General features: G+C 39.2%; 23 protein-coding genes and 8 long non-coding RNA genes across 48 annotated transcripts; 18 read left to right on the top strand and 13 right to left on the bottom strand.

The window, feature by feature from the left end:
* Positions 1-2,021: 2,021 nt before the first annotated feature.
* Positions 2,022-14,689, bottom strand: LOC144202040 (BTB/POZ domain-containing protein KCTD1). Of its 2 annotated transcripts, none has more exons than XM_077724972.1 (5): positions 14,322-14,689; positions 8,084-8,262; positions 5,519-5,663; positions 4,493-4,798; positions 2,022-2,457 (listed from the first exon to the last, which is right to left on the bottom strand). In XM_077724972.1, the coding sequence occupies exons 2-5, from the start codon at positions 8,245-8,247 to the stop codon at positions 2,293-2,295; spliced, it is 780 nt and encodes a 259-aa protein (XP_077581098.1). In that variant the 5' UTR covers positions 8,248-8,262; positions 14,322-14,689; the 3' UTR covers positions 2,022-2,292. The 2 variants fall into 2 exon arrangements, with proteins under 2 accessions (XP_077581098.1, XP_077581097.1); XM_077724971.1 differs by lacking the exon at positions 14,322-14,689 and adding an exon at positions 9,331-9,894 and having other exon boundaries at positions 2,023-2,457.
* LOC144202043 (uncharacterized) lies at positions 9,180-11,111 on the top strand. The gene is made up of 3 exons (XR_013327449.1): positions 9,180-9,490; positions 9,663-9,806; positions 9,957-11,111. It is a non-coding gene; the product is annotated as an uncharacterized LOC144202043 (long non-coding RNA).
* Positions 11,784-15,298, top strand: LOC144202044 (uncharacterized). The gene is made up of 3 exons (XR_013327450.1): positions 11,784-11,829; positions 11,946-12,046; positions 13,920-15,298. It is a non-coding gene; the product is annotated as an uncharacterized LOC144202044 (long non-coding RNA).
* Positions 15,299-18,563: 3,265 nt separating this feature from the next.
* Positions 18,564-22,665, bottom strand: aqp4 (aquaporin 4). 2 transcript variants are annotated; one of them, XM_077724973.1, is made up of 6 exons: positions 22,505-22,665; positions 21,550-21,669; positions 20,488-20,884; positions 20,239-20,403; positions 19,507-19,587; positions 18,564-19,408 (listed from the first exon to the last, which is right to left on the bottom strand). In XM_077724973.1, exons 2-6 carry the CDS (start codon positions 21,645-21,647, stop codon positions 19,199-19,201), a joined length of 951 nt encoding a protein of 316 aa, XP_077581099.1. In that variant the 5' UTR covers positions 21,648-21,669; positions 22,505-22,665; the 3' UTR covers positions 18,564-19,198. The 2 variants fall into 2 exon arrangements, with proteins under 2 accessions (XP_077581099.1, XP_077581100.1); XM_077724974.1 differs by having other exon boundaries at positions 22,521-22,606.
* LOC144202045 (uncharacterized) lies at positions 22,481-104,484 on the top strand. 2 transcript variants are annotated; one of them, XR_013327453.1, is made up of 3 exons: positions 22,481-22,719; positions 23,167-23,246; positions 104,349-104,484. It is a non-coding gene; the product is annotated as an uncharacterized LOC144202045 (long non-coding RNA). The 2 variants fall into 2 exon arrangements; XR_013327452.1 differs by lacking the exon at positions 104,349-104,484 and adding an exon at positions 40,177-40,307.
* On the bottom strand, positions 70,408-116,378 carry cdh2 (cadherin 2, type 1, N-cadherin (neuronal)). Its single transcript, XM_077724970.1, has 16 exons — positions 115,944-116,378; positions 114,187-114,295; positions 87,700-87,908; positions 85,144-85,311; positions 84,231-84,386; positions 83,672-83,816; positions 83,397-83,569; positions 81,589-81,726; positions 81,038-81,223; positions 80,195-80,448; positions 79,719-79,861; positions 78,746-78,979; positions 77,972-78,205; positions 77,619-77,758; positions 74,915-75,079; positions 70,408-71,868 (listed from the first exon to the last, which is right to left on the bottom strand). Exons 1-16 carry the CDS (start codon positions 116,004-116,006, stop codon positions 71,662-71,664), a joined length of 2,724 nt encoding a protein of 907 aa, XP_077581096.1. The 5' UTR covers positions 116,007-116,378; the 3' UTR covers positions 70,408-71,661.
* LOC144202046 (uncharacterized) lies at positions 115,971-158,375 on the top strand. The gene is made up of 3 exons (XR_013327454.1): positions 115,971-116,361; positions 151,940-152,056; positions 158,305-158,375. It is a non-coding gene; the product is annotated as an uncharacterized LOC144202046 (long non-coding RNA).
* A 2,050-nt stretch (positions 158,376-160,425) lies between these two features.
* LOC144201590 (uncharacterized) lies at positions 160,426-197,505 on the top strand. The gene is made up of 6 exons (XR_013327365.1): positions 160,426-160,626; positions 161,466-161,681; positions 168,246-168,369; positions 171,066-171,192; positions 194,570-194,681; positions 197,409-197,505. It is a non-coding gene; the product is annotated as an uncharacterized LOC144201590 (long non-coding RNA).
* Positions 185,753-194,333, bottom strand: dsc2l (desmocollin 2 like). The gene is made up of 16 exons (XM_077724324.1): positions 194,039-194,333; positions 193,851-193,941; positions 193,582-193,778; positions 193,155-193,253; positions 191,564-191,719; positions 191,026-191,170; positions 190,781-190,935; positions 190,569-190,703; positions 190,130-190,315; positions 189,808-190,055; positions 189,597-189,739; positions 188,997-189,221; positions 188,700-188,921; positions 188,261-188,376; positions 187,583-187,813; positions 185,753-187,012 (listed from the first exon to the last, which is right to left on the bottom strand). The coding sequence occupies exons 1-16, from the start codon at positions 194,075-194,077 to the stop codon at positions 186,815-186,817; spliced, it is 2,586 nt and encodes an 861-aa protein (XP_077580450.1). The 5' UTR covers positions 194,078-194,333; the 3' UTR covers positions 185,753-186,814.
* Positions 197,506-197,616: 111 nt separating the features above from the next.
* On the top strand, positions 197,617-204,886 carry dsg2l (desmoglein 2 like). Its single transcript, XM_077724323.1, has 14 exons — positions 197,617-197,783; positions 198,773-198,886; positions 199,220-199,375; positions 199,445-199,586; positions 199,659-199,822; positions 200,273-200,407; positions 200,475-200,660; positions 200,772-201,049; positions 201,122-201,264; positions 201,407-201,628; positions 201,725-201,955; positions 202,139-202,260; positions 202,350-202,670; positions 202,837-204,886. Exons 1-14 carry the CDS (start codon positions 197,733-197,735, stop codon positions 203,956-203,958), a joined length of 3,387 nt encoding a protein of 1,128 aa, XP_077580449.1. The 5' UTR covers positions 197,617-197,732; the 3' UTR covers positions 203,959-204,886.
* A 322-nt stretch (positions 204,887-205,208) lies between these two features.
* On the top strand, positions 205,209-206,751 carry LOC144201750 (uncharacterized). Of its 2 annotated transcripts, none has more exons than XR_013327387.1 (3): positions 205,209-205,347; positions 206,530-206,594; positions 206,661-206,751. It is a non-coding gene; the product is annotated as an uncharacterized LOC144201750 (long non-coding RNA). The 2 variants fall into 2 exon arrangements; XR_013327386.1 differs by having other exon boundaries at positions 206,523-206,594.
* A 5,572-nt stretch (positions 206,752-212,323) lies between these two features.
* On the bottom strand, positions 212,324-216,529 carry LOC144201219 (tubulin beta-2 chain). Its single transcript, XM_077723673.1, has 4 exons — positions 216,386-216,529; positions 215,372-215,480; positions 214,355-214,465; positions 212,324-213,570 (listed from the first exon to the last, which is right to left on the bottom strand). Exons 1-4 carry the CDS (start codon positions 216,440-216,442, stop codon positions 212,498-212,500), a joined length of 1,350 nt encoding a protein of 449 aa, XP_077579799.1. The 5' UTR covers positions 216,443-216,529; the 3' UTR covers positions 212,324-212,497.
* A 3,974-nt stretch (positions 216,530-220,503) lies between these two features.
* Positions 220,504-243,428, bottom strand: LOC144201218 (solute carrier family 22 member 23-like). The gene is made up of 10 exons (XM_077723672.1): positions 242,488-243,428; positions 236,972-237,075; positions 236,717-236,871; positions 229,098-229,266; positions 227,723-227,850; positions 226,578-226,680; positions 224,807-225,042; positions 224,393-224,425; positions 223,601-223,724; positions 220,504-222,833 (listed from the first exon to the last, which is right to left on the bottom strand). Exons 1-10 carry the CDS (start codon positions 242,938-242,940, stop codon positions 221,759-221,761), a joined length of 2,580 nt encoding a protein of 859 aa, XP_077579798.1. The 5' UTR covers positions 242,941-243,428; the 3' UTR covers positions 220,504-221,758.
* A 5,394-nt stretch (positions 243,429-248,822) lies between these two features.
* Positions 248,823-297,727, bottom strand: LOC144202177 (uncharacterized). Of its 3 annotated transcripts, XR_013327478.1 has the most exons (7): positions 297,339-297,727; positions 294,808-294,882; positions 286,505-286,635; positions 275,971-276,134; positions 274,410-274,509; positions 253,330-253,459; positions 248,823-249,213 (listed from the first exon to the last, which is right to left on the bottom strand). It is a non-coding gene; the product is annotated as an uncharacterized LOC144202177 (long non-coding RNA). The 3 variants fall into 3 exon arrangements; XR_013327477.1 differs by lacking the exon at positions 286,505-286,635 and having other exon boundaries at positions 297,339-297,723; XR_013327479.1 differs by lacking the exons at positions 253,330-253,459; positions 286,505-286,635 and having other exon boundaries at positions 297,339-297,719.
* On the top strand, positions 248,853-263,866 carry dspa (desmoplakin a). Of its 2 annotated transcripts, none has more exons than XM_077725211.1 (24): positions 248,853-249,277; positions 250,323-250,407; positions 250,918-251,036; positions 251,125-251,272; positions 252,982-253,107; positions 253,212-253,271; positions 253,347-253,514; positions 253,579-253,683; positions 253,825-253,920; positions 254,008-254,133; positions 254,615-254,773; positions 254,976-255,130; positions 255,209-255,335; positions 255,407-255,593; positions 255,687-255,865; positions 255,940-256,121; positions 256,193-256,331; positions 256,669-256,862; positions 256,961-257,123; positions 257,213-257,296; positions 257,394-257,501; positions 257,716-257,814; positions 257,892-259,706; positions 260,204-263,866. In XM_077725211.1, exons 1-24 carry the CDS (start codon positions 249,009-249,011, stop codon positions 263,402-263,404), a joined length of 8,094 nt encoding a protein of 2,697 aa, XP_077581337.1. In that variant the 5' UTR covers positions 248,853-249,008; the 3' UTR covers positions 263,405-263,866. The 2 variants fall into 2 exon arrangements, with proteins under 2 accessions (XP_077581337.1, XP_077581338.1); XM_077725212.1 differs by having other exon boundaries at positions 248,854-249,277; positions 257,892-258,389.
* On the top strand, positions 264,945-290,878 carry tns3 (tensin 3). The gene is made up of 27 exons (XM_077725213.1): positions 264,945-265,273; positions 271,755-271,926; positions 272,127-272,177; positions 272,381-272,503; positions 272,828-272,892; positions 273,869-273,952; positions 274,354-274,466; positions 275,223-275,283; positions 275,630-275,705; positions 275,796-275,925; positions 276,084-276,149; positions 277,020-277,121; positions 280,552-281,670; positions 283,613-283,764; positions 283,854-283,983; positions 284,213-284,296; positions 285,315-285,411; positions 285,504-286,018; positions 286,104-286,190; positions 286,523-286,654; positions 288,133-288,228; positions 288,547-288,624; positions 288,712-288,789; positions 288,890-289,058; positions 289,180-289,248; positions 289,559-289,588; positions 289,666-290,878. Exons 2-27 carry the CDS (start codon positions 271,777-271,779, stop codon positions 289,808-289,810), a joined length of 4,002 nt encoding a protein of 1,333 aa, XP_077581339.1. The 5' UTR covers positions 264,945-265,273; positions 271,755-271,776; the 3' UTR covers positions 289,811-290,878.
* A 985-nt stretch (positions 297,728-298,712) lies between the features above and the next one.
* On the top strand, positions 298,713-304,725 carry igfbp3 (insulin-like growth factor binding protein 3). 2 transcript variants are annotated; one of them, XM_077723712.1, is made up of 4 exons: positions 298,713-299,149; positions 300,720-300,970; positions 301,787-301,906; positions 303,435-304,725. In XM_077723712.1, the coding sequence occupies exons 1-4, from the start codon at positions 298,774-298,776 to the stop codon at positions 303,558-303,560; spliced, it is 873 nt and encodes a 290-aa protein (XP_077579838.1). In that variant the 5' UTR covers positions 298,713-298,773; the 3' UTR covers positions 303,561-304,725. The 2 variants fall into 2 exon arrangements, with proteins under 2 accessions (XP_077579838.1, XP_077579837.1); XM_077723711.1 differs by having other exon boundaries at positions 300,717-300,970.
* A 131-nt stretch (positions 304,726-304,856) lies between these two features.
* igfbp1b (insulin-like growth factor binding protein 1b) lies at positions 304,857-307,430 on the bottom strand. Its single transcript, XM_077723713.1, has 4 exons — positions 306,435-307,430; positions 306,230-306,360; positions 305,636-305,764; positions 304,857-305,555 (listed from the first exon to the last, which is right to left on the bottom strand). Exons 1-4 carry the CDS (start codon positions 306,775-306,777, stop codon positions 305,430-305,432), a joined length of 729 nt encoding a protein of 242 aa, XP_077579839.1. The 5' UTR covers positions 306,778-307,430; the 3' UTR covers positions 304,857-305,429.
* Positions 307,431-307,655: 225 nt separating this feature from the next.
* LOC144201230 (adenylate cyclase type 1-like) lies at positions 307,656-335,941 on the bottom strand. 2 transcript variants are annotated; one of them, XM_077723710.1, is made up of 25 exons: positions 335,114-335,941; positions 331,844-331,993; positions 331,275-331,393; positions 327,507-327,618; positions 320,798-320,925; positions 320,371-320,529; positions 320,129-320,270; positions 319,149-319,304; positions 318,071-318,268; positions 317,271-317,368; positions 317,107-317,191; positions 316,854-316,943; positions 316,350-316,612; positions 315,690-315,816; positions 314,851-314,967; positions 314,595-314,741; positions 314,174-314,272; positions 313,917-314,031; positions 313,711-313,835; positions 313,037-313,455; positions 312,864-312,914; positions 309,277-309,360; positions 309,004-309,127; positions 308,483-308,809; positions 307,656-307,825 (listed from the first exon to the last, which is right to left on the bottom strand). In XM_077723710.1, the coding sequence occupies exons 1-20, from the start codon at positions 335,717-335,719 to the stop codon at positions 313,066-313,068; spliced, it is 3,426 nt and encodes a 1,141-aa protein (XP_077579836.1). In that variant the 5' UTR covers positions 335,720-335,941; the 3' UTR covers positions 307,656-307,825; positions 308,483-308,809; positions 309,004-309,127; positions 309,277-309,360; positions 312,864-312,914; positions 313,037-313,065. The 2 variants fall into 2 exon arrangements, with proteins under 2 accessions (XP_077579836.1, XP_077579835.1); XM_077723709.1 differs by adding an exon at positions 309,518-309,548 and having other exon boundaries at positions 309,640-313,455; positions 335,114-335,940.
* A 1,771-nt stretch (positions 335,942-337,712) lies between these two features.
* Positions 337,713-339,339, bottom strand: LOC144201743 (uncharacterized). Its single transcript, XR_013327385.1, has 3 exons — positions 339,179-339,339; positions 338,982-339,112; positions 337,713-338,385 (listed from the first exon to the last, which is right to left on the bottom strand). It is a non-coding gene; the product is annotated as an uncharacterized LOC144201743 (long non-coding RNA).
* A 2,506-nt stretch (positions 339,340-341,845) lies between these two features.
* LOC144202192 (NAD-dependent protein deacylase sirtuin-5, mitochondrial-like) lies at positions 341,846-346,272 on the bottom strand. Of its 2 annotated transcripts, none has more exons than XM_077725252.1 (9): positions 346,031-346,272; positions 344,987-345,091; positions 344,613-344,746; positions 344,131-344,356; positions 343,946-344,033; positions 343,794-343,847; positions 343,158-343,281; positions 342,621-342,736; positions 341,846-342,513 (listed from the first exon to the last, which is right to left on the bottom strand). In XM_077725252.1, the coding sequence occupies exons 2-9, from the start codon at positions 345,084-345,086 to the stop codon at positions 342,441-342,443; spliced, it is 915 nt and encodes a 304-aa protein (XP_077581378.1). In that variant the 5' UTR covers positions 345,087-345,091; positions 346,031-346,272; the 3' UTR covers positions 341,846-342,440. The 2 variants fall into 2 exon arrangements, with proteins under 2 accessions (XP_077581378.1, XP_077581376.1); XM_077725250.1 differs by having other exon boundaries at positions 346,035-346,271.
* LOC144202191 (phosphatase and actin regulator 1-like) lies at positions 346,230-374,059 on the top strand. Of its 3 annotated transcripts, XM_077725249.1 has the most exons (13): positions 346,230-346,245; positions 346,975-347,167; positions 356,210-356,374; positions 361,919-361,999; positions 362,951-363,154; positions 363,781-364,120; positions 365,338-365,540; positions 366,877-367,033; positions 368,861-368,916; positions 369,714-369,775; positions 370,492-370,632; positions 372,250-372,326; positions 372,501-374,059. In XM_077725249.1, the coding sequence occupies exons 2-13, from the start codon at positions 347,059-347,061 to the stop codon at positions 372,514-372,516; spliced, it is 1,611 nt and encodes a 536-aa protein (XP_077581375.1). In that variant the 5' UTR covers positions 346,230-346,245; positions 346,975-347,058; the 3' UTR covers positions 372,517-374,059. The 3 variants fall into 3 exon arrangements, with proteins under 3 accessions (XP_077581375.1, XP_077581374.1, XP_077581373.1); XM_077725248.1 differs by lacking the exon at positions 346,230-346,245 and having other exon boundaries at positions 346,885-347,167; XM_077725247.1 differs by lacking the exons at positions 346,230-346,245; positions 346,975-347,167 and adding an exon at positions 352,968-353,489.
* A 191-nt stretch (positions 374,060-374,250) lies between these two features.
* On the top strand, positions 374,251-408,987 carry phlpp1 (PH domain and leucine rich repeat protein phosphatase 1). 5 transcript variants are annotated; one of them, XM_077725243.1, is made up of 19 exons: positions 374,678-374,962; positions 375,031-376,263; positions 376,336-376,518; positions 394,865-395,061; positions 395,911-396,036; positions 397,190-397,338; positions 399,857-400,003; positions 402,035-402,262; positions 402,818-403,020; positions 403,167-403,227; positions 403,492-403,587; positions 403,831-403,986; positions 404,273-404,473; positions 404,579-404,741; positions 404,882-405,012; positions 405,154-405,267; positions 405,536-405,730; positions 406,176-406,404; positions 406,578-408,987. In XM_077725243.1, the coding sequence occupies exons 1-19, from the start codon at positions 374,881-374,883 to the stop codon at positions 407,850-407,852; spliced, it is 5,169 nt and encodes a 1,722-aa protein (XP_077581369.1). In that variant the 5' UTR covers positions 374,678-374,880; the 3' UTR covers positions 407,853-408,987. The 5 variants fall into 5 exon arrangements, with proteins under 5 accessions (XP_077581371.1, XP_077581369.1, XP_077581370.1 ...); XM_077725245.1 differs by lacking the exon at positions 374,678-374,962 and adding an exon at positions 374,251-374,435 and having other exon boundaries at positions 375,031-376,518; XM_077725244.1 differs by having other exon boundaries at positions 374,678-374,936; positions 375,031-376,518.
* A 48-nt stretch (positions 408,988-409,035) lies between these two features.
* On the bottom strand, positions 409,036-414,101 carry mep1bb (meprin A subunit beta b). Its single transcript, XM_077725246.1, has 14 exons — positions 414,008-414,101; positions 413,838-413,856; positions 413,712-413,762; positions 413,578-413,621; positions 413,422-413,500; positions 413,163-413,280; positions 412,794-412,972; positions 411,599-411,817; positions 411,350-411,499; positions 411,030-411,245; positions 410,401-410,856; positions 409,970-410,146; positions 409,735-409,888; positions 409,036-409,375 (listed from the first exon to the last, which is right to left on the bottom strand). The coding sequence occupies exons 1-14, from the start codon at positions 414,071-414,073 to the stop codon at positions 409,162-409,164; spliced, it is 2,142 nt and encodes a 713-aa protein (XP_077581372.1). The 5' UTR covers positions 414,074-414,101; the 3' UTR covers positions 409,036-409,161.
* Positions 414,102-416,509: 2,408 nt separating this feature from the next.
* LOC144201523 (opsin-5-like) lies at positions 416,510-421,105 on the top strand. The gene is made up of 6 exons (XM_077724231.1): positions 416,510-416,690; positions 417,207-417,294; positions 417,764-417,926; positions 418,236-418,363; positions 419,728-420,062; positions 420,518-421,105. Exons 2-6 carry the CDS (start codon positions 417,207-417,209, stop codon positions 421,073-421,075), a joined length of 1,272 nt encoding a protein of 423 aa, XP_077580357.1. The 5' UTR covers positions 416,510-416,690; the 3' UTR covers positions 421,076-421,105.
* A 511-nt stretch (positions 421,106-421,616) lies between these two features.
* ripk1l (receptor (TNFRSF)-interacting serine-threonine kinase 1, like) lies at positions 421,617-426,890 on the bottom strand. The gene is made up of 10 exons (XM_077724230.1): positions 426,427-426,890; positions 425,355-425,511; positions 425,139-425,276; positions 424,513-424,744; positions 424,191-424,340; positions 424,005-424,081; positions 423,699-423,774; positions 423,064-423,624; positions 422,829-422,978; positions 421,617-422,512 (listed from the first exon to the last, which is right to left on the bottom strand). Exons 1-10 carry the CDS (start codon positions 426,585-426,587, stop codon positions 422,217-422,219), a joined length of 1,998 nt encoding a protein of 665 aa, XP_077580356.1. The 5' UTR covers positions 426,588-426,890; the 3' UTR covers positions 421,617-422,216.
* A 54-nt stretch (positions 426,891-426,944) lies between these two features.
* On the top strand, positions 426,945-430,157 carry dusp22b (dual specificity phosphatase 22b). 2 transcript variants are annotated; one of them, XM_077724234.1, is made up of 8 exons: positions 426,945-427,110; positions 427,549-427,653; positions 427,901-427,934; positions 428,013-428,095; positions 428,432-428,481; positions 429,147-429,221; positions 429,429-429,600; positions 429,856-430,157. In XM_077724234.1, exons 2-8 carry the CDS (start codon positions 427,633-427,635, stop codon positions 429,991-429,993), a joined length of 573 nt encoding a protein of 190 aa, XP_077580360.1. In that variant the 5' UTR covers positions 426,945-427,110; positions 427,549-427,632; the 3' UTR covers positions 429,994-430,157. The 2 variants fall into 2 exon arrangements, with proteins under 2 accessions (XP_077580360.1, XP_077580358.1); XM_077724232.1 differs by lacking the exon at positions 426,945-427,110 and having other exon boundaries at positions 427,453-427,653.
* Positions 430,158-430,464: 307 nt separating this feature from the next.
* irf4a (interferon regulatory factor 4a) lies at positions 430,465-436,213 on the top strand. The gene is made up of 9 exons (XM_077724235.1): positions 430,465-430,611; positions 431,194-431,393; positions 431,474-431,660; positions 432,188-432,279; positions 432,337-432,511; positions 432,600-432,686; positions 432,764-433,150; positions 433,709-433,821; positions 434,380-436,213. The coding sequence occupies exons 2-9, from the start codon at positions 431,196-431,198 to the stop codon at positions 434,524-434,526; spliced, it is 1,386 nt and encodes a 461-aa protein (XP_077580361.1). The 5' UTR covers positions 430,465-430,611; positions 431,194-431,195; the 3' UTR covers positions 434,527-436,213.
* Positions 436,214-454,407: 18,194 nt separating this feature from the next.
* foxq1a (forkhead box Q1a) lies at positions 454,408-455,870 on the top strand. The gene has a single exon (XM_077725274.1). It carries the CDS (start codon positions 454,507-454,509, stop codon positions 455,260-455,262), a length of 756 nt encoding a protein of 251 aa, XP_077581400.1. The 5' UTR covers positions 454,408-454,506; the 3' UTR covers positions 455,263-455,870.
* Positions 455,871-456,770: 900 nt separating this feature from the next.
* On the top strand, positions 456,771-459,408 carry foxf2a (forkhead box F2a). The gene is made up of 2 exons (XM_077724364.1): positions 456,771-457,875; positions 458,547-459,408. Exons 1-2 carry the CDS (start codon positions 456,984-456,986, stop codon positions 458,735-458,737), a joined length of 1,083 nt encoding a protein of 360 aa, XP_077580490.1. The 5' UTR covers positions 456,771-456,983; the 3' UTR covers positions 458,738-459,408.
* A 4,222-nt stretch (positions 459,409-463,630) lies between these two features.
* foxc1a (forkhead box C1a) lies at positions 463,631-465,795 on the top strand. Its single transcript, XM_077724281.1, has one exon. It carries the CDS (start codon positions 463,796-463,798, stop codon positions 465,293-465,295), a length of 1,500 nt encoding a protein of 499 aa, XP_077580407.1. The 5' UTR covers positions 463,631-463,795; the 3' UTR covers positions 465,296-465,795.
* The last annotated feature ends 4,769 nt before the right edge of the window (positions 465,796-470,564 follow it).

The raw sequence follows: 470,564 nt of genomic DNA, 5'->3' as shown, positions 1-470,564 counted from the left end.
GTAGGCTAAACAAAAGATCAACACCAAGGAAGAAAGATAGTTCAAATGACTTTGTGTAACATAATGGCAAGCTGACTGAATTCATTCATTGACCCAGCACCACACGAGTCACTTTCTCCAGGCGCTAGTCTGCCTTTTGATAACTTCAAATAATCACTACAAAAAGATACTACCATAGAAACGCCATAAAAAAGTTATGAAGCCTTACCTTATGTCAGGGCATCTTTCTCTTGGCATTATTAAAATACATCACTACTTTTTGGCCTGACATCAGAAAAGTCTGGTAGCATTGGAGCTGGTGGTGTTTGATTTGGAATGGTTTTGATGTCCTCTACCTCATTACTTTTAACCTTCACTGTAGTCCCCATTGTTGTCCTCTAGTTTAACTGTCTGGGAACTTCTGGATCATCCCATCCTGATCTGTCCACAACAGACTGGACCAGTAACCTTGATCGAGTCAGTAAGCTCAGAAAAAACGAACTCTATTAAATTTTGGCAGATGCCACTCCACACAGCCTCCATACAGGAGAAACAGGTCAAGAACCATCCCAGTAACCCGGAGCAACCCCTGCCGACACAGCTGAGGCCCCAAGGTACGCAGGAGGGGTCATAGCTGACCCACACAATGCCACCCTTTCTACCAACCCTAATATTTTTTGGGTAGAGAATGAGTTTGTGGGATCAAGGTACTATCAGTGAGTTGGGAAATAAAGTGACGTTGTGGAGCACAAACTAGTGCACCTGCAGCCTAGGAGAGTGAGACTGCTAAAAAAAAATGAAATAAAAAAGGGGAAACTGGGGCACAAGAGGCCTGAAAGGGAAACATAGCATAGCATCAAGCGGCAGATAGCCACAAAAAGTAGCGATTCTGCCATAAGGGATGTAGACAAGATGACAGGCCTCTGTGTGAGATTTCACTTTGGATTTTTTTTCGGGGAACCCGCAGGGATTGTGTGGAAGCGCAGCTGACAGGACTCGCGTGGAGAAGTCGGCTCGGTTCATTCCAACTAAGTAAAGAAGGCCTCAGTGCAGGCACTGGTGCACCAGCTTGAATCCTCTTAAGTAGCAATGTTTGTTATGGGTTTTTGGTTTTAGATAATGACATTGCGGCACACCAAAATCATATGATGCATATTGATTGTTGGAAGATTATGACACACTTGTGGCATTTGATAGTCCTTGACGTGATGGAAAGTTAAGTTAAGAGTGTTAAAAAGTACATTCAAGCCACCTGGTGGTGCAGTGGTTCTTCCACCTGACGTTGGTACGGGCAGTCTGGGCTCAATTCCAACTTGGTGGGAGTGTGGGCGGTTGTTGTCTGTCTTTCTGTGTACCCTATGGCCGACTGATGATCAGTCCATTTCAACTGGGCTGGTAGTGATCATTGATTGCCAACAATCTTACTTCAAATGACATCATCCCTCCGAATGGCACTGATATATTATCTTTTATTACCTGCCTCCCCAGTTTATAGGGTTAGGAGCTCTATGTATTGCCATCAGTAGAAGTGATTGATTTGAAAACAAACAAACGTAAACAAACAGATTGACAGTCGGGTTACGACCGGAATTTGTCTTTTAAATGATGAACCTGGTCTTTTGAATGTATCAGTGTACAATTGAAATACTAGGAAGGTACAAAAACACTTCATTGGTATTAGAATATTCAGTGTGAAAACTAATGTGTCTGTGAAGTTAAGTGTTCATGACAATTGAGACATTCTGTACCTTTAGTAACGGACAATTGACCAATGTACAGCGAGCAATAAACACACCCACACTTAACTAATGCACCAGCGAGTGATGACATTAAGTCACCAGTGACAAACTGTTGGGAGTGCAATCAAATTAGTCCCTGTAGCACGACTCAATATAATCCACCAATTTGTTCCTGTTTTGATTATAGGTCATAGGTCAGCTGATGCCTATCTGAATTTGACATCACAAAAAAGGGCCTGATCAGAGATTCAAACCCAGAATTTATTGAGCTGCCGATTTAAAATCATATTCAACCTAATGTAGGCTCAAAGTTTTAAAACAAACTTTATTTTGGGATACAACATATATAAATCTTTCTCAAATGTGTGTTATTGGGTGAGACAATCACAAATGTCCGCAATCTCTAACTCAAACGTTGTAAATTTTTCCATACCAGATGCACCTATTTCTTTTCCCTAGATGTTTTTTTCCTTAATTAAATGAAAACATTGACAACAGCAAAAAAAATAAAAAATAAACAGATGAAGAAAAAGTGAACAGTTCAACTGAAACACTGAAAAGTCCAGAAGAGTCTCTAGTCTAACTGCTCTTGCTTTATCCGATTCGAATTGAGTGCCCCTCGCTGTGTTGTCCTCCTCAGTTCCCGCCTCAGAATGTACTCGCTGAACTGGGACGAGTCCACGCCTCCCCCACAGGATCCAGCGATCTCGAAGCCTCGCTGCTGCAGGCGCTCCAAAACCTGAAAAGGTGGTGGGGGTAGAAATTAATGGAGAGAGACAGAAAAAGCGTGGGCATTGTTTTATTTGCATGATATGCAATGTCAGTTTGAAATCTAGGAGTGCACAGTAACAGATAAGAAGGAGTGTGTACGGCGGCATGGTGGTGAGTGGTTAGCATGTCCGCCTCACAATGTTGAGATCATAGGTTAAATCTCGTATTTGGGCCTTCTTGTGTGCTTGTTTGGTATTTCTCTCGGTACTTAGCTTTCCTGCCACATTCTAAAAAACTTGCATGGGAGGATGATTGAACACTCCAAATTGTCCCGATCTATGCGTGTGAGAGTGAATGGTTGCTCATCTCATTGTGCCTGCGATTGGCTGGCAACCAATTTTGAATTTACATCACCCTATAGGTAACTGGGATAGACTGCAACAAGCACATGACCCTAATGAGGATAAGTGGTACAGAAGATTATATAATGAATAATAATAAAATGTCCATATTAACTTTGGAATGGGTCAATTTGACTTGTGATGTAAAAGCTTAAGGAGCTTTATCTTCTGATACCAGATGTTCTTAAATGCAATAAGCTAAACATTTCAATCATTAGTGGCCATTTCTAGTGAAAGACTTCCAATCCATTTTAACTAGAGAGTTGGAACTAATATTGCTGTCAGTCTATAGTGGTCAAGAGAAAACATGGCTCATCTTTGGTAACCTAAAATTGGATCCTATTTTAACAAAATGTATTTCCAGACAATAGATAGAGAAACTTGATTATTTTACCTTACCACAAGGATTTTCTGTCAGCACCAAGTTGTTTAACAAAACATTCTACTGCCATTAATAACTGACTGTAAATCCCAAATAATGCCACCGTTTATCCATGGATTTGCAATCATGGCCTGTGTTGTTTTTGAAGGAAAGATCAGCAATATTCCAGCAACAAAACAACTGACTAGAATTTAAAACACACTTTCATATGCCCCTTGTTGTCTTGCGTGTATTGGTTGTGTGTACATGTTTGCTAGCAAGTCGCCTTGCAGACATCCACAGACGTGTCCTGGGGGCTTGTAGGATCACATTCCATCGAAGAGCCCCGAGGGAGCAGTGTGGCTTTCTCTTCAGCACTTGGCTCAGTGTGGGCTGCTCACCCCCCTTCCCCCATCCCATTTTACCCATTTCTCCTCCTTGCCCCAGGCCCAAGCCTCTACTGAAACTACAAAGGTCTCCCATACTGCTGGCAGCCCCCCCACCTTCTCTCAAACCCCCTTCCCATCTCTCCCTGCCTCCATTAGCTGCAGATACAGCATCCACCGCCGGCGTGCTTTAATAACCAAACAGGATTATGGGCCCACCCTGAGGACAAGCTGCTAGGGAGCGCGCTCAGTTTCTCTCTTGCACTCACTTCTGAGACATTTTTGTGTGTGTTTGTTTTCAGACTGTCCAGATCAATGCCAAATCTATTCAAATAAGCCTCCAGTGCTTCAATAATGTATAAGACGAGAACTGAGAATTTAAACATCTGAGAAGTCTTCCTTTTAACGGACTGACTGCTCAGTGTCATGCAGATCTCCACCAAATTTCCGTCCATCCATCTATTGTCATTTGGGTCACGGATATGATATAAAGCCTATTCTATCTGATTTTGAGCAAACCCTAGAGTGGTCACAATCCACCCAACTCAGGTTACTTAAACTTTAAAGAAAACAATGACTGGTATGAACAATTTATAATGTTCATTGTAGGGGTTTTCAATGTTGTTGTATTTAGCCTCTCTACCTCACAGTTTTTGTGTTAAATATGCCTTGTAAGTCAAAATTAATAAGTTTTCCATCAGAAAAGAAGATCTGAAAACATGGGTTTGGTAGAGTTTCTGTTACCATGGAAATTTTTGTGAAATCATTAATGTGCTGTGATTACCGTACACACACAAAATCCACTCGGGCCCTGAATATAACCCAAAATGAACGGATAAATGAATTATTAAGAGTGCTATCTTTAAATCAACAAATTTCTCATTTTCATTTGAATTAATTTCATGCCATTCTTACCTGAACAGAGTTGAGGAGGCAGTACCCGTTGAGCGGGAAGCGGATGACGTGCGTGGAATCGTGGTTCCATCCAGCGTTGACCGAGTTGCACATGACGTCTCCGATTTCAGGAAAAACGTCCTCAATCAATGCTTTGTCGCCACTCAGCGTGATCCTCTCACCAAGGTCTGGTGCTACGCGCACCACCACGCACTCGCAGGGTCGCGACACTCGGCCCAACTCCTGATCCTGACGCCAATGCTCCAACTCAGTCAACATGGGCTGAAGCTGAAAATATCTGGCCTCCTCATACAACAGGCTATAATCCTGAAAGACAAGCATGCCAGGCAAATCGGGACACCCAAACAAGTAAGTATTTGTTAATACCTGTCATTAACCATCAAATCTCTTTGACATCAATACAAAGAACTATAGTGAACAAGCTTATCAGTGCAACTGAAAACTCAAAAATGACAGAAGACAAGTTCTGGGAGTGATACATAACGCATGTAAAAAATAAAAATGATGCATAATGACACCATAACTGGTAATATTAACAGGGTTGTATAAGGACAACAGAACTGTTTGCCTAATCTCAAAGGCATCACAATGAAGTTCTCTTCACAGCTTGAAATAGGCCTGTCTTTTGTCTTTGCTTATTTTAGCTGGCATACTTTCCACTAATAGAGCCACGGTGTGGATAATCTATCAGATGATGTGCGTCTTTGCTTTCTCCCAGGGGGCAAGTCGCGTAATTACTGACTAAATGGTACACAAGAGTTAAATGGTGGGAATACTAATGGGTCACATGTAGTGTAATTCACCCTTGTCACATAGACTATTTATTCATGTTTCACAATGAAAGTTTGTATGTTTGGCCCCTTTTACTATCTTGCATCTTTTAGCCAATGGAACCCTTCCTTGGAAAACCCAAATGTTGACTTCATTTCAAACATGGCTTCTTAACCCAAAGCTGCAATGTATTGTGAGTGTGTGCAGCGACTTGGAGAAGCGCTGACTTGCCAATAAGATTTTCTGTTGGCTTACTTTGAAGTCATCCGGGATGAGCAGCTTGGACGTCCTGAGGAAGTTGAGGATGTAGCGGAACATGTGTCCGTCTCTGTCAATAAAGTAGTGCTGCTTCAGGCTGTCCAACACTATGGGCTCAGTGCCATCAAAGAGGCGGCCGATTCTGTATGGTGACAGGAGACATGTTAAAAGTGGAGAGAGATGTTCGGCATCTCCACAGTAACATCCGCTTTGGTTTTACTACAATGACTAGTATTTGAATAGAGTGAAAAAGCGCTATTTGGGGGACAACGAAAACCAAACATCCATAAATAATTGATAACCATGAAAATCCAAGAAACATGTTTTGTGTGTGTGTGTGTATGTGTGTGTCTGTGTGTGTGATTTTCTACTTATTTAAACCCAAATAATTACTGAGTACTATCTAAGCAGCAGCAGGCAATCAGTCTAATAAGTGCAGGTTTTTAGTCCAAACAAACAGCAACTACACCTTTTGACCAATCCAGTATTTTGTGTAGTCAATTGATTGCTGTCACGTGCTGTTTGTTTTAGCAGAAAACTCATTGGTTATTCTGTTTTGTGTTGGTTTGGACGGAACAAAAAACAACACCTATAGCAGCCCTTTTCGGAACAAATGTGCCCCCTCCAATCTAAAGCATTGTTAATTATTTTTTAAAAGATTAATTGCGGAAATCAAAATTAAGCATGGAAATAAATAGAGAAAAACCTTCTGGCATTCTGTTATTTTTTTCTACATCTGTTTTTATATCCTGTGATGTCATATTATTAGGTGTACGAGAAAATGTGTGTCGTAAATGCCCACAGGGTCCTTTTTCAAGGTGTTTTTAGTTGGTCCTTTTTTTGCCTGCCTCTGCAAACAGCCAGATTCTCATGTGGTTGACTGTATCGAATTCAAAATTTAATGTTTAAATTTAAACCTTTGCTCTGATTGGCCGTTGGCGAGTGGATGTATCGGTGGCGTGGTGTTTAGATGAAAAACTTGCGGGGCCTTTGGCGAGTGGGTGTTTAGGAAACACAAAATGGGCAGGTACTTGCATTATAAGGGATGACACAGAGCATCACCAATTTAAGGCCAGCTTTTTTGCAGAGTTGTTTGAGGTACAAAAACGATTACAGTCAAATCAGACACCACACAGTCATAGATGACATACTCAATACAGGTCACACTAGTTATTTTGACCTATCTTATATATGAATCAGTTCTTTGTGGGTCACCAAAATAATTGTATTTGTCCGTTTTATTATTCACTCATTCAATTTCTGAACCGCTTATCCTCACAAGGGCTGTGGGGGAGGAGGCTGCCCGGAGCCTATTTCAGCTGACTTTAGGCATGAGCCGGGCGACATCGTAAATTGGTGGCCAGCCAATTGCATGGCACAGGGAGACGGACAACTATTCACGCTCACACTCATACCTAGGGGCAATTTAGAGTGTTCATCTAGGGTAGCATGCATGTTTTTGGAGTGTGGGAGGAAATTGTGGTACCTTGAGAAAACCCAAGCAATCCCAGTGAGTAAAGTCCACCCAGGAGGATCGACTTGTATTCGAACCCCAGACCCCTGAACTGTGGGCCGCCCACATTTGAATTTTTTACGCAAAATTTTCCTGTAAAATCACTTTCTTATGCTTTATCGTGGGATTTAATAAATACGGACATTTGATAATTATTTTTTTTAATTCTCAATTATACTGCAACTTTCTAATCCTTGCTGAGGCCTCATTATCTGCCGTACACCCACACAAAAAGCAATGGTTCAATGTAGCTCACTTGTATGAGATGTAAAAAAAGCTCTGAGCAAAGATGTTTAATCTAATAAAATAGTTTAAAATGCGTATACTAAATCTTGATATATATATATATACATCTGCTATAATGCATAACGTCCCCGATACTGTGCAGAGGCAATAAGTAGTAGTAGCAGTGGAATAACAATGCAAAAGAAAGCTGTTCAGAGAGGTCACGGCCAGCTGGTCGTGCTCTGCCCGAGGCAGGGTGCTATTCGCCCTTGGGCATGTCGCCTCCAGCAACTTCACAGCCTCCAGATGGCCCAGTGCCCTTTAGCCTTTTTTTACTGCTGCTATGGCATCTGCCCAAATCCGCACATTGCCTTTGTCTGTGACCTGCAGTCTGCACTTACCATCTTAGATCAAATTAGTTTCAAACTGCAGGTCCAAATTGAAAATCCTAATTAGTGATGTCCCGATATCTGCATCCGATTTTTTGGAGTATCGGACAATATTGGATTTGATCACAAGATCGGATCCGATCCAATAGTTTTTTTTCAGTATTGTCGTGTTTTTGCGCTGGCGTAAATCAATCAAGATTGTCTAATGAAAATTGTAATCATGACAGAATAAGTATGTTTATGCTGTTTAACAAACTGGAGACAGTCGTTTGACCAAATATCCAGACAAATATTACATGAAAAATATTTTATGTTTAAAGAATGTGAGGAATTGTTTTTTTTTTCTGAGAGGTTTTTCAACAGCACCTCAGCTGGTTGCAGCAAGTAGTGCGTGTAATATTTCTGCCTCCAAACAAACAATACACTTAAACTTACCGGGATTCAGGGTATTTGGTGAGAGTGGCCAGACTGCTGGTATACATGTGTCCACCCACGTCGATGTGAACTGGTGCATTGGATTTGGTGAGCTGCGCTGGTGTGGGTATTCCTTGGTTGCTCAAGGGGGACACCGGCGAGCGTGTGATCATGGGCCGAGACATACTGGAGCGATTATCCTGTTGGGACAAGTTCATTAGTCTATCCGCCCGTTTTCAGTTGTTGTGTAGAAATTGTTCTCATTTGGCTCGTGAGTGAGCTAAAGCCTATCTTACGGGTGTATACCAAATATTGTTTGGACCAGGTAGCCACATATACAGATATCCACAAATAACTGCTCACATTCACAATCATACTTATGCACAACTAGGACTTTCGATAGCCCTAAAATGCATGTTTTGGAAAATCCATGTGATGAGAAACAACTAGGGAGTCGTGCTAACCACTACAGTGCTTCTTTTGTTAACTTTTTGCTGTGAGGTACATGTGCCAGTTACAGTTAACTACATGCTAACTTCCCTGCTGACAGGTAAAAGTAAGACTGAAAAAAAACCTAACATAAACTACTTTTATGATACAAAATGGGGTTTTTTTATTTTCATATGTAGTATTGAATACTATAACGATTTATTCTTGTAAATTACACACAGGAAGGCCTGAACCAAGATAAAACTGAACCCAAAACTGAACAAATGCGAGTTGAATTTACATAAACTTGCTTCCTGGAAAACTTATGTCCATCAGTCTTTACTACATAAAATACTATTGTCTCTCCTTACCGTCCACATTGCTTTATGTTAGTAATTATTAATTCATGCAAAGTCCTAAGCAAATAATAGAACCCAACACCTCATTAATTTGAGGTGGGTAAACCACTACCACCAACTCCCTCTCATTCATTAATGTGCAAAATAACAAGACGGAATTCCTCGCGCGACCTTGACCTAAATGTTGCCAATATCCACAAGTACTGAAGCCCTGCAGGCCAGAAAGCAAATTAATGTTTTTTTTCTTTTTTTCTTTATAGGGGGTGGTTCTGTGGAGGCGGCTGCAGTGAGCGTGTGTGTCTAATGGTCCTAACCCAAAAACACCATTAACAGCCCACTAGAGAGAAAAAAAGTTGGATAATAAATCGGATGGGCAATAAAGCATTGACAGATCTTTATAGAATAAGGGGGACCCTACACGTTCTATTATACAGTAATCCAGTTGACTGAATGACTAGCAGCAAAAAAAGCAGTATTTACCTGCGCCGGCATTACGCTGTTGGGCGAGGAGGTCAGCGAGTGGTCATTCTGCTTGAGCGAAGCGGCGGGCACCGGCTCTCCGCGCACCGCGTACATGAGCGACGTCTCCCGCATCGGTGTTCGTTTGAGGGGCGCGTGTACCGCCGCCTCCTCCGCGGAGGTGATTGGACGCGGTCGCTTCCTTGCCTTCTGATGCGTCAGGTCCATGATATCAGTCTCATCCATTTCTTTTTCTCAACCCCCTTCTTCTTCTTCTTCTATTTTTTTTGTTATCGTCACGAGATTTGATGTGTTATCTTCTGTCCTCCTTTGTGGTCTTTGTGGTCGGGTAGGATGCGAGAAGGACGCGTAGGGAGAGCGTGGCTGTCAGGCAGAGCAGCTCGCTCGCAATGGCTGGGAGAAGTCAAAGCCCCCGACAACATTAGCATCGCAGCGCCCGCGGCTCTTCGAGGCTGTCGCTCTTCCAGTGGCAGCAGGTACGAATGTCGCATTTTCACGGGCAAACCAATCCTGTTTCTATACTCACTTTTCGCCCCTTCTTTTTTTACAAATACGGATCTGTACCCACCCACCCACTTCTTGTATGGCTGACCTATGCCCCCCTATTCTTCGGCCCCTCCTCATAGTGATGATGAACCGCATCACCCACACACAGTAATCTAGGGATGGGGAACCTTTCTCCAAATAAATCAATATATAATAAGTATAATGCAAAATATTGAATATGTTTGCATGGGTTTAGAACATATAGAGATACGCTGAATGAAAGTAGGAATGCTTGTTATTAAACTATTGAAGATAATTGGACAAAGTGGTGGTGAAATTGATGATGGAAATCTTCAATCCTGCACATACATTATGAAAGGTTTATTTTAAATATATATTTGTGTCCTTGGATTTGACCTTAGGAATTTACCTACACGAAACACTGACAGAGAAATTGAAGTTAAGGAGATTCAGAGAATTAGATTTGGGAAAAAAGGGAATTTAATAAACAGCACTTGCAACTCCTAGTGGCCATTTTTCTGCACTACCGTTTTTATTTTCTAGTATAGTAGTTACTATCGTCCACCACCTCAAGCTTTTTCCAACTGTCTATGTTGTACAATAAAAGTTGTTTTTGCTACAATTACAAGTTTATTTTGAACAAAAAATGTTTTAGGTACTACTGCAATTTGAACTTGAATATGAACTCTAGAATAAGAATGAAATATGAAGTGTTCCTCAGCTACAATCAAATGTTTAAAGGTCATATGGATTTTTAAGAAGCATGTAAAGTCACAAAAAAGTAGTGATGACCTAATGAAGCTTTTCTTGAAGCAATGAAGCTTTGCAGCCAATTTATTTGCACGTTTCAAAGCGTTATAGTGGTTCATTGGCTCCACGGCGCCATCAAGTGGTCTTAAAGCCCAATAAGTCAGCATCATTGATAATTGTATGGCAATTTGTTTGAGAAAATCATAAGAACTTGCTCTTATGTGTTTTACTTTAATTAAATGCAACAAGTACTATGAGAATACTTTGTTTTATTCAGAAATAATACCTCATACTAGTTCAGACATCCATTCTGTCTTCAATAAATCCAAAGCTTTCTGAATGTGGGTGGAAACAGGAGTCCATTTATCAAAATTCTTCGGAAACCTGAATAGCTTGCTCATCACAAACACAGAAAGAGTCCTTAAATCAATATTTTGATCACTGTCACCTTAACTGAAGCTAAATAGGGACAACAGACCACAAGATGTTTAAATGGTTATGTCTCCTCGTCTGTGTAACTGAAAATGTGAAAAACTGGCGAGGTAAGAGTGGGATAGATGGGGGAGGTGGGTATACCAATTTTATTAACACTCCGATTGAAATTAATTAGTTCAAGCAGTGGCCTTAAAACATGCACACTGGCTCGTCTTGCTGGCAGTGTGAGTTTCACACCTAAGACTACCCAATTAGCAATGAAGCTTGCCTTTGAGTGCGGGCCCGCAATGTGCTGTATGATCCCGTTCTGATTTGCATGCCATTTGTGCACGCGCTGATAAGCAGGCAAGCGGCAGCCATGCATAGTTTTAAAATTCAACTCCAGGATCCCTCGCAGAAGGCAGAGGGGAGCTGCAGGGCAAATGAGAACGAGCTGGAGAGAGAAATCACATGGCTGCTCTTCAAAAGGCGACCTGTGTAAGGCAGCCGGCAAAGTGCGTGGGATCACACTCAGAATGCAGGTAATTTGTTCCCTGACTAATTTGTGGGGATGATGCTGCATGTATGTGTGTGTCTGTGTGTGTGTGAGTTGGAGACCAAGGAGTGTGCCCGTGGAGAGTTAAAGTTCTGAAAACAGCACACTGGAATTGGATTTCCTCAAAGCCTTGTCATCGCAAAGGTGGATTGAGTGTAAAATCTGTTAGGCATTATGGAAAATAGCAGGAAAGGCAAGCTGAAAGGGAAGTGGATGTTGGGTGGGTGGGAGCAAGTAGAAATGTAGTGCAATGTGGTGTTGAGTCGCTGGAGGTACACGTAACCGTACATGTGTTACATGCACTGATGTCCAAAACACATTCAAGTATGTTAAAAAAATCCATGTTTCTTCTAATGGAGGCATTCTTTATTCTTCTTTGTATTTTAAGACGGATAGGATGCCCTGTGGCGCTCTACTCCATCCCGCAGGCTAACTTGGAAGTACAAAAGACATCTGGATAGGGAGGAGGAGACTCACAGTACATTTCAGGTCAGTGGAGATTTGAAGTTAGACCTAAGCAGGCATTTTCTCTCAAAGTGAAATCTTGATGAATTTTTTTTGGAGTTACAGGAGTCCATTCCGTCTATCTATAAATCTCCAAGGAGCAGTGTGACTTAAAGTGCAATTTTCCAATAATTAGACCAAAGCCATGCTCTTCCCACTAAACTCTCTGAGCTTAGTGAATGAAACATTCTTTCTACACTAACAAATTCCAGAAATTGTTTAAAAACACATTTGGAAGAATTTGCAAATTTTTGGAATGTGGGGAATCACTTTGTTTCATAGTGAAGACTGTGACATATTCTAACCATATAATCTAATGAAGACTATGACATATTTTACTCATATTTTATTACAATAGCTTCATTTTTATATATCACTTTAGTACGATTCAATTCATTTAGGACCCGGCGAATGTGCTATGCGGGTTAATCACCAAAGGTACAGTGAAATAATCTTAAAAGTAATCAAAGAATGTTTCAATCAATGACATAACCTTTAATCCGTGTCACGGCCATGTCATAGAGACCTTCCATCCACATCACAACCATCGGTGTCAAAACCATGCATCTTTGTAATAGGGTATGTCCTATATACCCTTTAACATCATCAGTGTCACCGGTCAAATGTACTTAGAAGGTTAAACAGTACTTAAATATTAAACTCTTTCTCTCTTAGATATGAAACTCTCTTTCTTAGATATGAAACTGTCATGAATATCATTTTGAGAGCTGGCTTCAACAGTAAAGTCTCTTGTCACCATTTGACCGGCGACGAAAAGGGACCAAAAGACCCGCGACCAAAAGACCCGCGACCAAAAGACCCGCGACCAAATGTCCGAGCACCCGGAGCTAAAGATGCTAAAACTTTATGTATAACAATAGTTAATGAAACGGATCAGAAAATATAAGCAGGACATTAAAATGACCACTCCTGGTCTCCTGTTAAATATATCTATGTTGTCTTTACGATCACATAATACGAGATTAACATCATGCAGTTTGTACATGATCAATTAGCATTTCAGGTCAGAGCATTAAGATTCAGTAGAAACTAAGGCAGACTGGTATTTACATAATCTGGATGGGTTGTCTCTGTTTTGTTGCCCCATGGCTATTTTTTTTCTTTTCTTGTGGTCTCAAATGTTCCCCCAGCGCACACAGTTTCGCTTAAGTTAAAAAAAACACCATTGAATATGGTACTGGTTACTGTTCAGCTGCTGAACCTTCACATCAAAGTTTTGTGTAATGTGGTGAAGAATGTGCCCAACATCCTTCTGAGACATATTTGACACATTTTCTACAAATAACGTAGCCAAAATGTATGACGCAGAACCTCAATGTGATGCAAAGCAGTACTTCACCAATGCCAACCATAATAATCAGCCGCATTGTTACATCAGTTATACAGAATAACATTGAGGACACCCCAGGTAACCTTGAGCCGCAGGCAGGGACCACCCTGAATCAGTGGCTAGCCAATCGTAGGGCACGAGGGGATGAGAACCATTCACAATCATTCCTAAAGGCAATTTAGAGTGTCCTACCTGCCTAATATGCATGTTTTCAGAATGTGGGAGGAAATCAGAGTACCATGAGAACATGCAAACTCCACACAGGAATATTGTTATGGGATTCGAACTCAGGTCCCCAGAACTGCAAGGCGAACGCACTAACCACTCATCCGACCAGTTGCCTGCTTTAAACTCAAACTCCAGTAAATTTGACAATCTAGTTTTGCACAAATTTGCATGGGTCACATGACACCAATAGCAGAGCGCCGTAAAAAGAGAACATGAATACAAGTTTTAGTTTTTTTTCTTTTCCTGAAATGATTCACTTGATTTTGTGTTATTAAAAAGGTACATCATGTCTTCGGAGAGAAGGGGCGGGTTGCCCGAGGGGTACTGACTCTACAATGGCGTCTTTCAAGTAGAAGCTGTGGGCCAGCCAGCAAGTATGATTACTTTCTCGATGCAAGACATAACATTTTGAAATTGTCCCCAGGAAGCTTTCGAGTGAGTTGAGTGCAAGTTGAGTTGGCAACGTTGACGATGCCTTCTCAAGGAGTTAATCAATGTGCGGGAGGTTGCATTTTCCGTTATGACACTAGCGGCGTCGAGATCGCTCAGTTCTCTCGGGTTGTTTTTAAAGAGTGGAAGTGTTTAAATATGGCTCGCAAATGGGTAAGCTGTAAGCTGCTGCACCACCCTCTACAATGCCCCGATCCAAAAAAAAAAAAAAAGAAAGAAATCTGTGCTTACCTTGTGGAAGAAAGTAGCTTTTTCTATATTGAGGAACAATTTCTTTCGTGATGATCCTCTTCTCTTGCCACCGCCAGCAAGAAATGCAATAGATTGCCAAACTAGACTGAAGATAATCGAGACAATACTTGCTTCGGGGCCTCCGAAGCCCTCCAGGCGAAGATCTGGATGCAATTGACTCAAGGCTCAATGATTCCCAGTGTTAAAAATAATATAGTAATAAAAGAAAAAAAGACTTGGAAAAACACTTCTCTCTCTATTCCTTGTAATGTTATACACAATCAAAATGATAAATCAATTTCTTTTCCGTGAATTTTAAAGAGCACGGCGTTTCACTGCTGCTGATGCTAATCGTTATGATTAGTTTTGATGTAGCGTCGCCTGAAGCCAGTGGATGAAGTGTTTCTTTTTGCCAAGCAGAAGAAGGGGGGGACTAACACTTGACGATAATTATATAGATTGCTGCTGCTTTGATTCTCCCGTTTTTTTAACAATATTAAATGTAACTGTTCCACAAAATCACTTGTTGAATGGTTCCTACTCTGAACAGAATGTCTCGCTATTGTTTTTTTTTTCTTCCTAACTCTTTTCCCCTGCAATCAAGTCTGATTCAATGCCTGAAGCAAGTGTGTGTGCTCGTGTGGGTGTGTGGAAGAGAGTTCATTTCGAATGTTCAGCCATCCATGCTCTCAGTAGCAAAATGGCTGCAAAGTGAATTACTTTTTAATAAGTCATTTCGTTCTTTATAAAAAGGGCTTTTATGTGAATTTCTATACAGTATACCATTGATAACATTCGACCAGCATGGTGTGTAAAGGGACATTTGAGTGCACAGAGGTCATGACCTCAGTATTTTCCTCCTTTTTGAAAAAAAAAGACAATAGCCGTAGATATATGGCCAATTACATTGTTGACAATGAGATGGAAACCGATATATAAAGGCTTTAGTTGGCATAATTGGCCTGGTATCACCAAATGTGCACCAATAAAAAAATACAAGATATTTGTGTTTCAATTTCTATACTTGTATGTGTAGTCAAGAGGCGAATATATAAGATAGTTACTTTTCAGTGTCAAGCCACGTTGTGGTTATTTCTCCCTTCTGCCGGATCCTTACTTGCCATTATGTTATTGTTTACTTTACAACTATGGATAGTGAAGATTGATCATTGAGTACAATTTGACAAGATTTCATCATTTAGTGGGTAAAAACTCATGGTAGTGGGATTTAAAGTAAACATATTTGCACCACCACACAACTCTTACTTTAGTACAAGATTCAAATAAGTTCACCAGACCTTCATGTCCCACATTTGGAACATAACGGAGCCTGTAAAGTGTTATTCAAAAGATATTTGACTCCATGCTTAATTGCTGGCATCTAATTCAGCAGCGGCTAAAATGTGGACATTTTTTTGTTATTAGTATAACAAACCATCATGTATCCAGATTGCCTGCAGGCCTGCCACGAACCCATACGTTAGCCATTTTCCAATCAAACTGTGCTCATTCATAATCGAGGTGCTGGCACGACAGTGTTGAAAACATACATTGGAGGTAGATTAGGATTTCCTGGCAGCTTTACGCCCCAAATCACCAAAAATCAACACTATAATGTTGCTGTGGAACAAGAGGCTTCTTCTTGTAGAGCACCAGCTGTGTACTTTGTTGAACACATTTTCTGGATTGCTTGCAGATGTGAGTTGCTTACAAACAAAGAAAAGGATATCATTTGGCTATAAAAACAAGCACATGAGAAAGAAGCAAACACTGGAAAACTGATGTTTTTGTTTACAGCAAAGAAGGTTGAAAATAGAACTTTTCCTAGTTGACCAACAGATCAATAGTCCCATCTGAATGCCATTATAATAAATGGTGACATTTCCTTGTAGTATACACTTGAGACTATAAATGAGGACACTATAGAACAGCGATCAGGAACCTTTTTGACAGAGAGAGCATCAACAATTCATATTTTCAATTGTTATTCATTGAGAACCATACTCAGAATTTACTAGAAGTAAAAATACACAAAAACGGGTGCATTTCTAGTCATTTCACTGCCTTTAAAGTAGAAAAAGTCTCAGAATTATGTTGACAAAATTTTTACCCTGATGCCAATCAATGGGATGCATGCATGAAGGTTGAATTAAAAACGGTAAGATTAACTCTCGACGCAGTGTCCAGATTTTAGCTCACAGTTTAGCGGAGAGCCACAAGCACCCATCAAAAGAGCCACATGTGGCTCCCGAGCTATAGGTTCCCTACACCTGCTATAGAAAATGGATGGATATAGGTTTGTACCCTACCCATTCATCCCAACAGTGGACTGAGGAGTCAATGACAGTGAGGGAAAGAGAGACAGTAGGAGGGGGCTGCTTGCTGGGAGGCTCCAATATAATGTAATCCTGTTACACAGTCCCCACTTGAGGGCAGCAACAATAATAAAGATTTCCCTAATAACACAGACCGGAAACCCAAATGGAACACGGCTCCTGCGGTCAAGTAGCACACATGTACATACATCCTCTCATTAGTGTCGTTGCTTTTGGGCCGGGTGAGAGGCCTCGACGATGCGGGCAGAACAAGAGTTAAGTCAAACAAATGTGTTTCATCACACCACACTTTGCGATGCTCTGCATAAAGGAATTGCAGGAGGAAGAAATGGAAGGCGTGTTGGGATATGAGAGGGTGGCATGTTTGGTAGCCCGGAGGATCCCAATCAGGACTTCCAAATTCCCTCCCTGAGTAAAAAAACAACAGGGTCTCAGGTGTGTGCTACCAGGTCTCATTGCTGGTGTACCAATCAGTCACTAGTTCACATCTTAGTTCATACTTATGCTTTTCAAACAGTGTTGAATCTTCCAAAAAGGACCTAGATCAACAAAAAGGATAATGAGTTCAATTATCTATGCTTAAAAAAAAACACCATGCTTTCCACTGCAGGACCATATTGACAAACATACCACCATATATGAAGTGATAGTTTAATGGATGGCTTATTATTCCACTGCCATGTATTCTGGAATGTGTTCCCTCAAATATTCATCACGCGTGACAGAATGAGTGAGAATATCAATCATATTTTCAAAACTGAGTGAATTATTAAGAGGGCCATTGTAACAAAGGCTGGCAATGTTATTTATCTGTGGCCATGTATGTGTGTGTGTGTGTGTGACAGCATCGGTACCAAGTGTCACCCGCCTTCCTGTTCCTTGCACCTCCCAGTGAGCCCAGAGCATCACACTCAGGGCACTTTGCAGAATCAAACAATTTCACGCCGCTACTGGAGGAGGAAATGAACTAGGCCGCAAGCAGTAATAAAATTATACAAATGTTATTACAGACTTGCCTGCTACTGTCCTACTTTAATTCAAATGTGGGCACTTCAGGCAGTGCTAGTAGCCAAAATCTTCCTGCATAAATCAACATTAGCTTACGTCTAAATTATTAAGGAAGTGAGAGACTTTCTTGTTTATAGTATGAATTATTGAACGAGTGTTTAACACGTTTTTTTCCAACACGAATCCCCAAATATTAATTGCTAATGATCTTTAAGGTGTGTGTTTTATCTTTTGCCTTTACTGCACTGTGCTGGCAATTGCATTTGCAAATGTGAATTTCCATTTTAGTACTTGTATGACTTCATATTGGTGGGAAGACCTCTAGTGGTGTCTTTAAAACAATAATTTTAAGCCATTTCAAGAATTCTTACTAGTGTTGTGTGAAGAAATGAGGCAGTTTTGGCCTTAAGGGAAGAATGGAGGTTATGATATAAGTGTTGGCCTCACAGCTATGGGGTCCTGGGTTCAAATCCAGGTCATGTCCACCTATGTGTAGTTTGCATGTTCTCCCGGGCCTGTGTGGGTTTCCTCTGGGTACTCTGGTTTTCCTCCCACATTCATACATGCTTGGTAGGCCGATTACACACTCTAAGTTACCCCTAGTTATGGATACGAGTGTGTATGGTTGTTTGACTCCTTGACTTCCAGCACCTCTCAGCAACCCTAATGAGGATAAAGTGGTTTATATATTTACAGACATTTTATATAGTGCTACAATTTTTGAAGGGGAGCAAGGAAGGATGTAGTAATACAAAGCTCTTGGCTGCCCTCCCCTGGAGACATTTGATGCAAGAAAACTTTATGGACTGCAAATTAATTCATCAAAGATCACAGTACTGTTCTAACCAAAGGGAAGTTCAAAGTAATATCCTTAAATTAAATCATTAAAGATCTATAGTTCATATTTTTGGAATAAACTTTATTAACATATTTTACATAAAATACATGGTACAAATTCTAGTACAATTGACATTAGATGAGGCCAAATAAAAAGCTAAATAATCAATTCAGCCATCTTTTATGACTAAAACTAGTAGTAGATGGACTTTAAAATAATCATTTTTTCTACATTATGGAGTATAGTTATTTCACAGAGAACTTGTACAAAATAAGAACATTTAAAAATAGTGCATTTTCCGTTAGAGTGCTTTTGCACTAAAAAATAGAGAGCAGTCCTTCACTTTTCATTCGTGTCGTATTAGGCTGACATGCACTTTGCATGCACTAAGTGTGACACTAATCCCAAAATAACAAGGCCACATTTTCTTGCTCACTCGTACAACAATAATATCACCGCGTGATGATGATGATCCTGGGTGGACTTTACACACTTATTGTACCAGAGATTGTATTTCTGCTTCTATTCAAGCTATTATATGGTAACACATCAACATTGTTCAGTGCACAAAGCCTCTTGGACTGAAAACACATTCAAAGATGAACTATTTCAAGGCATGGCAAGCATCGGGGAGGGGAATCAATAAAGCCAAACACATCCTTTCATTCATTCTGATTTACAGAAATTCATGCTCGTCATACAGTTGACAGAACATCTCTTGTTGGCAACGCGTCTTTTCTCTCTGTCCTTTTCTTCCTCCTGGCCAACTCCATATCCCTGTAGCCCCCCATTTGGTCCTTAGGAATCACCTGTCCTGGACCTGGTTTGCCCGAGTCCGGGCAGAATAGGTAGTCATACAGGAGTCCGGCAATAACGCCACCTAGGACAGGCCCCACCCAGTATACCTGCAGTACAGATATGTATTTTTAAGATCGTAACCATTTTAGTTTAAAAAAAAAGTGAGCAAATGAGGAAATTAGCATTATCAAGACCTCTTTCTTACCCATTGCTGGTTGAAGTTGTTCATAACCACAGCTGGGCCAAAAGAACGAGCAGGGTTCATGCTGGCTCCTGTGTAAGGAATCTGCAAGATGTGCAAAAGTCACGTAAATCACAAAATATTTCATTTTGGTGGACTTTTCATGTGTTTTCATTCTCTCTAGCATTTAGGCATACTCACAGTGAGAGTTGCCACACTATGACACACACCAGCTTTTAATAAACAAGCAGTGAAATACATTGGAGAGTTCTTATTTTGGTATAAATAAAATAAATGATAATGTTCCTAATAATATTTAGCTCCTTGCCATGGTAATTTTTGATTAGAGCTCTAATAGTCTGTTGTCAATTTCTATTCGGACAAATGAAACTCAACGATGCAGTCAATTAATGTCCTGATTTGTTATTCATGGAAACAAATAAAATAAAATGTATATTTTTGCATACTATATCACTATCTAGACGAGCCATAAATGGCCTTATTAATTCATAGGGTTGACAACTGTGCCCCTTTTCATTCATTCATCTTCCATACATCATTGTAAGGGTTAAGGGGGTCTCCTGAGTCTATCCCAGCTGCTTTTGGGTGAAAGGCAGACTACACCCTAGAATGGTCACCCATATGGCACACTGACAAAAACGGCCATTCGCACTTGGGGGGGAAATCAAACCCATATATAAGTAAAATGCATTCTAATACTACTAAAACAGCAAGCATTTTATGATGAATACTCACCCCAAATAAATGACCAATGGTTACAGACAGACCAATGGATAAGGAAGCAGATCCAAAGAGGTCCGTGCGTTTTGAGTCGCAGGTGGCAAAAATAGTGAAGACCAACTGAGCTGTTAAGAGCAGCTCCACAAGTACCCCTTGTCCCACATTGATCTTCTCATGCAGCTAAAAAAAACACACAACTTCTATTTAAAAAATACTCATTTTAAAGGGAAAATAAATCATGTATTTTAAATCCTGAGTCCTCACCGCACAGACGCCCAACGACCCCCTACGGTCAGAGGGTGTCACACTGAACACCAACCCGGAACCTCCGATAGCACCCACCATTTGGGCCACAATGTAAAACACCCCTTTTACTACGCTCACTTTCCTGGTGGCGAGCATAGACGCTGTGACCGCTGGGTTAATGTGTCCGCCACTGATGTGGCCAAAGCATTGCACCATGGTTCCAATGGTGAGGCCGAAGCACAGTGAAATTATGATTCTGTGAGCGGGTATAGGAGGTCCCGCTACTGCCGGGTCGTGCCAACCCATGGTGGATCCCAGACCAAGAAAGACGAATAAAAGTGTGGCTAGGAATTCCGAAGCCACAGCCCGCCAGAATTCTTTGCCCGCAATCTTGTCGGTTCCCATCAATATGCTCCTATAGAGAAAAAAAAATTCAATATGTGTGTAAATTTAGATTTACACTTTCCACAAATGTATTAAATGTTGTCACCAAAAGTGAAATGTTTTTTCTTAGTCTTTTAGTTTTGTTATTCATACTGAGCTGTTGCTTCCTTAGAGAATATACAAACAACCTGTCCAAAACAAATGATTATTGTAATGCCTGGAAAATATTTTCAGTTAATATGGCTCTTTATCCTTTATATATAATAATGGCCATGAGCCAGCACAAAAGAAAACTGTTTTTTCACCCAAAAAAGTATTCTTCAAATAATCTTTATTTTAGGAGGCTGCAATTTTGTCCAACACTGCCCTCTGTTGGCGACAAAAATTGATGCACAGTCACTTTATTATGGTACTGCATCGGAGAGAATTACTACATTATAATTTGGGGAAAACAGCAAACAACTGGTAAATAAACGTTTTTGAAGCAAATGGCCATGTTTCTCCTCATTTTATTTTAAATTTATTAGGAAGATTCTTATGGGAAAACTCGAAAATGCAAAGTTTAGTGAAGTTCTATCCCAAAGTCAGCCTATCATAATAAGATCATCCTTCAAAATTATTGTGAATAGCAAATTTCTTTCATTCCAAAGCAGATGATGTTGAAAGGCAAGTCATAGGGAATAGTGCGGTACTTACATGGAGCGAGGGGCAGAAGGCCGAGAAGAGGACCCCATGGCCGCTCTGACATTCGAACGTGTTCCGCTAATGGTGCCCCGGGATTGCTCGTCTGGCATTACCTCTTAGGAGTTTTATAGCCTGTTGGGAGGAGTCAGAGATTTTTGCTCTCTGTGCAAACTGTGTGACCGCAAACAGAATCAAAGAGGATCATTATGTATGTCAAAAGATTGAAACATGTCTACTTTAAACATTGTATAAACATTGTGAGTGTGTACAGTAGTACTTAACAGTTGCCAATTGCTACCATGTAGAATATACATGGTGAGATGAACATTTGCTGTAGTAATTATTGCTTAAAAAATGAATACAACAAATGACTTTTGATGGATCACCAATGCAGTGACCACCTGGGATCAGAGCTCCAAGAGTCACAGTGATAGGATATTGGGATTTAACCTTTAGAGATTAAAGCAATAAATACAATTCTGCATTTTGACATTCATTTGTTTGCTATCACATCCATCATTCATATTTTTTTGTGGCTTTAAGCATTCTGGTGACATTTGGGTTTACATTGTGAGCCACTAGAATTTAGAAATAAACCATACACTTTAGAAAATAGGATAATTTCACAATTTTCGCAACATATTTCGTGATAAAATGAATAATATTTTTGAACTTCCTAAAAGCTATTTTAAAGGTTATTCATCATTTGTGAATGAAAAGCGAAATCCTCGTGGTGCGTTCCATTGCAGTAAAATAGTTGGAACTTCTAAAACTATCAAAAAGCGCAACTAAAAGGCCTGCATAAATTATGAACTTCAGGAAGCAATACGATGGCCTTTATATGTGTCTACGAAATATTGCGACAATCATTACATGCCATGTATCGAGCATTTATTGTGTAGTAAATTATGTGCTGTTGTGAGTTTATTTTTTAATTACAGTGTGTATACGAATCAGTCATACTCACAGCACTTTCAACCTACAGGTGTGGTCGATGCTCTATTTTTTGGGGGTATTTGCCTCACTAAGGTATTTGTCAAGGCAACAATTTTATTTTACAAGCCAGAAGTGCTAAGGGGGGTATGTTTGGTTACGTTAGCTAGTGAAATCATCTTTTTGTCGTCATCACGACTTCCAGATCGTTATTTTTGTGGCCCCTTAAACGCTCTGATTCGTAATCAGGTGAGCTCATACAAACATTCGCCGATCCTTGACACCAATGCACGTTTTTATTTAATCTTAAGGATCGGGTTTTCACACGAGCATGGATGTGTTAACATGCGTCAGAAATGCAATACGTCTCCAAGTCATCAGTAGAAGTTAAAATTAAAATGATCGGGTACGGTATTGTCGGCTTGTTTAGTGTGTTGACAAGAAATATGTTCCATCCACTGTGAACACGTGATTCATACAAATGTTTGGTCTGGGAATCCCGCAATATTATCGTAAACTAACAAAACAACATCAACAAAAATGAACAAGTTAATCGCGATCATTGACGATGCAATGATGTAATTGTATCAACTCCAAAGACAATTGATTTATTTTACGATTTAACCTGCATATATGAAAAATCGGTGTGCTTTCATTGAATCATGAAATCATAACATTTTATTCTGTATTTTTAAGGTGAATCATCGCAGGTTTGGTCTTGCCTTAGGACCTTCTATTGAATAGAATCTATTCAATTACCACTGCACAAGCAAAAGGTAATGAAACTTGCCAATTACATTTTTAAAGTCGTGATCGTGAGTTGATGTATTGCAATAGGAATGTATTGCCACTGCTTAGGTGTTTACTGTGCAAGCAACAGATAATGAAACAATTACCAAATAAATGACATGTGTCAAAGTGGCGGCTCGGGGGCCAAATCTGGCCCGCCGCATCATTATGTGTGGCCCAGTAAAGTAAACCATGAGTGCCAACTTTCTGTTTTAGGATCAGATTAAAATGAAGAGTATAGATGTATATTACATTTCCCGATTGTCGCCCTTTTAGATCAATAATTGTAATTTTTTAATCATTTTTTCAGTTTTAGTTAAAAAATATTTTGTAAAATATAAAAATATATATAAAAAAGCTAAAATAACATAGTTTTAGATCTATAAAAAACTGAATATGCAGGGCATGTAATCCAGTTATTCTAAACCATTTATAAAAGAAAAAAAAATCCACATGAAATCAAGCTGACGTTAAAGCCGCCCGCGAACCAACCCGAGTCTGACACCCTTGAATTAAATGTTTAAAGTCGTAAGTTGATGTATTGCAAAATGAATGTATTTCTTGCTTTCCCAATGATGGTATGGTATTATGCAAATGATCTGTTTTGTTGTAAGGTAAGTTTTGCCAGTATCCTTTCAAGCCCCTGGTTTAGTTTACTTGAATATTTACCCTCCATTTAGCCGCGGCTCCTTTGTTTCACTGCCACAAATAACAAAAACCAGTAGAGCTGGTTGAAGTAATCAGGTAAGTTACTAAATACACTATCATTGTTCAGAGTGGTAATGGGTGTATTGTGTGATAAAATTAATACAGGATAATACATAGATGCCTGTCTTCCATCACAATGAGAAATTGCTGTATTTTTTTATTAGAAATATCGGTGTTTATACTCTTTTGCAAGTACGTGTTTTTTTAAAAGGGTATTTCTAGGCAGCTGCAGGACAGTTGCATTATATTCTTCATGACAAGAGAATATTTTTGCTTTGTTTTGACTATATATTGGGAATATTACAACAGTAAACAATAGATAAGTAATATCAACAAGCACTTTTTTCCTAATTATGTTTGACCTAATTCTTCTTTAACTTGTCCCATTCCACAATTAAGCTTGAAATTATGGCCACCGGGTATATGGTGCCTTTTTTTTTAAATATGTAAATTGACGCACGTAAACATTAACAAACCACATAAATCATTATGAAGGCAGTCTTGCTGTGAAAAGCTGCAAGGCATCAAACATCAGGGGAGGTCCTTCTCTACTAATTATTAATATTTAGCCGCAATTCTTTCAATTTGCATACGTTTCAAATGCAGTTTAGTTGCTTAATGTTTGTTGATACAGTCTACTTGTATTTAATTAAGAGAAACCCAGCATGGTGTTTACTTTCAAGTGAGGTCGTCATTTGGTTTGTAAAGACTCCACTTATTTTGGACATTTTGTCTAAATATTTATGATGCAGTTTTATGCTAATTTACCACCATTTTCATCATCCCCTTTTTCCATCTTGTTTATTAATCTAGTCAAGATTGGACCAAAAACTTGACCATATTCTCCTTATCTAACATTACTTTCATTAAGTTGTGAAGAAACTCACTGTTCTACTGGTTACCAGCAAATATGTAGTAGTATTGTTGTACTACTAGTAGTAGTTTTGTACAAGTATAGTCATGTTTTGTTGTCACTGAAATGACGAGATAAAAATTTGGGTTCTAAAATGACCTGTTTTGTCATAAAAAATTTACTCAAGTCCGCTCGATCTATACACTCGCATTGACCAGATCAATTATGCATCAGTTTTTAGATGAAATTAGGGGAAGCCTGGTTCTAGTTTTTCCTCTGTTCTGCTTTGACGCATGTCTGTTGTGCCAATTTTGAGCTATCACATCAACTGAACCATACAGGGTAAAAACCGCCATAATAGTGACCTGATTCCAGCTCGCCAATATCATCACCTGCTTCGGATTTTGTTCTAAAGGCTCTGATTTATCTCCTGTGATTTATCTTGATCTCTATTAGATTTGACAGCCTGACAGCAAGTTTCCATAACAAGCAAAAATGACCAAATGTTACTTCTCAGTTCTTGGATAGAATCAGGCACAGGATTCTTGATACAATGTACACAAGAATAGCAATATATAATTAAAATAACAGAATAAAAATGGTTAAAATCAGTTGGATCTAATAGGTTCTCAAACATATTTAATTAAAAGGACTGCTAAATCTTGAAAGTCCAAACTTATTTCATGATAGATTTAACTGAATTCCCTGATGTCAGGGATAAATATGTCTAAGTTTAGTCTGGAAAAGGTTGCAATTGGCCTCTCATTGTGTAAAGATCATAAATATCTTTGTTTCACAGCATCCAAGCAACTTGAAGTGATTCGTTCATGACATTCCACTCAAGGTGAAAACAAATTGTTTTATGAGCTGCTAGGAGAAAATAAAATACACTAATGGGGACATTCTGAGAAACTATTCAAATTACTGTCTCATAATGTGATCATTGATAAGTAATGAAGAATGTAAAATTGAGATATAGTGTTGAGTACACAAATCAGTGAATATTGTAGCCTTTTCTCTTGCTGGTTTCTCCTTTGTCGTGTTTAGAATTCATTTTATGATTTGAGAACTTTTTCTCCCATATTTGATATATAGCATGATATTTTTGGCAAATTCTCACGACATGCCCGCCACAGGGAAATCTAACGATATAAATGATAAATAATCGTGCAAAGATGACATTTTATTTCACTATATCAGATTGCTCTTTATCTACATTTTGTGACTATTTGATACTGATATTCTCCAGTGTAAAGCAACTCATAACTAGTAAAATTACAAAATCCTTTCATATAACTTCCTAGTATTTTGACCAAACCCAGAGAAGTGATAACAGCTGAGATATTTATAGGTTTTTGTATGTGTCGTTGCATCAATGGGGAACTGCTCCAAGATAAAATGTGCATGCATGATGGGAAGTTACAGCAGATAAAAGCGCTGACATATGACTTATTTTTCTCATGAAAGACAGTACAGACCCCCAGTCAACTGTATGCTTGTTCAATTCCTTGTTAAAACATGGAATGTAACTTTTTTCTAGACCCCATACTAGCTTCTAAATGCTCAAATAGGTGTCTGGATTTTGTTGCTTTTGTTGTTTGCTATCGGCTTCAAACCCAAAAAACATTGTGTGTGAGCTCCCAAAAACAACAGCATCTGACACATGTCGACAGAATGAACACAGCCTTTCTCATTACCAAGCCTTGGTGGAGACAAGCTGTCAAGCTACAACCCACAGGAGCCTAGTACAGATGCTGCAAAGCATCAGCCTCAGATCCCACAGTGAAAGGAAAAGAGGATGTCAGCGAGAATAAGCATTACCAAATATTTTTGGGGAAGAAAAATCTATTTGTCCGCTGAGTCCATGTTGCGTTTATAGTGTGATGGGATGTCAGAATATATTCAATAGTAACATTAGCACCATGAAAGGAAGAACACAGGGTACACCTTAACACCACTGATTTCTATTTTTGAAGAATGACTTATGATATAAACAGCACTAATGATAGCTTGCCTATTTGTGAATCATGCCTCCTATTTAGTCATTTTATTTCACTTCAGAGTCATGAATCAATGGCAGGTTGTCCATCCCCAACTGTTTTTCGATAAATCGTGGGAGGACAATGACTAGGAACTGAATCATTTGTCACAATTTTCTCTCTAGAAAAAAAAGTTGATTAGCCAATGTTTCCATTAATCATTTGCACAATCAGATTATTTTGCAAGGCTTTAATGCAAATGTATATATTTTTGCCAATTAGTGTCTGATATTATGGTTTATTCATTGGTCAACAAGAGTATTAGATAATCAACACTTTAAAAAATGGTTGTGCTACTAGTTTGTTCCATACCTTGAGTTTTTCACTTAGTTTTTGGTCTTGTCTTGGTCTCAGATGCTCTTGGGAGTGTCTCTATAGGATGCAGCCTCGTTGAAATAGACAGGGAGAACACATTCGTTGTATTTGACTTATCACACTGATGTTTTGTTGAGTTCACATTAGTGAACAGAATTTTACATGGATTTGGAATGGATGTACTCTACTTGTTTCATCTCATAGGGCAAATTAGTAAAAAAAACAAAACAAAATATGTCTACATAACAACTGAAAGTTTCAAATATAGAATCTTGAATCAGGCCTTTGTGGCGTTTGTAGAGTGTATAACTTCCATCACCTTGAGATCACTAAATGTTTATGGCACTACACTAAGAAACAGTTGCGTGGGCAGAACAAATATGCATGATCTCAAATGGCCTCAGGTAAAATGATACTCTATAAAATGTCCCATTTTGACACAGGGCAATTTTTCACAGCTTGTGGAATATTGCCAGAGAGGAAATGAGAAGAGGCTAGAGGACAATCAAACCATTTGTATATGTTATGTGTCTATTATGCAGTGCTGGATCACAACAGACCATTTCTCCAGGTCCTAAAATGATTGCAGTTTCCACCAGATACCCCATGGTGGCGCCAATGTGCTTTGCAAGCATTCAACCCGAAAAATGCAAACCCACGCATGGTGCTGCAGCTCCCATCATGCTTCTTGAATTTAATTCCATGGAATGAAATTTCCTGGCAGCTTTCCTAAACTGAGCATATTTCAATCAGCCTTATCTCTCCATTCACAGAATAGTGGTTTATAGAAGAGGCACTTACAAGCCTCACAGGTGTGCCCAAAACCTCAGAGAAGTACAGAAACAATGCTTTGATGAATAGGATGGTTTGGGATAGAAGCCCAGAATGTTATAATCAGCCTTGTTTTGATTGTGTTTGGAAAAATATGAAGCTGCACTTTTACCAAAAGAGCATTTCCTCTTGTGTGAATGTGAATGCTAAAGGACTTGTCATTCACTGCCTTGCTACTGATGCAAGAAAGAAAATAAAAAGGAGTGAAAATGCTCTGCATTCAGTTTGGATGTACTATTGTTTTTCTGTAATGCTGAAGATCAGAGGCGATAACTACTTTTTTAAGCTACGTTGGCATTGGCTTTACTTAGGGGACATTTAATATTCGAAACCGCATACGTCAATATATGAATAAAGCCATTAACAATCCATTTGATTTGCCTGTCTGAACATGTAGTTGTTCATGCTTTTTTTTCGCTGTATAGAAGACCAACGAAGGTAATGTGAGGTTGCCATAGCAATGATAGATGCTAATCTTAATTGCACGGAAAGTACAGCATCAATGTGAATTTGTAGTTGTTATTGTCAAATGACAATATATTACATTAAATCCTGTAAGCTGTCTGACTCAGACACCTCCCCCTCTCACTTTTGAGTTCAAGCTGCATAATTGATAGCCTACAGTAAGTGTTTTGGAGCGTGTACATTGGAGGACTGTTCCCTATTGGTGACATGTTGTTGACGCAGAACATAAATGACATTTTCTCTCCCCCGTCCCACCCGCACATGGCTCAATTGTCACAACCCTCGCACTGCTGAGACAGCACTTGCAGGACAGACAATGACACAAAACGGTCCCCCAGTATGAAAACGTGCTACTTTGTGATGCTTTGTTTGCACGCGTAAATGCATATGGTCAACATGCCTTGCAGGGCTTCTATCAGTCGTGTTATTTTTTTTAAATGCCGTCAAAGCTCACTCCCTGATGGGCTTCAAAGAGCTATGATGTCTGGTATGGGTCTTTAGGCTTAGTTGATGTGATTTTTAAAAAAAATTATAGAGAGAGGACATAGGAATATGAAACATCGCCAGAATGTGGCCCGCTCTCTGGTAAAGCAGGGCAACGTTGTGATTGAAGAAAACGGGGCCAGAGAAATGGCTCCCCCGTGTAAGTGGATGCGACAGCTCCTCACCCAGGAGAGCACTTCTACTGAGCACACTGGAGGCCAGAAGGGCCACCTGTCACACAGATCTGTGACTAAACAGCTCTATTAGCACACACAAATGCACATGTATCTTATTTAGATATGAGTCATAAAATTAGAATGCTGCCTTCGTGCTCACTGATATTTAAAAATGTAAGACCCAACTCATGCACGGTTACTTTGTATGTAATGTTTTAATTCATACATAAATGAATACAAAAAGAATGATCTTTTAAGATGTGTAAGATTTGAGTATGCAATGTTTTTTTCATTTTTAAGAGAAAAAGTTTGTGACTGGCCTTTCCTATCCAAAGATGATTATAATGATGCACTACTGAGGGGAAGAGTATTATTGCGTCCATGCTATGAAGCCTAACCTTTGTCTTTTTGGTGCCCTTTGAATTTTTCTCTCAAACAATGAACTATTGTAATTGCACGAGCTCATTGTCCATTCTGACCCCCTCCATGTGAGGTTGCGATTAAATGAGACACATTGTGACACCAAGTCAGGCTTAATGGCAAATTACCTGGAGACACGGTTAGACGAAAACATTCAAGACCACAGGTCATATAGGATCAATTTTATAGATTTCTTTGCTGTTAAAACAGCCATATTGGCTCCCTTGGATCTTTATTGTTCATATTGCTGGGTTTGTTTGTTTTCTTTAGCAGTATGAAAGTGTCTTCAGCAAATTTTGTCTCGCTTTCTAAGTTTTCTGCAAACCTAATTTCAAAAAAAATATGATGGATGTTGGGCTAATAGGGTTGACCCATCATTGTCATTCGTTTTGACTTTCCATGTTGGTCTATGTATAGACATGCGAGTGTGGACATTATGCGTTGCCATGTGGGAAGAGTCATAAAGCTGTGGGCAAAGAGCCGAGGCAGTCAAATTCCGACGCCCGTCCGCCCTTCACATGCACCCATGGCACGCTCGTCATGCTTGAGGTGCTTTTTCCACCGTTGACTTTCATTGCAAATGACTGTTTCGAACCACAAAAGGAAGGAACTTTTATTAAAAAAAAGTAATTAAAGTAGTGATGTATATGTTCATCATTCTCTTACTAGTGAGATAGGTTGTGGCCTATATATTTGACTCTGTACAGTAGCTCGTGCCCATGGTGCATGAAGAGTAGGGATTTATTCCTTCAGGAATGGGCCTTTGGCAGCCTCGCTAATGGGATATGGTCCGCAGCTCTACCTTTTCCAATGAATTTCTCCCCTTTGGAACAGTGAGACCAAGTCATGTGACGTGGCGGTAATGGGGGAGGTGATGATTTGAGGGAGAGTGATCAGCTGTGGTTTCATTTTTTTTTCATGGCGAGTAAAACGTGGCCTAGAGAGAAGGCAAGGGAAAATGGCAGAGGGCTTTTAGGACCACAGTAAAAAAAGCTAAAGGGCAATTTTGCACTTGAATGCCACATTTCCACTTGGTGGTATTTTGCTTCAGGACATTGCCATCGCAGCTTGGATAGTGACAGCGTATAACTTGCCCACAAATTTAATAAAGAAAAAAAATGAGGGACATGGGAATCATGTCAAAGGATTAACTCATTAGCAGCGGTGAGCTTTTCCTTTTGTCCTTTAGTGCCTTTTTTATGCTATTACATGCAACAAAACTTGAACCATCATGCAAAATGTCAGCTGTGATTGTGTGATTAAACTCAAGGCAAAGTGTTTTTCTGCTTTTAGATTTTGGTGGTTAAAGGTTCTCAGAGGTCCCACTTGTATTGCAGCAAAACAAATTTGGAAAGCTCCCACCTAACCTTTTGGTTAATGATACTTTGATAACTTACAGTTAAAAAAGAACTGATTAAGGACTTAAAAAGTTAATTAAGGTCAGCTTTTAGCACATCATGGACAGAGTAAATCGTCCTGTCATATTAACAAGGGATTGGTGCAATGTTTTCTGTTACGGTTGCAATTCTCTTACTCTGCATTCTTTATGACTGAAACTGATGCTTCTAGCTTATAAGACCTTCCAAGATCCATACTCGGTATGTAAAAACAAAAAAGTGATGAAACAATCTTTGACCCTAATTGCTCCAAGCAAAAGCATGAAAATTAAACATTCATTGTTTGCTATAGTACGACTTTTTAGATCTGCTAGGTTAGTGCTGCCTAGCAACGATTTTAGTGAATAGTGTTTGATCTGAATGCAATGTGAAATACGTGCACAAAGATGTAGAGCAGTTGGAGAAGAGATTTAAAGTGCTAAAACTATCTTGAGAACAATTCTATTGAAGCTCTTGAATGCTGAAATTGTCTGAAATTTTTAGCTTTTTTCTTCATTTTGTGCTTTATGATGGTTTGCTTTGAAAAACTTATGAACGAAGATTTAAGGTATTTGCTATTTCACATTTAATAGCTGTTTCTATGGATGGCATCTAGTTAAGTAAGAAGTTTATTGAAAAGAAAGCTAGTATTAACATGTTTTTGTTTTACGTGGTTAAACAGATTTGGGGGTAATAATGAGATAAACACCCTTTCTAAAACCTTCCACCTGTGTGAGCAGACTGACTTATTTTTATTCTATGAAATGAAACTCAAATGAGGAGAACATGAGTAGAACAGGTTAAGGAGCAATGACAAACAATAAAAAGAAAGATTACTGGTTGCCCGTCTCATCACCGCTGCTTTAAAGGTTGCTGTAAAGTCTTTTTGATGATTTTCCTTTCAATACCTGAATTTAGTTTGAAGAGAAATGCTGAGAACAAGTGAGTGCTGATTCTCTGAGTTATAGGCAGCGTCGTTTGAACCAAATTTTGTTTTAGGCGTGTTTATTGGGCATTGTTGTCATCACGAGCGAGCTCAAAGCATGAATTGCACCGACAACAGCTTACTTTTGACACATTCCACAATTTAATCTATTTTTTTCTTTGAGTTTATAGCCGCTTTTTGTAGATTAAGTAAGCCCGTCAGTTTTAGTAAAAAATGTCAAGGTTGGGTTTCTATTTGCGTCATTGTAACACATTACTTCACAACATGGACACTTTGTACATCCATTTATTAACAAATAGAACATTTGCTTTTCTGGCTATTAATCGTGAATGTCAGCATTAAAATAAAAACAAAAAAAAATCCCATCTCATTCGTCTTGACCTTTGGTTAGAATACTCCCTGCGAGCCTGTCCTTTTACACCAAAATCAATACGGACATCATGATGCTCTTTGCTCCTCCCGCCTAAACAACAGTTTTATCATTTACAAATACCATTCACTCATTGACATTTGGCGACAACCAGGTAGTAACACGTTTAACACCACTTATATTAACCCATTCCTTATGTTTCTTTGCATCCGTCATGCATGGCGTTTTAAACCTAAACTGAACATGACAAATGTGTCAGTGCACAGAAACAAAGGCAACTCATTTGCGGATCAAAGCATTTGTGTTGCACGAGATGCACAACAAACGCCTGACAGACTGAACATTGGTTTCATCTATTTTTGAGTTAACACACTTTTAGAAAACCCACTGGGGCAACTCGTGAAGTGACTGTACATGAAAAAAAGCTTTGGTCATGACAGGGGTCTATGCTAAATGTATCCAATCTGCCATCTGGGTAGGAGGAAAATGAAAGGTTATTTGTGTAATTTGAGGATAAAATGCTCATATATTGAGAAAAGAGAAAAATCCAATCGTTCCATTAGCCTTTTATACTTAGGTTTTCCCTTTTCTGCAGCGGGCTCCTGACTTTAGAAGAAATATCTATGTCAGAATTGTGAATTACATCTGAAGAAACTGCTCTTTCCACTGAGGGAATATAAAATTGGAAAAAGTAAGGCTAAAATCAAATTTCCAGCATATTGTAGGTATGTACATGAGGAAAACTTATTTCGATAGACATTATCGATTTAGAAAATCTCCACTGTAATTTATTTCCTTATCAGTAAGATACAACATCCCAGCTGATGCCAGTCTCTGAAATCTCAATACTGCAGCTTGACGTCTGCTAAATAATGCTTTTAATGTCCCAACCTTTTGGTAGATTGAATGTTCCCTTAAATACTGCGGATGTCAGTCAGAGTGACTGTGATGTGCAGCACATCAGGTGGCGTTAAGTGGGTGGGTGTGATTTAAGCTCTAAGATGGACTGGCTATGCTTATTGGCAATGGCAGGTAAAGTTCCCTTTAATTTTAGCTAGTGCTTTGTCAAGACGTTGTGGGAATTTTGAGCAGATTCATTTTCTCTTATGTTTTGACCTGTCAATATGGAGGATAATTTATTCGGGGCTTTTCAGGAAATCAGGTTGTCAACAGATGACTAACAAGATATATTCATAACAAAGATTGATGACTGGCTTGTGTATCAAAGTAACAATGAGGTCTCGTTCATAACACACTAGTCATTGTATTCATCAAGAATAATAACAAAAAGTCTCTGATGAGTGATAACTAAGAGATTGTTGATCCAGAATACCCAGAGCTAGTGATCAGCTTCAGTTGAGAGAGAGAGGGAAAAAAAATTGCGCCTTTCAAATTGAATTGTCTAATGTCAAAAGGCATGATGGAGCTTTCAGGTACCTTCAGGGTGATTACTAATTAAAATGGAATAGTTCAACCAGCCATATTAACATGATGGTTTGAACAGTTTTGGGTTAAGACAATCATTTAATCAACCCAAAACTGAAAGAAAAGTTGTTGGACATTTAAATAAAGACCAAAATATTATGTCTTTTTTTGACAAAGTTGAATACAAACAGCTATTTTTACTTCAATTGTCGATTTTAAATTAGCCCAATGGTGGTCCTGTAACATTCAAAAATGAAATTTGATTGCCTGCTCCAATTGGCTTAACATGTAGGAAAACAAGAGTGACTCCTTGATGGTTTCCTCATTGTCGGGCCATATATGCCCTACAACATTTCCCCACTCACCCGTCTACTGTCCCTCAGCCTGAAATGCTGACGTCAAAACAAACAAGACAGAAAATAAGCTGTGGCATCACATCAACAAACAGCTGTCAAGTGTCCCCGCTCGGCATGATGAGCCCTGCCATGGCAAAAGGAGCCTGGCATAAATAGAAAAGGAAGTGCACATGTTGGGGTGTAAGCCCTGGGAAAGGTGTCGTCGGATAGACAGCCTTTAAGAAGAAAAACGTTGACATTTTTAGATGTCTCTGGATATAAAAGATCAGTTCAGTTGTCTTGTGATAAAAGCAATGCTTTGAAAACACTAGATTGAGATGACTGTTAAATAAATAAATAAACTAAACACTTTCACAGTTCTTCATCCTTAGGATTGTGGCTTCATGACTTAAAATCCCACTATCACCCATGGGATACTTTAGTGAATTTGATAGATTGGCCTGCATTGAGGTACAACCCTTGCTACATTTCAATGTAAAATAAACCACAATAGGATGAAACTGTTTTAATCCCAATTTGCTGTTGGCTAGGAAGCCAGAGTCACTTACCACAAGTGATGAAAGTGATTGCAGGCTATTTTCTCATGTTCTAATACATGTAGATTCATTGCTTTGTTGGCCAGCACTTTGATTTTTATGGCATTATTTCAACAATTTTTGATCTGTTGATTCTTAATTTATGTTTGAATACTCTTTGTCACAATTCCATTTAATTAGTCTGTGAAAACTTGATAGTGGAACTTTGAATGGATAGCAGGCACGTTTAGCCACTGAAGCCACGGAATAAAGAAATTGGTTTCCCAATGAATAGAAGATAATCACCCAAAATTGCACCTGTAAGGCTGTCACGAAGCACCGCGCACCCACTGTCTCTTGACAATGTTGCCACCGTGATTGCTTCTTATCATCATAATGATATCACTGCATATGCAATCTTCTCGATGGGCTCTCCTTTTGTCTTATTCATCACATTTGCTGACTCCAATATTGTGCTGCTATAGTTTCAACAAAAAAAATTCTGTATTGATTACCCAGCAAGATAGAAATAGCGAGTACTGGTGATATCAAACTCCTGAGCAAAACTATTATGTTGGCACTGTGGTCATTGAGTTTGAATGGCACACAAAGATGAAGATTTCCTCATTTTTTAAATATATCAATATGAATTCCAGATACATGTCCTGGCTCTGTGTGGGTTCCCATCTTTTTGAACTGGACCACAGCAAGTGGTGTGGTCCAGTTCATTGCCATTGTCTAATGGTTTGAAAAGCCAATAGTAGAACAGTAACAGAGAATCCACATGGTCAAACATTATATGCTTTATTATATCTTTTTGATCGCGTTAGGGTTGGACCCTAACGCGTCTGGATTGATACATGGTGAATGCTAATGTTTTATCTTGCGATAACACATTCAATCTCTTGTCTCTCTCTGTCTTGTTATTCTATTTCTTTGCAAAATAATTCAGGTGTAAAGGTTATTGCTTAAGTAATGTATTTGAGGTCGAATGTCATGTGAGAAGAACGTTAGACATAGAAGAACACTGAATTTAAAAAGCCGGTGGAAAATGATACAGTGCATTTTTTTAGATAAAACAAAAGGTCATAGTGGGTATGTTGATAACCATTTATATACTCTATACTGACTATAACCATGTATGTAATTTAGGGACACATAGCAATTGATATGATCAAATAACAATGTGGTGCTCTAGTCACACATCTTTCCATACATGAAAGATTGTCTAAAAAATCTGTCAAACTGTCTGTCTAAAAATTGGGTATTTGCACTGACTGATTTTGCGATCAAATGCTTCGGGAAGGCCTCATTAATGAGCACAAGTGTGATACAGTGCAATTCAGGCTGAATCTGTGATGAAGAGTGCACATGCACTCTACTGGCTAACCACCAGGCAACACAGATAATTATAATTCCCCATTTAATGAATCAGCTCTTATACAAAACAGATATCAAATCTTAGTTCCAAAGATCAATAAATACCGGCTCCTGCGAAACAATGTAGTAGCTACAGCTTTATTCAAATGTCCCCTTCATTACTTACACTATAAAGGGATGTCACTCCATAACATCTTGCCTGATTTCTTTGCCTTTTCTCTTGATGAATATATTGTATTAGAAAACAACCACTCCTATTTGTCAGTTGATGAGACCATGTAGAAAGCAAGGGAAATTAATTGATACAAAAAACTGGAACTTGAAACGTATTCATCCCATCCATCATGATTGCTAAACTTGGACTAGACTGGATTCATACATACTGCTGTTTATAGCCCCCCAAGCCTCTCCACATCAATGTCTCACATTTATATTGCGACACTCTGCAGCACAAATTAATACGCCACTTTTGCCGGCACAGAGCTGCTGTTGATGTTTCCTTTCTTTGTCAGTGACCACACAAGTGAGACATATTTTTGCTTATGAAAGTTTGGCAGACACAGTTGACGGCTTTGATCCCTTGAGTTTAATTTGCCTCATATTAAAGCCTGCGATTTCCACAATGATAAGGGAACAATAATATGGTATATTCTTGTTATACACAGTAATGTTTGGCAATGTTTTCTTTTTGTATTGAAAGTATTTTTTATATGGACCTAACTGAAACTGCATTTGAGTTGCCTGGAGACAGTGGCACAGAAAGCATAAATGGAGGATATCAAGTTCTGCCAAGCACAGGAAAAAAATAAACAAGTGGGAAAAATAAGACTAAGTGGGTGGTGGTGATGTGGAGGCTTTGGGCAAACAGAGGATAAAAGATGGACCTTTTAATAACAAGTAAGCGTTTCCAATCAATATGGGTGGCGCAATCGACGATCACCCAGGCACTGACATTTTGATGAAGCCCTTTTAATGCTGTAGGTGGATCCCAATTGTTAGCAAACAGTCCCCAGTATGATACTGTTGACTGGCTGGAGGCTTGCACATGACATTTTAAAGTGTCAACCATTTTCTTAATTACAGAGAAAATCATTGATTTGGCTTCAAATTTGTAGTGTCAATCAGAGTTAAAGGTTTTCTTTTAGTAACTAATCTGTTTCCTCAGTTTCTGTTCTGTGTCCTCATTGGGCTTGCCTTCCCCAAAACTAAAATGTTAAGTTGTGGTGGTGCGATTTGTGGGATTCTCTACTGCCCCGCAGGTACAATTTTCCATAACGTGGCAAACTCACTATCTGTTTATGCCTGACGATAACGTGCTCGGCTACAAAGTCAAATCCTCCTTTGCTTCTTTTTAAATCTAACTTATTTGCAGTTTGCACAGGGTTAGCATGAAGAAGGAAACCAATATTTCATACTCTCTATTGAATCACTTTGAATGGAGATGCAAAGTCATTGTCTGAAACATTTACCATTGTTTCAGTTGAAGAAACAAGGTGGGTTGGTGGTTGGTGATCGTCAGGTTTGTAGGGAAAGTGATGAAGTAATATATCCAAAGTGTCTGACAGGGAGCATGAAAATCTGGTCTGAGAAAAAGAAGCGAAAAGTCATGAGGCGTGGGGATCAGGAACACAGAGCGAGATACAACTGACGTGGGTAACAGATGAGTTGATCAGGCGACAGATGGTGTGTCCGTTTGGCTTTCAAAGCTGGCTGATGAAGATTCCTTCACCTGTGACCAGTCAATCCATCTGACCTGTAATTAGACAACTTGTTTCAACTTCCACTGTAAAGCTGTTATCAGGAGGGAGGGGCAGAGGACCTAAAAAAGATTGTCTTTGACCTCCTTGACAGGTAGATACACTTCCAATGCTGTTTGAGTAATGTTTTTTCTTTTAAACTACCGTTTTAACATGATTAATCCTTGGAAATTACATTTTGACTCGTGAAATTCACGGACTTGAGAAAAAGATAACTGATATATTATTGTGATATTTTCTTCATCTAATACTTATCACGACTGTCGATAATATTAGGGAGGACAAAGTTTAAGCAGTTTTTATACACCCCTCTAATTTTGGGATTCGACTTCCAAGACAACTTGGCCTTAGATCTAAGGAATGTATATTCAATTCATAAAGAGGGAAAACACGATGTAAAGTCTGTTTGCAGCAAGTTGCTGAACATAATGTTCTGCAGTAGAAAATATTTGAAAATGGCAAAATCCTATTTGAGCTTACAGTCATTCTTGTGCAGCCATCTAAATACCAACCTGTCTTTGTGTAATCGCTCTGTTCGGCTCGTTGATCTTTGCAATTTCCACTCGACGAGCACCGACTGCAGAATATCAATCAATCACACCAGAGCATGCTCCATCTTGTTTTAACCTCTTCTATCCCTGAGGCAATCAACTGATTGTGCTTCATCCTTTTGCATACTACACAGACCAGCATGGAAATGTCATGCAATAATAATACCTGTTAGCATTGCCTAGATACCTAAAAAAATTAGCGAGACCATATGATCTGCAGAAAAAAATAGAAATTATTGTGCTGTGGGGAAACTATCAAGTAAATTGGTCACATTGATTAAAATTAAATTTATGAGATGAAAAAGTAGGCCAGTACAATTGGTCCTTTCTCACAATGACGCTTGAAACTGCCATTGGACACTGTGCTGTGATTTTTCTCATTCCATAAAACTAAATTACCCGTGGGCATTCATTGTTCTCTCCCATAAAGTATGGTTCAATCTGTTGGATGCTCCAGACAAACATTAGTTTATAACGCTGTGGTTCCTAACCATGACAGCTGTTCTGCATAAAGATAACAGCTGCTTTCAGATCTTTTGTTCAATCTGAACTATGTTTTGCGCTGCTTAACACTTGTAATATAATTTCACGCACCTCACTGTGTTACTTTGTACCTCTAAGTAAACCCTGTATTTCTGGATGGATTCTTCCACTAGAGTAAACGGCAGCATGCACACGATTTTACTCACTTTTTTTAATTGAAAGAGATACAAGAACATTCACGGGATGGAGATCAATGCATGTGAATATTTACCACACTGTGGATTCTCCTAGATAAAATGTGAGTCAGGTGTAGGACAAGCTTATGCCCAATTAATGGCGCATTATTTAAGGTGTTTGTCATCGTTATTCTGGCCACTAGAAAAACAGCCATTAGTTTAGAATTGTCTTTTGTTGATGGCATGCCTTATCAACAGCGCTATCAGAAGATGAATAGTTACAAACAGAGGACTTGTAAAGAGCTACAATATTTAAGTCTTCTAACATTCTTGTTTTTCATGATTCCACAATTAGATAAGTTGTCATATCACTGTTGCTTCTCTTCAAGTTATTGGCTGTGTGATGGAAAGGATTGTTGTTCATTGAAGAAATAAGAACATATGTCAGCTGAAGTCTTAAAAAAATCACTGGCACCTGCAAGATCTCTGATTGTACAAGTATGCTGAGATTTCTGAATGCTTGAAAAAGGGATGCTGTTCCAAATTCTCAACTAGTCAAAGTACTACTGCACTTGTATCACATGCTCACGCTACCGTATTGACATGCAGATTACAGAAAGTTCACAAATTTCTGACACTCATTCACTGCTTAGTCCAATGATGAGGCTTTGCAAGTGGAAACTCAAAAGCAAAAAGCAAATCACAAAAAGTTCCATAATTGCCATCTTTCTTAAATAAATCTACCCCTTCAGTACGCACACTCATTCAACCGTGTTCATACTATTGCATTTCATGCCCCAATGGGAATAGGATGTAATACTTAACAATGCTTATAGAGAGTGATAAAGAATACCAAACTCTATGATCACACAGCTTGGGGCTCTGCTGCAGTTTGTTGGCTGGTTGTATAATATGATGCAACAGAACAGCCTTGGAGAGGTCTTCTAACAGTAACTCCTGCATTATTAATGAAATTGAAAATATCTTCAGGCTAATTTGATGAGTTCTTTCCTAACGGTAGTGCTCCATCCCATTCACCGAGTTTCAGATCCTGCTGATGGACTCTTTATAGAAGGCATTAACATTTGTATAACACAATAAGTTTAACGCTGAATACTTTTCATTACTTTCTTCATTGAATGGCCATAATAGAAGGCCATGGGTTAAACACGAATAAAAGCTCTGATGTGAAAAAATACAATATTTACGTTAATAAGCCGCCTAAGCAGGACAGAAATTTATTATAGTCACTCACCCTTCATGAATTTTAAAATACCTTTCACAATTTTCAGACACCAGACCTTTTGACTTCAAAAAGAAAGAAGAAAGTTTTTACTTTTCTGAAGTGGTCATTATGTCCTCCCGGAGAGTTTTTTTCACCCTTCAGACTATTAGCATGTGTCATAAGTAATGCAACAAAGCAGGAATATTCTGTCCTGACTCTGGAGATCTGATGTGCTGAAAGAGTGATACCAGAATGTCCCTAAGTGGTTACTGTTCAAGTGTCTAATCTGTAATCAGCACACAATGATCTAATGAATTTAAAACTTCAATATATGGTTTTTAATCACTTCAGTTATTCGACCACTGACCACTGACCAAATTTCATATCATTTACCATTTTATATTAGGAACATCCTGCAAATTTAATAATAACACCTTTGGAGTAGTTTTACTTATCAGCTGTCACAGCTAGTCTAGATTTTCAATTTTTTTTCATTTCAACCAAAAATCCATGGTAGTTGTCCGTGTTAGTGTTTCTATTTTTTAAACATATAGTTTTGTCAAACTTGGTTGCACCACTTCTTTGAGTTCTTTTGAGTTGAATTCATTAAATGACATGAACATCTTTAAGTTACTTTTTAAATGCTTTTAGCAATCAACTAGAGATAAAAGTTAGTGTTAAGTTTGAAAGATGTAGTGGACACTGCAAGGAAATGGTCTGGCCATGTGTTAAACAATCAATGATGGATGTGTTCTATCAAAAGCATCAGTGAATCAGATCGTATACAAAATTTTGAAGGCAAATTACACTTCAAAGCCGCACTATGGTTGACATCAAATGAGGAAACATACATTAAATATTGAGTAGATTTTAACCTTCCATATCTCCACAAGGGATGGAGATGAATCCATTTTCCTCTCTGTGAACTTCATCAAGATTGAGATAAGACTTCTTTTAAGTGTTGAGCTTTGCTGGATGTTAAGTAACACAAGGTCAAAGTCGGTGTTCATGTCAGATTATGGAAATGTCTGTCCTTTTTTTTCTTTTCCCCAGCCATGCAGTGAAGAAGGTTGTCAGACATGAAGTAGTGGTTAAGTATACTGTACACAGATGGATGTGTTGATTGTATGAGCAGGACTCATTTCCAGCATATCCGAGCTCATTTGTAGCTTCACTCTCAGACAGGTTATAATTTCTGTGTAATTGCCTCCATTAGCATGGATGGCTCTTGTGAAGCTGGAGTATGTTTTGACATATTGTGAGTAGAGATAGTGGGGCACGGCCTTTGCATGCTCTTCTGTCCTGGCTTTTTTTCCCACTCTCTTCAAAAGGCAAAAGTATTATTGACTTCATCTGTCAGCATCCACTTATATGTTATGTCATTTTACATAGTTCAGAGAAAGTTATATTTCAATTCTTTAGAATAGCCTCTTTTTCGCTGCTTATATGATGGAGAATAGTGAAGATCAAAGTTAAGTGGCTAGCACTGCTTCACCAATAAAATGCACGATTCAGTCAGTGCAACTGGATCTGCAGGCAGAATGGTTTTTGACAGTTGTATTTTTTTTCCAAGCGAAATACTTTGGCAAGTGTTCAGTGTCTTCTCTGGGAATTATATTTTTGTCAAACGCAGCCTTCTTCTTATTGAAGTATAGACCTGATCTAGTTTTTAACTTGCCCTGCCAATGTCCTTGACTTGGTTCAGGATATCGTGTTTGTTCTGGGTGTCTCTTTTCATTTTGTATTTTCAGTATATTTGTTGGTGATCAATAATAGATAGAAACTTCAATAAATGTTTCTAGTCAAGTTTGTATGACAGGCAATGGGTGCAAAATAAAACATTTGATTTGCTCATATTTTCAGAAACCTCTATTATTTTACTGCTCTTCACATTCTATTATCCATTAATTTTCAGACAAAACAACAACAGCAGGTAGATGAGCTGCAAATACTGTTGCCACAGAATATTCCATATTGAATTAATGTAATAAATAAAACACCACAGTTTGCTTTTGTCTGAAAATTAGTTCTGAAAAGGTCATGAGCAGTGGACACCTTTTGATAGTTGCATCCTGTTATGTTATCAGTAGTTCCACTATACAAAAAGAGATCTGACTTATAAAACAAAAAGCCTTTTTTAAAAATGGAAATGCAATGCCGTGCATTTAAGGGAAAGCTCTTCATTTGTCATTCTCCTAATGTAAAAAAATAAAGATAAAAAACAAGATCGAAACCAGTTATTTGCTGAGAAAAAAGCCTTTGTTTGCCTAGAATGCATTCATATCCTCTGCTGTAATATATGTCCTTCTAGACCGTGCTGATAGTGACTTATCTGCTTCCATCCCTCCCAGAACTCCCCCATATTATTGCATTCCTTCTGAATGACAATCCAACTCTGTTCTCTATGGATCAATGGTTCATATCAAGTATAAACCAATTTCCTTTACAAACTGTTCACTGGGAAATAAACAGGCTCAGTCCCATGGTAGCCTGCTGAATCACTGTTCAAATAAATTCTTTTGAACTTTGGGAGATATGAAACTCGAGATGCTGTTAAATATTGTCACTGTCCAACAAAAATCTCTAAAGTCTAATGCATATTTTATTTATCGGCAACCCCAACTGTACTGATAAATTGTTTTATTTAGAGAAAACCATGGAATAACTCTAGAGAGACGTTGCGTGATAAAAAATGTTTTGCATGACAGGCTTTGTAAACACACTGAGGGGAATTCATGTCTATTCCATTTGTAGATGGTTACATTATTTCATGATTTTTAATTAACTGTGGCATTTTGTCATAGCGTCTTGAAATGATTTGGTTGACTTCATTTCATCAGACATTTCTATTTAGTAAGTGATCTCTTGAATAAGTCAGTACGTAGTCATGTTTTTGTGTTTTCAATTAAAATGAACTCTGTTCCCCCTAAAAATGGGATTAGCCACAATTAATTCATGATTTACCAAGCAGAGCAGTTACCTCCCACATAGGGCCAAGCATTTTTGAATATCTTTCTAATGAACATTTAAAAAACTGCATCTTACTTTTACTTAATCATAGAGAAAGGGAATACACAAAGAGAATGTCACTTTTTGAGTTTAATTTGACAGCAATTTTTAATTTAGATTGACAGCAGCTTTAGGCCTTTTTTTTAAAGGATTATTCCATCTGCCAAACTGCTAATGGTTGTGAAGTGAGTTGAATTATGTGTTTTCTAATCTCCAATATTTTTTGCAAGTCAAAGTAAAAGTACAAATGATAGCTTACATTTCAAAAAACGTTTATTTGGGTAACCAGTATCTCATGAGTTTAGCATCCATTTTTACAATTTATACCTTAAGGTTAAGACTGGGGTTGTGGCTCACCAGATAAATCTTGTACAGCACTGCAACTTATGAACCCTTTTTGAAGAGTCATGGTTCTGATACCCCTATTCTCAAACACAAATCTCCCAGGGAGGTCAGCGCTTTACTCTTTCGTTAGGCAATTTATTTCTGGAGTGAGCAAGTGCAGAGTGACTCACCTAAAATAACAGCATGGCATTGAGGACGGAATAAAAAATTCAATGAAACTCCTGCTCTTGATGGCACATTATGAGAGCACAGCCAGGTTAAAAGATGCATTAGCAAGATGCTGCCAGAGACGCATGGGGAAGTTAATTCCTACTGAACATTGAAAAGGTTTGATCTCCCGCAAGAAGCGTTTTCCTCTGAACCTCCCACTTAATGTTTTGACACTGTTGTACATGTAAATGCACAGCACGGCTCTCATGAATACTGAGAGCTCTCCTTCGCACATGAATTGTCAGAGTGGTTGGCGATCATTGACTATAATTCTTTGGAGATGGTGATTAACACATGCATTCGTTTCAGACTGTGCACCGCTTTGATGCTAGTTGAGGGAGAAACGCCACAAGAGGGAATGAGGAGGAGGATCGCACATTGCCACACACCATTACTGTGATGTGTGGCAATGCACAAGAAAAAAATAGCCTCCGTCAAAAGAAAAAAAAGCACTTCAAAACATTGTTCCACACAAACTAGTAATTATGTTACCGTTTTTCCTGTATCAACATTGGCCCATATTGACGTTTCTATGCAAGCCATTGTATATAGGTATTCAAAGGCTATAATTTACATCATACCCCGGTATCCCATCACTCAACTACCATCCATTATTATTAACAAATAGTTTATGTGCACATTATAAATGAAATATAGAACATCTCCCATTCGTGACGTTTTATCAGTCTCCAGAAGCCACTTACTGTAATGGTGAATTTTATAGACATTTTGTAAAAAAAACACCTTGGAAATGTTTTGAATTAGAAGGAAATGCATATTAAAAACCTAGACTAAGGCAAGGCATCCAATGATATCAGTAGATGTGCAATCCATTTTAATTGGGTTCACTGCCAACCCTCTCTGGTGAAATGGAATGGACTTTTATTGCGACCAATGGGTGACCATGATCATTTGCCTATCCTTTCTGGTTAATTTGTGTTTTTAAAGGCCCAAACAATGATTGAGAAGCTGATGCTAAGGGGCATCTGGACCTGAACCAAAGCAAGATGTTTTCATTAATAAAGTGCACAATCCATTGGTACATATTTTAACTCTGAGCATACGACCATTTTCAACTCAGAAACTTTACTTTTTTTAGATGAATCTCAGTCCATCAAAGTTCCTGAAAGCTGTACTTTGTTCCCTCTCTTTCAGAGGCTCTTCTGATGCATAATATATAAGATAGTTACTTAGCTATGCTTGAATGTGGAAGATGCTTGACGTTTGACAGTGTTTGAACAGCAAGGCCCTGAGTAAGGGGACTTCTAGCATTTGGGGATTATAAAGTCATCTCCTTATCACCTAAATACTCCTGACACTGTAGTATCTCCAGAGTGACTGGTGAAGCAATTTAATCATGTTGTGGTCTCCTAGCTTTCTATTCTAAATCACTGCTTTCATCTGCACCTATCTTGAGGTTTCTGGTCACATCAGACAGCCATTTGCCTATGTTCAAGTTGGTGAGGGGTTTTGTCTGTTGTAGTGTTTCCTTCATGTGTCTTTTTAGTTCTCAGTCAGCCAATCATATTGCAGGCCACAGATGGTCGACTTTAAAAATACTTTGTAACTGGTGTAATGAGTTTCAGCACTATCTAATATTTATGTCTGTATGTATCTGATATCTGGACATTTTTAGTAAACTATCGCCAAAAGTAATCTTATCATAGCCGGCATCGATGCAAGACTTTGTCACTGATGTGCAAGTATGAGTCTGCAAGAGGTGTCTGTCCCTCAAGGTGAGCCACAGATTGGCATGGAAAATTGGGAGACGTGGTGTGTCGACTGTTGCTGCAGTAGAGGAACCGAGTTGTGAGACTTCACAAGAATCGATTTGCCCCCTTTACCTCCAATTTGAGGCATTACCTCTCCGTACATTCACTGCGGTTGGCATATTTTGCAGATTAGACTTTACCCAGTATCCAGCATCTTAAATCCATGGAGGTACAGTGTAAGCGACATCATGGCTGACCTGTCATTACATGTAAACAAACTGTGTGGGGATGATGGGGGACGTTGGAGACGATTAGTCGGTCAGAGTAGTAGTAATACACTCCCAGGGGTGCAGTAAATCAGGCCGCTCAATGCTGCGACCAGGTTCACAGAGAAATTAAGCCAGCAGAGAGAGTCAAAGTGGCTAAGCCTGATGCTGGGCAGCTCTGCACCACCGTTGAGAGCAGAGGGTCACTTTCAATCCCTATCAGTCTACCTGCATGTCTTAATGCAGCCATCCGCACTGGCTCTGTGAGATGAAAACACAGCTAAAGGGACAAGTGGGGGCTACTGCAGTAGTACATGGGAGCACTTATTCTTCTCCCTGTTCTATAATTGCACCTGACACATTCGTTGCCATAGTTCTCACATTACCAGCAATACATATTTGCTTTTATACCTTTTTTTTTTTACCCTTTTTTCTGTTGTTATTGTTGTTGTAACAGTTTTCTCAATGCTTATGTAGTGCTTAGAAAAGTATAGTCAAATACAAGTTGAGGATATAAACAACGGAATACATTTTTGGGAAGTGAAAGTTTATTTGTAAATCATTAATACATTAATTTCAGCTTCTGTTTTCACTAACACGGCTTACAGTTAGTGTTCTTTCACTGATACTATGCTAAACAATTGAGCTTAATGTTCGTAAAGCTGTGTCCTATACTGAACAGATTAATTTCTTTGTCATTATTCCATTATGTGCCAGTATTTGACCTCCATACTTATAAAAGTGCAAAGATAATCATCAAATCGCCATTGTAGATACTTCCTATTTTACAGAGTGTCATATAAAATTACCCATGTCTGCCAGGCAATCAGAAAATCCAATAAAAACCTCAATGCACTGGAAGCATTTCAACAGTAAGGCCCTTGGACAATTCTCAATCCTCAAAAGGTGTATTTTTGATTTACTTTTTTTCCTCGCCGTCCGCTCCCAGACTGCTAGACAAGCAAGATTACAAGAAAGAAGGCGCCAATGCCTCAAGGGGGAACAATTTTCAACGCACTTGCAGCACATTCACAAGCTCTCTCTCACCTTGAGGCTCCGCTGAGAAATCTGCGCTCCAATTTACAGCTTCCCCAAGAATCCTTGTGAACCTCCCTATCCTAAAATTAGTTCTTTGTTACATATCCACCATTTGAGAAGAAAAAGCGTCCACTTAATAGAAATCCCATGGCAAAAAAAACATTGGCAGATTTATTTCAGCATATACAGTTTAGGTTATTGACCCTGCAATATTAATTACATGAATGAATCTGAAGCTTTTCAATAGATTCCATGCACATTAAGTTAGATTGTTCCAACCTTAAATAAGCAGTTGGTTTAGTGATTGGTGGGTGTATTCAGTTTATTAATAAATCCTCAAAAAGATGGTCAATTAAATTACATTTATATCAATTAATCATTCCCCCCATATGCCAATCATCAGCCTATTCCATTGCACAAACTGCTGCTTTGATGCTGAGATAATGACCATTCATCATGTGCTGTGCTCTTAAAGGTAACCTCATGCCTGTGACATAGTGATTTAAACACTTTCGCCATCGAACACTTGCAGGCGCCACTTGCCACCCTTGCAGGAAATTGGCTGCGGTCTTCCTGGCAGCAGTGGAAAAACTCAATGTCGGCATTTCTAGTGAATTATCGATATTCTTTGAACTTTAACACATGGGTCTTGGCACGCCTCAATAGTTTTTAAAGTATTGAATGGAAAGTTTTACATTTTGTTTTTTCTCAACTCAGTGAACCACTGCAAGTATTTTTTTTAAAGTGTGGATTAAAGGCAACATACGACAGGGTTATATTATTACCCTAGGTGGTCAAAATTAAGAATTGTAACAGACTTTAAGTCAAAAGAGAATGTTAGGGTGTGATTCAGTCATCTCCATTTATTTCTTGTCAGTATCATCATCATCATCATCATCATCATCATCATCATCAATTGAGATAAAAGCAAATGCTATTTTCCATATTTGAAAAATCAGGGTTAATCCCAAACTGGATTATCACAATTTGTCCATGAAGGTCAAGGGGACTGTTTGTGAAGGTCTATGTAGTTGATGAGCTGTCCGACCTACAAATCACAAGTGCTTTAAGCATGTCATCTTTATTTAAAGAACAATGCCTCTAGGCTGTGTGTCTGTCCCAATACTGTTGACAACAAAATGATCAATGATGGGAGATCAGCCCCATGGGAAGCATGTGATACATATCCCATGATTAATGGCTTTGCCAGCTGTCATGAACTGTAGTGGACCAGCCTAGTGAAGGCTTCATAAATCATAAGCGTTCTGACACGTGAAGTTTGGTCCATTTGAGAAACGCTAACGTCGAGCGTGTTCAACTTCTATGCCTTTTGATATATCACGGAAAATTTAAAGATCAATGTTTGCCTCCAATTTGAGTGGTTTATCTTTGCTCTTTTCTCACGACATTATTTCTATTAAAGTGCCTGGAGTCTAATGATAAATTAAACATGAAATGCAAGAGTATAAGATATCCCGCAGGAAAGTCTGTCATGGACTAATGAACGTCTCTTCAACCTGTAAGTGGTTCTCTCTGAAAAGAATAAATACTTCAAATCAAAGGAGCCCTGATCGTCTGCCAGCGGCTTAGTAAGTATTAGAGAGAGATGGACTGTTTACACACCTAGTTGACATATGGCAACCAGGCTGTTCTCTTGGCATTTTCTTTTACTCAATACCTACTGAATGCATTCAAATGACCTCACTTCTTAAATTGAATTTATATTTGTTTACATCGAAAAGAACAAAGAGACAATTCCATTTTTTCCTGGCTCCCCCTGCAGTAGTTTTTTTAAATTATGACAACTGATATTGGCTTTGGCGTCAGTTTAAATGTTATATTGTCATTGTTTTTGGATTCTGCATTTTTGTCTGTTAGCCAGTCTCCTTGGTGACCTGGTGTCTAGGCAGAGCCTCCGGCAATACACATTATCATATTGGAACCAGACACTTTGGTCTTACAATTAAATATCTAAATTTTACCCGATATTATAATTCCAAAATATCCAATCAGTTTAGATGTGGCATAAGACTAAAATGTTTTTTTTTTTACGTTTAAATTTTACCGAATTCAAGGGTTGGGTTTGCATTGTAAAAACATTAGCATAACTTTAGGACTGAAAACTTCCTATGGAAGTTTCTGAGGTTACAGTGTATTCCTCCCAAATAAATAGAATGCTCATGTTGGCTCCACAGGGCGTTATATATCATTTTGTCTCTGCGAGATCTATCATAACTATTTCAGCACTGCAAGAGTGCAATTCAGCACTCCATTTCTTCACTCCATTGTCTTGGCAGTAGTTCTATTTTTTAATCTTAGTGGGTTTCGTATTATGTGACCTTTTATTTGGCAGAACTACTAATTTTGGTGTCTATGAATTTGTGCATCTTTGATTCTTTGTGTTTGTATCCTTCAGTCATCCTAGATCCGGTCCATCACTTTATTTTTATGGCTGTATTCCACAATAGTTCATTTTTGCAACTCAGGTTTTACATGCTTCATTGGATCAGAAAATTTATTTTTATTGTTAATTGTGTTGAGTTTGATTTGTGTGGTTGTAGGATTGAATCAATCGCTAGCCTGTTAGTTTACTCCTCTATAAAACTTTGTGTGAAGGGTTTGAGGGAAGTCGGGGTTTGGGCTGTAACATTTACTACCTGGATGCTAGGATTGTACCAATTATCTTCCTTTTTTAGTGTTTGTGTTTGGAAAAACATAGTGGGGAACAGTCATTAGTTTATCAAGATGAAAATAACTTTTTTTACATCCCAGTGTAGCATCAAAATGACTTTGAATAGTCCATTCACAGATTATTAGTTCTGTTGCATGACTTGCAATGTTTGTTAAGATGAAATAAGACAGAAAATATCAGCACAAACTTGCGACGATGCCGAGATGCATTTAATTTTGAGTTTTTGGCATTGAATCATAATGGTGGATTTTTAAAGGAATAGAAATAACGATTTCTTACTGCAGCAGTGTTGCCACAGTTACCTTGAACATATAACTGACTTATTTTATTGAGTACTTGCTTTCACCCTTTGAATGGCACTCATGTATGTACACTGCTAACCCTTGCAGTCAAAATGGATTGGATACCTCACTTCATCGATGACCATGAAAGGGCATTCACAGCTAGTCCTCTCAGTTTAGTTTGAATGATTTCAACTTCTTTTATTGTATAGTTTAAAACGGATAGTTCAACATAAATTATCGACTTTCAAGTGTTTTTGGAGTCCATAAGTAGTGTCCCATTCATTGGCTTATTCCTTAATTTTCCATACTGCTTATTCTCATAAGGATCTCGGGGGTGCTGGAGCCCCATTGTGGAGAATTCCTTATGTAGTATCATGAAATTGTATTTCTTCTAACATGCCAGAATTTCTTTCCAAGCATTCTTGTTTGGCAGCCAGTTTGACCCCGCCCCCCTTTACTGACCTTGCCTGGTTTTATACTATTTTGATACTGTGTAGTTTTGTCCTGGATGTACGTAGTGCTTACTAGTCACCCTGTTTGTTTGTAACTCTTCCAGTTTCCTCAGTTACAACTCCTCGTTCCCCACACATGTCTCTGCATCCAAGGTCACACTGTGTGTTAACATTGCTCTGCTTCAACCCTCTGAAATTGAATTTCAGTCGGAACGAGCGCTATAATCTCTTGGCTCAGATGGAAATAATTGTTACAACTCATTAAAAAACAACTATCATCAAGCGAGAATGATCAATTTCATACCATGCGTATATTCTGGGAGTAAATTGAATCCTTCTGACACTATCAGAAACGCAATGTAAAAATGAGAGATAAACTCCTTTTAGTTATATATTCGTGAGTAGAGAATAGCTCCTATCCCAGCAGACATAAGGTGAGAAACATACTACGGCCTGTGCAGATTGCCAGTCAATCACATATCTGATCAAGACAGATGTGGCCTCTCAAGTGAAGGAGACAGATGATCTTTGCAAATTCACTTCAAGTTTACTGATCTGATGAGGTCCTTATTAGCCCCAATGTCAAGTCATTTAGAAAAGTCGACTGTCGACCAAGCACAACAGATGGCGGAAGCCCTGCGAGGATGTGGTCAGGTAATTTGCGTCCGCAGAGAGCCATTCTTGTGAACTAAAGTAGGAAAGCTGTTCCAGCTTGATTGAGAAAAATTGAAATGAGAATGGTCTTCTGAAAGCAGATGAACAAAATGAAATCAAGCTGGTGGAAAAGGTGTTAAAGCATAATGCTTTGACTCGTTAACACCGTGGCTTTCCAGCCCACATGTGGCTACCATTAGAAGAGACCTTGTGGTTTTGTAACTCTGTGACCCCCAACTGCTGCTATGAATCAGGGAGGAGGAAATCCTCCCCAAATGTTTATTTTGTCTTTGCTCTGCTGCCTGCAATAAAATGTCTTAATATGGTCTCTGGGTTCCTGTGAGGGCCAGACCATGTTTTGGTGCGTATATTAGTGTACAACATCTGGAACCATTGAGATCCATTTTATAGTGTTGTTTTACTAATCTTATTTGATTTAAATTTGGAACGTGTCTCTGTTTGAAAATACCACAGACAGTAGAAGTATATATGTATATGGTAATCAACCTTTATAAATAAGTGGATGCATACGAGGAAATCACTATCTTTTCTTCTTTGATGATTCCTCCAAATGGCAAGATTCCCCTAGGTATGCTTGAGGACCAAATGTACCACTTAAGACAGAGTGTTTATCTCTGACATTTAAAATTCCTGAAGCACTTGTTTCATTCTATGCAGAAAAAGTCTAATGGTCCTTTAAATGCAAAGCGCATAGCTTACCTAGAGCAAATCAGCTAGATATTGTGGAATGAAAAAAAATAGTTTTATTAAAAAGGAAAGACTTTTTTTCCTCTCTAATATTGCTTCAAGATGTTGTTTTGCAGCAATTAGTTCTCCAAATTTATAACCAGCATTTAGTGCTATCCCTGAAATCAACTTGGATGCATTTGGCCGTGGTTTTGTTTGATGCTGATTCAAATTGTGGTTGTCAAGACAAGCTAGAAATTTACATAGTTTGTTCTCATTTGAATTTCAACAGTTTTTTTCTCGCACAGCTGCTTTTTGCAACTGTGCCCTCTATTGTTGGAACACATGAGGGCGGTCTTGGTTTTATGGCAGCATATTAAATACGTATCTTAAGGCTAAACTTGACTGCTTGAGGAACAGAAAATATGCAAGCGTTATCATTAATGTGCTTTTAATGTTCTCAGGTTTGGCTTGTTGACTTGCTTCATGATTCCAAAAGACTTGATCATGAGTTCTTTTGTCTCTGTGAGTTCTGATCTTGACCATGGTGCGGTGCCTGTTTATGGGTAAAATCCAGTGAATGGTCTCGGGTCAAGGTTTTGAGACACTTTCTCATCTTAGTGATTGACAACAAACTTTCCAGACAGGTGTAGAACAGAAGCTACCGCTACCAACACTAAGCTTGATATTGCTAACATGACACCATCGCAGAGTACACTTCTCAAGCTGCATGCAGTTTACTTCAGCAAAGCTCAATTTCTGGCATCTAGCAATGCCAAGAAGGGCTCACCTGAGACGCACACACTGGCAGCAACACATGGCTCATTGTGGTGTGTCTTCTGTTATTTTTTTCTACTTTATATATGGTTCACATAAGTTTTTTGTTAACAATCATCAGTGCCAAATTAGCAAGACAGCCCTGACCTTTTAATTGGGAAACAAAGATTGTGAAACTGTCCCAGTTGTAGATTTAGAGCATCTAGTGAGGTGACACAGGAAGAACCTGCTGTCATCAGATATGCTATGTGAGCAATCACAGCCCACTGAGTCACATGCAGTGCTGTGGAAAATGTCTGATAAACATCACAATGGGAATAAGCTTCCTCTACTGTCTGGCAGTCTAAGTGGGTTGAGAACAGCACCAGAGATAGAGCTGTTTATTTTAAGTGACAAGTGAAGTGTCTAGAGGTCAAATGAAATATACAAGGTTAGAAGAGACAAACACGGTACTGAGTAGGTCAGATGACTGTGGTACGGAGTGACTTTTTGTTCCATTTCAAACGCTAGACCTTGTGTTGTTCTGCCAACATCACTGCTGTCATACTGTATTATGTACAAGGGGAAAATCAAGGCTGATACACAAGAACTGAAACTCGAGCTGGGTGCTTACAGAGTTGTACTGCTGAAATACTGCATTAGAACCAAAGTGGGACTGTTCTCAATCATTCAATTCACACCCTCACACGAACGTTCACAAAGGCTTGTCGTAATTTCCTCCGAGACCCCAGCAAACACAGTTAGGAGCAGCTCTCGCTCCAGGAAGGTATTCTAAATCACACTAGTGCAGCTCTTATATTTCATTTGTACTCAACGTTTCGCAAGTCATCGACCGGAGGGAGAAAGTAGCCTCTGTAACATCTCATGCTGTGTAGGACGTATTCTACTGGCCTTTGTGTTTGACTTTGTCTCACTATCATATATTTTCACGCACTAAATAAATATAATCTTTTTTAAAAATTATCAATCAAGATTCACACAGATCCACAACTATTGAAATTTTACAATCTAATAATTGATGCTCATCAGTATTCTTTAAAAAAAAATCAATGACAGAACAAGAGTACAAGACATGAAATTTGAAATTGAATGTGGGTCAGAGGCAAACGTATAAGTCCCAAATAAGATAGGATTTTACCATACAAATGTGACTCAGACAAAAAGAGACACACTCTGATGTATTCATATAAGCTTTTTTGAATGTGTATATATTATTTGCGACCCTCTAGTTTGCAAGCAAACCTGGCACTTGAAAATCAAATTCTTTGAAATTAAAACCCGGATTGGTACTTTTTTTTTTTACTGGTGCAATTTTAGCAACGCTGGCCGTGGCAACAATGTCACTGAATCTGCAGTGTTTTGTTTCCCATGCCATTGACTAGGGAATATACATCAAAAATACCCATCTAACACCGGTTTATTTTATGGCAGTTTAGTCCCAAAAAAAAAAAAAACAGCCCAGCTCAATGGCCACATGACATTTGTCACTTGCTTAAAGCAGTCTTCAGGAAAAAGGTTCAGATTAAAACAACAGATTAGGCTATTTACCAGATTCTCCACTTCCTTTTATGTGCTCAATTCACCCGGTTCATCGCTCGGTCTGATGAAAAAAAATAGTGGCTTGGTTGGGCAGTATTCTTGTTAGTCCAATTCCCTTCACAACACGTATTAACCAGTTTCCAATAAAACTATTGAATTTCTTGGAAAAAATAAATAAAACGCTGGCCGCCACAGTAATGGATCTAAATGGAAGCAAAGTAGGGCACAAAGACACTCTCTGCCAGTGACTCGAAAATGCATTAACACTGTTTTTTATGCTTTTTTTGGTTTACTTTACAAAGAGAAATACTACGGGTTGTAGCTCATTTAAGTCCAATCTATCAAAATCAGTTAAGTACCAGCTGATGTTGACTTTAAGGCTGTACTGTTACACCGTCTTTACTAATCGATGTTGTTATGGCTATGGAAACGAATGAAGACAGTGAGTGTTGAGAAGTGAGTGCTGTCAGGTCATAACGGATCCACAATTCAGACGTTTGTTGGCCGTGGCACTAAAGAGTGCTGTTTAATTAGCCCTGCTGTGGTGCTCCTCTTTATTTCCCCGGTGGCACTGAGTGGCCAAGGAGAAAAAGACAGAGAGCGAGCACGTCAAGACACTCATCATGCATACATTCACTTTTACAATACCTAGACATGTACCTAATTCACATTCGACCCAAAGCACAGAGCAGCAACACCAGCTATCTATCCATATAAGACCAGACTTTGGAATTTTCATTCACTGTGAAATGTCATCTCCTGGGTCTTTTCCCTGACTTTGAATTTTTGGTGCAAATTTTTTTACCAACTTTTTTATACTAACTCAAAAATCTTAAAAAAAATGTAAGCGAGACTAACTTATTTAGGTATATTCAATTAATCACATATACTGCATAATGTAGAGTCCTTGGTGGCAGATTTGCAATAAGTCCCACTGAAAACTTGCACTATTAAATCTTAAGATGTGTTGTGAACATTATGCTTTGTCCCAGTAAAATTGTTCATTGTGTGTAATCACAATAGAAACTGTTATTGAATTGATTTAAAAAAAATTCTAATATACATGTCAATTTAAAAACAATATTCACTCATAATGTGTCAGCCTTTGCTGGGTGGCTAGGAACTCCATGTCAGTCTCAAGTCCCTGCTAGATGGCTTAGAATGCTGTGCCAATCTCCCAATACTGCCGGGTGGCTAGGAACGTCGTAGCAATCTCTGATTTCTGCTGGCCCTTTTCAGAGGCCGCACTACTCTCTGCTTTCTATGAATGCTATGCCAAACTCACGTCTCTGTAGGGTGGCTAGGAGTATTATGCCAGTTTTCTGCCACTCTTGAGAGTCTAGGAAAGTTGTCAGATGTCCTCAGGTCTCACATCTGCTGGGTGCCTAGGAACGCTACAACATTCACCTTTGTTGGACTGCAGGTAGTGCAATGCCTGTCTCCTGACGGTGCGGTGACGCAAGTCTAGTGGCCGCGCTCCAGTGGTCCTCCGGCAAAACAAATCTAATGGGCAAACCCTGCGATGCTTCCAGTTGAGCAGATGCCCAACATTCCTCTGTCGCTACAACTGGACTCTCGACCGCTTCACTGGTTCCTGCCAGTGCACCAGTCATCAGTGCAACGACTAATAACAAATTAGCTTTTATTCTCACATCTTCAATGTTGCTTATTATGAAGACAACATCTGTTCACCTCCTACTGGCGATTTTGACAGCGGGACGCCGGTTAAACAGCAGTGCAAATGAGTACCAAGAATGGGAAGCATATTTTAATTGGAATTCAGATGTAACTACATGCATATGCTAAATATATTCGACACAGTGTTAGAATACATAACAAAAGTACAAAAAGGGGACATCGTCTTGCTTAAAGAAATTCTTTCAGAGAGGAACGAGTGGCCTTTGGCTATCATCAAGATTCGATTGGCAATGGTAGTTATGTCAATAGGGTTGCTGTAATGGATTTTAATTTAATGTTTGCCATTGACAGTTAAAGAATATCAGATGATGTCAGTGGCACTGAATGACTTAATTTAAGTAATTATCATTTGGAACAAAAATGTTATATTTCATTTTAAACATCATCAATTAATTTTCTCTACTTCATACACATGCAGAAAACTGCATGGTGTTGTGCAAACCCACACAAAAAATATTACTGTGGAGATAGAAAAGAGAAAATGGAACAGAAATGAGAACAAATAAAAAAACCCATAGCAATATGTCATAGGAGAGCTTGCATATGCCGCTCTGGTGCCATAATTTCTTTTCTTTCCTAGACTATTGCTGATTACACGGTGTTCTTTTTCACTATTTTAAGATGCATCCTATTAGGATGGGGTGCAATAAAAAAACAAAAACACTGACAGAAGAGGGCAGGATGAGGAAAGTGAGGCAGCTGGTGGGCAGTGCTGGCTGGCTATGTAGTTCTTTAATGCTGTTCCAACGATATACCTTCATTACAATAAGATTTGACTTGGACTTTTTTTTCCAGAAGTGTTTTTGCGGATGCCCTGGTTTAAGTCTTGGGGCAACGGAAGAGGGGTTGCTTTCCTAGTGGCTCTAGGCATTTTTGTGTTTCATCTTATATTTTTTTGGATTGGCTGGTATATTATTTAGATCAGTAATTCCCAGTCATTTTGGCAGGGCACATTGGCATCTCATAGAAATTATTTGCATAAATTTTTTTTTTTATTTCATATTTATCTTTGCTAACAAATATTTATAGAGTAAATACTACATGTAACTTACTTTCCAAACCAAAACCTCTTCAGGAGTTCTTTTAGACTTTTGAATTTCCTAGCGTCCTTGAGTGTATTGAGTCCTTTTAAACATTAGCTATTTGATTTAAGTGAGGCTTCAGTGAACTGAAAGAGAATTACTGTTGGTCGCCGCAAGCTTTCTGTGTGGTGGCAAGAAGCTTGAAATCAACCAAATGGAGCGATGCAAGAAGATGGATAAACCCTAGGACATGGTTTGTAGACATTATTCTACATTGTCCAAGTTGCTATTGGTTTACAAATAGATGGCCAGTGTGATCAGACTTGGCCCAGGAGGTGCACTGGACTCACTTTCCAGCAAACCTTAAATATTTGAGCACTGACTAGTTAGGGACTGGTAAAATGTGTCCCTGTTAAAAGCCTATGTTAGTGAGTATTCATCCAGGTCAATGCCAATGATCAGTTTTTTTTGCATCCTAAATTATTTTATTCATACCTTTAAAATATTATTTATTGAGACATCGATGAGCCCTCATGATTAAGCAATTTACTAGTTTTATAATTTTGAAGGATCATGGATCTTTACACTGACTGAGAAGTGTATTGTATACTTAGCATTCAGATTGTTGTGTAAGTACATGATATAACAGGTGTTAAACGATTTCCCTGTCTTGGAACAAGACTCTTTTGTGCATGTTTCTGCTTCTTTACTGTGTCTGACGACAGTTGTCCTTGAGCAAAGCAACTTTTTTTTCTCTACCGCTGCTTTAACTTTCAGCAAGTTAAATTTGGAACACATGGTGCGTTTGAATTCAGTCTGACTACTCTGGCACCTTCCAAACTGTGAAAGTCGGACTGGCAGCAGAGCAAGCGTATGTCCTGTTTCAGCTCTTTCCTGTTGGACAACCACAATGGCTATGACCACTATTTGTGATACATATGATAAGAACAGAACCTTATCTTATGTTCAGGGATTTACTCTAAAGGGTACATGTGTGTTGAACATTTTTGGTAGGAAATCATTATTCTCAGACGAAAAGAAGTTGAAGAATTCTTTTGGGGTGTAGATTGTGAAGGGGACTGCTGAATGAGACCTCTTCTTTCAATCAACTCTGAGTCTTCAGACTCACAAATCAGGGCACCAATAAGGGAATTGCTCCAGTGACTCAGAGCAGTTGCAATGAGATGCATACTGGAATCTTCATTAATGTTATGAGTTTTTCAGACAACCTCATTTTAGTGACTTGAACTGGAATATTTGGAGTAGGATTTCGGAAAATTACTGCCCAAGGGATACTTGACCTATTCAGAAAGGGGACATTACCTATCACCTGGGACAGATGTAATCTGTGAATACATTTATGATCATTAGAAAATTCAACAATCCAGCACTTGAAAATGAAATTTAAGTAAAAGCCCTTACTTTATTCCCTTGTTTAAATCCCTAGCCTTTGAACACCTCATTTTCCTCCTCTTTTTTTTACTCCACCCAAAAACGTGAGGTTAAAACATACCAAAGCATTTCATTTAGCAGATTATTTTATTGATTAGCAACAGTCTCTTAAATTTGTATTGTGATTTCTGTGCAATTACATCAACAACACTCACTGCTTCACCAACTAAATTTCACTTCTGGCAAACAAAGCTCATTGTTTATTTCCGCTTTCTTTTTGCCGCCTTGTTGTCAAAGTGCAGGACAACCCTGTTGGCAGGGGATATGAGACAAGTGTGCGCAAACAATCTCAGCATGATCAAAGCTGCTCAGTGGAAGAGAACATGGTGTACATTGTGGAGCCAGGCAAAAGGTGAAGTTCTCCCACACTGCGGTTCACTAGATGAAATGCCGTTTTACCGTATTCTGGTGGCATTATTTGATGAATTGGGACAGTGGTAAATGTATTTCATCTGACCATAGTTTTCGTGGGGTGACTTTGCGATCACCTGAAGTGTGAGACAAATACACGAAACATAATGTCAAAATAAGATGGGTTAATGACCTGCATACACTGTCATATTAAATAACTGCCAACTTGTGCATGGGATAGCACATCTTTTCTCAGCAACTAGCATTGCCAGTGGAGGCAGAGAGACGTGTGACCACACTCGGCACTGTCATTAAATGCTGCAGGGGGTCCTAAGTTCAACAAATGTCGTCCATGTCAGTCTAATGGCTGCATGTTGGGATGAGGAGCACAAGATGCATAATTGTGCTGGTTAGATTAAATAAGGCCAGTTACCGCTCTGGGGACAATTTCCATTGGGTAGATTTTCACTCCATGCTCTGCGTGCTATTATTACTTGATCTGACTTCATCTGCGCAGTCGCAAACATTATTATACCACAATTTAATCTCCTAATACAACTACTATCATTTGCATTTATAAAAACCCTCGATACTGTGTCAAAATGACCTAATCTGAATTAAAATTGGTAGAAATATGAACAATTTGGTAGTAAATTGTAAATGTTTCTCATGGGTTGCGGATAAAGGAACTTGTTGACCAGTTTAGGGTGGAGTCTCAGTCTAGGATGGAATATCGTACCTCATAGCGGTGTTGAAAATTGATGGATGGACTTGTTGACTCCTTACATTATAGATTCAACTGTAAACAATGGCATGTACAAACTTGAGGTTAAAGTAACCCCTTCATTATATGCTCACAAACTTTCTTCCTCACTTGAGTGTTCTACGTCGTAGCAATGCAGCCTTGGCACCCTCTAATGTTGGCTATTAACTTGACAATTAGACCTAAAAATACCCACTACAGATGTTATAAAATGAGTATGCACATGCGGGAATTCAAGCTTTTACATGGTTCAAATGCACACACACCCATAATGTCTGTAGGAGTCTTTGGCAAGATGTTGTTCCCTCAGTATGCAATTAAAATCACACTCAGGAATACTGCACTGTGTCCCCATTACCTGTTTTTTTTCATCCATGACTGCCAACAGTTGCACTCTACCACGGCCCTTCCCTGTGTGCTTTGAGTGCTTGAAAATACATGTTTCTCATTTCTGTAGTCCAGTGCGCTTTTCTTAAGACGCCATCGTTGCAGGCTCGTTTTGTACGTTCATTACCCTGTATCCATAAAGGTATTAGACAATGGGCTCGCTTATAGAGGGCCACTTGTGCGTGGGCCCCCACAGTCGTAAATCCGGTACAGTCTGAAGCCGAACCCTCTTTGTACTTGGCTAATGGTGCGCTAATCGTCACTCCACTGGTTGGATGGCGGGTGGGGGTTGGTGGCTTTCCAAGGAGCTCTATTAAAATAGCATTTCTATCTGAGCTCCAGCTGATCAGCCAACGTTTTTGTCTTGCAAATGCCCTAGCGGTTTCAGAAACACTTCCTTTGCGGAGATACTCATATTAATCATTGTCTTAAAGCACACTCTGGCACTACGGTAATAACCCCAATGAATAAAATATAGACTTCCCGTAAGGGATCTCTTTCATTTGGAGGTATCTCGTTGCACCTTGTTACCTAAATGGGTCAGCAGTGTCTCACCTCTCGGGTCACCTGTAAGAATAAAAAAGCAACAGGGACCGTGGGGGAAGGATTGGAAGGTTGGGGTGCGACCTCCATAAAGCAGCATAGCTCACAACCATTCCTATTATATGCGCTTGGTAATCATGTCCCAGGTGGCTTTAGTAACTAGCCTGGAACATTATGATGACATCATGAATGTGAAGAATAACACACATTAATGTTTACAATGTCTGCAATTTTAGAATATGTCAAACATAATAGCAATTCATATTTCATTGCATCTGTTAGTTCTGAATTGGTGAGTCAAAAAGCAATATGGAATCATTTGCCTTTAACTCATATTCATACAAATTGTATGTTGTCAAATTTTTACTTGGATCATTCATCTATTTTATCTGTATGTCTTTATACTACTCCTCTTTCTGCTATAATGTGACAGAATGCAGTTTGTTTTGCTGAATGGAAACAGATTACACACTGCAAAACTTGGGTGGGGAGAAAAAGCAGCGATTATTTTCATTCTACATAATTTTTTATACACATCCCGGGTTGCTTTCTGTTAAAAAGCCTGGATTATTGTCAAGCCTCTCTAAAGCCACTTTACTTCATGCCTGATTGTCCTAGGTGGCAATGACACCAATGTACTGATGTGAGCACTGATGTCTGCTGGCTTATATTCCATTCTGCACTAGTGCCTCCAAAACCCACCACAAAATCTGCTGTCAACCTTTCCTATTTAACCTACACCAACAACAAACAGCATTTATGTCTGGACATGTTTTAAAACAGCCACTTCTCTAGTCCCACGTTCTTATACCATATGACTACTAATAAAAAGCTAGTACCTCTTACAGAACCCGCTGTCCGTATCACCTAATATGATTAGATTCCCTATACAAATGCCAGTGGAAACTCAAGGGCTCACTCATTTACCTGGGACTGCCAGCTTTTTATAAGGATTGGACATCTATTGCTGTTAATGATGGTCAATGAGTTAAGTGCTCATGCAACAAATATGGTAGTATTGTTGCCTTTTAATAGAAGGAAGGCTTTGTTTGGATGTTTTTGGTTTCACGCAGGCACATTTAGTGTCAAAATCAGTTTCATATAAAAAATAATAAAAGTAAAATCTTAAGGTTTTCCTATCAAGTGCTTGCCTTTTTACTGCGTTTCAGCCTCTCCATCCAGTTATTGAGAAAAGCAAAGTAGGATAAGTGCATACTGCAGTCTGTTCTTTTTTGGATTGAGCAAATTATTTCTATCTTTCCTGTCATCCTTTCCCCACCTCGGCTTTGTAGGCGGCTCTGTCAGAACGTCTCCCACCGGGGCCGGTGGGAGTCCTCTCAAGTCAGAGGGAGCTTTCATTGGTTTCGCTCCTTTATCCAGCCCACACATTCCAAAGACTGCTTTTGTCTCAGCCAATCAGTTCCCCAGCAAGCTTTGGCAATGATCACATCGTTTCAAACACAAAAGAAAGCAGTCCACCTTAAAGTTGTCTTTGGGAGATGTAAGCGCCACGTTTGGCAAATAGAAAAAAGTGCCAGTGCTTGAGGGTCCCCTCCCACCCCTTGGCTTCAAACTTCCCCACTCAGTCCCCCTCTCACACTACATGATGGAGCCTCAGAGGAAGAATTAAGTCAAGAGCCTGATGGGATTTTTTTTCTCTTTAGCTGCCAAATTCTGCAAGCTTGCTGATGGAATGTAGCCCATAATTGCGCACCAATTACACCATTTGGCTGTGCCCGGTGCTCGATGCCCAGTTGTTTGCTTATAGAGCTCCACTTGCTGGGTTTAGGCAAATTTGCAGTAACCTTATTTCTTTGCTTGTATTTTGAGAGATGCCATGATTGCTTTGAAGCCAGTATCTACACAGTATGTGGGTGTTTCCATATGATTAAACACACAGTATGCACATGTGATTGCGTTATCCAGCCCTCCACCGCACATATTTTTATTTACATGCAAATCACAGATGCGAGGATTTGTGAATCTGTGTCCTTAATAAGATGCGTTCTCTGAAGCAATCTTTTTGTGGACACACATAATTACCCCCGTGGCTTACGTTGTAATACACCAGAAGGCGTTGTGTCAGATATTCAGCCAAAGTAATTTCCAGTGTGTAAACACAAATGTCATCCTTGATAAGGTTGTGCCCATTAGTCCAGAAATGATGATCGATGGCCGCCAATGCAACCAACAATCCTCCAAACGTGCTCATCAGCCCAAAGACAGGAAATTACCAATTGAAACACACTGCTCTCATCTGACCAAATTAAGACGCGGTGTAAAATGTTACATTGATATGCAAACAAACTCGCTCTGGGATGTTGTTTAGTATTATGTGCACTCACGTGTATAATGTGCTTTGTTCAAGAGATTCCAGCCCAGTGCTTGAATAGACTGTTAATGCAGAAACACACTGGCAGTTACCACTATGCTATGCTGAAATAATTTTTATAGGAAGTATTCTAACAATACAAACCAGACCATAGTCAACTGATGTGTACCTGACTGCGTGGTGAAAAATTCGCTCAGAAAATTGCAAGGAAAAATTGATATTAATCTTTGTCATATTCTCTGTAGTGTTTCCTATTATTCTGCTTCCTGGGCCCTTCGCACAGGCGTAGAGCTTTAAGTGAGAAGGCCACTGCTAGAATCAGTTAACAGAATTTGCAATGCTTTGCACGGCAGCACCAGTGGCCAGAAAGCTTATGTTGGTAGATAGGAAGCTGTGACTTACAAGCCAAAAGTCTGGTCAAGTCAAGGCATACTAGACTCGGTATGGCTGCACAGTGCACATATGGAAAGAATATAGCAAACGTGAGTCCTATCCGATTTGTAGCCAAAATTGGATGAAACCTGATTTCAATCTGAAGATTTTGTAGACCCACCTCCCAATATGCCACCTCATGTATTCCAATGATCCCATTTTAGAGTAAAACATCAACATTGTTTTAAGGACGTGTTCGGAACTACACTAGACTTGAAGTGAGGATTTGCTACACCGCTCTTCTCCAAATTCCTGTGCAGAACTGAAAATGTCTTCAAAGCACTGCATCACAGCTCGTTTGTAACACGCCTTCAAAATATGTAACAATGAAAGCAGGCAGAATCACCAGGGAACAGAATGAGAAAATCCGCTCAAGACAAGCTCGTTTCCCATCTTCCCTCCATTATAAAATGTGATTGATCACTGTATTACGCCTTTAATGGTGTCCCAGCTCACATTGAGACTGCAGGACAGCAAGGTCGGACTCCCACCTTTTTTGTGCCGAAAGGAAGGCAGATCCCTCCCCATTCTTTTCAAGCTTTTCAATCAAAACCACTTCACTCACAAATGCAGATTCTTCAAGCGCGGCGCATTGTCAGAATTATTCGGAGAGCCTGTTTTGCACATAACTGCTTAATGACTTGCTCCCAGCCAACGATAACTGAGGAATTATTGGCTTTGCATAGTCCCTTCTTTACTAATGTGTCTTAATGGCATCTGCATGGTTCCTATTTAAGACGCTAATTGGCAGTAATGCATGTCAAACTGTAGTGTGTCTTATTAAATTAACTATTGATCTTGGCCCCATACGTAAATATTGTCTGAGTTCACGGACACCTTGTTATTGATGTTGATGCGGTGGTTTGTAAAAGCATGTGTCCAACCTGAGCATTTCTTGACTGGACACTGTTACAAATAATGTATATGTACGTTAATGGGGAAAGTTAGAATGATTATGATTAATTAATTCTTGATTTTGAGTGCATTGGTGTCATCAATGGAAATAGTAATCCATGCCTTATGTTTGGGTTTATAAGTCTAAGTCTTAATGCCTTTTCGACTTTGTCTTCCAATGACTTCACTCGAAACTTTATATTATTTTCTATGAAGAACTGCAAGTAAATACAAGACCATTTCTTTCTTTCCTGCCATTTCCTGATAGCTTGAATCTAGCAGATCATGAAAAAGTACCCCGATCTTTTTAAATTCTAGTTCGTATAATAATAAAAATAATAATAAAAATAATAATAGATGGAACAGTCTATATATACCACAATTGCTATACTGAGAATACTACCATTGTATAGACAACTAACTTACTTATGTTATCTTATGTATCTCTGTATGCCTGATGTTTACATTTGTTTCTTTATAGGCCCTAAAGTATTAAAACAAAAATGAACTATGCTTTGAGAAGGAGTATATACTTATACACTATAAGCAACACAATAAATGTGATAAACTAGTAATGCAGCCCTAAAAAGTCATTTTGCTTCATAATGGTGGCTTGTATGGCGATATAAATCATCCTCTCCTAAGATTTCATCCTCAGTCGCAATAAACTAGAAATCTTGTTTTTTATCTTCCCCATCCACAAGAGAAATGCAAATGAGCCACGCAGTGTAGGTTAGTGATAACGCTCTATGCATTTCCTCTGAATTCTCCCCTGAGTAAAAATCTGGTCTCAAGACTGTTCCCTGCTCGAAAATGTTTCCGCCACACAGAGCGAGCATCATCGAGACTCTTCACTCTGAATTAAGGGGCAGCAGTCAAATTGGGAGAAGAAGCCATTTGTGGGAAAGAAAGATGACTCAGCATGGGGTGAAAGCCATTCGACATCATTCACTTACAATCTAAATGTGTTTTACACCTCCAGTGTTAGCTGGGGCCCCCGTCCCCCATTAGCATGAAAAAGCAATTTATCATAATGCGAGAATTCCATCACTTGCAAGCAAAAGGGATTAGAGACATCTTATAATCGCTGTGTTTATCACTTCTCAACAGTTGAATACGTTGGAGCTGACTAATGACTTTTTTTAGATGCATTATCCGGTGTGGAAGACAAATGAATGGTGTGTATGGAATCAAATCTTCTTTGAGAAAGTGCAAATCCATTTTGGCGCTCTTGAAGACGACCACATTAATTTGTTCCTTCTCGGTGATGGCTTGTCACTCTTTGCCCGGGGTTTGCTTAGCCTTGCGTGAATACAATAGACTCAGTAGACAGGAAAGACCGGCCTACCCATTGGCCTGGTTTCCCCTCCATGTGGACAATACAATAACCGCCTCATTGTAGTAACAGCAGAACATTGATCTCGGCGCCACTCGCCTTAAGCGCTTTTATCAACTACAGATCATAAAGACATTGGGTGGATCTCCGGGACATGACCAACATAGTTCTTGGTTTTTATTGAAAGAAATCATCCATCCAATCATTGTTTAAAATGTGACCCGAGGGGTATAATCCTGTAACATATTCCCTGCCATCTCTCTCAGTCACAATGGATTTGACAATGAGATGAAGGAAAAGACGAGAACTAGTAAATGAGTCTTGAGAAATGTGATTGCTCAAAGAATCTTAAATATGCAAATCACACATTTCCTAACTATTATAATAGAGAATATATCTGTAGGCACAAAAAAGTCAGTGAGACAGGCAGGAATAAAACGCAATTCATGAATTCAGCACCCTTTCCTTCTCCTTAGTTTGAGTACTGAATTTGATATTTTTTCATAATATTTTCCTCATTTCATCTCAGAATTTGATTTGCTCGCTCTTGATATACCTCACAATGTATCCCTACCCCACCATTTGAGTAAAGGACACAGTGAGCATCAAATAGAAACATCCACCGACTGCAATTCTTGATTTAACTCACACTATATCTATTCGAACTGTCGTGAAGGGATTTCTGGTATCCCTCAGGGCTCTTACCCAGACCCATTACTTTTTTTTTTTTTTTCCGCCCGCACCAAATTGCTTCTCTTGTCACTCTTATGTTATGTCACATTGCTACACGCAGAGGCTTTAGTGCTCGGGTGCCGTATGCTACACATTGTCAAACTCAATCTTGGAAGATGGAGTTTTGTTTCCCTGTGGGGACCGATCGGCCTCTCGCTGACCTCACTGTCGCCACTGACGACACATCGGTTCTATTCTCTTGAGTCAGGCAACAACCAGCTGTCCTTGTCCATCCATGTTACTCCTGAAAGTCATCACTTGACTGTTCCTTTGAAGGTTCTACCTGCTTCCCTTTACATTGTATGCTAATAAGAGGAATGCAGGGCAGATAACAGGGCAATATTGTTACTAAAAAGATAGAGGTAATCATTGAGCTGCTGTTAAGCAAAGAATGGCACATAGTGTGTCTTCCTATTTACTATTGACCCATATTGCAACTTTCAGTCACTGCTTGCTAGTGATGGCCATGCACCACATTAAATAATGACTGCCATCTCTCTCAGATCAAATAGATTGGCTGCCAATGCCAGCAAATGAGAAAAGGCAGCAATTTCTAACTACATATAATCATCTTCCTTTCTATTTATCCTCACAAGAGTATCATTGATTCTGGAGCCTGTGCCAGCTAACAATCAGCAATAGACTGGGTTAACCTGAATTGGTTTCAGGCCAATTGTCGTATAAATACATTTCTCAATTTATTGGTATAGTTATTGCATGTTGTTTGTTGGGCACATGAGCAATTCATGCACAAGGACCTTCCTGACAATGGAAATTGCCCGATGCAGCCCTGAGGGACATGGAATGAGCTGAAAATATGCCACCCGGCCTGGAAACTCCCCATACAAAGGGAGCATCGTTGTCCCCTGGGGTGCACAATCCGACCCCCATTTTTTGCTCACATCGTCATACTGCGGTCACAGTGTCACATCTGTGTGGACTCGGGTGTTTGGAGGCAATGGGTATTTGTACACTTTTATTTCAATAGTAAACAAACCGCTGTTTTAAATGCTTGTCTACTACTAGCATCTGTCCCTTCTAGTCTAAAGAAACATGTGTGTTGCGAAGGTGCCAGTCACATTGGTTGGACAACCAGTTGTCGTCCTTGGTTGAAAAATGACTTTTCAATCAACTTTTGTGCACTATACAGTAGTTGCTGTCAGACGGGGCAGGGCCTTCTGTGCTGGTCTAAAACAGCATCATAGTTGTGGATGGACATACATTTTTTCAAAGATTCATCTTTTGAATTACATTGTAACCTCCCCAAGAAAGAGATACGCATCATTCATCCCTTATTAAATAAATAAATAAAACCCCACTAATCCCAGCTAACTTTGGGTGAAAGACAGCGTATACCCTAAACTTGGCACCAGTCATTTGCAGGGCACACACACAAACAGACAACCAATCACACAGGCATTTACATAATAGGCATAAAATAGGCACAATAAGCCATAAACACAGTGACACATACAAGGGATGACAGGAAAGGGAAACTTTTGGGTTGCCATCAGCTTTCGCTTCAGTGTCCTAATTCTTTTAGAGAAAGGGGGAAAACAAGATCGGATGACCAGGAAAAAATAAAACAATTCCCAAACGATATAGAGAGAGGAAAAAAAAAACTAAAGCACATATGCAACAGAATACAGCTGGTGTGTGGTAATTATTAAACCAAACTATTAAACCTGAGATGATGATGGTCAAGATATCGAATGGCAAAATTTACAGTGAAAATAAAAAAAATATTATATGTAGAAGGAAACCAAGTACGTTGTTCATCTCAGACTGACCAAGTCTAAACGCCAATAAATTAAAGACTTGCTGCGCCCAGTGTGCCGGCCGGCTTTCTGTCATCTAGCCTACTTATTTATTCATTCAATGGCAGCCCACAGGGAGCCTAGAAGAAAGACCACCATCGATATCGGCCAGCATCCGTCTTCCTAAGGTCATTGGCGGCATAACTTGCGGAAGGTTTCTTATTTTTTTTCATCTTCGTGTCGCATTCGGGTATGGAAGCCCGTGTTCACTGACATGGTGTTCCCCTGTTGGCTCTGTAAAACTTGCGATGCAAACATACATGAACAAAAACACACACATACACACATACCACTGGACTCCACTGACTTGTCTTTCTGCAATGTGGAGGAATCCATGTTCGCACTCAATGAACAGGACCCATGGGTGTTTGTTGGAACACCAATCTGCAGGCTCCTTTCACAGAGGTCTCAAGAGGACTCTTGTGTTAGAAAGGGACAAGGTGATTGTCTTCTTAAATTCCACTCTTTTAGTTTCAGTAAAAAGGAGGAGAGTCAGGCGTGGCAATTTTTAGATTGCAAAAAATCATCAAGATCGATGATGAGCCCTGTCATACTTAATCGACTATATATGCAGATGCAAACTGACAAGGTTGTGGAGATTTTAAGTCCCTCAAAAATGGCCAAAATGTTGATCATTTTAAAGCAGATTATTACACAAGGGTAAAATAAACATTTAACCTTAGCATACATTTTAAAAAAGGACAATTCCACATATTGTGCACTAAAATACAAAATACATTTTACTCGAATAAAACATTCTAGTTTTCCATAATAAAACATGGATTTTTTTTAGATGGCACATAAATCAAAAGCCCTTCCATTTGTTTCACGATGTGATTTAACAATACATTCATAATCAACACAGTTATGACCTATCAATTCAAATCTATGGCTCAACTTCTTCAGTGAATCAGTGAGCCAAACAACTAAGTCATATTTCTAGCCAACCAATGGCACATTCATTATTTATTAATTTTTTATGGCCGAGGTTTGTTTGTGTTTTTTGTCTAAATGTGCATTTTGTAAATCAAAGACGTCCGCATAAATTGGCAGATGAAAACGATGTGATTCCCTTCCCACTTAATTAGCTTTTCAAATTATTTATTATGCATCACTATTTTTATCCGTTTGTCAGTAGAAAGATGGCCATGTGCAAATGAGCAATTATTTCTACCGTGCATTGCCAAATAAGTCAATGCGACACTGTGGTGGCGTCTGTCAATGTCAGCGATAATCCTCCTTTGTCCTTTTAATCTCTAATAGAATATACTCTGTCGGCATTCTCTTCACTTGTTTGGTGTTAGAAAATGATGCAAAGCACAATGTGCTGTTGCAAAACAATGCCAAAAGAACCCTGGGTGCTCACAGTACTGAGAATTTGGGCTCAGGTTACAAACAACAGAACTCACAACCTGGCGCTTGATGAGATGTGAATGGTTAGTTTTGTAATTTTAATATATTTGCAGGTTTTTGTCACATGCAAGAAGAGCATATAGTTGACCAAAACAATTCTTATTACTTTTTTTCTATAATTCTTACATCATATATTGATAATAGAGGACAGCAGTCATGTTTTTATATCTCATTATTTTTTTCATGTATTTGTGTATATGTATGAATGTGTACATACGTACGTGTAGGTGTATATAGGATATGTAGATGTGCATTTTTAAATAGGCGCCTTTTTGCTATGCACAGTCTTCCCAAGTCACTCATGAACACAAATAGCATTTTATTAGTATTTGTTCATCATCCGGTATTAATTCACTACTATATTCTTACGTCTACATTTGGATAATCTTTATTCTTCAATTTTAGCAATTTCTTATGTAATCCTTTGTTGGTTTTGAGGTTTGCTTTGTGCCCATGTTCCTTCTATTCTAGAAGTCATAGTATACAGTGTACCCCACTGTGCATCCTCTTCAATTTCTCAATGTGACCAAGTGTGTATGATGGTGGATTTGGATGTTGTGTGCTTTTATGTTCTCGCTTCTTCTTTCTCTCTCCTCCCTCACTACTTCCTCCTTGGGGGGATAATCCGTGCTGTGAAATTGAAGTGCAGTAGTCGGATGCAAGTTATTTTCCTCACCTGCGACGCTTTGTAAGAGGCAAACACTCGGTGTGGCTGACCTTCTTACAGCAATCACGAGAACCATATGATGAGAGGGCCACACGTGGGATATTTATATCTTAAAATATCTGCTCTAAAATGTGATGGAGGTACAGTAACTTGTATTATAGAAGATTAAAAAAAGCACTAACCTGGAAACCTAGTCTTGAGTAACTGTTATTTTTAGATTATCATGATTGCGCTTACACAGTTTGAGTTTGAGTAAATTCTTTGCGCTGCCATTCCCACATGTGTGTCGTTCCGTTCCAGTCACAATCTTAGGGTGGGGACATGTACACATCCTGGAATTTTTTTAAGCCTCGTTCTGTATTTCTTTATATGAAGTCAAGTACAGTCTGACCTTTTGTTCTTTTCGGGGTACTTTTGTCCGGTCAAACAGCTTTTACCCTGACTCACTGTCAGCTGATAGAACATTGTTTTGATTCTGTGCTGGGGAAATCTAAAAAGGAATGAGGATTTTTTTTTTCTAGATGCAATAAAGGAAAGATAAGGAGGAACTACCTATCCAATGTGACTCTCAGCGTATTCCCTCAGCGGTCGCTACTAACTACTACCAGAACTGGTAATTAAAACACCTCATAGCCAGTGGTGTGTTGCGGAAAAATGTGTAAAAACTATAATTGCTGCTGGAAAACCTTTTTTTCCATTTATTTAAGAACAATTTTAGGTCACATTTCCCCCATTGGAGCATGAAAATTGAAGCCCTCTGCGTATAGGTTAAAACCAAATGAATCCACAGGACATTTTTGAGCTCCAAAACTGGACTTTTATTTGGATAGTTTGGGTAAGACAGAGATAATTAGTTGAGCAGAACAAAATGCTTTTCCACACAGCTCAAGTCCAAAATGTTTTTCACTATTAAAGCTCAGCTTTAATAATCAGTGCCTTGCATTTCACACCCCCTCACCCACACTTTTTTGGTACAAATTCAACAGTTGTGCTGACAAGACGACAGTTTTCAAATTGTTTCATTTTTTCGTTTCTTTCAAATTATAGTGTTATACAAAATCATTCTTAACTTCTACACAAAGACTGTCACCCAGATTAAATTTTTTTTCTCCATCTTGTAAATGAACTTGGGGAACGAACAATATTTTATCCCCTGTTTTGTCATCATGAAAAGATAAAAACATGCAAAAATGTAACCGTTTTGGATGTCCAAATAAAACATTTACAAGTTTTGGAACTTTCTGCACTTGTTCATATACTACACCCAAAGAAAAGATAAAAAGAAAAACAAACATTATGTACACACATCTTTTTACAGTGAATTAAGTCCAAAATATCCAATGCTAAGGCAAACGAAGTGGACGTTGATCAGACCATTTTTTTTTTGTTTGTCTAATACTGTTCTACATCACTCAAGAAAAAAAAGAAAAGAAAATAATCTGCTACAAAATTGTGATTTCTAACTCTTTTTAGCTGCAACCAGCTGCATAACTGTCAGATTATAGCAGGACAGATAGGTCTAGTGCTGCTCTTTGTTTTTTTTTTCTTTCCATCACAGTCAACAAATGATCCTTCATTAAATAAACCTTCACGAACAAAAGAAAGAAATAAAAAAAACAAATGGGGTGATCGAAGCGTACCAGAGTGTCACTACTTGGAAATCACTCCAAACAAAAGTCAGTACCATTAAAGCCTTGAACAAAAAAATGAATCATTTCCATTCAAAAGAAATGTACAAAAAGGCACATTATATCCCAGTGCTTCTGTACTGTGAAGTTCAAGTTTAACTGAGCGCATTCAATACCTCACAAGTCTTGAATGGTGTGAGCCGTCCACCGGTGCCGCCGACAAGCATTATGTACGCGGAGACTACAACAATAAGCCGAGTTGTTTTTTCTTTTTGTGGTTTTTTAAAACTTTTTTTCGTGAAAAAAATCTCTTCATCCTTTTGTCTTTCTTTGCTCTCAGTTTCATCACAATATGTCCATCCTCAAGGAATATCTCCTTCATTTCGCCGTCGTCGTCATCTTCGTAATCTTTCTCGCATCCTAATCGTCGCTTCCGCCGTACATATCTGCCAGTTTTCTGAAGCGAGGCCCCCAGTCGTTGAGGTAATCGTAGTCTTGGTCTCCACCGCTGCTGGACGAGTTGAGCGAGCTCAAGGAACCGGCGGTGGAGCCGCTGCCCTCATAGTCGAACACCAGGAGAGAATCGTAGGGGGGTGCAGTGGGGTCATTGTCGGCTGCCTTCAGGCCCTAGGCACAAGGGATAGTAAACAATAGGTCAGGCCGATGCTGATTACAATTGCAAATTTTTGTGAACTTGTAAAGTTGGATACATTCCTTGAGAATGAATGGGAATACAACAGAAATTGACCAGATCCAAGTTTGAAACTACTGTGAAGACCAGTTGCAAAAGCCAGCAGCTCACTACATATGTAAAATCTCTATTAGAAACATAAAGTAGGTTGTAGTCATGCTAACATAGTCACTGTGGGTGAAGTCTTCTAGTTTGTGTGCCCAGCTAAAAGTTTGTTGCCTTCATTCATACCAAGTCAAAAATGCATTAATAGTAATTGAAAATCTATCTTTAATATAACCGAGAATCATCTTTTCTTCTTGCTTGTTAAGTACTTGTCACACTGAAGTCATCATATGACTTAATTCTGTATCATGGACGAGATTCTGGGTCCTAGAATAAACCACTATTAGAAGGCTGAACATTAACATTAGTGTATCCCCGATTTAGCTATATATTTTCCACTTGTGAGGAAGAAGATGATCTTGAAGTCACACTCAACTACTCATTAATGGTTGGGATTATTGTATTAGTTGCTTGAGGTTGTTGCCTGCTGCTGTCAATCCCTGTGCAGAGGTATAAACTTTTCTTTTATCTAACTATCACTGGTTTTTCGTTTGCTTACTATATGGGGGATCAGGTTCTAGGTGATAGAAAAAGGAACTGAGAACTAATGGGACATTTGGTTTTGGTCCAATTCTTGTAAAAGGTTGAGGTCTGGAAGACTTGGAATGTCGTCCTTGTAAACTGCCCACACATCCTTGCTCTTCACAGGATTCGAGAGCGTGTGGCAGATACGCCTTGTCATCTTTAATCTAGATAGCAATCCGAGGCTCATGAATAAATAGTTGTGGAGAGCACTGAGCACATCTGTGGCTCGGGGAAAAAGGAGAATGTGTTTGTCACGCATGTGTGCCGTTATCTCACGGCCTGCATGGAAAGATGGTCCTCGGTACTCCCAGAAATCTTCATTGTGCCATGAGAGCTCCTGACTATTGATTTTAAAAGACTTGATGGCTCGGTAATGTAGGCGTCGTCGTGTGCTTTGGCCACTGACCGCTGTCCTTTCCAACCCCCAATAATAAATAGATTACAGCGTAAAATCAAATGGATACAGAGAGAACAGGGTGACGGGGAATCATTGTCAAGAGTTTTTCCAGAAAAAGAGACGGATTGATTTAAAGTATCTAGACAATAAGCAATTACTTCCCAATTGTTAGCTGTTGTCAAGTGTTTGCTGTGGGGTTGATAATCTCGAGGGGAATATTACAATGGATCATTCATTACAATTACGAGCGTAATTGCTCTGCTAGTTATAACCCACCGCCCCGTCTGCAGCCAAGACGCCACGGGCAGCTTCATAAGGTTAGACAATCACCCCATATAATTTAATTCTGACATAGTCATCCACTTGCAGGTCTGACTCACAGACCAGCCTGCTTTCAGGTGTGCACCTTTTACTGAGACTCCAGTTCACCAGCTTCAGTGAATTTAAACGATTGTCTTCAATAGACAGGAATACAATTGGGTGTCTCTTGCTGTCATTGCACTGCACCATAATTATTCACTGCTAGTAATCCCTGATCAATTAGATCATCATAGGTATTTATTCAGAGTCATAGTGTCCAGTCCTTTTGATTATCTGTTGTTTTACTACCTCCAAAACCGGAGAGGTCAAACATAAATCATATATCAACTAGATTAACACTTAAGATTCCGAATTACTGGGGTGCTGTTGTGGTTGTCAGTTACTTTCAAAGTATACTCTGTGAGACGGATATTTGATGTTGTGTTGTGGTTTACTGAAAGTGGAAACTAGAGCAAAAAACGGCAAGATTCTCTGGCACCAATCTTTTCTGGGTCACCATGTGCTGTGACTGCGAGGTCTTGTGAGGATCCAACAACATGAGAAATCTGCCTCCCAAAAAGTAGAAAAAATGTCCTCCAGGTACAAGGTGCATTGGTTTAAGTGAGTGGGTCTAAACGATGGATGCAAGTCAAGGGGCATTTGATGGATGGATAGTTTGGACGGTAGCGTGTTCGAACATCTTTAAGCAGGTTTGCCATCTAGAACATCCAGAATGAGAACTCTGTTTACGATGCTGTGAATGTCACGTCTTTTGGTGCTGGTGAAAAATACATGACTGCTCTTTTCATTTGACACTCCATCTTCAAGTTGGAGTCAATGATGGCCTCAGGCACTCTCAACATGTATTTTATTCTCTATTCTGACACATCTGCCTCTGTAGGGGGAAAAATAATCATTGCATCCAAGTGTGTTAGCATCATGTACTGTTCTCTCCCCTACATGTATGTTTGAACAGCAAAACTTTATTCTCTTTCTTCCTTGAGAACATTTGGAATAATATTCATTGATTCTGTTTGACGTCCATTTTCTACTTAGTAAGCATCACGCAGGGCCTTTTTAAAACAAATTGTTTGAGATGAGAAAAAAAACTGCATTTATTTAATACATTATGCACCGTGAGATTTGTTTTGCTGCTACTGCAAAAAAGCAAAATGTTTCAATAACTTTTTGGTTTATTGCTTATTTATATAAATTCACTTGGATCTAGTTTTACCCATCAGAGGTTCCTTTTCAAATAACCTAGCATAGTTAGAACGGGTAGAAACTTTCTAATATCTGTGATTTTTTTCATATCTTTAGAATGGCTTAGGGTAGGCAATCTTTAGTGCTCAAAATGATGTGTCAAAATGGGTAGAGAAGCATGTTTGATGGTTTTTATTTTATGTAGTAATGATGTAAATGAAGGATATTATTTTGTTAAATTAAAAACATGGTTTTAACTGGACTCTAAAGACTTGTAAATGCTTGTTGGGCTAGATTAAAAAAAATGGACTACATGTCACACTTTGCCAACGCCTGCTTTTCTTCACAGGTTAGAAAATTGCCTCTAGAGTAACTTTGCACTCCTGTTCCATTAGTGTGTATGGCTTTTACAGATAATGCCAGTTTTTACAGCCAGTGTATTTTTTTTTTACCTCATTGATGAAGTCTCCGATGTCTCCAGGGTGAGGGGCGGCAGACCTCATGGGGTACTGAGGCTCAGGGTGAAGGGGTCTCTCATCGAGACGTCGGATCCCCACGGGCTTGATGGCGTCGGGCTCTAACGTGTCCGGTTGCTGGAGTTGACTCAGGTCATAATCCTAGAGAGACAGTGAGAGAGGTTTGTGAGTGAGGGGCGGCAGGCAGTGGGAAGGTCAATGAGGTGTGTGATAAGACCACCCACCGGAGGGTGCTGAATGTGCATTCAGTGTAACAGAGTTCTTAAACTGTTACTGTAAAGCTGCGAGAACACAAAACACATTGTACCAATGTGCCACAGCAAGCACACACTCTAATAAATGGCCAGACGCTGCATGGTGGCTATGCATAAGCCAGGGCTAATCCTATTAACATTACCAAGGCAACCCTAAATCATGGCTGGGAGAGGCAGTGAATGGCCGGATGGTATCAGTGCAGCAGAAGATAGAGTGTGCCTAATAAGCGTGCGTGATGGATGTTCTCTAATCCGTCCATCTCTAATATTCCCTTTCAGTTCAGGTGTCTGTGCTTCAATACTCCACACGTACTTACAGCTTCTTTCCCACCACGGGATGTATAAATGAAAAGTACACCTACTCTACTCCACACACATCAGTATCATCTCCTGTCGGACTGGATTACTCATGTGTACGCTCATGCCAGTAAGCCCTGAGGGATCGTTGGATCAGAAGTGTGGTCATCACACAAGAATGTCATCCATCTTTGTTACAGTTTTTTTTGTTATATACCCATGTGCAGTGGAATTGAAACACTGCCAGATTCTAAAATATTCTCATAATTTGCCTTTCCTTTTTTTAACATGCTAAAACCAGAATCCGTCTTGGATTTGAATTAAAAAGGCACCATTTTGAGATAGTCTTTTTGGTTTACAACAAAGTCCCATTCATGTAACCTGAATTTGGACATTCACAAGTGTTCTTATTTGTCAATAGTGTGACCTTGTTTTGTCATTTACTTGCATACAATGATATACCACATTTTAACAAGTCACCATTTTTTAGTTTATAGTATATATAATATAGTATATAATCAGACTTTTTAAGCTCAACTTGATCAACTGCTTGCCTGTGATAGTGACTGCCTCAAAGTGCCGGGCAGCAGCTAAAATCATACACTGGAGAGCACCAAATGGACTGACACTTCAATTTCCTCCCTGGTGGGAGATAGGGAGAACTGAGGTGGGGTATTATACAGACCACAGCGCTGGAAGAGTCGGGTCCATTTTTTTTCTCTCTTTTTAACCAATACAGACTCTCTGGACAAGGCCATTTTATTCTGTCGCCCTTTGCGCCATTTAGAATGGAAGCTTGTTGGCTCTCAATAAATAGCAGCTGCACTTAATTTGCTTTTGAGCGGAATTACTTCCCGTTTCGACACGTCCTTCCTCTACAAAGTTTTTGCTTTTTATGTGTGGACATAAATACAGAGGACGAAGCGCTTTCTCTTTCATTGTGGCTTGCAGATGTTTTGATGGTGTTGCAGTTATATAGTCACCTTACATAGGGATTCATTATTGGGACACAGCAGATGCCTGTCTCCAAATGACATCAGCGCCCCAATTACAAGTCTCCGAGGCTAATTTGATGCTGCGTCGGGTCAGAACTGGGTCTCCTGCTTATTTGTGCAATATACGAGTGACTGTCGTACTTCAGCCAGCAAGAGAATACCCTATGTGGGATAAAGCTTCCTTTTTCTCCCAGCATGAACTTATTCCGTTCTGCTAACAAGGGGTCATTAGGACAATTGAATTTGTGTCGCTACATGCCTGATCAGCATAGAGAGATGCAGAGATGTGACTTTGCGCCTCTAGCGTTTGTTCAGGGTGGGGGTGAAAGTGATTGGGTTAGAATGTGAAAATCAGTTGAATTAGAGAAGACATCCAATATTTCCAGAACCAACTGGACCGCAGTGCTTTTGTTATTGATTCTTCTGTTCCGCTCATAAGCAGAAATTTCACAGTTGAAAATTCCATTTAGTAGCAGACGGAGATGTAAATCCATACACACAGTTTTTGCAGCTAAATACTATAGCTAAAGCTTCTGAAATCTAAATAGGTGGGTTTTGTATTGACCCTGATCTAAAAAAAAAGCAATATTTTCTGATCCTGGCTGATTTTATTCAACATTTTCAGTAAAAGAAAATTAAAATATGCCATTATTCCTGGTAGAAAAAAAAGTGCATATTGTTTATTTGAATTGCCTGATAGCCGGAAAATATTTAGCACAGTATTATAATTAGAACTGCAATAACAAATTCACAAATTCTCTAAATAAGGTTTTATCACTTTATGGATGAGTTGTTTTTCTCATGATTATAATACCAGTTAATTCCTGTTGAATATAACTTGGGCGTGCCTCTTTGGAGCAGTGTGGTGCACTTAAATTGATAGTGAACCAAATCTAATCACAATTGAGTTTCATTTGTGGAACTTATTTTTACAGTTGGAAAAATATATGTCCGAGTATTGTTCATCAGTTTTAATGTTCCTACCATAGGTTGACTGTAATTGTTTTAGAAACTACATTATACCTTACAATGGTTTGGATACATGTTTCACGCAGTAGTTTTTATCATCCTTTGCAGTGAAATAATCCACAGTGTTATTAGAGGTTTTACAGTGTGCGTTGCATGCATGCATACCTGATCCTCTTCGCCACCGCCTTCTTCATCATACTTGAGAATGTTGTCTCGCACATCATCCTCAGGATCGATGAGAAGCTGCTTAGCTTGGCGTTCTTTATCCCGCCGCTTCATCCAAACCACAAAGAGTAGCACCAGAACTGCGACACACGCGCGCAAATGCGATGTGTCGTATTACAAAACAGAACTCTGCTCATATTTTCATTCGCGTGTAATCGGATCCTGTGTCTTAGCATTTCAGGCCGGATGTGGACTATATATTTGTTAGATAATCCCGTGCTAATCTAATCATCATTACGATCATGTTTAGCTTCTGTTTTAATCTGCAATGGCAGTGTTTAGGAGATACTCACTCAGGAGGATGATGATACACAGCAGAATGGAGATGATGGCACCCGTGCCCAGGCCGGCGGCCATGATATGCTGCTGGTCAGTGCAGTCACCATTAATGTCACATTGGCACACTTTGACCCTTAGGTGGGAGGTGTTAAACTGAGGCAAGTTCCCAGAGTCGGTGATGATGATGGGCAATTCGTAAATGCCACCCTCGAGGAAACCAATTTTCAGGCGCAACTGAGCGTAGTCGCCTGTAGTGAAAGAAGGGGAAGTGAGATTTATTTAATTTTAACTAATTTACAGACATTTGATGACAATAGACATTGAATTCCTTGGGACTGAAGAGGCTGGCAGTGAATGATCGATCAAATTTTGCTGCAATTGATGGTGGTGGACATTTAAAACATTTGACTCACAGTCAAAATGTATAAGATGTCTATGGCCATTAATGGCGCAATGAGTTTCCCTAAAAATGTCATGTATGGTATGTGTCATATTTCCCAACTGGCATGAGCATGTGAAATCCAAAACGAGGCTTTTCTATGTAAAGCTCACAAATCTACTGAATGATATTGGATAATTCTCCTTAAGCATAAAACTCCTTGCTGCGATTATCCAAATGGTATTATCAAATCAAAACATATTGTGTATAACCCTAGATTTCTCTACAGTAACCTATCCTAACTTTTTTTTAATGTAGTTGATGTGCATAACAATTAAATATTTGTAAACATGAGCGGACACTTGTAAGATGGTTAAGGCATGCATCTGCACATGATCATTATTGTTACCACTGATTCGGGTGATGGTCCAGTTCCTCTTCACATCGAAGGGCATGTCGGCCAGCTCAAATGCAAAGGGCCCAGCATTGGGCATCAAGTCTCCGTCGATCGCTGTAATGTTGATGGCATTGGGTTCAGGCTTCTCACAAATTTCCACTTCCTGGGGGAATACCCTTGGGGCATTGTCGTTGATGTCCAGCAGATAGATTTGCAAAGTGCCTGTGCCACTTGCTGAAGGGTTGCCTGCATTGGCCGTGAAAGAAACATACATAAATATTTAGTTATGGTAATAACACATGGAAATCTTGATCGTGGAATTCATGCAGCGAAAGGTGTTTGTTGTGTCTCCAGCCAGCTATGTACTGCCGTGGGATTGGGTGCATCCAGACTGCATACTGATCTAAGAAACTAATCTCAAGTGAGGCAGCAGACAGAAACAGGTAGGTATTAGAACATTTGGATACTGTGAGTGTGCGTGTGAGAGAGGAACGTCTTCCTGACCAAGGACATCGGATGGGAATACTAAAGCAGCAAAACAGAGGCCACTGTCGTTTCTCTCAGGCTCCTCTATGTATTCACTGTGGTAAAAGGCTTCTTTACTATTCAGGCCACGCTCAAAGGAGCTAGTCATCCAGTCCTGACCCATTAATACTGAGAAACCTCTTTACTGGCAAAGTTTTAAGCCTATTGGCCTATGCCATGCTCTACAGAACAGAGTAAACCCGAACAGGGGAAAATCCTCTTCAGGGGAAAGGTGGTGTGGATCAGTGGTAAAATAGTCGTTCCCCAACCCAGAGGTTGGTGATTCGATTCCTTGCCTGGTGACCCTTATCTAAGCGTCCTTGAGTAAAATCCTGAAGCCCATATTGCTCCTGATAGTGTATCATCAGTAGTTGCCATTAATGGTCCTCGACCACTCGACTATTTGAAGCAGTACATTTAAAGGAGTTTAAAAATATAGTGCTCATGCATGGTTACGTACCGTTGTCAGTGGCCAAGAATGTGGCATTGTACAAGTTGTTCTTCACAAAAGGTGACTCTCTATCCAAAATCGCAGTTGTTGTGATTCTACCGTTGTTAGGGTCAATTCTCAGCCAGCTGGCCGGATCAGACAGTTTAGTGTAACTGATGAAAGACAAATATAAACATTCAAAATTACATCATTGAACTTTAAAACTTGCAACGTTATGTACACTTTGAAATCTTTCATTTCTGCAAACAATATAGGCATGTGAGGGGACCCAGCATGTACAGATAGAAGATTGCTCAAATGAACAAGATAAAATGATGATGGAAAACCCTTCCATGCTAACTCATCATATTCTATCAATTTCACACATGGAGTCATAAGCATTCACTGATGGGAACCATTAGTGTCATCAGTTTTGCTGTTCCTCATTAGTCATGTGTGATTTAAACATAGTGAGGCGAATGTGTGCTCAGATATTAATCTCCTACCGTATACTTTGCTGCATGTAGCGATCAGGGTCTTGTGCCGTGTAGGTGGTCAGCATGGACTCTGGCATCTTTCCCTCTTCCAGTTTAATGAGTTTAGGGTTGGGATCAAAGTAGGGGCTTTCATTGACGTCCAGCACTCGTATGGAGACAGTAGCGGTAGACTGACGGGGAGCATGGATGCCTCTAGCTAGGGGCACCTCATTCCTTGCCTCCACTGTCAGCACGTACGCCCTGCTCATTTCAAAGTCGATAGGCTGGAAAAACACAGGGGACACAGATGGTGAGGCATACATCATTGCATGAAATATGTTGAGAAGGGAAGGAGGAATTCACATTAAATGGTCTAAAGTGGTATGTGAGTAACAAGGCAGAAAATTAAAGCGCTTCCATTTCCCCGGACCCAAAAACCCTTCCTGAGATCCCACAATAGAAATGTCTTTTCTGTGTCTTAGCAAAATAATAGAGAGCAATAACCCCACCCGCTTCCTATTAATTACGTTCTTCCGTTTGAAATACAAATGAGAAGACAACTGATTTTAATCTGGCTGATAAACAACTATCTGTTAGACTTCCTCCAAAATGCCAATGAATGTTTGTATTGTTAATTGCAGCATTCATGACATGAAACCTGTTGTACATAATAAGACATTCCTGTATCTTTTTAAAGCTGCGATTCTAACTGGTGGGCTATAGAAACCATGACTAAACTATAACCGCTAATTATACATCTGGTTTTAATGGGTCGTAGATGGGAATGTGCCTGTTTAGTTGGGTTGACCACACATTAAAGTTTATAAGTTTTCCTTGTGAATGTAGTTGGCAAGTATTGCAAGGTTACCTTACCTTGACAACCGTCACGAGACCCTCGTTATTGGTGGGATCAGTGGGCACGGAAAACCTGCCCGTGGGGTCGCCCCCGATGATTTTGTAAACGGCGTTCCAGGCCTGAGTGTTGGGTTGGTCCTTGTCAGTCACCGTCAGGTTGGCCACAATCACGTTCACACGATTTTCGTGCACCTCTCCAAAAAACTGCATGAATAAAGCATGAAACGTAGTGGAGTGGACTTACAGTTAGCGCTGCTGCCACCAGTGTTGGGTAAACAGACACAGAATGCATTTTATCATGCCATTATAGTCATCTTTGCTGTTTTTTTTTCATATAACAACAGAACAGTACAATCACATCTCACTCTAAGTGCTTTTCCATTCTTGCTCACATCCCTCTTTTTGCTGTGTGAAGCGAAAAACTACACCAGGCTGACTACTTGTGCAGTTGAACTTAGAACTAAATACAAAAGAAATCGCTGCTGAAGTCCATACATAGTGTAAACATGTTCACACCACACTGCACTGACAAACTGTCAACAGATCTTGTATGGTTGTTGTTTGCTTACCGTCTCAGCTGTGAACTCTGGTGGGTTGTCATTGACATCAGTGACTCTGATGACAGCGGTGGCTGTGTTGGAGAGGCCATACATTGGGTTACCCTCTGTGTCAGTGGCCTGGATGATTAACGTGTACTGAGGCACTTTCTGCAATGGAATAGGTACTCGCTTTAATGACATTAAAACAATTGTGTGGCTAATCCTCATTCACAGTTAGTACCAAACAACTTTAACCACCCAAATCTTTTATAACAGTAAAGTCGGTTATTCATAGAATCAATTATTCTATTGATTATTACATAAATTGCCATCATTTCCGGAGAGTAGGGCCAGCTGGACTATAAGCCGTACTTACCAAATTCGTATTTCTTTACTTATCAGTGTGAGGGTGAAAAAGTAGCAGCTTCTAATCAGAAAATATGCAATTGAATAAAGGGTTGAAAATATTTCTCATCTCATTTTCTGATCTGCTTTATCCTTTTTACGGTCACGGGGGTGCTGGAGCCTATCCCACTTAGCTTTGGGCCAGAGGAAGGGGACACCCGAATCAGTGGCCAGTCGATTGCAGGCACAAGGAGACTGAAACCCATTCACTCTCACACCTATACCTAAGGACAATTTACGTTTCTTCCAGGTTCTAGATCATGCAAACTATTGATATCTGTGAACAGTGAAGCCGTTTGTTATCCATTAACAACTATATTGTAACAAAGTTGAAATGGCTTGCTCATTCCAATGATGAATATTGGTGTATTCCCTAAAGATGTTGAGGGAGTTAAGCCACTGCAACACTTTACTGTACACGAGCATGACGTTGACAAATGACTACTTTCACCTTAACAGTTATCCAGGTGATGGACTAGTCACTCGGTAATGAGAATAGGGCAAATTACTACTTTCACGGTGGTGACTGTCGCACATGAAACTGCGGCCCCCAGGCGGAAGTGATTGAGCTGCAAGAAAGCTAGATTGCCCTCACTAGGATTACATCAATTGCCATGTGCTTTATATTTTATTTATTCATTTCTTCCAACAGCTTTGTGAGCCAATTAGGGTAGGGGAAAAGGTGGTTGTTTACAGCACAATGGGAGCATACGTTAAAAAAAAAGGGCTTTGGAAATGAAGGCAGAGAGTGCGAAGGAGGGGATTATTAAAATGATCAGCGATGCGTGCAACATTCTTGTCAGATTAAAATGTGTGGAAAAAGCCACATTTTAGTTGGCAATCAGCATATCGACTTTGACTCATTGGCTCTATTAACAAACATACCCAAGTTGTGATTGTCATGATATTTAATTTTGTGTTTATATGAAAAAACAATGTAAAATTATAATGAAATATTGAAGAATCTAAAGTGATTATAATAAGTACAATCACATTTTCATTTATTTAGTAATGCTATGCTGTAACTGTAGTGGCAACAGTGAGGTGAATCACAACAAGCTCATCATAGCTTAACAAATAGTCACAGTCTTATAAACAGCCTTTTAAACAGAATCGAGAAACCAATGAGTGTTCTCACTCAGACATTGTGAAAATCCATTACACACAGGTGCCCATCCCGTTCTATTGTATCACCCCTTTCGCTGCAAAAAGGGCCTAAAGTAATCCAATGTCCGAGTGTCGTGTGGTACTCAGGTTTTCATTTCAGTGTAAAATGTATGTGAGCCTTTGATTTGCAAGGTTAAAAGAAAACTGGCTATTGAGAATGTGTGCGCTAATGATACTATTTTGTTAGATCATTAAAAAAAAATAGTCTGTTATTTGCGTGCAAAAAAAGAATAAACTGCATGAAAGTAAACATAATTGCTACCCACCTCTCTGTCCAAGCCTGCTGCCACAGTAATGATGCCCCCAGTTTTATTATTGATGGTGAACATGTTGGAGGTTGGACTGTCTGGGTTCTGAGACAAAATCTTGTAGCGTATCATCCCATTAGCAGTTTTGGGATCATCTTTGTCGACGGCAGTTACAGTCATGACAAAAGTGCCTTTTGGATAAAATCATAACATAGTATTAAAACGTGAAACGGGGTTGAGGTGTATATTGCGACACTATGTTTGGCTGATATGCGATATAATGCAAATGTTACCTGGCTTGGAGCCCTCGGGGACAGTGCCATTCCAGATTGGGTGGTTGAATTCGGGCCTGTTGTCATTCATGTCGATCACATTAATCACAATGTCAATAGGGTTTTCTACCTGATTGCCATTCAGGTCCACTGCATGAGCTCTCAACTAAAGGAAGAAAAATTCATGCTTGAGCAAACAAGTATCATTGGGTTTGCAAACTCTAATTTTAAATTGATTGTCCACAGATCTTCAAGGTTCTTGCACGAACATAATTGCTTCATGTACACGAGCAATAGGCTATTTTAAAAGTTAATGTCATCGCATAGTCACTGCAGTAGAGAGAACTTGTTGAGCGAGTAGAGAGAACAGAGGCGCAAAATCCTTTAAATTCTCAGACGGATAAGGCTTGTGCTGTGGGAGCACCACATCACACCTTTTGTCTTTATTGAGTCTGAGCAGACTGTTTAGGCTACACATGCTCGACCCTGGAGCACATACCAACCAAAGGGAAAGTACAATTGTGCCACAGAGCAACAACAAACAGGCGGTTTATGAGGAAATCATTAGGGCTTGACTTACATGAAAGTTGGGAATATGCTCTCGATCCAGCGGCTTGTTAACCGAGAGCTCCCCAGAGATCGCATCGATTAGGAAGATGCCAGTGGGAGGTTGGTCAGCACCAGGGCCTGTCACGCTGTATCTCAAAGATCGGTTCTTGTCGTGGTCCGAACGGATCTGCGGGTGGAAGGTTTTGTTACACGCAGGCTAAAAAATTGACTAAGAATGTAACTGATATTGTACAGCAGATGCAGAACATATTATAGAGTTTCGAGGACAAGCAGTATAGTTGCTCGAATGTGTGCAATAAATGTGAACTTTCCATGAAGTATTTGTATTTTGACATAGCTGTTGCTGTAAGTTGAGACGCAAATTCTCCACACTGAGCATCTCATTTCTTCCTGACAATATTATCTACTAAGCCCCGAAATATCCTTTTATGTTTCTTGCAATAAATGTAATACGTTAAGATTGAGAGGAGAGAACTCTCTAAGATATTAATCTTAATGTACTGGGAAGGATCTTCATCTTAACTGTCCTAAGGAGTGCTTGTCCTTTGTCAGTTGCCCACATTGAGCCTCAACCACAAGCCTGTTGTCAATAAAAGACAGTTCAACGTGTCCTTGAGCCATGATAAAAGCACTATCATATCTGAGGAATGACTGCCTTGTTGAGCACTTCAGCTTTCTGTCTACCATCGAATAATGGCAGGTTGTACTGCATGGCCCTTAAAACAAAATAACGTAGGGGCTGGGGGTTGGTGCTGACCTTCAGCAAAGAGCTGTAAATAAGAAACATTTTTGTCAAGTCTCATGGCTGTGACCTTCTCAGTGGAAGCTCTGGGCTACGGCCAAGCTACAAGGTTGTCATATCAAAAAGGGCCTTTTCATTCAAGTTGTGATTGGAGTGTGATGGTGTGTGTGCTGCGGATTACCCGGACGAGCTCTTGTGGGAATGGACCTCGTGAGTTCTCAGGGACATTGATTGGGGGAATGACCCAGTCTCTCTTCATGCGTTTGAGCTGGCTGTCCAAATTCCGTGAAGGAAATGATATTTCCTTCAAATCCTTGGACATGGCTGTATCAGAAGCGGCTTCCATGACCTGGAAAATAAATTATATGATTTTGTGCATAAGCTCATACAAGATCATTGTTAGGTATGGCAACATATGACACATTTAGCAGTTTAGGATTTTTTTTCCCAATCCAAGGAGTCCCTGGACACCAGGCTGTGTTTCTATCATGGATGATACAAACCAAATTTTATTTTTAGGTGAGGAAGCACAGTAGTCTTTCACTATTCAACACTAACATAGCGTTTAATCTTCCTCTGTGTGCCCTACTCTGACTAGAAAAATATCTCCAAGCATAAAATATGGCATACTTTTTAGCTTCTTATGGGCATGCTGATATTTTTGTATTCATGTTTGACTGCCTGTGGCATTCAGTGATCAGCTAAAAGTACATAGTTGACAGTGAGTCTTCTCTTTTATCACGCCAGTCGAGAACAGGCATATTTGAATGAAGCTTACAGCTTGAATGAAGAATTCTAGCTCACAACACCATAGTTGACATTATCGTACACAATGCAACAATATTCAGAATATTAGAGATTAAAAAAATCATTACATTTCATTAAAATGTGATCAGTTGTTCTCCCTTAACTCAACAATCAACATTACAGTGATTCTTCTTGACAATGCTGCAGTTAGCAGTACACCAGCAGCTCCACTTGGCTTTAAATGGCAAACTTCATCTCATGTCCTGATAAAATGCACCCACACAGAAACAACCAGCTCCCATAATGGATCTGCCATCCTCCCTCAGCTGTAATGAATGAGATTTGAAACAAAGGAGGATGGTACCTGCAAGCCAGATACTAAACACACAGATGGCTCAAATTGCCTATGCTGCTCCGGAGACATGAAGGGGGAACTGAAGTGGTGCCATGGAAAGTTACAATAACCTTCAACATAGGGCGGGAAACAACAACAACAAAAGCAGTTTGTTAAATCAGTCATTGTTGATGTTGGACTTGTTCTCAGAAGTTTTACTGGAATACAAACTAAAGGAACCTGGCATTTTGCATTTTGGTAAACTGTCATTTTTGGAATTCTAGTAGTGTAACTATAAGGGAACTTACACATATTTCTTAAATTTGTAAACAATAATAGTAATGATAATAATTAAAGGGGATATTTTAAAATAACCTGGCTGTGCTTCACACTACTTGCTTTGAATGTCCAAAGAGTGCACAATGTAACCACAGAACTTAATTCACTTTAAAAACCTTTTAACAACCGTTATGCAGAATCGGGAAGGACAGTCAGTTTACCTATTTGGAAAAACAAAAACAGTAATGACTAATAGTGCCATTAAAATCCTATACCTGCTGTTGCATTTGTATGTGGCTAATTATAGTACCCACCAAAGCTGTGAAGTCATTACTGGCTAAAACTTTAATTTAGTTCTTGGCAAAAGAAATGCGCCCACTGGCCTGAAGAACAAAACAGCAATTGGTATTTATCTGTGTGCACAGAAAAACCCATTCCCTTTTCCTTTTATGAAATTTAGTGATAGGTTAGGTGACTTGACAACGTTAAAAAATGCAAGTTAAAGAGGAGTAGAGTTTGAATAAATAATTGCAAACTGTATCAAAATGATTCTTTACAGAATCAATAGCATTGTATTGGAAATAATATCTTGAAATCCAAACAATGACTTTAGTGGTTCCACTTTTAACACTAGAACCCTGGCTATGGTCTAGCAAGATAAATTGATAAATCACATCTCTATATAGTGTTGTTGAGCGGACTCGCATTATTCCCTGATACTGAAGTTTTTTTCAATTTTCTGACTGAATGATTGTCCAATAAGGCCTATGGACATCTTCAATGTGAACCTTTTATCATCGTCAGCCAAAGACATTGGTGACATATGTGCAATCGGACATTGTAATTAAACGCAGATGACTGCTTGTCTTGTTCAGGAGAGCTCAAACAGATGCTTACCATCTTGTGGAGATGGTGCTGAAGCAATAAGCTTGCAATCGCAGGACATGCTTCCTGAAACCTATTTTATGATTAGTCGTTGTGCATCTGGTCTGACCGTGTTAAGTATATGTTTGTCTGCCAACTAAATTAACACATTAACTTTTGATTAGCGAGTATCTATCTTCGCTCAAAGAACACCTGCTACAGTTTGGGTATCTAGTCGTCGCCGACTGTTTAAAGCTGCCCATCTTTGAAGCTTTCTGTTGGGCTAAAATATAACAATGGACTTAAATTCTAGGTATTTCTTAAGTACAGGGAAATTATTGATTTATGAATTATGACCATTAACAATTCCTCTCTATTAGCGAATCTTATTCCACAACATTTTGGAGATGTCTTTATCTATTATTATTATGCAGTGTGGCTAATTGGTTCCAGCCAATTGAAGCAAGGACAGAATATTACAAATTTCCTACTTTAGCTTTGTTGCCTTCTCACCTGCTCGTTGGAGGGTGTGAATCTGACAAGGCTTATCCATTGCTGATTAGTGTCATCAATGGCCTTGATCTGCAGCGCTGACGTTTGGGCTCCAGAAAGCTGCAGATTTTTAGTAGCGTAGACCACTCCATCGGTGTCTATCCGGAAGTCCTCCGGGTTGCTGCATTCGAACCCGACCAAACCCCCTCGGCCACAGTCGACAAACTTCACTGTAGAGAAGAGATAAAGTTAAGAATGGTGGTGAAAAAAATCCTTAAAAAGGACAAAGACAAAGGAATTGAAAGACAGACAGCTCAACAAACACACAGCAACGCAAGGTCCACAAAGATTTTGTGATTCCCTCAGTCATGTTCATAAATAATTCACTCCAAGCTGTGCCCTGAAGGTATCACTCAAAATAGGTGCAGTGGAATATCGGTTTTAAAGAGAAGGCAACTGAAATTGAACTTTAAGAGCGATTATGGGGCAGTTGGGACTGGGCGTGGTGCGAAGCAGCATCTAGAATTCTATGTGCAAATTTAAGCGTTCAATGTTTGTATTGTATAATCGAGCAGGGATCTTCACATACTCAATATTCAGCAATTTCTAGGACGGAGAAATCCTGCACAATATAAAGAAGGGAGGGACTTGTGATATTTATTTCAGCCAGAACATACAAGTGCACACATGCACTGAAACACCAAAGAGAGGTGTCTCAAAGGAGTTCCAGTCTAAGCAGGACTCTCTGTGACAATGTCACAATGCTAGATTTTATTGTGTCTGACTTTTTAGCATAGTGAAAATTGATGGACAGACTGTCTTTAGTTTATCCTAAAATGTAACACTTGTCTTGGCTAGTTTCCCAGGCTAGCAAAACTCAGTTTACAGTGCACCAAGTTGCACAAAGGCTAAGATGAAAAAGGGGAAGAAAGAAAACATTCTCCAACTATATGGTTTGCGTGGAAGGTATACTGTTGCAGCTTTGAATTATTCACGCAGATATGGGCATTATTTAACAAAAGGCTGCAAGGGTGCACCTCATCTTTCTTTCTGCTACTACCTTGGGGACCTAAGACCCCGATGTCTTCGGAAAATCATTTGCACTTGGATGAAGTTCCTCTGGGCTCGAGAGAAAGATGCCGTAGATCAACTTGAGATCATAACTATAACCTCTAGGCCTAATTGAATAGCCAGAATATCCCACACCCTGTTCAAAATAAAACAGTGATGACAGAGATGAATGTTTACTTTATTACCCTCTCTGCAAGAGCAGAACAGCCTATCAGATACATATTTCCCTTGGCTGAAGTAATTCTGCCAATGTGGCGTATCAGTGCCATAACTTTAAATCTGTAGAAATTCCTGCAACTGTGCAACTGCAGAGCGACATAAGATTCAGCTTAAAAAAATGAGATATTACCACTACTGTATAGTACAAAGTCACAACTTGTCATCTGTACAGTGACCGTTGCTTTGAACAAGATAGGGTAGTATTGGAAATCAAATTATAAACCTGAACCCTACACCCAATCCTGGAAAAGCTGGCTATCTACTATAATGCCAAGAGGACAAAAGTATTTTCTATGTCAGTGCTGTACATACAGAACATCCATTTCAGGAAATATCTAAATCTGTTTCTGTCCTCTTAAATCGTATTTGGTAATTATGATAAGGAGTAACATCACAACTCCTGTGAGTGCCTGAAGTAAGTTCAAATTCGTTGTTTTTCTCTTGAGTTTTAAGACGATAAGCCAAAGAGTCTTCACGATCCACATTTACAAAAAAATTGACCATAGTAAAACCACCTTGCAATGATATTGAGGATGTCCCTTGTGTATTAATCATTTAGCAAAGTGGGGAAAACCCCAATGTCTTAGCAATTTACATCATATCTAGATATTGAAGAAACCCTGTAATATAGGGCGAAATCACTTTTTGTCTGCCACGCCCGATCAGACATGTCGTCATGGGTACAACGATAAAGGCTTTGGTGAGGAAAGAAATGCCGATGCAGCATGGAGAGGGTCTGGGGGTTAAAAAAGGAGGGGGTTGGGTGGGACAAACAGACCCGTCAGCAGAATGGCCTGTCCAACTAATGCCCTGCACCGGGGCCCAGAATTACCTCCAACTCAATGATCCTATTCAAAGTTTGCATGCACCCCCTGTCACAGAAAAGCAATACAAAAACCCTGGCTAACCCCAAGTGCTATAGTGCCTCTCTATTGTTGGCTCCGTCACATGAAAACAGCTAGAGTGCAATAGCTTGTGATGGATATTTTGTAGAATGGCATGTGTACTCTGTGACTGCACATCAGAATATGAGAGCATTTCACAATCTCCAATGTTATAGGTTTAGGCTTAGGTTTCAGGTGAGAAAACACTGACAGACCCTCTAATATACTGTAAATATGACAAACTGGACACATCTCATGGGATAGCATCTCAACATGCACCATCATTCACCTACTCAAATTGAGGTCACAGAGAATTACTCATCACAGACACATATATATAGCAACCATACCTCAAACACATTATTACATCGTCACAATAACTACCACCTTTGCAAATACTGTACAGCTACTTTAACTGAACTCAGAACTTAAACCTTAGCCATTTAGAGCTATTTTTCCCAGACTACAATCTTTAAAGGTGTTCTTGTCATGCAATTCAAAAACATCTTACCCACATTTATACATAGTCTGAGAATACACAGTTTTACATAGAATAATTATTATTTTAAACATTTGTTCTATTGAAATGTAACACTTTAACAATTTAGAACATGCCAAAGGAAAATTCAACAAATACCTCAGATGTTGGATTTTCATGGCTCAGGCACATTCTGAGTTATTTGCCAATGATAAATCTGAGGACTCCAGCTAAAAATCTATTATGAAAATGTCCCAATACCAAAAAGAATCCTGATGGAGATTTTCTTATCACACTCATCCACATTGCAATGCATACTGATAAGCACCATGGCAGGGTGAGGGCTAACATAGATTTGGATTCTCCACTGATTCAAAGAGAACAACCCTGTGGATAGAAATTTACTTGCTTAATGCGAGTAAGACTCTTTGTTAGTTACATTTGCAAGGCACATTCTATTCACATTCTCATATCTTTTTACAATTTTAACTAAACTAAGTACTGCATACCATATGGGATGTGTGCTTTGAATAGGAGAATACCATTTGGTATACTTCATCGGTAGTTTAATCCCACATAAAGTACTAAGTACTCAAGCTAAGCAAAGATAGCTTAAAGAAACCATCCGTTGTGAGCTTCTTATATAGTGACATTTAGTGATAGCCTCTTATTCCCCAGGCAAATCCAGTTTATCTGGGAAAAAAAGAGAATTCAAGTTGACAGTTTTATTTGAAACATGTTCAAACTAGAAAACATCTGTGGGTTAGCCGCAAAGTAAAAAATCTGTGGGGGGTTATTTACAAAGGTATACTATGTAAATAAAATGATGCTATAATACAATTACAATCCTAGCCCAGCATTGTGTGGATTAGTCAGTGGAGCCGGAAGCCGATAAGGTTAAATTTTACATTCAGCCTCTAACCTTGTAGTCTCAGTCCTGTAGTTACTGGTAATACACATTTTGAAATACCATGATTGTATTATATTAAAAGTTTTGTCCTTAATTGACTGAGCAGAAACATAAGTGGGCCAATGATTTCCCAACAGGCATAATCAGCGTGCAGGTTTTTTTTTGTTGGTGGTGGGGGAAAAAAGGTTAGGTGACTTGAGCAATGATGTCAATGTTCTGCTATTCAGCACGTGGGAAACATGCTCTTACCATGTTCTCTGTACCCGAAGTAAATATCATCTGTCATGTGATGCTTTCAACGCAGTGGCTATGAAGTCTCGTTGTCTTAAATAAGAAATGAGACCTTGACAAATCAAATAAATGTTCTATGCTGCGGGATTCTTGTTTAAGCACTTATTCGGTTTAGGATGTAAATCACTGCGGTCAAAGAATTCGGCCCAGTTTGTCTGCACGAAGGACTGGAGACATATTGTTTCCATTAAATTCCTGACAGATTGCAAATTTGTCATCTGGGCAGTGAGTGAGTTATAACCAAGCCACATTCTTGTATACATATGGCATGAGAAGAAAGGTTCTAGAAGTTGGTTTGCAAGTTGTGTTTGACAATATAAAAAAACACTTTACTTTTATTTATTTATTTACAGGCTATGAACACAGAGAAGCAACGATTGGTTATGTGGTGTTCATTCAGTGATAAATTAGGTTGGGGCTTTAGACAGACAACAAAACGCACAGTTTATTACATCTTTGATTTCCACTGAGCAAAGCTTGCACAAATACATGGGCAGAAAGACCAAGCCATTATCCCCAGACTGACCGCCGAGGAAACAGCATGTTCTAAATTTTGATGAAACTGACGCTTCTCACATTAGGATTTGATTCAATTCTGACAAACCGTCAACCCACCTGTGTGATCATTGCACTTTCATTCACTTAGTTGTGTAAAATGCAGACCAGTGACGATTATCATTACTACAATGATCATCATGCATGAAAAGGAGTCTTCAATTATGATATCCTACACGAGCAATAGCACAGGGATAATGCTAATCCTCATGTCTGCAGATGCCATGTGATAGCCATATATGTTCCTCATTTGCTCATGCATATTGTAAATGAGTTGGCATGTCTTTAGGATACTCTATATAGACTGTTGGTTGGACGATTGCTCGGGGAAAACAGTATCGTGCTTGATAGAATCTGAGACACTACAGCTGAGGCACGATATTTATGGCACTTTTTTTTCCAATCATTTGCACACCCAAAAGTATAAACTAGCTGTTATATATCTATGTAACTATCATTAATTTAGGCCTTTTACTGAGTAAACGCACCTTATGGAGAAGCACTACCAATTTCGTCACGGGCAGTTTCTGGGTGTGATGACAACAGGGGCGACTATTATTATTATTATGAAGAAGAAATTATTATTATTATTATTAAGAAGAAAATAAAATGCATTTTAAAATTTTAAACGGAGAGCGTCACACTATAAGTTGCTGGGAGTTCGAATTGTTTCTCTTCAAATGAAACAAAGCCAATGAGTCAATGGTGGGTTGGAGTCACAGCTACCCACCATTATTCCCCTTTTTCTTTTCCTTTAGTCTTTCTTTTTTTTTAAATTTGTATAACCTGTGCCACACTTCTCAAAAAGCAGGGAGCCCTTCTCTAAAAGCCCTTCATGATATCAACACAAACTACCCCGAGGCTACACTGCACTGCCTCTGGTGAAAGGGTTGTAGGGAAACGGAGGGGGGGTATCTAAAAACAATGTGAGCAAGGAAAAAAAACTCTCTTCAAAGCGAAGGATTAAGGCAGCAGTCAATACACATGGTGTGTGTGTGTGCATTTGCCATGGCACGTTTGAATCAATACGTGTCAAATTTCGCTTGAAATACAATTAGCCTGCACTTGACAAAGAAAGAAAAGCGGAAAAACAGTTGACAACACCAAAGTTGCATTTAAAAGCTTTCAGGGTTTTCCACTCTGACAGCTTGTTGCATGCTGTATTTGTGGAAGCATCTCCCAACATTTGAGATCGCGTAACAACCCTGCTGTACATTCACAACATTTTGATTGTCGAGTAATCAAAAGAGTTTGAGGGAAATCGAGAAATAAGGGTATCATTATTTTAAATCGGCGGCACAATGTTTGTCGGGACACAAATAAAACCATTTAAAAGCTTTTGTAAAAGCTTTGAGTTGAGTTGAACTGGAGGCCCCGGTTGCTGCCATGACAATCAAATACAGTGCAGTCAAAATGCTGCCAGGCCAAAAAAATAAGTAATGGTAATTCCCTTATCATTCTGTTTTACCATTTGCATTCATGTTTCCAACTTTCAACTATTGTATTTATGGACCATATTATAATAAATATGTTCTTTCTAGTTTTGAGATGTGAACTATCTAATTGGATATGATTTATACACAATGGGCAAAGTTAGAAACCAATTTGACTGCATCAGTTTTTAACACAACAGTACTTTCTCACTCTGTAGTTGACAAGAAAATTGCACGAATGAATGTATTTGATTGACATTATGAATGTCGAGGAGGGCGTGTCTCCATTGTCTTCAGTAGCCAAGCCCACATCATATTACAGATAAAAGCTGTGTGCTAATTTTTATGATTTTGGAGACTGACTTAGTGGTTTGTTATTAGTGCTGGCCTTTCGTGGAGAAGTTTTCTGTATGTGCCATTCTGTTTTAAGACGAAGAAAGCTTTTATACAATTAAGAATTTGTTTCACTAAAAATACTATCTCCATTCCTTCAAAAATAAAACTGTCATTCTGCTGTAAGTACACTAGCACAAATGCGATGTCAGGTGTCAGTGATTAGTACTACCATGAGACCAACAGTGGAAAGCATCCTCTCTAACATGTATTATCTGTGTTAAGGGAAGGGATCATCATTCTGTGACTGGACTCTTACTGCAATGTAATCAGCTCAACCAAGTAGGTTCAGAGAGGGATGTGTGCAGCTGTGCTTTATTACAGACACAATGAGTCCCAGATTAGAGGAAGTGGAAGGAGGGCGGAAGAAAATGGAGAATAAAGAGGGGGGGTGTAAGAAGTGGAGAATGATTGGGGGATGGGGTGGAAATGATTCCAAACACATCTGTCTTTAGTTTGTCTGAAACTATAATATAACAACAAACCACAAGCATGACCATGTACAAATGTCTTCACTTGGAAAAGACCAAATGTGGAAATGTTTCCAGACCTTGAGGTTTTTAATGTGAGGATTGACATGACATTGTATCACCTCACAGTCCTAGCCACATTCATCAGGTTCACAACAGCTGTGGCATAAAGTATAAGGCGGCACAGTCTCTGGTTAAACATAGAAAATAATCCTCATGTCCCTTAGTTTAACTCTACAGACTTAATAGTACTGCTGTATAACTGAGTGAGCTGCTCAAGTAAGCACCCTTGAAAGTACAATTTTTTAAAAAAGGATAGTATTTGTCAAAATGATTCAAAAAATTCAAGATAGTAAAAATATTATTATGTAATAATTTCAGGCAGGAAAGCTGCAGTGTGATAGAAATCCAATAAACTCATGATGCGTTGCAGTGTCACCCTAATCAAGCCACCGAGTGTACAGCAAGAGATGAGAGGCAGAGGAGAAATGGGGTTCTGTGCTGGGTCAGTCCGGTCCTATCATTCTGCTTCAGTGGAGGCTCTCAGGGAAACACGCATTTGTGTGAGTTCACGGTGTGTTACTTCAATAGAAGCGAGACTCACCAGAAGGACATTGCGCTTCCATTAGAGCTTACTGGAAAGCCATTCTATCTCCTTTTTACACGCCTTATGCACAAAGAGTGATTAAACATCAAACTGTCTCTGCATAATCCTCCACCAATTCCTGCAACACTTCGTTGTTAGTCTTACTTTCTTTCTTCCACTATGAAGCAAACTCATTCTTGACTACTCTGAATTAATCCCAGACTAAGACATTTGATGGCAGATGGGGAAAGATGATTTTTGTTGCAGATGCTGCTGACAAAACAGGAAATGGTGGAATTATTTTCATGGAGTGAAAATACTTTTTTAGCTTTGATGAATATGAAGATTCTGTCTAATTGCACATTTATTGTTGGCGAGCATATTAAACAGGCAATATTTTCTTGTTGGATCCCGGTTGGCCATATAAATTGTTCCAGGTGTTAGGATTTGTGTTTCCAAGTTTTTGTTAGAAAAATGTGAGCTTCTCCCATGTTAGCCTTGCGGCTTATAGTACAGAGGGACTGTTTTATGATTTATTTTCTTTTAATGGCTTTAACCTGACAAATTAATATATTTTTCTTGTGAAGTTTGATTCTGTCATCTTATATTCAGATACAGTTTATTGTCCAGAAATTACGTAAATTTTATTTCAAAATCTAATTGTAGACTCTTCTCTTTCGATAAATATATCAAATCAGACTTGGGCACTCCTGTCCTCAAGGGCCGCTGTGTGTGTCGTTTTTTGTTCCAACCGATCCAACACAGATAGTTTAACTAATTCGATTTTTGCTGTAACAAGTACCACCTGACTGCAATCCACTGACTGTACTGCTAAGATACCAGATCAGTGGAAAGGTTTCCTCTTATGGGTTGGAACAAAAACCTGCACCCAGTGCGGCCCTTAGTGGAATTAATTTCCCAGGTCTGCCTTAAATCATGTGCTTGGTAGCGTGATACAGGTATGTGCATATTTGATGTTTGGCTGGATATTATTCAAATCAGCAGACAAGGCATTGAATATAATTGGGAAACAAAATTAGTTTTAAAGGTTCCAGGAAAATTGAAAGTTCAGTCCCGATTTTCAAGTTTTCTAAAGACTCATTGTCCATGACTTTAGAAAATGCTAACACCGTAACGATAAAACTAATTTCGGCAAACATTTCATTTTCCTTGCTGTAGTACCTTGAGGAGTCGGCATGACATATCTGCTTATTAGCCAAAGTGATCATCTTGGAACCACCACCCAGATGGCACAAAATAGACTCTAAAGATGTATAGCCTTAATAACTCATATGAATTCAATAATCCACTTCCCTGCATGGTTGCTGGTGGAGAGCAGTAAAACAAACTTTAATATCGCAGTGTGTTGGAAGTACTAATGATTAGTGCTGAAGGCTGGGTGGGTGGGTTTTGTTGCGGGCACGATAGTCTTGATTTTCACTCTGCACGGCCAGCTCATTGCAAGTGTGGTCTGCAATTCTGCCACGTCAATATGTGAGTATGCGACCATAAATGACTGACGTACAGTGTGAGCACTGAACCCACACCCACTTCATTCTGCATTCTTAGGCAAGCCTGACCCGCCACTGTTAAAGAACAATTACCAGCCCATCATTGGAGGGCAAATAATTAGTGGGGAGAGGTCATGCTTTGGTGCGATTGACAAGATCAGAAAAAAGGCAGTGTACAGGCCTTGAGATCACAAGACTGTCAACCAGCTGTGTCTGTTGATGCTGCACAACCTTCTCAACCTTCCACAACATGTGGTTTGAATTACATACAGCTAATTTATACATTCTTACTCTTTGAAAAGGAAAGGTCCTGTATTCATTAAAACATCTGCCTTACACGGAATGAAATACAAATGCATAACTCGAATCTGTTGTTTTAAATTTGATTGTAAATCTACTTAATCCTTGGAAATAACTCTTTGGCAATTGATGTGACACTAACAATTTGTTCTGTAAAAGTCATCATTGCTAATTTCAATCCACAGGAGAGGCAAATCACTGTATTGTTGACACAAAGGCAAAATAACGGCAAGCCTTTGCCACCTGCTGCAAAAGTAGAAACTTAAAAACACATCAGAATCCTGCCAACGTCCTTCTGCATGCTGGACTTGACTTGGAGTGCCAATTGTTTTTATAACCTCAAAACACTAAGGGATTGATCTGTCTTTAGTCCCAATACATGGGGGAAAGCAGTGAACAAATTCACAGAGAATTTGCCCTTTGGGTGAAAATGACACATGCAGCTTCCATCCTAAAGCCTACAACAAAATATTCACAAGTAGCAGCCGGTCTTGCCGATTCAGTTCTTTGGAATGAGATATGATGTTAAACTCCTTCCTGAAATGGTTAACTGATACGTGCTGATCCAGTATGGGAAAGGGCGTTGTCCATGAACCTCATCGTGTTGCTCTGTCTTATATTACACATCCCCCATCCTTTGTGCACAGGGACAATAACATTGCTTAGAAAGGGAGGGGAGAGATCTGGTTACCTTACCAACCACTGCCATAACAACATATGGAAGGAAGCTCCATTTTTTGACAAGTTTGTCTTCATTGTTTTTTTTTTTTTACCAGTGCTATCAAAATGGTTTACAATGCTTCTAAAGCGCGAGTTGTAGATAAATCATGTTGGATGACTTTCATGACAGATTTCACACATTTAGAAAAAGTAAACTTAATGCTTTCCTGAAGAAACAATTGTATCATCATCTTGTGTTTTTGCACACATTTACATAATGTAGGCGTTGAAGGGTCAAAGTGCATCAAGATCACAAATCCTTTTGAGCGAAGTCTCATATCAGGCATGAGCTGGCTGCTTTTAGCCTAGCAGCAATGGGGCGAGAGTCTCCTCCCTTGATGCTTGTTTTCCCACAATGCCTGTAGCCACAGCTCTACTATCAGCATTGAATTTGAAAGCAAGAGTCCTACTACTTGAAGCAACTGAACGCCTCTGAGTTTTCACACCAGAGACAGGGGAGTTGCAAAAGAAGGAAAAGAAAAAAAACTCAGTAGAGTTGGGGGGGGGGGGGGGGTCCAGGAGTTCTGCAAGTATTTTTTCTTTATTTTAGACCATAAGAGGAACACGGGGGAGAAAGTGCCGGGGGTGGAGAGGTGTGTGTCTGGGCTGCCTTGTTTTAGCCATGAAATGAAAAGAATCCATCTATCAGAAACCGGGTGCCAGTGTGGTGTCTGAAAATTGGCAAAAAAGGGAAACTTCACCACTGTGCTGGCCAACACCGTACAAGCCAGGAAGTGTAAATAAGATTTGCATTGGAGCTCAGTATGACCGGCATACAAACGAGGTTTCAGCATTACGCTGAGAAGAGTGAATTAAATTAAGCACACTGGAGATGTAGAAGACAATGTACACTTATGGTACTACCCAAGTTCATGAGCATGGTCACAGTACAATCCACAATGGGCGCCAGTATATATCTAACAAATTTCGCTGCTCATTTTCAGCTTTTTTGGAGGGGTGAAAATGTCACTGTTCTGGAAAGCGGAAATAATACAGTTATGTTGAAAAACAAGTCAGGCCCACATGCTAACCACTCAGTCACGGGGCTGCGTTGTAATATTATATTTATTATATTATATTTATTTTTTAAGCTTGATAATCATATAAAGTATGATGGATTCATTGAAAATATTAAACATATATGTTCAACAAGCAACTCTTAGATGCCATTCTGAGCTCAAAAGGGCTTAGGCACAGATAGAATAACATGACAGCTGCAGCAACCTAGGAAACCGGGAAGACCTGCAAGCACAAACATTTGTCTTTCTGGCTCGCTGGAATCTACATTAAGGGGTCATTAGCATTGCAGAATCCTCAAGAGATGCTCCCATAGCAGCTGTACATCAAGTTTTACTGCCCAAACACAAAGACAAGATGGGGTATCCTGTGAGTGTTGGTGCTGCCATGCATGTACACGGAGACACACTGTACAGGAACTGAGTGTGTGCTTTAGTAAATTCTGGGATAAATTTACCAAGTAGTTTGGACTAAGGATAACAAATGTAGCAGTAGAATTGTGTCATGGCAAATATAATGCCGACATTGATCAGTGAAAATACCATTGCCAAATTCATTTGATCTTTTATGAAATAGAAATGTTTTATGCTCTCTTTGCATGTTCTAATCCAGAAAGAGGAGTGGTGGGAGATATACTATTAGGGTCATTTTAGGCAACAAAAATGGAGTGACACCCAGGGGTTACATTTAAACATGATCAGACAGCTGGTGCCACGAGCTTGACAACAGATCATTCTTATGGAATTCAATTCCGTTTTTACAGCTATGGAGCTGTGGGCAAATTGTGGCGTTCTTCTGTTAAGAACATTAAATTGTTGTTTTATGGGTCTACTCTTGTGGCAAGGAGGTCATTTTAATGAGAGACAGAGTCCAGCTCATGCCCCCCCTCACTTAAAAAGCCAATGCTGGACCGTCAACCACATTAGGGACATCGGGCCCCTTCATCAACAGAGATGGCCCGTCATGGCCCATTACAGAATACAGGTCCTGGGGATGCGCTTAAATTTATAGTATGAATAAATCCAAATCCAGAATCCTGTCTATCATGCCCACATTAGGTTATTTGAGACTGGAGACCCATCAGATGTAATAAGCCTGATCGTTTTGAAAGAATGGCTGTTCAAGCCCCCGCTACAATAGCAGTGAAGCCCAGTGAATTAAACAAATGAACTCCATCTTTGCTATTTAAATGAAACTGTAGAATAACAGGAAACTGTGAACCTCATTAATGTTAGATTCCAAGTGGAGCACCAGGGGAAAAAAAACATATATCACTTACAAATGAAAGCATGGTATAGTATTTGAGCCAAATAAGTCTCACTCACTCATACTCCTCTATAAGCTAGCTCCAGAGGCTTCTAATGGGGAGGGTAAGGTAGTTGCCCCTGACAACCCAGCAGCTTTTGAAAACCTGAGCCCCCATTCATTTAAGTCTTCTTTATTTCACTCTCTCCCACTTTCTTTCATTTGTGGATCTCTGGTTTTTATTACATCCTTTCCCTCCTCACGCCTTAAATCCCAACTGCGTTATCCATGTCAAATCCGTTGGAGACAGCCTGAGGAAGTCAATATGGAGCCAATAGATTCTCTACTGGGACTATGTTGAGCTCACAAGGCATGCAAGGAAAAGCAAACTATGACGAATGACTCAGAAACATCAGTAAAATAAACGTTTGGATGGTTTGTTGCAATCAAAATGGATATTTAATGTGCAGACATGTAGAGCAATTGACTTGTGTTACTTTGCTGCAATAGACATGACATTCCATCAACAACAAGGCTCCTAATTGCAAAATATTATTATTATTAATTTAAACTATCCCAGAATAGTGTAACCCATGGGAGGGTTGGAGATGCCACAACAACATTGAGCATCATTCGCTGTTTTACAATTGCAATTAACACCTGCCAACATCCTGTCATGAGCCGCAGGTGTAAGAAGAGCAATGTGTGACCTGATGAAAGACACGCCGCCAGTTCAGTGTCAAGTAGTCATTTCCTCTTACTGGAAGTCCATTCTTTATTTAGCACAGACTAAGAAGGTTAAAACTACTGCACACCCACACTGGAGACAAAACTACAATGTAACTACTAGTGAAGTTCACTAGCCACATATTACCCACATTGTTTTTTTATAGCATAGTGGTTCTCAACAATTGTAACACACATGACGGACATCACAGGTGAAAGTATAAATCGCCAACTGTACATGTCCCAGTCCTACTGCCCACCCAGTGACAGGAAGTCTAGATGACACTGTGAATACTAACAATGCGGCCGAGTGTCTCCCGGGCCCTCGTCTGTGCAGCAGGCGCAGCGTGGAATCTTAAATGAGCAACTTTGACAGAAAACACAGGCTTATCGGAAGGGGAAAAAAATGGAGTGAAGGATGGACCAGGAGAGGAGGCAATGAATTTAGTAGTTGAGGGAGAGGGTGCTAGTTATCTTGTGTCAACAACGAGCCCTTCACTAACAAAGGGTCTTTCATATTTCCTGTGAACAGAGACAGAGGCTGCCATTAATCCCGGAGGGAGGATTTTCCTTTGCACATAATTTACTCCTCTTATGCCTGTCCTCCCATTACTGTTTAGAACATCAATGTAGTGGATGTCTTTGAATAGGTTTGGTCACTCGTAAGAACAGTCATGCCAGTGCTAACTCTTGATTTTTGCATGGTTCTGAATGGATTATCCTCGGAGAATATCCTTCAGTGTAGGTTGAGGAGTACTTTTTAATGTCTTATATGCTCAGTGGTGTTAGGCATTTTCAAAGTAACAATGAAGACAAATTCGCATACTCAGGCCTCTTAGTGCTATGGGAGAAGACATGACGAGAAAGCAAAGGAATCAACCACTAAACTGTGGCTTCCAAGCAGTGGTGAAACGTGAAGTGTTCAAAGATGAAAAGCACAAAAAGAGCTCTCACTTAAGCATGTGTGTGGCGTCTGGACCTCCTTTATTTCAAACAGACACAAATCAATGCTGGAAAGATTGCATTCTCCAACCACACTGCAGACAGACCAATAAACAATTGGCTAGATCAGAGGTTAGGCAAGAGGCTTTGGTGGTCCTAGCTAAGTTTTCATTGGAAAACTCTTTCGAGACATCTTACATGCATCCACGCCCTATAATGTGTTCAACAGCTTTGCAGCATGATCTGCTTGATGATTTAGCACTATTAAAGGCAACATTATCATGGTTAAAAAATGTCTGTGAGTCATGTCTGCAGTAAAGTGGGACATGGAACATGACATGAAAAGACAAATACTTGCCATATGAATTTTAAAACGGTTGAGAGCACAGTCCTCCAGTGTACAGTAAAATATGGCATAGACAGAATATGATGCAGTATATTGTATTGATACTACCCAGTAAATAATCAGTTTTCCAATCTCAGATACTGATTTTTTGTTGTTACAAATTACTTTTAACGCATGCAACCCTAAGCAGCAAAGAAAATGAAACCGTCCTATCAGATAAAATTGTATTTAGTTATCTTATACTTATTTATATGTATGCTGTTGCTGTTTGTGTTGTTTTTATAATAATAGGAATATGTTCATGATGAAACTACAATATATATTCTTCTGACATCAATATGATGTTTGCTGGTAATACAACGTCTCCCATAATTCAATTCAATGTGTTTTGTTTCATGCAATAGAATCAAATTACGTTGCACCCAATTCTGATGATATTCCCAATCTTAATGCTGAAAGGCATGTGAATGAAAGACAACAAAACAGCTCATCTAAAAAGATGAAAATATTGATTGATATTTTGTTTTGATCCATTTGACTGTATTGTTGTTACACCCCTAATTATTCCTGTGAAATATACCAAGTATTATTTTATTTTTAGTTTGAGGAATATGCCACTGCGTGACAACATTCTGTCACTATTTTGCTGAGCATATTTATATTTCTTTAGAGTATCATTACAAAAAGACAAACATTAATTGATGTTACACCAGCATATGATAGCTCACATTTTATGACTAAAAATTAGTTTAATGAGGCAACAGCTCAAATGTGCATATACGCTATAGAGGTCATATATGACACCAAATATTGTTTATCCCTTAAATGCCAATGATATTTTTTACATGCCATGAATATGAAATGGTCTGGATGTATTTTGACAAAATTTACAAAAGTACTTTCACTTGACTGTACCGTACTGAATAATAATACCAGATTTGAGCTCGCTAGTGGAAATCTTTCATTCTATCATGCCAAACTATAAATCTTTCAACAGCTCTATAATGGGATAATATGTGCTGGTGTTGCCTGTTACAATCTTTCGATACGCAGTAACCCTGACAAGTGCAGAACAAAGCCTTGTTTGTGTCTTTTGACTTCATCTCCATTGGCACACACATTTTTGGTGAGGGCATTGTAATGGGTTTGTCACTGTTGTTTTTCCACTATTTAGTTCACAAGATCTCATTTAGACAATGTCTATGTTGTTGAGCGCAATGCAGGGGGCCTTCTCTAGGAAAATAGTCATTACAAGCTAACAATTAACAACTATTTCTAAAGGAGTTTAACAGGTTAAAGGTTAGGTAGGTTTGACTGTTTTGAACTTTTTTTTCCTATACATACTAGAACTGAATTACTTATTATTGATTACTTAACTTTCTTCTTTTGCCTTTGGTTGACACCCATATTTGGTATTAGTTAGAGGATGCCTTAAGTGTATGTGCAGTTAATCAACTGGCACCCACTTCACATACAGTCTCCACTCACTACGTCTATCCAACATGAGGGAGGTTTTGTGGTCCGAAAATAGCCCCCACACTCCCCATGACCCAGTTACTTTTAGACACATTCCTCCTTTTTACATGTTCTGTATAATTTGATAAGTAACAGATTTGCTGATAGTTCTGCAAAACAATTCACTTACAGAGACAAACTCCCAATCTCCTTGTGCATTAATGCGTTTTTTTTTTATACAAACAAACACTCCATCAACTCCCTCTAAATTTAAATGGATGAAGCAGCATACATGGTTTGTGTAAATGTGTGTGTGTGCATGCATGTTTTTGTTCACTAATTGAGGTTATGGCAACATCCAAAGCACAGCATGAACAAAGCAAATGTACAATTTTAAAAATATGCTTTTAGTTTTGACCCCACTGTGGATGTCCAATAAAAGCCAAAACACATTCAGAGAGCAAATTATCTCTATTTATTTAACCAGTTATTTATATATTTAATTTTGGATTTGTGTCTTATTTCCACTGGGGTAGTGGCACCCTCACAAAAAAATGCATCAAACAAATACATGCTACTCAAAAGTCAATAAATTTGGTCAGTCAAACTACATGAGGGACTGCTTACCATTAACGCAAGTGGTGGTCCTGGAGAACAAAAAAAAGACATCAAGACATGTTGATCCAATATAAATGCATGCCTTCCTAACCCCCCACCAGTATTTTACAAGCGGGGAGCTCAAAGGGTGGACAAGGCTGCAATAACATCAGCTCAATCATCTTGACCCAAAGCTCTTTTCTGCCGTCTACACAACATTCTTTTCATGTTTCCCTTTTTATTTAAATGCTTGTGTCTGAGAAGATGCCATCTGTTGCATTTCAAAATACAACTGAGTAAAACAGCAAAAGGGATCTAATGTGGAAATGTTGAAACATAAAGCAACTGAATGATGATCAGGTAAAAGAAAGGGTGTAAAGACTCTACCACGATGTTTTATGAAGTGCATCTTCCATGCAGTTCATTCTTAAGTATTTTTTTTATCTGTCCAAATGCATGTACATTAGGGGGATAACAGTAGACTAAAGCTAATTCTGATTTTTTTTTTGTGCTCCCTTCAGGTTCCCCGGCGGATGAGTGGTTGGCACGTCGGCTTCACAGTTCTGGTGTCCTGGGTTCGATACTAGTCTGGTCTTCCTGTGTGGAGTTTGCATCGTGGATTTTCTCCGGGTGCTCTGGTTTCCTCCCACATTTCCAAAGTATGCAAGGTAGGCTAGTTTAAATCTCTAAATTTGTATGAGTGTGAGCATGAATGGTGGTCCGTTTCCTTGTGCTTTGCCATTGGCTGGCCACTAGTTCAAGGTGTCCCCTGCCAGGTGCTTGAAGTCAGTCTTTATTATTATACTTATACTCTAGAAAAAAAATAGCATTATAAATTGCAATGCGTGTATAGAATAAATAATAAATGTATTATTTATTCTGTAAACTCATTGCAATTTATCACTATATTTATATTATCCAAAAACTGTTAGATGTTTTTTTCTTTTTGTCTGGCTGAAAAATGAGGGTGTATTTTCTGCAAACTAAGCTTAGGTTCTATAATATACCAAATTCAGTGTCTTTTTATGTTGAGCTCCCTGTGTCTATCATGACAGGCCCAGAAGGTCAACAGCATTGGCACACAGTCCTCCAATGTTTAAGCAATGCCATGAATTAATGGCGAGGCTGTTATTACAAAATTCCTCTGCTTATCTTCTACAAAGGTCACAATGCTGACAATGTTTAGTGTGAGGGAGCCAGGCTGAAATCCAGCATTGAAGACATGCCTTAAATTGATGGGATGTTGTTTTTTTTAGTGTTGAGGATGGTAGGTAGCAGTGGGGCAAGATTTCATAGTGCAACAATTGTAAATTATGTTAAAGCAAAGAGGATATAGAACTGTTGTAATAATAGAAAATAAAATAAATAAACAACTAAACGAATAAGTAAATAAACAAACATTTGTGACACTGAAAGTGTTACTTTTTTGCTGCTAGACTTTTATGGACCCCTAAAACACAATGAAGTTGCCTTTTGTGTTACTTTCAAGTGCAATTCATATTTTCACTGCTGTGAGATATATGATCTATAAATGACAGTTTCTATACAGCTAGGTAAACACGACTTAAAACAACTACTGACTGACTGGCTAGGTGGTTTTAATATTTTGTGTGTGTTCCAAAAGAAATCTATTTAAACATTGTTAATTTTCATCATTTTTGATTGATTAGTTCTAAAACCCATGCAACGAATCAGGATAACATCTAAAATACAAGGAGAAAATGCAATTCAATTTATTGTATTGCACCTTATACATATTTTTCGATCCCACACAGGGTTTTTATGCAAGACACAACATATGTATAAAAATGTTCAATGTTCATACTGTGACTATATTACACCCTTCAGTAAGAATATACCCCCCTTCAGCCTCATTCCTGCTGAGCCGGCAATGCTACAGCAAATGAAGAGGCGACATGCCACACGCTCTTTAATGCCTCAATAAATATCGACAGTGGAAGTGATAGTATAAACTCAGACAACGTGAGCTACCAAGCGATGTGTTGCTTACTGCCAGAGTGTGCACTCAAATCGAGATTAAAAATTGTTTTTGGTCAATCATAATATCAAGCATTAGTCAGGCAGGCACTGGTGTCAGCAATGTCTAGCCATAGTATGCAGATCATTTGAGACCTGCAATATGGAGTGTAGAATAGCTCAGCTAATGAGAATGAAACTGCAGTCTTTTAGAGGTAGATCATGTTCACGATCACTTATCCACTGAAGAGCTAGCAAAATTGTGCATACATGTACAAAGGTATATGTTGTTTGTGGTTAAAGAAGTAGGCATCAAAGGTCACCTGGAAACATGAAGTGACTACGCAGCATAAAAGAATTCCATCCTTCATGATATGAGAATTGGGGGCTCCTTCATTTGAGAATGCTTGGGCAAGGCAAGAAGGATGAAAGGCTGATGCATGCTCAATGTCACAAGATACAACCTAGTGAGTCATCAAGAGGCTAGTGTCTAACGAAGCGCTGGTGTGTTGAAATTGAAGCCTCTTCCGAGAACACAATAGTTGGCGTGGCCGCAGGAGGTCGCCTCCCCTTTGTGAATATGGTTACTGTATCTGGGTCAATCAATGTGCTTCAGCTTCAAATTTCTCTTTTATTGTCATAGACATGATGGTGAGCCAATTTGTGTCACCTCGTGATGTGCCATTGTGAGGTGTTGAAGTAGGACTTTAGATTGTAGTGTAGATGGGAAAAGCTAAACATGGATGCTGCCTGGTTTCAAAATGCACTGTATAATTCAGGCATTACTTATGGTATATTTGTCTTTATAAGATATAGAAAATATCATCGCAAGAATGCACAGAATTAATTGATTGCCTGTTCCAATGCCAAAATCTATCTAAGACTGCATAGTTGGCAATGTTGTGTTTCCTACATGCTGAGTCTTAAGCACATGGTATAAATCAGAAAAACAATCAAAATGCTTTCCGAATGTGTGCAGTTAACCATTTCTACATATGCCTCAACAAAATATGCATGAACACTTAAGATAATTTCCGCATGTGATCAATCCAAGCACACTATTAGACCACTAAGTTTGCTTTAACTATACGAAAGCTGACATGATGACTATGCCTGAAGAGTAAGGAGATTTGCAAGCAGCAACAGCACTATTGTATAAAAACAACTCAAGTGAGCCTGAATTTATTGCCTACTGCACCAAAGATTTAATGAGACAGAACATAATGAGTATGGGAGTGGCACCTTCAAATGCCTGCTGATGAAAAACATTAAGATCTTTTAGGCCCCGTTTGTTCTGTAAAAAAAATCAACTGCAGTAAAAAAAAAAATCTACAATTTGAATATATAAATTACACTGATTAGTTCTCTCCAGGGCAAGAGATGTTATTTTTTTGGAAGGTGGATGAAAAATCTGTTTTAACCAGCATAAAATAAGATGCCTATTTAAATGGAGGCATATGTAGAAGAAAAGTCACGTCAATAGTTGTTTATACATGACCTCAATGCATTGTGTAGTAAATGTAATACGTTTCACCAAGTTTCTTAATATTCAGTAGAAAAAAAAAACGCAAAAGTAGGTAAAGTTCAGTCATGTAGCATGTAAGGCTTTGTATTGACTGCAAATTTATTATAGTTCAAGCAGTAATGATTTTCTTTGATTGAGGTTGCTTGGGTCAAATAGCCTTTACTAACCCTCGGCTACAAATGCGTTGCTGTTTGTGTTTTTAAATTCAACAAGCTAATTAGATGTGAAGGACAGACCCCACATACAACTACCCAATGTCAGACACTGTTAGGTGCCAATAATGGAGGGCAGGGCCTGTAGCTGATAACTATGATATGAACAAAGGTGATGAGGGAAAGTTATTGGCGTCATGCTGGCCCTCTAGATAGTACACGTAATGGTCTTAAAACACTGTGTGCCTGCGCATAGCAAAAGATTATTTTCAGACAGCCTCGTGTTTAGCTAAGAACTTACAGCCTAAAAAGGTCAGACATAAATAAATTATGCCTTAACCCACCATGCCACCCAGCAGGCTCAGGAATGCACCAGGCAATTAGTGACAGATTGTCACTGTAGCTTTAATATGCTAAGATTATTTTTATTATTTCCCTATTAAAATAGTGCCCAAGGACTGCTATGAAACTTGTGCAATAAAATGTATAGAAAAAAATGTGGTGGCTATGGTACTGTACTAATTCCTCTAACGCTTGCTTATTCGTCCTTATATTGAAGACAAACTGCATCAAAGGTTATTTTACACAGATATATTCTGCTAGGATTCAATCTACTGTCACAATTTGTGTTGAATATCTAGGCCATGGTGCTCCCAGGAAGAACAGAAAATATTCTGTAAGGAAAGATGAAAATAAATTTATGCTGGGTGAAAACAATAAAAGGAATAAAATCTATTCAACTCCAACCGCCAGTGATGCTTTAGCTGGAAATTGGCGCACTGCTTTCATTACATATATATTGATCACAGCAAACAAAGACCTGCATGTATTGATTTACTTCCAGGAAAAAATAAGGGTATGAAGTCAATGGAGTGATGATATGAACACTAGTTTAATGAAAGGGAACGTGAGACTTTGTTGGAGATGTAGGAGATGTAGGATGAATGGCCATGGGGGTTGGTTACTCTTCGTGTTCTACAATGACACAGAATTGTAGATACACAGCAGAGACCAGACTAATAAGAAAATGCAAGAAACTCCTCAGTGGTTCATGTTGTACTTAATTTGGGTAATCTCTGAGCAAAAAATGGAACGTAAAAAAAGTACGCAAACATCTAAAATGTTGTATGAGCCAGAAGACTTGAGGTATTTAGTTTGAAATGTGCAAATTCTAAAACAACTTGATTTGAAGGGTCGTGTTACCCGGCGGCGGCAGTGATGTGACGCAATACCCCAACCCATGTGATCGGCTGCAGACGGCTGTGCACAATTAATTAAAAAAATGCATGTATGTTTCCCGGTTATGCGAGATGAGTCTCAAAAAGATCTACACACTTATAAGTGTGTATTTCAAATGCAAAGCGCATTAGACATGCATGTAAGACAATTCACACACACATTTGATGAAACTGAGTGTGTTTTGCGTCAGATGTGTTTACAAATCCCAAAATGTGGGCTATGTCAGATGTGTGTTCTTGAGACACTATGTGGTAGACTTGAGAAAGCTGGCTGAATCACTGCAGTCTGAATTTTAGTTTCAGACATATGTTTATTCTACTTCCCTTTCATTAGTTACTTAGTTACAGTGGGGAGCACAATAAACCAAGTGGTTTACACATCTGCCTCACAGATGAGAGGTTCTGGGTTTGAGTCTCGGTTTAGTCACTTCTGTGGGCACATTGCATTTTCTATTGGTACTATTGGCTTCCCCTCACAATTCAAATAGTGTGCATGGGTCCATTGGAGAGATTTTAATTCTCCTTATGCTTGAATGTCTGTGTGAATGGTGATTTATCTCTTAAGTATGTGCTCCGTTTGATTGGATAGTCACGTCCTCACATATTATAAACTCAGTCTACAGTTTAGCATGAAAATTGGTATCCATATATAAAATAAATTACATAATTCTGTTGTGCAATAAATTTAGAGGCACATTGGCTTTTTTCCAAAAAGCTGGTATATTTGTGGATCACCTGGTGTTATCACATACATTCTCAACATAGCTCTCAAAATTTTCTCACCTTGAAGCTTGGATGCCAGTGGTGGAGATGCAAATATGTATCTGTCACAGTGGTCTGACATGTAGCAAGCCATGCCCACCCATGTGTCTGACCTTGTTTGCCTGTCCATCCGTTCACCCGGACCTGATCACGATTGCTCGTCTAATGTGACGAGCAGTCTCCGAGTAGGAAAACGGCTTGAGTAGCTTAATAAGTACTTGGTCCAGTTTACTGGAGAGGGTCGAGCGGGGTCACGTCTCACCAAACAAGTCCCCCCCGCAAATATATCTAAGTGGCCGCAGCTGTATTAACAGGACATTGGGTAGTGAAACAACGCAGTCTATGCAAAGTGTAGAACTTCACAAGAAAACATTTTAGTTTATTTTAATGGTTTGTTGTGTCAACAATGCAAACGCAACATTTTAACTGATGGTAGTTTAACAGAACATGTGTGGGATTATTAAGACAAGCACTAACTAGGACTGTCTGTATTTCTGACATGAAGTCCAAGGGCAGCAAAGGCTAAAGATACCCAATCCTCTTTTTTTGCCTTTATCTGGCTCGGGCGTGACTCTTTTCTAGACTGCCTGGATGAAATAAGTGGCATGGAAGAAAATTTCAGATCCGATCTAGGCTGCTTTCGTATGTGGTTTTTAATCTGATCTGGGTCACAATTTTCAGAATCAGTCTGAACTCTTAATTCTTTCAAATCGGAATTCCTGCAATAATTGCAACAGAGTGAAAGAATAGAGTATGGAAGGCTGGCAGAGATGATGGTGTGCAGTAAAATTGTGTGGTAGGAATAAAAAAAAAGACTACGGTATACGTCATTTTTGTCCCTTCTTTTTATACATACTCACACACTTTTATATGCCAAGTTCATACAAAAAAAGCTCTATTTACTACTACTATAAGAATAAACAACTCCAGTGTCCTTGGATACATGTGCAGTTACATCAGGATGCTCCCAAGTTACATTACTATAAATCATATATAAAATAATATTATAGATTCTTGAATAATTTAATACAACAGAGATGAGACTATTTTGTCATTTTGTAGTCCTGTTTAATGCAAAGTAGTAATTCTCACCGCCAGGCTGCATTTTCCTACTCCCCGCCAGAAATGTTAAAAAAGAAAAATGTTGGTTATATTGACAGGTCACCTGAGTTTAGGATGTTTTCAAGGGAGTGTGTGTATCGGCTGTGCCTTTATAAAACTGCACTGCTTCCTACTATATGCCATAAGTACTATATATTTTTCAAGCGCAAATCTGGCATTGTTCAAACAGAGAGAGTTGTCTTATGTACACTAAACTGTAATAGGTCACTATGTTTATTGGGTTTGAGCATCAGAAAGTAAAGTGCCCCTGTATCAAGCCTAATATTGCAGTTGTTTAAGTTAAGATGGAAAGTGCAATACCCCTCCTCCAACTTCTGACACCCCTATAAGGAAAGGCTTTACTGAGATGCAAAGGCAGACAATAAACATTCTGCTTTTCCACCACAAAAGCTTGCCTTGGGATAGAAAGCAAGAGTGTATGAATGGATGCAAGAAAGTCGTTTGGCCTTTTCATTAACCCAGTTTTTAGGGAGGGAAACCTCTGCTGAATAATGTTTTAAGAGCCCGTAACTGGCACAATTTCTCTAGTTTTCAGACCCTCTCTGGATAAAAACAGCACAATGCATATCAGTTCTCACAAGACACTAGAATTCCATCGAGGGGGCGAACGACCCAGTACCATGACCTACCTGAAATTGAATGGCATTTGTTAAACACGTTGATTAATCAGAGAACTACAATATAGCTTATCTTTGTCCCTATAATACTATTAATAAATAACTATTTTAGTTTGAGTTTATTTCTTTATCAGGCCAGACCAAACATACTATCCTATAAAAGTAAACGTCATAGAGGCAGAGAGATTGTCATGGATTGTTGGGTAACAATGGGCAATAGCTCCTCTCACCAGACTATGGAGAATAGTTTTTAAAACAAAAAAAATCCCGAGTAAGTATTTCCTGGCTTTTATTCATATCGCCCTGCCATCTTACTTTAAAATGTATTTGTATTGAAAATCAATACAGTGTCACTTGGCCTGCTGATGGTTAAAGTCTAGAGGACACCCCCAAGGAACATGATTAAATCTTGGAATCAACTGTGCTGGCTAGCCACCCACCCCTTGCCAACATCAAATCCACAGGAAGTCTTCAATTTAGTGCATACAATGTGAGTTGTTTACAAGTGAAGTACCACCATTTCCACCTTTTGACACACCTCAGGCTGTATATTCCCTCAATCAACTCAAAAGGAAAGACAACAATTACACGAGGCAGCAATGTTTAACAGTTTACCTTTGCTTTGTAGTTTGAACATGTTATGGAAGCCACCATTAGGAACAGAACAACCTTACTGAAATTTAACACAGACAATCCCATTTCAAACTAGTTTCAATAGCCAAAGAAAAGTAGCAAAAAACAGCAAAGCCCATGTGCTCTTATTTGTCCTGACTGAAGAGGTATGCCTAGCACAAATGACTCTTAACACTTTCTATTTATCAATGAAGACATCTCAATGGAAAATTGGCCAACTTAGTGATGTGAGAGTAACTTGCTTTGCGTTGCTCAAAAAACAATATCCAAAACAGCATGGGGAAGCCAAAATTGAAAAACTTGGCAAAACTCTTAACCGTGGGGGCTTTTTGTCTCTCCCAAGACATGGCAGGAGCCTTCCACTGGAGAATGCACTTTCATTAACATCATCCCACGCTGCTGAGATGCTAGGCCGCATTACAATGACACAGGAGTGCCCCTCTCTGTCAAGGAAATCTCTAGTACAACAAGCCGCTTTGGGGGATGGGACGGCAAAGCAACTATAAAAGAGGTAGTGTGTGTGCGGATGGCGAGGGGGGTACAAAATAAAGAGAACTTGATTACCCACGGTCACGGCTCATCCACAAGCCGGCAGAGGCAAATCCATCACTTGCAGGATCAAACAGAAACATGTTCTTTGGGTAAAGCTGAGTGAAAGCAGCAGCCACCCATCTCAGAACTTTTCCTCATGTCTTGTCATTTCTATCTCCCTTCCTCCACCAGCTGAATCACACCAGCAGTGGCATGCAACTTTTAGGCACATACTGTGAAATCCAACACAGGCGAGAATTTTTTTTTGGCCTAAATGACCTCAAGGCTGTAACCTTCCTAATGGCACACTGGTGTTATATTCCACTTTTATGACTGTCTGTAAGACCAATGTGTGGCTTCACAGTAGTTGCATCCTCGTTAAGCCAGTAAAAGTCGTGCTGTTCATGTCTTTTTTTGCAGTTCAATCGATAACTGAAGATAATGATGGAAATATTTTTTAAACAACTTAATGTGAAATTCTACAGAAACTGATATATTATAAACACCAGCCTTATTCTTATGCTATAATTAGGAAGTGTTGGGGCTGAACAAGAAAGAACAAAATACAAAAATGCACTTTTTAGAAAGTAAAACCCACACAATTAGATGAGGAAAAGTTGTCTATTTTATATTAGGGATAAAAGCCACAATGAGTCATGACATTTTTTTTCACGCAGCAAAAAAAGCTTTAATAAGACCAAGTTGCTCATAATGACTGACATTGAGTGTTTTAGTATTTGTTACTAAATTGTAACTTGAACTGTAACTTTAAAAACAGTTTATATATGTATATATATACTCCTGTAATTTCCTGTAAAATCATATTTACTCGCATATAAAAATTATTACTGAATCAAGGGTACGGCTTATATGCGCATAAAAACACGACGTGCAGTATTTGTCCTGCAATTTTAGATTCAAGAGGGTTTATTGCTCACTGTGAAGGGAAATGACAACTGCTACCATCATCTCTCGAGAACATCGGGGTATAATGTTAGCAACATTTGCATCTTATCTTAAAAACATCAGAGGAAATCATAGAACAGTATTTTCTTGTTGAAAATACAAGTATTGGCAGTTTCCAAGAAACAATTGCCCACACAATCTGCGCCCCCATATTGCAACACACACAAGCACCCACTTACATTTTATACATTAGGATAATGAAAGAGTATTTCTACAAGTGTAGTGACATTATTGTAATAATAGAAATATAAAGTAACTGTTTTTAAGGCCCCTAAAGGAAAATAATAATTTAAGTGTATGTTATTTTAGTAAATCTTCATTGTCGCACAATAAGGCATGTATTCTTAAAATGTTAAAACACGGTTTTAGCTTTTTTTCGTGATAATCCAACTTTATTCTCTGAACAAAAATGACTTATTTGCACTGAGGTTCTAGTGCTGTGCACATAATGTCGAAACATTAATTGCATCATTAAAGTTGCAAAGGAATCAAAATGCGTAAAATGGATTTTCATTATCTGCCCAACATGATCTCTCCGTTAAAGATGCAAATTGCAGAGGGTGTTAGCCACAATGTATACGTTCCCTTTTTACGAACAAGCGGCACCCTGCACATAGGCTTCTGCTGACAATGAAATCTATAGGAACATGTAAGCAAATGGTGTAGGATAAATGTGAACCATATGTGTGCTGGTTTATGAGGCAAACAACATCCAAAGTAGCTACTCGGTGGGTAATTTTAACATTTGGGGGGTATGTTCTACACGGGAATACCATAGAACACAACATGGGTGCATAGTGATACATACACATTGAATGGGGGAGTTCAACACTTACCAGTGAAAAGGGGCTGTCCCATCTCTATGATATCTGGCAAGCTGACCTTGTATATATCTTCAGAGAAACCAGGCCTGCATGGTGGAATGACCCCGCATTCTGCTGCAATCTGTGGTGGAAGGAGAAGGTGAAGCGGTGCTACAATTAGTCATAAATCAATCCCCAAAAATTCCCCTCTACGTCATCCCTGAAACCTCTTGCTCACGTTTTGGATCCCCCACCCTCTGCCACTTCCCTCAGTTGTACAAAAGCATCTGTTGTTTTTATAGCAGGCACTGCAATTAGGATAATGAGGCCAAAAGGGTTAAGCATTAGCCAAAAAGCATGGCTGGGCAAGAACAAGCTCCATTTGTCCCAGCGGAGGGGCCTAGGCACAGGCTGGTGTTACTGCCAAGCCTCAGTGTCGGCTTTTCTGATCAACACTAGCTGTATACTTTTCAAGAACAGGAACACGGCTATGGAACATACCCAGTCGACAATCCCCTATTGTTACCTTATATTAGTCAATCAGAAAAAAACTAAAAAGAAAATAAAGCCAAAGAAAATCCAGATTTAACGCTGACCAATTGTGGATTATACTGGAATTTAAGTACACCCCCACACTTGAAATGACTCATCCCGATTAAACAGAAGATATCAAGGATTTATCTTCCCGAATTTTGAGGAGTACTGAAGCAATTTTCAAACATAATCTACCACTCCCTAAACATAACCTCAGCTTTGATTCATCTCATCTGCTAAATGTGACCCCGTTTTTCATAGCATGAACTCTGTGAAGAATACAAAAGAAAATAGGGGACCCCTGTGTGGAAAAGAAGAAAAAAAACACTGACTATTAGTGCCACTGCTTAATCAGAGGAATTTAGATTGGAGGGAGGGGGTAGACTAGCTGGGATACTATAGGAAAAGCATAGGTTTTCTTATCAGGGGGCATGTTTATTGCATTTTATGAGCCTCTTAAACATTTAGAATTTCACTGCAGACTATGTCGAATGCATTTTCTCAATCCAATGTATGGCGCACAAGCTCAAGGTTTCTTTACTATGTAATAAACACACACCAAAAAAGTGGAAAAATAGCATTTGACCAGTATTCCATCTTAAAATATTGCAATATTATTCCTTTGTGCTTAATATCGTACCCCTGCTGTGTGCGCACTCATTTTGCCTTTAAGACCCCCCCCCCCCCCCCCCCCCCCCCCCATAAGCCTCAACCCTGTTGCGTGTAGTGGGGCAAGGCAACATAGACCACGGTTCAATGTCTTTTTTATGTTTGATTGTTTATTTGTTTATTTTGGCATTAAGATACAATTTGGATCACATGCATTTTAAGATCTAAACTACTTATTACATAAGAAAATACGTTATTAACACTGTATTAATGATGCAATCAACTTCCCATCCGAGCCTTTATAATAAACTTGGGAGCTTTCGATCTTGGTTAAAACCGCGTTCAACTTCCACACGCGTATTCAACGCTAAACATTCAGTGTTTGATGAATGTCGTTGTATTTTACATGTTTGATGTTTTGTCGTAGTTCAAATAAACGAGAGCTCCAAATGTAATGCTAGCAGCAAAGGCACGCGCCACTGAAAATCCGTTTATTGTGTCCGTTTTTCAGCGTTGATTGTTCAGATCAGAGACAAAAAGAAAGCAAAAGAGCTTAGTTCGCGTGAAACTAAGTAACTGCATCCCGATTTTAACAGTAAGGTGCACAAAATAGGACTAAAGTGTCCCACTTGGTGCTTAGAAATTACCTGCAGTACTGCCAGGAGCGCCAGCAGGAGCAGCCCGTCGCTGCCCTCCCGTCGTGGGTGCATTTTTTTTCTCGCGTAAAATCCTCTTGGAAAATGACAACCTAAATCCCAATCGCTGGGCCAAAATAAGGGGATAACCCGATCTCTCTTTTTTTGGTTTGTTTCTTTAGACGAATGGCTGACGCGTCTTCGGCCGTTGCAGCAGCCTCCGCCGTGGAGCGTATCCGGGAGAAGCACTGGCTGGTACTGAAGCTGCTGCAACTCTCCTCCTCTCCCTTCCTTCCACTCCCGCAACACAAAAGGCGAGCCTTGGTCCAATCCCGGAGAACACACTTCTCTCACTGTCTCTCCCTACTGGTCACACGTCGCTTAACTGGTTGGAAAGAAGTCTGTCACACAACACACCAAGCAAAAAAAGGTAAACATCGGTCCGGTTTGGGGGGAAAACTGGGAAAAAAATGTATTTTTTTAAAAATTTTAAGTCTTTAATGATCAAAGATCTCAAAGAGATCAAGATGTTTTCAAAGAGAAAGACAGAGGTGACGTCAAAGCCCCTCTGGATTGTCCAATGAGATTGCAACGGCCTCATTCTGCTCTTATCCAATTGGTTGGCTGGGTGTTTGAGGGATTTAGAGTAGGGGGTGGGGTTTTAGAGAGGGGGGGCACTGTTCTTTGAAAACTATTTAAAAAGTAGAAAAAAATGTTTTCACTTAAATACAAAAAAAGGATGAACACAATTGGTTTATTACACAAATCTAGATTGAAAAAAAATCTCTCCAGGGGACATTTAAAACAACAGACTTTTTATTTGTTTGGAAACACAACAGCACTTTTGAAAAGCACAGTTTCAGTCATTCGTCATTATTTGTTCAAAACTAATTAAATGTTTTCAATTAAAGACAAATAAAAATAGACAAGCCAAACAAACACCATTTTTAGCTTACAACACATTAATATAATGTTTCTATGTTTTATGGGATAACATACTTTAAAAATATCATTAAATGAATAATCTATTCATTAAAATGATTACCTATAATCCACAGGGTAGGAGTTTACTGTAGTCATTTGCATCCAACAATATTTCTTACTATCTTTTTACTGAAGTTCAATTTTCAAATCTTGGTTCTGTGCATATTTGTAAGCTATTAGGACATATTTGTAACGTTGTGTCTTTTTGATAGTTAGCTAGAGATTTTGAATAACTGGGTTGTGTGGGCAAGCAGCTTGCCAAATAGATCAGCTATACAAATACAGTGACATCATAGTAGTGCGTCATTGTGTTACCAGCCAACGACTTCAACAAAAAAGAGGAATGTGGAACAGTATACGATAGACAACAATGGAGAATATTTGGTGTTCTTTTCATCTTTCCTCTAACACGTTGCTGTATTTGGATATGCAAGGATTTTTACTTTGTTAAATCAAAGGAACATTACCGATTAATGTGATTTTATGTCAGTTAATTTTAGACAAAAAATATAATGTTCCAGAATCATAGCATCGGAGAATTATCATAGGTTGTCCGAATAGCTAAGTCAAAGTTCTACTTATTCGTAGTTACATTGATACTTGCTTTTACTACCTTTTTACTGGTTTCCATTCTTAGTTTGACCTGAGTGCACAATCATTGAATTAAGATGTTAACTAAAAACACTTAACTGGTTATTATATTTGTCATGCAAAAGAGTATCACATGTCTTGAATATGTTATCTCCCATTATAAATAGTCTTATATAGTTAATCCCTATGGGAAACAAACTTAGACACTTCTGTATATTGCAACACCGCAGTTTTAAATGCTGATACCCATTCGGCATTGCCCTTGAAGACGTACAAGTTGCCCATGCCACACACACTCATGCCACCCGCTACCATCACAGATGCTGGCTTTTGAACTGAGGCCCATTAAGAGCATGGCTTCTTTTTGTCCTCTTCGGTCTGGATGGCATGGCATCCCGGTTTTCCATGAAGAATTTCAAATACTGCTCCTAGAGCCCGTTGTAGAAAAGACACATTTTTGCAGTATAGAATTGCATCTGGCAACCGCATTTGGCGCTGTGGATGGTTTCTGTTTTCTGAATGGTTTCTGAAAGTACTACTGAACCCATTCTGTGATATCCTTTTCAGTAGTGTTCCTGTTTATGCTGAAGTTCCGTTTTAGGGGCCAAGCCTCTCAAGCATCCGTTTTGGTGGGTTGCAACCAATTCAGGGTCTACCCTACTAACTGCTTATATATTCAGCATGATGGCAACCCTCATGAGGAAAAGCTGTGTGAAAATGATATATATAGTATATACTTTAAAAATAAGATTAACTAATCATTGAATGGAGTATCAAGACTCCGCCTAGGGACAAGTGTTCAACAAATATTATTACTTATTTGCGTATGGCCAAGTATATTCAGTGATAGTAAAATTAAAAGGATGACATCATATCATATTGCACCATCGATATATATCTATATATATTTTTAAATGTGTACCCTACGTAAAACAGTTCTTCAATTAATGGCTTCACAAATTAACATTTTTGATAGTGGTGTTAAATGCTGAAGTTGATGAAAATATGAATTGGCTTTTGTGCTCATTACTGTCCCATTCTATTCATTCCTGTAAACGGCCTTTATTCATGCACTACTAAAATATGCAATGAATAATTCTCCTTACATTATGTGCCAATGCTCTATTAATAAAAGTTGAAATACCTTAGCTTTGCTGCTGATACCTAATTAACTCCTGAGATGTGGAGTGTATAGTTTTTGACAGAAATATGTCTCACTTCTTTAAAATTTTCTGATTTTTAAATCATCTCTGAGAAACAACAGCGGCTGAATTTTCCAAAACTTTTATTCAGAATCTTCATTGTCCTTTCAGGGGAGAAAGAATAGGGTGCAATGCTGATCACCTGCTGCTCCTCCTCCTCCTCACAAATCAAACTATCCGCCCCAGAGGCTAAATTGTAATTGTAAGCAAACAGCAAGTGTTATTGCATCCCACTTTCAGTCTTCATATACAGGAAGAACATTGCTCACTGCTGGTAACAAGTGATTTGTGCTTCCTTGCACTCATGTCATTGATTATCACGCCTGGTAGTACATGTTTTGAAATAATTAGAGGCACTATTTAATGCAAATGAAGCTAGTGCGAGAAGCAAAAGAAAACTCTCTACTAGATATCAACACAACAAAAAACACTTGCTTGGATTGATTACATTACAAAGGAACCTTGCTATCTCTATTTAAACATAAAGAAACTGTCAATTTCAAATCAATCACCATACTGAAGTGGGATAGTTTCTATAGTTAAAACAATTAGTAAGTATGACAAGGTAGTGTTTCTTGTCAAAGGCATTCATATTCACTGCAGCTAGAGGCGAGGAAGAGATCAAATCGGATGACCTGTTGAGAATTGGTATCACATTTTAAACAAATTCTTCAATCTATTTAATCTAATCTAATTGAGAGTGGATCAAACCGCTTCATCTCTTTGATTAATGCTGAAAGAGGCTATCTTTCATCCATGCCTTCGAGGACGAACAGCCGTCCGGCGATCTAATTTGGCGTAAGCACGGTTCAATTGGCGCATAGGCACGTTCCGGGTTTCATCAAAACAATTTGGTGTAAAATGCACAGTCAAAGGAGACGCCAAGGTTGTTGTGCAGTTTATGGGTTATATATTCTCGCGCCCCCGCCTAGACAAGATAGCGTCAATGGAGGTGGCCGTGTGATTCATGTCCACTGCCTTGCTGACACTGCGCTTGACTCTCATAAGTGAGAATGTCCAAGGGTCCCCGAGGGGGCTGGTGGCTGAGCCCTTGAGGCACCCCACTTTGTACTGTAGCTTGTGGCGCTGTAGCGCAGTTGATGACAGTGGAAGAAAACACAACAAGGTCAGCAACGCTTTCACGTTCACTTCTTCATGCTGACATTGTGTTGAAGCAGGTCACACTTGGTGCGAGGCAAAGCAAAAGCCAAATATAGATGAACTTCTCTAACAGTATATGCACACATCCCTTTTTGTTATGCTGATTTCATGAGAAATTATTTTGGTGGACTCAAAGCATTGCGTCATTCATGGGAAGACAAAGCAGAGCTGCCAATGTCAGATGTTTTGAAATTTGAGAAACAAGGACTTTCTGTGGGAAATTTATCAAGTGTCGTACAAATCCTGACCCTCAACTGTCACAATACACATTTAGTGTACTTCATTTTAGCCAGCACCAAAGGATAATTATTCCTTGTGTGTTATACTTTTTCCTTTGACTTTTAGTAACATATGGTGGTCATTTTTGGCACCACTAAATGTTAAAATGTTACTTAAAACATCATCAGTAGTTAAATCATTCATTCATGGTTACTGATGACTCTAGAACAGGGGTCGGGAACCTTTTGGACAGGGGGAGCTATAAACAATTCATATTTTCATATTGCTTGAGAGACATACTTAGAATTTAAAATTTACCTGTCAAAATATCATGTTTGACTGTTTTCATATGAATTTCATTCATTTTCCATACCGCTTATCCTCACATTGGTCACAGAGGGGCCAGGGCCTATCCCTTAGATTACCCATGACTAGAGTTTCAAAAATATTTAACCTTTTTTTTCTATTTGAAATCCCAACCTTTTGGGAATAATAAGTCATTGGCACCCATTGACAGCGATAAATGTGTAAATCACCAAGACCAGTATTCCCAGTAAATATGGATTGGAAGGTATACAGTTGTCAATAAATGCCAAATATGAACAATATATTCATATATATTCAATATCAACAATATACACATTTTTACCTATAAAATATACTACCTTAGTGTCGTAAATTTACAGTTACAATTTCTTCGTGTCATTTTTTATTTCCTTTGTGGCTCTAATATGTCTCTGCTTTTCATTTTGTATAAACACAGATATTTTGACCCCACTCAACATTTGCCTAATTACCTTGTCATTGCCAAACCCACACACGTCAAAAGGTTGCTTTGGAACAAATTAGTGCGAGGGAAGCCACGGCCTGTTCTTCAGAGCCGTTATCAATTGAAGAGTCATTGTTTTGCATTCAATACGGTGTCTCAGAGGACTAAAGGCATACCTGATTATTCTGCTCTTGTGCCAAATCGGCCCATTCAATCTCATCTGTTGTTGGAACAATGGAGCCAAATAGCATTCACGATGTACGGAGAAATGTGAGTAATTCATCCAAGCAAAGTTTGAGTGCAGGACATGAAAAATGCTGTTTTTCAATGAAAAGATGAAGCCTACTTTAAAGCAGTTTAGTACCACTCCTCTGACCAAAAATTAGGGTTGCGTTGTAAGATCAAGCGGCGTTGCTGGCAACATTCAGTGTGTTCTTCTACTTCTTGTCTACACCAATTTAACAGTTTGATTTTGTAGCCTTTGCAAGGAGGAATGTCAGAGCACACGTCTGGCTGCTGCATTCCGTTACGCCTCCTGCAGATCAAATAACGATTGATTGCCTTATTAGGGGAAAATCGCGTTGAACTGCGAAAGAGCTCAATGCGAGAGCAAATAATTATTGGGATGTCTTTGAATTAAAAATGTATGTTGATTAGAAATGGCACATCAAAGTGGTAGGCTTCACTTTCATTTGTCATTTATTTTTCATTGTGATCTGCCCACAATAGGTTGATTTTGTTTTTGTGTTTTTACAATTTTAGTAGAAACAAACCCAGTGCAAGTTGATTGCTTGAGTGTGTATTTCCATCATTGGCCTCGAATGAGTTAATTCATCTTGTTAAAATTAAATTTTTTTATGGGTTGATAGGTCTATCTTATTACCACTATTGCCTCTCAAATGCTAGCAAAAAAAGTCAACTATTGAATAGTCCATTCAACAATATTCCTGGATAATGAGCAATGTTCTCATTCACCCTATCAAGTTGAAAAGACAGCACATGTAAATAGCTATTAGATTTTGTCTCTGCAGAGCTGTGATATTTGAAGCTGTGTGGTGAATTTCACTATTGATTTGCAAAAAAAGGACAACGTGTTGGTCAACTCTGACTGTGTGCCTGGCCTTTTCTAACTTCATTTGCACTTGTCTAGACAATGGGTCCTTGATAAATTTGTTGGTGAATTAGGTGATCTATTCTCATCCTCCCCTCAGATTCATGCACTCAGCGTGGCTTTTGTGTTAATGGAAAGGCAGTTGGGCCAATACACAGATGCCATTTTTATCATAAAAAAACTGGCATTTTTATTAATAATCTTAATGGTAGGGATAATTAACAGTTGTAATAGCAATTTTTATGCAAGCAGCACTGGCGCTTGTTAACAATGTGTGAATAATGAGTTCTATCCTAAGCTTGTTTGCGCTCCAGGTTTGAACAACTGTGAAGATGTGCAGTGTTCTCATTAACAGGATTAAAATTGGTATGCCTATAGTAAATTAAAAGCAAGAATATGTTAAGTTATTTCGAGTATCAGAGAGTACAAAGACCCATTTTAAATTTCTATGAGTATTTTTACTCTTTTGATTTGTATTTCCTGGGGCTTAATATGACTAGGAAAACACCAAATCTTCCAAGCATGTGTGCTTGTGAAAAATTACCCCAACAACACTCAGTTGTGAGGTTTTTTTTTTAAATCTTCTTCTTTTTATTATATATATATATATATATATATATATATATATATATATATATATATATATATATATATATATATATATATATATATATATATATATATATATATATATATATATATATATATATATATATATATATATATATATATATATATATATATATATATATATATATATATATATATATATATATATATATATATATATATATATATATCAATACATACCACAGTGGATTTTACTTTAAATAATAAAGTACTAGTTAATACTAATACAAAATAGGAATACTTGAAAATACCTTGATTATAAAGTGGCGATATATTTCATGAGTGATAATTCATCTTCATTTAATTATTTAATGACCTACTTTTTTTTAAATCATATCATCAATCTATTCTTCTATTTTCTCATTATACTATTAGTCATTTGGTTGTTGTTGACCACTGGACCACACAGTATGTGTAGTATATGACTTTTAAAAAGGCTTTTTACGCAAGCAGAGCAGATGTTCAGGGCAGGTTGCTAATTTGGCTCACTCAGGAGGTGATCATGAGACATATTGCATTTTATTCCCACCCTTCACCACATACACAAATGCACGCACACACTCTTCACTATCCTTCCACATGATTGTCATCTCAAAAAGTCGATCTTGAGCAGTTTTGTACACTCACTGAGGCTAAATTTACCCTGCATGGTTCAAGTGACAATCCGTATACTTTTCTTTTTAGTAATGGGATATGTGCAGCGGTAATGGTTAGGGCGCAGCATGGAATTTCATTTTCATTTGTTGAAATTGTATACCGTATACATTCACTCTTAAATATCTTTTATAGAGGGCTATTCATTGTTCAAAATGAGAATAATGCCACATTTTATCACCAGCTAACAAAAATGGCTGTCAAAAGTATGCCGGTTACATGAAAATAACAGATCATTTTAGAAATAAAAATCAAAATAAGGCATTTATACATGTAGTGTAAATCCTGCTTTATTTGCAGTACTACTTTTCTTGACTCATGTCTGACTTGTAACATCCCATTCAGAACTTGTTTCAGATCATTTGCTTCATTGGTTGAATAGGGATTGCGAAGAACGATTTTTTTTCTTGTTGCCTCTTTAGTGGCATTTTTTCTTGGATCGTACTATATATTTTGTTGTTGTTTTTTTATTCCTCTCTTTTATAGTGCAGGGCTTCATTCCTCTAACCTTTTTTTTGATAGTGTTTAATTGGCTTCCATTGATTCGCTCGATCACTGCAATGGCTTGGCTGCATTCTCTGCTGACCCTGCAAAATTGAGACAGAAAAAAATAAGCCAGTCTGTCTAACAGGCATTGGCCCTGTGGCGCATGCACACACAATTCCCAATACAAGCAGTGAATGATTGTGTCAGTGAGTTGGAAGTGAGTCAACCTGCCCCTCATAGTTAGTGTAGCACAAAAAACAACAAAGGCCTTGCTGTTGCAGCGGAGGGGAGGAGGGACACGGAATGATGGAGCGGGTGGCATGGGGGTGACGAGGCGGCCAAATGGTGGCTCATCAAGTCGGGTGGGGGGGACATGGCAAGTCAGCCACGTGTCACCTTGAGCTCTCTGGAGGAAGTGTCCGGAAAAAAACCTGCTGGGAAGAAAGGGTGTGAAGGATGAAGTGGCAGGGGAAGTTGAACCAGGTGTCCACTTGTCCGTATGTGACAACAACTGCGACTGTCACTGAGGACTCTAGGATAGTCTGGACGTTTTTTTAATGTTTGTGTGCATCTCATTTATCGCTGAGGCACTGAGACGTGTAATAATCCACTGCCAGTGATACAACACATTCACGTGCTTAAAGCAACGTATGGTCCATTCAAATTTGAATATTTCTCTAATTATATTATTATTCCCACGATTTGCTGCCCACTTGTAATAGTACAGTTGACACCAATAACAATATGATTCAGTTCTGATAACATTTTGATACATTTTACTACACATGTTTCATCGATTCTGACTATTCACACAATTATATTTTAAAATTAACTCCAGTTAATTGATATGATTTATTCAATCTGTGAAACAATTCAATAGAATGTTGCGATAATATAATTTGTTGCAATTAAAAGTCAATAATACCCTACAGTTGTTAAAATTAAACTATTTACTTCAATTACAACAACCTACATATCACATATGATTGCATTTACTTCAATGATATGAGGCAAAGCAGTCCCATCTAAATGAGGGTAATGTAATTTAATACCTCATTTCAAAATGGACATTTGTGTGGGCAACACAACAATACTTGTAGACATCTGTTCTGTATTGGCATATTCCATCTTAATATGGTTAACGCAGATTTCCTGTGCCAAAATAGGATCAGTGTTATGGGAATGGTCCGATAAATACTAAAAGGTTTAGGAAAGCTGTAGCTTCTGGGGTACAGTTGCTGTTTCCTCAGTCAGAAAATTGCAGTTTGGGTGTCAGGTTTCCCCAAATCTCTCCTCGGCTGCGTGGTTAACCATTCACATTGTGGTTACATGGCTTCCCGTTGTGGTTTCCTCATAAACAATCATGGTGGTATTAGTAATAAGTACGTACCTGTAAAATGTCTTGTTCTTCTGTATTTTTAAGTAGGCAGGAAATTTAGCATGGTGTTGATGTTAAACCAAGAGTGGTCACAGAAATGTATACTCTCTCCCCTGTGAAACAGAGATGAGGATTTATTTAGTTAAAGGACTGCTCTGCTGTGTCTGGCACAGTTTCAAGATGTATCTGTTTAGGTTAAGATGGAATCTACAGACTTTCCCCGGATTTTAGAAGAGAATGTGTAGTCGCTTGTGTCAGAAAAGTTAGTCTTAGTTGCAGGTAGATAAGAAAATGTACTATAACATAAGGACACTCAGAAAAACCCAGGCAATTAGAAAGTAAATTTAAAAAATCTTTTGAAATGTGTTTGCTAGTTTAATTCGATCAAAATTTCTTCCATATTGTACAACCTGCCTAGACACACAAACATTAGAATGCAACACACCTCCAAGTTAAGAAGAGTTTTGCTCCCAGCTGCTGTGTCAGCAAGGCTAAGGCCATTTTACGTGAATCAGCCACACACACACACACAAGTATTTTATGGAACGCCGATATTTTATTATGATTGAAAGGATTTCATATTTGGGGTTTGCTTTCATATTTCAGTGGACATAATGTATATCTTGGGTTTATTAAGACCAATAACTGTACAAGGCTGGATAGCAATAACCTTTTTATAGCCAAGTAGCAATAAGACAAAAGGCTTTACTGGAGGGTAGCTCTAATGCCCATATTCATTTATAAGGTTTATCTACCATGGTGCTAATTATTGGTGCTTGGACGTTTGGTTGCCGGTCTTTTGGTAGAGTTTACTGTTGAAACCAGCTCTCAAAATTATATTCATGAAAGAGGGTTTAATATCTAAAAGAGTTTAATATCTAAAAGAGTTTAATATCTAAGTGCTGTTTAATATCCAAGTACATTTGATCGGCGAACAGAAGACCGGCTGCCAAACGTCCGGCGACCAAACGTCCAGTCACGTATCTATTTCATGCAGACCTCTACTAACAATTCACAATATGGTACTTATGTATTATGGCATACATGGCATGTGCAACATCTGTTCTTAGATTGATGAGATTTAATGGTGCAGACATATTAGTCATTCTGTTCTCAAGGGAATTTAAATCCGTGAAATTAAGTGAACTCACTGGTTATTTTCTGTAGGGTATATTTTCACATTTCCTAATATTTCAGTGGTTTTCAATATAAGAAGTGAAGACGGGAAGTTCCTTAATTGTTATGTGTTGTGTCTCTCGTGACTGATTCATTCAAGAAAGTTTTTGTTTCTGTTCCATTTTTTTAATTGTGCCAGTGGGTCATTTTCAGTCAGAAAAAGGGCTGTATTCAATTTTCTTTATTCGGTCGAATGACAATTAAACTTAAATCTCATTTACACTTTTCACTTCAACTAAGTAAGACTGCCTTATTTTGAACTAAAAACAAGGCAGAAGAAATTTTTGATAAATAGCTTTCTTAACATGCGTAGGCACTCATCTTTAACAAATTGCTTGGTTTGCTCATAGTATACCGGCCATATCCATCTAAAAATTCAGCAAATAATGGATTTTGTTTTGCAAATAATCTGTATTGTAATGTATTTTTTAAATATTTCCATAGATCATTCATAGTCAATCTTTTGTGGAGTAAAATATTGAAGACGAGGATAATGTGTTTCCAACACATATTCACTGGCAACACCAAGGCCGTAGCTGGCTGAGTAAGACACTTTAGGGGGAGGACAGTTGAAAGTGTTCCAGGAAAACAATACCTCTTCAAAACCAGAAATTAAATTAAATGTTCTTAATACTTTGTGGGAAATATGTGAGACAAAGCTGTATTTATGATAATTTACTCACCACAGAGCTCCAGCTTCACAGTTGGACACATCATGTGTAATTATAACCATGCAGGAAATTATCTTTTTTTATTTTTTTTATTATTGAGATAAAAATAGTAACGGATTGATGCTGCTCTAATCATATAATTGTATCCTTGTCACTATGGCTGGATTTAAACTGCAATTGCAAGTGACCAATATAATACCTTTATATCTAGTCATTTCAACTGCCGTGTTTGTTCCATATTCATTTTAAATGACACATTTCACATGTGGTTGAGTTTACGCCAGCGGAACACTTAAAACAACCCTCAGTTGCAAGTGGACCATTAATAACTATATGCTGCTATCACATGAAAGTATTTAATAATACATGAATAACACATAAACAAAATTATGTGGTGTATTGTTTTTGTCATCTGACTCTTTTTCGATTAATATTAAGAGTAATTCAATTGATTTTTCAACAACTCTCACGACACAATAATCTAAATGTACGAACAAGAAAACAATATGCTTGTTTTTTGAGCATGTTTTCCTTAAATAATGTATTCATTATAACTTATTTAGATTTCATTGTTGGTGACCTATAGGTTTTATTTTATTTTTTAAAAATTCCAATGCAAAGTTGGCGCTACAAAGTATTGCTTGGAGTTGACTTGAGCATTTCTTCCCACTTGGCCTTGACATTCTTTAACCCGAGCTCACGGCTCAGCTCACTAATGCGCTCCAGCCTGTGCTTTGCTGTACCATGTAAATGCAACCGTGATGCTGACAGAGTGTTTCTTTTGGCAGGGCTTTTTACGAATCTCTAATAAAATAAATAAATAAAAATAAAATAATAATAATAAACAAACTCTGAAGTCCTCTAAAAATAGAAAGCATGATCAGTCGTTTTTATAAAAAAAAACTATTTTAATCAATGCTTTGGTTATTGCAACTGTGCCCCACAAGTATATTTAAACTGATTTAACGCGACAAGGTTAATTTGGTGCTGCCCGGCGTACAGTAAGACTGATTGCTGACCTTTCGACACAAGAAATCATGGTCCAGTTTTAATTAGGTTGCCTCTCTCACTTTACCGCTTTGCTTTCCTAATCCAAAATTCACATGTATGTATATTAGATGTGATGCAGCCCGAGTCGGTTAAGTAAGCGTTGCGCCCCCGCCGCGACATTACTGCTGATTGGCCTCACGTAAGAAAAGGTTACGTCCACCTTCAATTAAATTTCTCTTGCTATTTGTTAATGCCAATGTTGGAATCATGGTGGTTGGGGCAAAAGGCAAAGTATTAATGCCCTGGTGCCTAATTTACTTTGTATGCTGAAGGTTCAGAAATGACTTCTCATAAACGCATCATTACGCCTTTACTTCACTGCTGCCTGTGGGACAAATTACACAGACGTCACCTTGATTGCTGCTCGCTGTTGCAGCTCCATAGGTCATTAATGCTTTTGCCACCAAAGTGCTTTTAAGTTATATGTGTTGGCGTATATAAATGGTGCTGATATCCACTGATTAAAAATAAATTTCACTAGAAGGGCTTGCAATGTGTGACTACTTAAATGTGTTCCCTTGGGAATGAATGGAAATTCACAGCTCTTGGATCAAATTTTGGCTCCATTATGTCTCTATTTAATGTTAGGTAATGTTTTCAATAACGTGTAAACAACATAAACTCATTGACTGCCATTGCCCGCCAGTTAAAATGGACTGGATGTCTATTGCCATCAATGCCAAAGATTTTGTCATTGGAACTGTTGCACAAGGTTCTACAAGTCTTTCAATATGGCATAGAGTAAAGATTTTCTCCCAAAAAAAAAGGCATGAGGAGTCAATGAATGAAAAATAATTTGTGCTATTGTTCTCCACTGTTTAAATCAACTTAGACAAGGGAAAAAACTCTTTCACGACTCAAAGATTTAGTTTTTACTGTTCACCCTAGAGACATTCTGATTCAGTTTGTTTGATCATGTGAGAGCAGCAGAGTCTAAAAGCCATGAAATCATGCCAAAATCGATCCTGACAGTTCATCGCTTATGACTGTCACCGGCTCTCAAATGTGATGACAAGTCATGTGGTGGCGAGAGTTTAGAATTGTGCGGAGAAAGTGTTCTTTTGCATCACTGTGCGTGACACTGGCAGATCAGGCTAAATGGGATGGCAGTTTAATGGCAAAGCAAGAGACTGTTGGAGGACTAGTGAGCACATTAATGGTAAAAATTCACCGATTTATATTTATGAGTAGGGTGTGTTGCCTAGAGACTTTTAGTGTTTCTTTACTCATGATTTCTTTATCCAGCCTCTCTGCCCATGACTTGATTTCCATGCAGATGGCCATTGAACATTTTTTCTGTCAATAATTGAGAAGGGCTGCCAACTAATATTGAGATTTCTCTCGTGCCACCATCACTGTTGCCTGAAGGTCCTATTAAGCCAGAACGTTCTAAATACTACATCAGCAATAGTGACTAGTTTTTGTAATAAATATTTGAACAGTAGTTATGGCCTTGTAAAAGTCCTTTCTGTTGAGACTGTTGTAGGAAGGTCACTTTCAAATGCAAATAAAAGATAGATGAGAGTTTTGCATTGGAATGCTCTATCTCAATTCACCCGTGCCTTGTTTTGATATGGAATAGAGTGCAATTAGATTTGAATACTAATATCTAAGATCGAGCAAGATCAGTGTTTTGTTACTTTTAATTTTCATCATTATCATTCATCATAAATCATGCACAATATATTCATTCTGGAGCTTTACGGGGTTGTACAAATGGTTCTTTGTGTGTCATTTTTATCCCCTATGTCAAGACATGTCATATGAGTCTCAAAGAAAGAACATTCACAAAAGAATGGTGGGATCACTGTAAATGCCACGTGCCAATTGAGCCATCATCTTTCTGCCAAAACTATTATCCGCAAATCTGGGTACACGTCATTGTCCTCATTCAAACCCGATTTGCAATCTCCAAATGAAGCCAAAAAGTGTGGCCAACAGTCGGTAAAATCTTTGTTGTTTTGCATTGGCATCATTTCACATCTTCCGCTTCTTAGACATATCAGACGTGGCAGATGCGCTCAGTTTGGCGCATGAACTTTAAAGAAGAATTAAGTTTAAATATGGTTCAAACAGCACGCTACCCCGGCCTCACCCTCACAACAAACAAACATATTATGATGTTAATTTAATTTGTATTAACCACATTGCGGCTCTAGAGGACATTCCGCAGAACCATTGCTCTGCATGCAAAGCAGGGGCAAAATGCGTTATCTTATAATGGCTAATGCGATTTTCTATATGTGCATATGGACATGCTAAACAGAATTCTCTTAGCAATGTCCTTGAAGGGCCTTGTGATGATCATTAATCTTGCCAACAAAGAGAAAAACAGCTTGCTTTTGGCTCTTGAAGTTTTTGCTGGAATCCAAAACCATTTGTTTGTCTTGTCACAAGCATTGCTGTTAATCGTTTGTCCTAAAGCTGTGCATACTTGCTTGTTTTTTGCCCATCTGTAAACAAAGCTATTTATTACACGCATTTCCATATTTCCATGAATTTTACCCTATTATACAAATTGTTCTGTGGTTCCATTAGGTTGCTTCACACCATGTGTTATAAGTATCACAATTGGATTGTGCGTGGGCGAAATGCAAATGGTCAATGCAAGTGACAGATACGATAGTCCAGGTCAATGCAAGTTTGAGGTAATCAAAATATACACGGCATGTTTCATTGGTATAGCAAAAGTAGTTCTTTGAACTTATTTTTTGCATTATCATATATAATATATATTCCTTAATTTCTCTCTCTCTCTACTATAGTATATAGTCTGATTGCGCGCCAGTCATAGTTGTGCCGTTTTTTTTTTTATTAAATAGGCCATATAAATGCAGACGGCCCTTCTCCTATAATATGAATGTTTTCAATTAGGTTGCACTTGGAATTCTTCCACAATGCTGTGTAAGTTCCCATTTATGTGTCCTCTATGCGACATAACAGGACTCTTTCATCTGCAATTGCAGAGTGTTTAAAAAAAACGTTGTTTTTGTTAAAATAAAGACATTTCCACCACCTGCAGTTTAGTAAATAATACTTTGCTATTAGCATATAGAGAGGATGTTAGGCAATATCCAGTGTAAAAAATTATGTCCGGACTTATCAACTTTGATCAGTAGCTCTCCAATCAGGAGGTTGATTGCAATTAAGAGGGTAATTGTTTATTCAATTATTCACCGTCAATAGAATGTTAAACATGAACTTGGTGTGTAATGGCTGCTGCCCCTTTAAATACCAATGCTCTAATCTCCATTAAAAGGAATTTCATTAAAAGATAAAACTTCTCTCTGCACCGTGACTGTGCCACATCAAAGTGGCAAGTGATAAAAAGACAAAACAAATTAGTTGCCAACATTATTGATTGGTCAACATCTCTGGCTTCTAACACGTCATCAAACACTGGACATCCACATCACAATAATACAAAGGTTCCATCTCCACTGTTATAAACAATGTATCCTTGTTAGAAGGAATGTGCTTGGTATGCTATTAATGTCCCGCTGATTTGTTGATGATCTCGTCCAGTGGGAGTCCAGTTTGGTTGTGTTTTGTTGTGCAACCCCCCGTGGCTGTAGTAAACAGGATATCACTAATGATGCCACCAACGTTTGATGCTTTGGATCTAGCAATAAACCGTCAGGCCTTTTTTTCTTTGCATCTTACTTCCTCACTTGAGGTTGAGCACCGAAGGGATTTTGAGAAATACAACTGACAGGGAGGGAAGAGGGGGATTTGTGTGCGTGATTGGCTCGGAACTCAAGAGATGTATTTGAGCCATTTCCCATTAGAGGAAAAAAAATCAGGCGTCCCATTAAATGGGCTCACACTTTCCAGGTCAATTAGAAATCAAATTGTATGAGCCTTGCACAAAGCACAATCCGTTGAAGATTGTTCAATTGGAAAGTTAAAATGATAACAAAGCAAAATGGATGGAAATGACTTAATTTTAGTTTTTGGGGGATAAAATTATATTTGAATTTCAAAAGGAAATATTCAATTCTCTCACAAATGGGCTTTATGCATCTTCATTGTATTAATTATAACCAAAGGGGGTGGCAAAGAATAACCAACAATTATAAAAATAATAATAATTATCTGTTAGACGCCATGCATTGTAGTGTTCCAGTTTTGAAAAAAATAATTTGGTATTGACCGAATGGATTCTTTGGTAGTACATTGAGGTCCCACAATGATTTTAAATAATAATGAAAATGATATATAGTAATCAGCCTCTTAGAGAAATAACATGCTACACATTTTAGTGAGTGTGGATCTCATTATTTTTGTTTTAAATTTAACATACACAGTAAATGGTCTCTGTATATCATTAGTTACCCAGGTTATCCTAAATACTGAATCAAGGCAACTTAATTTCCGTGTTTGCCGAAGACATTTTAACTTCAATCTGAAGTACTGAAAGCTCAATTGCCTTCTTCTTGATACATTTCAGCCAGAAGCTCCCCTCCTTCCTCCCGAACCTCCACTCATTTGTCACAAGGCCATTAAATAGTGGGCAATGATTCTCAAAACTGGGCAATGATTCCCAAAACAACACACCCTTTTTGTGCTGTATATACGCCGTGTTAACCTTTCATGATAACCATAACAAAGTAGACTTTAATTGTTGTGGTAATTTATAGTAATTGTGGGACAGAATGCTAAAACTTCCCCTTTTAAGTACTTCATTTAAGGGTTTTCATAGGCAGCTAGTGTAATTCTCGCGACGACCAAATCACAACAATAAGAGGCCATTGCAAAGCTAATTAACCGCACTGTGATCTTTGGTTTTAATTGTTTTGCTGCAATGTGGTTTGGACTTTCCGAAGATAAATCTTATGATTAAATAGAGCCTTCATGGAGAAATATCATTAAGTAAAATGCACTTTGACCACCCCTTGAGACCTTATTGCAGTTTTAATGACAATGCATTTTGATTCAAAAGCAACAGCAGTAAAGAGTTTTGCAGCCTAAATTTAGTTTAATGCGTTTTTCATCAAAGCCGATATAAACAGAAGCAGAGTTGGGTAAAATGTCTTTGATTAGGAAACAAAGAATCTCTTGGTGTTCAACTGTCAGCTGGTATCTCTGATGAAGAACATTGTCAAATATACATATTTAGGCATTAAACAATGACAAGTTGGGCTGTTATGGAATTGCATAAAGAGTCAATTAAATTAATCATTTTCAGAAATAGAAGGTATGTTTCTAGGACACAAAAATCCCCAAATGGCTCTTACTAATGCTGAACAAAAAGTCAGTGCTTGGAGCGTGCAGGTGTTTTAACATTTGGCAGATAGCAAAAGGGGAAAAGATATATCAGAGCACATTAATTGGTATGCATTAATGTGCTACGAGTTAAACGCTAGTGTGATGGCATGAAGTCTTCTGAGGGCTGTATTGTACTATGAAATTAAAAAATCAATTTTTACTCTTTAATATCATTGGAAGCTTGCCTGTTTGCCTGGCTTTTTTTGATAACAGCTCTATGTGGGTTTTACTTGTTTCTAGGTAGGTTATATTCCCCATCCTTCGGTCCAAGGAACGTTGACTCCTCTGTTTTCCCCAGTTATTTTTCTCTTTTCCCCTTGAGATTCATGGCCAATCACACAGTCAGCGGTTTGTTTACAACAGCCACCTGCATAGCATTCCGTCTTGCTAGATAGAGACGTGTGTCGCATACTATGACGCAATTCTTTGTTGACAGAAATGTTGAAATTGAATATGGATTCTATATGTTCTTCCAGCATTGGAGGTGTCAAGGGTTCAATCACAGATCGCTCCTCACTGTGTGGAGTTTGCGTGTTCTCCCCCGGGCTTGCGTGGGATTTTTACGCGTAGTCCGGTTTCCTCCCACATCCCAAAAACATGCAGGAAAGGCAAGTCAAGCACTCTAAATTGCCCCTAGGTTTAAGTGTGAGAGTGAGTGGTTGTCTGTCTCCTAGTGCTCTGCGATTGGCTGGCCAATTTAGGGTGTCTGAAGTTAGGTGGGATAGGCACCCTTTGCAACCTTTGTGAGGATAAGCGGTTCAGAAAATGAATGAAAAAAAATTAAAGTGGTCCGATAAATGGCCCTTTGCTGACCATAGTTAAGAAAGGGGACGTGGCCCCTTAATTGGTCAGAACTGGGGATACAGTTAGTATAGTGAAATACATTTTTGATCTCACATGAGGAAGATTTAGAATCTTATGTAAACCTAATTAGCATGTTTTTCAAGAGGAGTGAGAAAAGTCTCAGCAAGTACAAATATAGCAAAAAGATTCAATGGAGAATTCTGTGGGGAGGGGGAGAGAGAAATATTCTGAGTGTGAGGCAGATGTACTAAACCACAAAATGTTTGAACACAATGATTTCCTGGGGTTAGTCATGCAGATCAATGCTAAGCACCCTTGGCAAAGATGCTTAACAATCAATCGCTTTCAACATGTGCTTGCATGTTTCTGTGATCCCACGTCCTGTTCTTTTTCTTATTATTGTTCCCTCGCGAAGGACATACTCTTTGTCCGTTTTATTTGTTTGACTCCATCATTTGCTTCAAATCACCAAAGCGAGTCAATAAGGCCTTTTGTTTATCGCTTCCTCCAAATTCAAACATTTGCTGAGCGTTAAGTGAGCTTGAGAAAGTATTTGGTGTTTGAGAGCCTTGTGCGCTTACATTTAATCCTATACTAAATCAAGTCATTAAAAAAGTCCTCAGATGCGTGAGTATGAATTTGTATTGAATAAAAGGTTCAATGGTTAAATCTAACTGTGGAAAAATAGCCTTCAGAATATGTGCCCTTCAATTTTGTCATATCTATTTCCCAAATATGTGATGGTAATGTAGTCACTTAATACAAGTAGCTGTTGGTGTTTCAATAAGTGTTTTACAACCTTGACTTTGCATTAAATATCTTTCCAAATCTGAAATCATTTGTAAATGTATTCTTAAAACTGAAGGACAAAAACAACACAAAGTTTTCATAGACATGATGGTTGCTTATCTTGTATGTGACAATTCAAGTTTGTTTCTGATATTTCTGACATATCTTGAATTTTTAGGCATTATGAATGGAGAATAGCATTGATGGGTTTATGGTACCTTGGTCAGTTGGTTACATACATGGTTAATTTAATTCAACTTTAATTGGTGGCAATAGACATCCAATCAATTTGAAGTGATGAATATCTGGTTGTTAGACTGATGGTGAAGTAGTTGAATTCCTAGGGTTCATGTTAGTTGGGGCAATGGTTCACTGAATTATAAAATAACTGTATATTATAATGACTAGATTCCTGTTGTTTGGAAGAATAATTAGTTGAATTGGAGTCTTGTTGGATTGCTGTTGAATCGAATGGTTGTATGGTTTATTGCTTGAAAGACATGATTGACTATCACCAAAAATTCAGTAATAAAAATGAATGTAGCTGATTTATTGGGGATTTTCTCTTATATTCTTTTTCTCTTAGCAACTCGCCGCATTCACACTTGATGCAGTGTGACAGTCTTAAGCTATTTATATCACCTCTCTGTCACGTTAAGAAATTTCAAGTGATTTATATACGCCGTCGAAAATGTCTTGCATTGTCGCGCAGACGACGAGCCAAATTTGATATCGCTCATAATGCCGTCTGAGCTTGTGTATTGAGTTTTTGCTCCTCTGTGACCTGTACATCACAGTAATGGACTATTGAAGTGTATGCACTCCAAAATGTGCAAGAGTCCTCAACTAGCTGCCGCTTTAATGCTTTTGCCTGCTTTTTTAATTATAGAAGCATTTTCTCCCTTGAGTGACTCCTCTTATTTGCAAGTATGTCTGATTGGCATCTTCGTTGTGATCAATACAATTGTGAGTGGATTGCATATGTGAGCAGCTGCAAATCAAATGTATGTATTCAGACTGTTGGCATTTTAATATATGCTCTTAATATGCAGTATGAAAGTTCCAGTAAAATGTGTTTATAAAAGTTTGTTTGCCTAGTATAGCACAAGAAATTGATTGGATTGTTCAAATTCTTCCAACATTCCATTTTCTATACCATTTATACTCATTAGGGTCACAGTTACGTTGGACTGACTTAAGGCTAGAGGTGAAATATGCCTGGACTGGTCCAACATAAACAGACCTAAATTAACATAAGCTAAAATTTAAGTGAATTTGTTAATTAAATAAATACTACATTGCAGGCGTACTGAAAAAATAAAGTGTTTAACGTGTCCGTCCACATTAAACAAACTCTGAAGGGCTGTGCTTGTTCTGCCATTCTGGGCATCTAAAACCAATGCACTGATAACGCTCCACTGGTTTTATGTTTCAGCAAGTTCAGCTGGTCAGCCGTGTCATCCATTTTATTTTGGTCGGCTCTGACATTGCTCGTGCTCAAGTCGAAATGCTATTGTTTGTTACGAATGATGTCAGCAGCAGTGGAGCAGAAAAAAGGAGATAGGCTCTTAACATTTATGTAGTGTAATACATACAGTAAAATGTTACTCGTTTAATTTTTGCAGCCATTGGTGACAAACAAAGACTGATGAAAAGCTCAATAGACTGGAAACACTGAAAATTCCACCTGATGTTGTAAAATTTGTCAAGTCAACCATCATTTTTGAGATTTGAAACATGTAGTCATACGAGACAATATTTTGTATGACTGCATGTTGGATGTTTGCAAATCTTGTTAAAAGGATGTACATCCAAAATCAAATTTTTAATTCCGTTATTTTGCTTTTACAACATTTTTTTGGAAAAAAACAATACCAATTTCTTGTAACTATATTATTTAGGAAATTGTACTTAGAAAAATAGCTTTCAAATTGAAGTTGTTTTTTAGAACGGCAAAGTGGTTTTTAGAACCTTTCCATGTTTTTACTTTCCTGCAGCCAGCAGTTCAAATCGAGTTTGTGGCTTCTAATCTCCTTCCTCCTTTTACTTTGGATTTGTCTCTGGATCCCACCCCCCCCCCCCCCCCCCCCTCCCCAGAATTCTTCTTGCGGCCCAATGGGTTAGCTTGTACCCAAGACCTCAAATTCAATACAAATGTCCTTGAGGCCTTCAGTAAGCCTCACTCTGAACGAGATGATCAAGATAAAATTTAGAATAAGAGTGCAATGGCTGTGTGTATGCTTGTACCACATACCTGCTTACTGTTTTATGGGGAAAAATCACCAAGTCAGAGCCAACAAATGCCTTTGCATGTTTTTCTTGGAGCTCTTTCAAACTCAAGCCGAAAATGTGCTTAAACATTCCCTTTGAATCTCATCTTTCTGTTTTGACAAAGTATAAAACATTCTCACTGCGGAGGAGGCAGAGAAGAAAAAGAAGAAAAAGAGACAAGACAGCACTAATAATTATGACAAGTTGAGCGAGATGGCCCGTCATTGTTAATTTCCATTACGCCAAAGCTTTTGGAAAGTGGCCATGGTGCTTTCGGGAGTTTAGTGGCGTCTTCGATGAATTTTAGCTGGGGCTTATAAATTGACCAGAACAATCATTCCTGAAACTCAATAAGTAGCATAATATAACTAGTGCAGACAGACCGTACATGGCCTTGGAGGCAACAAAGGCCGGTGTGAGATTGTAAGTCTAAACACTATTTGATTAAACTGAGGTGAAAGCTGCTAAACAGGCCAGGGAAACATTGCCTAAACACGATTGCTGCTTTTCTTTTCTTTTTTTTCCTTCATTGCATTACCATTCTTCTGCATGGTATCAATTATCCACGTCCAAAATAACATGGAAAAATAGTAATACTTTGGCGGCGATGTCCCCCACATCTAAATAGTATAAAAAGTGCAATAACTATTGTAAAACTATTGTCTTATACATCCAAATATACAACACTGGTCAACGGTTTTGAGGCCCTTGACCATTCAAGTGTGGGAGTGTGTTGGTAACAATGGCCCAAAGTCATGAGATTTTGCTTTTCTAAACATTTTGAGATACATTTGTACATTTGGGGAAAAGTTGGAGTTTTTAAGAAATGAAGTGAAGTATATATGTTAAAATTTTGGCGAATTGCGCTGATCTTGGACTCCCCAAATAATATTTTAAATTTTGTGTTTTAATATAGCTTAGGTCTCTACATAGTACTTTGATGGTTGTGGTAATTTGGACCTGATACTCCTTCATAAAAGTGTCTTCTTATAATTCTATTATAACTGATCTATTCAAGCTGGGTCGTCTAGTATTCATGTTGTTCTCATATTATCTTATTTGTTATTGTCTGCATTTACCTGTCCTGTTTATCTCAATGAAATATTGTGTATGCAGGCGTTCCACTACTTTCAATTTCAGGCGGTAATTAGCATTTTGTTTATCCAGACACTCGGACTAACTTTGGTTTCCAATTAAGTTTGTACTTTGCACGGATATGCGCCTTTCCAGCTTTCAATGTCATCTTTAAAAGATTGGCCGGGTTTCGGTAATTAGCAGTAAATGGTGATTATTGCACTCTGATAAGTGTTCATTAGTTATTTTGTCTTCCATTGTTGTTGTTTCATTCCTGGTCCTAATCAAACGTTTGCTGAATTAACAACGGCTACATTCTTCTAAATTGCTTGTATTACAATGGCATTTGAATTTGGGAAAGTAAAAGTGCAAATGGAAAAAAAAGATTATATCTGCCCCATTTTGGGTATTGCTGGTACCTTTCTTTCAACGGAGAATCATTACCATTTTTTTCCCTCTGACTAAAATGTTTCTTTATTTTCTTTTAAGTCAATTTCTTTCTACTAAGCTCGTCCCCTGTGGAAGGCATGGATCAGTGTGATTTATTTTAAAGGGCTTTTAGGTTGACAGGTGGTCAGGCGTGTTTTTCTTGGGCCTCGACAAATGTGTTGTGTTAGCGGTGTCTGGGGCCGGTCGTATTCAAATACACTTCCACACAAATTGCACAGAGCTCACGTTAACACTAGTCTTTGGCCTTGAAGGAAAAACACTTCTTGTCAAAGACATACTTTAAGTGAAAAAAACCCAAACTCTTTTCAACAATACCGATATACATTAGTCATTCCGTTGAAAAAATTCTCTGCATGTTCTAAACTTCATTCTTTTACTGTTGCAACCTTTAGATTTCTAAAATTCTGATTAATGCCCTGAATACTTTTGTTGTTAAAATTGAACAGTAGTAACACAAGTCATTCTCACATTATGAAGAATAGGTTGTATTCAAACAGAAACGACTGTTTTTGTGTTAGAAATTCTGTGGATCCGCCACCAATCATCTTTTCTGTTTTCTATTTTTTTTCTTTCTTTTTTTATGGTTGAGACGCTTGTGAATGATGGTCCTTGGCATTACTGAGAGCCGACACGGCCATTTCATTTGGAGAGCTAAATGATTTTTCAGGATGAGCGAATAGCATGCTTCTGTTTGCCCCATTTATTACCTACCACCTTCCCAAAGCAGTGGGGCGCTTCTCACCAAACAATAGTGCGTCCCCTCCTTCACATTTCTCACATTGAAATTGTACGTAGGCCACTTATAACCCTATTAATGAGGACTTATCATGCAAAACAGACTTTTTAACTAATCAGTGGCCTTTGTTAGGTGTCTAATCCATTTGAACGGGGATGTCACACAGTCGCAGTAATGATGGATTAGACGTCTATAACTATTAACAGCATTAAAAGATAATCATTCATACATCCCCCCCACACCCAAGTTCAAATGGGACTGACTTCTAATGTCGTCAATGGGAGTAAATGAGTTTCTGTGCTGAAAAGAGAATGAACCCAAACTAATAAGCTTGTCATCTAATTAGACTTGTGTGCTGCCACATTGGGTGGTTCAATAATCTCCACATCTGTCAAAATCAGGGGTGACCAAAGTATTCCACTAAGTGCCGCACTGGGTGCAGGTTTTTGTTCCAACTGATCCAGCATGGACAATTTAAGCAATGAGGTTTATTTTAAAACAAGCAGCATCAGAATACAATCAACTGATTATACTTTTAAGACACCACACTGGTGGAAATGTAGCCTCATTTGGTGGTTTTTAAGTTCCTTTATTAACTCAATGGCTGCCATTGATTGTGCAGTTTTGACGGCAGGCTGCGAAAGAACAAATGTGACTGTGGATAGGAACTCGAACAAAGTGGAATAGTGCATGCACTCAATCTTACAATTCATAAAATTTTAGCAGTTGATCTTAAAGGTAAAGTTTGAATGAGTGAAAGGTCGAGGCAATTCTATATTGCGGAGATGGAATTGTGCAGACTGTATGATGATGTTTATGGCATATGAGCTTGAAATGATTGGATTCTGTAGAGGTTGATTTAAAAAAAAAAAAAAAAAAAAAAATATATATATATATATATATATATATATATATATATATATATATATATATATATATATATATATATATATATATATATATATATATATATATATATATATATATATATATATATATATATATATATATATATATATATATATACATCATGTGGTAACATCATTCCATATTTTTACATTTTTACATGATGAATCTACGATGCTAATTGCAATCAGTGCAAATGTCGTGCTACGTATTTACTTGATTACCTTCATGTGTTGAGTACTTTGTAGGCCCCTTTGGAAATATATTTCTATTCAGGATTTCTTGTATGTATAGTGTCTCATAAAACATTTTTTTCATAAAATTATCACTACACAATTCTAACTAAAATCATGCTGTCAGGTGAAAATAGAACATTTGCTTATAAATTTCTGACGTTTTCATAAAGTGGTGGCTTCATTTTAATGTATAATGTTTTAGTTTCCTTCCCATAAACTAACTTTATTCTTGCAATAATGTTCACATTTGCTTTTCAAAAGCAGTAAAGTGGAGTAACACATTACCTCGGCACAGAAAAATCTAGACTGTGCTGTTTCTTTTCATGTATCAAAGTCTATACGCTAATGGAATACTAATGCACAATGTTGGCCATTATGCGCAAATTTCAGCCTAAGCTGGCGTGAAAGCCCCATCATAGCATATCCTCCAGAATTCTTTATTGTGCCGGAAATCGCCAATTAATTCCCGGCACTTAATTGTACACTGCACTGCAGATGACCTCACTGCTTTCTTGCCATTTCTTATCGGCCCAAAGCAAAGTCTGCCATGATACGCTTGGACTGCCTCGGAAGCACCTGGGCGATCTTATTTGATTAACGCCTCACCAAAAATAAAGGCCGCGTCCGTCGACGCCTGTGAGCGCAAAACACTCTCATGTCACCGGCAGCACTAGAATTATGACTCGACCGTGGCGCAATCCATCATACGTGTTTCAACCTGTGGCGAGCATTTAGCAATCATTCATGCTCATAAATCACATTGTCCAGTGAAACAATGCGCCATAATGAAAGCCCTGAAAGAAATGAGACGGTCAGCTTGCAGCTTGAAAGGCACCAAAGAGCTGCCGCCTGTCACGAGTCATGATCGTTACATGGGTGGTCCGCCAATTTTAGCCATTAAGTCAATATGAACTCCAGCCCAAAAAGCCACTGATTGTGACTAATCGCTCTAATGAAAATTTTCAACCCAGTGCCATTGAGGAATTCCTCTTCAGGTGTTCTCTAAATACTTTTAATATCTGTTCACCTAAATTTGTGTTTGATCATGCAAGTAAAATTGTCCTGAACTCCATCCTGAATTATAGAACATTTTTAGGCTTAGCCATTTTAGCACAAAACAAAACTATCAGCAACTTCGCTGAGAATCATTTCTTTGTATTTCGGTGTTTTTTTTCAATGGGTTATTTTGTTACTGCACCTGCATGCATGAATTACTCAAAATTCCTAGTCCAGTTAATTTGTGTGACCCTAATGGTTATTAGATACTTGGAAGAAGCAGGAGCTGGTCATGTGTTTGTATAGATATTTTCCTACGACTGACTGTCAACCAAGCTAGGGTTTAGTTTGCTTTTCGCCTGAAGTAAGTTGGGATAGGCTATTGAGCATTGTAACTGAAAGCATGGCTTTTCTGTTTATGATGCTACAGGTTATGGTCCAATATACTTATACGTCCCTGCGTGGGCACACTGTAGTCTTTGGCATTAACATGAGTAGTAAGAGTTGCAAATTCTGTATAGAAAAAAAGATAGCGGTGTTGTCGATCCTCTCTGACTGAATTATTCATTGATTACTGAATTATTCAAAAAACAAGTCTCGCCTCTGGTAACATTAAAAAAATGTTTTACGTTTTATCCCTTCAACTTAATACACACAAGGATTTTACTTATATGCTTGCTCTTGTGCCAGGACTGGAAAACAATGATCTTGTTTCAGTGCTTTTGAAAGCAATATATCATTTGAACTAGGAGGGCAGGCATTAATCATTCGCTCATAGTTAAAATAGATTTACATCTAGCGTTGTCTAAGGCTTGGAAAGAGTTAACTTTAGTTGGGAGCTGAGTGTATTTCTTTCTTTCTTTTTCTCGCTCTTTCTTTAGCAGTTACGAGCTGTGCATTTGTTCTTTTCACCATGACGGGAAGAGAACTACCTTGACAACGTATCAGCACGCAGGCGAATAATAGTATTTAATCTGGTAATGCATTGATAGCATCCAAAATGGCGGTTGTATTCTTCCATGCATTTAATTTATGGACAAACATATGTGCAGAAAGAAAAGACGCTATCTTTTCCCTGGTGAATGCAACCAGACACTGCACTTGGCACAGGCATCGTTCATATTCCAAATGTCATATTACCATACAGGAATGTAATATTGGGGGGAAACTCAAAAGTACATCACCTTGTTGAGGCAGAACTTAAATCTATGTCTTGAGCAGACTTCTGCCTAAGAAGCCAAATTCAAAGCAGCACCTTATTTGGTATGGTGTACACTTTTTGTATGAAAACTAGCCACCCAATATACAGACATTTTTAGATGCCTTTTGACCTCATGTCCCCCAATCCCATCAGTGTTAGTGTGATTGTGAGTATGGAGGGTTATCTGTGCCTGTCTGTCTTACAGCAGACTGGTAACATAGAAGTTGTTTTCTTAAGTACAAATGTACTACTGAGATAAATGCACCTTTTTATCATTTCTATTTTTTTTAGAGGTTTAAGTCTCTTCAGTAATTGGTATATATATGTGTGTATATATTTATATATACACATCCATACGCATATATTAATAAACACACAGACACAAAGAGACAAAAAGCAAGCAAGGATGGTAAAATTTCTGATCTAATATTCGGTGTGAAATCCGTGAAGTCATTTTCTCGCTCCTGCGAGCATTAAATGCAGTGACATGCGGGACAACTCCCAGATGTGTTAGTGCTCAGGGTTAATTAAAAATGCAATGGTCAAGCCTGTATTTCTAATGGGTCTGACAGGGCCTCATCATTAATTCAGATTGATTCAATATCACACTGCAGCCTTGAGATAAGCAGAAATGCAGCAAATGTCCATAAATCACCAATGAATGTGCCATAAGTGCGTTGTTTGTTAAGTGCATGACATTCTAAGAATTCTTTTGGAGTGGCTCAGTCTTGTTCAATGATCGATTTTTCAATTGCCTCATTTTTCATATTTACACCAAATTGTCCTCATTTGATTTTAATCCTTGCTATAGTTGCTTTACTCATTCTCTGCCATTGACAGCTAGATAGATGTCAGATCCATTTGAAATAAGAAGACTGTCAGTGAAGGATTATGGCAAAGGTTGCATGTGGATTCATAAAAATCAGTATCTACAAAGTCTTTACCCGTCACCATGGCGACAACTTCACCAAGCAATCAAGTAACAGCCTCTTAGCAGAAACTAATGCTATTAATAAACATTAGTAATTGGACTGACTTCAAGTTAAAAACCTGAGTGACACACTGATAGAGGCTGTTAATTTAATTTTCCCAATTTTACTGTCGCAATTATCTTAATTATAAGGATTCATTCAAGTCTCCACTACTCATGACTTGCCACTAGTGTGCCCAATTTACTTTAAAAGATGATAGACATCTTCATCAAAGTGCATCTTAAATTGGATGATTTTCATGGTATTCACAGGGTAAAACTAATGACACTTTTCAGTCATCTGAAGTGAGAACTTTTAATGTGCATGGTAGCCTTCTAACTCCTTAGTTGAACGTGATGTTATAATATTAATTTTATTTTAACACAGATTTAAAAACAAAAAAAAGATGACAGGGTAATGAAAGCCTGCTAGAGAATGTTCCTTTGTTTTATGCAAGTAATAACTTGTCACTTTATTAGAGAATGGAATAAAAACACAAGAGTGTTATTTTGTGCCTGTAGGAGAAGACAAGTGGCACATTAATCACGGCGACCTGTCCGTCCGGCTGAGTCAAAGCAGCAAATCACATTTGTTTCACTCCCACTAGGGAAGGCAACGCTTTCACACTCGTATGCTGACAATAATAAGGGAAATATTAGTGCCAGCGATTTGCTTTCATGACTGATCGCAGACAGTGTGTGTGTGTGTGTGGTCTTATTTTCTGCAAAACACAAGTTAAACAAGTATAGCTTAATAATTGAGAGTTCTAATTGGGTTTGTTTTTTTTCAACTGCAAATGGGGTGACATCTTACATATATCTAAATTTTAAAAATTATTTCTTTTAAATTGTCAGCTGCCAACTAAGGTAAAATATATCCAATCTATTTTGAATTATTATGTTGTATGTTTATGAGCATGTGTATATATGTTTTTTGAGCTGCTAAACATTAGCCCCCTTTTCCCTCCCTCACCCACCACGACTTCTCTTAACTACGCCCCTCACTCAATAGAAAATATTTTAATGGATTAATAATTTATTTTCTTCTTTTTTTGTCTTACATATTTATCCAAATTGGGGAAGTTTTATATATTTTTTAAAAGTTTCAAGGTCCTTGCAACTAATCTGTTTCAATAACATTTTTATAATTCTAAAAGAAGAGTTCATATAATATATTTGAAATTAAAAAAACTATTTAAACCTAAATAAATGTCTTAAATATGGTTTGTATTATACTAGGTTAGACATTTTATTTTAAAACAAATTGAAAAAGTATGCATAATTTAATTTAATTGACACTCATCAAACAGGAATAAAATAGTTGTCGTCTTTGATAATAAGACGGAACGTCAGTCAAGGTTTTGCTTTTTGCTTCAAAGTTTTGGCAACGACTAGCAATCATAATTTCTTCCTGCAGATTCATAGTAATTGATGAAACGACTATTTTTCGACTGCATTTTATAACAAAAAGAAAAGAGCATAGAAAAACATCAACTGTAATTCATGAACCTTAAGAAAAACAGTTGCAAAAGCCAATATAAAAGGCCAAAATGTATGTTATAACTATTTATTAAAATCATATTTTTCTTCATTTTAAGAGTTTCACCCATACGGTCATCCTCATAAATGTGTAATGAGAGCAAGAGTAGTTATTAGGGAATATTTTACACACTCTTTTGTGTGCTGCTCAGCGGTATAGTCACACAATTAGTGGAATATTTTAAAAGACATGGAAATTATGCATAGCCTCCAGCCACGCAAAAGGGCTTTAATATCTCCCTTTTCCCCTTCTCCAGTTTCAACGATATATGTTTTCATATTCAGCCTGCCAAGATAATTGCTATAATTACCTAAAAAATTCACACATTACGAGTGCTATTTGTGTGGTTTGTACTCTACGAAAATGGCCCACATCCCCGTAATCAAGGGAAGAACATCTTTTCTTTTTGTCTGCGCATAAAAAGAAAACTATCCGTTCAAAAATGTGTCTCATTTGTTAGTGCGGCCATCTCATTTCCAATTTCCCTCTGGCGGTAATAAGTTTGACATTTACCCTGCTGAGTTAGGCAACACCTTCCATATTTTCTTCATATAAACGTCGGTTCCACCTGACCGACAAATGACTGTGTTCATCAAGCAAACGGCAAGCCACCACTGTCAGAAAATGGCAATCTATATTTTAACGTATCTGACAAATGCGATGATAAGACCAGCCTGCTATTAGCTTGCACACTTTAGCAGAGATTTCTGCATACTTTATTGCCTGGTGAGATTTTAGTTGGCTGCAATTCTAGAGAGAGGTACTTGGTCTACTTGATGGCAGAAGGTTTTAAGTTGTTGATGTCCTGCCAAAAGCAAAGTCAAAGACATATGAGGCCATCTTAATGTTCAATTCAGCAGAACCTACATGTCACTTTCACTGTGTGCACGCTTTATACACTGTTTATCAATCTGTTCCAAGCAAGCGGAAAAGATATCCGTCGCTGTCCTTTGCAAGTTCTGCCCAGAATATCAAAGGCTGTATTTTTCCTTTAGTATCTAATTTGCATTTAATGCCAATATCCATATTCGTTTAAAGTCAGATGTTTCATGTGGCTGTGATTACACTGACAGAACCTAATCTGCGACTGACACCATAAAACCTTTCACTCTAAATACCTTAAATGTCCTGAGATTTCATTACACTGTTCCCTATATTTAAGATACACAATACCAGATGTTGTAAAAAAAAAATAAAAATAAAAAGGCCCAGAACATAACAAATTTTCAACCCTGCTTCACAGTGGGGACATCGGATGTTTCTTTAACCACTGTGAGTTCAACAAATGAATAGTCATACTTTTGAGCGTTCATATTTCTTTCCCTGTGATCACAATGCATTTTTCTTTTATTAATTCTTTGACTGCCTTTGATGCCTGTAGACACATGATTCATTTTGAGCGATTATATTCACTGCCAACATCTCCCAGGCAAAATGTCTGGGATATCTGTCACAGTTTAAAGCACCAGAGCATGATAATTTACTACCACAACACATACTCAGTGAATACTGTCTTTGTAAATTATACCTGGGATGGTAGTGATAGGATGACTCCTCCTTCCACTGATTTAAATGACATTAACCACCAGAGAATTTGACCCATTACGCTTGCATGGAGAAGTATAAGTAGTGCGGTATTTCTAACATTGATGATTTCATGGTGATCATCCTAACTATTGGCACATGCAGAAATCTCCTTATGAGGATTTTTGGATCCTAAGCATTTAGACGAGAAAATGAGCCGAGTCAATGCCAGTCTGGTTGAATTAAAAGGGATGCTTTGGAAGCTAAAAAAAAAAAATCGACAACAACATTTCACCTAATCCAACAATTTATTCATTATAATTTGACTTTGGAGGACCTTTAAGTTAGCTTTGCTTGCTCGCCCTTGGCAAGCTCTATTCTGGAGTTGTAAACCTGCATTGCACAGTAGGCCTAGCAGTAGGAACTCATTACTGACCACCCGTTCCCACGCTTCTCTCTGTCTGTGTAATATATGAAAACACACTGTGGGAGGTTTATTAATCACTTAAGCTTTTGGAATCGCGGGATAGCAAATCCTCTCTTGCTTTTGTACTCAGCCCACCTCACTGTTTTTCATAGGAGCCAATCCTTGAAAAGACATTTCTGTGTCTAAATGATGTGTTGACCACCAAAAGTGACCCACATATTGTGCAAATTCCTTAGAAAACCGATGTGGGAGCTGGGATGTGTCATAGTTGCTCACTTCTGCGAAGACACAAAAGCGACTCCTCTTTCTTCCAGCCCACCGTTACACATCCTATCTACTGGAAGTACAACCCACCCCCCCACCTATAACATTCCCTCTCTCGCCCAAGTCCAAATATGGTCACTTGCATTCCCACGTTGATCTCTTTCGAGTTAAGAGCGCCTGTGTTTGGTTGCTGTACAAAACGCTCGCAGCTGTGAAAGCTGTGCTAAAAATAACTCTTCTGTTTCTCCTCCTTCTCCTCATCTGTTTTGTCAAGTGGGACCTGTCCTTTTCTTCTTGGATTTCAACTTTTGACGCTTGCTCAACTTGATCAACCTCTTTCATGCTCACTGCTTTGCCAATTTTCCCAACAATTGAAGTGGAATGCATGCGGAAGCTGAAGCCGTCTCTGTCCTTTTAACTGGCTTTGCTCACCTTTTAGACATCGCCTCCCTTAACCTTACTCTGACCAGAAAAGAGGCTTTATCACGTGTGATAAAAGTCTTCGGGTCTGGAAGGAAGTAGTCCTTTCATGCTTGTTGCGTGAGGTCATTGCGTGCTAATGGAGAACCTCCTTCAGACTAAGTCATTGCAACATAGACAAAAAAAGCCTCCTCTTCTCTTTTTCTCACCTGTTAAAACACACCCACATTCATACGCACCTCCCCACACTAATTCCAAGAACTTTGCTAGAGTCTAGCAGCAATAATCAAAGTCAGTTACAAAATACTTTTTCAATAGACTCGAGCTTTTGTACTTGCATTCAAAGAAAAGCAGCAAGTAAAGTGATTTAATGCATGGACGTCATCAGCTCAAAGAAAAATTCAATGTTAAGATATTGAAAAATATTCTGTAATGCCAATATCCACCTTGTACATGGCTACGTGCTACAATAACATGCAACCAATACTTAAGTTAGTGTCATATTTCCTTTTTTTTTAGGAATTAGGATTCATATACTCTTACAGGCATGCACATACAGGGTTGTACATCAATTAGCACATTCCTTTTTGCACAGAGAACTTGATGTCACAGGTTGAATCATTTGGATATTCTGCTGATAGTCACATACTCGTAACTTTCTACTTGCCTTCTTGTAAATTTCACTATCCCAGAAATTCCTGCTACAAAAAAAGACAGAATATTTAATTCTTTCTTTACATTGTTGAAGTCACAAGTTGTTGTTTATTTTGTCACTGCAAGATCATGATTCCTTGCCGCATTGCAAAACTGAAGGGAAATTATTCTTACTTTTACTTGTTTACTAACACTTATAAGCAAGTATAGCAGTTACACATAGAGAGAAGTACAGGAGTATGCATGTGCTTAAGAGCTGCAAATATTCCTGCTGGTCTGACTGTGGTAACCATGGTTACACTCTCAGCAAACACACCAGAATTACAATTGTCTCTTCACTGGGCGTATCACCGGGTGGGACCTTCAGTTTCAAAGTTCATGTTGACCCCCCGCAAAAGACAAGCTGGCAGCAGTCCATCGGTAACCTTGGCTGGTGTAACGTCAACACCACAGTTGCACAACTAATGAGAGGTGCAGGCTGCGTGCATCAGAAATTGCAGCACCTTTCCATGCTGTGGCAAACAGGCCGTATATGGAGGATTATTACGAAAGGACGACAAGGTCTTGCACAGATGTCAGGGATGAGTCTTTTACATATTTGTGGCCATTGACGAAAGAGATGAGCACTCTTATTGCTGTGACTGTGTGCAAATGAGACAATCCTCCAAATATATCCCAAAATTAATTTCTTCATTTTATACTCAATGATTTTATATTGTGTTTTATTTTAGTCTATGTGCTGGTGCTGTAAATCTCTTCCGCTAATGACAAGTATGTTCAATACAACTGGAACAGTGGAAGTGACACTTTTCAAGCAGTGTTTTCATTACCCTGCATCAAAATAAGACCCTTAAACCATTCTTGTGTGCTTGCCAGCAGATTCCTTCATTTCATTTCCCCTACCTTTACTATGCATCTATTCCAATTCTGTCTTTATTTGCTTTTCTTGGTGAGTAACAAGCTTTTTCTGCCAGCTCTCAATCTGTTACCTGAATGTGAAACACACAACATAGGAAGCAATAGGGATATGTGTCTGTGTATGTACATGTATATACATATACATCAATTTGGTTCCTTCTTTCTATTATCTTAATCAACTGCGACTGAATATTTCCCTTCTTTCTGTGAAACTGTTGATGTTTTTTCCACGAGTTACAATTTGCTTTCTAAGAAGATTGCCTACGTGCTGCTACATAGGCAAAAAAATCATGTACACGTGCAGAAAAAGTAACACACAGCTGCAGGGCCTCAGCGACAACTGCACAGACTCTAATCAGGATGCCTTTTAAAAGTGTTGTCACTTATCACGAACAGACAAAAGTGCAAAAAGAGGGTTCAGGTGGCAGCTGAAACACTTTTTTTTCTTGTAGTGTTACAGAGAAATAAAACTCGAAGAAAAACAGATCAAAGCAGGACAAGTAAGGGGTCCATGCTGTCTCTTTTATGTATTAGATACATTTTCACCAGCATCTGAGGGAAAGCTAAATGTTTCCAAGCAGAGTCCATTTACAGTATCCTTTATTTTGTTGTACTGATTCTCCTGGAATATGTCAACAATTACATGTGACAACGGCAACAGTCACAACAAACACATTTCAGACCATTTGCATCATGTCAACAGGTTTGGAACAAATCTGTGTGTTTCCTGTCTGAACTGATACATGGCCTTTTTTTTCGTTTAGATGGGATTCTACAAAGATTTAAATAGCTTTGATAAGGACATTATGGAAAATTGACTTTAAAGTGCTTGTAAACAAATTGTTGAGTCTCTGGGGTGCCGCCCACCCTTCTAGTGTGAAATTAAGTTCTGCCTATTTCGGAAAATGCATCTGTGCCAGATGGTTCTTTTAGCTCTTAGTATCTACTGACATCCACAGATAGTTTGGAGATTGGTGGTTGAAATCCAGGCAAATTGTCAAGATGACTCCAAAATTCCAATATACTCACATGTTCTGAAATTCTCATTAAAATAGGTTTATTTTTGTATTTGTTTTATGTTTGCTTGATTTTGTGATACCTGTAGTTACCATGGAAACAGCAAGGCCATATAACGCCGTTTGGTAGCAGAGAGAGAAAGAGAAAGTGATTTCGACATATTATTATGCATCAGAACAAAATACATATTTTTGAAGGTGACATACAAAACATTCAAATATTTAAATACAATGATTATTTGTCCATAAGGTGTGAAACCAAATATCAGAGTGTCTCTTTAATTTACTACTGTTAGATGGAGGTGAGCAAATATTCATCACCTGCAATAATATCACCACTCGCACGGCTGTTTGCATTCGTTCATTCATGCATTTTCCGTTTCACTTATCCTCGTAATATAACTGCTTCCATTTTTTTAGATTAGATTAGATTAGATAACATTTAACTGAAATATAGATAACTAGTGGTAAAAATTCTTGCAAACTCATACTGGAGCCGATTTTGTGTTCAATGCAGGAGCTGAGCTATCTTACAGCAATATAACATCAGCTATAACTCAAACCCAGCCGAGACTGCAGCAGATGATTCCAGTTTATGATCACATGTGTCCTTTTCTGTGAATCCCACATGTGTGCAAAAGGCATTTAAATCCACTATGGGAATGTCAGACTAAGTGAAAGTGTGATGGGAACTGGTATTAACTGGGATTTAAAGTAATTTCTTTAATCCTGTTTGCATGGCTTTAACATTAAATGAACATTCATATATATATGTATATATAGATATAGATACTCCCTATTTAACTACTTACTTTGCATATTACAAAGGCAAACCTGACTGTAAATCATGTTCAACTATAAGCTTTTAAATTATTGTACAGTAAACTAAACTGAGGAACATGACGTAAATATATACCTCTGAAGTATTTGTCCAGGGTTGTGCCAGCGGTTTTCTTTCCTCGCAGTACTCTACGTGGAAAAAAAATTAAGGGTGCACTACCTTAAACCATATGCGCCCCGCTTCAAAAGCAGCCGTTGAAATTTTTATATTCCCTCAGAATAACATCAAGTAACCCAAGTTCCCCACAAAATATATTAATGCCCATCATCAAAAAGTAAAACGCACAAGAAGATATAAGTAGAGGTTTTGGCACATTATTTTTTTTCATTAGACTGAGTTAATCAAAATATGTGGTATGATACTGTATGCAATGTCTCATGTCGATAATTTATATACATTTATGTATGAGCATACTATTGGCATACAAGAAATTAAATTACATTTTACATAACATGCATTTTAAATGTTTTAAACTGTCTTTGGTGTTTGTCCAATCAATTTCTTATTTCATTGTTTCGGTTGATTATTATGCCTTATTCCAAATTCAAATGGTGATAGCAAAAAAAATATTCAGTTTATACTGTCTTTTAAAAATTAACTTTGTCTTTTTACAATCTGCAGGTGTTCCCTATCCTGTGTCTGGCATGAGAGCCTTTGTCCGGTTTCCCAGATGACCAAAAAGAAAATGGCATAGAATAACCATTAGAAGTTGCCAGCAATTGGAGCCAGTTTAAACAGGTAAAAATAACAGCAACTCTGGGAGACATGCCGAAATGTGTATGTTCGCTTGCTTGCCAAAGCCGATGACTTAATGGAGGCCATGTTTATAGGCTCCTGCCTCCAAGTTTGGCTTTCTACATTGCGAACAAGGAGCCCGAAGGACAGAGCAGTGAACTTTATATGCCTTCAAATCCCAGCAAGATCTCAGGCAAATTAAAGTGTGTTCAAATTTAGCCTTGAGGGAAAGAAAGCTGACTTTGCTTGGTGCTCCTTGGTGCAAAACAGCAACAAACTTTCAGTAAAGTCTATAAATATGTTTTTCTGAGCCAGGAGATGAAAGAGCGATTTGCGAACATCTGGCGAGCAGACGCTGGCAGGTTAAGGTAAACAGAGTGTCCTTTTATGGTCGTGCTAATACCCGCGGCCCGAGTGGAGGTATGATGTGGAACACCTTCAAAGAAACAAGAGTCTACCACATCTTGTTCAAATTTATCCCTACGCAGGCAGACGTGCACTTTGGCCAAGGAATACTCCCATCAAGATTGTGCCATGTCCGCCAGAGTCCCAGACACAAAAAAACCCTTATTTTTTCAGCATACATTTTATTTCCTATTTTAACTATGTTTAATGGATTGCTTCTTGTAGAATTTAATATATTTATAAAATCGTACTAGAAACTAAAGAGAATCAGTCTAAGGTGTGACCCACAATAGAGGAATGTTTAGTTTGCCATTTTAAAGTAACACTTATGTTAGTTCACATATTGAGCAATTGGTATTTTTTTTTGTTACTTTAACCTAAAAACAACCACCATTCCTAAGTCTGGCATTTAATTCAGTTATAGCTGGCAGTTAAACCTTTTTTCCAGGGCTGAGGTTTGTGTCTCGTCCAGAGGGAAAACTGTGGCCAGAGGTTTCCAAATCTGCCTCGAATTCTTAAGTTTCCGGGTTTTTGATGTTGTCTCCCAAAATGTTGTTGGACATAGCAACAGAAAACTAAGGCAGGTGCAGCTTTTGGCGAAAAAGCTCAATGACCTACTGCAAATCAAGTTGTATTGCTTGGTGGAATTGAGGTTAAAGGGATAGAGTCTGACAGGCAAAATTCCTAAAGCGAGAAAGACTGTTTTTTTTTTCTTCATGGAACGACTGTGATGTCGGTATGACAGCGACATGGTTGTGTTTTCATCCAGTTCATTAGAGCTTCAGGAGAGCTTGGAACACTTCACGCTTTGTGACATTTCAGCAAGTGGCTTCAAAGGCGACAGCGGGGAGGCGGGCAGGGAGGAGGCAGCTGGAGGTGTGGTGACGTCTCGCTCAGAATGTGGATGAACGACCATTAACGAGCATTTGATGCCTTTTCTCTGGCGGCAAACCCACAAATGAGAAGTACAGCGGGAGTGGACTCCTGGTTGAAAGCCTTGTATGTGTCACCCAAGCCCAGTCACAGAGAAAATATTAGTTTTAGACATCAGTTTGATCAGGTTGACAGTTGAGTGCGTAGGCCGTGCTTGGCAGAGGTGGCGGTTTGATGTATGGCACCAGATGCCTGCTGCCAGATGTTGTCAAAGCTGGCATGAAGGTCTGGCATGAAGCTGACTGGGAAATAATTAACCTACACTGTCTTTGCAAGGAAGGTCACCAATGTTGGCAGTGAGGCTTATACAGGAGTGGCCATGCATTTTGCAAGTGCAGTGCTAAACATGTCGGATTTTCTTAAAAATCATTAAATTTACATTGCTTAGCTCTCTAAACATATAACTTACACAACCCACTTGGCTATTGACCAATTCTTTTTGTGATTAACCCACTTCAAAGCGTCATGAAAAGATATATTATGGACAAAACCTAAAAAAAATCTGCAATTTTATTGATTTATTTCAAAGTTTAAAACAAGCAGGTGGAGGAATCTAGTTTATTTTCAAAGTTACCACCCTTGAAACCTCACAACATGTCGATGCTGTATATTTTTTTTCCCAGAGCCAAAGCCAATGCACTTTCATTTATATGGGTGCTGCAGTTTAACTCTTGTTTGGGTTTTTTCCATTACTCTTGTTCTAGGAATCGAACACTATACCAAGGTTAATTTCACGAACTGTTACCGGCCTGGGGGCCACTGGGTACCAGGCAGCGAAAGAAATAATCATTTCCATATTAACCCCATTCTTTGTCTATGTGGAAGTAGCCATTCCATAACACTTGAAAAGTGTCTGTTACAATTCCAAGGAAGCTTTCAGTGCTATGCATAAACATAGTAGTATACAAATTCAAAGTTTATATAAAGATCTGCATGTGTGGTGAATTCAATGACTAGCTTTGTCTGACTCTCTTTTTCCGTGAAGTAATTCTTACCTTCACTGCCTGTGTGCATTGTGCCAGACGGAGTCTAATTGAATGATTTTGCCAAGGATCAGGGAGATTAGGGATTGTGTTTTTTTCCCTCTGTCGCTCTGGATTAGTGCTTCTTCAATATCTGGCTTTTGTATAGAATAAACAAACACCAAAATACACAAAGTTCAAAGACCTACATGCTTTGTGATAGATACAGTTCCAAGTACCGAGTTTGCCTGTGAGCTGTACGTTTTTATTATTGAAGAGGTGGTGCACCTAAACCGTACTAGTTCTCAATGTATTTTTTTCCCTGTGAGCTTCATTCCAAAATTGGGTTAAGGCCGAGACGTTCACAAAGTAGGAGAAAGCCTGCAGCTTTTTGCCTTGCGGCTGATCCGTGGGTAAAAGAGTATTTGCTGTTATTAACCTTGCAATGAATCCTGTCCTTCTCAATCCACTGGTAATCCTAATAATCCCAACCCCATCTCTGTAATAAATGCCAGATGCTGATGGAGCAGATAAACACCAAGCTTGTGTTTTTATACAAGAATAATAAAGAAGGAGAAGGCCCTGTGGAATCCACATGCAGTGATGAAAGAATGGGAAAACAGTGGCACACCTACACTAGGGATAACTCTCACCGTGTTCTCAGTATCCCTATACTGGAAAAACTCTGACATTTTGCAGTTTACTTTTAGTTTATTAGGGAGTAAATTTATTTAGGATGGGTTAAGCGTTTTTAACCAATAATTAGTCTCAATTTGATTACTTGCATCTATAACCAATTGGAGGACACGACTTGGTTGCAATCAACCCGAATCCATTTTAATATAATTCATGCACAATCAATCAAGTTTCTTTTGACATTGTGCTCATTGTATTCAGCCTCATGGAAAATTGGGATGCCATTATGGTGGGCAGCTGTTGCGGTTCCTGTACACTATATTACTGATAGGATAGTTTCCCCATTTTGACAGCTGCCTAAGGGTCTTTAGCAAAGCCATTATTGAGGATCATCTTTGCTCTCACCTGACAAATAAGCATAATCCTCTATATTTTACATGGATTTTCAAGTGTCCTGACCCCTCCAATGCATGCCAGTAATTGTGGGTTGCTAAGCATTGAACCCCTTCCCTTTCGCTATAATGATGCCTCGTTGACTGTGAAACCGTAACAGACCTCTTAAATGACTTATTGCTGTCAAACTTGATTCGCCAACCGCTGAACTTGGTGACGATAATGAAGAGCAACGGACTTTTGACCTTCCCAAACCAGCTCGTGCGTCAACAATTACTACATTTTGGGGAGTTGAACAAAAAGTTTGGCTGGTGTGTACCAAAGAGTTTTTGCCAAGTAGCTGTCCTCCACTGATAATGCCTCTTAGCAGCAAACACACATTTGTTTATCACCTGCAATACAATCGACATCTCTCCTTGGATTCCAAAGAACAAGAGCAGCAATACCACCATGGAATCAATCACGGTAATGGTTTCCCCCATGGAGTGGGAAGACAGGTGATATATCCCAGCCCATCATATGTGGCGCACCACTCCATCACGTCTGTCTGCAGACTTCTCCTTCTTCTGCTTCTGCTTCACTTTTACTTGCGCAGCCAATCGGTCTGTGTTCTCAGTCCATTTTAATCCCGCATCTTGGCGCTGACCAGTCAGTGTCCTTTTGACCTTTTCATTATCCCGAATCCTTTCAGTAATTGCCTTTGTTTTCACGTGGGACGTCAGAGCATTTAGCCACAGGAATGTGGACTTCAGACTTTATGCAGACAGCACCAGGCGCCTATCTGAGCAAGATCTGTGGCTTTTTACATCAGGGAAAGAAATCTGTAGTTAGGACTTTATGCTCAGAGATCCCATTATTTTTGCATCCAATTTATTAACCATTCCATTGTGCTACTTTTTTAGTGATTGTGGGTGATTTGGCAGAACAAAGCTGTGGCTGTACTTATAATCCAGAAAAGTCTGGGAGTCAGTCCTTAAATGATCATGTTAACTCCACTGCTTTTTTTTAAATTCAACTTAGCAGTTGAAATTTAAATTGGCCTCCCTTTGAAGGGATTTACTCCACGTTTTATTTCAACTGACAGTCCACACATTCAGACCAAACTGTTAGAGAAGGAAGCTCAACTCATCAATTGCTGTGCTTTGTCACTTAATATGCATTGGATTATATTTATATTACTTTGGCACCAGGAAGTGCACAAAACATTATGATGGAAACATGCAATGTTTGGCCTGATCTCTATTTTCACTTAAAATTAGTAATAACCATTCATGCTCACACTCATACTTGGGGGCAATTTAGAGTGTCCAATCAGCCTACCATGCATGTCTATGGAATGTGTGAGGAAACCAGAGTACCCAGAGAAAACCCACGCTGGCCCAGGGAGATCATTCAAACTCCACACAGTGAGAGCGACCTGGATTTGAACCCAGGTCCTCCACTGTGAGGCCTAACCCTAACCACTCAGTGTATCTTTTCGTGAAAATACAAAGTAAATGCTAACATATAACCTTTTTAGGTCCACGTTTGTGGAAAATGCTTTCTCATCAGTGTTGCGCTTCACATTGCATGTATTTAATGTTTAATTGGAAGTCCCCCTTGATTTTCGCACATGCACAGCGCCTTTCACTGGCGCTAACGAGCTGAAATGAAAACTTAATTAGAAATGATAAGCGGCAGCACTCGCCAGTCAAGTCAAATACACAGAATCCAATCTGATAAGAAAATGAGAATTCGTCTTAGATTTTACACCTCTTGGCTTTATAAGATGTTCAACTTGATCATTTTAAGTCAAGTAATTAAACAGAAAAATACAATGAGAGATAAGACCAGTGAAATTCCCCCCCCCCAAAAAAACTAAATTGCCATTCAGTTGTTCTCAGAGCAATTTGAATGTTAAGAAAAAGCAAATGAGAAGAAAAAAGTCATCACATTTAAACCCCTGCAGTGCACATTTTGATATTACCAGATAGCTTGTAAGGTTTTATGATGAAACAAAACACCGTCGAACATTTGATCCCTTGTTTGAAGCACGCCAATGGGAGTGACTCATTGTCAGGGTATCTCAAATACCGTCACTGGTCTTGCTGTCTCATCCTTCTTTTTCTTTTGGATAATGGTGGCCCCCAGTAGGCCGGGAAATGTAACTGCATGAGTCATTCCGAGTGAAGTCTTGAGTGTCTTTGTGGGCTTAGCAAGCACTCAAGCAGGTCAGAAGCAGTGACGCACACCCAGTCAAAGCCACCTTTTTATTAATTCCCATCATGTGTCACCATAATCGCTGTGTCCATGTTCTAATTTCATGCCCTCTTCTTATTTATTGATTGTCCTGCCGTATTATTTATCCATTTGTCCTCAGTCCATTACGCCATCTTTACCCATGAATGCTTTTTGGAATACTAAATCATGCAAGAAACATTCTGTGCTCCTCTTTTACAACGAGGCATATATTCAATTTATCGATTAGATTTCATTGATATATGAACACAATTAAGATCACTGTTGTTGGTAATTGAGCAAATAACAAGTTGACTTCGAGGTGCTTTTTAAGCAGGTTGTTTAGAGGAAATGAGAAAAGAAGAAGTATTTGAAAGCTTTATTGGTGTATTATGGTACTGGTGATGTTGAATGAATTGGGGGATTAAAAAATACATAATGTAACATTAATGTCATACATTTGTTTTAAGCTTGTTACAATGATAATACTGATATTTAATTTAGGGAATGACATTATTTGTAACATAAGGGAAGTAAAAGAAGAAAAATATTCTAAATGCATAGTAGTTCAACCCAGTAATACTTCTAACTGCAGTAGTAATGTTAATGAAATGGACTCTTTAAACTCTGGGATTTCACTTCATGTAAAAATATATTTACATACTCTTTTCGTTTTCTTATTTCTGCTTTCTTTCTGTTTCCCAGTGCTGCTCAATTATGTTCGTCGAATTTCCTGCTGAGTTTGAGACTATTTGAAGATTGATGCAAAAGCAAATTAGGTAAGTACAGATATATTTGTTGATGTGTATCAGTGTGCATATCGTCAACCAATTTCAACACGATTTTAAACAATCATGGATTTTCCAGCTGATTTAAACTCAATGGTGATCGTCTGTGTATGTTCTGTGGCACACATTTATGTGCAGCAAAGCTTTATTATTGCATCAGATTGAAATTGCAAGTACGCTTTCTGGCAAAAAAAAGAGAAAATGAAAGCTATGGGCCATTTGGGTTGCAAAATTTGCTGCGTCCAGTGACAATGCCCGTTTATGAAATAATTTTAAATTGATGGACAAGAAAAATCATGTCAATCTGACCCTGACACAATTTTTCTTTTTATTATTATTTTTTTGCTGCGTATGTTGGTGATGTTTATGTTGTAAACTTTTTATTTATTCTTCTGTTGTGTGTATGTGTTATGAGTATCATATTATGTTATCTTTTATAGTGTCTCACCACGGCCTTCAGCGTGTAATAGCACACTAGTGCTTGTTGAATCACATACTAAACTGGTATAGATATATTGTACTTAAATAACTGAATAAATAACATCCTTCTCAAGAGAAGGGTTCTTCAAAAGCAGTCCAAAGAAAAGGGTTTCACACAGGAATCAAGTTTTAGTGCTCCTGCCTTCTATATACTTGGTATACATAGCTGTAAGTTTCAAGTGCAAAGAGTTTACTGTACACGGTGTTGGAAAAATCCAAAGTACCTTAGAACAATGAATTGTGACCTCTATATTTATCTGAAAGGAAGGGATAAAAATACAAAATTTAAATATTTATAAAAATGCCGATTTCAAACTTTTGAGCCAAGACATGAATAAAAATGTCACTTTGTCAATGAGGTGTTATTAATTGACATCCAAAATTTTAGACTTGTTTTTTAATATGGAAGTCTGATTCAAACTGACATCCACATTACTACACCTGCATATTTCATACTATCATCCTGAATGATTAAATCCATAATTCCTCATGGAATTTCAAGAAGCATTGTTTCCCCCTCACCGTTTCTGTCACCAATACTCAGGATGCCACCACATTCCTCTAATGGTGCCAAGGAGGGCTTGTTTGACTCCAAAGTCACGCAGACCTCCAGTGAACCAAAGAAAAATCTGCTGTTGCATATGAATTATTAATTTGTTGCTCACTTGTGTGCTGTTTTGTAGAGAGGCATAATTAAAATCTCAGGAGTTCTCTCCCCAACCGTTCTGGGGATTTGTCTTCCTGTGGCATGTCTCCATCTGCAGTCATCCTACTCTGCATTAGCCCCCAGCTGTGCAAGCGCTTGTCGCAGCAGAGGGGCTCAGTCGAGAGAAGAAAGCTGCAAATCTTCATATTCCACATCACCTTTATTTTTCAAGAGCTTTTTTGATCTCCTCTCAGGAGGGCCACTTCAGTCTGTTGACACTAATTTCTTTTGCTTTTAAGAAAGGTGTGTGCGGGTGCTTCTGTTGGACTTTTTTTTAGGACTATTTGGAGATTGGAAATGTTCTCCTTCACTCAATGTGACTCTTGAGACCAGTTAAAGCTGATCACTTTTGAAAAACCATCCCTCCAATGCCTCGAATAGACGAACTCACAGTTACCAACAATGTAGTGATTCTTGGGGCCTGCGATTGATTTTCTGGCAAACAATTCAAGGTGTCACCTGCCTTCTACCCATAGTTTGCTGGGATTGGCTCCAGCAACCCCGGAGCCCTTATGCGGATAAGCGGTATGGAAAATGAATGAATGAAGCGAGGCCTTTCTGTCAACCCTTCACTGTGAAAGTCAAGCTCGGAAGCGATTTAACTGCCACTGAGACGTCAGTAGGTGTCAGTTTTGCGCCTATATAGAGTTCGCCCATTTAATGAATTATGATTTTTTTTCCTTGACTATTTGTAACTTTTTTTGCTATGACAATGCAAATGAGTACTTTAATTGAAATCCAATTTCTAAGTAGAGGATTACAATTATCATTTTTTTTTTGTGGAAATCACTAATACTCACTATGTTTTAACACAGGAGTAAGACTTCTGGAAGAGTCTGGAAATCTTGAGAATGAAACCTGCCAACTAAACGTTCCAGTATCTGGCTGCTACGTCGCCCAAGCAATTACGCAGGCCCTGCCTGGTCTCCGAGCATGCAAGATATGGTTGATCCAATTGCGGCTATGCTTAATCAACCTAATTCTTGTGGGGACGCGGAGACTCTCAACTGCAGTGCGTGCAAGAATGGATTGGCCAACAAAGCAGCTTTAAAGGTCAGCATTTTACTGCCTGCATGCCTTTCTTTGCCATCCGTATGTACTATAGCAGTAGAAGGCCCTTTCAAATGTGCTGGATATAAATTTGTCTCAAACTACAGGCTCAAAGTAGAGCAACTTGGATGAGGCAGCAAATGGTATTATGTCGTGACAAACATCTTCACATGACTTTTCCACTAATGAGGACAACCTGGAACTCGTTTCTTATTTCTCACTTGAACAGAAACGTGCATGCACGCCCACCATGTTTGTTTTGCTCTGCTCTTTTCTTTTCTTTTTTAAACTTTGTTTGAATATCTCGCTTCTGCTGTGTAACAAGGCTTATATGGTATCGTCAGGGGACTTTCACATGACACCACATGGAGATGATAATGGTAGAAAGAAATGAGGTTCCCTTACGCAACTGTGTCCTTGTATTTGTTAATGTCTTCTTTGGGGATTTTTATTATTCGCTTAGGTTTTAGTTTCTAAAGACATTGTTATGATGGGGAGATTCCTACTTTCTTTAAAAATGTACAAACACAAAGACTCTCTTCCACTACAAGATTTTGTACAAAAAAAATTGGATTTGAACCCAGTACCCCAGAGCTTTGAGGCCGACACGCTAAGCACTCGATGTAACTCAAGGGGGAAAAAGGTAGTCAACAAATTTACATTGTCACAAATGTCCCCAAAGTCAAAATACCTTGTTAAACATTTTTTGATGATTAGATTGTATTTTTTGGGGTGAATTATTATATAACTCACTAATACAGGGGTTATCTACTGTGGTCCTCAAGGACACCTAGCCAGTCTTTCTCATTTTATCTCTTTTTCTGAATGCAAACTCCACACAGGTGGACGTGACCCGGATTTGAACCCGGAACCCCAGACGCTGTTTCTTTTTCTCCCTCCTCCAAGATACCAGAGTCAAATAATCAGGCTCTTTATCATGCTTCTGGATTGCTGATGAGTTGATAATTTGATTCAAGTGTTTGAAGGAGACATGGATAATAGACTTGATAGGAACCTTCGAGGATCGAGGATTGGTGACCTTTGCTTTAAGTGTTGAGGTAAGCATTCTTTTCAGACATTTTTTACAGTTTTAGAATCAGAATCAAGTAGTTTGTGAGCAAGCGAGTCACCCATGTGACTACTTACACTTTTGCATTAAAACTTGTCTCATTAGCAATATTGAATTTATCTATCCTTTGGTATTTAACTGAAAATATGAGATCTTGCAGAGTTGGTTTTAGATTGAGAACTCAATATGTATGCAGCTGATCATACCAGAACAGTTTACATGCCTTCAAGGTTGACAAAGCACTTATGTTTTTATCTTTTTATTTTCTGCTTCAAGTGTGCAAACAATTAGTTTGAAAGGTTGCTGAGGAAGCAATTGAGTTGTAAATTGCAGTAACCTATTTGACAATAAGTGGTGGAATGAAAAACAAACAAACTTGAATGCAATCTCATTCTGTCCTGACCACATCAACATGTATATGTCTGTGTGTGTATATGTCTGTGTGTATATACATACACACACATAGACATATACACACATAGACATATACATATATATATATACATATGTATGTATGTGTATATTTATGTGTATATGGCAAACTTTTACAGAGGTGTTTGTTGTGCAGCGTGCCAACGATCACTAGATGTCGGGGGGCTCGAATTAATGAGCTCTCCCACCAACTAACAGATGTGGTGAACCAGCACTCTGTGAAGTCAACATCTGCACAAAATTGGACGGCGTTGCTTTTGTCGAGAAAACATGTTGCCATCCTCTGTTCACGCGTGCAGAATCGTTATCAGCGTTAATGTTATTAGCTGTGCCGTAGCTCACCCCATGTGTTCTTAGAAAGACGGGGCTGACTCAGATCACTTTGACACTGGGTCAGGGTGAGACACGATGGATTTGTAGTTGTTGATGAAGCCCCATTCTGTGCTGGGAACCTGCTAGAAATTTCTGAGAACTCCCACAGTGAGAGAAAAAAGTATAGCAACCCACTGATAATTTTTACATTTTGGCATAAGTTGATCATAAAATCTATCAAATGTTTTTTTTTCAATTCTGATCTATTGACGGTCCCTCAGAACAAAAAGACTACAAAATTTTGTATATAATTTGTCATAATAATGTCGCAATTCCAGGCAGGCAACCAGACTGAAGGACACTTTGACATTTCTGAGTCACACACTGTTGACATTAATGCCATTTTCTGCGGTCATATCCGCGCATATGGTTTGTTTAATGACTATAGAGGCACACCACTGTGATTCATTAAGTCCAATGAACTTGTTTATCCATCCACAAATAACTGATATTGATTGAAGTATGTTTTGGAATCAGCCGCATGTAATTAGGTGCTTTCGTCTCATGTTGACAATAGATGGAAAATATTTATAACGGCATTGCGGGCATTAGAATCAAGAGCAGGTACACGACGCCATTGAAAGAAATTGGAAATCTCTTAGTTTTTAGTTGCTTTCTGTGGAGCCCAATTATTGAGAAAACTTTCACATAAAGTACACTTGAATCAACTTTAATAACAATAGCCAGGCAATTTGTTTGTTTTATGGGCACAAAGTGGACGATATTGTTCAGACAGCAATCAGAGGCCCTGGCCTTGGTAATTGCTATGAATGGAATAACAGGGCGTTTGATATTATTGTCCAAAGGTGTAATTATGTAGCTCAATGGAAGATTACTTATTTTCATATTTGACAATATAACCACAACCAGCCTCTGTAAACAGCAGAATTTATGCCACCATTTAAAACACAGCTGCAATGCAACATAATAGTAGTTGCCTAATATATAGCCAATATTTGATACGTGACTTTTAATAAATGGAATAGTTTTCCCCTGATTTAAACTGGCATATCATATAGTAGTATTAATGATAACATAAATTATCGCTAGGTGTGTTCTACTTCTGCATACTTCCCCAGATTTTAGTTGATTTTTTTCTTTCCCTTCACATAGTAATACAACAAATTATTTTCCCTGAGCTTTTGCTGTGCTCTGCACTATTTAAAAGACATTCTACGACAGGCTTTCATCAAAAAACAGAAAGTTTGGAGTGTAAAAAGGACAACCTAAAGCCACAATTTCACAACTACTGTAGTGATACTAAAAGGTTTACCTAATTGTTTGAGGCACCCCAGAAACTATTCAGACATTGAAAGATACAAACCCTCTCTATACTACTTAGAAAATCTTTCATGCATATCAGGTTTTACATACTACTTCCAATTAAATAAACTGCATCCGCAAGGTGGTTTGTCTGCAATATAATGGTAGCCTGCATGACTCTCACTTTCAAGTTAATTCCATGCTGAATGATCATTGAGAACACCACAGGCATCACCGTTTGTCCTTGCGACAAATTCCAACCAAAGCAAGATGCATGGAGAAATATTGCAGAGAGCCACTAAATCCATTCAGGTCAATAGCAATGACAAATGCTTTGTTTGGCCGTGGACTCATTTATCAAAATTAAGTCAAATAAATAAGAGATAGAGGCAGGTAGTGGAGGGTTGCAGTGAGCGTGCGTGGGTTATTTAGCATGTGTGCGTATACAAACAACAAACACCTCATGGAGAATAACTTGAAAATCTCATCACGATTTGTCGTTTCCGACTTCCCGTTGCATTCAATTCCAGTCATCTATAACAATGTTGTAGAGGCAAGAAAACCTCTGAATAATGTGTCAGCACTTTAACTATAGCTAAAATTCATGTTTTAGTAACTTGTCAAGGGTCACGGGTGGTGCTGGAGCCTATCCCAGCTGACTTTGGGCATGAAACACCCTGAATTGATGGCCAGCCCATCGCAGGGCACAAGAAGACGGGCAACAATTCATGGTCACACTCTTTCCTAGGGGCAATTTAGAGTGTTTGACCAACCTACATTTTGGAATGTGGAATGAAACCGGAGCACCCGGAGAAAACCCACATAAGCTTGGGGAGAATATGCTAACTTTGCAGAGGACCAAACCCAGGACCCTAAAACTGTGAGGCCGACACACTAACCACTCAGACACTGGGTTGGCTTTGCTTATAGCCTCATTAGTGTAATCACACTGCATTTAATCAAAACATGTGATTTAATTAAAACAATCAGAAAATGCAGAGCTGATTCATTGTTTATCTAACAAAGATTTATTGCCCACATCCTTTTTTCCCTGCACATTAATAATTAGATGCACACACACACACAAACACACACACACACACACACACACACACACAAGTCAAAGCTTCATGAATTGTTGCAGACATGGCTGCGGGTGAACATAATTTAGTCATCTTATCAATAACGGAAGGATGTAACAAAGGTTCCATTTAGTTGTTTTTTTTTACACCATTTAACATTATTTTTGTCTTGCAAATATATACATCCGATTTAATGAGGACCCCATATTATTATTACATTTTTACTGTCCTGAAAAGCATTATATCATTTCAATATGTTCGTAATATGACGAGGCTGGTGTTGCTATTTGACTGAATATATGAAACATTTAGTTTGTGTCTGGCTTTTTCTGTAATTGGTTCCCTGTTTCTAGTTCTTGTGTACTGATTATGTTTCATTTGCTAGTTATTCTCCCCAGCCTTTTCTCTTTTGTTCTCACCTTCCCTCAGCCATTTTTTGCCTTTTACAGGAGTTCATTTGTATTCATAGTTCCCTGCTTTTGTTCTTTCTTGCTGGTTCATTGTTGTTTTTAATGTCACGTTATACTTTTACTTATTTGGGTAATACCAATGTGTTTTTTGTTTTGTTTAAATTATCTTTCATTCTTGCCTTATGCCTTATTTCGTTTATAGTATACTTTTAGGAAACTATAGTTTAAATTTACAATCATCCCCTTGATTACTATCATTTGGGTTTATTCTTCATTACTCGATCACACCATCTCAGCATAACATCTTAAGTGATTTTAATAAATTCAAAATGGTGTAAAGCCATGAGAAGGGTTGAAGTATATATTAGTTTTTTTCTTTTTTATATGGCGGTTCTCTTTGTTTTGAATTTTCACCCATTGCAGGTACAATTCATTTGCCATGAAGATGACTTCAATGCATATAAACTGGGTGGGTGTTTTATGTGACATGGATTAATTGCTCTTTACAAGCATCTAAGACACATTAAATTGATCCTTTTTTTAGACCAACTGCTGTACAGGCTCAGGAATAGATAACAGATGATAATTGTGCAATAAAAGCCATCGGACCTTGACTAACCACTCTCAGAAAAACATATAAGAGCAGTGATAAACTAAAGTGGTCATCTTTTGACCTTGCATTAGTCATGTCCGGCACAGGCTGGCAATAAATCATGCCGACCTGGTATTTTCACACGGTCAAGACAGCTGCTGAAGTATTCCAGACGAGCTAGGTAGGACTGTCCAGGGAACGTCTGGTTCAAAAGTCAACGCCTCGTTGAGGTGTAGGTCAACACGCCCGATCAGGTAAAGAGCAGAGAGTTATACTGATACATTTGTAGGTCTTGTCATCGGCTGTTGTAGTGATAATTGTCTAAAAGGGGAACATGATGGACGTGTTCTTGTACTATACAAAAACAGGAGCACCGTTACTTTTAAGCACCCAAATTTAGATGTTTTTTTTTTTGAGTTATGAGGCATGGCTTGATGTATTTTCTTGCAAAGCCAAAACGTGTATAGTTGTGAATCATTAAAACAACACAACAGTTCTAATTGCTTCACCATGGAGACTCCATTCTTTAAAGCAATGCCGCTTATGTAAATGAACAATTACTCTCCTGAGAACCTTTGCACAACATTGCAACGCTTACCATAATAATAACATTTGCTGAACAAGTGTGTGCATATTTGCCTTCGGATGTGATGCAAACGCTTCACTCGTCTTGCAAACACTCACTTCTTCCAAAAAAAGGGTTTCAAATAGTGTGAAATAAAGCTGACCTTTCTTTTTTAATATAAAAATGATACCATAGCTGCATCAGAGCTCTGTGAGCTACGGCAGGGGGAGCTGCAAGATGTCAATTGAAGTGAAAGGGAGATAATTTTTTGAAAAATCTTGTTCTGCTGCTGTTACATGGAAAATAAATCAAAGATCAATCAGCATCACAATGGGACCCCATCCTCTAAGTATTACGGCCTTTGCCGCAGTTTTTCAGTGCGAAAGGACGGCAACCGGCAGCAGTGGATATTTTCTCCCATCCAAAGCCCCTCTGCTACCTGGAGCCCTCATGTTGCCAGCCTGTTAAGAGTTTAATCATAGCGACCTGAGCAGACAAGCCCTTATTGGAGCACATTGCCTCCTTGGCTGGCCATCCCGCAACATGGGATAGTGGTGTTAAAGCCGCAGACTGTCTCTTTTGGGCTGATGGCGGGGGGTGGTAATTTTAACGGTGCAGCAAGCCCAGCAAGCGCTCCCAAAGCCGTGAGCGTATTTGATGGATGTCCTTATCGCTCGGTACACTCGGTCCAGGTTCCTGCACAGTGGGGAGTGGACACGGGGTAGATAGTGTATAGCGCTTCTGTTTTATGCCCTACTAGCTTCCTATTGCTGGCAGCTGAAAAAAGGGGGATCCTGCTCGGTTGTCGGGGAGGGGGTTCTAGTGAGCACAACAACTTTGGCTGAGCTTCTAACAAAATGGAGAAGTAATGTATCTCTTTTATTTTGGAAGTCTTTTAAAAAATTCCACCAATATTCACTTTTTTCCGCAAAACCTCTCATTCAATAATTTTCCATACCGCTTATATTGTAAATAATACACTCATTCATTTTTACTTTTATTGTTTAAAGTTAACAAGAGCAACTTGCATTGACTTCTGTTCTGTTCAAACCATGATAGCTCAGCTTGTCTGTAGAATATGTCTGAAAATGATGCAATTTGTGTTGTCTGTTTCTTCAAATCAAACTTCCATCCTTCTTTTTCTAAAGAGGGGTAGGCAAAGTTTTTGCAACTAGCTTTTCTTTGTTTACAGTCTCCTTGTTAGTCTGATCATTGTACGTTAGAGTTTTTCTTAGTTTAAATCGATCTATAGCCTTGCCTGAAGAAAAACGATTTCATACTTTACTCTATGCTGTTTTTCTTTTATGAACTAATTTTATTTTGTTATTTACTTTGACCCTGGGTGACAAAAGCACACAGAAAAAGATCTGGAAGCATAAAGCCATGTATTGCGGGTTGTCTTTTGTGTCCTGTGAACGTGCCTCACGTTAGGTATATAAATGTAGTGCTTTTATTCTGGACTCTTTCGAAAGGGTGCACATGTAGCGAATAGGACACATTGTTCTTGTACAATAATGGCAAAACTGTTGGACTTTAGGTTTTAGCAACGAATGTGCTTTCATTTTGAAAGTGTCTGAGTGAACTTGCAAAGGAATGGAGTTCTTTGTCTCACAAGGTTCTTCTTTTGTTTCCATTGCCTTTGAATAGCTGCTAGTATATTGTTGTTATTATCGTCTCAAAGTATGTTTGACCAGATTCATTCCACAACATACTTTCCTGTGATCTAAAAAAAAAAATAATACTCACAAGCTTCTAAACCATTAGCTGACTTACCTAATCCACGCCTCTGTTTAATTTTACTAGACCACTGTTGTATTCATGTTTGGTTCTCTTCCAGTTTCTCATGTGGCCCCTTTGGAAAATTAATTGCCACCTCTGCGCTTTGCTTTGAAACATATCAGATTGGCCGGTTCATTGAAGGTCCCGCTAATTACAACAACTACATTTACAATCCTACAGTGGTGAGTTGTACTTTTAATAATTTCTTTTTGTTTCCATATTGCTCCATTAAACTATGTGTTCAATTGAAACTGCTTCCTGGCCAAGAAAATAGTTTGAGTCTGCTGTATTCTATTTAAAAAAAGACTATTCACAACCTAATTAGTTTAATGATTTTCATCACATTATAGTAGATAACAGTAAATATGAATGGGTATTGAATCATGTTTTTTATGTATAGTGTACATTGTATGTGCTAACAGGAATTAAAATATGGTACTTTCCTCCAAATTTGCATTAACCTATCACTTAATATCAATGTCTCGCCAGCCTTGTAGTATCATACCGCACTTCATTGGTTTGAAGATAATGCAGAGAAATTCTCTGAAGTGTTGCATGTAGTAGGATCAGCTCACTGAACGATATGTCAGGCTGTTTGTTGAGTTTAGGAGGACTTACGTTGCACTCCTGTGGTCCTAGAGAAAGCTCAAGGTGAGGTTTTCAGATCTTCAAAGCGATTCTCTGTATCAGACACTCAATTTCTTTGTTTAGGGATCATAGTTTGTGCTCTATTTATCACTGAAGCTCATGCATTCATACCTCTCTTGCAAATTCTATCATATATAAAAGAGATAAATTACATAGGCAGAATTCTGCTACATGAATATCCTGTAATACTTGGTACTAATTTTTACAACTCCATGTATTTTAACATGACTACTTGTTTCAACAGGACATGCCCAAGAAAATCAAATAACCGGTGTTGGGGAGTTCATTTTCTTTATGAATTATTTCAAAATTCATGTATTTATTATTCATTTTTAAATGAACTAACCAAGTTATTACATTCATGAAATCTCTCGAGAGTAATGACAAATCCTGATGGGAAGCAGATAGAATAGACAGTCAAGTAATGCTGTTTTCTGAATTTGAAAGACCTGAATGGGAAGTTTGGCCATCCTTGTGAGGATTTGCCATGAAAAAGGTGGCCCATTCATTGTTGTTTGGGATTCTTATTAAGACTTACAAATTCGCAATTGAAATAGACAAGAACAGGCAACCCAGGACAACTATTAATATCACGTACCTGCTAATTAGTTGAAGCACAACTTCTACACAAGATCCAAAAGACTATGATATTTCCCTAACCTTCTCTGATTAAAATGAAATGCTCTTAATATTTAAAAAAAAAGATTTCTTCTAACTAGAGCGCACTACTTTTAGTATAAAATCTAATAAATTGTCATGACAACTGCTTGGTTCGCTTGCTAAAGGCTTCCTGCCTTGAAGTGCGCTGCCCTACTGAGTTGCCCTCATTTAAGACTTCATACTGTTAGCAATTCAAGTTTAAGCTTTTAGAGAAAAACAACTTGCACCTCGCGTTGATTTCTGAGCAATCCCTTTTTTCACACAGCTCTGTCTTCTCTGATAAGAACCCTGACTGAACGAGGCAAGACTGCATGGTTCTGAGGTGGTTTGCGCTTCTTTCTGTCCGTTTAGACTGAGTCACTGAACATGATCAAGCTCGCACCTCATACAGATTAAAGCACAATCATTCCGATGGGGTTTGGCTGCAAAGAACAGAAACGGCTTCACCGCTGCTCACTTTGGTCGGCGCCCTGTCGAGGTGGGACGTTTACCCGGTGAGTCAGTTTTATAATAGGCTTTGCAAGTGAATAAGCAGCAGGTGAGAGAAAGCCATTAGTGAGGGACTTGACTCCAATAAACGTATAATGGCACTTAAAATGTTCATTTTTCTCCATCTGTCTAGGATATTCCATCAGCTGGGGAAGATTTTGTCAATCCAATGAAGGATTACTTTTTGTAACTTGCTTTAAATACTAATATAACAGTCTTACATTGTCCTTAGCATTCAGTCTTCGGAATCTAATTGACAAATTTACACATCTTTGCCACTGAATTAATTCACTTCAACACCAAAAACCCCCCTTGAATACATTCATTCACCTTTAACTCAATTTGATCCATGTCCAAGTCCTGTCCTGAACCTCTTCTTCACTCATCTACTCGCCGTTTCTGTTCTTTGCATCCAAGCCCCATCGGAATCATTGTGCTTTAATCTGTAAGAGCTACAAGTAACTGAACTTACAGTTGAAGAACACTTGATTGATTAACAACACATCTCTGAAATTTCCAAAACAGATTCATGACATTTTAAATTTACCAAATCCTGTACACCAGATGAACCAAGATTGGAAAATATTAAGCTTTTAGTGTGAGAAAGTCCTTCAAAATAAGTAAGCACTGTTGGGGTTTTAAATGGACTTTCTCATCTTAAGAACATTACAGTTTTCTCTGCAGATTTACTCATTAATTCGAATGAGTCATTACTTGAAATCTCCATCGCTAAATAACAAATCATTCTGCTGCTCCATGCCTTCACCTTTTTTCTCAAATTCCGGCGCCTTACACACGTATGCTTGCGTTTCCCGAGCCTGTTTTTAGCAGCTAATTACTTTACATAGGGCGGGGGGATTTCCTTAGGGGCACAAATTTCATCCAATATCTGTCAAGCAGAAATTACATCTCTAATGGAATGGAAGAGTGGTGTAAATTAAAGAAATGACACTTTTTTTTCTCTCCTTGACGTCACCATAGAATTAGATTTTAATTTTCGCCCACACATGCTCAAAATGGAGTAAAGTGAGCTCTTTTTGGCAACTTTCCTGATGGCCTCTTGCTTTTCTTCCACCTGCAGGCTCCTGCTGTATCCATTATCAGCTCCAGTGAACCATCTTTTTGTGGTGGAGCAGTAATGTGATAGCAAAAGTGGTAAATGCCAACCCAACTCTAAGGATAGAACGACATGCTGCTCTTCTGAACTGGTATGTCATATTATCACTCAAACTTTTGGAAATCTACAGTACATTGAAAGTTGCTGAAAATCTGGGGGTGTCCAAACTAGACAGTTTTTATTTGCCTGCAGAAAGATGATAAAAATATCAGTGAAGACAGTTACATTTTTATCAGTGCACCAGCTTTCACAGGTTTTGTGTTGATCATATTTTGGTCAAACAAATTCAAAAGTACAACATAATAATAATAACTATGTACTTAAAACTATACAGCAATACTAATTTACAATTTGACAGCTATGATATATCAAAATTTTGCCTCATCACAGTAAAAGGTCACTCTAAAAAGAGCAGTTTATGTAAAATAAATACATTTATTAGAGGCTCATTATATATCTTCTCTTGTGACATTTTTAGTTCATAGGGACCTTTTTAGCATTTGACATAAATGTCATTTCTACAAGTTACTGGGGTAATTGTTTCTTTGCCCACCTTTTAAAATACCCAACTTTTTTTCTTCAAGTTTTTTCCTCTCACTTCAAATGATCATTTCAGGCTTTTCCCTGTGACAGAAACTTACTAAAGCTTGCTTAAAAGATGGAGAAAAAGAAAAAAAGACTCAACCTTTAGATGTGGTCATGCAGACTTTTTTTGCTCAGAGCATTCAACAGCCTGCACAGAACAGGCTTCAACCCCTTCTCTGCAAGAAGCAAACAGTAGTTGCATAAGACTTTTTTAAGAGAAGCCCCCAAGCTTGTAGAGATCATCCAAATGGAGTTTACATTTACATTGACACGCTGCTCTACCATCAACACGTCTCTCCAAATATTGTCAACACTGCTATGTTGAGCGTACGCTACTACCTCAGCTAAGCTTAGTGTTTAACAGCACCGCTTATGTGATACACCCGCTTTTAGAATCTATTCCACCTGAGCGGGCTTACTGAAATCCTTTCACTGTAAATAAGTGAGAGCGCCCAAAGAACTTGTTGTGTGGAATGTTTGCCTTCTCTCTCTCTTATCTTATCTGTCAGATTTGCCCATAGACGAGAGCAAAAGAAAGGACAAGGTGCAGCCGCTGGAGTTAAAAATAAATAGAAGCGGTGCCCATGGGAGGAGAGTTGCCAAGAGCTTTAGAGTGTACTTCAAGAGGCCAAAACTAATGGCCCCACAGGTCAGGCTTGTGTTTATGCTAGCAGAAGAAGCTGGAGATGTCAAATAAATATATTTTTTAAGGCCGACTCAAAACAAATAGACTTATATAATTTATTATATTTAATGTTTATCCTGTGCTGCAATGCTGGTATTCATCACAATGTAGGAATTGGAATGATACTATTCCTCATCATAATATATAATATGAAAGTAAAAAATCAAGCATTAGTTTAACTAAAATGCTCAGATTTTTAGACCCTCACATTGACCAGAAATGAAAAAAAATTAACATTTGAACACATTTGACCGTGTTACTGACCTAAACAGCAACACCAAAAGCGTGTAAGATCTTTAACATTGAATGATTTGTAAGAAATGAAAATCTTCAAAAGATTAACGTTTTTTTTCATATCTTTCTTTACTTTCAGTTGATATTTGAAACCTTTGGGACTAATTAGATTGTTCAAAATTATTCATCCCTTTCTTGGGCAGACCTTTGAGATGTTTCATGTCTCCATTTTAAATTGTATGACCCCTTTACAAAGATAATGAACTGTGCAAGTTACTTTCTCTCCAAGAATTTTATTCATCTATTAACCATCACAGTCTTGGGCTTTGTGAAGACCTAGTCTAATACGATGATTGGTGTTTTCCAGTTGACGGTCATATGGTTCTTGAGTGTGTTCATTATTGTTCCTCTTCTATTCTTACCATTTCAGTTAGTAGAAAGTAAATGTCATATTGGATGGGTGCCTATGAGGCATACTCAAAATGGGAATCAATGGTCCGATACATCTGCTCCATACATTGCAATGCCAAATAGTACTGTTATCTGCAACATACATTTAGCTCTAACATTTCAGCACACAATCCATGTTCAGCATTTTAGTCAATGTTGATTATTCTGGGCATGCTTATACTGGCATCCACATTTCCTCTACAAGACCATTTGGTAAGGTGTCCACTCATTTTTTTTTTTTTCAGCCTTACATTCGCTAACTGAAGCCAAACTAGTGAGTTTTATTCAACTGGGATCTCAACCAAACTGACAAAACTTGTGATCTTAGTTCAACTGGCATTTCAACCAAGCTGTTGGTGCAATACTTTTTAGTGTTTCTATCTCAAATATACCCTCTTGAATATAAATTAGAATACTAAATTACACAAATCTGGTAAATCTTAAGAAAAACAACTGATCGAATCCCAACATAACCACTTCTTTAGGAGAAGTACTACTTTGTGTGAGACTATAAATACAAAGCGTCAACCACAAAAATCATAAACCATTCACTGAGAATTTATCCTGTAATAGGGTATTAAACTGCAGTTTACCATACGGAATCTTTTTTTTTCTCTCAAGTCGTGAACTGCACAGGCAGTTTTCTGAATAGTGGAATTACTGTGATACACGTAGTTACCCGCTCATTGTGCATGTCTGTCAGAGACTCAAACACAAATACCTTTAGAGTTCCATTTTTCTCTGACAAACCATTAAAACTAAATAGATTTGAAACCTTCTCATAAAATGTCAATTCAATATTTCAAGAGTGGATGCTGAGACACAACCTGGATATTATAATTCGAAACTACCAGCATACTACCCTAACCGGCAAACGCACACCTTAATTTGATTGAGTATTTTTTTAATGAAGGCCTCGTTCCACTGTTCTCAGAACAAAGACAAAGTTTTGCCTTTAAGCAGATTTTTTCCTGATAAATCACGGTCTCTGGTGACAATTAGAGTTTGCACTCGCACCCTAAATTCTGATTAGCTATTCGTGTTGATAGTAACGAATGGCGTTCAAATTGAATTAAATGCTTGCATCTTGCACATTTCCTGGGGGGGAAAAATCAATCCAACATAGTTAAAAAGGGGCATATGTTGCAGTCATGGGACAAAGGGGCCAGGTGCAGGTGGTTGGTAGATATAGTTTAATACATGAACACTATATTTTATCCCTTAACTCTGTTTTAGAATCCTCCCTCACCCAAATATGCCCCTTTTCATCCAAACCACGCAGTATAGAGGCACGTTGTACTCTTGTGTTCTCGCCAGGTTCACTTTCTTCGCCAAATACCCCAAAAAAAATTAGTTTGTGTTTTGTTTTCTTGCTTCATTATTTTGTTTGGATGGATATTTTTGATTTAGTAATTTTTGTGGTGGGCCCATTGATCAAGTGGTTAGCGTATTGGCCTCACAGTCCTGAAGTCGAGGGTTGGATCCCAGGCCGTTCCTCACTGTGTTGAGTTTGCGTGTTCTCTTTGGGCTTGCGTTAGTTTTCTCCAGCGACTCCGATTTCCTCCCAAATCTCCAAAACATGCATGGTAGGCAGGTTGAACACTAAATTTCCCTTAGGTGTGAGTATGTATATATTAAGAAAGCTTCAAAAGTGTATACAGAATTGTGAAGTACGTGTCATTGGACATCTTTTGCTCAAATCACTGAATGATTTGGATTTTCGGCTGTATTTCAATTTTTAATGAGACATGTTAGGCAGTCACCATTACAGGATTAATATCTGAACTGAAACATGTTTATTCATCATCATCCAACAATTAGTACATTTAACCTCTTTGATATCTACAAAAGTCATCCGCAGTCACAGCAATGCAATGTCGAGCAGAATAAATTCTGATGCTTTCGTGACAAAAGGAGCGTTGCCGTTCCATTGCACAGATAGAGCGTCCAATTTGTTGCACTGAGAATTACCTGCCGTAAACGAAAGCTTTTGCAAGGTTGGAGGAGATAAGGTGTGAGTGGGTGAAAATATAGGAATGCACCCACCGCCTGCCGTTTTGTTATGCGAAATAACTGTCCATTATCTAGGCGGGCCAGCATGTTTTAGCATTGAAAGGAATTGTAGGGCATGCGTGATTGGTTGTGCATGCACTTGTACGTGTGTGTGTGTATACACACGTAATTAAAAGTCTTTTTTTTTTTATACTGTTGGTTCATTAAGCGTGTTCTGCTGTTATGCATTCAATATTCCAGTATATCGACCACCTGGACATACCGGCTCACCAGAGTTCTGACACACTACATCCATCATGCCACCCACCTACACCATATTTATAGAATTCTAATTAGCTCTAAGTGCAAACCATCGTCATTAGAATTTTTTTTTCTCTCCCACCTTCCACCTGCATGGACATAACAGTGCTCTCAGTTAAAAGCGACTGGTATTTAGACCAAGGACGGTGCAAAAGAAACACAGAGCATAAGAGTAAAGGTTGACAGTTTAAAATGACAATGAAAAATGGAAGCTGCAGATCGGGCGGGAGGAAAAGGGGGGGGGGGGTGGTCACAGTATAACGTTGGAATGCAGGCAATAATGTCACCTTGGAATAATACTAGTGCGATTAAATGAGCAGCCAAGCCATTTCTCTGTGATGACAGTATCTGGAAACAGTCAATAAAACGGAATTCCAAGTACATGCCAGCACACTCATAGATGCTTCACATAGTATCCAGTACACAAAAGTGGAGAATGTTTTCGAGGTCAGTGGAAATGCAGGGTTTAAAGGAGACATACATTAATCTGCTATTTTTCACACTTTGAAACAAAGAAGGGTCTTCCTAAAGTTTTTTTTACATTCAATGAATGCATATTTGGGTTTCAAAATGATTGAAAAATTAATCTTCTGACTTTCTACTACATTTTCATCAAAGATGGGTATTAAACTTTGAAAGACGTAGATTAAATATCAATGGTATAATTATTATTCCGTGATGTAATTGGGGTTTTTGATAGTTGGTGTGAGTAGAAGTTGACTGGGTTGCACATTATCTTACTATTGGTACTTTAGGGGAATGCTGTAATCAGTGTAATTGTGTTTTTGCACCATATTTTGACATTTAATCTAACAATACAGGCATTGAAGATGGTTGGATATCAGTTCAAAGTGGCACTGAACCCTTTCATAGCCAAGATGCAAGTCAGGTAGGGGTTCAGAAAACTTAATTGTGACATTACTATTGGGCAAAATAAAGTTTTTTACAAGGAAGATAATTTGACCATACAACAGATTCATCTTATTCCTGTGATTTCCTATGGGAAATGAATCAAAAGTCTCCTAGCATCCCAAAACAGATTGTTTTAGCCCTTGGAGGTTGTTCAGGAAAAAACAAAAAGAGGAAAAGAGCCAAAACGGATTGTACAAAGCTCCAGCTTGTTACACCAGCTCGCCTCAGCTTGTCAACTTCTATCTGGGTGAACGCAACACACTCACTCATGCTTTATGCAGGAGAAAGATGAACGTTGTAATAATGATGATGATGAAGATGTTCAGGCTCCATTATTAGAAACAATCTGGCACTCTTTGTCATGCCTGTCAAAACAATATCAACCTGCATCATTCCTCATGATTCAAGTAAATATGGCTATAAAAGCCTTTTCCATTGACCATGAGAACATTTTTTCATCTCTTTTCTTTTTAACGCCATACTGTATGTTCTCATTAATGCACTATCACACAACACTTACTTGAAGGTGATCTAATTAAGCCTAGTGGTAGATGTAATTACATGCAACCTTCATCTGCCCTTTTTTCTTTTCTTCTTGCTGCTTATGGTCAAGGCCCTTGAATACATTGGCTTAGAAATAAACATAATTTATATTAATAAAGACTTAGTACAGTACAGTACAGCTCAAAGCCTTTGTTAACTTCTCATCATATACCGCATGTATGGGTATCCCATTAGGGTCCTGTCACTTAGCCTGATAATGGAATGTTATGAAATAATTATTCACATGAATAATGAACATTCTCCTTGTGTATTTTAAATGAGCAAAAATTATAAGTGGAATTTTCTATTCACTGGCTATAGATGGTTTCTTATTGAAGCTGGAGATTGCTCTTCAGGTGGAAATAGCTTTTTAAAACCACTCTGCTATGTTCTACAGTGGCAAAAAAAACAAATTATTGTTTCAAGGTTTTCAGCCACTTTCCAACAACCTTGCTCTTGTTTTCAGGTTATCCACAGAAAATGCTAGGTGACTGAAAAATACATCCTAAAGCAGAGACTTTACCCACCCAAGCCCATATTTATTGAAATATATGAGTTATATTTGAGGATGATCTCATTATGTTCTTTACATGTTATCAATGGAAGGGAAATTGATCGATTTTTTTCATAGAACTGCAACACAGCAAATCATGTGACATTTTACTTGTCCTCTCACTGTATACGTAGGAGTAAATCGTCCAATGAGTACATACAATATGCAAAATATACACCCAAGCTCCAAACTTTAAAAAATTACATGGATTATTAGCAATATGTATGTGCATTGTGATGAGTCTAAATACTCTTATTGGTGGCTAAAACCTTTGTGAGTGTGAAATCATAACCCTAAGTGGTATTAAAAAAAAGAATAAACGGATTAAAGGGTGGCAGTCATGTAAATGATACAGTACAGTTATTTGGCCAACCCAGTGTGGTTTCACAATCACTAGCATTCACAAATACTAAATCACAACCAATTAATGTTAAAATGTCATATTTGTTGACTTATGAGTGCCCTAATTTGAGAGTTTTCTCAAGTTATATTAGAATTATACAGTATACACAGTACATGACATTTCAAAATGTGCTATTGATTACATAATACAAGTATAGCGATCAAATTTAACTCCTAAATGGCAAAATTCCCGCTAGTGGCAGTATGATTGGGAGTGCGGATAGTCGTTTGTTTCTCTGTGTGTCTTACGAATGACTGGCGACCAGTCTAGGGTCTAGTCTGGCTTTCGCCTGAAGACAGCTGGGTTAGGCTCCAGCAACCCTTACAAGGATGGACGGTATGGAAGATGAATGACTAGTCCACCCCAAGCCTGCCTAGTCAAACTAATGACTATGTTATTGTAAATTAATAATGTTGTTTACAAACTCGTCATACCGAGAGAGCATAGTCGGATCAATAGAACAGACTGCACAGATAAGAGTTACTCACATAGATTATAACTACAGTACACCGACATTGAGTAAACTTACAACAGTTTGTTTTCAAATACCTACTGGATGTGATCGTGATCTATCTTGCTAGCAACATTTCATGTTATAAAAGTAATGTGATCTAATGTGAAGGTGAAATGACTATTTTTATTAATTTCGCCTTTTTTTTAATCAGAGAATTAATCATAGCTTGACTTAAAACTTCCTGGAGAGAAGCTTTAAATCAAGACCGTGTAAGTTATGGAAAGGTCTAGTGATGGAGGTCACTGATAAGAAATGTTATCACACAAGCTGTCACCCATGGCAGCCATTTGCTGTTCGTAATTAATCATCGGCAGCGGCTAATACATTCATTCCATCTAAAAGGGATTCATCGTCTTGGACCCTTTAAAGGTCAAATTCCAAAAGCGATTTTGACTTGTGGAGACCTCCGTTTGTTACATGTCAATAGGAGTTCATCAATATGCATATATCAACTACTTTAAGCCATTAATGATTTGCTTAAAATGCTTTGAACTAGTGCAGGGACTCAAGTGAAAATTCCCTAAGAGTTTTGATGTAATAATTGCCATTAGATTGATACAAAAACCCTACAGGAATATTTTCAATGCAAATACAATTCGGCAAATGAGTGCAGACAGCCATAATGGACAAGATTAAAAAAAACCTCCTCCTTTAAATATAACTTGGTATGGTTAGCATGCTTATAATGGCTCAACATTTAATACAGTAGAAAGTGCTAGGCTCAAACAAACAGTTTCATTCCTTGCTGTGAGAATTGCAAATGACATGGCTTTGATTTGACCTCTCTGAGGCAAGGATTAAAGGTCAGAGGAGAGGAAAGAATGCGGAATGTTCAAGCATCGATTTACCATCCTCCATCACTCCTTTATCTGTCACTCAAAGATGGATGGAGAGGGGATTTGGTGACTGGGACGTAATGTGTCCGTCAGTAGGGGAAAAAAAGCACAAAAAGAGAGAATTGAAATGGGTGAAAATGGCGAAAAAAAAGATTCATTCTTCCTGATACGTATTTAGGTGGACCATGATGTTGAAAAGGCAATGTTGGATGACTTATATATTTATATTTATTTATCTTATATACTGACACTTTGGTTCTGCAATATAGCATCAAAGGATGAAGCAGTAGTACATTTTGCCTATACAGTACTTCATTTAAACTCAAATTGTACTTGATTGTGCAAAACGGAGCTGCAACTAATGCAGTAACACTAACAGAGGTGCCTGGATTTAGTATTGACAATTATAAAAAAATGACAGTGCATTATCAAAGAAGAGGTTTGCTATTACAGTCTTAACAAATACATCCCCATAAAAGCAAGGTAGGCTGGTCGAACACTCTAAATCGTACCTAGGTATGAGTGTGAATGGTTGTCAGTCTCCTCGTGGCTTGCGATTGGCTGGCCATCGACTAATATTTCGTCGTCATTGTCAATGAACGAGTTAAGAGCAAAGAATGGAAATCATTTTATTTCAACCATGCATTGAAATACCACCTTTTGTCTCAATATTGGGTATAAACTCTCAACCATGTGTTCTCAAGCTCAAGTTGATGAAATCGACTGGACAATAAAGACGAGAACAATTGACTTTCTTGAAGAAGACAATTGACTTTCTTGGAGGAGATTGAGGCAGTACCTGCAAGCCCCAAAAATAGCTTTAACTTAAGCAATGATTTTCATCAGTTTTACCTTTAAAAACATTACCCGAAAAGATTTTTTTCACCCTCCATAACCTCTCTCTTTAATCAATAAACACAATTTCTATAGTTTCCACACTTCTACAATGCTTTGTTTTAGTTTTCCTGTGAATCAGTTCCTTGAGACGGTGACACAGAATTGAAGTTAAAGATTGCTTCACGGGTAGAATCAGCATTTCAACAGAGGCAGGGACCGTGATTTTGAGAGAAGGAACATCAAAAAGCCGTCCCAGAAAGCAATTGTTTCTGTCTGTCAGGTTTTGCATACGTCGCACCAGAACAGACACATCTATTAGTCTATTTGTGGCAATGTCTCGCCATCCTGTCGAATGACAAAAGCGAATAAATGCTTTAAACGTGCACTAAATTGCCGAGGCAGACGTTTTACCTGAGATAAACAAATATGTTCCATCACACAAGACATTTAACTCTTCTCTCGGGTCGTTTTGTCATTTACTTTTTCACTTGGCAATTGGGCTGTACTGTTGTGGATGAGAGTCCTTGTCCAATCCCCTTCCGAGTTATTTTAAGTCCCTACCCTTTTTTCCCTTTTTATCAGCTCCCTCCCAGATGGATTTATAAAGCAACTAAACACCCCCTCCCCCTATCTGACAAACCAACCATCTGGCGCATCACATTAGTGAGTCTTGCTCTTTTTGTCCACAATTTTACACATTTTTGTTTTAGCGGACAAGGCCAACATCCTCTACTTCCACCTCTGGCAACCCGTATTTCTGCCCCGACTGAGCGGAAAAACCTTGAAATTAAAAGTGCAAGCAGCCAATTATATTCCACGCAAATTCCGTGCGGTTATCCGGCCTCAACCTTCGTGTTAGAAGACATGTTGTCGTCTCTCAGCCTCACAGCGCTGCCAGAATATGAAAAGCAGCCAGTCGCACAGAAGGTGGTCTACAGATCCTCACGGCAGGGAGAACACGCTGAGGGCCGTTGACTTAAGCCTTACATCAAACTGTGGAAGCAGCTCTCGGGCCCACATGCTGCTTTTTCTTCCCCTCCTTGTTTAGTGTGTGAGAAACCTGTCATTCATAGGAATATGATACAGTAATACCTTGAGATTTGAGTTTAATGCGTTCCAGGAACAAGCTCGTATGTCAATGTACTCGAGTCTCAAATCAATTTTTCTCATTTAAAATAACTCATTACAAATTAATTTGTTCCCACTCTCTTAAAAGAAAACACCAAAAAATAGGACATTACAATGGAAATACATATTTTTAATTTTTCTAATCCACCAACTATGCTCACAAAGTAAGAAATACATATCTAGTGGTAATGATCTGCAATAAAATATGACATTATTGTTCTTAAGAAAATAAAAGCAGAAAATCAACCCCCAAAAAATATTTTTTTATTTTATTATGTACGGTGCCTGGCATCCAATCCACCTTAAAAAGTATTTTAATGCATTTTTTTTTTTTTTAGAATTAGAAAATGAATTCATTCCATTGCTGTCCTTGGTGCTGAAACAGTGAATATCCACTGCCAGCCATGGCACATGTTTATCACTGTCAATGGGTTTTTAATAGAACAAGTGTTTTTCCTACCATTGTTTTGTTTGCGTATTATACACTCAAAATTTAAATATTGAACATGTTATACATGTAGCTATATTGGTCCTATTTTGGGCATTAAAATATTGTAATCAGCTTTTCAACGCGGTTATAAATGTCTTTGTTAATTTTATTATAGATGAATATTTTTAGTAGTTTTCCACTATTTGTGTATTTTTTATCCAACATTAATTTATATTTTTTGTTGTGTTGTTTTATTTAGTGTTTTGCTTTTCCCCAATGTAATGTTTTTTGTATGTATATTGTAAAACATTGAACATGTATTGTGATTTGTGCTTCCTCACAAGGACTACTTAGATCATATGTTAAATTTGTCTCGTACCTCAGGGCAAAAATGTGTTTCGGTATTTTCCTCGTATCTAAAAATATTTCGTTTTTTTGAGTCACTTGTATGTCAAGGTACTACTGTACAACTATTTTGTCTGCTGTTCTGATGCTGTCAAGGCACAAACCAGTTGAGTGCATGCCCTTTTTCTTGACTTCTTTTATCACTGGCTCTGAAATAGCTGAACTTTTACATTTGAAGTTGATTTTATAATCCATTTAGTGCTCTTTTCAAGAAAATACTTGGTTTGTACACAAAGGATCAGTACTGATGTTGCCTTTGCCTTTCTCAACCTGTTCTATGATGTTGCTTTTGGACTTTCTCAACCTGTTCTATTTGGGCTGCGTAGGTTTTTCTCCAGGTACTTTAGTTTTCACCTGCAGTTAAAAAATACACACATTAGATGAAAGCAAGATTTACTGTATCAAAAGAATCATTTCCAATAATCATCCAGGTACATGCATGTGAGAGTGTACATACATACCTAGTATAGTGTACAAGGAGCTTGCAAAGTGACTTATAATATTGATATTGGGTATCTTTAGTGTGTCTTATGTTTCATGATATTCTATATTGTACTATTGTATATGAGTTTCACTTTTTGAATTGGAAAATCTTAAGTAAATAGTCATTTAGATTAAAAAAAGGACAGGGAGAAATGGAAAAAGTTGATTGATCGCTTATGGTGGAAGTGTAGTAGTGGTAAATACATAGTCATCACAATGTGTTAAATCAAGTTAAGCATATTTACTTTATTTGTATCTACCTGTCCTTATATGTTGTTGTACAGAGTTCTAATTAAGTTGCTTGGTTTGCAGCCAGCAACAGCGATAGATGTTAAATCCTTCAGAACTCGGTTTAAGGCATTGAACAACGTATTTGACGTCAATGGCGACCATTGATTTAAATTCTACAAATACACACAGTTGTGGAAAAGTGAATAATTTAGAAAATACTTTTTTATGTAAATATATATTTCGCTTTTCCAGTAAAGTAGCTGACCGAAGTAGTTGGTACATCGCCTATACAATCTTTCTCACATTAAAATAGCGCTGTTTCCAGTCATGTGGTGCGAGATTTTAATTTGTTTTCTTCTCCAACGACGGTATAGGGGAAGAGTGTAATGACCAGAAAATGCGCCATATTGCGCTCTTTTTGCTGCATAGAAACAAACATGTCTTGGTGTGAGTGTACAGCCTGATAGCCACAGGATACCAGGCCATTACAGCTAATCATAATGAATCTGCTCCATTCACTTTGCTGTACTGTAAATTCCATAGTGACACTTGTGTGACACATAGATCCGTGTTAGTTTCTGGTAAGAAGGAAATGAAAGTTCTGCTTTCCTCTACCATTTTGTTGTCTCCTCTCAAATATTTTGTCATTTGCCATTATGGAGTGAATTTGGGTCAATAGGCTACTATGAAACTCTTTTTTTTCTGTTCAGTTTCTCATTTTTTACTTCTTTGGCATATGTTCATACAGCAAACGCCCACTCTCTAACTTTTCTGGCCATCTCTGGAAATTCTTTCCATTTGACCTGAAAAATCTGGCAGTGAAAAAATCAACCACAAAACCCTCCCTTCCCATTTTAAATGGGTGTGCATAGATGTCAATGTCAACCCATTGATTAATACTTTTGAAATATTTCTAATGAAAAGTTGAATACATTTAGTGTTTTTTTTTATCTATTCATTTAACAAATTGCTTATCCTCACAATGCTCATGGAGTACCTAGAAAAAAATCTACACAGGCCTAGGGTGAACCTGCTGGGCATCAAACCCTCAACCCCAGAGCTGTGAGCGTAATTCTTTAACCACTCCTCTACCAGTCTGCTAGTTTAATCTAAAGTACATGATATTATACTTCAAGAGGACTCTCTCAAGGTTTCCTTTTTCAATGCCATCAGGAGGGTGCGACTAAGTATCTTTTAAGTGTATAGTTGTGTGAGGAATAGCAATCTCCGCTGACTTTTAATGAGGCAGCAGCTGTGAGTGTAGGAAAGACCTAAGATGTTTGTTGTCAGGCAAGATGAAGTTTATGTCTAATTGTTCTGTTGGGTGTTAGTTTGCCTCACTTTTTTGTTATCATAGTTGTTTTGGTAAATGCTGCCATCCTGTGTACATGATGGGAATACACCCAATAGGCCTCAGCTGAACCAAATTTGTTGGGAAAATCAATGACTTGCCTTTTTATTGATGTGGTTGGTTTGGGGGGGGGGGGGGGGGGGGGTCGAGGGGGTTGTTGGGTATACCTAACTGGTGAAATTGTTTTCCCACCGAACTGCAATCTCATTAACAAGCAATAAATTAATTTCACGCTACTGCTTTGGAATTAATTGCATCTCATCAGAAGTGGATGTGATAAGGATGGACTCGACACCAAGGATTAAATGGGGCGCTTTTATCAGACAGTCCTTGACTTTATCTATTTGATCATCTTTCAGACAAATATCTATTTTTGTTATTCTATTCTTTTCCTTTTTTTCTCTTTTTTTTAAGTCATTGAGTCTAGCAGGTTAAATAGAGGTTAGCAGTCGGTTCCCGTCTTTAGAATTCAGATGAAATGAAATTTAATTTATTTGGGAAATGTGTATATAACAGAGAGTATATTAATGCTCTTACAGAATTCATTAAATATTTAGGTTAACTGCTTATTTCTATTATTCTGACTGTTCAAGATTCTCTTAATTGGTTCCGCTGGGATTTACATTTGATGTTTTACATCTCGACTGCATGCTGACAGTGTTTCTGTAATCCCTACAGATCATATTGTTATATTTCAAACAACATGCCTTTGTTTTAATGTTTCATTCTGATACAAGATCAGCATACTCTCCAGAAAAAAAATGTCTGTGGATTGTTTACTATATGCATACACAAAATCATTTATTAATCATTCCTTTGTCCTCATTTAAGGCACCTTTCCTTTTGGTTCATAATGCATATTTTATAGTGTAACACTTGAGTACAATATCATGGTCGGTATATAATGTAAATAAGCTTGTTATCTACAGAATCCGTCCCATTTTGAATGTGTTGAATAATTAATTCAAAGGCATGTTGATTGCATGGCTACAGTGCTTTTTCTTTTTCATTTTTTTTTTCTAAATAAGGCCTGACGAATACCGCTTTGTCCAAAGAAATGTGTGCACTGCAATGGTCAGGATTAATTTCGTTAAAACAATACAAAAATACCTATTCTTTAAAATAGGACTCAACAATGATGCGATTTGTGTCCATTATAAGGTGAAGTAAAGCTAAATTTAAGTCATTGACTATCTCTTGGATGGAATGGATTAAACGTCTTTTTATTCCTTGAGAGCCATACTCCGAATTTAAAAGTAAAAATACATTAAAATGTGAGCGTTTATTATTCATTTCACCACTTTGAAAGTACAAAAAAAAGTCAGAATTCTTTTAAGAACATAATTTCACTGTTGCTAATCAATGAGTATCAATGATAGAATGCATGCAGAAGAGTCTAATGAGGAAAATTATGATTTTAAAAAGGCAGAGAGCCATATACACCCATCAAAAGAGCCACATATGGCTCCCAAGCCATGTGTTCCCTACCCCTGTTATATATATTCAGCAATATTTTTAAGATACCAAATCCTAGTTTAAATATAATACTGTGCTGGTTTCCAACAAGTAAAATCAAGATTGCGTTACGTCCCTTGGTGTCGAGATTTAGTTAACAACAAACAAGTGGGCTTGGCAACTAAAACTTTCCCTTCTAGATCTAGAATCTATGCAACAGCATGGTGTCCCAGCATGTGCTTTGGAGTTACACAATTCCAGGTTGCCACACCCCATCCAGTAAATCATTCACAATGAGTCACATTCCTCTTGCTAGAGAAAACAGTCACACTCCTACAAGACTTTTATTGTTCCACAGTTGCACACAATACAAATGTTACATTAAAGACATTTTAGCCAGTTAAGTCAAATGTTCAATAAATTAAGTGTGCACATTCAAGTGAGATGTTTAGAATGTTATGTTTATAGACAAGAAATAGGTTGTATATCATAGAAATGACAAATTTCCTGTCAGCTAGCTCTTTTCCCACCTTGTCAGTCGTATGCTGAGTTAACGCCCTTGTGCAGACTTTCACTTATTTAGCAGAATGTTCAATAACTGCCACTGAATGCAATTGCTGCCACACCCATTCAACACTTGACAATCGCAACCGCTGCTGGAATCTCATGAGCAAGCATAGTAGTCCAAAAAGGAATCACTTAAAGTAGGGTTTAACATTTGACTCCACTCAATCTTTAATTCTTGTTTCAATATTTGATTTCCATGAGAAAACATTGCATGGAAAATGGGTATCTAATTTAAATTTATAATAGCTGACATCATGTTGCAGTTCTTTGGACCGCAACTAATATACAATCGAATTGTTATCATTTTTTTTTTTTTGTTAATGCCCTTCCCTACGTCAACATTCGCGCACTCTTAGGCCACTGTATAGTTATTTTAGTTTGTATTATTTCATCATATAAAAATATCTTAACATTTTTTTAAAAAAGGCTTGGGAAACATTTAAACAAATGTTACACCCCCATTTAGTAGAACCCAAAAAAAAACCTTAAGGTGTTACTAATTATTACAAAAAAATACCCAAAAGCAGAGTCTTATCTACTAGCAACCTGCAAAACCAAGAATGCAAAAAAAAAAGACAACAAAGCGCAACGTAACACATATGTACAGCATGGTTTTCAGTGCTTAGGACTAAGGAAAAGGCAGCAGGCATTAAAAAAAAAACAAAAAAAAACTTACATCAAAATTGACAGGTGACTGCCTCTTTCTTTCCTTTCATTCTTTGTTTTCAGGCGCCAAATTGTAAGGGTCCTGAATCCTGTGCACCAAAAAGGCAAAACATTATCTTCCAGTATGGCTGTTCATGTCTTTTTGGAGACATTGGCAAGATTTTTGAACTTGGGTCCGAGTGTATTTAAGAAGTCGAGGTTGTCATTGTTGCCGTCGTCACTGCAGCACCCGACCGACCCGGCTGCCGAGCCCACCCCTTCGTAGCCGTATTGGTGGATAATGTCATCCGCATACTGTCCGTCTTCTTCTCCGACGAGATAGGTTAGTTTCTGATAGAAAGATGAACAACATTGTGATGAATAATCATAAAAGTAAAACACAAAACATGATAATCTTTCCATTTTTTTTAGTATAGTTTGCTTTATATACATTATCCACGGGTCAAATTGCAATTTAATGACCTGCATAACTATGGGTTGGTAGCATTCTTGCTCGGATAAAAAAGAAAATAATATTATTTATCAACCTTTCATGACATCAACCAATATTTATGCTTTGTAGTTGAAGATGAATTGGTAACGTAACAACGATTCAGGGAGGAGAGTGCTATAAAATGATTAATTTATGGAGCAATGAACTTAATTACAATTTTCCCAAATATCAAATAAACTATAAACTGTACTACTTCCTTTTAAAATTGGCGATTAAAGCTTCAAGAAGCTTTTTAAAAATAAATACTAAGTTTCCCTAGAGTGTCAATTGTACTTAATATGTCTAACTAAAAATAATGCCTTCATAATAGTGTATATGTATTATTATTAACTGCTGTATTCTCTTGGTCAACCTAACAAATTAACTAACATTTGTCACTGAACTGGTATAAGGTAATGCAACTTTACCTGGTGCAAATATCTTCCATTTGTTTGCCATGTGCTGTGAAAATTTGCGTCGTAGTTCACCCCTCCATTGAACGATGGCATCCCATAATTTCCAGTAATGAACTCAGATTTCATTCCACTAAAGCCGCCCTTGATGTCTTTTTGTCCAATGGTGGAGCCCTTAATTTGCCAGTCATTATTCACTTCTGAGCCATTTGTGTCAAACAATGGGACTTTAATAAGACTGGGATCCTGTAAAGCAAAAACAAAAATAATTTCTTTGGATAACCAACCCAATATTTTATATATAAATAATGGGTGAGACTCAATTTAAAAAAAAAGTACTAATTCATTTGAGGCTTTGATATGAATTGATCTTGATTAATCTCATTAAAACCTCAGACTAATGTTTGACTTTTTCTTAAATTGGAAGGATTTTAATAAAGGAAATGAAATGGTCTATTCTGAAATATGGAATTAATTATAATTATGCACAGCAATAATATTATTATTTTCATTTCTAAACTGGAAAAAACTATTCATAAAAATATTTTTTAACTGGAGTACATTTTGTGTAATTGATTAAATGTAATTAATTAATCACTTAATATCCATTGTAGATAGACAGACAGACATATTGAACTCCTTTTTTTGCAATAATTTCTGGCATTGAGGGAAACAACTCTTTTAGTTCCATACCACTTCTTCCCCTGGAGCTTCTGTGTTTGACTTGATCAGGATTCCGCCGGAGTCTGTCGTATCCTCCAAGATCTGTAGCTCAGGCTTTGTAGTACAGAAACAGGCTAGCAACAATACTGCAAAAGCAAAATGAAGTGCATTAGATGCCATTTTTCTAAAAACACATTTCTAACATGTCGACAAGTAAATCACAATTCAGACAGAAATCTCAGCAAAAACCTATTGGCTTTGTTGGTTTAAGTGAATGATCGTGTTTCACTGCCATTAATTGTAGTTGATGTCTAATCTATTTGAACTGTTCAAATGGATTGTCTGTTCAGCATCATTGTTAGATTTGTATTCTACATTAGATTCTTATATAAAGCTACTACTGTATATTTTAAGTCCACTGCACTACTTAAACATTTGGGGTGTGCAAGTACGTAAGAGAGGAACTGACGTAGAAGTAGGAGGAGGAGCAGAGGCAGTAGGAATGCCAGCCAACCCAGAGGGCCGAGCGAGGCCGACCAGGGTTTGGTCAGGCAGGCCCCGTTCCTGCACTGGCAGAGCCTGACATTCACTGTCTGGATTTTTCCATTGCCTTGCAGATCCTTGACCTCAACAGGGACTTTGTGCAACCTCAAGGGAAGGTCTTTCAGCTGGTTCAATGTAGCAGCAGTGTCTAAAAGGCAACAACACAATGTATTAAGCCATAACGAACCAGTTATCATAGATTAATTGATTAGACGGATATTACCGTTGAATCTTGTCAAAGACCATTTGCCATCCGCATTATCTGGCAGACTAAATGTGAAGGGACCTTTGAATGGTGCCTGGTCGGCATCTTCAGCCACAAGCAGTGTAGAGCCATGTTCTCCTTCCTTCTCACACACCACCCTCTCAGCAGGGGGGATAATAATCGGTATGTTGTCATTCACATCTTCCACCTGGATCATGACAGTTCCCGTACCAGTTTTGGCAGCTGAAATATATAAAATCGATTATGCTGACAACTGTCCATGCTCTTGTGAATTCATTGAACATATTTGGTCATGGAGTCAAGATTTTCTGTGTGTCACAATCACTCCGGTCCCACAAAGCTAAGGCGTAGTGTAGCATATACAGATAATGTTAAGGAGAGGGCGGAGTTGGCACTCCTTATAACCTCAGATACAAACAAAAACACCGAAAGCAACGGATAGTTCAATTGTTATCTGCATTGCAATGACATAAAGGATAACAAAGCTGTCCGTCTGATTGGTTGTTTGCACGCAAGGCAAACAAACAGACATGTCAAGTGATATGAGGTACTTTAACAAAATTGCATCTAATATCCCTAACATTTTGTAAAACATACTTGCGTCGACGGCTCTCATGGTGATGTTGTAGATGTCATTTTTGACGAAATGCGACTCTCTGTCAATGGTGTTTGCCACTCTCAGTTCTCCTGTGTTCCGATCCACACTTATCCAGGCAGCAGGATCCAGGACCTTGTAATACCTGGAAGATGTTTTAAAAAGACTTTGTCAGCCTGACAGTCCCTTAAATGACTGGGTCAAAGTGCTTACATAATGCCGTCGCTGCTCTTGGTTTCCGGGTCAATAGCTTTGTAAATTCCAATTGCCGTGCCATTTGGCGTGTTCTCCTTCACTTTGAAGCGAATGGTTGGTGCCGTGAATTCAGGGCCCTCATCAACATCGCCGATGGTCAAGTCCACTGGGACCATCTCCCACTTGGCCGTGGTGCCGGTCAGCTCAACTTCGTTGCGTGCCATAATTTCCAGCCTAATTTTTTGGGCTTTCTCAAAATTTAATGGCTGGAGACACAAAAGAACTCGTAAGATTACCTTACTCTTCACGTCGTTACCCCCTCAAGTGAAAGTTGGCTCACCTTTGAGACGTATAGAAGCCCCTCATTTGTTTTAGGGTCCGTCTGCATTCGGAAGTTTGCATTTTCATTTCCTTTTGTGATAAAATAGGTAGCTCTCCAGTTGGGTGTATCTTTTAAGTCCTTGTCTTCAACAGGAATTCGGAGAACAAGTTTGTTGATTTCATTCTCATTGGCACTGGCTTGATACTGCAGGGAGAAAAGATGCTTTATTGAACATACGATAAAACTAATCATAGTCTCAACAGCTAAGAAATTATTTAAGACACTGGCAGTAGGCATCCAATCTGATTTTACTGGGTGGGATGGGAGTGATCATTCGTCGCTCGTCCTCCCTTTCTAACACCTTGTTTAAAAGTCTTCTTGCTGACCTCAATATTTTCTGCCATTTTCTCCATATGATAGACAACTAAAATGCTGTTCAAATTGGGCATTCAATTACCAATTTCTTTGTGAAGGTCGGTGGGTTGTCGTTGATGTCACTCAAGGTGATGGTTGCTGTGCCAGTGGTGAACAAACCATTGGCTGCGCCATTCATATCTTTGATTTGCACAATCACGTTATATTTGTCTTTAACCTGATGAGGGAAGATTTTACACATTTTAAACAAGGTAAAGTTGAATCAAATAACACGATGGCTACACTAATTATCACCTCTCTATCTAATGTATCAGTAGATGTGACAATGACGCCTGTTGTTGGGTTAATGGAAAATCGGTCCGATTCGGATAACAGAGAATATCGGATCTTCACATGATCGGTGCCCTGTTGGTCTCTGTCAGTGGCGTTCACTTTTCCCAATATGGTTCCTGTGGTGTAAAATGTAAAAACAGTTGTCAGAATGTTGTCAGTGCAATGCAATCAACAATCCCGGATGGTAGGTTTGGCATTTTACACACCGGCTTTGCTCTTTTCTGGCACAGAAAATTGCATCTGCCCTTGAAACTGTGGTGCATTGTCATTCTGATCGTCCACATTCACAAAAACACGTAAAGGGTCATCGGTTTGCTGGCGTGTCGCTATGTCAAAGACACTGGCCGTTAACTGTAAAAAAAAAAAAAGGGGGTGCAGTGAAATAATTGTTTGGTATAGTTCTCCGAACATACTCCATTTAATGTCTCCCATTAACAAAGATATACACATCCAATCTATTCTAAACTTGGATGAATAATCTCTCTCAGTTAGACATCCATAGGCCAATGGCAGGAATAAGTTAAGGTTGTTGATGGATAAGCAGATGAAAAGATGTGATAGATTTATTCTTATAGGAAGGCAAAAGATGCTTAATGTTTTTGACATTTTCATTTAAAAAAGAATCCTGAAGCCTTTTAGTCCTCTTTCAAGGCATGTTACTGGTTGTGAACATACATATATGCAACAATATGCAAATAGCTAAACTTAAGTGAAAAATCTAAACAAAGAAAACTGCCAACTCACAGCAAACTGCGGGTACTCCTCACGATCGACGGCCTTAAGCACTGTCAACATTCCACTGTCACTGTCAAACCTAAATACACCCACTGGGTGCATGTCGTAACCGGGCCCCGTGAGAGTGTAGTAAACATTATGCACTGCTTCAGTGTCTGAAACAAGCTGCAAACCAAATCAAAGGCATTAATACATCAAGCACCAAGTCAATGTCTTATACATCTATGTGGCCATTTATTACTGAAATGAAGAGTTTTAATATAATGAGCAATTGCAAATGGTTTCATGGCAGCAATTTAGTAATCAATTATTTAACTTACCTTGTCAAGTCAGTCAAACAGGGGGAATCCAAACAAACAACTCAAGTTTTACTAGTAAAATCTGAATAGACGATCAGAGTAATACAATTCATATTACTTTGAAAGACATATAAGACGAGAAATAATTGTAGGCTAAAATTTTCTAATGGGGGCTATTTTGAGAAAATACAAATGATTTTAAGCTGCTTGAATTGTTGTATTAGTCTTGCACTTGGCAACTCATTGTAGATATGAACACCCATTTTGATAACATTTGGACTATAGCATAGTGTTTATAGCATATTGTTCATCATCTTATGTAATTCTTTGGGTTGTATGTTTTGAATCCAATTTATGAAAGCACTTCCCTTCTTATCTTGAGGTTGTTAAGACAGTCTATTTTTTTAAGAGTCATGGCCAATTAGATGCACGTGAGAATACACGTGCATGTATGTGTACTGTAAACGTGAGTCACTTACTACAATGTTAAAGTACCAACTGTCCCGAGAGGCTATGATGGATGAGAAACAGTTTTATGGCACCTAATTCACTGAATAACACATGTAGTTGTAATAAAATAATAACAATATCAGTGCTTACTAAGGTAAGATTGTTAAGTTTCGATTGACAATTTCACTCAGATTATGGTTATAGCTTTGCAGTAGTCTTGGAATACAGAAATGCAATTTCTAATTATTTTGGAAGTCATGTAGGCAACTTGTTCGAGTATGTATCCAAAAAGAAGTTGAAGTAGAAAGATGTGTTAAAGTGCTGTAGTACACCAAATGTTACAATACTACCCGTCAAACTATAATTTATAAAAGTACAAATTTTTTGAATGCTTTACTATGTTGTTTTGCATTTGCTATAGCAATATAAGTATCAATAATCATATGTATTTGTTTTTGGTAACATTTCAACATTATAATCATTTCAGGCCAGGGATTCTCAGAAGGTTTTCCTATAGTTTTCAATGAATGGGTGCTGGTTTACTATTGCTCTAAACAAACTAACGTCAAAGCACATGCCAAACAGGATTTTATGACAACAAACAAACCTGCTTTGTGATCCCGTGTATGGCCAATTAACATTAACTTCAAAAATAGGCAGTCTCATAAAAAAATTTAAAAAAAATACACCCATTTTGGATTCTAAACTGTGATTGGTATAGTCTGGTTTAGTCAGTATTTGCGTGTGATGTTCCTGTTTTTACGTCTGATGAAATATTCGAGACAACGCTGTGTATTGATTGACGTGTGGTAAAATGATTCATGTGTCTAATGTGAGTTTAATTCCATTACCCTTTCAATGTCTCTTGGATAGGGACCGGGGTCATTCTCTAGTATATTGAAGGGTGGAGGACTCCAGCGTCTCTTGAACCGTTGCAGAACTTCATTAGGCTGCACATATTTAAAATACAGAGAATTATTTTTACAACAACAAAAAAACAAGTGCAGTATTACTATGCTTAAATTCGTGTTTTCTTCAAAAAACAGAATCAGAAAATAGCTATCATATGTAATTGAGATATATTTTTTATATCCCTATTGCAAAATTAAATACAAAACTCATTTTGTCCACTTGGGAGCGCTTTAACTCATCTGTTGCCATTGACGGCGGTAGACGCCCAAAGCATTTTTGGATGAGAGAGCCTCAAAAATGACTATAGGTGCCAAATGGAGACATTTTTTTAATTAAATAATGTACTTTTGGGTGTTGTTTGTGTACCTGTCTGCTCATGAGAGGGTTGGCGAGGAGTTCGACGCTCATTTGCATCTGCTGTCCGTTTTTGCGCAGAACGATTACAGTGAATGTTCTTCCATTGGCCAACACCTCCACGTTCATTTTGGCCGTCACCGAACCATTAGACCAAACTTTGAAACTACTGTCATTGGAAGTGACTCTCTCACAGCTCGCCACATTAACTAAAACACACAAAAGGCATTACTTTTAACCAAATAATGAAAAGATCAGTTTAGTAATTATAAAAGAAATACCTCTTGTTATCTCGTATCCGGCCGGAATTATTTGCGGCACTGGGACGTAGATCAAGCTCGGGACATAGCACAACTCGACCCCGGCCAGGATCTAAAGTTACACGAAGCGAGTATCAAATATCACAATTCACTTGAAAGTTATTTATTTACACTTTGTATGTTCCCTAAACAAAACTGTTTGGACTTACCAGCGCCATGCAACCGCAGATAATGACAGCATTGGCCATTTTTAACACAAATATGCACCTTGCCCCAAGGAAAAAGTGCAGTAGTCCTCCCACCGATGCAAAACGAAAAGAAATAACTTGCAAGCGTTCCCGTAGTGGTTGAAGAGCCCAAAAAAACGAAGAGAAAAGGAATCCTGATGCTTCTCTTAAACATCCATGGCACCTTTTGCGCTCGCGTCTCTGTCGCTCCTGGCCGTGTGTCAATATTCCAGACACACCTTGAACACACCCAAAGGCTGAGTCTCCCCAGCAGCGCAACCCAGACTGAAAATACGAGCTATTATATCCTCCAGCAGGAGGAGCTGTTTCTACTATAGTTTTCATTATTTATTTAGAACTATTTTTTATATTTATAATATACATAAGATGTATGTCTGTAGTTAGTGATGCATTTCCATAGTTGTATATGAAATACGTGCCTCTGAGGAAGATTATGAAAGCTTTTTTTTCATCTTGCTTAGCCACAATTGTCCTGTCTACTTGTTTTTCTAGTGTATCCGGTCTGGGGTAACTCTCCCAAGTCTGCACAGATGAACGACCTCTACACGCCCCTCCTCCACATCTCCTCAGATAGTGCTGCAGGAATGTGAACTAAATGAGCCTGGTAAGAAGTAGCTGTCTTCCCACTCATTATTTCTTAAAACTGTTTGCAAAGAAGGGTTTAAAGGGAGGGAGGTCAAATAGGGGGTCAACAACACTAAAGACCTCAGTTGACAAGTGTGAACTTTGCAGAGAGAGACAAAAATTACAAGGAATTGAAAGCGTGTGTGGGGGAAACTAAACTTTTGCACATATAGGAACAGTGAGAAAAAAATGTCAGGAAGATTGCTTTGAGTAATGGGTGTGGAAGCAACACAAGGAAACCGCCCTCGGCTGGGAGCCTAACAGTGAACGCAAAACAGACTCAGCAAATAGTTTTGTCACTCCCAGAAAAAAAATGACTTATGAGCTACATTCAAGCTGCGACGTGTGCATGGGCGGGAAGATTATTAACTCCCCTCCACCAATCTTGATCTCTCTTCACTCTTAGTGAGAAAGTAAAAATGAGTCACTTTCACTAGAAATTTCACTGTTTTGGGAAAGCTCTCAGGAATGTGAGGCACTTTGGAGTTTTTCCTGGGTATTTTTTCTTCCTTGCCAGTCCAAAAACATGTATACGTAGTCGCCTAATTAATCAATCACATTTATTCCATGGGTATGAATGCGATTGGGAATGTTTTCATTTCTGTAGTATTTGTACTGTATGATTTACAACTTCATTGCCAGACCAGTTCACAGACTATGTTGTTGTGTTGTAAAAACACCCATTGACAAGAAAAGACATCCGATTTTGTTTTGACTGGGAGAGTACAATCAAGTAATGACTGCCAATATCCTCAAGCAAAATGGATTGGACGTCTAATGCTGTCAATGGTCGCCATTGAGTTAAATGGCGAACAGTCCAGACTCGGGATCAAAGTCAACTGGGATCGGCTATAGATACGGAGGGATCTAATTGCAAAGATTACTTTAATGTCACAAGGTTGTACACGTGTGCTTGGAAACCCTGTCAACCTATGAGGCTTTGAGTGCCCCCTTATGTAACTGGTCCTATTGGGCGTTTGCTGGGCAAAGTGGCGACTCCAGCGGGCACGACACGTGTATGTTGGTTGTGACTCAATTATCGGCAAACACACCCTCTTATTGGTGTGTCATTTGTACAGGTGTTTGTAATAGTATCGCCATGAACGTTTGGTTGAACCTCGTGCAACCACTCCAGGAAATCTTATCCTACTTTTATTCATAGTTGAGTGTATACAGCGTGCATAAACTTTGTCATGGACAAACTTATGTAGTTGTTTTAAATTGGCATGTCATGAGAGCAGCAATGTTTATTCGATAAATAACCTTCAAGTAATGATTTGATGGAAACTTTGGATGGAATCTCCAAAACAACTCAACTTTTAACACCCAGTTGACAAGGTGACACTATAATTCATAAATTAGACCTATTTTTTAACAATGCTGGACAGTCCTTCTGATTGATATGTTGTCACTTGAGTGTAAAATTTACCCAATGCCTGTGAAATTCCTTGCGGAGCACTCCTTTGCCATAGTGTTGCATTCCCTGCATGTGTGTGTGTGTGTGTGTTTGTTTTACAGTCCGGGAAGAGAAATGGGAGGGAAAAGATAAGAAAAGGCCTCACATTGGCTAACACTGTTGTCCCCATGCAAAGTGCAAAAAGCATGCCAAAGAGCAAGTTTTCTGGCATAATTATACAGTACTGAATGGGAAAATGTTGAATGTCTGTCTTACAGTAAGAGTGATGCAAAGTGCGGAAGATGGTTTGGGTAAAATAAAAAAATAAAAAAAATAAAAAACTCCTATTACGATTACATGCTAAAAAATCCTCCCATTGCGTGAAAGATGCGGATTCATAGCATTGCAAGATACTTTTTACTGCACTTGAAGATGAGTCACTCCGTCTTATGGTTTCTTGACGGTATTAATTCGTCAGCATGTCTGTCCAATTCGGCAAGTATGTAGACAATTGTTTCTGAACTTCCTCTTTGGCATGCCTTTTGCATTTTGCATAGAAACAACAGTGTTAGCAAATGCCAGCCCTTTTCTGTAGACTATTGTCTCCATACATGACACACATCCATGGTATTATGTTTCAGAATAGTATTTACAAGCATTCACTACGTGTGATAATAATAGATGTTTAATCCCTTTTGCATTGAATGATGATGTCCCAGTGACATTTATCACCACAGACTTAAAATTAATTTGAAACGGTTTGCTAGAAGTAAAAGTCAAAGCCAGGCCATGCATTTCAAATACTATGTTGGACATCTAACACTATGAGTGAAAGCCATTTTTGGTGTTTTTTTTCAGATTATTCCCTGATTAAATTCAAAAACCATACATGAGCACTGAAACTGGCATTCAGGTTCACAAGGTTCACGGGGGGTGCTGGAGCCTATCCCAGCTGACTTCTGGTTAGAGGCGATGAACACCCTGAATCGGTGGCCGAGCGATCGCAATATTATTATTTTTTAGTAATGATTATTATTAATAATATTATTAATATGATGATGCGTATTATTAATATTATTAGTATTATCAGTATTAATATTATTACTACTATTATTAATATTATTATTTCTACTTTTTTGTCAACATTTCCCTAAATAATTTGTTATTTTGTATAAGTTATTGAACTAAAAAAGCAAACAGAAGGGAGAAATTTGTGAACAATCTTCTCACTGATTTTGTAGGGAAAGCATCCCATCAACTGTTTATTAATAACATCAGTAGTTTCCCATCTGTTAAACCCTGTGCGTCCAGAGCAAAGTATTCTGCACTGGTGTTCAACTCTCCCACAAAGGCAAAATGGCAGCTATTCACAAGTGGATGACCAGCAGTGTACGCACGCACCTCCTCTACTCCCAGCCCGTTATCAGCAGCAGTTTGCCGGAGGAGGGAGGGAGGGAGGGAGGGAGTGAGGTGGAGAGAGAGAGAAGGAGAGACCATCCCATCCCGTCCACCCGCCCGTCCCTCTACTTGTTCTTCCTCTTCGCCCCACCAAGGGTCAAAGTTTCCCAGCAACAATAGATCGGAAAATAGCGTCGAAAATTGAGGATTATCCAGTGGACATTTAGCTGCAAAACAATGGCTCCGTTGTGGAGAAGCACTATTTTGGCTCTACTTTGCTCTTTTACGGTGAGTATCAAGTGTAAGTGAAAGTCGATCTAGTGCTGGATAACGGACCGTGTTCAGGTGTGGTTGCGTGTCAGGACAGGGAAATGCTTAAATGACTGCTTTATCTGCCGAAAAGTCCGAGTAGGAGAAGAAAACATGTTTTTAATGGTATGGTTTCACTTTTTTTCTTTTCGTTTGGTCTCCCGTGGAAAGCAAAAAGAGAACTTTGAGCCAGAAAGGCGCATTCATTGGTAAATAGGTCAGTTGAATGAGGTGTAACTCAAAATATGGGTTTAAAGATATAACTTTGAGAAAGATTGCATCAAGTTAAACATTAATTGCATGAATGCCCTTATAATCCTATGGTTTGTGGAATTAATAAACCATAATTTATTAACTGAGGGAAAATTAGTTTTATATTATACGTTTTGAATACAAACTACTTTGGAATACGCTATTTATTTATATATATTAATCTATTTAAGAAACAAAATGAAGCTATTGTTAGTTTTTATGACTATATAATATGACCGTTTTATTTAATGATCTGATTTCTTGACATTGGCACATTAATGACATCAGAATATCATTTATGGATCCAAATGTTATGAAATACCAAATGTGTATACTTTTTTTTTATTGTTCTAATCACCTTAAAATTATTGATCAATTAATCATTGAATGCATAAAGAAAGAAAGAAAGAAATGTCAATAAGTAAATATTTATGACAACAGTTATTCATCATAAAAAAGAATAGAACATCTTCATTCAGTCAAAATTGTAATCTATAATAAATTATTAAAAATCTAAATCACATTTTAAAATATTCATGATATCATCATTCCTTAGTTGATTATTGAAGTTTGAAAATAATGAACAATATTAATGTTTATCATTTGAAGACACCTGAAGACACAACTTTGACACACTTTTGATAAGATCTGTGTTTTTTTTTTTTTTTTTTTTTTTGTTTTTGCCACCCTCATCCCTTCCTTGTGCTTACCTTCAGCTTGTTCCTGTGCGGGCAGAAGGAAATGGACTACACAGGCAGAAAAGAGATTGGATTCGTCATCCTAGGCAGTTGAAGGAGAACCATGACTATTCCGGCATAAACATTGGCAGAGTGAGTGCTTTTTACCATTTGCGAATCTATAAATATGTCTTTAACTAATTTGTAAAGATAGCATCCCACTTATTTGACTTAGGAGAGGCTGGCAAATGCTTTGAATGCCTTCAGTGTCATTGGCAGATAATGAATAAAGAATATTGTAAGCGAGAAACAACTTTTTCTGTGAACTGATATTATGATGTTTATTCAGACAGGTCACATGTTACATTATTTTGAGGTACTATGCTGACTAGATTGATAGAAATCAACAGATCGATTTTTAAAAATAATTTATTGTATAAGAAAATGTGTCATTGTTTTGTGTTTGTCATTTCATGTTTCTTACAGATTCGTTCAGATAAAGAGAACTTCACGAGGATACTGTATTCGCTGAAGGGGCCTGGTGCCGATGAACCCCCTATTCGAGTGTTCGGAGTGGACACAATAACTGGCTATTTAAAAGCATATAAAGTTTTGGACCGCGAACAAATCGCCTTTTACGATGTAAGATCACTCACGCCACTTTAAAGCTAAGTCCTACACATAGTTAACCCAGAAGTTTTCTGTCTGTAGTTAAAAGGAGTGGCAAAATATGAAGATGGAACTCGTGCCGAGAAAGATGTGGATATTAGAATAACTGTGCTGGATGAAAATGACAATGCTCCTGTAATTAAAGCCAACCAAGTGGGATCTGTCAACGAATCATGTGCTGCAGGTATTGGTCGTCGTCTCCTTGTTTACAGTTGCGGTGAACTGTTTTTGAGACTGTCTATTGTTGGGTTCGCAGGCACAGTTGTGATGAAAGTGATAGCCACCGACGCAGATCAAGAGAACACCATGGCTTCCCAACTCTATTACACCATTGTCGAGACAAGCAGCTCTGCCGGAATGTTCTTCATCCACTCTCAGACCGGAGAGGTCACGGTTCTACGAAACACACTCGACAGAGAGGTGAAGACCTTTCATGGGAAATGGGCATCGATTTCTGGTTGAGTTACCACAATATATAATGAATAACCTCATCTAAATTAGTATTGTCTGTCTACAATGAATTGGAATTTTCATAGATGTTCACAAATCGTACATGGGAGAATGATTTTTTTTTAATCATTAACTAAACATTATTATTTTTTTAAATGCTATCACAAAAGAAATATTTTCTCTAGCTGCCATAACTTAGCAGTCTGCAATGCCCTTTAATCACAAGACTGACTGCACTATATGTTGATTGATCACTTTTTATGCATTATGTGTTCAAGTTTCCAATTAATACATTTTGTGCAGCTGGCAGCAATAGACGTGCAATCCATTCAAAATGGATTAGATGTAGTATATTATCGTCAATGGCACTGATATATGATCATTGTGTGCTTAATAGTCTGTAAATATGTATTCTTACAGACAAAGGATACATACAAGGTAGTGGTCAAAGCTTCTGATTTGAATGGACAAAGTGGAGGAAACACCGGAATGGGAGAAATTGTGATTAAACTCTTGGACATCAATGATAATGTGCCCACTCTGGAAAAAGAATCGGTAAGTCAAGAGAACACTTGGATAGTTTTTAACCAATCCTTTGAGCCATGTCAACTGTTGTGTACAGTATGAGGGGAGTGTGGAGGAGAACACCATCAACGTGGAAGTGCTGAGGATCCAAGCCATTGACTTGGACCTGCAATACTCGGACAACTGGCTGGCGGTTTTTGAAATCATATCAGGGAATGAAGGAGGCTATTTTCACATTACAACTGATGCAAAAACCAACCAGGGAATTATCATCATTCAAAAGGTAAGCAAGTATGATTTGAAAGATTATTAAATATAAAAGAAATGAGTTCTTGATAGCATAGAGTGGAGTTTTGTCATAAAAACACTTTAAAAATGTTCATTTCCCACCTAGGAGTTGGATTACGAGGAGATGCAGTCACTGAATTTGGGGGTGGTCGTGGCCAACAAGGCTCAGTATAATTTCGGGAGCTCCTCGTCCTCCACTTCCGTTGTCTCTAAGTCCTACTCGGTGAAGATCAATGTGATTAATCAAAAGGAAGGGCCCCGTTTTCAACCCTCAGTCAAAGTTGTCACTCTATCTGAGGACCAGACATCCATCTCCATAAACACAGTCATCACTACTTACACTGCCATTGACAGCGACACGCAGTTGATTGCCACCAACGTGAGGTAAAAAACTTTTTCGCTGCAGGCACATTACATGCAATGGATGACTGAATGTAAGACTTGCCAAACTTCCAGGTATGCTAAATTGCGTGATGATGACAACTGGTTGATCATTGATGAAAGAACTGCTGAAATTAGGCTGAATAAACTGCCGGATCGAGAATCCAAGTTCTTGATTAATGGAACGTACTATGCCCAAATCATATGCATCAGTGATGGTGAGTTCTCTATAAACATGTTGATTTCTTTAGCAATAACAAATGAGTTGCCCAGCTCCCCACTTATCCTAATGTATCAAATCCTACAGAAAATGGATGGTTGTTTAGTGTTGTGTTGAATGTATGTTTTCTCACATTCTAGAAATTAAGTCAAAGACTGCCACAGGAACCATTGCTATTCAGGTGGAAGACTTCAATGATCATTGTCCTAAAGTCACCACCACCAGTCACATCATGTGCCTCGGCGAAAACGTCATCTTTGTCACGGCCGTTGACAAAGACGAATTCCCTAATTCAGCTCCGTTTGAGTTCACTGCAATTTCATCAAGCAGCAATGGAAAATGGTCAGTGGAGCATCTCAATGGTAAGAAAATGCACAATTAACCTATGGTCTTCACTTGATCGCTTGTAATAAGGGAATTTATGTAATGATGGATTTTTTATGCTTCTTTAATTCCAGCGACAACGGCTATATTGCGGGATCAAGAGAACTTGTGGCCAGGGATGTACAAAGTGGCCGTTGAGATCAAGGACCAACAAGGAAAATCGTGCGCTGGCGTACAAATGCTTGACCTGGTTGTGTGCACGTGTGAAGAAAACACTAAAACTTGTGTGTCACGAGACAAAAGAAGTGCAGAATTTGGTGTGGCAGGAATTCTATTTCTGCTCTTGGGGCTACTCCTGCTACTTTGTGAGTTTGTTTACCCATTTTCGTTTATCTTAGAAGTGGATGCTAAAGCTTTGTTTCCCAGTTGCAACAGACAACCTTTATTACCTGTGTAATCAAACCTAGAACCACTGACTGACTAACAATTGCATCCTTTATCATTTTCAAAGTGAAGCAATGACCTGACAGCATGTTGTGTCATCTTAGTGGTGCCTCTTCTCCTGCTCTTTTGCCTGTGTGGAGGAACCGGAGGAGATTTCAAAGCCATTCCATTTGAAACAAAACAGCAGCTAATCTCCTACCATACCGAATGCCAAGGAGAAGACCGGGTACTTGGATTTTTCTGATTAGTCAATCAAAACAAAACAAGGTCTCACATCTGATGCTTTCTTTGGCTTGTCATCTTCCTCTCACATAGGAAGTCCCCCTCCTCCACACACCAGATGCTGGGCAGGTTACTTTTACCAGGGACATCAACACGTTAGGAGGAAATGCCTACATCGAGGGACTAACTGAAAGGGGTGGAGCTGTCATCAGTGGCAATGAAAATGCTGTCTTAACAACAGACAACGTGCACATGTACAATGAATACAACCAATTCTCTGGCCAAGGAAGGATGAACGTCATTAATGGCGGGATGATGACTGGACAAAGTCAATTCTCCCAGTACAGAAACGGCGGCGGCGCCTGGGACGACTTGGCGCTTTCTGATCACTTCCTAGAGGAATACTATTCCAGTGTAAGTATCAGACAACCCGGGCATATTTTTTGTAATGTACCAGATCTTAGTACTGCAATTTTGCACTGCTATCCTCTGTGGTTTGTTTTTTAAGTGACCTGATGCCCACTGCTAAACTACAACATCTTCGAGCTTTTGAGTGAACATTTTTTTGTTTCTTTTGCAGAAGTCCAGCCATGCTGCTCAACAATCTCAAGAGAAGGACGCTTTACTCGTGTATGACTATGAGGGCAGGGAGTCTCTTTCAGGATCTGTGGGTTGCTGCAGCCTCCACGAAAACGACAACGACCTCTCATTCCTCGATGACCTGGACCCTAAATTCAAAACCCTGGCTGAGATTTGCACAGGTTCTGTTCAAGTTGATGCGGGCAGGTGTGTCCATCCCCCAGCCAGACCGGCTTCTCCGACCAGGCCCTCCATTCAGAAGAACATCAACATTCACACTGAAACTTTTAGAGACAGGGATCATGTTCACATTAACACCCTCAACAACTCCAAGGTAAAATCTGGAACATCCACCCTTGTCCAAGAGGGATCATCCACTCTCTCGGCGGTGAACGTACAAGAAAATGTTGTGATTCCCGGCCAAACAGTGCTCATGCAACAGCCAACGTTGTATTACGCCGCTGCTCCCATGTATGTCGTCGAGCCCCAGTCCCAGATGTTGCTTGTTGGTGCCCAGCAGGGTGTAGGTCAGGTCGGAATGACGCAAGGTTTAGTTCAAGTTAGCCAGCAGGGAGCTGGGCAGGTTGGGCTGGCACAAGGTTTAGTTCAAGTCAGCCAGCAGGTAGCCGGCCAGGTTGGGCTGGCGCAAGGTCTGGTTCAAATTGGTGGCCTCCAAGGATCTCAAGGTATGGTGCTTGTGGATGGGCAAGTTGGGCATGTGACACAAGGAACCTTGCCAAGACAAGTGCTGGTGGTGGAGAATGGGGCTACTGGTGGGGGACATAGTGCATCGGTGGCCCTAGTGCAGAGTGGACAGAGATCTGGCGAGCAAGCAACATTGTCCAAAAAAGTTTTGGTAGTGGAGAAGGGGGCTTCAGCTGGAGGTGCACAGGTAGCCTTTCTCCAGACTGGTCAGGGAACAAATGAGCAAAGATTGGACCTCAGGGCTCAACGTGGGCAGGCTAAGAGTTTCTCCTTAGCTTCTCAAGATTCCACTGTGTCCAAGGAAGACTTTACCCTAAAAGCCACACCCAAGACACAAGTAGGCCAGAGAGTTGCGGTGCACCAACACAAGAAGGTGACTGTCACAGAGAGGAGTATGGAATCTACTTCTAGAGCTTAAAGTTAATATTACTGTAGGTCTCAGCACTGGAAAAGCATCCACATCACTGGAAGCTTGGCTATACATGGATATTTTGCGGCCTAATGTTCAAATACTATATGTTGTGTGTGGTTGTTGAACCAAGTTTTTACAGGCTGCCACTATCAGATCTGCTCATGTTGATTTTGTGTAATGTTTTACAAGCGTATTTCATTTCCTGGAGAGACACAAACAAAGCCAATGCTTTGGTGAGAATAGTAATGTATCATTAACGGGCTATCTTGACCAGCACGATACAACAACTCAAAACGACAGTTGCTATATTGCAAGAAACCATCTGTAGTAGTACCTTTTTGTAATGAATTAGAAACACCATAAGCCAAATCAAAAAAGAAATGATCTTTCTCTTGTATTACTACTGTAAAGCCAGCATACAAATAGCATTTATAATTAACAATTCCCCTTAAATAGACACCTTTCTGATTGAGGGGTTCATATTTTTGTTAATTGTTAACCGCAAAATAATAACACTTTTTACCTTGTGTTTTTATTGATGGTGCTTTTGGTGTTATTCTGAAAAATAACAAGTTAGAAGTTTAACAATAGGCATGCAGCTGCTGACCTTTGTTGGTTTTCATATTTATTGTAAATTAACACGGACTTCTGGGTTCTCGGTGTGAATTAGATCTATTGGCTTAACACATTATCGTTTTAATCCTGCAAGTAAACCACAATGCTGTCATTTTCTATTGCACTTATTTTGGTTTTACATCATGGTGTACAAAGTTATTGATGTTTGTTTTGATTCAGAGTATGAGGGGCTAAGAGAGAAATTTGCCTCTCCTCGAGATGTTAAATATTGTTTTTTGTCATATGCTTTCTAACATTATGAATGTAAAGGTCATGTATTTGCATTCGGATTGAATAGTCAGTCATAATAAAAGGTAAACAAAAAGCAAGTTGTTGTCTTGACCTGGTGAGGATAAAGCGGTTCAGAAAATAAGATGAGACAATGAGGCATTGTTTGTGTTTTAAATGTAAAAATGTGAATGGACTAAGATGGCCTGGAATAAAGGTGAGTTGATGTAAAATACTAAGTAAAAATGTTAATCAATATGAATTAGTGTATTGACGCATTCTGTTTTATAGCATCAGTGTTTTATAGCATCAAGACCACACAACTTATGACTATTCTTCGTCATCTTCTAAACATAGACGGGTTGGGAGGACAAACTATCTCTTAGGAGCGCGGTGAGCAACTCAACATCTTTTCCACTTTCAATGTGACGTGACAATATGGGCGTGGTTACGCCTATCGTCGCCGCAGCGGAGATAATTGCGTGCATGCGCAGTAACTTCCTTCCGGACGCTTTTCCCACGCTGATGATGGCGGACGACCACGCCAAGGAGGTAAGCAATTCACTGGACTAAATGCGTTTTTATCACGCGATCGGGAGATTTTTCGGCAATTACTTGAGCCCAATACGCCAACAAATCTCTTGGTTTAATGCTAGGTTTAACACACCGTCGATAATTTAAGTATGGGCTTCTTTTCTCGATCGGCTTTGTGCCACATCATGTCCGGCTTTGTGCCACATCATGTTATACTAGTCAGCATTAGTGTTAGCTTCACGATTTGACTTAAAAAAGCATGTTCTCCGTTTTCTCTCTATTATTGAGTCGTGTAGCAAGACTTAAAATTTAATCAAACAACGCAAGACATCAACCGATAGTTTCCTGGGTAAGTGTTCACTCTAGAATGACATCCAGGGGCACGACTTAGTTCCTGTTGTTTTGTATGTAATCGTTTTCATTCTGAGTGCTTAACACCGGTTCCCGATTTGTAATTGTTCGGTTTTTCCAAAAAAATCACGTATACAAAATTTAAGCCAACTTCCTCCTAGCTCACTGGTGTCAAAGTCGCGGCCCGCGGGCCAAATCTGGCCCACCTTGTCATTTTTTGTGCGGCCAGTGAAAGTGAGTGCTGACTTTCTTTTAGGATCAAATTTAAATGAAGATTATACATGTATATTATATTACCTCTTCTTCCCCATTTTTAAATCAATAATTGTATTTTTTAATCCATTTTTTTTACTTTTTGTGTTTTTAAGTTAAAAATATATTTTGTTTCCTTTTGAAATGAAAAACTAATTACTACAAGAGATGTTCCCTCATGAAGAAAAAAAAGCTCAAACATTTTTTTTAGATCTATCAAAAAACTGAATATTTAGGGCTTTCGGTGCAGTTTTTTTTAATCCAATTTAAATAGAAGAAATATCTAAATATTTCAAATAGTACAGCTCACCTGAAATCAAGTTCTCAGTCTGTATATTTAATCGCCTTGTCTGGAAAACTTATTTTCATTCTTTATCTTGATGGTTTATTAAAATTCTTGTAAGATTTTTCTATGCTGTAATTGGTTGGCAACACTCAAATGCCTTGGTTAAATCAAATTTTCACTGTTTAGCATCAAGATAAAACTACTTCCCATTAAAAAGAAAAAAAAAACTAAGCCTACCTGTTGAATCTCCAGGCTGTATATATGCTAACTTGTGCTATATTGTGTGCAATTTTTCTCTGTTTACCACCAAGATGCAGCTTTCTGTGTGCCTAGATCACTCTTGAGGTTACAGAAGGGGAGACTGGGACTGATCAAGGTAAAACTACAAAAAGTTTAATCTCCAGTCTCTATATATTGTAACTTTTGCTATTTTTCCTTGCAGGTTGCCCACTTGAAGATGTCTCTCTTGCATCATATGGTGTCTCTGTATTTCTGAATCTCCAAATTCAATAAAAACCTTAATCACGATGACATTTCACTGGCCATTCATTTCCACAGCTTTTTGACTAGATCTTGAAGGTAAGAAGGTTGTCATTTAATTTTAGAGCAAGAACTCTTAAGTTTTTTTTTAATTCTAATTATATTAGTGTTAATCGCCCCCCAGTTTCTTTTCTTCTAAATGTTATTTTCCAGGTGTTTATCCCCACCCAGTTTTCTCAAAGATTTATCTTCTAAGTATTTATCCCCCTTTTTAAAGATTTATTTTCTAAGTTCATCCCCCTGCTTTTTTCAAAGGTGTAATTATCCCCCCTTTTTCAAATTTTATCTTCATCTTCTAGGTGTCCCCCCCGCTTTTTTCAAATTTAATCTTTTAAGTGTTTATCCCCCCTGCTTTTTGTCAAAAAAAAAAATTCTAAGTGTTTATCCCCCTCCTTTTTTGAAATTTTATTTACTAAGTGTTTTTCCAAATTTTTTTTACTAAGTGTTTATCCCCCTCCTTTTTGTCCTAAGTGTTTTTCCCCCCTGCTTTTTGTCAAAAAAAAATTCTAAGCGTTTATCCCCCCCTACTTTTTTGATTTTTTTTTTACCAAGTGTTTATCCCCCCTGCTTTTTGTCCAATTTTTTTTCTAAGTGTTTATCCCCCCTGCTTTTTAGATTTTTTTTTACTAAGTGTTTATCCCCCCTGCTTTTTGTCAATTTTTTTTTACTAAGTGTTTATCCCCCCTACTTTTTTGATTTTTTTTTTACTAAGTGTTTATCCCCCCTGCTTTTTTGATTTTTTTTTACTAAGTGTTTATCCCCCCTGCTTTTTAGATTTTTTTTTACTAAGTGTTTATCCCCCCTGCTTTTTAGATTTTTTTTACTAAGTGTTTATCCCCCCTGCTTTTTGTCAATTTTTTTTTACTAAGTGTTTATCCCCCCTACTTTTTTGATTTTTTTTTACTAAGTGTTTATCCCCCCTGCTTTTTTGATTTTTTTTTACTAAGTGTTTATCCCCCCTACTTTTTTGATTTTTTTTTCTAAGTGTTTATCCCCCCTCCTTTTTTGAAATTGTATTTTCTAAGTTTAAGATGTTTACTTGTAAATAAATTTTTTTAACTCTGATTGTGACTTGCATTTTTTGTTAAAGACAAAACACATGCATACATTTAAAAGCTTTTATTTTGAAAAACACAAGTAAAATGAAGTAATTCCTCTAGTCACCAGCAGGAAATCTGGAAAAACAGGAAATCAGCTTTATTTTGAAAAAGTTTGTAGATTGGTTCCCGTTGGTGGTCCAGCATCGTAAAAAATCGAATCTTCTCCACCCTCTGGTGGAGAAGATTCGAAAATTGAAAAAGGGGGGTTAGTACAGTTAGTTCAAAAAACAATGAGGACGGCTCACCTTTTATTTTGAAAAAATGAAGTGGTTCCTCCTGTCACCAGCAGGAAATCCAGAAAATAAAAGCTCCAGCTTTTATTTTGAAAAAGTTTGTAGATTGGTTCCCGTTGGTGGTCCAGCATCGTAAAAAATCGAATCTTCTCCACCCTCTGGTGGAGAAGATTCGAAAATTGAAAAAGGGGGGGGTTAGTACACAGTTAGTTCAAAAAACAATGAGAAGGGCTCACCTTTTATTTTGAAAAACTTCATAGATTGGTTCCCGTTGGTGCTCCAGCATCGTAAAAAATCGAATCTTCTCCACCCCCTGGTGGAATTCTGGAAAACAAAAAAAGGGGGGGGGGCAGTACACAGAGTTAAATAAAAAAGAAATGAGAAGGCTCACCTTTTATTTTGAAAAACTTCATAAGCTGGTTCCCATTGGTGCTCCAGCATCGTAAAAAAATGAAGGCCCCTGAGCCTATCTGTTCATAGGCAGAAACCAGGTCCCCTTGTGGAATTCTGGAAAACAGAAAAAGTGGGTCAGTACACAGAGTTCAATGAGAAAGGCTTACCTTTTATTTTGAAAAACTTGAATAAGATGAAGAAATTCCTCTTGTCACCAGGTGGAAATCTGGAAAATAAAAGCTTCAGCTTTTATTTTGAAAAGGTTCTCCTGAGGCTCTGTTCATAAGCAGAAACCTGGTCCCCCTTGGGTGGAATTCTGAAAAATAAACATTCACAAAGTCTTACCTTTTATTTTGAAAAAAACTCATAAATATGCTCAGGCAGAGCAAATCTACAAGTTTTTTTTCAAAATAAAAGGTAAGACCTTGGAAATGTTTTTCAGTATTCCTGCCTATGTCAAGATAGGCTCAGGCAGGAAACCTGGACCCCCTTGGGTGGAATTCTGAAAAATAAAAAACATTCATAAAGTCTTACCTTTTATTTTGAAAAAAACTCAGATATGCTCAGGCAGAACAAATCTACAAGTTTTTTTTATTTAACTCTATGTATTGACCCCCTTTTTTGTTTTTCAGGTTTCCTGCCTATGTCAAGATGGCGGAACCAATCTCGACATAGGCAGGAAACCAGCTCCCCCTTGGGTGGATTTTGGAAAACAAAAAAGGGGGTCAATACACAAAGTTAAAGGGAAAAAAAAACTTATTGGTTCTGCCCTGTCCCTGAGCAAATTCGTACATAGGCAGGAAAACAATAGATTAAAAGTACAAACTAGCGCCAAAAGTCAAAATTTGACTAAACTACCTCCTACATTTAGCTTTTTTCTTTAAAACAGTCTGCTGTAGAGACTGAAAATATATCAGGATCTTGATCATGTGGTGGGAAATTTGAAAACACTGGACAGGGGCCTACAAAGGTAAAATAAATCCTACTTCTTTCTTAAGTTTTCAGTCAATTATTTCAAATCCATTCCTTCTTAAAAGAAATGATATACAAAGAGCTTCTGTTTTTCTCATTATGTTTAAATGAGTCAAAAATGACACCTGCACTATTGTTAAATAAATCTGTTTTGAAATGAAAAAGTTTGGGCTAAAATTTTATCATTTATTTATGTTCAGTTCCACTACATGGCAGATTTGGTTTTTTGTAAGTTCAGAATAAAGTGAAAAGCCACAGAAACTCACAAGCGGGAGCTACTCCTTCACTTGCCACTACAGTATTTTTTTTTATTTTCTTAAATAGGGATGAGCCTACTTTACAGTTTATCATTTATCACAGCCATGTCTGGTCTACATTAACCGCGATAATCGAGGGATTACTGTTTATTCCCTACACATCCACTAATGACATTTGTGTGGGTGACTTATCCACAGTATTGTTATTTAAAAACAATTTGAATGTATCATGATGAAAATCGAGCCAATTGCGCAAAACCCTGAACACTGAACGCCGGCGTTTAAATTCGTATTACATGAAGAGAGAGAAAATCGCAACTAGTTAAAAATGACTCACTTTGTTATGGCGTCGACGAACTGCTCCTTTCTGGTCGTTTTGGCCACATTCTTGATGTTTCCCAGCAGTATGTGCTCGTCGAGGATCTGAAAAACACAATAGAATGATTTCTTTTTAAACAAGGAGCGATCGGTAACGAAATGTAGCCAATGTGTTTGCAAACATTTTGCTGTCTGCATACACATGGGGCTACATCGCGTCAATAATCACTCTTGAGACGAGAGCTGGGGCTTCGAAATCCCCAAATGACAACGTACCAAATGTGCAGCATCGTTCAGTGAGAAGTTTGGCAGGATTTCGTCGGCAAATCGTCACTTTTGAGCTGCTCTGCAGTGCACGCACGCACGCCTGTCCTTCTTCCGGACGTATCGCCATTTTGGCGTCTGACGTCGGCTATTTGAACTCCGGCATCGGCCACGCCTATTAAAAAAGGACACATAAAAAATATATTTCTTTTTCATAATAACGTGCATTAGTCAGTATATGTTTATGTGGAGGGGCTGTAAATGCTTTTTGGTTGGACTTTAATACTTAAAAGCAAAATACATTGTTTTCATAATAACATGCATTGGTCAACGGTGCGGCGAGGGCGGGGCTGAAAATACGTGTTGACTGGGCTTTCATACTTAAAAAAATACATTGTATTCGTAACGTCTGTGGGGGAAGCCGTAAATACTTTTTGGTCGGGCTTTAATCCATTAAAATACAGTAGTATTGCACATTATGAACATCGTGATGACATGCACTTTGGTGTTTGTTTATTTACTTCTAGACATTTAAATGATACTCTATTGGCATTGTCGCAAAGGTGGAAACGATAAGAAGGACTCTGTGGAGGAAGTGGGAGAGCGCATGATGCTGACCATGATGATGACCATCAAGGACAGCACCTCCCACCCCCTGCATTAGTCTGTGGAGTCGCTGCGAAGCTCTTTCAGCAATAGACTGCTGCACCCTGATTGCAGGAAGGAGCGCTTCCGCAGACCCTTCCTCCCATTAGCTGTCAGGCTCTTTAACAAAAAAATGGCTGTGTGTTAAGACCTACGTATGCATGCATGTACATCTATATGTGTGTACATCTATGTGTTTTTATATATGTATGTATGTGTATATATACATATATATATGTGCTTATATAGTATGTATCATCAGGGATCCCCAAACCGGTACTCGTGGGCCACTGTGGGTATATGTCTTTGTTCAAACTGATTCGGTACAAACACTTTGACCAATGAGACTTCTGCAGGAAACAAGAAGCACCTGTCTGCAGTCCATTGATTGCACTTACAGGAACCAGATTGGTGAATATTGGTGTCCTCTGTCTTGGTTGGAGTGAAACCCCACACCCACTGCGGCCTTTTGTGGAATAGTTTGGAGAACACTGCTATACATGGCCTTGTAAAAAAAAAAAAAAAAGGTGGTATACTGATATTATTTTTCTATCATAAGACTTGAAACATTTGTGTGTATTTACCCTGGAGCCTCTCTACTTAGATAGATGTTGTAACGTGTGTGTGTGACTCAGGTTTTCAGTCATGTTTTTTCAGATTTTTTTAAAGTGAGGCATTCCTGGCTGACAGCCAGCTGTCTGTCATTGGGTGTGGTCACATTTCAAGTGTCTGTAGAGAGGGTCATTCCCTTCTTGTCAGTGATTCATTTTTTCCATGTCTGGCTTCTGTACCTAAATGTTTGATAAAAAAAAAAAAAAAAACATGTCGCTTAATACATAAATATCTTATTCAGCTTTACCCACATTAAAATAAAAGCATTGAACTATAATTTCAACTTGTTTTTAAATGTTTTATATTCAGCACAAGTTAAAAAATACAACCTTTGAATGATACACCTTTCTGACATTGATCTTCAAACTGATTTTTAATAGACCGGTTTGATAAAAAGTAGCTTAAATTAACAAATTAACAAAAAAACTTTTCTAAGATACTGCATTCATATTTAAAATAAATCAACTACAATTTTAGTACTTACCAAATGTCCAAATTTTAAAAGAAATAGCATGTTTGTGTCTATCAGAAAATAATACCCGAGAACATAGATTTTGTTATTTTAGTTCTGACAGCTGTTTTCAACACTTTTCTGTCCAGAATCCAAAACTATGTTACATTAATACACACTCCTTGTTAAAATAAAGTCAGCCATGTGTGACCTATGACTCGTGTATTGTTAATTTGATCAGATATTACATTCTTTTCAATGAAAGAAATATTGTCTTTTTGTCTCTGTGTTTACTCATGCAATGAAAAAGGAGACCAATGTTGGACTGCAAGTTTAACCTTTATTTGGAGTTTGTTGACACTAAACATTTTATTTGTTTTGACCAGTAAAACAGCATAGTCAGCATCTACTACTACTGATGGTCTCTACATTGACATTACTTCATGTCCTCATACATTACACAGCAGAGGTAGTTTTTTTCTGGTAGCACCTCCTCAATGACGACCATCGTCATCCTCCTCCATTTCATCTTCCTCGTACTCGCCCATCTCGTCGGCGGTGGCGTCCTGGTACTGCTGGTACTCTGACACCAGGTCATTCATGTTACTCTCGGCCTCAGTGAATTCCATCTCGTCCATTCCCTCGCCGGTATACCAGTGAAGGAAGGCCTTCCTGCGGAACATGGCGGTGAACTGCTCTGAGATCCTACGGAAGAGCTCCTGGATAGCCGTGCTATTGCCGATGAAGGTGGCTGACATCTTTAAACCACGTGGAGGGATGTCGCAAACGGCTGTCTTGACATTGTTGGGGATCCACTCCACGAAGTAGCTGCTGTTCTTATTCTGCACGCTCAGCATCTGCTCATCCACCTCCTTCATGGACATGCGTCCACGGAAGATGGCCGCCACGGTTAAGTAGCGGCCGTGGCGTGGGTCGCACGCCGCCATCATGTTCTTAGCGTCGAACATTTGCTGCGTGAGCTCGGGAACAGAAAGGGCCCGGTATTGTTGGCTCCCCCTGCTTGTGAGGGGGGCGAAACCCGGCATGAAGAAGTGTAAGCGAGGGAAGGGCACCATGTTGACGGCTAGTTTGCGAAGATCAGCGTTGAGCTGGCCAGGGAAGCGCAGGCATGTGGTGACCCCGCTCATGGTGGCCGACACCAAGTGGTTGAGGTCGCCGTAAGTGGGTGTGGTCAGCTTTAGCGTACGGAAGCAGATGTCGTAGAGTGCTTCATTGTCGATGCAGAAGCTCTCGTCTGTGTTCTCCACCAGTTGGTGAACAGACAGCGTGGCGTTGTAAGGCTCCACCACCGTGTCAGACACTTTAGGCGACGGCATGACGCTGAATGTGTTCATGATGCGGTCGGGATATTCTTCACGGATTTTGCTGATGAGCAGTGTGCCCATCCCAGAGCCGGTGCCACCACCAAGAGAATGGGTCAGCTGGAAGCCTTGCAGACAGTCGCAGTTTTCAGACTCTTTCCTCACTACGTCTAGAACTGCATCCACCAGCTCGGCTCCTTCTGTGTAGTGACCCTTAGCCCAGTTGTTTCCAGCTCCACTTTGACCTGTGAGATGAAATGTTCCATCACCAAATACAAGAAAGTTTGCTTCAAATTAGGCAAATCCTAACCACTCACAATTAAAATTACACGTAAAGGATAATGTGTTGTCAGAATGACATTCCAAATATATTCGAAATTGATGTTGTTTCACACTTGATGAACTGAGAAATGATTGAACTGAGAAAACCCAGCATAATCATTTAAGCATATTTTAAAAATTAAAGCTACCAGTATTATTAACTGCACCTCTCTAAAAAAGTGATGAAATACCTTAATCTGTTTTGAGGCCCTGGGGAATATACCAAACACCACTTTCAGGAAACATTTAACTACTATCGACTGCTAAATGCTTAAAATATTCAAATTTATCTTCTATAAATCTACATTGGACTCTAAATGATTTATTCTGTCCAGATTGACCAAGCCTATCTCATCTAAATTGCACATCTAAATGTAGCCATTAGTATGTGGCAAGTGATCTCGCACTAGCCTTCTAATTCCACCCCATGTAGCATTACACCACTACTCTTCTCGTTGTTTGTTTCAGTCTTGTTAAGGGCAAAGAAGTCATGCCAATGACTTGGAGCCCTCAGTTATCTTCACCCCCCGCCCTTTGGACCACCGGGGGTGCTGACAGAGCGTCACATAGCGCCATGCCAACAAAGCTTCACTCCCCTCGCACAATGCCGTGAAGGGTTGCAAGCCGTGGAATGAGTCAGGTGCTCTCAGGGCAATTTTACAGTGCACTTTCTGTGTGTATGCACGTGTTTATCATAATTGCACTAACCAAAGACAAAGTTGTCAGGCCTGAAGAGCTGGCCAAATGGGCCTGAGCGGACTGAGTCCATGGTCCCGGGTTCCAGGTCCACCAGAATGGCCCTTGGAACATATTTGCTGCCTGTGGGATGAAAAAGAAGAGAGAATTGGAATTGAATGAATTCATTGTTTTTTTTCACTTAAAGTCTGAATGTCTCTTCATTTGTCTTTGACATTTGAGATGTTCTTTCTCTTTTTTTTTCTCCCTGATACGCCCTTTCAGCTGGGAGCTGCGACATACTACACAGCTTCTTCCAGACCACTTGGCCCCTTAAAGTGCTGAGTCTGTTCAAGCAAAGACCTTTCCAAAATGTGTCCTCCTTCCAGGCCTTGTCTTCACTCTAACAATCAGCCACAGTGCTCCATTTGTTCGCTTTTCAAGTCTTTCTTTTGACTGCTACAGTGGAGCCAACTGCAGTTTGTCTCTTTGCAGCTTTACGACATTTTTTCACAGAAAAGTAATTGTCCTGCACCCTTTTTTGAAAAAAAACAAAGCCGTTTTTTTTTAAAGAACAGGAAAAAAAGATATAGGCCATTTCTTTCATCCATATTTTTTTCTGGTGATATTTACTTTTATATTATATATTGTAACCTTTGTCTAAAAATATGACATTTTGTCTGCCCTCATAATATTACCTCTTTATAGTTTTAATCTCAATATGTCTTAATATAATACAACAATTTGTTTAATCTTCTTGAGAGAAGTATTCTAGGAAGTGTAATGCATATGAATTGGAATATTAGACAGATGAATATGATAGACATTAAAAGCTTAATGTGCTGTGACCCAAAGTAACCGGACTGCAGCAAATGAGATGGGATGAGTGTGCAAATACCTGTGCTCCCTTAGGACACAAATGGGTGGGGCGGATGGGATGGTGGTGACAAAAAAAAAAAAAAGAAGAAAAGACATTTTAGGTTCAAGTTGGCTGTCCTCTGCTTCCTGACATGAAGGATCCCACTTTTAGAGTTATGCTTTCTTGTTTACCAGAAGCCTCATTGTAGTATACGTCAACCCTCTCCAGTTGCAGCTCGCTGTCGCCTTGGTAACTGCCTGTCGGGTCGATGCCGTGCTCGTCGCTTATCACCTCCCAGAACTGCGGGACAAGATGCACACAGACGCACCCTTCATTTTGCATCGCAGGGTTTGTTTGCTTGAGTAATTGACTGCCATTGACAATGATATAAGTCTGATCCACTTAAAATGGGAGGGTTTGCAAAGGAATGATCATCAGGGCCATTTACGGTATCAATGGTAGCCAATGTGATATCAAGATTTTTGTCTGTAATAAAGATGAGAAGCCTGTTTTTCATGAATTTAACTTCATCTTTAAAGAACCAAAAACATGTTTGTTTCAAGCATTATTTTAACAGTTCATTCATTTCTAAACTTAGAAAAAGGACTACTATCTTACTAGGTTTTAGATAAATGCTTGTTAAGATGTTTTGTCTGAAGCTGACGTGTACTTTTCTTCAATTTGCTTAATATATAGGACATGTAGTTTAGGGTATATTATATCCAAAGCAATATAAATGTTTTTGACTCAAGTGACAAACAGTTTTTGTTTCATCTTATCTTTCATTATCCTAACATACGACATTTCTTTGTATGCAACTCGCCAAAAATGCATGTTTTGAGGAGAAAAGCTGAAGCCAGCATGAAGAAAATATGCGGTTAACGTGCAATCTCCATTGAGAAAGGACAGCGCCCATCTTTAAACTGCAAGAGAAAGAATGGAGCTGCCTCCATGAATTTTGTACTGCAACTAACATGAAAATTTGGTGCCAGATGGCATGAAGGCATGCCTAAACACAGCCCCCCAATAACAGAAGCCACGCCCTCACTGAGGCCTCTGCTCCATAATCTGCTCACAGAGAAAAAAAAGGTAGGACAATTTAGTCCTTGAACCCCTTAAGATGAAGGAACTTTAACGCTAATGTTGATTAGGAATGAGTCAACTTTCAGGATTTAGAGTTTGTATGAGTATATAATGAGTACTACCTTGGCTCCGATCTGATTGCCACATTGGCCGGCCTGGATGTGCACGATCTCCCTCATGGTGTGCCGACAGATGATCGCCTGGTGTCGTTTGATGGGTGCGTTGCTTCCTGGCGCCCTCGCCGGCGTGCGCTCTTCAGGGTTGTGGTGCTGCGGCGGCTGAGAGTCAAAGCTAACTCACATCAGAGGATGACGATGCAGTATCCTCAGCATCCCTGACAGCCAATAGCAAGGCTCTGCTGTGATGCGGCGTCAAATGTGCTGCATCATCAGCAGCACACCTCACCAGCAGAATCAGGATGATGATGATGATGTTGTTTCTATGTTATGCCGGTGGAACTTGAGCGCTGTAGGTTCGAAGATACACACATTATTCTCAATATTATATTTCAAATCACTCTTTTGTTGTAGGTGATAATAATAAGTACCTAACCAGTAAGAGTTCATTCATTTTCTTAACTGCTTATCCAACATATATAGTACTACTATATGTTATTTATGTATTTGTTTAAACCATGTATAGCACAGCCTAAAATAAAGGCCATGCTGTATATAATAAGCCTATTTTTGTTGAAAAAAGACAGATGTATAGTAAGCTTACATTTGTCAAAAAAAAAAAAATAAAGACCAGGTATAGTAAGGCTTTTTTTTCTTAAAAAAAATAAAGACCAGGTATAGTAGGGCTTTTTTGCTTACTCCAAATTAACATGTTTAGTAAGGCTTTTTTTTCTTAAAAAAAATAAAGACCAGGTATAGTAGGGCTTTTTTGCTTACTCCAAATTAACATGTTTAGTAAGGCTTTTTTTTCCTTTAAAAGTTCCATCCAACAATCATGTATATATAGTAGATATAGTTAAAAGTTAACTGATATGAACATGTTTTGTTACACTCATACTTCAAGTCATAGTTCTCCTTTTGTCCAACATCCTGTTTGGCTCAGAATTAAACGGCATACTTCAAAAAGCATGTTCAGGTCATGCTTTCTTTCCCACACACACACACACACACACACACAGGCATTGCTGTGCTACTTTTTGACTGTACGGCAAGCTATTCATTAACTTGCCCTTTGTCCTCCACGGCCAATTTGAGCGACTTTTTGGCAGGGATCTAAATCCTGTTGTTGCATTTTTGGGGGAAGACTTTTTTTGTATGTTTGTGCAAGTGTTTGGCTTTAAAGAGGATGGATAGCACTTGCTGAAATATACATAAAGCTGCAGTCAATAGGTGGCTACCACAGTGGAAAGCACAAAGAGAGGACATGACCACAGTAGGGCCATTCTTCCTGTACAGTTGACATGTTGCCAAGCAACGTCGTTGTGTTCCTCACAAGGAAATTGTCCAGGCAGGATTTAGGGGTTTTGTAGCAGGATTTTGTTACATGGACAGACACAGAAGCATTCATTCTTGTGTGCCATGAAGCTCAAGCAAGGCACACAGCTTGAAGATAGAAATAAAAAGCACACGTGATAGGAGTGAAATGCATTTGTAGGCCTTTTTTTATGGAATCTGTTGATAGTATGGAGTGTGAAATAAACAAATAACTAAAAAAAACATCACTAGTTCATGATTAATAGATTTAATTACAATGATAACTGTAGGAATTTTTTACTTAATAATATATTTGTGTGATTTTGGTTTAATAACTTATCCATCCAATATCAGATAAGTATAAAAATGGATCATCAAAAAGGATGTGACTATTATTTTTAACTGTCATTTAGTCTAAGTGTGCAAACTTATCTCACCACTGCTAAAATGTCAGCTTTCTGTTAATGATAATGTCTAAGTTTTCTAAATTGTCACTTATACTACTCAAAGTACACATCTTTAAGAGTATGTACACCCTTACAGAAATCACCAGTCACAATGAAACTGGAAAAAATACTAGATGAACGGCATTTCAATAAATAATGGTTTATTTTAACAACAGGTATGGCTTATTTACAATGAGAAGTTAAAACAGTGAAATCAAATATCCTGAAATCATAAAAGGTACAATCTATGTTTTCCTCATATTACATTCATTCAAAATTCCTCTTCAAGAGAAGAAGAAAGCAGAACCTGAACACTTGTTCACACGTTCATCCTTAATCCTTCATGGTTACATTCACTGTTCTAGTGGTACTGTATTTCCCCTAACGTACACCAAGATGTTCTCTCACTGCTTCCAAGTGAGATTTGTTGTTTTGCGGTGATGTTTCAGTCAAAACCGCGCCAAAGTTTAATGAGAGGTGACAAGAGTCTCTTGTTTTTTTTTTAATTTGGCCGCTGACACCAAAACACACATGCACACAACAAACATAATAAACGGAAGGAAGCTGAGTTAAAGTGAAATCTCTGCAGCAGATGTCACCCTTTCCGCTGTTAAAGCCGGTAAGGTCATTTGTTAAAATAAAAGCTCCTTTTTCCCTTTTCTATTGTATTTTTTTTCTCTCCATTCTATTAGGGCAGGGGTCGGGAACCTTTTTGACGAAGAGAGCCATAAACAATTCATATTTTCAAATATTATTCCTTGAGAGCCATACTCAGAATTTAAAAGTAAAAATACATGAAAATGTGAGCATTTATTCTTCATTTCACCACTTTGAAAGTAAAAAAAAATCTGAATTCTTTTGAGAATATTATTTTACTGTTGCTAATCAATGAGTATCAATGATAATATGAATGCAAAATAGTCTAATGAAGAAAAATTATGATTTAAAAAGGCAGAGAGCCATACACACCCATTAAAAGAGCCACATATGGCTCCCGAGCCATAGGTTCTCTACCCCTGTATTAGGGGAAAGCTTCATTGAACCAAAATGATAAGAGGGCCACACTAAAAATAAAAAAAAAAGGTCACGATCTTTAAGCATGCTAACTCATTAACTGACTCTGACAGCAATAAACGTCCAAACTATTTCAATTGGGAGAGACTGCAGTAACATATCATTGCCCAATCTCCTAGTTCTAATGAATTAGATGTTACTCGAAATAGATTAAAAACTAAAAAGTTACTGTTTCTAGTAAAAATTTTGCAACTAGGAGAAAAGTCAAATCATAGGTAGGCATAGTAGATGATTGGATGGGGAAAAAAAGGCTGAATATTAAGGTGTAGGGGTTTATATATATGTTAGCAAATGGTCATTTGTTGATCGTGTTGTATTGTTTAATTCAAAGAAGAAAAATACTTCAAAAACAGACAATCATATTATGAGAATGCTTACAGGAATAAATGCATGATATTTTCTCCAAACAAAGACACATTTAAAGTCAATAGAATAACCTTTAAATGTGTAATAATAATGGCCATAACATTATTGTGACAACTTTTGACAATTTTATGCTATCGGTACCAGTCCTTAAGAAAAAAAAGGCCTTAAATCCAACGACATTTAGTTTTATGATGAAATAGAATGTAATAAATTGATATTTTAGATCAGACCTGGGCAATCCAGTCCAGGGGGCTACTGTGGGTGCAGGTTTTAGTTCCAATCGATCCAGCAAAGTTTGAGAATTGAGATTTTTGCTGAAACAAGAAGCACCTGACTGCAATCCACTGATTGCACTTCCTAGATACTTGATTGGTGGAAAGGTTTCCTCTATATGGGTTGGAACAAAAACCTGCACCCACTGCAGTCCTTTATGTAATTAATGACCCACCCCATTCACTTGAAAAGGACTTTTTTTAATAATAAAATTGGGCATGAATGTAGAACCTTAAGATTTTAATTGAATGAGTTGGAATAAAGTTTTATATTATTCCTTTTTATATTGCAACTCAATCTTTTTATACTTTAAAAAAAAAATCTAATCTTACTGATAAATACTATATTGTTAATTCCAGTGTGGCCCAAATACTATTTGGCTTCAATGCAACTTCACATGATTGTAGGGATTTTGTGCTTGGAGTGGTCTAGCAGCATTAGACACTGGCAAAAATGTTTCATGTGTAATCATCTACCAAAACCTGCCAAAAAAAAAAAAAAACACACAATTGTACAATGGTTCAAGCTGCATTACATCATCATTCATGGGAAGCAAGGAGAAAACCAGCACAATCTTAAAGTCAGTGCATATAGAGGAAGATCATTAATGCAAAGTACCTGTGATTTTTGCTGGGGTGTTTTTTTCATGACCGTACCACAACATAGTGGGACAAGTCTGGTATTTGACTTAAAAAAGAACAAAAGAAAAGAGTCTGCCTTTGAGATTTACGGTCATTATTTGTAAACATCTCTGCAAGACTATAAGTGTCAAGTATAGACGGAAGAGTCAAGTCTCTTAAAACGCAGTTTAGATGTGCGTGAATGTAAAAAATAAAGATTGTTGTCATCAACGCACTAGAAAAAAAATGGCCGTATTGTGTGTGCTCATTGAGGCGTGACCCATATTGCAAGAAGGTTAAGCTTTGTACATAAATTTGGGTCAATCACATTTTTTAAATTTGCTAGACACACACACACACACACGCACACAGACATTTATGCATTTGTTGACAATATCAAGAGAGTATTATGACAGTCTGTTTTAACCCCTTGTCTTAGGGGTGCGGGGTTACATATTTGTATGTGGTTTAATCCTTGGAAACATTCCGATAGTCATCCAATTCACTTCATCCACCTTCAGTCTATGACAAGAAAACATGCAGTACTCCTTTTTTGGCACTTTTCATTTGTTTTATAGGAGTGGGGGGTTTTGTACTGTTTCTTGTGATTGTTTGCTCCAGTTACAGGGTAAGAATTAATGATTTTTTTTCTTCCTGCTGTGCAGAACAACAGTATCAGACCAGTTTATGATGCCCAAAATAAGTAGCATTGAAAAATAGGTAAGGACAACAATGTGTACTAGTTATTATTTGCCTCCCTGACAAAAAATATGTTTATTTCACCCACCTTATTTTTTGGTGAAGTTAGTTTAATTTTCTCATCCCTGCTTACAACAGTTAATACAGGGTTACAATTAAATGAATAGTACTTGACGAGCATTTTGCATCAAGCAAACATTTTCTTAATGGGCACCAATTATTTACAGAATTTCGCTCTTTATTTAAAGTCTTGGTTTTCCATTCCCAATTAAAGTTGTTGAAAACCGGTCTAATGATTCGTTCAATGCGACATTTTCTTTTGGACTTTTCACCATTTCATTGTCACTTTTGAATCAACTCGCAAAGTTTTTTTGTCCATGGATACACTTAAAGGCTGGTGATTTTTTTTCTTCCTGTTGACTGACAAAAAAAACCCAACAAACAAACAATACAAGAAAACAGTCTCTTGGAAGGGGAACAGGAAAGAGAACATGTACTTTCCCCCAAACTCCAAGCTGGGACGGTCTTCTTTTTAAGTGCGAGAGGATGTATTTGCAGCGGGACTTAGGCTGTCATTGTCATCATCATCATGACGACGCCACGCCATTGATGGCGTTGCTTTCTGTGCTGACGCTGACTGACAGCCCGCCAGAGTCTATGGGAGAAGAAACTGTACAGACCACTAGAGAGGGAAGGGTTTCTCCTGAAGAATTAGAGTCAAGAGAAACCCTTAAAGGAGGATCAGTTAAAGAGGTTGCCTCCATGATGGGGGGAGTGGCAGGTAAGAGAGGTGGGGGAGGGCATTCGGGTGGGGTCGTGTGGCTTGACACAGGTAATACAGAGTCTGGAGTAGGTGAGGGAGAGGGGGGAGAATGGTCGCCGCTGGGAGTCACCGGCAGTGTTGATTCGTCTTCTATTTCTATTTCTAAGTGGATGTCTGGCAGATGGGTGGCGGAATCGTCGCCATCCGCCGCGGGGTGCGGTATCGTCGGTGACGGTGGCTCAGCTAAAGAGTCTTTTGATGACAGTGGATCAGGCTGCTCGGACGTAAGGTCCGCGTCCACCTGGTCGGGGGGGTCCGCAAGCGTTTCCTGCGTTGGGGGCGGATTCAGATCGTCATCGGTTTGAGGGACGACGGGATGGGCAAGGGGCTCGATAGAAGCCAGGACCACTTCCGAAGGTTTCTCGTCATCGGAAGACATGTTTTGTGATGGCGTGGAAGACAGGAGGCGTTCTTTGCTGGCGTGGACGATGTCATCTTTCGCCAGGGCCGTGTCGTCAACGTTGACGCCAGTTTCTTCGGCGGCGGCGGCGCCGTCCATGGTGGAGATGGCGGTGGCGGCTGCCTCGTGCAGCGGCGTGTCGTGCACGCGTGTATAATCCCGGGTGCTATCGGAGGTTGACAGTAGGAAGTGCTGCTCCCCCGGTTTGCGTGGCGGCAGGAGCGGTTGGCGTGTGTAGCTCTCGCCGTCGGAAAGTGTCTCGGGTAGCGGGCGGTAACGCGTCTCGGGCAGCAGCAGGATGCAAATGATGCAGATGAGTGTGCAGCAGGCGAAGATGATGTGGTGCAAGAAGTAGCCCTTCTGGTTGTGGAGCTCCATGATGGGCGCCGTCAGCATGCCAAAGCCAGCACTTGCCAGGACCAGACCCAGACCGCCGCCCCTGAGCAAACATCCATCACAAAACATTATTTGTTTGCTGTAATGCACCAAAAAAGCCAACAATCATCGCTGAAAAGTGGTCACATCCAGACTTCTGCTTAGTGATGCTCAACTACAGGCATTTGCCATGATCAAAATGAGTTTGAAATGCAGTTACAATCCCAAAAATCATCAACCTAAACATTAAGATCGAGCATTTTAGGGAACATTGGGGCATATAGTGAAATATCACATATCAAAACAACCAATAATTAACCAATACAAATTAAAGCCTTTTCACTAGAGTGTAATAACTTACAAAACCAGCATGGCACTTATTTCTACTGTGACATTATTTAGTTTTAAAAAAAAAAGCTTCTTCTGGACAACAGGGAGCGCTGCAGCTCCACTTTTTATTTTCTTGCAAACAACCCATAATCCATAAGGTGGCGCCAGTCAGGGCAACAGTATTAAAAAGCAGGCATTACATAAGACCACATAGGGTGAAATCAAGTAGTGCTAAAATAAGATCTGCAAATTCTGTGGGCACCATGTGACAATGATGACGACTAGGAAGGAGCCTCTGGCACTTGTTCATGTGTTCAGATCGATAAGTGGAGAAATACAATGTTGCTCAACAAAACATTTTTAACCCATTGATTCCTATTGAAAGCTAAACATTTTTTAACCTATTTTAAGTGGGAGTCCTGGCAGGGAATATTGATTCAGCACTAAAAAAATACATTGGAACATACATTTCCTAGGTCACAAAGTAGTCTTGGGTTTTACCTGATGACAGTAGGTGTGATCTCAGCACAGAAGAAGATGCTTAGGTTGCTGACAGCATGAGACGAAAACATGCCGATGATGGAGAAGGCAATTGAGAAATTCTTTTTCAGTGTACTTGAACTATCTACAATCAGAAACAAAAGATGATGTTACATTTTAATGTAGTTTCTGATACAACAACAATGATGGATACATTTGGAAACCTTAAAAAAAAACAATAAAATGCTGGGGGGCAAAGGCTTTATTATTAGTAGTTCTATTAATCAGATGTTGAGCTATTTTTTTAAAGTGTTAATTATGAGTTGGTCTTAAAACATTTACAGTATATGGATTGTTATACTATTAAATGGTAGTAATATCCCATGGAATTTTCTACCACATCTTCATTGTGTGTGTTTTAAATTTTGATGTATCCATATTTTATTACTCTTGACTGAAATCCAAATAGTAATCAATTATAATAATATTTGAAGTAGTAACAATATGAGCTGTAATCAATACACTACTTTTCGGCCAATATTTGAATTTCTTTCTCCCAATTTCTTTAAAGATACCCTTAAACATTTTTTAACAATAGAAAAGCTCCCCCAAAGCTGGGAAACAAATGCTTGAATTTCTGAACATGCATAAAATGCAGCCTGTAGGGGAGCTCTAGTAGCACACATAGATTTGTGGCTCCTTTCTCTGCAATGTGCCAAAGTCCACTTGGCTGTTACTTAGTGTTTAGGCACACAGATACAAAAAAAAACTTAAAAATAAATAAAATAACAAGGAAAATTTAAAGACTCTTACCTATATTGAGATGAGTGCTGTATTTTCCTAGCACTGGAAATCAGGAGAAGAAAAAAAGAAGAGTGTGTCAGTAGTGAGAAAGAAAAATATGTACAACTCTCACGAGTATCAATGCAATCCTTGATCAAACATGCTCAACAAAGCGCGATACGAGCGTGACACCTTAATGTGTTGACACAAGTTGAATATTAAGTTAGTTACTTGTAGGTGTACAAACGGAATCATGCCTTGCTGCTACACATTGACCACTATAGCAGTTCGCAATCCATGTCCAACTACTCCATTATCAACTCTTAACAAGAGCACAGGGCAGGCCTGCATGAACCTAACTGGATGCTTCATTAGGTACACCGGAAAAATCAACATTTAACCTCAGTTATGTGTCGTCTGTGGTAATCACAAGTGAGGACTCACAGTTGGGCAGGCCCAGTTGAAGCAACGACGCCAAGGCAGTGATGATCATGAACGTGAGTAGGCCGCCGCGCCGGCCCATCAGGCCCACCGCGGGGCAGAGCGCTAAGCAGGACGCCACTGCGATGCCAGCCATGGTGTAATAGTCGGCGTAGAAGTTGTGAAACATGGTAGTCTCCTGGGCCTCTGGGTCCATCATACTACGGGCGAAGCAGTGGTGAATCCCATAGCCTGTTAGCCTGCAGAGATGGCAAAGGAAAAGAAAGATTTTAAATGATAATGTGGAAAATGAGTACTTAAATACCGTATTTTCACGACTATAAGGCGCACTTAAGTCTTAAATTTTCTCCAAAATAGACAGTGCGCCTTATAATCCAGTGCACCTTCTATATGGAAAAAATAGAAAACCAAAAACGAAAAACCACCACTGTCGGATATTAAAAAAACACAAACGCCTGAACTGAAACAATACTGTTAAAAATATGCAGATGCCATCTTAGTTGACAAAATCTTCCATCATATAGCTCCTCCCCCACTGCAAGATTTTATATAAAAAAATCCAAAACATCAACAATGGCTGGCTCTAGAGGTGACTGTGTAGTGAGTGCTTCATACCTGGAAGTCAATAGCAATTACCGTATTTTCACGACTATAAGGCGCACTTAAAAGTGTCAAACTTTCTCCAAAATAGACAGTGCGCCTTATAATACAGTGTGCCTTAAAATACACTGCGCCTTATATAAGGAAAAATGTCATTCATTGTGTGCCTTATAGTCGTGAAAATATGGTACCTAAAAATGTATACATTTCTTAGTGTCAATCAAAATTAGTTTGCTATCTGCACAGGGATTGTAGATTTTACACTCATTTAATTTCAAAGTCCAGTGTGCGTGGGTGGTACAATTCAAAGCAATCCATAATGTACTCTGTCAACACGAACATGTTAAGACACACGCACACACAAACCCTCGCATCAGGATATATGAAAAACTGAAGTGAAACTCCCTGGCTCACTGCATGTCTCACATTTCTTAAGAACACTCGCTCATGTAAAATTTACGCCGACTTCAGGAGTCGGCGACGCGATACGCTGTGGTGAGTGTCTCTACGTGCTAAAGAGCAGGTCAGGAATGGAGAAGGAAAGGAATTTGAAGGATAAAAATGAAAAGGTGGTGCTTTTATTGAAAGACAAAATAGCTCCGGAAGGAAAAATTTGAGTAGTCATCAATATTGAGTGACTATACAAGGTAATTTATGCAAAAGTGAGATTAACATAATGTGCTTCAAGTTACAATTTCCCTCGTATAATTTTAAGTGGTGCGAATGAGATATGCACAATGCCAGGAATTATTGAGAAAATATCACTGACTTAAGATACATTCTGACTAAAATGGGGCTTCTCTGACAAAAATCTGAATTATACCCAATATCTGACCATGCTAGTGGACCGACAGTAAAGCCAGAATTGATTTTACTCGTCAATGCAAAATTGATTCTCTCCACTCACTGGCTGCCATGGATGGCAGTACACCTACAATCATTTTTTTTACTAGGACAGGTGGATGATCATGTTTCAGTGCCATTGATGGCAAAAGATTATCATTCACTGACAGCCAATAAGTTTAAAGCAAGTGCATTCGCTACCACCTAAAATGTTCATCAAAATAGTCCAAAACAAATCATACACAACTATTAATCCAAAGTAAGAACTTCAACCTTGACATCTAAATGCAGCCATACACAAATGAAGACAAACAACCTTAAAAATACTTACGAATTGACACATAGGACGACAATATTCTTCCACAGGTTCCTTGTACGGGCCATTTTTACAATGCACGTCTTTTTGGGCTTCCGTTGAAGAGACCTTTGTAATTCTGGAAAGGAAAAGTCCAAATCACTAAGCAGTCCAATGCAACCTGATATCAACACTTCATTGTTGCTTTTCATCAAAGCAGCAGGTGAATTGTATCAAACTGACATGGGAAATTCAGCTGACAAATTCAGTGGAAAGACAATTAGACAGAAAAAAGTAAGAGTTGGGAAGCAGTACATTTTGAATTGACTCTCTTGGTGCGAATTGTAAATGTCCCTGAATACATATTAAACAGAACTGGCATGCGTGATCTCACTGTGTCGCTTTGAGAATCGGTCGTGACATTGCGCTGAACAGTTTCTAAGAAAGTAGCACCCAAGAGGTGTCATTAAAGTAGAAATGGCTCCTAAGGGATGTGTTTGGTGTTCTGACGGGACAACTGTGGGTGAAACATGTCTCACACCTCGTGTTTCTGCATTTCTGCATCAACTCTGGCATGTGACAGCGTTCCACATTGCTTGTCTCCAGACTTATTGCTCACTGGAATGCTCAGATTTTACCCTGATATTCTGTCTGAGCCACAAGCCTCCGAGTGAGGGTATCGCTCAGATTGCCATTCAGTTCTCTTCAATTGATTGTTTCATATGCGTGGGTGTCAGATGTTTTGAACAAAGCTTCACTGAAGGTCAGTCTTCAAGGATGTCAGAAGAACAGTAGTGTCTATACTACAGTGAAAAAGAAAAGTGTGGCGATGACTGTATTCCCCAAAGGACACAACTATATTTTTCTGCTACATTAAAAATACAGGTAAATGTTATTAGGGTTTACAAATGAACCAAAATACTCACAGAATGTAACACTGATGTACTACATTGTAGTGAGGCACTGAACACAATCCCTCACTGCAACCTCCAGGGTACCATATCACCATGGCAACCAGACAATGGTATCAAATGTGTCCTTTTACAGGAAATTACTACTGTCAACTCATTCCGGATTTCTGTTCATTATCTTTTGAAATTATTCATTTCTGTTTGTTATTTTTTTGGTATTATTCATTTCTGTTTGTTCTTTTTTTAAAATTATTCATTTATATATTCTACCTGGGAGGATGTTGTCCGGATCCTGGTCCATCATGATGCAGTTTTTCTTTGCAATATGTCCCATGATCCACTTGGAGCGGCAGTACTGTTGCGTGGCCAGCAGCCAACGCAGTGACTCAGGGAAGATCCTGACAAGTAGAGGAGAGGGAAGTCCACACTCATCAGTCGTGACAAATGAGCTCGAATGGAACGAAACCTCATTTAAAGGCTGTATGAGGTTACCTACTAAGAGTAAAGACTATTAAACCTTTCCCTGTCATAAATCCAGTACCACATTTGTGTCCGAGTGAAATGTAGGAGAAAATCCGATATAGAGTGCTGGACTGTAGAAGATTTTGCATGCATCTTTTAGCTTTTCTTTATGACTTAAGCTGGCACAGTCAGCATCTGCATTTCAATTCATTTGAGACTTAAAATAATGCCTTGGGTGATCTTTCTGTTTTAGTTAGAAACACAGTTCAAACAGGCTTTTTATAATTTCTTTGCACACATAATAGTGTATAATCTGAAATTCAAACAGTTCAGTAGTTTTCTGTGCTGGAAATAAGGGAAAGCTTTTGTGTGCATGTAAACTAGTTTTGGTTTTAATTCATTTGCTGCCAAGGCAATGGCTAACCTACAGAAACATGACAAATCCCACCCATTTGTGGCATAAAACCCATTTTAGGGAGGCGTTTATTTGACTTGAATAGACGATTGACTAACACTAGTTTAACTGATGCCTGCAATACATCATGTTTCCATTGAATTGTAAAGCCCCATCAATCAGCTGAGCCCAATTGTGTGCATTATATCTCCATTATTGATATTTGATCAGATTAGCCCTTACAAGAGCTTCTGAGCGTGACCACCTTGAGTCCAACAGTTACATCGTGGAGGGACGCCAAACTCCAGCACACAGACAGTAATAAAATCTAATTCCGTACGAGTTTGTCGACCTCAGCAGTGTACTGCACGAAACGGAGTGTTTTTATATATGGCACTCAGCACCAGACAAGGTCACTAGAAAAGTGAACAAATAAGAGTAACATTGAAGGACCCACTTAAAAATTTCTTTTTTACAGTTTTATCGCAAATGAAACATCTGCTGAAAGGCTCAGTTTATTTCAATTGGTCTATTAGAACAAGTAATGTTACACCACAACAATATTTTGGGCATTTTGGGAAGTTGTGATCAACACTACAGACTACAGATAACTGGGATTAAATGTTAATTGTTCCGGTGTACCGAATGAAGCATCCATGGGATGTGTCTATATATATATATATGAATGTATATAAATACATATATGCACATATATAACACATACACTGTTTTTAATTCTGTGTTCTCCTGAGCTAAATGACTGAAGTAAATACCTGTGTTTTAACATACCAGATATATGACAGCATGAGCAGGAGAGGACAGATTATGACTGCTTGGAGCACTTGCCAATCCCGGCAAAGGTAGGCCACACCTGGCATCAGCAGCTGGCCAGCTAACATGACGAAACTGGCCACCATGGTCATGGAGAAACGCCAACCTGGCAGACAGAGTTCAATCCCTAGGGAGGGGAAGGAGAAGTAACACTATGAGTATTTCAGTGGGGAAAACAGTGAATGGATACCATGGGTAGACATTCATGAGTCACATTTCAAAACAAGTAAATAAGACGTTTCATCATTGAAGCCTACAAGTGGTGACATGAGTTTTCATGGTCACGTCATTCTTGTAAAACACCTTTAAGATAAATATGTACACCTTCCACTGTGTTGTTAGTGTAACTCCAAAGGCAGTATTTGCATTTCTTCCGACCTAGCACGGATCCTAGTTTTATAAAATATAATATACATAATAAAAATACAAGAAAGAAAACATACACAATATAGTGTATAAATGATAGAACCTATAAGATGGCAGGCTCAGCCTAACCGCCCTAAAGAAAAAACAATATGATATAAATCAGTTGACGTCCTCCAATAAATCTACAACCAGTGTTATTGTGAAACTGTCAACATAGCAGCACAGTGCGCTGTTGTGGGGGGCGAAAAAGCCTCCTTGTCCTCATTTGTCCACTATTAGAATGACACCGATTCATTTCTTGCATTAGTATTCACAAGCTGCTTGCCGCCACTGACAGTAGAGGCCTTTAGTGTCTGCAGTGGGATGGCTCCACATCCCAACCCAGAGGGTGAACAGTACAGTAGCAGTGCTGTTGTCACATTCTTCATTCACGCATCCATCCATCTTTTTGAATGTCAAGTTTACTGCCACACCGGAATGTCTCCAATTTGGACTTTTGAAGGTGACGGGTGCCAGCATAATAAGGTGTGTGTTGAGGATGCTCCATTCCATTGGGAAAAAAACTGGAATTTCAATTAGGATGTGCCTCCCACCACCCCTCCTTCGACGAACATGAATTATGTTCTCAGTCGGTGGACGGAGGGGCCATTGAGTGAAGAGCGGGCCGTTGGGTTCAGGACCCGCTGAGTCTGACCCGACTCAACTTGTCGCGAGACGGTTGACTGCTTGTGGACTTCATGCGATTAGAATTCCTCAGCTTGGTGGAGGGCATCATGTGGAAGAAACAGCCCAGTGAATCATTACAGTGGAGTCTGAGAAAGTGCTCACAGATGCAAGAATGTAGGCACGTCACATTGATATACCATGATATAACGCTGACCTTAGGTTCAAAAGATAAAACAAAGAAAGACTGAAATTAAAACTAAAGTAGCCCTGAGCTCTTTACAGTACAAATTCAGCCTACTGTTCACCCTCAACTCACTGGATCAGCATTCACATAATGCTCACCTTGAGCTAGTGCCCAACTGACATAAATCTCCCACTAACCAATACCATATCTCTCGCCACAGACTCAAAAGGATTGCCGCCAAGTTCTTTGGCATGATAAACCAATCAATAATATAGCTTAGAGGAGGCTATGTTGACTTAAAGAAATTGAAAAATGTGTCCACCGCATCCTTAATGGAAGTGTTTGTATCTTCCATAAAAAAGGGAAAAGACCCCATTTGGGTTTTGCAACAAAAAGTGATTCAGGTGCAAAGTGCATTCCCAAAAATATATCTTCGGTTTAATTTATCAAGGGGAAAAAAATGGTAAAAAGAAGATATCCGCATTACAGATAGTGGATGAAAATGTGTTTGTCTACAATGACAATTGATAATTACGATGAAACCTGTACTAAATCAAACTTTTGTTATGTGGGATGCAAGCCTTTATTACACCTCCAAATAAATTCCAGCCTAAACAGTCTTCTGGAACATCCATGTCCACAACCTTCCAGATTTGGCAGTAGCCTACTTTCCCATCCAGCAATGATGCAATCAACTCTACTTCACAGCCAATTAGCAATGACAATAATCCCAAAAGGAGCTTTGGCTGCTTTGCTGACTGGGCAAAGCAGAAAATGAATCGGATACAAGCCAGAGCAGACATCTAGGGCAGCTCAGCTGAGGAGACTTATTATTTTACTCAGTTGACCACTACAAGCACTCAGCGCAGCCGCTGCCTGTGCCCGCCACGACCTTTTAACTGACCACATGACGTCTTGCCGGCCATGGAGCTTGTCAGCTCCATTCATTGAACAGTACTTTTTGGTCTTTGCTTCCAACACATAGGTGGTCCTTATCTTTAAGTAACATGCCTTTTGAGGGCCTCACTGATAAAATGAGAAAACTGTCCTTTGCGCTTCGTCTTCTCTAAACCGAATGTAACAAAACACTGTGCTTAAACATTTAAAAAGATGTTATTCATAAATATAATATTACTCCAAGCAACATTTTATACTCATAAATGTGTGTACCAACGCGCATCCAATAATTGTACTTAAATAAGAATTTAAAAAAATATATTATATTGAAAAAAAGTCACATTATATAAGTTTTCCAAGCCAAAGGAAGACTAGAATATATACCTACAATCTTGGTCTTAGTATTCTGTTGTAGTCTAAACTCAAGATTAAAGAAAGACTTCTGGTCAAAGCTTAGGTCACTTATAGAATTGCCCGTCTGGTCCAAGGCGAGCTCAGCCATGTGCAAAGCTGCTGATGAGTTTTGGCTCGTCATGACTGACAGGCCAGTGCGGCATTGTCAGCATAGACAGAGCGTATCCCTGATCTGGAGACAGCCAGGCTTCCTGCGATACTGGATGTAGCAGAGATGGAAATGCTTTTGTACAGGGAAGGAAAAGTGCTTTGTCAGTCAGTATAGGGAGAATAATTTCAGCATAAAAGGCAGACCCTTTTAAGCCTCTAATAATTTAAATAAAGTACGTATGAACACATTCAAATATTAATCAATCTCAACAATTTGTTTAATTTAATATTTTAGCTATTTATTTTATATTGCATTTTATATGCCCATTTTCTGAACCCATTCATAAAAGCTATACTTGTACTCTGTGAAGTAGGTCACATTGAGGTTTGGAAAGGCGCCAAGTGCACTAATTTGTCATTAAAATAAAATAGCATTTTTACTGTATGTCTGTGATATGCACCTTATTCACAAATTGGGGTTATGTCAAGAGTTTAGGAAGGTATAAAACCAAGGTCTTCCAGCACTTTGATGAAGTGAGGCCTACTAGACAGTTGATTGTTTTCAAGGCGATAGTTTAATGGTTTGCCACCGTGAGGGATGCCTGTTATTAACAGCTCATTAAAATAATTCAATGGCTTTACTGTCCCAATTGTTTTAGGGCTTTTCCATGTAGTCTTGCCACTTTCTTGATTATGCCAGGTCATTCTCTCAAACCCAACACACAAATAACCTAAGGCAATGTAAAAACTGAAAAGCAATGAAAGGGAACTATTGATCCTTAATAAGGTTGTAGTTATTTGATTGCGGACGTGAGCAACACTACCGAAAAGCCGCAGGTCAAGAACTTTTTAATTTAAGTGCTTAAGTGTTGGCCATTAAAAAGTGAAGTAAAACACTCAACTTAGAAGGGTGGTTCCTTTTGAATGTATTTGTGTGATCTGACCTTACATCCTTCCTCAGACACATGCTCAGTCAGCAAAAAAAAAACAGGCCATCACCACCACAGGGTAATGGAAAGAGGACAAGGACGCAAAAGAAATGAATGTTGGAAGAATTTCACAAGGTAAACATGTATCTGAAGTCCATTTTTACAATTTCCAAACATAGGCAGTGTCAACAGGGGGTTAGGTCAAGTAAAGGAAATTGCATTTAAAAAAGGTGAGCACTTTAAACAGTGAAGTTAAAAAAAATTCCATGCAGACCAAGGTGAAGTAGAGCCACAGAGTAGCAGAATAGGCTCTGCTGAGTACAAATGAGCCACATGGCTGCATGGAATAGAACTTTAACCCTCCTTGATAGGAAGAAGTTTGCACTTTCACCAATTTATCAAGATGAGGACTAAAGACGGATTGTGGAAAGTTGTGTGTGTGTGCGTGTGTTGGTTTGGTGGGAGTGGGGGTGTCAAAGACACGGCAAACCATATTGTAGAGAACTGAAAAATACTAGTTCCAGTTGTATACTTTGAATGACAATATCTAACCAGTGTATTTACAATAACCTATACTCTATTGGGATTTTTGTGTGCCATGGAAAAGTTTTTCTAATGGACAGTTAGCAAGAAGTAATAGCGACTTTCTCTTATTAGTTTGTTAATTTGAGATGTGACTATCATACTCACAACAAAGTAAAAGCCTGATTGAACATATTCTTGCATAACATTAAAATGCATAGCAAGGTTTGGGATGACTTATTAGTTATGTATATTTGTTCAATTTATTTATTGTCATTCTTATCTTGTAAACACTACTATATGCTGCATGTCATATCCAGATTTACCCAAGAGATCATTAACTGATTATCATTATCATTTTACAACATAAAACTACACATAACATAACAAAAAGTGGTTAAATAATGTAAAAGATGTTTTGTGTGACAAAATTGAATATCACATAGGCTAATCTTAAAGGTAAGAAAAATGAAGTAGTTGGTGCAAATGTGACAGCATAACAAAAATATCAAATTAAGATAAGATAACATAAGAAAGCAAAAAAATAAGTGTGCTGCCACAGCAACCAGTATTGGAACACTAAAACAACAATGAAGTCACTCTAGTTTTAAAACTCATGACCCTATTATAAACACATTTTAGTCTCAAGAACTGTCATAAAATGACAATGAAATCATGTTTGCACAGGTGTTTTGAGATAAGACATTCGAGTACTGTAGGTGTAACTTAATGATCCAGACTAATAGGAATACATATAACTGCACCTGTCAGCACTCATGCAACAAACAAAGGCAGTTTCTTCAGTGCACAAACAAACTTGGATCTTAATCACGAGCTTGAGAGATCAATTTGAGTGTTAACAGGAGCCAAATGCAACGAATCTCATTGTGGAAGGGATGGCCTCAAGCTACTTAACATACGAAACAAGGTGCAAATATGCTTATGATAAAAATCTCTTCTTAAAAGAACATTATGAATTGTGTTTCTAAAAATGACCATAATTCATAAGACATATACACTGGATCTACATTTCTGGTCCTTTTTACTTTGCTGATTCATATGTAAGAGGGTGCAAGACACGCACTGGCATGTCAATTCTGTTGTTTAAAATAAGTGAGCAAAAATACCTCTTCTAGCAGCCAAGCAACTACACAGCCTGCTCACAGTGAATAAACACTGAAAACAAATGTCTTTGCTGAATACATAAGTGTTTAGCACATGCACGCCCACAATCGTACTTTGAGAAACAAGGATCATCAGTTTGGAGGCAGTTTTACATTATTATGGATTCCCTAACACCTTTTTTTTGGAACTTTAATTCTTTAATATTAACTTTTATCAAAACTTTATTTTAGTAATTCTAGAAAGTGTAATGTAGCTATAGAAAAATTTCATGGAATCATTCAACTGTATTAACTTATTTGTCTGCAATCCATTAAGATTAAGTAAAAAAAGTTACAAATATTACAAGAACAAAACTGGTATGATTAAAAGTGCACCATATTTACTCGCATATAATGCTTCATATGAAGCGACTCTTTGGCAAGTTGCCTGCATTCCTTCTTATCCATTTTTTTTTGTTTTTCTTCCTTTATCCATCTCTTTGTGTGGGAGACAGCGTCAGTAGCTACACAAGTGTCAGATCACATTAGCCATGTTTTAACCAGCTTTGTAGCCTAAGCACAGCAGGACACATTGTTGAAATTTCGTTAGAGCAACTTGGTTTTCTTTTTTTTTTGCTTAAATTTAATTAATTATGATACAAAATAGGTTAATGGCCAAGGAGGCAATTTTTCTTCCAACAATTGTCAACGGTTTCCCATTGTCATTACATAGCAGGTTGACTAAATAGTGATGGAACTGTCAAGACAAGTCTTGGTCTGAAAAACACATTTTTCGGGTCCTAGTCTTGTCTTGGTCTTAACAGCAAACTTTTCCATTCCATTCCACCTGAATGTTTTATAATTTTTCCTCATTTTTCTTGTATATTTGTATCAAATGAAAATAAATGTCTATATTGCCCATATACTGCGGCAAGAGGCCAAATGGGAGCATGTCCACTCAAACTTAAATGGCACATTTCCTGTTTGTTTTGGGGCATACAGTAGCTTCTTGGGACTGTAGTGCCTCTATTAATGATGCACATTTATCTGATTTCCATCTCATACTTGGGGTGAGCCATTTTTTTGTAACGTTGAGTTGGAAACTACCAGATAGCTTATCAAGGCCCCTGATCAAGCCCTCTTAAAGCACCTACGGTCAAGACTTAAATACTCTGTTAAAGATGATGTAAAAAGGACAAATGGCAACATCAAACATGGGGAAAGGGAGACTTAAACGCATATGGTTGATGATCAGGGAAAGAGATTAGAGTTACATATCCACTGCACACAAAACAATTCTGAGATTGTGTGAACAAATCCAGGCCAAATTTGATGTCATAAATTCAAATGACCGTGACACTTTTGCAAAATGTGTTATATTGGCACTGTCGGTTAGTTTTTAAGCGAATACTTAAAAGCGAACATTTAGAGGTCAGACAAGATTGATTCTCCCACCTAATGTGTTATTGAATGACCATCCCTTGGTCTAAGCGCTCACAGAGTTTTGTCAATACAGATTGGCTCTAGCGTAAATATCATGTGTCATACAAAAACACATCAGAAATACAGGTTGACCCAGATGGAAAAAACTAACTCAATATATACAAATATGAAGGAAAAAATGCTTTAACAAACATGCTGGCGTGATTTATTTCACATTTCGGGGCTTAATCCTAGCAATAATATAATTGCATGGACAAATGTAGCACCACATTATGCAACCTTCAAGATACAATTACTATCCATCTCTATTTAACACTGCTTATCTTTGTCAGGGTCGCGGGTAGCTGATGGGCCTATCCCAACTGACCTTGGCCAAAAGGCAGACTGCACCCTAAACTGATTGCCAGTCAGATGCAGAGTGCACACAGAGAAAGACAACCATTCACACCCACAGTCACACCACAACTGAACAAGATTTGAGCCCAAACTGCCTGCCTCAAAGTCAGTCGAACGCACCACTGCAATATCAGTAGCTCCTTCTTTATATCATCATAAATCCAAATGTATTAGCATATCCGACCCCTCCTTTTAATTTGTTGAAAGACTGTGATTTGCCTAGATAAAAGCGAGATAGATAGTGTAATTACTATGCCTAACTGTTAATTGTTGCAATTTTAAAATATAAAATGATAGACATTCCCACCATGAGAGGGATTCACCAATTTATAATTGATCATAGTTCATGGAGTATAATTTGGCTTTGACTTAACTTTTTCAGTCTTTTTAAGAGGTCAAAGTTAAAGTGAGAGGATCCGTAAAATCTTCGATGACATTGAAGGGGTAATTAATCCTGATGATTTCTCGAGCTAATACATTTGTCAATGTAAAGTGATTAAGAAAATTGGCCCATGGGGAGAATTTCATCAGTTCTAAAGCCATAAAATCTGATGAGGAAGTACTTACTGAGGACGTAGAGTGACAATGTGATTCCAGACAAGCAAAAGCCTTCAAAGAATCGTAGTGTGCTGAACATTGGAACGTTGACTGAGAAGGCCACAGTGAGGCCGAATACTAGCATGAACAGCACTGATATGATCAGCACTGGGTGTCGGCCAAACCTAGGAAATGAGACAGAATGTAAACATATTTACAGTGATAACTAACCCTGATCAAATTAAATGTACAATTACTGTTGTGGTATGTGACTAGGATGTATACCAGTCTGCGAGGATTCCAAAGACCAGGTATCCAAAGATAGAGCCCACCAAAAGAGAGAACTTTGCAATGTGGACTTTCCATGCTGAGTTGCACACCAGACTCCACTGCAGAGACAAAAAAAGGCGTACATTTCATCAGTCAATGCCAGTAGATGAATTACTTGGTTGAACTTAAAAAAAAAAGATGATAGTACACAAATAAATGAATGTAGTATTCTTTATTTTTAGTGTTAGGTTGGTGGTAGTAGTATTGCTTGATTAACTGAGCCCCGAAGAATCGAACACGCCAGAATTACATAGAGCCACCCAAGGAATGTCACTCATTCACACTTTTGGTATTGATGTCAGCCGAGGAATAAGTTGCCGGGTCGTAAAACAAGTTCCTCTTATGCAACTGCTTCACAGCTGAAGAAGGGAATGGAAAAAGAAACAAACAAAGAAAGAGGTCATAGTAGAGTGAAACAAATACTAGTTTGGATGAGTGGCTGTGTAGTGATTATGCTGAACACTCTTCTGCAGCACACTGCAGCTGGGTGACCAATGTTGCGACACATTGAGATACAGAGGTCACACGAGGCATAGCCTTTTGCATGTTCTACCCTGGCTTGCATGGGTTTTCTCTAGGTACTCTGGTTTCCTCTCACATCACACCTATTTCAAACCGTCGATGTGATACCTTCTGTATGAATACGGATGTACTCAACAATTCTAAACAATCAGAATCAGTCCAAGTACCATCCTGTGAGGCTCTTCTATACAGCCCATTATTCCAGTGCTCTGCTGGTTTGCTATTGTGTTGCTCATTAGAGAATAATGAATAGAATGCAGTGTGCAGAGTTGGGTGAGACGTGTGTATAAACCTATTAGCAGACAGAAACGGGAAGCCATAAGGAGACGGCTGGCGGAGTCGTGTGGTGAGAGGGAAAATCCGTTACAATCCTTGGAGCGTCTGCTGACTTCTCTCAAATGACTGAGACGGCATTAGAACAATGGTTAGCTTACTCAAGTTCATGATGCTCACATAAGGTTTTTGACAATTGAGAATAACAGAGTTGCTATCATATTTGTCATTAGGATTAATAAACAACCGTTGAATCCCTAAAGTCGAACAACTGGTTAATTCGCCATTACCTAGAAGAATCTATGCTATGGTTTTAAATGTAGAACCCCCTCTGATCATTAAATAATGCAATGTGAGCTTTGTTTGGATATTTGAACAAGAAAAGAGTTGGTGGGGGAGGACTTATGACAAATGAGGATGGGTTAGATTGATGATTTTCCTTGTCAAATTCTTCTGACTATACAACACTGCATGGCTTTTAATGCATGTTTCAGTCAAGGGGAAATAAAAGGTTAGGGTTAGTTAAGCATGCATGTGTTTGCCAAAGATAAAGTTGAGGAAAAAGCATGAGGATGCGGTTGAATGACTCTAGCGTGCTCGCACCACTTGAGCATGGATGAATTTGAGGCTTATCATCACCTTGAGTTTTTGAACACACGCAGTGGTTACAAAGAAACGACTTAAACAAATATTGTATATCTTATTAGAACAATTCATGTCAACTAAGTATCTTAGCATTGACAATGACAGAAATGAAGTGATCTTATCAATGACATCGACGAGCATTTACCAAGTTATTAACATCAAAACAATGCATAAAGAAACAAAATGTCCTTTTAGTTGGGTCATCCCTTTCATAGTTTCACATATAAGTCACTCCCAAGTATAAATTGCACCCCATCAAAACTGAAAAAAAACATGATTTATATAAATGCCTGATAAAATGCATATAATGTGAACAGCAGAGTGATCCAAAATGAAGAATGCTGTCAAAATGACTGAATCAGAAGAATAACTGAAAATCCACAGAGAAGCAGAGAAAAAAAAGAGTGAGAAAGCCATAGAGAGGGAGATAAAGAGAGACTGCTGCATGGTTACTGCCTAGCAACAGTGATTATAAGACCCTTCCAAGTTTTACCTCACCCATGGGTGGAAAACGCTGTGAAGTAGTGAGAGTACAGAGTGGAGCTTATAGACAATTTCAAGTTAGAAAGAAAAGCGAGGAACTGTAGAAATAATCCAGTTTTCTATCATGATCTAGTTCCAGGTACGCTAGAGATGATTTTAGTTTTATCTATTTTTCTAGTATAACCCATTAATATTTGTAATTTTTCAAGCATTAGGTGTGCTCCTGTGACAAAGGATTGTCTCTCAAAAGTCAATCTGGTACTACATAGACATGATTTGGGAATGGAAACTCGAATACGCTGGCAATAAGGTTGGAAGTGCTGTGTTGGTCAAGTCCAGTATACCACACACTACCAGAAAGAGAAATAAACATGTCATTATTGTTTTGATTGTCATCTCAAGAGATTATTGAATTTTAAAAATGTGCACCAAACTTGAGACAGGTTAAAATATTTGTAACAAGAGAGAGAGAAAAAAAAGTCTAACGTGTCCCACTTCACGGTAGTTAGGAAAAACAAAACTGATATTAAGGGCCTGGTAAACACCAGAATCTTGCGTCCCAATAGATACACCCAAGTGACGATCATGTGATCATGTTTACAGTAGGAAATGTCTGAAAGTGTCCCACACTGATCTGTGGGGAGGGGAGTAGGGAAAGCAGTGTGGGGGTGTTTGAGCAGCTGGCTAAACATAAAAAAGGCCTCCTCACATCATGGGTGTTCATCCTTCAGTATCATCTTCCACATCTGAGGCCCCGGCAACTTTTTACGTAACTGTCTCCTTTATCACACCCACCCACACCAGAGTCGGTCGGCCCTGCGATCCTTTGGGGTCTCGCTATAATGTTTCAGACTGAGTATGAGCCGGGAAGGGTCAGTTACACACCAAAGTAATGACACATTCTCATTTCAGAGGCTCAGTCCAATTAAGAAGGACCCTAAGGAGGACTGACTCAATAGGGTGGGTCCCAACACGGATCGCTTTGGATCATTCTTGTAAATGTTACTATCAGTACCAGTTAGGAAGGAATTTAAACATTATAAGCAGCACTTAGGAACATATGCACATTTATGCATTTAAAATAGCATTCAAAACCTACAACATCAAGAGAAAAAGTCCTCATAAGGACCAACCGAAATCATTACATTTGGTTAGGGATCCTACAAGGTAAGATAGTACAGTACACCAGGTACTGGGTATACAGTGTTTATGAATGCTTTGCGTCAAGTGCACAATTGAATGACCAGTACAAGATGGTCTCTACTTCCGTTTCCAATATTTGAAAATGTTAGAAATACATTAAATTATTGGTAAATTTCACATATTTCAGTGAACGTGCTTTGTGTAGATTAGCAAAAACTCATAAACTCATGAATCCGAAATGAGATGGATCACAATATATAATAACCCTAACCTCGACACACTGCATCACACACCCACATCCACTGCTCCTTAAAAGGAAACTTCAAGCATAAATGAGGATGTAGGAGCGCACAAAAAAACCTGTATATTTTTTCCAAAAGAGTTCAAAAAATACTGTCGGGGCCTACTGAATCCACAATTCTCTCTGTATATGTTCAAGACTATTACTGAGCACTGTCTTGTGTGTTGTAGAGATAAATCCTCTTTAAATAATGCCATTTCAGCAATATAGCAATATCGTCTGAAATGGTTTTACCCCATACCCTAGCTGAAGAATGGGACAATGCAGAGTACACAGCGAGGCCTAGAGTTGTTCACACATGATCATAAGAGTCCAGTCACATGAGGCGTGTGCTTGTGTTAGGCCAGTGTTGACACTTGCCTTACATACACAGTGTCACGGATAGCTGAACCCAATTGTGACCACACAGTCCAAACACGGGTACAAATGCAGATTCATCAGTTCCTGTTGCTATGCCACATCCTATTTTATCAACTAGTAGTTGGAGATGGGAACATGTGGCAATCCACACGCTTAGGAGCACAAGTGGGAGAGGCTGCTTACTTTGGAGGGACCGTGGTGTAAGCGGTGTTGTCAATTCAGTAATGATTGCGATGTGAATAACATTCAAGTAGTTTTCCAAACAAATGTAGGGAATTTTATCAGCGTAGTGGAGTAAAGTACCATTTAGGAAGCGTACATACAGTACAAATCTAATCTACCAATGATGACCTTGTTACAAGGTTGACAGCCTTACTTACCATTCAAACATGCAGTAAGTAACAAGAAAAGGAGAATTTATCCGAGAATGTGAGGGTGAGGCAGTCTTAAAAAAACACTTGCGTGTGGATCCACTCAATAATTCGACATGACATTTTACGGAGGAAAAATACTTAAGAAATTTGACCAAAGTTGACTATTTTTGTTTCCCTAACAATCAACATCAGCATAGCCCTGATTATTTAACGTCTAATCAGGTAACTGGAGGTCAAAATCCTGTTGAAGGTACCTACAATGATCTATTATGTGGAAAACACCAGATAAGTCTCATCACAGGCTATATCACTTATTCCACAGTATTTCTTCCATTACTTTAATTTTGCTTGCTTAGTGGAAACCCTGTGGCATCGCGCTGACTCTCACAAATTAGTCTTGGTACTACAAAGTGTATGAGAACATTAAGAACATTTTAGTACAGGAGTTTCTCACACAATGGCAGTAAAACATCTAAACTATAAATAAATCAGTCATTCTGACCAGTAGATTCAATCAACTAAAGCACACTTTTGTCTTGGGTCCATGTGGTTTGTTTTCTTTATTGAAATCAGACATTATTGGAGCTAACCAGATGGGTTGTTGGCTTCGGCACGGACACAAACCGGGCGGCCCCAACCACCAAAAAGTGCAGACCCTGAGACGTTTCAAAGCCTGGCTTAACAGACTGAATGTGTGTTGATAAGCCAGCAAAACTCAACTGGCATTCATTTGCAGAATCAGGATAAGTTCTTATTTTCCGCCGAGAGCTGCGAGCTAATCAAATTGCACTTTCATCTCCATTGATTCTCCTTGCACAGCTTGTGTTGAAGATTACATTACATAATGTATTCAAGGTAATTTTACACTTGAATACAATTTCAATATGGTTTTCTATTGCCTTGCAATACGCCAATCCAGACATTACACGAAATGAAGAAAAAAGCCCCAGAATGAGCCGCGTATCAATATGCTGTTTAGTCATGGGTGGCTGGTGGGTTTGGGTGGGGGTGATGTTTGGTCAGGAGTTGCATTATTCTAGAGCGTGCGTACTAAAGACCTTTGCCCCAAATCGAACAGCTCTTGTCTATTATGTCCTTTTAGTATGCTGCCAACACCGGCATATTCTACCAGGCCTGTCAGTAAGGTGACACCAAGGTTCTGATTGGCAAATGTGGACAGTTGTCAAAAAGACAATAGAAATGGTGAGATGGGTAATAACAATCCACAATAAAAAATGGACATACTTGGAGGGGAACACAAGGACCCGAAACACGGATAATAAACAAGTCATCAGACAGTATAGAAGAAAGAAAGAATGAATGAATGAATCCTGTGTATCAATGGGAGGACATATTATTGTGCATCTTACCTTAGTGACTACATTCTGCACAAGGCCAGTGTGTAGCTCAAAGGTCCAAGCGTTGCACATGCACTGTGTGTTCTCCGTGTCATTGCGGATGCCGGGATCCCTCCCGCTGGCATTGTGGGGGCTACCCGAACCCCAGGGGCGGCCCCATGTCACATTGCCGCCGGCTGTAGTACTGGCGGCGGTCGTGGTGGCGATGGAAATGGTGGTGTTTGCCAAGGGATGGATGCATGTGTTGTTCGGCTGGGCCAGCAGGAAACTGTCCGAATACTGGCTGAATCCGATAAAGAGCGCCGGGATCCATGTGAGCAGGATCAGCTGTTTCTGGTACCTCCCGAAGCCGCCAAGGAAAGGCAAGACCGAGCCGTCGATGCGCGTCAGCGGACCCGGCGACGACGACGTGCCCTCGGGGGACACAAAGCCGTTCTCCGGTTGATGGTCGTCGGTGTCGGCCATCGCGCTTCCGCCGGTGGATGCCTCCTCAGTTGTGTTCGGGAAGGAGGGGTTGCAGTGCGCGCCCCCTCTACCACCACCACTACCAACACCTCCTCCTCCTCCGACGCCGCCGCCGCCTCCTCCTCCTCTCCCTCCCCGCACTGTAGAGTCCACAATGCGTCAACGCGCTCAGCTACGGTGGGAGATCCACGCCAAGTGGATCGGAAGTAAGACTCTTCTATTGTCAGGAAAGACGTCTTCCTCTGACTTACTATGTGTATATCGCCGACAGACATACTACGCGCACTATAAGACGACTTTCCTCCTAGTCGTCTATCCCATTGTGTCGGCCAGTGGTCTGAAGAAATTCTGCTTCCGGAAGTAAGAAGCTCGTGCACCTGAGCTGGGAGAGAGCGTGCGAGAGAGCGAGAGAGCGCTCGGTGTGGAGGAGGACTCGCCCAACATGGCAGATCGCTAGAGACGTGCTCCTTTTTCAATCAACAATATTTACCTCAAATATTCTATTCATAGTCGTATTCATTGTAAGCAAAAAACACAACAATGACACATAGAGACAAATAGCAATCATCATAAACGTTTACCTTTAAACAAAAAAATAACATCATGGGGGTGCTAGAGCCTATCCCAGCTGAAGCTGAATCGGTGCACACACAGATGGATAACCATTCACACTCACATCCATACCTGGGGGCAATTTAGAGTGGCCAATCTGCCTACCATGCATGTTTTTGGAATGTGGGAGGAAACCCGGAGAAAACCCACACAGGTCTGGGGTGAACATGCAAACTCCACACAGGTGGAAAGACTTCCACTTTCTCATTCATCGTATTTGCACTGTAGGCGGCTGGGTGGTTAGACTCACGGTTCAATTCAGGGGCCCTGAGTTCAATTCCAGGTTGGTCCACCTGTGTGGAGTTTGCATGTTCAACCCAGGCCTGCATGTGTTTTCTCCGGGTACTCCAGTTTCTCCTCACATTCCATGGCTGACTGGACACGTTAATTTGCCCCTAAGTATGAGTGTGAGCATTAAATGTTGTCTGTCGCCTTGTGCCCTGTGATAGATATCTGATCACATTGATATATCAATAATTAAAATTAATTACATAACAGAGGGTAAATACATACATAACTCTAAAGGATGAAATAATAACTTGTTTTTAAAACGGCATTGCCATTCATTGATGTAGTAAAAAGAGTGAAATAAGAAACCAATCTATTTAAAAACTCAATAGATTCCACACAGGGTAACAATATTTTACCTAATTCTACTTGGTACACCTGTGGTCTTAAGTTTTGAGAATTATCACCATTCTTTTCAATGTGAAAGAGTCTCAAAAAAACCCAGGGTGCATAATGTCAAGGCATTTCTATGTACTCTGCAATGCTTCACCCTTGTGGTCATAATTTCTTATTACATGTATGACTTCCTTGTAGTAGTATTGTTTAAACACCTAATCACTGAATATATCAAAATTATGCATTTGTTTTGCATTTAGAGAATTAGTAGACGTCAAAATTCTAATGTTAGAGCTTTTAAAAAAGAAACAACTATAAAGGAGGGAATATTATATGTGAAAGCCAACTAAAACAAAGAAGTGTGGAAAATCCTGTGACACTTTAGTGCTCCCTGCAGGAATTTGGGAGTAACTGACTTCTCTCTTTATGCCAAGTATAAATAAGTATAAGTAGTACTTCAAGAACCTTGTGGGCCTTTATAATCAAATCAAAAAAATGTCATATTGCTTCAGTAGAGAAACAATTAAAATGACATAAAGGCATCCAGCTCTAAACACACCCTGATGTGTTACTTAAAAGCAAACCAGCTGGCTTCTCTCCAACAGAAACCAGCCAACTGTCGTTTTATGACCCAGTTTTTGCCATCTGAACCTAAACTGTACACCGCCCAAGCAACTAATGCAGGTGTGTTTTCAGCCGCCCCGCCCTGTACCATGCAGTGACTCAGGGAGCGAATGGGGGAGTAAATGTCTGGCTATGACTCAAACCGGCTTGTCATATTTGGTGGGGAGCAAAGGTGTGTCTGTGCGGCTTGTGAAAACAAAGAGTACTACTAAGTACCATAATACGATTCTCACTGATTATAAGTATATGTTAATGAACAAAGGCCAGAAAACACTAGCTGATATAGTTGTAAAGTATTATATAATGTATTTCAAAGATAGTGTATGTGTTTGCATCTGCAAATGTTTTACAAGCATGCAATGAAAATAATGCTGTTGTAAATGGTGCTGTGTTTGTTTATCTTGTTGGAAATAAGAGATTATATTACCTGTTCTTTTATATTAAACTTTCATATAAAAAATGGAATGTATAAGACATTTTGCTGGAATTATTTTGACTCAAAACGGCATTATGAATGCCAAGTGACTCAGATTTTGGGGTAAATTGTCGTACAAAGCTGTTCCTGTGACGCAGAAAGTTCAATTTTGTGAAATGTGGGAAGTTAAATGTCAGACATCAGACTTCTACAGTTCTGAAAATTACACAACAAGCAATAAATAATGCCTATGTTGAGGCACTACTACAGTTGTGGGTGGGCTGTCCAAGCTAACTTGGCACAAGAAGTAGAGTACACCCTCAACTGGTTGCGAGCCAATCACAGGATGGTTCTAAACACAGTTTGCTATACATTCTTACATTCACACCCATAGGCAATCTAGAGTATTCAGTTAACTAATTTGATTTGGGAAGGTTGGCAATACATGGAACCAGTTTTGTGTGGGGAAAAAAAGTATAAATACTTCCAATGAAGGTGAAAGAAGTCAAATGCACTCAAACTGGGATAAATGTTGACTGATACCCTACAAATTTATAAATGCGTTGGACATCTATAGCTGTAAAAGCCAGCCATTGAGTTTAGGTTTATTAATGTTTGGGCAATTAAGAATCTCTTTAAAGTGATTCTTGGTGATCTAGTTTAATAACAATAACATGGTCACTTTTGTCTGCTATTATATCTAAACCACTTAACTGTTAAACATGAAATTCCTCCAGGCATTTAGGAAACATTTGGCCATGACAAATGAGTTTATGTCAGTGACAAATAATTCCGTATATATTACATTTTGTCATGCATTGCCTATTTTTTGTCCACTCAGCAGATGACTTTGGAAATGAAGTCACAGCGTTTCTCTCGCATGGTGGTGTTATAGTAGTTCTCGCATATTATAACATGGAGGAGTCAAGCGGGTGGGGTGTTAGAAGCAACATGTGTCACAGCTCAGTGTTGTTACTCGTCATTGACAACAAGTTCCTCCTGGCTTGCAAAACAGTGGCCAGTCTGCTCTATTACAAAGCAAATACTGTGTTAAATATTTGCGTCCTTCCCCACTAGCCTTGTCACTAACTACCTTAAAAACAGTACAGTGTAGATAATGTTGAATGTCCTGTCATCTGAAAAATTTTAACCATTAAAAATGGTAGACACTTGTTAGGCAAGTTTCAACTTTCACTTCTGGATATTTGTGGGAATTTGTGATGCAGGCTTTCATTCCTAGCAACACACTGCCTAAAAAATGCAATAAAGTTCACTGGACTTAGTGCTGTTGCTCCCTCTATACTTGTCAGATATCTCATACAAGTTCAGTCAAGTTTAGTTGGGAAAATAATTTTTAAAACACACACACACATACAAAAACAAAAAAAACACCTGAGCTGAAGTTATGTGTGGTAAAAAAAAAATGTTGGGTGTGTCTCAGCGGGTGTGTTCATCTTGAGACTGGCCTTTCCAGTAATTGAGGTTTAAAACAGACTGTCATCATAATTTGGAAATGGAGATTATGCTTTAGCTTCAATGAAACACACACAGTAGAGGAAAAATTCCACCTGCGGGTGTTGGTTTTCTTAAGACAATATGAGTTTACTTCTTACTTCTTATGCATAGCCATGCCTCCTCCTACTCTCTGCCCTTTATTTCCCACACGTTTACGACAGGACGCTGCAGTTTGCAATAGATCAGCAATTGTAAGACCACAGGGCACATTGTCTTTTGCTGTCACTACAGACATTCTACAGTATACGTATACATCAGGGACACCACAGGCAAATTTCAGTTAAGGACTCACTCCAATACTAAAAGAAACACTTATACAGTGTACTGAAATTCTCTCATTCATGCAGCTCAACAATTTCATGAAAAAAAACAACTTTTTTTGCAGTATGGCTCTGCAACACTAGTAAAAACATGTCTCACAAATATTTTCTTTCATGCCCAAAGATAATTGAAATACTCAGGGTGGAAAGTACCCCTAGTTTGCTAATAATCTAGTTAAATGCTTTCAAATAATCTGTGTATATTCATGATGGACACACTAATTCAGCCCTAATACTGAAAAAGGTCCAATATACCAGATTTTTTTGTCACACACACACTTCTGAAACACTCAACACAACCTAAATTAAATGTAAGATTGTTCCACTGGTGTGTGCACTCATACTATGCATTTTCATATTAACACACACGTGTGCACAAACTAGTTACTTTCTCGACACTTTAGTTACATGCATGCAGACCCACCCTTGTACTCTCTACTGTGTTTCACACAGGACTGACACGCCTACGTGCATGTTGCTGCATGCAAACTGTGCAATTAAGGCAGCGTGAGAGCGCATTGCCAGACGTGAGGGAAGGGCTGGTAACAACCAACAAGTGTCACCTGCTTTTTGTCACTCAACTTTCTCAAATGGACCTGCTTGTGACCTCAAGAATGTTGAACCTGGGATGACAAATTCTTTTCAAAACCACAGCTATCTGATTAAAATTTCCTCACTCCTCTGCTTTTTTTTTTTTTTTTAAATGGTGCGAACAAAGTGTCACCATACTGGAAATTTGTGTTTGCAAGAACTCTGCGTGGCACAATAATCGAAAGATTGGGTGCTAATAAAGTTATCCAATCCAATAGTTGAAGCAGAATGTGAATGAACAAGATCAAATGGAATTTTAAATGGAAGTTTTAAACATGTAGGAACATGAGACTTGTGCTGTAAAATTGAGCCTGGGCAACATTTTTGCAGATAGTTCTAGTACAATCCAAATGCAAGCCTGATATTGTTTCAATTTCCCAAGTTTTGCATGAAACAAACTTTCATTTATTTATTTTTGTTGTACAGCTTATGCTCACAAGGTGTGCGGGGGGTGCTTAAGTCTATGCCAGCCAACAATGGGCACCGAATGAAGAACACCCTGAATCGTTGAGCATCCAATCATAGGGCACAAGGAGAAAGACATCCATTCACATCCACATTCATACCCAGAGGCAACTTAGTGTACTGCTAGCCTACCCTGAATTTTATTGGGACATGAGAGGAAACCGGAGTACCTGGAGAAAACCCACGAAAACTCCACAAGTCAGTAGCCACCTGGGATTGAACTCTCATCCCCAGTACTGTGAGGGCCGACATGCCAACCACTCTTCCACTAAGCCGGAGGATTGAATGAATTTAAATAAATATATATGTATATATTGTGGAGGCTATACTTATTGATTTTGAGCAGTGATGCGGGTTACAACATGGGCCAATCAGAATCAGTCTGTATTTTTTTTTTTGTTAATTTAGAATTGATGGACCGGTTTACAATTGAGTAGGGAAAAATATTTGTATTGTATTTGTCAAATGTGATCCAGTACTGTTTTTACTTTAACATTGGAGCTTCTAGTCATAACAAATGGATTCAAGGTGTTCCATATGTGAAAATGCAAAGTACTACATAATTCCCCTCACTCATCAAAATGTGTACTCGCAGTCAGTTGTTCACTCCTATAGCAGTGAGAGAGTGCTCTTCTCTTTTGCTGGCTGGGAGTGAGTGTTTCGTAAACACTCACACACACACACTCAAAGGTGTGGTTTCTCATTTCTCCCCAACCCATAAGCGAGAAGCTTCCGCCTATTCACAGCAGACCAAACTCTGCCCACCAGGAGACGGCCACAGGGGGTGGACAAGGTCTCACCGAGAAATACCCAAACATTTTTGGCATTATTTACAAAAATCCCCTAACCCCTTGAGAACAAAAAAAACTTTAACTCACCGATCGCTCCACTTAGTGGCCGACATGAGCATGTTTGGCGGTTCCACGTCCAGGTTGGCGTCTATGGGCCAGCGGAGTAATTCTCGACCGGACTTGTCATCATCCAGCTTCAGGAATGAGGTATTCATGTCCGGGAATGGCCATAAAGGAGGGGAGTTCCAGATGGGAGACGGCGGCGGCGGCTACTCGTACAAAACTTCCTACTCCAGATCCTCCACGCACGGGAACACTGGTGGACGGAAAATACAAGTTAGCGTGGGGCCTGTTGGGGGCGGCGGATCTGGATTTGTCAGGTAAGTCCTTCCATCATTACCTGTTACATTTCATCGATTATCACACACAACAACAGGTGGATTTGTTTAAAATACCATTATACTGCGCAAGATGTGTTTAAAAGGCTAAAACAGTTTACAGATGGTTACATTTAAAAGAAAAAATGATAACTCTTTTGGGAAAATGTGCTGAAATAACACTATGCAAAAGAAATCCTTATTGTGATCGGTACTTTGTTTCCATGGGATTCTGTTGCTGAATATTGCGAGCAAAAGAGAGGAAATACTTGGAACGCCCCTCCCTAATTTCCCTTATCCTGCATTCTGGACGATCCAGAAAGACCTTTGGACTAATGCAAACTGTAGTCTGATCTTATCGTTAAAAGGCCTTCTTTGTGGATGTTATTATAAATGTATAGATTTTATTTATATGTAAATGAAATCAAGTCAAATTCCACACATCAAATGATCATCAATGATATACTTACGTGATAATAACCCTCTTAGGTAAAGTGCATAAACCCATTGCTTAATACACAAGTACAACAACAAAAATCGCAAAGCCCCCTGAATTATGCTTTACTCTTTCTTGTTGGATTCAAATATTAGAATGTGATTTTGCAGCATTTCCTTATACTATATTCAATGATACTTCCAAAGTGGTGTATTTGTTGCCGAAAATAAATTCTGACTTGATTAGCCAGCCTTGCCATCATAAAACCAGAAAAGTTTTCACCAATGTGTTTTTCATGATTCTTTAAATGTAAATCATTTAATTTCAGCTTTATTGAATAGTAGTTTTTAACTTTACACTATACAAAGCTTTCAAAACACATACTATACTTTTATTAAAAATGTTCTAATACTTATGGTCTATCAATGCCAGCCTCGCATAGTGAAGAGCAGAACAATTAAATTGTCTTCCACTGGCAAATAACATGCATAGTGTATTTTGTGATTTTTTTTCTCTCCTCCAAAATATGAAATACAGTTTGTCATGTAGTCATGAGTTTTAATCAAGTATTCATGACAAGATGGGAGTATTTATTGCTTTCTCGCTTTACAGTGGGGATGAGATGATTGAAACAACCCTGCAGATAAGAGCCATTTGTCATGAGTACCTGCAAAGAGCAAAAATGATCCTCCAGAGCGTAAGTTGCATCTCATTTGCTAGAAAGAAAAATTGGTTGGTTGCTGACTGCATGACACTAATAAGATGATTATTGACATACCAATTAGAATAGAATAGAGCTGCCCATCGGCTTGAATGGTTGGCACATCAGCCTCACAGGTCTGGGGTGCTGGGTTCAAATCCAGGCCGGTCCACCAGTGTCGATTTAGCATATTCTCCCCGGGCCTGCATGGGTTTACTCCGGGTACTCCGGTTTCCTCCCAAATTCCCTCAAAAAACATGCATGCCAAGCTGATTGGACACTCTAAATTGCCCATAGGTATGAGTGTAAGCGTGAATGGTTGCCCGGCATCAATTCAAGATGTCTCCCGCCTCTGGCCCAAAGTTGGCTGGGATAGACTACAGCACCCCCTGCGACCCTAGTGAGGATAAAGCGGTTCAGAAAATGTATGAATGAAAAAATATATATAATAATGGTGATTGCTGGAAAACACAGAACGCAATTTACATTTATTCATCGATGTGGCAGGGTGGTCCACCCGCGGAGGCCGAGAAGATGCTGGCGCTTGCGGGTGACCGTATAGAGCATTTAAAGACATTCGGCATGGAACTCCAGCAGATGCGCATACCCAACGATATATTTGCCAGGTGAGCGGTAGAGTAGTTTCTCCTGCTATTCTTACTTGATGACTTGGACTTACTCGGCAATAATGAATATTTAATTGTAATCTTGCAGTGTAAACCAGCTGGAGCACATGCATGGCAGTATACAACAACAACTAATGGGCATGATGACCATCAAATGGAGTACGGCTGGTACTTTGGCTGCCACAGAGGGCGGTAGGCTCTTCACAGATGCCATGGGCTGGATTAGCCAACAGAAAGTAAGATCATTAAATATGGTTTGGGGACATTTGGAAATTTAATCATATATAGAAGGCAGGGGGATGCAAGAATACAGTGCAATATGGCTTGTCAATTACAAGGCATTTCAATATATTTCCCAATTTATAGTTAATTTACCACTACTCTTTTTGTCTTTGGAACATGGTTTATGTGTGTTTGGGGAGTCAAGAACAAATTAATATGATCGTATTGTTATATCTCAATGCCAAGAAACTAGTACATGTGAGCTGAGGAACTTCATTTTGACAAAAGCAATATTTTGCTGTCAATCTGTAAAAAAATCTAAACCTTTTTTCATTTAAAAGGGCATCAAATATTTTGTGAATTTTGCCATTGGCTATTGCCAAGTATACAGACGATCCTTAACACTAATGAGATATGAATGTTTTCTTTTATAACATGGCCATGTTGTAACACGTTTGACGTTTTTGGCATCACCAGGTTGAAGTTGCTCAAGCTGTTTGAATTATTGCATGTCTCAGACTAGGAAGAGGGAGAATAGGGTGTTCATTCACCATTACTCCTCTCTCCTATCACTCCTGACCTGCTAGTAACTGAAACCATATTGACATACTGCCAAAACCCGATCTGCCGGTCACTGAGGCCTGAGAGTGAAACAATGACGTGGAAGGGGGTTGAGGTTGATGAGGGAGTGAGGCTTCGTGTGGGGGGGGCGAAAAGAAGAGTAAACCTATGTGAAATTTGACACTCATCAGTCAGATGTCAGAGGGACTGGGCAGGTCCACACATTTATGGGAAAATGTCCTCCTGACCTTTTCTAGGCTCTGCAGTAGTCTGAATCTCAGTCCTCACACTCTTGTAAAAACCTTAAAAATTCTGTTTACTGGCACTAATGTGACAACTGATCCGATTTGACTGCCTTTAACTGAAGTTTTTTTGTGGTGCTGGTGAAAGGCCGTCGTCATGTGTGGCTTCAGTTCAGTAAGCACTGAAGAAGGGAGTGGTGGGCGAACAAAGGCTCAAAAGAAAAGCGAGAGTAGAAAAAAAATGGGAGTAAAGTGCAGGGACAGGCAGAGGTTGTTCTTATCAAAAGACCAGGGCTGAACAAAGAGGGACATAGTTGGAATAGTTTCCTTCTTATAAATGGATGTTATATTGGTATATGAGGCCACCTACAGGACAAAAAAGATAATGCTGTATTTGAATTTGGAGTTCTGCTTCATGACTGCCTATAGCACATGTGTCAAAGTGACGGCCCGGGGGCCAATTCTGTCCCATCGCATCATTTTGTGTGGCCCGGGAAAGTAAATCATTAGTGTCGACTTTCTGTTTTAGGATCAAATTAAAATGAATAGTATATTTGTATATTAATTTACGGATTTTCTCCCTTTCAAATCAATAATTGTAATTTTTTAATCCATTTTTTAGTTCAAAAATCATTTTGTAAAATCAAAAAATATATTAAAAAAAGCTGAAATAAACATTGTTTTAGATCTATAAAAAGCTGAATATTCAGGGATTTTAATCCATTTATATAAAAAAAAACAACAACTAAATATTATATCTAAAATGGGCCGGCCCACTTTGAAATCAAGTTGACCTTAAAGTGGCCCGCGAACCAACCCAAGACTGACACCCTTGGCCTATAGCTTACCTAATGTTCAATTGTGTTGATGCATAATTTTCATTGTCTCAAACCAGGTACTAATTTAACATTTGGTTGCAGCGTATGATTCAGACAGCTCCATGGGGGGAGAACTCGGCCACCATCGACAAACAAATTATGAGCCACAACAAATTCCACAGCACTATTCAAAGGAGCCAGGAGGTAGACCGTGCTCGAGATGAACTGGTAAGTATCCACATTTATCTCCACTTTACTGTAATCTTTTTTGTATCTCTTGTCTCAAAAGTGAACTTGTGTAAAAATAAAAAGGCAATTAAAATCATCTTTAGGGATTGAGGGGTGACAAGTCCAACCTTTACATTTTGGAACAAGAATGGGAAAGTCTGCAGGTAGGACAAAATAAAACTATGCACCAGGAATTTGCAGTTAATTTGAACATTCATTTACCGTGCATTTGATCCTAGAAAATGTCCCACAGTCGAGCCAATCAGTTGCGTGAGCTGCAGAGCATCATCGAAGAAATCTCCCGTGCCATCATGTGGGTGAATGAGAAAGAAGAGGAAGAGCTGGTCTTTGACTGGGGAGACAAAAACATTGAACAGTACATCCCCAAGAAGCAAGAGAGTTATTCTGTAAGTATGCAGTCATCCTGCCACCCCTTCGTATTTGTCCTTTACCATTTTTTCCCCCACACAGAGGCTCATGAAAGATCTAGAGGAGAAGGAGAAAGACCTAAACAAGCTGAAGGTGAAATCAGATGGCCTACTAAGCAACAACCATCCAGCCTCGGACAAGATTGAGGTGAGTTGAGTGATCAGGTCAATTAGTGGATCTACATAAAGTTACATATGTTTAAAAACAACATTTATTTTAAGCTTTTATATTTAAAGTCGATACATAAGTTTTTCCAAAGCTCTACTAACGTGTATGTCATGCCCTCAGGCATACATCGGCATCTTACAAACCCAGTGGAGCTGGCTTCTCCAGATTACCAAGTGTATTCATGTTCATTTGAAGGAGAATGCTGCCTACAGCCAAGTAAGCACTAATTTGTCCTGCCTTTGAACAGCAGCAGATTATGTTCATGATACAGTATAAGGTGAAAAGTAACTTTTTGCTTCATAGTTTTTCAAAGAGGCAAATGAGACCTACGAGAAGCTGAAGAAGGACCGTGATAACATTCAGGCCAAATTCACATGCAACAAGAACACCCCACTGGAAAATCTTAAGGAGCTCCTACAACACTTGGAGGTACCACAAAGGTTATAATAGGGAATTTTACTCCTGCATTTAGACAAATGCCATGTTAAGAATTTGATTTTGAATACGATGACATTTTTTAGATCAATTTACCAGTCAAGGGTCATCTTACCTTGGGGTACAGACTAGTATTGATTTGGAGAAATGGAATAAAACAACAACAACGTTTCTTTCTGTTCCTCTGACAAAGTGCTTATAATGGTCACAAAAAAAAAAAAAAAAAAAACAAGCCCACTTCCTAAAAAAATGAGTACAAACATACATTTTCTTTTGTTTTCTTTGAAAAAGAAACAAGTCAGAAAATGACACATCATCCAAACCTAAATTTGCAGTCCTATTTGAACTAAATTGCAACAATTACCTTCAGTAAATTGTTGCTAAAATTACATTGGGGATTAGTAGATAACATTCGTAAATACCACATGTTCATTTAAATTGTTTTTGATTAAAGCACATTTTTTACTGTCCACAGAAAGAGAAGGAGCGCCTAATGGAGAACAAGAGACAGGTACAAAGCCTGGTCAACAAGTCCAAGACTATTGTAAGGCTGAAACCACGAAACCCTGAAGAGCCTACAACAAGCGGCAACCCTATCATGGTCCAAGCTGTGTGTGACTTCAAGAATGACCAGGTGAGCTATTCAAACCATCCCCTACTATACAAACCAACAAAGATTAAAACATTTGGTAAAATTTCCCATCAGAAATAACCACTAATTGAGTCAGTACAGTGACATATTTGAATAAATCCAAAATACCTTTACTAAGAACTTTAATTTGAGATATGGACTTGAAATATTTCGTTTTGAATGGGTTTTATTTCTCTTTTGACAGAAAGAGATACTGAAAGGGAACGAGGGTATACTGAAAGACAACACGCAGCGCAGCAAGTGGCTTGTGACAGGACCAGGTGGTCTGGACATGTTGATTCCTTCTGTGTGTCTGTTGATCTCACCTCCAAACCCCCTCAGCATTGGCCTTGCCAAGAAGTAAGAGTAGTAGTAGGATTGCATACTATTTATATGTCACAAATACACATGAATTCTTACAATTACTGTGTTCCCCAGGAATGAGCAGTATTATGAGGCCATTCTAGGCATCTGGAATCAGTTGTACATTAACATAAAGAGCCTCATCTCTTGGCAGTACTGCATCCAAGATGTCAACTTTATCAACTCTCTAACCTTATCTATGGTAAGATCACAACATTGACTCCACTTGAAGTCTGATTTTGCTCACATCCTATGTCGTCATTTGCCCGGCAGATATCTAAAATGCGTCCCGAGGAGTACCGCAGCCTCATTAAAAAACTGGAGATCCACTACCAAGAGTTCCTACATAACAGTCAAAGTTCTGATATTTTTGGAGAAGATGATAAACTCCACATCCGGAACTACTTTGATAAAGCCCAGAACCATTATGATACTTTGGTTATACAGCTGTCTGGGAACAGTGAGTTGTTCAGTTTACTTTAACTGATCTAGGCCTTTTTTTAACTTTCAAGTCCCTTTCTCTAAATCCTTCTTTTTTTTTGCTTTGGAGAAGAGGAGGAATCTAAACCTGCACCTCCCAAAATGCAATCACTCAGCATCGCACTGCTGAGCAGTCTGCAGTTGCTTCGGCAAAAATTAGAACTGGCTGAGTCTGGACTCACTGGCCATCTACACATTTGTTCCGGGGAAAACAGTTTGAAAGACTGCTTGGTTCACATTGAACAACTTCAGGTATGTCACTCACAAAATTTAATGGTGCTGAATAGAATAGTCTTGCCAAATTTATGTACAACATTGATGTCCAGATTGTGCACCAAGATCTGGAGTACATTGATGACGAATACCTGCGACTGAGAGAAAAGATTATTAAGCAGTTGAAAGGGATTCCTCCTGAGTCTGAGCAAGCCAAGTTTCTGCGCTCGGAGCTGGAAATCATCCAACAGAAACTGTCTGGTCTGAGGGGGCTCTACTCAGCTTACAACGAAAGGTGCCTAGTTTTCCTTTTTGCAATATACCATACCATCATTTTTAATGCTGATGTCACATGGTTGTTAACAGATTGTCGGCACTCAAGTCCTTGCTCGAGTCACTTCTGCAAGTTGAAGACATTGTCAAAGTCAACGAGGCCCGTCTGACGGAAAAAGAAACCACCTCGCTGGACATGCGTGAGCTGGGCAACTACCAGAGTACTTTGAAGGTTTATAAACGTTTTGTTTTCCTTTGCAACATTAATTTTTGGGGATATTAACAATCAATTAGAAGTGTGGTTTCTGGGCTAATGTAAAATAGAGCTGAAAAATGTTGTCAGAAATTTGCATTAAGCCAAAATGTGTAACATTTATTATGGAAATGTTGAACATAATTTTTACAGGCATTGATCAATATAAAGTGTGCAATGTAATAGATTATCCAATCTTTGTTTGAATTCTAGCTGAGCCATAACATTTTTTCAAGAAAACCATGTTTCCTCATGTATAGGCCACTTTGAGTTTTATACATTTTATTTCTAAAGATGTCAATTTTCTCTCTTTTAGCAAATGAAAATTGAGCTAGACTACAAAAAAGACTTGCTGACCTCTATTGAGTCTGAGCTGGCCAAAGCAGTTCAAAGCAACGGTCAAGTCTCAGAGTCCTTCCACAGGTGCGATGTGGTCTTGTCCAAATACGCAGAGCTTGTAGGTCACCTTTCTGACCGCTGGCGCCGCATCCAAAGTCAAATTGACACCCGGTTAGTACACTGTCACATCTCATTCTTGTGTTGCTTCTGGTAACACATTTTTATAAACATCCCATCTTCCTTCCTCCTCCTACGCTTTCCTCTTTCAGATTGTGGGATTTGGAGAAGCATGAAAAGCAGCTGACTAATTACCAGCAGAAAAGTGCTTCCATGGACCAGTGGATAAACAATGCCCGGAAGCGCCAGGACTCCCTTCAGAGTGGTAAACTCACTAACATCCAGATGGTGATGGACTACCTAAACCAGCAGAAGGCATGTTTCCACCATTGTTTACTTACTTGTTTACATATATATACTGTGAACTGGAAAAGTGTCATTTATAATTTGATATACCCCCAAAGATACTTTATGGTGAAATTAAAGGAAAGAAAGACAATGTTGAGGACGTCCAGAAAGATTCAGACACATACGCTGGCTGCATTAAGGTTGGTTAGGTTTAAACACTCCACTCTCAGCATAACACAATGCCTTAAGCACAAATAAACAACCTTATTTTCATCCCTCTTTCTTCACATTGTGCAGGACTATGAGCTGCAACTGGCTTCTTACAGTTCTGGCCTAGAAACACTCCTTAATATTCCAATCAAGAGAACCATGCTGAAGTCCCCCGCTACTGTTATCAGACAAGAGGTATGTTTTAAAGTTATTTAGTCAGTACATTAATTCAATTATTTCTACAATATATGTTTCAAATCCTGTGATGTCATTGTCAAGACAGTTTTGTTGAAAGTGTTTCTTCACTAAATAAAAGATTGGCATCTTAGTAGGCCTCCAGCCCTCAAGTAACCAGGTAGAATTCTTTACTATACAGGAAAGCTCATTCTGTAATTTTACTTCCTATCAGGCTTCTGACCTCCAGTCCCACTATATTGAGCTCCTTACTCGCTCAGGTGACCACTACAAGTTTCTTGGGGAGTTGTTGAAGAACATGGAAGAGCTGAAGGTAAAATTGGATACTATTCAATATGTTCGATGAAAGATCAAATATCACGGTGACCTAAAAGAGTTGTCCATTCACAGATTAGAAACACCAGGATTGAGCTGCTAGAGGAGGAACTAAGGCGCCTCAAGGAGCAGCTCGGAGATAGTGGCGGGAAAAATAAGTCTCAAGAGGATGCCTTGGCCCGCCTCAAGCTAGAGCTCAGCCAGTCAAAAGACCAGCTCATTTCCCTAGAAGAAGTGAAGAGATCCATCTCAATACAAGTGAGCAGTGCTCAGGAGACCATAGAAGGTGCCCACGGTCAGATCCAAGATTTGAATGACCAGCTCAAACGCATTAAGTACCAGCTGGAGGAAGAAAAGAGGAAAAAACGACTTGCCGAAGAGCGCTACACCAGCCAACAAGAAGAGTATGAGGGCACTGTCCGCCGCAGACAGAAAGAGCTGGATGAACTAAACTGGATCAAGATTGACCTGGAAAAGACTGTCAACGACAAGGAACGAGAACTTGAGAGGCTGAAGATACTGCTGGAGGAGGAGGCGGCACTACGCCGCAATGCCGAATCGGATATTTCAAAGGTAAGAACACAGTACACCCAGGAGATCAGTCAACTTAAGAAAACATATGAGACCCAGATCCACGTGACCAAGACCACAATCCTGAAAGCCTCGCAGCAGAAGGACGAGGACTCGGATGAGTTGAGGCGGCAGTACGAGAAGCTCACTGGAGAGAAGAGAGGTCTTGAAGATGAGCTGCGGAGACTCAAACTCTCCATCTCCCATGCCGAAGAGCAGAAAAACAGAGCAGAAATAGAGACCAACCAGCAGAAGAATTCATTGACTCAAGAGATAAGGATGCGGAGTGAGCTGGAGGTGCAAATCAGGAACATCACTCAACTGAGATCTGATGATGAGCTCAAGCTAAAGGAAGCTAACAAAAATATTCAGGAAAAAGCTCGTCAGATCAGCATGCTCACACGAGAGGTAGAAGAGGAAGGAAAGAAGAGGAGGGCCTTGGAATTGGAAATCAACGCGCTACGGCAATCTGAAGTAGAGCTCAGCGCCAGGAACGATTCCTTCCAGGAGACGATTAATAAATTAAAATTGTCTGAGAAGGAGATCCGTATCATCCGGGTGGAATTAGAAAAGCAGACAAGTGACCGAAACAAGGCAGAGCAAAATTCTGTGAGGCTCCAGAGCCGTATCCGGGAACTACAGTGCTCTCTGGATGGCACGACAGCAGAGGTAGAGAAGCAAAAGAAGGCAACGCAAGAAGAGTTCACGCGTAGAAAGAGGCTGGAGTCAGAGCTAGAAAGGGTAATGCAATCTTGCAAAGAATACACCACCACTATCACAAGCCTCAAGTCAATGCATCTCCAAGTGTCAAACAAAGAAACAAAGTATGAACAAGATCTCAGAGCTCTTCAGGAAGCTTGGGACAAGAGCCTAAGGGAGCACAAACTTACCAAAGACGAACTGGCTGCTGTAAAAGCCGAGCTGAAGGCAGTGAAACAGAAGCTTCACCATGATCAACTCCAGATTGTGGAACTAACTCAGCGCAGTGAAAATTTGTACAAAACCATTGAGGACAAAAGCCACCAACTTAACAATTGCACAGTTGAAATAGAACGTTTGAAGGTTCTGAAAGACAATCTGACAAAGGAGAAACTGAGGTTGGAGGATGAGTTAAGGATTGTTAGGCAGGAAAGGGATCAGCTGAAGCTAAGCAGGGACGCCATCGATGGGGAAAATGTATCTCAGATTTCAGCCTTGCATGTCCAACTTCAGAGTAGTAACAAGAGGACAGCCGAGCTCCAGGCTCTCATCAACGACCTGACCAAGGAGAGAGAAAAGCTTATGGTCGAAATAGACAAATTCCAAAAGCAGTCCTATGAGGTATTTTGAGGTTTTGTTTGCACTGAAGGAATGCCTCTGCATAATTTCACCTTTTCATTTTCTGCACATGCATGAACATTAATAGAGATTCAGGACTAAACATAAAGTATTTGTGCTTTACTATCAAACACACGATGACAGTATTTGATTCCTGCTGCTTCTCAGAATTGCATGTGCTTTTAACTATAACCAGTCATAGAATGCAACTTATACTACCAGGGGTGGGAAAATTGATTCACTAAATTCGAACTTGAGACTTAATTGCAGTTTTGACACATTGTCTGTGACTTACTCCCACCTCTGATGTATACTTGTACGCATAGTAGTATTTTTACAGTAGATGCTTGGAACCCAATCATAGTCCATTCTTAGAGGCAGTTCCTTTTGTTCAGAGCTTAAATGCATTACAATCAAATATGACAATTACGCTATGCGATCATCTAAGTTTCAGCTGCTCTTTGCTCATTTAACTTTCTTGTTTGCTCATTTGTCCACAGACATCCATGATGGTGCACGAGTCTCAAAGCAAGTACAGTGTGGTGTTGCTTGAGAGAGATGATTTGCTTTCCAAGCTCAAGTTGCTGGAACAGGACAAACTCCGTCAGAAGCGCCTTGAAGACGAACTGTCCCGAATCAAACACTCTCTGGAAACTGAGCTTCGCAATAAGCAGCGTTTGATCGACGAGAAAAATAATGTGCTAAAGGATTTCAACCTTTTGAAGAGCCAATTTGAGCTTAAAGAGACTCACCTCAGGCAGTGGGAGTTGGATAGGTCGAAGACAGATCAAGATAGGTTGTCTCTCAAGAATGAGATTGAGAGGTTGATGAGAGAGCTGAGAACTGTTGAGGAACGCTATAAGAGCAGGCTGATGACCTCTGAGACAGAGGTGACAGAACTTTCTCACAAGAGAGATGTTCTGCTAAGGGAGATAGAGAAGTTACAGAGAAGGCCGAGTACGTTGAGCAGACAGACGCAGACAGATATGAAGATTGCAACAATTGACCCTTCTAAGCTTGTATTTGATGGGGTACGCCGCAAAGTCACAGCCCACCAGCTGTGTGACTGCGGTATCATCAGCAAGGCAACACTAGAACTGCTGCTGCAAGGGAAGAAGACAGTTGACGAGGTAGCCGTTGATATCCAGGTAAATCTAAAGGGTAGAGGCATTATTGCCGGCATGAAAACAGCTTCTCAAGGGAAAATCCCATTCACCGAAGCCAAAAACAAAAATCTCCTCAGCCCTGAGAGTGCGCTTATGTTGTTGGAGGCCCAAGCAGCAACAGGCTACATAGCAGACCCTGCTTTTAATGACAAGATGCCCGTGGATACTGCTTGTTCCAGAGGCATCGTGGACACACAAGACAGAGACAGCTTGATCAAAGCTGAAGCTGCAAGTGTTGGTTTCAAAGATCCTCACACAGGTAAAGTGCTATCTGTAGGCCAGGCTTGCAAAAAAGGCCGCATCGACAAGGAGATCACACTCCGCTTGCTCCAAGCTCAGGAATCTGTTGGAGGTATATTGGACCCCGTTCTGAGTGTGTTCCTGCCGAAAGATTTGGCCCTGGATCGCAATCTTATTGACGAGGAGCTCTACAGGGCTTTGAACAGAAAACCTGCACTTTATATTGATCCTACAACAAAAGAAAATATAAGTTATAGTGACCTTAGGAAAAAGTGTAGTGTGGAACCTGTCCATGGTTTACTCTTGCTTCCTTGCCAAGAAAAGCCCTTGACTGTAAAGGGTATTCGTGGAGACGTCAATGTGAACAAACTGGTGGATTCGGAATTGATTACCAAAAGTGATTGGAATAAGCTGACCGAAGGTACAATCACTATTCAAGAAATTGAGAAGAATCTAAAGTCTTACCTTAGAGGATCCACCTGTATTGCAGGGATCTATGATGAGGCCAAAGACAGAATATATCCTTTTTATCAAGCAATGAAGGAAGGTATGCTTATGAAAGGAACCACTTTAGAGCTTCTTGAAGCCCAAGCTGCATCTGGCTTCGTTGTTGACCCGGTCAACAATGTCTTCTTGACAGTAGATGAGGCCACAGAGAGAGGTCTTATAGGAAAGGAATTTAAGAATAAATTGCTATCAGCAGAAAGAGCAGTCACTGGATACGAAGACCCTTCAACGAGGGAGAAAATCTCCCTTTTCGAGGCTATTGAAAAAGAACTGATTGAGAGAGGCCATGGAATCCGTCTTCTTGAGGCTCAGATTGCCAGCGGTGGGATTATTGACCCGAAAGGAAGCCATCGCATCGATGTCTCTGTTGCTTACAAACGAGGATATTTTGATGAGGAGATGAATGAAATACTATCGTATGAAGGGGATGACACAAAAGGGTTCTTTGACCCCAACACAAAGGAGAACTTAACCTATATCCAGCTGAAGGAGAGGTGCATTACTGATCCACAGACTGGCCTTGTACTCCTCCCTCTTAAAGACAAAACAAAAGCTCAAACATTACAGGAGACTCGAAGCAACGTTCTCCGCAAGAGGCGTGTAGTGATTGTTGACCCAGACACCGGTCTGGAGATGTCCATAAGGGAAGCCTATAACCGTGAGTTGATCGACCGTGACACCTTTCTGGACTTGTCAGAACAGGAATGTGAATGGGAAGAAATCACCATCAAGGGATCAGACGGCGCTACACGCTTGGTAATAGTCGATAGAAAGACGGGAACCCAATATGACATACAGGACTCCTTGGAACGTGGCATTGTTGACCAGAACACGCTGGATAAGTATCGGGAAGGAAAATTAACATTGACCCAGTTTGCTGACCACGTATCTAGCAGAAGCAGTAGCAGCGAGATGACAATTACAACCAGCAGTGCTGAAGATGTGATTACTTGCACCAGTCCCACCCAGGCTAGACCGTCCTCTCCTACCGTTCGTAAACGCTTTGACAGTATTTCCATAACAGTCTCTCCCCCTGAGATGTTTGATGACCAGAGCCCGGTGGCTGCCGTTTTTGACACCGAGACTTTGGAGAAAATAACCATTCCCGAAGCACACCGAAGAGGCATAGTGGATACCCTTACAGCACAGAGGCTCCTGGAGGCTCAGGCATGCACTGGAGGAATCATCAATCCAGCAACTGGCCAGAGGCTAACGCTGAATGAGGCTGTCCATCAGTGTGTCCTGGACGAAGCCATGGCCAATAAGCTGAAGGCCTCACAGAAAGCTTACATGGGTTTTGAGGATGTAAAAACTAAGAGAAAGATGTCTGCAGCAGAAGCAGTGAAAGAGACATGGCTACCATACGAGGCTGGGCAACGGTTCCTGGAGTTTCAATACTTGACCGGAGGCCTGGTAGATCCTAGCACTGGACAACGCATTTCCATGGAGGAGGCCATTCGTAAAAATTGGCTGGATGGGCTCGGGGCGCAGAAACTTCAAGATGCCCGTAACTATCCAAAAAACCTGACCTGTCCCAAGACCAAACTGAAGATCTCCTACAAGGAAGCCATGGATGGCTGCATGGTGGAAGAGAGCAATGGTATGAAGTTGCTGCAGGCCACCTCAGTGTCATCGAAGGGACTCAGCAGCCCTTACAATGTCTCCAACCCAAGTTCGCGGTCTGGATCTCGGACTGGATCCAGAAGTGGATCTCGGAGAGGCAGTGTAGATTATACATCGACGTACGCCTGCTCCTTCTCATCCATCAGTACAGGTGCCACCTACTAATTCTCTTTACTAGTCCAGATTCAAACAACATGCCATTAGTAAAGCTTTATATTTTTAACAACAATGTTTAACATTTTTCAAAGGGTTTTCTGGTATATAAGGGATGTTTTAAAAATTGAACATGATTCTGTATTTGGCTGTTTTTTTTAACATACGTAGTATGCTTACTATAATTCACTGACTTGCATAAATGAATATTTTGTATTTTTAATATATGGCTTTTTAGGGCAGTTTTGTTTGAAAATGTTTTTTTTCCAGTTTTGTTCCTTCTTTGTCTTGTATAACAGTTTGTTGGAATGTGAGTTTTGATGTGTTTTATCCTTAAAGCAAAAACACATTAATATTCAATAGCTATAGTGCATTTATGCATTGACTTGGTAAAGTACTGATCAGCATTTGAAAATACTACTGCCACCATATTTTACTAAAAGTGACTGGAAAAGAATAAAGGCCTTAATTCCATTTTTTTCAATTTGTGTGTATTCATTTCAAAGTCGATGATGGTAATGGAGTAGTATGGGCTCTCGTATGTAAAGTTGCTCATGCTGCAAAGGACAGCAACATTCTGCCAGATTTTCTTTCAAGATTTATTATTTAATCAATTATTTCTCAGTGTCAATCTGTGTGTGTCCTATGGATAACTGGGGGACCAGTTTTGGATCCAGTCACCCTTTGGTTCGAAGTCAGCAAAGTATAAACTACAGCACCCAGCAACCCTGTCAAGGATAAACTGTTCAAAATGCACCAGGGCGTAGTATCATTTATTTTCCAAGGGATGGCGCTAATTTGATTGTTTAAAAAAATACATGTGTTGGAGAATGATTTGCAATTTTAAGTCATATTGCATTGTAAAAAAATATGAAAATAGATGAGTTAAATATTAAAATAATAGAATAACTTCTTTCTGCAAGTATTTTACAAACATATTTAGATATTCAGTTTTATCAAATAATCAGGTGCTTATAATTAGATTGATAAATCTTGAATCAATAGCTTTATAGGGCATTAAATGTTATTGGTGAATATATCCAACTAAAAATAATATGAAGAAACATTTTACAACTAGTCTCAAGTATTAATATTACTACACAAGTGTATTTCTAAGAAAACGTATCATTTAAACCATTAAGTTGAATCAACGTCACCCACTACTTTTTATTAAGTGGCAGAAAAATATTGAACTATTTGGCTTCACCATGTCAAAAATATTAAAACAAAAAAAAACTAGTAGACTGTTTTCAGTCTTTGCAGGATAGATTTTAAAAAGTAAAATTGTATTGATAATAATACTGAATTGAATTAAAGCTGCACCATTGATCAAATAAAGTGTTAAATTGCTGTGCTATAATTCGTATATACCCTCATTTTCCTTCTTCTTCACATGGGATGGGTTATAAATATAGAGGGAAATGGCATTGTCCTGTGGGGGGTGTCTGGAGGAAGTGTGCGTGTGAACAAATGGACAGAAGCAGAGGGAGGAGGCTCAGACTCAGAGGGGGGCGTGGGTGAGCAAAGAGAGGGAGGATGGGAGGGAGACGGCTGAGTGGAGCTGTGGGAGGACCATCCCCATGCCTGGACTTGCGGCTTCTGCAATCGCGCAGCCTCAACTGGAGGAAATTGCGCCTACGTTTCAACGGAAGCTTCAGTGCAACTTTGCAAGGACTCTCATAAAACAAGACTACTTCAATTTCGGTGCCCTGCCTCCATTGGGATTCTCCCATCTGATCGTCCAAAAGTGAAGCTGGAATGAGCGCACTCAAGAACTGGCTGAGGGATCTGTGACCTCCCTCCAATACTTTCTCAGGACCGCTGACTGACAAAGAGGGGCAAAAAAAGACTGAAATTGTTGTTCCACCCAGGCTTTAAAAGGTAAGGCTGAACTTTCCTCTTGTTTTTTCCTCCTTCTTTACACACTGAGTCAATCATTACCAGCAGTAGGTAGGATTTTAACCACTGCCTTCTCTTGCTTGGTGTAATATAGAGGAGCATAGAGGAACACACCAAGTCATTTCATTGGGTTTGTAGAAGCATAATAGAAGGTTTCTCACAGTATTTACCTTGGCCATCAGTGTTATAGGCACTCACTTCTAAGTATTTGGGTTTCTGTGTGAGCGTGTGTATTCATTACTTTCAACAGGACTTGAGGACAGAGAAGGGAGTCATTCAAACTCAGCATACTTTGTGGAAGTGAATTTATCTTGGGCTGAAGAAATTATGCTAGTCAGCCGCTTTGAGCAGGGGTGACAAACGGAGGGATCATGGGCAATATATGAGCCCCCGAGAGTCTGACATGTGGTCCTTCATCACAACTTCAAATACAAAAGATTCACAGGAACCATAGATAGCCCAAATAATTGTTCGATCCTTGCGTCACATTTATTCTTAAAATGTATGGATTTTGTGAAACTGAATTTCTCGCCTCCGTGCTAATTTCATCGACTAAACAGGCATTTTTTTTTCAGTGGCATTTGAACTCTCTTGGCTCTCGTGTGTAAAAACAGGTAAATCACAGCCTCCCTCCCAAAAAAGAAACGAAATCCAATACAATTCACAATTCAACGAGGCTATATATATATATATAAAATAAATAAAAAGTTTAACTTAAAGACTCTTGTTTTCATCCATGACTTTCGCTCACTTTGGTGTGATACGGTACAGCTTATAATGTGAAACACATGCGGTCATTATTATGGATGACTTAGCCGGGAGTGCTTTTGGGCGCCAAAAAAAAAAAAAGTAACAGGGCTCTATTATTTTGGTGTGTGTTGGAGTTTGCTCTGATCTTCTGCTAGATTGTCTTTAGAGAACACATCTGCTGTGTTGTACGAGTACCCTCGGGGCAGCCATCATTTTGACGGCATGTACCAACCCACTTCCATCGGAGGAGCAGTGGCGGGAGCAAAACACTTTAACATGAGTATATCACTTGTTGGCCTTTCCTTGCAGAGTAGTCAAATTAAGCATCACCCCTCCACATCTACATCCACCTTAAGCATGAGCCCACCGAGTTAGTAGGTCGTCCATAAACAGGCTGATTCATTTTAACATTAATTACAGGCCAAGCAAGAAAAGAGAAACATTTTTAAACTGGCAATTACGGCTTTTGTTGTCGTGCCATTTTGAAATGTGATAAATGTCCCTTAAGGCAAAGAATTGCATCTAACAAGCGGCTATTTCCAATCCAGATTTTGAAATAATGTCCCCTACATTTGGCAAGCGGATTCACTGCTACTTGGCAGCCATGTGCAAATCATTAAAATGAGAGAGGAAGGACTAAAAAAATTCTTGAGATCAACATGGAGTCGGAATGGGAATGTAATCCATTTCGGGACATATTTCACCGTGACCTTGGTATAGCAATGGATAATGAGGGAGTACTTTACAAGCCTTCAAGCTGTAGTTTTTTCTCTCTCCAAAATGCAGGGCAGTGGTTGTTTTTCTCCATCTAAATTCATAATAAAGGGTGACAAAAACATGTCAGCTTTTCGGCATTACCATATGAACTTGCTAAAAATACAACCTTCTCCCAATTAGTGGCGTTTTGTGTAATTGTTTATTTCAAATGCACATTCTGGACTCGAAACTATGTGGGGGGTGTTGCCGTCTATCCCAGCCAACTATCGGCACCAAACAGGGACACTCTGAATTGGTAGCCAGCCAATCATAGGGCACAAGGAGACAGACAAACATTCACAATCACACTCCTACCTAGGAACAATTTAGAGTCTTCAACCAGTCTACCTTTCAAGTCACTCCTGTTCACTCTAGTGGAAGTCCACAGAATATATTTATTCAGTACTGTAGTTAACAAGGAAAAGCATCTCTCTTGTCAGAGGGCATCAGCGATCCAGCATCGAGCGACGTCTCAGTAAGCACACTCAAAAGCTACAGCTCGTGCAGCAGTTGCAACAAGTACAAAATGCCTACAGTCAGCAACAATTTGCTTAAAATTGAGCAGGTCCATTGACAGAATTTTAGCCAGATGTAGACATCTATTGCCAGATGCTACCAAAGGTCCTTCTTGTCAAGGGACAAAGGCTACATTCCATAAAACACAGCTGATCCCCATCAAAAGATGTGTTATGGTGATGGAGGTTGTAAATTTTCTGCCCTCAGAACTAACGCTAGAAATTCCACGGATCTTTGGTAAAACTGGATCCGATTTTAGCCAAGTGTGAAGACATGAATGAAAGATGGTAGGTCAACGAAGATGGATTTTGGGATTTGAACCAATAGGAATGAAAAGATCATGCTTGTAGGTCTTGCCTAAACAAAGCCATAAACATGTTGCTGTCATTTTGGTTTCTTATATTGAAAGGTTAGGTCATGTTTTATTGTTATTCTTTATATTAAAGCTGGACAAGCCTTATTTGTGGGTTAAAAGTGATCAGGATGATTCATCAGTATGTGAGTTACCTTGAAGTTTGAATGGTTCACGTAGAGGGGGAAGGGAACCCTGAGATTGCTTTCATATGTCTAAAGGCATGACGTTTGCGGTGGATTTGTATTTTTTTTTAACTGGGCTAGAAACTGCATGACTCACAAATGGGCAACATTCAGCCTTAAGTATATTTACTTGTATGGTAAAACGATAAGCCTTTGGAGGGGGCAATAATGGACTTGCTGTGCCTCACGCAGGCATTTTTAGATTGTTTTTCATGAAGGGGTAAAAAACTTAGTTACGTGTTCAGTTCTTGAATTTATACTTGAAGGTGAACCTTCATTTTTTTCTAAACCAATTGCAATGAAATCAAGTCCACAAACAAAAGTGTCAAACATCATGCTGGTCGCAATCTTATTTTTACTTAGTATGAAACAATCAAAGAATAGAATTCAACGCAAAGTCCACTTTAAGTGTTTTGACATGTTGGAATTTATGTTTACACAATCCCAAAATCAGCATTGCAGTGTCTACTGTAGGGAAAAACACATCTAGGCCATAAATTTTGTGTCGCGTGATAGTGTATTCTTATGCCACTAAGCAAACTAGGTCAACTGCAAGCCATTCAAACTGTCATAATTAGAAGTACAGTAAACATTTGCATATAAATATAGTCTAATCGTAAAGTAAAAACACCCTTTATTCTCATTACTTTGTGTAGAAACCACAATTGGAATTTACGATAAACACATTTAGCAATATCTTCTTTTTTAATGCCTATGAGTAAATATTTTTACCCACTACACCCCCAATCTGCTACCTCAATAATATATAAATTGGATTACATAGAATGAATTACATTTCAAAACTAATTCCGTATTCTGTTTCTCGCCTTAAGCTTGTTTCCTCTCTTTCTCTGGCAGTTTTTTTTTTAAATGCAAGTATGTAGAAACAATTCGCTGAAATGATGATCACATTTCCATCACAGATGGAAAACACAGCCGAATAGCTTGTCGCCGCATGCAGCAACCGTTGAAATCAGATGCAAACAGACATCTGCACAATTAATCCCTGACTCAATCACTGGGACGATGAAGTATTATACAACTTATGCCAAGAGTTGTGTCTTAAAATAAAAACAACTATAGCCTGTGATTCAACTTTCATTCAAGTTTGGAAATTGGAGCTTTCCCCTACATTGCAGCTGCTTGTGGAATATTCCATAATAAAACATTGGCCAGGTGAAGGGTGTGGCTCTTCTGAATAAGGTATGCCTACTTTAACGCTTATACTTGGTCCCTCTGCTTCCCTCACTGATATTTGAAGTATAATAGTTGGCTTTGAGGACTAATCTATGTCCAATCACTTACCCACAGGGGTAAGAACTGTTTGAGTGAGGCACACCCTAATCCCCCAACATCCTGACCCCAATAAACCTGTCGAAGCTTGCTCACAGCAGACCTGATCACCTATTTTCTATTTTTGTTTTGTTTAGTTTTCTCATTCTGCCATGCTTGGATTCTCCTCAAGCCCTGCTCTTACTGTGCCATGGGTGGCCTTTTGCATAGTTTATACTATTGCCTTTGTGAGCTAATATTTTTCCTCATTCCAGAACAAAACTAGTTAATTAAAGAGCAATTATCTTTTGTGCATGCCGGGGCTAGTTGGTTGTGACAGCTTGAATGATGAAGAAGAGAAGTGGTCTTGGTAAAAGCTGGAGCTTGAGGCAGTGCTGCAGATAACGGTTTGAGGTTGGTTCACCAAGTCTCCAGTTGACTTGAATAAATGCAATTGTATGATTTGTTTCATATTGTTATAATAGTTTATTCATCCTTTTTTTCAACTTGAGTGTGGTGAACTGATTATATACTGGATGAATTTTATGTGAATACTTCAGTCCCTTTTTTCTGTTTACGTTTCATATGTACTGTTAACGGATGCACTTTTTTATATGTATCGTATCTGCTGCTGACCCAGCCCATCTGTCAAATTTTTAAAGTCAATATGGCCCCCGGGCCTTAAAGTTTGCCCACCCCTGTGCTAATCACTCTCCATCATACCACCAAACCCTGTATTAAATGTATTTGTGTGTGCAATAGGTCAGTATGAAGTAATATTTTAAGCACTATAACAATAGAATCTGATCCAACCTGCCAAACTATTCTATTCAATTTCTTTTTGCTCATGGCGTACCAAATAAAAGAAGACTTTCACAACACTGGGTCACACAGAGGTTAAGTGTTGGTTAGATTCCAATCTAATCTGCAGTTAGCAAAGCACTTTGACACATTCAAAACAGTATGAAGACCCCTTCCCTCCCTCCAACTGTGCCCCGAAGATAGGTGGACCATAACTACTGGCCAGCGTGTTCATTACTTTCCCATTAGTCAATATTTTTTTTTCCTGAGTCTCAAGGGAAATGTCCTAACTCTGCCATGTGTTCCATCCTCAAGGACCTCTCAGTCAGGCGTGCACACACACTCACTGAACACCCAGCTCTGTTTCCCCGAGTGATGACCTCTTCAGACACATGGCCTCTTTCATTCCGCTCGACTGAAACATCCCCACTCTGTGACTCCCTCTCGGGCCCCCTTCAAAGTGCCGGGCTATAGCCTGCAGTCATTTCACAATTGACTGTCAGACACATTCTTGAATGTCAATAGTTTAATCACAGCTAACCATTGAAGGGTCATACGAGAAGGATGATGATATCTTTTAGCCTTATTTGTACATTCGAAACCGTTTGCGTGCATATGTTTGAATGAAGTCCCATTTACCATTCATCAAGAAATGTCACTGTTGGCGAGAGATTAATGATTCAACTGCGTCATAAAATGGTAGCAATATTACAGTTGAAGTATACATTTCAGTTAACTGCCTCCGTATCACAAGAGTTTTTTTTAAATCTACTATACAGTTGTACATTCTCATGCCCTTATTGTGTGTGTGGGCGTGGGGGGGTTTCTGGATCCTAACTTCCATGGAATGGAATGGGTATACTTCACTTTATCTATGGGTGTGAACTAAGAATGGGTGCATTACTGTTGCTTTGGGAATTCCTTTGTCTCATCTATCAAGCCATATTCATGCGTTTGGTAAATAAGTCTTCAATGAATGTAACTTGTATGTTTTTGTAAATGTGTGTGCAAGCCAGTGCACCAAAATAAAACCCATGCAAGCCTGGGGAGGAAAATTTGGGGGTCTGAAACAAGATTTGGAACTTTTTATTGTTGTCTGTACTCACTACTCTCATACAGTTCTTATGTATACGCAGTTACTTTACAGGCCGAATCATTTTTCTACTACTACTATTGGATCTCAGACCATCTCATGCGATATAAAAATTCCTTATAAGCTGTCCGTTATTGAATTTTACAACTTCAGGAAATGATGAAATAGATAAGGGCCATTGAGGGAAGTCACAATACATTTAACGTATGTATAGGTTACAGGTGTTTCCTCAAAAGTGTATAGAAAAAAATAATTTGTAGAACTTTTTTGCACTTATTTAACAATCTAAGTTTTTTTTGCCTATTAATAGTTAGTAAGTAGTCAATCCAGGAAGTCTATTGTCTTGAGCTCAGAATAGACACAGTCCAGTCAAGAATTCATACCAACATGTTTCAACTTGACAACCCTAGCCTTCATTGTTGTTGTTATTCTTTTATTGGTTCAGTGCCTGTATCTCTATGGCATAAATACTTGTTTATAATCTTTTCTAAAAGGTCAATACATTACTAGTGTTTGGCACTTAACTAAAAACCATTACTGTGCAAACAAACACACACAAACACACAATGTGTATAGAGGTTGTTCTCTGAGTATATTGGCAGTAAGTTTTGACACAATGACAAGCGCTGAGGACTTTGACCGTCAAATATTGACTCGAGTAAAGTCACTTGTCGCAAGCAGAGATGGCGAAAAATGGCTGCAAGGCTCCGATTCACAATATTTTTCCACCCTGGACAGGTGGGAACCACATTCATTTAGCATGGAGGAGGGATACGAGTTGGACCTGACGTATATAACGGAGCGCATCATCGCTGTTTCCTTCCCGCGGGGATGCCAAGAAGAAATCTACACTCACAACCTGAAGGATGTCACTCGAATGCTCAAGTCTAAACATGCTGACAATTACTTGGTGAGTGACCTAATGATACCCAATGGCAGTTGTTGTTGTTGTAACTTAAATGTCAAAGTACACACTGCATTGATGTCACTTTTGCTTGCCCCTTAGCAATATATTGATCTATCTCATGCTGAGCTCATCTGTATTACGACAATTGAGACCAAATGTCCAAAAACATGCAGATTGTCTCACTGCCAGTGTTTGTCCCTCAGATTATCAACCTGTCCGAGAAAAGACATGACCTGACAAGAATGAATCCAAAGGTACATGATCAACATACCTTTTTTTTTTTTTTTAAATTGGGACAAAGGGTAAGTTTATTATAAAACAACATGATGAAAATTGCCCATTATAGTGATATCATATCAAAAAGCTGCTTATCTCTTTATTAATTTAGTCATTTGGGTTTTAAGAATATAATTGATAACTGATCTACATTGTTGCCTATGTTTTTTTTTGCTTTTAGACTCTTGATACAGGCTGGCCTGACATGCACGCCCCACCTTTAGATAAGATCTGCACCATTTGTAAAGCCATGGAAAGTTGGCTCAATGCTCACCCGCTCCACGTGGTGGTTATCCACTGCAGAGTAAGCTTTTACAAAATTTTTTTTCATAAACATAGTTATACAATTATAATGAAACTCCAAGAACAAAGTTCTATAGATCATTTTTTCCAGCTTGCTTCCAATTTGTATTGCTTTTATTTCTATGCAAAGTTAAAAACAATATGTTAGTCGGTATCAAAATGTTGATTTCATTATTTTACTTCCACCGTTTGGGAAAAAAAGCACTTTTAAAATCTAGCATATAACAGAACGGAAGTTGTATAACGTTGCAGAAATCAGCAGTTGAGACATATTTCAATATTATGTTTAGGATGATTAATTATTTCCCGTTCTCATCTTTCCTAGGGCGGTAAAGGGCGAATTGGTGTTGTCATTTCATCCTTTGTGAATTTCACAGATGTATCAGCCAGGTAAGCACTTGGGTCTATAAATGTCCTTGTTTGTCATCTAGACATGGTTTGTCATCATTAGCCCACTCCCTGTTGGCAGCGAACAAACCACAACAATGGATTGTGACTCATGTTGCGGACCGCCAAATAAGTCAACTCATTTGTTTATCCCTTGTAACTCAAGGTCAATGTGATTCAAGGACTGACAAAGAGAAAAAGGGAAAACCACACAATTTAAGTGGTGAATCACCCCATATAGAATTACACCAAATGGCTTTAGAAGAAAATGTAGTGACAGTAATAACTCCTGTCCTACGGTGTCACTTTCAATGCAATCTATTCATCTTGGACAATCGCCCCACTGCCAGTTACACAAAACAACAACAAGAAAATGTCAGCTTTTCACATAAATATAAAAGGGCATTGCCTTTTTGTGTATTTATGCAAATTTCAACAACAAATACGCTATACCGATGCCGGATAAAAATCACAGGTACATACATATGTATTTCCAATGTGAATAATGATCGAGTTTGTGTCGCAAGACGAAAACATGATCCAGCTGGTGAATGCACAAAAAAAAAGGCCGAAATGAAAATAGAGGAAGATAGGAATACAATGCGTCGCATTTACAATAGAACAGATTGGAGTGGAGGTGCTTGGAGGGGGACACGAGGGTGAAAAGGCCCCTACGCTTGTTGGTTTTAGGGAAGCCTGAATGGCTGAGTTGTGCACACACTCCCACCTCTCCGCCCCCCCTGTTTACTTAATGCTGCCATTCTCTTCCTCTCTGCGGGAATCCCTTGTGCCTCTGCTTACTTTCACTCTTCTCCATTATGCATGTGTATGCATGTGTGTCTGTGTTGACCTTGTACAAGTCAGGGTTAACGCACTTGAATTACAGGGGCAGCACAAGTTGAATGTCTTTGAGTCATTGTTGCTGGAAGTGTTTAATAAATTGTCCCTCCCCAACCACCACCCCTGTCTTCCTTCAAAGTGCTGATCAGGCATTGGACCGATTCGCTATGAGGAAATACTACGACGATAAGGTCTCTGCTCTCATGACACCTTCACAAAAGCGGTAAGAACCGGAAGCACTTTTTCATTTACAATTTGTTACTTTTGATGTACTATTTGTTTGTACTCCATCTTTCTTCTAAGTGACCAATGAAGCTAAGTGTTTGAAACACTCTTGGCTATCAATGTACACAACAAACACTTTTTTGATGAAATGATGCAAATACTACAAACAAGTGGCGAAAATATTGAAGTTGGGGGGGAAAAACAAAAAAATAAAACCCAAAACAAACAGAAAACCATTTTTATATGCTAAGATGCTTAATGGTGGAAATCCACTATTTTAACTGTGAGGGAAACCATAGAGACCACATTGCACAATAATGTTATGTAATAAAGTCGTTAAAGTCATTCTTCCAAACCGGAGTGTGTAACTTTAAATACTGTAAATCTGTTTGTTTCTAGGTATGTTTGGATCCTCAATAGCCTCCTAAGCGGATCCATGAAAATTAACGCCTCACCTTTATTTCTGCACTACATCATCCTCCATGGAATTCCCAACTTCGATTCCTCTGGAGGTAAAAAAGCCTTTTTGTTTACAACCTCACACAGCTGCAGTGCCTGAAAGAGCATGAGAGGAAATTCAGACACGACCACATTGGAATCTTTTATGCACTGACACACATCTGCCTGCACATACTCAGACAAAACGTTTTTAAAGCAGGGGGAGACTACAGGATGTGGACCAAAATAAAGCCTCAGACAACAAAGGAACATTTTTTACCAGTGGATAAATAAGTGTAAAATTAAATTGACAATTTCAATTAATTGTGTTTGGGGAGCTTTTTTGTCACGTCATTTTTAAAATGTGATACATTCTTTGTCGTCATTTAAGTGTAAAAATAGCTTTCACCCCTTTTATAAAACAATTAGATAAAATACTGTTCAACATTTAAATATACCTGGAAGGCAATGAAATGAAAAAGGAATAGACATTTGTATAATTAATTTCTTGGAAAGATTTGCTAGTTATTTTCATTTATTTGTTATTTAGTTAGTCATTATCCATTTCTTAGGCTCAGCACTTTAGTACATTGAAAAAGAAAAGTGTCCAAAATGAGTAAAAGTTGAATAAATGAAACCTAAATCATCTGTAAACACCATGTATAATTAACAACAACTATTATCCAAAAACTAAAACAGAATATTTAGTGTCAGAAACTATATTCACCACAAAATAAGACTATAAAAACTATTAAAAATGATAATTTCTAAAAATAACTAATTCATGCAATACAAGACATAATTTCTACAAATATCTTTTGTTTCCCCAGTATGTCAACCGTATGTCAAAGTCTACCAGGGAATGCAAGCAGTGTATTCATCTGGAATCTAGTAAGTGGTGCCATCATTTACTAAGCAGGAATTTATACTAACATTTCCACTGGTAGTTGTACTGCAACCCATTTTCTCAGTGCTTTATTATCGCTACTTATTGACTTATCTTTCCTGTTGTTTATTTATTTTTTTGTTAATATGCTACTATAACGCTTTAAAGTATGTTTCATGGAGCAATGTTGTCCCCATTGGGAGCTTTTAGAAGAAATAACAAAAACGCACTAAGGTAAAATTCTAAGTTTTTAAAGAAAATATGGATATGTGATTATTTTCGTCAGATCAGAATGACTTTATCTTAATTTGACGTTCATCCTGGGTGTAATTCTTACTTTTCCCCTGGCAGTCACATTGGACAAGGCCACAGAGGTCGGATCTGTGTCACCCTGGAGCCAGCACAGCTACTCAAAGGAGACATTATGGTAGGGAAAATAAACATGACAGAATATAGCCACATGACATCAGTTTTTCTTTTTAGTTTACACTGTGTTTTTTTTCTGTTCCTGTTTTAGATTAAATGTTACCACAAGAGTGAGGTTTCTTCAGAGCGAGAAGTGATTTTCAGGTTGCAGTTTCACACGGGAGCAGTGCAGGGATACAAGCTTATGTTTGATAAAGAGGACATGGAAGAGGCAAACAAAGGTACGATGATATTAAATATATATATTTTTAAAAGCAAGTCTTAACTCATCTGATTTTTCCAAGGATCACGCCAGATTTCATTCCAATTCTTGGCATAGTACTTGTGACAGCAGGACATTTTCTCCTCATGCTCATGGTATTCTTGTGTTATGTTTCAGATCTCAGATTTCCAGAGTATGGTAAAGTTGAGCTGGTTTTCTCGGAGGGACCTGAAAAGATTTCAGGTAAGTTGCATTTAAAAATGAAAAAAAAATCCATGACCCAAATTGACATAATATTAGTTTGAATGTCAACTCAGTAACTCGTCACTGCCATAAAATTCTATAGGAACTCTTTTATGCATAAGTCATGATTTGGAAAAATATATAAATTTTTCTCTATTGCCATCAGTGGGGCTGAAACCCAAGTATTCACAGTCAGTTTTAAAGTAATTGTACATCTCAAATTTTCAAAGCGTTTTTTTCGGGCTATAAAAAATACACTATCCCAAGCCTATATTTTCTGGCCACCTTGTTCCATCTACCTCAGGGGAAAAATATGTGCGATGTTGGAGAGGGGAAATGACAAATGCACACTATTAACGCTGTGCCGACAGAGTGATGCAAAAGTCCCACATGTGCTTCCTCTACACTTTCGATGGAGATTGGATTTTGTGTTCACCTTCACACACATTGGCTACAACAATTGGTACAATGTTAAAAATAAGCAGTATTGAGGAAATGTCTTTACCCCGTTGTTTATATTCTGTTAAGCTATTACATCATTTTAACATAGTACATACAATACCAAATCTGTAGTCAAAAAATGGATAGAACAAAATTGAAACATAACACGTTTACTGAAGAGCTTTCTATATTCCCAGGCATGATGATAGGCTTACCAAAACAGTGCACAAGACATACATATTTCAAATGTATCTGCGATAAATCCCCAGAAAATAACATTTCCGCACTTGGATGATACATATGAACTCCACCAGATATGATGACTCATTGCTCTCCAACGAGACATATGAGAAAATATTATGGCAAAATATTCCCCAAGTTGTACTGAAGTGAGGTCAGCACCAGATTTAAAGTTTCTTTTGGCCTCAGGTGCTGACAGATGGCACAACGGCGTGGATGTTACAGTGGACTACAACACGGCCGACCCCCTGATCCGCTGGGACTCATACCAGAACATGTGTGATGCTGAAGGTACTATTTCAAAAAAGTTCTCTGTACACTGCAAAACTGAGGAATGTTGTCAACAGGAAGGCCGAAACCTTAGTTCTCAGGGTATTTCTATTTTCTTATTCCATCAAATGAGTAGGCACGCTTTAACTATTGCACACAGTCTCAATAGTCCCCCAGAAGCCAGAGACACCAACGGCGGCACACTGTCCTCTTTGTGGTCGCCACTCTGCACACAACTGTGCCGTTCACAACAGCCTCCCAGAATAGATACAGATCCGCCCATTCCCATGATTTGCTGGATGCTTTTGAAAGTTTGATGAAAATAAGATGCTACATTCACATAAGCATTTATGCCTTAATAAAAAAACAAAAAAAGGAGTAGACACGAACAAAGCCGCAATCTTTCCCCTCATCACTTCATTCGGAAGCATTCATGTGGGATATTTACAACCCTGCTTTCTCATGTAAATACTACATCCAAGCGGGGCGTTATAGGAATTCTACATCTTCTTCCCAGCACCCTGGCAGACATGGCGTCCCCTTCTTTTACAACCTCCAAAGCGACATGGCCCAAGGAAGTCTAAAAACTGTTTGCCACAAAAGTGCTAAGAGTGTGTGTTGAAGAGGGGGAGAACTCATTTACTTCAATTGCTTTTTTTCTCTAATCAGCAGTGTGTATTTATCCCTATGTGTGAAAAAAGACAGATTTAAAAGCGGCCTGGAATGGGTGTTGACTGACGAAAGGCCGTTTTTTTTTCCGAGTGCGCTAACAGCTGCAAACGTTTGGAAGTTGTCTATTAAAGGAGAAATAGTGGATAGGTAAATTCCCTCTCTTATCACTTGCTATATAATTTTAAAGTTAATATTTTAAGATATCACTCGGCCTGGTATGACACTGTCAGTGCCAATTTAATAGGTATAATTTTGGTGAGGCATAGTTGTGATTAGAAGCTGTTTTTCATCTTTGTCGGTGGATTCTTAAAGTTGTGGTGGGACATTTTCAACCCCCACCCACCACTATTCTTGTGATTCATACGCCCTGTATGTACCTACCCTGCATTTACCATCAAATCGATTTCTAAGGTTGAAAACAAATGTAATGAAGTGACAGAAATGGAAGAAAATGAGTATATAATCATTTTAATTCCAAGTAATTTTTCCAGGTTTTGCTACTCGGGGTGTTGGAATTGCAGGAATTTAGGACAAATGCCTAAGGAAGGGCATTTGGTAATTGCAGAGTCATAGATCAAACTTCCTCAGCTCAGGGTATGACACTTGTGGATCGTTTTTAGAGCCACCACAGCCTACTAGTTTGACTTATTTATGCTACTTAGAGAATTCTCAACTGACCCACAGGGTCATTAAATTGTGACACATATTTCCCAGAAGTCCGACCAAGCACATTTATCTATCACAAGTGGTCATAACTAAACATTTAAGAATGCCAATGTGGATATATAAACATGATTGAGGAACTAAACGCATAAAAGGGTATTTAGTGTACTCATTATTTTAAAGTGCAGGTGACCTTTAACCTATTCGAGCTGACATTGAACTAGAGACGTAAAACAGGCATTTACAGTAGCACTCAGCCATATGGACCAAAAAAAACATATCCAGATTTATTCGATAAGATAAGAATAACTAATATTTTACCTGAGAAGTGACAGCAAATTTTCAGTTCAAGTCAAAGCAGATTATTACATGTACTAAAGTTCTAATTCCATAACACACTTAAGAATATAGCAATCTAGATTCACACCAAAATTTAAAGTGAGGCCCCATAGGTAAATCGAATGTTGAAATAGCACAAAATGAAGACAGTCAAGTATTTTGCATTGAGATAACGCTGAGAATAAATAAACATATATTTTTTTTTAAATCAACCACTGCATTTTTCACAACCCAACAAGAAAGCCACCGGCGAATGAGTGCTCTAAAATTTTTCTATCCATGATTAAGGTTAAATGCGATTACAGAAACCCATAATTGAGTGTAGGCCACATCTGTTTCTGGACGATATCGTACACGACAGATAGCAGGAATGTTATTTAATAACACACAGGTGGAAGGACAACAACTAGCCAGCTTTCTTGTGAATAGTGGAAGTACTTTGATTAAAAAGTATCTTTCTGTAGAGTGAAAATTCTCCAGGAATGTTGTTTTCATTCTCTGATCCTTTCTGGGCCAGCCCAGCGTGGGGCATGAGGTCGGGTTACTGCCTTTACCCTGAACCGCCCACTTCCTTTAAGCTCCGCCTCACGTGTTTACATTCCTCTGTCCTTATTTGGAGATGCCCCCCCTTCCTTTACTCTTCTTGTGTAGAGTGCAAACACTCTCACCTTCTCGGCACAGAAAGAACTCACTCCAGTCATTTGACCCTGAACGTTATCCGGTGGGGAAAACAAGCCATGTTCTCGCCGCGCCTCTGAATGACCATGACCTCTGTTCCTTCATCAACTTCCAATATGATGTGGATTCTCTTGTGTGGTCACCTGCATGTTGCGGAAAAGGTAGGAGTATTTGTTGGCAGAGTGATGGTCAGCATGGACAGAGAAACATCTGCCTGTAATCTCATCTTGCACCTTGCTCGGAATGTTACGAGAGGGATTTACTGGAAAGCTGCGGGTCGAGTCCTGAGCCGAGCCAGCTCGGCATAGCCGGCCGGATGCACATTCCCACCAGTGTGTTTGTGCATGTGGGGGGTAAGTCATACATATTGAGGCAGCAGCAGGAGGAAGTGGGAGAGCATTATCATGCAGTTCTGGTATTCAGATCTTCTGGTCAGGGTGTCAGGTATCTCACTTGAACTTAAGTGAAAATCATGGTTTGAGTTACCTCTGTGGAATGTTTGACAGTAAGAGCTTTTATAGTATTGCTTCTGACATCCCCACAATGATGGATGGTGACATGGCCCAGCCACAAATGACTGACCTCTAATCCTTCTCGAGGGTTAAAGAGGTTGTTTGGACATATGCCAGGGGTCAAGGAGCAGTCGGCAGGGAGAAGGTTGGCTTGATCACAGCAGGGAGAGGAATGCATTGGTCAATACTGTCAAGATGTGCAGCAGTCTGACACAGAGAAGACACTTGAGGTCTGTTATACAATATGAGCATTAGAATCCATATGGGTTTCTTTTGGGGGCTTACTCGAAACACTTGTATTCCTGATGGGAGGCAAAGGGTACGTATCAAAACAACTGAACACATGCAAAAACAGATAACTGGTTGACTGAACTTGGAAAACAATCCCAAGGTGTCAAAATAGAATAATTCTGATATTCCTTGATCACGTGTTAGCAACTTTTACAAAACAAGCAAAATATCTGTGCTGTCACCAAAGACCTCTGGAAATTCTGAAAGTTTGCTTGAACCAGCCAGTAAATTGATGTTACACTTCAACTAGTGCATGGGCGCAATTATACATTAAACCTTTGTCTCTTATATTTTAGCGCCTCGCTCCCAAGGCCTAAGTCAGGACAAAGCATCTATTAAAAAGATCACTAACGGAGGGGAGACTACGCTGGGTCGGGGGGCCTGCACGACATCCGCCACCTCCAGCCCCGACCACAGTGATCACGCCCTCTCTGTCAGCAGTGATTCCGGCCTCTCTAGTAACTCCCTGTGGGCGGACCGACCTACACCTTCAACCACCACCGTTACTTCTGTTTCCGTCCGCTCCAACCAGGGTCCAAGCCAGCAAGAGAAAGTCCAGCTCAAACGGCTGTTGAGTGGATTTGGAGTGGAGGATCCCTCACTGGAGGAGATGGAGGATCCAGCGCCTAGCGTGGTCATCCATCAAACTGTACCAGCTCAAGTACACATAAATGGAGGTCCCTCAAGAGGTCCTCAGGAGAGGGAAACAGACATCTTAGACGATGAGATCATTACAGGAGGCCAAGATCTGCAAAGTGTGGACAGCTTTGGGACTTTATCTTCTTGCTGCCACAAGAGCAGCCAAAACTCCCTCCTCTCAGATGGTTTCGGGAGTCCGGGAGGAGAAGAGCAGCAAAGCCAAAGTCAGACTCTTCTCAACCATCTGATACCGTCTCACATGGAGGATTACCAGAGACATTATGCTGAGACTAGAAGGGGTCATATTGGCTCCGTGAACAACTCTGTGACTCCTTCCAACCCGAGCAGTGCTTCCGTGCCAAAGCAGCATGTCTACAGACAGGGAAGCTATTCCACACAGTCATGGGTCCGCCAACAGCAGATGGTGGCTGCGCAACAGTTAATTTACATGCCCGAGGATGGAAATGATACTGAAAGATACCAGGGAAACAAAGAAATGAATAAAGAAGTCCCGACCTTGGAGCAGCAGGACCCAGAAACCAATTCAAGCGACAACAATAAACGAGACGACGAGTTCAAATCTTTAACCATGGACATTGACAATTCTATTGTCCAACTCAATAAGCTTATCATGGACCTGGACCCTACTTTCATGCCTCCTTCAAATCAAAACAGCTCCATCAAAAGAAACAGCAGCACGCATGTAAACAGCTCGACTTCCAAGGGGACGAATGGCATCGTTCTCCGATTCAGCGAGGACAACGCGCAGACAATGGGTAAGAAACACATTGACATGGTCAAATCTTTGTTTAGGTAGAAATAACTAGTGTAACTTTACAGAACTATTTTTTTCACTCACTGCAAGGTGAAGTGAACATTCCTCACTTCCCCTCCCTCCCTCTCCCGATCTGGTGTGTTTGAGTGGCAGAAATAACAGGGTTGCTGCCAGCTTTTTCAGATGTTTTCAGTAGAATCTGCAGGTCGGTGCACTGTTCAGACCTGTCTTTACAGTTATCTTGAAGGGGGATCAGCACATAACATGAGAAGGGGGAGGAGGGTGGCTTTTTCTTTGTTAACATTGTTCCCCAAAGAGTTAGAATGTACATATTCTACACAAACAGTTCAGATAAATCAAGACAAAAACCTGTATTGTTTCTGCAAACCTTCTAGCACAGTGTCTATTTCTGCAGTGTCCTGCAAGGAAATGCCTTAGCAAGTTGAATTATAATTTAAAATATAGCTATCCCTTTGTATCTCGTGTACACGTTAAGCCTGCATATAGCAAAACAATTTAGATAAGTGCGTATATGTGGACTGGGGCGTTCAATTCAGGGACAAATTGGAAGATTTCAACAGAGTTCTGTGTATGAGGGAGTTAGGAAACATTATTTTTTTATTTACATAATAATGTCCAGTGTGATGTTGGGGATTTTTGAAGGACGACTGTCTAGTCAAATGACAACAATTTAGACTAAAAACAAAAGTTAATAAGTATCACTCTCTTTACTCTGAATAGCAAATGAGAGATGCAACACAATTAAGTCAGTGTTTTGAGCAGTAATGAGGCAGAGAGAAGAGGCAGTCATCCATCTAACAGTGTTTGAATCACAACTCCAGCATGTATTTGTGGTTGGCAAGGGGAGGGCTGGTGGAGGTGCTGGTTGGCCTGAGGAATTTTCCAAGAGGGAGCCTGCAGGCAAATATTTTTCCATTTGACTCCAGAGAACCTGTACCTGTCTGTGCTTATCAGCTAGACAAGGTCTCATTTACAGAAAAAAACAAACAAACTCAAATGCCAAAAGAATCTCAAAGATGTCATGCCCATTGTTAGTCATTTAATCCATATATTACCTGAATTGCCAATGAGGACAAATTAATATTCAATTAATTGCTTCATTGCTATTTAATTAGTTGCTTGGTACATGCGGAAATGTTGATTGCTTTAGTAACCGATATATTGACCTTTTGTTACTTTTATATTAAAAAGCAAAACACAGTTTGGAAATGATTAAGTGACCGCCATGATATGACAGCTGCAGTAAATTGCCAAACAATGTCGTTAATGAGCTCTAGAACTAATACTTGTACATCATTAGCATTCTTCGAGGTTAACGCTCCTGAGCTTACTGGGAGGGTTCAAATTAACACCTTGGTGTTGAGTAGTGATGCTTGTCGCAGTCGTCATTGCAGCCAATGGTCCAACAAATAGCTCCCAAGCATTCTTCAGCTGTCCATTCAAAACCGGACTACAGATGCTTTAAGCCTTTGAGGAATACAGTCCATATACATATTCAAAAGGTATCTAGTAATGCAACCATTTTCTACACCTAATATCATCTCAGACTTAGAGATTATATACAAATTTTAACATGGCAGAAAGCTACAGTACCGAAGAAAACCCCTATCAAGACATACGATACATCTCCTCGATTTCAGGTGGTGGTCCTCACTGTGTGGAGTTTGCATGTTTTCTCCGGCTTCTCCGTGGTTTCCTTCCACATTCCAAAAACATGCAGGATACCATGTTTGAACACTCTAAATTGCCCCAAGATACGAGTGTTAGCACGAATGGTTGTCAGTCTGCTTCTGACTGGCCACCAATTCAGTCTCCCCTGCCTGGTGTCTATAGTTAGCTGGGATAGGCTCCAGCCACCTTCTGTGACCCCTGTGGCGATAAGTGGTTCAGAAAATGAGCTTCCTCTATGTTTCCATGTTTAGCTGTCCAGCCCAATGAAGGGGATGTCTCTAGCAGTCTAAGTCGGCAGGGAAGTGACATCATGGATCATCCAAGGTTCTGTAGCACAGGATGGACGGGGCCAGATGAGTACAGAAGCCAGAGGACATATTCACCATCTCTTCTACAGTCACAGGTACACTCAACGCTACAGATTTGTCCTCTTACCTCTATTTGTAGCCTAGTTTTATACAATATATTTTATGAACTTATTTTTTTCTTCAGCATATGTTGTGCAGAAGTGACAGTACTGACTACAAGGTGCAAAGTCCAGAGACAGACAGTGGAGGTGAAGCCGGGTGTGAAATGACCCCACCCACACCCGCATTCCCAATATCACCACCTACACCCTATGGTGAGTCGGAGCATTGACTGACTTTTAGTGTTTCCTAATTTGCCAGACCTTCTGTTCTAGTACATCTGTGCTTAGGGTTGCTCTTGAGGACTTCTAGACTATGAAAAATGTGAAAATAGCAACTAGTTGCTGGAAAGATGCCAGTATAAATCCCCATCATGTTGTGATTTATTTGATAATGAGTTCACAGTAACGACAAAATAAACAATGTAATGTTATCTCTTTTCAGTGAAAAATATGTTAGAGTTTTCCCAATCTTTCCGGCAAACCTCACCTCCCAGTATTCACTATGGTGGCTTCAGGACAGACCACGGTAAGTGCATTTCCCATCAAACTTTGTATACAAATCGTGATTTTTGTCTGCCCACTGATAACATCATTTAAATAATCGAGAACAAAACATTCAGCATTCAGAACCTAGATTTCTTGACCGATATTTGGTTCCTCTATTTGGGTTTTGGTGCAAGTTGACTCAAGGGAACAATGTCTTTAGACCATACAAGTCTGATTATATGGTTTTGTGGGTTTTATCTGTGGTAGAAGACAGTATGTCTTTCAGATTGCTTCCAGAGATAGGAAGTCAGGCCAGCATGGGATGACTTCAATGAAGTATACTTAATCCATTCATCATGTTGGTTTAGAGAAATTCTGTAGGCGCATAATGTCACAGCAACATTGTAAATCTGGATGTGCCCACAAACAGACAGAAGATATTGCTGTCGTGCATTTTGTTTTAACTCAAGTTCCCTCTATTGTTGATTCGTCGCCATTATGGCCTATGTTTGCTCGTCTTTCATTTGGAAGGCCTGAGAACTAAACGCTGCTCCCACTGTGCCTCTAAAAACCTGACACTCAGGCCAGAATCCTGGCTACATTCAGTTCTGTCTCATCACCATGGTTACTGTGGGCCCGGGAGCAAGACACAAAGACAAACTACACACCCACTTTTGACAGTGTCTCTGTGTACACAGTGGGAAATACAAATGAGGAAACAAGCTTCTACAAACTGATGAAATAAAAAAGAAACGTTCTAAACATTAACCACACAACACTTTTCACCAATTATGCCAGAAAGCCCAAGTAAATCTGATTTGTTGTGAAAAACAAAACAAAAACAAAGGTAGTTCATTTTTTGAAGACTGACAACACGTGTTTTAATCTCCTCTAAAACAATATTGCTTAGACTCAGAATACCACTCTTCTTACAGGCAATATTGCCAAACTATATATGGCTATTTATTTGTCATCTAACTAGTTTGTAATTCATTTCACTTTATATGAATGCAAAATGAAAAGCAATGTGGTGTGTAATTGGCTTGACTTTTACTTAGAATCGCACGGGTATCCAGAGATGGTCAATCATGCCGGAGTTGCACAAAATACAACACATTCTGTCTCCACTGTTGGGTCCCATAACCAGGCACACAGGTAGGGTTCCATTCGATTCTGCTTTTAAGGATTTTTTAATTAATTAATGTATTCATTTTCTAATCATTTTGACATTTTCCTGTATTTTTCAGTCCATTAGTTAATCAATCTTGGGCAGAGCATCCAGTCCTGAGCCATCAAGCCTCATCCAATAGCCTATCGTCCAATAGGCAAACACCCCAGCACTCCATGTCCTTAGACTATGGCCACCAACCTGTCCACCCTGTGCCAAATAGCCACAGCTCGCCTCTTAACAGCCAGCGAAGTCGTATGGCCCGCTATGCCGCCAGCCACAGTCCTGCTCAAAGCTTTGATGAACAGGATGACTTAGTTCTAGGCCATGGTTCACACTGTCCAACCACCACCTTGCTACTTGGAAACGAAACTATAGAAAGGCTCATCCTAACCTCTTTGGATGGGAATCAGTTGCAACCCCCACATCTGCCTGAAAAGAAAAGGGTATCAGACGGAGAACATGGGGGGACAGCATCCCCGGCATTGAGTGGATTCTCAAGTCCTCACAGTGGGAGCTCACTGAGTATCCCTTTCCCCAATGTTTTGCCTGACCTGTCAATTCATATGCCAAGAACTGGCTCACCTTTGCCAGGTAAGGCAAGAAATAGTAGTGTATTTATGCCCTGAATTTTGCTGGATGAGCACTGAAAGGTCATTCTTCTGTTTTTCTCCGGTAGATGTGCTCGTTACCAAGCAAGTTACTGTTAAATTTGTACAAGACACTTCCAAATTCTGGTACAAGCCAGACATCTCAAGAGATCAAGGTGGGTTTATAAAGTAGGACTTCCACGGGAGCGGGTAAAGCGGTTGTCAAGGGGCGCTGTAGTTGCAGGTTTTTGTTCCACCTGAGCCGGGGACAGACAGTTTACCAAATGTGATTTCTGCAGAAAACAAGAAGCTCTTGTGGGACACCAGATTTGTAAAAGGTGTCTTTGTTATGGGTTAGAACGAAAACCTGCAGCCGTCACTTTAAAAGTAAAAAAAAAACTACCATTTTGATATGGAAAAACCCCACTTAGGTTGCTTTCCAAATTGCAAAGATATCGCTATTTTTTGCCTAACGCCACCTCATTATCACCTTGTTTCTGGCACACAGCCATTTCCGTCTTGAAAGACAAGGAGCCAGGTTGCTTCATTGTGCGTGACAGCCATTCCTTTAGAGGCGCCTATGGGTTGGCGATGAAAGTGGCCACACCCCCACCTTCCGTTCTCCAACAGAGCAAAAAAGGTAAGAAACGCATCAGTTCAGCTGAATCCTTCAATTGTTACCTTAACGCTTTGGAATGTCCAGAATGGAATCAGGTTACTTTTGTTTGACTGTTCACTTTTCTTTAGTGATTTACCTTATCTTAACTGGTGTTTTTTTCCTTAAACGTGAGAGAGCCCACATATGATCGCAAAATACAACAATAACCATTTCATATACCCAGAATCTATCCTGGATCAAAACCTTGGATTATACAAAAGAACAAGGACTCCTCCACTTGTATCCAAAACACACCAAACCACACCACACATAAGGGTTTGTCTCTATTTATCTTCAGCATAACTTCCAAGCTACAGCCAGTAAATCTCGTTTCATGGAAATTGATTGCAGCATGATTACATTCCTTGAACTTTCTAGCAGGCCCAAGTATTAAATCACATCTGAAACTAATTGGTGGTTTCCGAGTTTTAAATGGAAACTGGATTAAATTCCCCATCCATACTTGACACATGGTCCCTCATAAATTCTGACAATCTCCCTCCAAGGGAAACAATCATTTTTTTGATCTAGTCCCTGTAAATGTCAGGCTACTTAATCTGGGGTTGATCCCAGAGTCTCATGTACATCATGGGAATCATTCCTAAATGCATCTCGTGTTACAGTCTACTGTGCTCACACAGGAACATGAGAGTCTACCCTTCTTCCCACTGTACGTCTCTATTTGGGCGTCATTGCAATGAAGCAAAACAGAGGACTTTAGCCTGTTAAATCTCAAATGAACAGATAATGTTTCAACCTTTAACAAAGGAAACAGTCCATCCAAAAGCCTGCTCCCATCATGGGCCCCTCTCCTGGGATGTCCCACATAAACGGGGTCACAGACATGAAATTGTTGTGTATGAAGGGTTATTTACAGAACGAAAACATTGTCTGCGGGAACCAAACATTCTCTGGATGTACTCCATCTTGAAACAAAGCATGGCTTCGTTTGTATGAGATGACACCCCCCTGTGTGCTGAAAATTACAATCTGCCATTTCACAAAGTGTAGTGACATGCCTTTCTGAGAACTGCTTATTTAGCCCCCCAACCCCCAAACACACAGACACACACACCTGTCCCTTTTGTTGGCCATCATTCTGCCTCTCTGTAAAAGCACCTGTGGTGACGTCATGATATGTTCCCCCCACCGTATTCTCAGCTTAACCCATTGTGGTTCCTTATTAGTGTGAAATTCAAGCCATCCCAAGAAGCAGGTCTTTCTCTGAGTCTTTGTCTCGGGACATTCCAATGCTCCTCCTGCCCCCTCCGAGGCACTCCTGTGAAATCATAATCCCATTCATCTAACGAGTGGGAGCAACATCATGTGTTTTGGGGAATTGCCCATCTTGGCGGGAGCTGCTGTTTTGCTCCAAATTGAGTCGGTCAAATATGCTAAAACAGGCCACAGATAATTGTAGTGAGCTAATGAACTTGTTTTGTGTGTTTGGCTTTTTTCAGGTGGAGATCTCGCCAATGAATTAGTGCGCCACTTTCTGATTGAGTGCACACAGAAGGGTGTTCGCTTGAAGGGTTGCCCCAATGAACCCTATTTTGGTAAGTGATGAGAATAGTGACATCATTTGGCTGCTTTTCAAATTTGTTCCAAACATTCTATTGATACAATCACTGCCCTCTGCTGTCTACTAATGAGTCTTAGCATCTACTATTTCTTTTGGATCAACTCAACATTATGAAATCACTGTAAGACAATCATAATTAACATGACATATAATGCATAAATATTAACCATTCCCCTGCATCCAAATTAGAAGAATTTATGAGTCACCAGTCACTTAAAAAGAAGAAATAGTGCAGTCATAAATGATCATATCCCCAAGGTATTCTTTAACTAACCAGAGTTTTGTTTTACAGGAAGTTTGACTGCGCTGGTTTGCCAACATTCAATAACTCCCTTGGCCCTGCCATGTAAACTCATCATACCAGACAGAGGTAAATACTAGAATATTGTGTGGATCAGTATTTTTCTTTCAGAAAGATCACCTAGTTTTCCTTTAACCGTTTTATTTTTGTTATTAGATCCTCTCGAAGATGTGGTGGATAACACACCTCAGTCAGTGACTAACTCTGCTGCAGAACTGCTCAAACAGGGAGCAGGTAATTTCTACAAATACTTTAAATACAAATAGTTTAAATACAACCAGAAAGTCAGTCTTATACAGGTAATGAAAGTATAATCACTCATGTTTTTATACAGCCTGCAATGTGTGGTACCTGGGCTCGGTGGACATGGAGTCCCTGACGGGTGTCCAAGCGGTGCAGAAAGCAGCCAGCTTGACCCTTTGTTCCAACCCTCCTCCTACTTCCACAGTAGTTCACTTCAAGGTGTCCTCGCAAGGAATCACCCTAACCGATAACCAAAGGAAGTGAGTGGAATACACAGTCATATATGCACATGCACTCTAACAACACTACATTGTTAAGGGGGTGTTTAAGTTGGTGAGGGGTTGAGTTGTTGCATGTACTAATAACTTGTCTGCTTTGTAGACTGTTCTTCAGGAGGCACTACAATGTCAACACAGTCATATTTTGTGCTTTGGACCCTCAAGATAGAAGGTGAGTGGGATTACAAGGACAAACTGAAAGTGGTAACAAAAGCACCAAAGTTGTCTCATAAAATGGGATGTTCCAAAAACACAACACAATATAAGAAGCCTTTAAGTCAATCACTGCTATTTCAACTTGAAAGGCTGGCATTGAAAAATTATATTTCCTACAATTGACATTGATAGACATCCTATTCAATATAACTGCCAGTATAAATGGATTAGGCATCTGTTGCTACAATGTTCTTGTTTTGGGCTTATTACATGTACATGTGAGTAAAACTTTCCAGTTTCTAATTTTATCTATTCTCTGATAACAGATGGAAAAGGGACGGCTGCACCTCAGCAAAGTAAATATATTTGTACTATAAAAACTCTTTGCAGCAATCTGTTTTTTTCTCACAATTCTCTCCCCGCTCATGCGCAGAATCTTTGGATTTGTGGCAAGAAAAACCGGGACCTCCACAGACAACGTGTGCCATCTGTTTGCCGAGCACGACCCCGAACAGCCGGCCAGCGCCATCGTCAACTTTGTGTCCAAAGTTATGATCGGCTCTCAAAAAAGTAAATAGCGAGATTAACATGTGGCGAAATGAGGATGTCGAATAGCCATGAAATTAAGCCTAACATGGATTTCCCATGACTTCATGACCAAACCCTAATATTTATTTTAAGGGCATTAAGTGCTGATTAAATGAATTATTTTTTCTTATGAACCGTGTAACGTGTGCTTAAGCAGTATACGTGTATATAAACAGGTTTCTATGAGCACAATGTCATACATACATCTATGCAACATTATTTTTTTAATTGTTTTTAAACCATACTTAAATATGTTATGAATTAAGTCTTCCTTTAACTTTTTTTGGTATGAATGCCATCAACACTAATGAAAAGGAGTATCATTGTGATGAAAATTATTTTAAGAATGTGCAGCAGTGAGACAAATAAATATATATTTTAAAAAGGAGCTTTTTAAAATACTCATTTTCCATCTTGATCAGGTAACTTAAGTTAATTTTTTCAACAAACATATTTTCCCCTTTTTAGTTAAGTCTGTTAAACAGTTATTCTACTGTCTCTTTTAAATCTCTATATTGTCTCTATAAAGTTTTTCTGAATTTTTCCTAAAGCTGCTGCTAATTTAATACTGTTCAAATAGAAATACTTGCATTTTTTTAAATATTAGGAAAAGCACTATGAATGTCATTTCTAAATAAAAAGTACTTTCTCCTTTAAGGTTGGCATATCATATTTGTAAAATTAAAAAAACAATATTTATTTTCTTAAAGCCTTCATGGCTTCTACTTTCCTAAAAACACTATACAAATTATTTTCTTTTCAGGGGGAATTATAATTCCTCCTCTCCCACAAAAACAAGAAAAAAAAAACATTTCTCTCTCTTTGAATGCATAAATGTTTGTAAATTGTTGACAAAAGCCGCCTATTTGTATTGGAAGACTTATATATCCATTTTGTTTCCATCAATTTCACCACTGTAAGGCCTGTTTGTACAATTAGCGCAATGGTAAAAAGGGCTACATGTATGTGTATATCTCATAAATAATGGACCTTATTGTATGAGTTAACTTGTATATGCAAATAGAATTGCTGCTGTAAATAAACATAAGGAAACACCAGTATGTGATCTCGGCTTTCATTTGCACTTGATAACAATTTCTTTACTCAAGCCATTCATTTTACACTTTACAATAGCTCTTATAGTCATTCAGGTGATCTTATGCCCATCACTGATGATATGGACTGGTCGCCGGACAGCCATTTCCACTCTTGAATCAAGGTGGTCGGCGCGGTGGAGGAGTGGTTAGTGTGCCAGACTCCAAGTTCTGTTTCGATCCCAGGTGGGTCCTCACTCTGTGGATGCTGCATGTTTTACCCAAGTTTGAGTGGGTTTTCACCGGGTACTCCAGTTTCCTTCCACATCCCAAAAACATGTATCACTGGCTGGTAGAACACTCTTTAAATGCCCGTAGGCATAAGAGCGAGTATAAATGGTAGTCTCACTCTTTGTGCTACGTGATTGGCTTGCCATCATTTGAGGATGTACCCTGCCTGGTGCCCAGAGTTAGCTGGGATAGGCTCCAGCACCCTCCGTGACCTTTGTGAGCATAATGAATGACTCAAGGTCACTTACATGTCTCTGGAAATGTGATGAGGCTACCGTACTTTATGTTCTACCCACCTGGGGGCGGTATTATACAAACAGACGGATGTACTGTAAATATATGGGGCATCTGAACTGTCAACTACAGTGGCAGCTTTTACTGTCAAGTCGAATTTCTGATCCACACACACACCTATTATTTAATTTTAGAATTAAAAGACAAAGAGCGTATTGAAAGGCTGGTTATATTGAGAACACAGCTTTTATTTTATTTTCAGGTTTAGTTTGACACTCACCTTCAAATATGAGTGACGATTATTAGATTGCAAACTCTTTTGGTGAATAACTTTGTTGGGGAATTAAGTACTACTCATGATGTATTTGAGTACTCGGCTGCCCTGCAGTCTAACGCTCAACTCAAGTCAGCAATTTGTATGTTGGAAAACGCATAGGTCAAGTTACTCCTTACTCTTAGAAATGCAGTTTTAATAGGAAGATAAGCACAAAATAAGAATTCAACTTGTATACAGAGTATAAAGTGTTTTCCTGCTACTCTGCCTCCACTTCTTTTCTGTCCAGCTCAAGGTAGTGTACATGATCAATTTCCAGGAAAGGCCAGAAGAAAGTACAGGCCTGCAGGTGTGGCTACGAAAATGACTCTATATTTTGACTATCAAGCTATAGGAAAAGTGGAAAAATGCAACATTGGTAGACTACACAGGAACACATTGACTATATTTCACACATGTTTATATGTGGTCCTCTACTGCAATTTGATGTGATTTATACATGTAGAAGTAGATTAATGACACAGGAGAAGTAATTGCAAGACAAATACACAAGAGAGCAGAACAGGACCTGGAGCTAAATGCATGAAGTGTGCTGCCCATTACAGTACAGGAGCCCTGTGGCAATAAACAGGAGTATCCCAGGTTCATTAAAAGATAATATAAGAGACCATTCTTGCACACAGACCCCTTTTAATGAGGGAAATGCATTTCCTCTGAGAGTGGGTGGAAAAAGAGAATGAAAAGAATGAAGGGAGAAGGCCACATGAAAAAAAAGTCATTTGGTTTTGGAGTTTTTACTTACTGGGTGACAAATGTTGGTGAACCAATATCAGAACTTTTAGCTCAATGCTTATAGTTCTACACAAAATGGAATTAATAAATGTACTCAGCACTTTTTTTTCTGATTAATCAGTTCAACAACTGAGCCAATTCCATGAAAAGGGAGTCAGTCTACCAGAGGTATCTGGGCTATTTGTGGATTTGATATCTGTGGGGACATACATCTCAAGGTTTTATTTGTCCCTTTCAATTGCATGGTGTACTCTATCAAATGCTCCCAAGGGCAATATATTGGCCCAGAGGCCCGGTGGCTCCCGACTCCTGCTTTCAACCTTTCTTATTGACTGCTATTGACATTTAACAGCGATAACTTGCATGTTAAATTCTCAACATACCACATTATATAACCACAGACCACCGGCACTGACAAAAACAAATGAAGCATTATAGAAAGGCTCCATAAGGGATTGCTAACCCTGATTGAGTCTTTGTTTACAATGAGTAATGGTGTGTCTGCAATGATACAGTCCACCATTAGGGCCATTTGGTTAAGATGCTTTTTCACTCACTGTATATTAAACACCAGCTCACTACTGCCTAGTGTGAACAAACTAATAGAAATGAAGCGTGAATGAAAAGGCACTGTGTGTGTTTCGCTGTCATCCAATCATGCCCGACTGACAGAGCGGTCAGACCTCCTTCACACATGTGAGGAAATGTACGAGCATGTGTGAAAACATGTTAAAAAGTCTGGACCAGACAGACCAGTGTAGACATAGTAAGCTATATAGTCTGGGAGGGGGGTGAGGTGGACTATGTAGAATTTCAGACCACTTCCGTAAACTCTGCAAACTATCACTGCCTACGCTACAAGCTCATCCCCATAATGTTCAGTACTCTACCAATTACATACTTTGACCACATTAAAAAGAAGACAATGGCGGAAAAATCCCCTAAAATAAAGAGCAGGCCTCTGAATTAGATGACCGGTAACTGTCTGGTAATCAACGGGTGGTGTAGAAAAAAGGCTGGTCAAAGCACAATTGACAGTATATAGATCTGGGGAGACAACTACTACTTTATAGGAGAACTGAATTATGTAAATTCTAATATATTTAACAACTTCCATTGCATAGCAAGTGAAACATGCAACAAATATTTGAACATTTAACATTAGACATTCAGCATTTCCATTTGACCAATTTTACCATTTTTTTTCCAATTCGTTGTTGATGATGACAACCAGGCCTATGCCCGATTATTATTATTATTCTTATTTCAGCATTAGAATCTATACAACTATGTTCCACCAATGCTGCACAATACCTTTTGTTTGTCTGATGAAGCTCTCCTTTCTTTCGCAACTTGGGTCAAAGTTTAGTCTTCAAACAGAAATTGAATCATTGAATTTCCACATTTGCCTCTTTCTTATCCCTCTGCATGTTATGTATACTTCCTTTCATTTCAAAATAAGGGCTCCTAATGGAGCTAGGACTTGACAACACAACAAATTTATTTTCAACAGTTTTTCCACTTCATTTTGTAAACTTTTGCTAAGTTTCTCTGATTCCTGTACATGAATCAATGGCTTTTTTTTTTTTTTTTGCCAAATCAGATTTCAGTCAAGGCAGTTTGATTGACATGGCAAATATTGGTTAGATGGCTTCAATCAGAGGAATAGCACATGATGATTGATTATTCACAGTAAAACCTTTACAGTCCACCCAGTGGATCAATGGTTCTTTCACCTGACTTGGATGCAGTCAGCATGCAATCGATTCCCACACAGTGGAGGAATTATTGTGAGTGCAAATGGTCACAGCCCATAACTTTGACAAGGATAATCAGTGTTGATAATCAATGAAGTTTTCCAGTCAACTTTGACTACCGAAGCACATATAATGATGGGATGTACTGAATGAGTTCATGATGACACAAAACTGATCCTTTGTGTGATAATTGATGATCTTGCAAAGATTGTCACAGTATATTTTGATTCGATTCAAGGGCATTCAATCAATGTTCACATTTAATACAAATACATCATGCATAAAATATTGATGGATGTTATCCTGATGTTGCCCTGGTGCATTATTTAAACATTAAGTTTCTTTTTATTCCCAGATGCAAAATTGGGGTTACCTCCAAAAGGAGAACATCCCAAAAGATCTACAATAAGAAATTCAACAAATTATCCATAAGACATTTCACCTGAATATAGTTCGCCGAGTATATAACCGAAAAAATGTCTTGCAAAATTAAATGGGTTTGATGATCATATTAGTGCTGCTTTTATTGTAAAATACTCACTATGCAGTCACTTTGTGATAAGATCAGCATATAAAAGAAAGAAAAAGAAAAACATTGAACTTACCAGACTAGTCATGTGATACGTTTGGCCGTCTCATTCCTCAACTGCTCCACCCGTTCCTGTCTCGCCCAAACACACCTACAGAACATATACAGTATATATATGTGTTCGTAGAAATAAGCACTGGTTAGGGGAATAGAGTTCAAACTGAGGTAAATATCTGAAAATAACAAATCGTACAGTAAATATAGTTTGAACCCTGGAATGGAAAATGGATGAGAGGGCTCCACCTTGGAGTCATAAAACTCATGATACAGTGTGAAGCTGAGTGTGAGTTAATGAGGTCAGTGGAGTAATGTGAGCTAAAATTATAAATATAATAACCATAATCATGTATTCCCTTTCTAGGGCGTCTTTTACAATAGTCCGAGACACCTGATTTTTTTGGATCTGCTGATACATTAATAAATAATATAATATAATAAATAATGATATATTTAAAAAAGATGTAAAATGTATCATTTGTTTTTTTGAGATATACCTCTGCAGTTTTTGATGTTTGTAGACCGAAATACTTCAAATTAAATAAACTTTGAAAACTCGCTGTTGAGGTTATTCTGTAATATATATATACATGGGCATTTAATCATTTTTGTATAAGAGTTCCTTCAATTTGAGACTGAGGCAAGCTCGAGGTCATTTTCCAGGATAGAGAGTCCTCGTTCCAAGGACTCATTACTGGAAGATATGACTGACCCTTCCCCCAGATGCAAGTACGTGATGCAGACCTGTGAAGGAAGCTTACGCAATTGCTGATTCACCATAATCGCTATCAACCAAACTATGTGATTACTCGCTTATTGTCTTAAATCGTGACGCTGGTTTCACTTGATTATGGAATTGTTTTTGCTGAATGGAGGCTTGTTTGTTTAATTTTAGAGTTGTTTTTGAGTTTCGACCTTAATTGTTATTAATGAATATCTGATATGCGATGATTGTTGCAGTTGTCTTTTGCTTACGCAATTGGATCCAATCAATAACCTTGTAATTGTTTTGATTTGCGGCCTTAAATGTGCAGGAGAAAATGTCGCTCACCAGAAATTCATTTGTGAGGAGGACGATGTCAGAATGAACTCTCTAACACCACATATGTAAAATTAATTGATGTATATGATTAATAGAAGTCTCCTTGTATTGTTTTATAATTATATCAAAGTATATTTATTGACGGACCTAACACCCGCCTTTTCCGATGCTCTGAAAATGACGTGATCGGGCCCAATTTCCAATCACATGATCGGATCTGGCACGTTCCTACTCTCTTCTATTTAGAGTTTGAATTTTCTCTGTACTACTCTGGCTTCTGCCCACATTCCAAATACTGAATTGAATACTCTAAAATGTCTACAGGTGTGAATGTGAATGGTTATTTGTCTATGAGCCTCAAGTGCCATTCTAGGGTGTACCTTCCACCTCTTGTGCAAAATCAGCGAGAATGCGATCCAGCTCTCTACAATAATAAAGATAGGCAATATTGAAAATGGATTGATGAGAAAGGCCTTCAAGTGTTATCCTTTGCACTTAGTATAACTTGGATAAATTGGTCAAAGCTTGCAGTTATCGATTGGCGTCCATGCAGACTTTTTTGGCAGGCCATAATTTAAGTGGTTCAGACTATGGAGGTCTACTCTTGCTTGGAGCATCATTGTAAGCAGTAATTGGTGTTATACAACACTTTAATGCACGGTGAAAAAAAATAAATTCCACATGGGGAGTGTTACTCAATTTAGAGTGTTATACAACGCAATGCCATGTGTTTTTTTTAAGATTGGCACTCACCACCATAGTATGGTTTATTTTTAGATACACCTACCTGGCTAGTCTGGAAAAAGTAACTTAAATTCCCCCAGATTAGAATGTGTCAACTCGGCAGCCAACATTGAACTAATGTACAGTACGGTAATATCCTGTGTGAGTACTGGCAACATTCTTCACACTCCCTCTTTATTGAGTGGCCGCTCGGCAGGATGACATTCCAGCAGCAGCCAAAGCGGACTGCTGCTATGCGGAAAATGTGCAGGTGGCTCCAAACAGGCCCCTTCCGAGGAGGAGAGCGAGGAAAATCAGGTTCACCCCCCCACCACGCGCCCAGTTCCCTCCTCTCTCTTCCTGAATATGAAACAAATGTTTGGCATTCCAGTGAGAAGACCTCAACGCTGTAGAGCTGCCTTTAGGTGTGCAGGCCAAGTTGAAATGTTAAAAGTGCCTGTCTTTTGCCTATGACTGATTCACAGTGTGATATTGTTCAACACCTTTGTTGTCATTGACGGTACCCTCCCAGTTAAGTACATGTCTATCACTGTCAATGGCAGCGAATGACTTAATCATGGATGCCGAGGTGGTGTTCAGACATTCCTAAACTGAAATTCACCTCTGGTATCCACTGGGAAAGCAATATTTGGTGTTATGGTATTGTCAGGTGACGTCTTACTGTCAAGTATGCTGAGCAGTTTCATTTAGATGTAGAAGTGTTTTGGCATTTTTCTGTAACATTATCAAGTATTTATGAAAAATGTATGTTATTTTTTGCTTACCTTATTAGTGAGAAGGCTTTGTTCCATTTAAAATTTAGCAGCCACTTGTACATTACAGTCATAGGGTCATGGCTTTATTTTGGCTCAAGTTTTCCATATATGGAGCTGGCATGTTCTCTCTGTGTTTGCCTTAGGTTTCTCCAGGTATCTGTACTTCTTTCCACATTGCAAAACCTAGATGAATGCAGACTATAAAACAGGGGTGGACAAACTACTCCACAAAGGGTCATAGTGGGTGTAGGTTTTAGTTACAACTAATCAAGACTGAGACTTTTCACCAGTATGTCAGCTTGGAAGTGCAATCAGTGGATTGTGAGCAGGTGCTTCCTTTTTCAGCAGAAACCTTATTGGTTAAACTGATTGTAGTCATAGTTTGGAACAAAGACCTGGACCAACAGAGGCCCTACGTTTTGCCCTGCTATAAACTGTCAAAATGTGCAAATGGGACTACATTTTTTTTTTATATTAACACTTTATAGGACACTAATTTAATGCATAAAAATTAGTTCATTGTTAGGTCATGCGATGGGGCATTGGTTCTTCCGCGTGACTTTGGTGCAGGCAGTTTAGTTTCGATTCCCACTCGGTGGCGCTGTGATTGTGAGCGTGTGTGGTTGTCTGTTTCATTGTGATCTGCGGTTGCCTGGCAACCCAATTCAGGGTGGTCCAAGCCAGCTGCAGTGCTTGGCTGGGATAGGCTTCAGCACCCCCCACTACCTTTGTGACGATAAGCGAAATAGAAGATGAATGAATAAATGAGTTACTATTTAGTAATTTTGTAATCAAGTTATGTCAAAATATAATATTTATAACTACTAAATGACAAAGGTATAATAACCATTGAAGATGAATTCATGAATCTATAGGTCAAGTTTTTTTCTTAAATACCAAAAATAATACGTTCTCACTGTCTCTCTGCAGTACTCCCCCCTCACCCCTCTCCCTCACCCAGTCTCTCACTCAGACATTTTTGCGCCCCCTATGGATGACATTGTATATGGTCTCAACTAAACCACAACACTTACTTGACGCCCTAAAATACCTGTATACTTTGTAGAATCTATGTGAGCAATATTTACAATTTCAGTGACTTCCGATTGATTTAAACGACTTTTTCAAATCTCTTTTTGTATTTTCAATCTTACCTCAATATCAGATGCAGGCTGTGTTGTGTAAAAAATAATAATAAAAAACCCACCTAATTTGTAAATACTTCATTTGTAGTGATAATTCCAAGTACATCGCTGTGATTTCAAAACACCCGAGTAAAGTGGAGGCAATTCATCGGTGGAGTTCCATGGTGGTGGTGGGGGGGAGTGACTACAGTCCCAGGGTCTATATATTGGGATGTTTAGTGCGGTGGATTTACGTGAATGAGAGCACAGAAGCAGTCACCAGGACAGGATTATTCCCCGGGCCACACACGCACGCCACCATGGATCCGTGCTTCCGCGCACTTTGCCTGACTTTGGTACTGGCGTCTTTCGGCCGTGGGTCAGGTGCGCTCGGGCCGGTGATCAGGTGCGAGCCGTGCGACGATGGAGCGCGCCTGTCCTGCAAACCCCTGCCCAAAGACTGCAGCGAAAGGGTCCGAGAACCCGGCTGCGGATGCTGCCTGACTTGCGCGCTCAGCTTCGGTCAGCCGTGTGGCGTGTACACCGGAAAGTGCGGTACCGGACTCTCGTGCCAGCAGCAGCCCGGAGAGACTAGACCTCTGCAGGCGCTTCTGGAGGGACGAGGGGTCTGCGCCAACGCCACGACCACTCGTCGACTCGCTGAGAGACCGACGCCTCCGGTGAATGAACTGCCAGGTATGCGTGCGTGCACCTTGATTACTCGTGCACACTGGCGTGCATTGAGGGCTTTGGAACGGCGAGTGAAATGAACACAGGCTTGTCTTTATGGCTCATACTGGACCTTTATAGACTTCTAATTAAGTGCTCGGGTGAGGGACAAGGGGGTCTTCAATGTGAGCTGTAAACCTAAGAATGATGCTCAACTGTCCATATGACAGGCTGATTATATTTGCAAATCAGTTGATTTGCCCATTTCTTATGAGCTGGAAACTCACCTATTTGCTGTTTTCGTGCTCTGACCAAACAATAAAAGCATTCATCATTTTCTGGCCATGAAAGTGCTAAGAAACTACTTAAGAGCTCCGTTTTAACAAAAGAAGGACTTTACCTCACATTGTATGATCTTTGAGTGATGGAACTGGAAATTGGGGAAATTTATGCATTCAAAAGTTGGATTCACTTCTTTCCCCAAGTCAGCTAGGATGGAATGTGTCTCACCTGTATCCTGAATTATGACAAAAACAATAGAAATTGGATGGATGAGACACAGTTCGATATGAAGATAATGAACTTAATTTCACAGTTCTTACCTTGTGTACTGAGGGGACCATCAAATGAATAACTTAACTCATCTAATTTGCTGCCATTGACGAGAAGAATTCCCAATCCAGTTAGACTCAGAGTGATGGCAGTGAATGTCAGTGAATGAGTTTATTTATTATGTGCATTATTGCATTATTTTTCTTAATCTTGGGAAAAATAAATTGATCCTTGTTACAATGTCTCGGAATGGTGGTAATCCATTCAATTTCGTAACGCCCTTTGTGGAAAAAGATAGTGTCTAGAAATAAACCCAATAAAGTATGATGGTGTAGTATTTACGAGCCTTTGGGGTTGGAAATGGACTGTTGACACTGCCTGTCTTGTCACGCTATCCTCAAATGCACTCTTATATAGGCTGGACTCATATCAAACTTAAGCCTTATTAAAAAAAAGTTGGCTGCCTAAAAATAAGATGATCTTAGGGCATTAGTACATTGTAGTATGTCGATGGATTGCAACAAAGTCAATCAAATAGAGGGTGTACCCCTTGAAATACAATCTTTACTGTCTTGACACTTTAATTTTAACTCCTATCTGTACTTATTTGATCCCGAACAAAAGCAGCAACGTGTCTAAACGGGATCACAATTGGTTCCGTTGCTTTTTTGTACATAATTGTAGAATTTGTTGTACCTTAGGGAAGCGCTATTTTTACACACTCCACATTAACTGTAGTTTCTGATTATACCTATGCCTTACACAATTGGATTGCGGTACTTTGTAAATACAGTGGTACCTCAAATGCCCTTATGCATTTGGAACTGACAGCTTGCGTGATCATACATGCACTTTTCGGTCATGGAAGAGCTACAAGGGTATCTAAAAATAAGCCTAAGAGTAGTGCATTTGCGTGTTGTGGTACTTTGGATCACAGTATGGCTTGGCTTGTATGTCAGTATTTGTCTCTGTAGTTGAAAGTGTGGGCTTGGGTCTGCAACCACAGTGAACAACCACGTGATGCACTCTTTCAAAACACTAGCAGAGACCATGGAGACTCAGGATGAGGAGCGCAATTCCACCAGCGGTGTCCTCCCGAAGACGCACGGTGCCCAAAGCAGACCCTTGGGACCGCTGAAGCCTCCACTCAACCCCTTCTTGCCCACTGACAAGGCTGAAATCCTACGGCGGGATCAGCAGAAGCGAAATAAGGGCTTTAAAATGGAGGAAGTACCTGGACCACTCCTGACAGACCAACAGAACTTCTCCCTGGAGATCAAACCGGAGCCTGAGTATGTAAGTACCACAACCAACATTTTCCTCCCTCCGTAGCAAGCAGTGGGAATGTTTGTCTCCACTCTCTCTCTCTCTCTCTCACTTTCTCTTGCTTCATGTTTTGGTGTTTTTCTCTTCTGTGGGTGATGAAATGTTTTGAGGGAAGCATGCTGAAGGTTGGCAGGCGCCGCCACCAACAGAATGGCATAGCAGCGAGCAGGGACCGTGGCCCTGCGGCTGACCTGGGTTAGGCGGTTGTTTGGCCACAAGGCGTCCGCGTGCCGGCTGCGCTGAGTGCCAACGGATGATGGATTGGCTGCTGTGAGTGCCTGTTGGGAAGCTCCGCTACTATTTCCATCTCCTCCTTTGGCCAGAGACGTGAAGGCGCACAAGAACTGGGCTTTGGCTGCATGGTCGCTTTAATTAGCGACCAGAGTACTCGAAGCTTAGGACAAGCCTTTTTGGCTGTGCCTTTAAGCTTCCGCCATCCCACATCCATACATCAATTTGCTTTACCGCTAATGCTGTGTCAGGGAATCCCTGCGGATTTAGGGCGAGGGCAGGGTACACCTTTGTCTTATTCCAATTCATCACCACAGAAAATTCTATTACAGACTGGGGTGTACCAAAACAGGAATGTAAAGGTCTTGTTCACATTTGTCTTGATCAGTAGTATTAAAAAAAACACAAAATTTGCTGGCCACCAATTCAGGGTTCCCCTGCCTGGTGCCCGTTGTTAGCTGGTATAGGTTCCAGCACCCTTGCAACCCTTGTGAGGGTAAGCGGTTCAGAACATAAATGAATGAATAATTCTGTTCGCGTTTCCCCCATGTGCAGGGTCCCTGCCGGAGAGAGATTGAGAGCATCCTCAGCAGCTTGAAGATTACAGACATTCTCAATCCACGAGGGTTCCGCATACCCAACTGCGACAAAAAAGGCTTTTATAAGAAAAAACAGGTAGGAAACATAAGTATATAGAGTAGCATATAAGTATATGGGTCATGTTTTTATACAGCCTTTTGTACATTTTAGCTTTGTTGATGAGAAGATGTTGTCAGAGCGGTTGCCAACCCAAATGCACTTCTTGCATATTGATGAAGATGTAAACAGTTTCATGGCAACCAAGTGAGTCAGAAAATTTACCAGCATAAATGCTGATAGAAGTTCATAAATGATGCAAAGCACTTAGTTAAAGTCATTACTGTCAAGACCTTCAAACGGTGGTCTTGAACCAAGACAGATCTCAAGTGTACAAGATGACCCAAATGCCTCAGTCTTTGCAGGCAGCATTAATAGAGATCCAAAGTGCAGTGACTCAATCTGCGGGCCTCCTGCAACCCAATTATAGATGTGAATCTGTCCTCCTGTATTCATCGGTAGTTATTAGAGCCTCATCATTGCACCGCCACACCAGTGAGGTAGACCCCGAGCCATTGGCACTGGAGACTGCGACCACAGAGCCCAAACCCCAGCGGCGCTGCCTGGCCAGGACGACGCTCGGGAACCTTCCCAGCGAGACAGACGTCAAGGTGGCCGCCGGCACCCGACATCCTCGCCCCATAATTGCTGGACTTTTGAGAAGCGGTCCCAGAAATAGAGTGGCGGCCGTGCCCCCACAAGCCCTCCCCTTCTGCATCCTCAGCCCACGCCGGCCGGGGTTGTAAGAAATGAGCGGTTCTGACGCGTTCATATGGAGGCACTTAGGGCGCCGCTGCGTCGCTTTTCTTATTACACGGCACGACCTCCTGCTTAATGGACGTGCTCTCCTTTGACCTGCAATCATCTCATAAACAGCCAGGCTCATTGTCTTTGTTTATGTAGAGTGGATCCAGCACAGTGTGCACGCAGGCCTCCGGTGCTTCCTTTCATGTGGCCCACTCTAATTTAGACATGCGGATAATCTGGAGCCAAAAGCGTCCCTTAATAGCAATAAATGTCTTCTCGGCTATTCTTAGCTTCTCCGTGTTGTGATGCAGACGCACAAGTTGTGTCCCGATCGGTAACAAGCGTGTTTGACGAACGCCGAGGTTGACCTTTAGTAAAATTGGCAATAAAATAACAGCCCTCGGCTTGCTCCACGCAGACTCTGTAAGTCATTTGTAGTACCCATAATTTGGAGCTGCGGGGTATAATCAGCAACAGATGATTCGTGCTGCCACCGGCTCCTGAAAATAGATCTGGGTTCTCAGTTGTTCACGAAGGTCCCTAGGTAAATATTTGAGCAGGTTTCTGTTTACCTTTAAGGCCTCTATATGTGTGCGTAACAGGAGGTGGACCATAAAAGTAGCTGAAAATACCACAGCATGCTGCGTGGCCAAGGCTGTGTCCACTCAGCACAATCTGCCCATTAATGCCTCTTAACTATTGCCGTTCTCCTCCATTGACTTAAGTGGCTGGTTAGCCATAATACTGTGCATTCAACTGGACTTTTTGTTGTTGTTGTTCAAACCTTCATCTTCACCTTATCCTTCCTCTTCATTTGCAGTGTCGTCCCTCCAAGGGCAGAAAGCGAGGCTTCTGTTGGTGTGTGGACAAATACGGGCAGCCCTTGCCAGGTTTCGATGGGAAGGAACGAGGAGTCGCCCGGCACTTCCACTCGCACAGCCAATAGCTGTCCAGGAGGGACTTCCTTGAGGGAGGGGGAGGGATAAACAAGCAGAGACACACAAGGATATTGGGAGCCAGCCGACGTGTGGATGTTTGCTCTCTCTATCTGCCGGACTTTTTGGGACTCAAGGAACAAGATGGATTCTTGATGAACATTTCTGTCAATGAAGGAGACTTGGGGAATTGACGGGACACATTAGTTGTGCTGCCATAATTGTAACAGTTATTATGATCAGGCAGAGAAGCCTTTCAATTAAGCAGTGCCTATCGGTCAAGTATACCTTATTCTGATTGAAGCTCATTGGCAGAAATGAAAATTTAAAGGCATTCAAATTTGCCCAAAATGACTTCTAAGCAACCCACTTGCTATTTAATTCAGTGCATGTGTGGAGGACCGTTAAAACGGCAATGGTTTCACTTGGATTCTAAGCATTGTGTCAATAACATGAACACCACAGAGGTATCTACATGTGAAGAATTTAGTTTTCATAAAATAAGTATTACTGAGTTTTCAGGGCAGCATTCACATGCTTGCTAAAATTGAAGAGTTTACATACTTCATCTTATCCTAACCGGCCCTACGTTGACAGTGACCGTTTGCTGTCAGTCCTCCCAAATCAAATGGATTAAACAAATACTATTGTCAGTGACAATGAAACATCATCACACCAAGCCAGCCAACCTTTACAAATAGATTTCCGACCTTTTATTAATGGGAGTAGTTAACATACAGGTTCCACACTGCTTAGGACTTTGGTCCTAAAAGCAATCACGAGAACTTTTGCATTCATCCTTTAGACTCAAGTGTGCATTACTCAGGGAGTCAGCCAATCCAAAGCATATCACATTAAAGAATGAAGCCTATAACCCTATAAGTGCTGGCAGTATCTATTTTTTTATTTTTTGGTCAGGGGCCCAAAATAAGATCCAGGTAAGTTTGTACTTGGTTACATTTTAATAGCAACATCTTTTGACTCATGTTTTTATGAAGTTATATCATTACCATCAGTTTTTTTTAATGTTAATGCTATTGCAAAACAGGACATTTTTGTAAAATGTGCTGAAAATGCCTGGGTAACCCTGCTTGAGGTAAATATGTTGTTTGCATGTACAGTATAAGGCAACCCTCAAATGTCTATTTTTACTTAATAAAGGCACTATGAAATTAAGCTGATTGTGTTTGAATGAAGTTTCTACTAATTGTATGTATTATAAAAGAGGAAACTAAAGGCTAACAACAGTAAAACTTTTGTATCCATTTTAAATAATGATCTGTTCTAAAAAGAAAACAAGTGAGGCATTTCATGAAGCCGTATATTTAACATTTACACATAAATAACAGAATATAACTGAAGTCTTCGATTACAAAAGAATGAAAAGATAGATAATAAATATTACAATAAATGTCGGAATATATGTTGAAAAACAAAAAAGTAGTGACCCAGTGGAGAGAATTGAAAAAAAAAAAATAAGGCAGTGAGTAACTGCAGAGGTAGACAAGCTTGGATGAGCCCTGATATGTTTGTGCTTGACCAGCATACACATACTTGCGGCACTTTAAGTATCCCCCATTGAGGAAATGAAGATGCATGCAGACAATGTCAACATGTTGCATGAATGAGCGGCAGTGTTGATGTGAATGAATTGAAATAGAAAAAAAAAAAGAAGGCCCTGAAATGAGGCTTGGTGGTGGCTGCTGAGGAATGGAGTTATTTAGTCAGAAATACAAATGTATACAGTGTTATCCTATTTACAATTGAAGATAGAGGAAACCTTTTTTTAAATGACTTGCCATGAATAAATAAAATAATTTACAATTTGTCATCATGAAAGGAATAAGATGTGCTTTCGTGTGAATCACTTCCCTTTTTTTTTAGTGAGTGACTTCCTGGTGGCATTCTGAGTCACCAGGGATATCGCCAGCTCCGGGGATGATCTTGCCGTTCCAGGCTGAGACGCACCAGCAACGAGCGGGTGGTCCCACCAGAGATGACTCACACTGGAGAAGAAAGACAAAGATGAGGGTATGAAGGGACGTGACGGGAAGAGAGTGGGTCGACTATACTTTGCGTTATTCACCTGCTTGGCTTTGTAAAACCCATGCTTGTCGCAGTTGGGGAGGTAGAAAGTGGTGAATTTCTCGCCGAGGTTCTGCTGGGAGCTAGCGATGGCGTCCAGAGCGGCGTGGAGGTCAATGTGGCAAGGACCCTGTGTGTAAAAATATTTAAAAATTGGCAACCATTGCATTGTTCTTTTTCATACTACTGTTTAAATTCATCGTCTACTATTCATATGGGGTAGTGTTTGGAGTTTGTTAGGCTATTATAATAGTGTACACCGTATTTTAGGAGCAGGTGGGTGTGGCAAAATGAAAACAAAATGAGCATTCATTCATTTTCAATACTTCTGATCCTCACAGGGGTCGTGAAGGGTGCTGGAGCCTATCCCAGCCAACTACGGGCAGCAGGCAGGGGTACAACAATCGAAATTGATTGATGGCCAGTCAATCACAGAGCACAAACTAGATTCCCTATTGGGTGATTCAAATTTTCCAGAGGGAATATTTTTAGATAAAATGTATTAACTATAATTGTAATTTAACATTAAAAAACTAAGTCAAGTACTGTATATGTTTTTTTTTTGACGTTGAGTTGTTTTTCCTCTTTCCCTTACCTGTTGTACCAGTTTGTTGCGGATGGCGTTGACTTTAGCCTTGATACTCTCCTGGGCATCGGGTGCATTTTGGTCGGGCAAGCCCAACATGTGTTGCAGGGAGCCGTGGTCTGCTTCCTCTTCAGGATCCTCTGAACATCAACACTTCAATGAGCTATTGCATTTTTGCCGGCGATATATACACGACATTAGATGTAATGCTGACCTTGCTCTTCTGTGCATATCCCCTGCCCACGGGTTAGGGCGTGCAGAGGCCTGGCCTCTCCGGGCCTGGGGACACAGCGCAGTCCATGGGCGCAGTGGGCCGTGTGGACCCCGCAGGCGCTCCCTCTCTCCAGGGCGCAGGCCATGCAGCAGCCGCAGCCCGGTTCCCGCAGAACCTGGGCGCAGCCGGCTGGGACGGCGGGACATTCGCTCAGCTTTTCTTGGGTGCAGGGAGCACAGCGGATGGGCTCGGGCCCAACTACCGGAGACGCCGTCGCCAACATCGCCGTAGTGGCCAAAACCATGATCGTCGTCAACATGATCTTCACTTGTAATCCGTACATGTCTAATCTCTTACTTTTGTTGTCGGTGTCTCCCCACAAAGCCGTATTTATGTATCTGTGTGGCCTCTGGTGCGAGTTAATGATTGACACGCCGCCTACAGATATAAATTATTTGTGACATAGCAGTGGTAAACAGTAGATTGACCCCGCTTGACGTGCGTAGTTGAAGGTTCACAGGGTCTGGGGTCAATATTGACATAGGAACTAAGAATGATTGGACATCAAAACAAGCTGAGCCGGTGTAGCCGAATGACTGAAGGGGTCAGGAAAACACGACGCATTAAGATGTTCCAGCGGAGATGCGAATAACATGTTGTTTGGTTTGGTTTGCACTGTTTTGACACCACCAGCCGTTTTGTTCTAGTAGCCTCTTTGGTGAAGGTTCATCTTATCAGAAAGGGAGATAGACAAGGCCATGAGACGCCCACACACACTTTGTCTTTCTATTGCATAACCCTCCTGGAATCATAACATGTTTGTGTGAAGACGGCCAATGGTAATTGGCCATTTCCTTCTGTGTAGTATTGGTGGAAAGTGGCACACAATATAGCTAACTTGGCTTCCCTTTTACACTCTTTGACACAGGAACAAATGAAAAATCTTGGGATGATAATATAGTATTTACCATGACCCGCACAAAGTCGAATCATCAATGACACTAGCTTCAACCCAATTGGCATAGCCAGGCATTGGACACTAAAAGTAGTGACACAGGGCCCACTGACCCAATGAATTCTATCTGACCTGATTTGCAAAATACTGCAGGGTGACCTTTTCCTTATTGCTTTGTATAAAGTTAAATATAAAGCATTTGACATATTTACTATACCGGACACCAAAGCACTTCTCAAATTAACATCCGAATGTTTAGATTAACATTTGGGCTGATCTAGAATGCATTAGTCATTTATTCAGATGTTGAACAGAAAAACAAACAAACAAAAAAATACTTGCATATGGTTGTTTCTCACTGAATCAGCAGTTGATGTTTGGTCGCTTCTTCTATGTTGACCATCACGTTTACCAGCCACTGAGGGAACAGCTCATACTGCAAAAGTCATTATTGACAAAAAAAAAGTATTAGCTATGAGACTGACAAACCCCCAAATATTGTTTTTCCTATATGTGGATGAAAGATAAAATGTTCAACTATTATTTAACTCATTAATCCCAATTAAAAAGGACTGCCTATTGCTGTTAATAGGAAAGGAGGCATTGAAAGGGATTCAATAATGACTTGGAGTATAACTTATTGGATAGCTTTGGACTGGCTGTCATTGACAGTGATAGATGCCCAATCAATTTAAACTATTCAAAAGGAATTTGACATCTGCTACTGACAAACTAATTTAAATTCCTATGAGACATGGTCCAGATACTACAAGACACAGAGATACTAGCATCGAATCAGCCCTCCCAGCCAAAGTGACACTGAAACATGAGCATTTGCAATGAGTGCTCTTAGTTTAAATGAATTGAACATCTAGTGTTGTCAATGGGAGGGATGGAGTCAAACTATTGATTGAACGCAATGTTGGGGTGCAGCTGTGACTGACAATCTGAGTGTGCAACAAGAAATGAATGCATGACTCCATGTGAATGAGAATAGTCTCTACTTAAAAGCTTTTAGTAGCTTAACATGTTTTTGTGTCTGTATGTGGATGAAACAGTGTGAAATATTTATTTATTTATTCATTTATTTTACCTGATTTGGCTTGGTCCTCTTTTTCTTCACTGATTTCTTGTATGTCTTCTTTGCTAGACTTTGGAATTGTTCCCATGTGTCCAGACTAGCCTTGATTGTTGTGCTTAGCCTCCTTGCTGTGTTCCTTTCACACAGCTGTGACGGCCTTGTTGGGGTCTCATGGATGGAGTGATACACCCGCTTTGGCCTTAGAACCATCAGTTGGTCATCACTCTCCTCACTTGCCAACTGTACAGCTTTTTCAGTCTCTCTGCGTTGTTTTGTGCGACGCTTTTCAACTCCGATCTCTGTCTCGGATACTTCTGAGATGACACTCAGAAAGCGATGCTGTTTGGAGTCAATGGATATTGTTGGTTAAAAAAATAATTGATAATTAGATACATTTTTGCTTTATTTGTACATTTATCCCCATGTTTATTTATATGTGAGCTGTAAAAAGATATAAGATGTAAAATTTATAATGCTGCTTTGCTTAATAAACCATCAGAAAAAAAAACAATATACATGTCACTAAAACGTACGTCATATTGTTGAATGGCCATCATGATGCACCGTGGGGTTTGGAGCTTGATGACTGATTAATATCAAGTGTGAGGCCTAATGACAAGCAGCTGTAGCTTAAATGCATAAGTCAAATCAGTTGAACTGTGAAAAAAGAGACAAAGGGGTTAAAATGAAATTACATGAACAAAAACATCTAATTTATCCTGTTAAACATACTGATATGTGACAAATTCTGCATTAGAAATTAAAGTGAACACACCATGTAAATGTAGATGGTTAAATAGACTGACCTGACTCATGGTTCCAAAATATGTCAAGTGAACATTGATGCCAAAGATGTTATTTGCTCCCAGTTAGCTGTGTCTATCTGAAATCTGGACAAATTTCAAACAATTTGTGGCCTTAAATGGGCAGGAAAATTAATGAAATGTTTTATAATTATTCAGATGCCCCCTTGTATTGTTATATAATAATATTAAATTATTGATGAACCTAACACATGGGAAGGTTGCTAAAGGCAAAGATACTTACTTGACAGACATCAAAGTGATAAAACAGCAAACTAAACAATATATATATTGAAAACAGAAGGTAAACAACATACACATTAAAGAACAAATAGAAGAAAACTCAAATCCATGTAAGTGACCAACCTGTGAGAAATGCCTGGAGGGGAATGGTATTTAGTAAAGGTAAAACTAAGCAACTGCCACTATAAACAGTTCAACATAAAAGAACAAAGTTGTAATGGTCTATGGAAAATATGTGGAATGTAAATGGCCACGTTAGTCATAGTTATTTAGTGATGAATTGCAAATCTGCATTGGGCAAGGGGGATAATGCTGGGAGTTTTGTTTTAATGAAATGAAAGGAGACGTGGCCAGAAGAAGTCATGCAAATTCACAATATGGGGCTAAAATGTCAGTTTAGATTTTCAAATTTTATACCACTTGATTTCTTTAAAAAAAGAATTGTTTGGGGGGGAGAAGCATATATACCCCCGAGTATTCCTTTGTTATGATGGTGCTCAAGATGAGGTAATGTAATTGAAGTCACATCTTCCTTTGAAATACAAGCCTTCTGTTGATAAAAGAGCGTGTAGAATAGTTAAAAAAAAGGGTGTTGAAATGTTGCATACATGCCAGGAAGCAGGTTACATTGGGTAGTGGTAGGAGGAGGGACGGGTTGTTTTTGAACTGTCATTTACCTCAACTTGCCCCTCTTGCTTCATGTTCTGTGTGTGCGTGTTCGTGTGTACATGGGGTCATTTTTTTTTCTTTTTCATGGTGGCTCAACACACTGGTTTTTCCAGTGACAATTTTACGATGTCTACATTGTCACACAGAAAACCCCATAAAAACTTTACACTGTTGACTCACTCTTTGGTGTACCATACAAATAGTCGTTTTTATACAATCAACTGCCAAGTTCAAAGTTAGTTTTCGCACGTCTTTTGATGTATGTTCTCCTAACTGTCTAATTTTTTTGTTGTTGATAAATTACAAGTCAAGAATTTTGTGTCAACTGCTACATGGTGACATAAAGGTTGAATAAATAAATATAAGTTTGAGGAGAAACAATAAATAATTGCTTCTGGAATCACCCAAAAATATAGCCTATCATAATTTTATACACCAATATTGTTTTTATTACAAAATATTCAATAAACGAGCTTTACACTGTACAAGATGGACTGTAGTATACAAGTGTTTGGCTATTTACACAGAACGACATTAAATAGTATGACCTGCATATCAAAGTGAATGTGTGTATAAAGGCAGGTTACAAACACTGATAAGCTTGTCATGTGGAGTAAGGCAGAAATCTGACAATGCATGTACATAGATGCAAAAAAGAGGCTGTATACGAAAGGTACGGCTTTTTGGCGTACAGTGAGTCACCGCACAGTGGATTGGAATCAGGGCCAACTGCAAATGCTGTTCTGAAAATCATTAAACTACTCTTTCACTGACTGGCATTGAGTGTACTCTTTAGTTAGAATCCGAGCATTCATTAGCATTGACGTGTATACTGGTCAATGACGATTTTCAAAGGGGAGAAGCAGGGAGGGTCTGCCACAGCTTCATTGTAAACTTCAAGCTTGGAAACACAACCAGCAGCAGATGGCAAATATTCAATATTTTATAAGTGATCAGTCATTGAGTTCATTTGAGTGGTTTCTGGAAAGTAAAAATGTCATTTAGAGTTCTACTCCTAATAAATAAAACTTGAAAAAAGAAAGAATTCACCTTTTCTTTGCCTTCTTTTTACAACACTTCCATTTTAAATGAATTGCATGTCAACAGCAGCTAATGAGTAAAAATGAAAATTTAAAAAAAAACATGCACGATTTTTAAAATCTCTCTGTAATGCAAGATGAGCCATGGCACATGCATTTTAAATTTCAAAGAATAGGTGAGCTGTCTCGCGGGTAATGGAGAACGTGTTCCCAAATAATGCTAAAGAGCAAATATGTGGAGGTCTACTGTATAGTGTAGCTGTATGTAGAATGTAGGCCAGCTGCACAAACACTTGAGTCTACTCGTGTTCTGCATGTAAAACATTTGTGATTGTGCAATTGTGTGCTTTTATATTAATTTAGGTCAATCTACAAGTGATGCTAACACATTTTTTCCCTCATTTGAAATCCTTCAACTTAATATTACCATGAAATATTATGAGTTTAATTGATTTAAATGTCTTTTTGAATGAGTTCCGCTTTTTCTAGAATTAATCACAATGGCTTTAAATTTCCCACCCATATTGTATGTGTTTGGACATACCAGCATTTGTTTTCTTTATAATGGCACAACTTGTGTGTTTACTGCATACAGAATAAAGATGAACTGATAAAAAAAATAAAAAAAAAACCCTACGATCCGTCAGATTAAAAAATATTACTGTTTTCAACCTCGCCCTCTTACTTGAAATGAGAAAAGTTGTTATAATAATAATAAATAATTGCTATTTTGCTTGGGAGGATTATTATTACCATACTTCAGACTTGACAATGATTTTGCGTAATCTGGTCAACTGTTCACTTGTTTTGTTTTCACGCAATTGTTTTAAAATATACTAATAGGCATATATATGTAGTATATAAGATCACAGAAAATGTGATTTCCTAAATATTAATTCAGTGTCAAAAACTGATTGATTTAGCAATTCAAAATTGTTTTAAATAATTTGAAAGAATCAAATTATTTTAAATATTTTACACATTTAACTTTCATCTCAGTACAATGTGACTGTTATTGTTTCCTATTAATTGGTGTTAAAAGACTGATTTTGATATGATGGAAAAGTGTTGTTTCAACGCCTCAATAGTAACGGGTTCAATTATTTTTAATAGTCATGCAAAAATTTGACCAAACTGGAATAGTTCCTAATTCGAAGCATCTTTCGACAAATCGCATTTGACCTCATAGGCTTTCACTGTAGCTTCTCTGAGTGAGATTTTAAAAACTCCCATTTTATCTTATCTAAAGGTGCTTGAAAGAGTCATATGTGCTCATCTGGTAGATGCCGTATTCAATAGCTCATTACTTTGGTTTCCTTTGAAGGGGAAAATATAGCTATGGCTGTCAGGTTGCAAAACGTCATGCGCTGGTAATCATAAATGTGTCTGAAAAAGTGTTAAAAACATCATTGTGCTGCATCATACAAACACACACCACCATACACGCTTGCGTACACACATACACACGTATGTTTATGCGCACCATTAAAAGTGACACTGCGACACCTGTAAATGATGCAATGCATCCTTGGCATCATTAAAAAGACAGTGCAAAAGCAACAGCAATGGCAGTGTGTTCTGTTTGTCTCTTCAATCAATACACTGCGGAAATATCCCCTTTGCATTTTGGGATTTTACCTGCAAATAAAGGATGTTGTGTCTGTGGGGGTGTCAAGCAGCTGACATTTCCTTTAAAAAAAACAAAAAAAACGGCAAGTATGATTGTCTGGACTCATTTCCTGAATGTGCATCGCACCTGCAGGAAACATGCAGGCCGCCTTCCTCAAGGCCTCCATCTTGGCTCTTCTTACCTTCACTGAGGTTGCGCCTGTGTTTGCGTCTAGACCGCAGCATCAGCCGCGGTGGCAGTGGGCTCAATCTCAATCTCTGTCACATCTATAGCCTCTTCTTCCTTCTCTTCTTCCTCCTCCACCTTACCCACCACAGGCACACGGGAAGAGGGCAAGCACGCCGGCAGGCTGTTGGAGGCGGCGGCGGCGACCGAGGAGACGCTGCCCAGGTTGGCAGGCACGCTGGTCTTGCCGCAAGAGTGGATGCGGCGTGCCAGGCTGGCCGAACGCACCACGGAAGAGGTGGTGGCTGTGCCCACGCCCTGCACTTTTCCCTCAAGGAAGTAAGTCAGCATTTCCCCTTTGCCCTTCACGCTGACTTTGCCGCGACTCACCAGGTCGTAGTCAGAGTTCAGTAGACGGTAGACCTCCTCCGTCACCTTGGTTGTACACAGATGGCATTGGGGAGGATTAATTATCTCGTCCGGAGCCCAAAATAACTTTTCCACATCTTTTACGATAAGGATAACTCTGTTTAACTCTTGTTTACGTGTTTGAGTAGATAAGGGTGGCCAGCTGTTGGGCAAATATGGTTCATAGACAGTTTTTTTTTCTGGAAATGTGTGGCATGTCAATGAAAGAGGCAAAAAAAATATATATAAACATTTAAAAACAAACTTTTTAAGGCTTGTCACCTGTATCTTTCCAGGGACTCCCGTGCTGTCCATGCGACTGGCCACATTGACCGTATTTCCCCAGATGTCATACTGCGGTCGCCTTGCTCCAATAACCCCTGCCACCACTGGGCCGACATTGATCCCTACAACGACAAGACATATTGAGTAAATTGCATGAAAACCTTTCGCCACTTTATTTTGTGAACAGTCGTGTGCAGACATACCCACTCTCAAGACAAATTCATTATAAGACTGATAGTTGATCTCATCCAACACGTCAAACATCTCGATGGCGTAGTCTGCTATCGTGCTCAGGTGGTCGTAGATTGACTTCTTGGCCTAAAGAAGTACAAAAGGGTGTCGCATAGAATTACTCTGAGTGGGATTAGGCATCAACTCATTTGCTGCCATGGACAATGAGTCAAAACATGAATTGTAGTACATACACTTGAGCACGAGGACAAACTTTGTAGTGTCTCACCTTGGCGCCAATGGTGGGGACGAGGCCTACGGCTGCCATATACGTACTGCCTATCGTCTTTATTTTCTCAATATCCCTGTAGCACTCTTTATCCATGAGCTAGAAAAAGTGCATTCAAATCAGCACAAGATACGATACATATAAAAACTGCATCCGTTAACAGTACATATGAAACATAAACTGAAAACATACTCATCACTCATCATTAAAGTAAAAAAGTATAAAGAACAGAGTAAAGTAAAAGGGAATGTATTAAGAAATATTAAAATGTCATTTAAATAAAAAAATACATTATTTTGGACAACGTCGGCGGGCCGGATTAAAAAGCCTAAAGGGCCGTATGTGGCCGGCGGGCCGTAGTTTTCCCTACAACATCAGGTGGCCATATAAATCATTAAAAATCAAATTAAAAAGAGTAAACCTCGTCAAAGTCTGCGATGATCTCATTGAGCAGTCTCAGACACTCCACTCCCATGTTGTTGCCATCCAACTCAATATAGAAGTCATTGAAGTTTGGGATGGAGGCGAAGAGGACGCCTACTTGAGCGTACGACTGGTAGTACAAATCCTAAAATGGAAGCAAAGGAGATTTAATTGTGTATTATTTTCTGTTGCTACTTTTTGTGATGGTCCACCTGTTTTGTGTGTGTGTGTGTGTGTTTATGAGCAGGGCTTACCATGTTTCTGGGGTTGGACAGCAGGAAGTGTTGGGCCACGTGTGCCGGCAACAGATTGAACAAGATCCGTCTGTTATCCAGTTTGACTTTTTCCATCCCATCCCTTTCCTCCTCCGCCTTTCAACAGACATAAAACATCTAATTCACAAAGACAACTTGAATTTTAAGGGAAAAACATTAGGGAAATTGGACATTCAATTGCTTTTATACATTAACATCTCAATGGTTTTTAAGAATAAATAGAACTGTAGTTTAATATACTTTTTATATACATTTTATAATTCTTTAAGAAAGAATCTCAAGACTAACCCAGAAACTTCTGTTGATGTTAATTTATAGGAATACTTTCAGAAATGTAATCAGAAAGTACATGCCCCAACTCTATTTTAAGACTATGACTAATAAAAAAATGCAAATGTTTGATGTTGTGGGTATATTTGTGAATATGGATGTCTGAATTAATGCCAAAAACTTTTTGAAAGCTTACATCGATGAATTAAAATGGATTGTGGTTAAGCATGGAGAATGAATTCAATAAACATGATGATATTGACAATGTTGGAGCCAGTTTTGACTTTATCCTTTAAACATTTCTACCAGTAGAGGTCATTGAAGCCCTCTTAAAATGTTTAGTTTTCCATCTAGTACTCGCATACCTTAATGCCAAAGGCAGTCTCTCACTGTGCAAAATAGTCATTTTCCTAATTAAATAGAGCCTGAACAAACATCTTACCCACATTGTTTCCAAAGAATATAAAAATACATGAGTATGTACACTTCTATCCTCAGCACAAAACCTAAGACTTTCTCCGTAGTGCAACATTGACACACATTCTGACCTGCACAGCCCAGAGGAAGTCCAAACGCAGTTTGAGGTCAAGTTGCCTGGAGTGGAGGGCCAGAGCACAGACGAAGAGCAACAGAGACAGGATGGGCTCGTAGCCCCGGATGTGGAAGGACCCCCCACTGCGGACGAGACCAAGGCACAAGTCAGCGCCGAGGCCGGACCACCCAGGAAAAAAACGACACGGGAGGCTTGAGGCGATTCCCCCACACATTTGAAAATGTGGACTTATTCTCAACATGTCTAATTGTGTGACTGTTGGACTAAATACAATCAGAAATAGGAAAAACTCCTACCGATGTCGCTATCACTCTTCAATTATTTCTGCTCCAATAATTTTCCCATCACCCATGCTCTTTCCAACTTTGTGATTTAGAAAATGGAGCACATGTGCTTCAAAAGATTCGAAAATGAATGTGTGGGTGTGTGTCCGCTTCTGTCTGTACCGCAAAGGCTCCCATAACTCTGATAATCTGTTTCCCTCACGAGATCAGAGAAACACAGCACCTACTGAGCAAAATACGCCGGCGACGCGTAACCTCCCTTTTGAGGGAACGACAGAAAATCAAAGGCGCTCACAAATAACCTATTTCGAATGATTGCCTAGATGCCCGTCTGATGTCGCCCCCCCCACTGGGCTCAGGGCCTCACTCACCCGACAGTCTTGCGAAAACCACTCAGTTCCAGCACGGTGACGTACAGCACCCCCAGCAGGAGCATCAGCGCCATCTTGGGCAGCCAGGAGACTCGGAGAAAGAGCGCCAAGGTGAGTGTTCCCACCGCACATGACAGGAAGGCGTAGCGGGCCCCCTCGCAGGGCAGTTCGGACAATGTACTGTTGGCACTGCCGTCCGTGTCAATGATGAAAATGGAGCTGTTGGTCTTGGTGGAACTCCACAGCCAAGGCATGCAACCCACCTGTAAAAAGAAATGTGGAGTTATTAACTCAAGAAATGTCATAATCCTGAAAAGGTAGGTTTTATAAATAGCCTGTTTTTTTTAAAAAAAATGTATAGGCCACAATTCAAATCTGGTTCGAGATGTTTCCTATTTTTAAAGAAATCTTGCAAATTTCCAGTTCTACGGGTATTCTGCCCTTATTATGTAATAATAGTCCTCATGTTACTTTTTACAGTGTAGAATTAAGTGTTTGACCTACCACACAAGCTTGGGCCACTGCGTAGATTAACAGCACTATGAGAATGCAGAGAGTAGTGCGAATCTGAATGGTCAGGCACCCTGGAAAACACTGATATGCGAAAAATTGAGGTAATTCACAATTACATATTGCATGTTAACCCAATATTCGTATCAAATACAAATTTTGTATTGATTTAAAACATTATTTAGCATTTCTAATGAACTAATCAGGCACAATTGTAACTAATAGAGTCTAAGGTAAACAAACACACCTGTATTCTGGTGATATGTAGGTACATGATGCATGCTACCAGAAAACAGATGCAGAAGACAAGAAGAACCAGCACCACTGTTCCCCTAAATGACATAAAAGATTGAACTAAACGGAGAAACAAATTGTAAGTAATGCTCAATGCATTGGGACTATAGTACGTACTGCGGTATGATAAGAAGATAGACGATCCCACACAAGGCAGCGAGGATCAGCGAGAGAACCACTGCGCTGGTGAAGTACTCATCCGGAACCTGATGGTACTTTATAGTACAAAAAAAAAAAGAAGCAAAAAGGAGTAAGTGCTGACCTATATGGACAAACTAGATCTAAAATTGAAATTGAAATTTCTGGACATTGTAACATCTGTCACTACATTTTACATCAACAAAACTAACAATAGTTTGTATATGGAGATTGTCCTTAGTAATTTGGGTTGATTTTTGAAACGGATTCAGCTTTTATGACAGCTGCATTGGAGGCTGTGCTCTCATTGGATGGCATCTCTCATACTCGTTACTTTACTTCTGTTCTTTGTTAAACCTTGCACATAACAAATCTTCTACATTAAAATAAAATTGAAAAAAAACATACTATTAAAAAAAGTATAGGCAACATGGAGTATTTTCAATCTCTAAAAAGTATTTAAAGCTAAGTGAACATAAAAAAACTAATAACATAGAACTATTGGTAGTTCATATTGTAACAACATAAATGTAAAAATTATGTTTACGAAAAAGACTGCAGTGTGATATGTTGCAGTTATGGCAGAAATGGCAAAGGCAGACAATGGCTAGCCAGACAGATAAACAGAGTTCCCTAATGCTGCTTTTGTAACACTAAAACCGCAAAAAGGCTTTAAAAAGCCATATAATCTTTTTTTAGTCACTTCCAGGGACAGAACAGGACATGATGCTTCAAACCCAACTGTCCCGCTTTTTTTCCTTCTCTCTAGCACACCTCACCCTGTGCTCACGCTCCGAGCACTTGTACATGAGCGTGAGGAAGTTGAGGTCAGCCGTATCCGACTCGGTCTGCCGGGCCTCGATCAGACGCCCGATGTAGCGGTTGACCCGTGTCCTGGGGCTGGTCTGAACCACGTTGGCTTGGTTGGCATTGGGCCGGTTTCTTAGCTTCTGTGGTGCCGTCCTCATGGCCCTCCGCTGTGAGGACCAGGCGAAAGAGGAAAAAGAAGTTGTACCTACTACTTCTCTTGTCATAATGTTGGAAACACAGCAAAAGGAGTGTCAACAATACAAACGGGCAACTGATTATACTTTCAAATGATGCTGCTACCGTCACATTTAACTTCATTAGTGGATGCACCCTGCTGAGACTAAGTGTCTTTGGCAGCCACAGTAAGGAGAGCTGCGAAAATAGTGGCCACTGGAGCATAACCAATTTACCTCCAATTTTGCTTTCTTTTGTCTTCACACATGAAGAAAATAGAAAACATTCACTCATGTATTCATTTTCTGAATCACAGTCCACAAAAATATCTACCTGGGTAATTTTGTGTTTATGTATGTATGTATACGTAGTATAATATACCTTACTCCTAGTAGTCACTTCCCCACTAATGGCCAATGGTAGAGCAACCTTTTCTTTCATATTGAGAGAAAAAAAAACACTGAGGCTTTTTGTAACCTGAATATTTCCTATGGAGATGCATTTGTAAGTAGAGGTACCACTGTATACATTTGGTTTAAAATAAATAACTTAGTATTTTATTCAATTAAAATTTTCGGAATAATTTGTGTCCTTTTTTTCAATTTAATAAATACATAAGAAGGCTAGAAGAATGTGGTTTTAGCCTTTACTTTGCAACCACTAAACCAAGAAAATTATCTTTTTATTTTTATGTGTTGTTTTTTTAGAGGACTGCCTGGTGACTTGGATTATTTTTGGTCCTCATAAATAATGTGATTATGCAATATTTTCAAACAAGAGCATTTCTTCTCACATTGGATTGATGAAATATCTGTTTAGGCAGACGCCCAGTTACCCACAATATCACGGAATCCCAAAAGCGAGTGCCTTTACCTTATCGCCATCCTCACAGTTCATGACATTGGAGAAGGGGATCTCTGCTTTGAACATCTTCCTGCAGTGCATGAGCTGCACTAGCAAGTAGCAGACGGTCTTGAACTTCATCTTTTTGGCCGGTTTGATATCCGAAAGAATCAATCCCGGGAATATCTGTGAGTGGTGGGAAGGAGGATTTAAAATAGGCAATCATGATATACGCCGCATGAGAAACTAAATCACATCGTCATGCAGTCTTTATTACCAGGATTAGGACTTTAACCAAAGAGAATACGGGTCAATCCCGCAGGTCTCATCATTAATTTTAGGGCATGTGAGAAAAAAAATTGGGAGCTCATTGCAAGGTTACAATGCAATATATAAAATTACACCATATTGTCATAATAACGCCATATTGTTTTTTTAACAGTAGTCTTTACTACAATACACTTGACCACTTGAATTTGATACTTCATGCCTGTTTGTGGTGATAGCTCTTCATTTTTTTTCCACTAGAAAAGAAGCAAAATACCCGAGGAGAGAGCAGAAGCTCGTTGTTGGCATGTTGCCACATACGTGCATATGTATGCATGCTAAACTCTGTAAAATCTGGGATGAAAGATGCCACAGGCTCTTTTTCGCTTCTTCTGGATGAATCCATTACTGGCTGGAAGTGACATCATCTGCACATCAAATGTGCGAGAGCTCCATTATATCACGCTCGATGCTTTAGACTACACTCAGGGTGCTTTCTTCCCCATTTGCCTCCTGTGAGAGTTTATTGCGGGAGAAGCAACCAGGAGAAGATAAGCCTCCTTCTTCAATCGAGCCTCGTCTGACTTTCCACACGGATTATCTCTGCACAGTACACCCTTCGAGGTATTAAGGGTTCACTCGGGGCCATGGCCTCATAAAGAACACAACCCAAAGTGCGCGAATAGTCATTTCCCCTCGAGGCCGACACATAAACAGCACTGGACTAACAGGAAATGGCGTACCTTGCGTCGGTGAGAGGGCACAATGAAGAAAGTCTCGATCTCGTGTTTTTGGAGGAAGGCGTTGCGTTCGTGACCATTTCCTGGTTCCACCTCGTAGTCTCCATTCAGGCACTCCAGGGTGGATCTTGTAATGTGGACCTTACTGTGCAATATAGAAAACAAGGAAAATGTTTGGGTTATTATTGGGGGCAAACCTATCAGAAAGAAAGGTTTAGGAACCCTGACATGACACCAGTACCGACCCAGGCAGTCCTCCGGCTTCCATCACATTGGCGAGAGTAACGTCATTGGACCACACGTCATACTGCCATTTCCTGAGGCCGAGTACCCCACACAGCACTCGACCCGTGTGCAGGCCAACACGCATGTTTAAGTTGACTTCTGTGGCCTCTGCCACTGACCTGCAAGCACGGGCGACACAGTTAGTTAACCTGGCATCTCCACAGAGCAGAAAAAGCATCATCATGTTCAACTGTGTTAGAACCTCCCTCCCCCCAAGACTTTAATATGCTTCTCAAAGTGAAAATTTCAAAATTGCAAAGAACCAAAGTAGAAGACTAAAGAGCAACAAATTGCAGATGACGCCTGTCTCAAACTAGTATGCACCGTGCCATTGGTTGGTAAGAAGAGCAAAGAAAACAAGGATGGACGGCCCATCTGATCACTCACGTTATGGTGTCAATCATGTCCAGGCCCATTTCCACACAGCAATGGGCGTGGTCAGTCTTAGGCTGAGTCAGTCCGGACACGCAGTAGTAACAATCTCCCAAGATCTTTATCCGTCGACAGTGGTTTTCCTAGCAACACACATGACAAAGAGAGACTGTCACTGGAGCAACAGCAGAATATATATAATGTACAACAATGCATGATTACCACTAGCAAGGTCAAATGAGGAGAAATTTGCTCATATATCACCGTAACCCTCAATGCTTAGGATGTCATATTATGCAAATAAAATAAGTATTCGGTTAAAAACTTATGGGTGTACTGTGTTTTATCATGTGCTGTAATAGCCGATGTAAAGACACCGCCACTTCATCACACACACGGTGCGCATGAAAACAGAAGACTGGTGACTACAAAGCCCCATTATTGAAGCGAACGAACCCGAGAAACCAGGTTACCATTGACGCCGTCGCTCACAACCCTTTCTTTGTCTCCATGGAGGTAATGGGATCACTGGCCGTGCATGCAAAGAGCAACAAAGACTCATAATTATGCACATTGGCAGTGGCGGGAACACACGACGGATCTGACGGATCGCGCTATTTTTAACATGCAAGCCAGTGTGAATCGTGGCAACGAGCGATTTCCGGTGACACTCATGTTCAATGTGACATGTTTGCCACTATTAGTTTGGGTAATTTCAGGAAGGCTCACAAAGGTAATGAATGAATCTTGCAAATAAAGAGAAACATCATAGTTTAAAAATATGGTCTGTAATCTACACATTCAAATGGGTTAGATTGTAATTTTGTTTCAGGGTTGTGCCTCCAAACGTTGGGTATATCAAGTGGGTCAGCATAGTAATATTACAAAAGAAACAGAAAAATGTAAACGAAAATACAAAATTGTTTCATTTTTATATTTGTGAAAAGTAGTGAAAGTAAAATATAGTTATTCCCACTTGTCATATGATCATTGCCTAGCCTTAATAGCCTCAATAAATTAACCAACTGGGTTTAATCATTTCTGAACATCTTTTAAAATGCAGGTTAATTGCACAATAAATATTTATTTTGTTGAAAAAGGGGTCTGTTTTCCTCAATTTTTATACAAATCAGACAAAAATGTTATACAAAAAGGAAAAATATATATACATAATTAAATAAATAACCGTATACTTCGCTAATCAAAAAACCTAAGACATTATATCCCTTTTGCAGTAGACACTTCATATATTGTAGTCATTTGAAAATGGCCGTGGATCTTCAACCTGCCTTTATATAGTAACATAGTGGGTGGAGAAACTCAATTATGGGAGTGGTTATGGTGAAAACCTAAGTCTTGGTGACATATTTTTTCAGAAAGTGCTATTTAAATCTTTTTATTGTTGCAAATTAATCTTCTTAATCAAGTGTTTATTCCAATGATACGCAAGTATATTCTATTGTGTTTTCAGGAACCAATCAGGTGTCTTTGGGCCACCTAGGGTCAGGTGGTGGCTCAGTAACAGATGGCACTATGGCAACGCCGCACGGTTGTGGTGAGCGGGGGGAAAGCCCCCATGCTTAGAGTCTGCCACCCTGTACTTGTCCTGTGCTAATCTGCGCTATGGCTTTAGGAGCCGATTGAGAACCCGTGCAAGATTATCGCATGTCACGTGACTCAAGCATAATGGGCCAGGCGCTTTAAACAAGAGAAGGAAAATGCAAAGAGTCTTTAAATGGTGGCCCTTTTTTTCTTTACTATTTGCTATAATAGAATTTACTGATCACAATACTAATAAAGCATGTCCACAGGTGTGATATGGCTTTGTAGCTACACACACCCAAACCATCCATATGCATATGGTTGCAAATGAGCATATTCTTCAATGCGTGCCCACAAAGAGGATGAGACAAAGAAAGAGACAAACAAGCTGTAAAATAAAACACACACACACACACACACACACACACACAAATGATAGCAGCCACAGCGCTATGAGTCACTCACGCTTTGTTGTTATTTTGTCCAAAGCCACACATCCTCTGAGTTTAGACCCAAAAGCGCCAGAGGAGAAAAATATATCTCTGATCACCTTCGTTTGACTTTGATATCAATTTCCAGAATTTATTCACAACTGGTAGAGCAGTTAGATTTTTCAGCTGCATAGCAACGTGCGTCTCCTTTGAATTCGTCCAATCATTTTTAGTGTATTGCACATTGATTGAAATTTTATTGCGATGTGCCATCGAGCAAGACAAAAAAGTGTCAATAAATGAAAAGGGACCTCATTAGCAATTTGTGATTTTTAAAAATAGACTTTTTTTTCTGAGGCGGCCCTATGGACAAGTGGTTGGCTTGAATGGGTTTTCTCCACATCAGCAAAATATGCAGGGTACGCTGGTTGAAATGTATAAATTGCCCATAAGCATGAGTCTGAATGCTTCTATGTCTCCTTGTACCCAGCAAAGCCGAAGTTGGCTGGGATAGGCTCCAGCACCCTACGCGACCGAGGATAAGCGGTGCAGAACATGAATGAATGTTTTTATATGATGTCATCATTGTCTAATGAAAAACGTGATGAAAATGTGAAAAAAACTAATAAAAGAAGTGAGGCAACAAATTTGAGGTTTAGCAAGTCAACAAAGTATTCTTTCATCATTGATTTTCTGAACTACTTATCCTCACAGGAGCCTTTATCAGCGAACTACGGGCACCAGGCAGGGGACACCCTGAATCGGTGGCCAGCCAATCGCATTAAGCTATTCTGATCGGTCAAAACAGCCGTGGTACAAATGGCACAAAAACGTCATGGCAACCAGCACCCACCCTAATCCTTCAAGAATGAATCTCTTTAAGTGCAACTTTTGGTACAAAACTTGTGGTCATAGCAACAAAAGCTGTTCTTGACTTGAAATAACCCGTTATATTACAGTTCTGGTTGTGACCAGCGCCCTATTTGAATGAGACAGAACAGGCTAATGTATACCGCAATATTGTCCCCTCTCTATATTTTGACCGATGAATCTTATATTGAAAAGGACTGGAAGTTGAAAGAGTTTTAAATTAAAGGGGGAAAAGTGCTTTACCAATTTTAGGTGTAATAAAACTATTTACCATTCTGTAGCTAGGGACATCATTCCAATATATTTCATTTAATCTAAAACAGGCATGTTTATTTTGAACGGATCTCCAGTCAGCACAGCGATGAGCACACAGTCATCTTTCGGGAACAGTGTGATTTAGCAGTGATCCTTGCATCTGTTCAAGAGGCAAAACCCTGTAAGGGCATTTGGCTTGTGTTTACACGTTAGGTTTTAAGCTACTGACGAGCACACACACTTTGGGCACAGCACAGACAATTTTATGGAGTGAAATAGATCTATGTATAATGTATATATAGTATATACATATATATATTATAGTATATACATATATATATATGGATACATATATATATGTGTGTATATATATATATATATATGTGTGTATATATATATATATATATATATATATATATATATATATATATATATATATATATATATATATATATATATATATATATATATATATATATATATATATATATATATATATATATATATATATATATATATATATACATACACATATATATATTTATATATATACATACACATATATATATTTATATATATACATACACATATATATATTTATATATATACATACACATATATATACACCAATTCATTGTATGAAACACCATTCAAATACATACTTTGGGCCATTCCTGAAAATGTTTATGGGTGAACGAAAAGGGTAGTTTTTGCAATTCGAAATGCAAACAGACAGTAGACAGATACATCATTAAGTCATCTAAAAATGGAAGCCTGAGACAACGCAAGAAAGAAAGCGGGCGGGTGCAGGGAAAACCACGGGGCATAGGAGACACAGTTGAGGGAAGTAGGCTTCTGCGTGTCAATCAAGAAGCTGTGAAACAAGGAGCGGAGGAGTCTGGAAGCTGTGATGCACGGAGGTGTTGTGACAGCAAAAAAAAAAAGACGCACACAGGAACCTTGACAAAGAAGCCCACGACAAAGTCTTAAACATATTGATACGTGTATAGAATATATGCAAGCATCCCCAGCCAGTGCTATTTATGTTAGAAAGCCTCTCATTGCAAAAGATGTTTTTTTGGAAGCTGGCAAGACAGTCCACAGGAGATTCAAAGTATATGAATTGGTGAGTGAGGGGTGCAGTTGGCATGTCAATTTGGTCACTCAGAAAGCAAACGCCATCTCTTAACTAGCCTGTCAACACCAGCTACCGTACCGATCTGATATACTGGAGGACTTGTGATTTGGATTGTCTTGGAGGGGTTTTGTGTTTTAGGAAGGAAGGGGAAAGCCCCAAAGCTTTCTTGAGGTGCTAACGCCGCTAATCTTCAATCGCAGCAGCAGTCAGCAGATTCTGGCACTGAAGAGTTATAATTACTCTCAGCTTGTGTTCCAGTGGGTGCTGGGAATCAAAGTGCTGACACTTATCAGTGTGAGTAGCTTTCCTGGAAACCCTATTTTTACTGTTATATGACAAGTGGTCTTCCAACATAATATTCTGTAAAGGTTGGAGTTCAAATAGAGAAATAAAATATCTATTTATTTTTTACAATTGTTAATTTCATGGTAATAAAACTAAATCGATTAAATATGTATATATTTAGGTAACATTTAATTGGGAAATGCCAATTTTGACCTATTGTCACCATGTTCAGTAATTTGGAATTTGTCAAGGGGACTTCCATATAGTACTTTGGCAATGCGGTGTTCCATATAATGTGCTACAATTCAGGGGTCAGGAACCTTTTTGACAAAGAGAGCCATTAACAATTCATATTTTCAAACATTATTCCTTGAGAGCCATACTAATAATTTAAAAGTAAAAATGCATGAAAATGTGTGCATTTATGAATCATTTTACCACTTTGAAAATAAAAAAAGTGTTTGAATTCTTCTAGCTGTTGCTAATCAATGACAGTATGCATGCAGAAGATTCTAACAAAGAAGATTCATGATTAAAAAGGCGCTTGTGATCATGTTGGCTCCACAGTTCCAGTGTGACGCTCCCATTGGTACAGTCGGGACTTAGGTCTCTCACCAGCGATACCCATATTTTACCACACATGTTAGAGGAGAGCCATATACACCCACCAAAAGAGCCACATATGGCTCCCAAGCCATAGGTTCCCTACCCCTGTGCTACATCATTAATATTTTGCAAGGCATTAGGTATTTGAAGGGATCGGGCATTCAATGATCCAAAGGCTAGTTTGACATAAACAACTGACTTCTCGTCAATTATTTCTTTTTCTGAACCGCTTAGGATGGGAGTCTGCAATTTTTTTCTTTCCATTCAAAAAAATCAAATAAAATGCTTGTTTGCGCAGATTCTGAGTGACTAGGTGTGCTTCTTAAAGCGTTCTGTGTTCCTGGCCCACTTCCCATGCAGCTTGTCTGGTCCAGAGAGTGGACAGGTGGTGTGGGGACGGTGCTGGAATGTTATTACGAGATGACACCCCATGGCCATGTGCTATCACCCACTCTTTATAAAAAAACGGAGGGGGGAAAAAAGTAAAATGTCACAGGCAGACCACCCATGCACGCTGTTGCTGCCACGCTGATGAGTCACAGCTGACCGCCACTTCCTGCCCAAGTGGGTCATGGTGAGGGAGGGGTTCGGGTTGGAGTGGGGCTATGACACGAGAGGACAAGCTCCAGCCATCAATTCAACTGTCACCCCAAAAAATGGAAAAGATCTGAGATGCACAAGATGGGAATAGCTGGTTGCCTTTCAAATTGACACTACAGAACTGCTCTGGTTAACTTTGTTAACAAATAAATGGACTTATTAATGTTTTTCTTTAAATAATTTTAATGATATGGCGAAGGGCTTGTGAAGAAGTCAACAATCATCAATCAGAAATGTTATTTAGGGCCACATTAGCCTTTTTTATTCCACTATTTTACAACTTAGTCCATTAGGACATATTCAATAGTAATCTGGATATTAAGAAAAGCAGTGTCATCACTTCATTACTTTGTATTGCTTAATTCTGATTTGAAGATAATTCTATTTAATTATTTTTTCTCAAGCACTAAAATGATAGTCTAGAATGCCCAAAATCATAATTTAGTCACTTGAACTATGTAGCCTAATACCAGCCTCAATCATTTCCAGGGATGCAATGTGAAAAGGAACCAAACCGAAAAGGTCTTGACCAAAACCCATTTGGAAAGAAAATGAACTATGGACTTTCTTGGTATGGATACACTCTAATTTAAAAATTACAATGTATTAGCCATTGTGTGCAAATGTTGATTTCCAGTGAAGTGAGACGTGAACTATTTTCAATTAAGTATAACTGGACACTTGGGGCTAAGTGCAATTCCATTCAAGCTTTTTGCGCAGCTAGCGTGGAGGAAAAGTTGAGCCTGGGGCGAATTCGGACTAGATTAGAGTCCTCCTCAAATGAAGCGCTCAGTAATCACATTACACATCATAAGGACTTGCAGTATTCACTGCAACATCACGCTGAGCTGACAGCCATGAGCATTGTGCTCATGGAGCATCAAGGGTAGAAAAGCATTTTCCTATCAGGGGTCATTTCACTTTTTTATGATGGGCTCCCAAGGCCATATTGAAATGAGGGAAGTGTGATGTGTTTATGTTTATTAAACAGACTCACCGTAGCCAGCTCGTCAAACTTTCCAAAAAGCTCATTGAGGAGTTTAACCAGTTCCTGAGCGGTGCACTGAGAAGCCAGGCTGGTGAAGCCTACAATGTCTGCAAACAGGATGCTGCCACGGGCAAAAAAAAGAGAAGGAAAAAGAAAAGAAATGACTTGTTATTTTCCTACAATTTTGGCAGATGAGATTAGCAGCCAGGGAGCTCTTTAAATGACATTTAGAAGGTCAGTTTGAACAGCAACTTTGGATTTTTGACGGCAAATGAATCAAAGGCTGCAATTAATGGCCAGCAGCAGGCGAGGAAAGATTAAAAAGAGGGAGCGAGCCAGACTATGTCTGTCCCATTTTGACTGGCGGCACAGTCAAAGCACAGTGACTGAAAATAGAAGGCAAAATATTCTCACGGGGCTCAAGGTGAGGACGATTGGCGTCAGGTGCCAGAGAGGAGTCATTCCAGGATATTAACCAGCCATCAAGACCTTTTTAGCACTGTATCCTCAAAGCGGGGCAGTTTATAGTGGAACATGAGGTGTTTATTTTTTTTGGGAAGCTAGTGAAATAGCCATACTCATTTTTGACATCCCAGCATACAAATGTGATGTATTTCAACACATCTAGCAAATGTCAAGGGGCCAGATTTATTGTAAAGCATGCTTTATATAAACACATTCATGTTTCAAGGGTTAAATTATTGGATACAAATTACATAATGACATTTTTTTTAAATGCAGGCTCCAATCCACATATCATTGTCATAGAACTCAAGCTCTTAAAATGCCCAACAATAAATCACAATGACTGAATGCATTTGCACCTGATTTTTTTAAAGCATATTTGGGATATGGCATGGCTAAGACAGTTTCCCCACAAAGACAATTTAGTATGTAAAGAAGAATTGTTCTACCATTAATTTATGTAGGCTTAGGGTGTAAAAAATATAATTTTAACATCAAATTATTTAGGTTTATTCACCACCAAATACTTCACTGCCGCCTTTATTTTGTGTGAAACAGGGAGTGTTTGTGTCAGTCTTGGTGTGATCTAAAGTTATCAAGATGTCGTCTAAAAAATAGCAAGTGAATTCATGGCGACACATGAATTGGCCACCATCTGTCATGGGCAAATATTTAGAACGCTGAATGTTGCATTGGTGCAAATCTGCAAACAGTGTGCCTGATGCGACAGTGCGTTGTGGGTACATACAGCAAACAATAATAGAGCAAAGAACTGGAGAAAACCCAAACAAATTTTCAATAGAAAGCCCACACAACACATGTCCAGTTATTTAATCTCTCAAGATAACACAATAAATCCTGCCGCAGTGCCTACTTAGGACTCGCAGCCAAAATCAAGCTTTTTTTTTCCCCTCACTTAAAAAAAGTGAATATTTCTATCTAGGCATTATCAGCAGCAAAGAATAACCAAAGCTGGGTACACATACTTTAAATAGGATCTTCCATTCTATTCATCATGCTACTATACTTCCTTCTGAAATTCTAAACTCTGGCAGAACTATGATGAAATTATGAGGTTTGTTTTGTGCTTAGCCTGTCATCTGGACCACAGTACACAAAATAAAAGCGTCAAGCACAGCAAGATATTTCTTCCTACGGATATTTCTCACAGGAGGATTGTTTTAGCATTGTCCAATATAGAGTATGGTTAAGAAATCTTTCTAGTTTCTTTTTTTTCTTGCACATTTTGACTGCATAACTTCAAAAGGTATTTTAAACCTGTGTGGAACATGGAGGTGTGAAATCTGCATGTAGCACCCGTGTGAACTTGTGATATGTGAAGCTAGAGCAAATATTGGCAGTGAAAATTAGCATGTGCGTGGAAATTTAAATATAGATATTTAAAAAAATATCTACATTGGATTTTTGTAGAATGCAACTGAAATTTGAACTTTCCCTAAAATCTGACAAACAAAAAGAAAATGACAGAAGCCTATTCCCGACATGGAACTGTATGTTATTAACTAATGTTGGAATTGATTTAAATCATGGCAAGAAAGCTATGTATGTTTTGTATACATGACATTATTGGAAAAGAGAGGTGGCTTTTGCTAGAGTTTAATCACATTTTTTTAGCAGCTGATCACAACAATATCCGCTTTGCTGGACTCTAATCAGATGAAAACGGTGCCCACCTTGGCCGAACATAATAAAGAAAAGCTCAGCGTAAACTGGGCCGCATGCTGTGCCTCCTTTCTAATTAAAGTCCACCCGAATTACATGAATCCCATTCTGCGTCCGATCTGATTGCCTTTCAGAGCGGGGGAGCACAATATCTGGAGGGAGGGGTCCGAGCCACAAAAGCAATCAGGGAAACGCCTTTGAAATGGAAGCTATATTTAGACACACAATATTACGCAACAAGAATCTGGTTATCTCTATTACAATTAATCTCTTGTAGCTTCTCAATCCCATAGCAAAGCTAACTTTCGTTTTCAGCGTACTCCGTGCATCTCTGACAATGAGAGCCCTCATACAAAGAACTAAATGTCTGTATTGAGCCAATAAAATAAGAGGGACAAAGATCTTTCCTTGCAATATAATTTAAAACCAAACATACACTCACTAATTACATTTGTAGGTCTATAGTTAGTGTGATATTTAAGGGGCCCATTGAAAAGGCACAATATTTTAGTCTCTTTTTTTTCTTTGCAATTGTTTACTTCAGTCTTCTTTCATGTTTTTTTTTGTGCTGGGATGTAGTAACCATGAAAGTTGCTTTAAGGATTCAACTGATTTTTTTTCTAAAATTATTTCATTTTAAATAACTTACATTTTCCAAGCCTGTGATAAACAATAATAATTATAATTAATATTAATATAACATGGAATGATAGTTTTTTTTCTTCCTTCACATCCTTCAATACTGTAAATTTGAATATGAACAAGATTGGTGTAAGAAAAATATGCATGCAAACATTACCACAATCATACCAAGATCATTATCATTATAACTAAGACAGCAGGTGTCATAGAAATCAATGATATTTTGTGACTCTTTTAACCCAGTGCGACGTAAAAGCCTCTTACTTGTTTGTCTTAACAGTTCTATTAAATAAGGTATCATTGGAAATTACAATCTGTGATGAATATAAAGATTTAAAATCTTGAAAGAGAAAGTGCACTATATGAATCCACAAAACCAAGATGCTTATCTGCAGTTTCCCTTCCTGAGAAACATAATAATCATTAGTTGCCTTCCAATGGAACATCATTTGCTGGAATGACTCCCACACAAATCGGCTTTATCGTCTTTTTAAGTTTCTTTTTCTGCAGAACCTCACAAGCCTTTTTTTTCCCTCCAGGGTGCAGCTAGGTTTTGATGACCCTGACGTTGCACACTAGTGGCCTATTATCCTATTCCTAGCAAGTCCCTAATTGGATCTTTTATGTCAGTGGACGTCAGATTGGTTCTGTTTAATGATCCAAAACGACAAATCTTTGAATGTACTTAGACAGTGTTTATGCTGGCAGGCAGACATCTCCCAATGTGAGAGTTCACTGGGTCTGTAATGAATTAGTAGTGCCAAAATGGGTCAGATTTTATTGTGATATAAATGTATCATAATATGGTAGTAGAAGTTAAGAGTCGACTATCCTCTCAGTTTAATGTATCAAAAGTCTGTGTAATTAATTTTGTGGTTTACAGAACCCTTGTTGACCACGCACAAACTACAAATAGCACATAAACTTTGCCTGTTAAAAAGCAGCAAAAGCAAGTTGGGCTTCATTAATCTCTGTCAAGTCCTTTACCTGACATTGTCGTGACGTTGAATGTAGATTTTGTGAAAGATCCTTTCTGGGGGTTTCAGGAAGTCCTCCTTCATCTCCATGGCTACGTTCCTGGGCAACAAACTCATGAGCAGGCGCTCCTAAGTTCACGTGGATAAAAAAATAAAAAAATAAAAAAACACCGGAAAGGTTAGGTCACGGTAACATAGTTGTTAGTTACTACATTGTTGCTGACTGTTATCTAATACACTGTCATTGACGGTAATTGACTTCTTAATCTATTTAACTAGAACTCCTGGCATTCCCAAGTAAAATAGATTGGATCTGGATCCAATTCAAGTGCAGCCAATAAGTTAATATTTCTGAATTGCTGCTTTTAAATTGTTTCAATATTGTTATACATTGATTTTGAGTGGATACTACAATAAGGCTGACTATTCCTGCTGATCTTCATATTCTGTTTAGATGGAGGTAGTTTTAACGTTTACGGTATTGAGGTGCCACACAGTGCCGTGTAATTTCTGTGCGATCCAAATATGAAAGGTCCTAAGGTCTTTCCTTTACCCGATTGCTTTTAGGTTGATATGCACCTGTTTCTCATTTTCATCCTCCATTCGGAGTCGTTCTTCTATGCAGTCGCGTGCCTGTAGGAAGGCCTTCCTCTGCGCTCGCTCTGTCAAGATGCGCACAAATAGGCCCGAGAGGTTGACGCTGGTAAAAAGCACCGTATTAGCCACCAGCTGCCAATAGACAAGCAGACAAACAAATATTACTGGAATTGAAAGTAGATCACAAAATTCCACGCTTATGTACATTTTTATACACACCAGCTTTAATATAACTTTTCAAATAAAAACGTCATATTTATAAAGAAGAAAAAATATTTGCATAAGGATATGCATATTTGTCGACTAAATGTTAAATATTGAGTAGGAAAACACAAAAAGCTGTTCTGTGTACATTTATAACTAACACAAAATGTGAAAAATAATCTGTGACTAATGGAACTATTGAAATTTGTCTTATCTAAATTGTCTAATGATTGATTCCCAACAATTAAACCAAAACAAATTTGAATTTAGATATATGTATATCATTGAAATGATATTTTCCTGACTGTCCTTCTTTTGAGGTATCTAAAAACTGAATGGATATAGTACATAGCTGTTAAACGCTCCCCCATCCATAGTGCATGTTTACATATGCTGTTGTTAATGCAACATTAAAGCATGGGAGGGTGTGTGAGGTGCAACATCCATCACAGTGGATGACTGCACGCTGGCCTGACTGCCTTCGACCTTAACCCCCCCCTTTACACCAAGGTTAGTTTACTAGTTTGAACATCCAGGTAGATTAGTATTTGTGGAAAGAAAGAAAGGCATTCTCAATATATCTTGAGACCATTCATTTATCAATAAACTACCATGTGATGATAAACTAATTCAAAATGCATTGGTTTAATCTAATAGTTTGTCATAATGTCATATTAGTGTTACACTGTGATGATTTGTCTGACAATAAACCAACCTCCAGCATCACAGACATGTGCAATGAATGTGAATGGATGTGTTTTTCCACAAAGTATGCTGCAATAACCGCAGTTAGCGCATATATATCACTGCTGTCTACAAGGACGCTACCGGGGACATTTTTACAAACTCATTCTAAGGAGGAATTATGAGCGAGAAAATAATGCTCGTATTTTATTTGTGAAATAACAGTTTTTTAATGGACGTCGTTACAAAGCAACTGTAAATAATTACGGGAGATTTGCAAGGGTGTTCTCACAGTTCAATTGAACCATTTTGAGCTATTTCCATGCCATGACATCTGCATATTAAACAGGAAACTGAACAGTTTGGAATCCAGGTCGATAAAGTCCAGAAATCGGGCCTACATTAATAGAGAGCCATTGAGGAACTCCTGCTCTAACCTATTTCTGACAGCGAAGGACACACAAGTTGTGAGCTAGTTCAGCACAAAGGACAGCTCCTTGTGACTCATTGAGCCATGACATTACAGCAAACAAACATTTAGTGGTGTTTCTTCTTTGCAATGTATGGTGAAATGATATTCCAGGGAAGGATTTGACAAAATAATGAACTTCAGCAGACCTTAGCAGTGGTGAGTCATACAAATAGAGGGACAGGGGGGAGAAACAGTGTGTCTGTTACCATGAGGGATATGAATCAGCCTCAGGGGGAGATGGCTGGAAATTAAGTGTTGGAGCCACATATTGCCAGAAGCAGCAGCAGCACACATATTTACTTAAGTACAAAGTATTTATACTCAAGTTACTTGCTACCAACAAAGTACAACAAAACATAGCTTCCTCGAAACCTAGTCGTCATGTACGAGTCACAAACAATTGGCAAATGAAGACTTGTTCAGCGACATCACGTTCATCAAATGACGAGACCTAACGGATCACATCTGCATCCACTCCAGTTGTCCTCTAACACTGACAGTGACTGTACTACGTTGTGTACAATTCAAACGTTTCCTCTGCCCCATTGGCTACTAAGGGCATGAATAGCGGGACTCTTTGGATGAGCTCCCAAGCAAAAGATAAGTGAGGGTAAGCAGTTTTCATCCAACCTGGAGCCCTGAAAGATACTTTTGCTCAAGATTTTCCCTAGTTGCTTGATTCCAAGTTTAGGCAATAATAAATGCCAAGTATTTGCTCGTGCAACCCGAGAGGAAAAAACTGGTTGTACACTCCAAGGGAAGTTATCACTTGCATTGCTCTAAATTGCTCTAAACAACTGTGGTCAAATGCTGCTCATGTGAAGCGAGAAGGTAAGAATTGGTGTCATTTAATTAACCACCCAATGTAAAGGAACTTCATTCAGTGTGTCTACAGTCAAGGCCTTTTACAAGAAAGGGCTCGTCTCCAGTTGTGCCCTTAGCTTGAATCTGTTTGCCTCAAGCTATAGAAAAATGTGTACGTACACACAGCTTAAGTCCTAGGAAGGTGACATTAAAAAATGATAGGCCTCATAGAGATCCATACTGTGTGTGTGTGTTTATGAGGGTGTGTACTTTGGACCATGTGAGACTACATGTGTGAGTGACATGTAAATGTGTTGTTCATTTTTGTGAATGTGGAAAAGCGTACATGAGCACATTGAGAACATCCTAACTCTACACATAAGGTTGGAACTTACCAAGGAATTAACCTTCGATCTCAGACCTGTAAGGTGGATGTACTAACCACTCGTTCACTGTGCCCATTGGCAGCCTAAGACATCCAATCCATTTTGCCCGGGAGAGGTTGGCAGTAATCACTTTCATTCAAAATGCTGAGAATGTCTAGCATCTTCGATTGCATCGAAAGATGAAAATTCAGTCAGTCCTCCTAGTTTAAATGAATTGGACATCTTTGCTGTCAATGGTGGTGGCCAATAGGTTAAATACATTTCTTGTTAGAACAAGTGGTATGGAAAATGAATGAATCTAATGAAATAACAGTTAAATACAATAATGAGTAATAACTTAAAACAAATAAAAAGGAATAAAATAATTATATTGAAGACCTGGTGTCCAAATATGAGGACATTTTGGGTCATATCATACCAATTGTTAACAATATAGCCTGCATGAATGAAAATGTGATGTCCACTCCATGTATGTATGTGGACACCAAAGGCTTAATGTGATTAACATTTTCTGACCAAAAATTGCCCTATTAAAGATGAAATGCATTAGTAGTGTGAATGTGTGAGTGTGAAAGCAAATTCAAATGACGTGCACGTGTGAGTGTTTGAGAGCATGGGGTGTTGTTTGGGGGTGAGCGCGTGAACGTTTGTTAGTAAACTGCACGTAGCTCCCTGCGTACGCGTGTATGCGCGCGTGCTCACCGTCCTCCACAGTTTCTGCGTCCTGACAGAAGTGGCTGTCACAATGAGATGCGAGACAGACACCATGAGTCCAAAGAGGACAGCCAGCAAAGTCCGGACGGGCAGCAGAGCATAGGCGACGAAGGTGACCAGGACCAACTGCCACACGCCCTGATCGGGGGATGTCTGCGGCTCCGAGCCGGCAACTCCCAGCGAGAATGGACAGCACAAGAAGGCGAAGGTGAAACCGAAGAGCAGGCTCAGGTTGACGATCTGCTGCAGCTGGGTCACCTGCAGGTACTTGACGTTAGTGACGATGAAGAGCGACGTGAAGACGACGCAGTGCACCGGGTGCGAGCCCTTGGAGATGGTGGGGTGACCGCCCCCTCCGATGAGCTCCGCGCCGGCCAGTGCCGACGACATGACGATGAGGACGGCCAGAGCCTTAAGCGTGGACGTCTGCTCCAGCTTCAGGTTATAGTTTTGAAAGAGGGACTCCAGCTCCTTGCAATCGAACTCATCCTCGCAGGCGATGCTGCTCACCGGGCAGCCCGGCGGACACGGACTTCTCTTCCGCCGGCTTCGGACTTTCTCAAACGGCGCGTCCTCCATGTCGGGGCCATTCATAAACTGAAGATGTAGTCTGCTTCTGGTGGTTGCTGCTCTGCTCCCTTCTTGTTTGCTAGCGAGAGCGTACTTTATCCACTGCGATGTACTAGGATCTTCATGTCTACACGTCAAGAATAAATGAATACTACATCCCCCCCGCCCCCCTTCTCCCAAAAAAAAAAAAATGCCAAGAAGGAGCGACGTCCGCTCGCAACTTAGTGCGGCTCAGCTGGGATCACGCGTGCGCAGTGCGAGGCCGACGTAAAGACTCAAGACGATGACAATAATGGGACTGTCCACATATCGTCCCCCCTTCTCTCTCTCTCTCGCTCTCTCTCCCTCATCCTCTTTTCCTCTGCCACCTACACGCCTTTCCGTCATTACAACAATCTTATTTACTCCACATCGCTTGCTTCATCCCTGCATCCTCAACGCTTAAATATGCCAACAAAAAAAGTCACTCTGCCTCCATGATGTATGTATCCTTGAGCAAAATTCAATTTTAGGGGCCTCTGTTTTTTGTCAATAATATTGACTTTCAATCTTTCACTGTTGTATTTTGCTAGTTTTCAAAATTTGGTTAAGTTTGTTCGACAAAAACTGAAAAACATTTGAGTTGCTCCAAAAGTAGTGTATTGGGGGACCTTGGTTCAAATCCAGGTCAGTCCATAGAAACTGGAAAGCCGCCATACATAGGTAAATATAACATATTGGCTACAAAGACATGCATTCCTTAATTCAATCCACCCCTGAACCAATATCAAAAGCGCTGCCTTGCCTAAAGAGAACAACTGCGCTGTGGTTCGATGCTACTGAGTCCTTTATCCGGATGAATGAATATTTTTGTTAACGAAATCAAGGTTGCATGAAAGGAACTGGGTTAATTGACTGGCAAACTCCCATAGAAAATCTATAAACTGTTTCAAGTGAAGGATGACAGAAAGGGTTGCAAAACTGAATATTGTACATTTATCTATTTTCCATAAGGCTTATCCTCACAAGGGTCATAGTCTGTGCTGGAGCCTATCCCAGCCAACTATAGGCACCAAGCAGGGGACACTGAATTGGTGGTGAACCAATTGTATTGTAGGGTTCAAGGAAATAGGCAACCACTCACATTCATACTCGCACCTACAGGCAATTTGCAGTATTCAACCAGGTTAACCTGCTTGTTTTTGGAAGGAAGCAGGGAAAAAAAACATGCAAGCCCGGGAGAACATGCCAACTCCATACAAGAAGGTCCAGAACTGGGATGGAACCCTCAATCTCAGAACTGTTAGGCCAACACGCTAACCACTTGTCCGACAGACCGTTCAACCGTGAATATTGGTGACGGTATAATACATATGCAGTATGTATTAGGTTTATGAGCAGCACATTTGAGAGGATATTAATCCACTGATAAGCCCCTTGCACCTCTCATCAGTGTAATGAGTTTTCTTTACGTGAACAAATCGGGGACACCGTGCATGGACGGATCGTGGTAAATAGGCACTTTCTATGTTGTCAAAAGCAGCACCATCATTCATTCATTACCACATTTAGAGATTAGTCAGCATGCAGTCATAAAATGAAGGCGGAACAAAGTTGACAGATGGGTGTCCATGCACAAGTCCAGCCATGTTACAAGGACATTCACATGCCTTCTGTTCCCTACATCTTCCTTTTCCTTTTCTCTCCCGCTTATCCAACACTGTTGCTCCATGGGAACAAAGGAAATAAATGGCCAATTTAATGGCCTAGTTTTAATTTCCTTAATTTCTCAGAGACCTCAGCTCTAATAAAAATGAGACCCTTTTGTGACTTTTAAGGTGAAGAATTCATCAGGTCCAAAAAATGAATGTAATCAATGTGTTGAAGGGAGCCTCTTCAGTATTCTAAATTCTTTACAACAAAAACTAAGAGGAACAAAAATGCCAAAGAAAAGTAATTGTCATAGAATGTCAGAAAAAGCAGTGGTTAACTATTATAACACGTCGAAAATAAATTATAATGCAGTTATCCGCTTCAGAGTCCAAGCTATACCATTCACGAAGAGGTGACTCCCAGACAAGTTGGTTTTAATACGATATTAGTCAATTTAAATGCACAGTTTTCCATAATATGTATGCCATAAAGCCTATTTGTCTAAAATGTCATATTTGATATGCTTTAATGGGTACATTTTATGCAAACATGCTCTGGTGCTGCCATTTACAAGGTATATGCTAATGACAGCATTTTGACAGGGAGACCGTTGTCGTCTGCCACAAAGGTGATATGCAAATACAACGAAAGCACATTGTTATTTTTAGCTACTTGACCGCCACATGATTAATCTCACATTGATTTTACTGTCATCATCGCCTCATCATTCCTTTTTACGAGAGAAATTTGCAAAAGAAAATCTAAGAAAATTGTTTGTTTTGCCAGTTTCATAAGATATCTCAGGTAGTTTTCATGCGAATGTCATAGAATGCATTGAAAATGTGACATTCACAATTGTCGTTTGTGTGTGTGTGTGCGCACTTACCTGTGATTGACAGGCGGCTCTTGATGTTCCAGGGTAAAGGTGGGGGAGGTGTAGGGAGTGGAGTCCATGTATGACACCAAAAAGTGTTATTCCATGCACCTTGGCTGGCCTCAGGTGTAAGTGCGGGTTCACACTCTTCCTCGTACACCCCTTGAGAACAAAAGACGGGGGCCTGTGGGAGTTTGATGTCTTCAATCTCAACACCAAGGGCAAAAGGCAAGTAGAAATGAGCCTCCTCTATCACTCATCCTTACTTCCACTTTTTTCTACTCATGTTTGTCATACTTTGATCATACAAAAAGTATGCCTTCAGACAGAAAGGCACTGAAAAGCAGACCGCCTATCCTCAACAATGTGGGTGCTACTGCCTATTTCAGCCAACTCTAGGCAACACCCTGAATTGGTTGCTGGCCAATTGCAGGCCGCAAGGCAACAGACAACCATTCAGGTGCACACTTTTCCAAGCCATTGAATATGTGGTTATCAGGGTTGGATCTAGTCAAATACATCATGATTGAGGACAGAGTAAGTCATAGCCCGAAATGGTTAGTTAGTGTACCGTGACAAATTTTTAGATCTTTCCTTGTGGCGAATAAATATGTCAGCTATCGCTCCAAGCTAAAGCTGCAAGATCATGTGGTGTAGGATGTATAAAAGAGTGATTTTTGTTTCCCATATATATGGTCAGAATTAAGCTATGGGAAATAAAAATGGAGTCTAGACCCAGGACAGAAGTAGGCATTTCTGAGCAACAGCATGGTATCATACCTTGAAGGACTACCGCAGATGCGTTCTTTGCCTTGAGGGTGTTGGTGGAGAAGCACAAAGAAGGTCAGAAGGAGCCGCATTGATTATCTTGTGGTGTGGGTGTCTTTAGAGAGGATTTCTTCCTCCGTGATCTGTTTGGAAAATAGTCAGGGATGATAATGTCAAGTGGGGTATACACATACCGACAATAGGGTCACCTTTAAATATGTTTTCCCTCCTTGTGATCAGATTATCAGACTCTGTCCAGAGTGGATTTTTTTTTCCTCCACATGATTCGACTAGAAAGCAGATGAGCATCATCAATGTGATCCAGTAAAGGCAGGGGTGTGTGTATGTGCATGTCTGCACCCTTGTGTTCTGCGCCCTGAAAATTGCAGACACTTTGGATCAACACCAGCAAATGAAAAGAGCTGCCAGAAAAGACCCCTGAGAGGAAACGTCGGCATGCTGCGAATGAGCTTGTGTCATTCTTAATTAAAATGTGCTAGGAAGGAAGTTGCCACTAAATGCACTGCACTCCTGCTCCAGATAAGATAAGAGTCTCTATAGGTCTATAAACATATAATTGCATGTTAACATTGGGAGAAATGTACTGAAAAGTGAAGTTTTACACATAAAAATATTAGTGAAGTGAGCATCTGAAACAACGTCAAGAAACCTACGAAGACCTGTGAGATAATTTTACTCCTAATATGACATTTTAAAAACTCGAATAAAATGATGGTTGGCATCATTAGATATCTATTTGGGCCTTTTTTTTGCATCAGAAACATTTTCATTCATGCATCAGTATACATCTAAAGTAAAAGTATTTTCTTCAATGTAGTATTGGCGTTCATGTATAACACTTTTATTAATCATAACAATCTCATGCTATCTTCCTGATAAAATATTTCTTATTATAGTACAACCCTACTGTTTATTTGCAAATGCATGTTGTCTTTGGCTCCGTTCGTAAGAAGCCTGAAGTCATTTAAATAGGATCTTTTTGCCTCCATCTGTTTTAAGTGAGATTCAGTTTGATGTGGCCCAGTCAAATGGAATGTAATATTTTCAAATCTGGAAATAACCCACTTTTGGGTTTAAATTTGACATGTTTAGATTTTACAGAATAGTGGTACAGTCTGAACAGCATTCATGCGAGGATTACATGAATGTTGTATTATTATAATAATAGGCTGTGGCAAATTATACTTATTTTGTTAAGTGTCTGTAAAAATGCAAGAAATTATTTCAATTTAGAAACCCAAAAATTGTTTGTAATATACTTAAAACCTTAGGACTGAATTTTTGTCACATCATAAAGAAAACCACCCAATTTCCGAGTTAGGGCCAGGTGGAAACGATCTGCCATTGCACCCCTCGGCGGCTTCAACCTGCATTAAATGACAAATCCAGGATTTCAACGTTATTCATCTTTCGATATAGACCACTTGACAGCTCACAGGCGGCGAGGCAAGGTCACGCAAGCCGCTTGCACTGCGATTTAAAAGGCTGGCCAGACAAGATGGAATGCTGACTGATGCTCACTTAAGTACAGCTGAAAATATGCTTTCAAGTGAATGACATCACACTAAATAAAAACACATGTTTATGTGTTAAAAAGTGTGAAATATCTGCGATGTTGGTGTTTTAGCAACCATCCTTTACTTATTCACTGCCATTGAAATTAGATCAACTATTTAGCTACACATTTCCAACAGGGCAGTGGGGTGCTGGAGCTTATCTCAGCTGACTTATAAACTGGTCGCCAGTCAGTTGTAGGATACAGAGAAAGCCAATCATTTGTACTGATAATAACACCACCAGTGAGGCAATCGATCCTAGTCTACCTGCATCAGGCAAATAGACTAATACACAATCAGCTACTCGACAATCACTGTAAAATATATGTTTTAAATACAAATAGCCAAAGGTAATTTCAGGTCAAACACTTTGACAAAAACAAATTGTCCCACCTCATCGGAAAATTGAATTGCATTTGACACAAACAAGCTCCGAAAAAAACAAGCCTTTGAGGGTCTGTGATTGGGTGCCATGTGCTGCTCTTGTACAGGAGACAAATACTACTCTGGCCAGTGATCAATAACCGAGAGAAAGTGGTCCCTAGCCTTGATCCTAATTAGTGGCGAGCTCGAACAGATTAGCCTGCACCTGGGCCCCCATTTTAGGTGTGCTAAAACAACTCATTGCGTGGGAGGTGGTGGGTGAGAGGGATGCAAACCTGTGTTTATACATTGAAACAAGCAACAAAGAAACACAAACACTTGGGGGGGGGGGGAAATGCTAAGTGTTTGTCTCTCTCTGTTAGTGTCACAGAGCTCGAAGACGCAAACAAACAGCTTTCATCAGCGTGATGCCAAAATAATAAAAGGATGGGGAGACCGGAGATTGACAACAAGGATTTGTCACAGAAGCAGTCTTTTAAACACACACACAGTTCAGGGAAGGGTTAGCAAGAAGACCCTGGGATAGAGGATGTGTGAGTGCGTGCATGATAAGCACATTCGTCTCCCTTTCAGTGTTTTGTGCTATAAATAGATAATACCTTCATCACGACCCCAGCTTGCAAATTGTGTAGTTATTGCCTATGGCAACTATTATTATATATTATTTTGTAGTTTAGTGCTACAAAGGTCAATGATGGTGCTGGCAGAAAATACTCAAGTAGTTGATTAAGTTGTAATTCACAAATTTTGTCACTAAGTGACACTACAATCACTTTAAATATGCTTTACTACCTTGTTGGAATACAAAAAAAGATCTGTACACTATTGCCATTTTTTAAAAGTTGTTAAAAATAATTGGAATATGTTGTATAGTGTATCCTGAAAAAAATAGTATAACAATGCAAGGCAAACAAATGCAGATCAAATGTTTTAATAACTTTCCAAAAAATTGCATTGATTTACTATGATTAAGCATGATAAGAGGTGCATTATAGTTTTTACACAAATAGGAAACGCTGTGTGTTTGATGGCATTAAATTAATCACACAAGATATGTTACTACACTGATGTCAGTGAGCCTGAGAATAAATGTAACTTGAGATACAATGGCTTTGTAAAGATTAAAGCAAATATTTGTCCAAGGCATCTGCATCAATGCGTTGATGACAGAACTGGAGTCATCTTGCCCCAAAAAATCCTTGTTAAATTCCACCCACGGTCTTATATCAGATTACAAAACAGCAGAGGCTCAAAGCCCACTACCCCCAAAACGAAAGCAATAGTACCTCTAAAACACCTTGATGTGTGACATTGCTTTGATCAGCAATTACTTTGCATAGCAACATAATATCTGATTTGTATATTCAAGTATTGGCAGATATGCAGAGCTACAACCAAAGCACCAAAACCATTACAACTGCTCGTAAGGCAAACATTTGTGGAAGAAAACAACAAAAGCAACTCTCTTACGCCCTAAAGAGTGGCTTCCCACCATTCTCCTGCGGGTACATTAGACAACCTCTGACTGATGTTGTGCCAAAGCTGCCGGCAGTGTTGTTCCACAAGGCCCGAGAAAGTGGTACCTGCACCCAATGAGACATTGTGCTTTGATACGAAAGCTAATGATGAAAAGGATGAATTCATCTGCCATTAGCTATTTAGTTAGATTCCTACTTTTACTACTACTTACGTAAAGTACTCTGACTTGGGTGTTGCTCGGAGATTGAATTCTGCCACTGGGACACCTCTGGATGCCACCTGAGGGCCAAACATGGCTGCTGGGTAAACAATAGAAGACGTACCCACCTAGAGGGAAATATACAGCGGTATAAGTTGAAAATTGAAACAAGATGTTCTTATAATCTTTGCATAATTTATTTAACTGCAAGTGCTCTTATTAAGATGAAGGTAGTGTATTTTTTCGTAATAGGTAAAAAGTACCTTGATTTTTAGGTTTAGTTGGTTCTGTGAGCAAGCAAATAAATCAAGAAATTTCCCGATTACGGGATGAATAAAGTTATCCAATCCAATCCAATCCACACCTTTTTATTTCTCTAACATAATGTATACTGTATGGAAGAAATATCAAAATACAATAAAGTAAAAAACAATGGTTTTATTTGGAGAAAGTATGTATTATTTTCACAATCAAACTTGTTTTTCCAACTCAGTCCTGTGTTTTGCATTAACTATAGTGATTAATTGGTCCACTATACACATTGCTTACCACTAAACAAAGATCGCAAATTTCCAGCTCTTTTTCCACTTTGGTCAGGAGGTGTGAGTCCAGCGTCTCACCAAAGAACACCACATTCGGCCTCAGCAGACCTTTGCAATCACTTTCAGAACACCTTGTTAAAAGCACAGAAAGGTTTCAGGTAAATAAATGTACTCAAAACACACACTCATATTCCAAATACTGATAACATAGAAAGAAAATGGTTACACACTCACACAAGAATTTATTAGGTGACAAATATTCAATGCCGATTCATGCATGGATGGATCAAGCAGGAGAAAAAGTAGTAGTTTTTGTTTTCTAGTGGTACAAATGGCGGTGAAAACACCAAAAACTTAGGCTGTGGCAATTCACGATGAAGGTGGGTTTAACTTTATTAAATACAGCATCAGTCTACTACTGCTCTCTAGTGCTTAACTTGAGAATTTAACCAGCTACAAGTTCATATACAACCATGCTAATTTGATAAACACAAGAAAAATCATTTACATCAACACCAGTCCAGGACTTCCTATCTAATGTCCTATCTAGGTGTATATAAACAGAAAGATACTTTTCAAAAGACAGTAAAAGATCCTGAATTTATAATCCTTATATAAATACTAAACAAGACACAAGTCTAACCTTGGCAGCCTATCCACTGGAATGTCAGCCTCAGCCACATCAGGGTCAGGTGAACTACAATATGCACACAAGAAGAATGGGGGATTAAATATGTGAACCGTAAAAAATCATTCATTAAGTTCTGTAGTCGTAGGGCAAACTGTGTTTTATACCCCTTGTTTTTGAGGGCTGCACATATTGGGCTGCGCTTGTTGACATCCACATCACCACAACTAAGACAGCGTGTCTCTGTCAGGCTACCTGCATTGTTTCATTGTTGATTATTCAATTGCATTATGATTTTTCATTTTTAAAACTGACACATTTTGAATTCTATGGTACCAACACGGCCACCCACCGTGAATCTTGAGCACATGTTTGGAGCCGGCCTGTTGGTGCAGGTCGTCGATGCACTGCGTAATGACCACAACGTTGCGGCCCTGCTTTTTAAGCCGGGCCTCACACTCGGCTATTGCCACGTGTGCGGCGTTGGGTTTCTTGCTCAACGCTACTTCTCGTCTGTGATGGTAGAACTCCCAGACTCGGGAAGGATAGCGTGAGAAGGCCTCGGGGGAAGCCAGGTCCTGCCAAATCAAAGGCATAGATTACAGTGGGTTGAATCAATGCTTTGGGATGGAAATGAAGGGGAAAACATATTACATTAATTCATTCATTGGGTATATGTATTGTATGGACAGTATGTGTTGTGGTACTTGAGGTAGGAAAGAACAAGGGCATTTAGAATGGAAACATTAAATACACAGTAAGTTTTTTAACTGCTATTGTCGAGAAAATAAAAATGTTGAAGAATTACACTATCAGTTATCAAAAGGAACACACTTGGGATTGCCACTTCCTCCATTTTTCATGTTCGCCCCGGAACGTCGGCACTCCACTTTCAGCACTAACTCCAGCTCCGGTGATAATTGCTATGCGTTTGGCTTTGGAGAAGGCCTTCCGAAATTCAGACATATCTGAAAAGAAAGAAAATAATAAATATTTAAAGGGATGCTTTACCATTAAATATGCACAGAGGGAGTATATTACAGTTGTGGCAGAATTTTACCTCTGCTGTCAGTTGGGGAAACAATAAGAAAACAATTTGTAAGTTTCCACTTTGTTATTTTTTATCTTTTAATCATTGTTTTACTGATCAAATATCTTCAGGAAGTGCTTCCCCACTGTAAATTGAAGTTGTTTAATATGGATAATACCTGAGCTGGAGCTCGGTCTGTCCACCAAAAGTCCTGTGGTGGCATGAGCTGAACACATACGGAGGCCAAATGAGACGATAGCTCGACGTCGAAGCAGCATTGTTCCTGAAAGAGAAATGAAAGACATTCTCAACTAAAATATGACATGATTTATACGAATAGAAATTGCAAAACTTCCTCCATTACCAATTGTTTATTTTATTAATGCCATCATATCTCTTGGGGATAAAAACTTGAGTACTTTTGAAAGGCTGAGAATTGCTCATTATGAAAAGGCAAACAAAAGAATAGTTTGTTGTTTATTATAGCAACTGGGTGCTTGCTTTCCAGGTGCGTCCAAAAAAATGTGTACAATCAGGTTCTACTAGAGTAGAGAAATGGGATTGTCACATAAAATCTGGACTCCAAAAATTGGAAATACTCATTATGAAGCATTACATTTCCTGTTTTAGTATTGTAGTTTGGAAATAGCATGGAATTATAATTTGAAAATAGTATGGTATGGTATAGTTTGGAAATAGTATGGTTTTGTAGTTTGGAAATAGTATAGTATATAATTGGGATGTATAGTATAGTATGGTATATAGTTAGGAACAGTATGGTATAGTTTTGAATACTATAGTATGCTTGGAATGGTATTGTTTGACATGCACAGTATCGTATACTATAACATAAGATAGTCATGTCAAAATATATGAACTTTAACAGTGTTGTCATTTGTTTGTGCGACAAAGCCTCCTCACGTGCACCATGCAAGATCGTCGTATCTAGAGCTAGTTAAAGTAATTGTCACATATGTTCACAAGAAAAACAGATTGCTAAGGACGATTTTATCTATATTTTGCATATTTTTAACAAAGTGACGGATCGGTTTGCCTTATTTACAAGTTTGAGGTTTGTTTGTCTCGCGAGATATTGCTATACGAGTTGCTTCCTGGACAAACGTTCGCCTTTTTTGTAACTTTTAAAACATGTCGCTCGACAAAATCGTGCAGCCTGGATGCGATCTTAATGGTCTTTTTTGCGATTATCCACACGACGTACCTACCGGAATTTGACGCTCTTTTGATGGCTTCAAAATGCAGAGTGACGAGAGGCTGGTTTATTTACTTTTTCGCCACGGATAAATGTCGGAAATCTGAGCTAAGTGTCGTAAAGCTGACTTGACAATGCGGAGCTGACAAAAAAGTTTTCCTTGCTGATATGGATGATCACGGCGTGGCGACTTTTAGCACTATCAAACTTGGTAAAAGATATAGGTGAGTGCTCGGCATCGCTTTTTATCATCGCCACAAGAGTTTTAAACGGTTATATCCAAGTGTCGCAGATACAACAGTGTTAAAGGCTGACCTCTGCTGGGACTTTAACGATACTGCACTGATTCATGCTTGCCCTCTAACAAAAATGTATTAAAACAGTACTACTACATACTACTACTATCATTTGTAGCGAAGTTCTATCCTTATTTTGGTTTTTAAAAGAACCGAAACTGTATTTTATCATTTCAATTTTGCTTTCCTTTCTATTTATTTGATTGTATTTATTTATATTCTCCTGAGTACTACATATTTGGTTTTATTTTGGGTAACTTTGGTCAGTTTTTTTTTAAATGTACTTATTTATTTATATTTGTTTGCCTATTCTTTTTCAATGCAAATTTTAAATCAATGCAAGCTATTGTGAGTTAAAGTTCAGATTTAAATATATGCTTTGTCCCAAAACCATTGGAATTATTCATTATGGCAAATAACCTATCACTTTTATGAAAATTCTCCATATCTACATTTTTTTTCTTTTAGGAGCAGCAATATATTATATAAAGTACAGTGCATGAATAGTATGACGTTGGTCTGTTGGTTGCTGCTGCACAATGTGAATGAATTCAGCCCCCGCTCTCCACTTCACTCTCTATCTCTCTCGCATATTCCTCCTCCTCCTCTTCTTCTTCTTCTTCCTCTCCCCCCTCATCATCAATATCTCCCTCCCAGCGTGGCTGCCACGGTGGTGCTGGTGCTGGTGGTTGAGCGCGCCCCAGTTGGCCAGCAGTCACCGGCGGACTCTGGCCCGGGTTGATGGCGACCACTCCGGACCGCACTGACCGCCGACTCATCCGCAGACTGCGCTCCAGGAGCGACACCCCATATCTGGTCGAGGCTCGCTTCTCCTTCAACCTGCGAACAGGTAGGATTTACATGATCATTTTGCTCAAACCGTAAATAACACAGTTACAGTACAGTAGCTGATTTCTCACTCCATTTCAATGGTCAGATGTTATGCAACTTTGTGGACTGGTACTGCAAACGTGGAAGTGGATAGCAACGTTTTCAGTGCTTGGTAATTACTACCAGTATGATTACATAAGGAGAATAGGCGTCAACGTGTCCTGGAGTTGCCCCCCAATCTCCATGTTGTGCTGCTGCTGGTCAAACAAAAAAAAATGTTTTCTGACCAAGCATCCCGCAATGCACTCTCATTATTTATACGTCACCATCAGCTTTTACAAGGCAGCTCGCATCCCGTTGCTATGGTAACATGACTTTTTGTGTGTGTGTGTGTGTGTGTGGTGGGGCACACTCAGCTGTGTTATTGTTGGACAAATGATCGATGGATGGATGGATGGATGGATAGAAAGAGAGAGAGAGGAGGGATACAGACAAATGGCAGACATTTTTACTTAGGAAAGGCCACGGTAAAGTGTAGATGAGTCATTTGTAGTCAATGAAGGTGTGTATGTGTGAGCACAAGTGAATACATGTTGTGGTTTTAGATATGATTTAATAGCACACCAGTACATTTATTGTGCACATCCTATTAAGAGAAGCTTGTTGGAGCCAACATTGTACATTTGTTCTCTCTCTATTCTACAACAAACCCATCGAGCGCATGGAGGCTATGGGGGCGACATGTACAACAGCGTTGTTGACTCACTTCCACCTGAAAAAGTAGATCAGATTTTTCGCTGGCTTATTGCTAAGGAAACCAAAAGGCTTGTGGGCAAGGTTGTGGCATTTGAATGATTTTTTTCAAATGTATTTTTTTATGGAAACACAGCACTACTCAACACCCAAGTGAGATGCAAAGAGATTGACAAAATAAGAGCTATGAGTAAATTGTTGTTTGTTTACAAGGGCATTTGCGTGTAGTTTGTTAAATTTCTCTGTATGTTGGTCATTAAATAACCTACTGTTTAAAAAAATCTGAAACTAATGGCACAAACAAATATGTTTGATCCATTCATTCATTAATTTTCTGAACTGCTTATCCTCTCAATGATCACAGGGGAGTGCCTAACCCAGTTAACTATGGGCATCAGGCAGGGTTACCCTAAATGGGTGGCGAGCCAATCACAGGGCACAACTCAGATAGACAACCATGCTCATACTCATGCCCATCTATATGAGTGAAGACCATATTTCTGGCTATCAATTAAGGGTGCCCCCCACCTGGTCACCGCCGCAGCCTTTGTGTAAACGGCATTAAAAGATGATAATTTACTGTTAGCCTTCCTGTGCAATTTTCTCATTAAGTGTCGAAATGTTAATTATTTGGTATGCACAGACACATTTAGAATACCAATTGACACCCACCCACTGCATTCTTTGTTAATCCCTCAAATCCCCTGGCATAATCTCAACAAATGTATGATGGCCTGCTCTATTCATATATACATACATTAATTCATATTCAATTGGTGCATTGATGAAACAACGATTCAAAGCAGTATCTGAACTGTAGCCATACGTAACTAAAAGGGCGCTTTTTGTGCTGCCATTGCTCTGTGCAGCAAACTGCCCAAAAGAGTTCAATCGATATTCTCCAGATACTTGGTGGGATGGATTTCTGCAGTAGAGCTAGCTAAGTCTTTCTATCAAGAAAGATGATTTATATAAGTTATGAAATGAAATTGAGTAGAGTAAAAGTACAACATTTTAGCTCACTCATTCTCTGCATTTGATGGTGACGGGACAACCAAATAATTTGATCTGGGAGGCCTAATTGTGAATTATGCTGTTTCAGTGTTATTAATGGGGATAGATGTCCAATCCAGGGCTGGTAGTGAGTAATCACTGCTAGATAAATAATCAAAACTGTAATTTCACTCATTTAAATTGATTTAGGGGATATTAAATTAAGTCAACCAAGCAGTATGACGTGTTTTATGCAGCAAGCGTGGTGGTGGTAATAGGTGGCAAGAGTGCTTAACCCCTAAAACTGAAAACTGACAGTCCAAACTATGTCAAGTCTTGCATCCAAAAAAAAAAGACATCTATCTTCCCCGCTTGGCTGCGCTCCAGCCCTCTTTTTCTGAATAAAACATAAGCCTGGAAAAAAATAGGAGTAAAAATAGTAATGCAATATCCAACACAGCCCAGAGAAAAGGAATAGGATTTCAGAAGTAATGAAACTGCTCACTCCTTTGACATACGTAGTCTTCTTTAATAGCTCTTATGTGGTGCACTTGATGGAAAATGGGATAGCTTCTTGCTGTGATGTGCTTCCATCTGACAAATAACACTTTTTCCTTCTGCGTGTGTTGTTTTACCACCAAGTGAGCAGAATGAAAGTGACATGACTGTGCTTATGGCTCATATTTTTAGTAAGTGTGTCAGCTCATTGAGCACAGAGAAGATCGCAAATGCAACATTTAAGCAGTGGACAATGGGGAGAATACTGATTCTGTTTTTACAATGAACTGTTGGTTAGCCAAAATCCAGTCCATAAGGGATTTGTAGCCAAATTACCATATTTCAGGCATATTTATGGACTCAACACCTCCACAAAAATTAAGGACACCATCAATTCTGTATATAGCCAACTTGACTATACTACCCAATTTAATTCAGATTGTTTACTTTGCATCCCTCTATTGTGGATACTCCCAACGCTGCTTGCATTGTGCACAGTGTTGTTGCATTTTTGCTGAGTAAGAGTCCCTTCAACAACCACTCCAAGTCAGCTTAGTCAAAGCTGCATTGCACCATTCAGCAGTCCTTCAGTGCTGTACATATATATAGGAAAATAACTTATTAATAAACTTAACACTTTGTTAAATATATTTTTTTCACAGAAGCTTCCCCGAAAAATGTTTTTTTAATGATACAAGTTCATGATTGCTCTCTTGAAAACGCTGGTGATTGGTCCTTGGATACTCATTATCCAAAGTGTAACAAGGGGCTGAAATTTTGCTCAGCTCGGAAGAATTCGCTACTCCATAAGAAGGGGCATTAAAGCAGCATTACACAGGATTTGTAAAGCAATTATTGATGACATCGCCTTAATATTTCAATAGATATTAAAGAAACAGGTTTTAAAAAATATGTAAAAATTGTCCCACTCTCCACCATTAGCCAATTACAAAATATTTTCTGTTCTGTAGGCTACGTAAACTAAAGTTACGACCAGATTCACTGTCAGCATTGACGATGTTCTGTACCAATGGAGAAAAACAAATCTTGTTTTGAATGTCAAGTTAGTCATGAAAAATTCAGGGACCAAAACGGGCCTTTGAACAATGTACACAACTGAAGAGCTTAAAAAAAAAACCAGATGGCAAAGTTCTACCGCTTCTCCACGAAAGGTTAGGTATAATTCTAAATGTTCCTATATTACTTTCCTGTATGCTAAATCGACAATAAAAATAAGACGTTAGTCATGGAAAGAATGTATTCATACTACAACCATTTGATTTAGAATTATTATAGATGTCTGCAACTGGAAACCGATTCAGGGTGTATTCCACTAACTGCCTGCAGTTTGCTGGGATGTGCACCAGCACCCACACAACCCTCGAGAAGTACGGAACATGAATGAATGCAACACTATACATTTGCAGTCAGGGTTATGTAAGCAAGAAAGTGTGATATTTATAGATCTCAAATATCTAGAGGTTATATTTTTTGAAGGACAGTCAACATTTTTATTTTTTTTAAATATCTAGCTGATGAGAGGAAAAATAAAATACATAAAAATAGACATTTATTCATGGCACAAAGGAAATAATAAAGGATAAATATTTGGATTTGCTCGAAGTTAGAACTTACCAAGGTAGCCCACAAGATAGCAGCATTGTAAAAGCTGCTTCATAGAGTGCATGGCAGCCAATTCTAGCTCTCTGATGATGAGCACTGATCTTCCACTGGAACACTTTAATTTACACTATATGTATTCATGGTTTTAAACTGAAAACTAAATATTTATTTGTGTATGTTTGTGTATAAACAAGTAAAGGAGATATTGTAAATTTAGTTACTTACCTCAAGAATAAGAGAGTTTTGATCTCAGGTTGGTCCTCACTGTGTGCATTTTGCATGTTTACCCTGGGCTTGTGTGGGTTTTCTCTGGGTACTCTGGTTTCCTCCCACATGCCAAAGACATGCACGGTTGTTTCTTGCACCTAGGTATGAATGTGAGTGTGAATAGTTTTCTGTCTGTCTGTCTCCTTGTGCCCTGCTGGCTGGCCACCAATTCAGGGTATCCCTGCCTGGGGCCTGAAGTCAGCCGAGTTAGGCTCCAGCACCCCCTGTGACACCTGTGATGACTGTATGCCATGCTAATTTTTCCAACTGTGCCCTGTAATTGGCCTGTAACCTTAATGAGGAGATGTGATGTAGAATATGTTTGGATGAAGCCTAGGCTAAGTGTGTCTCTGGAGCTAAGTTAAGATATGCAGTAGCGTGTTGAGAATGCAACTCTTGAGTGAGTACTGACTCTAAATGACAGATGGGATTGGGGCAGAGCAATACTGACAGAAGGAGCAGCAAATTTGTAGTGACAGCCTGCTATGTCAAAAGTTGTTTCTTAATCTTTTCCTAACTAAAATCTGCACGGCAATAATGGAAGCCATTTTCAACCAAATAGAACAGTAAAGAAATAAATAAACTGTAAATCATACTTGATATTTTTCAACTCTTACTAACTCAATGACCCATTTTAAAAAAAAATGTAGTTTAGGTTTCCATTACATTTACTAAGGTCTGCAGTAAACATGGTAAATGTGTGATCTTTGTAATTGTTTGACACCATCTTGATCAATTCCCCACAATTATGTTAACTGCTGATAAAGAAACTCTGAGGCTTACAGGGAATATTTAATGTGCCTCTAATTTGAGGCTGAGTTATTTGAAGTGCTGATCAAGCTCCCAAATGCTGCATCTCTGGGCTTTGAGAGTATGAATTACCCCCAACGGGTGCTTTTCTGTTCCTCTGCTAGCATTACATTCATGTCTGTTGTCCCTTCTGTGATTCATAAATAAATTATGTGTCCCAGTGTCTGTGGCTCAGTGTATTTTATGTTTGTGGTTAATTGGGGATTATCCCTATTGCTCTGATTCTGCTAGTCAAAAGAGCAGCTGTAGCCACATGTAAAATAGTATGCATGCTGTAATGTACTGGTAAATCACTCTCAATCAAAGTACATGTTTTCATCAAAATGAAACATTTCAGATTGGTGCCTTGCTTCAAATTTAAACGTGAATAAAATAAGGGAAATCATTTTTTTGTGCTTTAGTGTGATTTAGCATAGACTGCTTTCATATTATTTATGAGCTGCAGGTGAAGGTGGTTTGATTGTGTTATGTAATTTGACAAATAGATCACATTTTCTATGTAGCATGAGTTTCTGATTGTGTACATGTTAGACATACTTGAAGAAGTGCTTTGCTGCTATCACTAAAACAATTCTAATCCATCTTTAGTAGTACATAAGCAAGTAGATTAACAATAAATCTTTTTACAAACATTAAAAATGGAAAGAAATTGACTTCCATCTCTTTTAACACCTAATGTACTTTTAAAACTAGCTAAATTCTGTGTAGACATGTAATATTTCAATAACAAAAAAATCCAAACGTAGTTAAATTATGCAAATTTGGATTTCTGTATCATATTTTCAAATGACTAATTGGCCTGATTGCATACCTCTCTCTACAAATTAGGCAGTGTGTGTGTGTGCGCGTACCTAAATACGTGTGCGCGTGTGTTGTCACATGACCAAGCATAATAAACTCTCCTGCCCGTGCTTTTCTATTAGAGGTGCGCACGGCTCAACCAATCAGCAAAACGCGTTGCTCTGCTCTCCCGATGGCGGATTAGCCACAATAGACTACTGCAGACTGCAGCGCTGCACTGCTGTCCGTCATCTCGCTTTTTCTTTCCACGTTCCCTCGGCAACCCGTCTGAAGAGAAATGTTCAAGACGGCGCACTACCCTAGCGTGGACCACCCCGCGTCCATAACCATGCACGATACCTGGTGGCTCGCCCGGCACAGCACGGTGCACGCCCCCCTGGCTCCGACTCCGGCTCCGGCCATGGCTACGGAAAAGCCCAAGAAGAACGCCTTCAGCCTGGCTAAAATCATGTCTATCGGCGGCAGGAAGGGCCATCAAGGCACCGACGCGCACTACAACAACAACAATAACACGCCATTCGCCATACATTGTCACATCGGGAAGGAAATCAAGCACATTTGTAGCAACTGCAGCCGTGGGAGCGACGCGCATGACGGTGAGTGGGCCGGTGGGCTATGTGCGTGCGTTTGTGCGTGTGTGCACCCACAGGGGGGCCTGCGGCGCCCACGTACAGGACACATACATACAATTCTCATCGTCTTCGTGGCTGTCAAACTCATTGCGGTCCTGTCTCCATCTTTGCTTACGGGGTTACATTGACAAACAACTGTATATTCATAAAGAAGTGTGTAGTGATGTCCTCTTGTATCTCATGACATTTTCTCAGCCATCTTGGGATGCAAATACATCGTTTTTCAGTGTTGATGATATACTGAAACATACATGCTTTAAAACCTTTTTAAATAGATGGAAAACTTTTTTTTAAAGATGCCATATCCACAGGTGTTTTGCCTATTTGTTCTCGCTTTTTAAGGGTGTACTTTACAGTAGTTAGTTGGTTATATTTTGGCTGAGTGTGTAGTTTTTGTTGTTTTAAAAAATATATATTCTATAACTAGTATTGACACGGCACATTTTTATAATTTTCTTCATTTATCTTTAGTTTTTCTTTTGTAAACAGTTTTTTTAGTGTACTGACATTTTCTACTTTATTTTGTGTGGTCAGTACTGAATTTTATTGTATTAGCATTTAATGTATTATATCTTTAGATTATTTTTATAGCTTTAAATATTTTAAGTCTTATTTTTCTCATGCTATATGTTTTAAAATAGTTTCAGAATTTAAAAACACCCCCGGTGAGCTTCTATCAATTCCCAAATTCCATATATTGGAATTGTTCCCAAAATATTTTGAAAATATCTGCAAAAGATGTTAGACAAAACCCAAGAGGTATATTACTTATACGGAAAACAGCATTAATATCATGACATTACCCAAGAGATCACAGCATTTACAGAACATCAGATCACATTATGTTCAGAACTGCCTCCTGTAAAAGCATTGCGGAGTAAGGGATTTTATAGTTCTGTTTTGGGCATTTTGCTTTGGCAACATCTTCATCAGTTTGTTTTCTAACAGTGGACTTTTTTTGCTAATTGCGTTGTATGTTTATAGATTTTTTTTTAACCCTTGCTGTTTATTGATTTTGCGTCGCCTAGAATCTAGTTTGTCTGTGGCATAAATTCCTTCTTTCCTGTCGCTGTCCAAGTTTTTTAATGGAGTTGTTTGCATTCCATCTAAAGTCAATCAGCATTGACTGTGGTGTTCTCAATCAGGAAATGTAATGTCAGGGTTCGTCTCCCCACGTTGGCTGTGAGGCAGCAAACCTGTCAAGTCATGGGCTCTGAGCCTTTGAAATCATTTGCATTGCTGTCACTCGCTTTGTCTTGACCCACCACAGCACCCCAGGCTGGTGGCAGAGTGGCAACTGAAGTGATATGTGTGTGTTGGCAAACACCACAGAGGGTCTGATGTAACTGAGGCAAGCCTGATGTCGAGGGTGATCATGTCTAGTGATATGTTGACCTTGGCGTGCATTTCACACTTGGCGAGAGGTCGCTATGCAGGTCCACAGCTGATACAGCGAGTCATGCAAGCATTTTTTTATTTTACATTTCATTGTATTGTACCATTTCTTCCTTTTTAAAGATCTATTTAGAACATTTCTATCCTCCATTGTTTGCTGAAAACCTCATATAGTTGTTCTAATCTAGTGGCATGCCGGTGCCAAGGATGTTGAAGTAGGTTAATGAGTTTCTTTAATGTACAATTCATTTATACTCAGAGGGCGGGCAGACTATGATAGGCTTTCAATCCATTTGCTAGCTCTCGCAGTCAAAAGGAACCCTATAGCAACAAATGGTATGTTAAATGTAAACATAACAATTTAGCGTTATCAAATGATCGCTGTATGCTATGTGGATTTTGTCACTGTTTTTGTTGGTTTTTAATTTGATAAACCAATAAAAATTACGTGAAGGCTAAATATGCACAGTTCATTACTGCTTTAAAAGCACTTGTTTACTATTGGTATGTTTTGAATATAAATATGAAATTTGGTTGTCCAAATTTTACTAATTTCACATTTTTCCCCCTCTGAGATGGCTACTGGTCAACCCCCCAATTAGAATTCTTATATGGTCCAGAAAACCATTTTCATGTATTTACTGATTGAGATGGAAATATCCAAACTCCAGTCAAGTAATTTAAAATTTCTGTTTGTTATCATTCACCGTTACATAATCATAGTTTGAAGTTTACTATGGGGAGTTATTTAATGCCCTTAGAAGTTGCATCTTTCTTGTTAGTTGGTGCAACTGCTGTAAATGTTTTTTTTTATGCATAGCTAAACACTGCACTCCAAATAGTATGTTTTTATTACTAAAAAACAACATGGCAAGACTTCTTCTTGATGAAGTACTGTTTAGATTGCTCAATATATTGGTAAATTAATGTAGAACACATGCAGTACTGTGTATGCCTTATGGGCACTTCAGTTTGCCAAAGATACTGAAGAATTGCATAAATTACCATCTGCAACATTGTATCGCTTCTCTGTTTGGATCTGTTGTGATGGTTTTGAGATGTTTTTGAGTGAAATGCCTTCTCTTTTTATCCAGTCTGTCGGATTGTTTATCATTCTCATCCAGTTAGTTGAGAATTCTGGAGTTGACTTGCTCCAGATTCACGTTGTTGGATTTTAGCGAGCTAAGATGCTGCATCCAGTGCTCACACTTTTGGCATTGATAACACACTATCGTTACCTTTTTGAGCTTCTAGTAAGCTTCCTGTATCTATCTTTTGCTCCCTTGCAGCTGAAGAGGTCGAAAGGCTAGCCGTGATGCGATCCGAGTCCTTGGTCTCTGGCGCCCACACTCCCCCTATCCGATGTCGGAGCAGGCTCGCCACGCTTGGACGCCTCCTCAAACCTTGGAAATGGAGGAAGAAGAAGAGCGACAAGTTCAAGCAGACGTCAGCTGGTACGTTTAGTGACTCACCATTTTAAGCGTGTGAAAAGGCAAAAGTAATTATAAAAATGCATTTAGTTGCATTCCAGAGCCTATTATCCTATGCCAGAAATTGATTGGTGTTTTAAAGCCTTATTTCAATCTTCCATATACAATTCTGGTCATATGTAGGACAAGTGAAGGATACAGTTTCATGTCGGATGTGACTGGATGTAATTTGTCAGGTTCTATTCACTCATCTGCTTAACGGAAGGGTGCTACTTTTGTCAGGTTTGGTTGAAAAAGCAAGAGACAAGCAGACCTGATTAAATTGTCTCCACAGTACAGGATGTTCTAGTTTACTTGGATCCCTGAAGATGTCATCAAAAGGAGTAATGAATTAAAAAATAAAAACATTAGATTAATTGTTTGTCTTAGCCTTTTGGTCGTGGTTTTTAAACTTCATACAGTAACGACCTTGGATCCATATCATTGTTTTTAGTGCATTAATGGAGGAATTTAACTAAATTGCTGCTTGCTAAGAATTTGTAACTATTGAAGAAGAACCTGCTAACCTACTAGAAAAGGAGAAAACTATCAACAGGAAACTCATTCCTTCCTTGCAGAAAATTGTAGCAACCCGTTTTACAAGCCAGCAAATTTCCTTTGGGATGAATCGAGTATCTGCATATTGTCATCTTGCAATCCTCCGATTATTCAGCAAAAATACCCCTGAGGAGCACAGTGATGTCAGACTAGTTTGAGTGGCTGATAAGTGCTATGATTTTTTTATGATATCATGACATCATTGCTTTTCCGACGTCACCATTTTTTTCATTATGTGGAAAAATGACACATTTTCGTATCTGCTTGATTTGAGACTACTGGAATAAGAGCCATGTTTCCTCATTAACATTTGCAATTGAATTTTAAACATGGACAGAAAGCTATGGTATTGAGAGGCACTTATACTCATCCAGCAAATAGTATTGACTATGATGGACATTTGAACCCCATCCAACTGATAGCTGTTAAAATTGAAAATGGCACATTCGACTGTGTTGCATCCATTCAGTCATCGCTACAGCTGATCTCATCTGATATTTACTCACCTCATTAATAGAACACAGGTGGCACCATTATGATTGGTATTTGCAATGAGGTGAAAAGAGTTGTATTTTTGTCAAAGTCACATGAATCAGGAACTGACCGCTATAAGGGCTTTTAGAAAAAGATGAAAATGTGCCTACACAACTGGTGGCAGTGCACTAACCTCAAGTCCAGCATCAGCAACTCTACCATGTCAAACTGAAAAATGTAATACCGGATGCTACAAGATGATTTTTTAACTTGTGAGATGTTGTGTTTTGTTACTTGGAATGTCTTAGCACTTATGTGACAATGTAGTCAAACATAATTTGTAAATATGTATACATTTAGTTGTTGAGTCTGAAAAAAATCTGCCCTAAAATTAGTAAGATGGTGCTATAAACAGATCAGTTGTTAAAGTATTTATAACTAGCCTTAAATAGTGAAAATGACTGGAAAATGTGAGTATTTACATTGAGTATATTTGTTATTTGCCTTTAAATAATTTACCTGTGCCTCCTAAAATTTAAGGTGAGGAGCCACTGTGCTCTTAGCATTATGACTTTAAAATCCCTAAATACAGATTTAAAGCCTACTGTACTGAGTCTCACTCAGTTTTAGCCAATCCTCTGATGTTTTTACGTTAATGCTTAAGCTCTTCATTGATAAACCCTATGAAAGTTTTAAAACTCTCTTTTCAAGTTTGGTAGATTGCCCCAGGAACAACAAGAGAATACAAAATCGGCGTTCGTTGAGCCTCCGGGTTATGGTAGGATGTGTTCAGACTATCTGGGTCATTTCGCAGTGGAAGTGAAGCATTCTCAGATCAATACAGCCTGCACTCAGATATGCCAGTCTGATTTAATATGCCCTGAGCTAAGTCTCTGATGAGCGCCTAATCCTCTCATCTCACGCTGCAGATTGAGTGGCTACTCGGGGCGCCTTCCAACTGAACACGAGGACATCCTAAAATAGAACTTTATTTTAAAGACTATTTCTTATTAGCATTCAATTGCACACAAGTTAGATATCGATGGATGTTAACAACCTGATGTGGATAGCTTGAACTTTATGTAAAATTGTAGGTGACACATAGGCACATGATCAGTGCGGATATGTCATATAATCACTGTCATGTGACTGTTCCTTGCTAGAAGTCATCTCAATAACTTGAAGTAAACCATGGTTTAAAAAATTCCATTGCAGCAGCACCAAAAGGGAAACATGTCATATAATTGCTGTAATGCATTGCTCCTTGCCAGTTATTGATAACTGGCCTGATGCAAAATAGGATTATACAGAATGTCAAGAAATAAAAACAGCGCTCTGTAGTGATTAATGTAATCTCTTCACTTGTCTGTTATTCAGGAAAAAACGTCACTATAGAAGATACAAATAAACACAGGCAAGGAGTACTAATGCACATATTTTTTAGTCAGTGAGTTATTGGTACATTCTATGTGGAGAAATCATAAGTCACTGTAATGAACTTAGTTGCTTCATTGCTTGCCAGTTTTTCAAATATAACGTACCTCACTTGGAAATATCTTTCCACATTACTCCAAATTTTCTTTATTATTATTTTTTTAAATCTAATTTGACAACTTCTGACAGAAACTTGTGTGACAGGCTATGGAAATCTTCCTTGACAGAAATGTTGAAATTCTACATATTCTTACAGCTTTGGAAAACAGTACGCATGTTTGTGTCATAGTTGTCCTCCTAATGAACTCATATTTCAACAAAAAAATATATTTCTCTCCATTTTCTAACATGTGACTTCAAATCCTGGGGTTGCTGATTCCCAGTGGTCATTCCTTTCCTTTAATCAATACTAATTGCCATCTTGGCTAATTTAAATAAACCAAAGTAGTTCCTGTTCTCCTTAGGTTCAAAAATACCCTTGACAGGCTCTGCCATGGGCAAGCAGTCTTGGCATCATAATTAATGCAATACTTTTCTTGCTAGTTATTCGTGATAAAAATTATTTTTCACTGTGGACAAACTAAACAACTAGAATATATACAAACCAGTGGGGAGGAGAGGTGGAAAATGCTAAAATCATTCAAATAATCTCCAGTGAATAATCTTGTAATGATATCTGACTGTAGAGGCAATCTATTGCTGTTTTTATAGAATGTCATTATATGCACTGAAGTTCTTTGTACACTCTTAGGACTTTGCTGATGAAATCGCTTGCAATCCAACGTACAAGGATTTACTGACGCAAGTATTTTGGGCTGAGTAGCTCTGACTTGGATAACGTAAAATTCGTATCTGCGAACAAAAGGACAATGACTGTGAAATCTCAAGGAAGAATCCTCATTAAGGCTTTTGACTTAATGGTGTTGCGTAACTGCAGATATCCTGCCGTTATGTCACTTAAAACTTTGCGCAATTACTTTTCATATTTGATGGTACTGATGTATAATCCCTGAGTTTTTACGACCGACTTTCTTCTTCTGGTGATTTATGAACAAAAAATCAGGGATGTACCAAATGGGCTCACCATTTTTTAAGGGCACTTCTGGTCAAAATGGTCCCTTCCATGTATTTATGTATTTGTTTTATTAGGCCAAATTTACACTCTACAATCATCTGGATCGTCTCTACAGTTAATATTTAATCTCGGGCTGTTCTCAAAATTGGCTGATGTGGAAGAGGGGTCGTGAAGAAATTAATGCTGGAAGCTTTGCCACTGACATCTCAAAAGCCCCTGTGGAACACCAGCTATTAATAGCTTTTAGGAACTAGTTAATAGCAACTAGCCTATATTGTCAAGTCCCTGAATTTTAATTACCATCACTATATCTTGATATATTTAAGCTTTTTCAATATAGAGATGCTCCCCGTGGTGTAAGGATAGATTTTTATTTATACCCACTATTAATGTTAAGGTGTGTACGAACTAGGTGGTGGGAAGAAGTGACACCTCCCTCCAAACTCTGCTGCAGAAAGTGGCATCTCACTTTGATCATGTACACTTATGCATCGGTCGACAAACATGCTTTTCAATCTTTACAATCAGGGCCAAAAATGCTTATTTACTACAGCGTATTCCTAACTGTCCTTACTGTTCAAAAGTGTAAGAAATTGTTTGTGCCTTTTCATCCGTTAACTTGTATATTTACGTCTTGGGTCAATATTGTGGATTTTTTTTACTTTTTCTTGTGAATTTTATCTTGAATTGTGCTGTTCAAATACTTCTACTTCTAGTCCAAATCTTGTAGATGGCAAGTAACTTCTCTTCATTCATCTTGACTGTCATGTTTCCTTTCAAACTGAATGGGCTTGTCTACGAGCTCCTTTCGAAAAATAGCCACTTATTTGCCATAGGATCGAGAACTGTTCTAGACAGCCATTCTATTGCATTTAGCTGTTCACCTTGAGTGAAAATATTGGCCTTTTTTTTCTCTTTTGATACACTCAAAACTAGTGCATCTGTCTTGATACATGTTGTTATTCAGATGTTTAGCAAATGTTTGAGGTAGAAAAATGCCACTAATAAATAGACTTCCACTCCATTTGAACCAGGAGCCAGACAACCCCAGACATGTTTTCCTTTTATGAAATTCAAAATGGTTGCTCTTTTTTCTAGTATAACACGTTGTATGCAGTTTAAATTTACACTCTCGCCGGGCCAGTTATTTTTGCGCCACTAATGCATTGGATAAACAATGAGGATTCATGTAAAGTAGGTCTCTTTGATGATATGTTAAGTGCACCCAATGCAGTGTTACAACTCATCCTCATTACGTATACATTTATAATTATTTTTATTGCAAGTTTAGATTTTAAACAAGGAATGTGATTTCTTAACAGCTTTGCTGTGCCCCTCCCGGCAGAGAATGTTAAGTCCCTCTACATTTTGAAAGCTAAAAATAGACGAGCCATGGGCCGTTTTATGCATTATGCATCAAACTATAGTTTTGTTTGAATCATTTTGTGCTTTTATCAGCTCTTAGATTAATCAAGGTCCTGTGTTCATATCACAACAAAACTACTCGGCGTTTTACTCTAATTGTGTATGAATTAGGGTTTAATATACAGCAAAACTAGACGGTTATATTAGGGAATCAGTTGTCCATCCTACCATGTCCAGATGGCAAATAAATGGTTCCTGCACAAAGCTTGCATTGGCTACTCTGACAATACCCTCTTCTTCTATAAAATAACCACCTGCACTGAATCTATTGTATTTTCAAAGTAATGCATTAAACTGGGTTAAGTGAACCTTGAAGCAAGGGGGTAGCTAACCTTTCTTTTCTGCCACAATTTTCACAGATCATGATTAAAGGTCTGACAAATGCATAAAATAAGTATGTATTCTAGTAGATTCATTTTCTTGAGCATGAAATGCAGAAAGATAAATTGTTTGGCCGCTCTGGTCTCTAGAGGTCATTTAAGTATATTTTTCAGAAAAAAAATGCACATTCTGAAAGAGAGTGGATGTTTTGATAATTCCTTTTTCCTTCTCCAATCACCCAGCGCTGGAAAGGAAGATGTCAGTGCGACAGAGTCGAGATGAATTGATCAAGAGGGGAGTATTAAAGGAGATCTTTGAGAAAGGTGAGTTGCCTCATATAATTACCATATTATATCATCATAATGTCATGGCACTTTTGCGCTCAAATCAAGCCAGTAAGATGAAAGTGGTATAAGTTCCTCATCTATTCATTAATCAGGGGTCTCTCAAGTACACTCTTTAAGACTCGTGCAGGGTATTCACTGATATGATTTTTTTTGTTCCTCCCCATTTATATAATTTTGGGGGTGATTGTACAAAGTCTTTGTTCTCAATAAGATGTGCTCGGATGGCCCAGATTCCAAAGCACAGTGAAAATTTAAAAGCACTTCGCAGCAGGGTGTTTAATGCGTCAGGATATGAGGAGAAAGAAGGTTGATCTTATCCACTGCCCGTTAATAAAATCAAACTGAAGTGAATACAAAGAGTATGTATTTTTATTTTGCATATATTTCCTGCTCGACAAAGTCATGTTTAAGTAATAAACTCGTGCATTAATAAAGAAGACTGGCGCAATATTTTGAGGCAAAAAAACCCCAAATTTTAGTGGTTCATGTCTTTTTAAGAAGTATGAAAGTTTTGGGGTGTTTTTTTAAACTTATTTTCTGAATGTTTTCATTCCATTTGAAGGATATGATTAACAGAGAGTACCAATACGGCAATGAAATGTTCAGCATGCGCATGTTCTAACATAACGCACCAATGCTATTTACTAAAACCTGATATAGAACCATGATTGCAGCACCTTGAACCTCATTTTGTACTCACTAAGTCCTATCTTTTTTTAAATTACATTTTAATATCTGTTAATAAATTCCTTTTTACTTTACTTTGTACTTTATACTTTAATGATGAGTGATGATTATGTTAATACTTTAATCCTTTTTTTCTGTTTGTTTCATATGCACTGTTAACGGATGCACTTTTTTATATGTATCGCATCTTGTGCCGAAAATTTTGTCCACCCCTGCTCTAACCCCTATCTATCTGCTCAGCAACGGGTGAGTTTCGAACCACGATGGATGGCGACGTCTGCCCTCAAGAGCCACCTGTTAAGTCATCCTTGCTCTTCGCTCCCAAGAAGTCTGCCACATTCCCAGGTGACCTTCAGGACAACTCTGCCAAACCGCCACTGTACCACAAACAGCCGCCAGCTCTGCCTCCCAAGCCTTTTTCCCGCATCTCAAACCATAGTACCGGTCAGTATTCTCATCATCTCCATAGAACGTAGCTACATACAATTGAAAAATCAGGGTTGTTAAACAAGACTACTAAATTTGCATTCAAATAAACATTACAAAGTATATGGAGATTTTTAAGGTAAACACCAAAGACGGCAAGCTCAAAACGAGTTCAGTTTCTCTTAAATGGCTAAACAAAAGTTCAGAATCTTTGTCTTGAACACACTATTTTTTTTTCTTCACCTTTTTGTGCTGTCAGCCCTCAAATACACCGACTACACAAAGAAACAAGGACTTTGTAGAGGAACAACATATTTAATAATTGGTTGCCAGACGAATGAGTTAAAAATGTGTTTATGCAGCCCAAACAAGTTCATCACACACCCTATAGAATTATGAAATGGGCAATGAAATATGTTTTTTGCTTGTTCGACTTTTATTACTAAGAGCCACGTGTTGTAGTTGTATTAAATTCTCCTGTGGTCAGCCTTGGCTGTCATTATTAAACTGTCAGTCAGCGCAAAGTGGCATTAGGATGACCTAATTCCATCACTGTGTGTCTGATCTCCACAACCTTTGTTTATGTTTGAAAAACAAAAGTATAATGCATTCAAATCAAAGTCCTAATTTGTGGTCTTCTACAGATTCTTGCCAGCCAGTGAAGTTGCCGTGCATGCCCGGGGCTAAGCACTCTCCGCCCCTCCCGCCGAAGAAAGTCATGATTTGCGTACCTCAAGGGGGACTGGACGGCACCACTTGCACGTCCCCAAACCCGCTCAACGCTATGTCCCAAAAGTGTGGCGCTACCCAAGTGATGCCGGGTCATCACGGAGCCCTGCTGCCCTCCCAGTTCGCTGCTCTGTCCACTCTCCACCAGAACCATGGGCATCCTCTTCAACTGCAGTACGGAAGCTTGCATGCGCCAAGCCGCATCATTGAGGAGCTCAACAAAACCTTGGCGTTGTCCATGCAGAGGTTTGAAAGGTCAGTCGCCACCAGACGTTGGGGTCACTTAAAATAACAAATGGGATTATGGATCAATGTTTTGCTTTTTTTTTTTGAATCACATTTCCAAGAAGGCTTAAATGTCCTGTTTTTAGAATCAATGATTCTAATGTTTATGTAATTGAGTAAGAAGATAATCATTTTGGTTTGGATTGAAATTCATGGAATTTTACAAGTAGTGGAAAAAACTAAAATATGTTGTTTAATTTGTATTAAGGAATTACATTAAATTAAATAATCAAAAGCAATATATCACTGTTTTACACACTCACCTTTTTGATACTTCTTACTTATTTATTTTTATCATTTATGAATGTGCTTGCTGATCAATTTGATGATCGATTTCTTATCGATATCGGCCCGAATCTGATACAATATTAACTTATTCCATTCGTCTCTTAACATGATGACACATACCCCAATTGTGTCACACCATGCGGTGTTTATTCAGCCTTCATGCTGTTTTCTTTATCACTTGAGTTCACTCTAATCAGAGCATGGCTTCACTTTAATTAGCAAAGCACATGGTGTTTATTTGCACTCTACTTGTGTGTGTGTGTGTCTATATGAAGTCACCTGCTAATACCAAATACAACTGAGTGTTAACGAGGTCGCCCGGTCTAAAATCAACACTGAAACCGAACACAGTACTACATGGCCTAATTTATTTGAGCTCAGTGTGCTTTTGTGTGGGCATGGCAGTGCGCAGCGTAGGCGTATCCGTCAGCCAGTTGGCCTGACATAACGTGATCAGCTGCTCCTTTACAAGAGCTCCTTACTATCTTCCTGAAACGGGACGGGATATCTGATTGGATCTTACATAAGCTCCTACACTGCCGTCCTGTAGTCGCCAAAAGCCATTTGGGCAAGGATAGAAGGATGTAAAGTATGGTCATGACACTGCGTACAATTAGTCTGAAAGCTGGATGTGGTTATGTAATGGGTGGAGGGGGTCATGATAGGAAGCTCTGATGAAAAGGAAGTGATTAATCAATGGGATGTATTAGAAGTACATGGCATGCAATGGCTGGAAGGCATTTTTAGATGAGCCTTGCAAAATTTGCTTTAATTCTTTTGTTTGATTTATTTTTTTATTTTTACAAAGCGCTTTTTTTATGAAGCGACCTTGGTACTGTTTCAAATTGTAGCAAAAATGCAATTCCTGCAATTACATCTCAATTTGCCTTCTCTTCTAGCTCCTTGTTTCACATAGGCAATCAGTGCGCTCCTTTGGACAGAAGAGAAGTGCCATCAGTGATCATCGACTACGAGGGTGACAAGGAGAACATACCTAACGAGTCCGACTATGAGGATCTGCCCAGCATGTACAAAGACGAGGACGACGTCGATGACGACGACGAAGAAGACGACGACGAAGAAGACGACGATATATTTACCAGTGAGTAGAGTGGAGGGTGGGTGCACATGAGAAATGTACGACGAGCAGAAAAGAGCGACTCTTCTTATTGCTTTATAGCATTTGGTGTACTTCAGAGACATAACCATATGAGATCCATTCCCCCAAAAGCAGCCACTAGCTTCATAACTTGAAGCAATAACATTTCAGCTACAATTAAAGGAATACTGCAAAATTTTAAATATCTTTTGAAGAAAAAAGGCAAGGCAAATTTAAAGTTATTTCAAAGTGCTTTATATCACAAGTCTGCAAAAACATGAACAAAATGATACATGAAACGCAATGAATTATCAAAAGAGTTAAAAACAAAACAATGTGAACAGGAAATAGAAATAAAACAAAAAATAAATGAAACTATATAACAAACTATATAGGGAGTTTTGAATACGCAATATATATATATACACATATATACACATATACACGTATACACAAATATACACATATACACGTATACACAAATATATACATATATATACACACATATACACACATATACACACATATACACACATATATACACATATATACACATATATACACATATATACACATATACGTTACTCCAAATACATTTGTGGGTTGACCTTCAATGCAAAAAATCTAAAATTTGTCTTCCACAAATGTGTTCACAACTGTGCAATCGCCCGCGAGCACAAATTGTTCTGCTCTTCTTGGCAATAACTGTTCAAGTATGCAGTCTCTTTTGTACTTGGTGACGTTCTTGGTGTTTTTCACCTGAGTACATGTTTATTTTTTAGGTAGTTACGATGACAAAAATCCCAAATCACATTTGAATGTGTTAGGTTGTGAATTTACTAGTTTTCACTGTGCGTGCGTATGTCTCTGTGACATTGTAAGAGAGATTATGACAGTTTTTGTGTTTGTGTGAAAGAGAGATGGGGAATGTGTGCATGAGCTAGAGAAATTCTTACAGTTTTGCTGTTGTTTTCCCGAGAGGTGGAAGAAAAAAAAAAGAGCACACACACCGATGTTTTTAGGAAGAAGCACTTATTGGTTTGCACAGGCAGAGATTAATTAAGATGTAGTGTCTTAGATAGTAGAGCCTTTTACAATAATATGGTAATAACATGCTCTTTTACAAGACCTTCTGTGCTATTTGGAGGAGCAACATCATTTCAGAACTTAACAAACTTTCGTAAAATATTTAAACCAGTTGGGTGCCCTTCATGTTATTTACACATCTATTATTCAGGTGGTGTATTAATAAGCATTTTTTTCCTCCGTTACTTTTGGCAGTAGCTTCTGAGGTATGTTTTTGTATTCACACCTGAGCCCGTGCAATATGTAATTTCAGGCACGCTTGCTCAGAAGGTGCTTCGCAAAGACTCACTTGCCATCAAACTTAGCAACCGCCCATCCAAGAGGGAACTGGAGGAGAAAAATATCCTGCCAGTGCAGACAGATGAGGAGAGGTTGGAGTCAAGACAACAGATTGGCACCAAACTCACCAGGTGAGGCATAACTGTGGATTATGTCATTGTTGGGTATGTGATGTAATTGTGTTATGTACATTTTTTAAGTGTTTTCTGCCATTTACGGCAGGAGGCGACCAATGCATTGCTACTGCGAATGTTGTTAGTGAATGATCATGATCCAGTGTCATCGATGATGATAGAAATCCAGTGCCAGCCCACCTAAGTGGTAGTGGATTTGATCTGTCATGGTCAATAGCTGTCAGGAAGTTACTTCCTTGCTTTTGAGGAATTACTATTACAAAAAATGCAAATACAAATGAACATCAAAAGAATGTATAAGAATAATAATAAACAGGAACCCAAGTTACCATGTAAAGAAATGATCAATTTAAATATGACTTCAAAATGAGTGACTTTAAAAAAGTAAAAATAAACGTAATTATGGTTTTATATGCAATATGGCTATTCACCCAGGATAATCCTTTACAAACATGACTCAATGCTATGACACAAACTGTAGTGACTCATTTCAGTGACTTGCATTGCATTAGGCTTAACAGTATTTTTTTATGGTCCATATACGAATATAAAAAATGTAAATCAACAATGATAACATTTTGGAAACAGCACTCACTCTTCCTGTCTGCCAAACTTAGCACTTTTTCTTAGTTTAGTGCTGACAAGACTTCAGTTTCCTGTCCAACTGAGGCAATATAAAGATGAGTCAAACCCCCCCCCACCACCACCTCATTCCAAAGCACTTTTTTTATATCCCTCCTTTTATGTTTCTATTTCAACATCCGACAAGGATAAATTCTTTATCTTGCTGAAATGAGCCTCTTAAAATGGTGCTGACCTAATTTTGACAACGCATCACTGGCAGCCATATTTTTCTCCTTTCGTCTTCTCTATGGTGCTCTCACATCATCCAGAAACCACCAACTCCTGCACATGTCTGCACCACATAAAACCACCTCGACCTCAGTAATTTACAGCGACATTAGAAGTGGGAAATATTCCTACTAGAGAGAAATGGAAGGTTATCATCCTCCGACATTGGTACATGAGCCAGCGTTCCCCTCTGTGACTGGAATATGGCGCATGTTCCCAGAAGGCCTGCCTGTATTCTTGTCATGCTTCCAAAAAATCTCTTCCTCCCTCTTTCTGCCACTTTCACAGCACTGTGTCCTGGAAGGTCTGCAATTTAATGTGAGATGAAGCAGAATAGTTCAGCATGAGGACGTGATGTCCTCTGCTTTTAAAAGCCTGAGAAGGTAGAAGTGGACTAGAAGGATAACATTTGTAGAATTCAGTGTAATGTGATGCATTTTTATGACATTTTATTCTAGTATTTACTTAAGTGGTTTGAATCAGAAATGGGTGAGGACCAAAAGTCCAAGACACGTTGTGCTGTATAAGCAGCACCAATCTGTCAAGATGAACATTGTTCCACTTTAAGGATTCTATTTAAGTATTTTTGTAAAGCCAATTCTTTTGCTGATTGGGATGCAGGCATTGAGTCAGAAGGTTTTACAAAAAATGAAAAGGTTTTTTCTCAATGCGGCCATATCTAGGATACAGGCAGGGACATCCAGATGGCTCTCATTTATAATGAGGTGTTGACAATCAATCTAGTGCCTGCTGACTTCTCTAAAGAAGCAGGGCTCTGACACAGTTGCTATAATAAGAATCCCAAGAGACTGTTTTGTGGTAAATTTAGACACTTCAACTGCTTATATATTTAAAGCACCCTCTGAATATGTATTGTATAAAAAAACATCATTTCTATGAGTAGGACTCATTATTACAATGTCGTAAAATGAAGTATTTTCTTAACTGAGTTTTTTGTGCATTTCTTACCAGGCGATTGAGTCAAAGGCCGACAGCAGAAGAGCTGGAACAGAGAAACATCCTTAAGCGTGAGCATTTATAATTTCTATTTCATCTATAACTTTGATGGAACTTGTCCAATTATTTATTTTGATGATGAATCCTATTGATTTGCTATTTTTATTTACCTTATTCTATCTCAAGCTGACATTTAACGTCTTGGAAAGCATGCTGCACACCCAAAGGGAGTCGGTCGGGCCTGGCAAGATTGCTTTATTAGCTGAGCCATATCAGAGAGGCACAGCCCTGTTGCCAGGGTCTCGGTGACTTTCACATCAAAGTGTGATTTACCAACACTTCCTGCCCGGCCTGAAGGCTCAGCAGATGAGACGACATGGGGGGTGGGATACAATAAAAGCTTTGCAGCCTATCACTGTCATGCATTAGGTTAAATCAAGCTCATAGATTTTACAAACTGGGATGCATTACCTTGTCATCAGGTACTATTTTGATTCTATGGACGTCCATCTAATCCACTTAACCTGGGATGGCTGCTCTAATGAGTCAATGCAAAACATTCCAAAACTGTTAACACGCTTACATGTGTATCCATTTTAATGAGTGATTTCTATTTAAATCCAATTGGCTAATCATGCAGTCAACATTCACCAAAGGGAAAACTTGAGAGAACAAAGCAATAGTACTCCCTTGATGTGCATTACTAATATTATTAAACAGTCAATGATGAAAGCTATTTGAGGCTATATAGCAGATTCACTTGAGTTTAGCATTGCTCTCCTTCTAATTGGCCGCATTACACAGAGCGCATGTCAGTTTCTCTCATTAGTAATTGCACAAGGACAGTAATGCTCCTCCTTCTCCGCAGCTCGCAACGAACAAGAAGAAATCGAGGAGAAGCGGGAGATAAAGCGAAGGCTGACTCGAAAGGTGAGTCAACACAACAAATTGTAGGCGGGTAGTCATCGCGTGCTGCTCAATGTCCTTGTCGCCCTCGGACCTGGCGGCATCTGCTGCCAAAAACTTCGGACCCCGTAGAGAGGTGTTGAATGTGTTCATGTCGTTTCAATTAAGCAACACTTCATGTACCACCGCAGGCAGCACACTCGACAAAAAAACAAATAAAAAAATCATATATCTGCTGCGTTATATTTTTATCGTGTTATTCCAGTGGCGCCACATAGTCTAGCCTTTAGTGAGTGGTCTGAAAAGGTGTTTAGTTCAAATTGTTCTTAAGGAATGTGATTCAAAAACTGTATTAGAATTTTGTGGACATGTCATACATATGATACAGCCCGTGCAGCCGACACTCTTGACTAAATACATAAATAAAAATTGGATATCTCCTGCATTATATTTTTATCATGTTATTTCAGTGGCGCCCTCATAGTCTAGCTCAGGGTTGGGCAAACTTTTCAGCCCGGGGGCCACATTGACTTTAAAAATTTGACAGATGGGCCGGGTCAGCACAAGGTACGATACATATAAAAAACTGCATCCGTTAACTGTACATATGAAACATAAACAGAAAAAAACTATTGGAAACGGCGAATATACACTGATGCAAAATGTTGCGTTAGTCAAAATGAAACATGACTGACGTTTGTAACAGTGTCAACTTTTCTTTCTTTTTTTTTAAAATCCAGCTTAGCCAGAGGCCCACTGTGGAAGAACTAAGACAGGCCAAGATCCTCATCCGTTTCAGTGACTACGTGGAGGTCTCCGACGCGCAGGACTATGACCGGCGGGCAGATAAGCCCTGGACCCGTCTGACTGCAGCTGACAAGGTCAGTACCGTTTTGCATTTATCATTGGCTTCCACTGCCTGTAATAGACGTTAAATCCTTTTCACCTACGAGTTGGCACTGAATAATCATATTTTAGCGCCGATGATGGCGATAGACATTCAAGGCTGATGACATATTTCGCATCTTTTACTTAGCATAATTTAAAAAGGTTTCCACATGGTTTAAAACACCTTTTGATTTTTTTTCCAATGCAGTTCCTTGTTTTATTTAAATCAACAGTTAGGGACATTGTGCTGGACACATTTTCACAAAATCAGTTTCTTAGTTGTTATTTTAGACTAGACGTCTCCGGAAGTAAACATCCACAAGTGCTTGTTGGGTGTCCTCTCCCTCCTTTCTCCCTTTTCTGGTCCCTCCCATGCCTTCCCTTCGCCTTGTGAACCTTTTTGAGCATGCAAAATCACACCTGAGGCCCACTCGCAGGGGCTATGACTGTTTTTGATTATGCAACCGCCCCTCCTTACGTAAAGGAGTAATCGGACAAGCGGCGATGCGGGACGGCGGGCTGCAACTGCCGACATGCCCACATCCCATAATCAACATCAAGGGCTCAATTTAATATTTTGCCTCGCTCTTAAATAATTTCATTGGAACTAATTGATTTTGTAAGTAGAGGTACCACTATATATTGATTGTGAGAGAATGCCTATGGCTTTTTTTTAACCCTAAACTAACCTAAAATAATTGAATAGAAAAATATTCTAAAATGTCATTCTGTAGTGCAGATACTACAAAATTTATGTGAAGTAAGGCTGGCTACTAAAATATATTTAACCAGAGCATACCATCTAGTCCAGGGGCAGGGAACCTATGGCTCGGGAGCCATATGTGGCTCTTTTTATGGGTGACTCTCCGCTAACCTGTGAACTAAAATATGGAAACCAGATACTACATCTAGAGCTCCTTTTAATATTTATTAGTCTCTTCTGGAATGCATACACTTATTAGTAACTGCATAAGAATGTGAAAAGTAGTTTTTGTTGTGAAATTACTAAAAACATAGGCACCCATATGTATTTTTACTTTTAAATTCGGAGAATTTCTCTCAAGGAATAACATTAGAAAATATGAATTGTAGTATATGGCTCTCTTCATCAAAAAGGTTCCCGACCCCTTATCTAGTCCAATGACTAATGATTTCAATTATAAATCGTTAATTGTATAAAATACATAATTATTAATATTAACCAATTTGCTTGTTTGCACCTTACCGGGCAAACTATAGTACTAGGAAATAGACGCACAGTAACATTGTGTCACAGTCACAATTCACATAACATAACTGAATGAGAAGGAATGTATGTTTGCATCACAGCGTCCCCTGCTGGAGAGGCTTTTGCTCTGCCCTGGTTAGGATTTTTTTGTTTCCTTCAAAAACATTTACCCACATTGCTCAAGGCAATGACACCAAATATTTATGCCTTCATGAGCAAATGTTCAGGACTTCTCTCCAAAATGAGGGCATGGCTGAAAAAAAAACTACATTGGCATTAGACTACTCAAGGGCAAAGCTGTATATATTTTCCCTTTTGTTTTATTGAACAAGAAAAGTCTGCTTTGCATTTTAAGCCTTTTTTTTGCATGTATCATTTTCAGGCAGCTATACGAAAAGAGCTCAACGATTTTAAAAGCAACGAGATGGAAGTGCACGAATCCAGTCGTCATTTAACTAGGTAATGCGACTTTTCTTTTATTTGAAACTTGTCTCTACAGTCACACAAACACGTAAATAAACACTTTCCTTCTACTATGCAGCATACCCTGGTAGTAGATGTAAAAGCAAAACCCCGGATGATCAAATGTCATCTCAGTAACACATCTGCAATGTTTTATTTTTTTAATTTCAGGTTTCACCGACCATAGTAGACTGTCGCTGTGTCAAACAGTGCTGCAGGGGTAGAACCTTAAGTGCTGGACAGTCAAACCGTGCCCGTTTTTTGTCAATAAGGCCATGTCTTTTTGAAATGCCTTCCTCCCCCACCTCCAAAACCCGGGACAACTGAGCCGGTACTACTACTACTACTACTACCACCAATTCATCCACCTGCTGTAGTAGCATATAAGTTATGTCAATGCAACTCTCCTCTCTTCCTTCATTTTGAGCTTATTCAAACTTCTCTAAGCTGAGCTCAGCTTAGTTGTCTGTTTGCTGTCTTCAATCTTCATAGGCAAGACACACCTCTTCATGATGGTGACATCCTCTCTCGGGGTTTTGATGGCGCCACTCTGTTGTCATAGTCCTATCCATCTTTTACCGCATTGGTACGGAGGGGTGTCATGTCACAATGTGCAATAGTTGATTTGATTTCAGTGCTATTGGGGCCCTGTGTTCTTCCCATGTACTTTACCGTACTGACAATGTTGTCATTCAAGTCTTACTGTGAATCCCGAAGGTTTGCTCTCTTCAAATGTACATTTTACAGCCAAGTTCAGATTTAAATTTTCTTCACTCGTGTCAGGTATCTATGTACATTTTATGTATAAAAACAAAAACAAAAAACATCTGACAGAGAGGTGCATATGTTTTATATCATTTCATTTTTTTATGATTATTTTTTGGGGGGAGGGAGGCGGATGTCTAAAGGAAAAAACTTGTATTTTGTGTTGGAATTGATATCAACAGCAAAACTCAATGCAGTGTTCTCTTTTTATATTAGAATTTATCCCCCTTGTTAACCATAATTATTAATTATTTTTCGCTGGCAATAGTCTTTTCCCTTGAAGTGTACACACCATGATGTCATTTTTTGGGAAGGGGTGGGTGGTCGGACCATATAATGTTTGTTTTATTTTTTGCTGTCTATTACATCAAGATGACTTTTCCTGCTGTCATCGCCACTGAGCCAAATTAGAAGCCTCAATATGTAAAGACCATCATTACAATTGTTGCACTTTTCCCCCCCAATGTATTCCATTGAATTAATATGTAAAATTAATGTCAGGTATGGGAAATAGTATTTCTTCTCCCTTGGAGAATGATTTCAAGCTGTGTGTTTTGCATGGTTGTTGTATTCTTTTGAAGCACAAATCAGTTCACATTGTAACAGTTTCATGGAGGCTCACAAGTGTTGAAAATGGGGACATTTCCCCCCTCATTTTTTTTTTGACTATTATTAAAAGTCAACAAACATGAATAATCTAAGCACTCTACTTTTGACTATCTGCATCACCAAGAAAAACCCAAGCTTCCAGAGCCTGCATGATGATTTATATTTTACCAGAATTAAAAATAAATCTAAAGGAAAATGAACATAGCAATAACATTTCCCTTTCGCGCAGCAATTGGAAAACCAGAACAGATTTAAACATGCTCTTTTAAACACTTTCATCACAACACAGACCTACTTTTGAAATACAGAACGCCATGTAAAGGATACATAACGGCAATTAAATTTTTTTGAATGTGTTTCAATTGTGTGCCTTTTTCGTTGTAAAATGGGATTCCAATCATACAAATATTGGCGTTATCAGGATTTCACCTTTATGCATTTCAAAATGATTATAGTGCCCCACCTTGACTGTGGGCCCAGATTATTATTGTAATACTACTTTTGTCCACAAGAGGGCAGGAAAAACTACGAAATGAATACATGTCAGTGAGTTGACGGCGTGCGAAATGGCGTCCTGACGGCAAATTAATCGCTTCAACGCTTCTAAGAAAACCAGCCAAGGGTTGTCTTGTCAATCACTGTGGACCTTACAACTATATCGGCGAATACTATGGCAGTGCCATCGTCTTTTTAGACTACGCCGATGTTCAACAGATGACGGTTGTTGTGAAAGTAAGTAGACGCACGAGCTAGAATACACTAACGTTATAAACCCGCTTGGGTAAATGCATCGTTGCCTTCCGCTGGCCGATCCACGTGGTTTTAGGACAGGGTAATGGAAGATGTAGTTTTCAAGGATCCTATCCCAAGCCTTTTAAAAATGAGAGAGCGAGGCGATGTAATACATATCCCACAACGCACCGTCTTGTTGTGAGGCGACGCCATTTTAACCCCTCCTCATGAATATACATCAGTAGGTATTTGCGTAGGAGGTCGGCTGACGTTCATTGCATATTCGAGCAGTGTATTTTGGTCCAAGCGGGACGCGCAGTCACGTCTCCGCCATGATCAGCCCCTGTGCGGCTTGCCTCTTGGTTCCTAGCGACTTTGATCGGTAAGATGTTCCCTCGGATCTACGGAGGAGAAGACGATTGGGGAGAGGAAAGGCGAGGAGTGAATGTCGACTAGTGGAACAAGTGACCGACGCCGCCCGTTTGGCGGGTATACAACACGGTGGGAACGTACGCTGGCTTTTAAATGTAGATGCGATCGGCGGAATCAAGTGTGCACCGTAATATATTCTGAGCAGGGGATTTCTCCTTGGTAGGGATGGAGAGTGTGCAGGCTGCAGCTGACGATGGAGGCAAGTTAACGAAGAAGCCCAACGGAGTGCCCACCGGCCGGCGAACTCCAGCGGCGACCGGCGGATATTTGGCTCCCTCCATGGCAGACGCAAAGAACGGCAACGGTGTTGCACAGGCGGGCCGAAATGTTGCGTTGAACGGTCGTGGCTTATCGGGTAACTCCGGCTCCTTGCTGAGACGCAGGCGCTTGAAGCGGAACCTCAGCGCTGCCACTGCCGCGTCCGGCGCCGCCTCCTCTTCCTCGGCTGTCACGGCAGCCTGCGGTGGTACCAAGATGAGCTCGGCCCTTTCATCTGTGTCTCTGCACACCCGGAGTCTGGATCGCAAGACCCTGCTCAAGCACAGGCAGAACATGCAGCTGCAGCCCGCCGACCGCGAGTGGGTGCGAACGGACCTCCATCGAGGCGCCATCCACGTCTACGACAGACAGACATCTTCATCTCCCAGGCCCGTCCTCTGCACCGCGGACACGACGGCCGGCGAGGTCGCCAGCCGCCTCGTCAAACTCTACGGCAAGTCCACCTCTGTTATACGTATATTTAGCAAAGACAACCCCAAGATGGACCAAAATGGTAATTGCAGCGTCAAGTACGAGTACAATTACAATCTGTGCAAGGTCGCCGAAGACCCCTGTATCAAATATGACCCTTTATCTAGCCTGGAACCCACAGATTTAGGAGATCATGCAGGTGACAAGATGAGAATGCTGCTCATGACCAACGCGGATGAAAGGCAACAGGATGGAAAACTTTTCAGCCCTGAGTCAGAGTCCCAAGACAATATCACCTGCTCACTGTCAGACTTAAATTTGAACTCCATTATAGATACCCCGAACGATGATGACTCAGAGCACAGGAATGGCACCGACAGCTACGGCCTCAACTCCGGCTCCGACGTGGAGAGCAGTGCTTTCGACGATCTGAGCTCTGGGGCTCGGCTCAGCGAGCACAGGGACTCTCTCAGCGATGACATGATTCTGGGCACAGATGCATCTATCCTTAGCCCATCATTCGACAGCAACGCAGAGGGCCACGACATGTATGGCAGTTCTTCGGACGAGCTGGAGCTGGACTGCCCCGCTTCAGGGGCAAGCCTGGATCCCCTCTCAAATGGAGTTGGCTACAAGCAATGCAGCGTGCTCAACGGCCTACCTGTGAGCAGTAGTGCCGGCTCCTTGTCTAGAGACAGCTCCACAGGTAACACACCTGACATCCAAGATCGCAGTGTTGGCAAGTCAGAGCTGACCTCTGCTCACAATGGCTTTTCAGAGCAGTCCTGCCATGCCCTGTATGTTCAGCTGCACGGCGAAGCAGTCAGGAGGCTTAGCCCAGATGAGAGGCCCCTGCAGATCCAGAATGACTTTCTGTATAAGCTTGGATTTAAGGACCCTTGGAGAGTTCAAGAGGAAGGGCTTAATACAGAAATGGGCTCCCTGCTTCGATTCTATGCAGGTATGTTGTTCTCCATTTTTTTCCAATGTTACTTTTTTATGTGGAAAACTCATGAATGCCTGTGCCTTTTCCTTTAATGCACATTCACAGACTACAGGTGAAACAAACTGTACTGATGAAAATGAATTTTAGGAGCACAGTGGATACGTTTAAAGCCTCTATCTCACAGATGTTATTATCTGGATACTATGTGTTCCTCCAACATTAGCTGAAAACTAAATTGCCCACGGGTGTAAGTAGTTGTGTGAATGTGACCAATCCAGAATGTGCGAGATCTCAAACACTTCCACGGTTCGTAGATTCTCAGGCAACTGGACAAAACTAAAGTGGTCATAGTGGTTCTAACAAATTGTCGCAGATGTCAATTCGAGCCCAAAAAATGCTTTTATCTCAGTGTGCAGTGGAAATAGAAGCAAACCGGGCCTCCTTGAAATGACTGAGTCTTTATTGTTGTTTGTGTTATTTCTTCCGGGCCTCGAGCGCTTTTGTCAAACCACAGTCGCACACTGCGCTCCCATGGACACGCATGACATCACCACAAAGCTGCCGCCGCCACAACTTATGGCGCTCCGACACGGGGGCCCTGTTTCAGCTCTCGCCCCATTATCATCTCCCCATGAAAAGGCTGAATGCCTTTGTGGGTGGATGGAGGGAAGGGGGTGGGAGCTGCATGCCCGGCCGGGATGGTTTAAAACTCCCTCTGTGGTCATTGAGATGCTATGCGTGGCCTGTCCCATTGGCCTGTAGCAACACCACTGTCACAGGGACTAACTTCCTGCCAAGCCGGGTAAACGTGCTGTTGCACAGCTCAGAAGGCCTTCCCAATGCGACTGTGTCCAGTCGCTGATGGTGCTTCGGAATGTACAAGGGAGGAGTCTCCTCAGGGGGCTGTGCAACAGGATGGAGGCTAGGGAGACAGTCCAACGCTGTCAAGCTTCCTGTCCATTGGCCCCATACGCTTATGCTCTTTCTCTTTTGTACCGCACACATGTCGTGCTTTTTAATAACCAGCTTGTGGTCAGGGTTGTCAGAATTCCTTTGTTGTATTTTAGGTGTCATGTCATCATGTATTTCTTGTATGCAAGCAGCAGCCTCCTATTCTCGTGACTGTAACATCTGCGGATGTGCCTTCAGCAATATCTTTCCAGATACAATTGATGGTGACACATTCAGAATTTTCTCTGAATCCAAAGCTCTGGCCACCTTGTGTGAAAGAACTGATTTACAGAGTTACATACTGTCAGGTGGTCAATTTTCTTAAAGCAGTTGGTTAGTTTGCTAAAAAAGGGGCAGGTGTTTTTTTTTCACTTTAAAATTTTCTGAGGTGTTTGGATATCTGTTGGTATCATTTTAAAACTAGTCTAAGGACAAAGAATTACTGGACACTAATTACCACATTTCCAAAAGTTGAAATGCATAGTAGTAGTAGTAGTAGTAGTAGTAGTAGTAGTAGTAGTAACCATTCCATACTCTACTGAGAGACAGGAAAGTGGATTTTGGACTACTTTTGGTAGTTTTGGTAATGGAGTCATTTTTCTATTGAATTTGGTTGTGTAGTATTAACATTTTTCTATTTAGTGTCAATTATTTTTTGTGAGTATCGATATGAAATTGAAAATATTAGTATTCTCTTGGCAAAAGTACAGATAATGTCAGCTTTTGAAGGAATGTCTCACACGAAATTGATATTTTGACATGTACTCCTTGGTGAAAACATGAACTTAAGTGTTGATGGTATTTGATGGCATTTTTCTTTCATGTACAGTATTTCTCATACTGAGAAAGTTCAGAAACACAGAAACCTTCTACAAGAAAGTAAAACCCTGATGCACTCCTCAGGGCGACGCCTTCACGTCTCATGTGAGACGGCTTAAGCTTGGTCACCTGAGTCCTCAACAAAGCAATCCCTCCCTCCTTGCCACTCAACACCAAGGCGACAGCACTCTGCACACAAGGCCTTAATGCTCATTCAGCCTAGCACAGAGGGACACCGAATAGCACTCTGAAACAAGCACAGACGGGTTTCCTGTTTGAAAGAGGAATGCCGCTCGATGCCCCCGTGGCATCTGCTGTGCATTTTTCGCTCGTATCCCTGTTTAAAGCATGTGTGGAATGTACATCGCCTTCTTCAGAATGCCAAGCACGTTTACTGCGGAGGAAGTGCAGCGACATAGTGTGTTGCTAGCGGGGTTGTCATGCCATGCTTACACATGTTGAGTTTGACTTGTCATCCAGGCCAGATAGTGGAGACAGTCAGCCTCAGCTGATTTTCTGGCTCGCTCTCAGGCCCAGCTGCCGCAACTGTAGCTCTCGGCTGCACCAAAGGACTCCTTGTGTGTGTGGACCGTTGCTACAGGAAGTCCAGTATCTATTGTATTATTGCTATGCATGCTCAAGAAAAAGTGCTGTGCAGTTTTGTTTCGTACTGGATTTGACCTTACCTGACTCATTTGCACGGCAAAATTGCACGAATAGGTGACTCCAAAGGGCGGCTTGACCTTTTAAAGGGAGGTGTCGGGTCGTGCTTTTCTGTGTGACCAGATGAGAAAGCTCACTTTAGCTCTCCCGGGACACACAAATGCAAACATGCACATGTATAGAGGTCCACCGGATCAAAGAGCCGCTGTCCTCTTTGGCAGCCTGACGAGGGATCCTCTCAGAGTGGCCCACACAGGAGCCTCTTGTAGTGCCTCCCTTACTGTGTTATTAGAACTGAACTGAGAATAATATTCATTCTTTGTATTTGGTGATGAAACAACTTTACAAAAGCTAGTTCTGTTCGTTTTGTTAGGGATTGCTTGGTCAGTGTGAACATACTGGAATCTACAACAGTAAACTGGCATGATGTTATGCCCAAATTACTGGATGCAATTCAAATATCTAATAGAAAATCCCACAAAACTTTTTTTAAATAGTTAATTGGGTATTAGTTGAGCTTTTCAGTGTAACATCAAAGTAACAAATTATCCAATTAGGTTTTCACCCTAAGGCTGCATAATATTATCCTATCTAAAGCTATCAAACCATTGAAACAGGTAAATGACCAAACCCACAATTGGTTTAGCATGTGTGGCCTCAGCATGTCATTATACACACTCAACATACACGTGTATTCAGTGTGCAATAGAGATAATTGGCTTGTGACTCTGCTATTTATATGCCTGCTGGAATTGACACAGGATAATTTTCTTTCACTACTACATCTTCACGCACTACCTGTTTGCATTCTTGCGGCCAATAGAAAACCGTGGAGTTGACAGATGGTTTGTTGTCATGCTTTAAGGCAACATTTATGAAGTGAATGTTCCCACTTTATTTCCCACAACACAGTACTAAATTGATTCTAAACTATGCATTAAATAAATCCAATTGTGTTTGTTGTCATTTTCCTAAAGCTTACTTACACACTAGCTGATATAATTGAAATGAAAGGAAACAGGTGAATACTTTAATTTCTGCCACGTCTCATGGATGAAAAACGATAATGTAATAAATACTTTTATGACAAATTTGATTAATTTGCATAATTATGCAGGGCGCTGACGATTTACTGTGCCTCAGCGCCCTGGTTTGAAATAATCTTTTTTGTGATTTAAAAAAAATAGACCAAAAGTTGAAACAATAATTTTCAAGGTCATCATTATTCCGGATAAAAAAAAAACAAACTATATGAGTGAATTTGACAATTATGATTTCATTTCAATAGTATGCAGCTCTGTATTAGAGTGTAATAAGTTTGAGAAATGCATATGTTTTACTTAGCAAGCAATGAAGGTGACTGCATAGCTCTCTTTGGAAACACAATGCCGGTGAGGGTGTAACGTGTGTGTGCGATGAAAAGGAAATGGCATAGTGATCCCTAACGCACATTGGCACCACGTTTACTAAGAGGCCAAGGACCTCAAGTTCTTTACCAAGCCAACGCGACACGCTTAATAATTTAGATTCATTAGCCTACTCGGCTTTGCAAACACACTCATCCAGGGCATGCTCGTTTGCGCTTTTTTTCCCCACCGCACTCACCCTATTAAACTGGAATAGTGAGCTCTTAATTTTTACTTTCTTGTACATCTAATGCTTTGGCTGTTTTTTTTTTCGTGTGAAATGAGTGACCAATGTTAAAACATGCCCTTGAAGCACTTATCTAACAATTAATTATGTACAATGCGGCACAGGGTTTACAGATCTCTGCTTGTGTGAAGTTGATTAGGTTTCTAAAATGCTTTTCAGGCTATTTATTCCCCACTGATTTCCCATTCTTGGTATGAGGAAATAACGCACTGACGAGTCATTACCTTAACGTGGTGGTGAGGTTTGTGTGTCCCAATGATCCTTGGAGCTATGTTGTCTGGGGTCTTGTGGCTTTGATAAGGTCACCCATGGCAAACTGGTCTGAGGTGAGGGACCAGACAAAGCATGACTCAGAAGACCTCTTATGATGAAAAACATAATTGGAAAATGTCTTCCCTCGCCCGGATGCTGGGTCACCGGGGCCCCACTCTGGAGCCAGGCCAACAGTTAGGCGGCAGCCAAAGGAGGGATCCTTGGCGATCCGATCCCCGGCTGCAGAAACTAGCTCTTGGGACGTGGAATGTCACCTCTCTGGTTGGGAAAAAGCCTGAGCTAGTGTGTGAGGTTGAGAAAATGAGATGAGAGATGAGAAACATATAAACTATAGTGCTATCTAAACACACTTGGCTGATTATTGCTTCATTGCTTGTACCTGCCCGTTTGGGCCTTTGAAAATGAAATCCTTTTTATTGCACCGTGATTTGCTATTCTCCAAACATATTTTACCAGCAGCCATACAGTAATTCTATTGTGATGCGCATTCACAAATGATAAGATGGTTTTATTGCTTCGTGCAATCTGTGGTCGCATTTCGCCGCATGTAATGAATGCACTTAATGAGTCTCCTTAAGATGTAATTAAGATTCAAATGAACATAATATCAATATGGCCAGATGGAAGTATAATGCCTTGTCGTGGTAATTGGATAGGTCGCGATGCTTCTTTCTTGCCGCTTTCTCACACATATTAATTAAGTTCCAAGTTCGAAAGTAATGTATTCGTTCGTAGAGACGTGGCCTGTTCTAAAGACAATTGTGGTACGATTATTCTAAATGCTCGACTGATTCCTTCCACCCTTACCTCGGGCCTTCTCCGTGGAGGCAGGGTGCTGACGTGATGACTTAAAGGACTCTGCAGGGTTTAAAGGCTTAATGAAGATTTCAGCTTTCTCCAGCCCGCCTCTATGCTAAAATGGAGAGAACTACTAGGTCTGCCATTTCTGAACCTTCCCTTGTTGTTATAGTTCCCAAATTTATTTTTGTGTGTTCCCGCCGTGTTTTTTCAAAATATACTCTTAACTTCTTGAATGTTCCACATAAATGCAGTTTAGGTTTTCCTATTGATGAATCGGTTTCAAATAAAAGTTCCCATATCCTTTCACATGTTGGCCTCACGAGGTGAAGTGCTCATGTGGATAATGCATGTATGGGTCTGCCGATGCAGATGCCCAGAGGTTGGTGGTTTCAACTTGTAGTGGTGAAAGCCAGGGGAATTCTTTCCTGTCTAATATAGATTGCCCCCTTGGCTAACATCCTCCCATTGCCACTTTTACCCTCCTGCTCCCATTCTCAATTTCTCACATGATTGATCTCCCTCCCTTGGTGCTCCGCTTTCTTTCTTTAGATTGCCTGCTCCTGCACAGTCTGTCAGGTTGCATTTATCTTCCGGAATTTCTCTATCATGCTTTTGCTTTCCGGTTTACTTTGAGAGAGAATGACACAAGATATGATACCACGTAGGTTGAGTGCTCATACTGATAATCAAGCCAAATTTGAATTAAAAACGTCTCATCTAAACATAGATGGCGACACTTGTGACCATAATCTGAAAAGTTTATAATTTTTGCAGGGTCACAGATATCAAACATTGTTCCTGAGTTTTGCTCTGGCCTCCCACTTTGGCGGCATTCAAGAAAAGGGGTCGATTAGGGTCGGATCAGTGGGGGGCTCGCTTTGATCAGCTGCAGCACAGCCTAATACCACCCAACATCTGCACCGCTCACATGAAAGGAGGGGACCGAAAATTCCGATTAGGCAAGACAAGTGCGTCAATACCTCTGCTCCTGTAATGCTATTCCACGTCAGTGTTTTTTCACCTACTGAACGAATGTCAAAATACAATAATCAATTCACCCTATCAGTGAAGAAGCACAAGCCCAAATAAATTTTTAGCTAATATGCCGGTCTAACGGCAATTCTCTAAACTCTCTCAAAATCTTTTTTGTCTTGTCTGCACTCTGCAAACAGTTAGATAAGCTTTTGAAAAGTAGTGTTCAACACAGCTCTTTGGATTCTGCTCTGACACAATGTGGGAAGGGTGTGTTTCTGGCGGTGGGGGTGCTAGTCTCAAGTCACCTCGTTCAAAGTTCATCTCTTTCAAAGAATGCCGAAATATTGGAAGTCCACTTCCTCAATGGCCGGAGTTTGAACAAAAACTTTACTGAACAAAAACTTTACTGAAAAAAAACGACCACAGGACAATGATCAAATTATTTATAAAATAAAAAATGTTTTGCTTTTTCGCCTAAATGCATGTATGAGAAACACTGGTTAAGATAACTAAAACTCACTACATTTGTTATACAATTTTCTTTTCTTGAATTTTTTATTTTTTCTTGCTCTTGATTATGATTAGTCTGACATGCAACATTTTTAGGTTTTCATGCTCTGCTGTCATTTTTTTCTTTTGTTTTATCATTATAATTTTAAACAGAATGAAGTAGTAAAACTTATTATTCATCACATGCATCCATCAAAAAAAAATTTGAGTTAAAAAATATCCAGGCTACTCAAATTATACACTTTAAAATTACTGTGATGATTCAAAAGGCATCACTTGCTCTAAAAATGCTGCTTCATTCGTGCAAATGTGAACTTGTTTTAAACAACGTATTTGTTTTAGAAGTAACACTTACTTAAATATTAAAAAGCTATTTCCTTTCCCGAGTGCTTTTCTTGCTCCCTGCTTGTCCCTTTCACCGCATATGCCCCATGTCTCTGTGGTACAGCATTCACATGGCCCCAGCATGTGACACAAAGTCGAGCCAAAACACCCCGGATGCCCGCCTCAGTTCTCCACTGTTCCAAGCCTTGTTAAATTTTAAACAAAACAAAGAGAAAGGAGGAGGGAGGGCCAACAGGGCCACGGGAATGTGCGACAACATTGCAGTCCTCGTTCATTCACTTGTTGTGTTCCCGCGCATCATCAGGGGGAAGCGGTGCCCTTTAAATGGCTCTCTCTCCTACTCGTTCTCTCTCCTTGTGTGGAATTCTTTCTCTCCACTCTTAGGTGGACTGATTGCAGCTTTAACCACAGATGTGGGGTCTGATTACTCAGCACCATGCCCTTCTGTAGGATTAAAGAACAACTGAATTGGTAGCAGCAGTTACCAGATTGCAGATGCATGCCGGTGCATTTCAACTCTGTAGCTCCTCCTGAAGCAATGATAAATTGTATTTAATTTGGTTGTTGATCCTGTTACCACAGTTTGCTAAATTTAATATAACGTTTTCTTGAGGAGTCAGACAGGTAAGCTAAAATCTACCAGCCAGTCACGGTGTTCGATATTGAATAGCATTAGAGGTTGTATGTGATAGCCAGGTTGTACTTATCGATATGTCTCTTGGGAGACTTCCAATTTGATTTAAGCGATGAGGCGATTTTGTAGGCTAGTCTTTTTTTCCTCGTGCGTTCTTGGTCAGACCTCTCCCATCTCAGCGTTGCTGATTCACTCAATACCACAAACACCAATTTTCATCATCTTAACTAACTGTTTGTCTCCTCGTCCCGTGCAATCGGCTGGCCATCAATTCAGGGTGTCCCCTGCCTCTGGCCTGGAGACAGTTTGGATAGGCTCCAGCACTCCCCGTGACCCTAACGAGGATGAAGCAGTTCAGAAAATAAGATGAGACAGGTAGAGGCTTTGGTCGCAGCTCAATAATTTGGTTTCTTTTATGTGCACCCCCTGATCCGTCTATAATTAGACCATCTACTGACAATCTCGCCAGTTTTTTGTTGGCTCACAGCCTCTTTGAAATGGATTAGCAGCTACAAAACATGAACATTGTACATTAAATAAGATATAAGCATCATATCTCCTCCGTACAGTGACAGATTATTTACATGATTATTATTAATGAGTTATTTATCTTTGTTTGGCAAAAATGAACTCGATTTCAAATTAGGCTTAAATATTCATCAGAGAATATATTTTTCTTGTCTAATTTAAACTACCTTTTTTGTTGCAAATATCGCGTAAAATTAATCTATATGCTGTACATTTCTTTAACAACTATGGATTTTCACGTCACCCTGCACAAAGATGGTTTTGGCACTGTGATGTATTGAAAGAATAAAGACAGGTCAAATTTGTCGAATTTGGGTGTACAATACTTGGAACTTGCAACTTTAATGTTGTCAATTCCCAAGCGTTGTAGCACCAATTTATATTCATTCACAATAATAATTAAATAAACAAACCGTAATGTCTTTCACTAACACAAAACAATTTAAAATGTGTATTTTTGTTGAAAACCTGCACTCTCGAGATTCATTTTGAAACCAATGTGTATATGAAGTATACACCGTATTAATACTCACAACGCCTCCAAAATCCTACCACAGTAGATTCTCATGAGGACAGCTGTTCAAATGACTTTGAGTGTAAAATCTCCTTCATTTCCAGCTGGAATTATTCATGTGGTGGTACAAATTAACAGGAAAACCCAGGGCCACAAAACAGTCGGGAGTCTTTGCAATATAATTGCTGATTGAAATGCACATAAACACAGTCGCATGCAAACACGAACCAGCATGCGTATGCAGGCGGCACATTCGGCTCTAACGTTTTTTTTTTTACATGTGCAACATCAAACGCTTACCAGTTTCTCAATTAGCGCTCTCATCTCGCCTCTTTAGCCTGCATATCAGAAGGAGGTGTTTGCACCCCCGCTTCAATAGTGCTATGCTCTCGTCTTCGTTCTCTGCTGGATTTCGTGAAGCTTGGAGAATGTTTGCGTCTGATTGGGAGTAAAGCCGCATCTCTCAGCGCAAACTCACATTACGCAGCATAGATCTGAGGAATAAAGTACCTTTTTTGGTGCATATCACGCTTTTCCTCGGTATTAAATAAGACAATGGAAGGTGCTGTGCTGTCAAGGGGGAATAAAAGCACTGCAGAGAGAAAGAGAGAGAGACACATGCAGGCCTTTCACTTGTGTGCTCCCCTGCCACTCGAGAGAACGCGGAGGTTGAGGTGACACTGATGAGTGATGAACAACTAGTGCCCTGGATGATGAGAAAATGTGTGTTCTGTGTCGGTCGAAGCAATTTTGAGATTGCGATGTGAAAAAAAAACATATTAGATGAGGGATGTCCCCCATCACATATTTTTCTGCCTAAATTCGAGTCGGAGATTTTGGGGATCTAGCTTTACAGGACCTTTAGCCGACACCCTAAAGTTTAAAAAATTTCTGTGTGTGTGTGTATATATATATGTATGTGTATGTGTGTATGTATCTGTATATATGTGTTCATATATATATGTCTTTGTATGTATGTTTGCTCTATCTTTTTTCAAACACCAAATGCTCAGTTTGCGCACATTGCAAGTCCCTATTGAACAGTCTCCTCATTTGACTAGGACTGACACAAACAATTATTTTTCACTGAACAATTATCAGAAAAGTATTAGCATTGTTCACTAATCGGTGCGACATGTCGTTCCTGCAGGCAACTGCTGTTATGTAACCTTCTTTAGCTTCAAATTCCAGGTGTTTCAGGTATGTAGATAGTCTATGCCATGAATTTTTTATTATGAATTTTCATATGTAAAGTTTTCCCCCCTCAGAATTGCACCAGCGTCGTGGCAATTTAAGTTTCAGTTTGATGAATTGTTCAGTCCCCTAAAACTATTTTTCCTCGATTTTTAGTGCATAAGCCAACCCTGAGAAAGATATTTGTATACGTAGGGCTCACGGTGCATAACTCCTTGTTAAGTTACTGCTATATGAACAAATCCCCATTGTTAACCGAGAGCCCCCTAGCAGTGTGGGAAAAAAAATCAATGGATCTCATTTAGCATGCTGTCCATTTAGCAGGGTTATATGTCAGGTCTCATCAGTTCAGGTTGTAATTAGTTACGCTTCTGTATGGAAATTTACAGCCAAAAAATCTCCAGAGATCTTCTTATTGATTCTGCAATAAAACATGTTCACACCTTGCCAGAGGTCTGCATTCTTTTGTGGAGCTTTTCTTTTACCCAACACTCTTTTGATGGAAGACTTGGAATCCATTTACTAGTTTAAGCAGTGATGGTAAATTAAAGAAGCACAAAATTGTTATTTTTACATTAATCTATCTAAATTGGTTACCTGTTGGGTTAATATTTGGGATGGGCCAATAAAGTCAAAGAATTCATCGCAGTGTAAGTTTTTCTCCATGCCACCGGTTCAATACGCACGTCACATGTTAACAAGTATGCAGGGGAGACAGAGGGTGAGCACTGTATAAATCATGTGTGCACGCCATCCAGGGCCTGATTGGCGGTGACATGTAGCTGTCAACGGTGTATCTCTTGAGCACTGTGATACAGGCTTGAATTGGGCGGCGAGGTGCGCCATTTCCAAATGCTGTTGTCAGCGTGTACAATGTACATCACCTGTTTCTTTACCTTTATAATATTGGCAGTCGACCAAGGTGGTCAGCTACAGTTTGTGTGCCAAAGAACAGTGGGTGTTTAGTAAGGTTCTCCCTTAGAGAGCATCTTTGTTTTTTTACACTAAGAAGAATGAGATCAGGCTTTGAGTAGCCTGTTTTAGAAATAGTGGCTGACACATGAAACCAGCCAGGCTTTAAAAATGAACACAGGAAAAGAGGGGGAGGAAAATGGTTGAGCAGCATCTCTACTTGCTCATAATTTCAATTTGAAGACATAAGCAATGAATCGTTGACACAGTGAGTCTTGTTCTATGTGAGTCTGTGTATGTGTGCATGCGTGAGTTTGTATCTGTGTGAGGGAGGAAAGAGAGGCGCACGTTACGTAACAGGCCTCCCTGGCCTGCTTTACAATCACACAACAGTATAAGTCACTTCACGTGTGTGTGCGTACACGTGCTGCTAATTCATCTTTCACGAGTAGTGAAGTGCGCACACTGACAACTTTTGAGATGATTTTTCATGACGCAGCATTACATAAATGCCCGTGGGGGTTCGTCACTGAATACACATCCAGCCATTTTACCAGAAAGGTATATGATACATGAGACATTTTCTCCATGCAACCATGACTGAATTTACACTCATCTAAGTAAAATTAAAAAAACTATGATATTTTTGGTTTCCGTTTATACACATCACTCTAATATTGCTGTGTTCAAAGTTGGTAGCTTACGGTCAATTTTTCGATTATCGCGGCCATGTCTGGTCTACATTTCTGTATAGGTTCAATCAAACCAGGCTCCATATATGTACATGTGCGTGTATATCCGTTGACAGTTAAACAATTTGTCAAAACCAGAACATCAAGACACAATGAAAAACACCTCAATTTGGAGAATTGTGCTTTCTTCAGCCACAACCGCACAACCCTAAAGTGGTACGACTACAGTATTCATGTGCTAATGTCAGTTAAGCATTTAGTGAAGTCCATGAAAGACTTTCCAAGAACTGACCATCTCTGCCTGACTTCACCTTGTTTACATACACCCATTCATTATCCTAATGAGTCCACATTTTTTTCTCCCTTTCTTTCTCTATAGTTGAGCAGTACTCGGCACTATGAATGCAATGATGTTCTTCCTTATCCTTACTGTATGATATATGCACACACTTTATACAAACACACTAAATTATTCATGATGGGCTTTTCAAATTCACTGTTTGAATAAGATTAACTTTAAACCTAACACTCAACCTCACAGTCATATTGGGATTTACACCCCTGCATAGGAATCTTGTATGTTGCGTTCTGTGTACATGCAAGGCAAAGCAGCACATACAGTGGGGCAAATATATATTTTCTCAACCACCAATTTTGCAAGTTATCCTACTTGAAAAGATTAAGGAGGCCTGTAATTGTCAACACGGGTAAACCTCAACCATGAGAGACAGAATATGAAGAAAAAAAAACAGAAAATCCTGTTGTTTAATTTTTTAAAAATTGCAAAATATGGTCATTGGTCAATACCCAAAGTTCATCTCAATACTTTATGTACCCTTTGTTGGCAATAACGGAGGCCAAACATTTTCTGTAACTCTTCACAAGCGTTTCACACACTGTTGCTGCTCTAATTTAGAGATATATTATTTAAAATTCAAACAATGTGATTTTCAGTTTTTTTCCCCCACATTCTGTCTCTCATGGTTGAGGTTTACCCATGTTGACAATTGCATCCCTCTCTAATCTTTTCAAGTTGGAGAACTTGCACAATTGGTGGTTGACTAAATACTTATTTGCCCCACTGTAATTGTCTAACAGGGTGACATCAGCTTGTCTTGAACAAAAGGGGGGTGAAAACAACTCCCCCACAGCTCTTATGAATGTGAGAGTTTCTTTCTTAGTGGCAGATCAGGAGGCTCGTGTTTTTTCAGTCTAAGGTTTTGTAACACTCACGCACGTTACATAACAGCAGCGGGAATGGAGTTTGGGGGAAGGGAGAAGAAGAGTCTGTGTGAGGTTGCTGGGGTTGGGGGAGTGCCGTGCATGCATCAATGTACGTCAGCTTCTACCGTCCTCCTCCACCTTTGAATGGGAATCACTGAGGGGAAAATAAAATCTTAATGTAACCAGCACCTGCGATGTGCGAGGTACATAACAGATATTTTACCGTGCTTGGGGCATCAGGTGCTATTTTTGGTTAATATTGATAAAATTTCATGTAAAAGTATGTTCATGGCGCAAAGTGAAAAGTGTAAAGGGCCACCCACATAAATGCCGCTTTCGCTTTTACGGTATAGCAAAAAAACAAATGTACGATTTATAGTAATAATAATAATCCAACGTCTCATCTGGGATTTTGTGCTGCAGTTTGAGAGCTCTTATTGCTTTCTGCTGCTTTGTAACAGGAATTAGCCCCAGGTTATCTTCATATGTGAGAAATATAGTGATCAGTGTAACTGCTACCGAGCCGATAAAAATAAGACAACATAATGGATATGCAAAACAGTATTAAAGGGAACCCTCCGTTTACTACCCAATTGCATTCTTGGAGTGATAACTGTATATCACTTTATACTAATGCAGTCCCAATGGTAGAATGGTAAACAATTTCATGAAAAACACTTTAGGCCAGATTCACATTTTTTTAAATCTTCTAAGGTTTGTAAGTTGTTACCTTGTCTTGATTAAGGAAGACACCTGTTTTTAAATACAACTCAATGATAATAATAAAGTATCCTTTTAAGGTTGCATACCTAGTCGAGAGCTATTTAGACAAGGGCTGACACACCACAACTGTTGAACTGTTCAAGCTTAAAGATTCTCCGTGACAGAAAACGGCAGTGCTTACTCTCATGTCAAAAAGCCTTTTCCGCTTGCCTACACTTGCCGCTATCTTATCGCTAATCATTTTATTGTCAAGATCATTTAAATGTACAAATTCTTTTCATGCCTTAATGCATATTGTAAATTATGACTGAATGCTTCCAGGAAATATAGCGCAATTGATTCTTGTATACTTAATGAATCGCAAACATAATGGAAGCCTGTTGAAACAAGAAGCTCCACGATCTAATCGATTGTTCGTGGTGACATTTTCATAGTGTGGGATTTACATTTGATTGTGATTTCTTTTCACAAACTGACACTGCGCCATGCACTTTTAAGTTGATTTAAAAGTATATTGCAGCTTTTATCAGGTCAAGGTTATGAGTCGAAACTGTGGGGTTTAATTCAGTTATTTGGAGGAAGCTGAATGTTTGAAAACTTTCAGTAGTACTGTTGGATTTAAAGATAATCCGTTTTGTATATGCTTTCATTAAACTGAACACTTTCCTTGTTTCTCTTGTATGTGCATAAGCACATCATCTAAATCACGATTGCACGAAAGGCCAATACGGCACATTTCTCACTTAAACATTTGCTTTGCCTACCATCCTGCAAACAGCTGTCTAAGGAGGTCCGGTACTTTGAAAATGGACCCCTAATTAAAGTGTATTTGTCGTGAAGCTTTGGTATTTAAGTGCTGTCTCTTCTCGCAAAGTAGTGTGAAAGGTGATGCTCGGCAAGAACTAGAAATCTCTGAGAAGTGACCAGTTAACCGCAATAGTCACAGCAAGCACTGCCAGACGGCACCCAGCGGACAGTAAACCAAAGCTGTCGCTTCGCATCATAGTCATCACATTCATGGAGAATGTTCATGGAGAGGTGAAAATTAATATGAAGGTGGGAAATATTAGAGGCCAATAACTATCTCACATCACTAACAAACACAAGTTTCTTTCCCATAACTATATGCCCAAAGTACCTCTGACCTCTGTGTGCCTAGATTGGTGGCACGGGGCATTGAAAACCTTTTTGAATGTGAAGAAGATAGGGTCATTACGTTTGCCAACACCTGCTTGTTATTTCTACTGTAGTGAAAGACTTGAGAGACCTGTTCTACAAACACTCAACAAAACCTGTTTTTCCTCTCTGCGTCCGGCAATGGCAAAAGCTTCATATTGCATTCTAATTGGCTCCTTTTCAGGTTCATGTTGTGTACAGAACTTGGGTTTTATCGACACACAGGGATATGCAGGTTTAATATCTAAAAGGTTAATCCTTGCAATTATTAGCAATGACAGGATTTAATTTTCAGTTCCTGGATTTTATTTCTCCTAACATATTACATCTTCCATCGTCACTTCACTCTTGAAATCAATTAATGTCTATATACTGGTAAATAGTTATGAATCCAATTCTGTTGGTATTTTAATACTGTGTAGTTTTTTCCCGTCCTAATTTGACTAACTAGCATTAGCTCCTTGATTAAGCTCCTAGTACTAAGAATTATAAAACGGAGCCTAAAGTTGTATTAAGATCGATCACATTTGTCGGCTCTTACACAAGAAGCAAAAATGTGTGTGCATATGGCTGACCCTGACTGATGTGGGTCATTGATGCCCTACAGAACAGCGTGCCCTGTCGTATAGCCGAGGTGTGCCGTATGTCATCTTATATTTAGCGGGACAAGGATGATTAACCGAGGATATGTCCTTATTAGCCCCTCTAGGCTTTGTCGGTTTAGAAAAAAAAATGAGCACGACGGTCCCTCAGCCTACTAGAAGCTAAAGGCTGTGATGCATACACTCCACTGGCCAACTCGTAATCTACAGGCAACACGGGCACCATAAATCAAATTGCAAGTTGACAGAAAGCAGAGTACCCGGAGAAAACCCATGCTGCTCTTGGGGAGAACATGGAACGGAGGGAAGTTGGAACCCATTGAGAATTGTAGGCCTTGATCTCAGAGTCGTGAGGTGGATATGCTAAGCATTTGTCACCGTATCAACTGCTGCAGGGCACTCTTTAACAAATATTTGGACAGTTCACTAAAGTACAGGGAAATTTAGATGAGTTTTCACACCAATAACCTGCGAACTATAAGTTAAAAATGCCAATCTTACTTAGTATATCTTTACTGCTTCAGTTGCAGATGCCATTGACCAATTGTGGGAGTATTGCAATCTTAACTGAGGGTGTGCGGAGGCAAAACATCCTGAAGTTGTGGAAAAGGAAGCTATCTCAAGGAACACACACTCTCATGTCATAGTAGGTCTAGGAATAGATTTGTCCAGTACATGCCCACCAAAGCGAGGTCTTTCTCTGAAGCCTACTGCTACATCCTGCGAAGAAAACATGGGATGCCCAAAATGACTAACATTATTCCGCCTTAAAATACTACTGGGGTGGGTGTTGCTTGTGGACAACAGATTTTTTTTATTGAAACGTCTGAGTGATGAGAACAGCCATGAATGACTTCCTCCCATGGTCATTCAGGAGACTACGTTGTTTCCGAGTTCACTACTATAAACAGGATGCTCTCAAGGGAGTCCCTCCCAGCTCCCTGCTTCCTCCAGCATTGTCCCATGGCGCAACCTTGAGTCCTACTTTATCCTTGCGAGATGATGAATCAACCGAGTAACAATTTAGGAAACTTTGCACTACCACGAGTAGCAGTATTTGACTTGCATGGTCTTTGATGAGATGCACACAATGATTATTGTCCGTACTTGTTGTTGCATATTGGCATCAGACCAAAAAAAAAGTATATTACGTTTGCATCACAGAAAGCACGTTGCAACAAAAGGGCTAAAAATAGTTCTAATGTCCTCTTGTGACATATTGAGGCTAACAGCTTTTGAATAATTTCTCTAATGCCTCACATATCCACATGCTCGTGACTTTTGCTTTTTTAGCAAAAATTTGAAGGCACTAATGGCTGCTTATTACTTAGATCTTGCATAGCTATTGATGAACTATAAGAAAATAGTTGTCTTTTACAGTACCTAGGTTTTAATGTATGGTAAAACACTTGTAAAATAAGGCCAATTCCATCAATTATTACACTTTGCTTCTGTAGTTAATATTGATGCTGGTGAGTGTAGATGCCTTTACACTCTGTTTTTAATTGAGCACAGTACATCTTGAACCAATGTATTTATTATATATTTGCTACAATGGTCTGAGGAAGGAACACTGTCCCACCCAGTTCATGTAGGGGCTCAACGTTTGGACGCTTGCTTATGTTGCCCTACAACATCAGACACATCTCAATTGAAAAGAGATGGCACTTTCCACTAGTTTCAGAAAAACAACGAAATAGCGGGAAAAACCACCAGTGTCAGCTGTCAGTATGCACTTATGGTAAGAGATTGTACAAGAGTTGGTAATTGAGATTACAGCGTTATTCTAAAAGAGACAAGATGTAGGACAACTTTTCTGTTCGGGCACAATAACATTTGCAGTCAGTATTTGGTCCAAGCACAAGTCCTGTAAACTAACCAATTGGTTTTCTTATAAACTAAGTATTAGCAGACAAAAGGTCAGAGCTCAGCAACAGTGCTGGTGGTTTCATTTTAATGGAAAATCGTCGCATTTATGTAATTTTAAATCAGTGCACCCCCCCAAAAAATAAAAAATAAATAAAATTTAGCTACTTTTTTCTACCCATCTTGGGTGGGAGGATCACTTAATTTTCAGGCATGTTCACATCCTCAAAGGAGGAACTGGTTATGATAACAGCAATTTTAATGAGCATGAAGAGAAAGCGTTTCTGGCTGTACTACCTACCTCACAGTCAGTAAGTCAATAATTGAAAAGCACAAGTGCCCGCACAAGTTTGCACATGACTATTAAAGGGAATCTACCGCCTCCCTATTTGTGGTAGCACTGAGGTGAAATGTGTGTAAGAGAGGTCAGGGCATGTGCAGGCCAACATATACATGACACCTGGGAGTTTTTCGCGGAGGTGGAGGTAGACAGAAAACAGGTGGATGTTTCAACACGGCGATAAGGTGGCGTTGGCCGACGGGGGCGCCTGATAAGCAATCCTGTATGTCGGGTTTGGCTGGCTGCTTAGTGAGATGAGTGACCCCAGCTCACTGACTGCAGGGCCATAATACAGCAGAAGTGCACCTGGCATTGAATTGGAGATTATACTCGTACTGAAGGCAAATCCTGACTATTCAGTTCCAATGCAAAAAGTAGGACATGTGAGGCTTATTGTTGCGCTGAATGAATTTAGCTCAGATGCTAACCCTGCTTTGTGGAGGTATTGTTGCAAGAAATCCACATTAAAACACTCATAATTCACTGTCATAAACCTCTTGTCTGACTCACCTTTCCTATTGGGACTTGGATAGGCTATTTGACATACTGCCATGGTATCTGTTAAGTATTTAATAACATTAAATTATTTAATATTCAAATTATTAGTAGTAATTCAATTAAGTCTGCGTTTTCTTGTGTTGTTGTGTTTTCCTTGTGAAGACTACTGACACAAGGAATACCTAGTTGAATGACAAGTACCTATCATTATACGTACTGATCTACACGGTCATAAGTTGAAAAACTTTGACCAGGGGTTTATATGCAGTATTCACTGAAAATAGTCACACCATTTGAATATTTAGGCCATTAGGATGTACTAGGGATGTCTAAAGTGATTTTTTTAAAATGTATGATCCGATTTTATACACGGTAAGTTATGCCAATACTGATCGGATGCTCCTGCCTTTGCTTCACAGGCCTGTACTAACCACATAATATCTCACCTGTTTTCCTTGTTTGATCCAGGGAAACCCCAAAACATCGAGAGCTCTGAGCGGGTACAGTTGTCCGGGACATACAATGTCCGCAAGGGGAAGCTGCAGCTGCCAGTCAACCGTTGGACCAGGCGGCAGGTCATCCTCTGTGGCACCTGCCTCATCGTCTCCTCTGTCAAGGAGAGCCAGACGGGGAAGATGCACATCCTGCCACTCATTGGAGGGAAAGTATGTCACATCATCATATCGTCTTGGCCTCTTTGCTCGGGCAAAGTGCCTCGTCATCCATTTCAGATATACAGTATGTGTCCGATTGCAAACAGTTGTCCTTGATGAGTTTGCCTTCAGTATTTATGTCTTGTTTGAACCTAAAATGATGGGCTTTGCTCTTTATAAATAATATTCTTATTTCACACATCTATAAAACATATATAGGATAATTGCTGGCTGAGTTCTGCCTGTGGCTTGAAAGGAGAAAATTGTCTAAATTATTCTCAATGACTTGTTTGAATCTACTCTGCTGAGGATAAAGGCTGCCCGTTTCTGCCCTCCACTGTGAAAATATCTGTCATTGTGTGACATAAGCTGTAAAGTTTAGCCTATTGATCATATTGATCACACATTTCTCAAAGTGGCCTAACATCTCAGTGCTATTCTTCAGATCAGCCCTTTACAAACAACATTTATCCGTGTATTAATGTATGGATCTGCTGGCTAGGCTGTCAGGGTTCTCTTCTGAAAAATAGTATAAACAGACATTGCGCAATCTCTTACTCCCCCTTCATGAATGCAGTTATGAGGGGAAGTATTAATGACTAATGTTAATATTGTTATGTATTCCAGTAGCAAACCTGTGCCATCATAAAACTTTTTATACACTGAGCAAGTTAAATAACTTTTCTTCCCAGTCCTGTGATATATCTATCAAGTTACACATAATTGTTTTCATATTTTGCATTCATTATGACAACGACTTTAAGATAAGATGTTTTCCTCTTTTGTTGACAGTGTTAATCAGAAATTTCAATACTTTATGCATGCTTCCTTTATATATATGTGTGCTTGTTGTGTCTGCAGGTGGAGGAAGTAAAGAAGCACAATCACTGTTTGGCCTTCAGCTCAGCTGGGCCCCAGAGTCAGACATACTATGTGAGCTTCGACAGCTTCACGGAGCACCTCCGCTGGCACAGACATGCTGCCAAGGTAAAAGTCAGTCTGAGAATAAGCGGTGGAATGTGTGCTTATGCATATATTTTATTTGAGGGCAACTGCATTCGAAACCACGAGCACATGAGTGCCAATAGAAAAATCTGACATCTACTCTTTGCATATTGCATTTGCAAGCACAGCTAAGTCACTGTACTTAACCGTGGTCTGCACATTAGTGTGGAACTCAGGTCAACCCCCCCTCCTCCTCTCTCTGTTCTCTTTCTCGCTTCCTTTCTCTCATTTGAACTCAAGTAGGACATAGCCAGAAAACCTCTTTTCTAAATATTAACAGGGGCGTACATGTCGTCAGCACCCGGGGGTGCACTAAGAATAGAAACCTACATTGAGGCAGCGCATGGCCTAGACGTGACCGCACGCACGCACACTTTTGTTTCCCTCACCTTAGGAAGAGGCGGATGCTGTCAAATCACTACGAATGATAGCTCGTCTTAGAGGATGTCAGCGGTAAACTCTCTCAGGCAGTTGGCCTGAGGAAAGCAGGCTAGTAGGTTTCAATTGTGGGTGGAAAATGAGAATTGGGTTGGCTAGAGTCAGGCCATGTTGAGAGGCGCTGCCCTGACCAAGACTCAAGGTTCCCAGATGATAAAGAAAATACAGTAGCCTTCTTTATTTGATGATTAACCTTAGAGAAAACTTCATTACAGTATAGAGATTTATTCATTCTTTTATCTTCAGTCTAACTTATCCGATCACTGATTCTAGAAGTTAAAGAGAACACATTTCATCTTATATACTTAACCATTTGGGTTGTGTTTTGGTATTGGTGCCATATGATCTAGCACCACCAAATACAACAAAGTAGCCATTTACCCCCAAGAATTACAAGCTTTTTTACTGTTACAAATTAAAACAGTATTTCTTGCTATCAATCTATAAAGTGCATGCACTTTTGTATTCAGCCATTTAGCCTGATAACATGATGATGTAACATGTTGCCTAGGTCACTGAACTAGCCCGTTGCGCTTTTTCTTTCTCTTTCGGTAGTTCTCATTCTCAGAAAATTGGCCACTGAATGCCATTTGACCCTTTAGCTATAATCTGCAAGCACGCACATCCACACATACCCTTGTGGGGATAATCTCATTAAACCCCTTGCTTCTTTGTGCTGTATGTCCATCCTTTCTAGATGGTTTCCCAGAGGATCAACTCAGTGGATCTTTCTTGCTGCAGCTTGGAACAGCTCCCCCCAAACCTTTTCTACAGCCACGACCTCACTCATCTTAACCTCAAACACAACTTCCTGCCAGCAGACCAGTGGTTGCAGCAGTTGCAGAGGTACAGCAAACCTAATATAAAATTAAGTTATACTACATCAAATGACTGACATCTCTGGGCCACTTAAGTGTCCACCTGTAGTTTGCTCTACAGGAATAAGAGGGGCACACACAGTGACAAAAGAGGCTAACCAGGGCTGCAATGTACCTGGCAAACCCAAACAAGCCCAGAAGCCTATATCCATCAGCAGGCAGGCTTTTAATATGATTGGCCTTTCTCACTCACTCTCTCTGTGGGCACCATCTGCCACTTGCTTATTGTGGGACCTAATTATTTTGCGCGACAGCCAAGATGTACATATACAGTACAGTACCGTATATGAGTGTTTGGGAATGTGTGTGCAATTACATATACGCAGAGGGTTTGCGTCTACTTTTATTCTAATTGAGATTATTTTCATTTTAAGTGCTTGCAGAAGGGAAGAAAAAAACGCCTCCAGGAAAAAATAGGGCTCCCCAGGCTAGATTGTCTTGTTGTTCAAATTCAATGACAGAATGTGCTTGCGGTTGTGTTCGTGTAATCTTACGTTCTTGCATTCTGCGTGTCTTCTTGAGATAAAATTGTCATTCCTTGACATTCTTCCAAAGCGGATAATTTAAAAGAGACATATTACATTTTTTTTACAACTCAAACAATTCCCTGTGTATAATATTTCTATGACATTTTTTTAATGCCTCAAGGATCAGTATTTAAATTTTATTCAATTTTCTCTTTCTGAAAGTTAGTTGTTTTAAGGCGTGCCTGTGCTTTATGCCCAATGGCAAGTGCAGTTTTTGTCACCTTGATGACCATTATCAGCAGAAAAGCTTGTGGCCTAACGTAAAAAAAAACAGTATATTGTCACCAAAATGTATGTAAATCTATATACTCATGTTAACTTTAATCTTGACATTGACACTTACATTTCTTCCATTTTTCTAGGGTGGTTTTAATGGGCAGAATTATATTTTTGAAGTGACAGAAAGCTGTTCACCCGCATTTGTTTTGGTTTATAGAGTTTTTTGAAAGGCTGCTTTTGGTTTGAATTTGAAACACAGGTTTTGTGTACACTACATCAAGCATGAAGTCACTGTGCTTGTGTTTTATATCCCAGAAGGAGGGCCAAACGTAGACCTGCTGTCTGCCTCCTGTCTCTGCCATCTTTGCTCTGTGGCCAAAGACTTAGTGGCGGATCAGATAGGCAATAATCACTCTGACCATTTCCTCTGGCATAAAACTGGCATCCCAGCATGCAACTCGCTGTCTGAGCCTGAGATCATTTCTCACTGGATATGCAGATTGTTAAGCATATGGCCTCTTTATTTACATCCTTGCAGCTGGGGTTGTTCTGAAAGTGCTACGTACATAGATTTGAGTAGCGTAATGTGACTGATTAGGATTTTTTTGCACTAGTTTCTAGATGCATTTCCCCCCTGAATTATTACTACATACAGTACAGCCTATGAAATATTTTTTTAACACAAAAAGATTATTTTATTTGTCTATTTATCTGTTCAGTGTTTCTTATGTGAAGCAATATGGATTTAAACTTAGTGGCTATTGTTCAGCCTTCAGTAGTTATTTCTGGGTAATTGGTAGATTGCTTGTGAGCTGTTTTCTTATTTTGTAAATGTAATAGCCATCATGAGATAAGAAGTTCTGACAAAAAATTCATGTACTTGTAGTGCAACATCAGTTTTACCCTTTTAGATGAATGATGTACTTATGCCACTTTTCCACCTCACCTCATCTGCTCCCCTTGGCGCTACTAATCACTTGACCAATTCCTTTAGAAAAAAACAGCTCTACCAGATTTTATTCAGTCTCTCCCTCACTTGCATTTTAATTGGAATTGCCACCACATTCTAAAATGTACCCCTCCGCCCCTCACCCGCTTTTGAGTTTTCTTAAAGTGCCCTGTAATCCTGTTCACAGCAAAACTGACTTCTCAGATTAAAAAAAATCACTGGTGGAGATAAAATCTCTAGAGAGGCTATAGACACAATGTAGTCAATGGAACCGGAAATACACTAGAAGTTGATGGCACGATTGGACTGACAAGCACAGGAGCAGGAAAGTGATAGGAGCATTACTCAGCAGATTGCAGAGGTTGATTGAATAGGTGAATGATACACACTCACATACAGAGCGCTTGCAGGAGTCACCCTCAGCAGGAATGACTCGCCAGCCCTTATCAATCACTTAGACCTGTTTTTTCTGTGTGTGTCACCTTCATGTGCTGTGTGTGTGTGTCTTTGTGTGTGTAAATAGTAAAATGAATAAATGCGATGTGGCAACGTTAAACATTTAGTCAGACATTGCTTCTTTGCAGGCATGTGAGTAAAAACAGACAAATGGGTAGGGTGTAGACAATCAGAAGGTCACCCCTTCTGCTGCGGGACACCACTCCAAATGTCACCAATCTTTGTTGTTTGAATAGACAACACAGATGTCAGGACTGCGGCTGTTTGCTAAACTGCAAGTCTTTATTAAGGACATGTTTAATCTTGACAGTTTCCTTTGTCTCTTTATTGTGTAGGTTCTCTCGTTTGCGAAGCCTCAACCTGTCTAACAACCACCTTGGCCAGTTTCCGCTAGCTATCTGTGATATCCCCACGTTGACCGAGGTCAACCTCAGCTGCAATTATCTGCCCTCTGTTCCCAGCGCTGTGGCGGCCATGACCAAGTAAGTAACAGTTGGAAGGTGTCATGTCAGGGACTTACATTTTCATGGGGGTATCAGATCACAATTCACTATTTAGACATTATAAATGTTCTGTACTGGATAGTCTAGCAAAGCAAGTATGAGAGAGGGGCTATCCAGCAAGTACAGTATGTATATGCGTCTTAGAAGGTAGGTATTGTTTGTGAGTGTGTGCATTTATCCATCTTTTCATCCATGACGCATTGCCGGTGAACCCAAATTATTACTGCAGTTGCTTGCTTGTGCTTGTATTTGTGGAACCTGTGAATACAAGCATAGGGTCAAATACTGCATTGAGTTGACAGTGTCTGGTACTCAATTACTTGGCCCTTGTCTCTTTTGACTTTTTGGAAAGTTTTATGTGGACAATGGCACACACTGACTGCAACATGCCCCAGCCCTGCCAATCAAATAGTTTTCTTGTTGACATGAGAACTTCCGAACATTGTTTGCTTTGAAGTTGCCAAACTTTCAACCTGGGTGTCAAAGTTTACATATCCAAATGTAGCTGTCACCTTGGAAGAAACACCTGGCAGGGCTACTTACTGCCAGTGCTGTACTAGCTTCAACTTGTTCGTCTCTTTTTGTGGCATTGAACATCCACCCATGCCCTCTGCCCTTTCTATGTTTGCTCTTTTTTGTACACATTAGATCCTCGGCTTATTTAGTTCTTTAAATGAAATGTTTGCTCACTGTTTATTTTAGTCAGTGTTTCATTGCGAGCCCTTTCACGCCAAAGTGTATTGCTTTGTTATGCTGGATAAGAGATTCATTGAGGTTTTGTCTGACAACTTGACCTCATTTTAATTGATAACCAGATTCTATGTCATTGTGTCTAATGAAATATTTCAACGTTTCACCATTAGTTAACCTTTTGAGTCAGAAAAGCAATGTCCTCGGATTGTTTTAGTATAATTGACTGCAATAGATGTCCATTCCTATTTGACCGGGGGGGCTGGCAGTGATGTACACTGTGCAGCTAATAAGTTAAGAAACACACCCTACTGTCAATGTGAGACATTAGCAGGCACTGATGAAACTACGTCAACAACTCCACTGAGAAATCCAAAATGGGCCCCAGATCAGAACTACCCTGAGTGAAACTCTAATCCTGTCCACAGAAAAACAGATTTTGTTGGATCATAAACTCACTGGCTTAGATAAAATCACTGGAGCTGTTTCCGACAGATAGGGAATGGATGCAGAGGAGGAAAGTGATATGAGCAGAAGTTTATGCAAATTTTTGCTTTCAACCTAACTCAGTGCAGCTCCATTCCCTTTGATTTTGAAATAATAGCAGACATCCTATATCCATGAAGGTGAAGAGTGTTTCTGCCTACTAGTGCCCTGGATCTTTGCCCAGTTTAATTGATTCATCATGTTATGAGAAGAATAAGTCATGTTTGGGCATGTACTATTCTTATTACACTTGTTATTATTAGATACACTGATACATAGGAGTAAACCGCGCAGAAATGCTCGCTCACAGATATTCTTGAAAATTTCCACAGATATTCTGGAAAATTTCCATAGTAAATGTCCGCACACTCACTCCAAAGATCTATCTTTTTCCATTGATAAAATAAAAAAAAATTCATATGCCTTTTTTTAAGGGAAAAAGCCATGCTTTAAAATCATTATGATTTGCTTTAAATTGTTGAGTATCTTTTAAAATTGTGATATTGGCAAATGAAACATTTGTTGAGATGCTCTGCAGCCAAACTATTGTTTTTACTCAGCTCTGAGAACCACTGCCATTGCCAAGCCGTAATTTAGCAGCTGCCTCGACAGATTTGATTTAACACGAATTGTAAGGCATGGAGGCTGTAAGAGTGAGATGAGAAGTTAATCTGCTGGAATGATCTAGTATGATTGCTCATTCCAGAAGTGGCCAGTAGGCTTTGCTGGGTGTTTAGCGCCACCCGCAGACAATTTTATGAAACTTCATTGCTCAACATTCACACATTTGGGTTTTCCTTTCTAACAATGTTGGTGTTCTCTCCTCTTTTGCAGTCTGCAAACGTTCTTGCTGGATGGCAACAGTCTAAGTGAACTGCCCGGCGAGCTGGGCTCCCTCCAGAGGTTGTCATACTTCGGCCTCTCCTTCAACCAGTTTGGCCAAGTGCCACAAGTGCTGGAACAGCTGGCCTCCATGGAGAAGCTCTGCATGGCCGGCAACAACCTGGAGACGCTAATCTTGCAGAACTTCCGGCTTCTCCGTGTCAAACACATCGATCTCAGGTAGCTTTATAGGATGGAACCAGGGCACGTAAGGTTGAACTTTAGTTGGGTCCATAATGATGCAAAGTAAAGAAGGAGTCTGTCCGGCAAACTGCAGAGTATCAAGAAATCATTTGCTCATTGCAACTCAGACAGTCCGCCATAGGTTAAGATACAATGACTTGCAGTATTTGCTGGTTAATGCCTCACTATTTCTAACTTGCTCAATCAGTGGGGGGAACATATTTCCAACATTCCCACGTGTCCAGGACAGCGTCATTAAGTTCATAGGGCATGTATAGCTTTTTCTTTTTTTCATTTTAGCATCATAATACTGACGGAAGATATGGTTTGCATGGGTGCTTCACAGTTGAGAGATTTTGAGTTCAAATCTGCTGTATTGGTGTATTTTTATGAGGTTGGCTTCCCATTTCATTTTTCTAACGTAAACCTTAAACAATGAAGCAGTTATTATTTCTTCTATTTGAAAGATGCAGCACAACACTTAACCAAGTCAAATTTTCAGTAACCAATTGATATTCTATAAACACAATAAACTGTTTTGTATTCAACTAGGTTGAATAAGATCTCCAACATGGTTCCGGATGAACCTGACCTGCTAAGACACGTCACACAGTTAGATGTCAGGGACAACCAACTGACACAGCTGGACGCCTCAGTGTTTCCACGCCTGGAGGTGCTTCATTGTGAGAGAAACCGAATTGCCAGCCTCAAGGTCAAGGGCTGCCTGCTCAAGGGTATCTACGCCTCCAACAATGGTGGGTTTGACGCTCCTCTATCCTAGAGCAGGCTGAAGTGAATATTTAAAAAACGCTCACCTCCCCTTGGTTTTCCCAGCTACCCTTTCCTAGACGGCGACATATGTCCTTGCTGAAGGTTAACACGTTTTTCTTTCTGCCCACAGAGCTGCAGAGTTTAGATGTCAGTCCCGTACCCTCCAATCTGAGTTACATGGACATCTCACGGTGAGAAAAATACCTAATGCTCACACACACGCAAGAACATAAATTGACCTCTAATGTGACCCCGAGGTCAGTACAAAGACAGTAATCTTTGGGTTAGATTTATGTATTAAAACACTCATTATCTCAGCTTTGAAAATACCACTTCTTGGCAAAGCGCTAAGTTAAACACACAAGGACGACATTAGATACTGCGCTTGAGTAAACTGTCCAGCATTTGTCATCATCATCATCATCCTGCCATATTCTTCCCCTGCTCCTCCGTAGGAACCGCATGGAAACCTTGCCAGAGTGGCTGTGTGAAGCGAAGAAACTGGAAGTGCTGGACGCCAGCCACAACCTCGTCACCGAGCTCCCAGCGCGGTGAGTATCCTTCCATGGCGTGTCGGCACCCTTTTAAATGGAGTGCGGCACTGACTTGTTCGGTCTGCCCTTTGCCAGCCGCTAATCAGCCTCCACGGAGGCTAATAAATCATCCCAGACTTCCAATTTCCCTTCTTTTTTAAACTAAATATGCAGGGCAGCACTCATCTTTTCATGCCCTATAAATATATAGTGCTTTCATTTAAAACACTGACATCTGGGTGCTCATCTCTCGTGCCGCAGGTTGTTATGCAGCAGCAGTTTGAGGAAGCTGAGTGTTGGACATAACCGTTTGCAGAAGCTGCCTGAAAGAGTGGAGCGTCCCCTGCTGGAAATTCTCGATGTGCACCACAATCAATTACTGGAGCTGCCCTGCAACCTGTTCCTCAAATGTGTTAGGTAGCTGCAAATTATGTCGATTATTGCATTTTCTTTGTGTTATTTAAATAGGGGAAATTGTCTCCCTCTTTGTTTTGCTCTCAGATCAAACCTGAGTGTATAAGAATTTATTATTTTTAAAAAAAAGTTCAACTTAAGGTTTTACTAAGGAGAAGTTACTTATCGGATTTGTAGAGCTGCATTTTTTTTTTATTCTTTTCATCTACTGACATTAATTCCCAGTTCAAATGGTTTATCACCATCAATGGCAGGCAACGACTTAGTAACCATTTCATTTTCTTACCAGCTTACGATGTGTGAACGCTTCAGCCAATAAGCTTGAACACTTGCCTCCCTCCACGCTGTCTGAGGAGAGCCACAGCATCCTGCAGGAATTTTATCTAACCAACAACCAGCTGACTGACAAATGTGTGCCCATGTTGACGGGTCACTCGCACCTTCGTGTTCTCCACATGGCTTACAACAACCTGCAGACCTTCCCAGCCAGGTAAAGTTTACACATTGTTAATGCTAAAAATTATATGTATTTAGCAGTACCCAGATTTAGCCCTTTTGACCACAACATTGTTTCTGCATTTTCTTACTCCGCTAGCAAAATGGCCAAACTCGAGGAACTAGAGGAGGTGGACCTTAGTGGCAACACGCTAAAAACTGTGCCCACCACCATCATGAACTGTCGGCGTATGCACACTCTCATCGCTCACTCCAATTCCATCGAGGTCTTTCCCGAGGTCATGCAGCTCATGGAAATGAAGGTAAGGCCTTTATGGAAACATTGAAGAAAACAGTAAAACTAGATCTAAGGTTCTACCATTTGCAGTGTAATAGTACTTAATCAACAGCCACATTAGGCCTACGTGTTCTGTGTGAGTATTTATGTGTCTTCTCATGTCAGTGTGTGGATCTGAGCTGCAACGAGCTGAGTGAAATCACGCTCCCAGAAAATCTGCCACCCAAGCTTCAGGAACTGGACTTGACTGGAAACCCACGTCTCAACCTGGACCACACTACCCTCGAGCAACTCAAGTAACTTGATTTTTTTTTTTTAATGTACTTTTTCACAGTTAAACTGTCTTCTACCTTGGTTTGGTTCCTTGCCAGGTTTTTTCTTAATTTTTCTATTACACAAAAGAAGTGATTTTAATGTACTTCTTGTTGCTCTTTCAGTAATATTCGCTGCTTTCGTATTGATCCACCCCCAACCTTCTCATCGAACGAGGCAACTGGTGGTCCTGCCGTGTGGAGTCATGGTTACACCGAGGCCTCGGGCTTAAAAAACAAGTGAGTTTAATAGCTCACCAATAGAGCTGGAAAATAACAAGTGAAGACTAGTTTATTGAAAATGATGATTGAAAATGTGCTAAAAAAAATCTCCTTTTGGATGGACAAAGGGAGACGATAGTTCAATTAAACATGCCACTGTTACCCAATTGACTGGCTGGGATGTTGTTACCATGGTTATCAGCTTGCCGAATAATCGATAAGCGTGTAAAGGATTTGTTCAAAAACATGACAGCCTCTGTTTTTTTTCCCTCTCCCTTTAAACCAGACTCTGCGTGGCGGCACTCTCAGTGAACAGATTCTGTGGGAGTCGCGAGGCTCTGTATGGGGTGTTTGATGGTGACAGAAATGTGGAGGTTCCCTACCTTTTACAGTGCACTATGAATGATGTGCTGGCAGAGGAGCTGCATAAGACCAAGAGTGACGAGGACTACATGACCAACACCTTTCTCGTTATGCAAAGGTGATTTTTATTTTTCCACAAAGGATAAGAATGTGTTGTCTTTCATCTGTTTTGTTGAGGAGTTTTCTGTATTTTAAGAAGCACAATTGTTAATATACCTGCTTCCTGACCTGGGTTTGGGGTCATACTGTTTTCTCCCAGAACTGCACAAAAAATGCTCGACTTTCCCTTTTTTTTGTAATCAGCTGTAGAAGAATGTATAATGGTTTGACTCAATTAACTATTCTGGAGAGAAAAGAGGGAGAAAACAAGTTTTTGTGACTATTTCTTTACAGTAATGTCTAACACTATATTTGCTTTAGTGACACTTCAAACATTTGAAGTGGACAAATAAAGATGGCTCAACAGTATGGCATTTTCACAGTAATTGCTTGTTAAAAAATTTAAGGTTCAATTTAGCTAAATATCCTGTAATAAGTATACTCTTTTCTTGTTGACATTGCAGGAAGCTGGGAACCGCCGGTCAGAAGCTAGGGGGCTCGGCAGCCCTGTGTCACATCCGCCACGATCCTACCGACCCAAGTGGCTGCTTTGTTCTGACGGCTGCCAACGTGGGCAAGTGTCAGGCCATCCTGTGCAGAAATGGCAAGCCCCTCGCCCTGTCTCTGCTCCACAATGTCGGCCTCGAGGAGGAATACCGCCGCATTAGGCAGCACCGAGCTATAGTCACAGAGGTAAAAATTAACATGGAAAATGCATGCATTGCAGTTTTAACTCATTAACACTGGCTGGGTGCGTGCATTCGGAATCTCGACATTTAGTGGGGGCCTCAGCTTGTGCTTTTTGGTTTGGGGACCTCTCTTATGAAGGTTTAAAAGGTTAATTGTTTTTTTGTTTCGTTTTGCAGGACAACAAGGTCAACGGTGTGACTGATTCCACCCGCATCATGGGCTACTCCTTTTTATATCCTTCCGTCATTCCATCACCTTACGTGCAAACGGTCACGCTCACCCCACAGGACGAGTTCTTCATTCTGGGCAGCCGCGGTTTGTGGGACACAGTGTCCCCCGACGAGGCGGTGGAGGCTGTGCGCAACGTGCCCGACGGCCTGGCCGCCGCCAAGAAGCTGTGCACACTGGCCCAGGGCTACGGCTGCACTGACAGCCTCAGTGCAGTGGTGGTCCAACTCAGTGTGACGGAGGACTGTTGCTCCTGTTGCTGCTCGGAGCCCCCCCGGCCACCCCCCAGCCCCGGGCTGGGCCCCTACCCGCCCACCTCCTCCAAGGAGCGCCCCTCGGACGGCTCCCTGCCCGTGCCGCCGTTGTCCTGCAGCGAGATGAGCAGCGAGATCAGCACCAGCGAGATGAGCAGCGAGGTGGGCTCCACAGCTTCTTCCGACGAGCCCCCGCAGAGTTCTCTGGTCCTGCTGCAGGAACAGGGGCATCACTCTCACCCGCACCCACATCAGCAGGCCCCCCCAGTGACTCTCCAGCACCAGCAAGCACACACCGCCGGGCAGCCCTGCCAGTTGCCCTTCGGTGGTCCCGAGCTGCCTCAGATCCGCGGCTGCCGCACCCTCCACCCAGCCTGCCTGGCGAGCTCCTTCCAGCGTCAGCTGTCGAGCGCCACTTTCTCCAGCGCCCTTTCGGACAACGGGCTGGACAGCGAAGACGAGGAGCCCATCGTCGGCGTTTTCTCCAACGGCAGCCGCGTGGAAGTGGAAGCAGACGTTCACTGCCTCAAAATGGAGTCCTCCTCATGCCAGGAGCATGGCCTCCTTACTCTCCCTCCACCGCCTCCTCCGCCCCCGCCTTGCACCCCCGAGCCTCCGGACGAGGGCGTGGACGTGAGCCTCGCTGTAGTAGAGAACGGTACGGAGAAGGACGAGGCCTGGCAAAGCGCCGGCGATGCAGCGAAGGCGGCATCTGGAAAGAGGAGGGTCAACGGTTCAGTAGCACGCCAGGAAAAGAGTCACAACCTCATTGAGGTGGCCGCCGATGCCCCCTCCAAGAAATCTGGCGGGTATTTCAACGCCCCGGCGCAGCCTGACCCGGACGACCAGTTCATCATTCCCCCCGAGCTGGAGGAGGAGGTGAAGGAGATCATGAAGCAGCATCAGCAGAAGCAGCTGAAACCACCTGGGACTGAGCAGCCCCCGGACTACTTTGACACCCCGCTCTAGGATGCCTATTTCATCCTCATCTCAGCATGCACTCGAACACCCTGCCAGCATCACCATGACTACACGCAGCCCCCCCACCGATGACTCCGTACTTTTTTCCAATCTGCCTTTCTGTTCTTGTGCATTTTTTTCCCTTTCTCAGTAGATCACCACTAGAAAAAGACGCAGATGATCCCTTTAAGGAACTGGACCATCGTGAACATCCGCTCGTGTTTGCACAGGCAACGAAACATTATTTTCCTCCTTTTTAGAAAAAAAAACAGGTAGCAAACAGTACTAGTTTCTTTTTTTTGATCATGGGTTAATATTCATTCCACACTTTGCTTGTATTTGTTTGTACTCACCACATTGTTTCACTAAGAAGCCGAAAGAACCTTTTTTTTAGAGTGACACATCTCATCTTTCATCCTCATTTTTGTGGAATGGTACACCGGTAATACCACGCTTAACCGCTTAACCGTTATAGATGGGGCACTTAAGATACTGTATTTCTTCAGTAAATCCTGGCTCTCAGTCTGTACAATGGCATAGAGCTTTTCTTTCTTTTTTTGTAGAAACTATAAATACTAACTCCTAGGAGTTGCATACTCTATATGGTGACTCAGTCACTTTTACTAATCTTCTCTGAGAGAAATGGTGATTTGTGTTTTCCTTTTTCCAATGATTGTAAATAAGAGAAATGTTGTATACAGATACTTTTAAAGGATCAATGTCGATGATGGTTTTAGTGGAGGATGTGAGGACGTTTGCTGTTATGGAGGTGGACCATGCTCTCCCCCTTTTTCCAGTTTTTTTAAAATGCCTTTAGACACACTTGAAGACAACACCAACAACACGTGCAATTACAGTTCAAGACATGTCAGGCAAAAACACCACTCGCCCCCCTTTCGCTTGATTTTGATGTTATGTAGTCAACACTGTATCTAATAAACACTTATAGACTTTTTTTTTTATTACACACAGAGATTGACATTCTATTTTCATAATGGCCTCCTCCAACAGTCATTTGTTACCACCGGCATGATCGTGTCGACTTCAGTAATACAAATATATATATATATATATCCACACGAATAAGAGACAACACAGATGTTCTCGTCTTTGGTATAATAAATTTTAAATTTGTGAATATAAACTCAAATGTCTGCATGTTTCTTGATTGGAATGGTACAAAGTTGAAAATATCTCACACCCATAGATGTATTTTCATTGAATGGCCAGCAAGGGGCAAGATGATACAGCAGTAGGATCATTTGATGTGGATGATATACAGTGATTCATTTGACTTTGTTGTTCTTTCTCTTATAGTTCAGTTCGTGTTCGTGTTCTCTAGGACCAGTTCACTCCCAATACTACGCTTCTTGTACTTCTTCTTAAGGCAAACAGCAGTGATGATGGTCACCACCAGCATGACACCCAGCACAGAGAGAGAGGAGGCCAGGGCGATGGTGCTGTTTTCTGACGTTGAACCTTTGTGCTGGCAGCTATCGCCGTAGAACCACCAATCATCACCAACGGCGCACCTAAAATGAGTGGGAAGGTTAGAGACCAATCACATCATTCCTTGATAAGACTTCACCTGCTCCATTAACGTGCCCTATCTGTTTTAGTCATTCTATTTGATGATTGCAAACCCACAGACTTGTTGTTTGATACATTTCTTCTTGTAAACCTGTTTTGGAATAGTAGATCCAGGAGAATATGCTGTGTTGCAGTTGGGCTATAATGATTCAGAGACTAGAAAATTTGAAGCGCCTCCACAGGTAATTACAACCATGTTAAAATGCAATGTTTGACCATATGCCACCATTCACCATTTGTTTTGATTACAGCACATGCCAATCACAGTCACATTTATCACTATATTACTTGAAAATCTCACCTGCAAACAGGCTTTTCATCTTCCACTATGCACACGCCGTCATTCTGACAGTCCACACCTAAGCAGACTTTTGAGGGTGACTCTGTGCTGGAGGTACTCATTGGCGTAGGGGTGACAGTGGGTTGTGGTTGGCTTTCTGTCAGATGAGACACATCTAAAGTAGGAAAAGGACCTTCAGTTAGATTGAAGGGAATACAAAAGCTCCACATTTTAGATTTCATTTTCTTCTTTTTACCTTCCATACTGAGGAGAAAGATGGCGTCTCCTCCCTTGATGAAGTCCCTGCTTCTGGCTCTCAGGTGCGTGATGAACACTTTAGGACCATAGCCCGTCCCCCGGAAGTATTTGGAGCCGTCCATGTCGGTCACCTCGTAACCCACCTTTCGAGGGTCGTCCCACAAGAATTGCTCACCTGACAAACAGGGTAAAAATTAAAAAATGAGTCGTTCACTAGAAGATTAGTTTTCATGGTACTCAGACGTTTTGTCGCTGGTCTTTTGGTCGCCGTTAGGGTTATGGTTGTCAAATGTACGTAGATATTAAACTCTAACCCTAACGGTGACCAATGGGGACCAAAAGAGCGGCGACCAAAAGACCTGCGACCAAAAGACCTTCGACCAAAAGACCAGCGACCAAACATCCGGTCACAAGTTTTCATGTGCAAACCTGACATCATCAGGGGATCCGTAGTTATACTACGTTGATTGGACATGCGCTTCTGGATGTGAGAATTCTGGTCCATCAGCGTCATAGTCATTTGCTTCCATGAGCAAGGCCATGTCTGCCCGCTGTCTCCCTCACGGGCCACCAGGTGGAAGTAAGCCGCCATTTGCCCTGGATTTTCATTGGGGTAGAGTGACATCTGGAAGGTGTAGCCCTCTTTGGAGGTGAAGGGTGGGCTGACTATGAAGCTGGTTGAGATTGCGTTCTCCATGACGGAAATGAAGTCCTTTACACGCCATGCAAACTCGGGACATGCCATCTCTGAGATATTGATATCATCCAGAGACAGTCCACCTGAAGATACACCCGCACCTTTTTTGGTGCCCATGAAAACTACACGGAACTTCTTTGTTGCATCCAGACTGACATGGTGCAGCTGCCACAGGTCCTGTGGAGGTCCTGTTTAATTATAAAAGCTAGTTATTGAATGGATAACTGATCATACTTTGTATATACAACACAGAAAAACGGGACAGACAAGACAAATGGGGGGTAGCTAATTTCAGGAGAATGTGGGTTTTCTGTGAGTCCTTCGTTTGGTTAAAGTACTGAAGATAGTGAGTTGTACTGACCGTTAATTCTGGTGATCAAGCGTAGCTTCCCATCGACGTCAGTTTTGTCATATTCCCTCACGTAAATCTCTAGTGAATCCTCAGGGTGGCCGCTGTTGTAGAAGAAGAACTGCAAACATTGGTATCCCCGTTTGGGGTACAGGATTCGGCTCTCCAGGAGGGCCGTGTCACCGGCGTTGGCCGTAAGTGTGTTGAAATGCATGAAATAGCCAGAATCTAAGAGCAGATGTTAATAAGATTTCGGACATGGTGTTGAAGTCATTCCAATTAGGCAATTGTTCACAACATTCTGTCTGAATTAGTTGCATCTTTTCACTAACCAGTGCATTTTCCCATGTTGGAGTAGTCTGTGTTGGGTCCCCCTGCTGCTTTGGCTAACCTTTCCCAGTTCTGATCCCCAGGCCCTTGAATCATCCCGCAGATGTCCTCCCGTTCAAAATCACACGAGTCCAAGAAGGTCGACGCTTGGGCTGGAAGAAAAAAAAAAAAAGTCCCGTACGATCAGTTATAAAGTCAACTTGCGAGGTTTGTGTCAATCGGCTCAAGAACGACGTCAATATTCTTCTCACTGCAGTTGTAGAGTCGGGAGAGTTTGAGAATATCGCTGTCGCTGAACTCCATTCTCTGGCCAATGACATCGGCAAAAGCGGGGATTCTGGTGACGATGGTAGGCTCCGAACCGTTGCTGAAGGCTCCCTTGCTGTAATGCATCATGGAGCCATAATCGTAGGGGACGCCCAGTGAGCTGGAAGTGGTGTCGTTGTGGATCTTGAAGTTGTGCTCTCGCCCTTGACATAAAACAAAGTCTCTCACCTTTCACGAGATGCATATAAAAAAATCTGCGCAGTCCTTTTCAAATGCCCATGTTTTTGTGGGATGAAGAAAAATCTCAGCAAAGTAGAGTAAACCTGACGCTTGAACAAGGTCGCGCATACTTGGTAGAATCATTATTGACACACGTGTCACGCATACCTTTTATAGCACAATTAAACAAAGTTCTCAGAATTGGAATTGCAGCTCTTGGTTAGTGGAAACTTGGCATATTACATTGAATGTTTGTATTGTCATTATATAAGTATAATGATATTTAAAGCTTTCATCAAATAGTGCACAAATAAGGCAATGGCAGTTTAAGATTGCCATCTTGAACTTTCTTATCGCAACATCTCTTATCTCATAGGCTCTAAAGCAATGAGATATATTGAATAACAAAGTACAATATTCGTGTTTCCCTGCTTGTATAACTTTATGACGTCCGGTCACTGTTATCCATTTGAATTGAGCGGAATGAATCAATTAATGAATGAATGAATGATCACGTTTTATGTCTAGTCTAGTCCATTTTAACTGGGCTGGGCATTAACATTGAGAGACATCCAATCGATTTCCAATGTCATTTTACAAAGGATTTGATGTTTATCAATGTCAGTGGCTTTTTTCCCAATAAAATTAAGATTTTCCAAAGATTGCAATAGAATTCAGTACCGCTGAATTACAAAAACTAAAGGATTGCTTATGCACATTATCATTGCTCAAGTTTATGCTGATTATTTTTAAATGATTTTTTTCATCAAATGTTGTATATACTGAAGAATTATTAAATATATATAATAAAAAACCTCTCCGTAAAAATGTTAACTAACAACTATCATTGAAATATATTAAAAGCTTAATTGAATATAAATTCAGCTAGATGTTATTGTCTTAATTTCCAAACGCAGGTAGTCAAAATAAAAATAAATCTTTCATGAGGCTATGTCTTACCCTCAATAATGTAATCCCACATGATTTTCACATAGTCGTCCCGGTCTGCTCTGGACTGCTCATGCCAGAAACCCAAAGCGTGCAAGAACTCGTGTTCGATAGTGGCGATGTTGTCACAGTTTTTTCCGATGGACAGAATCTGTTTGCCCTCGCGCTGGTTGCCCACCGAGGAGAAGCAGCTTGCAGTAGATGGTACATAGAGGGAATGCATTTTCATTACAATGTTTCCATAATTCTTCCCTACCCATTGTCACTACATCAGTATTAGCAAGTTGAAGCATTTATGCATTGTTCCAATCGGAATGGTAATGAACAAAGTACTTTTTGACTTGTACAGGTTACATGCATTAAAAAAAACTGACATCTTACCCGCTGCCTTTAAAAATGGAGATGTAGTTAGCTTCACCGCTCCATGGCTTAAAGTCAATACAGGTCTTGAGGCGGTATTGCTCAAAGGCCTTGAGGATCACACCTTTTGCGTTGATTTCTGCACCAATAATAGTATGCAATGTTTTTCGAATTGAGTAAAAGTACACAAAAGTGATGAGAAAAAAAATGTAGAGTGACCTGAAAGCTGCATTAAAATCCAAATGCTAAAACTACAAGTATATCAATAATAAACATTCACCAAGGTCATCTTCCATGAAGTATGGAATGGTAGTGGGCCACCTGTATTCTTCGCCTAATATGGAATTTCTGCTTTGTTTCTGTGGAATAAAAACAAATAGATTAAAAGAGAAAGAGGAAATAGTTGAAATTGTAATATTCAATGAGGAAAACTAACCTTGCCTAGCACAATATCACCCTCGAACAGATTTAACCCAGATGCTGCGGGTTCAAAACACAACAATGAAACGCTTCACAAGTAGAAAAAATATATTTTTTTCAGAAGTTTGGGAATCCAAAAACATACTTTACCTTCATTGATTTCAAAAATGTCCAGATCCCGTCCGCCATCGACATGAAAGACTGCAATAAAAATGCCTCGTTATACTCAGAAAAACAAACTGCCTCTGCAGCGTTACACATCCATTAATTAATTACCTTGTGATATTTCTGTCGGCTGTAGAAAAAGACAAAACATGTATTTATTATATTTAAAACATTTAGCAATAAATACACAATAAAAAGAAACAGATTTTTTTTTAAAAAAATGAAATAACTATAACCAGTTATAGATGAATTCAACCCAATTTCTCTGAATGGTTCCTCACCCTGCAAAGTGTGATGCCAAAAAGGAGGCACCCAATGTGAAGGGCCAAAAATGATCGTTCCGCCATGTCCAACTAAAAGTATTCAAAGTGTAAGTGAGCACTTATTGAGAAAAAGGTGGGACTTAAATGACATGCATGTGATGCATGGGTCAATAATTGACGGCATAACGAAAGGGCAAAGTTATACTTCTTGGCCTAGGCTTATACTATAAACTAATAAATCTTTACACAATGTCAATCCCTTTTTTTTTACCATTGTAAAATTTTAAATATTTATAGATTGTTAAACCCTTGACCCCTATTGTAAGAAAATTGAAGGACATACTAGCTAATGTTTTTATTTTAAACCATAGATCCTTATCACTAATTTGCATCATATATTAAATTCTATGTATTTTTAACTGCTGTGTTTTAAGTATTCATAAAGATAAACTACAGAAAAATAATTGTTGTTCATATTTTAAACTTTAATCTCCAAATAAACGATTCCAGACAGTTCAAATTATATATTTTGTAAGTAGGCCAAAGTCAGCCGTCATGTTCATAACACAGAATTCTTGTTTTAGATGTTACTGATTACTTATTGATATTTTGGGGCGCTGCACTTTATATCACTTAAATACAATGGTGGACCGTCAGGGCCTGAAACGCCTTCTCTGCTTGCTTTTGCAGCATGTGAAGAGTGGATTGCCCTCATCTCACAGTGGCCGCAAATGTACTAATGAGGCATGCAATACAAATCAAAGTGAATTCGTTTTTTTCTACCATTTCCTTCATTTTCTCAGAACCATTGAACACCTCCAGGAAAGTCTTCATTGCCTTCATGACACCATTCTATCAAAAATCAATGGTGTTGACCAAAGAGAAGCTTTCTACTCTATATCATGCGACTTTTCTTCCATCCCACTCCCAGGTTTAACCATCAAAAACAAACAAGACTATACTTGTTATTGTATTTGAGCTAAAATTCCCTTCAGTTTCTTAGCCACTGTGCCCGTTCTTAAATTAGCTCCATCCCTCAAAGAGGCCTGGTTACTTCAGCAGCATCTGCCCGTGGCTTTTTTTGTTCAGCACGTGGCGCGCGAAAGCAACGTACTGTTTGCTAAATGGATCGCTTCAGTGTGAAAATCACTCCTAGTGATATAAATAGAAGGATGAGGCACAGAAATCAGATGGTGACATACAGTCCAATCCATTTTAATAGAGCAACCATATGCTGCCACCCCTACCTGTCAAAATGGATTGGACGTCTATCGCCGATAGTGGCAGACACTACATTTAAGAGGATAGACACAAGCCAGGTTTTGTAGTTTTTTTTTAAAGATATACCTTGCTATTACTAGGTGTTCTTCTGCCTTAAGAATTGCCCTAATCCTTGATAGCGTAGTTTCAAATGTATTGGCTGCATAAATAGTGAACCTCTCGTTCCAAAGGTGCTCTATTGGATTGAGATCTTGTGCCCGTGGAGGCAATTTGAGTACATTGTCATGTTTAAGAAACCAGTCTGAGAAGATTTGAGCTTTGTCTGGCTGACTGTGGTTTTTCAGGGGTGGAGATTGTCATTAACAGTCCTCACTTGTGGGTAAAGAGCCTAAAGTATGGCAAGAAATGTAATACTGGACCAGTAGCCTTGACTGGATACAAGACAGTTGATCATGTTGATGCCAAATTCTGATCTTTCCATCAGAATGTCGCATCTGAAATTGAGACATATCAGATCATATTACATTTTTCCTCACCTTCCATTGTTTACTTTTGTTGAGCATGTACAACTCAGAGCGTGGTACTTGCTGTGGTCTTTTCTCATCTTCTTAAAGGTTCGACATTATGTGGTTTTAGAGATGTTCTTAGGCCGCCTATTTTGGTTGTAACAAGTGGTTATTTGAGTTGCTGCTGCCTTTCTAATCAGCTTGAACCAGTCTTGCTTCAGGCATCAACAAGGATTTTTTTTCCATAGAACTGCTGCTCACTGGATGTTTTCTCTTTTTTGGATCATTCTTTGTAAGGCCTAGAGATGCTTTGTGTGAGAATCCCAGTAGAAGAACACAGTTAATACAATACTCAGAAAAGCCTGCGTGACGCCAACAGGGTTGCTATGTTAAAAGTCATTCACATAATTGAGTTGCATTGAGTTGCTGCCATGTGATTGGCTGATCCAAAATTTGGAGTAACCAGCAGTTGGAGAAGTTTGCCTAATCAAATTGCCGGTTCATGTGAATCCATATGTAAAGAAAAAAAAATTATTATCCCGCTCATCAGTATGGGTCTCTCCCATATGTTGAACATGGATGTATTTGGAATTGAAAAGAAATCATTTTCAGACAAATGAAGTGGGATTGGATCATTTCCCACATTACCCCCACTTTTGCTGTTGTTCAGTAATCCAGAGAATAGTCGTCGCCAATGGCGTCATCATGCTGGAGTCACTGGGCGGCGCGGTGATGTGAGGTGTAGGAGGGCGAGGTGCTGAGAAGCGTTAGTAGAGCAAGCAAACCTCTTTAAGTCTCCCACTCTGTTGAGTATCATCAGCACCGGACTCTCAAGTGCCAGCCTTTATGTTTTACACACCTGAGGCGCTTTCTGAGGCTAACACATTGTGAGCCTGCTCAAGAACATTTTTGTTTTCCCTTCATTGATTTAAGAACCTAATTGGATCCAACTGGAGCATCGTACAAGAGTCAAGGTAAAAAAAAAATGGCCAGATTATTTTAATGCTGTTACAATTGTGGGTTACTTTTGGGAGGGGGAGAAATTAGATTTATCATTCATAGCTTTTTAGATAAAATACGATGTACAAATTGTCTAAAAAAAAACAACTTACAGATGTAATTTGTACTACTTTTTTCCTTATTTAAAAACATTCTCAATTATAGATTGTTTTCTAACAGAGAATGTTAAATACTTCACTCCATCTCTTTGACAACAATTTCATGAGACTTGACCAACCACAGCAGAATGTAATGAGTGCATGTAACAGTATCATGTTTAATAGTGAATCTCCATTTGAAGTTTGGAATACACTGTATATAATGTAGATATAAGCACACATCATTGGATTAGTGCTAGGGATAAAAGTATGCAAATTCCAATGGGAAATAACACTAATGACTAATGTATATATGCATACCCCATACATGCTATATATTAATTGATCCAATAAGACAAAAGAAATATAAAATAATGCTTTGGTTGTGTTTAGATGGCGTGGTTCAATAAAGATGCTACGTTCCACTCCAACATTCCTGTGCCTTTGGACATCACTGTGGCTGTGATCTATTCGCTTTTTGGTGAGCCAAGTCCACTGTAATATGTGGCAGGACTTAGAGAAAACTATATTTACTTTTCAATTTCTCTCTAATAACTTGGAAAAAAATGATAGCTGATCAGCTCCAGTCCAATGATATCCATGTAGATGTCGGGTTTTATTTGCTCTATGCATCATGTCTAGACATATAATACATTTCTGCCGAGAGAGCAAGTATGAATAATCTTCAGTCTGTTTTCTGTAAAATAATGGAATTCCGTGAGAGGCAAAAAAATCATATTCATGTCGGTGTTTGCCAGAGACAACACAAGAATCTTAAAATAGTCTTACTATGGCATGTCTGGATTGACAGTGTAGAAAATTATGAATTATTTCACACACAAATAGTGTATTAATCATTCTTTGTGGTAAAATAAATGATGTTTAACATGACATTTTGGGACTTCTGTAATGGATTCTCATTTTGCATGTTTTCCCCTTTTACCGCTTAGGAATATGTTCACTATTAGGCAACAGCACTCTGCTGTACGTTTCCTACAAGAAAAAACACCTCCTAAAGCCGGCCGAGTACTTCATCATCAACTTAGCCATCAGCGACCTGGGCCTGACTCTGTCTCTCTACCCGATGGCCATTACATCCAGCTTCTATCACAGGTACTGTGGCCTTACATCTTGACTGCGTTCCAAAAATGTCAGCTACCTCCCACAACAAAGGCATGAAACTTCACCCCTCATTAATTTCTGGCAAAGCCTCTAAAGCTGCACAAAACTTGAGATGTTAACTTCATTAATGAGGCTTTTCACAAGTTTTTTTGTGTTCTTTTTTTCTTTCTTTCTGGTTCTAAGTCGATTCGCCTGTTTTTAAACTCTCCCATGTCCTCTGTGATTAATCCTTCTGTTTGTTTATACTTGTTCACCAAAATCCCCTTTTCTTTTTCCCACACTCGCATACGTCCCACGCAGGTGGCTGTATGGGAAGACGGCATGCTCCATCTATGCCTTCTGCGGCATGTTGTTTGGCATCTGCAGTCTGAGCACGCTCACTCTGCTCAGCATGGTGTGCTGTGTTAAAGTGTGTTATCCGTACTACGGTAGGTCTTCAAAGCAAACCGGATTGCTAACAGAAAGATGCCCAGCGGCGTCCCTAAATGGACCCATTGTCGATGTATAATCCCTCCATGAGGGCCATACGTTAAACCTCTCTTTGATGGCCCGCAAGTCTGCCGACTGCACTCTCACTCTACGAATATACTTGTGATGCCAGTTAATGCACAACGATAAAGCACTCTGCTTGACCCCCAGAAGGGTTTTTTTTCCCCAGCTGGAGGTGCAAAAGCTCTTAATTTAACAGATGTAAAGCTACCTCAATTCAACAGATCAATTGGAGCTCCCAGTTCATCCTGTCTAGATTCTTGAAAGTGAATACTGTATGAACTTTTTATAGCTACTGAACAAAATCAAAGCAGCTTTTCAGAGGCAGAGAGTCTAAAGTGCAACAGCATCACCACAAGACTATATAACTCACTTGGATAATGGCATCGCCAAGTGGACTGATCTGTCACAAAGAAGAATAGTATCACATTAATAACATTGGTGAGGCTCCAGTCGATTATTCAAGCGAAAGTGAGCATTCATTGAGAAAAAAGTGCAGCCTGAGATTTAGATGACATGGGTCAATAATTGACGGCATAACGAAAGAGCAAAATGAAACTTCTTGGTCTCGGCTATACTATAAACTAATAAATCTTTATACAATGTCAATCTCTCTGTTTCGATTCTCTCGATTGTAAAATTTTATATATTTATACCTTTTTAAACCCTTGACCCCTATTGTACAATATTGAAGGACATATTAGCTAAATGTTTTTATTTTAAACCATAGATCCTTGTCACTAATTTGCCTACAAAATTAAGTGTGACCACTTTGTGGTGTAGAGGTTTGTTCACCTGACTGCAACGTGGGCAGTTGGGGTTCGAATCCCAGTTGGGAATACTTTTTCCCTTAAATAAAAACAACCGTTTGTACTCAAGACTTTCCAATAATGACAAAGTTAAGCGTGACCACTTTGTGGTGTGGAGGTTTTTTCACCTGACTACAATGTAGGTAGTTAGGGTTCGAATCCCAGTTGGGAATACTGGCAGTTGGTACTCAACAGCAAACGCAACATTACTACTAGAACGGGGGCCGCAAAATATTCACCCGTGGGTCGCAATTGGCCCCTGGGCCAAACGTTTGAGAACTTGGTAATGAAAAAAATTAAGAAAAAGAATCACAAGACATGATCTTGAACAATCTGTAGCTATTGTCCACCCAAGGGTTGCCATGGCAGCTATCGACGCCCAACACATTTGAACTGGAAAGTCTAGTGCCAGTCAAACTAAATTATATGTCTATTGTCATCGAAGGATGTTAATGAGTTAAGGTAGCAAACTATCCACACTTTTGTATTCACAGGTAACAGATACAAATGCATTCATGGCCGTCTGCTCATCGCAAGCACCTGGCTCTACGCGCTCATGTTTGCCTGCTGCCCACTGGGTCACTGGGGAGAGTACGGACCGGAGCCCTACGGCACCGCTTGCTGCATCGACTGGCGACTGTCCAATCGGCTCCCAACAGCACGCTCTTACACGGTGGCACTCTTCTTCTTCTGCTACATCCTACCGTGCTGCATCATCGTGGCATCCTACACTGGCATCCTTGCCACAGTGCGTGCATCACGCAAGACTATAGAGCAGCATGCGTTGAGACGAATGCATATGAGCAGCATCCAGATCATTATTATCAAGGTAAAGGGACAAGTATTGTTTTAGTGGGGAAGTTGGGGGATTATGCTATATGGAATAGATGCAATGACTATATGATCATAGGTTAAGAATGATTTTCCCGTAAGAATTCATTATAATTATTCATTTGTTCCATAGCCCAAAATGATGCAGCCTTAATAAATAGTGCAGATAATTACAAATAGCAATTACTCATAGAATGAAATAAATATAATTACATAAATAGATTTTTTTTAATTATTATTAAAGACTCGTGGACAGATTTGGGGTCAAATTTTACGTAGTATGTCAAGATACCATTGTAGATGCTTCACAGTCTTCTGGTGATAATGTGCTACAGGAATGATCAAGGTGTGCCTATTCCACAAATGGTTTCAAGCTGAGGTATTGTGATGCAATCCTACAGCATTCTTGTTTTAAATGTCATCCAATCCTCTTGGTGTGCTCTTTGCCTCCAGCTCAGTGTGGCAGTTTGCATTGGTTTCTTTGTGGCATGGAGTCCCTACGCACTAGTGTCCATGTGGGCCTCCTTCGGCAACATCGAGGATATCCCGCCGCTAGCGTTTGCCATGCCGGCCATGTTCGCCAAGTCTTCCACTATCTACAACCCAGTCATCTACCTCATGCTAAGGCCCAACTTTAGAAAGGTAATGTTCAGGGACCTTGGCGCCCTAAAGAGCTGCAAGGTTAAGTGTTGCCGCCGGCCGAGAGTCAAGGTGAGGCTCCGGCTTGTCCAAAGACAGATTGAGCAGTTCCCTCTGCCCAATTTGTCCAGACAACCACCGACGGTTGTGTTAAAATGTCCCAAGGATACAGTTGAATGTCTCGGACTCTGTCCTCAAGTGTACGGTGTCACGAAATCTGCCGCCTATGCGGAAACATCCAAGTGTAAGGACACTTCAAGTGAAACCCACAACAGGCCCTTGCTGTGCCTAAAATATGCAAAAATGACTCCAGATAGTGTTCATATTGATTTAGAGATGGTTCCAGGTAAAGCAAAAATGGCTTGGCCTTGATTGATTCAACGGCTTATTTTTCAGGTGATTCTCGACAGGTATTAAGCCATTTTTATTCAGGAATGTGCAATAATATAATCATCACGCTCCAGCCATAATGCACCTTACTTAATCACCTTGATCTTTAGTTTTTACATTTAGATTGTTTAAATTTGCTGTTGAAAGTTATCTTGGTCAAAATGTGTTAGTGAGTGGGTTGAAGATTACTAACAATCACTTCTGGGAGCCAAAGAACTGCAAACAAGCCAGTTGGAAATCTATGACAATGTGATGTTAAGCTATGCGTTATGCAAGCATCTGCCCACATTTTCACTTCCTATACAACATCCTATTTTTGTACCACAGCACTAACCCATGGTTTTGTTATTGCAATGAATGAATAGAACAGGGCAGCCTATGGACAAATTGTTATGGAAACATTGCACGTTAAAAACTGCCATGAATATTATGAGTACTAAGTTATTCCTTGTATAAAAATATTTGTATCATCATCATCATCAGCATGTACTATGTACACTATTTAAAACACAGATGCGATACCTTTGACATAGTGCACTTGTATTATACATAATAAAAGTCGATACATAAATGTTATCTGTAATTTGTCACTATCAGTTAATAAGAGTACAATAAACAACACTACCAACCATCAAAATTGTGGAAAGTGGCCAGCCAAACGCAGGGCACAAGGAGGCAAACAACCATTAATGCTCACGCCCATACCAAGGGGCAATTTATAGTGTCCAATCAGCTGCCCATGCATGTTTTTGGAATATGGGAGGAGACCAGAGTACCTGTAGAAAAAAAACATGCAGGCCGGGGAGAACATGCCAACTCCACACAGGTGTACCGACCTGGATTTGAACCCAGATCCTCCACTGTGGGGCCATCGCGCTAACGACTCATCCACCAACCCCCCTTGGTTTCACTGTCATGATCCATGAAAATACAAAAATACTCTAATACAAGATACAGATTTGAACTGATTTGGCACAATTTCTGCTTGGCTTCTGATTGGCTTCATAGCAATGGAATTTAAGTATGAGAAGCTAAAAGAAGAATTACAAAGAGTATTGCATGACTGGAAAACTATCCACTATCTGTATCTAAATGATCTCCTGATTGAAGTGAAAGTAGTTCATTAGGTGTGGGAAGTAGAAAAGCATATATTCAATATTTTCTCAATTACATCATTGTCTATAATACCTTCAAGAGCTTGGCAAAGCTTCCCAATTGTACAGCCAAGACTTCCTTCCTTCATTTTCCAGTGTTGCAGCATTTGGTGGACCATCTCCGGTAGGCCATCTCGGTAAAAGTCATGCTCGATGGTCTCAATCTCCACGTCGCTCAAACCCAGACGTCTTGCGTACAACTTCCATTTGGCACCAATGTTACTCCTCAATACATCAAGGTGCTCCTCAGTTACAGCATGGTCCGCTACAGATAAAAAAATAAAATTAAAGCCCACTCATGTACATTTGTTAGCGATTGGAAACCAAATTCATGATCAGCCCAGACTGCTTTAAAATACAATGTTCCACGCAGGTCAATGATTGATCCCATTAAATTTGTGCACAACCCGAATTTTAGTTTTGACTCTAAAGAAGTTGTCAATCCTTTTATTCAGGTTAACCTGGGACTTGATATACTATAAAACTAAATAAACCATAACAAATTTGCTGCACTTCTAAGAATCTTGAATAATTCCTCCATTAAAATGTGCAAAACAAACAAACCCAAAGCAAAGATTTACCATATTTCTGTATCGCTTCTCTGCGTTGAGAGCAGCTCCATATGTTACTTGTAAGAGATGATAAACATTGAGTGGGCTCGTGGGTATGGATACTAAGGCTGTTGTTGTTTCCTATCTGGATCCCTCTGGCATTCCTAATATAAAGAGAGCCTTGAAAAAAATGAAGACAAGTCCCATTAGCTTAATCAGAAATTTTCAAATGCTGTCCAAGTGTTGTCTCTTAGTGTGTACGTACCAGAATCTTGTGCTGTCCCGGCCTTCCTTAAATTGCTGCCATACTCTGCTGTTTGAGAAACTGCGGAAATGGGCCAGGATTTCTGCCGGAAATAGGAGGAATCTGGATGTTTTTGATTGAAAGATGGCAGCGTATTGAAGCCGGTAGATGCCTTTGCTGTGGAAGTGGTTTCTGAGTCAAGAGAATGGGCAGCTGTATACTGCCAAGCATCTTCCTGACTACTGGGCTGCACTGGTTCTGCCTTGGTCCAGGATTGGACAGAGGACACGAACAGTGTGTTGTTCTCTGGCTGGCTCAGGGTATCGTTTGATAAACTAGGTAAGATATTTTGCGGAAATTTACCATGCTGGCTATTGACAGATTCAGACTGGCTGCTGCAGTTGTAACTGCCATGTTTGTGATAATCTAACTCTGGTTGCAATTTCTCCTCCAAAGAAACCGGTGGTTCTTGCTCAATGTGGTTTGCATTCATGTCCTCTGGGATGCCTTGGATGTCCTCAATGCTGGCTTCTACCGGTATATTGACACTTCCGTCAGGGCTCTTCAGAAAAGCTGGAGAATCTTTAAGATCAGGAGAGTAAGTTGTCTTTCATTTGTAAGTATGTGCAACATTTGACATTGGTATCGGTTCTTACCAGCTGAAATAAATTCATCAGTCAGTGACAGGGACTTCATCTTGTCGACAAGTTGTTCTGGGCCTTCGTATAGAGACTGTATTGAGATAATAAAATCCATCTTTATGGTGTAAAAAGGTGTGAAGAACTTATGTGCTAAAAGGGTTAGGGTTAGCTAAAGGCTGCCCTCTATTGGCTAAATTTGAGTCTACAATCAGAATTGTTAACCTAAAAAGGCTGCCTTCTATTGGTTTATTTGTAAATAGAATTCTGCTTGAAAGACCTTTGTAATAACAATAAAAAATATATGAATTTGCTTTTACTCACTTGTAGATGGACCAAATCTTTCCCCACGTGTGGTGCAAGATTGGCCTCATAGAAGGGACGGAATAAGTTGTGACCCTCTGTGGGGAAAAAGGGGGGTAAGAAAGACAGTGGTAAAAAGTGTTAGAACATCTGTTGGAAGGATTTTTTAAGATGAATTGCATACTAATTTTGTAAGGCGGTTGCTACCAAGAAACGTTGGTCTTGTCAGTGGTTTTTGAGCCCAGCAAATCTCCATGAGATCAGTGATTTCTTTTGGCATGTCATCAGGGATAAGGTCCATTGCTGGACGGTTGCCACTACGGACACACAAGCTGATTTGATCTTCATTTCTTGCATCTGAAAATATATTTAAACTGCTTTACTGTATTTGTGACACAACTTTTCACTTTGGAAATAGAAGTTATCTGTTCTAGGGTCTAACTATTGTTTTATCAATCCATTCATTTTACATGAAAAGCATCATTTTAACATTCTTAAGAGGCTCTAATTTCAAATGACGCCAACTGACTTGCATATGGCTCTTTTCCAGTGACAATCACCCAGACCACGATTCCAAAGCTGTAGACGTCGGACTTCTCAGTGGAGGCGGCATGGATACTCTCCAAGTGTTCCGGCGCCATGTAGCTCAGCGTGCCCGCTGCCCTCGTCTTGATTGGTAGCTGCATGCGACTTTTCTTCTGAGATTCCTCTTTGGTGAGTTTACTCCATGTCTTGCATGTAGCAAGGCCAAGATCGGCGATCTGAACACAGCGGTAAAATGCTTATCGTGGGGAATGATGTGCAAACATAATTACTTTGAATGAAAATACACTACAAATACAAAGAATGACAATTATAGTTATCTCCTGATCGGATTTTCAGTATATTGGTAATAGTGCTTAATACTATTTTTGTAGTATTGAACAGTATTGGATTTGGCCACAACATTGGATCCTTTCTAGTACTCGTGTTTTTTGGCTGCTGTAAATTAAACGTATTGGCAAATATGTCTCTTTAATTCTCATTAGAAACTAATGATCGTAACTGAGAATTTGGTATTTAGTTGTAAAAATGGCATTTCTTTAATCCAAACAAAAAAAAATCTGGATCCTTTTAATCTTGAACGTAAATGATAAATATTAGGGAGAATTGTACCTTAATGTGAAAATCTTTATCGATCAAAATGTTCTCCGGTTTGATGTCCTTGTGTATGACTTTCCTGTCAGTGAGGTACACCATCCCCTCCAAGATCTCTAAAATAATCCTCCCTTTGATTGATACAGGCACAGTAACCTAAATAGCAATAAGGGATAGATTTAGAATTAATCATCATTTGTAGCCTGTAAACTATGGTCATGTTGCAGTGCTTACCTTTTCCAACATGGCCAACAGGTTGCCTCTGGGCATCAACTCCATGACAAGAGAGCAACCTCGCTCTTCCATGATGACGCCAAGCAATCTCACCACTCGCTCATGGTTTAGGCTGGCCATAATGCTACCTTCCTCCAGCAGAGACCTCTTGCTTTCCCTGGATGTTTGGAGAATAAGGAGAAGAATTTAAAGAGAACGTCCTAAAAAAATCAAGGTAAAGCAGAATTTTTTTTGTTAAGTTAAATTATATGCATAGTCTGGTTTAAGTCAAGCGGTGTAATGTTGCACATTTTTTGTATTGTATTGTATTGGATAACTTTATTCATCCCTTATTTGTGAAATTCTGTTGTCACAGTAGCAAAAGGGTGAGGATGCAGAAAAAGGAAAGGCATTTTAGACATACTACTAAATAGATGGGTAATAAGTAAAGTAATAAATAAATACATGAATAAATACGTATATAAATAAGCATGTTGCTGAAATATATATAGGTATATAAATATACATATACATACATATATAAGCACATATATACATACACATAGATGTACATGCATGCATACGGTATGTCTTAACACACGTTTCAGTCGTTCTAAAACTGCGGTGTAGCGATCAGAATTAATTGACTGCCATTGACGGCGAGGGACGTCCAATCTATTTTGCTAGAAGGGACTGAGATTGGACGTCGATCGCCGTCAATAACATGACACGTCACACTGATGTCAGTAAAAATAAGTGACATAACTCATACATTGCAGTTTCTTTCGGTTTCACTTTGGATTCGAATAAGAAAGTTCAGACGAAATTCCCCTCGACATCCCCTGCTTGAAATCACGTTGATTACCAAAGCCATCGATGATTTACCACATTTTTAACCATTCTTTTCTAGATTAGATTAGGTTAAACTTAAATAAGATAAATGAATATAAAAATTCCGAGCCCCACAAAGGCATTTTAATATCAAAACACATGAGGTGCGACACGCGCGTGATCCAAATCACAGAGTGCAGATCGGGAATCCCCAGTTCGCAGCATGTGAAAAAAAACATATAAAACAGAAACTACAACTTACTCATTGCGAAGTGTACCTGTGTACATGGTCTTCATCACAACAAGACCCAGGTGGGCATGATAGCATAAGTAGACTTCCCCGAAACCCCCATCGTCCAGGTGCTCTTTTCTTGTTACATCTGTCGATCGCAGCTGGAGCGACGATGGCGGTGCGTTAGCCATAATTCCCCTTTTTAAAAAATATTTGATTGTTTAGCGGTAACACGCCCTAAACGTGTACAGTCACAACAAACACTATCTGAGAAGATCAGCTTGTCAAGGAAGTGAGAACAGGACAAAAAGTTCTGAGGCTAACATGCATATTTGTGAAAAAAAATCCGTGACAAGTTTAAAAGAAATCGAACTAATGGGAAAATTGAGCACGATCGCAGGTTGAATGTGTTGTTTAATGAAGGCTTACTTCCTGGATTCGACGAATTGACGTAGAAGGTTATAATAATCAGAAGTAGTAGCCCTTCCTCGCCTGACTACAGTCAGGTTTATAAATCGACGCCAGAGTAGGACAGATAGTTGCTAGTTGTTCCTTCCTTGTTTTTCACTTTTTTTTACTTGCCTACATGATCAGAGTAGTTTTACCTTGTGTTTGTGGTGCTTGAAGCACATCTACGTGGTTAATAAAACGAAATTATGCTATTTTGATTTGAATCTGAAGATAACTCAAGTAAAGTACTTTAAAATACTCCAGGTAAAGTACAGCTGTTGATAGTGTTGGCGAGTATTGGTATATTCTATCATTTGGCAACGCTCATTCAGCCAATTTAATGTATTGGGCGTGTATTGCCGTCAATGGTAGAGAATACGCATGGATGGGGAATATGACAAGCTTATATTGATCAAGTGCGTGCATTTCGCAGTGGTCTAAAAATCGTGTTGGAGTCGATTACATCGATGTGTTTAGTTACAAAATAACATATCTTATTTCAAATTGCAAGACATACGTGATGCGCAGCTTGTACTGCTTCTTTGTGTTAAAAAAAGGACACTTTTCTCAGTTTTGGTGTTCTGAACTACATCTCCCATGATGCATCAGTCGCAACTGTCGAGTTGCGTTTCGACGCCTTGTTCAGACGCACGCACTTTCAGTGAGTGCGCATTAGAATGTGACCAAATTTGTTGTCTTTAGAATATCAGCAAGCGTCAATTTTCATTCGCCATAAGTGGGAAGCGTTTTTGGACCTGTTTTTGTATTTGGCAATCTTCTTTCAGCATGGGAAATGGTATTAATAAGGTGAGTTTTTTCGCACAAGATGACAGTATAGTCAGGTTTGAATATGAAGGGAAACGCCCCTTTCGCAATTTGGACATATATTCTTAATGCTTGTTGGAATGACCGCCACTTTTTACGTTCAATGGTGTTTTTAATAATAGTCCCATGTCGCAATTTTTCTAACGTTGAGTCATTTGCTATAGTTAGGGATGTTTTGGCAGCTGTTCTATCCTCTCAGCTGTTCTGATGCTGTCTTTTCCTCTCCTAGGTCCTGCCTGACTTGTATTTGGGAAATTATAGAGGTGAGTCCTCCTGAGTTATATTATCTGATCCCTATGTAATATCATGATATTTATTTTGTAATGACTTGTTCATATCAGATGCAAGAGACCGAGAGCAGTTAGCCAGAAATAACATAACCCACATCTTGTCCATCCATGACAATGCAGCACCCATCCTCCAGGTAATGTCACCTTACTATTATTTAAGGGAATTGGGAGTTTTTGGAGGACTACTCTGGTATGGCTCTACAGCCAGCTCTATCAGATCAAATGGATTGCCAATCTGTTGCTGTCGGTGACAGAAAATGAGCTAATTTATTGGAAAAATTGGTGCTTAGGTAGAAAAAAACATCTAAAGCTTAAGGTACATAACATAATATAATTTCTGATGATTATTTTTGCTCACTTATTTCTAAAAGCCAGCAGTTTTTCAAAGTGTCAGTAGTAGGGTAATAACTGCATGACTGTTGCAGCACTAAATAAGTCTCATTAGCATTTTCTGTTCTCTTCTCTTTCAGGAGATGACATATCTGTGCATTTCAGCAGCCGACTTGCCCACACAAAACCTGTAAGTTCTACACACATCACAAAAAATTAAATAAAACGGGAGGAAAAAAGACAGCTTAGTGTCTCTATGCAGTGCTGCGGTGTGGGTGGTCGGTTATTGTTTTTCTTGTCCTTTTTGTTGTTGTGTTTTTTAAGCTAAATATACAATACCTCCTAAAACTCACTTTGCACTGCCATCACAGTCAGCATTTAAACACAAAAACCTCCAGCATGTCCGGAGTTTATTCTGGGTTTAACTTATCTGACACTCACAGAGAATATTAACTTTTAATTCCAGTTTTTAAAATGTTACTTAAATTGTATTCAAGAAAAAACAACAAAACAGTACATCTAAAACATAGATTCCCCTAAAAACGTTTTTTGACTTAAAGTTACCATTAACATCAAGATTCCACAAGATGGTGCCAAGGCAATACATCTTTTTTTTGCTAAAAGTCAGCAAATTGTGACCTGCACCAAAAAGCATTTTTCCCCTTTTGATGTAACAGCATTGCACAAGTACTTTAAACCTTGCTTGATTAGAAATGTCCAAAATCGGCAGAAAACGAAAGATTATTTACGTAGTTTGAATTTACACTTTTTGGGGGAAATGTGAAGCACAACCATATGTTGTCCAATCAAATCTGTTGATGACTGTTTATTTTTCTTTCCCGTGGCTTTGCACAGGAGTCAGTACTTTAAAAAGAGCATCATATTTATGCATGAATCACGACTGAAAGGAGAAGGTTGCCTAGTTCATTGGTAAGACAAAAACACTGATATCATACAGTTATTATTTCACAATTGTAAACTGAAATATATCTTGTACATGCAACTGAAATAAAAGACAATTAGTATATAAATACACTTCTATGTAGCAGAAGTTTTGTTTTGATCAGCTGTATGTTTTTCCAGATGGTTATAAATGTAATTCAGAAATTCAACATGAAGCATGCTTTACCCCTATAGCCTGGCAGGTGTCTCCCGTAGCGTCACTCTGGTGGTCGCCTACATCATGACAGTGACGGGAATGGGCTGGAAGGAGGCTCTAGCCGCAGTGAGGATGGTCCGGCCGAGCGCCGGCCCTAATTTAGGCTTCCAGCATCAGCTCCAGGAGTTTGAAACAACTCATGTCAAAGAAGTCAGTAACTTTTGCTTTGACTATTGTTCCCAATTGTTTATAGAATATGTCACCAGTATATCCCTTAACCCAGGGGTCGGGAACCTTTTTGACAGAGAGAGCCACAAACAATTCATATTTTCTAATGATATTTCTTGAGAGCCATTCTCAGATTTGAATGGGAAAAATATATGAAAGTGTGTGATCATTTGAGTTATGTTTGAACTTGTCGTTTTTTTTTTATGCTGATGAATGTAATGCCATTATTTCTTCTAGTTCAGAAAGTGGCTCCAGCAGGAATATAAGGAGAATACGTTTAAAGATGAAGCAGACATTGTGGAATTGCTTGTTTCTTCTAAACTCACATGTGAGCAATTGGAAAACCAGGAATCGACACAAAAGGGATCCCTCTGAGGTCAATTGCAGCTCCGGCCAACGTGAAATTGTGAAAAAACACACACACAAAATTCTGTCTGAACACTGAATCACTTACACACGGAGATTAAAGACTTGTATTTGCCATTGATTGATATCTAACTAACTTAAAGGTTGTACCAACTGCTTTTTTAATACTAAGGAATGCTAAATTTGAAATATGGAAATAATAAAAACAGTCCATTCAAGTGCTGTTAGGCTGACTAACTTCCTGTTTTCTGATGTGCATGAGAGATGATGCGTGGCCACAACAAAACATTAAGACAAGTTTCACTCCAAGTGGGTTAGAAAATTTAGCTTGAATGAACACAGAACTACAAAAAACAAATATACAATTTTATATTATTGTTTTCATTTTTTTTGCTTATGCCAAACCATGTAGTCAGTGTTTCTGTTGGTATGGAAAGAAATCTGATAGAAGCACACTGAGTGCCACCTAAGAAGAACACCTGATTGTCGACCGAGCATCGCTTGTGCAAAGATTCTACCACGTCAGGCTCCTCCCATATCCCTGTAGCCAATCAACATATGATAAAATTTAAGATAAAGACATCAGAAGACAGTCCATTCAGTGTGAAACAACTTGCCCCGTTAAAGGTAAGTCACTGCCTAAGTTTTCAACACATACTTTGTATTATATTCAGGTCAGGTGTTACAGCATTAGAGTAAATTCACCCCAATATCCAATATGTACTTTTAAATATTACAATTTAATCCAATGCTTTTTAATTTAGTGAAACTAAATGGTTCTCAGTGCTTAAGGGTAAGGGGAAAAACTTGTAGACATGTTTCATTGCAAAATAGACATAATGTGAAACATGACCCACATAATATTTTTAAAGGTGACAAAATACTAGAGTATTCTTAGTTTGTTTTGATTTAATCTTTGATTAGAAGCAAGTGTCGGAAGAAGGTTTTAGCCCAAAAGTTGCTGGCCATATCGTTTTTTGAATGGTTGGTTGTTACAGTAGCAATACAGTAAAATATTTAAATTGTTGCTTCTTGTGTTTCCTCAGTTTATATAATAATGAAAGATATATATCTATATATATATGAATCACTTGCACAAATACCTCAAACCTGTTTTGATTAGTAATATTTTATCTAAGCACAATCTAATGGGAATAATTTTTAAACAATATTTAAACCTAATTTTCTTTTTCACTTCCCTTTTTACAGAGATGAACTTGGAAAAGGACATTGGAACAGGACCCGGTTATTGCAATGGCAAACTTAGACAGTGGCTGATTGATCAGATTAACAGCGAGAAATACCCTGGCCTTGTTTGGGAAAACCATGAGAAAACCATCTTCAGGATTCCTTGGAAGCACGCTGGCAAGCAGGACTACAACAAAGAGGAAGATGCTGCGCTCTTCAAGGTCATGCCTCTGAGTTCCATTTTAACAAAAGTATCTCTTCGTGTTTTTCTCACGTGCATCTTGTTCTGGGATTACTGCAGGCGTGGGCTTTGTTTAAAGGAAAATATAAAGAAGGTGTGGACAAGCCAGATCACACCACCTGGAAAACCCGACTTCGATGCGCCCTGAACAAAAGCAATGACTTTGAGGAGCTGACACATAGAACCCAGCTGGACATCTCCGAGCCTTATAAAGTTTATCGGATCATTCCAGAATCAGCCAAGAAAGGTAAATTATAAACTCATGATGGTGTGATGAGGCAAAAAGCATGAATTTGAAGAGTGCATTCGAGTAGGCCCACTCTCCTCAACCATTGAACTGGGAACAAGGAGAACTGGCAGTGATTAATTGCTGTCAGTTCTCCATGTTCCAATGGACTGGACTTCTTTAGCAGACATAGGCACTGAAACATTAATAGTGATGACCTGTACTCCCAACTCCAGTGGATTGGATGTCTATGTCATCAGTGCCATATAAATATGATTATTATTCCACCATTCTGGTGTTGTCTCAAAATTCATCGTGTCCAAGTCCTGGTGAGTTAAAAAGTTTGAGGTCACTTAGAAACTGACCTGAAAAAATAAGATAAATAGATTTTGCAGGGGTAAAACATTGCATTATTCAATACAAGACTTGAATCATTGTTAATGAGGTAAAAATATAATAGTCCGAAAAGAAATATCAAGGATGACGAGCATTTTTGAGAAGTGTTGTATGTGCCATAACTTGCTCACTAATGAAATAATCTAATATAGGTACAGTAGCAGGAACAAAGATGACTTTTGGTTTAGAGGATGCATCTAAATCATATGGTTTGAATGCTTCACATTCAACACTGCATAGCCAGGTAAGCATATTCAACTCGGATGACATATTTGAAACTCATTTCATAATTCGTCTCTAGGTACCAACACACATTATTTCAGGAGAGAGTAGAGACTGGAGGGATCACAAACTTCCAGAACAACACTCTGTTTCTTCGGGATATCCCTATGGATCTAAAGGAGACCTGCCATATGCTCAATGTCATTTTCCTTCACCAATCAGCCCTGCCTGGTCTGAGTCACTATCAGAAAACAGTAAGATAATGCGTATGCATGCTTTATCTTCAGTATTTACTAAGAGTGACCGTGCTTATCAACATGTATGTCCTTTTAAAACTCACAGGATTTCACTTCTCCTTCCTGCCTTACTTATCAGAGGCCCAACAACCTTTATATACAAGTATGGTGGACCAAAGCAATAGCATACCAGGTGGAGAAGCATGAAATCTGTCTACCAAATAACATGGACTAACAAAAGTTATATTTCATTATGTTGCTTTCTTACAGATTTCAGTCTACACGTGTCTCTATTTTATAGCGAGACGTTGGTTAAGCAGGTTACTACCAACAGCGTCGAAGGTTGTCGCATAAGCCCACCTTGCTCCTTCTCACCATTGTCTTCCTCGCCACCCTCCACGGAGTTTCAAAGCCGTGCTGATGTTGTTCTATTTCCATTACCGCTACCTGAATCTAAATGGCAGGATGCCGAGAGGCTTTTTCATATCCTGGAGCGGGGAGTGCTGCTGTGGATGATGCCGGACGGTTTATACGCCCGTCGTCTTTGCCAAGGACATGTGTTCTGGGACGGGCCCCTCGCTCCAAATGTGGAAAAACTCAATAAGATAGAGAAGGAGCTGCCATGTAAACTATTTGACACGCAGAAATTTTTAATTGGTAAGTGCAGAGATGATTTTGAAAATTATGTAATACAATGTATGCAACAGCCTCATCATTTTTTCCCTCTATATATAAGACAGATATACAACAAACTCCTTGTGCCCTGTGATTGGCTGCCTACCAATCCGGGGTTTCTCCCCCGCCTGTTGCTTGTACTAATTTCAATGTAAAAAATGCTAGTGAAATTGTCCCCACAAGCCAGTGTTAAATGTGTATGTATGACACCAGAAACAAATGAATGATTATATAATGAAGAAAGCCTAATTTACATGCACTTTAGCTATATAAAAATCCCTTTTAATGTTGTTGCCACCCATGTCTTGTGGTGGACCACTAACACGAGTACTGTGTATTCATGATGTTTAATACCATGAATTTCCACCGAATCCACTCACATAGCTGTTTAACCCTGAACACATCATAAGCGAACGTATACTTATTCCTGTAACATTTTGAACTGTGAGGAACAGCAAAATGATTACTTTGACTAATTACATTTGCTATTTTCCACTGTGCTCTCATGATTATGTATACGCCTTTTCTCCTTTCACACAGAGCTTCAAGATTTTGCCAATAATGGAATGCGTGTACCAAAACACCAGGTGGTTCTACATTTTGGTGACGAGTATCCCAACCAACAGCGTTCAAGAAAAATGATTACAGCTCAGGTATGCTTGAATGACAGCCCTTCCAAAGAGTGTAGAAGCTCTTAGACAAACACTTGCCCAAGACCTGAACTGACCAAGACTAAGACCAAGACTAGAGGAGAACATTAAAAAAAACGGAAAGTGGAGAAGATATGTAAATTATTTAGCCTGAATAAACTAAAGTAGAAGTACTGCTCTTGACCAAAAATCCCAGTTCCGCCAACACATATGACAAGTTGAGGCTGAGACCAGACCAAGATCCTCAAAATGTAGTTTCGAGACCTAAACAGTTATTCAGACTCAAAACATAGCTTACAATTAAATAAAAACTAACATAACACTATTTATGCATCCAAAAGCAATATGGTTTGGAATGAAATGTGTTATATCTCTTCTGGAATTATTACTGAATAATATTGAGTATTTGACTGCATTACTATACATACATTTGTTTCATTGTTTTTCAAAAAATAAGTACTTTTATGAAAAAACAACAACTAAATACTAGTGCTTTTATACTTGAAAAGAGACAAAAAAATCAGCAGTAACCAACATATTTCACACATAATTTCCTTTTAGGTGGAACCAGTTTTTGCCAGAAAATTGGTCAACTTTTACCAGCAGAGCAATGATCACTACTTGCAGACATATCAACACATCCAGGACCAGAACACATCATGTTTAAACGGTCATTCCTCCATGAGACCCTCACACATCCAGGATTGACACACACATTCACAACCTATCTTTTCCTACCACATCTATGATACCAAATGCCAGGGGGGGCCCTTAATAACCCGATCTCACACATATATACGTTACTAAGTGTATGTGTGCTGTATGCGTTTTTACGACTATATGTGATAGATGCGGTTTTAGAGCAAGGTTATGAGGTGCGGCCACTTAGACAGGAAATACTAACACAGGTGCACAGGAAATATGCGCCCCTCACAAAAAAACACAAGGATAACACATTGTTTAAAGAAATTTGAAGATTCTTATATTGTATATGAATGTACGTAATCTACTATAGTGAGGTAACACTCCCTAATATTTATGAGCATAGTATTTGGTAGTTTTTTTATAATCTGGTTCTCCAAAAAGTTCTTTTGTACAGTATACTTTCATAATGGCTTCAATAGTGGAACTGAAATCACTTCCAATAATGGGTTGTGTGTGTATATACCATAAATCTGTCTGCTCTAAGGCAGATTTTTTTCTAATGTATGTATATTTTTTCCCACAAATGGTTACTGACATCGATGAAAACAAAGGGGGTGCATTTTATTTATGAACTTTAAACAGCACACGTAACTCCCCCACCTACACAATGAATGAGTCATTGACTTAAAATAATTCCGTTGAATTTACTGAAATTCAAAAGGTCAGATGACATGTCGCACAATGAGAATTGATGTACCAGCCTTTATTATTTTATCACATCAGGAATTATACTTAAGAATAAATATCAAGAGGCAATGCAAACCTGGGATGTTTTTCATTCATAGGAATAAACATAAAACAACATTCTGCATTACAAATGTCTTTTTTTTTTTTTTAAATATTGGCCTCACATTTCCCCTTTCGCCTTAGCAGGAAGCCACATTGTGTGTCGTGCAAATCAGCCGTTAGTTTGAGTGGCATCCCCTTCCATTGACAATACCTCAAGTACCACCACATGTTGGCTTTTGCCGAGAAATGAAACTGCCTCAAATCTGTGAGTAAAAAATAACTCATCCGACCACAGTAACAAGCTATTTCTTGTTTGCCAAAAATATGTACATTTAATATACATCTACTGTGATTTTTTAAAACATTGCAACATTTGAAATTTTGGATTAAATTCTATTCTTCTCACAAAGTACAACAGTACATATATGAACATTGATATTAAATACTTAATCATTTAATGCCTTATAACTGATGGTTTGAGCAATTTTGATATCTGTACTGGAGCAGCATCTACTGGGTAAAATGACAATTGCAGTATTTTTCCCCACATGCAATGTAGACAACCACAAATCTGTATACTGCAGTAAAAGAATGTGCTGTAATACAAGCTGAAGCACGTTTTTTTCACGCTATGCAATTTATAATAGTAGGATAGGATAAGGATAGTTTGCCATGTCCAAGCTTGAAACGACATCACTCTTATTTTAAAGAAAGTCCTTCGTCATGTATTGCAACGCTACTGTGTGAATTAATTAAAATAAATATTTGTTTGAGACTTTTAGGCCACAAAGAGAAAAACATTTATCACGGTTAATGATGGAATGTTGGATTAACACCTAAAGTGTTTTATATAAACTACAAAGTTAATGTTAGAAGTATTCATATTTCATGTGAAAAAAACTAAACATTGTGCTAACCTTGTAAGTCTGGTTTACTTTGTGCATTCACCATTAAACGTGTAAAAGAAGCGTTCAACTGGATGGCTTTCTGCTTATTTAAACATACCTTTGGTAACCTTACACCAGAATCAAGGACCATGAACTAAGCATGTTTTTCGGGGTCGGGTATTACTGAGACCCTGCCCGCAATTTGATGACAGTTTTACTTAACCCTCGCTGACTCTGATCCTGCTTGTTGACCCTGTGGTTACGGGGCCGTTGACCTCATTTGCCGCTTTATGTACTTTCTGTCATTCGACGACACCGCTAGTCACTCAGGCGTCCTCAGTGGACTCGGTGCAGTTGAGGTGCTTGAAGAAAAAATAATGGAAAGTTGAGTAATAGTAAGATAAGTTTGTATAGACAGAAAAGGGGAAACCGACTGATTTAAAATAAAATCTGTTGACTCCAAGGTATAAATTCCTATACATGTAATTTTACAGAAATTCTGTGAACATTCAGACAAACAAGAACATTGTCTTTTATTTCTTTAATGACATTACCAGGGCAGTATGTGTGCAAAACTGACTACTATCCTGCAGGGTTATTTTCACCACCCCATCCAAAAGTATTGTTATTTCCCCTGCAAACTTTAAATATAAATAAGCACAAATATTAGCATAGATTTGGCCATTTTATCATACATAAAATAAATAGTAGAACAAAATAAGGGGAAAAAACGTCTGTTTGACTAATAGACCAAAAAAATAAACCTTCAAATCGAAATAAATATATTTTTCCATTGCGCTCAGTACTATATTTCACCAAAATTCCCTCAAGTTAGAAATATCTGCTTTATAATTAATACACAGGGGTGAAAATGATGAGTTGAAGAAAATGCCTCTGGTTATGAAATATGTGCTTAAATAATATTTGTATGTGTAGTTCTTTTGATTGATAATAAATGTAGCAAAATAATATCCAAAGTCTCTCCTATTTATTTTCATTAATGTTATTTTAATAAAAGCAATACGACATATCATTATACAAACTAATTGAAAGTTACTTCAGGGATTGAAACAGTATTTATTTCAATAGGAAAAATCTCAGGCTGTTTAACAACGTTTTACTCATTGTAATGTAATGCTTAATTTATAGAAACCATTTGTGGAAAAAGTTGAATTAATGTGTTTTGTTGAAGAGTTCAATGCATGACATTTATTTTAAAAAAAAATGTATATATCATATTTGTTTTTTAAATAACTGTATTGTTCTTTTTTTACATTTGAATTCCTACCTGAGCACAGGAAAAAATATTTACAAGTTAATATAAACTATAGTTATTGAATATTTTATTTTTATTGCATTATAATTAATATCATTATTTATTTATTCAATTATTCTATGTTAATTTTTATTAAAAAGTAATAATTCTACACTGGAAACAAAAAGAAAACTAGATACAATATATTATCTTTAACACATTACATTTAATTTATTTGTGCAATCTTTCTTTTTTTGTCACCTAATTATCTGAAATAAACCTAACTTTTTCTCTTATTAGACTGCAAGGAAGTTTTCAGATCTGACTCATTTAGAAGTTAACATATTTGCATTTTCTGCCCCACGGGAAATGTTCTGGGGGACTTTGCAGTTGCTTGTTTGTCTTATACCACTATATACCATTTTTCCAGCAAGTACTCAATACATATTAGGGTTGACATCTGTAAAAAAAAAAATTCTAATGAGATCTATGGGGGAAAAAAAGTGGGATTATTTTATTACTATTTTGTTTTGATCAACTCAGTTTGCTGCAGTGAAGTAAATGACCAGCAGGGACTGTTATGCTTCATGAGAGTTCAGAACTAGTGGATGAAAGTACCCAATTCCTCCAATTATCAGACATCTAATGATTCCTAATGGTCTGTGTAGAAATAAGACACCACACAGTTTATTGTCATATATTTCGTCAATTAATTACTTGGATGAGTATAATGTCAACAGAGTAGCTAGATTTAATGCACTCCCATCCCCCCCCAAAAAAGTGGAAATTGTAAACACTGACATACTTTCTTTTGGTGTGTCATGTGATCAGAGGCAGTAGTGACGAAAGAAACGCAAGTGACAGGCAGCCAGGCCGGCCGCCATGTTGCGTGAGACTGACTAGGCCTGTTCTCAGACTCTGTGTGGTCTGGGTGTGTGGTCTACAGCTGACGGGCATAGGGGAGGACGGGGAGAGCCCTTCCATGAGTGCATTTGTGTGTTTACTTTATCCAAAGTCAGGCCCGGGATCTCTGTGGCCACAGCTTGACTAGAAAGCCGGGCCTTCCGGCACTCACTGAGTTTCGGTGGAAATGGATAAACACTCCCCTCCATTGCTCTGACACCGCTCATCTTGAGATCAGTTTTATCCGTGTATACTTATGGAACCAATGAGACCTTCATGCGAAGGAGTTTTAGGGTTTGGTTTTGTACTCTCTGGACGTCAAGTCTGACTTATAGCAATAGTTGTATTGATCTAATTAAACCATTCAGCATTATACGCTTCCAAGAATTCATTTCTTCATAGATTCTGTTCATGGAATATTGTGCTAATACAGAATGTGATAGTTTACTTTTTTTGGATTCTCCCTATTTGTATTTTTTTGCTGTCTCATATTCCCCTATTCCAATTTGGGCTCTAATCTGACAAAATAAATAGTTTTTTGAACTACATGCACTTTTGTCAGAGTTGGATGCATACTCCAATGTTGAGCGATGCCACTGACAGATCTCTTGACCAATTGACTGCAATTGACGTTGCTAGACGTCCAATCCTTTCCCTTCCAATTGGGAGGGCCTGCAAGGCACTCCCAGTTCAAATGAACGTCTATCACTCTCAATGGGAAAAAAAGAGCATGTTCTTTTATTATTGTTGGTTTGTCAGGGTGATGTGTGACACAGTACCAAGACTCAACAGAAGTTGGTTCCAAATGAAATACATTCTACCAGAATATAGTATTTTAGAATAGTACAAAAAAAAAATCAAATAAATACCTCTTTCCCTCTTGCCTTTTTAATCCAAATGGATTCAATTGATTTAGAGTAATTTGTACGCTATTTATATGTAAATAGTTAAGTGCAAATATTATTCAGTACAATACCCCCCAATTGTTTTTTTCTGTGAAAGACAACAGAATGAGCAGATATAGCTAAGGACAAAAATGAATCCATCTTATTGTTTAAAACCCAAATGGCTTACCATTATATTTTTGGGGAGTGTGGCGTTTGCTACATTATTTCTCTCTTTTAATCCATAATTTTCTTAGTTTTACATAAGAAAGTAGTCTTAAACTTTTGCCGCTACTTCACCTCTCAGCGTCTGTTTTGTCTTCACAGAAATGTGTTACCCAGCTGAAATACTGATTAGATTTTCCTGTTGGAGAACAACCACAAAATAATTGCCAGGGATGATCTTTCACTAAACCATCCAACAATCAGGCCTTCTCAAAATTTGATCTCAAAGAATAGTTCCATTCATTTTATCCTTTCATTGTTTTTTGAATGACTATTGCTGTATTTCCTCGTTTGATGCATATTTTAGGATGTAAAATGTTAGTCCATTATGGTTTTTATTGTTTTCAAACAAGTACTTAACATTAAGATGAAGCCTAAGACCTCATCCAACCCCTTTCCTTTGCAATACATTCAACCAAAGATCTTCTCTCCCTCTCCCACAGTGATCTCTAGGGAAAGCAATGTAATGCAGCACTGCTGAGAACGCGCCATGAAAATATAAATACAACCTCGCCGCATTTCAACCATGCAAATAAACAGGGCCACCCGTATTTCCAATTAGAGCTGGTGTGGAAGGCAGGAAACTCACTAGACGAGGAGAGACCACACCCCCGCACCCATTTCTGCGCATTTTCTCTAAAATGGCCTGGGTCAGGGACATGTGGCACGAAGGGGAACAATGCATAACACACTTGGCATTCACACCAATCATGTTGCAGTATTAACTCATTGGCTGCCAATGACAATGATATATATCAATGGCACGTGGTAGGGTTGGCAGTCAATGAATACGTTTGAGAGCCTTTGGCGGCAAAGGAACCAATGCCGTTGGATTGGGAGATCAAATAGTCACTTCCAGTCCTCCCAGTTACTCATTTTCTTCTTTGTAAAAAGTATGTAAAGTAACATAACCAAAACGGCAGCCTATTTTAATGGATGTCAAACTGGATCGGAAATCTATTGTTGTCCATGGCCGTCAATGAGTCAACTACACTGTGTTTTCACTGTTTTTTTTTTTTTTTTTGTATTGGGAATGTGTTCACGTAAAGGAATAAATCTGTAGCAAGGTCAAGAAAATAACTTAACACAATTCTTCTAGTAATTTTTTTTACAAAGTGTATGGACACGGACATGCTCACTTCTTACACATTTTGCTGCCCCAAGTATGCTGCTATTTAATCCTGCTAAAATCACTTAAAGCCTTCTTAATTTGGGGTTTTGCTAAAAAACACAGAATTTACCTCATTTTGAGAAAGCAAATCTGGTTTTATCAATCCCATCTAGGTGTCTGAAATGAGGCTTTCGCACTGTATTCCCCTATTTTTTCTCAGAACAGTCAGGCAGCATTATTGCACAGCTTTGCCAGACCACCCAGGAGCAGCTGCCAGGCAGAGTCAGGGTCCTTGTTATGATAAGAGGTTGTCTCTCAGGAGATTGTGCTTTGATAGTACAGCGACGTCCACCTGATACTATACTACTGGTTCTGTACTCTATGGGAAGCCAATGCGCCTGTTGGTCACTGCTTCAGCACATCAAGGGGCCTATTAGTGAACATAAACACACAACTTAGAGTAATTGCTCTGGAGAGACGCCGAGTTAAGAGTCACTTTTACTCCAAATATGGCTCCAAGGACATTCGCCGCATTTCTTAATCATTTGAATGCTTACAGCGAGGACAGTTTTGTTCAAGATCTGTGCGAATTCGTCCATAATGATAGCGGTACCAATGTTTCATCGGATTCAATCCTCTTTTCCATTTGTTTACATTTAATTGACTTGCAGTGTCCCGGTCAGCCATGCAGGAACCCGACTGAATAAACACAGGGACTCAGGAGAATCTCTCTGGGCTTCACTTTGAGCTGTACACACAAACATACACACACTTGCACACTCACGCATACATAGGCTGACTACTCATTTTTAGGCATTTCTGGATAGTCCCAAAAATTATTTAGTGCTCCTGATTGTGGCAATAAGATCCAATTCATTGGGGGATTCATTTATTGTTTGAATTGCGATTTATAAGTTGGTTGATATCAGTAGTTGGTGATCTTAAATGGTTTTGGTTGTTAACGCCCGTATAAAGAAATAAAGAAGTAGATTATACGTGGATTTGTATTTGGGTATTTTAATTTTTTTAATCTTTGTTTTTGCTTTTCAAATGGATACTATTACACATGTTAAAGCTGAAAAACTATGATGCTTTTATTTCTTTTTTTGTTGCAAATTCATATAATGAATAAGCTCTGACTTTTCAATGTGAAAATGACTGTACTTTTCATAAGAATACATTTTCTTTTATTGCCTGGACAAATTTCTCCTAAAAAATATTACTTGTTTTTGTGAGTTCAGATGGAGATTATATATTTATAAAGTATATTTTACTGATCCATGATAAAATATATTTTCATTCCAATATGACATTTGTCTAATGTTACAAAGTTAGTTACATTGAATTAAAAAAAGAATAATTTCAAATAACCTATTAAAATGCAATTCACTTCATAGGGCATCCTGTTTTTTATTTTTTGCTTTGTTTTCTTTTTTATTTCATAGCATGTAATAAAAGGGTAAAAAGAAATAGATTTTTGCCCATAATTATTGGTAGGAATAAAAATAATTAAGACGAGCTAATGTTAACAGAGACACCATGTACTTAGTCATAGACTCCAGATGGACTAAATGGTGTCTTCACCTACTGTGTGTTCATAATTTTAACTGAATTTAAGGTATTAGAGACCACAAGCTGTAAAGCGGTGTCAGGGTTTAAGTGCACCATTCCAGTTATAGCACGTGAAGTGTGAAAATGAAAACTGCAAAGCAATATTTACCTTCCATTAAACGAGCTTTAGAGTGTTCTGTCCTGCTTTTTCATGATGTCTGCTTAAGAGGGAATGTATTTAAACTGAGGCATACAGGTTTGAACAACCTCGGTTAGAACAACACATGACAGACTTGTACGACTAGGAGACACCCCATTGCTGGATTAAAACTGTTTACAGAACATCAGCTCCATCATTTTAGTTTATGTGGCTTGTGGATGTTCATGTGCTGCGTTACAATAGAGAAAAACTGTGTAGTTCTTACCATATGAATTATGTTCTGGTGCGCTACTATTTGAAAAAGTTTAGTCATTTGGTAATTTTAAAATCCAGATCCCGGATTGTATGATCTGCTAGTTTAAATTGAAACGTTTGAGATATTTTATAAAATACATTCCTTATGTTAGATAGGTTGTATTTTTAATTTCCAATGTCTTCTATAAGATTATTTGGAATATTTTTTTATCTTTCTTCATTTTTTGCAACCCTTTGAGGACTTAATTGGCATATATAGATAATTTATGTTGACACTAAATTCAAATAATAACTGAAATGTCCAAAGAAATATGTCATCATTGATTTAGTGTTTGACGGACGGCCTGGCCAAAATCAGTTTTTTTTTGCTTTAGTTAGGAGAGGTATGGGTTTCATGCATTTTCACCATATAATACACAGCTTTGCCACATTTAAAGACACATTTTTGGTGAATTTAACTAAAAAAAATGTCTAAAAGGCTATTGTACACTTTTTGTGTCAGAACAAAAACAATTCTTTAAACACTGAAAAGGGCAAACATGTAGACATGAATCCAGCAGGGGGAGTCGGGCAGTTAGGTGTTCATTTTCAACTCACACTACCTAAAGTTTGGAGAAGCACTTTTTGTTCTTTCTTTTTATTTTAGCAGCCTTTAATTTAAAGTTCTAATTTGCACATTTGTAACATGATGCAAATATATACTGCACTGATTGACCCTCACCAAAAATGAATAAGTATCTCCTCACCAAGACCCTGCAAAGTTTTGTTTTTTTTCCATCTTCCATACCGCCCATCCTCGAAAGAGTTGCGGGGGTTGTTGGGGCCTAACCCACCACCAAAGTCAGACAAGTGAACCTCTACATGCTCATGTCAAAACCAATACTCAATTGGACAAAATTGACTCTTTATGAGTGACTTTGTTTCCCTGCTTTCATAAAGTTCCCTTGATTTGTCCTTCAGCACCCCTTTCTTATTCAAGATTGCCATTTCCAACTTGATAAAACAAACAACATGCTCACTAGTTTGATTAATACAGCCTGTTCCTTACCATGAAAAAGCTACTTGGGTTAAACTAAGAGTCACAGCTCCCTCAGCCTTGTGATCAAATGTATTATGTTGAACGTAAACTGGTTGTCGTAGTAACGGCAAGTACAGGCTTTAACTGGAGCGGGCTCGGTAGGTGAGGACTACGATAGCGTGACTTGTTACAAACCAGCTGTCAGGAGGTGTAGAAAGGCCTCTCTGCTGTGCTCAGCTGTGAAAACAGCTGACAAGACGCATGTATTAGCACACCCACGTTCACCAAAATTGCCCTAAACCCAGATGAAGAAAGACTTGTTGTTAAGTGTGCTTTTCATCCCAAATTTTGTCATACATTTGCAGTGTTCTCAATGTTGACAATTGCTACCATTCACTATGATAGACATCTAATCCATTTGAACAGGGTTTAAATTATTTCAAATCAAATGGATTGGACCACTATTGCTGTCAATGGTTGTAAAGAGTATCAGTATTTTTTTAAAATACTACTACTACTGTACCAAATTCCTTACAGCCTTACAGCAATGGTTCAACCCCACGCAACATTTCTGTTCCTTAGAACCAACGGGACATTCTCGCATCAGAAAGGTTCAGCATATCAGTCTAGGGTGTAACCAGACAGAAATACTTGTTGATGTTCCTTAGCCCACATCGCGTGCCACGTTGGAGTCAGCCGCATCAACACTAATACATACTAGGTAGAGAATTTTCACGTGTTGAGTCACCACATTTGCTGTTTACTACAAGATTTTTTTTTGTGTCTTAACTGTGCATTTTACCCTTCACTGAGCTCGCATGTAAGCATTTAAAAATCCCAAAAGACTAAAACAGTGAAATGCTGTCTTGTTTGTGTTTTTTAGTGCTGCTTTATTTGCATTATGGTGCCTTACATCAACTGGCAGCTTCCATGTGTAGTATTGCAGAGTTGTATTTATAAGTGACACAGCTTACAAGTACATGGTTTGATATATTACATTTTAAAGACAAGACAAGACTTATTAAAACCTATTATTAGACTATTCAAACTCAAAGAGCTTGTAAAACAACAAATGTACCGTTGCTAAGCTGCATGTGTTTAAAACCACAGCCATTGAAAAACAGTAATAAAAGATAATTAGCTGCTCAGGCATAGTAATATCAAAGTTTCCATTGAAAGGAAGATACAAACTGAAAAAAAAGAAGATTTCTGATTCTACAACTGCAATCAATGTAACCTGATTTTGCACAGTATCTACAGCAGGGGTGATAAACTCAGTTTGGTTGGCAAGCCACATCATACCTGTCAACCTCGAACCATTTGTGATCTTACCAAATTTTGTTTTCGCCCTTACATATATGTATAAATACATGGAAAATCTTACCACTTTACTTTTTTGTAAAAACAGACCAGAAACAGCTGATCAAATGAAAGTAAACATAAACAAGGGAACAGGAAACGGAAATCACATGGTGAAAGTGTTACAAAACGAAATGTTTATCATGATCTTTTTTTTTTAGCCAATCAGAGGCGCCGGTACATATATCACTTGGCAGACATGCGTTTCCGGGAAGAAACAATGGCGGATGGTGAAAAATGGCTAGAAAGTGCCTTAATTTATTTTTTTTTCTCAAAATCACCGTTTAGCGTACCATTTTCATGTGTACAGCGTACCAATATAAAAATGGGCTTTCAGTTGTACCAATTACGGCGAGAACGTACCAGTTGACAGGTATGCCACATTACTAGCAAATGGATCTTATGTGAGAATGACCTTTTTATTTTTGGCCTAAAAAGTTAACTTACATTGCCGCTAGACGTCCAATCGATAGCCAGTTTAGATTAATTGGAATCTATTATTGTGAATAGCAGCCAATGAGTTAATTTTGCGTCCCTTTTATTTCCACTTCCATCTTACAGGTCACCTCTGGTAAAATTTGCATAATTTAATATTAATTTGAGGGACTTGTCTTGTTTGTGAGTCAGTTCCTGTGTATTTGCTGTCATTTCCAGGTTATTTCTTATTGGTTTTGGGGCATTTTAAGGTTCTTTATTAACTCATTGGCTGCCATTAAAGGCAATGTTTTGACGGCAGGGTGGCAAAAGAACAAATATAATTGTTGATAGGAATTTGGGCAAAGTGCAGTAATGCGCACACTTTTTCACACAAATCACAAACATCTCATTTGGGGCACATTTGTCAAAAAATGAAAGCTTTTAATTGAGTACATACAGTATGAAGGAGCAACATAGTGCCCATAAGGGAAGAACAACCCTGTGTTTGACATCTCTGATCTACAGTATCACTACCCTGTGTTTTTCAATGCAGTAAAAAGCCATAATGACAGTGAGGACGCAGTGACTAAGACTTCGCGTGCCATTATACAATGTCACTGTTGATAACTTCTATTCAACTTTGTGTTTATAACACTCACTTAATGTTCTGCTAGTCATGTGTCTTTTATGTTCTTTCAATGCACCTCCCTTCCCATTGTGTTGCTAAGAGTTGAGCACAATGTTCTAAGTATTTATATTTACTTTTCATGCCAGGATCATTATTTTTAAACTGTTACAAGTCAACATAATCTCTTTGTACTGTAAGCTTCATTTTAAAATGACAACAACAAGGCTTCAATCATGTATACTCCTACCTACTATTTTGTGGTAACTCTGTAGCTCTGTGAAAACATTTGCACCTGTCCAATGAGGAGTCTCAGATTCACTAAAATGTCATTCCTGCAGACTTATTTGTAAACTTGAGTGTGTGATAGTACTTTCAGAACAATTTTTGATTGCGCGAAAAATATTTCATAATTTTATTTTATAGTATGTATATTTTTTTAACAACCAAGCCTGGATACTTGGATTTGTGTGTCACCTGATTAAAACAGTAATTGCAAACAGAAGGTGTGGCAATATTCAATAGCAGACATGTATCAAACTTGTGTCTCCCTGTGGTTACAAAGTCATTGTTTGCTTCTTCGTTGACTATTTTTGTGCCTTTACCTTTTTGTGTTTTTCTTGTTGGTCGAGGTTGTTTGATGCTGGATGAGGATCCAATTACAAAGGGCTTGTTTTGATCTCATTCCACACCATGGAAGGCAAGGGCTGACAATAGGTCAATGGAGGGGAAATGCTTTCATGGTGTCTGACTCTTTGACTTTGGCCGTCCATTGTGTTAATCGGCTTTCTGTTGTTGCAGTTCCCACATCACGATTAAGTGCCAAAATTGCACTGTTTAGCTATTCACTATAGTTTTGTGTAACATACTAATTGGCTTCTCCAAAGTCGAATGTCTTTGTTTCTATGGACCATCAAATGGGGAATAAAATAGAAAAGCAACTTCTAACAGCAACCTAGTCTTTAACCCTCAAACTGTGCTTAAAACCTATCCAAACATTGGGATTAGAAAGGAAAAACATCCTTTTCACAAGTTGTCCTGCGCCCAATTTCCTGAGAAAGGTATCTGCTGGATGTGGTAAAGCGTCCGACCTGAACTTCCCTGTTTAGCAACAACAAGCTGCTGGTGAGTCATCATATAGATCTCGGATTCTCACGGAAGATTATACACCAGGAACATGTTTGGTTTAAATGCGAAACAGTGATTATCAACTTTTATTTACTCTATTGTGTACATTTATAAATATAAAACAATGAAGTATTTTACGTCTTTCTTAGATCCGAAAAGGAACAGAACCAAGCACCCTTACCAAAATAGTCTTGACTCATATATCCTCTCGATTCATTATCAGAAATGTTTATATAGACGACTGTTTTATGCTCCTTTATCAGATGTCACTGGAAAGATGAGGAATGAGTCATGAAACGGGGTGGGGAGGAATCTCTCACGCACCTTACCTGGCACAGACCGGCTTGCTGATTGTGTGAATGTGTTTTTGCAAGCCTTTGAACCCTCTAACACGCTGTGGCTTCATCGCAAGGCCCAAGTTATCTTCTGATTATGCAAACGTTAGTCGCCAACCAGATACAAAACACAACTCAAAGAGTTGTTACTATAACTCTGGGTATATAAAGAAATATGAATATGAGTTTGACAATGAGTTTTACAGCTGAACTTCGCCCCCCAAATGCGGTTTAAGTTGCATTAATCTCCCTTAGATCTCCAAAACTGACGACTTACAAGAGGAGTGGATCAAATTTCGAATCCAGTTGGCATTCCGATTGTTTTAAACCTACCACACACTGCGTTTAAGGGGACACTTTACAGAAGCATGCTTACATGCTTAACATAGGTGGTGTTTTTGGCACAATTATGTTCGTATTTTCTTTAGGTATTTATGATTTCTTAACATCAGTGTCTTTCATATTTTCTTACCATCAACACTAGCTATCACTATGCTCATTTACATGGTGTGTGACATTTAGACTTCTCCAGTGGATTAGCAAGTATGCTTATATATGGTGGGAAAGCAATGTCTGATACTGACACATGCTACAAAGATGAGTGAGTTATGACAGTTGTGTCTGCCTCTGTCTGTCTGTCAGGGCTTATTACACAAATGAATGCTGCTGTGAGACATCTGGACAAGTGGCATTCCATTTAATGGCGCCAACATGACATTTTGTCTGGGTGACATGACAATTTTTGTGATTATAAATGTGACAAAGCATGCTTGAGAAGCATATGTTGTTGACTGTAATAGGTATTACAAAAAACTCCTTAGCTCTTAGTTTATCAGTTTACTTGTCAGCCTTATTAGAGTGCCTATTATGTAATACGTAAATACTCCTGAGAAAATGTTTCACCCTTTTAAAATCATAAAATGAGCTGTCAATTTAGATTTATTGTCTATTTTATCAAAAGCATAATAGTGTGCCACCCACCTGTATCAAATATTTTTTGCACAGAGCTGTAAGGCAATACGGCTTCTCAAAACTATTTGTCTTTTGAAGGAACATACCTTGATTTTGCTTAATATGTAACTAGAGATTATTGCTACATTTTCAAGACTCACTGATAGGAGTTTTATGCCAAAACATATTTTTGGTCCTGGATTAAAAGACAGCACAATGCTATTTGACAACTATTTAATGCCTATATGCTACTAAAGTATGCAAAAAAAGAACATAATGAGTGTCATACCACCAAGCTTTATTCTTCTAGAGCAGCCAAATCACAGCCTTTCATAAATTGAATACTGCGTAGAACATCCATTGTTGTCTGACTGTAAGGAATTATTGTGTAGACTTGCCTGCAGCAACACTCGTGGTATGTAGACGGCAATATGGATTATGAATGTCAGGTAGAAGCTGTTGAATTAACTAAAAAATGTTGTAAATTTGAAGAAGTAGCATTTGTCTCACTTTTATTTGTATATACAGTCACAACATTCCTAACACAATTACAGACGTCTTACATTTTGTAAACACTGACCGTTCACATGCACTAGCGATAGTTGTGCTGCAATTTTTTTGGCATTGTGGCCCACCCGCCAGAATGGATTGGAACCAGTTCTGGAAGCATGCGGTTTGGAAATAAATATAATTTAGCCGAGCTGTCAGATTGAGTCGGGCTGTCCCGAGCATTCCACCATCAATAGCTTGGCTTTCTTCCCCCATCCTCCAAAACGCACCCCCATGCATACAGCCACTTACTTACAGACCACCTGGGAGATATGTTTATGGAATGTGCCAGAGACCAAGAAATAAGAAACAGACATTGCCTTTATTCAAGAACAGTGGATTTGAATAGCAATAATGTCAGTTTATATCTTTTGTTTTTCTATTCTTTTTTTTTTAATGGGGAATAGCGACAAGTGCTGTATGTTATGCTATGATTACAAATGAAGACATTCTAAACAAGGACCAAAACACACAAAAGAAATCATTGCTATACACAATTTTCACATTTATGCCTCCCTGGAGTGTTTACAGAAACACAGCAACTCGATCAGGAAAGAAGTCCCTGGTAACTAAAGCAACAAATAAAGACAACCAAACAGACACTTAAAATCCAAGGAGTTGCAGTACATTCAATCTTTCTGACAAGACTGTGTTTGCCTTATGATTAATGGTTTTCCATGTAGTTGAAGATGCGTGGGCTATAAACCTGTGTGGTGGCTTAGTACTTTAGAACACTTTTCACAAATACACCCCCCCCAAGGGTGTTGGTCCTTTGTCATCAAATCTACAATATCTTTTTTTTCCTTGCGTCATAGCTTCCCCTTGAGAAAACAACCATACCAAACCCTGGAGATGGAGTATTATGACATAAACACGTCTGTAGGGGAGACACCATAACATAGACTTGTTATATTTTCCTTCAGCTCATGTAAGATACCTTAAGGCGCGTTAAACAAGTTCTTTTGAGCAAAGATATAAGCACTGCTGACAACTTTGACATTAGTTTCTATTTTAAACTGAACCAATTATTACTGCCTAATTGTGCAAATACAAAGATGATTTTAATTATTAGAATTTATCAACATTTTCCACTTGACTAGAAGGCATGCTTCAGGTAAGAGCACACCCAAAAGGGTAGTATATATCCCTTAAGGTATGGGTACATCGTGAATGGTATTTAGTTTTAAAATATTTCCATGGCCAGACATTGTCATAGCAATGTCATGTAAACAATCTCAGCATATTCCAGTTTAATTTTATATTTATACATTACAACAAACCTCTCTTATGAAGTCAGTTTTCAATTGTTGGTGTTTTCTTGATTTAAAAATGTCATGGAATAAATGGACATATGAGACAGTTTGAAAAAGAAGGCATACCATAACCACACCCTTAAAAAAAGAAAGATTTGAATTTATGATAGTCATGGTGCCTTCAAAAGGTGATTGCAAGGGGCAGTCTAGCATGGCCTCACGCAACTATTGTCCTTGTAGATATGGCACACTGATTACTCTACAGTATTTGTACACAGCTTGCAACAAAATGTAGGATGGTATAAGTGATTCTTTCAAACCTTAACCCTGTGCAATGTGTGAAGCTCTGAAAATACAGTAATACATAAGTCTAGTATTGTTTTTCGCACTTACTTGAGTTGATTTTTTTTATATCTAAACTGAGATCAGGAGAGACGATAAATGTTTGGCGGCTGCTGATTTTGAGACAAATGTGTTTAAAACCTCCAAGCGTAAATATTTTCACGTTGTTATGTTCTGTTACAAAGGATCTTCCTTCAAGCAAATTGGATGCCAGCCATAGATTGTCAGAATTGAACGTTTATCTGCTATTTATCTTGGTTATCATGTTAACTGTTTGTGACTCTAAAAAAAGTTTATGAAAGTCTCTCCATGTAAAACCAATACACATTATACCTTGCACACAACAAATAAAAAACAGTTTCAGTTGAGTTTTTAATGCTCCTCTATTACATTTGTATCATTATTAGATGCAAATTTAAAAGCCAAATATGTTGCAATCATTTTTGTTTCTGGCAGTTAAAAGATTAGAGAGAAGAGAGGATTTTTTTCCTTTGTATTGTCACAGTCTGCCTTTGAATCATTCTCATGGTTATGTAACAGCATAATTGTGTGTACCTGCCCTTAAGATCAATAATCAGTACATTGTGGTGGTGTTTCTCCAACTGTAGTACAAGTAAGAACTTGTATCTACATACATTGAAGGCTGCATGCTTCAAACTGTACCCGGAAGATTTTTTAATGGCAAACAAAATGGGCATTTGGCCATATTAAAAGTAGTATACTTCAAATGACCGTGAAATTGCGTTTATTATTTTGATTCTTGGAGTGAATCCGGGATGCCTATGCTACTGTTTATGGTTTTAGCAGCGTAATCATCTGGAAATCATCTTGACCCTTCTGACTAACAGCCGCCTCACACGCAAAGATCTTTTGTTTGTATAGACAGCGGGAGCCCTCGAGCGGGATTTATACAAACCAAAGTGTACACGTACCTAGGTAAAAACTCTCAACGGGTTATTTTTAGATGCCTTGTGCAATCTGCTGCAACAGTTTACATGACTGAAATGCTTGGTGACGTTCATATAATTCATGTAATTACAAAAGGGTTTGCCTTAATCTATCACGCAAAGTACATTTTCAATGTTATGCAGGGCTTTTCCAAATTGATGCTTTAATAATGGTATAGTGTTTTGAAACTAGTTACTATCTTCTGAAGTAAGATGAAGTTATTTGGTAGCAACCCTGGAGTCCCGAGGGTTTGAACACAAGTCAGTTCTTGCTGTATGGAAATTGAATGATGTCCATTGGCTTGTGGGGGTTTTCTGTGGGTTCCCTTCCGCATCTCAAAAACATGCACGGTAGACTACTTGAACATTTTTAATTGCCCCAAGGTATGCGTGAGGGTTTTCCCTGCCTGGTGCCTGTTGTTAGCTGGGTTAGGCTCTAGCACCACCCACGACTCTTGTGAGGATATGCAGTTCCGAGAATGAATGAAGACACATCTTATTATAAAACTCATTAGTACATCAGTGTACTGGATCTGATTTTTTCTTAATCTTTTAACACTGTGATTATTACTTTTGTCATTCATTTATTTATTTATATTATTGATTTGCTCATTATTTATATATTGAAGACCTTTAACAACACTGAATTTGTCACAATACTACAATTTTAGATACTGGGCTTATTAAAAACTACCTCATTTAATTTACATTTCTATTTTATGCTTGTCTCTGAAGATAATACATTCAACTTACATAACACAGACAAACTAACATCAGTAACTACAGGTGATATATTATTTGAATAAACCCCAAACATACCGATATGTAATGTTTGACGTATCTTCAATCTTATCCAGTTTTTTCCTCTTTGTGTATGTTGGTTTGGAGAAAAACAGGACCGAAATTACAATTTTGGGGTGACGTTGTACAGACATTAAAATCATTTATAACTAAACAAACCCTGAAATGCACACCCATGTTTACATTTGGTCATCACTGTTTTTATTGTTAACAGTGATTAGTTTGTTTACACAGCACTATAATGAAGTGATTATACATTTTGCACATCCTTCTGAGGGAAACCATAATTACAATAAAATCCTTTTTCAAAACAAAAGAACAGCATGCCCAAATTTGACCTCATCAGTAGAGAAAGGGTCAAGTCCATTGCAACATGCGTCGCTGATATTGAATACTGATTAATCACATTTGCCAAATGTACATCGCCTTTATGTTAAGTCGGTCAATTTCTGCGTCTGTGGTCAATCTTATCTTCCTATTCTCCACTATTTGAAGACATTTCCAATAAATATCCTTCATTTGTTTCGGAGTGTGTCATGACTCATTTGACATTCGAAAAGAAAAGAGGTTTCATTTTGTCTATTGGTATATGGCATTGTTAATGTTGACTGTGAACATGGTAGTAACCTCAGTTCGTGTAGCCTACAGAGAAAACCAGCCGAACACAAAGATCTTTAGTAATTGTCTAATGGTGGAGGGCGGGACATCCATTTTTTAAAAAACAGAAACAAAAACTTTAAAAATGTTCTTCCTTGTTGGACTAATAAAAAAAAAAACTTCCTTATTTAAGGTGTATTTAAATGAGGGAGATTCAATGATCAATTGTATTGCAAATCTTATATAATACTACTCCAGTAACTAAGGTTCAGAGCGCTATGCAAAAATGCAAGGCTTCAGTCAACACATGCTCTACTGCAAATAGTGTGTTCTATGTATGTTTCTAGATCGTTTATAAATATTACTTCAGTTTTTGTTTCTACCTGCTGCAGTAGTAGGCCTTACAGTATTCCTGAATCTGCCATTCTCTTGAGTAGAACAGTGAATCACTCAAACTGTTTTTTTTAACATGCAAATGTGTTATATGTTCAAAATAGGAGTGTCATTTGTGGTTTAACTTATTAATACGTTTGTGGAGTTGCTACAGAAGCGGCTCCGTCATTTATCTCCTCTATTTATCTATTCTAGTGTGATGAAAGTCGTAAACCACAACTAAAATATCTCTTCTACAATGTGCAGACATGTCAGGGAGCGATTATTTTAATCGTCTGATGTAATTTTGGTTAAACTGTCTGGAGTTGGAGCTGCCAGTAAATTATTATTAATTTTAATAACACTTCTCGAAATACAGTATGACCTTGAAGAATAGTCTAGGCAGGAAACTAGAATCCTACCAAGCAATACTAGACTTGTAAGATTTTATAGAGTAGTGGCAGGAATCTGATAACTCATTGGTTGCCATTGACGACGACAGACGTCCAATCAACTTTGACAACAACTAGTCGCAAATTGGATTGGAAGTCAATCACTATTAATAGCAGTGAAACATGATTACTCAAAAAGTTGAAAGGAATATGGTGTTTATGGTTGATTAAAATAATTTATTAAAAATAACGGTGGATAAATATGTTGTTTATTGTTGTCAGTGGACTAACCCTGGCACCAGGCAGAGGAGGAAGAATCTATAAGACAAACAACAGCGACTAAATTGTGAATTCAAGTGCAGCTTCATGTAGGAAAATAAACAAACTTCCTTGATTTGAAAGCACACACCACTTGCTTGTGTTATGTGTAATAACCCATGATATTTCCACAGGTAAGGCTGTAAAATGATATGTTCCCTGCCATTATATCTTCAGGAACATATAGCAGGGCGGGCAGCTCAAAGTTGCCTCAGGCCCAGAGGGCAAGGACACCCTGAGAAACTTATTTAGAAAAACTAAAGAGAAACTAGAGAAACTAATGTATTTTACTCTTATTATTATTGTTCGGTTGGTAGGGTTTTTTTGTTCTTGGTATTTTTTGCTTTGTGCCTAAAGGGGTCTAGAAACGCCCTTACATGTACTAACAAGTACGGTGTCTAGTGCAGTGTTTTGGAGATGAAATTTAAATTGTGCAGTAATGCGCAAAAACATTTAAGGAATCACCCGCCCCGCCCATTTGGGTTGTCCCCGAGGTGAGCTATAAAGTATCACTGCATCAGGTTGTAGGTGAGAACAGGAATCACACAGGTACGACAACTATATACAGGGGAAATACCGGAGCAGCTCCTTAAAGAACACAACAACAAAAAAAGGGGTCATGAAGCTTGAAATCGTGTGCGGGAACCACCACACCACAAACCTCGATGATACCAACACCATCCCGGCAGAACCGAGGGAGTGCGAGGAACTGGGATCGGATGGCGACTGTGCGGCGCACAGCCCCCTGACGGGCAAATCTAAGCCGTACACGCGCAGACCAAAACCACCCTTCTCGTATATTGCCCTCATCGCAATGGCCATCCGGGACTCGCCGTGCGGACGCCTTACTTTGGCCGAAATCAACGAGTATCTCATGAACAAGTTCCCCTTTTTCCGAGGCAGTTACTCAGGCTGGAGGAACTCAGTGCGTCACAATTTGTCGCTCAACGACTGCTTCCACAAAGTACTCCGGGACCCCACTCGTCCGTGGGGGAAGGACAACTTCTGGATGCTCAATCCGCACAGCGAGTATACATTCGCGGACGGCGTGTTCAGACGTCGAAGAAAGCGCATCAGCATCCGGCCCAGCAAACAGCAGGAGCGCGTGCGAGATGAAGAGGAGGAGGATGAGGAGGAGAGAGAGGAGGGGGAGGCTGGCTCCACGGACGGAGCGCCGAAAAAGTTCTCAAGTTCCTTTACGATAGACAGCATCCTCAGCAAGCCCTTTAGAAGGGACTCTGATTACGCTGATCACTTTGGGGTTGTAATGACGCCGTTTCTAACTCCACCTGCCTCTTCGCCGTACATCCACTCGAGCGGCTTCATCCACTTTGCACATGCGCACAATTGCGGGCCTCACCTAGAAATGGCGTGACCTTCATTCACAATAATTCCCAACCATAACTGAGCCGAACATCTTTTTACTCCACCAAAAAATAATAGAAGTCATGGAGATCTTGCCTCAACGTATACAGATCAATTTATTTATTCAGTGTGTATGGCCAGGTTAGTTTAGCAGAGAAGATATTATGTTATGAATGAAATCTGTGGAGCTTGTTATTTTGTAGACATCAGTGTTTCCTATGCCTCACTTTTGTTGTTGTTGTTTTTGGTGATACTGTTGCCTTGCTTAATTGTTACTTGTGAATATTATAAAGCTGTGTTATTAAAATGTCTTTTTTAAAAAACTAATAAAGTCAAAAGGCAAGTGATATAGAAGATTCTAACATTGTTGATCTCAATGTTTTTGGTGTCAAACTGATGCCACAACGAATGTGTACACATTTTAGAAAATAACTAGTTAAATTAGCCTGGCATACAGTATGATGGGCTGAATTTTAAAATAAGAATATACATGTGTGGGGGCTACAAATGATTCCAGGGCATTTGACAAATCATTTACTCACTTTAGTATATTGACATTACATAAGGGCATTGTTTGACACGTTGGTGTAACTTTCTAATAAAATGTACCAAAAGCTGTCTAATTGTAATACATTTTAATTCTAAGGGGCATTCACAGTAACAATACATATTCATTTTATTTATTGATGCCCTCAAAACACCTCCCCAGCCCCCAATTTTTCCTTGAAAGGACTTTTCTAAGCAAGTGGTATTGATAAAGACTAAAATGTTAGATCTTTGTCAAATGAGAAATTAATGATGCGATTCAATGTCAACAATAATTTTTACTTGTTCTTTGATCCACCACAACGATCTCGGAAATAGGCTGCCTAGCTTCAAAATAAAAGTCTAATGAAACTTGGGCAACATGAGTAGTACATACTGTGTATGAGTTTTATTTTGAAGTTGGTCAACAATTGCATTTGTCTTAATAATTTAGCCCTGGGGTTGTCTTTTACGTGAGGGTAAAAAAAAACTCACTGCAGGGTTTTTCTTGTCTTTGTGTGTCTCAAAAACTTGCATTTTTTATGTTATTTCGATCAAAAGCAGCCACCTAATAAATCAATAGGTTCAATGCTTATTTAAAAAAATGCAATACCCTATTTAGACGATAAAGCACATACAATGAAAGACGTCTCATTACCTTTTAAACTGGTTTAGTGTGACTCAAAATGAAATTTAAAAGATGTCCTAAAAGCATCTAAGGCAGCAGACCTTTTAAAATGAAACCAATTGCACTTTTTTTGCATGCAAGTTCAAATTATGGTTAAATAAAGACGTTTTTCGACATATACTGTCCAATTGTACGCTCACAATTAAAAGGGGGGAAAGGGTGGGCAGGAGAAAGTGATGGTGGTGTGTGTGCGTGGGGGGGATGTGTGGGTGTGTTTGCCTCTTTGACTCCACAATCTTGTGTCCGGCTTCTTGCCTGGATCTTGTCCAGATGGGAGGGAGTTGATTTTCTCGGGATTTTTTGGAGGGCTCGCAAAATTTGAGAGGGGCAGAAACAAATTTGGACAAGTACTAGGTGGTCCACTTGCTGTTTAGCTGATGTTCGAGCAAAGACCGTTGCCTTTAGTGGTCTTTGCAATGGACAGAGGCGAGGAAGAAGATGCCAGATCGGAGATTCTCGAGCAAAAGACGGCAATTAGTCATCTTTTGTATTAAGAACGTGATTGTATTTGTTGCAAGATGACGACCAAAAGTCCTCTGCACGGACATTTGGATCCAAACGTCGCGAGGTCCATCCCGGCTGCTGGTGCGCATGATGCGGCGGCCAAAGCCAAGCGCGGCAACTCGGGGCTGAGACGACCCGAAAAGCCCCCCTACTCTTACATCGCCCTCATCGTCATGGCCATCCAGAGCTCTCCCAGTAAGAGGCTCACTCTGAGCGAAATATACCAGTTCCTACAGGCACGCTTTACCTTTTTTCGAGGTGCCTACCAGGGATGGAAGAACTCTGTCCGGCATAATCTATCCCTCAACGAGTGCTTCATCAAGTTGCCCAAGGGCCTCGGCAGACCCGGTAAGGGTCATTATTGGACCATCGACCCTGGCAGTGAGTTCATGTTCGAGGAGGGCTCATTTCGCCGAAGACCTCGAGGCTTTCGGAGAAAATGCCAAACGTTTAAACCCATGTACAGGATGATGAATGGCATCGGGTTCGATTTCCAGGCCGCACCGGGCCCTTTAGTGTGTCACAATGGGTACAATTTGGACTTCAACTCGATGCCTCATGGGGGGTTCGAAAGTGTCACGGGAGGGCATTATGTGTCCTCCGGTTCCGGTTCGTCATACATGAGTGCGACCCCCAATGTGGACTACATTTGCCCGGATAGCGGCGGCAGCTCGTTGCAGTCCTCCCCGGCCTTAGTGGGATCTGTGGACGGTCAAAGTTTTTACGGCAACGCGGCACCCCACTGGAGTTCGTCTGCCGTTTCTCCGTATATTAAACAGCAGACTCTGGCGACTAATAACGGCCCCAGTGCAGCCCACGGTGCTTTGCACACACACGGGATGGCCTCGTCTTCTCTGGATCAAAGTTATCTTCATCATAACGGACGAGATTCTGCAGACATTCCCGGTATGTAAATATGAAGTGTGCACTGTGTAAAACATGTGTTCCTTTTCAAACTTTAAGATTTTAAAGTTGTTTTCTTTGTTTTTTGCACTTCAAATGGTAGGAAATGTTTTTATTTTACGTCCTTCCCCGTTATATTTACCACCACTTTTCTCTATTTTGTTTCAATTCTCAATAGATTGGACTTTGAATTGCAATTCATCTTTTGCACATTTCTCCAGACAGAAAACACTATGATGTGATATGGAATTGTATTGAAAATGATAAAAAAATGTAAAGAAAATAGACACTTGCAACGACATGCATGACACAATCTCAAATTTAATCAACTCATTCTAATTTAGTGTTCACTCTTAAAGAAAAATGTAATGAAAAAAAATACTTATGCATAGATTTACAAAGATCTTTACGCATCCCCTTAATTCAAATCCATAAAAGAATGTATTCCAAAAAAATCAACATAACAAATAGACAGTTAGTGCATTTTTCTATACCAACAACGACGGAAAACTTGCAATCGGTACCTTAATTACTGTATATACGTGTCTATATATATTAAATTTTAAAAATAAAATAAACTTTCTGCATTTTGCACCATTATTAAAAGCAGGATATAGATTTTTTTGTTGATTAAAGTTGTATTTATGCACCAAATATTTGTTGTTTGTTTGCAGCTGGATTGTCTCGATACTCCAGCCACACCAGTGCAGTGTGTGAGCGGAAGGATTTGGTTTTAAGCCTCAACGGGATGTCCTCTCTACATTCGGGCACTGGAACGTCTTATTATCATCCTCATCACCATCACCATCATCAACTGCATCATCACCAAAGCCCCTATCAGGACGTCAAGCCTTGTGTCATGTAAACAAGAAATTTGACAACGTGACATTTTCCCCATTAAGTGATATTCTACATTAAAACATGAAGAAAAAAACAACATCAACAATGTGATCGATAATGGCAGCAGACCTGCTGGTTCACATACTGGAAAAAAAACACATACTCACACATACACATCAGGTACATCATTTTTTATATAATAATATTAGGGGTTACAATTGTTACTTTTTTGATGATTCTACCCTGATTCAACGTCGATAAATAAAAGGATATTAGTATATACACATTTGACCTAAAACTAAATAAGTAATTTATCATTGTAGACATGACACATATCCATCTTTTTTAACAAAATGGTGTCAAAAAGATGACAATGTTGTTTGATTAGTTTGGTTTGTTGCTTATAAATAATACCTACAGGGTTCAGATTATTACAACCCTAATTAATATTTTGGGGAATGTAATATCATGAAGTAACTCAATACTTTGTAAATTTAAATGTTTATATTTTATATTGCCAATCTCCCTATTGAGAAACATTCTTTTTTTCCTATCTTAAAGTTCTTTCCCCTGTTAATGAATTTGAATTTGAGGGGTTCATTTCACAGTGGACTTAATGAAACATCTTTTGTACTACTTTCATTTAATGAGATGCACATGAACATTTTTTTACTCCATGCACTTAATGTTGCTGAACAGGGCCAATAAAGGAAAGTATTTTATCAAAACTGTTTGTAAGCATCATTATTATTATTAATATATAGGCAAATGTTAATACATGCAGTGGCATACAAATATTGCTGTTGATTTTCCTTGCTTTTGTTTGTTCAATTCAGCTTTTTGCCTTGCTATTGTATGTAGTTAGTCATCTCCTATGTATTCATTTTTTTAACTTTTTAAGATTTTAAGTAAACAATGTGTCATTGAGAATTTCATGGTAGATTTATTTTTTTTGCTATGGAGATGATTCAATGATTCTATCAGTAACTTAAGTGTTGCAATTCGAATTCAATAGCATTCGAAGTCCAAGTTAAAAACAAAGCAATCTGATTCAAAACTTCCCTTGTCCTCTCCAAATTTTGTCAATGTGCTGCCCTCTATTGTTACTCCTGTGCAAGCAATCATAACCAAGTGTCTTGTTTGAATAATTTAAATTGAATACTTACCAAAAACATAAAAATGTAAAGTACCTCATAAATATTAAGAATGTTATTGTAAAACCCACTTTAAATAAAAATATCTTCAATCTGAGGAGTCATTACAAAAGCAGCACTGTGGGGTAGAGCAAAAATCAAACTCCAAGCGTACAGTTGGTATCAAAAACAAATAAACTTGCATTTTCATGAGACCACCAAATATTCAGTTGCTCTCACCCTTGATGATCTTTTATTTAGAATGTTTTTTTGGGAAAATAACACAAAAAAAAGAAGTGCAGACCTACAAACACCACTACAGTGTTATGTTGTTGCAACCATTTTCCCAACATTATGCCGAGATGGATTTGAGAACCACTGATGTATAGTAAGGCTTCTTTTTTTAAAAAAAAAATGACCATGTATAGTAAGGCTTCTTTTTTTTTTTAAAAAAAATGACCATGTATAGTAAGGCTTTTTTTTTAAAAAAATGACCATGTATAGTAAGGCTTTTTTTTAAAAAAAAATGACCATGTATAGTAAGGCTTTTTTCTTTTTTAAAAATGACCATGTATAGTAAGGCTTAGCTACAACCAGTACACTCATTTGGTGCCATTGGCTAAATGTTTGGACATATATTAAGTAAAAAGGCAGTAGGAAGGCAATGAGTGAGCACTGCTCTCCCGATAAAATGAACTAGATGTCTATCACCATTCAGAGCAGTGAATGAGTTCAAATAAATAAACTATTGGATGGGTGAAAATAAACTGACATAAATTAGTTGCACGTTCATGGGTTACACTCTAATTTGCCCCAAGGTATGAGAGTGAGTGTGAATGGTTGTCCATCTCTTTGTGCCCTGCGAATGGCAGGTCACCAGGCGGGTGCCCGAAGTCAGCTGGGAATAGGCTCCAGAACCCCCAGATATCTTTGTGAGTATAAGCGGTTTGGAAAATGAATAAGTGTGTGTGCTCCTATTTAAAAAGAGCTTATAAATCATTGGGGAAAACAGCCAAACCTATGTACGATTGAATCGGAAAGGCTAAAGGCCCACTTTTGTCATATGCTAAAATGACTATAGTCTTTTCATCACACAAATAAATTTAACAGGGGTGTGTAGATTCCTTATCAAGTAAATATTGGTTCAGATAGTAACCCATCTACACTGTCTAAAAAACACATCGATTCAAATTTGGGGATGTCTTATAGAAATGTATGAAGATGAATGATGATTATATCAAGCCTGTGATTGAGAATAAAAATATAAGAAGCCAATAATTATCACTTTAATATGATGTTCTGCACAAAATATCACATACTAAGAAAAGACAGCACATTTTTTATCCTTCAAAGTAATTAAGTATGGACATGGTTAATTTCTTAAGCCCCTAACGGCCTAACCCATAGGGAAAATATTTGTAAACACATTAAATGACACTGCTTACCAGTGCTGCCCTTTTATGATGCCAGTTATACATATTGCCTTACAAGCTGTTAGGGGTGTATGTGATGATGGAATTAATGATGACAGGGGGAAGGGCAGGAACTCAGAGATACTCACATTTGAAAAGTAAGCATTGATTAAATGTCTGCCCCCATGTTAGGGCAGCAACTTCCTGGAAATACATCATTGTACTTACTTTTCTTCATTATTAAACATGAGAAAAGTGATATTTCCTTTTCATTTTATAAAATAAAGATTAAACCACTTGAAATGCACATGTAAAAAAGATGACCATAACATACATGTAGTACTTAATTTGACCACTAGCCAGCAGCAGTGTGTAATAAGTGGAAATAAGTCTGATTTTTAATTTAATGCAAAGGTCGTGCTGAAGTTGCCATCGTTTTTTGAAATGTTGTAGTCTGTCTGTTCCAATGGGGCATTAAAGGCTCACAGTTTAAAGAATTTTAATTTGCTGTCAATTATTTAGTGGTTTGGCCTTTTTAAGGGTTAATGGCTAACATTGTGAATGTAGGCAGGCATTCATTCCATTTTACTGGCAGTGAAAATTGACATTACCTCCCATTTCAGTGTCATTCACTAGCTATGTGGAGCATTTTTAAAGTTCTCTTTTTTAAATGACCTACTTTCTGTCTGTATTTTTCCAGACATCCTCTTTGAAATACCCTTTTTCAACAAATCTTAAATTTGATCCAAACCAACCTCCTTTTTGCTTAATTCATGTTATCGTAACTGGCAACTAAATATAATCAATAATTAACAGATGGTGACCAGCATATTAATAATAATGTGACTCCTTCACAGATATCAAAGCAGACATTGCACTCTTTGCATGTTTTTTTCCCCATTTCAAACCTTTGTGATATGCTCCTGAAAAACCTCCAAAAATAAATAAAAAGTAACTGGATGCAAGGCTGCCACATATCTGCAGAACCAAAGTAAACTCTATAGTATTCATTAATTTACTCAACTGGGGTACTGAATATTTAAAGTGGTTAGGGTTATGATTTAAGTCGTGAAGTGATAGTACTTTTATCCACACATGTTTACCTTGCCCACCTCTGGTTCAATTGGTATGGCTTGTTTCCAGTTTTTGCCTGAAATTCTTCTTTTTGTCCGCTAGAGGGAACCACACTCACGTTCATGAATTTACCTCCCATTTATTTTCTTCTAAGTGAACAGTGCATTTAAAATTATTTATCTTACCGTATACTAAACCTATGAATTATTAAACTAACTTTTATATACATAATTAAGATTGAAAATGTATAAAGTGTGAACGTACAATCATTATCCACTCACCTGAATAATAAATAACATAGGCTATATCTACATAAATCATGGATATTTCGATTCAAATTCTATTTTCGTATTTTGCAAAGGACATACCTACAACTACAGGCTGAATAACCTCAATTGTGCAAGATTTAAGTGCGCCTGTAGGGTGGCCAGCTTTGTTAAATAGAAGGCCCGTCGCGAGCTGCGTATGCAAACACTCTCAGGGCGGTGGAAAAAGTTCATGCCCGGGTCCATGTAAGGAGAAACCGTCCGAGCCCTGCACGGACATTTTAATTAAGACGACGTGCAAAGGCTTATGCACTCATATTAAGAGTGTAACGTTGCCTCACGGTCAATTTATGGACGATTTCACGGTGCACATTAAAGCCTCTATTGATGGGCTCACTCGTTGCTTTTTTCTTGTCTTGTTTTAAAGAAAAAGGTTCACCAAGAAGGAAAAACATCTTAGGATGACTCAGAAAATACATTCACCCATCTAAAAAGTAATCGAATTGAAATGTATGTATTGCAAGTGAAAAAAAAACAAAAAACAAACCAAAAAAAAAACACGCTCTAATTGATTATACTGTCTAACCATGATGCTAAAACACCATTTGGTTCCCTGCATTTTAAAGCCCACCCCTGAATAAATTTTCACACCCCTCAGCCCCAAATTTGCATTTTAATTCCATCACTTAATGATCCAGATTTGGTCATTGATGTTACTTTTGCAAAACCAGCCTTTTGCTGTCTTTAAGATCAGAATAGAGTCATTTAAAGTGACGGCCACATAAGTTGCAGTGACACTTCTGACATGTTTGGGTGATCATTTGGCATTCGGGGGATAACTTTATCGACTTGTTGTGACTCGACGTGGGCCCGAAACGCGCCTCTATACCACCCCCACCAGCACCCTTTGCCCCCCTTCCACTCCTCCTCGGGTCCTCAGCTACATTTCCTATTGGACGACGGTGGTCCCGGGCGAGGAGGAGCCTCACTGGCAGCAAAAAGGAGGAAAGAATTTAACTGCGCAAAAGTCCTGCGTGGTGACGGATGTCCAAAGTCCAGAAGTTTTTCCCGCACGCTCTGAGATGGGGACGGCTTAAAAAAAATAGCTAACGCTTCTTTTTTTTCCTTTTCTTCCGTTTTGTATTATTGAAAAGGGAGCCGGGATTTGTTTTGGGCGCAGAGGAAGACAACTTTTGCCATGCAGGCGCGCTACTCCGTCTCCAGCCCGAACTCTCTGGGCGTCGTGCCGTACATCAGCGGCGACCCGGGCTACTACCGTGCGGCAGCCGGCGGTGGATACACGGGTATGCCCGCACCGATGAACATGTACACCCACGCCGCGCACGACCAGTACCCAGCCGGCATGGCGCGCGCCTACGGACCGTACACTCCACAACCCCAACCCAAGGATATGGTGAAGCCCCCATATAGCTACATCGCACTCATCACCATGGCCATCCAGAACTCACCCGACAAAAAGGTGACCCTGAACGGGATTTACCAGTTCATCATGGAGCGCTTCCCTTTCTACCGGGACAACAAACAGGGCTGGCAGAATAGCATCCGCCACAACTTGTCTCTCAACGAGTGCTTCGTCAAAGTGCCGCGCGACGACAAGAAACCCGGCAAGGGCAGCTACTGGACCTTGGACCCGGACTCGTACAACATGTTCGAGAACGGCAGTTTCTTGCGCAGGCGACGACGTTTCAAGAAGAAGGATGTGCTCAAGGAGAAGGAGGATCGGCTCCAGAAGGACACGCCGTCTCGTCCGTCGCAGCCACAGTCGCAATCGCAGCCGCAACAGCAGCAGCAATCTCGGGACCCGGAACAGGCCGGCACGCAACCCGTCCGAATCCAGGATATTAAGACGGAAAATGGAACAGCGACGCCGCCACAGGCTAACTCTCCCACCTTGAGCGCGGTTCCGAAAATCGAGAGCCCTGATAGCAGCAGCATGTCCAGCGGGAGCCCGCATAGCAGCATCCCGTCAAACCGCTCCTTAGTGGGCATGGAGGCCTCCGAACAGCAGCATCCCCACCACCATCACCACCATCAGCAGCAGCAACAGCAACAACACCAAGCGCAAGGCTTTAGCGTGGACAATATCATGACCTCCCTCAGGGGGTCTCCGCAAGGAGCGAGCGAACTACCCTCCGCGAGGACAGGTATCGCCCCATCGTTGTCGCTCAGCTACTCCCCGAGTCAGACCTCTGCGTACGGCTCCCCGTGCAACCAGAACTCCATCTCCACTACCTCCAACGCCACCTACCATTGCAACATGCAGGCCATGAGTTTATACGCCGGGGAGCGGGCCAGCCATCTTTCGGCCCCCAGCACCACCGTGCCGGACGAAAGCCTGCCAGATTACTCGGTCACCACCACCTCGTCGTCCCTGCACGGGGGAGGTGGCAGCGGTGGGGGTATCAACTCGGGCCAGGAGGGCCACCCGCACGCTCACCAGGGCCGGCTGACTTCGTGGTACCTCAACCAGGCCGGGGACCTGGGCCACCTGGGTGCTGCTTACCCGACGGCACAGCAGCAGAACTTTCACTCGGTGCGAGAGATGTTCGAATCCCAGAGAATCGGTTTGAATAACTCGCCGGTGAACGGGAATAACAGCTGCCAGATGTCCTTCCCCCCGAGCCAGTCTATCTATCGCACTTCGGGAGCTTTTGTGTATGACTGCAGCAAGTTTTGATCCCCAAACAACCTCCAGCCAAATCCTGTCCTTCGCCTTCCCCACTACCGTCATTCGAATAGACTAATATGAGACAGAACAAACAAACAAAAAAAGACTTGATCTTTCTAAACAGTGTTACCACAAATAACACGTAAGTCTTTCTCTCTCTATCTTGCTCTCTATTTTTTTTTGCTCCGTATATTAAAATGTCATTTCTATTTTTCATGGACGTTAAACTTGCATATAGTAATTTATTTTCAAACTGTAGCCAGGATATTATGGACCAAACACACGCACACGCCTAGACAGACACACACACGCAACCACACACACAACAAACACAAAGCAGTGTTTTCTAAACTGATTTACAAAAAAGTGTTCCATTATAAAAATGACTGAAGGAACGTGTATATCGCCGTACTATTTGAAAGATACTTCACATGTTGATAAGTATTTTTATTTTATTTTTTTTTGGAAGGATTTTACTTGTTTGTTTAATAAATGGTCATTTTATGTGAGCTTAAGACGTTTTATTTTTTTGAAGGATTTCATACAAGGCTAGTGATATTTTACACTGCAGCCAACATCTTATTACTAAAATGATATTAATTATTATAATAATAAGAAAATGGTGACACGAGCAAAAACTCAAGTTATGGCTCTAAATTTATATACAGTAACTGCACATGAACAGTTTACGCATGACAAATAATGTAAGTAAAGTTTTGGATGTCAAAGTATGCAAATATATAGCTAATATTCTAACACACAAATCCATATATTATCCTATTAAAGAAAATAAAATATAATTTGACTCAAAAACGCTTAAAAGAAGCCCAAACTAAAATTAAAACGAAATTATTGGTTGCTTTCATATATGGGATAGCTTTATTCACATTAATCCCATACAACAACAAAGGGAAAATACACACTTTAAATAAATAGAAATTATGTTTCATTTTGAAATAAGACGACTAAAATTCACATGCTGTTTTTTTAATACATTTTGATAAAGTCATTCAAAGTCATCTAAATAATAACGAAAAATATGAGCACAAATAAGCAAATACAAAGGCTGTTAAGATGCGTTTCACGCTAAGGTTCGCAATAATTACTTTTCCTTTATGCAAATTGACATTTTGTACATTTGCAGCCATATGAATCATTTTTCAAATTTGTTTTAATACGCTCTTGTTTTAATGATTGACAAATTATTATTTTGCCCTTTAGGTGAATTTCTCAAATCTGTTCCAATCACCTAATAGTTCATCAACAAGTGTGTGTATTCTATATTCACACATCATAAAAAAAAAACAATTTATGTGTGTGTAGTGCAGTTCAATTGTCAACTCGAATCCTTTACACCAGGAAAAGATCAATCAAAACAAAACTCACCAAAAGTGCCACATGCCCATTTGTTAACAAGCCTGACAGAAAGTCATCCCCACATACCCCTCCTTTGTTTTGGCCTAATTAAAACAAACAAGTGTTGTTTTAGTCCCAAAACGAATAAATAGCACTTTTAAGGGTTCTAGGGCAGGAAGAAATAAAATCCAATCAGTGTGTTGGAATCGTTTTTCATGCATTGGGGGTCAAGGAAGAGCGTAACTGAGCCAATAGAACCAGACAGAACCCCTAAACATTCCCCACAGGGCAAAAAAAAATATATATAGACAGTTTGTGAAATATATATTTTTATAGAAACTTAGTTTGAGGCTTCGTTGTCTTAATTAAATGAAAGTTCGCTTTGTGTCTATGATGGGGGCATCTGGGGACCTATTTTTTTCCCCTTCCACCTCTCAATCTTTTTCTCTTTCCCGGAATGTTCCATGCACCATTTTTTTTTTTTTGGAAAGGGTCATGCAGTTATGCCTCACTACATACAAAAGCTGAATTATTCTCTCAAAAATCACTGCAAATCCAAATGTAATGTGCCATGTGCTAAATAATATTATTTTTCTTTATAAAAGAGTGTTATGTTTCCTCATAAAACAAACTTATTAGGAACATATTTAATACATTTATAAGACATCACTTAATAATAACAATATCTCACTCATGTTGTCCTGTAAATATGAAATGAATGGCCATATGAAACTAAAATAGTCTTTAAAAATACATTAATTGAACAACAATATGATATAAATATAGTATGTGGTATATTAGTGCATTATGATGTGTATGGAAATAGTAAATCTACTTTAATGTGTTATAATGTTTTTGAAATATTTTTTAAAAAAGCAAACATTTGATATTTTTTTAAACCCCCAATGTATTTAATTTGACTAAATGCGCAAAAGCAATAGGAGAGATTTAAAACCATTTATTCGTTTCATGACGACAACAACCCCAAAATCTTTCATTTCCATATCAGTAATGTTAAAAAAGGAAAAGCATACACACAAAAGGTATAATTGAGCCTGCCAGAAATATGGTTTACTTGATATTAGCCTCCCGCTGTCTATTATGACTTATTGTCAGCCAATGCACGACCGCAAGCGACGCACGTCATTAGCAGCGCACTGACTTCCCAGGCGATGAATGAAGCGCAATTGAAGACGAGGCGATGCCTGCACTTGTAGTCAAGTTGGAGGCCTCATTGTGCACAATGCGTCACTTTGCAAACTCCTTGAAAGGGGGAGTCATTGTGGGGGTGCTTTGCACCTGCATGACCTGTAGCTCGGCCCTTTGGCAAATGTTTTAGCTCCGGGTCAGCGTGTGCAGTGCATCAGCTGAGTGCTCCGCATCTGCTTCCAATCCAAAGAGGCCATTGACGCCAATTGTGTGTGCAAGAAAGGTTAGCTAGAACGTGCAATACACGCACGTTACACCTGGAAGACTGGAGTTTCGTGTGACCACAATTCTACATCTCGAGAAAAATAAAAAAAATGGTATTTGTAAACATTGTCTTTTATGAAGAACGTATCATATAGTAGTCGTTGTTTTCATTTTGTAGATATACGTAACTCAAATATATAGTAAAAGTGATGGTTAAATCAAAGCCTATTAATAAAGTAAAGAGTCGATGAAATGCGTTTGCAATCAAAATAAAGTGCATTTAAAAAAAAAACGTTAAGAAAAATTGCTCATAGAGGAAAGAAATAATTTTTTGCCTGATCAACGTGTGGCAGCATCCAAATTAACGTTGTGTGTATGCAGTCACAGGCGCGTCCTGGATTGGGAGCGGATGCGTGCCATGAGAGGGCCCACTTTCAGCAGCCATTTGAGCCCCAGTTGGAGCTGTCCGTTCGGTGTGGGGTGGGGGGAAGTCACCCCTTGTGTTAATGCTAGGAAAACATTGATAGAAATGTGTTGGATATTTACAATGATAAAAAAAAATTATATATATATATATATATATATATATATATATATATATATATATATATATATATATATATATATATATATATATATATATATATATATATATATATATATATATATATATATATATATATATATATATATATATATACATATAATATTTAGTTCAAAGATGAAAAAATGTCAAAGGGTTATATGTGTTAAAAATCTTATTCAACAATTCGAATGTGTTCATTACATAAAAATACTACAACAATTGTAACTTTAATTATTTATTACAAATAGTTTATCAAGAAAATAGAATTTTTTAAATATAAAAAATGATTCAGATGAAAGTACAAATGCACCTGCATCAACAAAGTAAAAGAAAAACTCATTCACTACATGTGAAATCATTAAAGTTTTGCTATTGAAACCTTTTTGGGAATAAGGAAGGTGAGTAAATAGATGGACAAGATGCAGGGAAATGACCCGATTCACCTCTTGCAGCCCTACCGTCCCTTTAGGGAGGAGGCGTGAGTGTCACAGTCAGCCGAGAAAGCAGACAGTGATGGATTGGACGACACTCCGTAGTGTTTCTTTTACTCCAAATAGAAACAAGACAATGCGGGGATGAAAACCTATGGGGACACTGTATTTGTGTGCCTGCGTGGGTGTGCATGTGGACACAGGAAAAGTCATCTAAAATGCCTTGACATGCGTCAGTGCCAACAAGTTACTGGCAGTAGCAGCCTGCTACATTACTCGGCCAATTACAAAATCTTCTATTCCACCCTCCTTTATTCAAGTGTGTGATGCCTACAACAGACCATCTCCTCAAATTATTTCTTTCTCTTCAATTGAATTTGGAAAGTCACGTAGCACTCTGCACTTGTGGCATGAAAATGATGAGGTGGACACTGATGACACACACATTCACGCATACAGTGAGTGGAACTATTTACTTCATATCTTGCCTTAGTTTATCTATATTATGTATTCTATCTCTGTTATCATTGTTTTCCTGTAAATTGTCAGTACTTTTTTATGTATTTAGGACCACCTTGATCTGAAAATGACTTCTTTTTTTATTTTACATATTTAAAAGAATATACTGAATTTAATTGTCTGATTTTGTATTTCTTTTTCTCTTCCTGACTTTTAGGGTTTTTCATTTGATACAAGAAAAGATTTACATCCCACTTGTTTTGCCCCTTAGGTTGGTTAGCCCTAATATAAAGCAAAATATGTCTATGCGTGTTGACAAAATAAACAAATTAACATGACGATAGGTTATCTTATTTAAAAAATCCAATGTGATATTTGGATTTAGCACATTAAATTGGTTCTAAATAGGCTAGAAATAAAAATGAATTGGCTGTTATTTAATTTTAATGAAATATTTACTCAATATTATTATCTGGTGCATGGTGGGAAAAACCCAGGAAGGTAAAATTCCACACTGAAACTAAAGTCGGACCACAGAATGAAAACATTGATGTTTTATCTACTTTTGAATTTCTTCCCTGCATTCCCATCTGATAACTTGTCTGTATCCACTTGATATTGTTTTAATCAGGCAACTTGAGCAGGCATAATAAGGTATTGTAACCAAAATCAGCTGTTCTTCATCAACCTGATAGCAGATCGATAGTGACGCTTATCATTTTAATAAGGACAACGTGCTTCTGAATTACTATATGAACCCTTGACAATAGTGCCACGTGTGTGTGTTAAAGGCAATGTGTGTGAAAAAGCAACTCTATTAACTCATTAGCTGCCATTGATGCCGAGATGTTCCATATATTCCAAGTGAGATTGCTAGCCATGGTTTAGTGCCACCATTGTCAATTAATTCACTGCTAAACTTTATTAGTTCTTTAATAAAGCACGGAGGTTCTACAACAAGAACAACAGGCTGAGCAAACGTCAATTTCAAATATCACCTGTCAGTTTCTGTCAGTGAACAATGTAACCTTTG

Source organism: Stigmatopora nigra, chromosome 9, assembly GCF_051989575.1.
Source record: "Stigmatopora nigra isolate UIUO_SnigA chromosome 9, RoL_Snig_1.1, whole genome shotgun sequence".
Lineage (NCBI taxonomy): Eukaryota > Metazoa > Chordata > Actinopteri > Syngnathiformes > Syngnathidae > Stigmatopora > Stigmatopora nigra.
This window is presented reverse-complemented; position numbering and strand designations above follow the sequence as displayed.

Bases quoted from the DNA above. Each gene is read 5' to 3' on its own strand.
- aqp4 (XM_077724973.1), bottom strand. From the start codon at position 21,647: ATGCCAGACGAGCAATCCCGGGGCACCATTAGCGGAACACGTTCGAAT. The intron at 20,885-21,549 runs GTAAGTACCGCA...TTTTCTCTATAG, and splicing joins CCTTCTGCCCCTCGCTCCAT to GAGCATATTGATGGGAACCG. The intron at 19,409-19,506 runs GTAAGAAAGAGG...TCTGTACTGCAG, and splicing joins ACAACTTCAACCAGCAATGG to GTATACTGGGTGGGGCCTGT.
- dsg2l (XM_077724323.1), top strand. From the start codon at position 197,733: ATGGCTCCGTTGTGGAGAAGCACTATTTTGGCTCTACTTTGCTCTTTT. The intron at 198,887-199,219 runs GTGAGTGCTTTT...TGTTTCTTACAG, and splicing joins CCGGCATAAACATTGGCAGA to ATTCGTTCAGATAAAGAGAA. The intron at 201,629-201,724 runs GTAAGAAAATGC...CTTTAATTCCAG, and splicing joins GTCAGTGGAGCATCTCAATG to CGACAACGGCTATATTGCGG.
- phlpp1 (XM_077725240.1), top strand. From the start codon at position 374,881: ATGTCGACTAGTGGAACAAGTGACCGACGCCGCCCGTTTGGCGGGTAT. The intron at 403,228-403,491 runs GTGAGAAAAATA...GCTCCTCCGTAG, and splicing joins AGTTACATGGACATCTCACG to GAACCGCATGGAAACCTTGC. The intron at 403,588-403,830 runs GTGAGTATCCTT...CTCGTGCCGCAG, and splicing joins GTCACCGAGCTCCCAGCGCG to GTTGTTATGCAGCAGCAGTT.
- foxc1a (XM_077724281.1), top strand. From the start codon at position 463,796: ATGCAGGCGCGCTACTCCGTCTCCAGCCCGAACTCTCTGGGCGTCGTG.
- dspa (XM_077725211.1), top strand. From the start codon at position 249,009: ATGAGCATGTTTGGCGGTTCCACGTCCAGGTTGGCGTCTATGGGCCAG. The intron at 253,515-253,578 runs GTAAGTATGCAG...TCCCCCACACAG, and splicing joins AGAAGCAAGAGAGTTATTCT to AGGCTCATGAAAGATCTAGA. The intron at 255,866-255,939 runs GTATGTCACTCA...ATTGATGTCCAG, and splicing joins TTCACATTGAACAACTTCAG to ATTGTGCACCAAGATCTGGA.
- cdh2 (XM_077724970.1), bottom strand. From the start codon at position 116,006: ATGCACCCACGACGGGAGGGCAGCGACGGGCTGCTCCTGCTGGCGCTC. The intron at 81,727-83,396 runs GTGGGTAGCAAT...ATTCCATTGCAG, and splicing joins CAGCAGGCTTGGACAGAGAG to AAAGTGCCTCAGTACACGTT. The intron at 77,759-77,971 runs GTGAGTATCTCC...CGTGTGTCGCAG, and splicing joins GTGTATCATCATCCTCCTGA to TTCTGGTGCTACTCTTTGTG.
- LOC144202040 (XM_077724971.1), bottom strand. From the start codon at position 9,555: ATGGATGAGACTGATATCATGGACCTGACGCATCAGAAGGCAAGGAAG. The intron at 4,799-5,518 runs GTAAGCCAACAG...CTTGTCTTTCAG, and splicing joins TCATCCCGGATGACTTCAAA to GATTATAGCCTGTTGTATGA. The intron at 2,458-4,492 runs GTAAGAATGGCA...CCACCTTTTCAG, and splicing joins GCCTCCTCAACTCTGTTCAG to GTTTTGGAGCGCCTGCAGCA.
- dsc2l (XM_077724324.1), bottom strand. From the start codon at position 194,077: ATGGCCAATGCTGTCATTATCTGCGGTTGCATGGCGCTG. The intron at 193,779-193,850 runs GTATTTCTTTTA...TGTGTGTTTTAG, and splicing joins CGGATACGAGATAACAAGAG to TTAATGTGGCGAGCTGTGAG. The intron at 187,013-187,582 runs GTAAAGTTGCAT...TCTTTCTATCAG, and splicing joins ATGGAAGATATTTGCACCAG to AAACTAACCTATCTCGTCGG.
- igfbp1b (XM_077723713.1), bottom strand. From the start codon at position 306,777: ATGTACGGATTACAAGTGAAGATCATGTTGACGACGATCATGGTTTTG. The intron at 306,361-306,434 runs GTCAGCATTACA...GTTGATGTTCAG, and splicing joins GATATGCACAGAAGAGCAAG to AGGATCCTGAAGAGGAAGCA. The intron at 305,765-306,229 runs GTAAGGGAAAGA...TTTTACACACAG, and splicing joins GCAACAAACTGGTACAACAG to GGTCCTTGCCACATTGACCT.
- LOC144201219 (XM_077723673.1), bottom strand. From the start codon at position 216,442: ATGAGGGAGATCGTGCACATCCAGGCCGGCCAATGTGGCAATCAGATC. The intron at 215,481-216,385 runs GTAGTACTCATT...CTTGTCCCGCAG, and splicing joins GCAATCAGATCGGAGCCAAG to TTCTGGGAGGTGATAAGCGA. The intron at 214,466-215,371 runs GTAAACAAGAAA...TTCATCCCACAG, and splicing joins ATACTACAATGAGGCTTCTG to GCAGCAAATATGTTCCAAGG.
- tns3 (XM_077725213.1), top strand. From the start codon at position 271,777: ATGGAGGAGGGATACGAGTTGGACCTGACGTATATAACGGAGCGCATC. The intron at 283,765-283,853 runs GTACACTCAACG...TTTTTTCTTCAG, and splicing joins CATCTCTTCTACAGTCACAG to CATATGTTGTGCAGAAGTGA. The intron at 288,625-288,711 runs GTAAATACTAGA...TTTTGTTATTAG, and splicing joins ACTCATCATACCAGACAGAG to ATCCTCTCGAAGATGTGGTG.
- foxf2a (XM_077724364.1), top strand. From the start codon at position 456,984: ATGACGACCAAAAGTCCTCTGCACGGACATTTGGATCCAAACGTCGCG. The intron at 457,876-458,546 runs GTATGTAAATAT...GTTTGTTTGCAG, and splicing joins AGATTCTGCAGACATTCCCG to CTGGATTGTCTCGATACTCC.
- foxq1a (XM_077725274.1), top strand. From the start codon at position 454,507: ATGAAGCTTGAAATCGTGTGCGGGAACCACCACACCACAAACCTCGAT.
- LOC144201230 (XM_077723710.1), bottom strand. From the start codon at position 335,719: ATGAATGGCCCCGACATGGAGGACGCGCCGTTTGAGAAAGTCCGAAGC. The intron at 320,926-327,506 runs GTGAGTCTGTTT...GTGTGTTGCTAG, and splicing joins AGTTTGACGAGCTGGCTACG to GAAAACCACTGTCGACGGAT. The intron at 320,271-320,370 runs GTCGGTACTGGT...TATATTGCACAG, and splicing joins GAAGCCGGAGGACTGCCTGG to TAAGGTCCACATTACAAGAT.
- ripk1l (XM_077724230.1), bottom strand. From the start codon at position 426,587: ATGGCTAACGCACCGCCATCGTCGCTCCAGCTGCGATCGACAGATGTA. The intron at 423,775-424,004 runs GTGAGTAAAAGC...ATCTCAATACAG, and splicing joins AAGATTTGGTCCATCTACAA to TCTCTATACGAAGGCCCAGA. The intron at 422,979-423,063 runs GTACGTACACAC...ATTTTTTTCAAG, and splicing joins CGGGACAGCACAAGATTCTG to GCTCTCTTTATATTAGGAAT.
- igfbp3 (XM_077723711.1), top strand. From the start codon at position 298,774: ATGGATCCGTGCTTCCGCGCACTTTGCCTGACTTTGGTACTGGCGTCT. The intron at 300,971-301,786 runs GTAAGTACCACA...CCCCATGTGCAG, and splicing joins TCAAACCGGAGCCTGAGTAT to GGTCCCTGCCGGAGAGAGAT. The intron at 301,907-303,434 runs GTAGGAAACATA...CTTCATTTGCAG, and splicing joins GCTTTTATAAGAAAAAACAG to TGTCGTCCCTCCAAGGGCAG.
- LOC144201218 (XM_077723672.1), bottom strand. From the start codon at position 242,940: ATGGCCGACACCGACGACCATCAACCGGAGAACGGCTTTGTGTCCCCC. The intron at 236,872-236,971 runs GTATACATCCTA...CTCATTTCCTAG, and splicing joins TTTGGAATCCTCGCAGACTG to GTTTGGCCGACACCCAGTGC. The intron at 223,725-224,392 runs GTAAGAGTCTTT...TTCTGATTGTAG, and splicing joins CAGCACTCATCTCAATATAG to ATAGTTCAAGTACACTGAAA.
- dusp22b (XM_077724234.1), top strand. From the start codon at position 427,633: ATGGGAAATGGTATTAATAAG. The intron at 428,096-428,431 runs GTAATGTCACCT...CTTCTCTTTCAG, and splicing joins ATGCAGCACCCATCCTCCAG to GAGATGACATATCTGTGCAT. The intron at 429,222-429,428 runs GTAAGACAAAAA...TTACCCCTATAG, and splicing joins GAAGGTTGCCTAGTTCATTG to CCTGGCAGGTGTCTCCCGTA.
- LOC144202191 (XM_077725247.1), top strand. From the start codon at position 353,171: ATGTTCAAGACGGCGCACTACCCTAGCGTGGACCACCCCGCGTCCATA. The intron at 367,034-368,860 runs GTGAGGCATAAC...ATTTCTTACCAG, and splicing joins ATTGGCACCAAACTCACCAG to GCGATTGAGTCAAAGGCCGA. The intron at 369,776-370,491 runs GTGAGTCAACAC...TTTAAAATCCAG, and splicing joins AGCGAAGGCTGACTCGAAAG to CTTAGCCAGAGGCCCACTGT.
- LOC144201523 (XM_077724231.1), top strand. From the start codon at position 417,207: ATGGCGTGGTTCAATAAAGATGCTACGTTCCACTCCAACATTCCTGTG. The intron at 417,927-418,235 runs GTACTGTGGCCT...CGTCCCACGCAG, and splicing joins ACATCCAGCTTCTATCACAG to GTGGCTGTATGGGAAGACGG. The intron at 420,063-420,517 runs GTAAAGGGACAA...CTTTGCCTCCAG, and splicing joins TCCAGATCATTATTATCAAG to CTCAGTGTGGCAGTTTGCAT.
- LOC144202192 (XM_077725252.1), bottom strand. From the start codon at position 345,086: ATGCTGCTTCGACGTCGAGCTATCGTCTCATTTGGCCTCCGTATGTGT. The intron at 344,034-344,130 runs GTGGGTGGCCGT...GAAACAATGCAG, and splicing joins ACATGTGCTCAAGATTCACG to GTAGCCTGACAGAGACACGC. The intron at 342,514-342,620 runs GTAAGTAGTAGT...CATTGGGTGCAG, and splicing joins CCCAAGTCAGAGTACTTTAC to GTACCACTTTCTCGGGCCTT.
- mep1bb (XM_077725246.1), bottom strand. From the start codon at position 414,073: ATGGCGGAACGATCATTTTTGGCCCTTCACATTGGGTGCCTCCTTTTT. The intron at 413,501-413,577 runs GTTAGTTTTCCT...TTTATTCCACAG, and splicing joins GTGATATTGTGCTAGGCAAG to AAACAAAGCAGAAATTCCAT. The intron at 409,376-409,734 runs GTGAGATTTTCA...CACTCATTTTAG, and splicing joins GATGAAAAGCCTGTTTGCAG to GTGCGCCGTTGGTGATGATT.
- irf4a (XM_077724235.1), top strand. From the start codon at position 431,196: ATGAACTTGGAAAAGGACATTGGAACAGGACCCGGTTATTGCAATGGC. The intron at 432,280-432,336 runs GTAAGCATATTC...ATTCGTCTCTAG, and splicing joins ATTCAACACTGCATAGCCAG to GTACCAACACACATTATTTC. The intron at 433,822-434,379 runs GTATGCTTGAAT...ATTTCCTTTTAG, and splicing joins GAAAAATGATTACAGCTCAG to GTGGAACCAGTTTTTGCCAG.